General features: G+C 42.5%; 4 protein-coding genes and 1 long non-coding RNA gene across 20 annotated transcripts; 4 read left to right on the forward strand and 1 right to left on the reverse strand.

The window, feature by feature from the left end:
* The first annotated feature begins 1265 nt into the window (after positions 1 to 1265).
* Positions 1266 to 202973, forward strand: GRB10 (growth factor receptor bound protein 10). Its single transcript, XM_048839260.2, has 17 exons — positions 1266 to 1681; positions 50141 to 50238; positions 79732 to 79825; positions 121084 to 121300; positions 126333 to 126474; positions 167540 to 167696; positions 175146 to 175261; positions 178921 to 178995; positions 181896 to 182033; positions 182890 to 183000; positions 185357 to 185455; positions 191577 to 191654; positions 192864 to 192980; positions 193824 to 193890; positions 194853 to 194940; positions 197858 to 197951; positions 199735 to 202973. Exons 2-17 carry the CDS (start codon positions 50188 to 50190, stop codon positions 199879 to 199881), a joined length of 1791 nt encoding a protein of 596 aa, XP_048695217.1. The 5' UTR covers positions 1266 to 1681; positions 50141 to 50187; the 3' UTR covers positions 199882 to 202973.
* Positions 202974 to 215903: 12930 nt separating this feature from the next.
* On the forward strand, positions 215904 to 336269 carry DDC (dopa decarboxylase). Of its 4 annotated transcripts, XM_048839254.2 has the most exons (16): positions 215904 to 216081; positions 229263 to 229308; positions 238147 to 238264; positions 239179 to 239415; positions 254891 to 255004; positions 257298 to 257417; positions 270571 to 270705; positions 272471 to 272614; positions 281544 to 281610; positions 285670 to 285764; positions 290211 to 290278; positions 297315 to 297391; positions 305245 to 305264; positions 307707 to 307805; positions 318231 to 318332; positions 331527 to 336269. In XM_048839254.2, exons 4-16 carry the CDS (start codon positions 239194 to 239196, stop codon positions 331734 to 331736), a joined length of 1473 nt encoding a protein of 490 aa, XP_048695211.1. In that variant the 5' UTR covers positions 215904 to 216081; positions 229263 to 229308; positions 238147 to 238264; positions 239179 to 239193; the 3' UTR covers positions 331737 to 336269. The 4 variants fall into 4 exon arrangements, with proteins under 4 accessions (XP_048695211.1, XP_048695213.1, XP_074981675.1 ...); XM_048839256.2 differs by lacking the exon at positions 229263 to 229308; XM_075125574.1 differs by lacking the exons at positions 290211 to 290278; positions 297315 to 297391; positions 305245 to 305264.
* Positions 336270 to 344320: 8051 nt separating this feature from the next.
* On the forward strand, positions 344321 to 350228 carry FIGNL1 (fidgetin like 1). 5 transcript variants are annotated; one of them, XM_048839240.2, is made up of 3 exons: positions 344321 to 344416; positions 345193 to 345306; positions 347999 to 350228. In XM_048839240.2, the coding sequence occupies exon 3, from the start codon at positions 348007 to 348009 to the stop codon at positions 350077 to 350079; it is 2073 nt and encodes a 690-aa protein (XP_048695197.1). In that variant the 5' UTR covers positions 344321 to 344416; positions 345193 to 345306; positions 347999 to 348006; the 3' UTR covers positions 350080 to 350228. The 5 variants fall into 5 exon arrangements, with proteins under 5 accessions (XP_048695197.1, XP_048695196.1, XP_048695195.1 ...); XM_048839239.2 differs by lacking the exon at positions 344321 to 344416 and adding an exon at positions 344426 to 344768; XM_048839241.2 differs by lacking the exon at positions 344321 to 344416 and adding an exon at positions 344431 to 344468.
* A 13290-nt stretch (positions 350229 to 363518) lies between these two features.
* On the forward strand, positions 363519 to 381549 carry LOC142071131 (uncharacterized). The gene is made up of 4 exons (XR_012667126.1): positions 363519 to 363720; positions 371079 to 371176; positions 371385 to 371554; positions 380797 to 381549. It is a non-coding gene; the product is annotated as an uncharacterized LOC142071131 (long non-coding RNA).
* IKZF1 (IKAROS family zinc finger 1) lies at positions 377020 to 471084 on the reverse strand. Of its 9 annotated transcripts, none has more exons than XM_048839245.2 (9): positions 470831 to 471084; positions 456895 to 456948; positions 448759 to 448872; positions 407424 to 407483; positions 404827 to 405087; positions 397387 to 397554; positions 394549 to 394674; positions 389278 to 389382; positions 377020 to 381548 (listed from the first exon to the last, which is right to left on the reverse strand). In XM_048839245.2, the coding sequence occupies exons 1-9, from the start codon at positions 470979 to 470981 to the stop codon at positions 380842 to 380844; spliced, it is 1746 nt and encodes a 581-aa protein (XP_048695202.1). In that variant the 5' UTR covers positions 470982 to 471084; the 3' UTR covers positions 377020 to 380841. The 9 variants fall into 9 exon arrangements, with proteins under 9 accessions (XP_048695202.1, XP_048695200.1, XP_048695205.1 ...); XM_048839243.2 differs by having other exon boundaries at positions 389248 to 389382; positions 470831 to 471083; XM_048839248.2 differs by lacking the exon at positions 389278 to 389382.
* Positions 471085 to 561147: the final 90063 nt, after the last annotated feature.

Below are 561147 nucleotides of genomic sequence, written 5' to 3' on the forward strand. Positions count from 1 at the left end.
TTAGGGAGCAGAATTAATTGCTGGGCAGGTGATGGGCAGATGTGGGGTGAAAGCTTCTGCAGTGGGGGCCAAAATCACCTTAATAAATTTTTAAGCACTGGCAAAACGAATTGTAACATCCATGAAAGGTAGGAAATGGGAGTTCAAAAATCAAGTTAGACCAAAACCATAATATAATCTTAAAAAAGAAAACATGACATTTTTAGGGTCTGAAATACAAGATTTAATATCCCTTTTAAATATTGTATTGTCATGAATTAGGATAATTCTGCATAGATGCTAAGAAGTTTGGCCTGGCTGGTTTAATCCCAGCCGGTGCAGCCACTCGGGCTGCTTCTGGTGCGTTTTTTGGCTTTTTTGTTTGCACAGCAGCACTTCAACTTCCTTTTTCATGAATAACGACACTCTGTTTCTTGGAGAGCACAAATCTAACTATTTTGTTTTTGTATCCATTCTATCCGGTCTAAATGTGAAACAGCATTACCATCCATTGGCCAACCCTCATCCCAGTGAGTGTGAATATTTCTGTCAGCACAACATACACGAGGGAGCTGGGTGTGTGTAAGCAGTGAATGGTGAGTGTGTAAGGTGCGGGTGTAAGTGGTGAGAGCGAGCACAAGTGTAAGTCACTGTGACACCAGGAGTGAGCAGAGTGCATGCGTGTGCAAAGTCAGTGTAAGGAGGATGACTGCCAGCAACGCATAGCTGTGGGTCTGCCAGAGCCAAGTGAGAGTGCATGCATGCGCGCTGGGTGGGTGAGTGTGAGCCTGAACCCCGGGTGTGGTGGAATGCAAGCGAGCCTGGGCGGGGTGCGGGTCTGTGTGTGGACGGCGTTGGGGGGGGGGTGCAGGCAGCAGCTCGGCGTGTACGCACACGTGCCTGTTTCGTCCCAGAGCGGCGCGAGTGTGAGCGGGCCCGGGGCGCTGGGAGCTGGGGCGCAAGTGGCGGGGCTCGGGCGCGTTTGTGTCAGCACAGCCGCTCGCCGGGAAGCAGCAGCCGCCGCGCCTGCCGCCGGGCTCGAGGCGGGTGGGCGCAGGGAGCGGAGAGGCTGGACAGCAAACCCCGCGCCGGGCTGGCGGAACTCCAGCGGCACCGCGCTCCAGCAGCGCGCTGCCCTTCCCCGGCCCGCTCCCGGCGGGGCGGGGAGGCGGCTAGGCTGGGGCGCGGAATGGCCCGGGCTGCGGCTGCGTGGAGGCGGCGCCAGGGTGGGAGGTGGGTTTAAAGCCTATTAAAGGGGGAGAGGAGGGGAAGGGGGCGGAGAGATGATGCCTCCTAAGCTGGAGAGTCAGCTGAGTACGAAGCAAGAGCTCGGCGGCAGGGGGACGTAGCCCCGTGTTAACACCGGGAACCTGGAGGAGGGCGCAGGCTCCGCAGCAGCGGTTCAGGCGCCGCGGCGGCGTGGGCAGAAGTTTTCTGGGCAGAGTCCCCCCCTGCACCGTATTTTTTTTTTTTTTGGCGTGTGCGTTGGGAGTCTAACTTTCCCCCTCTCCCGGTCCACGCTACGAAGCTGCCCCGTCTCCCCATAGCATCCCCCGCTGCCTGCTCTGCTCCCGGCCCCACCGCAGCAAAACTTGATCGGAGCGTGCGAGACAGAAGGAGCCGGACGCACAGAGGCTCTCGCAAGGGGGAGGGGGCAGCGGGAGGGCGGCCACGAGGGCGAAAGAGGAACCGCAGGCAGCAGGTAAGAGAATCGGGGGGGAGGTCTGATGCTCACCCCAGCCGCTTTGGGGTGGGCATGCAACATCCTGCATGCGCCTCTTGCGAGGGGGGAAAGCTGAGGAATCTCGGGGGTCCTGCAGGAACAAACTGTTGAGAGAGGTCCAGGACCGCAAATGCCAAATGTATTGGCTAAGGCGCTCCCACTCCGCTCCGGGGTGAGGGAGGACGCCGGGGGCAATGGGGCTAAATTGCAAGGGGACAGCGCGCGTGTGCGTATATATAGAGAGGGCGGCTAGGGAACTTGTGTGCTGGGTCCTTAGTAGCCGAGATTTAGAGCTGGGGAGGAGTGCGCTGAATTCTCTTTCTCTGGCTTCGGATTTAGTTGGTCACTTTCAAAACTTCCCAATTAAACTGAGCTGGAAAACTGGAACCACTTTCCTCCTCCCCCCCCCCCCCCCACCCCAGAGTGACAAGACTTCAGGCGAGTTTAATGCTGCGAATCAGTTGTTAGTAGTTTGCTGTGTTCTCTTTTCTCTCCTCGTTTGGACCTTTATTAGCCCCTTGGGGGAGTCATTGAGTCTGTGCGCGTATTTGAACCATTTCGTTGTCAGATGTGAGATCCTTTCAAGCCCTAAAGAAAAGTGTGTTTGAGGGGAGGAGGCTGGGACGGCAGCGATCAGAGGGGATCTTGAGCCACAGACTAAGGTCCGCAAAAAGAGCAGGAGGACTTGTGGCACCTTAGAGACTAACCAATTTATTTAAGCAAAAGTGAGCTGTCGCTCACGAAAGCTTATGCTCAGATAAATTGGTTAGTCTCTAAGGTGCCACAAGTCGTCCTGCTCTTTTTGCGGATACAGACTTACACGGCTGCTACTCTGAGGACTAAGATCCCTGCTCTTAATCCATCTGTGAACGTGGTTCTTTTCCCAGCTTGATCTTCCACTTGCACCAGATCTCGGGGGTGCTGTACTTACTGGCTTGTACTTTCTAAGTATTTATCTGGAATTGCAGCTGTTTTACAGGGTCTTAGGAAAGCTAAACTGTTTCTTTTCCTATGCTTTTCCTAGAGGTATTAAAAGTTTAGGTCTGAAATCCTATTCCTTGCATTTTTTCTCTTTTGGCAAGAAGAGTGAGGCAAAGGACAGCTCACAAAAGTGCCACTCCTGGATGCTGCCACCTTCCTTCTCTTCCGTTTTGCAAATCTGTGAAGGTAGCTGACAAAACAAGTATTTGGGAGTAAGGGGAATATTTGAACATTGTTGCGGGACAGCATTTTGTTGGCTTCTGGGTAATATTGGGTAGCTTCTTGTAACCTGTTATATGTAAAATAAGACTTGGGTTGGAGAGAGAGGTTTTTACCTTCTTCCCTCTTGCCCTCCCCCACCTCCGACTCATGATTGGAGGTAGAGCAGCAGAAAGCTGTTCTACATGGACTCCCTTTCTATACGTCGTTTGCGATTTTTCAGACTGGGACCTGAACTGTATCATCTTATAAAAGAAAGTCTGCAGTTAATTGGTTTGGCAGATGCACTGTTGCAAAATCTCTTTTGCTGCGGATTTAAACTGCCAGCCCCCATCTTACTTTTCCCCCCCTTAAAATCCACATAACATTTTATTTTAGAAGTAGTATGGAAAGTGCTGATTCAGCAGTTGGGAGCACCACTCTATCTGCAGTGGTGTTTTGTGTAAAATGTTTTGATTTGTTGAACTGGGAACATATGTTGCTGGTATGTCAAAGGAATACTGATCAAGGTTCACAGAGCAATTCTGTACTTGTTCATGATTTTACTCATGTAAAGTGAGAAACAACAATTGGCACCATGAAGAGGGTGGGAGTGGAATGTTGGATTTCTAAAATTGAATTTAATAGTCAAGTGAAATTGTATCGCTTCACAGAGGTGCTTGAGTGATCTTTTTGAACAAAGCTTTTGTAGGAGATGGGATCAGTAAGCAGTTATAAGATTTCAGTTTGACTTATTGTTAAATTCATGGGCTAGTTGCACTTACAGCACTCAAAGGTACAGAGGAGGGCAACAAGGGTAATCCCAGGATTAAGACGAGTGAGTTATGAGGACACGTTTTATTTAAAAAAAAAAAAAAAGTATGGAGATTAGACAACCTGAGTGGAAGAAGAAAGTGTGCCTGCAACATTAAATGGTGTAAATAACAGCCCTGACTGCTGCTTCAGTTCAGTTCATTTAGATAGGGGGAAGAGGAGTGAAGAGATATCCAGAATGCTCGGAACATGCACATAATTTCCTTAGCAAGGTCTGAATGGAAGAGATGTGGCTGTTCAAGAAGCATATTCCTCTTTCACTTGCCTTTGGTCTCCAGATGTACAGTTGTAGTCTAATGAATAAACTTTGATATCAAAACTTGCTTGGCTCAATCTAGTTTTTAAATATGCTGCACAACACACAGAGCGAACAGACTAAAAAGTAATGTTTGGTAACATCTGTTCTGAATGATAGTGTATGGAAGCAAACCCCTACGCATGCCTGAAGTTTATTGTTTCTTCCCTCCTCCCCACCCGCTAATATTGTACTTCATTTGCACTCTTTGTTCTTAAAGTAGATCTTGTTTGCTGTGGCTGGATGTTCCAGTGAGTTTCCTTGGTTTTTTGTCAGTCAAAATATCCTCTCCCCTACTGTTGTGCATGTTTGCTTCCAACCTCTAACCCAGGCGTGACTTGCTTTCAGTAGTGTTTTTGTATTTATTTTGAAAGCATTACCTAAATGTAAAATGGATATCTGTATTTCAGTTCTGTTCCTAGAACACAGCTGGTATAGTCATATGTAAAGCACATTTGCAACCCTGTGTCACACATACTTAAATGACTTTGAATCTAACAAGAATCGCTGTAGGTCTTCCTGTGAACTGTGGGCCAGATCCTGAATTGCAGTCACTGGCGAGTAAAGGCTAAAAGTAGCTGAATCTCCCTAGCTGAAGGTTTCTTCCAAGATGGGGAGTCGCCAGCTGGCATAGAGATGGTATAGCTAGGCCATGTGCCATCTCTTCCAGCAGCCCTTGCAACACTGGTTGGGAGGGGGAGGATGTTATTTGACAATCCCCAGCTAGCCGATGTCCAATTGGAGACTGTTAGCAGCTGGTATACTGCAGAGCCTCTCTAGGCTGGGAGCCACAACCAGCTTCACTGAGGTTTTCCCCTTAGACACCACAAATCTAGATATGTATATATTGAGGTGGTTGTGCCTAACTGTGAATGCAAAGCAAAGCTCCCTTGTCAGTCATACAAGGGAATGACAGGTTTCAGAGGAACAGCCGTGTTAGTCTGTATTCGCAAAAAGAAAAGGAGTACTTGTGGCACCTTAGAGACTAACCAATTTATTTGAGCATAAGCTTTCGTGAGCTACAGCTCACTTCATCAAGCTCATGCTCAAATAAATTGGTTAGTCTCTAAGGTGCCACAAGTACTCCTTTTCTTTATACAAGGGAATGTAACACCAGAGGGCTTTAAGGGGTTGTACTAACTTGCACTTGCAGGACTCTGGATGTACTCAGTCATTTGACTTGTCTAGGTAAAGCTATCACTGGATATAAGAACTGCTGTAAACTTGATTCCTTGTCTTTAAAAATGTTTACTCAGTCTAATTTCAAGTAAACATTTTTAAAGACCATTTGGTAATGTTGTATAACTTAATGGGTTGTGGTAGTGTTGCTGTATTAACTTCTTGGCATTTCTGTTTTATCCCTCTGTTAATTTATTACAAGGATGCATGAACGGGTTTTCAATGTAAAAAAATAAAGATTTTTCTCCCATAAGAATTTCTTTCCCATCAGCACCCAAGCTAGGAAAAGTAGAGAAACTATTCTTTTGAAATTTGAACTGTCTGACCCTATGAAATTTCTAATGGGGAAATGCAATATGATCCTTCCAGTCATATCTTATTATTGCAGTAGCTTGCTTCAGACTTACTCTTTAGGTATCTTAAAATGCAGGATGAGATGTCCCCTCTTGACTGTTGGGGACAAGTCTGAGCAGATACAGCTCTTCAAAGGACCAGCTGGCACCTCCTTTCTGTTTGAAGAGAACTTTTTTGTGGTGATGTCGGAGGGTCATTTATATTGCTTATGCTTGCCTATCCAGCATGCTAGGGTTAACTGTGGCCCAGGAGACCCAGTTGCTCTACTCAGTTTGCAGCTTTACCTGAGAAACCCAATGTGGTGGTTGTCTTTGCTTTGTGTATCCATTTATGTCTCAGAAGCCTATGGCCCTAACTTTTCAAGCAGGGTACTGATACAATGGCTCTCTCAGTTACAGTAAATTTTAATGTTTCAGCTTTGTTCAGAGACCAGAGTCCGTAAACATGAACTAGTTCCAAAAAGGCAAATCCACACAAGTAGGTCATGATGAACGAGGTAATTGTAAACATATGTTTACTTAAACTACTGGTAAACTGGCATCTGATTCTTCCCAACCTAAATCAATGCCAGTTTCTACTAGTTCTCAGCAGGAAAAAATAGGAAATCAAACTTTTCTGGCAGGCTGTATTGAGCATGCCATGGAGGAAATGCTCAGCCGTCCAGTGAGAGCAAAAGGAGCCTGAGATCCAAAGCTTTGACAGGCTTGGATGAAACTGTCTTACAAAGCAACAGTTGCGGTTGTCATACTTCAGCTGATTTGCTGAATAGACTGACCAAAGTACTCCTGTCCTGTAGGAGTAGGGGACACAGATGCCAAAAGACTAACGTAAAGATGGGTAGTGTTGAGGGCATGTTATGAATATGAGCTTGTGGTTGCTGAGGGCTGTAACTGAGTCAGGAGTGAATGATGCTGCAGTCTTCTGCAATATCACTTTCCATTACATCACCATGATGAGAAAATGCAGTGCTGTTCGGTAATGTAATAGGGTCTCTGTTGCCCATAATCTAGGGACTCTATTTTTTTGCCATCTTAGTTGCAGCCTTAGCAGTTTTAAGAATGGCACTCATAATTTTCTTCGTTGTTTCACAACACACACAAATTAGTGGCGCTTTCAAAAAAAAAATCAACCCATTAAATAGCTTCTAGATAATTTTTAAGTGCTGATTGCTATCACTGTACAAAAACCTGAAACTCTTGCCCTGAACCTCGCTGTGTTTGTGAGAGAGAATATCTCCTCTCCTGGAGCAATTAAGATGACATTTTGCCTAACTTCAAAACTTAAATGTGTTTTTCATTGGGAAGTAGCAATTGGACTGAATCACATGGAGTATCCAGAAATCTGTCTTGCAGCTTGCTCGAAATATTTCTTATATGACAACTCTTTGATTGCTGGTAAAGAATTGAGTGCTTCAAAGCCTCGTTATTCCACTCCTCCTCTACCTTTTGTAGTCCCTCTTTTTTCCCCCTTAACCTTACCAGATGGATGACTTAACTCTTTCTTTTATGCTTTACTTAGTGCATATAAAATGCTTAACTTCTAGCTATTCTACTAAAAATGTCAGTGTTACTGGTTTCTGAAACATTCCAGAGGTGAAGGGCAAAAGTCAGAATTCAGGCAACTTATTGACTTCATCTCTAAAATGTTCAGAAACTAATCTCAACCAAGCTATTGAACTTTAAGATTCACACACCAAAACTACCCTTTATTCCTAACTAAACCTTTGGGAAGGGGAAAAGGGAATGGGGACTGAGGCTAAATACTCTGATGGTCTCGCTTATTAAACTGGTAACATTTTAATTTCTTGAACATTATTCCAGAAGAGGAATCAGTCATTCCTTTATGTCAAAATATATGCATAGATTTTTAGCTTTTTACAAGTTTACATTTCAGAAGCTTAGTACACTGTGCAAGGGAAACTCCTGTTGTCTTTAGCCTTATGATTACTGCCTTTCAGAAAAGTATCACTGGGTATTTGATCTCTGTTCTAGCTCAACTCTATGTTGCTAATAAAATCCATTTAGGGGGGCCTTGGTGCTAACTGTTTTTTACTATATGTTCTACTTCCATCTCCTAGCAAACTAGAAGTGCCTTGTGCATTGAGTGATTCTTTTGCATTACTGTTAATATTACCAGCATCGCCTGAGAAGTGAAAGGGTTTCTTTGTCATAACTAAGACTTTGCATTTTCTAGACCAATTGTTCTTGTATCAATAAGCAACTTCTCAGTGGGTCAGACTGCTTTTTTCCCCGGCTGTAACTCTATGGCATTTTGTGCTCACTTTGCATATGGCCAATGGAAGTAGCATTTGAACACAGACTTCCCAATGGCAGGATTCAGATGCAGCACATCTGTGAGGAGAGATGATGGTCTGGTGACAAGGGATGTTGCAATGCTTAACTTCTCAGTGCATGGAAAATCAATGGGATTGGCAAAGCCTCAGTATGTGCCTAGGCTGCCTGTACAAAGACTGGGGAGAAATAGGCACCTTAGAATGTGATCCTCAAAAGGCCTCATGCTAGGTGAGGCACTGCCAGTAGGCACTGCTGATAAGAAGGGTATGTCCTTACCACACCCTTCTCGTGGAGTTCAGTGCTATCTCTGCTTGCAGCCCACAGCTGGGAACCCCTTTCCTTGAGTCAGGCACCTTAGGTGCCTTACTCTGTACAAAATGGTGATGGAGGAGGAGGATGTCCTTCATAACCTTAGTCCTGTGGTTAGGATACTCACCCAGGATGTAGGAGACCCCAGTTCAGTTTTTTCCTCTGCCTGATGAGAAGGGATTTCAATCTCCAATCTCCCCAGTGAGTGCTCCACCCATTAGACTATAGTGTGATTCTCTCTCTGGTTCAATTTAATTAGTTAATATTCTACTTTTCAACAAGAGCAGTGGAGACAGACCTACATCAGAACATTCTGTAGTTCAGTGGGTAGGGTGCTCATCTGTAAGGTTGGCAGATCCCTGTTCAAATCACGTTTTCTCACTGGGAGGAATTGAACCAGGGTCTCCCACATCCTGGGTGAGCACCCTAACCATTAGGCTAAAGGCTGTGAAGGATCTTTATGCTTCCTCCCCCTGGCTATTTTGTGGAGAGTTAGACAGCTGCTGAGTTTATCTACCAGATTGACACACCCAGATCTTGCCTGCGGGGCCTAAACTACACAAGACCTGCAGTTGCACACTGTTTTGATGGAGGATCTGTCTCAATCTCTTTATGAAGAGTGGCTTTAAAAAACCCTCCCTGCAAGAACTCAGGAACTATCGTGTCCATATACTGGATTTGTCTTTTGTCTTCTAACAAAGGTACTGAATTTCTTAGCACCAGGAAATCATGAAACAGACAAATAAGTACATTTAAAAAAGTTGAGGCCGATTTGCCCTTGGTTCTGAATTTTACTCTGCTTTCTGGTTGTTCGACTTCTAGTTGTCTGAAAATAGTGACACTACAGCTAGAAGCATGCTTCCCAGAGCAGGTTGACATGTGTTAGCTCTGCTTGAGCTGGCATGCTAAAAATAGCAGTGTATGCTTGTGGTTCCACAGGTGGGGGGGCAGGAGGAGGGCTCAGGCTAGCTGCCCACATACCAACCCACCCAGATACCCTGGGTATGTACTTGGGAGGCTGTCCCAACCTGTTTGACTAATGTGCTATATTTAGAATACTAGCTCCAAGCAGAGCTAGCGGGTGACTAGCTCTTCTGGGAAGTAAGCTTCTAGCTGTAGTTTAGACCTATCCATAGTCGTGGCCTTTCTAGGGGGCAAACTACCTGGCTTTTAAAACTGATCAGAAACAATAGGACAGTGATGATTGTATTTGACTTTTTTTGCGAATCAGATGCTTTCACTCTTTTTATTTAGCAGGATGTTCTAACAAACTGCTATAGACAACAGCCCTGGACAGTTAAGCAATATCTCACTTGAGCCCCATTTTGTTTGCTTGAAAGCTTTATGAGAGTTGAGAAGGAGGGCTAAAAGCTCAGCTGTAGCAACAGAAGAGATCAAATGTTACTTGCCGCTTACGCCCTCTGTAGTGTGGTATGGGTGGCAGTTTAGACAGGATCGGCCTTAGTGAGAGTTTGTCCAGTCTTCTAAAATGTGTGTAACGGGGTACATATTCTAATTTTTAGCCTCCTTCCTTCCTGTCTTCCTAACACCCCTTCTCTTGCCTATGTAGAGGGAGTTCAGATCCTGTCAAATGTGCTGCTTCCTTGGGTGACAGAATATCCTAGAAGGCTTCCAGCAAGCAGCAGACTTGAATTTTGTGTGAGGTATAAAGCCTAAATATCAACACTATTTCACATATTGGGGAAATAGTTCTTCCATCCTCCTTCTGATACCAAAGCATCTCAGATAAATCAAATGGTCACTGTGTGAATATATAGGAAGAACAGTAAGGCAGAAACAGCAAAGTCAAGGCTTCCCTCCAAAAAAGGAGCCTAAAATTAAGCTCCTAAAGCAAAATCCTTATAGCCATACTGAAACTGGGCTGAATATTACAGGAAGAGAACTGCACTTGTTCTGTATTCTGATCAGGAAAAGCTTTGAAATCCTTGCTGTCAAGTTGGATAAAAAACTTATGAGACCAAAGCTTTAAAGGCAAAGGAGCAATTCCAAAGAATAGCTCAGCTGACACTAGAGGTGTGCAGCCTATATGGTAGGTAGAGATCAAATGTTTAGTATGATGAAACTGCAAAGTACAACAGGGTTGTGGTTCAGGTAACTTTCTCATGGCATTATAAGATAGGGCTGCTTCTGCCAAATGCTGTATCAGCAGGATTGAAGAATGTGGTGCCGTACTAAACTTTTAGTCTTGGCAAAGTTGGACATGCATATAATTGTGGCCTACAATAAAATCGTTCAATTGTTTCTCTTCCTACAAATGGAGGAAAAACTGTTGGTGGTCATTACAAAGCCAGCTGGTCATAAAGAGACTAGGATTTCTCAGGCCTTTCATGTCCAGTCATCTCACCCTCTATTTTTCAAGGTTCAGAGCTAAAACAAAGAGGAAGGAGAGCCCATCGCAAGGGGCCTATTGTTTACAGATGATGCAGCCCTTGTGGATCGTAGCATTGATGCCCTACAACAAGTTTTCAAGTTTTCTGATTCATGCAAAAATTTTTAGGCTAGCAATAAGCTTGAGGACTTATCATGTACCAAGGCTCTTCAGAAACAGTTCCAGATATCACCTTAGATGGTATTTTGTCTAGATGTTGATAAATTTTGCTATCTGGGCTCTACTGTTACCAGCAATGTAGATTTTGATGCTGAGCTTATTCGTATCAAAGCAGCCAGAAAATTCTGTCTTTTGCAAGACAGCCTGGAACAACAACAAATTGTCAACTCAAGTGAAAATCTGTATTTGAGAGGTTTTATCCACTCTTCTCTATGGCTCAGAAACATGGATGACTTACACCAAACATACTCAAAGACTAAACAGTTTTCATATCAGATGCTTGTGTAAAATTCTTCAAATAAGATGACAGGGTGAGAAATGTTGAAGTGTTAAATTGTGCTGGTATTTATGGGAACAATGATTAGTGAGAAAAGACTTGGGTGGCTTGGATTTGTCGAGTGAATGCTGGATTACAGGATCCCGAAGCGTGTGCTGTGCTCTGAAGCTCGTGAAGGGCCTAGGGAAAAAGAGGCAGATTGCTGTGCAAATTTCAGGATGCTCGCAAAGATGATTTAGTAGCCTTTGGAATCTCTGTAGATGACTGGGAAAGGAGTGCAGAATACCGCTCTGGTTGGCAGTCAGCTTTTGTAGATGGAGCGAGGAGTCTTTGCGAGGTAGACTGGATCAGACATTTTGATGACTGGTGTCAGGAGGAAAGAATCTGCTGCTCGGATTCAGAGCATTACTAGTGCATGGGTGTGCCCTACCTGTGGATGGGGACTGTCCCTTGTGCTTTGAACTCTGCAGCCATCGAAGAACTCATTGGTGCATATGCCATGCTCTGTAAAGAGCAACGGTACTGCTGAGTGTCTGGGAATTGAAAGGCAGTTACATATCACATGGTACACTGCATAGCTCCCCTTTCTGTGTGCATGCCTGTATAGACACTTGGACTGGAATGTTTAAGCCCAAATATAACTCTGCAGTGGGCTGGCGAGTCGGTACTACAGCACCTCCTCTGGCCAGGCAGAGCATTGCACTAGAGCTTACTCAGTCTGCTGAGGTAGTTAGTCTGCTCCCCTTGCCTGACTCCCACTGCGATGTGTGGGTTGCCCCCTTATTTCTTGTGGGGTCAGCTGGCCCTGGTGTCCAAGAGGTCTGGAAACCTACTCAGCTTATAAGTTTCTCTGGAGATTGCTAGGGGAACCCAGGCCTGCCAACTCCACCGGGGTCCAGTTCAGGGCCATGAAGCCCGACAAGCAGATTCAGGACTCCATGACACCAGCTGTGCCCTGAGCTACTCCCTATCTTCCCAGATTTCTGTAGGCTTTTCAGCCTGTTGGCCTAGTCATTCCTTCTCAGGGTGCTGTCTCTGAGCTGCTTCCCTTTTCCACCCTGCTTGCTCCTCTGGCAGTGGCCCCACGCCTCTGCTTCCCAGCCCTTTTGTCTTCCCAGGCGCTGTGAGGCTGCCAGTCAGCATTGGACTGCAGTACCTGCATTAACCCCTTGGTTTCTGGGCCAGCGCGGGGTAAATACAACCCATGACATATGCCCAGTAAAGTAATGCTGAATGGGCCCTCAGAGTAACTGTGTGTTGGAAGCTTGAAGGGAGAAAAATGGGAGTCAAAATTATTTGTCTGAACAGTGTCGTGCCCCCTCTTCCCCCACTGGCTGTTCCCAGAAGGCATTATTGTGAAGTACCAAAACTCTTAATGCAAGCTGTATTACTTAGTACCATAACAATGCATTATTAGACCTCAAGCAAGCCAGGGTGTACCAGTGGTATCTAATGAGAGAACACTTCAAAGATAGTTAACTTGCGTCTAATGTGTTTTACTTTTAAAACCCTGGTTAGTTGAGGAGCATTCAGCTAATTTGGACTTAAAGGAGCTGCTAAACTTCAATGAAAAGTAATATATTCACATTGCAGCAAGAAAGTCTGTTGCATGGAGAATGCATTCTCTCCTCAAGTGAGGCCTCCATTATGGAGGTTGGAAGGTTGCGGTCAACATCTCCCACATTTGACAGAAAGTAAAGCATTCGCTTTCCTGTGGATATTAGTCCATCTGATGATTGATGTAGCTGGCTCTCTCCCTCTTTCTGACTTGCCTGTGATCTTGCCTGATAGTAAAAGTGCTGGAATCAGGTTGCTCTGCAATCTATGAGCAATAGGCCAGCAGAAAGTTATTCTTCTGCTTAGGGTCTGCAGTAATTATGTTCTCTTAAAGTTCATCCTTTTCACCTCCTCATTTGTGATTTTGGTTATCCAGCCAATTTTTAACATTCTTCTGTAATTCCAAAATTGAATGTTCTGAGGTGTCTGTCTTTTTTTGAATCCTACTCTCACATCCAATCAGGAAGGTTGACTGTCTATAGCACTTCAGCAATCTTGTGCGGACATGCAGTTTCAACTTATCGCAACACGGAAGTCATTGGAAGTTCTTGAATATATTCTTCAAGCTGTATCCTTCTGTTGATTCCTTTATCATCTCTGTAGAAGATGCTGATGTTTGAAATACAGACTAGGTCACAGGAGTACTTCTCAATACAGTCTCTTCAGTTTGTGTTTAGAATTTTTTTTTTAATTGTTTTCAGGTGGTAAAGAGACCTTGATTGCATCAGCTGATACATAGCAGTCTTGAGGCTCTACTTCAGGAACTGACCCCAGCTATAGATTTGTGTCCTACTATAATAAACTGAAAATGAAGTTCTAATAAGTGCTGATGGATGGTTATGGTCAACATGCCCTTCTCTGATTTAATCTTTCTTATATCATAAGTAAAGATGGCCATCTTCAAATTCCAGAACTGCTACGTCTCCCCAAGTTTTCTCCTTGCCATACTTCCAGTAGAAAATATGCTGTAGGCCAGATCACTGCTTTACTGTTAGCTCAGGGTTGTAGCATGGGTACACTGAAGATATGAAACTTAATTTGACCCTGGAGTTGTAATTTAAATGAGCACTGATTTAAAATCACACTTCTGTCTGATTTTTATTTTGCCTGTTATAACATCTAAGGTGACTAGATAGACTAGAGACTTTCCCTTACAATCAGTTTTGTGCAATTTGACAGCTTTGTGCAACTAGCTTCGCTGTCTCCCCTGGTCGTGTGATCTCTTGCAGCAGCAGGAAAGAAACTGGAAGAGGGTTGGGGGAGAGTAAGAGAAGGGTAACACTTAACTTTATGTTATGGAATGGACTTTGTTCTTCTCCCAGTGATGGAAGATAATTTAACTTGACTACAAGTGTGACTCTACAGTGTGAAATAGGGCTAAGAAGTAATAAAAGCTTATTGTTTGGGGGTGTGGTGGGGGGACATTAAGAGGCTAAGTAGACCTTGACTCAGAGCAGGTTGCTTCCGAAAAATAAGGTGCCAAATACTGTCATCTTGTTTTTGTCTGAGTAGTGTCTCCATTTGACTTCTGGAGCCTCTTTTTGTCTCCTGAACTGCTTGAAAACTTCCACAGATTGGAACAGGATAACTTCCTTGAGGTAACTGTTGCCTCATATCCTCTTAAATGTTTAGGAAACATTAGAAATGTACAAGTATCAAGTTAAAAACAAGTATTCAGACCGCACGTATGGTAAACATCCTACTTGTGAGGCAGGTAACTAATTAACATCTAAGACTTGGCTTTACTTCAGTCACTCCTAAACCAAAGATGTCACTTTGGAATAAATGTTTGTTTGTCATGTCCTGCGTTACGGTGGCATTTTGACCAGCAGGGAATTCCAGGGTTGCCACACAGTGTGGTGGATAAACAAAAATGTCTAGCATGCACAAAAAAGTGGAAAAATTTAAACTCAGTGAAATTTTAAAACCTGTTATAATGTGACAGACTCAACACATTTTCAAATAGATTGACACCACTGGAAGTAATAGTTACTAGCATCCTTAGGTTTTCAAGTTACTTCACCAAGGATCATCCCTCAGATGCCGTTGTCCATGGTCATATGTGAATGACAGAGCAGAGAACAGTGCCTAAGTGCTAGTCTACACTGGCAACGCTAAAGCTCTGCCGCAGCAGCTCTTTAATGTGGCTTGTGTAGTTGCAGTGATGGGAGAGAGCTCTCCCAGCGCTCTAAAAATCCCACCTCCACAAGGGGCGTAGCTGGTGCACTGTCTACACTGGCAATTTACAGGGCTGCAACTTGCTGCACTCGGGGGTGTTTTTTCACACCCCATGAGCCAGAAAGTTGCAGCCCTGTAAATTGCCCGTGTAGTCCATCCTTTAGCCTTGCTTAATTGAAAATCTTATTTGATAGTGAAAGGCAGTAGGGCTTTCTTCTAGGCTTCAGTGTTACTGTATGGAGTCTGCCTCTAGCCTCAGTCTTGTGTATGCTAGCTCAGTACATCATTGGACTCTTGATCCGAGAGCATTCTACGTTCTGTGCTGTTGAGGATCTAATGGTTATAGTGGTATCTAGATCTTAGAGCAATGAAAGCAATTTAGTTCTTGGAGGAAAAACTGCATTAAGTATTGTTGGAAACAAATTTGTTGGATTTTTTGTTATTTGTATTTCCCCCTGTCCCCCAATGGCATTTTTCAGTGGTCCTCATTTGCTCTGCGCCTTGGCATTTTTATGAGAAGGGATACAAAGGACCGTGACTCTGGGAAATGTGTGAGAAATAGCAGACGGCTTTGTAGAAATGGGTTTCCCTAGCTGTGGAGGGGCGATAGATGGTGCACACATTCCAATATTTTGAAATGCTCATAGTTATCCTGGGAGATCTGGCATACCTCTTACAACTCATGAAACCTTCCATGGGAAATCTGGACAGCAGTAAGGAGTGGTTCAACAACAGGCTGAGTAGGTGCTGGATGGCAGTGGAACGTGCCTTTGGCAGATTCAAGGTGCGCTGGCGATACATTTATGGCAGGTTAGACCTCAGTGAGGACAATATTCCCATGGTCATAGCCATGTGGTGTACGTTGCATAATCTTTGTGAAGCTAAGGGTGAAAGGTTTGCTCAGGGGTGGAGTGTTGGATTTTGAGCAGCCAGAGACTAGAGCTATCAGAGGGGCCCAGAGGGGGGAAATTCAAATCAGGGAGGCTTGGAGGCAACACTTTGAAAAGGAGAACCAGTAATGTGTATCTCCGTGATTGGTGCGGCAATGTTACATTACATGTAGTTTTCCTAGGAAGCAATGGTGACATTTGATGCCTTACATTCCAGTAAGCAAATGATTAAACTGTCTGTGTATGTATTTGTAGGAAACAAATAAAGATGAGTTACCGTTCAAAAACTTTGCTTTTATTGCACAAGAAACACACGCATGCTTCCGCTTGGTGAGAAAGGAGGTAGCAGGGAAGGGCAGACTTTCAGAACTGTATAGGTCCAGCTATCATTTTGAAAGTTGTTCAAGGGGGTGGAGTGAAGGGGAAACGGAGAAGTCCTGGAAAGTGGAAAGGACTATGCAGACAGAGAGGTTTTTTGGAGGAGGGGTACAGAAAAGAGTTCTGAATGTGCTGCAGGGGAGGGCAGGCACGCATTTGCTCAGTCTGTAGCCTTATTAAGGACTTTGGATGTCATGGAGGAGCAAATGCAGATGCTGATCAGTAGTGTCCTTAACAGACTCCTGATTTTTCTCTTCTGTCCAGCCTTTCAGCTTCCTTCCACTCCTTGTGTTCTTTTTTCTCTGCATTGGAGAAGTGCAGTATCTCCTGGAACACGTTGTCTTTGCTCCATCTTGGGCGCTTTCTTATCTGGCGGAGACGCTTGGCCGGTGTGTGTGCGGTGTCCTTCAAGGCCATATCTGCTGAAATAGAAGAAACAATGCACAGGAGGACAGTGTGGATTTGATTTAAATCAAATTGATTTAAATTACTAGTCAGGAAGACTCTATTTATTTAATCCTGGATTTCTACGTAAACGTGCATTCTTGTTGGTTGGTATAACCTTAATACATATTCTTCACAACTCAGATAGATGTAGGTTTCATATTTAGAAGTGCTTACATTTTTGAAGTGCTTTATTTTAAAAACTTTTCACATTAGATTTACAGCTATATCAGAAGATGAATGATTGTTTGGTTTTCATTTACCAAAGGTAATTGACGCAGATAGTTCACTTCCCAATGTTTTCATAAATATCTCCCAAAATCAACAGGTTAATCATTAATATTTGGAGGATTTTCTTGCCATGCTGTATTAAGAGGACATCACCAGACAGAAATTTAAATTGTTTTATTTAACTAAACAACTGGATTATTTTTCTTCAACAGCAGACCTATAATATTTTAACAAAACAAGCATATGAATTTTTGAATTTAGTTAAACATTCAAGTTTTTTAAAATCAGGTTTGTTTTTGTTAAAGTTGTTTTTTAACTAAAATAGTTAAATGAAATATTTAAAACAAATAAATTAAATCGACTGTGTCAACTAGGTCAACATGAGAAACTTAAAATATTGGCGTCTGCAGCTAACTGTTGTCTTCACCTTCATTTTCCTATTTGTTCATAATCTGGAAAAGAAAAACAAGCTTTCTTGCTTTTTCAAGTCCCAAACGATTTCTTAATTTATTGGGACTGATTTAATGAATTAGTTCAAAAGAACAAAGTATTCTTTCTACATGGGCAGAGGAAGCTACTGCTGTTAAAAGTGAGATTATCACGTCAACAGTCTCTGAATCCAAGTGCTTAAGTGACTTCCACCAGTTCACTGGTGTGACTTTCTTTAAAACATCATCAGCAAACATGTATTTCTTGAATGGTTCTTATTCCCAAACTGGGTCTCTTTTACAGCCTGCTGCCATTATAGTTTTCCCTTCTAGTGATAGAATAGTATGGTAGATCTCAAATCAATGAAGACTACACTCAGAAAGACCCCAAGACTTCTGGAATATGCTGCTCACAGTTTCACTTTTGTTTCTACTGCCTGTCCCTCCCTTCTCACATTTATCTCCAGGCTTCTTCTCCTTGTCCAGATCTATTCCACCCCCAGCAATCTTCTATTCATTGAACTTTGCACTTCTAGAGAAAGATAAGGGATTGACTCTGTGTACAAAATTTGCAGAGAAACAATAGAGTTGAAGTCTGTTATTTCTCACCTCTATATATTTATGTATTTTAAAACATTTTTGCTGTTAACAAGCATGTTACCTCTGGAGACACAAATCCACCGTTTGACAACTGCAAAACTAAGCATCTCTGATAGTATCTTCTAGACTGAGCACTGAGTCCCATTGGGTAGATAGAAAGATTAACCTAAATAATCTATACAGAAACCTGTGGAATCCCATAAGATTGGGTTCCTAATCCATGAACAATTGGAACTCCTTTACAAAACTTTTCTTAAACATTACATGAATATATTGTCTCATACTATAGAATTTGAATTTATAATCCCTATTCCATGATGAGACATCTTTGAACTAGAATAGTTTTAATTAAGATTGCTTTTTTCCTCAAAAAAATCAGATTTTTTTTTATTTACATCGTTGATTTTTATCCACCCCGCAGAAGAATGATTAAGTTCACACAGAGCATTGAAACATTTCGGTAAAATACACCTTTTGTAACATAACAATCACTTTCTCACTGACTCTTGGCAAGGACACATCTCCGCGAACACCCAAAGCATGGTGAGTGTTGAGGGGGAGGGGGGAAGTGGGGCTCCGCATGGGGAGAAAAGCACTCTGCAAAGGTTGCAGTGCAGCTGACTAGGGGAAAAAATTTTCCACAGGCAGGGGGTCACTCTAGCAGATGTCTCACTGCTGAGGGTAAGCATGGAAGTGAGGGTACATCTACTACATGCTTGTGGCTTCCGCCCTGGTCCCTATGCTGCTCACCTGTGTGCTGCTTTGGTCCGTGCACAAGTGATTGCTGAATGGTGCGGTAAAGTTTACTACAATGGGGGAAGGAACAAAGGAGCTCTGCCAAGGAACCTTAGGCAGAGGATTGCTGAGAACCTCCAGGAAACTTTCCTGGAGATCTCTCTCTGGAGGATTCTTGAGATCTCGGTGTGCATCAACACCATATTCCGTCGTACTAATTAGCTACACAGGGAAACGTCCAGCTCAGAGAAACACAGCCATTTCTGTACATTTCTATACCCTGTCCCCACCTCCGCACTACACAAACCACAGCCACTTACCAGGCATCTCCTCTCCTGCTTCTTGCTCGCTGGAGTGCAACTGCTGAGACTGGCTAGACATCTCCAGAGTGGTGAACAGTGCTTGCCCCACCAGGCGAGTCTGCCAGGAGCTCCACATTGTTGTTGAACTCCACCTCCTCATCAATGAGTTCATCCTCCAGGTTAGGTCCTCTTTCTGACACCTCCAGGCCCGCCAAAGTAACCACGGGACTTGTGGAGGTGGGGTTGCCACCGAAGATAGCTTCCAGCTCCTTATAGAACTGGCAGGTCTTAGGTGTAGCACCTGAGCGGCAATTTGCCTCCCTCGCCTTATGGTACGCCTGCCTCAGCTCCTTTCTGTTCAGTCTGCACTGCAGTGTGTTCCAATCATACCCTTGTCACACAAGCCTCGAGAAATCTGCCCATGGGTATCAAAATTCCTATGGCTCAAGCAAACCTGGGACCGCACAGCCTCCTCTCCCCATATACTGATCAGATCCAGCAGCTCCGCAGTGGTCCAAGACGGAGAGCATTTGCTGTGATAAGCCACCATAGCCACCAGGGAAGATGCAATGAGACCCCTCCACACTGAGCCAACAGGAAATGGAATTTCAAAAATTCCCAGGACTCCTAAGGGGGATGGGCGGATGGTTGTGTACCTGGCTGCTGGGCAGGGGCGTTCAAACAACCGACCAGAGCAGTCAGGATGGGCATTGTGGGACAAAAATGGCTTCTGATAATAATGAATACTTTTGAAAGGAGACTGGAAGAAAAGGCCTGAGTGTTCAAAAGGTGAGTTCTGGTCAAACACTGCTGTACCCATGTGCTTTTCTCTGGAAGGGCCGCGTTCAATCTCCTGAAACTAATAATGGGCAATACCAAAAGGCTTGGCTGCTTCCCTGAGCCACTCTGGTGAAATTTGGGTTGAAAGTTTCTCTAAGTGGTGCTCAGTAGTTCTGATCAGCTCAGCAATACTTGGGGAATAATGAGATGTTGTGTGTGGCATGTCTGTTGTTTAGTTGTCTAAACCCATTGAATGCAGAATCATGTAGCAACGGGGGTGTGGTGGTGGGGAGTAATGTACATGAAGGGATTGTGTCAATCCTTCATTTTACAATCCTGGACAGAACTCTTCTCCATGGCATTTCTAGGTCTGGAGAGAAAGGATCTATACAGAGTGGAGACAACTAGCAAAGACAGGACTGCTGCAAAGTAATAGAACAGTTTTGAAAGAGGACCCAGTATTCCATAATACACTTCAAGAAGATACAGGTTCTGGGGGCAGGGCACAGGTAACAAGCTTTGTCTGCACAATCCTTTTTCCCCTTCCAGAGGATCTGGCCTGGGATCTTGCCCCAGCTTCCCTGAAAATCCATAAAAAACCTTGGACAGGTTTGAAGCAAGACATTGGCTTTCTTTCTCCAGATTACACAAAGCAAGTCTTCTGTGGAGATTCAACATTCCTCTCTTAACAAAGATAGTCCTTGCTTTGAATTTACAATCCAAGTACAATATGAGATCCATATTGATGGATCCAGCAAATCCAGAGAGAGAGGGATGCTAAGGATCAGCACATCTTACTTGTTGCTCAAGACCTCCCCTCCTTTTCTGGACCCAAATATTAGAGCTGTCTCAAATGTTGCCAGTTCATTAATGGAGAGTGGGGAAGACTCCTCTTGGATATGTGCAAGGGAGAGTTTTGATCAGCTCTGTATTTTTTCAACATGGAAAACTCTGCCTAAAGAAGCAAGAGGCTAGTGTATCTTCTCTTGGAATGAAGAAATAGTTCTGTCCCCAGCACTCTGATTCAGACCCCTTTTCCCTCATCCCAGTTGCAACCTAAAAGCTGAGAATTGGAGTTATAGGGTAGAATCCAGAGACTAAGTTGGGTTGAGATTCTCTAATGCCTTGGAATTTGTGTAGTTACATTTACATGGAAACCAGGAGTGATGCTACTGTTCTGATCTGGTAGCATTATATAACTGCTTCGCACAGACAGAAATGCCTAGAGAAGATGCAAGGTAGTGGTGAATCAGATCTCTGATTAGTGGGATTACATAAGAATACTTGTAAGCTAAACTGTGTTCCTTACTTTCAAACCTTGCATTCATTTAGTAGATATTAGTGCTTTGTTCCATGTTTCTGAAAGACTCTTCTTTTAAGCTGTTAAACTTTCTTATGATTACATTAGAAAGCTGACTTTACTACCATCCACAAATGGTTAAACTCCTCTAGAGCAAAGTTGCTTTTATTGGCTATGGAAGGATCTAAATTGGAGCTCCAGTGGAAGAGGTGCTAGTCACAACACCAAAACATTCGAACTGTGACTAGCTAAGAGGCTGTCTGCTTTTTGGGTCCAGAGAACTCAGATGCAAGTAGCATCTGACACTCTGTCAATCAGACTAAGCAGCTAAACATTCTTATTTCTGACACTAAGTAGGTCTGAAACATGCCACTTCCTAACCGGGCAGAATTTAAAATTAAGATGCTTTGTACGTTTGTTTGGTTTTTTTTTGGGGGGGGGTGGTTTAAATGGGAGACCGAAGGATGGAAATACCCATTGTAAAGGATTTGCTAGTTCCCTTTTAGAGCCCTTTCTTGTGTACACCATAGCATCTACATAAGCCAGGGGTAGGCAACCTATGGCACACGTGCCAAAGGCGTCACACAAACTAATTTTCAGTGGCACTCACGCTGCTCGGGTCCTGGCCACCGGTTGGGGGGGCTCTGCATTTTAATTTAATTTTAAATGAAGCTTCTTAAACACTTTAAAAACCTTATTTACTTTACATACAACAATAGTTTAGTTACATATTCTAGACTTATAGAAAGAGACCTTCTAAAAACGTTAAAGTGTATTACTGGCACGCAAAATCTTAAATTACAGTGAATAAATGAAGACTCGGCACACCACTTCTGAAAGGTTGCCGACCCCTGACATAAGTTATAATGCTAACACTGTTATATTCTGCCACGGGAAAATTTGCTTTCTATTTTAATTAAGAAACCTTCTCCTGAGGCTTCATTGGCGATTCTCATGTCATGCTGTGGCTATTGAAAAGGCTGTAAACATTACATGCATTAGCAGCAGTATATGCAATCAGTAAGCCTGTGTCATCTTTTGGCATGTTGGTTAGTGTGTTAAATCTTGAAAATCTGTCACTAAACACAATGGAGGAAAAACAAAAGTTGGCCCAGATATGTGGCATGTGCATTCATGTTTAATATTGGAATTTCTGGTATGGCGAGTGACACAGGCCAGCTTCTGTTGTACAGGCCACAATCCAGATACTAAGTACCATACTAAAAATAACATGACTATTTTAGTCAGGGACCCAGTTAGGAAGAGAATATAACCTGTAGCTCTCCAGTCAGTAATCTGAAGCAGTAGGCTGACATATAACAAAGTGAAAATAAACTGTTCTGTTCAAAATGTTTTGCCTACTCCTTTGCCAGTTTTCCTGTGTCTACCTCGGTACATTCTTAGAAACCTCTTCACAGGTAGAGGGTTCTCCTCCTTTTTTAAAAGCGACCGTGCTCTTCATTTCATACTTCAGTATGCAGCGTGTAATAGCATTACCACGTCTAAATCCTCCTGCAGTGACTTGTGAAATTCCTAGAAGGCAGTGTGGGAAGGGGGGGGCGGGGGGTGAAGAAGCTGCCTTGCAGCCTCTGTTACAAGTAGCAAATCCAGGTCATAATACAATGGGAGAAGGGCAATGATCAAAAGTTGGTGGAGAGATGAGGGAGACCACATTGTAGTATGGACTTTCAATTAATAAAATAAAGCCTAGAGAGCAAATAGATTTCTGAAGATTGAAAGCTTCTATATGCATTGGTCTCATTTTAATGAGGCTCTTACCAGACTTTGTGCACAAAGCTGTGTATTCTTTAAAACCTAAGATTTTCAGTTTTACTTTCCTACTTGCCCAGCCTAATCTAGCAAAGTAAAAAAGAATCTTCCTCGATCCTTACGTGACGCAGTGTTTTCAGTGGTCTTTACTGCGATCTGAAGCATGTTAAAACGTGTACCTGGTGAACTCTCATGGGTATTGGGTGTGGATTGAGGAGGAGGAGGAGGGCAGCTCTTGTCATGTGCTTGTCTGTCTGTCCAGAAATCCAGAGAACACAAGTTCTCTACCCTGCCCGTACTGCTGCAGCGTACAAGAATTGCTGTTGAATTTTCATATCTGGTGCCAAGTAACTGTCGTTACAGGTCCATATCGAACTGTTAAAAGGTGCAGCCCTGTGGAACTGAAGCAGTGTGACCTAGAGCTGTTCCCAGCTCTGACACTGGCCTGCTGAGGGACCTTGGGCAAGTCATGTGCGTGCACCTCTGTTTTCCCATCTGAATAACTGGCATAAAGATACTGATATCTATTGTAAAGCACTATATAGCACCAGCCAGAATGACTGGCTCTTGGATTGGCTTTAAACTCCACAGGCTGAGGTCAGTTGGTAAAGTTTAAAACCTAACTTAATTGCTGGTGTTACTGGTATGGAAGTATAAGAATACCAGGGCAGCTCCACTTCACTCTTTTTCCTCTTGCTCCCCAGCCATCAAAAAGTTTGGGGGTGGGTGAGGTTTGGTGGGGAGAAAAAGGAGGGATGGGAATGACTAGCGTGTGGTCTGCGTCTTAGCTTAAAACTGCCAGTGGGCTGCTTTTCTAGTCTGGTCTGTTTTGGCCATGCAACCATATCTGCATTCTGGCCTCTAGGACCTCCAGTCAGCCATCATCATAAAGCTGCTCTCCAATGTCCCTGTTAAATTGACTTCTGGGCCTCTTCCTTTAGGCTAGTGGGTTTTCCTTCCATATATTCCGGTTACTCTGTCTCTCTTCTGAACTTAGGGTCCCCCTTCGAAGTCCCAGTAACGTGAGGTAGGAGTCTAGAACGGGGTGGGCAAACCATGGCCCGCCAGCTGTTTTTAATCCTCGAGCTCCCACTGGGGAGTGGACTCTCTGGCTTGCCCTGCTCCGGTGCTCCAGCCAATGGGAGCTATAGGGCGGCACTTGGGGAGGGGGCAGTGTGCAGACTGAGCCCCCTGGCTGCCCCTATGCGTAGGAGCTGGAGCAGGGCCATGCTGCTGCTGCTTCCGGGAGCCACTTGAAGTAAGCACTGCCTGGAGCCTGCACCCCTGAGCCTCTCCCTGTGTCCCAGCCCTGATCCCAGCCTGCAGCATCCTCCTGTGCCCAAAACCCCTCATCCTCAGCTCCACCCCAGCTCTCGCACCCCCAGCCAGAGCCTGCACCCCTTCCCGCACCCCAACCACCTGCCCCAGCCCTGATCCTGCTCTCCAAACCCCTCGGTCTCTGCCCGGAGCATCCTCCTACACCCCAAATGCCTCATCCCCAGCCACACCCCACTTCCCCGCCCCAGCCTGGAACCCCCTTCCACACCCTGAACTCCTTATTTCTGGCCCCACCCCAGAGCCCACCTCCCTCCCTCACCCCAACCCCAATTTTGTGAGCATTCATGGCCTGCCATACAATTTCTATTCTCAGATGTGGCCCTTGCGCCAAAAAGTTTTCCCGCCCCTGGTCTAGAAGCAGGTTGCAGCAGAATGAAGTCACGGAAACAAATTTCTTAGAGTAAAAATTTGACAAATTACGTGTTCTGAATTGAAACTTATCTATGGAATATTTTCAAAGAATCACACAGAAGTGCCAAGCTAAAAAGGGGAATGGGAATTACTCAGGTGTGTATTGAAACATTTTTAGCACTTCTTGAAGCATTGGTTTGTTGTCCAGCAGCACCTGTTCACTTTTGGTGGCTTTCTTGATATAGACCTACTAAGATCAACACATTTTATGAAACTCTCTTACCAAAGAATCCTGCTACATGGTCAGGGATCTCATGGGCCCCAAAAGCTTTGGTGATTGCCAGCTACTGACATAGACCGAACATCCAGCCTTAAGGACCTAGCCAAGATCAATCCAGAAGGCACTTGGTCTGCAAGGAGGCTACGTCCATTTGGAATTTTCCATGATGAGGATAACTTGTTTATGAAAAGTAGTATTACCCTGTGAAACTTGATACTTAGCTTCTTAATGATACAGCCTGAACAGGGTGGATTTGTTTTAAATTGATTTTAAATCATTATTTAAATCACTAGTCAGGAAGACTCTGTTTAATCATGGTTTTCTACATAAACGTGCATTCTTGTTGGTTGTTATAACCTTAATACATATTTTTCACAACTCAAATTAGATGTAGGTTTCATTTTTAGAAGGAACACACTGTACATTTGTAAACAGTGGTTTATTTAGAAAAGTTTTCAGATTAGTTTTACAGCTATATCAGAAAATGAATGATTGGTTATTTCATTTACCACAGGTAATTGAAGCAGTTCACCTCCTAATGACTTCATAAATATCTATCTCCAATTCAACAGGTTAATCATTAATATTTGGAGGATTTTCTTGCCATGAGGTATTAGGAGGAGAACATCACCAGACAGACATTTAAATTGTTTTATTTAACTAAAACAACAACATTAAGTATTCTGGATTTTTTTCTTCAACAGCAAACCTATACGATTTTAACAAAACAAGTGCATGTCCTTCGCTTCTCACATTATCTCCAGACTTCTTCTCCTTGTCCAGATCTATTCCACCCACAACAATCTTCTAGTCATTGAACTTTTTGAAACTTCGCACTTTTAGAGGGAGGAAAGGGATTGATTCTGTATACACAAATTTGCAGAGGGACAATAGAGTTGGGGTCTGTTATTTCTTACCCCCCCCTCTCTATTTATTTTTGTATTTATTTTTATTTATTTAAAACATTCTTGCTGTTAACAAGCATGTTACCTCTGGAGACACAAATCCACAGTTTGAGAACTGCAAAACTAAGCATCTCTGATGGTATCTTTTAGACTGAGCACTGAGTCCCATTGAGTAGATAGAAAGATTAACCTAAATAATCTATACAGAAGCCTGTGGTACCCCATAAGATTGGGTCCCTAATCCATGAACGACTGGAACTCCTTCACAAAACTTTTCTTAAACATTACGTGAAAATATTGTCTCATACTATAGAATTCAAATTTATAATCCCTATTCCATGATGAGATGATATCTTTGAGATACATTATGTCTTAATTAAAACTATCTTTAGATTGCTTTTTGTTGGGGAAAAAGCAATTTTATAAAAAAAAATCTGATTTAAATAAAGCTGATGGATTTTTTTTTTTTTTTTAAGTAATGGATTTTTATCCACCCTGAGCCTGAATGTGACCCACTGTTGAGATGGATGGGACGTTTTTGTATGTCATTGTTTCAAGCTGCTTGGAGACTAGATACAAGCCTGCATTAGTAAACCTGTGAAGTCTTTTACTCACAATCATCAGAGCTAGAAACTTCTAAAAAGCTTGGAATCTACTGCAAAATTCTACAACGAATGGTGGATTTTGCAACAAACCATAGCCGCAGAATAATTGGTCCCTGCTCCCCCCACACTCCCATGACCCCGCCCCCAGCACTGGCCAATTGTATTATTCTTGCACTTCATGGGAAAGGGGCAAGAGACTGACAACAGTGTGTCTTCTACCACGTTTCTGTCTTGCAGAACATTGCTTCTCCATACAGTGCTAACTATTGAAAGTCTGTTTATTTCATAAGAAAGATTAACAATGGTTAAAACTATACAAACAACAACATCTTCTATACTAGGAAGACTAAATAAAATCAAATAGTAATTGGCAAAACAAAGTGCTTTACGTGTTCATATCTGCTTTGTAATCACCAATTTGCGAAGTTCAGTAATTCATCGTTGATCTTGTACAAACTGCTTAAGATCAGAAGCAATAAACTGAGCTACAAAATGTGACATAGTAAATTACAGTAAGATGTGAGACTATGAAGTAGTCTCCCAAAGGAGGGAAGCCACATTGTCATTCGGAGGAAAACTCAGTGATTAGTTTGAATGTTTTACGCACACTTCACTAAATATTTGTGCATGTATTCGCACATTAAACAGAATTTTTAGAACTTGCAGCACGTATTTTCCTAAATGAACACTTATAGTGCCAATTAATATCCCAATTTGATATTGACCGGAATTCCAATCTCCCTTCCTCTGCCAAAGGAAGCAGCCATAAGCCATGTATGAGGCTGGAGACATTTCACTGATTGCTTCGTCCATCTAGAGATCCATGGGTTAATGCCAACTATTTCTGTGCTCAGAGCTTTTAGCTGTTAATTCCCCCAGCTGCCTCATTAGAACGCTAGTGTTCTCCCATTACAAGAATGCAGAGCAGATCCTTTCTATGCCATTCGAGGGTTGTTCTCAGACTACTTTTGCCACCACCTTCTTCCTCTGATTTTGCTTTTGGACTCTTTTTTTTTTTTTTAAATCTAGAATCTTGTTAAACTTGTACTCTCCTGAGGACTAAACCTGCATGTACCAAAAGGTGGTGGGTGAGCCACCATCAAGGTTGAGGGGTAATACACTGTCAAAGCATGTAGACCATTCCGTGGTCCTGTCCTTAGTTTTGCTCAGCATTCTTCTCCCCCCCCCGCAATAGGTAGTGGTGTCAAATACTCTACTCCTGTGCTTGGGTGGTCATTTAATGTGAATCGCTGCGGTACCTGCCTCTGCAGCTTCTGGTAGCTTTCCCAGCAGCAGAGAGAAGCTGATATTCTTGTTACTTTACTGATAACCGTAGGGTTCTGAATGGCTGAATGCAACTTACTGGTGTATTGTGAAATACACTGCTATTAGGGAAATCTCTGCGCAGCGGAAGCATTGCACCTGTTTCTCTGCATCCTTGGGAAGAGAACATTACATAGGCTTATATATGGAAGATTAACTCACTTAAAACTACATCTTAGACTTCATAAAAAACCTCCTGGATTAGGCCTCTCTGTGCTAGCCAGAGAGATGCTCTTGTGTTCACCACTAGCAAGTAGATTTATCAAACGCTGTGCTTGCAAGACACCTAGGTAGGTGTATGTGTGTGTGCACAACGCTCTTCTGCCACGTTTCTGACTTTTTCCAGATTGAGGAAATGGAAAATCTCTTGCTCTTCTGTCGTGCCTCCCTAATAGTAAAGGTGAGATATGGAATTTGAGTTAGAAATGGACAAACTGGTTAAGATTAAACGAGAACCAGTAGTAAAATTTTGCTGAATTTTCTACCTCTAGTTTCTAGGAGGGATTCTCCTCCTGCAACATCATAAAGGGAACTGAAAAAACCCACTTAAATTCTCTCTGGCAAGGTATCTGATGCAGGTATTGCATAAGGCTGCATTAATAGCTAAGCACAGGTCACGTTGCAAGCAATAGGTTAGAGGTGGGGCTGGGGATAGCATGGGTCTGCTGGAGGGGTAAAAGAATAGGGCCATAGTACGACAGTGAGTCTAGCTTGTGGTGTTGCCAATAGACAGCTAGGGATGGGTTGCTAAACCAAAGACCACTCCTTCAAGGCTTAGAGCTGCTTAGTTCCCCTCTCCTGGGTAGGGTTGCCAGGTGTCTGGTTTTCGACCGGAATTCCCAGTCAAATTCAAGCACAGCACCCCAAGCCTTATCACTGCCGTCTCTCTCCCTTGCAGGCTACAACAAAAGCGAGTAGACCCGTTGAACAAAAAATCAGTTTCACGCTGCCCCCCCAGATTTTAAGCTGGATTTGCTGCTCGTTTTGCATCGAAAAATTGCATTTTAGAAGCTGTTGGGAGAAGCTGAAGGTGCATCAGGTGCGGACCCTCCATGTTCCCCATGTCATATTAAAATCGCTGAAATGCCTGAACAGCAGCAGTGATACAGGATGAGTGGAGAAATCATATTCCGTTCAGCTGATACTTATTCATACACATTGAATTTCACGTCTCACCAGCACATGTACAGAAAAGTTCCCTCTTCCCTTGACTTCTCTGCTGGCAGAAATAGTCTAACCTCTCCTCGCAGAAATACAGTGAAGAGGTTCTCCAAGAAGTACAACATATATAAATCAGAGACTTCCTTGCTCAGGAAAGCCAAAAGTGTTGGCCTCCTGATAAATTCTCTCTCTGCTTTACCTGAAGTCTCAGTCACAGAAGAGTAGCTCTTAACTGTAGAAAAGCTGAATTTGTAACTGCTAATAATGGGCCATGAAACAAGAATGCAAATAAGTTGTTTCTCCCTGAATCTTTAATTTTAGATATACTTGAGGTTTAAATAGCACTAATAGCATAAAAGAAAGTGCAATGAAAAATCCAAGTTATATTAGCCTGCAAGTCTACTAGTGAATTTTTCAGTACTACCTCATATTAACCAGGCCTACAGAGAGAGAGAGAGAGAGAGAGAGAGAGATTGATTATCATCCTCATGCTTAGATTTCTGCTTTGGATTAGAGTGGATAGCATACTGTGTCTACAAAAGGAGCATCACACTTTAGAAGTAGCCCAGGAGTAGAACTGACAGTTTTCTACTAGCACAAAACCAAATGCCCTTCCCCTCCCCCCCCGCCCCGGCTCACTCCATCCCCTGCTCCCTCAGTTGCTCTCTCCCCACCCTCACTCATTTTCACTGGGCTGGGGCAGGGGATTAGGGTGCGGGCTCCGGTGTGGGGCAAGGGTTTGGGGTGTAAGAGGGTGCTCTGGGCTGGGACCGAGGGGTTCGGAGGGCGGGAGAGGGAATCAGGGCTGGTGCAGGAGGTTGAGGGGCAGGAGGGGGGTCAGGGGTGCAGGCTCTGAGAGGTACTTACCTCAAGCAGTGGCACGTCCCCGCTCCGGCTCCTACGCGGAGGCATGGTCAGGCGGCTCTGAAGGAGTGGTCTTTGGTTTAGCAACCCATCCCTAGCTGTCTATTGGCAACACCACAAGCTAGACTCACTGTCGTACTATGGCCCTATTCTTTTACCCCTCCAGCAGACCCATGCTATCCCCAGCCCCACCTCTAACCTATTGCTTGCAATGTGACCTGTGCTTAGCTATTAATGCAGCCTTATGCAATACCTGCATCAGATACCTTGCCAGAGAGAATTTAAGTGGGTTTTTTCAGTTCCCTTTATGATGTTGCAGGAGGAGAATCCCTCCTAGAAACTAGAGGTAGAAAATCCCTGCCTGATAAAGTCTAACGTTAAGCAAAGGACCTGGGACCTTGCCTCCAACATGCAACTGTTACACAATGAGTAATATCTGCAGCCTTCTCTACACTGAGGTGCTTTAGCAATTGTTACCAATGGCCTGGACAACGGTTGTAAAATGTGTATGCAAACACTTTCACCACTGGAACTTGACCAACAGTGGGAAAGTTACTAAAGTCTCTAGATGCAGCTTGTTCGTTGATCCCAGGATTGGAATAGCAGGTTTTGCAGGTTTGAATAGAGATGCAAGCACCTCCTCACCTTGTGACTGTAACTGATGCTATTTGCTCCATACCCATGAGAACCTAAATATGTTGTTCAGATGCATTTGAAGTTGAAAGTTAACTGAATGCAGTTGAAACAGTTTCCTACAAATTTTGGTAGCTAAGAATACGTCTGCTAATTCATACTTGTGCAGACTCTCAGGCTGCCAGAAATGATGACGTTCCAGCCAGATCCCCTTTAAATATCCCCAGAAGGATAATTTTTTTATTTGATAAATGTAATCTTTCACTGTAGGCACACAAACTGATGGGGGGGGGGAACATTTCCATCAATAATTGAAATTTAGGCAGGCAAAGAAAACAGTCCCTTGAGAACTTATTAGTTGGATTTAAGGAGATTTACTTTGTATATTTTGAAATGTAAAGTTGCCAATTGGTGTTCTTAATGGTTATAAAGCTTTAACTTTTCAATTTTCAGTGTCTGTAATTGTCTGACCTCCCCTCATAACTTCCCATAACTTTGAAAATTTAAATAAAAATAATGCTTAAATAAACATTGATATTAGCCATCTATATCTATATAAAAACTGAAAGGTTGGCCTGGCCCAATTTGAGTCGTCCTGAAAGTCGTTGGCAAAATGTCATCATTCAAGTCCAGGATTTGGCATTTGGTCCTACTCAGCTTTAGATATGTACCATTTGGGTGCTGCCAAGTACCATTTTAGTAATATTGATGATAGTTTTTATAGACTACTTCAGTCTTTTTTTTTCCCTGAACACTCCCATTTTAAAGGGTCTATTTGAGAAAACAAAGGTTTTTGACTTCCCTTTTCATAGATACCAAGGGCAAAAGGGACCATTGTGATCATCTAGTCTGACCTTCTGTAGAACATGGACCACAGAACTAGGGTTGCCAACTTTCTAATTGCACAAAACTGTACACCCTTGCCCTGCCCTGCCTTGCCCCTTCCCTGCCACTTCTCTGAGGCCCCGCCCCCACTCACTCCAGCCCGCTCCCTTACTATCCTCCACCCTGACTCACTTTCACTGGTCTGGGGCATGGGACTGGGATGTGGTAGGGGGTGAGGGCTCCAGCTGGGGGTGCAGGCTCTGGGGTGGGGCCAGAAATGAGGGGTTCAGGGTGCAGGAGCAGGTTCTGACCTGGGGCAAGGGTTGTGAGCTCTGGCGGGGTGGCGCTTATCTCAGGCGGCTCCCGGTCAGTGGGGCTAAGGCAAGCTCCATGCCTGCCCTGGCTCTGTGCCGCTCCCGGAAGCGGCCGGCATGTCCAGCCCCCAGGTGGCAGGTCTGCATGGAGTGTGCTGCCTGTGTCCGTAGGCACTGCACCCACAGTTCCCAGCCAATGGGAGCGCTCGGGGCGGGGGCAGCGTGCTAAGCTTCCCAATCGCACCTGCGACTAGGGGCTGTTGGGACATGCTGGTTGCTTCTGGGAATTGCGCAGAGCCAGGGCAGGCCAGGAGCCTCCCTTAGTCCCGCTGTGCTGCTGACCAGACTTTTTATGGCCCCGTCAGCGGTGCTGACTGGAGCTAGCAGGGTCCCTTTTTGAGTGGGCATTCTGGTCGAAAACAGGACACGTGGCAACCTTACATAGAACTTCCCCATAAGAATTACTTTTGCACAGAGTATATCTCTTTAAAAAGACATCCAATCTTTAAAAATGGTCAGTGATGGCCACCACGACGCTTGGTTAATTACTCTGACGGTTAATTTAACCCTGTCATTATTATTGAGCTAGGGTTCAGTCACCAGTTGACAGTAAGGCTCAAAGGATAGGGTTCTTTTCTACTTGTAGTTTTCATCTCTGCAGTAGTAAGTCAATAACAAACAAATTTACACTAACAAACACAAAGCATGCAATCAGATGGCCACACTTCAGTTGAACATTAACACACCGATTAAACATTTCTACAAAATTTAACTCCTTCATGAGTTAATTTTGTTCAGTATGTACTCCGTTTGGAAAAGATTAAGACTCTAGGCCTAACAGGTCCTACCTCCAGTTTGTTGTGTGGCAATGTGCAAGTGGCTTTCTCTGTGGGTCATTGTACTTGTTTGAGGAGGCTGGGCTGCTGTGCCCAATCCCACAGGTCTCGGAAGTAGATGATGCATGCCTCCCCTTCCTGAAACCAAAAATCCCAGCCTGCACTCTACATCACAGAATGCCAGTAAGTGTTCGGCGTTCTGAAACACTTACTCCAACTCAACACTTGATACAGCTACTTAATTCCAGATAAATTTCTTCTTCTCTTCATTGCTGACCTCCAAATAAATTGGAGTGTCTGGAATAAGGCAGTGTACATTCCTGTGTTGGATTTTCAAGTGACCCTAAGGATGTCATATGTCCATATCTCATTGAATTACAAGAGATTTTTTTTTTTTTGGACTCAATTTCCCTTAATTGGATTTGTCGGTCTTTGGAAAAATGGTCAGTTCCCATTATCTTTAAATAATCCATCCCATAAAAAAAAATCCCTTTTTATTCCCCCTTAAGTAAATTCTAAGAGCTTCAGCAATCGTAATAATGATCACACAACCTAAATAAAGAGCAGTGCATAATAGTCTTAGGCTTCTGTCTATTTGAAGGAGTTATCAGTTTCCCTTTCACTAAACAATCTTAAGCAAGACATCAGTCACCAGCAGCAATCTGGAAAGACTGAACCTTCCATAATTGAAAGGTTAGTTGGACATGTAATAGAAAGTCAAATTAGTAATTGGTTTTGATAACAAATGCTACTGACTTGATATGCAGATTATAGCCGCGTGTGTGTGTGTACGCACGCACGCATGCACACACAAATAAAAAAGGTCAGGCCCAGTATTATTCAAATTATTATATAGTTGGGAACCCTGATGTGCACAGTTACAACACTCTCGCTATAGGAACTCTTCTATATTTACAAATAGTTTATTAATACATTTAGCACAGTCACGAACACCCCAACTCCGTAAGGTAGATAGATAATACCGACTGCACATAGAATCATAGAATATCAGGGTTGGAAGGGACCTCAGGAGGTCATCTAGTCCAACCCCCTGCTCAAAGCAGGACCAATCCCCAATTTTTGACCCAAATGGCCCCCTCAAGCATTGAACCCCATGCATATGCTCACACCATCCCTTGCAGAGCAACGTGGAATGTTAGCCATTATCATCACCATCACCTTCCCCGTCATCACCAGTGGCCATCATTCTGGTACCTCCCAAGTACTACATCTCCTCCTCCTCCTCCTCCTGCCCCTAGGCAGGAATGCAACTTTTAAAATATGATACGCTGACACCAGTGTGTGTGATGCATATTCAGTAGGGGTATTTCCTTTTTTGTATATCCTCACCTTACTAATGTTGGAGTGTCCTTTTATAGGTTAATATATCAATTATTTCAATTGATCATATATGTCAATTTGTTGCCGTGGCCCTCTTGTGGTTAGGTATCTGTGAATGTCGCTCATGTACCTGTTATGTATGTCAGTTCATTGCCATGGCACTTTTATGATTGGACTCTTTGGGTACTCTTGTGGTTGGTTGTTCCTGTGGTCAGAAATTGCCCTTAAATACTCTATTTTCAGCTCCCTGGTACTCTGGGTTTTCTGTTGGGCTATTTATCTATTCAAAGTTCATAGGCCTCAGCTTTATGCTAACTTGTTGAAGCTAACGTTTTACAGGATACTGGCCTGTAGGTTCCTTTCATTACTGCTCAATATAATGCAAAGCAATGAATATGATAAACCCAAGGTAGCTCTATGGGCTACAAGATGGATTGCAAAGCCAATTTCTATTTCAGTATTTATAGGGTGCACCCTAGAGGGAGAAATATTTTCTCACAGAACCCCACAGTATAGCAGCCAACCAATATTCTCTGCCAAACTAAAAGATTACAAAACATGCCTTTTAGTGATTGAGCTCGGAGTCTGTTTAGTTTAACCTTTTCTTTAAGGAGTGACTTGATGGCAGTCTGTAAGTACCTACATGGGGAAGAACTTGTCTATAATGGGCTCTTCAGTCTAGCAGAATAAGGTATAACATGATCCAGTAACTGGAAGTTGCAGGTAGACAAATTCAGACTGGAAATAAAATCTGAATTTTTAATGCTGGGAGTAATTAACTATTGCGACAATTTACCAAGGGTTGTGGTGGATTCTCCATTACTGACCATTTTTAAATGAAGATTGGATGTCCCTCAAAAGACATACTCTAGGAATTATTTTGGGGAAGTTTTGTGGCCAGATTAGATGATTACAATGGTCCTTTCTGGTTTTAGACTTGATTCATAGATTCCACGTCCCCAGTCCTTTCAGTTTACCCTATGAGAAAAATCTGGGGTCAGTGGGTTGTGAACCATTCCCTGAAAGGCAAGTGAGTCTCTCGCTAAACTCACTGTCTCCAGATGTGAACTAGGCTCTCAATGAGTGTGTTCCAATAGATTATAACCCTCTGGGTGAGGCATGAAGACACAGTCCACACCATAAAAAGCAGGTCTAGATTGGTGGAGCAAACCTGGTATTGCACTTGGAAACCAACTGGAAGCCAGAGCAGGCTCTGGCGCATGGATGTAATATACTATCTGCTAGAGCAGAGGTGGGCAAACTACGGCCCGTGGGCGACATCTGGCCCGTGGGACCCTCTTGCCCAGCCCCTGAGCTCCTGGCCAGGGAGTCTAGCCCTCGGCCCCTCCCCTGTTGCTCCCCGTTCTCTGCAGCCTCTGCTCACTGCACCGCTGGCGCAATGCTCTGGGCGGCGGGGCTGGGACCTCTTGCCGGGCAGTGCAGCTGCAGAGCCGCGGCTTGACCTGGTGCTCTGTGCTGCGCGGTGGCGTGGCTGGCTTCGGCCTGGAGGCATGGTTGCCTATCCTGGCGCTCTGTGCGGTGCAGCTGTATCGCTGCCAGCCACTAGCGCTCCAGGCAGCGCAGTAAGGGGGCAAGGAGCAGGGGGAGGTTGGATAGAGGTCAGGGGAGTTTGGGGAAGTTGTCAGGGGGCGAGGGTGTGAACAGGGGGTAGGACAGTCAGAGGGCAGGGAACAGGGTGGTTGAATGGGGGAAGGGGTCCTGGGTGGGGCAGTCAGGAAGGAGAGGGGGTGTTTGGATGCAGTGGCTGGGGGCAGTCAGGGGCAGGGGTTCCTGGGGAGGTCGAGGACAGGGAGTAGGGGCCGTGGATGGGAGCAGGGGTCCCGGGGGGGCCGTGGATGGGAGCAGGGGTCTCGGGGGGACTGTCGGGGAACGGGGGGGGCCAGATGGGAGCAGGGGTCTCGGGGGGACTGTCGGGGAATGGGGGGGCCGGATGGGAGCAGGGGTCCCGGGGGGGTCGTCGGGGTGAGAAGCGGGGGGAGGGGAGGGTGTTGGATGGGGAGGGGGCTGGGCCTTGCCTGGCTGTTTGGGCCTCCCTAACTGGACTTCCATACAATTTCGGAAACCCGATGTGGCCTTCAGGCCAAAAAGTTTGCCGGCCCCTGTGCTAGAGGCACCAGCTAAAATTTCCAAGTGATCTCTTTATTCCAGAATTGCTCATTGCAAGACTCTTTTGGAGGTGCAGGTATGAGATAACTGACATCTACTCTAAAACTTGTTTCTGTTTTTTGTGTTTTTTAATCTTGCCATATACAAATAAGGAATTGAGAGCACACTTGGCCACTGCTGGTACCTTGGCATCCAAAAGTGAATGAAACTACTTTAACGCTTCAGGTTGAAAACTAGAGTGAGAAAAGGTAGATGCTCCTATTCTGCCAAGAGAGCAGATATTGCCTCTGGCTTCCTTGTGTAGTCTTCTGTCCCAGTTTACAAGCACACTTGTTAGCTGGCTAAAATTCAGTCCCACTTGCTCTTGTCTCAGTCCGAATGCCAGTCAGGTACTCTGTAAGAGATGATTAAACTGAGTCCCAGGAAACAGAAGCAGAGCTAGGTGTCTTCTGCTTACAGGTGACATTGTAATTCAGCTGACTCCAATACAATTGCTTGGGTTGGAGTGAATAAACCTCTCTGTCAGGGTGGGCAGAGCTTCTCCATCTGACTGTTTTAGTGAAGATGATTTTTGAAAACTGAACTGAAGGAGCACCTCTCTGGACATACCGACGTTAGGAGCAAAAGGTACATGTGAAAACCTGAGTTTAGAAGTACAGCATGATGACTGAGACACCTTCCTTGTGGATAGCATTATTCAGTGGCAAAAAAACTACATTAATGCAGAGTTAAGGTTGCATGGTGATCGGTCATCGTGCTGCAGAACATGGAGCTGAGCAAAATTCAAACTTCAGAAAACGAGGAGAGGCAGAATGAAGATTCCCCAGGCAACCTTAACTCCGTTCTCATTCAGCAATGCCCCAGTGTGCCCCATGAACACTGATACGTTTTACTCTGTCCATCCCACAGTTCACCTCCTTTTACAACCCATTCATTTATCACAAGATTCCATCTTAATGCTATTGAATGATAAGAACTTGCCAGCCTGTGGATTTTAGAGCACTCAGAAGCGTCTTCCTTTAAACAGGAAGGATAGAATATTTGTTTTGGGGAGGGGCTCCTCTACCTATCTGTCTACAGTATAAGAGGCTCTGAAAGATGTGAGGTGTCATGTTCTCAACTAAAAATGAGGATACCCAATGGAGATGCATACAACCAGAAAGCCTAGCTCTGACATGGGTGAACTACTCCATCACTCTCAGGATGTACCCCTCTTCCCTCCTGAGTGCTTTAGGGTCTGTGATATGCATGAAGTATACCTGTTCTCAGCTCCCCACTCAAAGGGGCAGGGCTTCCCCAGATTCTGATTCATATGGGGGCAAGGTGGGGGCCTCCAACCAGGGCAAAAAAGGATGTCTGTCCCACCCCGAGAACCCAGCTCGGATGGGCTCGGTGGGAGGGGAGGGGGTCCAATCTCTGTAGCTGGGCACAGCCCCCTCCAAATCCTGGTGTACACATGGGAGGGCAGTGAGGGGTTCAGGCACCTCCAGATGGGGAAGGCCCCCTGTATCTCAGATCATATGAGAGGGGGCTCAGACCCTTTAGAGGGACAATAGCTTCACAGATCCAGGCCTACACACTGGAGGGGAGAATGGGGCTGACAGGTGTCCTGGCCTCTGCTCTCTTCCTGTCACTCAGCCCCCCCCACCATGTTCCCCTTTCTGCTGTCCCACTTGTTCACTCCCCTGAGCCCCCAACTTCTCCTCACCCCTACCACCCATCCCCTTCTCTTTCCCCCTAGTCTCCCATCCCTTTCCTCCCAGGAAGCATTCACCTCTTTATCTTTTCCCCCCAAAGATTGATTACATTTCTCCCCTCCACCCCCACCCTATATAAAACTGCCACTCATAACTCAAATTGTAGCAGTGTCCAGCTGATCTATCCAAACCTCTGGCAGAGTCTTAGTTGGGGACTCGTGATTAATGTCAGGGGGACTGGAACAATTTGTATAATGGGGGTGCTGAGAGCCATTGAACCAAATTATAAACCCTGGATATGATGGACACCACTTTAAGCCAGGGGGTGCAACAGAACCCCTAGTTCCAGCACCTATGATTAACGTACCTTTCTGTTAACATAGTCATCAAACTCAAGGACGGGTGTGATTCATCCGTATCTGTCAGCTTGGTACTTTGTACGGTTAGTTAGAAGGAGACTTAGCTCTTAGTCAAATGACCCCAAATTTGGATCACTAATGCTGTTCCATGTCCCCATGAGGCACACCAGATTTCAAAGCAATCTGATTAACTGCTCACATAGAGCACTTATAGGAGTCAAGCTTTAAAGCATGTGGAATGGCAGGAATAGAAAAACCTCTAGCCATTTTTCTGCGTTGGCATAGGCATGGTGGAGGGGAAAAAGGTACATTTTCTTAAATATTGTTCTCTGTTTTGGGTCCCTCAAAGATTTTAAGTAGGGGCCACCTGCTACCTTGGGTAACAGTCAACAGACTGCTACCATTTTGATCCACTAATAACCAATAGTTTGATCTCTAGCTGTGGGCAAAAACTAAATAAAATAAAATAGCCATTTTTAACAAAAGTTTCTAGGTTGGTTATTTTTTCCAGGACCATGTCTCTCGATTTCCACACTGAAGGAACTCCAGATTTGTGACCTTATCCTGCAACTTCCTGAGGCACGCTGAATTCCGAACAAACCCCACTAAGCATGTCTATTTTAGAGGACTTAGCAAAGTCAACCTTTAGTTAGAGATGTTTAAACTATAGTGGTGCTGGTGAGCCAATATAAAATACCAATCTTAACACTGAAAGCTTCACAAACACACTCTTGCTGGTAGGAGTTGAGGTGGATGACATCAGTCTTTCTGTGCTGCTTCTAAAATGTACATCTGTTCCAGTTTAAAAAGAAAAAGAATATTGGACCAAAGCAATGGGTCAACAGTGAGCTTCTGTTAACAAGATACTACACTTTGCAGCAAACCTACAGTGCCAAAAGTGAGTTCCTTTACAAAGTATAGCCTGTAGAGCTTTTAGACTAACAGATTTGCACTTAATAATGGCAAGTGAGGGGTAGAACAGAATTCTTGTTAAGGAATTTTGCATTCATTTGTGGAAGTGCCTGGACCTGCGTCAAGCTCTTTGATCTATGTTTGTTTAGCTCCTGTTTTCTTTTTAAGATATCACATGCATTTGAGTAACTCAAATTACACCTTAAGTGATCCTTCACTCGACTGTACTCAGACCTGTGCTCAAAGTGCCACAAGTTGGGTAACTTCTTTAGATAGTAAATTTATCTAAGTGGGGAGGAGAACAAGCAAACCTGGAAGCATTCTTACATACCATCAGACACAAATGTGACTGTCAATAATTAGGTATTCAAAGGTAACTTTGAATCATCTGCACTTTTTTTTCCTATAACATTATTTTGGTCTGTGTTGCAAAAATCAAAGGCACGGTCACTTTCTGTATTAAAAAATACAAAATTGCCAACTTCAGATGAAGGATACAATTTTTAAGAAAGGCACTGAAAATCTGTCTGAGGCTGAGTTGCTTTTGAAAATCAGACTTTTGTGCATAAGTCATTTGGACACTCTCTTGAAAATACTCCCTGAAATCTGGACTTTGTGATCATGCATGGAAAAGCAGTTTTTTCCTCAGCTAGAATATTGGGGAGGAAAGCAAAAAGGAGTGTGATGACAAAAAAGATGACTGAAATAGGCATCTTGTCAAGCATTGAAAGGTGTAAATTTCAAAACAACCTCTTTATTCCTCCCCATCCCTACCCAACATATGAACATACGTACTCCTCTGACCAAAAAAATTGTTTATTTAAAAGAAATACTTTAATCAGTTTAAATTCCTATCTGAGAGTGTTACTGGATTCATGTGCTTTTAATGCACCCACTTCTGTGGCATTTAGACTCCAGCAATCACCCAGATTTTTATACTATCTTAATTAGAAGGAATCTTTTTCTGTGCTTAATTGACTAATGTCGAATTGTCACTTGTTACACCAGCCACCTGCTGTAACTTTAGAATAAAGTAGTAACTTCATGGAGAGTGATTCGGACCATAAAGGGTTGTAACTACATGTCTTTTCTGTAACCTATAGACTTTAATGTTCCCTGCTGACCAGCAGGTACTCTGCATTTCTCTCCATCTTGTAAGCCACCAATGTTTACACCTAATACCAGTTCCAAAAACAGAATAAATGTTTCACTTAAATCTCATAAATTAGCTATGCGTACTCAATACGGGTTGCAAAGAGATTGTAGATAAACCCTTCTAGTCAGCACAGGGAAAAATCTACCAGCATAAGTCCTTGTGTGTACACTCTCTTATTTTGGAATAAGAGTCGCTATGCAGGGAGTTTCATAGGGTTGCCACATATCCGGTTTTCTATTGGAACGCCCGGTTGAGAAGGGACCCTACCAGTTCTAGTCAGCACCGTTGACAGGGCTGTTAAAAGTCCAGTTGGCAGCACAGTGGGGCTAAGGCAGGCTCCTTACCTGTCCTGGCTCTGCACGGCTCTTGGAAGCAGTTGCATGTCCTTCTTCTGGCTCCTGGGCATGGGGCAGCCAGGAGGCTCCGCGCACTGCCCCTGCCCCAAACGCTAGCTCTGCAGCTCCCATTGGCCTGCAGACGGGGCAGTGCGCAGAGCAGCATAGCCGTGCCTCTGCATAGGAGCCAGAGAGAGGACCTGTCGCTTCTGGGAGATGCACCCCTTTCCCCCTGCACCGTAACCCCCTTCCCAGCCTGCTCCCCCTCCCGCCCTCTGAACTCCTCTGTCTCAGCCCAGAGCATCCTCCCGCACCCCAAACCCCTCCCCCAACCCCATTCCACAGCCCACACCCCCAGCCCAGAACCCCGTCCCCCAGGCTGGAACCTGCATCCCCAGCTCAGAGCCCATACGCCCTCCTGCACCCCAACCCTCTGCCTCCGCTTGAAGCCCCCCCTGTACTCTGAACCCCTCATCCCTGGCCCCACTCCAGAGCCCTCATCTCCTCCTGCATTGCCATCCCCGGTGCCCCAGTCGAAAGCCCCCTCCCCCAACCCTGAACTCCTCCTTTGTGGCTCCACACTAGAGCCCACACCCCCAGCTGGAGTCCTTATCCCCTCCCGCACCCTAATCCCCTGAGCCAACCTGGTGAAAATGAATGAGTGAGGTGAGGGTGGGAAGAGCAAGCAACAGAGGGAGGGGGGTTGGAGTGAGCAGGGATGAGGCCTTGGAGAAGGGGTGGAGCAAGGGTGTTAGGTTTTGTGTGAGTAGAAAGTTGGCAACCCTAGAGTTATAGCAGTGTAACTATAAATATATACATAAATTTCCTCAAGTGGACCGGCCCTAACAGCCTGTCATAGGTTTTGTCCTATACATCTGTTTGGGTTTTTCGTATATGTTTTTGCAGCTGAGTAGCTACTCCTCTGTTACCACTAAGGTAAGGCCTCTACCCTCTGACTTCCTTGAGACCTGCAGAGAAGTCCCCAGAATGTCTTCTGATCCATCCTTCCTGCTCCATGCTGTCTAGTCATGGATGAAGGTACCTCTCCCATCCCTCCACACCCCTCTTTAGTGGTCTAGGACATACTGTATAGAGTTGCCCTCTCTGGGTTCCAGAAAACATAATTATGAAATAAACAGTGAAGTTCACTGAACATGACTTGCAAAGGACACAGTACTGGGCTTGTATTTTTTTTTTTTTTGTTCAAAAATTCAGGTTTTTCTGCCCTGGAAGACACTACAGTTTGAAAAATAGCGAAGTGATGACACTGAATATCAAAAAACTGAAATGAGAATTTTTTTTTCAGTATTGCATAAAATTTGGGGTGGCTGTCTTGTCAGCACCACTGTGACTTCAGTGGGTAACGCTTCTGGAGAAAAGAGAGCTTTTGTTAAAGAGCTCAGTAAATGACCGCTCCCTAGGGTTTTTCTAGAGTTTCTGAGGTGATGTATTGTGAAAACCTGACACACGCTGAGATTCCGGCTTATAGCAGGGAGAAAATGTGGAGAAGCTTGTCCGAAGTATTTAAAACAAACGGACAAAACCTTCCATGCTGCCTTCTGTGCATCATGAAAAAGCATGAGCCCTCTCTTCAAAATAGTCTGGAAGTTGCCTTTTAACTCTGTTTCTAAAATGTTGGCAGGTTACCATCTTTGCTGCTTTACTCTTAACTACTTTGTACAGCTTTCTGCTTGGATTTAAAGCCTTTGTCTGGCAGATGGAACATGTAAAACTTGGAAAAGCCTCTGTGTTGGCAGAGTGACCATACCATTGCAATCTTCCCATTGCCTTGTATGGTTGCAAGCTGAGGCAGAGACTGTATTGCACTCGAAGTGCATAATTTGCCCTTTTCCCCAGCAAATATAAAACAAGAAGGTGATGCACCAGAAGACTGAACTGGTGTCTGGCTGTAATTAAGTAGCAGCTTGCACTATTGCATAGTAAATGTTGGAATCTTTTTGTGCTTAGGAGCAGTTATTTCCACACACACTCTAATGTTGAGAAACTGATTCAGACACAGTAGAAATGTTCAAGATGCACACCTGAAAATGTTCCCCGAACTTGTTTCTCTACATGGTCACAAAAAAGATATACTAAAGGTCTGAGAGATTATAGTCTGTTTTTGAAGTGTAGATTTATTGCTTAGTAGGGAGCCATATAAAACATGGGTCTATGATGGCCACTGAAATCTGATCTGCGATGGTTATACCTCTTTCATGGGGCCTAGATGAGAAATACCTTTTCCAGAATTATGGCACTTGAACCTTCATTAGAGTTTGTATACATTGTTTGAGCTGATAGCCATCTTTTTTATTTCTTGAATGTGCTAACACTTGCAACAGCATGTGACCTTGTGGTCACAGTCTTCACAAGCTTCTAGAATTCCTCTTCTCCAGTCCTATATGAAGCCTGTGACCGAGCAATAACTTGGCTCTTGCAAACCTACTTGTGATCTGTGCTGTTTAGCTTACAACAAAAGAGCTTTCAACCGTAGACTACATACAGTTAAGGTCTCTTAGGCAGGTATTCTAAAAAACAGTAAAGTATAAAATGATGTTGTGATATAATGAACCTGTTTAAATATCTGAAAATGTATGAAGATGCATTGAGTAATATCTGTTCTAGAAGTACAGAAAATATTTGAATAGCTAAGAGTAGCTGACATATTTTGTTGGTTCAGCTCATGACAATGTTCAAAATAAGCTAATGGTTGGACTAATATTGTCACTCAAAGCATTTGCAAAAGGAAAAAAAACAAAAATAGTAAACTGAAACTTTAACTCATGCAATCAACTTCTATAAAGAAACCTGAAAATAAGTAGGATTATTTACATACCAGATAGTTGCTGGTATCCACTAGAATTGGTTGGAAAAATTATTTTCCTTCTGCAGCAGAAAGAAATCTTTTTGAAGGTGAGAGAAATCATTCTCTGTTTCCCATAGAAACTCTAGACTTCTTTTCCCAGCAAACTTGTTTTAGCTCAATCTGTAGAGGAGAATGAGGACACAATGTGACCAAACTACAATTCCTGTGAGGCACTGTGGCAGTATATCAAAATGGAAATTTTTTTAGTTGAACAAATTAATGCTCCAAAACAAACATCAAAAATTTTCATATAAATTGGACACTTCTTGCGAAATTTTGTTTTGTCAGTAACCTAATTTTCAGTCAAAACACTTCAGATAGGCAACAGCACTAGTCAAATATTTTCTACCTATCAAAGGTAAACGGAAAGGTCATATTAATCTCTGAGATTCTTTGCAGAGTACAAATGAAGCAGTGTAACTAAAATTTGGCACTTTAAAAATGTGTGCAGTTAATGAGCAGAGCATCTAACATTATTACATACACCTGTGTAGTTGCTACTCAAGCTTTTAGTATTTGGTGTTTGAATCTGAGACACAATGAATTAATTGATCACTATTTCAGTGCATGAATTTGTGTGTTATGAGTGATTTTAAACACGTTCTCTACATCTCAGGCATACACCACTTCTTCCTGCCCTGACTGAGTCAAATATTACATGGGCAATTTACTGCTGCACAAGTGTGATGTGAGACTCCTCGCTCTTACTCCTGAGACTGTTTTGCTCTTGTCTAAGTGCATGTGGACCTCAAGAGGGCAGAATATGTTTCACCACCAGTCTTCCTTTTTATGTGATGGCACTATTCACCAAGTCGTACTTTAATCTGACTCTTACTTTCCTGCTCTTAAATTCCTTTGCTCTTCCTATTGATCATGCTGCTCAAATGCAACATTAAATATCAACTCCATAGATATTGGCCAACTATGTGGGATTTTACTCTATTGCCAAATCCTAGTCGGTGAGTTGAAATGGCCACATCCTAGAATTAAAAAACTAAGATGGGAATTGCTATTTTTGTGAGTGGGGTTTACTCAAACAACCAAAACGCTGAAGGTATTTTGATGAGTTCAAACTCAAAACTTGGATCTAACACACTAACCAACCTCCCACCCACCACACATACCTCTCCCAAAAATGGACAGGCTGACTAACAGGCTGCTTTATAAGAATACGGAAGGTGCCAGAACTCCAAGGCAGTGGGCATGCAGAAAGAGTTCCCAACTGTGCCCTACTTTTGAGTTAAGGAATAGGTGAGAAGCAGGGGAATAACTGACACAGTAGGGTGTTCCAGGTTCCATACCAGAATTAGTATGTGAATATGGAAAAGGGTGTAAGCCCTGAGATGGTGAAGTATTTAGATGACATGAGACTAGGTTAGTTGAGCTAGTAAAACACTACCCTTAAGAGGGAACAAGTAAAGTTATGTAAACAGGCAAAACAATTACATATGAAATTGTTGACATGCAAAATAGTGCACATTAGAAGGAATCCTTTGAAATATTCATTCACATGTTATCGGACTGTGGACTAAAGATTTGGCCTATTCCCTATGTGCAATACCCTCTGCATTTTAGGGAATGCTGGCGGTTTTGGAAAAACGCAGAGAGCTTCAACCTTACCCCAGTCTGAACTTGAGTCTGCTGGAACAAACTCTCTAAAGCTTTTATTGAATGCCTAACTACTTAGAAGGCATCCAACAACTTCTAAAATTGGTCTCTAGATAAAAAAATGTGTATATAGGCAGACATAGAGGCAGAAAATCCAAAAGCTGAATAGCTCTTCAAAATAGTAATATTTTGTTTTAAGATTAAATGTTAGTGTAAATTAAGACATTGTAGTAGAAAACATTGTGCTTCTAACTACATAAACATCATACGTTTGTGGCCCTTGATGTTATATGTATACACGTTCAGGGTACTGTACTTATCAAAGGAGATGAATTATTTTAGTGGTGGTGCTGCTTTGTTTGTTTTATTTGACAGTAATCCCAAATTTTGAAATGCCAGTGAAGCATTCCAGGGCTAGGCCAAGCAAATGGAACTGGCTAATAAAAGCTGTGCATAGTTAAGAAGTAGTAACGTTGGATTCTTTCATTTTTGTCATACTTATCACAACTTAGGAAACTTTGACATTCCTCGTAAAGCTTCTAAGTTTTTTTTTTTTTTTTCACTTCTAAAATTGCTAGTTCTGGTAAACACTAAATTTGCTAGCAAAATGACTTTAACTCCTAACTTTCATAGATTGCCCCAAGGAATTGGTGTAAAGTTCTTCCCCCCTCAAATTTATTGTTCTCTAATGGTGTGTCACATTAGAGTTTGAGATTTCAAAGATGAAATAATATGCTTTATATTATTGTAGCAGGGATATTTTGGTAAACTGCTTTAAGACAGGAGAGGTATGTGGTCTTAAATCAGTGCAGATGTATGACTGGGGGTGATGTCACTGGAAGATTATTGCTTTCCTCCTCACTGCAGTGTTCACAAATGAATACTCAAGAATACTGCTGTGAAACAAATAAGTCTTGATAAATTATGCAGTCTTGCCTAGAATAATGGTTTTGAAGTAATTTATGATCTTCCACTGGTGTCCTGGAAATGTAGGGGAAATTAAAGTACAATCTAAAGTCGACATATTGGTCTAGTATTGTTCGGAAACGCATTAAAATTTCTTGCAGTAATCCAGACTTCTGTACTTAGAATGGATTTAACTCGTGTTCTATCTTGGGAATCAGTGAAACATTTAAATAAATAAATGCTGTATTCCTGTAATTTGTTTAGAACTGAATAAAAATCACAGCAAGCATGCCTTTTTATAAAAATAAGGCAATGTTTTATAGATGTTACTTTTTAAATATTAACTTAAAATTGTTGCAGTACAAAACTGACTTCTCTCTTCACCCTCTTTCCCACTCTCCCTGATCTATCTGAATGCTCAAGCCAATAAAAATAATTCCTTTCGGGGTGCTGCTACTACACTATAGCAACTTTAGAATATTTCCTGCAGACTCCAGCCAATTTAGGTCTTGATGTACCTACAAAATTCATTCTGTGCAAGATAGAAGCTTTGGCACATGTCAGCTAAATTAATATGAATCTTCTGAAATGTGTTCAAGAATTGAGGCAAAATCTATACTGAAAAATAAAATTTGGAGTTGCCTTCTGCCAATCTAGCAAGAACAGCCCTCATGAGAACTGAGTGTAAACTTTTGACAAGTGGAAGTTAGATGGTCTTGGCCATGCCTATTGTTTGCATGTTTAAAGATATATTCTATATGGGTGTCCTAGCGGCTGTACTAAAAGGGCATCATGCCATAGTCTAATAAAGAGAGCCTTGTTTGGTTCTTAAAATGGTCTTTTCCAGTATGAGTAATACAAGGTTTAAGTATTAAATTTTAAGTTATCTTTTACAGATAAACTAGCAGCATGCCACGCAACTCAAAGTAATAGTGTACAAATCCAATACTTTTATTAACAGTAGTGTTTATTTTAGGTAGCTGTTGGTTTTCTGATGCCAAATCTCACTGTGGATAAGGAAATCTTCTCTCTGACGACTTGCTTAAGGAGCTGTTAAGGCTATTTCAAAGGCTTTATTAGAAATGCCATTCCTTTCCTAGAAGCAGAGTACTTTTAAGTAATAGGATCCATTGTTTTGCATAACTGAAGTACCTTTGAAACCTATAAATTAATTTTTAAAAAAACGTTTTGCTGTCACTCTAAGCAAGCCTACTTTGCAGAAAGAGTAAGTGGCACCTTTCTAGATGGTGCCTGTGATGGAGTGGACTAGGCCGAAAGGTCCCCTGCTGGAGGCCTCAGGGTACTGCCACACCTATTCAAGGAAAGGAGCAGTGGAGAGGTCCTCCAAGTGGCCTAGAGTGGTTATGATGAAGCAACCAATCAGAGGGTCTGCTGGAGTGGCCAATCAGGGGCTAGGAGGGCCATATAGAAGGAGCTGCAGAACAGAGCAGCAGTTAGTTGCTGCTTGGAGCTGGAGGAGAAAGGACTGCATACCTGGCTGGAAGAGCAGCTAGACCAAAGACAGTCTGCTGGCAGGGACTGGGGAGTGAGACGCTCCTGGCTGGCTGCTAGGGCTGAGCCCAAGACAATCTGCTGGCAGGGACCAGGGGAGCATTGAGGGAGCTCCTGGCTGGCTGCTGGGACTGGGGAGGGCCTGAGCACAGCAGGGCCGCAGGAAAATACTGTCCCATACCAGGGCCAGGGCTACTCACTGCAAGAATGCAGACACACTCAACCAGAAGGGGCGCTTGTGAGATGTAGGTGCCGACCCTGTTACAGTGCCCATGTGATGGAGTGTCTCCTATTATACAGAAGCAGCATGTTGGTTAGAGAGCACTCTATTTTGGGGGCATCTGGGTTGTTAGATTGTCTTTTTGATACGGCCTATCTGTTCAGACGCAACTTAGCTTTTCAAAGATCTCTGAATGAGCCGATAATCATATTTCTTGTTGTAGTGGACATGGCGTTCAAAGCCTGTGTGCGAAGTAGTTTACATGCAGTTTAGGACATTATCGTATTGTAATTCAATTTATGTGTGTCTCTCTTGATTGCCGAAATAAAAATCTAGCATTCCTAGTTTGAAGACTTCACACTGTAAAATGATGCACAGTTTACATTCAGGTTGATTTCTAAAACACGCACATTCCTGTAACTTCAGGAGTCAGCGGTGGTTCTTCAAGAAGTCATTTAGCTATTCCGCTGTTGATAGCTTACAAGGAAAAATCCAGTTAATGGTTTGGCCTTGTGCTATGGGACATGCATATTTGCAGCCTGACACTCATCCCGATTGGAGTGGAGTTGGGGTGAAAGTTAAACACCTTAGTCTGTTTCCCTCTATTCCTCCCTCCCGCGTGGTTCCCCCCCCATCCCCCAACAAATTCTCTTTGGAGTGCAGCTCTATTGACTAGGTTGCCAATTTTGTTTGGAGGTATTCCTGGAGTTTTCATCACATGACCTAATCTTTAATTCCTGGAGACTCCAGGACAATCCTGGAGAATTGGCAACCCTATATGGTGACAAAAGTGGAAAGTGCTAGTATAGAGACCCTGCCACCCCACTAACCACCATGTCCACTCCTGCTCTGAGGTCTTGATGACTCTGTGATTAAAAGCTATATCAGTTGCCATGCCTGTCTACACCAGTGGGGAATGAGAGTTGGGAAATGTACTGTGGGTGAGGACAGCACTCTAAACTGTCATGGTTTGGAGTTTTAAAAGGAGTAAAGTGGTACTGTCTTGGACAAGAAGACACAACAAGGGTTCTCCATCGACTCCGCCGCCACAGCAATAATCCCGATTTATCAAAGCTCTTTCTACAACTATCATAAAATAACATGTTTTACTGGGGTAGAACTGCAAACACAGGCTTAGGAGTCTCTTAACTTAAGGGTTAGTAATGTATTAACTATTTACATAGTACAGTGGAGGGTCAAAAGTTCACTGAAATGCAGGATCATGAACGTGAGTCACTCTGAAAAGCTGGGCTGGGGAGGATAGGGGCCTAAAAGCGTGTCTGTGGATGTGTAATATCATAGGCAAAGGTGAACTGTCTTGCAATTGTGTAAGTACCTAGAGACTGCAGGACCTAGAAACAGAGCAATCTATTTATTTACCTACTGGCTTATATCCAGAATTTCTCCCACCCCAAAAAGGCATCATCCCAACTTGCTTTTTCTGGAGGGGTGGGCTGATTATTTGTATTACAGTCGTGCTCCGAACCCCATTCATGGATCAGGGCCAAACCTAGAACAGAAAATGGTCTTTGCCCCCTGAAAGGAATGAATTGGAGGTCTGTAAACTTTTGTTCTTTTGGGATGGGGATGGAAGCCCCAAATGTCCCTCATATGAAAATACTCAGCCACCAGCTGCCTCTGTAAAGAGGCAGTTGAAGCTGTTATAAAAAATGAACAGGATAGAAGCTCTACAGGGGGATAGTCTTCATTGGCTTCATGTTTTCCGAAGTCTCTTTCCCCTGGACTGCATCTAATTGGAAGGGAATGGTCTCAGACACATGCAGGGTATTCGGTGGGACACTGAAATAAGAAATGGCAAGACAAGCATGTTACTTGTGGTAACGCATGGAGGTTCTGTCAACTGTTTTCTTCACATTGAATTGATCTGGTGGTTCTCCACTTTCAAACGTCTTCTCTGACTAGGTGGCTCTATCAATGAAATAATGATAGAAGAGGAAAATCTGCCCTCTGAACATGCAGATAGAGAGCTAAGGGGGGAAAAAAGTCAGCTATCTGAACTGCTTTAAAACAGTGGCTCTCAACCTTTCCAGACTACTGTACCCCTTTCTGGTGTCTGATTTGTCTTGTGTACCCCCAAGTTTCACCTCACTTAAAAACTTTCTTACAAAATCAGACCTAAAAAATACAAAAGTGTCTCAGCACACTGTTACTCAAAAATTGCTTACTTTCTAATTTTACCACATAATTATAAAATTATTTGGAATATAAATATTGTACTTACATTTCAGTGTATAATATGTGGAGCAGTATAAACAAGCCATTGTCTGTATGAAATTGTAGTTTATACTAACTTCGCTAGTGCTTTTTATGTAGTCTGTTGTAAAACTAGGCAAATATCTAGATGAGTTGATGTACTCCCCTGGAAGACCTCAGCATACCCCCAGGGGTACACATACCAGTGACTGAGAACCACTGCATTAAAACACTCTTTAGGTGACAGTGCTCACGTTAGGAAATACCAGTCTTATAGTTGCTCATGCAAACCTGATGGTGCTCCACTTTTGCATTCACACTGTACTCTGGATGAAGAAGGGGGCCATGTGGAAAAAAGCGTATATAATTAAAGACATAATGCTTACACTCAAATGGGTGTTCTCAAGGGAAATTAGAACACTTTAGAGTTGTAGCTCCCCCAATTTTAAATGTGTGGAATAGTTTGTGGCTGTTCAGTCTTGCTCTGATTTATTTCTGGAATTCAGAGGACCCTTATGAGGTAAAATCTGAGGTATATGAAGAATCTACCTCCAAAGTGAGGAGAGTTCCTCCGTACACTACTAAAACTGGAGACATGCAAGTAGATTGGGAGGGAGCCAACCTGACAATAGTTGGCTCTCTTACTGGAGCTGTCTAATCTGGTATTAAATGAAAAAGCAGACTTGTTCTCCCAAGCTATCAAATACTACCTCAGAATCCTGACCTGCAGACTTGCTCCTCCAAGTTGGTGCAAGTACTTGCCACTTCTTATTACCCTTCCCTGCTTCCGTCCCTCTCAAATAGGTTTTTTCAGGAATAAGTTGTCAGGCCTTCAGTGTGGTTTCTGACTTTGTTTGTTCTCTGCAGGTGCTGTGAAGCAGTAGATGTAATTTGAAGAAAAATTGGAAGAACAAATGGCTTTAGCTGGCTGCCCAGACTCCTTTTTACACCATCCTTACAGGATAGTAAGTGTTAACTTTTTTTTTTTAAACATTGAAATGTAATTTTGGTGGTGCTGATGTAAAACTGACGCTTTAGTAGCTGCCTAGTAGTAGTCTGAATTTGACTAGTGGTTGGTAGCAGTGACGGCAACATTATCTGTGGACCAGCCATTCACTAATACGTATATACCACAAGCAAAGATGAGAGCTGTTTTCAGCTAATTGAATAGGCAATATTGATGGCTAAGGACCCTTTTTACCCTCAGATCTACTTATTCATTTTGCTAGGTCAAACCTCTTTCTGGCAGAGTGACAGCACCCATGGAATGTGGAAATATCTGTTCCAGCAAAAAAGTACCAGAGTCTGCTGAATATTAAATAAATAGGAACAGGAAGTGTCGCAATTACCACATTGGATCAGATCCACTGGTCCATTTAGTCCAGTGTCTAATGATGGCCAGCGTTAGATGCTTCAGCGGAAGGTGTAAAACCCTGTCACGGAGAACTAAACAAAAATGTGTGTATTTTTTGTTTTGTTTTTTGCTCCTATCCCTATGAAGTTACTGGCCATCTTATAATATGACTCATTTTTACTGTAACTAGTGTAATATAATTGCAGATGAGTTTTCTCTACAGCCAGGACTGTGTTTTCCTGTGTTTTGTTCACTGCTTAGTACAACAGGACCTGACTATAGGGCCTAAAAGCCCAGGGACATAAATATGCAATAAAAGTAGTCATACTGTGTCTAGTCCTCTGTGTCAACAGTCGTATATTTTTTCAGCAGTGACTTCCACAGTTCAGTGACACAGCATTTTTCTCCAAATGGTGCATCGGATTAACCTTTTTCCTGTCATTTCATGTCATTCCCTTGTTTCTTCGTGATAGGAGAGGGTAAAGTTAATTGATTCCTACTGACAGGTCATCAGCCAATAATCTTAAAAGTCCTCTGACCTCTTCCAGAGTTCAGATAAAACTGATTGGTGTCTTCAGCAAAGATCAAGACTGTTCTGTAAAATGTCTTCCTTTTTGACTTGTCATTGACTTTATTCATCTGGCTCTCTGGCTGTTCCTTTCTGGAAGAACCTTAGATAGATTTGACTGAGTTTCATCTCCATTAGTGCACCAGTGAAACAGTTTTCCAATCCAGTGGGCTCAAGCTTAGCCCTGACTCTAAACTGGAGAAGGCGCTGAGCTGACCACAATTGATGTGTAATCATAACAGCCAGTCACTTCGGATTAGAAAATCTTTACCATTAAATCAAACTATCCTCCTCACGATGCAAAGTCCAGTAGTGCTGAAGGCTATGGCTCTCCCAAGCTCCTACAATGCAGCATACAAACAGTTTTAAGGTAGCTCCTCTGTTCAGAAAGATCTACCCCATTTTGGTCTCATCAAGCCAGTTAAACCAATTTGAATTCTTTCTTTTTGCAAGTTCAGTTGTTCCTTCTTTGTGGTGGAACTTACCTAGTGGCATATATAACTGACCCTTCATGGGACAACAGTGCTAAAACCAGGAGTATATACTGCTTGAGCAAAAGGAGAAACTTCCTTAGCTTGCCACTGTAGCAGACTCCTATCTCCATGTGGACTAGCCAAAAGAGAGAGGCGTCTACAGATTGTTAGCGTGGGTTACACGTTTGCTTCTTAGGAATCTTCCTCCTAAAATTGTTTTAATGAGTTAGTTTACATTTTCAATTTCAGTGGGAAGGGAAGGTTCACTCATTCCAGGAAGCTTGGGTCTTCATTCCATTGGCTCAACTGTCTATTGGTCCATCTTGGGTACTGTATTTTACCAGGCCTTCTGCCTGAGTTTTGAAAGTAACTGCAGTATTTCCAGTACCATGCATTCAAACAAGCCCCCCAAAAAATCCTCAAATTTGTCCAAGGGGTGGAGGAAGGTTTTTTCTTTGCATTTTGGTTTGAGCTATTAGGGTGCACTTCCAGGTTTTTCTTGACAGCTGTTAGGACTAGAAACTAAAATGAAAGCTGAGATTCCCTTGTAGTCACTTGACTCCAGGACTGGAGCTCTAAGAAAAACAGCAAATATTGTGAGTCTCTCGTGGTAAAATACCAATGTTGCTAACTCTAGGGATCTTTTAATCCACCTCTTCTGCAGCCTGCTATACACTTCCACATGCCACGTCCTTCCCCCTCTACCCACAAAACCTTTTGATACCCTGCTTTTGTTCTAGGAAACTAGCGGACTAAAAAGCTTCATAACAATTACATGAGGGCTGCAGGAATAGTAAACGCTGCTGTGGCTTGGATCCTCTGCATCTACTGGCGAACTGGTCTCCAGAGGAGGGAGTGAGAGAGTGCATCCTCCATTAATTTTACACAGTATTTCCTGGCACAAATATTTACTGTGTGCTAGCATTCTTGAAATGAGTGCTTGAACCTATTACAAAGACTGGCTTTGGAAAATCACTCTCAACTAATGTGTCTGCTGTGAGGAATTAAATTAGTTTGGCGGGGGGGGGGGGGGGGGAGTTTCCCCTCTTCCCCCTCCTAATAAGCTTGATCAGATTAAATTTGACTTGCAAAATTGGCGGCTGAGCCAGCATTTTCTTGGTTAAAGGCCAGAAGAAGGGTATAAATTCTAAGTTATGGTGGAAAGTGCTGTTGTTGTGGTCTTCTTTGTTTATACGTGCTCTGTGAACTTTTAAAATAAAACATAAGTCAGAACTAAAACTTTCAAAGACTCATAAAGAACACCCTGTCACCCTTCATTTGATATTGTTGGTACTTCAAGATTTAGATTGAGTAGATCATTCAAACTTAAATCGTAGGTTACATTATACCTTATCTCAAAAGGCTAAAAATGGAGTGGAGGAAAACCTCCTAGAGTACATTCATTCAATGCGGAACTCCAACAAGAAATCTGTTCACCTTTCAAGCAAACAGGAAATGCACCACATATTGCTCCAGAGGAATCTTAGGTCACCACTCCCAGCTCAGTGCTCTGCTTCCTGGTTGGATCAGTTCATTTATGCCTTTCATTTGCTGCTGCTGCTGCCACAAGTTCTACACAAAATCTGGCAGGACAGAGCACTGTTTATCCTGATCTTCCCCTTCTGGTGTTTTGGTTTCCCAAACTCTGATGTATGTCACCCTGATTACCAATCATCCTCCCAATGTTTCCCAAGCTCGTGACCCAGTGGAATAGCAAGATCAAGTACCCTGATCTGCTTCAGCTTCACCTCAGGGCTTGGAATTTGGATGGGCCTCGTCCTTCAAATGTTCATGCTTCACAGAAGTTTGAGCCTTCTTTATTCGTAGTACAAAGGACTCTAGTAGAAGATGTTACCTACCTAAATGGAAGCACTTTTATTTTTGGGGCACATTAAAGAGGCATTCTCCCAGAAACTGCAGATATTTCTCTCATCTTGGACTACATCCTCTCTTTGAAGACATCAGGGTTGTCCATCACTTCCTGTGAGTCCTTGGTGGCAATCCAGGCATACCATCCACCTTCCCAGGGCTACTTGGTCTTCACACATCCACTGACCAATAGATTCTGGAATCTTGCACCCTCCTCCTACTTAAGTACTGCTTGACAATCCATTGACAATGGAATGCTATAGGGACCATCATTCAAAGAAGAGGAGGAAGTTACTTACCTGTAACTGGAGGTTCTTTGATATGTGTGGTCCCTATCTGTATTCCACTACCCGCCCTCCTTCCCCTCTCCTTCAGAGTTTCTCCATTTCCTTCACCAAGATGAATGAGAGAGGCAGTTGGTCTGCCCTGCTGTTTATCCCCTTGGACAGAGACATGAGGTGAGCCAGGGCTCATGTGCAGACCAACGAACACTACTTTCAGATTCTTTAGCTCTGGACGCATGGTCCACGTGCATAATCAACATTGAAATACAGATAGGGACCACACATATCGAAGAACCTCTAGTTACACATAATAACCTCCTCTTACCTACAGCATGACACAACCACAGTGTGCCAACATTTTTATAGCTGACTTAGAACAACGCTTCCTCAGCTCTCGTCCCCTAATGCCCCTACTCTACTTGCGCTACACTGATGACATCTTCATCATCTGGACCCATGGAAAAGAAGCCCTTGAGGAGTTCCACCATGATTTCAACAATTTCCATCCTACCATCAACCTCCGTCTGGACCAGTCCACACAAGAGATCCCTTCCTGGACATTACGGTTCCAATAAGCGATGGCCACATAAACAGCACCTTATACCGGAAACCTACTGAGCTGCTATATTTACCTACATGCCTCCAGCTTTCATCCAGACCACACCACATGATCCATTGTCTACAGCCAAGCTCTAAGATACAACCACATTTGCTCCAACCCCTCAGACAGAGACAAACACTTACAAGATCTCTATCAAGCATTCTTACAACTACAATACCCACCTGCTGAAGTGAAGAAACAGATTGACAGAGCCAGAAGAGTACCCAGAAGTCCCCTACTACAGGACAGGCCCAACAAAGAAAATAACAGAACGCCACTAGCCATCACCTTCAGCCCCCAACTAAAACCTCTCCAACTCGTCCTCAAGGATCTACAACCTATCCTGAAGAACGACCCATCGCTCTCCCAGATCTTGGGAGACAGGCCAGTCCTTGCTTACAGACAGCCCCCCAACCTGAAGCAAATACTCACCACACACCAAAACCACTAACCCAGGATCCTGTCCTTGCAACAAAGCCTGTTGCCAACTGTGTCCACATATCTATTCAGGGGACACGATCATAGGGCCTAATCACATCAGCCACGATATCAGAGGCTCGTTCACCTGCACATCCACCAATGTGATATATGCCTTTATGTGCCAGCAATGCCCCTCTGCCATGTACATTGGTCAAACTGGACAGTCTCTACGAAAAAGGATAAATGGACACAAATCAGATGTCAAGAATTATAACATTCAAAAACCAGTTGGAGAACACTTCAATCTCTCTGGTCACTCTATTACAGACCTAAAAGTGTCAATACTTCAACAAAAAAACTTCAGAAACAGACTCCAACAAGAGACTGCTGAATTGGAATTAATTTGCAAACTGGATACAATAACTTAGGCTTGAATAGAGACTGGGAGTGGATGGGTCATTACACAAAGTAAAACTATTTCCCCATGTTTATTCCTCCCCCGCCCCCCCCCCCCCCCGTATCCTCCACCCTTCCTCAGACGTTCTTGTCAACTGCTGGAAATGGCCCACCTTGATTATCACTACAAAAGGTCCTCCCTGCCTCCCCTCCCCCCCCCGCTCTCTTGTAGGTAATAGCTCACCTTTAGCGATCACTGTGGTTACAGTGTGTATGGTAACACCGATTTGTTTCATGTTCTCTGTGTATATAAATCTCCCCACTGTATTTTCCACTGAATGCATCCAGTGAAGTGAGCTGTAGCTCACAAAAGCTTATGCTCAAATAAATGTGTTAGTCTCTAAGGTGCCACAATCACTCCTTTTTCTTTATAACCTTTAAGCTAATTCCTCACCCACCTTTTTCTTCCTTTACCTGTTCAGATTGGGAACCAGAAGCAGTAATAGAATCAGATCTTTATCTTTTAAAGTAGGCTATAGGTCTCTGACCAACTTCCTTGCTAGTTTTAGAATGTTTGCTGCTTTAGAAGCCGTTTCTAAGCTTCTGCTTACATGAGACTTTTTTCTTTATTGTATCGGGAACTTACATGTAAGCCTCTGAGTACATTCCCCTGGAAATTATCTCTAGCCTTGTGGGGAAAAAATCAATACTGCCTTTCAGTGATTTTCAGGGGTCATTTCCAAATTCTCTAACTCTTCAGTAAAAATCCAGCAGTGAGAATTGGCAGCATTTGTCTTTAGTTCCTGGAAATTCAGAACATAGTTCCAGAATTTCTCAGAAAAAGGGGATGACTTTGTTTCCGTTCTTTTGCAATGTGTAGTCACAGCAGCATTTATGCACGGGGACTTGAACTCTTAGAAAAGATGTAATTTCTTAACTGTTGATTGCATAAATAGTTCAAGTCCCAGTGACCTGCCCAATGTCTATTTCTGCATGTTCTATTTCAGACAAACTAATTTAGGGAAGTCCTGTGGCTTGTGTTTTTATATAGGAGGTCTGGCCTCACCTTTTTGAATCTTAATCCTTTTTTTCCCCAATATCTCAGTTTTTGGAATCTAAAATTCTAAACACACAACTAGGATTCTGAGAGTCCAGGTTGCTTATCTCTTCTCCCTCCCCCCCCCCCCATCCCACCACTACACTTATGCAAAGGAGGGGGACAAACTTCTTTTACTAAATACATTAGTGTTTATTTTCATTTGTCTGAATTCGTATTTGAGGGAAGACTTGTTTGAGCAATTTTCAGTGACTAATTCAACATTAAATGGAATACAAATGCTTGGAAAAATGTTGATCATTCTTCCTTACTTTCCCTACATTCTCCTAACTTTATTTTGATTTAAATCAGTGTTTCCTGACTTCTGCTTTAAATCTTGATTAAAATCAGTGACATAAATTACTTTGATTTAAATCAATCTACCCTGGTCTCTCTCTAGTCATTAAACTGGGGAGAGGAAGGGAAGGGAGGAAGAGAATTCACCACTGGTATAAATGGATGCATCTCCACTGAAGCCTGCCAAGCTGCATTGTCTTAAGCTAGTGGAGAATTTGGCCATAGATCTCTCAGAATGCAGTGCGAGTTATCCACTCTTTCTTGGTTATAAGGGTCATACCAAAATTACTGCTATTGTCCTAGATTTACTTATTTTATTTGTGGATTGTCTAGGTTTGGTTTCTGAGGGGTGAGAGTGTCCCAATGAACTGTTAATTCTGGCACATGAAAAACGTGGTGAGACTGAAATCAAATTTGTTATGAAAGTTAAACAAAAGTTTGACTTTCTATAGTAAATAAAAACGCCCTCTGAAAAATTGTTTAAAATTGCCACCAACTTTCTAGTGTACTGTAACAAAGCATCAAACCAGGAGGCGTTGCTCTATAACTTTGGCCTGATTTACTACAAAGTACACAGAGCTGTAGAAGAAGGCATGTATGTTTGGCACTCATGACCTATGTCTATCAGCTGAAATTTGTGCTGTTTGTAGGTAGTGTAATTAACTGTTGTCATATAAACGCTATGGCAAACTGTTCTCCAAACTCCTTCTATTTTTTTTTAATTTAGATTTGAATAAATACTGCTGGATTTCCTAATGGTCTGTGGGCTTAAATATGTAAACTAAAATCTTGTTCAGAACTTGGGATGTAGTTCAGCTTTTCACACTACGAAAAGATAGTGTGGCAACCAGAGTGCACAAGTGTGCTTTACTGTGCTTGAGCCTCACTGAATGGAAAACACAGAGGATTTGAATGGCATCTGTCTTCTACATATATTATGAAAAAACAATGTTGAAATAGCATGCCTGGCAGTGCAGGAAAAGTCATCTGCTTTCTCAAATGTGGCATCATTAAGCAGATTTTCATCTTTGAGTGATGGTCACTATGTTGTATTCCACATGTGGGTACACATGCACCAAGGTCCAGAAGTTCGTCCGAGCGATATACACTGGCTTGTACATGTGCAGTAGCTCTCCTTGTGCTCCCAACTGAAGTTATAAGAGGCAGTGCAGATCAACACCTTTCCAGTTCCTTCTTAGGGCAGCATGGCCTGAGTTGGAATCATGTCCTCCTTCACTTTGTTGTATGACCTGTATAAAAACCATTTGTAAACAATTATATTCTTAGATTAATAGTAGTTTAAAGAAATACTCTACTCTACCTTTTCTTCCCAGTTGTGGAACCCCTCTCCCGGCTCTGGGGCTATGCCCGGAGTCCCTGGATTCAGGAATTGCATCTCTTGCCCTTGATTCTTCTCCATCAGTGACAAATATGCCTGTACTGTCTGGGTGAGGCGCATATCTCTGCCAAGTCAGTGTCTGTCTCTCGAGTTCCTTTTCACCCAGAGAGGACTGGGAGCTTTGCCTATAGAAGCACCTGAGGGAGAAGGCTATGAGGCTCTTTTCTGATCTGGGTCAGGGAGACTCCCTTGTATGTTGGCCTAGCAGTGCCCCTCCAAGCACGTGCCTTGGAGTGGAGCCATCAACATGTAAGCCCAAGGATTCTTCTTCCAGGGCTCTCCATTAGAGTGGAGGACACTCTCATGAGCGCAAGGACAGATCCCCATTGAGGATCTGCGCGTTTCCTCCCCATGCTGGTCCAGGTTGGATGAGATGACATGAGTGGAACCTAAGGAACCAGCTCCGATGACCCCTGGATCCGAGGGCAAGATACATTTAAAAAAAAAATCCACTGGTTCCGTCGGTCACCTTGATTCTGAAGTATAAGGATCGATCCTCACTGGTTCAGTCTGAGGGGTGGTCTAGATCCATCTTCAGTACAGTATCATCCATCTAAAGACCATCTGGCTGTGCTGATGTACCGGATCCATTAGACTTAACTGAGGAAACCCCTTGGACACCAGGGCGTACCAAGACTTTTATGTAACACTGGAGAATATGTTCCTTCCTTATCCAGTCTCCACTTATTTCTGGCCTCACTTTCCTAAGGTATGTCCGTACTCTGGAGGAGTAGCCAGGAGGAGCCCACATCACTGTCCCAGGAGCCATCTCACCTCCAGCCATCCAGCAGGAGTACAAATGGCACTGCCACTATCATCAGGGCAGCTTTTGGACTCCTGATGAATCGGAGATGGCTGCACCGGTATCTCCGCTGAGGCAATTGAGTCCTGATAGACAGTAGAGGTTATGCTTGCCATTCCAGTGGGTATGACCTGCACTCATCCTCCAGGGATTGCAGGTACCAATCAACCCCTTTTTCTAGCCTTACTGGGATCTGTGGGATCCTTATGGCAGGTGCCTGGACCCCTCTCACTAGTTGTACTGTTTCTCTCACCACTGAGTTCCGTTGATGTAGGAGAAGAATCCACAGGTATTGATGGTTCTGAAGGGTGCCTCTTCATCATTCCCGGCCGAAACGGTCATTCCTTCTTCCCCTTCTCCACTGGATGACGATTACCAGTACTAGGAGCTGTTACAAAGAGTAGCCAGTGACCTACAGATCCCATTAGAGGTGGTCCAGAGCCCTCAACACCGACTCCTGGACATCTTGCGACCACACGGACCGAGTAGGGTGCTCTAACAATCAATGATGCCATATTAGAACTTGCTTGAGCAGTATGACACAGCATCCTGTGCCCCAAAACCAAAAAGGATCGAGAGATGGTATTTTGTTCCTGCAAAAGGGGCTGCATTCTTGTTCTCCCATCCTGCCCCCATCTCATTGGTGGTACAGGTGGCAGCTGAAAGGGCTTGGTTTCCTTATCAAAGGACCATCCAGCACACAAAGGTTCTAAGAGACTGGATCTCCTGGGAAGGAAGGGCTTCTCCTCCTCAGTCCTGTAATTTTGTGTCACTCACTACCAAGCACTGTGAGCAAAGTAAGATTTTAATCCCTATTGCAGGCTTGTGGAGTTCAGACAAGCCTCCCACAGAGGACAGGGCCCAATTTCAGTCTTTCAGATGAGGGGCAGCTAGTGGCAAAGGTAGCCCTCCAGGTCGCAGTGGATGCGGCAGACATGGCTTCCAGAAGTGTGGCCTCTGATCTAGTCATGAGGAGGAATTCCTGGCTGCAGTTGTCAGGGTTTCCTAGGGAGTCCCAACACCATCCAGGACCTTCCTTTTGACAAATCGAATCTCTGTAATGAGAAAATGGACTGGTCCCTGCACTCACTAAAAGAATTGATCAACTCTGTGTTCCAAGGAGGAAACGCCAGAAGCAACTCTATAGACAGAGGCCACTCCCTCCTCATACACTTTATTACCAGCACACAGCTGAGCCACTGCACAAACATCAGATGATTCAAAGGCTGTGCTTCTAGGCCCCTGCTACTGCCACAACCTCTACTCATTCTCAGTCATCACTTTTGACATACTGGTTGAGACGTGTACCACCACTGATCCCAACCACTTCAGCCCAGTTACCTTTGGGGGCTGTTGCGTACTCTTTTCTCACAATTGGAACAAGATCACTATGGACAGTTGGGTTCTGGAGATTATCAACCCAGGATACTCCACAGAATTTCTCTCCTTCCCACCTCACACACCCTGTTCCTAGTCCCCCTTCAGAGACCACTCTCATAAGGTAATCCTTAAGTGAGATGTGGAATCCCTCTTGCGTCAAGGGACAATAGAGCATGTTACACTTCATTGCCATGAGAGAGGATTTTACTTCCCATATTTCCTAATACACAAAAAAGACAGAATGGAGACCTGGTGCTTACCCTGAACAGTGTGATTGTCCAGGGACCTCGACCCCATGAAAGGCCAGACTACATATAAACTTACTGGAACTGAGGGCTGTCTGCCTTGTGTGCAAGGCCTTCCTTCCACTTATACGTTCACTCCATATTCAGATAATGTCGGACAATATCACCACTGTGGTTTATATAAACAGATAGGGATGAGCGAGATCTCATCCCCTCCGTCACGAAGCCATCAAGCTTTGGAACTGGTGCATCAGGAACAGCACCACGATCCAATACCTTCCCAGTAATCACAATTCCTTGGCAGACAAAGTAAGCGGAAGCTTCTCGTTAGACCATGAGTGGGAGACTCATGACACAGTCCTGAGAGAGATTTACACAATGGGGTACTCTGCTATTGGACCTCTTTGGGTCCCAAATGAACAGAAAGCTCTTTCTATATTACTCTTGGGAGCCATGGCTTGTGATTCCCAAGGCGATGTTCTGCTGATATCTTGGACTAACGGCCTCAGATACGCCTTTCCTCCTTTTCTCCTGCTTCCACAGGCCATAGGGAAGATATGTTGTGGCAGAGCCAACATCCATTCTCCTAGCTCCCCAGTGGCCCAGATGCTTCTGGTTCACAGAACTATATCTGCCTGCCCCACTAATCAGGATTAGCCAGTTCTCGGATCTCCTCACTCAAGATATGGTGGGAGGAGGAAGAGACCAAGTACCCAACTCCAGGCTCACACGCTCTCTCGGCCTGGTTTTTGGATGGGGATGTCAGAAATAGAACTCGAAGGTTTGACCCCTATTCCGCTGATCCTTAACCATGGTAGAAAGAGTCTACTAGAACCTGCTACCAAGCCAAATAGAGACACTTTTCAGCCTGGGCACAACTGTGCCAACGTTCTACAGATACTGTAAGCATTCTGGTAGTTCTAGATTATATCTCCTAACCCTAGAGACTTCAGAGCTCTCTATTAGTTTGCTATGAGTACACCTACCAGTGATTAGTGCCTTCCTCCCTCTGGTGGAAGGATGATCCATCTTTCTCACCCAGCTACAGTACAATTCATGAAAGACCTGATCTGGACCTTCCCTCCAATGCTTAAACTTGTATTTTAAAATCACTTAAAATTTAAGTGATGTGCTTTTTCTGTTTTAGCGGTGACTAAAGAATTACCCTTTTTCTCCAAGGGTCTGATCTGAATATCATATTATCATAAACAGTTTTGTTTCAAAGAAATCTGGAGAGATGTGACTGTACATGAAGCTGACTAAATCATCGGTTGTGTGAGACGTAATCTGGCTATTTAAGGAATACCCAGTTCAGATTTTACTACATTTAGTTTAAAGAGTTTGTCAGCAGTTCTAATTAAGAATTGGTATCACTAACAGACTTATAAAACAGATGCAATGTTTCATCTAGATTGACATCTGGTTGGCAATATATTAACACTTATTCAAAGTGAAGGGACGACAGACAACTACTTTAAGTGTGAAGATTTGTCTAGATCCCCGATTCTCAACCTTTCTGGTCTGCAACCCAGAAAATGTCCCTAAGCTTCCCATTAGCCATCATATCATACATTCCTTTGCAGCAACAAAGGAGACTGAAAGTTTTGGGTCACAAAGCAGGAAGAATCCATAGTTGCAGAACTCATGAGAAATTGAAGGTGACAAAATCTGTGTGGCTCTTTTGATGGATGGTTAATGCTGAACAGGAGACTGGAAAGTCTTGTTTAGTCTAGTTTACTAATTTTATAGGAAAGGTGTCTGAGATGTAGCCTGTTAGATTTGAGTTGACATACGCTTTCAGACCTACCAAGATTACTGCTTTTTCCAGCAGACTGTTGACATTTGATCCTTTCAATGGGTCTACAGTGAACAATCTGTTACTTCTTGTGGTGCAAGGCTCCAGGTTAAGTACAGTCAGATTCCATATGAAATCAGAATGATTTGTGAGTTGAGAAATGGCCCTGGCACAAACATTTGTCATCTTGTTTCCTTGGCTTTTCATGTTTGCAAGACACAATTCTAAGCAAATGGTTTTTGTGTTTTTTGTCTCAGATTTCCTATTTCATCCCACTAAGTTTGAAAACTGCTGTGAGAATTTCCTGGGCTGATTTTAGAACTTATTCAGGATTTTCCTAGGGTTGGAGCAAACTCTCTTCACAGGAATAAAGGGAATGGATTTTTCTTTAATTCTGATGTTCCTGTTCACAATTTAAGATGACAGTCCCTGTTCTAAGAACACCAGCGTTGATGGAAACTGCTTGATTCCTGCCCAGGGGTCAGTTACACGAAACTTGAGACTATTATGCTATCCTTGTTAATTATCTGATCAACAAACTAACTAAATCCTGTGTATTCCCATCTGTTTATCTTCTGAGTAGGATCTTCTCCAGATTAGTAAACTTTTAACAAGCTGATTACTGAATAGTTACAGTGGAGGACTGCCAATATGAGTGGTCTGCCATCTTAATGGAGAAGAGAAGTTGGAGGACTTATTCCAGTACAGTTTCACAGTTCAAACCTATTTAGAGTATGAGACCTAAGAGAATGCAACTCTTATTGAATAGTGAGTCTTCCGTTTGGACAGCTCTGTTGGAAATATTATAGTACAAATGAGTCTTGCTAACTGAATCATCCTCATACAAAAAAGGTATGCTTCTGACACCTTGACAAATGTGCCTGCCGTTGGAGCAAGCCTTTTATGAAGGAAGACCTGCTTCCCATAGTTTTGGAGCTGTGTTTTCTTGAAAAGAGAGTGTGTAGTACAGAAGCCATTTTTAATATTGAAGTAATATTGCTGTTCAAGACAGGTCTAAAATGGGATTATTACATCCATTTAGAAAGGAACAAGGGAATGAAGCAGGATTGTTTTAATTGGTTATTGATAGGAAATACCATTTCCCAAAGGGCGTGCTCATACTCAGCATTAGTATAAGTTTATCTAGAAACCAATCAATCACTTATGCCTTTTGGCCAAAGGAAGGAAACTAAACATTTCTGTTTTCCTCTTCTCTTTATTAGGTGAGATTAGATGTTTTAAATTCTTGGTGAACTTGCTTGTTTAAGTGCAGACAATTCTGCAGACTAAAGTCTTCCAGTTATACAGATAACAGGAAGATGTAAGTGCAAGCTTCCAGACTTTACGGCTATGAAACCTCTTGTGGTAGGCACCATTTGTTTCCCTGTTTGTATAGTATCTAGCAATAACAAGGCAACAGGGCATTTACTACTGCAGTACTGATCTTGAGGGACTAAACTAAAAGGAAAAAGGATAGCCTTATCACTGTGGGCACCTACAGCTTGACTTCTGTGCAGAGTGTCACAATAAGAATACCTGTTGTGATCTCAATGCTTGCGCTGGAAGAATTCAATTAACTCATCCCTTCCACACAGGATACTGAACAGCCATAGCTAAAAGAGCCTTCATCTATTTACCATTCGTAGAGTGATCCCTTTCCCATTCCTTGCAGGTTTGTTTGCAAGTCTGAACTTTTGTTTTTTCCAAAAACAACCCCCAAAAAAACCACCCCAGAAATTCCCACTTCAGTGCTAATTATGCCGTCTTGCATGTATGCATTTAAGAAGTTGCTTGTTCCATTTTCAGAAAGAAGCTGCTTGGGGAATAATACAAAGAATTAGTTTTTCAAACTCTAGTTTTGTCCTTGGGGTACAAACTTAATTTTTTCTTAATTTTTACCAAACTGCAACTTCAGCTAACCTTTTGCTTGGAGAGGACCAGAGCTTTGGTACAAATGGTCTGTTGCTGAGTTCTTTCTTGCCTAGATCCTGATGATATCCTATTTTAATAAAACATTATGGCTTCTTTTCCCTTCCATTTCAGCCTTCTGCCTTGGAGTTAACGTAGCTCCAAGGCTATGGTAATACAATTTTGACTTAACATTTTGGTTTGAACTGTACATAAACTCATAAAATTGCCAGACTTTAGAAGGAAAAAACAAATAATAAACTGAAAGCAGTTCGAGTTTATTAGTGCTTTACATATGGCATGTTAAACAATGACCTGAGACTGAGTGCTGTCTGTAGCCCTTGATGTTGACTCCAATTTTTTTTAACGTAATTTTGGCAAGTAGGGGGAATCTGGCAATCCTTCATGCTTGAGGCCCCCGCTCGAATAAAGCGCTTTAGTTATTAGCACAAGTAAATAGTTGTCCATTTATGCTTCATTAATGCATATTAGTCCTACAGTAAATACTGACATTTTGGCAAGTACCCCAGAACACTAAACACTTCTGCACAGTTTGGGGGGGGGGATTCAAAAACAAAGTGGTGCTGGCACCTTTTTTTAGAAAAATGTACTTGAAGCTATCACTATATTAAGTAGACAGACTCCAGTGGATTTTCCCTAAAATGGATACTTAAGTTCTCCTTTCCCCCTGCCTCCTTGCCTTATGATGAATGCACCAGTATCACCGCCTAACCTTCTCATGCGAGGCTTCCAGTCAGCTTCTTTTTAAACTTGAAAATACAGGCTGGCTCTCCTGAATTAATCAACTTCAAATTTAGACAGTGCAAATAAGGAGACTGCTTTTAAAAGAAAAATAAACTGTTATGCTCTTAAACTAGTACCTTTGTGGTAGTCTGACTGTTAAAATTCAGCTACTTGTAGAAAGGAGTGTAGTTTACAGGAATAGATTTTAACCCCAAAGTAAGAATCATAGAATATCAGGGTTGGAAGGGACCTCAGGAGGTCCTCTAGTCCAACCCCCTGCTCAAAACAGGACCAATCGCCAATTTTTGCCCCAGATCTCTAAATGGCCCCCTCAAGGATTAAATTCCCAACCCTGGGTTTAGCAGGCCAATGCTCAAACCACTGAGCTATCCCTACCCCCTAAGGCCTGATCCAAAGTCTGTTGAAGTCAATGGAAAGACTCTCCTTGTGTTCAGTAGACTTCAGATCAGGCCCATAATGAACAGTTGGAACACAATGGCAAACTTAAATGTTTTGGAAATACTGCGAGCTGGTGATCTAGTGTTTTAGTAATTTATCAAACAAGAGTGTGGATTTGACTCATCATGACTAAGGCTGAAGGAAAGAATATGAAACAAACAATGGAATGGCCTGAAATAAAGAAAACATGTTTAGTAAGTGAGCTGTAAATCTTGTCAAAGATTGTAAAGTAGCAAGGAAGAAAAGATTAGTGCTCCTCTTGAAGTACTGAAAATCAGACACTTATTTGGACTCTAGATCAAATGTGCTGCGGAATGCAACTTTTCTTCTAAAATGAAAGAATAGAAAGTTGTTGAATTATTCCTTGATGTGAGAGATTTCAAATGCCATTGTCGTCTGAACATAACAATAATGGAAGTACCCTGTTCCGGAGGTCTCTTGATAGCGCTTCAACATAAGCTTGATTCCCGAGCAGTTTGTTTTTGACACAAAATGAGATAAAGATCAGTTGGTGATCATGCTATGAAAACTAAAAAGCAGAAATAGCAACTTTGTAATCAGTTTTCTTTTATGCTGCCGTGATTACTGTCAACGTTTGCACAAAATGAGCAATTTTGAATTGTATTACCTTTTGCATACTCCTCCAAATATGTTTAGCCTCACAGGCCCGCTAATAGGAGCTGCATTTGAAGAAACAGAGGGGAAAACTGGAGAAGGAATTAAAAGAATCAATATTGACATCTGATGCCAGAGATAGTCTAAATAGCATGTACAACCTTCCTTAGCGTGTGTTCTGAGATAGTGTAAACAAATTCCCTGTGGGCTAAAAGAATGTTCTAAAATTAGAACTTGACAATGTAAAACATTGCACACTAACTGGGTTCCTTCTACATGAATTGGATGGGCCACCTGCTGTTCCAAATTCATTTAGTGAGTTAAGTTGGATGAAAACAGTTCTTAGAACTCTGACCTCATGAGATTTTTTTAGTCTAGATTTGATAGAAAAAACTTCTTAGAGAAGGATGTAGTAGTTCTATATGTAACAGAATTTGGTTACTTCATATTGCAAAATGTTCTTGAAGCAAAATATTAAATCTGTTTAACTCAATGTATTTTGTCATTTTATTTCGTCTACTAAAGTCAGGAATTGCTGAATCAGTTATGAAGAGGGACATTGAACGAATCTTGTACAATTTGGTGTCTAGTCTTTTTTTTTTTTTTTTTTTAAATATAATGACTCCTCTTACTTCACAGTGCTGGCAGAGTCCTTGGGCCCAGATCCTCAAAGGTATTTAGACACCTAACTGCTATTGAAATCAATTGGAGTTGGGCGCCTAACTACCCTTGCAGACTTGGGCCTTGGTTTGCAGTCTTAAATTGAACTAAATAGTTATGGGTGGCACGCGTCAGCATGACAGCTGCTTTCATCAGTAGCCCTGTGTATATGCACATATTATATGCATACTTTAATATATATATATATACACCTATATCTGAAGAGAAGTGGTTGGGGGGGGGGAAGGGGAGTACATCTTCCTTTATCAGACAGCTATGCCTTGCATAATTTTTGCATCTCACACTCCTCCCCCCCCTCCCCCCAGCATTATCCAACAAGCAAATACTGGCAATCCATATTAGTCTGGATCAAACATTGCTATTCTTCTTTTTTGTAAAATATGCTGGGTCAATATATGCTTACATTGGAATTGTTTTACCTGTAACTACTTTAGAAATTGACATGGCAGATGTTTTCAAAGTGAATACAACTGAAATAATGTGCTTTGACTTTGTATCAGAAAAAAGTAACCAACAGTATTTACCCTATTTTTGGTCCATAGCCAAAAGCAGTAAGTGCCTAAAAGGGCATCTCCTGCCATCTGTTTTCCTTAGAGTCTTGTATATCCCCATACACAACCTACTGCCAGCTGGTAATAGTTTTATATCTGTGGGAGGATTTACTAGCAGCTCAGGAGCTCAATAGCCACTGTCGTCTTGGGCCATATCATAGTGCTTCCTTGTTGGAGAGGAATGGGTCAAAAGTATGGAATCTGAATATTCATCTCATGTATGAACTCCCAGGTAAAGAACCACACTTAATTTCAACAAAGATTAAAATAAGAACATAGATTTTTGGTACAGTAGCATCCAATGGCTGGGTTGCCCCTTTTCTTTTTCTCAATTTTGTCCACCCCTCAGTTAATCTTTCTGACCTCCATGCTTTCTGATTTGTAATCTCAACTAGAGCTGTTTTCAGTAATTTTACTCCACAAACCTATCTCTTTATCAGAAGACTTAACTCAAAGTCAAGAAAATGAAGTATAATAAACCCTGACTTCCCTACAAGCAGGCATGGTGCAAATTCATTAGACAAAAGTTTGTTTGTGGTGTACTGGCAGCAAAAACTTTCCTGCAGTGCGGTAGCTAATACAACCAAGTAAATTAAACATGGCGTACAAGAAATAGAAGTTTGAGTGTATGTCATTGGTGTTTCTTGAAAAGCTTGGCAGTCTTCTGACAGGGCTTTGCACGCCAGTTGAAGTTTGAGTCATTGGTTGAAGACACCCCCGCCCTCACCCCCCCCCTTTTTTTTTTTAAATGTAGCACTACATTTTGTAATCTTTTGGTGTGCATGACTGTCAATATGTCCTCTCCAAAAACATACTGATGACTTGGGAGTCCTTTGAGCTGTTGAAATCTTAAACGTAGCCTGGTGTTTGGAGGGTTTATACAATATTCAAAGTCCTTTTGTAGTTTCTTCTGCGCAAATGGTGAAATATACTTTCTGACCCTTGTTTCAAAGGTGTCCAATAGACCATGGCTGTTCACAGCAGAATACTATTTGTGGCAAACTGCTGGCACTACGATGATGGGTCTCATGCTTTCTCTTCTTGGTGGGGAGGGGGTTCAGGGCACCATTTCTTGCCCTTCAACTGGAGTATTAACTTCCCCACTAGTGTCCTATCGGAGGGGAGTAGAGAGGAAGGGACCCGGACCCAGGCCCGTCCTCTACTCTGGATCCCAGCCCAGGGGCCCTAGGGATAACAGTAAACCACTTGAACTAGCGGTTCCTTCCCCTGGGCTACTTCCCTCTCCTGCCCTTCAGCTTGTGGGGCTTCCTGCCCTCCCTCTGCACAAACCAGGTGTCCCATTACCTAGGGTCTTGGTCTTCTTAGCCCACTGCAGCATTTCTTCAAACTCTCCTCTGCTTCCCTCCAAACAGCTCTCTGCTCCAACACCAATCCAGTCTGCTTCAGTTCCTCCTCTTGTCTGTTTGAAGCAGGGGGTTTTTATCAGGTGCTTTCATTGGCTTCAGGTGCTTTAATTAATCTATAGCAAACTTTCTTTCCCCTACAGAGAATAAGGCTCCCTTCTAACACTCTCCTGCTGCCCTCTGGCCATGCTGTACCACATATTCTAGAAAATACTTCAATGAACTTGAGAGACGATTGCCAGTTGGAAAATTTACTTGCTAAAGGCAAGGATGCCAGTTTGAAAAGCCTCCAGTTGTTTCACAAGGTTTTTCTGAAACAAATTGTAACTTATGTGTAATCAGTTACCATTTAAATGCAAATTATTGAGCTTCTGAGAATTTTTGGGTACAGAGAACAGTAACTAAATAATGATTATGATCTGTGAAAGTAAACTTCCTGCTGCAGAATCTTCGGTAGAACTGCATCCGATGAAGTGAGCTGTAGCTCACGAAAGCTTATGCTCAAATAAATAGGTTAGTCTCTAAGGTGCCACAAGTACTCCTTTTCTTTTTGCCTACATCTAATCATTGGGTGGTGTGAGGAGCGAGCCCGACCGGCCATGGAACCCCCTGTCCGCCCTGCAGAGGGGAGCAGGAGTCTCTTCTTCCATTCTATTAAAGGAATGGAGACATTACAGTATATGGTGGCTTTCATTCATCTTTACAAACGTTTATATTGTTTGGATGATCTGAAATCTCCAGTAAAAACTGTAGGATTCTGCATAGGCAATTCTTCTTTTACAAGGTGAACACTTTCTTTCCTGCAGACCACTGTACAATCTTGAATTTTGCTCTGGTTGCTAGTGTGTCATAGCATGTTCTAAAATTATTGTCCTAGAACTTGGTGCATCAGTAACTTCAGTTTAACATACTGAATCTGTACAGAATGGCTCTAATTTGAAATGGGAAATGAGGTAGATGGGAGAGCAAACCCAGCTTTGAATCCTTTTAAGGCCAAATGGGATTGAAAACTAAGATGAAGAAAACGCCTGATGAAAATTTTTAACACTGTGTAGTTCTAAATTTCTAGCATATATAAAACCGTGTTGCACCATAAAAACTTAAGTTTTTATGTCTGCTCATGAAATAACTCAATGCAGTTTGTTTTACAAGGGGTTAATTAAAAATATATCTGTATATATACATTGCTTTCTTTGCTCACAACTTTTTCTTTGCATAATTTGCCTCAGTGATTCAGTTTAGAAGCTTGGAACCAAGCCATTTGTCAAGTGCCTGAGTACAGTGTTCTGTTTGAGAGATGGTACAATGGTTTGTATCCAACTGCTATTTATAGGAAGGATTAACTGGCATAGTTTAGTGTAGATAAGTTAGTGTTTTTTTTAATGAGTTATGCAATTACTTTTTCTGGGGCTTGGGGTCAGCAAATTTATGAGATCTTAAACTTCTTATTGTTCCCCTTTCCCACAAAGATTTCTTTATCAGACGATACAAAATGTTCATGTGTATTAGGAGCTTTGACTTTTTACAGTCATTCCATACTGAACTGCAAACACGGTGCCTGAATTATAAGCATCCCTGAGGTAAAGAATGGGCCTTAGGACAGATTGCACTGCTGGCAGTTAACTGGCTCCTTATCTCCATGAAAAGATGAGTTGTCAAGATAACTAGGAACAAATGTTTGATCAAGTGAGGCAACCACTCCTGGACCAAATTCATCACTTACCCAACTCCCAGGAAGGGGGTGGGGGGTAGACACAAGGATGGATGCTTATTCTGAATTTCTGAAATTGAGGAAATCAGTCTATAGATAACTTCCTGGGTAGGAGATATCCAGGCTTAGGAGATACTGAGGCTTATGTTTTGCCTGTCATCTAAAAGTTGAAGCGGGGAGGGGCAGCAGCAGAGAAGCTTTGGATGCAAAGTTCCTCAACAGACCTCTGAGATTCGTAAAGGTCAAGATGGAGACTGGGGGATCTCCTGCAGTGGGGATATGAGATGTCTTTTGTTGTCTCTGAACTCGATAGCCTTCACCAAACATCAAGTGGCTCTTTTACCAACCCTTAAAGGTCATCCTTGTTTATCAACGCTTTGAACTCTTGATTTCAAGCACAAACCTAGGCAGGAAGAGAAAGAATATTGTTCTGCTCATTTATGAGAATTGTGGTGTTAAAGTCTAGATACCAGAAAAACTTATTCCTAGCCAGAATAATGTTCATATGGGAATTGATGGTTCCCACAGTAAATACAGCGTCTTTTCCTCAGGAGAGTCCTATTAAGTTAAAGCCAGCAACGTGAAGGGCCGTTGTCCACAAAGTCATCTTGTCAAGCACTGAGCCTGCCAAGAAAGCTAATCTTCTACATCGTTAGCCTGAACTGGGCTAGACTCAGTACAAGAAAGTTGTAGAGCTTCTCCTTTTATGCTTTCTGCAAGAACACTTTCAAAATCTGTACACCAAATCCAAGATTCTTAGTACCTGCCCTCTGCTTGCTGTCTTACTACAGAACTATAGGCAGTGATGCCAGGGTGGAGGGATGATTAAGCAGCCCATTCTGCATCACAATAGCTCCAAGGTGTCTAACCCAACCAGTCTGTGTAAAAGGCTCAGTCTCTTAAATCAGCTCTCAGCTGCTTGTGCCAGCTCTTTTTTTTAAAACACAAGTTAGAACTTTTGAAGAAACTTCCCCAGTGTACATAGGCCTCGGAGTGTTGGCAGGCTGATTTTGTTGCTGATTTACATCCCATTAGCCAGGGTAGAAGAGAGACTGTTCATACCTGCAACCCTTGAACTCTCAGAAGGGAATACAACTGGATTGAATCCTGAAAGTCTGACACTACCAAACAAGCCAGGACTGTTTGAAAAACTTGCTGTATCTGTTGTATATCAAAGTTTTCCAAGCAAAGGCCCAGCACTTCCCTACACTACATTTAAAGAGAAATTTGAAAAACAGCCATGTAATAAAACTCGTACGTGTTCTGTCACTACACAGGCATCATCCAATGCAATATTTGACATGGGGAGGGTAACTACTGTTGGTAATACTTGAGTGATTCTGCATATTTTTTTTTTAACTAACTTGCAAATAACTGTATGCTATTAAACTTCAAATTTCGCTCAGTCCATGTTAATGGACAACTGCAAATAATATCCCCCAGTTTGACGGATCTTTTTAACAGAATACTATGGAAACCTACCTCTGCTTACCTGATATGTTTCTTGTAGTAGCAAAGCTCAGATTTTCCCCATTCTGTTGACCTGTTGCTGTCAAGCTTTTCTGTCTGGGTGAAATAGTTCTCTTCAGTAACCTTTTTCCACAGCCAATCTTAATAGCTTGGAATTGGCAATAGTTTATAGCTTTGGAAATTACCTCACTGGCAGGTTCTTAGAGACGGAGCCTATCTTTGTGTCTGACTTGCAACTAAGTAGAGTCTGAACAAGCATTCCTAAGATCTATTGGTCCTCCTCAAACAAGAAACAAAACTTCCATTTAAGCACATACTTTCCTACTTACTGAAAAACGTGTACCAAAACTCATGGAGTTTCATAATGAAACTTTCCTCCAGTCAACTGCCTTTCGTGAGAAATGGAATGGAACCTAGCTTACAGAGTTAAAGCTGGTGCACCGGAAAATAAATAGCGCTGCCTTTTTATAAATACCTCCTACCTGGAGTCAGTTCTAGCAAACACTAATCTTCATGGCGCATCTTACATACTCAGTTTTTTATATTGCAAAACTTTATTTTGCTTTTAAACTCTCTCAATCCAGGCAGCCACTGTGGTTTTTAGACTCATTAAATATAGAATGAGGCTTTTAAAACTTCTAAGTCTGTCAGTTGTACTCTTTTTACAGAATTATTTGAAGATGGTAACCCTGATGTGTCGCATCTCGTCTACGATAGCACTCTGTAGCCTCAGCCACCAAGCACAACTATAGAATACCATTATGATTTAACGTGTTGGTGTTTTGTGGTTTTCTTGTTTTTGTAGACTTGTAAGGCATCTTGATTCTTTGACAGCTGGATTTTTGTGGATCAGATTAGCTGACAGGAGTTCCATTTAGAGTAATCCTACTCAGTTTTACGGATATTGCAATGCTGGATGCCCTTACTGGAAAAAAAAAAATACCATGAAGCTAACTCTATAATGGTGCTGTATGTGTACTTCCAAAGCACAAGGGTAAAATTTTTCAGCTGGTACAGTATATTAGCTTCTGGTTTAGTTGAGGGAAAACTGTATTTCAACTTGTAGCATACTGCTCTTACTGAATTCTAGATCATTTAAGGGTCTGCATACTTGAGAAACGTTCAAATCCACTTCTGACTAGAACAGTTTTCCTTGAGACTGATTTGAAGACAACTTTTTGTAAATGAGAGCGATTTGCTGTTCCTGGTGGTACCTTCTGGGATAAAAGAGTACTCTCATTGCAGCAGCCAGAGTTCAGCGTAGTACCAGAATGAAAACAAATCACTTAACTTTCTTAATGTTCTGTAAAGCAAATCTGATTCTTTCTCTTGCTAGTGGTGAAAATCGGTCTTTTCAGTTCAACCATAAAATCCAATACCTTTCTATAGGATGCTCTACCAAGAAATGCTTATTGAGTGGAGGGATAGGAATGGTATTCCTATTCAAGGCATTTGGATATATAGGATCCAGGTGCCACCATTGCAGATAAGGATTTAGGATTAGAGCTCGTCCAACACACTCTCACCCTCCACCCCAAAAAAGCAGCTCTCTTGCTGGACTGAAGTTTTCTGTCAAGGGGTTTCCATCCTTTGAGCTTCACTTGAATGCTATCTTAACTAAACAATCCAGTGCTGGTTTATTTCGCCCAGGCCTCTAGGGTTCTGACCAACAGTTATTATAGTATGTACTGTAAAGGCAGACCACTTCAGTCTCCGGTGATTTGATCTTTTTTTATTACAGTGACTGTCTTTTGGCAGTTTTAAAAGTTCTTGGGTGTCAAAACTCTGAACAAGAATGTAAAAATTCTGCATTGAACCTTGCTTATTTGACAGAGGATGCTCACCCTTGCGGTTGATTCTCAGTCAGATGACAAAACAGTTTAGAGGCAGGAAAACTACTCACAGGATATTGCATTGCAAGACTAACCTTGCAATTCATTTTTAAGCGAGTCGGAGAGCTCCTTACAATTAAGCTAAAATCCACCTTGGGGGTCATCTGCTGGGTACATATGCAAAGCCTTCAGTTTTTTCTTGGCATTCCATTTTTCATAAAATGCAAAGAGCTGGGCCATGGAGAAAATTTGGCTGGTTTATGCTCGGAATGAAACCTAGGGAGAAGAGTGAAGTAATATGAATTGTGAAGAAAGAAACCTGAAACCTCTAGATGAGAATCTATATATTTGGATGTTTTTGTGAACCTGAGCTTTGGCAGACCCCTTCCTTCTCCACAGCCCTGTCTCTGAGTAGCAGTTCTACCTTCTCTTGGGAATCCCCTTTGCCTGTGAACTCAAATGGTTTTTCATGGCCTGGGGCATCTGCTCTTGGGTAAGCCCCAGAGTATATTATGCTAAACAGATTGCCAGTTAGTGCTTGGTAAGGGACCTTGGACTCCTCAACAGCTGTGCATGTTCTCCAATAGCTTTAAAAACCTTTCTAGGAAGGAACATGTTAATCAAACACTGACCCAAACCTTGTAATTTTGATTTGGGACCAGGCTTAGGTTTGGGTCAGCTTATGGTAGCCCTCATTGTGGGGAAACTGGCTTGAACTCTCCCAAATAGAAATATAGTGATAAATCTTGAGTAGATTCAATAGCGCTTTGTATTGTTCAGATATTGGAGAACCAGCTCACTGAGCATTCAACAGGAAAATCTTCTTTCACTTGGTTAACCACAAGTCTATATGACAGTCACTCTCTTTGATAGCAGTGAAGGTCAAAAGCTACAGATGAACAGATAGGAGCAAGTTAGCATAGAATGTGAAACTTTAGTTGGACCCACCTTAAATGTGACATTTAACATACAAATCTAGCTGTAAAACTGATTTGGTGGGGATGGCTTAAAGAGAGAGGTTTTTCTTGGGTTTTTTACTCCTATTTACCTACTTCACCCAGCAGAAATGAATTGTTCTTGTTAGTGTAAACATTGCATAGTTCACTGTCCATCATCAACTTGCATGCAGAAGCTCCTTGATCTGGAAAGTAAAGAACAGTACAAAGTGGTCTTCAGAAGACCCTATTTTTGTTTGTCTTTTAAAGCTAACATAATATGCTTATTACCTAATTGACACACAAGAGTAGTGCAATAGGACTACATCAAAGGTGAGTGTGGGAGCAGGTATAGTGGTTTCAAAGCTATTTGGATTGGTTATTTCTCCTTTCTGCCAATCCATCTGATCATAGGATTAGTCCAAGGGACTAGCAATGCTTTATGAAAGGAGCATGGGGGGAAAATAACCTAGTCTACTATGCAACAGGATAGCTATTCCGTGGAAACTACAAGTATGCAAAAATATAATCCATGGATTAAAACTGGAGGGAAGTGTAACTTTTTGTTCTCTTTATCTTAATAAAGCTGTTGCCTCTTAATATCTATCGTTATTTGCACTTTAACTCATTATGGAATAGTGTAACACTTGAAACCACAAAGTGATTTAAAGAAAAAATGTATGCAAACAGCGCAGCTGGTAATGAGTAAGGTTGACTGATCCTCTGTTTGAAATGTCTGGTTTAATTTTTTTCTTTTGATAACAGAAATTGTTGCCATGCTAGCCCAAATAGCTAGTAATTTTAGTAGTTTAAAGTTGGATAATTGGTATAATGCCATGAAGTACCTGATAATTCTGCATTGTCAGCTACTCCCAGATTTTGGCTGTTAGCGTACAGAGAATACTGTCTTTGCCTCTGACTGTGCCCTGTTGAAGTATGATACAGCCACTGCATTGTGTCATGCAATACTGAAGTTTACAAAATGGCATTGAAATCTAATCTGTTAAATCTGTTTTGTTTGTCTTCACAAAGTGCTAACTGCTGTAGGAGACACTATTAAAAATAAACATTGCTTCATATGCTTCCAGTAGACCCAGTGATCTAGTCACTTGATTAATCAACCTTAGAGTCACAGATGCTGTATGACATACAAAATACTTCATGCAAGTAAGTTTACAGGGGCTGATGCCTAAGCTAGCTTCTAAAAATACTGTTGTGGTTTGATATTGTAATAAGTCAAGTCAGAGAGCATATTTTAATTTAAGGATGAAAGCACTTACTTGGTAGAGGGGAGAGGAATAAAAATAGGTAGAAAACGTGATTTATTGTAAGTGTGGATTGAGCTGGGGGAAGGAATGATGGAAGAAAGCAGGTGTCTACATTGCTGACAAACTTAGTGTGTAGGTTGCACAAAACAATAAAACTTCATTGGCTGTACGGTGACTCGGAACAATTATATAACCTTTAACCTTGTTCCAGTGTCCAGTCTGATTTCTACTGCAGTTGGCAACATGCCATTGTTTGTCTTTGATCAACTTACATAAATAGACCCTGGAGGGTCATGTGAAACTATCATGAGTTTTTTTTATAACCGCATAGTAGTTACCTTTTCTCTGCTGCCTGCATTGCTTTAACAGGTGGTGTGGTTTATGAAAGTCTGTCACTTTACTGTGTATTGCCCTGGCTTTAAATACCTTAAGGAAATCCTTGCCCAGGGCATGCTTTCATGAGAAAAATGTGGAACAAATGTTTTTATGGAAGATACAGGAAGGATTGCCCAGTATTGAAGCAAACTAGGACATCTGCGAAGACAGTCACTCTACACCTCCAGTGTTTGAAACCTCTACTTCTGATAAATTTTACTGTATCTTTAAGTTGGCGTCTATGAGGAAGGCTTGTGGTTTAAGCACCTTCCTGAAGAACTCAAAGGTTGCCTCAGAGAGTATGGCATTTTTTTCTGTAAGTCAGTGGAAATTATTTTTAAGCTTATTTAAGTGCTAAGTTACAGACTTTCAGGCAACCCCGGGCCACAGCTTTTTGAAGTTAAATCTTCTACAGTAAAATTGTTCCATCTAGTACTGTCAGTGATTCAAAGATAAAAGACCCTCTGTATACAGCTGTTGTATTTTGTAACCACATTGTATTGTATTTGTCTCCTTTCTAGCAGACATTTTACTTGGTTTTTGGTGGGACAATGAAAACACTTTAAGGCCTACTTGCAAATAAAATGACTTCTGGTGTAACTACCTTTCCTTGTTCGGTTTCTCAACTGCTGTACTAGTTAAGCATGTGAGCTTCAAGATGGGAAGACTGTCTGCAGCTGCATGCAATACTGACATGCCATCTGAACTGAAATTGTTGCATGGGAACTAGAATTAGCACCCTTGTACTTCTTGAAACATGACCTCTGCTATTTCAGAAGACTTTTAATCTGTCAATATTTTATATTCCTGCCATGCTGGGACAGTTCTTGGAGTACCCAGGACTGAGAGCCACCTTTTTATCCCCTGTCCTCAGCAAGAGGGAGTCTTGCACGTGGTAGCTGGGTTTTACCTCCCTAACACCATCAGCCTGTTGATCAGTCATGCAGTTTCCACTGGGTTATGCTAGCCCGGTCTTTGCCTTGTAGGTTAACAAAAGGTGCATCCCAGTCACCGAGTCCCCTTGAAGTGTTCCCCTGCGATATCCAGCCCCTGACACTTGGCTACCCAGAAATCCTAGGTCCTCTGCCCTCAAAGATGCAATGGACCCCAGCTTGACCTTAAGGCACTGCACTTATGAGTACTTATAACACAAAGAAGGTTTATTTAAAATAGACTAGAGATGCCATTAGAAACAAGAGAATGTGATGAAAACAAATGGTTGCAATACAAAACAAAATCGTAAAATGCAAATTAGGGCCTACACTTTTATAGATACCTTTCCTATCCAATAAAAGCAGGTTTCCCCCTGCCAAAGCTCAGTCTGTTGCGGAACTGGCTCTGGAGGTTCCCAGGAACCTCCAGTTTTTCATGAAACGCTCCCGCTCAACAAGATGTCTCTTCAGTGAATGGATCCAGAGTGCCTCTCCCCACTCTATGATATACTGAAAATGAATCTTTTGCCTTTATTCACAGGCAGCGTGATCTCCTGTCTGTTACAATGTTCCATTTTACCTCCAAGTGATTTTGATTGCTTGCAGTTGTCTTTGATGGTTTTCCATTGAATGTGCTGGGATGGGGCAGGGGTAGACAATTGAGCCTTGCATTACCTCACTGGGGAGTGGTGACAACTCCCTCCCCCTTGAATGGGCCTTCACCAAGACTTATGGTTCCCTGGTGACTATGCCTGGCTTATGGTCTTGGAGTTAGTTTTCGGTACGGTTACATGTTCTTTAAATATTAACCATGTACACATCTCACAATGATTAGGAGTACTGGTAAGTTATAAGCTTTCAGTAGAGACCTCACATGCTACCTTTCATGGATAAATACCGTGAAAGTGATATATTGATTGTAATGAGTTTGCCTGTTGGCAACAGTGTCACACATGCAACTAGCCACCAGCTGAAAATTGAAGTCTGATGTTCGGTGGGGTGGAATACACACTAGAGTTCTGAACATCATTACACTGCACAGTATGGAAGATCATTCTGCTTTATTCTCTGTCTGAGATGTTTAGAGCTAAAGCCTGATACAGTACTGGGTTTGGAATAGCTGAGTTGCAGTTAATTTCAGAAAAAAGAAAAGGAGGACTTGTGGCACCTTTAGAGACTAACAAATTTATTTGAGCATAAGCTTTCGTGAGCTACAGCTCACTTCATTGGTGTAAGTTCTTGGTTCAAACTCCTTTCAGGATAGAGTCAGGGGGTTTTGCATTAATGTAAGATAATTTGTCTGTCTCACCCTACCCTCAGAGCCCCGCTTCACCCGCCTCCCAAAGACACTATGCTAAGGTTTTGGGGAAATAGCCATGATCTCGCCTTTCATACACGTAGAAAGGAAAACTGCGTGCATTGCAGTGAAAGCACCACCGTTCTAAAAGCAATACACATTACATTAGTTAATTACACTGAAGTGTTAAAATAGAAGGATTAACAAGTGCAGAAAAGAGACGGGTAAATAGGATTTCATGTCAGCAGGAAAGTTCTTGTGGTTTTAGGATGAGACTAAGAGAACTAGTTTGAATTCAAAATAAGGTGGCACAAATGACACGAGGAGTCACGTGAAGATAAGCAGAAAAGATGGAAGGTCTGGGTGTGTACGTGTGGCCAGTATGAAGGCATGGATATCAAGATCTTAACTTGTACTGTATTGTTTTGTAGGAACATTTGGAACATTATACAACCAGATAGTGGTATTTTAAAACTCCACTTTTACATGTAAAACTGCAGCCATTCTATGAAGCCGTTGGCATTTCTTGAGTTGTCAATACCTAGAAACCTTTGAATTGGTAGATTTCATACATACTGACTTAAGTCTTTCAAGCAGCAAGTCTGAGACTTCTAATATTAACTGGCACTCATTTTAGAACTGAAGTGGCCTTTTGCTGTTAGAAACATCCTCTAAGGAGGCATGGTCTAAATTCTTGTCATGAGCTATAGACCATTCTTACCCTAGAATAGTAGAATGTAAATTAACTCTCAATCTGGAATGTTTCAACAAACTAGAAATGTTAGGTGTTTACACATTGATAAAATGGTTGAGGCAAAATATGAATCTACTTTAATTTTCCTTCAAATGCTGACTTTAGTAAACCAAATAAAGTTAATTCTATTTTTTTGATTCCCTCCTTTTTCTTGTTCCCTGCGAGGCTTGGTTTTAGGCAGAAGTACAGAAGGCTTACAAGAAGTTATGGTATTTCTTGACCCAGCAAAAGCATTAAAGCTTTTCAAGCCTGATCTTGTGAGGTTGCCAGAATTGAGGTCTGGATTAATATCTGGACTTTTGGGTGAATATCTAAATTGAATCTCTTATTCCTTTAGGGTTTGCTAGTAGCGACTGAATCTATTTGTCTGGACTGTTCTGGTTAAAGAACTACAAATCCTAAACAACCATCCTTGGAATTATAGATGACAAAGCTGTGAAGCTCCTAAGAATTTTATAGCACAATACTATGAAGAAAACATTCTTCAGCTCTTAAATCAAATTGCCTTTGCTCCCAGTATCTTAGATTATGGAGAATACAAAATCCATATTTTGATCAGATTTTCTGCTGTTTGTGTTTTTAGGATAATGTAGATCAGTCTTCAGCTCACACTCGGAGAGATCTGGTGGAACCAGGATTCCAAGAACCATCTAATCGCATCTCTTTAAATCACCAAGGTAAGGAATGGGGGGGAATTAGGTCTGCTTAAGATGCTGGGAAGTGAACCCTTGAAGTGTATGTTCTGAAGAAACGTGACTTCTACATTTGTTTCTGCACCTGGTAATGTGAAAGTTGAAAACATTTAATTGTTTATATCCTCCTCTTTGCAAACTGTTTTATGAGCTCTGAATGAAGAAGACGAGGAGCTCATTTAGTAATACAGTTTCTCCATTTGTGCAGCTGCTCCAAGTTTTTCACCAAAACATGTTTTTTAAAGTACTAAAACGCCTGTAATACTGTATTACAAATCTAGTTTAAAAGCTATTCCTTGCCAGGACCTAGCTTCAGAGCACTCATTCTTCTGGAAGAGTGGATACATATAGATTGGCGACAGGAGTGACATTCTTACCTGCTTTGCATGTTATATGTCAACTTTTACCAGAAAAAGAGAACCCTGAATTCATGTCATAATGCCAAAACAAAAGTGAAATTTTTCATATCGCTTGTGTAGTTGTTTCTCGTATGAAAAGTCCCATAACAGCTTTATTTCTTGTCCCTATTAATGAGGTTAGTTGTGACTTTTGAGAGTTCCTGGAGCATAACCAGGATCAGGTTATGGTTTAGACAAATACACATCCAGCCCACGGGAAAGTCCTGCCTGGACCCTGAGCTCCTGGCGTGGGAGGCTAGCCTCCGGTCCCTCCCCTGCAGTGCCCTCTCCCTCGCAGCCTCACTGCGCTGCTCTGCCACTGCTCTGGCCTGCTGTTCTGAGCAGCATGGTAAGGGAGTGGGGGGGTTGGATAAGGGGCAGGAGGTTCCAGGGAGCAGTCAGGGGACAGGGAGCAGAGGGTGGTTGGATGGGGCAGAAATTTGGGGGGGGGGGGAGAGTCGGGGAGCAGGGGGGGTTGGATAGGGAGTGGAGTCCTGGTGGGGGGCTGGGGGTGAGGGGGCGCACAGGGGACAAGGAGCAGGGGGGGATTGGATGTGTCGGGGGTTCTGAGTGGGGCAGTCAGGGGGCGGGAAGTGGGAGGAGGCGGATAGGGGATGGGGAGCTAGGCCATTTGGAGAGGCACAGATGTCCCTACCCGGCCCTCCATAGTTTCACAATGCCGATGTGGCCCTCAGGCCAAAAAGTTTGCCCACCCCTGCTGTAGAGAGTTGGGTTCTATACAAACTTAATTATATTAATTATGGAAGGGCTCACATTAAGTGTAACTGCTTTTAACAGCTTCAATTGTAGTAGAGTGCTCAGCACTTCCTGAAAACCAGCCCTAAGTGCGATTAGTTTACTGCAACCGTTAACCTTGACAGTCAATACAATAATAAGGCACCATTAACAATGTACAATAGAATTGTTAACTTTTCTAAAAAATGCTGGAAATTTAGTTTCTCCATTTATTTGTCAAGATCAGCAAGATTTGAATTCCATGATTTGCAAACCTCCGAGACTACGTTAAGTTTTCAAAAGTAGTTTACGTTCTTGAATTTTTTTATAATCTGAGCCTACCCTTTTCAGGTTTTAAATTTGTTTCCCTAAAACCTGTGCTATGTGTTAGGGGTTGAACATACTCCTAGAGAGAGATTGCCGCAAACAGATATCCTGCACGCTGTATGCACTTGGTATTTCTGCGTGAATGTGCACACGCACACCATTTGTGGCCAGTAAATTCCATTTTTTGTTCACCTCAGACTGCCTTACCAGCAGTCGAACTAAAGCTTCCTTATCTCATCCAAACTCCTTGACAGACTTGATTTAAATGGCATTCTGTGAAGCCATCAGTAAATATCCTTCTTTGTAACCAGATGTAGAACTTCTTCCAAAAAGTTACTGTCTTCTCAGGCTCATGTCGCAGAATTAGAATGTAAACCTGTTAATGCTTAATAGTGCTCAGTGAGGCCTGGGCTACACTGGGGGCGGGGAGGTCGATCTAAGTTATGCAACTTCAGCTAAGTGAATAACGTAGCTGAAGTCGATGTACTTAAATCTACTTACCGCAGTGTCTTCACTGCAGTAAGTCGACAGCTGACACTTTCCTGTCGACTCTGCCTGTGCCTCTCGCCCTGCTGGAGTGCCGGAGTTGATGGGAGAGCACTTGGTGGTCTAGACGCGATAAATTGACCCCCGCTGGATTGATTCCCTGCCTGTCGATCCAGCGGGTAATGGAGACAAGCCCTGAGATAGTTAGGATCTTGATTATGTTGAAGACCTGGGAAGCCTCACTTTCTGATGCCAGAAGCCCTTTTCCTAGGTCAAGAAGTCTCCTGATACTCTGCATAGGTAAACGCTACGCTTTGCTTCTCTCCCCTCCACCCCCCATCTACTCCTGTTTTCCTAATGTGGATTTAATATAATTTAATTCAAGTGAATTTATAACACTAGTGTGATGACATTGGGAATACCATAAATAAATACATTCTGATTTGTCTTGGGTATTAGCTTAGTCACCTTCCATCATGATACTTTTATGATTCTCAGAACCATTGTCACTGTGTGCCCATGCATAATGTACACTTGCTCCTTGGCCTCAACCTTCTGAGATTTCTTGGAAATAATGTTCAAAGTGCTATGCTCTCTACGTGGGACAGCACTGGAAATATTTTGTCCCACGTAACTGGTATTCAGTATTTCTGCTTCGGCATTATGGTATCTGAAAAGGCCCATACATGGGCTCTATTTAGATATCCGCACTCTGTAACTTGTGTTCATCATTGTTTCGTACCTTCATTGTGCTCCAGCAAATTAAGGAGCGTACCCAGAGATCAGAATCTCCAGTAATTCCAACTATTTCTCTCATTTGTTACTATCTGTGATCACCTGAAGACTTACTTGGCACATGATATTTCTCTGCCTGAACTACTTTGAGTCCTGCAAACTACTCCAACATATTTAACAATTGTGGTTCAATGGAGGGTGTTCCATAATGTCAGTGGCTTTAAGGGCCACTTGAACAATAAAGCCGATATTTGATAAAAATTAATAATATGCTATCAATTAGTAAGTAAAGGCCAATTTTGGTGGACACAAAAACAGTGTTCCTTATGCTGCAGCAGGTGAATAGAAACTGTCAAGTCATGTCTCAAACCCACTTCTAGGTTTTCTGCTAAAATTGAAATAATCAGGGTAAATTTAGTTGGTATTTAGTTTGCAAGTGAACTTGCATGCTAACATGGATACATATTGTAATCATACTGTTTGTATAGGGAGCATGGACTGAGCAAAGGACTAGGAACCAGAAATGTCAGCATTCTAATCCTGACTCTCCCACAGATTGTGTGGCTTCTGACGTTTCATTTAACTGCTGCACCTCCCCCTTTTTACAGTGCGAGAATAACCTAGCTTAATGCTTTTATAGCACTATGAAATTGTAAACAACTGTTAATACTAAATTACTACGTCAGGTTACAGGCTATTCTCTCTGGTATTATGACCTCCTCATGCACTACTCTGTAAACCTGCGAAAAGTGCAATCTTATCCAGTAACTACAGAGCAAAAGACCTTCAACACTGAACAGGTTCAGTGCTGTTTGGAATTCTTAAACAAAATGTTTGTATCACAAAATGCTCACTTGTGAAAACTGAAATATTTCATGGGAACGTACCAGTTTTGAGACCTCTTTCATTAGGAAAGGTTTCTTAGGTCCAGGATGGAATTTCTGGTCACAACCAGAGAGCATGAGCATGATGGTCCAGGCACTCACTCCAATGTGGGAATCCTAGCTTCAGTTCTCTGCTCTCCCTGATTCACACCAGGTACTTGAACTTCTCCCACATACAAGGTGAGTGCATTAACCACTGGGCTATTGGTTATTCTGGAGTGGATGGGTCTTTCTCTGGTCTTTTTCTTTTCTTTTCTTTTCTTTGTGTGTGTGTGTGTGTGTGTGTGTGTGTGTAAAAGGGCAGAGGACTGCCTCTGGTGTGTGGGGGGGCTGAATGTGTAAAAGGGGAAGAGGCTCAAGGGATAGGTAGAGAGGTGGGAGGGCTTTACCCAGGCAGCTTCGACTTCAGTTTTGTTCCAAGGCTTCCGGTTCCTAGTTTCCCCTCTAGATCGTTCTGAGACTGGGAGCTCTGCCAGTACCACTCAGGGCTCTGGTGCATCTAGAGAGCCGTTTCCACAGGTCCTCCTGCCCTGGTCCATGGACTTGGCTCTTTCCTCTAGGTTAGAGGGATTCCACAGCCCTCCTTCCTGGGACATGCTGTGATTGAAGCAAGCTTCTCCATCCCACCAATATCCAGGTTCCAGCCCTATTCCATGGAGCTTCCCTTGGTCCTTAACATACTACTTCCCCTTGTTTCTGGGGCATGGTAGCCTTCCTTTATGGGGCTTTGGTATGATTCAGTCAGGCTTCCCTAGCCAGCCAACCAGTCTCCCTCCTGGTTTGGGCTCCTATGGTTTGTGTGTATAAAAACGTCTTCTGTATTTTCCATAGTATGCATCCGATGAAGTGAGCTGTAGCTCACGAAAGCTTATGCTCAGATAAATAAGTTAGTCTCTAAGGTGCCACAAGTACTTTTCTTTTTTTTTTTTTTCCAGAGAGTCACTCTCCAGTAATTCTCCTCTCCAGGCTGCTTTCCCTCTCTTTCCAATGGGGACTCACCTAACAGCTGGGTTTTATCATGTTAGAGAACTATCTGATTAACACCTGGTCCCGTCCCCCAGCTAGTCTGCTGCTCCCTTGAACACCTGCTTCCTTAAAGAGGCAATGCCATGGAATAGGGATTGGCTGGGCCCAGTCCCTGCCACCACTTAAAGGGAAACAACCATCTTGTTAGAGTGTACCAAGGGCAGCAAGCTCACTTACCACCAGCAGTACACGTACCACAGTTTGGGAAATCATGCTTCAGCAAATCTTTAACCCGAGCAGAAGTTCTGAAGGAATTTGGCCTGTTTAGAGCTGGATGAACTATTTTATATAGTGACAGGTTTCAGAGTAGCAGTCGTGTTAGTCTGTATTCGCAAAAAGAAAAGGAGTACTTGTGGCACCTTAGAGACTAACACATTTATTTGAGCATAAGCTTTTGTGAGCTACAGCTCACTTCATCGGATGCATTCAGTGGAAAATACAGTGGGGAGATTTATATACATAGAGAAGATGAAACAATGGCTGTTACCATACACACTGTAACCAGAGTGATCTCTTAAGGTGAGCTATTACCAGCCGGGGCGGCGGGGGGAGAGAAACCTTTTGTAGTGATAATCACACACCCCTGGAACCCTGACTAGGGGTATTCGATCTGCTACCCAAGAGCCATAAACCTGGAAATCCTGGATGCCTCATCATCTCAGGCATTGGCACCCTGACAGCAGGATTGTCTGGCTATGTAGACTCCCTCCTCAGGCCCTACGCTACCAGCACTCCCAGCTATCTTCGAGACACCACTGACTTCCTGAGGAAACTACAGTCCATCGGTGATCTTCCTGAAAACACCATCCTGGCCACTATGGATGTAGAAGCCCTCTACACCAACATTCCACACAAAGATGGACTACAAGCCGTCAAGAACACTATCCCCGGTAACGTCATGGCAAACCTGGTGGCTGAACTTTGTGACTTTGTCCTCACCCATAACTATTTCACATTTGGGGACAATGTATACCGTCAAATCAGCGACACTGTGTTCTCTATGTATATAAATCTCCCTACTGTATTTTCCACTGAATGCATCCGATGAGGTGAGCTTTAGCTCATGAAAGCTTGTGCTCAAATAAATTTGTTAGTCTCTAAGGTGCCACAAGTACTCCTTTTCTTTTTATTTTAGATAGTGTATATTAGTTGTCTAATTTTGTGAAATGTTGCAACAGAACTTTCAGCATCCCCATTTGTTATGCTGTTGTATATGCCCACTCATTGCCATTTCATGTTTGACCCCAGTGAAAGTTAGGTTCTCTGAATGCAGCAGATTTAAGTTTCTATCAATCATTAGTTTACCAGCGGCTCTTAAACTACAACCCCTCCTCCCTTTTTATAAGTGAACAGCTTTGGTACAAGTGCTTCCAGTTCTAAATCATGCTTTCTGCTCATGGCCTGTACAAAAGTGATCAGACTCCTCTGAGGAATCTGAATCTCTTCTATTCCCTGTAAGCTGGAAAAAGAGGGCACAAGTGAGAGCTTTATCTGAGAGCTGAGAAACCCTTGCCAAATGTATCTACCTAAATAAGCTCTTTCATACTACAGGCATTTCAAGTACTTGTTTGCAGCTGAATCATCCTTCCACAGAGGCAGGCATTTTTAAAAAAAAAAAAAAAAAGGCTAAACGTTTGAGGGTGAGAGAGGAGAATTGGGAGTACATTCCCTCAAGTAAAGGGTCTTGCAACTTGCAGTTCTTGTATACAATTAGTTTTACAATAGCTATAAAAATAGTATTGTTTGCTATTTCCAATACACTTTTCTGGTATGAGTCACCTCCATGAGCAACAAGCACTTTGGACTGAAATCATTGTTTGATATTAATACTGGATGATCCCTCCATTTAGGGGTAAAGTATGCAAGTACAGTCCTCAGACAATGGAAATTGGGGAGTATCTTCCTGTACCTCAGAAAATCTGTGTGACATACAATAGCACTTAGAGGAGATTTTGTAAGATTGAAGCCATTGAGAATAAAGAAGTAAGAGACATCAACAAACTGTGTAAAATTTGAAGACATGGAAAAGGCTGAAATGCTCAGGCTCTGTTTCAGTATTCAGAAAGCAGAATATTGTTTGAAAAAATGATTCAAAAATAGAAGATGGGGTAAAAAAACCAAGCATTGAAATTATACAGTGTTTATTGAAGGGTTATTAAGGAAAGTGACGAAGTATATCAGAACAGTTATTTACCACCTTTAAAACCACAACGAGAAAAGGGGAAGTAATAGCGTGATTAGAATGGGACAACTAAAGTTGCACTTTTTTTGTGGGGGATGGGGGAAATAATGGTGAAAGGGAGATTTGAGAAAACTGCAGGCCACTTCACCTCCACATAAAAATAAGAGCAATATTCAATATTTTACACTTGCATAGTAATTTGTGGAGTGCCTTGGTATGTATGCTGAAGTACAGCTGTCTGTATGCTGTCCAGTGGCAAAGGGTGCAGAAGGAGAGCACAAGGGCAATTGTAGCTAAGAGTGCTTTGGTGAAACTCTCATCATTTACGGGGTCTTTTACTAGACCCACCAGAAATTTTGATATTTTGACATTTTTGTCTTGATCCCCAATGAGAGTGAAAAGTCAAAATACCAAAACCTTTTGTGGAACAAAACGTTCTGAGATGCGTTTGTTTGGAAATATTTTGGGTAAATAGCAGTCTGCCTCTGCCGTGCCTCATGGAAGTTGTTGGAGTGGGAGGGAGCCTCATGCTCATGGTCTCCCCAGTAGTCTGACCAGACAACCCAGCCTATGTTCCCCTGATTTGCTACAGCCTTTCCCTCTGGTTGTGCTGCTAGAGGGGTGCTGCAGAAGTTAGTCTACCCTTCCCACAGGATGCTCATGAAGTTATTAATGCTATTTATCAAGCTTACCTATAGTGTCCAGCAAAGAGAGGTGGCTCGCCAGGTGGAAGATAATGGAAATGCGCAGCAGGCTCCCAGTACAAATCAATTGAATGACTTTTATCTTTCAAACTTCAGAAGGGTTAAACCCATAAGCCTGGGCCGCTACGGTTTCTGTTCCCTTTTACTGCACTTCAGTCTCATTGTGAAAGCCCAGTTGTTTTTCTAGAAAATCATTAAGTAGCGTCAAACCCATCCCTAGAGGACAGTTGAAGATGGTGGTTATGATTTTATAATGCATTGTATTTATACCTCCCAGTTACTTTTTTGAGAGGTCTCACAACTACTTACTATTCAGTATTTAGTAGTTGAACACAAATAAGCAGCACTTTATCATAACTTCTTAAAAATAAATAATGTATTAAAGGTAAACTACTAGCATGTTCTTCATGTACAAACTGTCAAATTCTTCTTGCTGCCTATACAGATGCATTACAACTTCTTTTTCTTAGCACGCATATACACTTTTCCTCTTCAGAGACTATTTCTGCTCTGCTGTGAAGCCTAAAATTCTGTATGTCACAGGAGTTCTTTACTTTCCTATTCAAAATAAAATGAACAGTGCTATACCTCACGCCATAGCCCGACTGTTTTATTAGCAGACAAGTGATATGATATGACTAGTCCTTAGGTCTGCCCTGTTCACATTAGAAGATCTTGCCAGCAGTTCAAGTGATATAGATGCTGGTTTTAAGCATATAAACAATCAATTTTCTAGATTTCCAAAGAGTGCTCACGGTCATTGAACTCTATTCTTAGGGCAGATTCCCAATTTAAAATCACACGCTAATAGCAAAAGTGTGACTTTTGTAGGGTCAGTAGTATCTAGAGATAACAAAAACTCCCCCGCTAGCACACCATGTAGATCCATAAAATCCACTCTAGTGGACTATTTTGTGTGCTACTTTAAAGACTGGAATAGACATAGTTGGAGTGGTACTTGCTAATCCCCCTTCTCCAGCATTCCTATTCCAATTCAATTGTGAAGTCATCGTAGATAGTTCTCTGAAGACGTCCGCGCAGTGTACAGCGATAGTCAAAAAAGCAAACAGGATATTAGGAATCATTTAAAACGGGATCGAGAATAAGTCGGAGAATATCTTATTGCCCTTATATAAATCCATGGTACGCCCACATCTTGAATACTGCATACAGATGTGGTCGCTTCATCTCAAAAAAGATATACTGGCATTAGAAAAGGTTCAGAGAAGGGCAACTAAAATGATTAGGGGTTTGGAATGGGTCCCATATGAGGAGAGATTAGAGACCAGGACTTTTCAGAGTGGAAAAGAGGAGACTAAGGGGGGATATGATAGAGGTATATAAAATCATGAGTGGTGTGGAGAAAGTGAATAAGGAAAAGGTATTTACTTGTTCCCATAATATAAGAACTAGGGGCCACCAAATGAAATTAATGGGCAGCAGGTTTAAAACAAATAAAAGGAAGTTGTTCTTCACACAGCATATAGTCAACCTGTGGAACTCCTTGCCTGAGGAGATTGTGAAGGCTAAGACTACAACAGGGTTTAAAAGAGAACTAGATAAATTAATGGAGGTTAAGTCCATGAATGACTATTAGCCAGGATGGGTAAGGAATGATGTCCCTAGCCTCTGTGGAGAGGGTGGAGTTGGATGGCAGGAGAGAGATCACTTGATCATTACCTGTTAGGTTCCCTCCCTCTAGGGCACCTGGCATTTGCCACTGTCGGCAGACAGGATATTGGGCTGATGGACCTTTGGTCTGACCCAGTATGGCCGTTCTTATGTTGTAAATAGCTTTAATTAGGGCTGTTTTTTGGCAGTATGGCCCATTCCTTTTGTGTACCTCCTCCCCCAAGCTTTGATTGGCTTACTTCCACAAATTTCTGCCTTGCTGTCCACAGTGTTGACTTCTATAGTTTGCTTCGACAGCCAATGAGTGTGCTTAGTAATTATCAACACTCTGGATTGTCTTTCACTTCAGTACTGGGGAAACACCAGTATTATCAGGATGTGCTGTTGTTAGAACTCAAGCCTGCTGTGTGGTGGTACGAATAAATCCTGAACTTAAAATGTAGAATGAAAAAGCAGTATATAAATGAAAAGCAGCATCACTTGCCCCACAACCTCAGCCGTGCCAAACACAATGCCATCCACAGCCTCAGAAACAACTCTGACATAATCAAAAAGGCTGACAAACGAGATGCTGTCATCATCATGAATAGGTCGGAATATGAACAAGAGGCTGCTCGGCAGCTCTCCAACACCACATTGTACAAGCCATTACCCTCCGATCCCACTGAGGGTTACCAAAAGAAACTACACCATTTGCTCAAGAAACTCCCTGAAAAAGCACAAGAACAAATCCGCACAGACACACCCCTGGAACCCTGACCTGGGGTATTCTATCTGTTACCCAAGATCCATAAACCTGGAAATCCTGGGCGCCCCATCATCTGAGGGATTGGCACACTGACAGCAGGATTGTCTGGCTATGTAGACTCCCTCCTCAGGCCCTACGCTACCAGCACTCCCAGCTATCTTCGAGACGCCACTGACTTCCTGAGGAAACTACAATCCATCAGTGATCTTCCTGATAACACCATCCTGGCTACTATGGATGTAGAAGCCCTCTACACCAACATTCCACACAAAGATGGACTACAAGCCGTCAAGAACACTATCCCCGATAATGTCACGGCTAACCTGGTGGCTGAACTTTGTGCCTTTGTCCTCACCCATAACTATTTCAAATTTGGGGACAATGTATACCTTCAAATCAGCGGCACTGCTATGGGTACCCGCATGGTCCCACAGTATGCCAACATTTTTATGGCTGACTTAGAACATCGCTTCCTCAGCTCTCGTCCCCTAATGCCCCTACTCTACTTGTGCTACATTGATGACATCATCATCATCTGGACCCATGGAAAAGAAGCCCTTGAGGAATTCCATCATGATTTCAACAATTTTCATCCCACCATCAACCTCAGCCTGGACCAGTCCCCACAAGAGATCCACTTCCTGGATGCTACGGTGCTAATAAGCGATGGTCACATAAACACCACCCTATACCGGAAACCTACTGACCACTATTCCTACCTACATGCCTCCAGCTTTCATCCAGACCACACCACACGATCCACTGTCTACAGCCAAGCTCTAAGATACAACCGCATTTGCTCCAACCCCTCAGACAGAGACAAACACCTACAAGATCTCTATCAAGCATTCTTACACTACAGTACCCACCTGCTGAAGTGAAGAAACAGATTGACAGAGCCAGAAGAGTACCCAGAAGTCACCTACTACAGGAGAGGCCCAACAAAGAAAATAACAGAACGCCACTAGCCATCACCTTCAGCCCCCAACTAAAACCTCTCCAACGCATCCTCAAGGATCTACAACCTATCCTGAAGGATGACCCATCACTCTCCCAGATCTTGGGAGACAGGCCAGTCCTTGCTTACAGACAGCCCCCCAACCTGAAGCAAATACTCACCAGCAACCACATACCACATAAAAGAACCACTAACCCAGGAACCTATCCTTGCAACAAAGCCCGTTGCCAGCTGTGTCCACATATCTATTCAGGGGACACCATCATAGGACCTAATCACATCAGCCACACTATCAGAGGCTTGTTCACCTGCACATCTACCAATGTGATATGTGCCAGCAATGCCCCTCTGCCATGTACATTGGCCAAATTGGACAGTCTCTACGTAAAAGAGTAAATGTACACAAATCAGACGTCAAGAATTACAACATTCCAAAAACCAGTTGGAGAACACTTCAGTCTCTCTGGTCACTCGATCTCTGACCTAAAAGTCGCAATATTACAACAAAAAGACTTCAAAAAGAGATTCCATCAAGAGACGGCTGAATTGGAATTTGCAAACTGGATACAATTAACTTAGGCTTGAATAAAGACTGGGAGTGGATGGTCATTACACAAAGTAAAACTATTTCCCCATGTTTATTCCCCCTCCCCACCCCCCACTGTTCCTCAGACGTTCTTGTCAACTGCTGGAAATGGCCCACCTTGATTATCACTACAAAAGGTCCACCCCCCACCTCTTCCCCCCCCCCCCCCCGCTCTCCTGCTGGTAATAGCTCACCTTACCTGATCACTCTGGTTACAGTGTGTATGATAACACCGATTGTTTCATGTTCTCTATGTATATAAATCTGCCCACTGTATTTTCCACTGAATGCATCCAATGAAGTGAGCTGTAGCTCACGAAAGCTTATGCTCATATAAATTTTTGTCTCTAAGGTGCCACAAGTACTCCTTTTCTTTTTGCGAATACAGACTAACACAGCTGCTACTCTGAAACCTATAAAAATTGAGTGGTCAGTAGGAGACCTTGCCATTGGTACTGAAAAAATCAATGCCAAAAGCAGCCAGATTTCCATGAGTCTTTGCACAATGCCAGCAGCATTTATATAACTTACTGCAGCCATCATCAGTGCAAAAAAGGTTTACTGTAATTGCATGTGAGGGTGAGCATCTACTTCCCGACTAGCCTTATTTATTGTACCTTCCTCCTTATTTCTGATAAATCCATTCCTATTACGTTGTGTCTAATCTTGTTATCTTTATTACTTCCAGGACACAGTATATAAAACAGCTTACAGAGAGGTTTGGCCTTCTCCTTAGTTTATATGCCCACTTTCTAAGCCCATTGACTGAGAGAGCTGCTTAAAACAAGAACTGAACAAAGAAGAGAATGTGCTATTTTTAGTTTAGAAAAAAAAATAAATCTGGCCCTAGAGGTTTGAATCAAATTACATGAGGAACAAATTGACCAGTAATTGAGTTAACTGGAAAATTCTGTACATAAGGCTGCTAGTGATTTGATAAAAGAAGAAACAGACCAAAAGCCATTTAGTGTGCACGTGGGTGGGTGTTTTTTCTACTTATTTTCCCTGGCTGACCGGCTATCCTTTTGGGCATCTGTTCTTATCTAGATATGTTTTTACTAAGTGGAAACTCTCAACATGAGGGAATCAGCCCCCATAACTTTATAATAAGAACTGTGATCCTCATTCTGCAAACATTTCAGCACATGCATAATTCTACTCCTGTGACTTAAGTGGTACTAAGTTAAGTAAAGAAGCATATGTGCTCAGTGTTTGCAGGCAAGAGGACCAAATCTGACTGTAATCCAGCTGGGTTAAATCTGAATTTTGATAATCATGCTTCAGGGCAGGGAACACAGATGACCTCTTGAGGTCCCTTCTAGCCCCACGTTTCTATGTTTGTATTAAGAGGTAAGGGTAAGGTCTTTTGGGCAGAGACCATCTTTCACGGTTGTACAGAGTTTAGCAAAATGGGGCTGGTGCCTTTAGGCAACTCAATAATGTAAATAAAAATAATCTTTCACCATCACCCTTTTAAAATGAGCCAAAAGTTGGAAAGTGCTAAAATTTTGTGTGGGGGTGGTGGGAGAATGGAGGTGAGGTGAGCTTTTCAGTGACCTAGAGAAACGACAGGTTCTGAAAACTTCTAAGAGCTACCACCATATTTGCAATGGATCCTGGAGGCATACTGAAGGGGGAATGACTTTTGGTGCTCCATGTTTGTGAAGAAGACAGGAGGTGGAGCTAGTCCACTTAACTTCGGACCAACACCCTTAGTAAGCTGGAACTATTTAAACTCAAGACAGCTGAGAAATTATCGGTTTGTATTTCAGGTGAAGTGGAGAGTGTCATGGCAGGTTTTGGCTCAAAAGGAGACAAACTGTTGATTGAAGAATTTATTTTTATCTCCAGTTTCTCCACGAAGGTTCATAAGGTCTGAATTTGAACTCTTGTGTTGGTATTCACTTCTTAGTTGTTCTTGTTTTTATTTTATTAAGTAATCTCTGTGCAAATAATGCATCTAATGGCTAATGTAAGATTCTGACTTTCTTTGACCAGTTACCTTCCAGCATGAGAAGGTGATTGCCTTTTTAAAATTTATTCTCCATCTGGGTGGATCAATTTTAAATTACAAGATTAGTTAATACTAACTCTCTCTAAAGTGTTCCAGTGGCTTTTTAAAAAAAAATCCTTCAAATCCTCAAGTTCAAAATCCTGTGTGTACAAATCAGTTCTAGTGATAGGATGTTTCTCTAGTGGGTCCCTTCAAACTCTTTATCATACAAGTGGGAAACAAATGAGAATCTCTTAATTTGGGGTCATAGGTAACTGAGTGTTTACATCTTGCTGTCTAGTTTTTTCCTGACTTCCATTTCTGGGGAGCTAATACTCTTGCGTCACTTCTCCATGTATAAGTTGTCAAAGTATTGAGCACACTCTATACAAATGTACCCTCTGTCATCACACAGCTGTATATGTGTCCTAGGTTCAGTGCATCCTCTAGTGTTTATCGCACACGCATCTGCCAAATGAAATACCACTTAATTTGTTTTATTTAAACGGTGTTGAGTGTGGTGCTGCTAGGTGCATACTGCATCAGTCATTTATTTAGGAGTATAGGTATTCCATTCAATGAGTACGTATCTCCTAATGATCTAAACAGTGCAATTGGTGCACTTTGATAGACACTGTAACTTTTTTCTGCACTGACTGTGACACCCATTCCCAACAGCAGAACTGTCAATTTATGTTTGTGCAGCTACTCCGGTTGTGATGCCGTCTTGCATTGCTTGGAACAGCCGTTTCCCTCATATGTCAGATATAAAATCAGGTCTAACACCACTGGTCTTCCTAGTTTTCTAACGGGAGGAGTAGGATAGAAATAGCCCTTGGCATGTGTAGGGGTAGGTACCATAGATTAGTTAAGAGGTGGTGTCTGATTCACTTCTTCCCGCCCTCCAACCCCCAAGGGGAAATCTCTGGAGATACGTGTCTTTGAAATGATATCACCTATTATTATGGAAACCTCCCCAAAGCAAGTAATCTCTACAGCCTTTAAAATACATTTTAGCCTGGATGATGAATCAAGCTCTTCATCTTAGTCTCCAACTTCAGACTTCTCATGTAAATTCAGCGCTCCATGGAACCATTGCTAATCTTGCCCCTCTGATATTAAGAAAATAGTTCTGCCTTTAAATTAAGCTGACAGTAAAAGCTGAAGAGGATCAAATTCTGATGCTTTTGTGTCGCCAAAGTAGAATATTAAATAAAAATGTGGTCTCTTGGCTAGTAAAATCAACCCCTAAACTGTAAACCTAATTGATCCGCTCTAGTGGGAAAAACTGAGTTTATGATAGCCTACATTTTATATTGTTTTTTTCTAGCCTGTTGTACAGGTCTCCTATTTACTGTCACTAAGGTAGCACTTCAACAAGCATGCCATCCCCAGTAGTAGTCTCAAGTACCAAATGGTATCAAATGTCTTTTCAGAAGTCCTGTCTATTTGGGATGACATGCTCCTTCCTTTATGGACTTTCAGATACCTGTGTTGAGCTTTACTGGGGTTCTCTTTGATGTTTCCTCTGCAAATGAACTGATCCATAATCTACTGCTGGTGGTGTATCTCCACTACCTGTGTAACGAGTTAGAAGTCTGCATCATTCTTTTTCTTCCTGTGCAATAGCACATGAACTACTTGGACAGTGGAAACTTAATTAACCTTGGGGAAGGAATTAGGGTTCCAAGTTGTATAGTCCCTTCTCGATGGCTTATCTGCTTCATGGAGTTAACAGCCCTCAACTTGAGTTGTGCAGACCATAATATTTGGCTATTCTCTCCTTAGTTTAATGAACTGAAGTTAATTCAGAGCTCTTGGTATGGGCTCACAAGTTGGCTGGAAAAACATTGTTAGGATCCTGTGACAGTTGTTAACCTTTTTTCACTCTTCGTTTCAGTGCTAAATTTGTGCCAAATGTCAAGATCCTAGCTCAGCGGACAAATAGAAATGAATACTGTCAGCTGGGGACTTGTTGCTAACATTTATATTACACTTCATAGATAAGGCTCAGCACTGGGAGTCAGGTGCCCTGGGTTATTTGCTCTGCCACACACCTCCTGTCCCTCCTGGGGCTCTACTTTGTCGGCCCTTTGGACTGGGGTCATGATTCCCACCTCGAGGAAACCTACTCCCATTGGTGGGGAAGGGATAGCTCAGTGATTTGAGCATTGGCCTGCTAAACCCAGGGTTGTGAGTTCAATCCTTGACGGGGGCCATTTAGGAATCGGGGGCAAAAATTGGGGATTGGTCCTGCTTTGAGCAGGGGGTTGGACTAGATGACCTCCTGAGGTCCCTTCCAATGCTGATATTCTATTCTATGACATGATCTCACTGAGCTGGCACACTATAAAAATAGAGTGTAGGTATGGCAGTGCGAACTATGGGAGGAGAGGTTTCAGAGTAGCAGCCGTGTTAGTCTGTATTTGCAAAAAGAAAAAGGAGGACTTGTGGCACCTTAGAGACTAACACATTTATTTGAGCATAAGCATTCGTGAGCTACAGCTGACCTCATCGGAGATAGGTTCTTGGGGAGGCTATCTATCTGGGACCCTAGATACATACGTGGGCTGGCTACCCTTCCCCTGCTTGTGCCTCCATGGAATGTAGCTATCTTTAGCACTGTAGCAGGATGAGAGCTAGCACTAGTATATCTCCTAGCTCGAAGTGTAGACACACCCTTGGTGACACACTTGGATATATTTAACTAACTTCAGGGGTGTGAGAGCCTTTTTGGAGGTGCTGTAATTAAATGTTAGAATGCTACTGTGGGCACTTGAATCGTCTCGGGACTAAAATCACTTTTAGAGTTGGAAAGTTGTTTCTCTCTGTCAGAGCTGGCGCTCGGTATAAGTAGTCTAAGCAATTGCTTAGGGCCCCGAACAACTCCAGGGGGCTCCCTATTCGCTTTTCTTGGAATGTGTTGTGTGGTTTAGGGCCCCCCATAATATTCCTGCTGAGGGCCCGCAATGGGTCCTCAGTGTAGACTTTTCACCTCTTCCTGGAGGGGGTTATTCATTCAAGACCCTGCTGTCTGCCTCTTTAGCCCTGTTTCCCAACTCCAAATATTGAGGTACCTGCAAAAGTTCAATCTGAAATATGAAAAGCAGTTGTCTTGGTACAAGAGGGTGTATGTTTATATTTTGTAACAATTCTTAATGGACTTGTCTAGCTGCTTGCTTGCTATGCTGTTTTGGTTTTTAATTCCTTCTCAGCTTTGTTAAACCTTATTTTAAGAGAGAAAATTAGTGTCCCTGCATGGGGGAATACTTAAAATTGGCAAGAGAGCAAATTACAGACAAAGCTTTATAGCATTAATCTAGTCTCCGGATGCTAATTGTACAAAGCCACGCTCCTTGCTCTTTCACAAATGAACGTCTTGGGAGAAATGCAGATACTCTGCCTATACATCAGTTTTCCAACTTAAAGGGTTACTGTCAATTTAAATAGCTCAGACCGAAGTCTGATTTTTAGCTAGTAGTGCTACGTGCAGCCCTTAAGGGTGCTCTGACTGAAAGAGGACAGTATCTTCTTCTTCATCTGTTGATTTTCTTCGATGAAACTGAAAATACCGTCAAGTGCCTACTTTAACTGTACTTCCAAACCTCTTAGTGTGGATCTTTCACAAGGGGAACACAAATACTTTCAAAAGAAAATTTGGTTGTAAGTAATAAAAATTGGCATGAAGAATCAAGGGTAGGTATCATGCCTGAAACGGTTACTGTTACTACTACTACTTTTGCACCTAAATTATGGATTCTCAGTATCCCTTCAGGTCTCCTAATCCTCCTGTGAGTTTTAGTAATTTGTATTCCAGAACTTCATTTGTCTCCCAAATAAAATCACTGAACATCTTTAGATACAGAGATAAGTCACTCCCACCTCCTTTCAAACAAGGCTGTACTGATTTGTGTTCTGTCTCTGATCGGCTAGACACCTTTGATCTCTTTGATGATGGCAGGTAGTTTCTAACAGCTGACATTATGCAGCCCTCTCATCTGCAAACAGTTTAGCTTGTCAGGTGTTCAGGGTTTGTTTTTTTTTTTTTTAACTGCTAAGGATGTTTTGTTATGGAAACAGAATATTCACAATGCTAGTTGGGTGTGGGATACTGAGCACTAAGCTAAGACTGTCACAGGTGGAGAGAAATGATGTCCTAATCCATTGACTTCTTCATTTGAGCACTTACAAGTAGACCTTTTATCTTTCTTGATCTTCAGGGTTACATTCTTGGTCTCTATAAAAATAGCCAGAAGGGTGGAGAACAGGCTGCGCTGCCCTTGGTTTCTTTCCATGGTTTGCCATAAAGATAAAAGTATCCTAAAAACAATTAATTTCTATCTTTTGCCCTCCATTGCTTCCAGGTAGAACAAAAAATAAATTAATTCTATAACTAGCTCCTAAACAAAAGCTTTCTGGATATAACTGGATGGGATGTGTTTGTTGCTACCTGTTTTAATAAAATAAAATAAAAAATTGAGAGGTCTATAACTGGAGAACAAAGCTGTGTGATACCCCCTGCAGTGAATTTACAATTGTGCATGATTATATGCTCCATTTCAAGTCATTGCAGGCCTCTTAGTGTTTCAGCATTTTAGGTTGACTGGCTGCTTAAATTGCTTGCATATCTAAATTATGGAAGTGATCATAAATCCAAAACAAACGTTGGTTTGGTGCTTAGTAACTGAATGGGTTTTTGAAATTGGCTGACACCATTACAGAAAATGTAGGTTAAGCTGTCTGGCAAAGTATAGAATTAGTTTAAGATCTTAATGTTCTTTTCTACATAACAGCACATGGTTTTTAGGAGTTTAACCTCTAGAAGTCCAGAAGTATCAAATTAATCAGAGAATCACAGAACTGCAGGGCTGGAAGGGATCTTGGAAGGTCAGCTGGTCCAGCCCCCTTGCACTGAGGCATGACCAAGTACGCCAGGCACCACCCTTCCCCCCTGACAGGTGTTTGGCCAACCTATTCTTTAAAACCTTCAATGACAGCAATTCAGCAACATCCCTTGGACGCCTATTCTAGTGCTTAACTATCGTTAGAAAAAATTTCCCTGCTGCAGATTAAGCCCATTACTTCTTGTCTTGCCTCTAGTGGACAATTGATCACTGTCCTCTTGATAACGCCCGTAATACATTTTGAAGGCTGTTATTGGGTTCCTTCATCCCCCTGTTCCCCCCCGCCCTTCCCCCCACACCATCATCTTGTCTTGTTCTGAACATGCACACTTTTTTTTTTTTTTTTTTTTAACCTTTCCTCCCTCATTGGTCAGATAAATCTTTTAACATTTTTGTTGCTCTTCTCTGGACTCTCTCCAGTTTGCCCACACCTTGCCTAAAGTGTGACGCCCAGAAATGGGCATAGTGCTCCAGCTGAGGTCTCACTGGTGATGAGTAGAGTGGGACAGTTATCTCCCATACTTTAAATATGGCACTTCTGTTAATACACCCCAGAATATTAGCCTTTTTTGCAGCTGCATGATGCTGATTCATATTCAATTTACTAGAACCCCTAGATCCTTTTCAGCAGGATTACAGCCTTGCTAGTTATTCACCATTTTGCAGTTGTGTTTTGATTTTTCCCCCGCCCCTTCCTAAAATGTAGTGCTTTGCATTTGTGTCTACTGAAGTTCATCTGTTTAGTTTTAGACCAGTTCTCCAATTTGTCAAGGTCCTTTTCAATTTGAATCCTGTCCTCCAAAGAGCTAACAGCCCCTCCCAAGGCAAATTTTATAAGTATACTCTCCACTTGTTATCCAGGACATTAATGAAAATATTGAATAGTTCCAGACCCCTGCAGAACCGCACTAGATACATTTCCCACGTACCCCCCAGTTTGACAGCAAATCACTATTAACTACTCTGAATATTTTCCACTGAATGCATCCGATGAAGTGAGTTGTAGCTCACGAAAGCTTATGCTCAAATAAATTAGTTAGTCTCTAAGGTGCCACAAGTCCTCTTTTTCTTTTATCTAAAAGAATGTTATGGTTGCAAGTCAAGGACTCAAGTTAGGAAATAATGGAATTAAAATAGGCACAGGCAGCATTACATTCTGCCCCCTCTTGCCTGTGACTGATAATACAACGTTTGATTACATAGTCACACGCTAGCTACCCAGACCAGTGCCTAATCCAAAGCACAAGATACAGTGCTCGTTGAACTAATTTGGTTGTGTAGCAAATTAGGCTGCTGACTGTAGGATTCCCCCTTCATTCACTCTGGAAGGTGTGTGGATAATGAACCACAAAACTATCCTACCTCAGGCAGTTTAATGTCACCCAGGAGAACTGGGTTCTATCCCTGGCTCCTTGTGATTCTGAGCAAGTCACTTAAACAGAAATCTTTGAAGATGGTCACTAATTGCAAGATCCTCATTCTCTGGATGCCTACTTTGAGGGAGTCTGGAGAATGGTTTTCAGACAGGCAGAGCACCCTAAACCCTGTCTGAGGTGAGATGGAGCTGCGAAGGCTCACTACCTCTGGCAATAAGGCATTATGGCCTAGAGGCATGAGCATGGGGCTAGAAATCCTGACTCTGCCAATGGATTGCTGTGTGGCCTTTGACAAGTCACTTTGCCTCTCTGCGTCAATTTTTCCCGTCAGCAAAATGGGATTACCACATACTTAATTGAGGTGTTGTGAGAGTAACTTATTCAATATGTGCGGTGTTTTGAATGTTATAAAGTGGTGTTTTGCTTTTCATGTCAAGCTGGGTACCCAGTCACTGAGGCACCCAAAATTAATGGAGATTAATGCATATTTCTGCCTTGATCTTCCTTTGCTACAATTCCTCTTTCATAAAATTCCTCCCTACCTCACAGGGGTATTGCAAAGTGAATTAATTTAATGTCTGTAAGGCTCCGATACTGTCTGAGTCATAAGTTCATACTCATTTGAGAGTTTGGATGATGTGCATTTAATAGTGGCTGGGCCAACTCTAACTTGTGAGTATAAAAAGATCAACCAGCTACCTCATTTCTTGAGCACCATCTAGTCTCTGCTGTGAATGAGGCAGAGGTCCTGTGGGAAAATTCTCACATAATCACGTTGTTAGAGACTGTATCATAACTACACTTAAGAGTTTTATGGGGAATAGTACTTGCTGAAAAAAATTACTTTTTGGAACACCAAAACTGTTTGGGAATTTCTGTCAAATCCTGTGAATACTTTTTGCCAGAAAAAAGTATGGAAGAAAAAAATTGGAAATGTCAAATTTTATTATCAACATTTTCAAATCAATTTTTTATCAATTTTTTTCAGCTGGAAACTAAAAAATTCAGTTAGTTTCTTAGCTTTAATCATAATACATAGATGTAAAGGCGACAGGATTTAGGCAACCTTAATCCTGGCTTTTCCTTACTTTTTGAGTGTTTGACTTTGTAATATTAACGTTCTTTTAACATGGCTTTTTTGTATGCTGTGTAACTTGGCTGTGGAAAAAGATAATGCAGCTTTTTTCAGGCTGAATTTTCTTTTGTAAGAAGGCACGTAAGACTTGGCTCACAATAGGGCATCAGTGAGTTAAGCTGAGAGGAGGCTGAAATTTAATGTGTGTTAAAAGGATCAAAGTCAGGCACAGAGAAGAGCTGTGGAAGTTGACCTTGCAGTACATACTAAAAGAAATCATTCTGGAGTGGAAATTTGGCTCACAGAAACAACTCCAGGCATAGGGCATGGTGTGAGAAGCCCTGGAGTTTCTTGTGGATATTTTGGTATTTTACTGGAGGTGATGCTAGCTGTTTGTGTAGCGCTGAATGAGGTGTGATTTATTATTGATATTTTCTAGTAACTTTCCATTGCTTATGCAGCCAACACATCCACCAATACAGTCAACATGTGCATGTAGTAATATCTCTCCCCTAGTGTGCGCCTTCCTGCAGTCCCACCAGAAAAACTATTTGTATGTCTTGCACTAGTGCCTAGGGACTATAGAACCACCAAACAAGAAGTCAGTCCTTGCCCTGAAGAGCCTGGGGCCTTGTAGAATGTTGATCTTCAGGGCAAACTTAACTGTTATGGTCTAAGTGGAGGGACTAGTTCCCAAAGTTAAAGGGCCTTTGACAGAAGACATCCTGCTGGGCTTTAGCTCCCTCTCCTATGCTGAAAGTGATTGAACTAGATCCTCTCTGCTGACCATGGCTGTGGTAGTTTTACACTAAGGGGCTCCCAATATGGAGTACTCAGGCCGCTTAAACCTTTATTGGATGTCACCCCCAGCTTCAAACTCCCTCTGGAAACCAACAGCAACAATTAATTAAGACCTAGTCTCCACTACAGAGTTTTGGTAGTATAGCTATACTGGCAAATCCTTCTGGTGTAGGTGTAGCTTACATCAGCAAAATACTGCTTTTCTCGGTATAGCTTGTACTGTTTTGGTGAGCAAAATAAGCTGTACTAGCAAAAGGACTCTTCTATGCTAGGGTTTTTGCCAGCATAGAAATGTCACTGAAAATCACACCACTAACTGACATGGCAAGAGTAGCAACTGTGTCTAGTGTGTCGCTCTCCTCTTCCATCCCCTGCAGCTACTTTCTCTCTAGTGCCACAGGTTAAATGGTTCTTGGGAAAGAGACTTAAGGCCAAGTGTACACAAGAAACTTGCTAGTTTAGCAACATTGGTGAGCAAAGTGGAGTTTTTGGTTTTGGGGTGTGGTGTTTTTTTTTTTTTGCAGCTGTTCTATACAGGTAAAAGTCCCAGTGTATATGCAGTTACACTGGCATAAAAGTGTATTGCTGGTGTAGCTTGTCGTGTTCACCAGTGTTTTGGGAGAAGTGGGCATATGGATGGCTGAGGGGCAACGTGTGACTTGATATGAGATGAGTGGATAAGTCAGGAGGGGCGAAGAACATGTCTGGAGAAATGGACAAGGTTTACCATGGAAAAGAGGGAGTCAGTGGATGGATTCCTTCACGTTTAATATAAAAGTCTGAGGTATGTTGAAAACTGAAGAAGTGAGGACTATATAAACTTGAACTTAATACCAAAACAAATACAATTTGGCGAGAGGAGTGGGAATTTACTCTGCAGATCATATTCATCATTTTCTTATTTCACTGGTGATTTTAATTCACTGAATTTAAATGGAGCTCCTGCAGAATGTCCCGTCTGTCACAGTGGAGTGCCTCAGATTAAGGGACCTTGAAGCAAAATGTAGTTCCAGCTTGCTGTAGAGTACATTGGGTCTTGATCCCTTCAAACATGAAAGTTGGAGCTATTTGGTCTCACACTATACTTACATAGTTTAAAAAATTTTACCTGTGTGAAACCATTCAAACTTCTAGTTGATACTATTAATGAGAACTTGATAGTAGCTTTAAAACCCATCCTCTGATTTTTATACCATTTGTAAGTTTGTTTACACTTTAAATTGTGTACTGGTAAAGTTGGAAAACTAACAGACGTTGCAGAACGTACATTCCTCAAGTTTTTTAAAGGTTAAAAAGTTGGTGTTGAGACAAACTAGGATGGAATGCAACTTTGCCTGTACCATTCATTATAACAAGTGCTCCATACCTACAACCTCAAAAATGAACTACAAAACTGTGCACTTCTAAACTGTGACATCTTATGTTGGATATAAAGAAGACACATCTTAGACTGGAGGCATATGCCATTTTAAAGTTTATGTGGGAGAGTAAATAGAAGTAGAAGAATCAAAGTCCGTCATTCCTAGGAATGACGCAGATCCACTGACATCATTTTGGTTATAATTGGATGCTGCTTCTCAGTAACCAAAATATTTGACGTCCCCAAAGTGTCTAATTGTATCCATTAACTGTAAGGTATCATTTTTTGAGCTTGTCTGCATGTGGTGCACCCTTGAGAATTTATTACTGTCTGAATGTAAACCCCTTTGCTACAAATGGTTCATAACATTACTTCAGTGTGAGCAAGCTGTATCATGTCTGGATACTTCAGAAGTGCATAATCTCAAAGCTGCTGACCTCTCTGGTCATTTATTCCTTACAGTAAGTGTTTCAAGTGTGTGGAGGCTTGTATATTCTCTTCAAAAGCCAATCAGCTTCCAAAGAGACTAGTCTGAGACCTCATCTATACTTATACTGGCATAGCTAAATTGATGGGGGGGGATTATATTTTTGTACTGACATAGCTAAAATAGTGTAAACCTTAGTGTAGGGACACTTACAACAGCAATGACACTTGTATGTACATATTTAAGTGTTGCCCACACTAGGAGAGATGGTGGTATAGCAATGCCAGCAAAACATACCCAGTGTGGACGAGGTCTGACTTTATGGTAACTTATTTAAGCACCATTGTGACAATTTATAAGGATAAGTTTCCACAAATCTTGCTTTTTCTGGCTAATTGTAAGCTACGTGGAAACTGGAGCAAAACAGCTGTGTATCTTAGCATTTGCAAGGCAAAATGTAGCATTAAAGATCTTGCTAAAACAGGAACCTAATAATGGCAAGTTACTGGCTAAATGAATAACAGATTTAGGGTACCCTGGGTCCAAGTAAACTGTGGTGTAATTAGCATGCAACTCCCTTAAAGTTAACAGGGTTGCAGCTACACACACGAGTCCCAGATTTGATCCTTTATATCCAAATCAAGAACATAGGCTACTTGTGCAAGGGTATCAGATGTGGAACATGGGGTTAGAAATAATGAAATGTTATAGTACATTGTGCCAGCACTGACTGGATTCATAATTGTTCCAGAACAGTCAAACATCCTAGTTTGGCAGTGTTAGCAAATAGTTTATGGACTCCCCACTGTACAACAGTAAGCACATTGATATTCAACAGTAATCTTACCGTATCCATTTACCTAGACTAGACAGATCCAGTCTGTGTTAAGTTCACTGAAACTTGCACAGTTCTCCTGTTTTGGGACGTACTGATTTTTGTACAGATAAAATGCTGTAGATAAAGCATCTTTTCTTTCCATCTGGCCCAAGCGAGAATCTGTTTTCCTAGCTAGATTTTTCAATTGCTAACATGATCACATTATGGACCTAGTCGCTAAGGACTCCTGACTTCTAACACTGACTCAATAAGTGGCTTTTGTCCAGTCGTTTTTAAGTCTTCCCTTATTTTATTTTTACCTCATGAATATTTGAGGCCTAAGTGATGTTGTTACATAGTTCATGCTTTCAGAACACTTTTTTTGCAAATCAACTTTAATACACTTCAAGAGAACTTTGTGAATTCTAGATGCTAGAAAAGATAGACAGATAGTGAATACAGAACACACTGTAGAGCCATTTAACATTGGAGTCGGGTTTCTGGAAGGAAAATGGAAGAATCAAAAACTTGCTATTGAAACTAACTGGGACAACTACAAAAAGAGCTCACATCTAAATTACTAGAATATGAAATTTCTAAACAACGAATAGAATTTGGCCAAAAAAAAAAAAAAAAACTCTGGCAATACAAGCTTTTTTTTTTTTTTTTTTTTAAAGAAGTTTCACCAGGCCTCAAAATTCTTCTGTGTTCAGATTTTGCCTATTTCTAGGTCTAAACCATATATAACAGTCTTGCATTGTTTGTGGTCAAACTATGAGTCTGCTGGTGGAGTTTCAGGTCTGCACCAGAACCAGGTGAGTGGGTTGTAAAACTTCCTTTGTTTATAGGTGTGTCTCAATTTTTAGGTACCCAGCTTGATGTTCTTTCTAAGGGATGACTTTCTGAAAGTGCTGTTTAGGGTTGCCAACTTTCTAGTCGCACAAAACCAAACAACCTAGCCCTACCCCTTCCCCGAGGCCCTGTCCCGCACTCAATACATTTCCTCCTCCCTTTGTGACTCACTCTCCCCACCCTCACTCACTTTTACTGGGCTGGGGCAGGAGTTTGGGGTGCAGGAGGGGTGAGAGCTTTAACTGGGGGTGTGGGCTCTGGGGTGCAGCCAGAAAGGAGGGATTCAGGGTATGGCGGGGGGGAGGGGGAGGATCTGGTCTATGGCAGGGAGTTGGGGTGAGGGCTCCAGCTGGGAGTGCTGGCTTTGGGGTCGGGTCGCGGATGAGGGGTTTGGGGTGCAGGAGCGGGCTGGGGCTGAGGAATTTGGAGTGCAGGAAAGGGCTACGGGTTGAGGCAGGGAGTTGTGGTACAGCGTGGGGGAGGGCTTTGGGCTGGGAGTGTGGGCTCTGGGATAAGGCCAGGGATGAGGGGTTTGGGGTGCAGGAGGGTGCTTTGGGTTTATGGGGGGGCTCAGGGCAAGGGGTTGGGCTCTCTGGGTTGGGGAGCAGGCTTGCCTCCAGCAGCTCCCGGTCAGTGACGCAGTGGGGGGGGGGTCTAAGGCAGGCTGCTCCCCTGCCCCGGAAGCAGCCAGCAGGTCTGGGTCCTAGGCTGGGGGGGTCCGGTGACTCCACGCGCTGCTCTCGCCTGCAGGCACACTCCCCCTCCCCCTGCTCCCATGGGCCAGTTCCCGGCCAATGGCAGTGTGGAGCTGGTGCTCGTGGCGTGGGCAGCGTGTGGAGCCCCATGCCCCCTCCTCCCCACGTAGGAGCCGGACCTGATAGCCGCTTCCAGGCCGCAGCACGGTGCCAGCCAGGACAGGTAGGGACTAGCCTGCCTTAGTGCTGCAGCACCGCCGACCAGACTTTTAATGGCCTGATCGGCGGTGCTGACCAGAGCCACCAGGGTCCCTTTTCAACCAGGTGTTCCAGTCGAAAACCAGACACCTGGTCACCCTAGTGCTGAGCCACCTAGTCTCTGGAAATTGGGCCCTTTTAAAATGTCTCAATTTGGGCACCTGCAAATCACTTTTCACTTCTGAAAGTATTGGTATCTAGCTATTGCCACCCTTTGTCCAGATCAGTACAAGTTTGGCCCTATAACTTTAAGTATGAAAAAGCAATTGACTTAGATTTAAGGCTTCTGATTGCAATTCTTTTAACTGTTTTTTGGTAGAATTTGCTCTTGTACTCCCGTGGAGTGGTGGGCTATGATTTTGCCTGGTGAAGTGTTAGAGCTACAGAAATAAGTTTTACAAGGCTATCTTATACCTCCCAAGGCTATGTAAAATACAAAATGCAGGCGTAGATGCTGTTTTTGAAAAGTAAGTAGTGCCATCTGCTGGAGGTAGCATAATCCTGGAACAAGTTCCACATTTCAGCACGCCTCGTAGCCTGTAATATTTGGGGGGGTTATCACAAATTACGACTCTTGTGGCCTTTTTTCCTTTATTGAAATGGCCTATTTTTTTGTTTAAGGTTCTACAGGTTGGCTTGGATGGGGATGTGCTTTAATTGGAACCTGACTGAAGTTTGAATAACATTTCATTGGGAGGGGTCAGAGAGTTATAATGCCATGCATACTGTATTTCCTTCATCTAACTCTGCAATGCAATCAAAGCAATAATCTATTTGGCAACACTGTAAGAGTTAGGTATTATTAACGTATTTAGTGTTTGTGGGAGGGGGAAGTTGTTCCTTTGTCCCTCACCTTTTACATACTTACAGTCTATATACTCAATAGGATAGTATTATACTGGTACAAAGAAGAAAACATCCATACTTCCTTATTAATTATATTTATTAGGGTAGTGTCTAATGACCAACCAAGAATGGGGCCTCATTGTTAGGCAATCTACGTATACAGAGTTCCAGACAATTCCTGCCCTGAAGAGCTTACTATCTTAAATTAAACCAGTTAAAGGATAGGGGAATGAGTATAACACACAAGAAGTGTGAATAATGTGATGACAGTGAGTAGCTCCATTTTTATTTTTATTTTATTTTTGGTGGATTTAATTAGGAAGGGCTAAGCTGGAAAGAAAAGGGAAGTTGAGTTTGGGAACAGAGCAGGGCAGAAGAAGGCAAGAAAGGCAGATGTGGAATGAAGCTGCGGTTGACTGTCCCAAATATCCAGTTAGCAGAAGAAGTCCAGTCATAACCATAGAAAGTGCTCTGATGTTCAAAGGTCCCGGCTTTGGCTGTTTATGCAGCCCCTCCTACCATCTGGAGCCTCTGGCTGGTTCTTCCTGTAGTTTTCCCCCAAGGCCAGGGGGTGTGGGAGGTGACACCACCTGTCTCCTAGTTTCCCTCTGATAGGGAGCAGGGTTTTGCCCTACCCAGTTTTGGGTCCGATGGGTGCTGTGGGGGAGGGAGTGGCCCTGTCTGGGCCCCATTTCACCCTCTCACCCGCAGTGCATCAGTACCTACTTTGGCTGCTTCCTTACCCGCTATGCTTATGCCCTTAACGTTCTGATCTAGGCAGATGGAAGTATAAAGTCTGTAGCTGTTTCAGACTATGTGGAGCTCATGAGAAAGAGGCTGATATTAATGGTGTGGTGCAGCTGACAATTTTTAGGAGTATGGAAATCAAGGGAAGGTAGGAGTCTTGTTACCTCAGCCATTGGGCAACTAGAAAAAATTAGTTTGGACAGTTTCCACTTTTGACTTCTAGCATTATCTGATGGGTCTGAAATTGGGTAAATGGAGGCAGGATTTTTTGGATACATACCCAGCAGTCGATGCGGGAACCTTGATGAGATGGTGAGAAATTGTGGATGGGTTTTTCAACAGTGGAGCATTCTAAATTACTGTTGAGGCCATCCAGAATTGAGGGTGCACTACACCTATGAAAATCAAGCCATAAATGGCTGATGGGAAGGATTGGAATTGTATATAAAAAGTATTGAGAAGTCCACTTGGAGTGTGGCTAGGAGTAAGTAAGCATTCCTGTAGGGGGCAGATGACATTGTTTTGGTGGATCTAATCCTAATTTGAGTCTTAATTGCAGCAGTGTTCTTCTAGCGTATATTTTAAAAAAAAATGCTGTAGGAACATATATTTGTAAAAGAAATCTGGTTCAGTACGTTTCTAATTCTTATTAGCTATAGGTAAATTAAACTAGTATTTATACCTTTCAGTGGAAATGTGAATGATAAATAGAGCCCTGCACATCTGCAGATATCCGCATCCACTAATGCAGATGCAGATATCCACCAACCATTTTTTGCAGATTGGATGCGGATACAAATTTTGTATGCACGCAGGGCTCTAATGATAAGGTGTATTTATTTCCTGGGTGTCATTGTCTACCTTCAGTGGGTTTTGTTTGTTACTAATTTAACATCAGCTGGAGAGTAAATTCACATGTAGTTGTGACACAAATGTACCATATAGGAAAAACAAAGGATCAACAAGGAAGCTTTATGATGATTCGGCTCTATATAGTTGATTTTGATAAAACTATTGTACACCTGGCTCTAAGCTCTGCTAAAGTCCTTAAAAGGTCAATAACAAGAGAAGCCCAGTGCTCGCGTTATAGCTATAGTACATGGATGTACTGCAGAGATTTTATAAATAAACTAGTTGATTGTCTAAAGTCAATATTCATAATCTTAAACCCTCCAGTTTTTTACATCTGCATGATAGAATATGGATGCATTCAACAGTTGATCTATGTAGCCATTTGGAGTGTGATTTCAGCAATATGTTCTGCAAACTGTGAATACATGTGACAACTCTGAGTTCCCTTGTGACGAGGCAATAAAGGAACACATTTTATTACAGCAGCAGACCTTTTAAAAACTAGCTCCACTAATCAGTTTTGTAATGTGTTTTTAATTGTAGAGCCAGACGACGGCTACTAGTTGTACAATTGGTAAAGAATTACTTGATTAACACTCAAATGAAATTCAGGCTGATGTAAAACTTGAGCCTCCATATGCAGTCAAATCAAGGAAGATCCAGAATATTTAGATGAGACAACTTGACATCTGTACACCAAAAGCATGTATCCCTACCTGTGATTTATTGATGAATATGTAAGAAGTGTGAGAAACATTTCCTAACACCATAAGTGCAACACACTATCTGATCGCAACTCGTTTCATGTACGAAAGTAGACTGTTTTGGAAAAGGAATACATTGCCTTCTTCCTTGCTTATACAGTTTCCAGATCTGAAGGGGGTAAATATAGGTTTTTCTGGGGGGAAAGGTGAATTTTTAGTACATTAGAACACTGGATTATAAGACACCAAACTACATAACCTTCCCATAACTTTTCTTCTGAGCCAAAATGATAAGTTTGTGTTAAAATTTGTATTCAACTCATTAAAGTAAACAAAAACCTTCCACAGAAGTATAACTGCAAAATTAAAAGACAACACTGTCTTTTTTTTTTTTTTTTTTGGCATCTCCATACCTATTGCTAATAATCAATCAATTCTGTTGACTAAACTGACATTTGAAATATGTTCAGGTTAGCTCTGTTCCTCTTGTATCCTTTAAACTACACACGTCACAGCAAGATAAGTCATATACAGTGTAAACACTGGTTTGACTGAAGTAATTTAAAGGGCAAAGTTAATGATTAAATTCCAGCAGTTGTATGTAACTTTTGGAGCTTGAACGAAATATATTAAAGTTTCAAATCTATAGACTAAAATTAGTCAAATGAGACTTCAAAATCTCATGATCTAAAGCAGTGAAATTAGATGGAGGATAACTCAGGTGTCAAATAACTGTGTATGCTGAATTTAACAATTGACTACTGTGAATACTGGCTATTAGGATTCATATCTGCTGTTTCATGAAGGAAAAAAGATTCCATTAGTTTTCCCTTAGGTTACTGTAACTAGTTTTCCATTTTAAAACATTATTTAAATAACCTTCTTATTTAGGTGTGAAATGAAAGCGGTCTGACACTTAATTGGATCCAACTGAGCTGTTGCTTGAACATTTAACTGAGAGTACATAGTCTGTCCTGACCAATAATACAGCAGTATTCTTGCCTTGTTGTCCTGGAGATTCTCTGGTTCAGTAGCTAATTTGATATTTTAGGCCATGGCTTTAGCTGAGCAGAGCGCCATGTCGTGAGGTTATGTACTCAGTTTCCTGGAGCTGGGATAAAGCTTGTGCTTTCTTGGCAGGACAAGCCATGAAATAGTATTTGTTTTCGTTTGCAAAGATTGTTTGCTTATTCTACTCAGCATTATTGCAGTTAATAAGGAAAGGGGAGTGCAGATTTTGTAAAGGAAAGTGGGCTGAGTGTCAGGCAGCAGAGCTCCATTGAGCCTAAATTACCCGGGAGCTGTTTGTGGCCTCTTAATCTTTTTACTTTATAACTCAGAGAACTTTATTGATTTAAATTAAACTGTAACATCACAATGAAATAGTAAGTATAAAGTTAATGTGTTTAGACCAAGGAATATTGGAGCTAATACATTTCTCACTTACCTTTTGTTTCCATAGTTTTAAGGGAAAGATAATAGGATATTTTAAAGCCGTTCATTGTCTCTTCAGTGTAAATGTATAATGTCAAGGTGCATTCAAGCAAAACCAACCTTTGCTCTGTCAGAATATAATTCATACTATAACCAGAAATCCTCTTAAACCCATAAAGTACGACTTTCCAACATGGTTTGCAATCTGCCAATTATCTACTATATGGCCTACCAACAGTACTTCAAATCAGCTGCCCATTGCGGACCAATGCCTTGCCTTTTCCTCAGTGTTTAGACCAGCAACTTGCCACCCTTGTCTACATCTGCACTAGAGAAGAGAGCACAGTGCATGTCATTTCAATCGTAGGTACACAGTCTAGGAACAATGCTGTTTCCCTGTCCACCACCAACTCACTGAGTGAGAAAGCCCAGTCTACCCCAGCCTTACTACCTTGAAGGAGATGCAGCCTTTCTACAATCATGGTCATTGCAAGTTAAGTACCAGCCTCTTCTCCTGCCCTGTTGCCTAGAGACAGGCAGCATATTCAGCTTTATCAGTTGCTCTACATATAGGTGTCACACACCTGAGCATCCACTTCATCAGACCAGTTGCTTATCATGAAGAGAAGGGGGTTGAGAGCAGGTCTTGTGCTTCCTGACCATTCTTCATTAGTTTCCCAGGTCCTAAACGATCAGGTTTTTAAACTTTTAACGCACCTTAATTTTAACGTTTAATTCTAAGTAGCCATCTTAATCTATAGTTCAAATACGCAGATGTGTGTAATGTTTAATACTGAACAAGATTTGACCATTCCCATAGTATGTGACCTATTACACAAACTTGTTTCAGTAATGTCTGAATCCTGTGGTGGTTAAAATATAGTGTACAGGGAGGAGGTAAGGAATAGGTGTTGTGTTTGTCTTATTTATCAACTATCTTGTCACAAGTTCCATAATTAGATTCACTGGTGCTATGTGTCTCAAACATACAACTCCAACCCAAACCTGATCATCCTCCAACCCAAACCTGATCATCCTAATGTCCTTTAACTTCCTGTTTGGAAGTATATCTCTGCGAAGGGAAAGCTCATCACATCTCTTTATAACTGGAGTGGAATTGATAGGCTTAATCCAGACTTGGGAACTTCAGGATATTTTTGTCTTTTGGATCCAAGTGTCTGTTCTTGTTCGAGGCGTTTAAAGATTTAGTTAAATACGCTCTAGAGTGAATTGATATATTTGATTGCTAGGTCTTGTGGCTCAGAGCTGAGGTTGTCCTAGGGGTATCTAGTGTGAACTTTCACCTGTTTAGCCTAAAGTAAAGGCATTCATTAAATAAAAATTATACCACTTCTTTCTACTTTGAGGTATAGAGAAGGGCCAAGAGGTTTCTTTTTAAAATACATAGAACATGAGCGGGTTTTTCACCTTAGAAATAGTTGGAATGTGTACAGTCAGGATCTCCCTGTTTTATCTGGAGGATCCATGGAGGAGGAGCTTTTGAATGTTTACTGTGAGCACAGTGGCACCCGAATTAGAGGGCAGATTGTTATGATGGCTTTGGTGGAGATTCATTCTCTAAAGCAGTGGCGCCCAACCTTATTACACAGGAGAACCACATAAATGTAAGCACAACCTTGTGTGGGCCAAACAGATTCTAAATATTTTAATAAGATTTAAAGTCCCCTCGATTGATTTATATGTTAAGTTCCACTTGTCTCATGTGTATTTAGTTAGGCTGTTTGTACGCATAGTATTGTCTATTTGTACACTTGTGTAAACTAAAATGGTGTGACATAGTGACAAAATGCTAATGAATCAGATGCTAGTATACTGTGTTGAAGCAGACTGCGCGCCTCATGAAATGCTCTGGTGGGCAGTAGGTTGGGCACCCCTGCTCTAAAGTGTTCTGTAGTCATTGTAATTAAATAAACATTAACAGAAATTGCAAAACATCCTTGGTTTTAATCAGCAAGTCTAAAATCCTTCCACTCTGAGCCTGCTCAGTTTTCATTATCTTGTCATCTCCCCAGTCTTCCAGGAAAGGCACCATAAGAATCCAGCCCTGAATTTCTAATCTTTACAGAAAAAAGCAACCAGCCAACCATTCCCCACTCTCTCTCGCTCTCTCTTCCCCCGTCTCCCCCCAACAAACTTTATACATCATGAAGACTCCAAATCAGGCACAGAAAGCATGTGGTTTCTCCCCCCTCCCCCTTCTTTTGCAAGCCACCTTTAATTGATCCTTTTCTGTGCTCTTTGGATTTTATTAACTGTAACATTCTTGGTATGTAGCCTTTTTTTTTTTTTTTAATGGTTGTTACCTTGCGGCAATAACTTTTTTTAACTTAGTTTGTCTGTGTATTTTACTTAAAGAAATAAGGTGTATATTAAGAACATTACTCAAGTCCAGCCATAAAGTTTTAAGTACATAGGTGTTTATATACTGAATTCTTTTCAGCACATAAAGTTTAATGGGCATAAATTTTGTGCTAAAGACTTCCCAGCCTCTTGCTGGGCTTACAGAAATTAGAATAGATGCATGTGAGACGTCAGAGCTCTCCAAAGACTACAGCAGGTGTTACGAGTTCCACATAGACTTCTTTATATGTTGAATTCCAGCACACTCAGAACTTTGGTGCTCAAGGATCACAGGTTTCCTAAATTGAGCCTGACGCTCCTCTCCAGAGACAAGTCTTGGGTGGTTTCTAATCTGCCTTTCCTACCACTGGACACCAGTCCCATATGGCATTTTGTAAGCTGTACATGGACAAGCATGAAGCTTTGAAGTACATCAGCCCCAGTTAGGGTTAGGAGTTACAGACAGAACATGCTCTCTTAAAAACCCTGGCAGATTACCTCTACGTTCCTTTCATGTCAACGTAATTCCCCGTGCAGTCGCATAGAACTTGCAGAGTCCTTACATAATACTTTACCTGCAGAACAGGCACAGAGTTCTAACGGTCATATAGCACTACCTTCCTGTTTGTTTTACCAGATGACTCAATCCTCATTTGGGCCAACTGATGTACATGAAGGAGGCCTTTAAAAATTCTCCTGTTGTCCTATATTTCGCTAGACATTACATGAACTCTTATTCTCCTTGTCAGTGAGCAGGATTTGGCTCATGCTGTATTGAAACTTAGTATCAGTTAGTGGTCAGTACTTATAAGAAAGATCACCATCTATCTGGACAGCCGCTACCCTGATAATTGACTTTTTTTTATGGCAGTATATGGGAGTAAGTGTTTCATACTGTCTTCTATTCATGCAAGATCGGTTGCAAGTGGTGACTGAGGAGCAATATATGGTCCTTAATCTTCTGTGCTTACCCTAGTAGAGGTCAAAACAGAGTTTGTGGGAAACGAACTAAGAAAGAGGGTTGAAGAATGAAATGTACATGTGGGGAAATGAGAATAAAATTGTTGTGCCTTAATTCGCTTTAAGTAGTCCTCTTAAAGTACGGATTAAGTTTTAAAAAAAATTTCAAACAAAGGCATTATGGGACTGTTGTTGCCATCCGAAACGTGCTCAGTCTATGTGTATAAAAATGTTTGAGTTTACAGGGCTGCCAGTTGGAGAAAAAATAAAACTCTACCCCATCTGGATTCTTTCCCCGTGCAACATTGGGAGTAATAAAAGTTCTGCAGGGTAATAGGCCCGCTGACAGCTGTGCAAAATCCATTGTCTTCAGAGGATTTGCACACATGGAGCTGATTGGAACTTGGTAAAAGATTCTTTTGTGTTACAAGAGAGGGAATTAGTTCACTCCCTCAAGATGCGGTGTCTTGGCAGGACTAACATCAATACTAAAAAAGCAGGAGAAATTTGTTGTTAAAGTATACCGGTAGGACTTTGTTCCATGTACCAGACCTGCATAGGGGACTACAAATAATACTTAAACAAAAAAAAACTCTACAAACTTTAGATGTAGATTAAGGTATTCCAGGCCTGATAATATCCTCCTTCTTTGTTACAGTATGTACAGAAACACTAGGTGGTGCTCTGAAGAAGCTGTTTTATTTCTGTGGAAAAAGACAGAAGTATCTAACTGAGCAGCTGTTCACTATAGAACATGCAATGATGATCTCTTGTACTCCTTGCCCCAGCCCGAGTGAATGCTTGCATTTTGTCCTGTAGCTGAAAGCACGCACTTCAGTTTTACCAAAAAATAATGCTATTGATGTATGGTGGAGCCTTGTTCATGCCCTTAAGCAACGTCTGGTAAGGACTCAGATTCAAGAGTAGTTCAAAACTACAAAAAATCTTTTTGGTGTGTATTAAGTCTCAGCAATCTTAGCATTTCATGTTTTTTAACACATTTAAAAGGGAAGGGATGATTCTTCGAGTGATGCTCCATATATGGATTCCAAACATGGGTGCGCATGCCCCCAATGCGCCAGAGCGAAAATCTTAAAAAAGCAGATATCCTAGCCCCAACACAACTTGGATTCAAGAAAAGACATAAAACCCAGACATCCATCTTCATACTCCTGGACCTTGCTGCAGAATTTGCCACAGTCAGCCACAAAATGTTGTTTTGCAGTCTGAGAGAGGTATACAAGGGAATCGATTAAAATTGCTTGAGTCCTCCCTGGAAGGATGGGTCCAAAAGATAGTGATAAAAGATTGCAAGCGAGGTCTTGGATTGCAGAGGATTAGAGTCCTATGAGGATCAATTCTCTCTGGTCATCTTCAGCACTTACATGCAGACATTAAGTGGACCAGAGAAACATCAGTGATTCAGATTTACACATGACACACCGCTCTCTTGTTATCCTTCACAAAATACACCATAGTAGTGTTGCAACCTCTCCTCCAGGCTTTCCCAGGCTCATCCCTCTTTTGAGGTAGCTGTCCTGGGGAATCTGTAAGGGTGCTCAGTAGCTGCTGCCAGTGGTCCAGTTTTATTGGCTCAGAATCATCCTGGGTGTACCTCAGAGGTGGCAACCCTACAGGATAGTTAACAAGCCACCCTCGTCCTTGGTCAGGATCAGTTCACGGATGAAGAAAAGTTGGCGGCTGCTGCTAAACCTAAACTCGTTGAAGCTGACATAGAGCAAGATCAGCATTGCTGATTGCTGGAGGAAAACACTTTGGAGGGATTGCCCTGTGGATGCAAATTCCCTTTTGAATTGCACATCCACAAATGGTCAAGGCTGTCCAGAGCGCTTCTGGACTCCTTGATTAAGCTAGGTTCTTGTTACAAGTAACGTGTTCTATTATGTGGTTGGCTAGGAGGTTGTGTTTTGTCCTGGCAGATGATAACCTAACCTCCAAAATAAACACCTGGCTTATCTCCTGTTTGAACTGTATCCATGCAGGTGGCTATCCAAGCATCAAACAATCCTCCCTTAAGAAATTTCAGCGATCAGAAAATGCATCATGAATTATCATGAGCACATCAAATCTGCTCTCTGCTCAGGCCTCGTCTTACATACTTAAAACATATGAAAGTCTAGCTGTGTCAGGCAGAAATACGAAAAAAACCTCACAACCCTTAGCTACATAGCTATGCTGACAAAACCCACAGTGTAGAAGCAGCTATGGTGACAGAAAAATGCTCCTATCCACAGAGTTTGTTTGGGGAAGTGGTGTTCCTGCATCACAGGGATGGGGGAAATACCTTCTGTTGGTGTAGCTACATTTAGATGCTTATGCCAGCACAGCTATGCTGGCGTAGGGACTGATAACCTCAGTATGTTGACTCTCTCCATAGAATATTGCATGAAGTTAAAGATATCAGTTCTTATCTTCAAAGTGCTTAATGACCAGGGTCCACGAACTGGTAAACTGTGGAGCAAATTCTGACAATATATCTAAGAACTGCCTCAAACATCAATGCTTTCCATTGCAAGCGCAAGGTGTTCTTCATTAATGTAAACATATAGCATCTCAAACACTTTTTCTTAAAGCAGCGACGATGGGGCCGAATGAAGTCCTTACACCACTTTTTCTTCTATCTACCAGCTTCACAGCTTTGTTCATCTTTAAACCTTTTTGTTCTGTCATTCTTCACCATGTCTATCCAATGCATCCTCAGTCTTCCTCTATGTCTAGTTCTTTGCACTCCTGGTATGTATCATCATGTATAGTATCCTTTCCAAGTTCGTTCTTGACATGCATCCAGACCATCTCCGTTAACTTTGTTTCAGAAGATTCAAGAAAGACATTTCTTGCCCTAGCCATTTCTCTCTTAATAGCTATTCATTTTTTATTTTCTGCAGTTTTGAAACTCTCAGTATTTCCCTCAGCCAGTTTATTTCTGCAGTCAATAGTTTACCTTTGTAGGTGTTCCTCATACTTCAGCATTCCAACCTCTACAGCAGTATCGGCATGACAGGTGACTCATATACACTGCCTTTTTTTGTTTTTATTAAATTTCTTTAGGCTTTCAGATCTTGCAGAGCTTTCTGAATGTAGTAGCAGCTATTTTGATTCTACTTTTTATCTCATCTTCACAGTTCCCATTCTTTGATACCCGTCTGCTGCGGCACACAATTTTTTCCAGTTCTAGTTTTTTGTCTGTGACTTTGATCTTTACCTCTTCCTCTTGGACTTCCAGTTGCCACAGTTTGTCTTTTTTCTGTGCTGATAGTCAATCCCAGTTTTCTACTTTCCTGGTCTACTTTGCCTCTTATTTTCTATAAATCCTCCATGGTCAATGCTGTGAGGTCAATATTGTGTGCAAATTTAAGCTTTCTTGTTCTCCATCATAACTCTTCTTCCACTCTTCTTGTGTCATCTCTCCGTGCTACAGGTATCAAGTTGAACAAATTCTGTATCGCATGCATTATTCCCCACCTTGGGAGTGGGAGAGAGAAGGGAAGAACCACATATGCATAGGTGCTTGAACTAGGGGCTCTGGGGGTGCTGCTGCACACCCTGGCTTCAAGTAGTTTCATTCATATACAAAGTTTACAGTTTGGTTCAATGGCTCTCAGCACTCCCACTATACAAATTGTTCCAGCAGCCTTGCACATATGACATATGATTGCTTAATGTACTGTTTGAAGGCTCTTGGTTAACAACATGGTGATAAGCTTGGGGTAAGGCCCAGAGAATACACTTTGAAAAACTTGCATATATGAAGGGACTGTGAAATAATACCATTTCAAGGTGGGTTTGGTTATATAATTGATTTACCCTAAATGTTTGATGTTGTAGAGTGATATAAAGACCTTTCATTCCATTTTTCATCTCTGTTGCCCTACACATTGGTCCTTTAGTAATGCTTTCTTCAACAAGGTAACAAAACTGGATGCTCTTAATGGATATGTCTACATTGTGGTCACAGGGTATGCCTGCAACTTGAGAAGACACACTTCAGCTAGCTTTAATCTAGCTAGCTCAGGTACTGGTGCCAGCAGCGAAGTTCTGGAAGCATGGGCTTCCATGTAGGCGTAAAACTGCCTGGAGCCTTAGGTAGTTACTCAGGTGGCTAGTCCACACTGAAGCCTCTGCTGCTGCAGCTTCCTTGTTCTGGTATCCAAGCTGTCTTGATTAAAGCTAGGTCAGGTATGCCTACAGGGGCTGCAATCGCACCTTGGGATTTCAGTATAGACATAACAAATGTGATGGAACTGCTGCTCTGCAGCTCTAATAGCTCCTTCATAGAATCATAGAATCATAGAATATAAGGGTTGGAAGGGACCCCAGAAGGTCATCTAGTCCAACCCCCTGCTCAAAGCAGGACCAATTCCCAGTTAAATCATCCCAGCCAGGGCTTTGTCAAGCCTGACCTTAAAAACCTCTAAGGAAGGAGATTCTACCACCTCCCTAGGTAACGCATTCCAGTGTTTCACCACCCTCATAGTGAAAAAGTTTTTTCTAATATCCAATCTAAACCTCCCCCACTGCAGCTTGAGACCATTACTCCTCGTTCTGTCATCTGATACCATTGAGAACAGTCTAGAGCCATCCTCTTTGGAACCCCCTTTCAGGTAGTTGAAAACAGCTATCAAATCCCCCCTCATTCTTCTCTTCTGCAGGCTAAACAATCCCAGCTCCCTCAGCCTCTCCTCATAACTCATGTGTTCCAGACCCCTAATCATTTTTGTTGCCCTTCGCTGGACTCTCTCCAATTTATCCACATCCTTCTTGAAGTGTGGGGCCCAAAACTGGACACAGTACTCCAGATGAGGCCTCACCAATGTCGAATAGAGGGGAACGATCACGTCCCTCGATCTGCTCGCTATGCCCCTACTTATACATCCCAAAATGCCATTGGCCTTCTTGGCAACAAGGGCACACTGCTGGCTCATATCCAGCTTCTCGTCCACTGTCACCCCTAGGTCCTTTTCCTTACATAGCTTAGTCACCTCTTCAGCTTTTTTCACTCTGGGCAGCGAATTTAAATGTTGAGCTGATCTCCTTCTAACGCTAACGAATTCAACTCCATTTCAAGTGTACTTGGTATGACAGTATTTTTAATGAAGTGCACTATTGTATGCACATTAAACTTAATATTGCACCCCTGAGCCCATTTGCTTTATCAGGAGTATCCTATTGATCAGCTACAGGTGGATCTTAACTTCCCCCTGTTTTGCTAATCTGAGAGCTTAATGATTTTGTTGCACACTAATACCTTTGTCGAGATTAATAAAATTAGAGCCCCCGGGACTCTAAGGCACGTCAATTTCCAGTAAACACACACCTTTCTCTCTGTTCTGCTTTACGCTTGCTAACTGGTTGTTATGCATCTTAATTCACCTAAGACATACCCCTGCCTACAACACCTGACAGCTATCTGGTTCTACCCCTTATAATGCTGGTGATGCCCCACTGCCTAGGGCTCCTCCCATGCTCTGATATTAGAGTTCAGTGGTTAAGCTCAGGAGCCTTGTAACTTTGCATCTACTCCTTGTTGCCCTGATGAGACAGAAAAACTGGAATGTGACCCTATTTCAGATACGTGCTTGTCCAGTAAGAGGAGAATCTGAGGGAGGGAGTGAAGCTTAAGATACACTTGGAAAGTGTAGATAAGATGCTAAATTTAGTTATATCTAAACTTATGTAAGGATGCGTAAAGTGGCAAAAAAAGAAAAAAATAGAGGAGGTGGTCTAGTCCGGTGAAGATGTGCTTTAGCAACTGGTAATCCACCATAAGGTACAAAGGTCCAGGAACAAACAAAACCATCCAAAAATGGAACAAATGCACTTGCTGCTTCTGTAGTGGCTGTACTTAATCTAGACATATAATGGGTAACACTTTCAATTAAACTAAAGTGTCTTTGGCTCTGTTGAAAGTCCCATTGACTTCAAATGGAATTTAGGCTCGAAGTCACTACTTTTGTTTTTGTTTTTGAAAATGTAACCCAGTATTTAATATACCTCTGGATACTTCTATGGTGTTTTGTTTTGAGCAGGTTCGTGGCTTGTCATATCCATCATGAATTGTGGGTGGCAGTGTCCAAAACTAGTTCATTGGACATTATAATGAGCCCTGAACACTGCTTCAGTTTAATTAGATATGTAGTTGAACAGAAATTCAGCAATGTTATTTCAGGTGCAGTCATCAAACCAACATATTTTGAGGACTTCAGTAATCAGTTTCAATGCAGTAGTGGAGACAGCTGCTGCTGAAGTGTCACAGGCAAAACACCCACTGACAGTGGCTTGAAGGAAACTTATAGATGTTTATCTTGAAAATGAGGGGGTGGAGGAGCAAGATCAGAAGCTGTTTGGGGCAGGGAACATGTTTTAACTGGGTCGTGCTATGTAACTGTTGAGGTAATTTGTTGCTAGGGAATATCTGTTATAATAAGTGTTCTAAGAATGAGGATTTAGAGAGTATTAAGTTTAAAAGACTCTCGGGGTTTATTGTCTCACAAAGTACCCGGAGTTAAACTAGCCAACAAAGAATGAATGAGAAGATTGCAGATTTACTGTAGGTTGCATGTCTACTCAAAGTTCGAGGACTGGGAGAAATTGGGGACAACATGATAGGAATTTTCAGAAAGTGTTTGTTTTATTTCCCCTCTCTGATCCACTCCATTCATTGGTCAGCACTGCAGTCTAAAAATTTGAAGAGATGGAGGGCTATTGGCTGATAGTCAATGATTGACTGATTCACCATCACAGTGGCTTTCCAACTTGCCCAACTCGGGATCTCTTTTCCCCTATTAAGTCTCCTCTGTAGAAGGTTTAATCTGTCTAGGTTCTTGCATCGTACAGTTTAACATGTGTCATACTATCTGTTGGTGCTGTGAACGCTCAAAAATTCTGAAATTCAGAGAGAGAATTTGAAAAGCCATTGAGTTTAAAATGTGTATATCAGTCCTTCTTGTAGTGAGGTGATGCTTCCAATACAAGGCATACTGTATTAGAAATCAAAAGTTAACTGGTTATTGAAAAGACCTGAAAAGATAAGAATTCACTGCTCTTAGTAACTGGCATTGACACTGAATGAGGTACTGCTACTACATCCACAGTGCAGGGCAATATAGATTCATTACCAGCAGTAGATACAGCTGTCTTCGTATTTCTAAATAGTCAAGTGGTTGTCAAAAGTGCTTTTTTTTTTTAATTGTGCTCTGACTGTGAAAAAGCTTTCTATAACAAAAACTTGGACATTGAAGAGAGCTCGTAATATGAAAATATTTGCTCTCTTATCTGTAAACTGTCTTTATCCTTCTAAATTTCTGTAGTAGTTCTAGCCTTCAAATGTGTAATGCCATCTTTATTTTGTCTGTTTTTCAGATGATGACGTGGACCTAGAAGCTTTGGTAAATGACATGAATTCCTCATTTGAAAGCTTGTACTCAGTGTGCGGTATGCAGTCAGAAACCACTCCCCTCCTTCAAAATGGCCAGCTTAATCGCAGCCAACTGCCAACCTCAGGAACAAGTTCTCTGCAGCCCATGTCTCCAAGGCAGAAGGTGCAGCGGTCTCAGCCAGTGCGCATTATGGCAGTAAGGTATGAAAAGAGGACAAGATAGAGGGACTCTTATGTGTGTTGCCTTGGGCTAACTGAAAGAACCCAGATCATCTCATGGGTGATATCTGACAGCTGCTTAGTGGTACTAAGTAATAATGCACTTGATTTTTGTTCTGTTTTTGAAGAGGCAGATGGGTTACCAACTAAGACCGAAAAAACAATCGTGTATATTGTCTGTATTTCTTGGAGGCCATGTCTTTAGTATGGGCTTGCTCAAGTGACCTTCCATGTTTGGATTTAGTTAATATCCTTCATCCAAATGTTCTGTCATGCGCAATATCTACTCAAAATATCTTGTTAGTTTAATAGAAACACTTTACCTTCTGTAGTAGCCATTAGACAGTTGACTAAAGATGTGTTTGCCTATATGAGGCCCAAACTGAAACAGCGGGTTTGTGTTACAAATTTATAACGTCTTATATTAATAGAGCAAGTCTAATACCACCTCTAGTGACCCCATTAAAATGGGGTTGTGACCCACTTTGGGGTCCCAACCCATAAGTTTAGAACTGCTACAGTAAAGCATCTTCAACTCCAGACATAGCAGCATTATGCTAGTGAATAAGAAGCCAAAAGTGGAAGTATCTTTAAATCAGGTTGCTGTTCCCAGCATGGAACTTGCTTCTTTCAAGCTTGAAGTGAATGATTAAACAGACTTTTTTATAGTAGTTGAAGGCTTTTATGTGTAACAAAAGGTTCTTAAAATCTCATTTATTTGTTTTAAAAAAAAAACAAAACAACAACAACAAACAACCCTGCTGTTGGTTTAATTGGACAGGCTGATTTGCTTTCATCCGGTCCGCAAGTATATTTGGGATTTTCACTTCAGTTAACAAATATCCTTTCCAAATGAAGTCTGAGTTGACATGTGCTGTTGATTCCAAAAAGCTTCCAAAAAGCCTACACAACACCCATAGCCTTGCTGATCTGATGTGTCATGTCAGGAAGGCAACCTCCCTTCTTGGTGACAATGGAACCAAGATACTCAATTTCAACTTCTTGTCCATCGATTATGATGGATGGGGTAGAGGTCCATCAGCCACATAAATCAGTTTAGCCTTCTTCCAGTTGACTTGCAGACCAACCTTACGTGCTATTTCCTTACATATTTTCAGGACATGGATGAGATTAGTTCATGAGGATGTGACTATAGCCATGTTATCTGCGTATTCCAGGCCTGTTAAGCAGTATCACCCCCAATCTGCACCTAGTGACCGCTTCCATCATTTGGTCAATAATGATGTTGAGCAGATTGGAGCAGCTACTCACCCTTGACGGACGCCGCTGTTGTACTCAAACTAGTTGGACATTCTAGTACCCAAGAGAACACAGCTCTCGCTTTTGGCGTTGCATTTCTACAAGAAGGTTGAGGAGCTTGCCAGGCACACCAGCAGCTTGCAGCAAAGCTAAAGGGAGCAACAATCAACAGAGTCCAATGCAGCTTTCACATCAATAAAGGCTATATACACCTCATCCTTCTTGCATTGAAACTCTTGGGCTTTTTGAATAATTTGTCTAATGGTAAGAATCTGCTCCATGGTTAATCCAGCTGGGCATAGACCTGGCTTGCTGTAGATAGCACAGATTCCTTATGGTGGTCTTAACACGCTCAGAAAGAACCAACGTGAACAATTTGCTTGGAATGGAAAGCAAAATGAAGCTGCAGTGATTGAAACACACCAGAGCATGGCCTTTCCTTTTCCAAAATGGAAGAATTAATCCCATGGCAGCATTCATTGGATAGTTTCTCATGAATCCAGATTTTGTTGATAATGTGGGTCAGCCACTGTAAGACAGAATCTCCGTCGTGCTTGATCAGCTCAACAGCAATACGACAAAAACTGGCAGCACGACCGTTCTTGAGCTTACAGGCTGCACTTCGAACCTACTTGACTATGACATCACATTACATGGAGGTCGCTCCACTCTTTGCACCCCCCTGAACTGCAAATCTGCTGCTCTGAAGAAGCACTTAGAACACTTTCAGGAGCTTCTTATCTACTCATTCTGCCTCGGTGCTGAATGTGTTACTGTGTCCATCCTTAATAGCAAGGATTTGTTCCATCTTTTAAGTTTGACTGGCTTTTAAGTTATGCAGTTCTTTATAGACTTTGCTGTAGTCATTTGTGGCCAATACAGCTTCTGTCAATACAGCCTTATTTACCCAAAATATCTCCCGGTCCTGCTTTAAAGCTGTTACAAGCAAGGCACTGAGGCATAGGTATTTTTGGTTGTTCTTGATTAAGCGAGCCAAGCCATGTTTTTTCTATGATGTCTATGGTCTGTTGACTTGCCCATTGATATTTAAGGCTAGCATGCCTTTTCCACAGCACTTTGTTGGCAGCATCCATGACGGGAAACTGGAAACAGTCACATAACTTGTTGACTTGCTTGTGTTAAAAGCTTTAATCGGCAATGGTTAGTGTGTCAAATCATTTGCAGATTTCAGCCTGCTGTTCCATTTTGACAGCAGCATCAGTCAGTTTCTGTAATTCTAACTCACTAATGGATGGCTTGGTTTGACTAGCCTTCAACTTCAGTTTTGTCATGACCACAAGCAACCTGTGGTCCGTATTGCCAACTTCCATACCCCTGAACACCAAACAGTGGTATATGCAGTGGTATATACAGCTTCCCTGCCAGTTGGCTATCAGAATGTGAACTAGTGCTTTGCAGGTTCATCCATCATTCAAATACAAAGTCCGTGCATTTATGTTCTTCTGTTGGAAGTCGATGTCAGAAACAAGGAGACCAGTGGGGCACGAATCTCCCTGTTACCATTCATGGTCATATTCACAAAGAAATGCCCAATGCTTTCTGGATGCAGGCAGCCTACCTGACCCCTGTTGTGCCAGGACCCTGGGCTGCAGCCCTGAAAGCCCCTGCATTAATCCAGCCCTGCATTTTCATCACATAGCACAGTGATAATCCTCTGGGGAAGATGTGGTTTGGTTTTGTTTTTTAAATGGTTTCCTTGGCATTCTCAAGCATAACAAACTTATCAGAGAAGACTCTGACTCTTAACTCTGTGCAGTTCCACAAGCACTTGTACAGCATGGCTCAGATTCACGTAGGCTCAACATCACCATGCAGGGCCAGATTAACACAGAGGCTTTAGGGGCTGCAGCCTGGGGCCCTGGCACAGCAGGGCTCGGGCAGGCTGCTTGCACCCCATGCCGCTCTGAGGCCCCTGGTGGCAGGAAGGCAGGGAACCGGCCAATGGGAACTGCGGGGGCAGCATGTGGAGACACGCTATTCCCCTCCCCCAGGGACACACACAGAGACATACTAGCAGCCGGCTGCTTCCAGAAGTGGCGTGGGGCTATGGCATGCAGGCAGGCAGCCTGCCTGAGCTCTGCTGCGCCACCAGCCAGGAGCCTGTGGTAAGCGCCTCCCGGCCGGAGTCTGCAGCTCACACCTCCTCCTGCACCCCAACCCCCTGCCCCAGGTCAGAATCCCTTCCTTCACCAAACTCCCTCCCAGAGCCCCCACCCCTCACCCTCTTCTGCACCCCAACACTCTGCCCCAGCCTGGAGCCCCCTCCTGCATCCAAATTCTCTCCCAGAAAGAAACTAATATAACAGCTGTTCTAAGGTAAGAAGTAGGCTATTTTGAATTAACTTAACTATATTCTATGTGTTTTAAGATTGAAATGTAACCACAGAATGGCTTTATGTTAATTAAAAGGCAAGTTTAGTATAGCGTTAATAACCTTGATGCCATAATTGTAATCATTTTGTTTTAAATTAGCAAAAAGACTTGTATACAAGGGTCCCTCAAAATCTAATAGCCCCAGGCCCACAGGAGAGCTATCCGGCCCTGTCACCATACTTAACTTTTAGGTGCCCAGAAAATCACTTGGCCTCACAAAGCCTGAGTTAGGCACCTAGGCTTCCTATACGATGAATGGGGAGAGATAGGTGCCTTCCAATGGGATCACAAAAGCTGGCATGCTAGACTGCTCCTCACCTAAGTTAGCCAGTGGGAGATGTCAACAAGAGGGATATGTGCTGAATTGAAACCTTCTGTTTCCACTTCACTATACTGGAGGTCAGTGCAAGTCTCTGATCATAGGCTGTCTATAAGCCTGAGGCACAAGAGACTGTCTTGATTATAGGGAATCTTTACCATAAACTATATAATGACCAATTCCGGGTAGCTCTACTTCATCTAGATGGCTCTTTCATCACATTGTTTAGACACAAGTAGGGAAAACCCCTACCACCTGGCTAGACAAGTCAAATTGCCACTGTTACAGCCCACAATTATGACTGGCGCACCACTTCCCACCAAAACTTGCCTATTAACCTGTTTAAACAGGTGTGCCTTATACTGGACCATAAAGGCTGCGAAATTCTGGATCTGAACAATCCTGCCAGCAGAGTTCTTATAGGCCTTGCCACCAGTCCTAGAACTCTAACATAGGAGTATCCCAATTGATCATACCTACTGAGGTGAAACCTTGTTAGGATCTAGTTACGATCAACTGTGACACTTCAGCAGTCTGCTCCTATGCTAGAGCTCTAGGACTGTTGGCAAAGTCTACAAGGATTATGCTGGCAGGATTGTTCAAATGCAGAATTTGGCAGTAGCAGCTCTTCTCTTGGATTGCATCCATTTGAACGAGCTCACATATATATGTACTTCTGGCATGTAGAACATAAACATAAACTAGAACATAAGTCTTCAATTTAGCCCTTGCTATCTGTGATATAGGTCTGATTTTTTTTCTCAACAATTACCTCAATTATACGCACATATAATCAAGTTAGATGCAACAAAACAAGCTTGGATGCGTGACTGACTTTTCACACGCATTACCTAATTTGTTCATTCAATCACAGTAATTGTATGTATGTATGTTGTGAAAAAATATCTTTATTGTTTTGAACAAAGTTTGTTTGATTCCCTTTCCTAAATGGTGTATGATATCAATATGCCGAATGTAGGCAGTGGGTTAGTCAGGAGACTTAATTTCTTCTTTTAATATTCAGTTCTTATGTGTTTGTAGACGTCTCCAAGAAGAAGAACAACAGTTTAGAACATCCTCTTTGCCAGCCATACCAAATCCATTTCCAGAGCTTTGCAGTCCTACAAGCTCTCCAGTACTGGCTCCTGGATCTTTACCTCAGAGTCAACCTGCTAGTAAGCATGTGAGTATTAAGTAGAAGTACATTTCTATCATAGATTCTCATTTAAGCTGACAATTGATTACTTCAGTGTAAAGGTAGAAGTAAAACCTCAAGATGCCTAGAAATACATATATATATATCTTGACCTTGAGCAGTGCAATACTGGCAAGAGACTACTATCTGCAAACAGACTTCAAAACTGTAAAAGGTTTGTAAGTACCAAGAGATCAGAAGCTCTCTTGCTGTTAATAAAGGATGTTTGGAGTGAATGAAGCAATAATGTTTAATATCCTCTCCTGAATTTCATTATACTAGGCAATGTTTCATTTAATTCAGAAATCTGGATAATTTTCCTAGACCATTAATTGGGTATATTATACTGCATATACTAGGTGCCACAATAGTGCACTGTTGCCTGTTGCTGATTAAAAATTTAAGGGGTTTATAAATAGCTCCCTGTTTGCTTTTAAAGATATGTGTGGTCTTTACTGGTTTTAATGTACATCATAAAGCTGCCCAAAAAGCAAAGTAATCTTCTTAGATCTAATGGTGAGAGCAGGGGGAATGGGATTTAGGAGCAAAATTACCTGATGGAAAGCTGGCTTGAGTGGCTCCTCACACTGAGGTCTGGTCTACAGTACGCGGTTATTTCGGAATTAGCCGAGTTACCTCGAAATAAAACTGGTTCCGTCCACATGACCAAACCAGTTTTTCGATTTAAAGGGCTCTCTACTCCGATTTCTGTACTCCACCTCGGCAAGTGGAGTAGTACTAAAATCGAGATCGCAGTTCCAGGTTACAGGTACTGTGGACGCAATTCAACGATATTGGCCTCCGGGAGCTATCCCAGAATGCTCCCTTGTGACCGCTCTGGACAACAGTCTGAACTCCGATGCACTAGCCAGGTAGGCAGTAAAAGCCCTGGGAACTTTTGAATTTCCTGTTTGGTCACAGGTGACCATCAGCACAGTTCACCATAACAGGCCACCATGCAGAGTCCACCATCACAGGCGACCATGCACTCCCGGATTCTCAGACAAGCTCCAGCATGGTCCAAACGGGAGATACTGGATCTCATTGCATGTTGGGGAGATGAATCTGTTATGGCAGAACTACGTTCCAAAAAAAGGAATGCAAATATGTACGCTAAAGTCTCCAGGGCCATGACGGAAAAAGGCTACTCTAGGGACACACAACAGTGTCGTACAAAAATCAAGGAGTTCAGGCAAGCGTACCAAAAATCCAGGGAGCCAAACGGGTGCTCTGGGTTACAGCCCCATACATGCCGCTTCTACCATGAGCTGCATGCAGTTATGGGGAGCAATGACACCACTACCCCACCACTGTCCATGGACACCTGCAAGGGGGGAGTAGCACGGAGCGAGGAGGATGAGTTTTTGAAGGAGGAGGAGGAGGTGGATAGTGCACAGGCGGCAAGTAGGGAATCTGTTTTCCCCCAGCCAGGAACTATTCTCAACGCTGGAGACAATAGCCTCCCCCTACTCCCAAAGCATGCTCCCGGACCATGACACTGGAGAAGGCACTTCTGGTGAGTGAGAGCTTGATTGGAGCCACGCAATGTGCGGTGGAGGGAAACCCAGCCGTGCTGCGCTGTTCACATTTAGTTTAATGGGCTCATCCCTGCTCAGAGCCTCATCAGAGCCCCGCGATGGGGGTGGGGGTGGGGGGAGGGTGTTGTGTGAAGCGATCATCCCAGAGAGCCCGCAGGCTGCCTGCAAGCTGAATTCTGTTGCCTGGCCGCATGTGGTGGCTTACTCACACCAAAGTGGCAGGCACTTCAGTATAAGAGGCAAAATGAGACCTTGTACAGAAAGAACATGTGCTGTGTACTATGAATTTCCTGTTTCACTGAGAAAGTGTCCCCTTTGTTCTCTAAAATGTATCTTTTAAAATACTACCCTCCCTTTTTCTCCTCCTGCAGCAGGTGCAAATGTTTCAATGTAGTCCCTGTCTACCCCGTCCCAGAGGCTGGTCCAGATTAGAAGCCAGAAAAAATGAACTCGGGACGACATGTTTGCCGAGCTCATGTAGTCCTCCCGCACTGATAGGGCCCAGTTGAATGCGTGGAGGCAAACAATTGCGGAGTCGTGTAAAACGTTACATGACTACGAAAAGAGGAGGGACATGCGCGATGAGAGCAGGGAGGATGCTATGATCAAGCTCATGGGGGAGCAAACTGACATGCTCTGCTGTATGGTGGATCTAATGCGGGAAAGGCAGCAAGACCACAGAGTGCTGCTGTAGCCCCTGAATAACCGCCTTCCCTCCTCCCCAAGTTCCATAGCCTCCTCACCCAGACGCCCAAGAAAATGGGGGTGGGGGGAAGGCTATGGGGACCCACACAGCCAACCCCAGAGGATTGCACAAGCAGCAGAATTTGGCATATCCTAAATTTTGATTTGGTTTCTGGACTTGTTCTTCCCTCCTCCTCCACCCCTCTAATCCAATCCCCCCCCCCCCCCCAGTCTAGCTTCTGATTTCTCTCAATGTTTTGTGCAACAAATAATAACGGTTTTTAAACAATTGTGACTTTATTTCCATATATATAGATATAGGGTGGGTAAATTTAAGACAAACCAACACAACTCTCACACCGTACCCTGGCCAGTCATCAAACTGACTTTCAAAGCTTCTCTGATGCGCCGCATGCCCTGCTGCGCTCTTCTAATCACCCTGTTGTCTGGCTGTGTGAAACTGGCTGACAGGTGAGTTGCCTCAACCTCCCACCCCACCATAAATGTCTCCCCCTTACTCTCTCAGATATTGTGGAGCACACAACAAGCAGCAATTACAATTGGAATATTGGTTGTGCTGAGATCTAACCGAGTCAATAAACTGCGCCAGCGCGCTTTCAAATGTCCAAACGCACATTCTACCATGATTCTGCACTTGCTCAGCCTATAGTTGAACTGCTCTTTACTACTGTCCAGGGTGCCTGTGTATGACTTCATGAGCCATGGCATTAAGGGGTAGGCTGTGTCCCTGAGGATAACTATAGGCATTTCAACATCCCTAACAGTAATTTTCTGGTCTGGGAAGTAAGTGCCTTCCTGCAGCTGTTCAAACGGACCAGAGTTCCTGAAGATGCGAGCATCATGCACCTTTCCTGGCCATCCCATGTTGATGTCAGTGAAACGTCCCTTGTGATCCACCAGTGCTTGCACCACCATGGAAAAGTACCTTGCAGTTTATGTACTGGCTGCTCCGGTGTTCCGGGGCCAAGATAGGAATATGCATTCCGTCTATCGCCCTGCCGCAGTTAGGGAACTCCAGTGCATTAAAGCCATCCACAATGGTCTGCACATTTCCCAAAGCCACTGCCCTTGATAGCAACTGGTCAATGATTGCATTGGCTACTTGCAGCACAGCAGACCCCACAGGAGATTTCCCCACTCCAAACTGATTCCCGACTGACAGGTAGCTGTCTGGCATTGCAAGCTTCCACAGGGCTATGGCCACTTGCTTCTCAACTGTGAGGGCTGCTCTTATTTTGGTGTCTTTGCACTTCAGGGCAGGGGACAGCAAGTCACAAAGTTCCATGAAAGTGGCCCTACGCATACGAAAGTTTCTCAGCCACTGGGAATCATCCCATACCCACAACACTATGCGGTCCCACCAGTCTGTGCTTGTTTCCTGGGCTCAGAATCGGCATTCCACCGCATGAACCTGGCCCAACAGCACCATGATCTCCCTATCGCCACATGCTGTGCTGTCTGTGTCCATGTCCTCACCAGCATCGCACTGTCGTCGCTTCCTCGCCCGGTTTTGCGGGTACTGCACATGGTGCAGGATAATGCGCGAGGTATTTACAATGGTCAAAACTGCAGCGGAGATCTGATCAGGCTCCATGGCTATGGTGTCTGCACGGGTAATCCTGGAAAAAGGGCGCGAAATGTAGGAGAGCAGAGTGGCAGCGGAAGCTGTGCTGTTTGGTTCACGGTAGCCGAACAAAGGCTGAAAAAAGTTGTGTTTTGTGGCTTTCACGGAGGTGGGAGCCCAGGACAGACAACATGGAGAAACTTGGAAGTGTGGCAATAGCGGGAGAGCAGAGTTGGCCGCCGAAGCTGTGCTGTTCGGTTCACAATGGCCGAGCGGAGTTGGCAGCGGAAGCGTTTGATGAGGAAGAGAGAGAGTAGATAGTAGAGATTACATAGGAAGATGAGAGGAAATGAAAGGTGGATTCATAGTAGCAGGAGAGCAGCGATGCACCGTCTGCTGAAAGCAGTATGGCGTCTGCATGCCAAAAAGGCGCGAAACAATTGTCTGCTGTAGCTTTCTGATGACACACACCCAGAAACACCCAACGAGAATGTTTTTGCTCCATCATGCACTGGGAGCTTAACCCAGAATTCCAATGGGCAGCGGGGACTGCGGGAACTATGGGATAGCTACCCACAGTGCACCTCTCCCACATTCGATGCTAGCCTTGGTACTGTGGACGCAATCCGCTGAATTCACACACTTTAGTGGGGACACAGAAGACTGAATGTATAAAATAGCTTCCGAAAATTCAAATAGAATAATTTCAAAATAATTTCCTACTGTAGACGTACCCGGAGAGTTTTACAGTGACACTTCGTCAAATTGGGGTACTCCCACAAGAGAAAGAAGGTGTTGTCATGTAAATATTTATCTCTCCTATCCACCCCTTTCTACCCCCTAAAGAGTGCCATTTTACCCACCCTGCTATTAGTCCTGGAGCTCTCTTGAAATAGACACTACACTTAAGCCAAAAAGCTGTGGATAATTTTGTGAGATGCACAAACTTGCACTAGACTGAAATGATTTAAAAAAAAAACTACTTTTCTTTTGTGACTGGAGACCCAAGTACAAACCTGATCTGGGCCAGAGGTATGAAGATGTTGCATTACCTTATTTTTGGTTTTCTAGAGAAGTTCTTCAATTGAGCAAACTGAAACCTAATATTTTTCTCAGCTTCCTTTTTTAAACAAAATGGTTAGATTGAAATAAACATCCACAATTTACCTCCACACAGTAGGTGCTACATAACTTGCTACCTTTTTTGTAAATGCACGTTCTCCCTGAATTAATTAAAATTTCTTAACAGTGCATGATCTGAGGACCAGAGAGTGTGCTGATCCACTTCCTGGACACTACGGTGCTAATAAGTGATGGTCACATAAACATTACCCTATACCGGAAACCTACTGACCGCTATACCTACCTACATGCCTCCAGCTTTCATCCAGGACACCCTACACTTTCCATTGTCTACAGCCAAGCTCTACGATACAACCACATTTGCTCCAATCCCTCAGACAGAGACAAACATCTACAAGATCTCTATCAAGCGTTCTTACAACTACAATACCCACCTGCTGAAGTGAAGAAACCAGAAGAGTACCCAGAAGTCACCTACTACAGGACAGGCCCAACAAAGAAAATAACAGAACGCCACTAGCCATCACCTTCAGCCCCCAACTAAAATCTCTCCAACGCATCCTCAAGGATCTAGAACCTATCCTGAAGAACAACCCATCACTCTCCCAGATCTTGGGAGACAGGCCAGTCCTTGCTTACAGACAGCCCCCCAACGTGAAGCAAATACTCACCAGCAACCACACACCACACAACAGAACCACTAACCCAGGAACCTATCCTTGCAATAAAGTCCGTTGCCAACTGTGTCCACATATCTATTCAGGGGACACCGTCATAGGGCCTAATCACATCAGCCACACTATCAGAGGCTCGTTCACCTGCACATCTACCAATGTGATATGTGCCAGCAATACCCCTCTGCCATGTACATTGGCCAAACTGGACAGTCTCTGCATAAAAGAATAAATGTACAGAAATTGGATGTCAAGAATTATAACATTCGAAAACCAGTCGGAGAACACTTCAATCTCTTTGGTCACTTGATTACAGACCTAAAAGTCGCAATATTACAACAAAAAAACTTCAAAAACAGACTCCAATGAGAGACTGCTGAATTGGAACTAATTTGCAAGCTGGATACAATTAACTTAGGCTTGAATAAAGACTGGGAGTGGATGCGTCATTACACAAAGTAAAACTATTCCCCCACCCCCCCGCTGTTCCTCAGAGGTTCTTGTCAACTGCTGGAAATGGCCCACCTTGATTATCACTACAAAAAGTCCCCCCCGGCCCCCGCTGTCCTGCTGGTAATAGCTCACCTTACCTGATCACTCTCGTTTCAGTGTGTATGGTATCACCCATTGTTTCATGTTCTCTGTGTATATAAATCTCCCCACTGTATTTTCAACTGAATGCATCCGATGAAGTCAGCTGTAGCTCACGAAAGCTTATGCTCAAATAAATTTGGTAGTCTCTAAGGTGCCACAAGTCCTCCTTTTCTTTTTAGAGTTCTCAGAATGTCTTGTGTGCTGGGGAAAGGAAACGAAGTAGTAGGCAACTGTCTTGTGACTCCTGGCCCTTGATAACAGAACAATTTTTCCAGCCTTTCTTCTAAGCAACAAGGCATGTGTTGAGACTGGTTGCAGCTATTTAGAGACTCCAATAACTTATTCGGGCCTTCTATCTTTGTTTCTCTTTTTGACACACACACGCACTTCAGTATCAGTAGCTTTTATAAGTTTATCATATGAAACAAAATGCAGCCTAAAAGATGGCTGAAAGCCATAAGATTCTATTTTGAACTGTGTCTCAGTGATTCAGGAAAGAAATACCCTTGTAGTTGTCTCTTTAACAGGGAGGGCCCTGCGAAGCTTAAGTTGCTCAGGCTTTGGCTGCAGCCCCAGGTGATGGCGCTTGGAGCCCCAGGTATCAGCCCCATGCGGTGAGGCTTCAGCTTTCTGCCCTGGGCCCCAGCAAGTCTAATGCCAGCCCTGCTTGGCAGCCCCTCCCCCCCCCCGAAACCTGTTTGCGGCCCCCGGGAGCCCCGGACTTCTGGTTGAGAACCACTGGTCTAAAAGGTTTCAGAGTAGCAGCCGTGTTAATCTGTATTCGCAAAAAGAAAAGGAGTACTTGTGGCACCTTAGAGACTAACCAATTTATTTGAGCATAATCGGATGCATTCAGTGGAAAATACAGTGGGGAGATTTATATACATAGAGAACATGACCATAAAAGCTGAGAAGTGCAAGGTGGTCTGGACCGAGCAGTGCTAGGAGGCTTTCCGGGCGCTGAAGGAGGCTCTGGTCAGTGGCCCAGTTCTGACAAACCCAGACTTTGACAAGCCCTTTATGGTGTTCACCAACACCTCAGACGTGGGACTGGGGGCGGTGTTAATGCAGGAGGATGAAAAAGGGGAGAGACACCCCATCGTGTACCTGAGCAAGAAGTTGCTACCCCAGGAGCAACACTACGCGGCCATCGAGAAGGAATGCCTGGCCATGGTGTGGGCCCTCAAGAAACTAGAGCCATATCTCTTCGGGCGACACTTCACCGTGTACATCGACCACTCTCCCCTGACCTGGCTGCACCAGATGAAAGGAGCCAATGCCAAACTCCTGAGGTGGACTAAGGTGCCACAAGTACTCCTTTTCTTTTTACTGGTCTAAAAGGTATTCAGTGTTTCAGATTCTGATGCCTTTAAAGGGGCACCCACTTGAAATTCATCTTTCCATCTGAAAATGTTGCATCTCTGTTTATCACACATAACATCTTTTTACTGTAACTGGAACATGATGCTATATATGTATGTTATGCGCTTGAAGTGTACTGTGAAGTGTACCGTCAGTTTCTGGTGTGGTAGTTTTTTTGTTTTGTTTTGTTTTTTGTCCAGTTTCTGCTGCTTGATTCAGGGTGTGTTTTAGGACATCACTTATGCGCTGTTCTGGGATTACTTCATGAACATTCTCCTCCCAGGCCCATAGTGGGGATTTGTTTTGGAATTTTCAATAGGGCAAAATAAATCTAGTGTGGTTTATGGAACTGTCTTCTTTTATTCATTGTTTGTTTGTTATGAAATGTACCACACACTTCCGTTTTTTTTGTTTTGTTTTCTCCTGAAAGCGACTTTCTTGTTTTATATACATATCTGGAAATATTTAACACCTTTTTATAGGACCAAAGCTAGAGTTTATAACCTTCAGCTAGGCTCTTCTTCCACTGGTGGGATTATTTCTCCTGTCTCTAGAATTCTGTCACCTGGGAATACTTTGGGCTTCACTTCAATAACACCATATGGCATTTTCATTATATGGTATTTGACAAAGTAGTGAATAACCCAGTCAGGAATAAGTATCTGAGTTACAGTAAATACACCAGCTTTGTAAGGCAGTGAAAAATATCAGAAGTGAGAAAAAACTTGAGGCTATAACTATTTATTTCAATTTCACTCTCTCTTGCAGTACGTATTACCTGTTGAGAAGGATCTTGATATAGTGAATAACTGTCCCTTTTCGTCTGGAAAATATAAGGGTATACTATATGATGATGGGCTTGTTTGCCAAAATAATATGTGTATATAAATAAATAAACTAGTTACAGGAAACCATCTAAAGTGCAGTGTCAAAATTAATCTGTCTGGGGGTAAAAGTGGAAGCTTAAACAAGCTGTAATTCAGCAATGGAGACATTTTATAGTCTCTTGCTGTGCAGAATGGTCTTTAGACCACTCTTGCATTGATTTTGAAGGAAAGTATGCAGGTAGCCTGAATTAATAAAAGAAAATGTCATCTAATGGTAGAAGACAGAACAATCTCTAGTGTGAACCTATCCAACAAATAAATGATGAAAGCCTTCCCACATAGTTACTTTCGCAACGATAGGACTGAGACCAGATAAGGGCAATCTGAAATGCTGACTAGTGCTAGGGTGGTCAAACATTTGATGCTTCAAGGAGTCTAGGAATGAATAGTAATTAGACAACTGTGCTTTCATAGTGAGTTTGCAGTGGTGATGTAATGCTTGATTTCAGTGCTATATACAGAAGCAGACTGAGTGTTTGGAGAGAGTTTACAGTGAGGGGGTCCAGATGTCAACCTGTTTATACTAAATGGCATAGTAAACATTTTAGTTAGAGAATCAACCAAGTAGGGAATATTCTGGGGGAGTTGAAAACTGACGCTGCACACTAAACAGAAGCTGAGTAGGACTCTTGAGTTGACTCAGGAAACGCTGCAGGAAAAAACAGTTACACATTGTTGTAACTTCACAAATTAGTTGTATGGTAAACAAAACACCTAACATGTCTGGCACTGGATGGAATTATGACTCTTCAAGCAATACTTGCCAGAATAGCTGTTGAATCTCTAAGCACCATCTCAAAATTATGGCACATAAAACAAAATGAAACTACTGAGCTAAGAGCCATGTTATTTTGGGGAACGTTGACAAGCTCGAGGAATCCACTAAACGATACTACGCCAAATATTGACTTTTTACCTCATATACTCCTTTTCCTCTAAAAGCGTTGCCCCTCTGTCCCCAGATCTCACACACCCCTTTTTAAATTGGTGCGATTAATACCAAAATTAAACTAAAGATGTCTGTAAATATTTAAGATCCACACTTCTTTTCAAGAGGGCATTAATAGGGATACCTAGATCTTTGATTTCCCCCCTCTCTCCCCACAGCCCCTCAAATCTGAGGGAGATAACATTTTCAGGATGGGAGAAAGAAGAGATGGAGGTTTTTAAACATCATTTAACAGGATAAATATGTTTATGTAAGGAGAATTGTAACCAGAAGATAAAAAAAAAAAATGGCTAAAAACATCAGACAGCTAGATTACCACTAATTGAAGTCCATCTTTGTGTTGCTGGTCTAAACCAAAAACTTGTTGGTAACTTAGGCTATAATTTCTGGTTGTGTACAAATATTTTGGAAGAAGCATGCAATAATTACATGTAGGTCACTGCAGTGCCACAGGATATTAGTCTAAAGTATCTTGTCTGAGTCAATGAAGCTTTCAACTGTGAAAATAGGGCAAACTTCTCACATCCCTCTCTGTAAGCCAAGGCAAACTTCCAAATAGCAGTTTGATGTACCAAAGTTATTTACTCTTTTCTAGCAAATTAAACTCCTTAGATGGTTATACATTAATACCACCCTTAGTCCAACTTTAGTTGTCCTTCAGAAGAACTCCTGTAAACTGATGTTTTAGTTGTCTTTAGTTTCATAATCTATCTTCACATAAAGGTTTCTACTGTCACTGTTTTGAAGTCAGGGACATGGGTTTCTGTAGGATCAGCAGTATAAAATTATGAACTTTTCATATGTGCTTTGCTAATTTTGCACCTATGCAGTGATAACTTTTTAAGCAAAAGCTGCATTTGAGCACAGCAGCAGTGATGTTATGTAGGCAAAATACCAATTGTTGGCAGCAGTTTTAGTCAGTTTTTGTTTCAACCTTTGCCTTTGGCCCCAGTCTTGCAGCTGGCTCACATAGGCAGCTGCTTGTGCCCTTGCCAGACCACATTAACCTCTGAGGTCCCCAGGGACAAGTTGCAGAGTATGGGCCTACTTTGGTGGTTCTTGTTTGGTCTTTGTTGCAACCTTGCAACTGTCCAAAAAAAAAAGTACATGATCGGAGACTTAAAAAAAATAAATCAGTGCACATGTATTAGTTTGTTTACCTCTGGGTTGCTCGTGCCTTTTATTTATTTTTTCAGGTAGTTGCAATGATTATATAGAAAGAATTGGGGAGGTCAGACCTTCCCTGTGGGAGTGTATGGTCAAGGTAGGTTAACAAAATTTTTAAGTCTCACATTCAGTTTGTGTCCCTTTTTACTTGGTGAGAGCAGAAATGGTAGCTTCCCAGTGTTTAATTGATTTGGTGAGTTTGGTGTACAGCTGTTAGTTTATAGGAAGTCTCTGATGAGAACAGTCATACTGAGTCAGACAGATGGTTCATCTAGCCCAGTATCCTGTTTCTGACAATGGCCAGTGTCAGGTGCTTCTGAGGGAATGAACAGAACAGGTCATCCCTGTCATCCAGTCCAAGCTTCTGGAAGTCAGAGGTTTAGGGAGCTCTGGAGTTGCATGACTGACCATCTTGGCTAATAGCCATTGATGGATCCATCTTCCATGAACTTATCTATTCTGGGTTTTTTTTGTTTTTTTTATACCCCGTTATACTTTTGGCCTTCACAAAATCCCCTGGCAATGAGTTCCATGGGTTGGCTGTGTGGTGTGTGAAGTACTTCCTTTTATTTGTTTTAAACCTGCTGCCTATTAATTTCATTGAGTGATACCAAGTCCTTATGTTTATGTGAAGGTGTAAATAACACTTCCTTATTCACTTTCTCCACACCAGTCATGATTTTATAGACCTCCGTCGTATCCCACATTAGTCATCTCTTTTCCAAGATGAAGAATCCTGTCTTTTTTTAATCTCTCCCCTCATAATCACTTCCCGGTGGTATTAGCCACAGAACCTGACAAACATCAGCAGGAGTGTATGCTGTCTCCTTAGAGCTCTAACTTTTGTGTCAGGGACCAGCTTCAAAATTGCGGAGGGGCAAAGATGGCTTAAAGCAGAGGTGGGCAAACTACGGGCCACATCCGGCCCGCGGGACCCTCCTGCCCAGCCCCTGAGCTCCTGGCCCGGGAGGCTAGCCCCCGGCCCCTCCCCCGCTGTTCCTCGTTTCCCGCAGCCTCAGCTCGCCATGCTGCCTGTGTAGTGTATTAAACTGCTCTGCGTAGGAATGTGCTGCTGGTAGCAGTTACGGAGAGCAATTTACTACACGACAGTGGTGCAACGCTCTGAGCGGTGCGGCTGTAGCGCTGCCGGCCACCGGTGCTCTGTGCTGTGCGGTAAGGGGGCAGGGAGCGGGTGGGGGGGTTGGAGAGAGGGCGGGGCAGTTCAGGGTGGTGGTCAGGGGCCGGGGGTGTGGATGGGGTCGGGGCAGTCGGAGGACGGGAGACGGGGGGTTGAATGGGGGCAGGGATCCCAGGGGGGCAGTCAGGAAGGAGAGGGGAGTTGGATGGGGCAGTCAGGGGCAGAGGTCTGGGGGCAGTCAGGGGACAGGGAGCGGGGGGCGGGGGAAGGTTGGATGGGGCAGGAGTCTCGGGGAGTGCAGTCAGGGGGCGAGAAGCAAGGGGAGGCGGATGGGGGTGGGGGCACAGCCTCCCCTAACCAGCCCTCCATACAATTACGAAACCCAATTTGGCCCTCAGGCCAAAAAGTTTGCCCGCCCCCTATTTGTGTGAGCCACTTTTTGTGTCCCTCTACCAGCTATTGTAGCAAGAAGTGTATCTTTCCTGTACTGGCACTTTCAGAAAGTCATTCAGAAAGCCAATCGCAAAGTTCTGGAAATGTTCATTAAATATTTCCTATGTTCAAATTCACACAAAAAAATTTCCTTATGACACCATGCTGGCTTTGCTCGCAGGAGCACTTTGGCTGTCCGTTATGAAGCAGCATTTCTTCAGTGCCGGACGGATGAGGAGTGTGCCCTAGAGTGTTGCTTAATAACCAGTGTCAGTGCTCCTGGGACATGGCTGCCTTGGCAAAGTGGGTTAGGAGCACTCATGACAGCTGCACCTGAAAAACTGCAGATATGTGAAAGCTTTAGCAGGCATCATAGTAGCTCTTAAACTCTTTTACAAGTGCCTTGAAATAAGATAATAGTTGCCATTTATCTTTACAACTGCCGTGTGCAAATATTGAATGCTGCTGTGATATTAACTACAGTGCAAATATATATTAGCCTACATACACATGCACTATAGAATTTTATATTTCTGCACCTTATCTATGTGTGTGTCCTTTTATATAACGTATATTGTTAGAAATGGAAATAGTGCAGTAACATTATCATGGCTAAAAATAAAATTAGCAAATGTACGCTGTACATATGTTGGAGTTGGAGGACGTGAGAGAGGTAAAATCTGAGAAATAGGAGATTGCATTCTTTAGACAGCCAGAGGCGGTTTTTGAAGTAGATCAATGATGCTAATGGCTGATAATTACATGATACTATAATACGGAGGCAAAATGTTACAGTGACAATAATAGATAAAATAATGCTTCAAGTGAATCTAAATGGCTTTCCCTGTGGACTGAAAGCTGTTAGGACTGATGCACTAAACATAGTGTGCATTCAGTGTGCTCGTTTTAAAACTGTAAAAGCAGTAGTTGCCTAAATATTAAGACAGACAGTGCCCATTTTTAAGCACCAAAAATTAAACAGTACTTGTATGGCTAACAATGCCTTAATTTAAATCTTCAAATCTTTACTCATCCAGTATTTTGTGTGTGAAACTGCAAAAATAGGAATTATCTTGTTTGTTCTACTTCCTGGTTCACAGGCGTGGAGATTACATGCTTACGCATTGCACCAGAAGCCTGCACGTTCTAAGTTCTTAGCTCCATCTCCTACTGTGGGTCACAACCCCATTTTAATGGGGTGGCCAGGGCTGGTCTTAGATTTGCTGGGGCCAAGGGCCAAGGCCGAAGCCCAAGGGCTTCAGCCCGGAGTAGCAGGGCTCAGGCTTCAGCTTTGGCCCTTGGCGGCAGGGCTCAGGTTACAGTACCCCTTCCCACGGCTGAAGCCCTTGGGGTTCGGCTTTGGCACCCTGGCCCTGGGCTTGACCAGGCTCAGGCTTCGGTCCCCCTCTCTGGGATCTTGTAGTAATTTTTGTTGCCAAAGGGGGTCGCAGCACAGTGAAGTTTGAGAACCCCCTGGTTTAGCAGGAATTTAATAAACCTCAATTGGCTGAAGGACATAGCTGAGCTACTCAACACATGGTGGGACAAGTACTAATCTTATAGAATCATGAAGTGAAGGACTGGAAGGGACCTCACTAGGTCATCTATCCAGTCCCCTGCACTCAAGGCAGGACTACATAATAACTAAACCAGCAGCTTTCGGTCTTCTGGAGCTGAGCTCCCACTTTGAGTTACGATTTTTGGTGTCTTCTGCCACTCCCAGCCCCCTGCAACCCAGACAAAAAGAGGTGAGTCGGGGTGGAGGTGGTACTCCGCCACCTGGGGCTGAAGCCCAAGCCACCTGGCATTGCCACTCACCCCCCCAAATGTTCCTCCTTGCCCCGCAGTTTGAACACCTCTGAACTAGACCATTCCTGACAGGTGTTTGGAGGTTTTTAAGAACAGATTAGACAATGACTGAGATTCTACCACCTCCCTAGCCAATTTGTTCCAGTACTTAACTACAGTTGGGAAGTTTTTCCTATTGTCTAACCAACCTAAACCTCTCTTGCTGCAATTTAAGATCATTGCTTCTTGGTATAATCTGAATTCCCAGCTTCTTGGTATAATCTGAATTCCCAGATTGGATTCTGTCCTCCAGATTATACCAAGCAGTAATGCAAGTGCTTTGAATACTTTATAAGTGTACTCTCTATGCCATCTTCTGCTCTCTGCTCTCTTGATTTACAGTTGCTTTATAACTCTGTCGGACTTGTTCTGTGTTACACTGTTTCTTAACTAGTTTAGAGCTGTGCAAATATTGGTCTGAAAAGATTGTTTTGTTCAATCTGAGCTTCAAGATGGCCATAATACGCGTAGAGGCAAACCTTGAGACCAGTTAAACGTGAACTTGGTAAAAGGAAGGGCATCATGCATACATAAAGCGCACTTGTGCAATGATCTTGTATCAGCAGAATGCTTCCTCCCTCCAGCTGTGGACCAGGCTACCAGCAGCGTAACAGTTGGCTTGTTTCCACTAATGCAATTGGCTCTGTGGGAGGGTCAGAATTAACTGCATCCTGGCATTAGTGCAGCAAGGCATCATAAGGAGATGGGATCTAAACTCAGCTCAACTGTTGAATTTTTAAAGGGTTGTTTAGCTTTCATGTGGGTAAGTTTAAAAAAAAAAAAGTGGAAAACCAAAAGTGTATGAAAGTAAAATGTTATCTCCACAACTCCTGAGTGGTAATTGAGATCCCCTTCATTACAACACATTGGCGGTGTTTGAGTACTGGTGTAATGGCAACTTAGTATAACTGAGTGTCGTGGTGGTGTTGCTTTTAAAAAAGGGGGAGGGGGGGCAGCAACTCTTTGAGTGGGAAGACATTGAAAGAGAGGAAGCTGACAGAGACCTTTCAGGTTTGCTCTATTTATTGCAGAAGGGACACAGGTTCCCTTTCTGCGCATACCTCTCCCATTGTGCAGTTAACCTTTAAAAAATAAAGTTTCACACTATTCCTTTAAGAACAGGTAAGTTATTGTGTGAGCACTCTGACTTGTTCACTCCTGTATTCTGTTTGTGAACCATTCAGATTGAATTTTGCAAAATATATATGGCCAAAATTTGACCTAGGGCTTCTGTGAGCACACTTCATGCTTGCAAACTATTGAAAGCAACAAATCACTCTTGGAATATCTGTTAGTAATTTACTATTCATACTATTACTGGTCACATTTCTTTTCCCCATCGACTCCTGAACCCACAGAAAGCAAGATAGCTATGGCAATATCTCCAGCACAAATAAATACAAGTATTTGTGACACTTCCTTTTCCACAACTCTCTAGTGAGCCAAAGGCTAATTCATGCATATGTTGGCAGACTGCAGATAAAGGTTTAGTCACTGATTTAAGGAAAACACTTAAATGTATGCTTAATTCACATTGAAGTCAGTGGGAGTTAAGAACATGGTTATGGTTAAGCACAAGCACGTGCTCAAGTGCTGTGCTGAAGTCTGAGCCGAAGCAGCTTTGAGACTTATAATCAAATACTTTCAGATGCTACTTGCAGAATTCAGCCAATGCTGGTGACTTTCTTAATAACAAAAGTGAGTTAAAGGAAGTGACTTGTGACATGTGGAGACTGCCTCTTTTTCTTTCCACCCTGTCCACAGATTCTTATGAACAATGAATTGAGATCTGATGTTTCTGGAATACCTTGTTTCTAGTCACTAAGCAAATAAACTCTTTGTAATATCAAAGAAAATATTATTTCAGAACTAGATGCTCTTACGTTGCTTGGCTTTTGTTAGGGCTGATCCTTGAACTTTTTTCTTTAACAAATTGAATCTGGCTCGGGAAAGCTGTACAGCTTGTCCTAATGGTTTGTGGCTCAGCATTGGCTCTTGCATTGTACCATTGTGTGTCAAAAGGAGGCCCACAAATAGTCAGATCCAAGTATTGTCTTTATGTTTTGTACTGTGCTAGAAAATGTTACTGCTGAAACTTTACAGCTACTGTAGTTCACAAACTTAACAGAACTCTGAACATGTTGTGATAATACATGTCACCTTCAACAAGATACTAGAATTGTAATTCTTACAAAGTCATTTAATAAACCATTTCACTTAAATGGGTGTAAATTTATACATTAGGGAAATAGGATTATTTCCAGATGTGACTAGAAGATGGAGATTATTAAAATACCATGTCAAATGTATAGTGATAAATTCACAGTTTAAAATGTAGCCATACAAAGATTTTGAAGTCTCTTTTGGATGTACATAAGATCTCTATGGGCAGATTTTACTCTGATTGTGAATTTCAGCAATGGTGTTCAAGAAACACTGGGAAATTTAATCAAAATATCCCATGGTAAAAAAACAATGTATTACATTGTAGTAATAAGAAATAATGAGTTCCTGGACTCGTTGGACAAAAAAAATCACTCAAGTACAGTGGACATATTATGCTATGCAGGCTCCCTTACTCCAGAGATGCACAAACTATTTCACTCTATAAACCACTCCGTGAAAAAGAGATCTTCTTGTGTCACCTCCCTTTTCCTTTATCCCAGTTCCCATATCATCTAATGCTGTGAATTATGAGGAAATTACCTGCAGAACACTGCTGATCCAGGAACCTCAGTTGGAAGACCTCTGCTATGTGGATGGAACTGTTACATACACTCCAAAATGGTATCTGCTACAGCAGCCATTTCCCACCCAACTATGGGTATGTCTACACTGACATTGGAAGTGTGATGTGGTGGTACAGGCTTCAGCACACGCTGTACAAGGTACATACTTGCCTATGCTGTCATTTCTTCAGTACTATTTGTAGCTAAAACTTAGTGCAGATATGCCTACGCAAGCCTTCATAAAACCTAGTGCAGATATGTCTACACAAGCCACAGATCATATCTTTGATGTCAGTCTAGACACATTGTGTCTCTGCTGCACTTCTTACTCTAAATCTAGAGGAAATTTTGGGGTTTAGTCTACTGTCCTCATACAGCAGTAGATTTTGTAACTTGTGGAAAAGGACTTCATTGATCTCCCATACACACATGGGTCCTAGGTAGTGGTAATAGTGAAATGTAGTGTCATTGACTAAGTGACTGTTCTGAAACAGAACCACCAGCAGACTGCTAGCTTAATCTGCTCTTAACAGTCTGCTTTGTTAAATTGCAGCCCTTCTTAAGTATTGTTTAAACTGCAGAAATTAAGTACTTCTCCAAGAGTTGGTTGATTGTAAATATCTTTGACATAGGGAATGAGCAAAACCCTCTTTCTTAACTTTTGTGTGTGTAGTGTAATGTGGAACTGAATTGGTGTTGGTGCATGATGAGTACAGAGAGCTTGCATTCTCTTAAGTACACACAACTAAAATAGCTGTCTGCCTCCTGTCTTGCATCAGTGACCGAGAAAAATGTGGAAGTAATAGGTCTTAGCGTACACACTGCTGAAAGCATAGGACGTTTTCTTCAGCCTGGGTTGGTTTCAACCCCTCCGCCCCTTTTAAGGTCACAAGCATTATAGTTCTCTTGGACTGCTACAAGTCAGTCTTTTCCCACTTACCGTGAGCAAAATTGTGAGGGGGTGAAGGGAAGAGGTGTGTTTAAGATAAATGTACCGGAAGTGCTCCCTCATTGTCTAAGCAAACTGTCCAAATCAGAGGGAACTTGAAGTTCAACAGTAAACGTGAAAAGTATTTGTAATGTAAGTAATGGCTAAGAGAACCATCCCTCACTTACTGGTCTGAGCATCTGATGTCATTTACAGTTACTTCCTCCTGGTTCGGACCAAGAATTGGTGGCTGCTTCTACAATGAAACTCCTCCTCCTCCTCCCGCCCCCCCCAGCTCCCCCCCCCCCCGGCTGTAAAACCTTTTATCTTCGTATGTGGTGTTCAGGATTATGTGCTATCCCTCTCTCTAGCATTAGGCTAGCATCACATTAGGTTCCTTTCCTTCCAATTTAAGAAGGGCAAGAATCAAAACCAGTTGCAAAGTGAGAAATTAGATTAGTTTTATGCCTCTTATTAATGCTTGAATTATAGTGGAGTGTTAATTACAGAAGTAATGAAACTGCATGGAAATCTTACAGAAGGGACACTGGTTATTGTAGTTTCATTTTCCTGTGTCACTTCTTGTTATAACATGAAGATACTACTGGTCAGTATCTAAAACAACATTAATGTATTGCCAAAAGGCTTGGCTTCAAATCTCCTGAAAGCAGAACTTCATGTGTCTGTTCAGATTACTTAGGGAGCCCCCAGCACACTCCCTTCTTGGGTCAGGTAGTGTCAGGGAGGAGCTACTGTCCCAATTTAAAACGCCACCATCCCTGCTTTTGCCACATATTCCTTACTTCACACAGTAAGCTGAGGCACGCCTTACGTTTCCATGGCTTATGCTTCAGCTCTTGGCAAATTCATCAGTCACAGGATTGACTTGAAATCTAGTACATGTCAAAATGAGTTAGTTTCAGGTACTGCACCTGCCTTGGAATCACCTCTCCCCATCTTTGTGGCATTACATCATTTTCCTTTTTTAAAAAAAATGTTTATCGTATCAGACTTATCTCAAGGTGACTGGAGCTAACCAATTGGCTTCGCCGTGAGTTGGTGCAGCTTCTGCATATTGCATATTTAATTATGTCATAAATATAAAGGGAAGAGTAAACACCTTTAAATCCCTCCTGGCCAGAGGAAAAACCCTTTCACTTGTAAAGGGTTAAGAAGCTAGGATAACCTCGCTGGCACCTGACCAAAATAACCAATGAGGAGACAAGATACTTTCAAAGCTGGAGGGGGGGAGAAACAAAGGTTCTCTCTGTCTGTGTGTTGCCTTTGCCGGGACCAGAGCAGGAATGCAGATCAGAACTCCTGTAAAGGGCTAATAAGCAATCTAGTTAGATATGTGATAGATTCTGTTTTGTTTAAATGGCTGATAAAAATAAGTTGTGCTGAATGGAATGTATATTCCTGTTTTTGTGTCTTAAGGTTTTGCCTAGAGGGATTCTCTATGTTTTGAATCTGATTACCCTGTAAGGTATTTACCATCCTGATTTTACAGAGGTGATTCTTTTACTTTTTCTTTAGTTAAAATTCTTCTTTTAAGAACCTGATTGCTTTTTCATTGTTCTTAAGATCCAAGGGTTTGGGTCTGTGTTCACTTATACAAATTGGTGAGGATTGTTATCAAGCCTTCCCCAGGAAAGGGGGTGTAGGGTTTGGGAGGATTTTGGGGGGGAAAGAGATTTCCAAGCGGGCTCTTTCCCTGTTATATATTTGTTAGACGCTTGGTGGTGGCAGCAATAAAGTCCAGGGGCAAAAGGTAAAATAGTTTGTACGTTGGGGAAGTTTTAACCTAAGCTGGTAAAAATAAGCTTAGGGGGGTTTTCATGCAGGTCCCCATATCTGTACCCTAGAGTTCAGAGTGGGGAAGGAATCTTGACAAATTATATCTATGCTACAACTGAGTGTAGCTTCTAAATCTACTTATGTAAAGTCCTAAGCAATGATAGATTAGTGCCAATGTCAGAGTAGGGGAACTGATGACACTACAAAGGAACTGGTCCATTTTCATCTGAACTGCTTTGTAGGGTGCTCTTAAAAATAAGTCAGATGTGATGGTAGAAATCTGTCTTTAAATACTAAGCCAACACTTGTACAGCTGGTCATTGAATTGAATAAGTGTATTAGCAGCAACATTTTGGAAACTCTTTTAAAATGAATTGAATGTCATGGCTCAGATTACTTTGCTTAGTTCTGTTCTAATGGAGACAGTTTGATCATGGTAGAAAATCACTCCATTACTAATGTACTGAACTTTTCCCAGGAATCTCTTGATAGTCTAAGGGTATGTCTACACCGCATTATAAGGCCAGTGTTCAAATTCAGGGTCTAAACCGAACTCCCCTTCTGCCTACACAAAAATACACTGACCTAGGACTCAGACCCAGGGTCCCAGAATGTGATGGAGGTGGAGATTCCGAGCCTGAATCAAACCAGGACCTGGTGTTCAAGCCCTGTTGCTTTGCACTGTAGACGCAGCTGTGCTCTGGGAGTGTACCAAATGTATTCCACAATCCCCGGGGCTGACTTTTTGTCCTCTGGACTGTCAAGTTTGGTGGACGGTCACTACACTGCACCATAAACAAAATGTTAGAGTGTTCACATTTTGGGAGGGCCCTTGGAGGACTGCGATATGTGTAGTTGGCCTCTGGTCCATAGAATCATAGAATATTGGAAGGGACCTTAGGAGGTCATCTAGTCCAACCCCCTGCTCAAAGCAGGACCAATCCCCAATTTTTGCCCCAGATCCCTAAATTGCCCCCTCAAGGATTGAACTCACAACCCTGGGTTTAGCAGGCCAATGCTCAAACCACTGAGCTGTCCATCCCCCCATGAGCTATCCCTCCCCCCATGTAATACAGTATAGATACTGGAGCCCCAGTTTGGGACTCAGGATTCAACAATTCCTAACTTTGGGTTACAAATGAGTATAGGTGCTCAAGCCCTAGGTTAGTAAACTTGGGGTTTGCTAACTCAAGTTCTGCTAATCCTGAGCTTATGTTGCAGTTAGACATACCCTCAAATATCTCTGGTGCTCACTCTTAGTGGTATTTCACAAGATTCTGTATTTTGCTAAAGCTGGCGTAGAAAGGATGCATGAAAGCTCTCTGTAAAGTCCATTCATCTTGTTTCATTTTAACGTCTATACATCAACGTAATTACAATAAAAGTCTTTCATCTCGGTCAGAGTGCCAGAAGTGTCTGGGAGAGTGCACGTGGCCAAACTTGCATAATCTAGGGTGCAGAACTAGATTTAATGTTCCTGTTGGAATATCACTTCAGATGAGAGTATTCAGAATTAAATACTTGTTGTGGTCAAACTTTTTAAAATTATAAATCAAATCTTGCACTGTTGCACAGTTTGAACATAATGGTCTCTTCCCACCTCAGAGACAGACAGCAGGAGCAGCCATGATCATCATTTTGTTATCTGCATGACAACTTTCATACTCCTACTAGTCAGTGAAATCACAGCTGTTCTGTAACTGGATAACATTAGTCAGCAGAGTATACTCACCTCCTTAAATCCAGGGTTGTGAAAAACTCAGTCTGGAGTCTTCAGCTTTGCTAGGAGGTTACTGAGATCATTGACGGAGATCATCTTCCCTGTTCTCTGACTTGAGATGGGGACTGTTGGTGTCCGCAATTGGCTGGGCCTCAGAATGTAAGGGTACATCTCCACGGGGGAGTGGGAAACACTCATTAGTTCATATTATACCCTGGGTCAGCTGACCTGGGCTCATGCTACAGGCTGAAGAAGCACTCTAGATGTTCCCACTAGGTATGGAGCCTGGGCTGTTAAACCTGGCAAGGAGGGAAAGTCAGAGAGCCGAGGCTCCTGCCCAAGTGGGAGTGTCTATGTTGCTGTTTTTTAGCCTCACAACAAGCCCCATGAACCTGAATCAGTTGCGCTAGGCTCTGAGACTCGCTGTCGTGGGTTTTATTTTTTCCGGTGTAGGTATACGCAAGTCACATTTAGCTCTGACAATGACTACTTTTAAATACCCTTGAAGTGTTGGGCCTCTACTGTCAGCCTCAGTGGAGGTAGCCCTGATCATTCCCCCGACTATTTCTTCCCCTTTGGAGATTTTTTCACACAGCTGCTTGTTCCATGTTAAAACTATTTGATATCCATAGTGCCTTCATGGAACCATTCTTGCAAACAGCCCCACAATTTGGCAAAATTGTCTGTTTTCCTTTTTTTTCTTGTGTTTTGAATTAGACATTTGATTTGGTGTCTCACCTCTGAGCAAGTGAAGTTGGTGCAGTTAGTTATAAAATGTTCTTCACAACATTCCAACTGTTGCCTTTAAGCTTCTCATATGAAAAAAAAAATTAGACTAAATTTTCATGAACTTCAGTCCTGAGCAAGTTCCAGGGAACACCTTTTTAAACATAAGAGGGAGGGAGAGAGATGCAGTATTATGGGCTCATCTTCTCCAGGATCCCCATATTAAGAAACAATGGTAACATAGGCAGGTTTTTTAATTGTTTAGAGTAATACTGACTTAGTATGGATGGGCAGAACTCTGTCTAAAATAGTCCTTTGAAAACTGTTCAAGACTTTGACTAATCTCTGACATGGCACTTTCCCCGTTCAGAGTTACCAGACTCTTCCAATTAAGGATAGATCTGGGCTAACTTCCAAGCCCATCGAGCTAGACTGGTGTGACATCTGAAGTTGTAGATCCATTTTTGGGGGGTATGGTTAGAATTTAAACTTCCACAAAACAGAAATTGATAGACACAACTGCATAATCCCTGCTGGTGATCAGTCCTGCAGCCTTTAGCAAGGCTTCTGGGGTGCTGTCATAGTTCTCCTAGGTTGGAAAAAATGCTCAGACACTGCTCAGTGAGGACATTAGACTGAGCAATACTTGGAGTATGTAGACCAAAAATCTGTGAAATAGTAGTCCAAAAATACAGAAGTGAGATGCCCCTGACTTTTTAAACTCTTCTGTGTTATGAAGAGCCACCCTGAACTTGAACATCTCCTCTGCCAGAAGACCCCACACAACAAATATCAGGCTTGGGTTTGGTGAACTGAGGGTCCAAACTGGGTTTTGGGGTCACAGTTGACTTTGCATTTAACTCTCTATCATAGCTCTAATGTATATGGGGAAGGGGACGGAATTAATCATCTCAAGGTGACTGTAATGTTGGATCCCATAGTGAAGTTAACTGATAATTTGTCTAGTTTAGGGAGGAATAAACTATGAACCTTGGCGCTGCATTGTGTCTTTTATGTCTGGGAGGGGGAATGCATCCTATGGCTCTTTAAGAATGAGACTTTCCAGTTAGTCTTTACAACACAACTTTCATAGTATAGCCTGTAATAAGGTGACATTCTCCCTATTTAATAAGATTTAAAAAGTGGAATTAATAGAGCGTATAGGCTGGCAGAGCTTCAGTACAAGCAAGTACAGTAACAAAACTCTGGTTGTTTTTTGTGCAGTCAGATGAGTTGAAAGAAGAACCTGAAGTACTCTGGCAGTCAAACCACAAAACCAATTACAGGCCTTAAATTTCATTGCGGTCTTATCAATTTCTTCCTTGTTGATGTGTATATGAGCAATAGTTGAACTGAAAATAGTTTCAGTACTGTCCGGGTTTGTTAATATTCTGCAGTTAGCAAAATTTTTGACCCTTAACACACAAAATCTTGTTTCCTAGTGGGGGGAAGGGAGGAAGTAGCAAATCCCATGAAACTCTTGTTTTGTGGTAACAAAACAATAAGACTAAACTAATCTACAACATAAATTATTATTACCCTAAATCGGCATAAAAGAGCATTCCTTTTGAGAGCTGGAAAAGATTCCAAAATTATTTCTGTACAAGGCATTATCTTTCTGGGGAAAAAAACAAGCACTGAAAATTAGGATTTGGTATGTTTTCAGAAATCCAAATAACATCACATTGCTTTGTTCTTTTCAAAAACTGTTCAGCTTATTCAGAGGTTAGCAATGGATTTTTTAAATATAATATATGCGTCTAATTACAAAATAGATTAACTTTGAGGATGCACTATGTAGAACTGGTTATTTTTAATGTGAGCAGCTCAAGTAATTTGAGGAATGAAGGCTGTAGTTAACTGAAGAGGTAGAAGTGGAGTGGTTGAGCAGAAAATGGTTGCATACTGCAAGTCTTAAAATGTGTAGAGTCCAGATGACTGCAAGCTTCTGTGCCACGAATGGAAAAGGGTAATATCACTCAAACCCAGCAGACCTTAGTGGGTTACTGAAGTTCATACTAAGCTATTGTCAAATAAAATTTTATTCAAAAATATATCTCGGAGCAGTGCATCTTGCCTAGAAGGAGGCCTAAGGTTATTTTTTTCACATGTAAGATTGGATATTAAATTGAGATGTACGCATTTACAGAACATAGGTCAAAATATTGTAATAAGTTTATATGCCCTTAAAGTACAATCCTTTTGTACTTTATTGGCTTCATATAACTGGCTTTGATTAATGCATATAGTTTAAAATGCATGGATTTTTTTTGGATGTGAATGGGGTTCAGCCACTGATAGAAATGGAAACTTCAAAATAAAAATAAAAAAAGCGTTCGATACAGGCGTTGTCCTACCTTCCAACAGTCAGCCATGAGAAAAGTGAGTGTGTGACAGGACCAGTAAATTCTGCATTAGTGCTTTCTTTTCAGTTTCAGCTCCTCAGTGGTTCAGTTTCAGATAAGGTTTTGGTGACCTAGATTTTTCTCAGAATACTCCTTCAAGAAGTACCATCTTGCAACTACAGCACCTACAAAATCCTTTTAAAGACAAAGAAAATGTTGCCAGGACAGGAATAAAGCTTCTGTTGTTTCTCTGCATGGGTGATTATTTTAACTATGCTTGTAACTGGAGGCTAAAGGGAAAAAGTGAGCTTGGCTATAGTGGAGAAGACTTTTGTTTCTTTATTATATCATATTTATGTTTTTATGCATATAATAAAAATACAGTTATCTTCACCTCTGGATGAAGGCAACTTTAAAGTTGTAGACGAATCCATGTCTTGTTTCCTCACGCGTGTACATTGCCGTAAGCGTACCTCTTATTGACCTTACAAAGATGTACAGTAAACTTTGTCATTCCTGTACCTTAGTAAAGTTGCTGGCTAGCAAGTATGGAAGATGTCCAGTTTAGTACTGTTCAGCTTTTGAATTCTGTATTGCTGTCATAGTGACTTAGAGGACAAGAGTAACAAGTTTTTGTGTTTTTTGTTTTTTTATAGAAGGAAGGTTGATCTGTCCTTGGAATAAAAGTATACTCTAGAAAGTATACTTAATATTCACTCAAACTATGCCTGTATAAAGACACCTATTTGAATATTAATGTCTTTCTAGTAGGGCTCACCATCTTAAATGTTTAATGAGCATTCCATGAAAAGGTTGCTTCGACTCTGTGCCAATGCAAAAGGCCAGTTAACTGCATTAATGCAAGATGTTAATCGGGTTTACAGAGTGTATTGGACAAATCCATTGGGGGAATTACCACAAATTGTCCACTTTTGGTGGGGATAGGAGTAGGGAGAAAAAGTGTACTTTTAACCAACTTCAAAGATAGGATGGCTTAAATGAAAGCTAACTGTGTCTTGACACACAACTCTGTAGCAATACCTTTGTAAAAATAAATCTGGAGTAAATGTTGTATGAAGAAGTAAAGCTAACTTTCTATCATGCCAGGTAACAAGATTTGGTACTAAATCTGTACTTGTTTGTACAACCCAGTTCTACATTAGCAAAGCTTTATTCTATTGTAAAATTCATGTTGGTAAAACCCTTGACATTTAGACTTCCCTGATTGGTTTAGGTCAGTTGAGATTAACCTTCCGTGTATTGACTCGTGGTGTGTTCAGTTAATTTAGAGAATGAAGATTTTTGTAGTCCCATGGCATGGCCTTGCTAGATATTGCTGAAAAGTCCTAGACAACTGGGCAGTTTATGGACATTCCAACTAATTGGACTTCAGAAGGCTTTGATGTTTTTTGAAGATATAATAATTCTTAAATGGGTACACTGTGTATATATTAAAGGATTTGGAATGAAACATCCATTGTGGAAAAAATTCAGCTGCTTGGTGTGTGGGGGTATTTTTTTGGACAATTGGTCTGAAAAGCTGTTGCAAACCTGGGGATGTTCTAATGTTACCTAATGCTTCCCCACCAGAATATCCTTTTTGAGTACAGTACTCCTCTGCATCCGTGGTCAAGATGTTAAGTGTCATTAAACTAACTTAAAGATCCCAAATCTTAAGCATCAAAATTTTACACTCCATATAAGTCACATAATATACCAGTAAGGGGAGTCCTTTTCTCCACCAATTTCAAATATACATCAGAATGATATAATTATACCCATACATGAGTAATATCCTAATCAACTCATAGTATTTGCCCCCACAACCATTGTTAAGCCCAATGCAATTTGCTAATACACCCATAAATCATTAGTTTTCAAAGACAGAATATTGTATCTCCCTACTGACTGCATACAAATTCAAATGGCTGGAAGTTGACAAATAAAACTGCTAACACTATGAACCATTCAAGGGTCGGTTAACATTTCCATTAAACCTCAGGTTTGGAGAAATTTACATCTTACATGTATGCAGCTTATTTGGGTCCCAGTAAGAATAAAACTAAAAATGGGTCAAGCCAAATATTGCATAAAGTATCTAACTTAAGTCAAACTTCTATGAAAATGTAGAGGGCTAGATTTACGAGGTGATTGAGACATTTAAATGAAGGAAGAGGAAACTAATCTGCAAGTTTATTCAACTATTAAAAATAGAAGGCTTGCACAGTGAGAAGATATAGGCCTTTTGCATCATGTCTTCTAGCTGGCTTCCCTTCTATATTGTAATGATGATGATAAAGCCAGAGATAAGATGACCAAAAAGGAAGAAAGAAGAATTGAGAGTTATGTGATTCCATAGGGGCAGAATCTTAGCCTCGTGTTACAACCTAAAAGAACAGGTTAATAGACACCTAAACAAAAGGTGTCTGCATAAGTATAAATGCAGACCAGGAGCATGGTGTGCGTCACTGTATAAACATGTACTGATGATGTGAGAAGGAGAGGCTGCTTTCAGCAGAAAACATTTAAATTGATGTAGAAAGTAGTTCTCATGGTTATAACGAGAGTGAAACAGATACCATGATGTGAGATGTGGTTGTTTGAGGGGTAAAACTGAAACTGCCAGGTGAAAATGGGAGAGACGTGGGATGGTTAGGGGAGAACAGTTCAGAGGGAAGGAGGAAGATGAGTTTGGTACTGCAGTGCACAATATTGTGAAATAGGCTGTACTGGAACATAACATTGGACAGAAGGACAGCTGAGGATTCAGGGAGGCTTGCATAACCATGTGCACCTTCTGGAATATCTTGTGTCAATGTTCTGCTAAACATTCCACTCATTATTATAGCTTTACTAAATAAACCCTCCTACTGAGCAGCTATAATGAACATTTTACACTGAAGATTTCTAAACTAACAATATCATCAACAGTGAAATTAAATACCATACTTATGTGCACAACTTCTGTAGGAAAGAACGTTTAATGGCCTTCTCTTACTTATAAGGGAAAATTTGTGGAGAGCGCTTTCACAAATAAGAATTTATAAGAGGAACGGAACCAGTTAGCCTCCTTTATGCCTAAGCTTTTAATGAAAACTAGTTGGCCCTTTCAGTACCTAATGGACTGTGTTCAAATACGAAGCTCTCTATTTCTGTATTTTCATGTACTGCTTGTTCGGCATCTTTTTAATTAGTGACATTTTATTTAATCCAAATTAAATATGCCAGATGTAGCCGATTTAGTGGCTAACAATGATGAGTGAGAGGAGGGGAGAACTAACATTATAGCCTTCTGTTCTCAAGGGAAGTTTTTTATTTCTAGTACCACAAGAGAAGTTGGAACGGTAACCATGGCAGCAGGGAATTTGTCCCTGTATGCTAAGCAAAGAGTTGGTTTGTGTGGGCTTTTTGGGGTTGTTTGTTTGTTTATTAGTGCCCCCACCAAGAAGGAAGGGACATATTAAATGTCCTAGAGCAATGATTTTTAAGGGGGGCATTGTATGGGTTAAATTAGAGATGTTAGCCATGGAATCAAAGCTGAAGTTGTTACTAATCTCTTGGTCCTATTATAGCACGCAAGTCTGAATACATGTAAAAGGAAAATAAGACCACAAGAGCCAGGAGCAATTTTTTTTTTTTTTTAAGTAGTAAAACCTATACATAAATGTAGCTGTAGACTTTCATTTTAAGGTACACTGTATAGTAGCAGACCTAATATGTGATTCCATTTGTAATCTCTCAAATATTCTACATCCCTTATATTAAAAAAAAAAATTTTTAAATCCTTTTTTGTGAAAGTGAGGGTAGTTCTTGCTCCCAGCAGGTTGAATTCAGAATACACATGGAGCTTGTTGCAGTCAAGACAGTATACCTGGAAACAGCCAGCAATCTCAGTCATGATGGCACATTCCCAGATATTGCATCAGAAAAGGAAGCTTTCCTTTCTCAATTGGTTGTTTCTTGAATGTGAATTTAAGGAAACTGAAGAAGGTGTGCACATACAATGTCTAAATTACCAGACACAAACTCCCAGAGCACTTTTATTATATAAATTTTTCCTCTTAATGTAGTTATAGGAACCTAAACTAAATTATGAGTGTTTAAATATTATGAGTGTTTAAATACAATGAGGGGGAGAATCTGAAAATGAGAAAATCTGATACTAATGTATAGAAAGAACTCTTGAAATGCCTCTTATGTAACTCTGCCTTGATAGAGATTTATAGGTATTTATTCTAATCACGCAACTGATGCTTACACAGTTGCACAGAAAGTTTCCTAATGTGAGCAGCTCTGTAAAAAAGCATTATTGTATGTGACAAATGGAACTATAAAACATTGGAAAGCAGCAGTCAGCAACAATTAGCCAATATTCTCTGCGTGAAATCTCTCGGTCCCAATGCCTGTAACTTGGGAAACAGCAAGTTAAGTAATATTGCTGAATACTGTACATTGAGGAAGAAACTGATGCCCAGGCATTAGCGATGCTTTGCCGTGTCACTGTCATTAAGCCTGTCAGCCCTCCCAGTTATAAAGCACTTCTCCTGTTGTTGTCAGAGCAGTATGAGCTCTGCCTGCTGGATAAATCGGTTGTGAGCTACCACTGATGCTATCGAAATGGAGGAAAATTATATTTTAAAGATGTGCTTGGGTTCTTGAGGTTCTGTGAGCGTAAAAGAATAATTATATTTGTACAGTTCTTATAAGCTATACAGAATAGCTTTATACTTATGTCCATGTAATTAAAGTTATTTTTTATTGAGTGACATTAGAGATTAAGGCCCGGCTTGACAAAGCCCTGGCTGGGATGATTTAGTTAGGGTTGGTCCTGCTTTGAGCAGGGGGTTGGACTAAATGACCTCCTGGGGTCTCTTTCAACTCTAATTTTCTATGATGCTATGACTAGGCTATATCAGGTCTGAGTTAAGACTTTTAGCTGAAATGTTCCTTCTGTCCAGCTTATCCCATCTGTCCCCTTTAGCACCAACCTCAGTTGCCTCTCACCTTGGTGTTTCCTCCCTTCAGATAGTTGTAGCTATGTAACCCATCTTCTTCCACATACCATGCTTGACTGTTACTTAGCCAACAGAATCTTCAATGTATCTTTCCTGAGTTAATTGCGCTAGTCTCTTAACCTTTTTTGGTATCGGATTTCCCTCCAATTTGTCTGTTTTCCCGGTTCTGAAGTGTCCAAAGCTGGCCACAGTAACCTGGGTATGTTCCAGGAGCCATATAGAGGGGGCTTTTGCTGGTTTTAGTCTAAAACACCTTTGTATGTATAATCACAAATCTCATTATCTTGGTGTTGCCAACTTTTGTGATAACTTTTGTTTGCCCCTAAGAGTCCAGCTTTGGGAATAGGGAATCACAACTTTCATTTTTTTAAAGTCAATATTCAGCCCTCATGGCTGCAGAGAAAAAGCTTACAAATGTGAATCTTAGACACTGACACCAGAAAGCAAATAAAAAAGAGCCACAAATGTGGCGGTTTGTAAAATCTCATGATTGTAAAGCCAGTCTCATGATTTGGAGGGAAAGGGTGCTGACTCATTATTTTTGAACACTTGGGGTTGGCAAGTACTGTTATCTGCTACTATATTGCATTAGAAGCTTGTATCTAAATTGCTGCCCACCTAGTATGACTTGGCAATACTGTTAAATGTATCTTTAAATATATTGTTTAAGGATTAATTCTTTCTCACGCACCCTCATAAATTAGCTTTCATTTGTCCAGGTTGAATCTCATAATTCTGGCTCTTTTATTCTTTGGCCTCCTCCATTCCATATCATCTCTCTTTGTAATTATATTTAGCATGTTGTCTTTCAGTCTGCCGATGATTGAGTGAGCTCAACCCTAATACTGGCTGGAACAACTCTGCACTACACCTCTTCACCTTCCTGCTGTCCCCAAATCGCTTTGCTCTCAGTTCATAGTCATTCTGCCATTTTTCAGTCATGTCAGTGTTGAGATCACAGCAAATAATTGTTGATATTCAAACCCATCTGGATTTTAAGAAAGTATTTAATAAATCTGCTGAACTTCCAAAATCAGTCAAGTTGGTGACACACTCAAATCCAGGCTGCTTATTTTTCACTATCCCTCTGCGCCGTTATGACACCACTAGGCCAGCCCCATACATAAGGATTTGGGGGAGAGTTGGTGAGAATTCTTTTGGCCTAGGTCAGTCTTTCATGACTGACTTTACGTGACGCGGGGGAAGGGGGAGGGTACATGTATCCAGTTCACCTTCTCTCCCCAGCCCATCTCCAACAAGCCTCCTGCAGCAGATTGAATATCCAGCTGCTTTCTCCTTTCAACCGTAGTGATTGGTTTATATCAGTTTGTTTTCAAGGAGCAGGGGTGAGTGCAGGAATTTAAATTTGACACCTTTGGGGGAGCACAGAAGCTTGCTGCCCCTCCTTCTCTCCCCCAGCCTCGGGAGGAGCTCGCTGCCCCCCCTTTACCCCCGGCAGAGCTCAATCTTCCCTCCCTCCACCCTGCCCTGGCCCCAGCAGGAGCTTGATCTTCCCTGCCTCTCCAGGGACAGAGAAGTTCTGAGCCCCCGACGACTACCGGGGGGAGGGGGAGGCATGCCCCGCTTGCTCCCCCTTGCGCACAGCCTTGTCAAGGAGAATTTCTGAAAATGTAATCTGAAATTCCCTTTCACAGTCCCCAGACTCAGGCTGTTAAGCAGGTGCTTGCATATGCTTTAAGCAGTCCGTAGCGTCACTTAAACTCCCTGGCAAGTAGGGGGACACAGTGAAGTATAAGGAAAAAGACTGAGACCATGGTGATGACTGTCTCCTTACCAGCTAGCCACAGCAGTTTGCCTTTAAAATAAATATCTGTACCTAGACCCCATATAACCTGCCGTTTTACAGCCTGTGATGCTAGGAAGGGGTGGAGAAGCAATGGTTTCCCATGAAAACCACAGCTTCCACAGCAGTCATTTCTAGAGTTAAGGGATGAAAATCCAGAAAAAGTGTTAGCCTCCGTTGCCTAGGGGTGGGCAAACAGTTGCTTCCTGGGGACTAACTCAATAGATGTTCTGTTTTGAGGATGAAGAGAGAAAATTGCAGTGTCATTATTTAGGGATGAAGGGTTGCAAAGTGCTCCTTGTGGCCATTGCTTTTCAATAAATGTCCTCACTGTTCTGCTGTATGCTAGATGATCTGTAGAGAATGAGCATCGCACAGTGATCTCCTGCCATGTGGCTGAATAACCCCAGCTTACGCTGTACTGTGTGATTGTGGCACACAGTGTTGTCACAAGCTGCATTGATACATAACTGTTTGTAGACCTAATGCTTAAATCTAATGAAATAAATATATAAACTGCTTGGTATCTTTTATTTTCAGTTGATTCTAGATGAACAGTGTAACTCAACGTTCCATTATTTTAAAAATAAAACTCCTCACATGCTATTTCTAAACTTTAAAATGGACTTCTCAAGCAAGGCCCAGACCCCAGAATTGATAGCATGCCAGGTGGACTGCTGCAATGAGCAGCAGGATTGGATCCTCCAGTAGGAATAGACCTCTCCTCATCATTAATGGGGCCCGATATTTTGCACCATAACCTCCCTCAGGCAAAACATAGGAGGTACTGTTCCAACTTTGGAAAAGAATCTCTCTCCAAAGTGGCCAAACATGAAGAGAGTAACCAAATTAGATAAAAAGGCTAAAAGAGCTTGTGAACACTTCTACAACAGATGTTACTTAGAGAACTGCCTGGTCAAGAACCTGGTGACCATGTTCATGTCCAAGTGGATGGGGGAAGAGGGATGGTCATGAAGAAAAAAGAATTCAGCGCCCCAATTCTGTGTGATTGAGACCGACAGTGGAGAGTTCGACAGAAACTGTCAGTGTCTACGGTTTGTTCCTCAGAAAGAACAATCAACAGAGCAAACTCTAGAGATGGCAGATGCAGAACAAGGAGGGAAAAAAGAGCTAAGGATTCCAAACTGACCATAGCCAGTCACTGCAACTAAAGGACAGCCAGATGACCAAGTTGTTATGCGTTCACGTCATGTAATTTAGAAAACCATTATGATTCAGAGACACTTAACAGGCAAAATTAGCATGAAATGTAAATATTGTAAACGGTGGGAATGTGGAACTTAAAAGGAGAAGACGTAATGGAATGCTAAAATGTATTATATTAAGTCATTAGGTAGCACTGGGTGCAAACATACCTTATTTAAGATAACCTCAGCCGTACAGACAGAACATGAGAGGATTTTATATTGAGCACATCTGGTGTATATCTCACTCAGAAGGAAGCTCTATAACCACTCCATATCTAACACAGGAGCATAATAGTGAGTCCTTCAGCTTGTCTGGGAGGATGTCTTATCCAGATACTGGCAAATCAAAGTGGGAAGCTAATTCTAGAGTCCAGGACCCCGAACTGAAAACGGCCTGCTGGCTCTTCATTTGGCCCTGGTGCTCTAATCTCAAGTGCTTCATTTGCCATTGCCACAGTATCCTACTGGGAAAGAAGCAGCCATTCAAGCAAATGGGACTCATACCGTTTTATTTAAGCCAATGGGAAGCTACTCCATAGCCTAGTTATGCTATCTGTCATACTTTAAATGGACATGGGTCCTGTGGTTGAAAGCCTGTATGGTGAGTTATCTGTGGTCCTGATTCACTTTTTAAAGAATACTTTATAATGGCAAAAACCTTAACTAAAGAAGTTGCAGACTTTGTTTATGTTCTCTAAGAACGGTCCTTAATCTTGATTTTTCTTTTGATTGTCCTTTCTGGACATATGTTTGCAAGAACTTTTCTACTTAGGCTTTATTATCACTCCCTCCTCCCCATTCTTGAAATGAAGCTAAGAGATGATAATACATTTGGGGTACATAACTGGGGAAGAGGGTAAAATATTTAGAAATAGATTTCATAGTAAGGAATTTTTCATAGTCACTAAAGGTTAATCCCAGACAAAGCTGTTTAATTGTTTTAATTACATTATCCAAAATGTGAAATAGTGGCTACACCTTTTAAGAAAGGGGCTGGTATTCTATACATAATTAGTTATGTAGAAAAACTGGATTGTGGATTAATAGCCAAACATGGTGCCAGGGTGGCTACATTTTGGGGGGGGGGGGTGGTAGGAGAACTAGACAAGGAGACATTCATTATGTTTCTTTACTACATCAGAAATCTAGACTCCCAAAAACTTTGTACAACTCAATATTTTCAAACAATTTCAGTATGCATATAAAGTGAACTGTATGAAGCTTGCCCTTTATGTGTGATGACCTGTAAAGTACTGTTGAAGTTTTGGCAAGTTTCATAAATAATAACGTAGCTGTGTTACAAGAATCCCAAATCAATATAGTGCACATTAAATGAATTAAAAACTGGTTATCACTAGATCTCCAATACAACTAAACACTCAAATGGGGTGTTTCTAATAGGGACGCATAGGGATCACTTCTTGGCCCAATGCTGTTCAATAGATCTATCAATGATCTGGAAGAAAATATAAATTATTGCTGGTAAAGTTTGTAGATGCATGACACAAACTGGTGATGTGCTCAAGAATGAGAACATTCAATTCTATCTCTCTCCTCTATTCCTCATCCTAATTTCCCAGCCTGATTTATAATTTGGAACAGCTGCTTTTTTTCTCACCCCACTTCCCATCTGCATCTCTGAATTTTATAAGTGGGAAGAGTGTAGAGGGTCAGCTGGCTTATCAAGCTGATGAGAGTTTTGGGAAGGAGGATGTAGTAGGGATGCGATAACATTGGGGACAGTCAGTACACTGTTTGTTGCAAATATACACGTTTGCGTCACGTAAGTGGTAGAATACAGTTTTAAATATGAAAAGTTCATCACTTGGGGTAAAATGATTGTGAGTACTATGGTCTTAGTTTGTTGTGACCATATCCTAGCCCTTTAGTATTTGTAAGCTCACAACTTGGATACTGCCATGTATGATTCAGTTGCATAAGGTCATTCAACTGTGCTCTCCCTCAAACATTCCAGGTGAGCAGCTTTAATCCTGAGACTAATTGACATATTTGTTCACTTGGAAGTCATTAAGTACCCAATGTTTTTCGCTTCATAACTGGTCATACATTTTCAAATATATGTATGGTTATTAGAATTTCCTATTCTAAATATGGGGGTGCAGTACCCACAGTGTCATTGTGTGGTTACTAATGGAAAATGTTTAATTTTTTAAAATCAGTGTGTGATTATTACTGAGCTTCTGGAACGTGCCCAAATTCCACTTTCCAAGTCAAATTGTTCCTCTGAATCCTGGAAGGAACATAAAACTTGGTAACCTAGCAGAACGGAGGAGTGGGGGGTGGAAACAACACTGAATTCTTAATGTAAACACTCACTCACTTAATGCAATGTTAAGATTAAATAGTCAAGCATGGAAGTCAATACCAAGATCTTGGTTCTTATAATAATAACTCTCCTCCTTTGCACATGGGCTGTTAAATGTATACCTAAATATGGTGTGTGCCATGTAGGAGACTTCATGTTGCTATGAGAACCTTAACCTTGGCATTTCTTGGCTTTTGGATGTTTACATGCAAAAAACCCTACTGCAGTACGAAGGTTCCACACAATATTTATTGCATGATTCTTGCTAAAGAAAACACCGTGCAATGAATGATATTTAAATGGTCCCAGCCGCACTTTGAAGTTCACACCTTTATTGCTAGTGCTGCTGTTTTGGAGGATTTCTTTCCCCCTCTGCAAGACTGAAGTCAGAAAGCAACAACAGTCAGAGCGGAAAAATTATAGGATTGACATACATGTTTCAGTGAATCACTTAAAATACCTCTTACTCCTCTAAGCTAAATACATTAAAGATCGTGAGGTGCTGAGACACTGCGTAATGGACAATATAAGTATCTTAGGTAGATAACTCCCCTAGAGCAAGTTAGGGAAACTGGACTATAATACCACAGTGTGGATCTATGCTAGACAGAGCTAAAATATTTTCAGATATCTGCCGAGCAAGCTCAAAGTTACTCTTTATCAAAGGCTTACCACTGTTGAATCTGAACACTTTCCCCTTCTTGCTTCTCTCTGAACCAAGCAGAGGATGTACTACTCATTAAGGGTAATCCACATGCAAAGTTAGAATCTACACATTGTCAGTGTCATAGACTCACAAATTGTCAGCGAGTGACATGGGATTAAGACCCTGAAAGCGCTCACAACTCAAACTCCACAATTTCGTTATTTTAAAAAAAAATTAATTAAAATAACTTTGAGGCTCAGGAAACTTGGAAGTTTTCCAGAAAGCTTATCATATGAAAACAGGCTTACAATGAAAACTCGCAATTTAATCATAACCATGGTGGTTAGTACCCGTGTGTCTTTTGTAATAAATCAGCAGATGTTCTTGCTTTGTATCAGCTAACTGCAAAAGTGTAAATGCAAGTATGGTCATCTTATTACCTGGATATTTTTTTTTTTTTTAAATTTCTAAATGATTTAGGAGAGATTGGGGGATTGAGGAATCTGATCCAAAACCTACTGAAGTGGTTCTTTTTGTTTGTGGTGTTTTATGAGAAGCTTGCACATAACAAGTGAACTAGGTAGTTCTTCAGGATACAGTGGTAGTTTATGGAGATCCCCAAATCTACTTCTTTGAGAAAAGTGAAGCATTTGCAGAGCCACCAGAACATTTAATACATTAGTTTTAAAGCTGAGCTCACTGTCTTTTGGCTAGCCAGATCCATCCATCCCCTTGTATGCCTTTCTTAAATTGTTGAACACATAACGTGTTGTGACAGTGAGTTGTGAGGTTAGTTAGCATTGGTGTAAATTCATCTGTGATTAAATTTGTGTACAGCCTCAAAAGTAAAGGGATAGAAAATTCAGGCCAGGTCTACATTAGAAACTTTTTGCCAGTGTAACGTTGATTATGGATGTGATATTTTTTTATAAGAGATTTTTGTACCTGCAAAAGCCCTAGGGTAGGTGCAGTTATACTGGTATAAAAATGCTTTTGCTGGTGTTAATTATAATGCTTACCTCTTATATAGCATTTTTTAATATAGCTTGAGAAACTTGTATAAGCCCTACTGGCAAAAAAGTGCATTTGACTGGATCAGCTGCTGAGGATTTGCCAGCATTGCTGTACTGGCAAATCTTTTCTAGGGTGGACCTGGCCACATAGCAGAACAAAACCAAAGAGAGTGAAGCAGTGGGAACTGCAGGCAATGAGGGATGATTGGGTAATGATAAATATAAAACCTTGTTCCCAAGGAAAGGAAATTAGGAGTACCAATAGGGCAGATGGAGGAAGATAATCTAATCGTGACCTTGAACTGGGTTTATTTTTATCTTGTCCCTTTTAATGATCTCGTTACTTCATGTAACCAAGCACCATAGTTGCTACTGGGAAAGTATAGGCTGGAAGGTGAGGTGTTCGGGAGGATATCAGTCATAATATAAAACTACTAAACTGGTGTATGTTAAAGTATTTTCAATTTTTAAGTCTGTTCAAAAAGAATTCTTTATAGAACAATGGCGCAGTCTGTTATCTGTTCCTTTGCATTGTAAAGCACTGAATGTGCAGCCAATCTGAGGCTCCGATTGGCTGAACATTCTTAACCTTGATTTTGAATGGAAGGTACCTCTTGCTGCTGAGGCCTTGTTGTAAGTCACTGTTCCAAGTGTTGCATTTTACTCGGGGGTGGGGGGTGGCAGAGTAAAAGTTTTGTTTAAAACTGATTTTTCTGGACTTCTGTTAAGTGTGTCTGTAGCTTCTACCTACTGGAAGGAGAGTGCTTTATTCACAGAAGAAACTGATTCATTTTCCTTTAGTTAGGTCACGAGTGCAATATCAGCTGTGCTCATGAGGCACCCTCTGATTTATAGCAGAAATAGGATTGCGTGTGGAGCACTTACAAGCTTGTATTATGTGTAATAATAATAATGTGTAAGCCATTATGTGTAATAATAATTTTTTATAAAAATAATCAAAACTAGCTGTCTCACTGACCACTCCTGGCTGGCTTAAAATTAGGCCTGTCTATTGTAGTGGGAGAGTACTCGTGCTCTCTTTTTATCATTGAAACAGTGGCAAAAATAATAAAACTGCTGTAGCAGTCAAGCCTGTTTCCTAAAATATAAATTTCTTTCTTAATATACAGTATTCATACGGGCACCTCCGTGAACTCTAATTCAATAGCCTCTTTTCCCTTCACAAAAGCCCTTACTTAACACTGCATTTCCCCACCCCACCCTAAAGATTTTAAGCTTCACCTCCTTGTGCTCTCCTTTGTTTCTACAAAACCTGGTTAACTTGTGCTGTCTGTAGTAGGGTTACATTCAGACAATTTTGTCCCTCTATTGGTATGTTCTGTTATGGTCTCAGTGTCGATGGTGGCATGTGATCTCTTGCTGTTCTTTCCTGCTCATGCTGCTTTATCAATAGTAAAATGTAACTTGTTCCCTTCTGTCCACCCACTCCATTCCAAATCCCCAATATATCAAATAAAGGAAGCTCTAAAAAACAGAATGAATGAATTTCCTGCTTTTATCTAATGCAGCCTTCCAAAAGGGAATACCTGGGTTCTTTCTACAGTGTATAGCTACAGGAAAAAAGGATTGCAGAAATATTAGAGGTGTATCTGAGACTACGTTTACACGAGGAACTTAGGTCAGGATAACTACATCTTAGTGTATTCCCCAGTGTAGACAGCTCTGTGTCGATGGGAGAATTCTCCCATCGACATGGTATTCCACCTCCCCAAGAAACGGTAGCTTATTCCAACGGGAGAAGCTCTCTCATCAGCACAGTGTCCTCACTGAAGTGCTACAGCAGCACAGCTGCAGCGTTTTAATTGTAGACCTGCCCTGAGCCTGAATAGACTTCAGCAAACTTCCTATCTCAAAAGAGCTTTTTGGTGTAACACACTTAAAAGCAACAGACCGTGAGCTGAAGTTGTGAGGTGGGGGAAGGAAATGGGACGAGCACAGAAGTAATGTGGTCAGCATTTCAGTACAGGTCAGGTGCTAGAGCACAGGGTAAAGAGGCTGCTGCCTTCTCCTCCTGGCTTTACTGCTGCAGGCTTTTCCCTAGCTGGAAATACAAAGAAATGTGTGGGGTGACTCAAAACTTTTCTCCCTGTGCCGCACAAGGGCTTGTTCGACATTCCTGATAAAACAGCTCTACATCTCTCTTGGGACTCACAGGCTCACAAGGGATGGGCAGCCTGCCCTACACTGCCAGGTGCTTCCTGAGCTTGTTCAAGTCTCCAGGCAGTGAAAAGGTCTTTTCCCATTCTCCACCAGGATCCTGGCAATTTCCCTCCCCTTGTGCTCCTGATTCCGATACAACAGCTGTTCTTCTGTTAATTACTTGTAAAACACCCCTTTGCAAAGTCTGGGAAAGAGAGTGCGTGAGCATTCCCCTCCACAGTGCACGAGTGATGTCAGCAGGCTAGTTCATGAGACAGGAAGTTCAATTAAATGGTTTTGTTCCACTACAGAAAGCAAGGTCAGATACACAAAGCCAACTGAAAGTAGATATCCCTCTCCCCCCCTCGCCCCAGTTATACTGCTCTTGTGTGTTACTTGTAGTAATAATAGGTACGACATTTTAAGATGGATATGGGATTCTCTTTCCCCTGCCCCCATTCCCCTCTCCCCCTGCAAAAAAAAAAAAAAAAGAGTTGATTCTGTCTTTAAGATCAGATCCAGACTGTAAACATGGAAGCCTACTGTGTTTCCACGTTGTGGAATGATGTATTTTTGTTCAGTATCTCATAGATACATCCCTTTCCTCTGTTCGAAGCTAACTTCATTGTGGCAGAGTGGTTTTCTAACATTGCTAGTATTTCAAGATTGAGATCACTGTGTGGAGATAATACCTTTATACTGTAAAATGTGTGCTAATTACTGAAAATAGACTTGTCTAGGGACACAAAACAGAGGGGCAAAAACCCATCAAATGTCTTCTGGCTAGGAATTCTATGACTTGGTTAAGTGTTACCAGGAGTCTGAGTGCAGCTGTAACATTGTACAGAGTGCATACCTTCCAGAGAGCTACAGCAACCGGGATTCCCCCCTCCTCCTCTTCAGAGCCTGCTTCTGAAAGAGCTGGCTCATCCCTGCTGTCAGATGAAGCAGTTTCCTGAATGCATGGGTTTGAGTCACTTTAGCTAGATTAAGCTTTAACTCCTCCCTAGCTGGGCTTGAATTTGTACATAGCTATGGGAAAGGAAAGGGGGAGGGGAGTAGCAAGGGAAGTGTTGGGTAGCTGTCAGACCGTAGGTTCTTGGAAATACTGTACCTAATCAATAATCTAGTGCCAGATCTAACCTGTAGCACAAGAGTGAGCTGTTGAGATGAGCCCCTCATATTCCACTTGCTAAATCAACAGTCTGTTACAATGAGAACTCAGACCACTAAGCCAGCATTTAGTTAAAGGGGTAGGGGGAGGGGATAAGCCGGCGAGGAAGAAGGAAGAGGTAGCAGTAGCGAGCAGACTAGAAGTTCAAGTGCTTAAGTTGCATGTAGATGACATCAGCTGCTGTGAGGCTGGGCTATTGAGAGATTTGGCAAAGAAATCAGAATTCAGGGGACATGCCTGCTTTTGGCTCTGGGATTTCTGCGTTCTTTTCCTTTGAACTTTTTAAGATCAGAGGGGTTTTAAACACTTGTGGGTGTTCATAAAAAGATTTCCTTCGTAATTTTTTTCTTACTGGGGGGAATAATTTGGAAGTCTGATAGTGTGTGGGAAATGATTACATCAGTCACAGGGAGGGCTTGGATTGGTCTACACAGTGTGGTTTGATTCACTACCTAAAAGATTGTGTGTAACCCTTTGAGTGGAGCTCTGGAAGAGTTGTCTGCTTCCCCAGAAACAGTACCCAGAACAGGGGCTACGTGACAGGTACAGTACAGTAATCCACTGACACTACAGAACACCCCGAGTGTGCAGCTTAGTCTGCAAAGGGTTGGAAGAGGCAGAGAACAAACTCTTTCAAGAGGCAATCTATATTTAAAATGCCATCTTGTTCTTCTGACTGCTGCCTTTTACGTGCTGTTGAGGTAAGATTTTCCATATCAAATTACCCACAAGGTTTCTGCTAGATCAATGTCCTCTCTTGCTAGGATGCAGAATGTTTTAATTTGTGATTAAAATAAATCTTGATACTCTAAATTTGATTATATGGGGAAACAATTTTGCAGTAAGTGTATTGTTTGAGCAGAACAATGCTAACGGGAAAGCATCTGTATAATTCAGGGGTTGGGGGGAGGTTTCTGACACGTTCTCTTTATCTCCATTAATGTTTTGAATGTACAGTGTATGCACATTTGATTTCAAACTCCTTAAATCTGAGATGAAAGAGAATTCAGGGGGAACAGAGAAATGTGTGGACAATGCTAGTTAATTCATATGTGGATGAACTGCAAGTGGAAGTTTGAAAGGCGAAACAATCAAAAGTTAGTCCTGAGCAAGGGAGCCATTTTTAATGTTTAGAATTCAACGTAATTTGATGTAAATGTTCAAATTCAGTCAACCCCCAAGCTAGATTTTTTTTCTATTTGTTTTTTTTGCCAAACGTTCCAGTACACTGGTATGATTTCATTTATGCTTGTTGTATACTGCTGCATAAGGAGTCTCTGCTCTCTCTCCCCTTCTTGGTACATGTTCATATTAATGCTGCTCAACCTTCCTTTAGGGCCAGGGTGCCGGGGGAGGGTAAAGGGGATGAGGGGAAAGTAATATAAAGTAAATCATGTGTGTCATTTGTGCTGTCTGCTAAGATTCCTGGAGTTATAAGGAGGGAAGCTATGTACGGTAACTGGTTTGCATATTTTCAGAACACAAGGCCATTGATCTGTAAGTGTATCCTTTATGTTGCAGGATGTAAAAGTCTTTAGTGAAGATGGGACAAGCAAAGTGATCGAGATTCTAGCAGACATGACAGCCAGGGACCTCTGCCAGCTGCTCGTTTACAAAAGTCATTGTGTGGATGATAACAGCTGGACCCTAGTGGAGCATCACCCTCATCTAGGATTAGGTAGGGAACCATCAAGCATGGTAATGTTAACTATGAACATACAGTGTGTAATATAACCATATGGATGTCTTTACAATTGCTTCATTATGGACAAAGGTTTTTAAGTGAGCTGGAATCACTTGCGTGCTTTATACTAATGCGTGTTAAGCGTTTGAACCATTTTTAACTCTCCAATATATTTTTTTTTCTAGTCTTCATGCTATTCTTACTTTGCTGTGTTTTGAGGCTATAGCAAATAAACAGCTTAGGCAAATTAAGCTTGATCCCTAAAGTGTACTGGCCCTGCGAATCAGCTCAGCTCATCACCAGCTGGGAGACCTGAATGAACAGACTCAACTTTGCATACCTACAGTATGGTTATGAAAGCTAGGTACACTGTGGGGAAGGAGAGGGGGCTGAATACACTTGACTTCAGGGAGGGGAAAGTATTGGTACCGCCACTCACAGGGGATTGGCAATTCCTGGACCAGCGCTGGCATCTGCACTCTCTAGGCAGCAGCTACTCCAACTGATTGAAATTAAGGTGCCATGGTTACAGTTGGCAAGAAGGCAGCAAGAGGAAGAACTGCAGGGAATTAAATAACATTAGGAATTGGTTTAATTACAGTACCTGAAAGAATCTCATGCTACTTAATCTGGCGTCTGCTCTTATTTTGTGGAATGGATTTAGTAGAAGCACCATGATGTGCAACTTTTGAATAAGCAGTATGTGAATAGCTTGCTGAAACAATACGGAATTGTATATGGTACAGAGTATGGCATTTGAAATGTTAATCAATATACTTTGAGGTGAATTGCTGCCTTTTAAAAAAAATAGTCAATGGCGATTATGATCAAGCAGAAATAAGTAAACCATTAACTGTAATCATGAGCACTGAAATTGTGAACACTATCAGTGGTTTATAAAAGTGTTTTAAAAATCTGAAATGTATTCAGTCTTTACAAATAAAGAAAGAAGTGATTTGCTGGGAACTGTGATACCCTGAATGAATGCTATTAAACACAGAAGTTTACTGTTCTGCAAGTTTACTCTCCAAAATGTCTTACAGTTTAACCCAATTACCAAATTCTTCCAGTTAGATTCTTTTTTTCAATGTAAAAATAGGACTAACTATTCCATACACATGGAAACCTGGTTCATGTAAAATGACAACTTCCAGCTTTGTTCATAGCGTAAGACAAAATTGACAGTGTAGGTTACAATAGCTACATTTTGTCAGTCTAAAGCACCACATCCACATGTGGGGAGAAAATTATTAAAATTTTAATTTTAGTAATGCTCATTAAACTGCCAGGCCCTCTTTCTATATTTCGTTTCCCATCACTGCTGATTACCAAGGTATTGTGTAAACAGAAGCCTTCTCCTTTGTAATCAACATCCTTCTCCTGCCAGATTCATTCAGTGATGCCACTATTCAGTGTTTGTGACATCACAATAGCTTCCATGGTGACTAATTGTGCTGTCAAACTCTGGTGTGTGACATCTCTGAATGAATCGGGCAGGAGACTGATTAGGAAATCAAAAGCTTCTGTTTACATACAAATAACTTGGTAATTAACAATGATGGGAAAAGAGCAAGATACTTATCAGTCTGAATTTATATACAGTAGAATCTGCATATAGCAGAGCTCCATTTTATAGTGAAGCACAAAGGAAATCCTAGATTGTTTCAGTGAAGTGCAATGTACAAACTGCAACTTGAGTTATAATGAAACTTTCCATGGGGGAAAATAACTCTGAAAAAAGTGTTAGCCAGCCAGTATATCCATTTACAGGTCTTAAAAATATACTTCATGATTTGAGAGTGTATAAAATCTTGTAATTTTTTCAAAGTTGAAAGAGCATCCAAGATAAAAAAGGAATGCAGTTTGCCACCCGAAAGAAACTTCATCTGAATTGTCTGTTCCATAGAGTGGAGGCTTATATATTCAAAATATATATTGCACTAAAGACCATGCGCAGGAGAATTAAAATACCACCCATCCCCCAAAAATCACCAGCACAATTTTGGTTAAACTTATTTAGCACATTCGCTATGCAACCAAATTTTGCTGGCACTTGGGTGGCTGCTCTTAGAGGCTTTTATGTGCATGTTTCAGACATTGCCAGATTGTGGCAGTGGTCTCATAGTCTTCTCTCACCAGCCCACAGTTCAGTCTACAATTAGGTGCCCCATACTCGAAAACCTTCCCTCTACAGATGTGGTTTCTTGTAATACATCTAGGTACACTTGAGATGTGAAACAATCATTCCAGCTGTTTTGGGGTGAGGGGAAAGAAAACATAAGTGATTCTTACGGCTCTGTGAACACGTTTCTGGAAGACTTTTATGACAAAACTGAGCGTTGCTCAGATGGTAGCAGTAGTAATGTTTTAGTTTAGAACGTGGCTCTGAAGTCATCCAAGAACACGGTGGCCCCCTAATAGTTTAAATTTTCCTCCTAACCTGCTCTGCTACATAGGAGCTCTCTTTGTAGAATCAGTTCAGTATCACACAATGGTGGCATAACTTAACTTCTTGGAATGTAGAGTTCGCTGGTTAGTGTGGTAATACTTTAGGTTCCTGCTATCAAAGGGACCTTAAGCAGACTGCTTACTTCACATACACACTCATTTGTATGTCAAAATAACACTTCCACATGCAAATTGCTGCAAAAAGCTGTTTGAACATGCAAATTAATTTGTGTATCCAAAACTGTGTTTATAGAAGCAATGTTTTTGATACAGCCTCCAGACCCATTTAGATTCCTGGCATCTAAGGTCACGTTGCACTTTACTTAAAATCTGACATTAAACTCTAAAATTTGAGTTATTCCAAACATTTTATTTGTAGCTCTGAAAATCTAGCTTATTCTTGCAAATGAGTGTCTTCCTTGTGTGCTGCTTTGCTAGTCCTTCTGTTCGTATAGCAGCTTGGTCAGGTAATTGTATTTTGCAGAAGCGAGGCCTTCTACATGGATTTGACATACACAAAGGTGTGAGCCTACATTTCTATATTTGACCCAACGAGGGCCATTTCTAGTTGCTTTTTAGACCGCAAGGCCATCAGTCACCATGTTCATGGCTTTGGTTGTGGCAAAGCCCTTAACAGGGAGGACAACGTGAAGGTTGCCATCTTCCTCTCCTTCTGCTTCACTATTACCTGCTATTTTTTGAAAGGGGAGGGAATTGAGTTATTTCAGTTTCTTGTTAATGTCTGATAAAGACGATGATGAAATGAAGTGGTCATGAAAATATGTTCTTTGATCATGTTCTAGCACCCCCCGGCACTTTGGAAAGTCGGCGCCTGTGACGATTGTAATTTGTCCATGTATAATGGCAATGTGGAATTAAATCCTTGTTTGCAATTGGGTTAAAGCTAGGAGACTGTGCATGCTGACGCACAAGAGTAGCATGTTTGACTTCTTGAGGATAAGCATGAAACAACCAGATAAAACAAATAACTTTATATAATGTTGTGAGTTACCATTTAATAACACTTAAGACACATTTGTGATTCTAATTTTGGAGCCAAAATTTAGTGTATCTCTGAAGTTGTTGTGTTGGTACATCCATAGCCAAGTAACTTGTAGAAAGCCTCATCCCATTAATCAGGATTAATCAGAAGGAATGTCCTTTGTTGCAGCTTGTGTAAAGATGTAGCACACTGACAGCTGTGCGTTTGCTTCCCCTCAACATCTAAATCTGCTAAAACGTTCAAATTCTGGTTGGCTTGTATCATCAACATGAAAATCCAAATTATGTTGTGACGGGTTCCCCTGGGGTGCCACCTGGAACTGAGCTCTTTTCCCACCAGCCTGGGTTTCCTCTCCAACTGTGCTGCTGTAATAAGCTGGAAAGCCCTCCGAGCTTGCATTCTCACCAGCATTCACACAGGTAGAAACACATCCAGCTGCAGTTACATGCAGGCTCTCCAACCACCAGCTTCCCAGTTTAGGACCCCGAAGCAGAATCGTCCTGCCCTGGTCAAATCTGGCCAGTATATGGGTTTAACACCCAGTCTGCCTCTCCCTCAATGTGAAGAGGACCATGCACACTTGTGGTAACCAAGCACACCATGCACACTTGAGGTAACCAAGCAGAGATTTTTCCCCAAGCATTCCAGTCAAAGCTCAGTGGTTTAGATTAAAACAAAAACAAGTTTATTAACTACAATAGATAGATTTTAAGTGATTATAAATTATAGCAAACACATCAAATCAGATTAACTAGTAAATAAACAAAAACACAAACTGAGCTTTAATATACTAGATAGGTAGGATATGCATTAGCAAAAATTCTCACCCTGAGTGATAAACAGGCTGGCAGATTCTTAAGACACAAACTGCCTTTCCTTTGCAGCTTGGGTTTCCCAGGTTTCATACACAGGCTATAAATCCCTTTACCCTGGGACCCTCACTACCTTTGTTCAGCCTTTGTTCCTCAGGTGTTTCCAAGTGTGGTGGTGTTGGGAGAGTGAGGTACCATCATGATTTCATTTTCCCTTTTTATATCTTCTTCCCGCTTGCTGGAAAGCTCTTTTGCTGTAACCTGGATCAAACCGTTCCCATTGTGTAGTGCTATCTCTGAGAGGTTTCTATTGTACACAGTTCCTGGGGCAATCCTTGTGCTTGTGTGCATTTCCTCAATAAGCCATTAACATTGCTTGGCCTTTTTACTATTGTACCTGAAAGGCTGCTTGTGGGTGTTTTCAACCTCACGACATGTTGCAGTAACACATACATAGCCAAACTTCATACGTTCGCGTATGACGATAGCACATACAATCCAACGAGATATTAATGTCTAGCAGATCAAGACTTAGAATGATACTCACAAGGCATGAGTTGTGCAGAACATATGCTAATTATATGACCGTGGTGAATAAGGGGGTGCCAGGGTGTCACATATGTTACTTCAGCAGAAATGCCACCACAAAATTTCAGAGGTAGATGGAAACTAATTTGGTAAGGAAACAAGTTTGTTCATCTCTACACAATACTTCCGTCAAACATTCATGGGGTGTATTTAGACAAACTAAAAGACAAAGTACAAGCCACATTGCTGGCCTAAATTACACTTCCTCAGAATAAGCAAGACACATACTCTGACTACCTTAAAATCGATGTGAGCTTGACACTGTATCATGAAAGATGAAAGACTTTAAGCTCTGTAAGATCAACCAGGAAAGGCAGTGCCTGAACCCAAGGCCCTTTACAGGGTGCAACCCTCTATGAAGTCTGTAGTCTTTAAATTAAAAGACTACTCGGGGGGAAAAACACCCCACTGATCTGTTACCCTGTTGGAGAAAGGTTTAGGTAGCCAGGACCCAAACAGCGTAGTTTTTTATAGATTAAAATTAATATTTCAAATTACATTCGGAAGCCAGTGGAGAATTGGGAGATTTATGGAGCAGATCCTAAGCTGGTATAAGGTGTCACAGTTTCATTGATTTTAGTGAAGTTATGACAAGTTACACTACCTGAGGATCTGCCCCCAGATGTAAAATGCTCTCTGTAGCTAGCACACTGAAAAGGAGGCTGCTTTCTGCCCTTGCTGTATCTTCCAAATGATCTTCAGGGGTAGCCCCATGAAGAGTGAAGTGCAATAATCCAATCTGGTGGCCTCAAAGGCTTGGAAACCTCTAAAGTCCGCAATGAAATGTCACAGTTGAGCCAAATGCAGATGTGGAAAAGACAATTGGCCCTCCAGTGGATCATTACTAATGAAAGGTAAATCTTAATTTTAGCCTACTAAATTAAACAGAAAGGCATGCAAGAATATGCTTGCTTTTGAGATTTCAATCAGTTTTTGCTTTTCACTGCACTTGAAATTATCACAAGAGAAGCTTTTCCCATGCTATCTTGATAATTCTGGTCCTGGCTGAAACCTTGAAAGTGTAAAGACATGTGAAAGTGAAGTGAGGAAGGAGTTACCCAAACTCCTGTGAACCACAAGAGGCTTGAATTTTAGGCAGTTTCAGGTCAGTTGTGTTTTTTGGTTTGGTTTGCTCATTCCTAGTTATATACTAGAAACCTTGATAATGAACCATCTGAAAAATAGGGAACACATTGTATGCAGTGATGTTGTAGCAGTGGTTGGTCCCAGGATATTAGAGATACAAGGTAGGTGAGGTAATATCTTCTCTTGGACCATCTCCTGTGTTGGTGAGAGAGACAAACTTTCAAGCTTACACATAGCTCTTTTTAGGTCTGGGAAACATACTCAGAGTGTCACAACTAAATATAAATTGGAACAGATTGTTTAGCATAAGTAGGTAACACATATTTCAAGGGACCATTCAAGGTGAAGTGTTCTGTTAACACCTCTCCAGTTGTGGAGGGGGGATGGGGCGAATTATGGCTTTATGCAACCAATCTGTTCCGCCTTGTATTTATCTGTGACACTCAGAGTACATTTCTGTGAACTAAAGAAGAGCTACATGTAAGCTTGAAAGCTTGTCAACCGAAGTTGATCCAATAAAAGATATGACCTCACCCAGCTGGTCTATAATACCCTGGGACCTACACGGCTACAGCAAAGCTACATAGAACAGAAGTTGGTCCCTAACAGAGATTACCTCATCCACCTTGTCTCTGAAAAATACTGAAACGTTTTCCTAGAAACATTCAGTAGGCCTACCAGGACACTAACATCATTGTCCCGGAGTAGACTAGCACCAATTGTCCTCTAAAAGTTGTTTTAAAAAACTTTGAGCTACTTGTTTCAATGGAATAGTTCCCATTAAACTAGCTTGTTCTTTCTTTCATATGTATTGTACTTTTGAACTGAATTATAAGAAGCAATAGTGGTGGGATGTTCATTCGTACAAATGACCAATTTTAGTAGCAGAAAGTTGCCCTGTGATAAATACAAAACTTCTATTGCTGTCTGTTGGCACTCCTTTAAGAGGGATCCTTTGACTTCTTCTATAATAAACTCAGTATCTTATAAATCTGGCCTGAAGTTCACCTCAGGATCATACTAGATTTTGAAAAGTGTGCTGAATAGGACTTTTTTCACCCACCTCAAGTTACATTGCACGACTTAATGGTGGTCCCATCACACTTGTTTCTTAAAGTTGTCCCCACCCCTTCACTCCCTTACAATAGACCAAGTACCAAAAGAAAAATTTAGTTTGTATTACTCAAGTTTCTTGCAGTCATTGGGGTACACAAACCATCCTATTACCTCTTCGTTCCCAAGAGTCCTTATTTGTCGCGAAACCCTACCATGTTAAATCTAAACCATTTTTAAAGCAAAATTGCTTTATCTATGGTTTTATTCCTCTAGGTCCAGTTTCAGCATAATTTGAGGCCTGTAAAAGCTCTTTTCCCACAGAGGCTTTTGTTAACTTAATACAGAATTTCTGTGTAACAAATGAATTCAGAGCAGTTTCACTTGTACTATTTGGAACATTTTCCTTTTTTCTACCTGATTAGACATTAACATTGTATTTTCCCTCCACAGAGAGGTGCTTGGAAGACCATGAGCTCGTAGTCCAAGTCGAGGCCACTATGGGAAGTGAAAGTAAATTTTTGTTCAGGAAGAATTATGCAAAATATGAATTTTTTAAAAATCCAGTGGTAAGTCTCATTGTCCAGAATGACTGTAAAACTGTCTGGGGGGGGGGGGGGGGGGGAGAAGCTGTTGCATACTGTCTCTTAGTATAGTGCTTAGCACAATGGGGACCCCACAATATGTTATATATGTTAATAATGAGCATGGTAAGGTCTTGGTTGTATAAAACAACTTTCTTGAAAACAAGTAACACAGTTGCCCAGAGATGCTTAACTTATCTTGTGCTCAAAAATGAGAATCTTGATGGTTATCAGACTGCACAATCTGATTGTTTCGGGGTGGCTGTTCCTGTGTCTAAGAATGACCATACAAAGGGAAAGCCCAGCTTGGTTTTTCTAAGCAACAGCCGTTCAGTTTATTCATTATCCTGAAAGTTATTAATTGATCTGAAGCAAGTTGACCAAATAATGTGAATATCCAGACCTCTTAGTTTCTGCCAGTAATGAAGAAACCTGTGAGTAACCTCTAAGGTGCTTGTCATACCTGATTTTATCAGTATGTATGTTGAGCAGGGGTTCATAATAGGTAAACCTACTACTGTTTTCTAGTGGGTTTCTTCTTTCTCCTTTGCGGATCAAAGTAACCCTACCTCTCCTTTTCCTCCCCTCCCTTCTGCCTATGAAACTTCAGTTGGTTTTGCATTATATCACTGAAACTAAGGTTAGTATTAGAAGAACCTAAACGCTATTGTGATTTTAAAGGTATCGCAATCTTTCTGAGCTTATTTGGAACAAGATTTTCAAACTTGGACAGATATGGCCTAACGGGTGCGAACCTTAGTTGAGTGCGCACACAGATATTTGCAGATCCAGCTGTTGGTGTATGTTTGGCAAACTGCCCCAGCCGTACCACCTTGAAGTATCTGGATGGATTGTACATGATTTATAACCTTTGCATTTCTATAGTACTTTTCATCTGATAACCTCAAAGTGCTTTGACCTTAAGCCTTGCCACACCCATATGTTATGAAGCATTATTTCTGGTGAAAAGTTGGTGAACTAGCACATTTGTTTCAGTGATTTACCTAAGTTGGTAGCAAAGGTAAGAATAGAACCCATAATGTTTGGCTTCCAGTCCCATGATCTCACCATCAAATGATGCTTCCTTCTTTTTCTATAGCAGATCAGGCCACTGATCCCTTCAGTCAGGTGTAAGCATCTGGTGTTGGCTAGTACTTAAAGGAAGATGGTAAATTTAATCTTCATAATTCACCTGGCTAATTATATGATGGGGCAGTAGGGTGATTTCTCTCTCTCCCTCAATCTGTTAGTGCCTTGAAGAATGAGACTTTTATTAGCTGAAGTAAAATGAATAGTGTTCCTAAGTACAATAGATTTTATTGCTGTTTAGCTTGTTGGCAACCTTTTAATTTGGTTTTATAGATACCCGTACATTCAGCGTTCTAACAATGATTAATAGCTCAAAGAGTAACTTAATGTGATGAATTTATACTGTAAGCATATCATGCTGTACACCATGGTACTTATGTGATAGACATTTTAAAATGTGGTACAGAAAGACAGCTAGGAAGAGGAAGTCTGAAATAAGGTAATCCTTTGAATATTAAGTTTTTTGACTTTGGTAAATAATGAGATCATAATATGGAGCATCTGTAGAACACTCAGAGGATTTAGAAACACCATGTTAGTGTCAAACAAGATACTTGGGTCTAAAATAAATGACTATGCTACAGTGACGGTTATGTAAGAGGAATGGATGTTTACTTAGAGCTTGTTAGTATCTAGTCTGTGCAGCAGAGAATGCTGTACCAAGCGTGCAGATCTTGTGTATTTATGCATGTTCAGAAAATTTTGTATTCATTTTCCTGGAACACTTTTTAGCTAACTGTTCATTATGAGAAATAGATTGACAATGCCCTGAACATAGTAAATGTATTGGAAAAGATTTTGAAAGGGGATTTGTCTTGATAGATTGAAAAGTGTCAAGATTTCAGCAGAGTTGCTAAGCAAATGGGTGGGGGGGGGAACCTAACAGTTACACATGAATGCTTTCTCATCATTAAAGTTTGGGTAATTAATATGATCCATTCTGGTGGAACTGAACAACTCTGGAATCCAACCCAATACAACACAGAAAGGTGCTTTGGTTAGAAGGAGAAAACAGCTATTTTAAAGTACTTATGGGACACCCACACCCATTTCTGTAGTATCTGAGCATCTCACATTCTTTAATGTGGTTTTCCTCACAACACTCGGTGAGGAAGGTACTGTTATCCCCATTTTACTAATGGGGAGCTAAGGCACAGAGAGCCTAAGTGACTTGCCCAGGGCCACACAGAAAGTCTCTGGCAGACCAGGGACTCTAATCTAGGTCTCCCAGGTCCTCAGCTAGTGTCCTAACCACCATACTATTCTTTCCCTCCATTGCTAGAAACCAGAGACTGTAATTCCTAACTCCTCTCCCTACCTCGAAAGATGTCTTAGATTGAGTTTTCTATTGTAGAGGAAGGAGAAGAATGTTATGGAGAATTTTCTTTATCAAAGATAAATTTATCCTTCATTTCACAGATGGAGAAATGTACTTATGAAATATTTCAAACTTTATTTAAAAAAAAAAAAAAGCCATATCAATGTAGTTTGGCAGGGAGGAAGAAAGTGAATTGGGCTTGAAAGCTTTAGCATCACTTACGGTGTAAGGCAGGGGCGTGCAAACTTTTTGGCTTGAGGGCCGCATTGGGTTTCTGAAATTGTATGGAGGGCCAGTTAGTGGAGGCTGTGCCTCCCCAAACAGCCAGGCATGGCCCGGCCCCCACCCCCATCCGATCCCCCCACTTCTCGCCCCCTGATGGCCCTCCCCGGGACTCCTGCCCCATCCACCCTCCCCTACTCTTGGTCCCCTGACCGCCCCCGGACTCCCCGCCCCTAACTGCCCCCGCCACCCCGTCCAACACCCCCCCTCCCCCGACTAGCTCCCGGGACCCCTGTCCCATCCAACCACTGCTTCTCCCTGACCACCGCGCACTCCCTGCCCCTAACTTCCCCCCACCACCCCATTCAACCCCCCTCTCCTTCCTGACTGCCCCCCCCATGACCCATGCCCCATCCACCCCCCCGCTCCCTGTCCCTGATCGCCGCCCCATCCAACTCCTCCTCCTCCTCCTTCCTGGCTGCCCTTCCAGTACCCCTGCCCCCATTCAACCCCTGTTTCCCGCCCTCTGACCGCCCTGACCCCTATCCACACCCCTGACCACCCCCCAAACTCCCCTGCCCTCTATCCAACCCCCCCCCGCCCCCTTACCGCACTACCTGGAGCAGCGGTGGCTGGCAGCATGGCTGCACCAGGACAGGCAGCCGTGCCACACAGCACAGAGCACCAGGTCAGGCCAAGCTCTACAGCCCCTACACCCAGAGCATTGCGCTGCACAGCAGTGTGGCTGCGTGGGAGGGAAAACAACGGGGGAGGGGGCGGGGTGAGCCTCCTGGGCCAGGAGCTCAGGGTCGGGCAGGACGGTCGCACGGGCCACAGTTTGCCCACCTCTGGTATAAGGAATTCTTTAATTCAATTAAGAATAATCATGATAGAAGGTGGAGACTGGAAAAGATCCATCTGATCTAGTCCATTAGCTAATGCTAACTAAACAGAAGTATGTAAATGCAGTCTGACTCCAAACTGTCTTTCCTCCTACCCCCCCCACCCCTTGTAGAATTTCTTTCCGGAGCAGATGGTTGCCTGGTGCCAGCAATCAAACGGCAGCATCCCGCAGTCGCAACTTTTGCAGGTATTCTAAGACAGTCTTGTGCTAAAGTAGTCTTTATAAAGGGTGAGGGGGGAAGATTAAAGAGGACTGGAAACGTCATTGGGAAAAGAGGAGATTTTAATTTAGCGTATGTTCATACTGTTGAATATTTTTGCCGATTTTAGCCAGTCTAATTTAGATTTTAAATAATGGTAAACGTTAACTGTTAGTAGTTAGTTTGCCTTTGCCCACTAAATTGCCATCTGTCCTTACCATGGGCTGCTGTTAAGAGTGCCTCTGATGGCTAAGCTGTGAGAGCGCTGTGTGTGTATGTGATCTATGTCAGTTTGCTGACCACCCAGGTTACAGCTGCACAGCAGCTAAAGGTATACTTTCCAGATCAGGTAGATGTACACGTGTTAGCTTTGATTGAGCTAGTGAGCTAAAAAATAGCAGTGTAGCTGCTGCAGCGTGGGTGGCGGGACAGGATATCTGCCTGAGTACAATCCCATCCAAGACCCTATGTATGTACATGGACATAGAGTTTGTGATGCTTAATACCAGTGGGAGTTACGCATCTCATCTTCTGAGGCACTTTGCAAAATCCCTCAAAGTATCTATCTGCATCTTTACGTGCCTGAATACCTTTAGAAATCTGACCCATGGTGGCCAGAAACAATCTGTCTATTCGCTAACTATGTTAATATTTCCCTTGTTAAATAAATCAGTTTTAAATGCAAAACTTGTTCATCATAAATTTCCTTTTTCCTTCTTACGTATCCAGCACATTTATGGTAGTTTTATTTAACTAACACAGTTTTCAAAGGCTGGTTTTGTACAGGTTTAATTAAATGCCAATTTCTTTCCAAATGCAGCCTGACACAAATCCTGAATAAAAAGTACCTTCGTCTAGTAAATAAGAAACGAGTTGCTCACCATTTGCTAACATCGTAAAAATTAAGAATCTTAAATGTATGTTAAGATATATAACTGCTTTAATAAATGTGTGTAAAAAAGTGTACCCTCATGGTTAGAAAGGATAAGTATCAAATTTAGTGGTAAGTTTATTTGCTTTCACATAAACATATGTCAGGTTGATTCTCATTGGTTGGTATAACCACTTTCTTATAAAAATAACTAAAAACTTATAAATGCAAAATAAGATTAAAACCAATGGTTTAATACATCCTGAATGGCACTAAAGGCAGACAAGAGAAAAGAAATATACCATAGATGCTTGCCTAAAGTTTTGTAAAAATTATATATATACAAATACAGTTTGAAACAATGCTGCATACATATATTATACCTTATTCAGTTCAAAGCAGTTCATAGTTCTTATAAAGGAGCATGTTGTGTCAATATGAACAGAGCACATGCTGGGCATCCTAAGAGAAGCAGACATTGACCTCCAAGATTCTTTACCTCGTAACAGGGCTTACATACTTATTTTTACCAAGCGAATAAAAACCAGGGCAACACAAATATAGAAAACATCAAGTCTTCTATGGAATATTCAAAGGGCATGAAACATAAGTCCTAACTGACTAGCTTCACCCAACAGCCTGCTGGCTCTGGGTTAGACAGATTTTCATGTCTAATCAGCACTCTGACTTACAAATGTATTTCTAAAGTGACTAGGATTTTCAAAAGTGAGTTACCTAAAGTTAGACACCTACATAAGTGGCCTGTCTTTCAAAGTGCTGAATGCCTAGCAGCTCCCACCAACTTCACTGGGTTTACTCCTGATTTACATTCCATCACTCTTAATTTATTTTGTCTTGCACGAGGTGAGAAGAGAACATAGCAATAGCTGCCAGGAGAAGCAATTCAGGCTCCGGTGGAAGATTGAGTATTTGGGGACAAAGAGGTCCTGAGCTCTGTAGCCCTTGTCCTTCCCTGCTGGTAAACAGTGGTTTTAAATGGACAAATTGCCTCAACACAATTTAAATTTGTTTAGAAAAATTCTTACCAAAATCATGGCATTGCAGCAAATACATATACTTGCAGCGTGCCTTATATTAAAATATCTGAGCACAATACTGCCTCAGCTAGATGACCTATCTCTTCCAGCCCTACAGTTCTGTGATTCCTTTGCCTGAATGCATATTCAACTGTTCCCATTAGTTCGCCTTCTAGCATCTCTGTATACGTTAGAAATAAAATACCAACCCTAATTTCTTAAAATATTTCTTGGTCCTGACTTCTTGGGGGCTTTGTAGTTGTTAAGATTTAGTAGAATGCAGTGTATTTGAGTTACTGAGTGTGAAATGTTCTGCTCCTTGTGCATACCCCTGGGCGGGACAGAAGGGGGTACGCATGATATTAATTGGTGGTGGATAATCCGGAAACTGGCTGTTCATTATCTAAATTTGCTGGATGAAGTCTTGCATTCCAGTCAGTCGTTTCCAAGCTACACTTGTTGGCACATTTCTAGTGGCTAGCAAGATTCTTAGAATTAATAAGCTGCCTGTGACTATGCTGTGTAAATGTTGATTTGAAATATCAGTTCGTACTCATCAGTGCAAGAGGAGTAGAGGTATGGAAGAATGGTTACATTCTGTATTGGCTAGCATCACACCCGGAGCAAGGAAGACCTCCAGTGTTTCTTGCCTGGTAAACAGGAATATGCCAATGTGATAAGTGTAACTAAGGGTGTGTCTAGACTAATAGTTAGTGCATGGCAAGCTGGGGTGTAAATCTGCAACGCTGTAGCCTGCCACACACTTAACTGTCCATGTGGACCCAGCTGCTGGACACCAAAAGTTCCCTAGTGCATGTTGATCTACTTTGCTTTGAAAGAAGATAGCAGCTCTCACTCAGGAACATTCAAGTCTAAATTAGTGACTGTGACTGACTGCTCCTTGCTACAGGTGTGGTGTTAGCTCTGTCCATGTTTATGATACATAATCAGATAATTTTTTAATTTTCATCTCCCACAGAACTTTTTAAACTCCAGTAGCTGCCCTGAAATTCAAGGTTTCTTGCATGTGAAAGAGTTGGGTAGGAAATCGTGGAAAAAGTTATATGTGTGTTTGAGAAGATCGGGACTTTATTGCTCCACAAAAGGAACTTCAAAGGTAATTTAAAAAAAAATAAAAAGAATTGCGCTACTAAAATTGTTGATATGTAAAATGAATTTCTACTTACAGTAGATTTTTTAATATAAAAGTTTCCACAGAGTTTTCTTTAAAAAAAGGAGATGATGCAAAACAATAAATAAATTATGGGCAAGTAGCAAACAAGACTTGGGTTGCTACATCCCTTCATCTTGAATATCCATCTTTGAATTTATTTATTATAATAATAATATACTCAAATATACATGTGCTTTTAATATATAAAAATATATAAGTGGCTACCGAAGTTGCATTAAATGAGAGTTTAGGGATTGGGGAGAAAAGACTTGCTTTATAAGTGAACTTCTTATGGGTTTATTTTAGATGGTAACTAAAGGCTGAATTATTAAATTTGAAAAACTTTAATCAGAACCAGTATAGCGATGTAGAAGGCAAAACCCACTTTAAGCATCATTTACATCATACTGGAATGTAACTGTTTGTCAACTTTCTGCATAAACTCCCTCCCTTCTCCTGCTATTGTGTAGTTTTGCGGGGGTTGGTGCTTTGTTTTGTTTTGGGGTTTTTATTGGTCTCATGGTATTTCCCTTGCAAGCAAATATCTCAGAAATACAGATCCGTTTGTCAGTATGCGTCCTGAGAACAATTTTCCCTTTACAAATGTATAGCCAATCTGAAGAGGTCAAATTGTTCATTTTAGTATATGTTAAATAAAACTTCAAGTGCTTAGAGAGAGGCAGTTTAAATGTGCATACACTGCCCTCTGATGGATGTTATTCTTCAGAGAAGGTATGGCAGGCACTGAAATGTTTCAGTGGTTTAATCCTACAATTAAAAAGGTACAATATTTCCACAGGAGCCAAGACACTTGCAGTTGTTAGCTGACCTAGAAGACAGCAATATCTTCTCATTGATAGCAGGCAAGAAATTGTATAATGCTCCTGCAGACTATGGATTTTGTGTAAAGGTAATTCCTCTCATTAACTTGTTCCCAAGGTGGAACTGAAATCGTTAGCATTTTTTTAAGCAAATTTGTGATACCCTTACTCACTGTGTGTAGAAGTTTACTCACCAAGTAATCCTGTTGACTTCAGAAGGACTTTTGGAGACTGATACTAGGCAGTGGGAAGGTGAGAGTAGGAGGGCAGCACAGTCTGACCAAAAGGAATAAAACTTCAGACAGCAGCAAATCGAGTAACAGTGACAGTTGTTCCAGGTTGTCCATTTACTAATATAGTGATTTATGTCTAAATAATGCTATAAACTTTACGTTTATTTAAATGTAAAAGTCAATGGCGTTTTCAAATAACTGAGCAGACAAGACCTCACGAGGTTCCACAATGGAAAACCTAGAATTGCATGCTTGTGTATTACTCTTGGATTCAGAAGCTCTGATGTTAGTTACATGAGAGGGCCCCTGAAGCTTTAAAAATATAATCTGAGGGTCATGGGCGTTCAGTTTCTGTGTGGGTTTATTTTAAGTATCAGTGCTTCTATGCTGTGAAATCCTGGAATGTCTTTTGGACTGGCAGGTTTGAGTACAAAATCATCTAACTGCTGTCAGGTAGTGAGCCTGTTGGATGGCCTTGGGGTTATATGTTCAAACACTCTCTCCAGACATTCACATATAGTCTCTACTTTTCATACCTTAATCACTGTGAAAAGGAAAGTTCCTTGTGAGAGCGAGTGCCCAAATTACATAGCAGAGGATCCCACTCTAAACTGAGGTAAATGCACCAATATGACAGGCAGCTTGTTTGCACTTACTTTAAAGCAGAATGTCAGTTTGAAAAACGAAGAGTAAAGTATATTGGGTTGGTTTTTAACAGTTATGCCTGGCCTACCTGCAGCTTTTGTACTGGTATAACCATGCGAGTTAGGGGGATGATTTTTTTCTTTGACCAATAAAGTTATATCTGTACAACCAGTAGAGTGGTTGCAGTTATACCAGGATAAAGATACTCAACTGGTATAGCTTATCCTTATATGGGAAAGGGAATTAGACAGAATACTTTTTACTAGTATAATGCCTGCCATGCTAGAGGTTGTACTGATATTAACTGAACCAGCATAGCTGAAGTGGTACAACATTTGTGTATAGACACACCTCAGTGTGCCTCCCTCTTTCTCATTGTTGTCACCAACATGCCTGGTAACATTTTTTTAAAGCACCTAAATCCAGTTGTCTATCATTTGGGTACTGTTGAAAATAAGGCTACCTACTGTGTGTCTCCATGTAACAGGTCCCAGATGAAAATCTGTGGAGAGGAGTGGGGAGACAGGCATGGGGGCTGCTTTTATTGATGGGTTTGTGGTGGTGGAGGCAGTAGAGAGTAGTTCTTCATTTCTGTGAACTTGTCTCTTTCCTAGCAAGTACCGTTTGGCTAGAAATAAACTCTTTCCCCGGGTAAGGAAGGATGGCTAGTGGAGACATACTGAGTTAACCAGGGAAAGCCATTTGTATAGGCATTGAGGGGGTGGGGTAGAGCTCTCCTCCCCTCTTATATGGGGCTCTCTAAGGCAATGTATGTAGCTCCTCACAAGGCAAACCTGACATTCTCTGGCCTCTTATCTGCAGAGGTGTGGGTAGCTCCAGCGGTAATATTTCTGCCTGAGTGCCATTGGCAGAGGGGACAGCAGGAGCTGTTAGGGTGGGTAATTGTCAGGTAAACTTATCTGTCAAAAACATAAACTCCCATTTTTTTTGTTTTGTTTTAATTACGCACAGTCTTCCTCATTTCAAGTGTAGGTGGTCAAAAAAACACTTCCAAGTAGTGTATTCTTCTTAACATGAACAGTAAGAATGCAGGAAAAAACACACTCAGCAATAAGATAATGGTTATCTGAGGAGTGGTGTGGTTAAGGCACGGGACTGAGTGTTGGGAGATCTGGTCCCTGCATCCAGACTTCGTGTGTGACATTGGATGGGTCAGTTCATCTCTCTACTTCCAAATCCTATCTTTAAAATGGCGCTGACAAAGCCTTCATTTGCAAGGTTATTATGGGGATTAGTTTACTTAAATTGTACAGTGTCGTGATAGCCTTGGATACAAGATGTTTGAGTGGCAGAGTGTTGTAAAATGGCAAAGATTAAAAACTGATCATTCTTCTTTATTGGGGATCAGTCAGGGAAGTTGGTTGCAGACTTTTCTCTCCAAATATATTTTTGCCTCCACTGAACACAAGTTCAGTGTGAGCGAGCAATTTTTTTGACACATACTTCCCGTTTTTTTACTCTCTGTGCCTGCCTTTCCTATACAGTACATGTCAAGTGCTGTTGCTTTCCTGTTAAATGTAACTGAATTCTCTCTTACATTTTGTAGCCCAACAGAGTGAGAAATGAAACTAAGGAATTGAGGTTGCTGTGTGCTGAAGATGAGCAGAGCAGAACATGTTGGATGACTGCATTTAGACTCCTCAAGGTACCTACTTTCTCATAGCCTAAATTAGACTAGGTCTACAGCTGTCTTCATATTCTTGGGAGATTTCAGCTTTCCCATACTATTGTGCACTGAATACACAAGGCAATATTTTTATGAAGAAATCCCTAGTTACTCTTATCGAACTGCTCACTTATGTATCCCAAGGTCAGCTATATTCTGTAGCAGGTACTTCCATTTTGGAAAGTAAAATACTGGATACAGCTTTTAATCAGAAGCTTGTAACCACAGCATTAGATTATATTCATTGCACGTATAAATAAAACACAATCCTGGCATGGCAAAATATAAAGTATATGTTTGCCTCAAAAATCAAAACAGTCATTGGTTTTAAACTCATCATGTCAATGCAGAATCTACCAAAAAAAAAAATATATCAAGAGTTTAGGTAAAGTATTTAGGCTCATTAACTTGCAGTGATTTTAACTAGTACAAGATACTGTATAGTGTCCTGTTCTGCCATTTTGTTCAGAATCTTTGTTTTCTATTTCCTGAGGCAAATTGACTTTTAAAAACTGCAGTGGTTTTTTGTATAGGTTTTGTTTAACTGGTGTGGCTTCTAATAAAACATGATTCAACATCCGACCTGGGTCAAGAGTATGTATATCTGAGAGCAAGGAGTGAATATGTTTTGCATTGGAAGGGGTGCATGGAAGGACACTTAACTGTATACTCTCAACAAAAAGAGTAGTATTAGCTTCCTCACTCGGCTGGCAGGGTGATGGTGTAGTTAAGAGTCCTGTATGATAGATTGTGTTGGAGTGGGGTAAAATGGAGAGAAACCTCAGTGGGAAACAATCTTTTGTGTTCTAGCAGAGAAGCAATGGACTGTCTGGCCTCCATCGAGGAGGAGGTTGGTTAGAATCTACAGATCTGTAGAAGTACCCTTTATAAATTCCAACCTTGAAAATCTCGCTTAGAGGAGAAGAACCTAGAGGCTTTCAGAGCCTCACTTTTGTCAAGGGCAACATAAATTCTCTCCTGTCTCATCCATGAAAAGCCTCCCCTCCGTGCTAACTCTCAATTTCTGTGCTACAGCTTTATGTGAATATAGTTCCACTATGTAAGGTGGATGCATAAGAAGTCAGATCCAGGTGGGCAACACAAATTTAATGTTGTCTTCTTAGACTTAAATATTCCCAAGTGACGAAGGGGTGCCCAACTCCTGAGACACCTTGAAGGGCCAGATTTCAGAGGGGATGGGTACTCAGCACTCTCTGAAAATCAGAGGTCTTTAAGGTGGGTTAAGAGTCACCCCAAATCACTTGTCACATTTTAAAATGTATCCCCTAGATTCTAGTTAATGCATTTATAGCATCTCCATACACAATGTCACATCATAACCAAAAGGGCAACTTGATGCTGGGGTCAGCCAATGGTTTTGTATTCTTGAGGCTAAACAGGAAGTTCAGTATCAACGCTACAGCCCGCAGTGCTCCAGTAGGAATGTGGCACTGTCTTAACTGCAGGATAATTCTACAACCTCTGAGGTTAACATTATCACTTTCTATTGTAATCCGTTATCAGTGGCCAAACCGTCCCTCACACAGGATGTTTACCAGGAAGTATTGCAGAGTACGCAGAAAGTTCATAGTTGTATATTTACCTTATTCTACAACACTTTTATCCCCAGACCCACTCCTCAGTTTTAAAAATTTGTCTGGCTGGTTTGTCTTTAGTCCTGGCTAATTTCCAGACAAATGGGATAGAAAGTGGTAATTTTAAATTTGTGTTGCATGTCATGTAATTTTTATCCCCCAAATTACTAAAAAATTTAGTCTTGAGAAACAAGATATGGTGGTTCAGCTATCCATGAATTGTTTCTCTAGGTGCCAACTCAGAGATGAGACTTCCACTGTTAGTCGCAGGGGTTCTTCTACATACTTTAGGGGCATCATTATTGAAGCCAAGCAAAATAATCACAATTATTAACTTTGGCTATTTTATTATATAAAAAAGGAAAGGAAAACAAAAGACAGAACACAAATGATAACTTGGCTACTTCCATTACAGTCTCTTCTGGGTGCCACTCTGTAGAGAGTAGACATTGCACCCTTGAGAACTGGCCTTTCTTCGGTGGAGCCACTTTTCTCTTCGTAAATTGAGACCAGGGTCTTATTCCCAAAGTTGCTGTGAGCCCAATTTCAGTGCATCGTTAGAAAACCAAGACTGTTTATAAATGTGCAAAAATTTTGTTGTAAGGCAGGCGAGTCCTGTTGATTTTTAGGAATAACAAACAGTTTGTTTACTTTTCCCAGTTATAATCTTTACCAAATCTTAATAAATCAAAGAAAGGATTTAAATCAGTTACTTAGAAACCATTTATGGATCTATCTTAAGACAGACCAATTAACGAATATTAAGAATCCTAAATCCAGTTAACTATTTTTCTGTTTATCAGTGTCTACACAGAAAAGAAAAACCTGGGGCTGGCCCGTGCCAAACAAATTGGGCTGCGGGGCTGTTTCCTTGCTGTGTAGACTTCCGGGTTTGGGCTGGAGCCTGAGCTCTGGGACCCTCCCACCCAGCAGAGACCTAGAGCCCAGGCCCTGTCTCCACTCCAGACCTATCTGGTCTCACTATTTGGTGGTTACCAGGAGAAGCTGTTGACATCTTAAGTTAAAAGAGCATTTCCATATCCCAATAAAATCACTACAGGAGTTTTTAAATCTAATCTCTTGGCTGTGTGTGTTGGGGGCTCACTTTAGAGTTTTTATAATCTTCTCCTTCCTATTTTCATGACATTTTAAGAAAACATCTTGTCGGCTTGTTTAGATTCAAAGTTGGCTGCTGTCATCCTTTCACTGGCTCCATGCCTTCAGGGTTTGGTTATGGGTACACCTTCAGCTTCTGAATATGCAGTATGCTTAATGAACATGTGACACATGTCTATTGGTCTTTGTTCTCTTGTGGCAGGAAAACCTTAGATAATTTTAAAGGTTAGTTTTAACTTCCTTTTTATCCAGGCGTTTTCTGAGAGAGGTTCAACAGGAACTGAAAATCTTTTTTAAAAAATCCAAACACTCTTGTTCTTTTGTATTGAAGTTTTTTACTTCTCCAAATAGGCTCTTAAATTTAAATAAATTCTTAGATTTTAGCTTAAATAGTTACGAAAAATCATCAACTTCTTTAGAAACAATTTTTGCAATGATTTGGAATGATTTGTCTTGTCTTCCTGAGTTGGGTGAGGGAATTGCTGCTTGAGTATGCCAGATAGTATGCTAAATAATCTCAATTAATATAAATATTTTATACTTACATCAGTAATCAGTTTAGCAAGGTCACTGGATTCCATGATAGCACATAAAGCATTTTACCATTTACATAGCAATGATTTTAGGAATTACATTAGAAGTTTTGCTTTTATGTAACATATTCAGAAGTATGCATTTCACCAGGGCTTGCCATCTCAACATTTAAGAAGTAAACAAAGGTTTTCTACAAAATATTTCTCAAGTATAAATGTTTTTCTTAAGGCTTCAAGGAGCAAGATTTTAGAATGACTGTGAAATAATTCTCTTTACTACCAACTTTTTTGCTTCTGATAATACGTCCCTATACATGACTTCTTTTTGCTGTTAACATCCTCTCGAAGTCAGGACCTAACTCTTTTGCAAGGTCTGTTGTTTGAGATAAACCATTTCTTTTCCAACTGACATTTTAGACAACAGATGTGTCCTGTTCTGTGATAAGATGCTCTGGTTTGGATGCCTTGTAGGCCAAACGGCGTTTACCAGTTGCAGTATACAATTTGCAATTAAAAACTACTATTAAATATTCTATACCAAGCACCAATCACAACAACCAAGCTTACATCCGTTTTTCAAAACATAGCAGATAAGACATTAGTATAAAAAATAAAGCAATATGGGAATTAAAAAATGCATTTCAGAGTTAGTATAAATATCCCTAGAGGTAATACAAGTGGTTTTATCTCCCTGGACACTTGGGGAGTTTGTCACGTTGACAGTCAACAGAATTCCTAGGAGTTTCCTTAGCTTGGACATTTCATATGATAAAATAAATAAAAATATATGCCTCTGAGGAACTTTTCTACAAGCACCGTATGCATGAAAGTAGAGATAACCATCTCCTAATACTCAGTAAAGGTACAGGCAAGTTTGTAATGACCTAACATTAGAAGAGTAAATTTATAATAATTTTATCAAAGTTCCTTTTGCATCAGTAGTGAAGTTCCTCTATCACACACGCACATATGGAACTTCAGCTTTTCAGTCCATTCTCTGTGCATTAAGCTCTTATTTTCCAAATCAGAACTCATTGATTTGAATGCTCTCCAAATTATCTAACCCGTTAATCTTTAAGAACAATTCTCTGTAAATTACAGTACAGAAAATCCTTTTCCCATTTGTAAGTGAATACAAAACAGGCTGTACTAGATAAATGTACTCCAGGATATGCATGTTGTTTCTTGTATCCTGGACTGTACCTGAATACAAAATGTGTATCTGATTTGTGCAGAACAGTGATACCCAGACCTCAAGTGACTAAATAGCACTGTTTTAATATTTTGAGCTGCAAAAGAGCCACAGAAGACCCATTAAATGCTACCTCTACACCAGTGATTCTCAGACTGAGGCTTGTGAGCTGCAAGTGTTTCTTCAATGTCCACTAGCATAGTTCTGTCTCCAGTTACTTTTTACTGAATTTTGATCAGCTAACTGTCCAGGCATGCAATAAATTGAAGCCATTATTTAAGATTAAAAGCCATGTGGAAGCCATGGTCAAATACTGATTCTCAAATAAGAACATGTATTATAGTCTCATATTTTTTCTACATTCAAAGCTGCACATGAGTGTAAACTTTGTCATGAATGATGAGTAACATAGTTATAGTTCCAGATCTCATTTTTGTACGTGAGATTGAAGTACAGTGCCACTGTTACTTCCTGTTGAAATAATTATAATAAATTATATACAAATTTAGATACAGAAACACTAACGTTAAATTCAAAACTGAACTGGAAAGCTTAAAATCAGTATGTTTATACCCAAAAGAGTCCAAATGTATACGATCTACTTTATTATTTTCTGTGCTCTTTAAAGGATATTTTGGTAGGAGGAGGTAGAAGAATACTACTGCCAGTTCCTCTGCCTCTCAATGCTGTGAGACCTTCACTTATCGGAGGCATTACTTCCAGTCCAGCTCAGCCTCACTCATTCCACACATAAAATTGCATCATACCCCCTGTGCAGTCTGGAGCTTTCTAGGCACAAAGCCAGCAGAACATTTGCAGCCTCTTAAGAGAACTAATTACATACGTTCAAGCACTAAGTATGCTCTAAAAAACCCTGTAAGTTAGACAAATCATAGCAAGACCACTGAAAGCCACATATGAGCCTATGGTATATCTCCCTGCCAATTTTTTAATCTCTTAACACCAACCACTGAAGGGTTCGAGCTATTGTTTTTAAGTCCCACTATTAAAAAAGGGGAAAGGGGGAGATGAAAGTGTGTGTTCTCTCTTTTCAGATAACTGAATCAATTAATCAGTTTCATTCAACTGTTAAAAAAAATAATTTGCTCCGAGTGATGAATCTGCCAACTTTCACCCTCAAAAGTTTTAAGTAGCTGAAAGTGATCTTTTTAGAATTGAAACATTTGTACAAACTTTATAGGCATCACTGTGTTCTCTGCCTAAAATAAAGCAAAATCTGCTTTGACTGGGGAATCCAAGGGATCAGCAAAAACTGACTGTCCAAGTGGGCTTCTCTTTAAAGGATGGATAACACTGTAGCGGGAGATGTCGAGACATTCTGAAGTGGTGGCTGATGAACAGGAGTTGCTAAGCAGAGATGATCTGCCTGGGCATATGTATGAGTCTTACTTGGGTGCGTGGATCAAGCTGTTCATGGGTATTTAGTTTATATATGTGGAGGTGTTATCCTTGTGATAAACTTACCATGCACGTTTGGCTGCCTCACCTGCCCCGGGCTCATTATTACGTAATCCAGTTTGCCCGAGGACTATATCTAATACCAAACTAAGCATGCAGTATCCTCTCCAGTGTAAGTGTCATTACCATAGTTGCTGTAAAGAGATTCAGTTGAATGTTTCTTTTCCTTCCATCTCCATCTCCAGTATGGAATGCTACTGTACCAGAACTACAGGATTCCCCAGCAGAGAAAAACCATGCTTCCCCCCTTCTCCACTCCAGTTGTAAGTCCTGACAATTATTTTTAAATATATTGCTGGTCCTCCATCCTTTTGTAACCATTTTGCAATGGCTTACCTGATAATTCATACTTCTCTGAACAAGAAGGCTTTGCACTGTTCAATGATGTTTATGAAATCCTGTCTCCCCAGATGAGACTCTGCTCTTTTATTAATACACCCAAGCATCCCTATTTGTTTTAACTGCTGCTGTGCACTGAGCAGAAGCCGCCAATGAGCTATCCACAACAATCCCCAAAAGATGGTCCTGTAAATTTTAAGGTCTGCTCCTGCGTGCATAGAAATGGACTTAAATGGAAATAAGCTTCAGCTGTCAAAGTCCATAAGTATAAACTTCAATTACGTTTGCTTGTGCAGAAGGTAAATGTCCCCATCAATAATGATGCTCAATCTCCAAACACTTCAAAATCCATTGGGAGTTCCCCCCCCCCCCTCCGCGCGCAAAGCAAATTGGGTTTCTGCTTATTCCTAACTGCAGTTGCACGAATGCGACTGGTTATTAGGAGACTTGTCCGGGTGCAGTTTTTCTTCATTCCGCAAGGTAGACAGGGGGACGTGAGAAAGTGCCTGCTCAGTTTTCCCTCTTTTTGATAGCTGTATTTTAGGGTTCATGTTTTATACATGCCTCTCTTCTGTACTAGTGAATTCCCCACAAGTCCAAGTAACTGCGAAAGAGGAAAGAGTTTTTTGTATTTTCACTGCTTTGTGCCATGCCTGTTTTGTTTTGTTTTAATTTGAAACAGTTGGAACATATCCAGTTCTTTGATCATGTGTACTTCCTGGGGCAGCTTGGTGACAGTGCTGTGCTACAGAAAGTATTAGAGTTACAGTCCAAAGTCCGATCCCTCCTTCTAGCTGTAAGAAGGGCGGCACCTCATCTGCCTGGAGGGAGCCGTGGAGTTAGCGTACTATGAAAGGAGCTAGAGCATGGGGCGGGGGGGGGGGGTTGGGGGCGGGAGGGGGAAAGGATGGGGAGTTTTGGCACCCAGCCTTCTTTGGGATAACATTAAAACAAATTCCGTTTGATGATAGCACTGTGAATTTCAAAGAATCAGGGATTTAAAGTGACTGGTATTTTCTATACCATTAACTGCAAAAGAATACTCTTGAAATCAGCAAAAGATCTGGAAGCAAAGCTGTTTTCTTAAATTGTCACTTGCCTGGGTTTTGAAACAAGTGAAAATTCCTTTTCAGAGAAGTGTATCTGAAAACTCACTAGTAGCCATGGATTTTTCGGGACAAATAGGAAGAGTTATTGAAAATCCTGCAGAAGCACAGAGTGCCGCTTTGGAAGAAGGTCATGCTTGGAGGGTAATGATCTTCTCTTCGTATTTAACAAGTGCCCATTGAGATCTGGAACACACAGTGCGCTATGAAGCTAATGCAGTGATGGTCACAGTATAGCTTAGCACGGACCTGAAACATTCACGCTGCAAGCATGCAGATATGAAAGAGTCAATTTCCATCTTGAGTGTAACTGTCACATTCACAACAACCTTCTACCACTGCTTCTCTGTCCCCCTAGTGTCCAGAGGAAGGTTGAGGGGGAAAGCAGACCCACCAGAACTTTACTGCCAGTTTGCAAAGCCAGTCTCTGAGGAGGAATATGTCAAATTAAATGCTTCCCCACATGGAAGAGGCTGGGGCTGTGACTAATGGCTTGCTCCCAGTAAGTTTAACTGCAGAATATACAAGAGGCAGCACCTCTTGGAATGAAAACTGATGTAACTTGTTTATAGTGTCATGCGGACAGACAGCTGCAGTACAAGTTTTCCCACACACTCATCTGCTAGAGAATAGAAGTTATTACCTGAAGCACTGTCAGGTGCTTGCTGTATGGGAGACAAACTCATCTTGCTCCATTGAGTACATAGTGTGTTGACTGGGCAGAAGCATATGTGATAGGTCTTTTTTTTTCCTTTTTACATGTTGAGCTTTTATTAATTCAGACCCAGCTTCTATTTTAAGTCAACAGAAGTGGGCCTCTGCTTGTAGACTAGCCCCCCCTCCTCTCAAAGCTGCATTTCTCTTTCTCTTCATTGCATTAAACTTCCCTGCCCCAGTTTCTTGTATATTAAATCTGTACTGCATGTGTTCTGATTCTCTCAAGTCAAGTTCCAGACTGGATTTAATGCTAACTAATTTCTTCTGCAGAAACGCAGCACAAGAATGAACATCTTAGGTAGCCAAAGTCCACTCCATCCTTCCACACTGACCACAGGTAAATTTGTATTATGTAGTAGGAGAGACCTCTTTGGGACAAAGCAAATGAATGTTTAATGTAGAAATGGAGCCCAAAGCTGTGAAAATCAGATCCTGATTTCAGACACCCTAAAAGTTTTAAATTAAGGTGAAATTCTGTTCTATCGCTAATGTCAGGATAACTAAAAAATTTTATGCAATGTAAAAGCCAGCAATTGTAAACATTTTTAAGTTGAATGTCTTGTTAAAATTGTAATCTTAATGGTGCACTAGTGTCTTGCATTTAATCTCCTTGGGTTTTTAAAGGGGAAATTCATACTCCTTAATGTTGGCTCTATATAAGATTTAAAGTTTATTTCTTTCATGCAAGTGAGGGTGCAGGGTGAGGGGAGTTTTCATCTTTGTTGCTATTGTTCAAACATTAGAATGCTAAAACCTTAGCAGATGCCCTCTTGTCTAGTACGGAATAACTCTTCAGTTAGGAATACATTTTAAAATATATTCCTAAGTCCCATATAGAGGACTAGGTATCTTTGTCCAGGCACTTTTAAATTTGGGGTATCCTCTAATTTGGAAGGATGAAAGGAAGGTGTTTTTCATGGCTGAAGGGGTTTTCCTTAAACTTTCCTTGCCTGGTCTCAACCTGAATGTGATCTATCAAGAAGTTTTTGTCCTCCAGGGAGAATTTTTTTCAGGAATTTGTGGAACTCGGTGCTATAACAAAATTGCATATGTTGTATCTATAAACAGTAAAATGCCTTGATTTAAAGCACATGCAAATGGTATCTCAGGTCTGTTATTGGACTCCTCAGGCTTTACTGGAATCTTTGAAGAGATTTCAGGCTTTAACAAACTTCAATATCTTCAACAATATATGCATTTCTTTTAAAAGTTTTGATACATGATTTTCTAGATAGAAATACTACTTATACATCTTAATGTGATTAACTATTTCTCCCTTCTCTCCCCTACCCTGCTCAGTTATCCATAGGACACAGCACTGGTTTCATGGCAGGATCTCTAGGGAAGAGTCCCACAGGATTATTAAACAGCAAGGGCTTGTGGATGGGTAAGTATTCATTATTATCCCTCAGTATCATAGAGATTTCTTAAAAAAAAAAAAAACAAATTAGCCTTCACAATGTACAAGATTTTGATGCATAAAAAGGAGAAAGCAACCATCTAAAATTTAACCCCATGAGCCACCAGTGAATCCTGAACTAAGACCGTAGGTTTGGTTAAACCCTCTGCAGTACTCCAGCATTGTAAGTGCTCAAAAGTACTTATTCTCCCTTGACTTTCCTTAAAATTCTCTGTGCCTAAGAATGCTGTCTTTTGGAGGTCACTTACCGTGATGTCTTGTGCCTGTAACGTGTCCTTGAGCTGCTCATTCATACCTTCAGGGGGTCACTCCAAGTGCTCCAGTGATCACTGGAATTGACAGCATACTAGTTTTTCATAATCATTCCACTTCGTGGCAAAGTTCTTCATGCTTCGCCATCTTCTGTTCATGTTCCTTTTCTGTGTTCTGTCTGCTGGTATGGCAACATCAGTTAACAAAGTTTTGTTGGTTGTCCTTTCCACAACAACTATGCCTGGTGTGTTTGCCTGCACCGTTTGGTCTGTGACAATTGTCAAGTCCCATAAAATCTTAGCCTCTTTCATTCTCTAGAGCAGGGGTGGGGAACCTCTGGCCCGCAGGCCAGATCCACCCCCTTGCTTAATTTCAGCCGGCCCACGGCAAGTCTCCACCCCGCAGGCCACAAGCCCTGAGCCTTGGAGCCCCGCATGGGGCTGGAGCCATGAGTGTGGGCTCGCCCCGCTGCGAGGGGAAGCTAGGGTGCCAGGCCAGTCAGTTGGCTGTCTCTGCAGCCCTGGCTAAGCGCAGGGGCGATCAGGAAAGCTCTGAGTCCATGTGCGCTTACCCCACCTGCAGGCGCCGCCCCTGCAGCTCCCATTGGCCAGGAACCATGGCCAGTGGGAGCTGCGGGGGTGACGTCTGCAGACGCACCGCTGGCAGCACACACCATGCAGAGCCACCTGGCCACATCATGGCCACTTCCGGGAGCGGTGCGGGGCCAGGGCAGGTGGGGAGCCTGCCTTAGCCCCTCTGCACTGCAGCCTGGGAGCCGCCTGAGTAAGCAGCGCCCAGCCGGAGCCCTCACCCTCTCCTGCACCCCAGCCCTGAGCCCCCTGCTGTACCTCAACCCACTCCCAGAGACCACACACCCATCCCGAACCCACTGCCCAAGGTCGGAATCCCCTCCTACACCCTAACTCCCTCCCAGAGCCTGCACCCTCACCCTGAACTCCCTGTCTCAGCCATAAGCCCCCTCCTACACCCCAACTCCTTGCCCCAGCCATAAGCCTTCTCCTACAACCCAACTCCTTGCCCCAGCCCTGAGCACACTCCAAACCGTCAGCCCCAACCAGGAGCCCCTTTCTGCACCCTGAGCCCCTTATTTCTGGCTCCACCCTGGAGCCTTCTGTTATAGAGAGTCTACTCACCGTGGAAGTTAGGTTAGGATTCATTTGTGGTGGGGCAGCTAATGGTGGCTCAATTCCCCAGGGCGCCATATTGCCCAGATACCTTGGGCTCTACATTACATGTAATGCTTCCCTGCTAGTCACATTCTTGACCAAAGCACTATATGGTGTTATCATAAGGAAAGAGATGAAGGTCTTTCATATAGCTCAAATATGTCCTAGAAAGTCAAAAGTACGCTCAACTGATGTTTCTGGCACTTGATCATCTCTTCTTGATGCAACAGGGCTGTACAGAGGTTCTGTTGTAGATGTATTATTGACTCTCAGCTCTACAGATACAATCATAATATGAGGAGAGAGGAGTACTCTGACAGGATGAGTGTTTTTCAGCAGTGGCATAACTTCCTTGCCTGAAGAAATGCAATGAACAGATGGGACAGTGATCACTGCAGTGCAGATGTGTGATGCTGAAGTTTATTTCAGCAGTCATAAGAAGCTAGCTAGTGTTCTTTTTGTCCCTGGAACTCTAGACAGTTCTTGAAACTCAACCCTGGAAAATATTGCTCCTGGCATACTGGTTAGTTAGAAGGCCTGCCCCAGAAATACACTTGACTTTCTCACAAGCTGAGTGGTGGCTGGCACATTTCGAGTGTATTACCTAAGGTGTACTCTCATTTCCTTTTGTATGAAGAAGTTTTTCTTTTGTCTACTTTTTGGGGAATGCTGAGTGAAGGAGAATTCTTGGAATGGATGCCTAAAGTTTTGGACCTCTTTTCTCCTCCAAGTACACAATTCACTGTTTGGCTGGGTTGGCTGACTACCTAATTTGAAGGTCACATGAAAGAAACGGGGGTCACATTAGAAATTACATCAATGAAGTACACTAATGCACTGTAAGTGTAAACCTTTGCAGCCACCCCTGCCTCCCAGAGGACATGTTCAGCTAATTTTGCTGAGAAAAAATACTCTTATGAGTGTTTGCATATGTTCTCAAGCTCTTTGTAGCCTGGGAGCTGCCTCATGTGTAGTCACAGTTAGGAGAGTTCTTGCATTGTTTCTGAGTAATTACACCAGTTCATCTAAAAGCTACTGCTATCACAGTGCCATTTGTCTTGGCTAGCATAGGATACTGGAGAAGAGAGGTAATTTCTTTCTCTTTTTGTCTCCAAATCATCCTATAGGAGCCCAAACAAGAATATTTTCTTCATGAGCTTAGTTTCTGGCAATGGAATTACAATTACAGAGCCAGCAAACCCGATAGAGTATGTAGGTGAAGTAAGATAATCACATTTCTTTCTCCCTGTCTCTGCTTGTTGCTAGCATTGCATGAACCTGGGTTGGAATAGAACTCAAAAAGAGCAAATTACCATGTAAGAAATTGCCCTTTTACACCACTGAAGGAGGAGGAGAAAGAGAGTACAAAATGACAAAAGATCTGATTTTAGAGCAAATGAGTCATGCTGTTCAAGTTTGTACTAAAAGAAAATGGTCTTTCCTAGGCTGTTTCTCCTCCGGGACAGCCAGAGTAATCCAAAGGCATTTGTGCTTACACTGTGTCATCATCAAAAAATCAAGCATTTTCAAATTTTACCGGTAAGTGTTGACCAAAAAGTTTTCTCATTCTATTCGTTCTTCATAAAACCTTTGTCTTTGTGCATAATGAACTATTTATGGACATAAATTACTAGTGCAATAAAATATAACATATGCAATAAAAATATAACAATAAATATAATATGACAGTGTTGAGAAGCAGAACTCTTTTTTGGCATTTTTCAGTCTGTCTAAAAATGTCCTCTTGATCATTGCTTTGACTGCTAGCATAAACATCAGAATCAAGGTGTAGAACTGATGCAAAGAACTATGATCTCTATAGCTGATTAAAACCACAGGAATTGGCTACCTTTATCTCCATTGCACTCTTTGGTGGCAAGAAGGCTAATACTAGAATGTTTGTGGAAAGGGTTTTTTGTTTGTTTTTGTTTTTTTGCAGTTACTTTTATGGTTACCTGAGGAATTAGGGGCCTGAATTTGTAAGTTAAAACTGAAGTTTCTGAAAGTATAAATGCCCTCTAGCCAAAAGACATTCCAAACCCTTGAATGGGACTAGTATATCTACACAATGAGCCTAAAAGGTTTAGACCAAATGAGTATCAAGTCTCTCTTAACTCACAGGACCCTAGCATTCTTCTGTCTCCCAAATACACTAATCAGCTAACAATTATTTGAGTAGGGCTTTTGTGTTTTACTTAATGGAGAGGTGGAGAGTTGACTGAAAACCTGTAGAGAATTTATCACACCTTTCAAGTCCCCTGGCCATTCACTCTCATAAGAACTTTTCTAGCTGGGATTAAGGTGCGTTTCTTTCAATGGAGTTGAGGGTGCTTAGCACCTGTGGCATTTGGACCATTAGTAGTTTGTTTGAGCACTCAAAAACTGAGGCACCAAAAGCCCATTAACAGTTTGAGTCACTGATGGAAATGCTGTACTTTTTTCCTGGTATCTGGGGTTCTTCTGGAACGACTGGTTTAATACAGCAAAATACATGCTTTTAAGAGACGTTTCCCAGCTGGAGTCATGAACTGGAGGTGTAATTTCCAGCTCGAGGAGACATACTTGCACTATTTCTGATCAAACTAGTGTGCTAACAGTAAACGCGTAGCTGCCGGGGAGAAGGGAGGAACTAGCTGCCGTGAGTATGTACCTGAATATGTACTCACGGTGACATGAGCAGTTGGTGGGGCAAGCCACTCTGAGTATGTGCCAATGAAAGACCATTGGTGCATACTTGGGATGCAAGCTCCTCACGCTGCCATGGCTTTTTGTCTGTTTTTAGCTCTCTAGTTCAGATCTAGTGCAGGTATGTTTCTGAACTGGAGGAGTAATTTACATCTTGACAAGTGTAGACGTACTCTAAGGTGGTGGAAAGTGCCAGGAAACTCTGTGACTGTTTGTCTCTGCAGTCACTTGGTTACAATTCCACACCTCTCCAGTGAGTGAAAAAAATAAATAAAAGCCCTACATCAATACTTTTAAGCTGGTTAGGACTCTTACTGGAGCTGTTTGTGCAGGGTAAGAAGGAACCTGGTACTTATGAATCTCCAAGAACGCTTCAGGCTATGCAGCCAAATTACCTTAGATGAGACTGGTATAGTGACAGTGACTTTAAGAACAATATTTCTGTTTTGAGACCTATTAAGTTTTTAACTTAACCAAAGTGGATAAGGGGTTTTGTGCATCACAGGCTCCTAAATGACAAGCTGTAATTTGTGCTTATTTTTTCTTACATGAGATCGTACCTAGAATCTTAACTTATTGTCATACTTGGGTATTCTAATGTGCTGCCTAATTTGGAAAGGACTTCTTATTTCCCTAGTGTGAGGATGATGGACAGATATTTTTCAGCCTCGATGATGGGAATACCAAATTCTCTGACCTAATTCAGCTTGTTGAATTCTACCAACTAAACAAAGGAGTCTTGCCCTACAAACTCAAACACCACTGCATTCGCGTGGCCTTATGACCTACCATCTGACACTCACTGAAGACTGGATTTGCTGGAAGACTGGATTTGCTAGAAGAACAATTGTAAGAGAATGTTGACACTGGGGGAATTGGCAGACGTGTAAGCTGGTTTAAAAATATTATGCACCTTGGGACTCTGAAAGGGATGGATTCAACTGGTGCCAACAGACCAAGATTTACTGGTTTGTCCAACACCTAAGAGTGAGTGCTGCTGAGTGTCCTAGCATCCCAAAAATTTGGGGGGAGGGTAGGTAAAATCATCATCAAATCTTGAAACAAAACTGGAATCTATCTTGGCTGGGCCACTCAACAGAAACAAGTGATGAAGATAAATCTTTGAAAAGAACTCTTGCCCTGGGATAATCTTGACAATTAAAACTAGTGTGTTGACTTTTTGTATTGATCACTTTTTTTTTTTTTTTTTTTTTTTTTGCACTCCTACTTGTTTCGGATATTGTATGCAGCCTATATTAGGAGCTGATGTGGTTTTTAAATTCATGCAAGAGTTGGGTATTAATCTAAACCCTAAGATGTATGAAATGCTTCAGCCTAAAAGGATCTAGAAGAAAACCCAGAAAAGTGTGTGTGTGTGTGTGTGTCACAAAACATCTCTGGATACCTGAGGTTCTCTCCTCTTTGAAGAAGCAGTATGAATACAATTCTAAAAGAACATACCACCATATGTATTCTTAAAACTGTTAACTTTTAGTATAATGGCTGTAGTATGTTTGTGACATATTAGTGGTACCCAGTCATGCAAAGATTGTATTAGTCAGATTCTATGCACAAATGTTTGAACCTTTTTTACTTACTGATGGTGGTGGTTTGGGTTTTTCAGCCTGTTGATTTTGTTGAGGAAATTTACTATTCCTAAATGAATTGTATGACCACACTTGTATTTGGAACCAGCTGCTTTTGTGTGGGAAAAGTACTTACACTGATAGTCTACTTATTATGACAAAAGATCAGTGTTTTTAGCTTTATATCTCCTTGAATTTTCAGACTGTTTCAAAGGGCTGTCTTTCGAGATAGTATACCTACAGTAACAATGATATGTAGCAAAGCTCTTTTAGGGTATAGGATTTTAAAAGAACTTGTACCCCTTTTGCTTTTGGTAGGGTCATGAAAGTTTACATGATGAGAAACGTGCAAACTGGGCTTGGAAATTCATTTAACTATGACTGGCATTTTTTTAATTTACTGCTGGCAACGTCCATTCAACAACTGGTATTTGTGACAGACACAATAATGTATACCAGTATCTATTGTCAACTAGTATATATCCTGCCTTAGTGCTGATTCATCATCAGAGCTACTTTATTGTTAATATTTAAATCAATTATGTAATGTTTACACAATAACACTTTCCCTTCTGTTGATAAACCAGTATTGAAACTAGGTAAGTACAAGTTGAATGTTCTCATTGGACTGCCATGCTGCATACATCACTGTCCCTCTTTTAGCAAGATCGTCAGGAGGTACAGGAGGTACTATTGAATTCACTTTATTTTCAAATACTGCACACAGTTTATACATAGCAAGAAATGTTTCACCCTGGGAACTTTCAGAATACTGTGGTGAGCAGAACTGTTTTCTCTTAAGACAGTAAACGATTCATACCAGCTAGTCTATGATGATCTCGTCCTAATAAATACTTGTCACTGGGTTTGCTGAATCCTAGCCACCTGAAAGGATAAAGAAGGAAGAACAATTCTGTACCTTTAGGTCTTCATGTAATGTTGAGAATAGTTTAAGACAAAAACTATAACCTGCCTGAGTCATCCATATCAGCTGTAACTAAGTCAATGGTATAGAAACACTGTATTTTAGTTTACAGAACACATTCTAGTATTTTTTCCATGTAATGTCTACATATAAAAAATGAAGAAACTTGATTTAGTTTGTAGTGAAAACTTTTGTTTTTTTTAAATGTACATACTGAATTGAGTGTTCCTGCTTTTTAGTCGGTTAAAATGTATTTTAAAACCTTGAAATTAAGCTAACTTACGTCTCAGACTTCACTCTGCATGCTTCTATTTGGCCCCTCTTAAGTGGAAAAAAAATTGTATTGATTACATTCTTATATTCACCAATTTCAGTAAGACCATTTATGCTGTAGTTTTTAAGGTTTTTTTTCTGTTTCCATAGTTTAGTCTCATCATTTTTCCAATAGGCAGTTAGCATTTGCAGTGTTTCATATTTATAAAACTTGCATTTTATTTAAATTTTGAGAATGAAAGTTTGACTATGAATCATGATTTTGTATGTAGATGGTTGACTTAGTATTTTGTACCTTTCCCAGCTAACGTGAACTGTTTTGAGAAAGTGACCACTTTCCAAGTGGCAGCAATCTTACTTGAGCAGATCACTGTTGTGTTTTTGTTTTGTTTTGTTTTTTAATTCTTTCTGCTGGAAAATAGTCAATACCACCTTAAACTTTTCCAGCCAATTCAGCTGGCTGCCAGCTTAGAATACCAAGGACTGAAGGACATTTGACTCTTATTTTTGTATTTAAATGACATGAATGTAAAGGGGATGCTCAGGGTTGTTTTGGAGCCTGTTGAATTTTTATCTTTTTGCCTGTGATTTTTATTTTCTAAATAAATACTTCATGTAGCGATCTTGAATATGTCGAGAAGGAAAATGCCAAACCATTTTGGTAATAAAGTTACTAGTTAAGTTATGTTACAATAGGTGTTAAAGTACAGAAACATTTTATTTGTTAATTACTCTTGAAGAAACACGTGCCTCAGTTTAGATGTTTTGTCTTATCTTTTCTGCACTAAATACCTGACAGTCTGACCAATCAATGCACCTTTCCAGTGTCGAGACTTGCTTATTGTAAATTATATTGTCACAATGCAAGATTTTAGTGACTGTAAAATGGAATAAAGTTGAGTTTTCAGGGAATGCAAAAGGTATTAACTTAAGAGACAAAACCTTTATTCAATATGCTTTGCTTCATACTGTAAATAGCTTTTTGGCTTGTGAACATAATTGTAATCTTTCAGGTATTTTTGTACAAATAAGGGACTGATATTCTGTTTCTTGTAATTAGAAATAAACATTAATACAGTGCTATTCATTTTATATCTGGAATTAATGTCCTTTTTTTGTGGCTACAGTCTGTTAACTTGAATCTAAATTATTTTGGTTGGATTCCTGTGTGTTAAAGATATCTTTAAGAATACTCAAAGGAAAATGGAATCCTACAAGACATTTTGCTACTGGCTTTTGGGCCTAAAGATTACTGATAGGACAGTTTGCCATAGAGTTTCCACATTGGATAGCAATCAGTTTAAACTAACCTCACTGTATCTTCCTTTCACAAATACAGCAGGCATCTCGGGGTAATTTAAATCCAACTCTTTATTACAATTTTGATTGCGAGGTAATGTGTCTTGTTCAGGTTCATTCATCTTCTCTGGCTTGTCCCCTGCTAATCACTTAAAGGTTTTGACAATCCCCTAAATTGCTGGTCCTTTCTTCAGTAATTGCGTTATTTTGTTAATAAACATATTATCCTCTCAGACAGTTTTATGGTGCCCTCTTCTACATGATATTTGTTTTATACATCTCAATTATAAAACAGCTTAATCTTTTTCCCGTTAATCATAAACTCAATTTTCTGTTCCTCTCCACATAGATAGCCCCTGAGCTAGAACACCTTGTTATTCGTAGTAGAATATTTGACTATCTACTATCACCATAATCAGGGGTGCTGGAACTAGGGGTGCTGGGAGTGCGGTAGCACCTCCTGGCTTGAGAGGTTTCCATCATATACAGGGTTTACAGTTTTCTTCAGTGGTTCTCAGCACCCCCACTACACAAATTGTTCCAATGCCACTGACCATAATATGTCCATAATTTACTCCTGGGGGGAATTTGCCGATAAATGCAAAATGCTGCATATTTTTAGGGCTGTTGATTAATCGCAGTTAACTCATGAAATTAACTCAAAAAAAATCACAATTTTAAAAAATTATTCGCAGTTTTAATCACACTGTTAAACAATAGAATACTAATTGAAATGTATTAAATAGTTTTGGATGTTTTTTCTACATTTTCAAATATATTTATTTCAATTACAACACAGTATACAAGGTAGAGAGTGTTCACTTTATAGTATTGTTTTTTATTGCAAATATTTGCACTGTAAAAATGGCAAACAAAAGTAATTGTATTTTTCAATTGACCTCATACAAGTACTGTAGTGCAATCTCTTGATGGCGAAAGTGTAGCTTACAAATGTAGAATTTTTTTTGGTTACATAACTGCACTCAAAAACAAAACAGTGTAAAACTTTAGAGCCTACAAGTCCACTCAGTCCCACTTCTTGTTCAGCCACTCGTTAAGACAAACAAGTTTGTTTACATTTACAGGAGATAATGCTGCCCGCTTCTTATTTACAACATCACCTGAAAGTGAGAACAGGCATTCGTATGGCCCTTTTTTAGCCAGCATTGCAAGGTATTTACATGCCAGTTATGCTAAACATTCGTATGTCCCTTCATGTGTCGGCCACCATTCCAGAGGATATGCTTCCAGGCTGATGATGCTTATTTAAAAAAATAATGCGTTAATTAATTTGTAGGTGAACTCTTTGGGGGAGAGTTGTATGTCTCCTACTGTTATTACCTGCATTCTACCATATATTTCATGTTATAGTAGTCTTGGATGATGACCCAGCACATGTTGTTCGTTTTAAGAACACTTTTACTGCAGATTTGACAAAACGCAAAGAAGGTACCAATGTGAGATTTCTAAAAATAGCTACAGCACTCGACCCAAGATTTAAGAGTCTGAAGTGCCATCCAAAATCTGAGAGGAACCAGGTGTAGAGCGTGCTTTCAGAAGTCTTAAAAGAGCAACACTCCAATGCGGAAACTACAGAACCCGAACCACCAAAAAAGAAAATCAACCTTCTGCTGGTGGCATCTGACTCAGATGATGAAAATGAACATGTGTCGGTCCATGCTGCTTTGGATCATTATCAAGCAGAACCCATCATCAGCATGGACGCATGTCCTCTGAAGTATGAAGGGACATATGAATCTTTAGTGCATCTGGCACATAAATATCTTGTGATGCTGGCTACAACAATGCCATGAGAACGCCTGTTCTCACTTTCAGGTGATATTGTAAACAACATTATCTCCTGCAAATGTAAACAAACTTGTTTGTCTGAGTGATTGGCTGAACAAGAAGTAGGACTGAATGGACTTGTAGGCTCTAAAGCAGGAGTGGGCAAACTTTTTGGCCCGAGGGCCACATTGGGGAATAGAAATTGTATGATGGGCCATGAATGCTCACAAAATTGGGGCTGGGGTGCAGGAGGGGGGTGAGGGCTCTGGTTGGGGGTGCAGGCTCTGGTGTGGGGCTGGGAATGATTGGTTTGGGATGCAGGAGGGTGCTCCAGGCTGGGATCAAGGGGTTTGGAGAGTGGGTGGAGGATCAGGGCTGGGGCATGGGGAGAGGCTCAGGGGTGCAGGCTCTGAGTGGCGCTTACCTCAAGTGGATCCCGGAAGAAGTGACATGTCCCTTCTCTGGATTCTACGTGGAGATGCGGCCAGGCAGCTCCGCACAGTGCCCCGTCTGCAGGCACCACCCCTGCAGCTCCCATTGGAACCCGTAGCAGCCAGAGTGGGGCCATGCCGCAGCTTCCGGGAGCCATGTGGTGCAGCCCCGTCCCGGCTGGAGCGGGTCTGAGCCGCGTGGTGTGACCTCGTCCCTGTGCCCCAGCCAGAGCGCCGGAGTGGGGCCAAGCCACGTGGTGCAGCCCCCGACCCTGCTCCTCAGCGGGAGCTCGTGGGCCAGCTTAAAACAGCTTGTGGGCTGGATCCGGCCCCCAGGCTGAAGTTTGCCCACCCCTGCTCTAAAGTTTTATATTGTTTTGTTTTGGAGCACAGTTAGTTTTGTACATAATTCTACATTTGTAAATTCAGCTTTCATGATAGAGATTGCACTTCAGTACTTGTATTGGGTGAATTGAAAAATACTGTTCCTTTTGTTTTTTACAGTGCAAATATTGGTAAAAAAAAATAAATATAAAGTGAGCATTGTCAACTTTGTATTCTGTGTTGTAATTAAAATCATAGAATCACAGAATACCAGGGTGGGAAGGGACCTCAGGAGGTCATCTAGTCCAACCCCCTGCTCAGAGCAGGACCAATCCCCAATTTTTGCCCTGATCCCAAATGGCCCCCTCAAGGATTGAACTCACAACCCCGGGTTTAGCAGGCCAATGCTCAAACCACTGAGCTATCCCTCCCCCCAAATCAATATATTTGAAAATGTAGAAAATATCAAAGCTATTTAAATAAATGGTATTCTCTTATTTTTAATAGTGCGATTAATCATGCAATTAATCAAGATTAATTTTTTAATCGTGGGATTAATCACAATTCATTTTTTTTATTGCTTGATTAATAGCCCTACATATTTTTTTTGTCAAAATAATGCAATATAATCACACCGGTTTCACTTATTTGGTAATTTATTTCAACTACCGTACAGAAAAAAAATCACAATAACTGTTCAGCATTTTTAAACTCATGAAGGTTAAATTACAAATACTTGATAACCAAGAGCCGGCGTTCCAGGTATAATCCTGGATTTTCATTTAAATGACATTACTTTTATGTTGGTGTTTGGTGTTCTGTAAAGTAGAATGTCACTTTAAATTGCTCAGACTGTCGCACAAAAAAATCGTGCAGTTTTGCGAATCGTCCTGCGTTTTTTTTAAATGGATAAGTAAAATAGATCCTGAGCTGTAATCTAACCCCCTTGTGACTCTCTGGCACTGGAAAAAAAGCGAGAAAGCACATAGACTTGGGGTTCTCAAACTGGGGGTCGGGACCCCTCAGGGGGTCACGAGGTTATTGCATGGGGGGGGTCACGAGCTGTCAGCTTCCACCCCAAATCCCACATTGCCTCCAGCATTTATAATGGAATTAAATATATAAAAAAGTGTTTTTAATTCATAAGGCTTGCTGTGTGAAAGGGGTCACCAGTACAAAAGTTTGAGAACCACTGACATAGACCGTCCTAGCTGAGGAGTCCATTACTGTCATTTACAGTAAGGCTCCTTTACACCACTCTGGCAAGATAAAGGAGCCTTAATTGACTAAGAATGGGAAGTTTCAGAGTAGGAGCCGTGTTAGTCTGTATTCGCAAAAAGAAAAGGAGGACTTATGGGACTAACCAATTTATTTGAGCATTAGCTTTTGTGAGCTACAGCTCACTTCATCAGATGCAAGAATGGGAACTGTTAACTAACAATGGGAATATTAGCAGCCTGCCTGTTTAGTAGTTACATTTCTGCTCTGCCTCAGAGACAGAGCCTGCTTCACGCAGCCCTACGCCTCCCAGCCCAGGATGCAGCAGCAGCAAGGAGAGGGACAGTGTAAGGGGTAGTCTACCCTGGCAACGTTAAAGCGACGCCGTGGCTCTCTCAGCGCTCTGAAAAAAACACCTCCATGAGGGGCGTAGCTACCAGCTTTACAGCGCTGAAACTTGCTGCGCTCAGAGGGGTGTTTTTTCACACCCCCGAGCAAGAAAGTTGCAGCGCTGTAAAGTGCCAGTGTAGACGAGCCCTGAGTCTCTCTCACTGGTTCGTGTGCTGGCAGGTGCCCAGCCCCACCCCCTTAACTTCTGTCCATGGAGGCACGCATGCACTGCCATGGTGATCTGCACTCTACTGCCGGCTGTTCCCAGCAGACACGCCCGGGCTGCAGCGGAAGGGGCGTGTGTTCCCCACAGATTTCTTGGCTCTCCCATTTTTCTGCGGGGGAGCCAAGAAATCTGCAGAAGGTATGAATTCTGTGCTCCCCCCCAGGGTGCACCATTCCCCCAGGAGTAATAAGAACAGAACTCCAGGAGTGGTCTTGATAGCCCTTCTTGCAGTACAGTAGCCTCTTCCCATATGTTCTTGCCTATTCTATTTATCCATGTTAATGTTCTGTTTGCTTCCCTAGCTACTGCCAGACGTTGAATTGAAAACTTTCCTCTGATAAGTGTCTGGAGCGTTTCTATTTAGGGTGGCTTTCCTTTTTTCCCTTTAGCTCAAAAGATTTCAAACAGCTTATACAGATAACTTCATCCACCACTGAAATGCAGCAGCCATTTAACATTACACAACAGCTCAGCACAAAGTGAAAATGGATCCCCTATCCACTGGGAATGGTAAATGTCACACTTGTAATGGTTCAACACTGTGACTGGATGCTGTTACATAGATCTGCCTTACTACTAAAGGAGGTATGGTCTCTACCAGCTGTTCAATTAGAAACCAATACAGACACTCAGTATTAACACCTTTCAGCTTTGAGCACAAAACTTGTTCACAACTTACCAAAAATCGGCCAATTGGGTTAGATTCACAAAGAAACGTAGGTGTAATGATGCTAAGCTTAACCACACCTAGCTTGTGAGTGCCTAGAAAATCACTGGGATTCACAACGCCTGGATTTGGAGCACAGGCTCCCTACACAATGAAGAGGGAGAGGTGGGCACCTCAGTATAGGATTCACAAAAGCCAGCATGCTGGGTGACTCCCTGCCTGAACTAGCCAATGGGAGATGCCAAGGTGAGGGATCTGTGGTATGCCCAGCCCCTCTCTCAGAGATAGGTGCCTAGGTCTGGGCCACCTCCTGCTTGGGATTCTCATCGGCAAACCCTTTCTTGGTGTTAGGTGCCTATGCTGCTTTTGCAAGAAGCTTGTGGAGGGGCGGAGGAGGAGGTGCTCCCTCATAACTCTCAGTCTGGTACTTACCAGGGAGGTGGGAGACCCCGCCCAGTAGAAGTGCCCCCCTCCACCAGAGGGAGAGAAGGGATTTGGGGATATTCTGCTGTAGGGCTTCCTCCATCTCTCCTGTTGAAACTGTTCCTCCTGTTGTGTAATGTTAAGTAATTTAAAAAAAATTTCAAAATTCATTGGAGCAGGGGGAACAAATTCTGGTCTCTTGCTTTCGAGGTGAGTGCTCTAACCACCAACCTGCAGAGTCATTCTCGTGTGTACTTGCATGTGTTCCCTCTCAATGATTCTTTCATTATTTATTCACAGTGTTGGGAACTTGTTTGGGGAACATCTGACTGCTAATTTAGTTTGTGCTGATGCTGTAATTTGACATACTTATGGCCATCTTATATCCTGCTTTGTCTCAAACATTATTTGTGTAGTGTGTCTTAGACTTTTGCAACAGGATCAACTGACAAAGACCACTTTCCTGCCACATTGTATTAATTTAGGTTGTTCCTGAAATCCAGATATCATGCCGCCTCTTCTTAACTTTGAGCATAATTTAATTAGGATTTGGAAACTAAAACAATCACATAACTGTAGCCTGAGGGATAGTGTGACTTTCATTAGGTGCTTTGATTTGTCACCTCTGAGTCTTTAAAATAAAGGATTGTGTTTGCCAAACATAGTGCAAACTCTAAGCCAAAAGAAATTCTGCCTTATTACTCATCACTTTGCATACATACGGACAGACCTTTTTACAGGAAAAGGTTAGTTCATCATTAGACATCAGCGTGACTAACTGGGCCTCTTGCAAAGCTTGTTCTTTATTCAGGTCCTATGTTTTGCTTAATGCGGGAGTTTTCAAGAACCCCCAGTGGCTCTGTGGTGCCACGGCTCCCCCATTGAGTTCAGTGCAGGTTGGTAGGCTCAAGATGGCTGCTAGCTTTTTGTGCTAAATGCTGGCCAGGTTTTATAGGCTCCTGGCCTGAAATGAGCTGAGCTTCAGCGGGGGAGAGGCAAGAAAAGGGAAGGGCTGACCCACAGTTTTGGGATATTTGGGATGGAGGAGAATTAGAAAGGGAGTGGGAAAGAAATGAGTGTTGGAGAGGATGAGGAAATCAAAAAAAGAGGCAAAATGGCCTAAGCAATCAGCTGCACCAACTCCTAAAACAGACCATCCAGAGGCCGAGTCCCCATCACCGTGCTATTGTGATTAAAGCAAAAGCGTGTGTATATCATTAACATATTTGATGACGGGGCGAACAGTTGTGAATTTTGAAAACTAAGCTTAGGACTCGCTTCCCAATTTAAGAGTTGAAGAACTAAAGTGACTATTTAAGTGATCGTAGTGCTCCTGAGTGCTAGCCTAGCCAGCCATGGAAAGTGGAAATCCTCTCTTTAGCCACAGTAACAGATATGATGCAGGCAGTGGTAGTGCAACCTTCCCCGAACTACCTCACAATTACAACTAGTCGAGTAGTAAATACAATGAGTAAATGTATTGAAAGACCGTTGGGAAAAATCATCAAATTCTTCACCAAATAGCCCGTGTCTTATCAAAACAGCTGGTCAAAGAAGGAAGAAAACTGGAAATCTGTCTGAAAGGATTTACAATGAACAGTTTGACCAACTCAACAACTGCACCTCTGTCCTGACCTGGAGAAAAGAGCAGCTAGAGAGGAGTGTGGCTCAGAAGAAATGCCACTCCACTTTCTCTTCCACATGTGCTTAGTGTTAATGGAACATTGCTAGCCGGTGTCTATGGGAAGGAAAGGAAGAGTGCATTCAATTGAACTCTCGCCAGGACAGGGAGGAGAGGAGGGGATGGGGGGGGAAGGAGGTGGGAGGGTAGAATCTCAACTAGGCAGGGGAAGAGGTGGGCAGGGGGGAGAATCAGCTGGGAAGGAAGACCCAGATCCACTAAAGGACTTCAGCATGGTGATGTCAAGTGTGGGCAGGACAATGCTTCTCTTCATCTGGTTGGAGCATTGCGCTGGAGTCTAGGCATGAGAGAGGCCTCCAAGAGAGGTCTGCCTGATGCTGCAGCGCTCATGCTCAGAGGCAGAAATGTAGGGTAGCAGACTTGTACAGTGAAAATGTCGGCTCTGAATGAGTTTGAATGGAATAATATTCTCCTGTGAATGACTGAGGCTGGCTGCCTGTAAAGGGGATCCAATGCGTATTATGAAAGAGCTGAAGCTGGTTCCCTCCGGCAACAACAGCCTGATGGATATCCTGCCAGGGGAAAGAAAATCTGCTCCCAACAAGCCAAAGCTCACTCTCCTGACCAGCTGGTTTAAAGGGTGAGAAATGAAAAATCAGACCTGCCCCCTGTGCTTGGAGTCCCGTCTGCTGACCACAGTGCTCAACACAGTCGTTCCTCCCTTTTCCTCCTGTTCACCCGGCAGCCACAGCATTGTTTTCTCTGTTTCAATCAGTTGCACCTGTGCAAAGCCTAGCAGAGACCATGGGGTTGCACAGGTGCAATGGAGGGCCTCATTTGGCCCACAGAACAGTGTAGCTGGACTCTTGGACTCCTGAGTTGAGTTTGTAGGGTTGGAAGTTTTGAGGGCAGCGGCACGTCATTCACTCAAAAACTCTCTGCCTGTTTGCTGTGGAAGTTACTGAGCGATGAGAAGCCCCAGACCCTTTCTTGAGTCCCATCCTTGAGTGAAGCTGCACAGTAAATTGTTCTAGCAGCGGCCCTTGAGGCGAGTGTGGTAATGGCAGTGATGGGGGAGAAGCATGCTGGCAGCAGGACGAACATGCTTGCGGTGTCCCTGGAGAACAGCCTAGGATTCATTCATTGGGGAACACTGAACTGTGGCTTGCTCACCAGTGTCTGGAAGCTGAGGGTAAAGCATCACCCGGTAAAAACTGTGGTTCCTTTTCATTCAGGTGGGAAAAGGTAAGACGTGGGGTAGGGAGGTACCTCTGTACTGGGCCACGAGTGGAGGAGGGCTGGTGGGGATGCTCCAGAGTTCACGTGCAATCCTGGGGAGCTGGGAGCTCTCAGACCTTCAGTTTAATGAAAGAATTGTCCCTGGGGAAGTAACTAACAAATGACAGGGACCATTAAGTAGTTTCCTCAAAATACATCAAATTCCCCATTAAAAATCCATTTATCTTGGGATGCCCACAAGAAGTCAGTTTCTTGGAATCATTTGGTGCAAAGAAACAGCAGATACCTCCACATCTGGATAGCCCAATGTATCTCATTTTCCATGATGTCTGTTGTCAGGGTTTCTCCCCACTCTGAACTCTAGGGTACCGATGTGGGGACCCGCATGAAAGACCCCTTAAGCTTATTTCTACCAGCTTAGGTTAAAAACTTCCCCAAGGCACAAATCCTTCCTTGTCCTTGGATGGGTACTGCTGCCACCACCAAGTGAGTTAGACAAAGATTCAGGGAAAGGACCACTTGGAGTTCCTGTTTCCTTAAAATATCCCCCCAGGCCCCTTCACTCCCTTTCCTGGGGAGGCTTGAGAATAACATACCAACCAAATAGGTAAACCAGATTCTTAAAAAACAGAACTTTATTATAAAGAAAAAAAAAGTAAAAGAAGCACCTCTGTAAAATCAGGATGGAAGGTAACTTTACAGGGTAATCAGATTCAAAACACGGAGGATTCCCCCTAGCCAAAACTTTAAAGTTACCAAAAAACAAAAAAAACAAAAAACAAAAAACAGAGAGAAACCTCCCTTTTAGCACAGGGAAAATTCACAAGCTAAAACAAAAGATAATCTAATGCCTTTCCTTGCTTTACTTACAATTTTTGTAATCCTAGATCTTATTTCAGGCAGGGTTCTAAGAGATGGCTTTTCCTGCCCCTGGTCCCTCTCTGGCTCCAAGAGAACCCACACAAAGAGACAAAGCAAAAATCTTCCCCCACAGATTTGAAAGTATCTTCTCCCCTTATTGGTCCTTTTGGCCAGGTGCCAACCATGTTATTTGAGCTTCTTAACCCTTTACAGGTAAAGAAGGGATTTTATGCTACCCTTAGCTGAATGTTTGACACCTGCCCTTGTAGAACATAAGCTCTCTGGGGTAAGTAATGAAAACTGTGCAAAAATGCAAATGATTATAATGTTTTGTGATGTTAAATCCAAGTTTGCTAGCTCCTAATAGAGGCTTTTCCTCCACTCTTAACTTGTTTGACAAGTTAGAAGAAGTAATCTATTCAAAGAAGCAGTATACATCTTGAAATATGAGTAGGATTTAGTTCAAAATGAGCCTTGGATTTCTTCAAAAAACTTATTTGAATGAGGTGAAACTGAATTTTGAAAGACCGATATTTAAGGAGCCCAGGTAGAGGCTATAACTCCTCTAACAAAGAATAGAAAGCAAGGTGCTGGACTTCAGATGCTATGGTACTACTCGTTCTGCAGCAAAAACTGTTCTACAGTTTGACCAACAGAGGGCGCTCATAGTGCTGCACACTAAGCAAGGCGAAGTGTTTAGAGCTGAATACTGTACTATAGTGATATGGATCCAGAGAGCTACACTTTTCTCCAGCAATGAGATGCAATAGCTGTTAAGTCTCTGGGTATTGGCCAAATCCAATGGGAGCTTTGCCAAGGACTTTAGTGGGACCAGAATTTGGCTTGGTGCATGTTTATTTTTCAGAGGCATTTGAACAAGACCAAATCTCTGGTTTGGAGTGTGGCTGTGCTGTACAAAAAATAACCACTGTCTCCTGTGAAATGTTAGTTTAAACATATACAAGTGAACTTAACTTGTCTGCAAGCAAGTGCTTCCTGCCCTCCTTCAGCGCACAGGTCATGGAAATGTGTATTTTCACCACTTTGATTTGGTTTTGGTACTGAAAGCAAAGGCAGAGGCAAGAACTCACAAGAAATGGGAGACTGTAGTCATAACCCCGACTGCCTGCTCCACCACTGCTGCCTTTTTTGGGGGCACGGGGACAAGGAGTAGAGAGGAAGGTGGACGGAGAATGAAAGCACAACTCTTGTCCACAAGTAACTAAGGGTCTGTCTGTCTTTGTCCTTTCTGTTTCCCATCACCACAATATCTCAGCACCTTTCACGTAAACTCTATAGTGAAGTTCCCAGTAGACTTCCAGGGGTCTCTGCACTTCTCCCTTTTGGTGGATAAAAACTGCTTGGAAGGTGGGGTGGGGGATCTTTTAATTTTAATTCATTTTATTTTTTTTTTAAGTTGGTAGGAGTGTAGGGGTAAGAGGAGGCATCAGTGTAATGCCATTCCTATGGCAGAAAGTGTTTTTCAAACAGAAAGACTTTGCAACATTTCCTAAAGATGCTAAGGCTGGATTTGCCTGATCCCCTCTGGAAGCTTGTTCCATAGCCAGATTCCCCTGAGGATGCTTTAGACCTTGCTCGCACATGCCTCATCCTGGAGGTTTTGTCATCTGCATTGTACCATAAAATCAAAGCTATCATTGTGGTTCGTAGATTAATAGACTACAGTATTTCCTAAAGGTTCTTTAGGAAATTGTATGGAAAACTTTTTATCCCTGGAGCTCCAAGTTCTTCACAAAGGAGGTAAGTATCATTATCCCTGCTTTGCAGATGGGAAAACTGAGGCACAGTGATTTGCCCAAAGGCAATAGCAGAGCGAGTAATACATCCTAGTTCTCTTGAGTTCCAATCCAGTATCCTATCCACTAAGCCATGCCCTGCCTCCCTCTTAAATGTTTGTGGTTTTAAATGGGGGGGGAGAGGCGGGAGGAGTAACAGCAATGATTTTCTGAAGTGCCTCTATGAAGTGCACAGGCAAATTTTCTCTCGTTATGCAGTATTCCGTGTTCCTAATAATGTAGCTCTTTTTACTACAAAGTATTTTATTAGGCATTAGAGATGGACTTAAAACTTCAAGATTCTGACAGCCTGGAAGTGACTGGGAACTGAATTTTCTGGCACTGGCCTATCTCTGTTAAGGATTTGGGGGAGTCTATATTTAGTGCTGCTTGAGTGTGTCTTTGAATCATGGTGTTTTGAAGAGCATTCTAGCAAAGCATGACCATCTACAAGCTGCAAAATCCTATCAGCAAAATAACCCTAGATGAGCAAGCACTTAGAGCTTTGGTAGTCCTACCTTAAGATAGCACATATCTGCTGGTGTATCAAAGCCCAACAGCACTGCAGGCAGAATTAGGAGAAACTAGTAGAAATTTCAGCCTCTTAACTTAACTTGTGAGGACAGGAGGTAGATTTGAGCACCTGCTGTGAGAAATTATCAATTCATGGAGGGTCAAGTCATAGCCCCAAAGCATTTGCCAATTGAATATTTTTGTCTCTTCATTAACACAGCCCAAATTATGGAGAAGATGCTAGAATTGTTTGTTTTTAACGAGGCAATTTCCTCCCAGACCTGTCTATAAGTTTCAGAATACCAAGAAATTAGTCAGTCCTACTTATGAGCAGATTTTGGCATTGCTCTGGAGGTCCAGATGAACAATCTTGTTGTAGGTATTTGTTTTTCCTGCTGTCCTGGAAGTGTTAGTAGGTTAGGAGAAAATAAATATACTTTACCCAAAGAAATACTGAACTTCTGCCTGCTCTCATACTTTCATTTAATGCCCATTTAGCTTTATGCTGTGAAGGCAATATTTAAGATTGCTTACTGCGTAAGAACTTAACTGGGACGCATTGTTACACATACATCCCTCTTATCACTGGTTTTAAAATATGAGTGAATGTAGCACAAACATCTAACTAGTGGTAATACATTTCAGAACAAGTTAAAGAGGTTAAGAGTCTAGACCAAATTATGCAATTTTAATCCTGGGAGCCAGCGGGAAATGAAAAGTGAGAAATGAAACAAAAGGTCGAATAGATTATGGGTAAAATTTTCAAAAGTGCAGAAGTTACAAGGGTCGCACTGAAAGCTCATAGATTTCTAGGGGTATGTTTACACTGCAATCAGACACCCACGAGTGGCCCATACCAGCTGTCTCAGGCTAATGGGACTCAGGCTAAGGGAATGTTTAATTGTGCTGTAGACATTGACCTCTCAAGGTCCCTTCCAGTCCTATGATTCAGGCTCTGGGAAAGGATCTGGTCAGGCTATTGGTTCATCTTATTCCATTTGTCATTGATATTTGGTGTCTAATGAATAAATAAAAGAAAAACTTGGGTAATCCCTCACATCCCTAAATTAGTGCATAGCCCCCAGTTAGTTAAGGGACTTTTTATTTTGTTCCCTCCGCAAAAGGAGAAGAACCAATAAAATTAGTGAATTTGGGACTACAGGAGTTTACTGATTAACTGGAAAAAAGTACAGTCTGAACACACTGGCAAGAAGAAGAGGGCAGCAGGTGTCTTCAGGGTTGCTGAAAAGGCCTGGGACTTCCTTGAAACTAGAGTTCCTCAGTTCCTTGTTTCTGTCATATGCTCCTGGAAACAGAGTAAAACTACTAAGAAAATTAGCCATTCCCCAAAACAGCCGGAAAAGAACTGAAATCTGCAAACAAGTAAGGACAAATGAATGCATTAATGCACTTATCTTAGAATGTGGAGAGCTACCTCTGTACCTTAGCCTGGTAGCCCAGCCATATAAAGTTGCATATTAAACATTAACTCTGTGGGTATATCGAAAATAATGGTTTAAAATTAATATAACTGTAGCTTTAAATAATATTTCATTAATCAAACTTTGAAGTTCTCATGAGTGTAGAATAAATATTTTAAGTAACTAACTTGAAAGCACTATTTGTAAAGTTTGATATAGTAGAAAGCATTTGTAGCAGCCTTGTAAACCATATGAGGAACCTTGCTGAGTGTCCTTAGCTGACAGGCTGGGATCTTATAGGGAAATACCCCCTTCAAAGCTACAGTATCTGCCTCTGTCTAGGAATAAGTGAATGGCTCAGATGTAGGAGTTATGGTAAAATCGTGGAAAATCTGGTTGATAATTGCAGCCAGTCTGTCCAGTCAGGAAGCCAAGGATTGAAGCCCTGTGATTCAGGCAGTAGAGAGGACTACTTATTTTGGTTAGGGACCCCTGTGGCTAGTATTGAGTGAGAAAACAATGCTCATCTTCCACTTTCTCCCACTCGGTGTGTGGGGAGGGTGGACTGGCTGGCTGGCAGGCTTTAGGCAGCACTCAGATCAGACTGCTCTAGATAGGTAAAATGAGGGAGAACAATACTTGAGTTTGTTAGGAACTGAATTTCAGTTGGTAAAGAGAGAAGCTTTGTGACCCCTTTCAATTTTGGTAAGAAAGGGTGCTCAGTTTCCGCCCCCCCCCCCCACCCCTTTGCTCCTGTTTGCATGGTTTGCTGGATCTTGAACAAAACTAGTTTTCCCATGGCTGAATCTCATTGTGAAGCTACAGGGGAGGGTTAGGTTTGACAATTTCCAGTCTACTTAGCAGGATTCCCAGTAAGGGACATTTTACCCTGGGTGACATTTTCAAAATGCACAGGCTACTGAGGAGGCTAAGTCCCACTGAAAGTCAGTGAGACTTTGGCTTCCAAGTGACTTAAAGGCTTTTGAAAATTTTACCCTAAATCCATGTGTGAGCACCTAACTAACTTCTAGAAGTGCTCAGAACAGATCCTCATAGACTGGTGTAGCTGAGTTTTCCCGTCTGCCTCATATGTGTGCGCAGGTTGTAAAACAGGTGTTCAAAATTAATTTCTGTGTGGCAAGTACCACACTTGTGTACATTCCATGCATGCACAGCTCTAAACAAAAGGGAAGCAGAGAGGCAAGAATAAACCAGAATGGCTGAATGGGGAGGTTTTTTGATACAAACAGATATTCTTAAGAAATGGAAATCCAACCTTAGTAAAGCCAATAAAATGTAGCATAAACTACAGCAGGTCATATGTATGAAGGAAATTAGGATTATGGCTAAGAGGAATTGAAGGGCAAAAAGCTAACAATAAAATAATAACAAGAAGTACTTAACACATATCTGAAGCAGGAAGTCTGCAATATACTCTGTGGGTCCACTGAACCACACGGGAGGAAGGGAGCAATTAAGGAATATGAGACCCTTGTTGCGGAGCTAAATGAATAATTTGCATCACTTTTCAACAAAGAGGAGATTGAGGAGATACTTATTGTAATGGAATGTTAAACTGTATGATACAGTTCAGCCAGTAGGTAGTGCTGTGTATAAAACACCTTATTTAAACTAACTTTAGCCATGCATGGCAAAGCATTAAAGGATCTTATAGTGAACATATCTGGTGTATACCCCTCTGAGAAGTAAGCTCTGTATTCAGTCTATATCTGATTCTAGTTGCAACCTACCATGTACAAGAAGTATATGACATGGTGTCACAAATAAAGTAGTGCCAGAGGAGAACAAACAGAAAGCCCCAGAGAACTTCCTCTTTGACAGTCTTTCACAATGGACAATCTGGAAGCAGTATTTTGCAAGATTTTGAACTGCTACAAAGCTCCACCAGGAAACTCGAGATATTCAGGTATCTTCTGTAATTTATGCTATGAGCAAGCAGGCCGATTTGTATCTTTAAATCCTTTGACTTTACTGAAGAAAAACACAAAGATAACTCTGAAAGAGTTCTGCCTATATTTAATGCATATTTTATACCTCAGAGAAATGTGGTTTGTGAAAGCATGTTTTCGCAATCTGATCTCCCATGTAACTCATCCTGCCACTGTTCCCTCTCCAAGATCTGAATAATTGCACATAGAACCATGACAAAGGTGGGAGTCTTTAGTGCTGCCGGTAGTAGTAGTGAAACAGCAGGGAAGCCTAGGTAACTCCGAGAGCTGGGGGACAAAAGACAGGAAACGGCCCTTAGACTCACACAAGAAACTTTTATTTCTCCCCAGTTTTTGCCATGACCGAGAATAATCACACAGCTTAGCCCTTTCCGAAGACCTTGAACCCAAGAGGCTCCAGGCACTTCGCAGTCATGCTGCTGCTCTCAGGAATTTTTCTCTTTTCTTGTCTGTCCAGCCTTCTCAGTCAGTGACCGTCCCAGCCATGTGCAGTTAATGAAGATCCCATCTCACAGGGGTCAGGTGTTCACCCTCAGTTCCTGGCTGAGCCCAGCTCTGTTCATCTTCTGTTCATTCTGCCTTGAATCCACAATCATTCTTCATTCCCTTCCTATCAAACTGTCACCAGGCCAGTACTGGGTGAAGAGATCCTTTTCTATCCCACATCCGTCTCACCAGGGATCATGAGGGTTAGGTAAGGAACTGCATGTGGGCTGCTTAGAATTCCTTTGCAGGGGGAAAAGAGCTCCAGGCCAACGTACATTGGGAAACTCAGCAGGCTTTGAAACCATTTTCACAGACCCATTAAGGATTGGACTCAGCTGATCCTACCATGGGAGAGGGAGTTGTGTTTTATTCAAATGGATTTTTGAAAAGAGAATTTTTACACCATTTAGGGTAGAGCTCCGCCCTATCCAGCAGTATTGGTGGGATCAATGAAAATTATTTCAGCACATGGTCAATTTCCCTGTGTAGTTGAGCCTGTAAATGTACAGTATTATTTATTCCCCATGAAAACATCATTCCACATAATGTCCCCTTGGGCTGTGTCTACACCACAGCAAAAGACCGAAGGCTAGCCCAGGACAGCTGACTCAGGCTCATAGATCTTGGGCAGCAGGGCTATAAAATTTCAGTGTAGACATCTGGGGTCAGGCTGGAGCCCAGTCGCGGAGACCCCATGAGGGCAAGGAGTTCAAATTTGACGTTGCAGGGAACAAGAACCTTAGGGAGGAATTTTCAGGGGCAATGGAGATGTTAGGAATGGAGGGCAAAGTAGATGACATTACTGAATAGATGTGATCTGGATCCTACTGGATTTTCCTCCACAGAATCTCCAAAAATCCACCACTAGGACTAGTTCCAAACCCTGGTCCTCCCCTATCTTGATAACTCCTTTTGGAAAGACTGAGAAAGGACTGTGGTGAAAAGCCAGAGCCAAAGAGGTTGGAGGAGTGAGGGATGGCCAGGGTCTGTCCGAGGTCCTAATGGTCAATTCTGGAGAGACTGCAGAAAAGAAATCTGTAGGATTTTCACCATACCTTCTTTTTCAACAGTTCAGGTATTTGTGTTCCCTTCCTCTCAAAGACTGTGGAGCTGTTATGAGAGTCTTCTATGTATGTATATATGTAATAGTTAATAGATAAAATGGCAGTAGATGTTGCTTAAAAGTATGTAGGTGAGCTCCTGAGTTTTGTAGGACCAATAAAACTTGTTGCACACAGCAAATGGCTTCCTTTGTGCAGCTCTTTACATTTGCTTTAAACAGGAGGTATGATCTGGCCAAGTGGGTGTCAATTCTATTCAGGACGGCGTGGGAACTCCACTTATGTATTTCAATAATTTGACGCCTACTCAGACAGCTTCTCATGCAGCCTTTCATGGAGCAGACAAACTGTCCAGCTGTCAACAAAAGATCAAAATTCAGTAGGATACCCAGCAAAATTGCAAAATGTCACACAGACCCCATTTCTTGATGTGTAAAGAACAAGCTCACTCTAGTTTGAAGTTGCAGGAGAGAAATGTTTTGAGCACTTTCAACCTTTCTCAGCTGCCAGCTTTTCTCTGAGTCACAAACCCTTATAGACTGTCTCCACAGTCACACTTCTAAGGTGACAGAATTTACCACTTTACCAACATAACCTCTGCTCCCATTTGTAATCTTGTTATTTTAAAAAGACCTAAAAATATCAAATCCCTGGTTATGTCCATTCACTGATTTTAAAAAAATTCATCTTTTGTGATTACATGTCTCAGGAGAAAGCACAAGGGGGATAACGCTGATTCTGTGTAGCTGGACTACATTAAAAATATGGACTAGTTGTAATGAGTTTTGCACCATCAGCAAGTATCAAAAATGTTCACCTTAATATTTTAGTGGCATTTCCATCTTCAATCAGCTTGTTCCTTTTTATAAGCTATTAAATGTCTTTCTTCCAAGATGCTGGTTGACGGCTAAGTAGATGACAAGTAGATCTTGTCCCTCACCTAGGGACTTCTCACCTATTCCCAGGAAAAGCTGTTTGTGGCCACGTCTATCGATACAGCTGTGCCGCTGTAAGAGTGCTTGTGTAGCCACGTTATTCTGACGGGCGAGAGCTCTCCTGTTGACATAATAAAACCAGCTCAACAAACAGCGGTAGCTAGTCAGCGAGAGAGCTTATGCAGGCACACCTTATGTTGCTCAAGGGGGGGTTTTTCACGCCCCTGAGTGACAAAAGTTTTGCCAACATAGACCATGTTTACACTAGCACTTAAGTGTACCTATTGGTTTTGTCACTGCTGAAAAATGATGAGCTATCTTTATACACAGGCCAAATCCAGTGATATGCTGCCAGCAAAGTATGTGAGGCACTAGAGACGCTATCCATTTCTTTTTCCTATTCAAACAAAAATGATTCCCAAGAATCATAACCAAGGCATGCAGTACCACTGCAAAAAACAGTTGGCAACATGCGTGTGCTGGGAATATTTATACTGTCTTCCTGAAAATATACATGGAGTTATTGATGGGAAAACAGTGTACAGCTGGCATACAGCGCCTAGAGGATGGGAGGTGTCAGGCAATATCCTCCCTCAGAGAATGGTTTGCAACTATCTGACACTTTACCCAATCTTGTGCTTTTTAAGATAAGTCATTTCTGTCTACTGATCTAGCAATATCCTAAAGCAGAACATGAACTCCATCAGAAGCAGGAAATTGCCACAACCCTTCCTTCAATATGGTGGCTGAATTTTAACAAGGGGCTCGCACAACCCTGCTCCAGCACATCACTAGTTGGTGGTCTTTCTTGTGAACTGATAGTGACTATTCTTAATAGAGTCTATACATTTTGGGAGTTCTGTCGTTTATCCTGAATTAATATATACACCTCTTCCTAAACCCCTACACACACACATTAATGAAATCAAGTTTACCAGTCTCCGATTTTCTAACACTTTGCCACTATTAATATTGAATCCAGTGATCATTTTCAGAAGTAACTAATTGCTTTTAACCATCTTGGTCATAGCCTCTAATCCATCAGACCATAGATCCTCTTTTTCCAGAATGGTTTTCTTCTGGATAAAGCACATGGTTTTTGTCATTCTTCCTATTGTTTAGTGTCTTGATTGCTTCTTCTGGCATGATCTTTTTTTCCTTCAGTATTCTTTTTCCTCCTAGGAAATTTATATTTAATGTTGGCATCTCGTCTCAAAGCCGTCTTCCTTTGTAATCACCAAGACAAAGACTTCATTTAATTATTTAGCAATCTCTCTCTTGTCAAGTTTTCTGGAGATATGAAATAGGGCTGTACAGCATGTATTCAGATGGGTATGTAAACATGTAGGTTTACTTGTTGAACTTCTGCCACAAACCACCATTGGAGCTTTTCTCAAGTCCATTCTCTGCCTGTTGCTAGCTTCACAAGTGCCCTGCAACTGCTCCAATTGCTGTTAGGGAGCATGACAGCAGTAATGCCACTAGAAAGTGATGCCACCCTTCCTCATCCATTGTGAAGTCCTCAACCAGGCTGTCAGTTTCATTTCCTTGCCCAAGAGTGCCTGGGTAGCTCTCTCTTAGGGATCTCAATAGATCTCAGTCAAAAATCACTACAATGATTAATGGATCAATCAGTTCCTGTTGGTTTGGGGGCACTTTAGGAAAGACAAAAGGATTAGCTACACCCTAACTTTCTCTCTTCCTGAAAACAAGTTTCTAAAACTAACAAGAAGCAATAAAACACACTGAGTTTGAGATCCATCCACCATAGTATCTCAAGTGATCTGGCCCACTGACTGATTTAGGGACTGATCCAGAGGTCTATACACCACGGATGTTCAGTGTTATGTGTAGAGATTTATTATTCAGACCTCAATGGGCCTTAAATCAGCAATGACGGGAATATAATTTCTATCCCAAAAGCTACATGTGATTTGATAAATGTAAAAAATAATTACGTAGTTGATTGTGATTGTATCTTTTTTTTAAATGACTGTTCAGAGGGTAGAAAAGATCTGAGAAAACAATGTATTCTGTTAGCCAGTTCTTCCTTTCTTGTATTTCTTTTTCAGTTCCACCACTATCATTCAGTGTTGTGAGAAGGAACGTACTATTCAGACCAATAATTATCCCATAGCAGTTTGAAGTTAAATGACCTTTGGATTAAACATTAAAGCAATCAGTTGCTAATAATGTGTCTACCCTTCCTATGGCTCCTTACACAGTGGAAAAAATGTTTTACTTCTCGTTAAAACAGGTTCTTTGACAAGAGGTTCCATTTGAGCAACATTAATGACATTTAAAGAACACCACACTCAGTCACTCCCCATTGTATTGTGCATCTTTTAAAAAAAACCAATTATCCTTGTTTAGTACTAAACTTTTATTTATATATGAATCCCCTGTGTTTTCTGGTTATTATCTGTTTGTAATCATTCACACAAAGAACGTAAGAATTTTGGGAGGAAATTTTCAAAGGCACAAATAGGAGTTACTTTGTGCAGCTCTTTACACCTAAGCCATTTGCAGTGCACTGCACAAAAGAAGCCATTTGCAGTGCACAACAAGAAGTTTTATTGATCCTACCAAAACCAGGAACAATATACATATTCCTGAGCACCACCTCCTGTCACCTGGTTGATTAACTGTTTATACAGATACCGCTTGTAACATAAAGCGCAACTCCCAATAAAAGTCAATGCCATAACTGCTGTTTGGGCCTTTGAAAAGCTTTCATTGGTCATTAAACTTTGAACTTTAATGAACAGTTATCACTTAAAAATAAAACCAACCGTTCCAATAATTGTAATGTTTTGGTGATATGAGCAAACACAGTATCTGTTTGCGGGATCTATACTTATTACTAATGGATAATTGAGCCTGTTGTTCAGGTCTTTCTGTTTTGTCTTGCTTTGCTCCCAGCACAAAGTGTGCTCTTTGTCTTCCCTTTTCAAAGAGCTAATGCAGGCTGGTTGCTACACAATATTTTTTTAAGTATGTATTTTTATTGCTATATCCATTGGAACATAAAGTACAAACATATGGATGTAATGTACAATATTTACTCCTTAGGCTTGGAAGTTGACAAGACTATCTGAACTAACCCAATTCATTTTGTTGTCAAGTTCCAGGTCATCATCTTCTCTTGATTCTGTCTTTGTGACACTCCAAATTATAAGCAGGGCTAATGCTCAGCGCAGCTGTGCAAATAACTGATTTTTTGATTCTCTGGCTGATCCTCACATACACAGATAAAAATTGGGTCGACCCAAAACAACAATGTTTTGAATTTTTTGGCAAAGCAAAAAGGCAAAAAAAAAAAAAAAATTAGTTTTGGATCAAACAAAATTTTTCATTCTACCTGAAACAAAATGTTTCGTTTTTGTTGTCAAGGTTTTTTTAATGAAGTTGAAGAAATCTGCAAAACAAAAAGTCATTTAGAAAATGCTGAAATAAAATATTTCAGGGTTTTTTCAGAATTTTTTTGTTTTGTTTCAACCAAAACAATTTGATGAATTCAACACAAATTCATGAAATGGTTCAGTCAACCCAAATCTGCAAGTTTAAATGCAAGATTTTTAATTATGGTATATAATTGCTTTAGTATTGTGCACAATCTATTTAAAAAATAATAGTCTCTTTGCAGTGTGGTGGAAAATTTTCAGGCCATTAGGGTGAAGCAGTCAAATCTTGTTCCATCGTCAACAATACAGAAGAGTAATCATTCCTCTCACAAGAGCCATCTGCATCAGCTAAAGGAAAAGACTAACTAGATCCAATTCAGCTCTGGAAACAGCACTTTTTCTAAAAAGTGCCCACTGATTTTGGGTGCTTGATATCAGACATCTGGCCTCACATATTGGATATATAAACCACCTCATTAGCCTGAAAATGTGAACAATCCTATCTGTCTGTCTTGTCTAACCTATTGCCATATATAAAGTGCTTGTCACTGTGGTATCTAATGAGAATTAAGAAAGGAAAAGTGTGTGTGTATGTAGGGTAAGAGAGAACAGCTCTCCCTCCCTGGTATACAAAAGCTTTGTACCAAGACTGCCTCTTCTCCTTTGCTGATGACGTGAGGGTCCTATCAATTTGTTGAATCAAAAGAAGGCCCTGTAAACTCATCCTTTTTATGCCAAAAGCCTGGCGTAAACGTCTTTGTTTGTTGGGCTCTGGAAAATGCTGTTTGAACCAATAAATGCAAACCACCCCAGGTGGTGGTATCTCTTTGGAGGTGTTTACAACCTAAATGATTTCCACGCCACTGTTTTTAGTGCCTGGAGTTGCCAGGCAGTCACCAGCCCACAATGATACATAAACTATTCATAAACTTAATACAAGATGGCTCTCAAAAATACTGCATGCCATGGCAATATCCAACAAATTATTACCCTCATTTTACAGATGAGGATCTGAGGCTCAGAGTGACTAAGGTCATGTCTGTTCTGCCAGGCAGTTCACATTAATGGGGCAGTGTGAATAGCAGTGCAAACCAACATGCTGCACTGTAATTCCCCGCCGTGGGCGTGAACTTAAAGTCCTGAGCTGGCACTAAAGTAGGACTACCTTTAAGTTCATGCCTGCACAGGGGAGTTATAGCACAGCCCTTTGGTGAACACTGCTATTCACAAACCCTTCATCCAAACTTCAGAGCAGTGTAAACTTGCTCTTTGTGACTTGCCCAGAATCTGCAACATGGAATTGAACCTCTGTCTCCTGAGTCCTAGGCTAGTGCCCAAACCACTGGACTATCCTTCCTCTCTAGATGCATGTTTCCTCCAGTCACATTTAAGTCCTGTCTAGCTGGGTGATTTCCTCCTCTAGTGTGCCATTGCAGTCATCTGAAGTGCTTTTGTTAACAGCTCTGTGGGGTAAAGAGGAGAGAAGATGGCAGGGTGTTCTGAAGGATCTAAGAATCTGGAACTTTCCTCTTCACCAGATCCTGGGTTTGACAATGTTGAGGACACACTATGTGTCTATACTATTTTTCTTCCTGGATGGGGGTGAGGGGAGCAAGTTAGGTTTTTTAAAAATCTTATTTAGTGTACTTTGTTAATATTTATTTTAAAAGAACATGTAATGCCCTTGGAGTTGGAGGTGAGACCAGGATACATTTAAGTAAATAAAATAAGTACAACTTAGTGATCATTTATTATTGTGCTGCTGTCATCGTTGTTGATACTGCAAGTCACAAGGGGAAATTAATTTCTATTGCAGATTCTTTATCCGCTGTCTGTGTCCTCAGATTTATCTCCTAGTATATCCCCTGAGAAAAGTCTATGTGTGCTCTGCAGAGGATGCATTTTAATTCCTGATACAATGCCAGTGTAATCCATGTTTCTGATGTTAAAAGGCTTTGGTTACCTTTTATTCTGTTGAAGGTTTTCTACACCGCAAGCGTATCTTCCTTTTGCACAGAATATCCTTACTCATACTTCATTGAACTAACACATTCTGGGCCAATTTTGCTCCTGTCATGTGATGAAGTTCTTTCATGTGACATCAGAGGATGTGCTCAGACAACCTTATACAAACACGTCTAGGGTACAATCAGATCCTGGATGGATTGTCTTCCGGGAGTGCTACAGCCTCCTGCTCAAACACATCATCTCTCCTAATTCATTAGCAAGCCAAAGAACTCACTCAGGACGGTGCATAGTCAATACATGCTTTGGAGTTATTATTTCATTGGTATAGCGCCACTTCTTGCCAGAAGAGGGATGTAACTTTGAGTGTGCAATAATGTGCTCAAACTGCTTCTATCAGATGCTATGGGTGTTTACTCAAACTGATCCTGAACTTTGAACCTTTTAAGATTACCTGCCACTTCTGACTCACTCATATTTTATGTTTAGAAACAGGTTTCTGATAAAGGTGAGCTGTCTAGTCAGTGTGTTGTGATGACATAAGAAGTTTTTCTGGTGAAATAGCCAATATTGCTAGGATGACTTGAATGAACTTACACTGCTGGAGTACTCGCAGCTGAACTGATTTAGTGTAATAAAGAATTCAGTACTCTTTGATTGTGGCTACCACAGCAAAAATTTATTAAACAGCCTTAGTCATATGTTCTGTCAACAGTTGGAGAGGAGAATTATGAAAGGTGAGGTGCGCAAAAAAAAGGAGCTGGAAATCCCATAAGAGCTATTAGAATTATGAGGGAACTATAGTGGAGCATGAGTTTAAATGACCAGTGTGGCCATGCTTAGATCTTGTGATTTATTCTTCTTCCAGAGTGGTATTTAATTCCCCTTTCTCTATCTAACTTATTGCACCTCCAATTGTCCACATCCTGTCTCCTCTGTGGAATATAATCTAATATTTCAGTTCCTGACCTAGAGGTTGATAATACTTTCTTCAGGTCACAGTGCTGTACAAGGCAAGTTAAAGGGATACAGTCAAGATAAAACACCTCTAATAATTAAAACAAGATAGAACACCTCTGTCAAGGTTCCTTCCCCACTCTGAACTCTAGGGTAAAGATGTGGGGACCTGCATGAAAAACCTTATTTTTACCAGCTTAGGTTAAAACTTCCCCAAGGTACAAACTATTTTACCTTTTGCCCCTGGACTTTATTGCTACCACCACCAAGTGTCTAACAAATATATAACAGGGAAAGAGCCCACTTGGAAATGTCTTTCCCCCCAAAATCTTCCCAAACCCTACACCCCCTTTCCTGGGGAAGGCTTGATAAAAAATCCTCACCAATTTGCATACGTGAACACAGACCCAAACCCTTGGATCTTAAGAACAATGAAAAAGCAATCAGGTTCTTAAAAGAAGAATTTTAATTGAAGAAAAAGTAAAAGAATCACCTCTGTAAAATCAGGATGGTAAGTACCTTACACGGTAATCAGATTCAAAACACAGAGAACCCCTCTAGGCAAAACCTTAAGTTACAAAATGACACAAAAACTGGAATATACATTCCATTCAGCACAATTTATTTTATCGGCCATTTAAACAAAACGGAATCTAACGCATATCTAACTAGATTGCTTATTAGCCCTTTACAGGAGTTCTGACCTGCATTCCTGCTCTGGACCCGGCAAAAGCAACTCACGGACAGAGAGAACCTTTGTTTCTCCCCCCACTCCAGCTTTGAAAGTATCTTGACTCCTCATTGGTCATTTTGGTCAGGTGCCAGCGAGGTTATCCAAGCTTCTTAACCCTTTACAGGTGAAAGGGTTTTTCCTCTGGTGTTTACCCTTCCCTTTATATTTATGACAACTCCAGTGATTAAAGCATAAAGAATTTCAGTTTAACCTTTTATGAAGTTTGCTTATCTTTTAGAAATCACACAGCCAAAATAGTCAAATTAGACTGGGCTGCCTTTCTGTTTTGCTTTAGACAGCTTTATTTTTTGCTTCTTGTGCACTTAGCGCAAGGCTGTTGCATTTGATTTTCTAACCCACTAAGGGACCAGTTAAATCCAGAACAAAAACCTGTTTCCATTGAATTTAAAGAATAAATTTTGAAAACACCGACGATTTATATTGGACCAAATTCATCACAGCTGTAGCTCTATTGACTGTGGAGCTCATTTGCTACAAACAACTCCGGCGATGGGCATGTGAGTGCCTTGCTCCCTGAGTGCATGTGATCATAATCTGACCATTGCAGAAATCATATCCCAAGAACTGAAAATCTCCAAAACAAAGTCAAACACAGGCAATAGCAAAATCCTGGGCCTTGTTTGTACGTGTGTGTGTTTGTTTTTTAAATAAAAACATCTTTCACCATTGAAGAGATGTCCTCGTTAAGCTAAAGGTCACAGCTACAGACATAGCCATGAAATCACTCTTTTAAAAGTGTGATCAACTCTCAAAACAACCTTTTTACTCATTGTAAGTGTAATGACTGTAAGATGCAAATGCCCTGGTCAACAGCACGAGAATTGGTTGTGTTAGATCCGACATAATGGTCTTGTATCTAACAATGAGCAGATCGTGACTGTGAGGGGTCCAGAGCCTTCTTGAAAGCAAACTAAAAAACATCGACCATCAATTCCCTGTGTTCTGCGGAACAGAACATTACAGAAAAAAGGTCTGTAGGAGAATAAAGGGGCCCTTTTAAATTATGGTAAGAAAAAAACATTTTTCTTGTTGAAAATGTGTTAGAGCTTTCAAAAAACATGCGTAATAAAAATAAACACTGGGAAACTGTGGAAAAGCTAGAAACACGTATCTTAAAGTTAATATATCACCATGGTAATCCCATGTGTGTATAGCTTTGTAGTCCACAGTTACATGCATAATACTCTATCTTTGGCTACCTGCCCTTAAAAAAGAGTATTGCAATGTTCTACATAAGTGGTCAAAACCACTGTCTTTTACACTAGCATTGCTTCCATGACTGGCGTAATTATTCTAGAAGAGTGTGTGTGTGTGTGTGAGAGAGAGAGAGAGAATTTGTTTAGAGACTGCCAGTGTCTTGACAAATAATTATAGCGCCTCCCCAATACCAAATCCAGTCAACAGTAGTTGCTCAGCTGCATGGGTTTGCTTTTTAGACAGATCATTTTTTTCTAAATATATTTAGGATGGAGTATGGGAGAGGGAGGGGGGAGATGCTGCTGCTGCTGAATGTTAAATGCAAAGCACTTGGCTCTGATAGGCTAAGGGGAAGTGGTTACTCTGCCTATATAAACTGACAACAGCATCCTCTGTGCTTTATAACTGTCACAGGGGAGCAGAGAAAGAGGGAGTGGAGAAGGAATCTCACCAACTGGCTGTAAGTAACATTCTTTGTCCTTGTAGCATCATGCTTAATAAATCCAAGAAGATAAATGCTTGGATTAATTCAACAGTTTGTTACTTCGCCTTAGAGTTCAGCTAATTAATTTTAAATATCCAGCCTATTTTATTTTAGAAAAGTAAATTGGAAGCACAAGAGACATTTGCATTTTTTAAAGCTAAGTTTGCACAGGTTAGTGTGTGCCTCTTGTTTTGTATTTATTCATGCAGAGATAGAACAATCCCAATGTTTTGGTTTATGCGTGTGTATGTGTGACAGCCTTATGCAAAAATTAATAGGCTGCCAATCCAACTGCCACAGTTCTGGACAACCATGTAGACCTTTACAAATAAAACCAGATGTTTCTCTTCTGTATCTTCTTAATAAGAAAAAAAATCTATTTTGTTTCTATATGTGACATTCTTAAAGTGAACCTATCCTCCAGGAAAAGCAGTAGGATTTTTTTAATGGAAAATTAGCAAACTGCAAAAGCTGAGCAACTCAGAATGAAAGCTAAATGAGGTAACTTTGTATACTGACAAGGAAAATGGAAAGTACTAAATAGTGAAAAGTAGGAGCCACCTTACGCATGCATAACTCCTGTTAAAGACAATGGATGCAGAAGCAATTCAGGATCAGGTCAATTGTGTTGCCTGTAAATTTAAACCTGTTTGTGTTTGCCTCTATTTCACGCAGAACATCAAATAAAGGGCCTTCTCTTGCAGTTCTTAGTGAGACAACATTTACTTCAATGGGAATTTTGTCCAAGAAAAGATTGCAAATCAAAGGTGTAATCCTGTTGCCATTAAATTCAATGGCTAAAATCCCAAAGACTCCAGTGGGGCCATATGCAGAGCTCAAGCCTTTAATTTACATTGGATTCTGCAACAAATGGGCAGAAGGATAGATAACACGTCATTCTACTCTACTGAAAATAAATGTATAAAGTTATCACGATACTTTGAGCCTATGCTGTCCTCAGTTGTTGAAATGTGTATGCTGTTTTAGATGTTATTAATATGTTTAATCTATAGGGCTTTCTGTTCAGTGTTGTTTGCGGGGGACCCCTCCCCCCTCAAGTAAGATACATGTATATGTATGTCTCCTATCTGCATTTAATAATCTCAGTCCTTGATTTTAGCGTTTTTGTTGCTTTGCTTTGTGCTTCAGAATGGGTCTGTTGAATTAGAGACCAGGTAGGTGGTATCCGTTCTTTCTCTCTGCTCAGAAATTTCCTGGCACGCCCTAATAAACTATAAGTGAGTTTAAAAAATAACCTTATCAACCAGAAACAGAATTTAAAGAAACCACAATTCTGTTGTTGATATTTTGTCAATGTGTACATAAAAATAACATGCATACTGTAATTGGAAGCAAATTTAGGCAATAATAATCAGAAATAGTTATAGCTATAAATGTATTGCCTAAGTTTGTCTCCATATATATGTATGTTTTATGAATATCTAAAAATGCGTGGTGCTCTTCTTACTGCTTTTTAAGGTAAATAGAAAATAAGTTCAACGAGGTGTCTGGTGGCAATAAGTTGTGAATGAACTTCACATACTCAGTACATACAAGCTAGGGACTAGAAACAATTCTTCTAGAGTTTCAAACATACACTATTAAGATAAAATGTTGATGTGTTGTAATGTTCTAATTGTAAGGCAACCAGATACTGCTTGGTCAAGCTGGCAAAAGGCTATTATGTCAAGCATAGGTTGTATAGTATATAATACAATATCTAATGATATACTCAGGAAAAAATCTAAAAACTAAAGAAATTTAACTTTTATATGTATATATAATGTAAATGCCATACAGTGACTGACCTTGATCGTACCTAGGATGCGGTGTCATTGTAGCTGTGTTGGTCCCAGGATACTAGAGACACAAGGTGGGTGAGGTAATATCTTTTATTGGATTAACTTCTGTTTGTGAGAGAAACAAGCATTCGAGCTTACACAGAGCTCTTCTTCAGATATCCTGCTGCCTGAAGTGACTCAAGAGTGTGAGTGCCAACCTCCGGGCAGGCTGTTAGGTAGCAGGGAACAATCCCCAAATTGTTTGAGTTCTGTACTTAGATTTCAACAACCACTTAACGCCAAGTGTAAACTCCCCAGGCACTATATCAGCCTAAATATGGAATCACGGATAGTCCCCTTGGGGACTCTGATCTCTCTCATTACCAGCTGAGCGTATCTTTGTGATAGATGGTCCTTCCATCAAGAATCGCAACAATATTTAAGTTACTCCCAGTTCCAAAGGACCAGTCACTTACCCCAGGTCAATTGCCCCTTAGATCTTTATAGCGAACGTAATACTTATAGCCATCCTAAAATAAATTAGATGAAGATTTATTAAACAGGAAATGGAAATGAGTTATTAGCAAGGTTAAAACAGGTAAACATATATACAGAAATGAGTTACAATCTTAAATTTCAAACCGTAATAGAAGCTTCTATAATAACCAAGCTCTGTATGACCTGTAGGGCCAGCCCAAGCTAAGCCCTGGGGGCGTCTTGTTTATGCCTAGTAAACGTTGCCACCCAGAGTCAAAACAGCATAGAAATACAGTTCTTTCTTGCTCCCACTGAAGCCAATAACAAGACTTCATTATCTCTAGTGGAGCATGGTTGGGCCTCAACAGCAGATGATATATGATGGTGACACATGCCCATAGATCTCTGTTGAATCTCTGGAGACTAATGAAGCTCAAGTAGAACACATTTTTGGTAATATTGCACTGTGATGGGGTAGTCTGCCATGGAAGGCAGTAGTGCCTAGTTGTCAGCCTCCCCCACCACTTGGCTTGGCCCTTTAAAGATTGGGAAGGGTTCAACAGATACATATAGAGACCTAAGGATCCTGGGAATGAATGATGATTAAGAAAGGAATTTGGAGGCTGTACCTCCAAGGGCCTGAAACCTTGCTGAGAAGGCAGGGCAAGGCTCCCCTCTCACCCAACCAATTGGGAAAAGGTTGGGAAAAGGGGAGCAGCATAAAGGCTGCCTCCTCTATCACCGCAGACAGATACTGACAGCGGAAGGCTGGCCAGCTGAACCCTCTAGAGTGGGAGGCTAACTGGGAAGTATGTTCAGCGGACGGGAGCTGGCAAAAGCCTTTTAACTGATTCCTCTAAGCCAATGGGGCCTCGGATACAACCCCAGTCCCAGAAAGAGAACTGAAGGGGAATTCATGTTTACAGGAGAGAGATACTGATTGTTTTAAAGCAAAGGGCAGAGAGCTGCTAGCAGTACAATTCAGCTGCTACTGGGAAGAACTGAGACTGGATTTTAGGAAATGCTTCTTTAGCTGGTCCCAGGTGGTATAGTGAGGAGCTGCAAAGTTGAGGCAGGCACAGCAGAGTCTGCAGGTCTTGTGAAGAGGATGGTGAGCGAGCTGAAAGTAGGAGCAGCCCAGAGAAAATGGTGGAGGGATTGAAGGAATGGTCCTTAGCCACCTAAAATGGGTCCTGGGGCTGGAACCGAGAGGAGGTGTGGACCCTTGGTTCCCCTAGCTCTCCCACAAGAGGAGAAAAATGGGTGTCAAGAATAAAAGAAGCTAAGCAAGTGCCAGGCAGAGGCCAGAGATGATCTTAAAAGTCATTAGATTTTGAGTTTTCTATTTTCTGTTAACCCCCAGAAAGGGGAATGGACTGAGCAGTGACCTGGCTGGAGGGCTAGGCCACATACATTGTCAGACTGTTGTGGCACTAGGATAACTGAAAGGAGTGTTAGGCTAAGAAAATCCCTGTAACACTGCACCTGGACACTGGGAGGTACTCTGGAGGTGAGAGGCACAATGACATGCACTTATATACCTGGCATTCTATCTACCAGGTTGGGTTTGTTAGTGAATTAGGGCACTGAAGTATGCAGATAGTGTTTAGGAAATGGTAGGGGGAGAGAGGGAGGCACACAGACAGAAAGGTTAGTGAGCTGTGTCAGGAATTATAGTAGGTAGAACTTTGATCTCCATAGTAGTTCAGGGAGATGTAGCTATTTTCTAGGGAAATTTTGAAAGGCCAGTTGAAGAGAATCATGCAGATCAACCTCAAAATAAATAAATGCTCTCTCAGAAATTATAGCTGTTCCCTCAGGACCAAATATTAAAGATGCTGAGTGCCTCCTGAAATGCACGGCATGGGCCCAACAGGCCTGCAACTGACAGAAGTTGGGAATACCTGAACTTCTCCCAACAGCAACTGTACAGGATGGGGCCTTCATTGTTTGTGACCCAAGTAAAAAGAGACCACTCTCAGACATGAGAGAGAACCTGTACTTGTGAAATTTCCAGCCAAACTGTGCAAACTCAAGTCCCAAACCTGCAATTCTTGTGCATTCAGAAGTCTATTGACTTGAAAAATGTGGAAACGATAAATAAGTCTTTACATTTTGGGGGGCTTATCTCCCTGAACCTGGACTCTGAAGTTTTTTTGAGGTATCCTGTTGCTTCTCACCAATTCATATCCTGTGTACTGAAGCAGTTTTGTGATAAAGGTCAGCTCTCTTTCCATTGTGCTATTGCCCCCAGAGTACTTTTTGTGTGAAATATGTAGTGCCACCAGGGTAGCTTTCAAGGATTTGTTTTGCTGTGATCCTTGCGGCAGAGCTCATCCACTGTAATGGAGATTTCAGTCTTCTAGGTGTGGTTAACAGGGCAAAGTGATTTATTTAATCAGAGTCATATATATTGTATTATCAACAGTTCAGAAGGAGAGCCAAAAAGATTATGTGGGTTCAAGATGGTGCTGTAAATCCCAGAAGAACTAAGATAAAGTAAGAGGGGAAAGAAGTGTGACTTTAAATGACCCGTGTGTTCATGCTTAAATCTTGTGCATTTCTATTGATCTCGGAGTGGTAGTTGATAGAACGGTTCAGGAGTTTTCCATTAAAAATGTTTTTGATAGAAAATGTAACTTCTTCAAATTTTTCCACAGGTAAATTTTGATTTTGATGTAATTTCCTGATTCTTTTCAGATGGGAAAATTGAAATTACATCTTTTGTTTTGGGTAGGGTCAACCTGAATTTAAATATTTCAGTTTGTTGAATTGAATCAAAACAATTTTTGGTCAGTTAGATATTAATCTGTGTCAACTTGTACTGCCATGAAGCCTCCTGAGAGTTGTAATTTAGGTGTCTCATGCCCCATTCTCCTCTATGTGTGTGTCTACACAGAAAAGAAAAACCCATGGCTGGCCCATGCCGGCAGACTTGGGTTCCTGGGGCATAGGCTGTGGGGCCGTTTCATTGCTGTGTAGACTTCCAGGGTAGGGCTGGAGCCTGGGCTCTAGTGTGAGCCCAGATATCTGCACAGCAACGAAACAGACCCACAGCCTGAGCTCCATGAACCCAAGTTGGTTGGCAGCCGCGGGTGTCTAGTTGCCTGGTAGACATACCCTATGAGCTAGGCTTCCTGGTTGGACTACATCTCCCATGATGCACTGTGGTCTCCCATCTTCTTTAACTGCCATGGTGCATCAGGGGAAAAATAATGCAGCCAGGAAGCCTGGCCCATAGAAAGGAAGGGGCCATGAAGCACCAGAACTACAACTACCATGAGGCACCACAGAAGATACAGTGCAATAACATTTTAACATTTCTGAATCAAAATTTTTCAGAACTTTCCATTCTACAAAAAATGTCAACTCTTTGTCATGATTTGGGATGAAAATAAATGTTGAAATACAGTATTAAAACAAGCAAGCAAACCAATACAATGCTTTTTCTGGCCAAGATTGTACCTGAAGGCACAACCCTGCACAATCCCAGGATTAGCCCTATTTTGCCTCAGTCACCCATCCTAGGCCCAATTTCCTTCAGCTTTCCCCTTGCTTGGAGTAATCTGCTGCTGGCCTATACAAGGAAGCACAACACTTCTTCCAGCTCCCTGGCACACAAAGTTTGCAGGCTATACCATCCATTTGGATGGTGCAGCTTGCCCTACTGGAGCCTTTGGACAGCTTCACAGGCAGGGACAGAGGGGTAGCACAGCAATGGCGCGCTGGGGCTATTTACATCCCCAAAGGCACCCAGATAGAGCAGTCCTTGCAGCTCCCCAGGACAGGATCTTCCTAGTTTTTTTGTGAGGTAGAGAGTAGACTAATTACTGTCCTTCCACAACTGTGCAAAGGCCAGGGATGATTTAGCCCATTGCTTCCTCACCTTACAACTAAAATTTGTATACCTGAAAAGTGAATTTTGTAATAGGTGGGTAGAAAAGATTAAATAGGCTGAATAGAAACACAGAAGTTGGGAAGGATCGTCCATCCCCAGATCACCTGTAATGACAAGATATTGATCATGCTGGCTATGATCACCTAATGATGATTCCATTCTCATTGCTCTAGGGAAAGGGTAAAATCCCTGTAGGTCCAGAGCAAACTCTATATCTCAGAGACAAGTTAATATACTCTAAAAGTGAAATCCTGGCCCCACTGAAGTTGGCAGCAAAACTCCCATTGACTTAAATGAGGTCAGGATTTCACACCAAATCTGCATTTTAGTAGAAGGGCTCAAACCACAGAGTTTGGAGCTGCAGATGGATCCAAACATCCCCAAGCTTTGGATCTAATGTCCCACTGCTTAAGTTGGAATAAGTGTCCAGAACACAACTTATACTATTAATGTAAATGAGACTTAATTGTATCATTATCAGAATAATCCTACAGAGAATCAGAAAGGTGTAAAGATACCTTTGAATTAAAAGAAATGTCAGCTCCCAAAGAAAATCCTGTTATAAGGAAACCTTACAACATGTCACAGATTAATAACTATAATATTAAAATAATTGGTGATGAGAGAATATATGCAAATAAATTGATATTCATAGAATGTTGCTGAATTCATGCCCTTTAAATTGTTTTTTGGGAAAAGATAATGTCATGTGAAGAAATGTGATACAAAGAAAAAGCAGAAGAACAAAGAGCTTGTGGCAGATGAGCAGTACCACTGTCTGTTCTGGCACACATGGATAGTTCACTGGACATAGAGATGTTGACTGAAATGTTAAACTGAATTAATACATGCTTAAAAGTACACAAGAAATATCCATGGTCAGTGGTGAATATATACAGGGCCAAATTCTGAAGTCCTTACTCAGTTTGTTTTATATGGTCCTCACTCAGGCAAAACTTCCATTACCTTGGTGAACAAGAGTTAAATTTCCATACAACTTCCTACAACTTCCATATCTACGAAGTTTTAGACTGGGAAGAAAAGAACATGTACTACTCATGTGGCTTTTAAAGTATGCTATAACTACGAACTTATAAAATAAGGTTATAAAACAATCAGAATATGGATCCGGGTAGTACAAACTGAGGGCTATATTGGGGATATTTTGCAAGCAATAAAATATGTAGTTTTCTTTTAGAGAAAAGCTCTAAACTAAGGAAGCATCAGACTGACCATTGAGCTGTGTTTGTATTGTTTCAGCAGATGTATATACTGGCTAATGGTTTATGTTAATTTATTTAGCAACAGTTTGATAGAACTACCATTCAAACACTCAATGTGCCTGTCATAAATATAAGGGGAAGGGTAAACACCTTTAAATCCCTCCTGGCCAGAGGAAAAACCCTTTCACCGGTAAAGGGTTAAGAAGCTAGGATAACCTCGCTGGCACCTGACCAAAATGACCAATGAGGAGACAAGATACTTTCAAAGCTGGAGTGGGGGGAGAAACAAAGGTTCTCTCTGTCCGTGTGTTGCTTTTGCCGGGACCAGAGCAGGAATGCAGTTCAGAACTCCTGTAAAGGGCTAATAAGCAATCTAGTTAGATATGTGTTAGATTCTGTTTTGTTTAAATGGCTGATAAAATAAGTTGTGCTGAATGGAATGTATATTCCTGTTTTTGTGTCTTTTTGTAACTTAAGGTTTTGCCTAGAGGGGTTCTCTGTGTTTTGAATCTGATTACCCTGTAAGGTATTTACCATCCTGATTTTACAGAGGTGATTCTTTTACTTTTTCTTCAATTAAAATTCTTCTTTTAAGAACCTGATTGCTTTTTCATTGTTCTTAAGATCCAAGGGTTTGGGTCTGTGTTCACCTATGCAAATTGGTGAGGATTGTTATCAAGCCTTCCCCAGGAAAGGGGGTGTAGGGTTTGGGAGGATTTTGGGGGAAAAGATGTTTCCAAGCGGGCTCTTTCCCTGTTATATATTTATTAGACGCTTGGTGGTGGCAGCAATAAAGTCCAGGGGCAAAAGGTAAAATAGTTTGTACCTTGGGGAAGTTTTAACCTAAACTGGTAAAAATAAGCTTAGGGGGTTTTTCATGCAGGCCCCCACATCTGTACCCTAGAGTTCAGAGTGGGGCAGGAACCTTGACACTGCCATTGCCAGCATATCCCTGGTTACTATTTGAAATTCTGAGTCATAAAGCCCCTTGGGTTGCAGAGAAGATACACTGTTTGCTCAGTGACTGTCTTTCAGATGTGAGATCAAACTCAAGATCGGCCATCAGAACCATACAAAAAGAGAGGCCATACTGACTAGAGTCATTTTACTTTTTGTAAGCTAAGAACATCTAGATACCAGATCGGGGAAAGCGGTCCTAAGTTAGCCCCAGTATTGTCCATCTCAGTAAGGCATAGAGAGCTGGTATTAAGCACTTAAGTTACTTGTGTTTAACAATTATATAACTCTAACACAACAGGAACCAGTCTCTGGTTTTGGCTGCAGGCTGTAGCTTCCTGTAGTCCAGAACTTTGCTTTCCTTAACACAGCACTTGTACATGACAGTCGTGGCTGCTCCACATGGACTCCGATTCCTCTTTGGTAGCATCAATGCATTTATCCAAGGGTGTTTATTAGTGATCTCTTTCTTTTTCAGCTTATGAGACAATGCTTGCTGTGATACTATAAAGACTCAATTACTGAACCAAAAGATTCTACCTCTTTTCAAGACTTCAGCCAATTACGAACTACCAACACAGATAATTTATATCTAAGTAAGTTACTTGTGTTCTATTAACCAGGTGATGCTCAGGTTTTTCCTAATATAGTTAATCTCTTACAAAGCTAATACCTGATTGTGTGTGTGTGTGTGTGATCTAAGCATGATAGTCACTTGTTTTCAAAATGCATAACTGTGTTTCACCAACCAGTTCCACTCTGGATACTGAGAAACAACTCCGTGAATATGAACGAGTGATTGTAAAGAACTCAGAACATTTAAGCACTGTACAATGGGCTTGACCCTGCATTATCTAAGCACTCAAAACCTACATTGGCAACGCACCAGCGGAAATTGTGTGTGTGCAAAGATTACAGGATCAGGCTCTCTCTGAGTATAGCTGATTATTAGCATTATTTATTAATCATTATTATTAATTGTAGTAGTCCCAGAATTCCCATTAAGGATAAGGAGTTTAAAATGAGCTGTATGACATGAGGCAACAGGTGGATATCACACAGACAGGGGGAGTGGAATACAACACTAAAATCATTGTGATTATTGTGGTAAGTATGACACCCCCTCTGTCTAGCCCTCGTCTTTTAATATGGCACTATATCCTATATGTTGTATAATGCTGCAGCTGAAAGGATGATGTGTGTGCGCCACTGGTAGTGGGGATTGAACTTGTGTGACCTCTTGTGCTTAATGCGTTAGCCTCCACTGCCTGAGCTGAAAGAATCAGCTTTGTTAATCAGGGCTGTAGCAGGCTCAGCAACTTCTCTGTGTTCCAGCCACCCATTGAGGGGGACAGAACGCCACACTAAATGGGTGTGGGTTGTATATGTGTACCAATAAACTAAGAATCAGCTAGATGTCTTCCAATGAGGCCAGCTTCAGTTTTTAGATACCTAAATAAGTGGCCAATTTTAAGAGATTCGTTCAAAAGTGACTTCTCTTTCTCCTTAGGTTTTTCTGATATTGATGCTTCCAGCGCCAGTTAGCATGGATACCACAGAGTTCCGAAAGAGAGGGAAAGAGATGGTGGACTACATTGCAGATTACTTCGAGCAGTTAGATAAGAGACAGGTATATCCTGATGTGGAACCAGGATACCTGAGACCCCTCATTCCAGACTGTGCACCTCAGGACCCTGAGACCTTTGAGGATGTCCTTAAAGATGTTGAAAGGATAATCATGCCAGGGGTAAGAACATCTTGAAACAAAGTTACAGCATATTATAAAGCCTATGGGTGAAATCCTGGGCCCAGTGAGCTCGATGGCAAAACTCCCATTGACTTCTGTAAGGCCAGGATTGCACCCTAATTTTTTATACTTACATATGACAAAGCACTTGACACAGTTAATGTTTCTATTCTTATTAGAAACTATCTCTCCTATATTTGTGCTTCAAAGGGCCAGTTCTTGGAATTAATCTCCTCGACCCTAGATAGGACTAGAAAAGGCATGTTTCATCACTTTCATTTTTATCTGACCTGTAGCTGATATGCTTTCTACTCCTAAAGAACACTAGATCTTTTATAAACCAGGATTTTTATCCATAACATGCAGTACATAAAACACTTGTTTGAATTTCTTGTTTAAATGTCAAGACTCTCACATGGCTTTTCTTTTTATTACTAGGTTGACTAGAAAAGATTTTTCCACCTATTTAGCCTGTTAACTTACTCTCATAAATATTGGCTTCTTCCAACATCTTTTAATGCAGATGACCCCTATCTAAATATCACCTTCTGGATCAGTGTTGAAACGGACAATGCAAGACACAGCAATTGATAGTGTCTCAACTCTCTGACTCCCTTTTGCTGTTATCTTAGTCAGGATTGGCTGTCATTCTTCTTTTAAACCCGAGCTCATTTCTCAAGGTCTCTGGGCAGGTTCAGAGGTGAGTGAGTGGTTAGTAAACCCAAAGGGCATGGCTACACTAGAGCGCTTAGAGCAGCGCAGCTGTGCTGATGCAGCTGCACCACCATAAGCTCTCTACTGTGGCCACTGTAAGCTGACGGGCGAGAGTTCTTCTGTTGGCTTAATTACTCCAGTCTCCGTGAGTGGCAGTAGCTATGTCAGTGGGAGAGGTTCTCTTGACAACATAATGCTGTCCACACCAGCGCTTATGTTAGTGTAACTTATGTCGCTCAGGGGGGTAGTTTATTCATACACCTGAGTGATAAAAGTTATGCTGACATAAGCTGCAGTGTACACATTGCCTTGGCCAGGGATTTCACCCTGTGCTCTTACAGAGGAAGTGAACTGGGGTTACTTCTGAAACTTACATAGCCTCTTTTGAGATAGATAAAGTTCTTGTGACTGGGATAATACTAAATATGGAACCAGTGTAGTGTAAACTTGATTAGTTAGTATATTGTTGTGATAAATTTGATCCCTTTTCATGTGCCAGTGTAAATATTTGTCCATCTGATACACTTTATCTGAACCGATTACTGTGGCACCTGCTGTCTTTTCACAAGCAAACCGAACTCAGTGGGAGTCTTTCCATTAAGTTCAAGGATCAAGCCCTAAACACAGCTGAAATGCCCACAGCAAAAGCACTGTGAGTAAGAGAATTTGTGACCAAGGCGTGGAACCATAGCTCACAGTTACCCAGGTAGTCTTGTCTCTGTATACACCTATACTGAGCAATATAATTATGTGGGTGTTTAGGTTTAATCCTATATATGCACTGTGGAGCAGATGCTCAGCTGATGCAAATTGTCACAGTTCCATTGATTTCAATGCCAATTACACCAGCTGCAGATCTGCCACATAGATTTTTATATAATTAATGAAATTTAGAACTGTTCAGGAATGGGAATTTCCATTCCATGAAAAACTTTTCGATTTTGAAAATTGTTTATTTTCCAATTCAGAATAAAATAAAAAAAAGCTTTGAAATTTTCTGCAAAAAGGAATTTTTTTTAAAACATCATTTTGGATCATCTGGAATGTAAAGTTTTGATAAATGTTTCATTCTGACTTTGATTTTTTAAAATAAATTTCAATTTCAATAGCATCATCAAAACATGTAGGAAATTTCATCAAAACCAATATAGTCCTGATGAAATGATATTTTCTGATTGAAAAGCCAATTATATGAAATGTAATGTTATTTTAATCACATAAATGCCAGACATTTCTGAATCAAGGTTCCCATAGTAAGCTTGACTCTGCATTACTTGTATATATTAATGACAAAAGTCTCTCGAAATATTGGCCAAGGTAGTCCATTATTAACCAAATATAGAATAGTAGAAATTGCCTGTACTTTCTTTAAACAGAGACATATGTAACATTCTTTGTTACTCTGGGAAGGTTTTTATCAGTTTATTTTTTTAGGATTTTTTTAAGGTGGAGGGAGATAAATTGCATCTTATTTCCCTTCTCATCTCAACCCTTCTTCACCCCAAAATCGCTGAAACTCCTTGCAATAATACTGGGTTTGTAGACAGTATTTTTCAATGATAGCAGTCAAAACATCTTACAATTCGCTATATTTGCTGTATTCTTTTTATCCATGGGGGAACTGAAGCCCAGAATGGTAAAATGACTTGACTGAAGTCTCACAGCAGGTCAATGGCAGAGATGAGACTGGAACCCAACTGTCTTGTCTCCCAGTCCCATGCCATATCCACTGTAAGGATAAGACCAATGTATTTTGGTGGGTCTCTGTGGCTATCCCTGCCACACAGACATTCCCTAGGCAAAAAAATAAAAATGGTGACTTCACTGAAGAATGGCAAGAATCAGTGGCAACGTATGATAAGTATAGAGTGTCTATTCCCCTCAAGGTTCACACAATAGAATAGTAGGGTTCTGTGAGTCAATAGGGGTAAATCTTCTTCTGGAAACACCCGTATATTAGTTAAATTGGAGAGGGATCTTCAAAAGAGAGTTTTCACAATAAAATCATGCATAGGTGCCAACTCCATTAGTGGGTGCTCAGCAGCCATCGGCAGTCCCGCCGATCAGCTCCGATCAGGAAAGGGGAGGAGCGAGGGTGGGGTGTAATCGGAGGAGGGAGTGGGGCAGGGGCAGGAAGAGGTGGGGTGGAGCTTTGGGGGAAGGGGTGGAGTGGGGGTGGGGCCTGGGGCAGAGCAGGGGTGGGGCACCGCTGGGGAAGTGAGGAAGCCTGCACCTGTAAGATCATGGCTATTTTTTCCACTTTAAAACAAATCCCTCCTGCTTTGTGGTGACCAAAATGATTCAGTTCAACAGTAGGTACACCCACGCAACAAACGAGGATTTAATCCTTGTATGAAAGGTCTTTTGCTGAAGAAAGAACATCACAAAAAAACTTGGCACGGGTTAGGGGAAATCCAACAAATAAAATGTATTTGAGCAGCGTCAGGCTTAGTGTTGTTGAACCCAAGGCATTTCTGGCAACGTCTCTTTCCTCAATCTCTCTCTGACGGTTGTTTATCACTGTGAGGCTGATAGTAAAAGAAACATCTTCATCACATTCTTTGTGATATTTGCCTAACTGTCTCAATATCCATGTGGCAACTTCCACAGATGCACCTTGGCTTTTTCAGGGATAACAGCCCCCCCCCCTCCTCCCAGGTCAGAATTATTGTCCTTTTTCTTTTCACTGTGTGGTGCAGTTAGAATCTACTGTGTTTCATCAAGTAAATGGCTTGTAGCTAGTAGGCAGTTTAACTTGATTAACCCAAGATGAATGTCACATCGTTTTAAGGATCACGCAGGATTATAGCTCTGGTGATAATCACCTGCATTGCTGGCTGATTATGAATGTCACCATGAATCTGTGCATGTGGGTCTGAGACTGGTGACCATGGGAGTTTTTATGCTAGGAAGGAGCAAGCCTTTTACTGGAGTTTCTATGGCATTCATTCTTCATATGAATCTTTCAGCTTGTAATATTGTGTGCAAACCACTGGGAAACAATTTGTATTAATGCCACACACAGCTTATGGGTGTTTTCATGGAAAAGGCTGCAAATGAGCAATATAGTTTTTCATATCTTAAATATTTTTGGGAAGGCTTATAGCTCAAGCCCTCCCTGGTCCCTCTGAAGACCCTAATCTTACCCTTGGTCAGCTAGAACCTGGGGTTTGAGATTTCTGGTTTGTTTGTTTTTAATGGTTAGATTCTGGAATATTTCAATGTGTAGTGTGTATTTAATTAAAGATGTATCTCCTATTGGAAAGGGATTAGGTGACATAATTGGCCTTTCCCTTCTTTCAGTGAGTGTATTTATTGCTTGTTGCACAGCTCCTCATCCTTTTTCACAAACCTCCTCCCATGTAGCTGTTGAGTTGTACTTTGAGGCAATATTACCCATGAGGCATGCCAGGGCTATTTAAAAGGCTTTAAAATGGGGGAAATTAAGGGGCTAACAGATGGTACCAGGCGACAAGATGCTGCTTTCAACTGGTGAACTTGGAAAGTACAGTATATGCTATAAATGTTCTAAGTGATCACTGTCAGAAAGGCAGGATCCCTTCCTTTCACAGAAAGTAGAGGCCTGTCTACACTACAAAATTAAGTCGACTTTATCTAATTCGACCTCGAGGCTCCGAATTAATTAAGTCGATTGTGCGTGGCCACACCATGTCTCAATGGAGTGTGTCCTCGCTAGCAGTGCCTTCCTCAGTACACTAAGCAGTGCATTGTGGGTAGCTATCCCAAAGTACAGCTTGCCTCAGTGTGTTTTGGGAAGTTTGTTCAATGCATCATGGGACCAAAACATTGTCACAGCAGAGAATGGGTACATTGCATTGGCATCCCATGATGCACTATGCTCAAAGGCAAACAGCCCTGTGGTTTTTGTGCCTTAAAACCACCGCCCATATTCCAATACCCCAGAAGCATGGAGCCTACTCAGTTGTGCACTCTTGCTGTGAGCATCTCAAACACCTCACGCTTTCTCCTGCAGTATTTCCAGAGCCGAAGTAGGGTCCGCCGTGTGGAACATAGCGATGTCCTGCAAGCCGCCCTGCTGCAAGCCATTGAAAAAAACAATTCACAGTTGCTGCAGGCAGTCACAGAGCAGCTGCACTCTGTTGAGCGCCGTATCTGGTCCTGTGAAACAAGCACTGACTGGTGGGACTGCATCATTTTGCAGGTATGGGATGATGAGCAGTGGCTGCGGAACTTCTGAATGCAGCCACCTTCCAGGAACTTTGTGCAGAGCTTTCCCCTGCCCTGCAGTTCAGCAACACAAAAATGAGAGCTGCTCTGACAGTGGAGAAGGGAGTGGGGATTGTTATTTGGCAACTTGCAACCCCAAACAGTTACTGGTCAGTGGAGAATCAATTTGGAGTAGGTAAATCAACCATGGGAGCTGCTGTGCTCCGAGTGTGCAGGGCCATTAATCGACTTATGCTACTAAGAGTAGTAAGTCTGGGAAATGTGCAGGACATAGTGGATGGTTCCTTAATTGCGGTAGGGTGATAGATGGCACACACATCCCCATCTTGGCACCAGACCACCTTGCCAAAGAGTACATAAACCAAAAGGGATACTTTTCAATGGTGTTGCAAGCACTGGTGGATCACAGGGGGCGTTTCACCGACATCAACATAGGATGGTCAGGAAAGGTTCATGATGCGTGCATCTTTAGGAACTCAGGTCTGTTTAAAAAGCTGCAATCTGGGACTTTCTTTCAAAACCACAAAATGAACATTGACAATGTTGAGATGCCTATAGTTATCCTGTGGGAACCAGCCTAGCCCTTGCTCCCATGGCTCATGAAGGCATACACCGGCCATCTGGACAGCAGTAAGGAACGGTTCAACTATAGGCTCAGCAAGTGCAGAATGGTGGTTGAATGTGCCTTTGGTCATTTGAAAGGGTGCTGGAGAAGTTTACTAACAAGATTGGACCTTCGTGAAGAGAACATCCCCATGGTTATAGCTGCCTGCTGTGTGCTCCATAATATCTGTGGGGGAAAAAAAGGGGAGAAATTTTCTGCAAGGGTGGATAGTTGAGACAGATCTCATGGCAGCCATTTTTGAGCAGCCAGATACCAGGGCAATAAGAGGACCACAGCAAGGGGCACTGCATATCCGTGAGGCTTTGAAAAGCCGTTTCAATAATGAGTGACAGTAATGTGAGCGGCTTGTCTGCATTGTGCTTTCCCAAACCTTTACCTGCCTTGTATCACTGTCCCTGTAAAGCCAACTCCTGCCCTGCTTCTACTCAATAAAGAACATTTATTTCTCAAATCCATTTACTTTATTTAACAAAAATAAGTAAAGAGGAAGAACAGGAAAAAGAGGTAACCTTGGGGAAAAGGGTAAAGTTGTAAAGTTGGAACGTGAGAAACATTTTCAACTGTGTAACATAACACCACATTCCAGACCATCAAAGGTCTGAGAATGGTCTCCCTCTGTTCCTTGTACCCTCCCCCTGAGTTAAGTGAAAGGGATAATGGACTTTTCACCCATGCCTCATGGAACACTTCAGGGAGGGTGATTCTGCGCCAGGCGATGCTGGCTGGCTGTCCACCAGGGTCCGCAGGGGGACTCTACCCTCCTGCTTCTGTTCCTACAGTTCAACCAGACGCATCAACATGCCTGCTTGGTCCCTCATAATCCGAAGCATCTCATCCTGCGCCACACACTCTTGCTCATTGGAAGCTTTCCTGCTCTCCATGTCCATGTCTAACTTCTTGGACAGTGAAATCCTCCATGCTCTCAGATCTGTCTCAGCTGTCCCGGAGGCGTTCATTATCTCGGTGAACATGTCCTCCCGTGTTCTCTTTCTCCTCCTTCTAATCAGCAAAAGTCTGCTTTCAGGACACATTTCCAGCTGTCAGTTACGGGGAAAAATAAAGAAGCCACTGTACGTGACTAAAATGTTTCCACAGCAAGGCCGTTTTCATTTAAAAAAAAACAACCAAACTCTTATTACACTAGGTGCAGCCAGAACATCATCAGAATCTGTAACCTTTCACTGTGCCGTTTTGCTGCTCCTGCCATGGTGAGTTGTGCCCTCCCCACCCCCTGGGTCATAGGTGACCTCACTTTTAATGAAGTTTATGGCAGGTTCATGTCGGGAGCAGAGGTAGCTAGTCGAACAATGGCCCTTCCCCATAGCATCACAGCAAGCTGTTTATGAATAGGGGATGGGGGCGGGGAGGGAACATTTTCACTCCCAAATTGCGGAATCTCTCATGTGGGGCCCCCATCCCCTTTCAGCCACTTTAAACTACTTGCCGATCCATACCAAGCACAGTAAAGGCACATTAACAGCTGCGTGGTTTGGCAATCCGGAATGGGGGGGGGGGAATGGGGCGTGTCTATATGCCCTTTTTTTCTTATAAGAGCATTTTTAATGAGAACTTCCCCCATTTCCCCTAGGGGACCCTGTGTGATGTGACAATCTCCTGAGGGTAACAGAGGCAGAAAGGAAGGCGATGCTGCAAGTGTCTGGGTATAGACCCGGTCCTTATGCTGCTATGCTGTGTACCGCAATAATGCCAGCAGAATTAATTCAGGAATTCCGTGGGAAACTGTCCTTCCATAGTGGAAGAAATAAGAGTGCCCTGTCTAGAAACCTTCTGCCAAGGATTGCAGCGTACCACCATGAAAATTTCCTAGAGATATCCGTGGAGGATTCCCGGGCTATCCCAGTCCACATAAACAGTCTTTTCTGGGGGCCACCCTCTGCGTAGCTGGAGCGGCCTCTTCTAAGCAGAGAACCACAGCACCTCGCTTTTTCTTCTCAGTAAATAAGCGAAACCACCGAATTTGTGTGCCTGCTAAAGTTTAACTGGACTTTGATTGTAACTGTATACTCAACAGAGGTGCCTTCCCTGGCATCACAGTCGGCCACCGTGATGTCCTGCGACCCACAGGGCTCCACGGTTAAAAATATTTCCTGGCTCTCTGGGAGAATGGTGCCGCCTCTAGCCTGTCTCCCATTCTCCTCCTCATCCTCTTCCTCATCCACCATATCATCCTCCTTGTTGTCCCTAGACTCATATACCTGTGAGGTGTCCACATTATTTGTGGGGGTGCTGGTAGGATCACCCCCGAGAATCGCATGCAGTTCATTGTAGAACCGGCATGTGTGGGGTTCAGCACCAGAAAGACTGTTCGCCTCTCTTGCCTTCTGATATGCTTGGTGAAGTTCTTTTATTTTCACACGGCACTGCTGTGTGTCCCTCGTGTAGCCCTTCTCTGCAATTCCACGAGCGATCTTTGCATAAATGTCAGCATTTCTTCTGCTGGATAGGAGCTCTGCCTGCACAGATTCTGCTCCCCACATGTGGTGTTTAGATGCTGCTTGTAATTATTGGAACTGGGAGCACTGGCTGTTGGGAATCTGAAAGAACAGGAAACGGGGGAGAAGGGGAGCTGAGGAGGCGGATTGAGAGCTACCAAGGGTGCAGCAGCAGCTTGGTAAAGAGGTTTTCCACTTTAAAAATAAAGTTCTGTTGAAGTTTGTTAGTACCTTGCGTGGTTGCTACAACATTTTGGCGATGAGAATGGATCTTCTGCCTCTAAACACACCTGCACCCTTTCTGCAAAGCCCAGGTGATCCTCCAATTGCTTTTATTGCCTGGATCCATATGTTTAAGACTTATCTGCTTGCAATCACTGCTACAGAGATTTCTGAAGTAAGAAAGCGTGCTCTGCTAATCCACTGCCTTGGAGCAGAAGGGCAGCGTATATTTTACACGTTTCCCCTTGCAAATGATAAATATGAGACTGCACTCACTGCATTAAAGAACTTTTTTGTGCCAAAAGTGAATATAGTAGCTAATCGCTACAGATTTTGCCAGCAGAAAACAGGGGAGATTATAATGCAGTATATTGCTTCGCTGAGGAGTCTGATTGTAACTTGTGACGTTGGGAATATAGCAGATGAGATGATTAGAGACCAGCTCATTTGGAAAACAACCAAGCTTCATGTAAGAGAACACTTAATTCTAGAACCACAATTTACACTAGAAAAAGCAATAACCATTGCAACCCAGATTGAGTTAGCTACCGGTGAAGCCAAAATAATGAGCATAGATACAGGAGGCACAGTCCAGGCTTTGCAAATGGCTAAACTGGAAGGGTGATTGTGGATAACCTTCACTACTGATTTCTTGCAAGCATATTGGGCTACACAACATGGCACAATGCAAAGATCACCTGCAGAGTTACTGCATGGGAAACAGATGAATACTAAACTGAACATTGCTGGATTGTTAAAGGCACGACCTGATGCCCCAACCGAGGATGATGTGAGAAAAACAGTTGAACAGAACCAAGAAAAGTATAAGGCTCTCACAGACAAGCGGCGGGGTGTAAAGGAACCAAAGTTTGAGTGTGGTTCCTTCGTTAGAATATGAAAACCTGGAATTTTATGCAAAGGGGACCATAAATTCACAGCTCCTCTTAAAATCATAGAGAAGAAGGTGATATCGACTTTCTGATGGGCGGGTATGGCATGCTTCTTATCTTACACCTGTCTATGCACCAAGAGTAGATTATGCTAACACCCAGTCTGCATTGGATGACTTCACCATAGTACCAACACAAGAAGACATTGCACTGGAACTGGGGCTTGAGAGACAGCCTGTCAGACCCAGACTACCACCTGTCTGGACTAGAGACTGTTATGTAGTATCTACAGTGTTTTCAGTGTAATATTTCTGCCAACAGTATAGTGTCTTGTTTCATATTTGTTCCTGTGGTTAGAACAAAAATGTTTATTTTAATTCGGAGAGTTTCTTAAGAGAGGAGGGACTGTGGTGTTTAGATGCTGCTTGTAATTTTTAGAACTGGGAGCACTGGCTGTTGGGAGTCTGAAAGGACAGGAAACAGGAAGGAGGGAGGGGAAGTTGAGGAGATGGAGTGAGAGCTACCAAGGGTGCAGCAGCAGCTTGGTAAAGAGGTTTTCCACTTTAAAAATAAGGTTCTGTTGAAGTTTGTCAGTATCCTTGCCTGGTTGCTACAACACCACCCAGCGATGAGATCCACCCACCTCCTGTGCAGACCAGGCTGGAGCGCGTTTGGGGCGTGTAGTCTCCATGATCAGCTGTGCTCAAGCTGGCATGCTCCCAATGCTGATCAAACAGGAAATGGGAAATCAAAAATTCCCGGGGCTTTAGCAGGGGAGGAGCTGTTTCCTGTGTACTTGGCTGCAGTGCAGCAGAGTTGAGAATGATCTCCAGAACGGTCACAGATGAGCATTGTGGGACACCACCTGGAGGCCAATTAAGTTGAATTACACAAAGCTGCATCTGCATTACTTCGCAGTTCACCCATGATAATCAAATTAAGCGCTATGCCTCTCGCAGAGGTGGATTACAGAAGTCGACATTAGAGGGAACTTAGGTTGGCATAAAGGGCCCAGTGGTGTAGACACATATATTAACAGGTCAACTTAAGGCAGCTTCCTTCGACCTAACTTTTTAGTATATGTAAGCGGGGGAATAGTCCCGCTCTTGTGGGGAACTTTCCTGGCTTCTGCACTACCCCGGTGAAGTGGGCTAGCGAAAGGATCTGAGTCCTCGCTCCCACTTCCTTTATCCAGTGACCTCCCTGCCCTTGAGGACTCCCCTTCCACTCTCCTGTCTGGCTGAGTCCTCGTAACCCCAACAAGACTGGGCCCAGGATTCCTGGGGGGCTCGACCCCCAACCCTGCTGTGGTCACCTAGGACAGGGGCTAGGGTGTCCCCACTCCGGGGTACTCTCTCTGCACTGGGCACTTCTCTGACCCACTGACCATTACATACAATTTAAAGCAAATGCAAGTTATTTAATCAACAATTAATTTTAAAAAGAATAAGGGAAAATGGGAAAGGTTAAAGGAAACACATCAGCCCGCTCTGTGGTAGGGAACATCACAAACAGTGTCTCTGGAATGTCCAGGCAGTTCACGGTCTGTTCCTTGTAAGTCCCTGGCCTCCTGCTCAGGCCCTGGCTGTGCTGTAGGGATGCTGTGGGTTGGACACTCACTCTGGTGGTGGCCACACGCTCTCAGGCTCTAAGTGGTAGGACCCTTCTTCCCAGTGTCACCCCTGCCCTGTCGGGGTTATGATCCAAGCCTGGCCTGCAGAGCCCCTTGGCTGAGGTGTCTCCCTGTGCTGGGCCTGCTGCCCAGGGTCCCCCTCGGTCTCCCCAGCTGCTCACCGCACCCAGCTCCGGACTGCTCCAGCCCCAGCTCCACCACTGTCTCAGCACTGCTGCTGCTGCTCTGCCTCCAGCACCCTGGGCTGCTTCTTTGGCCCCTCTGGCTCTGGTTGCTGCAGCTCTGCTCCCAGGACAGGTCTGTTTTGCAGGCTGCTTCTGTGACTCTGCTCCCAGCACTGACCTGCTTCCTGGGCTGCTTCTCTGGCACCTCTGGCTCTGGTTGCTGCAGCTCTCCTCCCAGGGCAAGTCTGCTGTCTCTGGGCTGTGCCTCTGGCCTTCAGGCTGCAGCTCTGCTCCCAGGACAGGGTCTGCTCTCTCTGGGCTGCTTTTCTGGCCCCTCTGGATCTGGCACAGCTCCGCTCCCCAGCTCAGCTCAGGCCCCTGCTCTCTCCTTAGCTCGGCCCCACTCTGTCTGACCCAGGCAATTCCAGCTCACACGGATGGGACCTCCCTGGTCACCTGACTCCCTGATTAGCTGGCCCGCCCTGTCATTCAGGCTGACCTGGAGCATTGGCCTCTCTCCATTGTTTCTGGGGACTGTCAGTCTCAGGGTCCTGATTTCCCATAGACCCTTCCCCTTTTACTACTGGGAGCTAGCCAACTAAAACACCCCACTGACTGTTAGTAAGGGAGCAACAGTCCCCTTACATATAGACCAGGCCTAAAACTAAAAACGTGAGAAGAGGTCAGTGACTTTGGACACCATGGTTTTTGGATGCCCCAGTTCGAGACAGCTTGGGCCTGATTTTCCCAAGTTCTGAGCACCCCCAATTCTAACTGAAGTTGAAGGAATTCTTAAACACAACCCTCCATTACTATTAACTGAAAAGTCAGACCATAGCTCGCTTTGCCTGATTTGGGTGGCCCTGTGTAACAATGTTTCGTCACAAATTCATACAGCTCCTGTCCACCATGATCATATCTTTAATGACAGTGTCAGCCTGAGGATTTGGGTGAAGGAAAGTGAGATTATTCTTTACATACAGTGAATCAGTTAAATATTGGAAAACACAAAAAGGGTTACAGAAACAGTGAGTCTCCTCTCCCACGAGTCTCCTATTTCAGAAGTAGAGCCCAACTCTGTGCTAGGAAACCAGGCATAGTTACCAACATTTTAAAACAGTGTATCAGGAGAATATTCTCCAAATAAACGAGAGACCTCTGGGCTGCCAACTGATGGAAGACTTTGTAGACATTCCGGTGAGTTTTAGCTCTTATCCTGTATAATGCTCTAGAATTGTTTATTTATATTTGTTCTTATCTGGGATTTGAGTGTTATTCTTTACTAAGCATGTTATTATCACAGTACTTTCAAAACACTTTAGACTTTGGTATTGTACCTTACTCATTTGTAATTTGAACCTAATAAAATTTACAACAGTTGTGCCCTATATCATATAGATTCTTTTAGGAATTGCTAGCGTCATGTTTACAGTGGTGACATAAGTTAATTCTTAATACTGATGTTGCAAATTAATGTGCTACTATTTCCATATACAGCATTGGTCTCTGAAAATTTATATGTTCTAGCAATTGTACAATTAACTTGTATCAGGACTGCAGTTTTTTATATAGAGGTATAGCATATTTGATACCTCAAAGGTTGTTTCATTTTGTAGTGAGAAATTGTATAGTGTCAGATTTGATATTTGAAATGTTTGGATTTTTGTTAGTAACTTTAAAGTTTGGGGAAAGAGTTTTATGGACAGAAACAAAAGAGAGAATTTTTGCTGCTTAGATTTATACTGCCTTAACAGGCACTAACTGGAAACATTGTTGACAGTCTCAGCAGTGAGGTCAGGAAATTCATTAACATAGGGAATTCATTTCTCTGAAGTGAGAGCTGAGTCACCTTGCTGTGGCAGTGTGGGAAAGCTCGCATTGCCACTGCCCATGCTGTTCCTGTGGATAAAGAGAGGACTTCAGTCTCCAGAAGCTTTCAGAGGCACTAAATTCACCTGAGATTTTTTTTTTCCGAATTAAGGGAAGAGGGAAATTTAAAGAAAAAACAAACCCTTCTTTTCTAACAGCTGGTATGGGTGTGGTCCTGGAAGACTGGAGAAGGGCAGACATAGTACCTATATTTAAAGGGAGGAACTCAGGGGACCTGGGAATTATAGATCAGTCAGCCTAACTTTAATACCTGGAAAGATACTGTAACAAATTATTAAACCATCACTTTGTAAGCACATGGAGGATAATAGGGTTATAAAGAATTGCCAGCATGGATTTGTCAAGAACAAATCATGACAAAACAACCTAATTTCCTTCTTTTACAGGGTTACTGGCCTAGTGGATACGGGGAAGCAGTAGATGTGATAGATCTTGGTTTTTAGTAAGCTTTTGATATAGTGTCACATGACATTCTCATAAGCAAATTAGGGAAATGTGGTCTAGATGAAATTACTATCAGGTGGGTGTCATATTTTGGGGGGCAATCCAGGGATTGTGTCACTGCCTGCCCTCTAACTCTGGGTGCCTTAAATACTCTGCTGCTGTGGCTCAGAGCCTGGACACCAACAGCCACCAGATAAACGTGCAGTATCCCGAGTGTCTGTGTGCTGTGCAGCCCTGGGTCAGTGCTCTGACCCCAGCAGCCTGCCACAATACACCAGTTCCACCCTGGTTTCCACCAGCCTTGGTTAATCCTGGCAGGGGTGACCCCAAGCACATGTCCAGTCCCAAATTTCCCCCAAACAGTCTTCTCTGTGGTGTTTAGCCTTCTCCTGGACCACTCAGAGAAATATTAAATTCATTTGCTCTATTAATGAGTCAATACCCACAGCTTTCCATATTAATTGAAGTTCACAATTCCTTCCATTCAAACACAACACTGAACTGGTTTAGATTAAAATAAAACAAGTTTATTAACAGAACATAAGTGATGCCAAATAAGAGAGAAAGGTGTAGAGATGGTTACAAGCAAGTAAAAGTGACAACATGCATCTAAGAGTCTAAAATTTAATCTAGCAAAGTACAGTCTTTGTTTGTTTAAGACAGTTTCTCTCACCAATTATTCTCTGACAGTCTGCTAACAGTCTGCTAGGGCCTTTCACAGAAGTATGAGGTGCTGGTTTCCTTGTTGTCTTAGGTGAAAGATAAAGATGGACTTTCTCTGTGTCCCTTATATTCCCAAAGAATTGTCTTTGTTCTCAAAGTTAGGAAGGTCTCCTGGGGATTCAATCCCCAGTATCTCCATGGGGTGCAGGAGCCATGTTAATTGTCTGTCTCTCGTGTTCGGGCTTGAGACAACCTCTTCTGGTTTAGCTTGATAGCTCTGTTTATGGCTAATATGTAAATGGAAGTAAATGCCCATTCCCTTGTCTAGGACAGCCTTGTCCTATCCTATCATCTTTACCTAGGTTAGGCTGTCTTAGTCTTAAATATTTTCTAGTGACATTGTACAGAGGGAATTCATAACATCATGTATAAGGTTAACGTGCATTTTACAATGCTATTAATGACCAATGTGTTATTTGTTTTCAAATGGTACCTTACAAGGCACGTTTTGTACAAACATCATTGAAGTCATGTGTAAGGTTTGAATACAGAAGTGCTAGGATCACACATGCCCCCTTACAAAACTGCAGTAGGATCAGCCCCTGGCTGACCCATATGCTTTGGGTCAGAACCCTCCTGCCTGGACAAGGCATCAGCCACAATATTTTCTTTCTCCTTAATATGTACAATCTCCATGTCATGTTCTTGATGCTCCAGCATAGTAGCTTAGAATTAATGTCTTTGGTTCTGTGTACTCAGACTAATGGAGAATAGTCAGTTAGTACCCTGAATTTCCTGTTAAAAAGATAGGGTTGTAACTACTTGACTGCCCACATTATGGCATAACATTCCTTTTCTATGAGAGCAGTTTTGTTCCGTGGGTATCAGTTTCTTGCTTAAGAAAGCAATGGGGTGTTTTGTTACTTCCCCTGACTTCATTAAAACATCACCTAGCCCTATGACAGGTGCATCTCTATAGAGTTCAAACACTTTGTCAGAATCTGGATTGGCCAGAACAGGCTTTTCAGAAAAAATTTTCTTGACCTGATCTTGACACATTTTTTTTTCTGAAGATTAAAAGACCAAGGGGCGGGGGAACCTGAGAACGGTCTTCAAATATGTTAAGGGCGGTTATAAAGAGCATGGTGATGAATTGTTCTCCATGTTCACTGAATGTAGGACAAGAAGTAATGCGCTTAATCTGCAGCAAGGGAGATTTAGGTTAGATATTAGGAAAAACTAAACTTTCTAACTATAAAGGATAGCTAAGCTCTGGAATAGGCTTCCAAGGGAGGTTGTGGAATCTCCCTCACTGGGAGTTTTTTTTAAAAAGTCACCTGCCAGGGATGGTCTAGGTTTACTTGGTCCTGCCTCAGTGCAGGGAACTTGGTGACTTCTCAAAGTCTCTTCCAGCCCTACATTTCTATGATTGTGTGGAGTCCAGATCTCTGAACCCTAATCCCTGCTGCCCTTGATAATCTTGAACATATACTGAAAACAGGACAGTTTCCTAGATGTCTGGATGTACCATTATGATAATTAACAGTGACATTTCTTGTCCAACACAGATAACCCACTGGCACAGTCCATACTTTTTTGCCTACTTTCCTACAGCCAGTTCTTTCCCAGCTCTTCTTGCTGATATATTGTCTGGTGGCATAGGATGCGTGGGCTTCTCCTGGGTAAGTTGATCATGGCAGATGTTGCTGTGCAGCACAAAGGCATATCCTGCAAAGATCTAAGCATGTGAATAATTTTACTTGGGGTAAGCAGTCAGTACTGAAGTCAATGGTAAAGTTGACTCATGAGCATAAGTGTTTCATAACAACTATGGAATGACTCTGATAATGACAACCTTCCACCTATGAAAACTTTCTATCCAAAAGATAGGGGGGTCGGTAGTGATAAAATGGGAAAAACACTCTGTCTATTCTCATTTCCTAAAAGGACACTACCAGTAACAAAAAATGAGCTCTCAGTAGTTTTACCATCATGATATCCTATTATTTTAATAAAATGTTGTTGTTATGTGAAAGCAATAGGGGACATAGACTAATTAATTGACAATATAGGAGGAAATAGTGAAATGAATATACAGAAAATCCTGTCAGATACACAATGTAAACAGAAAAATGTTTGTTTTCTTCTAATCTTTCATGTATATTCATTTTAGGTGTCACAAACAACTCATTTTTAAAAATTCTAAAGTGAAGTTACTTTTAAACTAAAGCGTCCTTCAAAACAATATTTTATTCTGAAGACAAGGTTTTCCAAGTGGAGTGGTGATAGAGGGAAATACAGGCTCCCGTGTTAAAATAAAATCATTGGCTGGACTGGATGTCTTGGTGGATTGATAATGGTTTATAGAGCCTTTCCACTCTAGATCACTCACTTGAATGCAGCCCAAATCAGCAGGGACTAGAAGTTGTTAGTGACAAAATGGTTGTTTGCTGGCCTATGTGACAAGAATTGATTAATTTATTCAGTTCTCAGTGGGAAAATGGCCACACTAAAAAAACCCATAATCATGACTGGCAGTGTGTACGGCCATAGAAATTGCATAACTCTCTCAGCCCTAGGAGTGGTCTTCCCAGACAGTAGTGAGACAATATGGCCAGGCAGCCTGGCAAAACCTGAATTGCTGCCTTTGTTCTACTTGATTTGCAGATACAATGAGGATCTCACCCTCCTGCACTATCGGCCTGGGAGCTTTCACAGCCCCATAATTGACTTACAAATTAAAATAAACAATGAGGTGATCTAATAAACTCTTCATTAAGCTGTTAATATCCAGCTGTGAGAAGATAGGGTACTGCATTAGGACCCATTCTGTCACTCTTATTCATGGAGAACAGTACCCTATTCCATATTGGTTCTTGTACCTTCCTCATGACCATAGTATCTGAGCACCTTCCAGTAGTACAATAAGTGATGTGACTAATACTGTCTTTGTCACATACGGTTCACTTTCTTTCTCATCCTTTCCACATGAAGAGAACTATGTGTGTCGTGGACTGTTTTGTTTTTGGTTTGGGGGATTATTTTAAAAATTTATGTCAGTGGGACTGTTCAGAATAAGGCACTACTCCATGTGAGTAAGTGTGTCAGAAGCAGACCCTTAGTTTGACATTTGACAGTCATATGTGTAAGTAAGAATATGGTACAGTGATCTTTTAGTATGTAGTAGGAGTAAGGTATGGGCACCCCCTCATGTGAGCACCGCATGGCTGCTACCTCAAGCAATTTTTCCTGTGATTACTGTCACACTGTGGTCCCACTAAGCTTTCTCCACTCCCCACTACTAGAAGAGGGAGGAGATAAGGGAACTCCCTACCCTGATCCTGCTGGCTGGGCAGGTGGGATGACTCTTCACTGACACTCTCCTAACTTCTCTGCAGCTTGCTTCCATGATCTGTATAATGTGCCAGGTTGGGCAGAACGCAGGAACACTAATGAGCTCTCCTAATCTGAGTGTAGGGAAATACTTGTGGGGTCTCCAGGGTATGTTTGCACTGCACACTCAGCCCAGGTTCTGACTCAGGCTTGAGCCCAGTCACCCACCCTTCCATCCACACACAAATCTGTCTGACTCAGGTCAGCAAGCACTCAAGACCCAGGTCCTAGGACCCTGCTACAGCGGTGGATCAGAGCATGAGTCCCACTAAGACTCAGGTCCAAGCCCTGCTGTTTTGCAGTGTGGACTCAGGTCAAGCCACAGGCCCACGTCAGAAGGTCTGTGTAGTACAGTATGAACACAATAGCACAGCTGTGAGACCTGGGTCTGGCAACTGTAAACTCAAGTTTACAATGCAGTGTGGATGCTCAAGCATGGACTTGGAAACACTAAGTCCATAAGCCCAGGTTCCAGAGACATACCCTCAGAGACCAATGTTTGGCAACTGTTGGTAAATGTTAAATTTTAAAAGGCAAGCTACTGTAGTCGGTTTATTCCCTTTGTTTCATTCCCCAATATAGGCTGCAAGTCCAGCTTGCACAGAGCTGGAGACAGTCATGCTGGATTGGCTGGGAAAGATGATTAATTTGCCTGAAGAGTTTTTAGCTGGGAAGGACAGCGAAGGTGGAGGAGTCATTCAGGTAAGACAGAATGAGAAAACAGACCGTGCAGTGAACGTGCATGTCCTCATTGTTTAATAAAGCCTTCAAACCAAAGCCCTAATGAAGGGAAGATCAAAATGTTTCTGCTTTGTGGAACCCCTTCAGATTTAATAGAAGCAGAGACAGGCTGTAAGCCTTTGTACAGAGAAACTTTGCATATGATGATTACTTACAACTAAGAGATCAACATCCTTCTGCTCCCAATGAAGGCAATGGACGTTTTCCCTTGATTTCAGGAGTTAGAAAGGGTCCTAATTCACTTACAAAGTCAAGTTCGTGCAACAAACATTTGAATTGAATATCTGTATAATCTCCTGACTATAGTCTCTCTTATATAGAATATAAGTATAGTCTCTTGACCACCACATTTAATAGAATAAATAGAAGGAAATAGGGTCATAACATTTTCAGTGAAGGGAAGTGTATTAAGAAGCTCAGCTGAGAGTTTGGTCTTTGGTCTTTTTTGGACATATGATGTTTAAAAGGTGAGATGCTGATGTTTTATCAAGAGAAGGTGAACTAGAGAATTGTCTCTGGTCACATGGGTAGCACCTTCATGTGTGTAACAATGTGATACAATGTAACGGGCTATGAGAGTCATATTGTCATTGCTGAAATACGTGTGGTGTGTAGGCACGAAGGGTACGTCCACGGTGTAGCTGGGAGATGTATTTCCCAGCTCAGATAGATGCACACACACTTGCTCTGATAGCTAAAAATAGCAGTGTGGCCAAGGCAGTACAGGTGGCAGCTCGGGCTAGATGCCTGAATACAAACCTGGGATCTCAGATGAGATTGTACTTGAGTGGCTATCCTGTCGCTGCAGTCACACTGCTATTTTTAGTGCATTAGCTTGATCAGAGCTAGCATATGTACATCCACCCAAGATGGGCATTACACCTCCCAGCTGCAGTGTGGATGTACCCTAAGAAATCTCATGATTTCAGGTTGGAGAGTGGACAGGGATATGAGGGGAGAGTTGTACGTAAACTTTGCACTCTTATACAAAATGGTGTTTTCTCATTATCAAGTGTAACCTTACCTTTGAACTATATGGCCTTAAAGATTTTTCTTTGTTATGGATACTGTATTTACACCCTTAATTCCATCTCCATCTTTTTTTTAAGCTGAGACTTTTCTTTATTGGGCAGTTTTTTTTAAAGTGTAGCTCAGTGACACCCTGATATATATTTCTTAGCCTGGAAACTCGACTCTGGTCAGTCCTAGAGTTGCTACCTTTAGCTCAAGCAAGCACCAAAGTAAACACTACCCTTAGTCCTCTTTGTCTAGCAATTCTCACTCTGTCTGCACTAAGTCCTCGTCATGTGAAAGGTGACAGCATGAGGATATGAGGCTGGCTCTCCCCAATGCACTGTTGTTCTCTTCTCCTCCTGCGGAAGTGAAGAAACAGATTGATAGAGCCAGAAGAGTTCCCAGAAGTTACCTACTACAGGACAGGCCTAACAAAGAAAATAACAGAACGCCACTAGCCGTCACCTTCAGCCCCCAACTAAAACCCCTCCAACGCATTATTAAGGATCTACAACCTATCCTAAAGGATGACCCAACACTCTCACAAATCTTGGGAGACAGGCCAGTCCTTGCCTACAGACAGCCCCGCAACCTGAAGCAAATACTCACCAACAACCACATACCACACAACAGAACCACTAACCCAGGAACTTATCCTTGCAACAAAGCCCGTTGCCAACTGTGCCCACATATCTATTCAGGGGACACCATCACAGGGCCTAATAACATCAGCCACACTATCAGAGGCTCGTTCACCTGCACATCCACCAATGTGATATATGCCATCATGTGCCAGCAATGCCCCTCTGCACATTGGTCAAACTGGACAGTCTCTACGTAAAAGAATAAATGGACACAAATCAGATGTCAAGAATTATAACATTCATAAACCAGTCGGAGAACACTTCAATCTGTCTGGTCATGCAATCACAGACATGAAGGTCGCTATCTTACAACAAAAAAACTTCAAATCCAGACTCCAGGGAGAAACTGCTGAATTGGAATTCATTTGCAAATTGGATACTATTAATTTAGGCTTAAATAGAGACTGGGAGTGGCTAAGTCATTATGCAAGGTAGCCTATTTCCCCTTGTTTTTTCCTAACCCTCCCCCCCCGGACGTTCTGGTTAAACTTGGATTTAAACTTGGAGAGTGGTCAGTTTGGATGAGCTATTGCCAGCAGGAGAGTGAGTTTGTGTGTGTATGGGGGTGGGGGGGTGAGAAAACCTGGATTTGTGCTGGAAATGGCCCACCTTGATTATCATGCACATTGTAGGGAGAGTGGTCACTTTGCATGAGCTATTACCAGCAGGATAGTGAGTTTGTGTGTGTGTTTTTTGGAGGGGGGTAAGGGGGTGAGAGAACCTGGATTTGTGCAGGAAATGGCCCACCTTGATTATCATGCACATTGTGTAGAGAGTTGTCACTTTGGATGGGCTATTACCAGCAGGAGAGTGAGTTTGTGTGTGGGGGGGTGGAGGGTGAGAAAACCTGGATTTGTGCTGGAAATGGCCCAACTTGATGATCACTTTAGATAAGCTATTACCAGCAGGACAGTGGGGTGGGAGGAGGTATTGTTTTATGATCTCTGTGTGTATATAAAGTCTGCTGCAGTTTCCACGGTATGCATCCGATGAAGTGAGCTGTAGCTCACGAAAGCTCATGCTCAAATAAATTGGTTAGTCTCTAAGGTGCCACAAGTACTCCTTTTCTCCTCCTAGCTGTGCATCCTTATATGGTGACTTTACCTATATGGCGAAACTGACAATGAGGGATTAAATGATTAACTTGGTGAGGTGGGGGGTGCACTGTGATTTAGCAGACTATGTATTGGTCTGGGAGTTTTAACCAGCCCCTCTTCTCTCTCTCTCTCTCTCTCTCACTGACTCACTGTGTGGCCTAGGGCAAGTCACTTAACCTACCCGAGTCTCAGTTTTCCCATCTGTAAATTTACCCGCCGTGGGAGAGTTTTGAGACACAATGAATACGTCTCAAGCACTTTGAGATCCATTAGTAAAAGGTGCTGTGTAAATCCAAGTAATGTTAAAGTTCCATAGTGTGGCAAAGTGGTAACAAAACTCAGAAGTACTTGTCTCCTATCCTTCTTCTCCATCCAATAGGGCACACACTTCTCCCATAATATCTAGACTCTCCTACAAGATCTAACATATGAGGAAGGATGGCTTTGTTATTAGGGAAGTGGACTGGGAATCAATAAGTTTGGGTTCACTTCCTGGCTCTGCCACAGAGTCCCTGGATGACCTTGGGCAAATCACTTAGAGTATCTCTATACTGGAGCTAGACTTACTTGTGTACTAGCATGCTAAAAATTGCAGTATAGCTGTGGCAGCATGGCTAGATGCCCAAATACCCTTCTTGTGTTTCAGATGGAACTGTACTCAGATGGAACACAAAGATGGAACTATACCCAGCCTGCCCCACTGCAGCAGCTATGTTTCTGTTTTTAGCATGCTAGCTTGATGACAGTTAGCATCGGTATCTCTATCTGAGCTGGAAATTACATCTTCAGCTCCTGTGTAGATGTAGCCTTAGTCTTTCTGTGCCTCCATTTCCTCATCTGTAAAAAAGGAGGATTATAGCACTTCCATTATTCATAGGATACAGCAACTCTGATATGGGTGCTAGCAAACTGACATCCGAGTGATATGAGATTCCTAATGTACGCACAAACTACTTTTAATAACTAAATCAAAGCCTTGCATGTCAAAGGAAGCAGTTCTCATTGTAGCTAACAGAACAAAACCAAAAAAAGGAGTTTCTTGCTCTATCTATCTATCTATCTATCTATCTATCTATCTATCTATCTATCTATCTATCTATCTATCTATCTATCTATCTATCTATTGAGATATGATTGCAGGGAGGAGGGGTAGGAACCTTTTTCAAAAAGTTTAAAAACAAGGGGGATTTTTGCTTTGGTTTTTAACCCTCCTATCTCACAAATGCTTCATTCAACCTGCCACAAGCTCTCCAGGAAAATTCTACTCTGGCATAAGATCCCACATGTATGCCTGAAAACTAATGTTTACCTCATGATATTAGGGTATGGTTAAAAACATTTGCACTGGAAAGCAATGTTCCCTCTAATTTTTTCCATTTATGTGAGGAATAAATTTTGTTATGTGCACCAAGGTATGTGCAGATGTGCACCACCAGTAGAAACAAAAAAAAAATAGATATAATATATAGGTTTTTAAAAGTTACCATCGGGATAATTACTCCAGCCAGGTTAGGCATTTTAAAACTCACACTTAAATTTAATTCTTTGAGTAGTAAGAGAAATAAAAATTATGAAATGCATATACCAGTCAAAACACTAAAATAACACACTTTGAAAGAATAAAATTACAGAGACTATATGTGCATTGCAGGAAATACCAAGAAGTAACAACAAGAATAAAAGAGAGAGAGGGAGAGAGACAGAGAGACTCTGTGAGCTGGCTGCTGGAGAAGTCTCAGAGACCATGCATGGTGTCTTTAAGAAAGGCCTCATGTCCCTGTTCTTCTCTATGAGCTGAGCTCTCTGGTTGGACTACATATCTCATGATGCAATGAAGTCTCCCCTTCTGGTTGAACAGACATGGTCCATCACGGGAATCATGTGATTCCACAGTAGATCATGGGATGTAATCTGGCCAGGCAACTTGGCCCATGGAGGAGAATGGAAGCATGAGGCATTTGAACTACAGCTTCTAGGAAGCACTGTATCTACTCAGGGGGACACAGACTAATGACAAACCAGTATGAAATTAAATGTTTTTATTCAGCCCAACAAAGTGAAATGAGCCATTTTGATCCAGGAATGTTGAAATATTTTATTTTGACAGGAAATGTCAAAACAAAATGTTTTGAATTGAAAATTTTTGGAGCTTTCCATTCCATGAATTTTTTTTTATTTCAGCTGTGTGTTCCAATTCAAAGTAAAAACAAATGGAAAATATTGGAATTTCTCTTGGAATGGAACTTGCTACTTTTGCCACAGTCTAGCTGGCAGACACAGCAACTGTTTAATGCCATGCAGTAATGCTACAGGGTACTTTAGCATTTGGGAGTGAAGAATAACTTCAAGTTGAACACACACAAGGATTTGGGGTGTGGGAGGGGAAGGGATAGCTCAGTGGTTTGAGCATTGGCCTGCTAAACCCAGGGTCATGAATTCAATCCTTGAGGGGGCCATTTAGGGACCTGGGGCAAAAATTGGGATTGGTCCTGCTTTGAGCAGGGGGTTAGACTAGATGACCTCCTGAGGTCCCTTCCAACCCTGATATTCTATGATTTTGAGTGCTAATTATGAACACTTAAAGCTCTGCGAAAAGGGTTGAAAAGGTTTTCCTTAAACTTCACTCAAAAACATTCAACATTTTGTTACAGGCTATTTTTAAAATGTCCACCTCTTATCAAAGAAGAAGAGCACTATAACTACAGTAATAGAAAAGAGGATTCAAGAGTGTCCACCGTATATAACAGAGCAGAGTATAGTAGAAAGTCCACTGACAGGAGCATTTGTTAAAGAAACAAATATGATTTTAATAAATACACTTTATGCAACAAAATGAAATATATAGGACTAAAATGAAGCTGTTTATAATTTAGAAACTAAAAGGTATAATGAAATTAAATAATCCAATTAGCAGAGTAAAACTCCAGTGCAGCAAAAGGCAAAAATCTATTAAAAAGTTGACCTGCTAAATGAATATTGGCTACATTTCCCATATAACAAACAACAAAATCCAGGCAACAATAAAATCTTCTTACAAGGATAGACCTGCTGGTTTGTATGTGTGTGCAACAATATGTTGTGTTTCAGAAGCTTCTCCATTAATGCTTGTTCTCCCTTCAAACTCACTGGTATGTGATCTCCTCAGTCAAAAATATACTTAACACAGCTACTTAAAGACAGTCAAGATTTTTGGCTCAGCTGTGTTGTCCTCACTTACACCAGTGTAAATTCAGAGTTATTCCATTCCGACCCCAATGCCGTTAGTTGTGTTAGGAGTATTTCCATTAGGATGACTATGGGTTTTGCATGTACGTGAAACCAACCTTTCTTCATGGGTCTCAACAGCATCAATTTTGTTCTGACGACAGCAGGCAATTATGCCTGTTGTTTATCAGCAGCAAATGTCGCCCTTCCCAACTGACAACACTTGATGGCCTGTAATTTTGTAAGATACTGAGGATCGTTCAAATTTAGGAATCGAAAGTGAGTATGAGCTCCGTGCTGCTGCTTGAGATAAGGCAATTTGTGCTGCTGATCCTCTCGCTCTTGAAACAATAATGATACAAGTCAGAGAGGGCTTAGCAAAGATAACGTGAATGTGAGGCTGCCAATCATTCCCTGAGGCAAACAACGATTATTGCAGTTTTATATAAACTGGGCCTGTGAAAACTAGCTGTTAATTACGTTTGAAAGACCACATCGATACAAAACACTTTCTTGCTGTGTACCAGGTGATCCTTGAAAAAGCCAAAAGATGAAAAAAAATTTCAGCTCAGGGCTCTGGTGGACATGAGCATCAGCTCTCGCCAATATTTCTTCCGCCTCTTGAGCCTGCTCACCATGGCAACCTTTGTTTGCTTGCAATAAAAGGGAAGGTATCATCACTGTTCACTTAGCATAGAGTGTAGCTTTAAAGAAAGAAAAGCGCTTTTCAAAACAGCAAGAATGGAAAGCAACCTTCTCACTAGAACTTGTGTGAACATGCACTATATCCAACTCAGTTTTGCCTTCTATATAAACAGATAAAAACTTCATTTCCTTTGTGTTTTACAAAGGTTGTTTCTTCTGCAAGGAGAGGGATTTTAATTCTGAAAGTAAACAGAACCCCCAAACAAGCACACTCAATCCACAGTCCTTGGCCTGGAAAAGCAAACCCTTAATTCATGATTTTTGGTAGCAACAACTGAGGAACTAGAGAACAAAGGGAATATTTTTCAGAATTGTTGGTAAGAGACTTAAGAGCAAAGTGAATATATTAGTTACACAACCCATCAGGCTCTCCGTGCATCAATTTAATTACGAAAAAGTGATTATTACCAATTATAAATGGGCTTGGCAGATTTCAATTTTTGACCTTTTTGTAATTTCAGTGGATAATATTGTTTATTTTTAAGCATTTTCAATTTAATCTATTTAATTTCTCAGAGTTGTGGGAAATTCTGGGGGAAGTCAAACAATAGGGGAGTTAGTAATTATTTCATGACAGTGGACTTTGCAATTCAAAAAGTTAATGCTTTATAAATGTTAAAACACAAATTATCAACATCACATGTCAAACTGTACAAAGAAAATAACCTTATATCAACCTTTAAGTTCTCACACATCCCTTTTTCTTACTTTGTCTATTTGTAAATTTCTGTTATTGATGGAAATATTTGTGTGTGCTCACGCACGCGCATGCGGTCATATTAACGTTTACCAACACTTACTGATAAACATTTCATCCTTCCATGCCTAGTAATAAAATATATTTTGTAAAACCAGAGCTTATTTTAGGATCCATTTATTTTAGGTACTTATACAGCCCCATTACCATAAAATCACAGAATATCAGGGTTGGAAGGGACCTCAGGAGGTCATCTAGTCCAACCCCCTGCTCAAAAGCAGGACCCATCTCCAATTAAATCATCCCAGCCAGGGCTTTGTCAAGCCTGACCTTAAAAACTTCTAAGGAAGGAGATTCCACCACCTCCCTAGGCAACGCATTCCAGTGTTTCACCACCCTCCTAGTGAAAAAGTTTTTCCTAATATCCAACCATATTATCTAAGTACCTTGAAGTCTTTACTGTAGTTAGCCTCACAACACCTCCATTCTACATATGAGAACTGAGGTGAAGGGAAACTAAATGACTTACCCAAGTTCACATTCTGTGGTAGGTCTCCAAGTCTCCAGCTAGTGTTTTAATCATTGAAGGCATTCTAAACTACCTAGTCAGGAACAAGACCACTCCTCAAATACTGAAAGTGCCTGAAAGTTTCTACAAGTTCTTACCCATTTTATTGATGAGGGCAACTGAGGCACAGAGAGGCTTAGGCCAACCAACTGTGTTGCACCCAAGTTTGAAAATGTCAGTTTAAGTGCCCAAAGATGATGCAAGTGTGTGGCAGAGCCAGGGTTTGAAGCCAGATTTTCTGAAGCCCAGTTGTACTCTTGTTACCACATCGTGCTGAAAATACTGTAGAACAGTGGTCTCCAACCTTTTTATGCACAAGATCACTTTTTGAATTTAAGTGCAACCCAGGATCTACCGTGCCTCTTCCCCAAGGCCCTGCCCTTGCCCCCCCCCCTTCGCTGAGCCCCTGCCGCCCGCTCACTCTAGCCCCCCCTCCCTTGGTCGCTTGCTCTCACCCATCCTCACTCACTTTTAGCAGGCTGGGGCAGGGGGTTGGGGTGCAGGAGGGGGTGTGAGCTCTGGGCTGAGGGGTTTGGAGTATAGGAGGGGGCTCCTGGCTGAGCCTGAGGCAGAAGGTTGGGGTACAGGAGGGGGCTTAGGACTGGGGCAGGAATTTGGGTGTGGGAGGGGACTCGGCTGGAACAGGGGGTTGGGGTGCAGGAGGGGGTGTGGGCTCTAGGAGGGAGTTTGAATGCAGGAGGCTCAGGGCTGGGGCAGGGGTTCAGGCTCCGGCCAGGTGGCACTGACCTCGGGTGGCTCTCAGAAGTGGTGGCACGTCCAGCAGGAGCTCCTAGGCTCAGGGGTGGCCCATGCGACTCTGCATGCTGCCCCTACCCACAGGCACCACCCCTGCAGCTCCCATTGGCCGCTGTTCTCCATTCCTAGCCAATGGGAGCTGTGGAGTCAGCGCTCAGGGTAGGGGCAGCACACAGAGACCCCTTTGCTCCCCCTGCGCCTAGGGGCCACAGAGACATGCTGGCCACATCCGGGAATGGCGCAGAGCCAGGGCAGGCAGGGAGCCTGCCTTAGCCCCACTGTGGCACTGCACTTTTAGCAGCTTAAAATTTCCTGGATTGGCTTGAGTAGCCTCTGGGAGACCAAGCCCAATTCCGGGAGACTCCCGGCCAAACGAGGATGTAAACGAGGATGTAACCCTACTGCAGGGGGATGTAGATGAGACATTTTCAAAGTGGCATATTGCATTTGGCAAATGCGTGGGGCCTGATCCTGCCCCTATTGAGGCTGATGGCAAAACTGTCATTAACTTCAATGGGAGCAAGTTTGCAGTTTTTAAAAAAGTTTGTAAGATGCAGATTGTGGCTGACCCTTAGGCCTGAGTCAGGATGGAAGTTGAGGGTAATAGGATCCAAGGATCTCTTGATGCCAGTTGGCCAAAGAGCGTCACATAAGAATTTCAGGGATCCCCTGGGTCTGGTACTGTGTTTACATTCTAGCTTACCAAAGAGTGTCACATAAGGTTTCTACTAAAAGCCTATGTCACACTGATTATCATAAATCTTTGCTAAATGTATATGTGGATAATGTGTAAGGACATATGTAGAGGAAATTATGCTCCTAAGGCCTTGTAGTTAAAGGCAGGGCACCCAGAGATAGCAAGCCTTAGGTCAGGTTCCACCAGACAGAAGATGGAAGACATTTATCTCTCTGGCTGACCATTGTGTGCCTTACAATGAGAGTCGATTTGCATAATGAGTCAAATGTGAATAAGGGGATTGTGGGGACTTCAGAAGGAAAATTAACAGGAAGAGGTAAATGGGGATGGCGTGGGCAGGAACCCAGTTTTAGAATGAAGAACAAAGGTCTATTCTGGTAAATCTGGGGGTGCAAAGAGATACCCTGGCATCCTTCATCGTGGAGGCAAGCTGCCAGTGAATTTGGGCTCATGAAAGAAGGGTCTCTGCATGCTGATTGAAAAACACAGTGAGAAGGACTTTGGGATAAGCAGTCCTCTGTTAGACTAGTGGGCATCTTGTTAGTTGAGTTTAGCCTCAAAATGCATGTTCTGACTTTTTTATATATATATAAAGAACACTTTTTTCCCAATATTTCTGATGGCTATCATATGAATTTCTATTCTTTGTTAAATAAACTTGTACTTGCTTTCTCTATAAACAAATCTCAGTGCTGTGTGTTAAGTGGAGCTGTGTTCTAAGGGGTAAGTAGCCAGCTGCGGTGTATTGTTCCTTTGGGGACAGCGGGTCTGGTAATTCTGTGAGTGGCCAGTGGATAAGGGGCTGGACACTGCAGGCAGATGCTCGGAGGACTCAGAGGTTGGAGTGTGCCTATCGCTAGGCGGGGACAGTGGAGCCCGCCTGGGTTGAGGGGAGTGCTTGTGTTGCCAGTGCCTGGGAAAGTCAGGGAGCTGACTCCTGGGAGGTACAGACAAGGCTTCCTCACGCTAAGGGCAGGTGGAGCAAGGCGCCTCAGAACTCTGGGTACCCCAGGAAGTGTCACAGGTAATCCTTGCTCAGATGAAAAATGACAGAACAAGGAGTAATGGTCTCAAGTTGCAGTGCGGAGGTCTAGGTTGGATATTAGGAAAAACTTTTTCACTAGGAGGGTGGTGAAGCACTGGAATGCGTTACCTAGGGAGGTGGTGGAATCTCCTTCTTTAGAGGTGTCATAACTATAAAGGGAAGGGTAAACCCCTTTAAAATCCCTCCTGGCCAGAGGAAATCTCCTCTTACCTGTAAAGGGTTAAGAAGCTAAAGGTAACCTCGCTGGCACCTGACCAAAATGACCAATGAGGAGACAAGATACTTTCAAAAGCTGGGAGGAGGGAGAGAAACAAAGGGTCTGTGTCTGTCTATATGCTGGTCTTTACCGGGGATAGACCAGGAATGGAGTCTTAGAACTTTTAGTAAGTAATCTAGCTAGGTATGTGTTAGATTATGATTTCTTTAAATGGCTGAGAAAAGAATTGTGCTGAATAGAATAACTATTTCTGTCTGTGTATCTTTTTTGTAACTTAAGGTTTTGCCTAGAGGGGTTCTCTATGTTTTTGAATCTAATTACCCTGTAAGATATCTACCATCCTGATTTTACAGGGGGGATTTCTTTATTTCTATTTACTTCTATTTTTATTAAAAGTCTTCTTGTAAGAAAACTGAATGCTTTTTCATTGTTCTCAGATCCAAGGGTTTGGGTCTGTGGTCACCTATGCAAATTGGTGAGGCTTTTTATCCAACATTTCCCAGGAAAGGGGGGGTGCAAGTGTTGGGAGGATTGTTCATTGTTCTTAAGATCCAAGGGTCTGGGTCTGTAGTCACCTAGGCAAATTGGTGAGGCTTTTTACCAAACCTTGTCAAGGAAGTGGGGTGCAAGGTTTTGGAAGTATTTTGGGGGGAAAGACGCGTCCAAACAGCTCTTCCCCAGTAACCAGTATTAGTTTGGTGGTGGTAGCGGCCAATCCAAGGACAAAGGGTGGAATATTTTGTACCTTGGGGAAGTTTTGACCTAAGCTGGTAAAGATAAGCTTAGGAGGTTTTTCATGCAGGTCCCCACATCTGTACCCTAGAGTTCAGAGTGGGGGAGGAACCTTGACAAGAGGTTTTTAAGGTCAGGCTTGACAAAGCCCTGGCTGGGATGATTTAGTTGGGGATTGGTCCTGCTTTGAGCAGGGGGTTGGACTAGATGACCTCCTGAGGTCCCTTCCAACCCTGATATTCTATGAATAATGCAGTTGACTTAAATGTTCATTTTGGGAAAGCTGGAATCAGAGCCAGCGCTAGGCATAAGTAGACTAAGCAATTGCTTAGGGCCCCAAGCAGCTCAAGGGGGCCCCTTTTGCTTTTTATTATGTGTTGGCGGGTGGAATATTCCTGTTGAGGTCCCCCAATGGGCTAGTGCTGCTGCGGCCTGGAATTACTTGCCTGAATAATGGTTACTGATATGTAAGAGTCATGGGATCAGGCCTATATCCAAGGAAGAAAATAGCTTCACAAATATATAAATATGTGATGTGTTAATTAGCACACTATTTAGAGTTATTTAGCTGTTTCTTGAGGCAACTGTACTCACGGAGGTGGTATCTGTGCACAGAAGATTCCCAAGGCAACCATTCAGGTTACAATTTACCTTAAAACTATCCCTTGAGCACAGACTTTCCAGAACTTCTAAACTTGAGAAAATGTTTTTACAAATTGATGGTCACAGAGCCAAAAAAAAAGCTTCCAGCATGTTTCTGGTTGGTATGGCAGGGAAATAACCACCCAACAATCAGTTTTTTGTCCCAAACCAGTTTGTTTCAAAATGGTGGATTACTGGCTGCAAACACCACCTCTCAATAGTCACAAGACATCCAAGGTAAGAATGAAAGCTGCGTTACTTATTGTGAACCTACTGAAGCCTAATTGTTTTTAAGCTTGCATTGACTATTCTTTATTTCATGTGTGCACTTTAGATCGAGGGTATTTATTAAATCTTGAGTAATGTAGCTAGCTATACTGAATCAGAGTTTTTATGCTTAATGAATTCTCTTCTGGTCAATATATGGCTTATAACAATACATCTCTTTTCCCAGGAAATTATAATCATTAATAATATATGGTGCCACAATTTTCATAATGCTCTACAGAAAAAAAAGATACGTGGTCAGATTCTGATCTCAGTTACGCTCATGTAAATCCAAAGCAACTGAATGGAAATCAAGTTACTCTGTGGTTATGCTGATGCAATGGAGATGATCAGTCTCTGGTCCCTGTCCTGAACAGGGACACTCTTCCTGCAATCAGATCCTTGTGCCTGGGTGCTCACTGATGTCAGTGGGGATCTACAAAGGTGCAGGGGTTTGCTTGTAAAGAGCTGATTCCAAGACTGGAGCCTAAGACACCCAAACGTAGAAAATGAAGAGAAAAGGAGAGACAACGGTTAAATTTATTGCACGGTCACATACAATTTCTTAAACATAAATATACAGTTTTTCTGTCACAATCTTAGGTGCACATTTGTGTCCATCTTGTAGCAATGCTTCTTACCGTGCATGTGGTATAAGAGTTCTCAAATGATTCCATATTGTGCCATTTATTTTTGTACGGCTTTCACTCTGATGCAGATCTTTAACATGCAACATTTTGTTTTCAGTAATTCTCCCTCACGTAACAGGTAGTATTGGTTTTGAATCTTCCTTCGCTGTGTCCCATGGAGTCTCTCTTTTTCACCATAGGGCAGTGCCAGTGAGGCTACTTTGGTTATGTTGCTTGCTGCCAGAACAAAAACAATCAGACGTGTCCAATCAGAAAACCCAGAACTAACAGAGGCACACATCATGAGCAAGCTGGTGGCCTATGCATCTGATCAGGTGAGTACATCTAAAAATGACACTGGGAATTACACTCCTTGAAAAATGCAGTCACCCTGCTATACAGATTACTTAGATTGTAAACTCTATGGAGTAGGGATCATCTTTTCATTCCGTGTTTGTACAGCACCCCAGTGTGGTCCTGGTTCATGACTGAAGCCCCTAGGTGTTACTGCAATACAAACAATAAATAATAGCAACAGGTGAAAGCATTGTACTATATGTTACAGATTAACAGCCCAATGTTGCCTCCCTTCCTCACACCTAGTATTTATTTTATTCTGCAAGGAATCCCTTTGTAGTGAATGAAGATACTGTTTATGGAGTAAGGTGCTAATCAACATGAGTAAGTGTGGCCAATAAACTAACTGATTCGAATGTTGAGACACAAAACGCTGCACTGTATGAGTTATAAACATACCAGGCTTCGTACCTGAAAAAAATGCAGTGGGTTTAAAAATAAACTTACTAAAATCAGAGAGTATCAATCCAAGTTTGCCCAACATAATCCCTGTTTTCTATCTGTGAACACTATTTAGCAGATTTACTTAACCTATGAATTCTCAGCATGGCCACGATCATGAAAAGCTTCTACCATGCATGAAAGCAAACTTTGGCCTTCCGGTTCAGCTGTGCTTGCATTTTAAAACTGCTAATCCTAACAAAGGGGGCCAGGAAATGTCACTTCTTCCAATAAATATGACATTTTATTATCTAAATGTCAGTGAGATAGGAGGAATGCTCCTACTACTTGATATTTAGTTTGAACTAATCCACTGGTTACAGTGCATTAAAATGCCCAGACTTCAGGTTTCACTGGACTTTACCATCACTGTATATTTAGACACAATATCATTTTAAAAGGGCACCTGCTCTTTATTGGGGGTGGGGAAGGGGCGTATTATAAGGCCATATGTGGGAACAGTCAAGATGTGAGAAGTGGGGAAGGGTCCTGATGATTCTTAAAAGCCATGATACAATTGGTCCTTTTTCTCTTTGGAGCTCTAGAGTGCGTGCTGTGCAGATTGCCAGACACAGATCCCTAAGTCTAATGTACTACTAAGCAGAGCCCCATTGTTTGCCTTTCTTTTTGTTGTAAATGGCTGATCTGAAATGGAGGCTGACAGCCCTCTGTGCCTGCTGAAGGTCAGGGGATTTTCTGTCTGCAGAAGGATTCGCCTTAAGACATGGCTGACCTTTCAAAGCAGATCGTTGCTGAGCTTGCTGCTCCTTCCACATTAAGAACAGACCTGTGTGACCCACTGCTCAGTAATCCAAAAGGAATGAAAAACTAAAACAGCCTCCTGGGAGGGAGACAATGCATGTATAGACAAACACAGTGCAAGATGGGGGTGGAGGGAGACTAAAAGCATGTCAAGTGCGTTCCTGCACAAGATACTGTACTTTGCATCTTATCAAACCAATTGTCCCCCAAGAAAATTCCACTGTAGAAATAGGGCCACTGCAGTAAATGAGAGTTTGCCATTGACATCAGAAAATGCAGGATGTAGACCATAGAGTAAATACTGGAAAATTAATATTGTCATGTGTAGCAGGATCTGTAACTGTGTAATGGCTATATAGGCAGGGCTAAATTAGGTCCTGGCATAAGAGGACACAACTCTCATTGACTAGAGATTTTTGCATGGACAACCCCAATTCTATTGCATTGTGGATCTCATAAAGTATTACGTGTGGTTTGTTAGAATTAAAAACAGGTTTCTGTGGAAGGTTCGTGTTTTAAATTTCACCCATTTAATTGCAGGCCCACTCATCAGTGGAAAAGGCAGGATTAATTGGTGGAGTGAAGATTAAAAATATCCCTTCAGATGATAAATTCAGTGTTCGTGGATCAGCCCTAAACAAAGTTTTGCATGAAGACAGAGCTGCTGGTCTTATCCCATTCTTTGTAAGTACTGGCTTGAACAATCTTACTTGTGGATTTAGTGCATCTGATAGGCCACTTTTACGATGAGCAGATGATACTGTATGTAATCTAAGAACGTATAGATCTGCACACTAGCTAGAATATGAACATTCCATGAATGTTCTACACAGTACATGAACTTTGCATACAGTCTCTTTTTTTTTCTTTTTACATCGGGGCAAGGGGGCAGGGAAGAAAAGAAAATAACTGAATTCCCTAGGCACTATGGAGGCTTAGGAGACATTTCTTTGCACAGATGGCAACTCGTGTGTGTAATGGATTGCCAAATAGAGGCTATATCTTTGAATAGAACTAAAGCAGAGAGAGAAGATGCATTTAAAGGGGGTGGGGGGATGTTAGACTAGACAGGTGGATTGATGTGGGTGAATATCTTGACTTTCTTCTATCCTGAAATAATATGTTATTATCTTTTACACTGGACTTCCAAACTGCAATTGTCACAAATGTGTGTATTTATTTTTGAGTTTATGGGTTGCATGTAGGCGTTTGTCAGAAAAAAATACAAAATCAACACCCGAAATGACACAATGTCAAATGTAAATATCAGCAAACAGCCAGAACCCCTCCCTAGACCATGAGACTCAATGCTACTTTAGCAAATAAATAAGCTCATGGTGTGCCTTGAATGTCAGCAAGGTGAGACTATATCAGACTGTGTGTGTGAGAGAGAGAGAGAGAGAGACTGTATCACCTGTCAATAAGATGACAAACGTCAGTAATGAGCTATAGGTCACCACTATTGACTTTAACATTACTTTCCTTTCCCATCAGAATTCAAGGATAGTGAACAGTGTTCATATTATGTGATCTTTCAGACTGAATACAGTTGTCTTTATAAAGTGTAGTCACTTTGAGTGACTAATGAAAAATAGCACCTTCTCATTCAGAGCATCTGTTCCTTTTGTAAATTCACAATATCATGCAATCACTTTCAACTACAATATGTTTTTAGTAATTTTTTTCTCCTGTTATCCCTGAAGAATTAATACCGCTGAGAGAGTGAACTGTAGTCTATTATCATGCATCAACAAAATTGTTTGCTAATTGCCAATAATTTACACCTGTGCAAATCTGCTGAAGACAATGGAGCTGTACAGGTTTATGTACAGAAAGTGTAATATGGCCAGTAGAACTTTTATCAGTAGTGATGACAGTGAAGGGTAAAGCCCATCTTGGCTCTCACAGTCCAAGTTGAGTTTACAGGGCTGACAGAAAAAGCCCTGTCTTATCATCTGAAGAAATTTGATATGGAAATTATTAGAAGGCTGCAAACGTGCAAGCCCAGAATTCCATTTTTACAGAGCTTCTGATCAGAGCAGTCTTATTTGATTCAAGGTAGCCTGTACTTCATCTTCTCTGTTTACGTAAGGTAAAATTTCCAAAACGACCTACGTGATTTAGGCTTCTTAGTCCCATTATCAAAAGTGATTTAGGAACCTAGGTGTCAATGAAAGTCCGTCTGAAGTCACTTTTGAAAATTGGACTTAGAAACTTAAATCACTGGACACTTTGGAAATCTTATCCTTCGTTTGCTTGCTTATTTGTTTGTTTGATTTATTTTGATTGCCTTGGGCTCTGACTTTGTGGTATGTTAAAAGACCATGGCACGGGCCCAACAGACGTTTCACAAGTGTAGGGGGATGCTGTTTTCCTGCCTTGGAGAAAAGGAATTGAGTAATCTTGAGATGGCCAAGTGAATTCCACCAATTGCCTTCCAGTGGAAATAAGACTCTTGTCCAAAATGAAGGCACTATCACTAAGGCTGCTCACATGAATTTACTTCTGCCATAGAATAATAGAATATCAGGGTTGGAAGGGACCTCAGGAGGTCATCTAGTCCAACCCCCTACTCAAAGCAGGACCAAACCCCCATAGTTGCCCCAGATCCCTAAATGGTCCCCTCAAGGATTAAACTCACAACCCTGGGTTTAGCAGGCCAATGCTCAAACCACTGAGCTATCCCTTCCCGCCTCATAGAACCTGCTGCAGAAGAAATGCATTTGTAATGGAGATCTCAGTTCCCTCCACTGGGGCAAATACAGCACAGCAAGTCATATAAGCAGCTTTTACATGCAATGTGAAAGTTTTTAGCTGGTTTGGTTTGGTTTAACAATTATATTAGGCTGTTCTGATTTTTTTAACAGCATGCTTCAGTGTTTTGTTTCTCCATTTTGTACACACAGTGCAATTCTGCATCATCTCTCCATGTGCTATCAGAAAGTTAATTGAGTTGCTTTGTTGCTCAAACCTCATCTACACACCCACAATGGAACTCTCCTCATAAATATTCACCATCTATTAATTTTTGCAGCTGTGGGAAAGGGAAATCAAATCATCTGTTTACAGATTCAATGACACTGTTACAAAGGGTGTCTTTTTTTAAACTATATGGTGTCTCCACTGTTTGCTTTGCTGTGCAATGCAAGCCTTGAAAGGAAGCAAAGGCTCAGCCTGAGTTAATACGGCCAGTGTCAGCCCTTCCATTTATTTGTATACATAAAACATCTCAGCGAGGATTAGATAAGATCTCATTATCCTTACTGCTGGCCTCCTAACTGAAAGGTATGCTCATTCTCTCTCATACTGGGCAGTAGCCCATGCACCCCATTCATGCTCCTTTTCTGCTCTTCAAGTTCTTTTGTTCTTGAGTAATTTGGGGCTATTTTATTTTGTTCCTGCCACAAAGATACGCATGTTACTAAGGAAACACCTTCCACCACCTTATTACTCACCTCTTCTTCACCGATCTTTCTCTCAAGAGCGAGATGCAGTGTCAAAGCAGAAAGTTCTGCAAAAGGATCCCTGACTGAAGAGAGTTTGTGACAGCATATTGATCCTTCCATGTCTATACTTACAAGCTTACAGTAAGATCGCTCCTTAGCCGTGTTATGCCAACGGGAGAGAGCTCTCCCTTCAACATCATAAAACCAGCTCAACGAGTGGTGGTAGCTATGTCTGAGGCAGAGCATCTCGCACAGACATAACACTGTGCACATGAGCGCTTATGCTGGCAAAACTTATGTCGCTAAAGTTTTGCTGACATAAGTGCGAGTGTGGACATGGATCTGGGTTGCCACTAAGTTCATGCAATCTCTTGAGCAAAAATGATTTAATAGGGAGTATGGAAAAGGAAAATAAAACCCTGTGTTTTATGGGCCGGATTCTCTTCTCAGAGGTACATGTATAAATCAGGAATAATTCCATTACAGTTAATAGAAATATAAGGAGAGATTCAGACTCATGTGTTTACTGGGCCTGATAGGAAACAGGAGATCTAATTAAAATAACTTGGTAACAGTGTTATAGCTTTTTCAAATAAATAAGGTTTGGTTAACAGACCTGTTCGGCATTAAAAAAAAAAAAAAAAAAAGAATCTTTTAACTTATATCCACCACTGGTGTCTTTTAGCACGAGCGATTTATTCATTGGCACTTAGCACAAACTATAGTAAAAATTGGGAGCAAGTCCGGAGCAGTAGTTTTTATTTGCTTTCCCCAAGTTCAAAGCTGTGTATATTTCAATTACAAATGGTGTTTGCCAAAGTCAATGCACAGCTATAACTCAACAAATTAAAACAGTTGAGTTACACAGGCTATTGACAAACAAATGGGCCCGATCCCATGAGGTGCTGAGTGACTCCTGAGAGGAACTGAAATTGGCAGGAGTTGACGGCACTCAGCACCTTGGAGTGAGCCCCAAACTTGGCCAGTATGCTAAAGGTGCCCAGCTCTGCAGTTGGGCTCCAATTCAGCAAGGCACTTAAGCACGTGCTGAGATCCTATTGACTTAATTAGGACTTAAGCATATGCTGAAAGTTAGGTGTTTTAAGTGCTTTGCCTTAGGCTCTCAAATTGAGATGACGATACCTAAACTAGATGTCTGAGTGCTAGTTTGAGTGTCCAAATGCGCAACACGGTGCATTAACTTAGGTTCTAACAAGTTGGAAAACGACATCCGTTTAGGTGGTATAAGTAATCTGCGAGAATATTGACTTTCATAAGCCAGTACAGATACATGACAGCAGCTGGTATCTATGTTACAATATACTTCAAAGAGCTATGGCAGTGTACTGCTGCTGCAATACGATCACCTTCTTGTTGACTAACGGCCCAGCAGAGACACTCTGTGGCTCTAGCCGAAACCGCTCTGCTGAGTGATGATTTACAGGATATGCACAAACAGAGACGTGGTATCCAGACCACTTTGGATGGTGATCGTATCAGAACTAGCCTGCTGGAGGTGCCAGCTTTCAGATGAGTTGCAAAACTGAGGTCTTGACCACAAATGACCATCAAAAATTGTAGATTTCACAAGAGTAATGGTACTAGTGCCATGCCCTGGCCGAATGCGAGTTTGTCTAGCTGAATTCCCCCTGCACTTTCAGTTGGACAGGGCATCTTTGCTTTCTGCCTAGAAGGTGGCACTGCAATGTGCTACATTCCACTCCAGAAGTAGCTGTATTACAAAGACAGGCACAGTTATAATCATTGTTAACTATTTTATTAATACAGATCCCAATATGATGAGCTTAGTACAGAGGGAGGGGGGGGTGCAGGGGGATGGATAGCTAAATTAATAGCTCTCTAGTTTAGCAACTTCATGGTAGTGATTTTGAATTGAGTGTATAATATCCTGAGGGTTTTTTTGTGTTTTTTTTTAAATGGGTCTTGTATTTGCAGTAAAATGATAAGAAGTTTAGTATTCAAAACTCTGTGTCAGGTCTGAAATCACCTTGTGGGCTCCTTTCACCCCTCCACAATTTTCGAAGCTGGGATAAACCAAGCTGAATTTAGCTCAATGTGCATTGTTCGTGTGTTAACATGAATAAATATGACACAGAGATCACTGATAATCAATTCTTAAAGTATGTCACATGCTTTAGTTTATTTAAATTAAATGAGCTTTCTTGGTTATTCTTATTAAGTCCATTGCATTAACCAATAATCTCACTACTTTGATACCTCTGTAGGTTTTGTATGATAAACCCTATTCCTTTATTGATTCTCATAAAATGTACATAGCTGACGTCTATAAATGCAAGTAGGCAGATACTAGCTGTGGGCAGAGCAATCCCCCTTGTGTATTCCCCAGTCTCCTGGAGTTGTGGACGCAGTGCTCCCTGAGGTTTATAATACAAACCTGCAGGGCATTATAAATATTTGTGCAGGTTCAGGTTATGTATTCAGGAAAGTACTACACAAGGTGACTGACGCAAGTATTTGGCTGCTTTACATCAGAGCAAGGGCTGTGTTATATTTACACAACATGATCTGAAAAGGATAATGCCTTGGGCTCTTCGGAGCTCTCAGTTCCATTTCTGAGATGCAGCCTGTCCCCTGCCCCCTGCACAAATGTGATTATGCTGTTGTAATATGGGTTACAAATTGGGTTAGATTCATGGTTTAGTACTGATGCAGGGTAATGAGACCCTGAAGAGAGCAGATGCTGTTACTTTAAGTAGTTTCTGGGGATTAATGCAGGTGGCTTTGGGGTTCATGTACCTACAGAAAAAACATTAAAATTATTTAAACAGCTGAGCCATTCTTTATGGAACAAGTCATTATTCAAACAACTGAGCATATGTATTGAATGTATACAATCTCTGATTATAATGGCACATTCCTTAATGTGATTATAGAGAGCATGTTTGTAGCTTAGTGTAATCATATTATGGTGCTGACACCAGTACACCGTATCTTTCAGCTGGTTGAATTGAGTTCAGCAATAATCTTGCTTACCTTTATTGTCCCTCACTAACCACTGACACCTCTATTGCACCCTCTTGGTGAAGTCCAGCAACCTAATTATAATACATACGTACAAAGAAGCAGAGTTATGACTGCGTGTGCCACAGTAATTTGGGGATTTCCTGACTTGGGTCCTTAACCGTTGAACCCGAATACTGTAATCATCATTCTTTACAACCAACTTGTGCCCATGCACCGACACAGCCCTGTTTTCGTAAGGGTGGTCTCTCTTTGTTAGTGCCCAATTTGCACCTGCACAATTTGCATCCCTATTTTTGTACCTACAGTTCAACTGAAGGTGCCGAACTGGTACCTGCACCTCTTCCAGACTGTAGGAGCAAATCAAATAGCCAGCAATGCAAATATTCTAGTTCATTTTCAGTTCATCTGTGGGTACAAGATCTGGGTTCATACTACACCAGTAAAATAGAGACCAAGCCTCAACCCTTTTTAAAATGTACCCCATTAAAGGCAGGGGTTCACACCTGAGATGCTTCAACCTAAAGAGGGATTGCAAACAGGGACCGGAGTGCTACAACCACCCTGTCTTTCACATATTTCCAAATGAGATATGGGACCCAGGGTGGTCCCAATATGGAAAGGTGATGGTGATATGGATAAATAAGAACTCTTACTTTTGGTATACAATTTTATCTCGATGTGTCAATAAATCCCCATATCAATGTGTTTGCCAGATCCTTTGTTTTCAGAACCACATTTGTTTCCAAACAAGGTTCACAATAGTTAGATTGAAAAGACCTGTTAGATAAGCCCTGCCAAATTTTAGTCATCCATTTGCCTGTAGCAATTCTTTTATGGTTGACTATTCTTATAATTATCATTGTCATGACCGGGTTGAGGGAATAAGTTCTGTGCCTGGTCTGGAGATTTTTCATGGTTTTATGAGGCTGCATGAAGTCATGCAAGGGGAGGATATGGCCCCCTTAGAGGACTGTATTACTAGGTATAATTAGGTTGGCCATTGCCACGATATCTGAGCACTTCCCATAAAACATAAACACAACAAAAATCTCTTTTCTAGCCGTACCAGCAGGAATGAACATTAACGTTATTGTTGGAGATACATATAATATGGATGCAGATGTGTCTTGAGATGACTATTGCCCTGTGTTTTTAAAAGCCTACTCATAACGTAGTATTTGGTCTTCTTTCTTTCAAGCTTTGATGAGCAGTGCAATAGTTACCAAAATTGACATTTGAAGTTCTGTTGCTGACCTCTCAGTTAGTATGAGAGCTAAGCAAATATTTCCCATCAAAATTTGATGAACAGTGAATGGCCTTTTTTTCTGCAAGTCATTTGAAGTTTTCCATTTAAAAAAATAAATTTAACGGAATGAAATTTTTCCTTTTTTAGGAGAAAAGACACCTAGGCTTTAATATGTCTAACTTAATATGTGTTAAAGTATACACTGCTTGGACTACACTACAGTCTTTAAAGGTTTTAGAATGTGTTTCCTAATGCCTGATAACAAACCTGTAAATCTTAGTCTATCCAGAGCCTAAATGAGAGGAGACTGAGGCTCGAGGTATAAGTAGATTCAATTGCAAATCTACTTAACAGCAAACTTAAAACTACTCAATATGGATGGATATGCCACTGTATGTTTATTTTAGTAATGGGAAGTTTTGGAAGGTCTCATCAGATTAACACCTAAAATGTAGGCTGCTTCTCCTTACATTAACCTTTTAAAGTCTGCAAATTGAAATCCTGCCAGATTTCCTTTACTTCCCGTTTCAAGTTAGGCTATTCTTTCAGTATTCTGGCCTTTCTCATTACATTTTACCACTTAGTTTCTTGTCCCAGGCAGAAACAGGAAGGTAGGAGGCATGGGTAATTTGTGGGTGGGGGAATAACCAGACTCCAAAAAATGTTGGAATGTGTTATGGGCAAAAGTTCATTAGTTTGGTTCTTTTTTATCTTTCCGTAGTTTGCATCTATATGTCTATTACTCCCGAGGTGGATTACTAGGTGATGATTAAATGTGCATGTTCTATTGATAAATATTTTTATTAGAGTACATGCACATTTCACACTGTGATGACATGTTGGTAAATTTGTGAGAGCATAAATTGGTGTAATTTATTGACCAATGCAAGCCAGAAGGACGAGGTTGTAGAAGGGAATCAACCAATAGTAAGAAGGATGGTCTTTGGCTTAAGGCACTGGACTGGGATTCAAGACATTTGGGTTCCGTTCCTGGACCTGTCACAGACTTCCTGTGAGACCTGAGAATAATGAATCACTTTGGGCCTTAATTCTCCAGCTACAAAGAAGGAATAATAATACTTCCTTTGTCTACCATATATATTTAGACTGTAAACTCTACAGTGCACAGACTGTCTCTCACCATGTGTGTGTATATGCAGCACCTAGCACAAAGGGGCCCTCATTTTCATTGGGGTTTCTATATGTTTATATAGATCAGAATAACAGTAATATACAAGATAAACCAGCCCCCATACTTTAGCTTACACTGTCCTGTTGGTTGCTTTTACTCCACATTGTCACTCCTCCTTAGGGGAAGTTAAAACAACTTACATTCACCCACTTATATCTTCTTGCTAATGTGAAACTTCCTCCATTATTTACATCACATCTTCATTGGCCCATTGTGTTCATAGTGCTGCGGACAGTTTAGAAGAGAGAGACGCACACGTATAGGGAAGAGTCAGGGAAACTGAGTCTAAGTGTTTAGTATGACCCTGGAAGAGAAGAGCCTGTGAGAAAATCACCAGCCTGTGATATTAGCAGTAATTTATCCTTAAACCACATTCTGAGCTCCGTTATACCAGCATAAATCAGAATGAATTTCTTTCACTGCAGTAGAGCTATTATAGATTGACACCTGCGTAGCTGAAATTAGTGTTTGGAGAAATATGTGGAATCAAAATCCTTGGCGCAAACTCCCATAAACTCTGGAACCATCTTGCATCCAGAACGGCACACTGCAGTTCAGTTATTGGGTAGGTATTGATTAGAAGGCTGTAATTGTGTGTGGGTATTCAGAAGTCCTAAATCACCAGAGTTCTTTCTATTCCTTGAGGTCTTTGCGGCTTGCTGTTTCTCAGTTGGTAATTGTCTTTGCTGGAAAATTTGATTTTCCTTTTGTTTTTCTCTTCAGTTTTGTGCAACACTCGGAACCACACCTTGTTGCTCCTTTGACAGACTGTTAGAACTGGGTCCTATTTGTAAGTCATTCCCTGCTGCTTCTCTCTAAAATTTAAATATAAGTTACAGTCTTTTGTTTCAGAGTAACAGCCGTGTTAGTCTGTATTCGCAAAAAGAAAAGGAGTACTTGTGGCACCTTAGAGACTAACCAATTTATTTGAGCATAAGCTTTCGTGAGCTACAGCTCACTTCAGTCTCTTGTTGATTCTTTTCCTGGGTGTTATGTAGTGTCGGTGTCCAAATGCAGTAATTCTGTCTATAAATCTTTCACTTGCAGTTGTTTTCCAACATTGCTTCAAGCAGCAAACTTGTATTTTTAGGCCAGATCACTAATGGGTAAGAAAGATAGCCATAGCTTCAAAGTTTTTTTTTAAAAAACCCTCCTTTGTGGCAACATATTTTAGGACCGCAAAATGCTTTCATGCTTGACTTTGTGGCTCCTTTCTTTGGTCTGTTCTGCATGGGTCAGAAAAGCTCTACCTGAAGCAGATTGAAAAAAAGCTGAACTCTGTGTCCTTCCATGTGCCCCTCTATCACTTTGCATCAGTCAGGACACACAGGTGAATGAGGTGAGACACAAGGATGGATTTAAGTGGCAGGCCGCAATTTTAGTAACTTATCACTGTTATCTGTCCTGTCTTCCATATACCAGGTATTTACATGGGTCCACTGCAGGGCTCCCACCAGATAGCCAATAACTAGGGGTAGACCTTCCTCAGCCTACCTCTAAGGTTCAGCTCACTCTCCTAAATCCTCTCACACTGCCTCCTGTGAGGCGAACACAGCATACCAAAAGAAGGACCTCATTCCTCAAAAACTTTGTCTCCCCTTTTCCCAAGGCCTAAGGTCCACCAGTGAAATCACAGATCTATTTCACTCCTGGAAGCTGGCTCTTTTGGCCTCTTATTTGCACTTATTTGCACCAGCCACAAGTTGCAACAAGCTAAACAGTCACACAAGTTATTGTTATTAAATTCTAAGTTCTAGTCTATTGAGCCTTGACTACGCCTTCATAATGCTGTGAGGTCAGCAAAAAATCCTACCAGGCCTCTGCCAATTTAGCCCAATGGAAAAATTCCTTCCTGATCCCCAAAACAAGGGGGTGATCAAACCTGCAGCATCCTAATAAACACAGCTCCTATAATACAGGGAGGGAGGATGAGGCACTAAAAATGGAGCAAGAGGCTCCAAAAACTTCAGTCCAGGATTTAAATTAACAGTATTGCCAATATCAGGAGATCAAAAGTCATGAGTCAGACCCCCCCCAAAATCATGAGAGTGGCCCCAAAGTCATGAGCCTTTTTAAAGAAAAAGATTCTATTGTCTGTCTTTTGAGTTTCTTTACTCTCCCTGCCTGACCTCAGCATCTGCAAAACAATTGATTGGATAAAATGAGCTTGGCCCTTGCTGCAGGAGCTCTTACTCCCCTGTTTGTTCATCCCCTGCCCACTAATTAATCCTGACCACAAGTTTCCCCCTCAGTTCAGCCCCCAACAGCCCTACCACCTCAGTTTACACACCCTCCCCCAGCCCAGACTCAGTTTAGTTTCCCCAGCCCCCATCAATTCAGCCCTTGCATCGGTCTCCATCCCCATGGTACGGCCCTACCCTCCAAGTCTCACCTCTGTTCCTCCTGGGGCTCTTGCCCGCCCTGCTCCCAGGCCTGGAGGGCTGCAGCAGGGTCCCCACTCCCCTTTCCCAGGATGGGGTGCAGATCTAGAGGCTCTTCACGCCCTCTACTCCTTCCCAGGCTGGGTGCTTCAGTGGGGAGGAGAGGAGCAGATGCACCTTCCTGTCCATATTTCTCACAGGAGGGGAAGGGGAAGAGGGAGTGAAGTTGTTCTCAGCTGCTAGGGTCTTTCCTCTCTCCTCACCATCCGCATAGGAAGGGAGAGGAGGGGAGAGACTCTGCCAGCTTCCAGCTGTGTGGAGTTTCTTGCATCATCTCAAGACAGGATCCGACACCCTCTGAAATCCCTTCACTTGTGATAAAATCATAAGAGTTGGCAATACTGGATTAATGAAAGAGGGGAGTAAGGAGCCCCGTGGCTCCCATCTTCTTCTGGCTGGCCAACGGGAGGCAGAGAGCTTATAGAGCAGGGGCCATCCCTGCATTCCTCCAGCATGTGCTCTCCCCCCTTTCCCTCAGGGACTGTCCCCCTCCCTACAGGGCCACTCAAGTTTTCCACCATTGGATGGTGTGGATGGCATTTTTTGTCTCTTTGCTTCCCGCCACTATAGAGATGAAAGAAGTAAGAAGCAAAGGGACAGAAGTATTTTCCTTTCCCCTCCTCCCACTTACCCACTAGGGGCTAGAGCAGGAGAGGTTGCACTGACTAGATTGAGTCATTGACTCCTATTGCAAGATTGTTACCTGACAACTTATGAACAGCTTTGGCCTTGAACACGTGCTCACTGCATAATGAGAGTGACATACAGGTATAAAGTACACTTGGGGTAGCAATATGCCTAGAACAAACTTTTTGTAGTTATAAAAAGCCCTGAATGCTTTGATGGTTGCAATTTTTCATTTCACTATTTTGGGCATCTTCAAAGAAGTTTTGGGGGCACAGGGACATTGTATGAAAATCCAGAACTGTCCTGGTAAAACTAGGATGAGATTTAATCTGTTGTGAATTCATCCGGGGGGGGGGGGGGGACGGGGGACAGAAAGTGCATGTTGTCCTGTTTGAACTCTTGAGTTGTAGTAATTTGTTTCTGTGTATGCAGTACAAACAGACTTCAGGGCTTCAATCTGTTCCTTATCCTGCTCCCCTAGGCTGTTTGTCATCGTTGGCTTAACAGCTAGCCATGAATATGCTGTTCAGGAAATTGCCTGCTGACTCAATATCGTAAAATAGGGACACATCACATTAGGGGTAGAACAACAAGCTGTAAATGTGGAGCTTTTTAAAATCACTTTTGGTGAAATTGCCCTTGTGCAGAGGGGTCCAGCCCAAGACTAGTGTGCTGCTTGAAGCACAAGCCTTTGTCCTGGCCCCTCTGCACAGGGGTGAATTTCCCCCTCAGTGTACATATGTATAAGTCATAAAATGAGGGACACACCCAGAGCCTGGTGAAGTCAGTGCAAAGCAACAATAATAATCTCAAACATTTGTTCCGATAAAAGCTGAGAATTAACTTTGAGGGGATACACAATTTTTAATGTGTTTTTTGCAAATATTTATGCAAATGAATTTTAGTTCACAAGAATCCAAGTACTTGTGTAACTAATCTTTGCACGTGTATACTGATTTGAATGTGTGTGTGTGTGTTTATATAATGTAAAAAAAATATGCACCAGAAGTGTTTGGTGGCTATTGTGACAGATTTTGTCGGCTTGTTTCAATGTCGTCCAGTCAGGGACCAGAAATATTACCATATGACTTACTGTCAATAAACAGTCGCATAGTGTGAACAGTGAGATCCATATTCTGAAATATTTTTGCAAAAACAATTTACTGAATAATTTAAGGTAACAGATTTGTAATACGCCAAAGTTTGCTCAGGGGTAAGAACAAAGTTTATTCATAGTTTAATATCCCAAAATAAATTGGTTGCTGTAAATAGTTTGTTCACTGTGTTAGGTCCCTGGAAACTCATGTCATATAAAAATGTATCATCTTGGAGCTCTCTCTATTGCTAAAAGGGGCCAGCAAAGTTAAAACTCGTGTTGCTATTCCAGTTACAAATATTGAGAGCTTTCTTTATAGAAATTAATTAATGTCACTAGTTTTTTTTAAAGAATACATATTTTTAAGCATTCTGAATTGATCATAAATTGAGATTGTGTATTGCAAGTTACTAGTAAATGGAGTGTCTAAGGGCTCAATCCTGTTAATAGAACTGTGGAGATGGGAAGGGTCTGTGTGCATGGATTCTTTAGCAGAACAGAGGCCTATGTGATGTGACCTCTTAGAGCTCTGTCCTAATTGAATTGATAAAATATGAATGGCAAAGAAAAACAAAATTGCAGGGACTGCAAATCCCCTCTAGTCACTTGGTCTAATGCAAATTAAGAAAAAGTTTTAAAGAAAAAAGCTGTCTTTGCTTATTTAATTTCCTTCATTTTTTTCCAGGCAATAAGGAGAATATCTGGATGCATGTTGATGCAGCATATGCAGGGAGTGCTTTCATCTGCCCTGAATTCCGACATCTTCTAAATGGCGTGGAGGTTTGTGATGCTCCCCAGGGGTATTTAGGGTTGCGTGGCACCTCAGCACCACCTACCCTTAGTGTGAAACAGTCTTGTCTGTGCCTGCTGTGCATTAGCTCCCTGAAACCAACAACCTCTGGCAGTAAAAGCCTTCCTGGCCCCCCGCAGGCCTCGCTCTCTTTGTACAAGAAGTGGTAGGCACACACCAACTCCTGAATACTCAGAGTGTTCCCTGAAGTTTCCAGCCCCTTATCCACTGGACGGCTCACAGTATTGCCAGAGCTGCTGTTCCCACAGGACAGGACATACCAGCTTGTAAGATTCAACTGAGGACCATCACTTTGTTTAACATAGGGGAGGGTGTGTGTAAAAAATGTATACATCTAGGAATAGAGAATGTAGGGCAGTCTTACAGGATGGGGGACTCTATCCTGGGAAGCAGTGACTCTGAAAAAGATTTGAGGGTCGTGGAGGATAATCAGCTGAACAAGAGTTCCCAGTGTGACTCTGTGGCCAAAAGAGCTAATGAGATCCTGGGGAATCTCCCATAGGAGCAGAAGGTTATTTTACCTCTGTATTTGGCACTGGTGTGACCGCTGCTGGAATACTGTATAGTGTGTCCAGTTCTGGTGCCCACAATTCAAGAAGGACATTGATAAATTGGAGAGGGTTCAGAAAAGAGTCATGAGAATTATTTTGGGGAAGGTCTATGGCCTGTGTTATACAGGTGGTCAGACTAGATGATCACAATGGTCCCTTCTGGCCTTAAAATCTATGAATATTGGAAACAAATGGTTACGTGGAAAACAAAATCATAACATGCTTTCTAGACACTAAATGTGACGAACAAGTTACTTTAATCTAAAGCTGTTTATCTCACCCAAAGTTCTCTCCAGCGTACACCCCTTTTTTTCTTTAATATGGAGATATACCTATCTCATAGAACTGGAAGGGATCTTGAAAGGTCATTGAGTTGAGTCAAGTCCCCTGCCTTCACTTCAGGACCAAGTACCATCCCTTATTTTTGCCCCAGATCCCTCAAGGATTGAACTCATAACCCTGGGTTTAGCAGGCAATGCTCAAACCACTGAACTATCCTTTCCCCCGTGCCCCCACCTTTCATGAAGCAAAAGTGCTATCCTCTTACTTCCTCAGAAAAGGCTGCCAGGGCATCCCTTTCCTCCCTCCCCAAATATATTCAAGTAAATATTTGATATGTACCTCAAGATAAGGTTCTCTCCCCTGCTGTGTTCACTGTCCTGTTAGTTCTGTCTTACAAGCCTTCATTTGCATTCAGTTCAGACTGGAGATCGGAGACCCACTGTAAACAAGATAAGACTCAATTTAGTTGTAAACAAATAGATGGAGAGACATCTCAGTTTGACAGCAAATCTGTTTGTCACTCTTCCTTGTGTCTAATACCTTGATACAGAGCTTAAGAACCTGTTTTCAGTGTATATCCATAACTCCTTACATAGTCCTGTACATACATTTCACAATTATATTGATGACGAATGTGACACTGGCTTTCATTTCAAACCTCACATAAAATTCTTTAGTCAACCAGAATGTACATCGTAGAATCAGGAGATTCCGGCAACCCTCCTACACACTCTCTTGTCAGTTGGCATTAAGAGGTTCTTGGGTCACAAAAAGTGAACAATATTTTTTGTCTTTTAAAACCAAAAAGAAAGGCTCCATAGATTCTTAAACCTCTACTTTCCTGTGACTGTAACCCAGAATTCATGCTTGATCAAGATGCTGCACTTCTGTACAAAATATCGATAGTGATGGGTAGAAACCAAACTTTGTATAAGTCTGGCCATGCTGGCGAAGAGGATTTCCTTCCTCTGGCACTGTGAAAAGATATTGGAGGGGGCACCATATGTTTGTGTGTTTTACCACGAGCCCTTGCACTCAGCCAGTCTAGTCCCTGTCCCCATCCCACAATGATCCCCAAATCAGCAGAAACGACTCCAAGAGGACCTGGGAGTTGCTCCTTTCTGCAGTTTGAATCTTGATCAGGACTTCTTTTAAGTTCCAAGTAGGGCAGATTATATCAAAATGTTGGACTGTTGATTCAGTCCACTATCGAAACAGGGGTCAGCTGTTAAATTCAATCCAGATCTCCCCTAAATTTAGAGAAAGGGCTGTATGTCCAGTGTTTTGGTTTGGGCTCATCTTAGTCATCATTCAATAAGTTTGTCCTACAGGCTAAGCTACAAAAGGCAGCAACCTAAACTCATAACTATGTTCTTAGGCACATTTGGGAGGAATTTGTTTAAATAAGGTCACATTAAAAGATTTGAGAACCATTGATCCACGTTTGATATGCTCCTCCTGGGAGTGAATCCCCACAGCTGCTTTTAGAGCATAAAATTTGAGCAAAAATGCAGAGTTGAACACAGACAAACTTGCTCCACAGAGAAGCAAAACTTAGCTATGCCAACTCTCACAATTTTATCATCTCAAAAATGGCTTTCATTTCGTCATGGTTACCATGTCAGGTAAAACCATTTCTGCAATCTTTACACACACACACACACACACAAATTTACTGTTCAAAATACCAAGTAGCACTGAATCAACCCAGCCTGAGAAAAGGGTGACTTTTGCCTAAGTATCGTGGTAGAGAATATTTTAACATCCTAATTCTATAAAGTTTAAAAAATATAACAACCACTATCTCACCTGTTTTGAAAGTAAGACATAGAAGTATTACTATATTCCTCCTAAGGGACATATACTGTAGGGTTGCCAACCCTTCAGGATTGTCCTGGAGTCTCCAGAAATTGAAGATTCATCTTTAATTAAAGATTGTCATTTGATGAAACCTCCAGGAATACGTCCAACCAAAACTGGCAACCCTACATATAAGGCCAGACTGTGGCTGTGTCTATAACAGACAGCGTTTAATATTTGAAAATGAGTCAGTTGAAATTTTCTTCCAATAACTCTCAGGTTCTTTTTTCTTTTCCTCTTACTGAGTCACTTGGCACCTAGTTGCTCAGATAAGGGTGCTGCAATTTCCTGATTCTCCCGTCACACCATCAGATAAGTCCTTGTCTTCCACATCAGTGGAGAAAATATCTGTTTGGTAAAGACAGAAATTTAAACAGAGCAGCTCTGACAGATAGACTAATAAAGGAGGAGGAAAAACTAACAAACAAAGCATTTCTCTCTCATTCTCTTTTTTTATCAGCAAATGAAGCTTGCTGTAATTTCCTGTGTGGGTTTTATTAATTATTTTTATTGGTTCCTGTAGGAAATGAATCAACATCCATTGCACAGCCAGCATCTGTCAGTGTAGCAACTATTCAACAGCTCTGAATAGATTCCCTACCTCAGATATTAGAAAGATAAAAAACTTCTCCAACATGAGCAACCACTGCCCTTTCACCAAAGATGAGGAAGTTAATGAGAAACAAATGTGAAAAGATAGCTATTAGGTGGCGACTGGTGCTTCAAGATCCCCACTTCTCCTTTGTGTCCCTGATATTCAACATCAATGGCTGCCATAGTACCTAAACTAGAAAACTTTCAACACAAATGTCCTTCATGCCTTTCACAGTATGGGAAGCTTCTATCCTGAATACATGTCGTGCGAAGTTGATATTGTCAAAAATGTAATGTATAGCCATGCATTCTGTGTGGAACTGGTTGAAAGTGGGTTTTTTTGTATAAATTTAGTTTAGATGAGAAATGACTCTTTGACTAAAAGAAAAAAATTTAGGGAAAAAATTATTTTTGACCACCTTTAATTCTGTGTTTAGACGGACTGAAACACAATTCTAGATCAAAATCTATTACCTGTGTGTGTGCGTGCACATATAAAATATATGTGTATGTTTATAATATTAATTTCTCACTCAGTGAAATCTAGGAACTCTTGAGTAGAAAATGGGTTAAAAACCAAAACTTGGGATGTCTTTTGTTTATAATGAGATTTTTTTTGTTTACATTGAGATGATGTTTATATAAGATATATATTAAAATAAAGTTCAAAACATCTATATTAAAAGCACATTATCAATTGCATAAGTCAAACATTTAAGATTTAGGAGATGCCAGAAGTTAGGTTGTCCAAGCACCCTGAATTCTGCTCCCTTGTGTGTATGCATAATGGCTCTGATTCAGCAAAGTGTACTTAAGCATATGTACAATTTTGAGCAAGCATGTAGTCCTGCTGACCCCTGAAGGCTTACATGAGGCTTACGTGGTAGATATTCATTTTGCTGGTCCTCTGTGCAGGAGAAATTTCACCCAGCATGCACATATAACTCTCATTCACTTTAGATGGAGCTACATTAGGTATTATCTTTAAAGCCACTTTTCAGGAAAACATTTAGTTTGTTTTAGTGCTGTCCTGAATCTGGATGCAATTGGCAAAATTTACAGTGCTTTTATAACTTGAGGACTCTGACCCATATTTTTTCTAATTCTTCTTTTTTTTAACCCTGTCAGTTTGCAGATTCATTTAACTTTAACCCTCACAAATGGCTCCTAGTGAATTTTGACTGCTCTGCTATGTGGTAAGTAATACAGGATATATAAGGTTGTCAGAAATAGTGACCTTTATGGTGAAGCACACTCTTTCTAAACAAGAAAAGGAGTACTTGTGGCACCTTAGCTGAAATAAATTGGTTAGTCTCTAAGGTGCCACAAGTACTCCTTTTCTTTTTGCGAATACAGACTAACACGGCAGCTACTCTGAAATCTTTCTAAACACTTATTCCCTTTTTCACATAGATATATGGAGTTTTGTGTAGTGTTTGCCTGAGTGAATGATTCATAGTAGCATGATAAATTATTTGACTGAGGGGATAGAAAACCAGAGATGGGTCTGAGCCCTGAAGTTTGGAGCTAGACATGAAAATTCAGGGATTCAGATCTATTCCATTTTGTGCCCATCATTTAAAGAAATGAATTGCACATTACACCAAGCTTCTTTCTCTAATTTGATATGGTCTCTCTGAGTCTTGACTGCACACTTTAAAGGCCTTTGTTTATAGAGTCTGGACTTTAGTAGATTCAGAGCGAAGTGATTCAAAAAAAGCCTTTGTCAATGTTTTTCAATGATTTTCATTATTCATGTGTGAGGAGCAAGACTACATTTTGTGTTCCAAAGAGGTGCCACAGAGAAACCTGCAGGTACATTGGGAACACAAAGCAAAATGGCCTAAAGGAAACAATCATCATCACAAGGAGAATAATAAAAAAATTCTCATAACAAATAGTCCCATAGCTAGGACTTAGTTTTGTTGGGAAACTCTAAGTGTACTGCCAGCATCTTGTAGTCACCCACCATCTGATTATATTGATTACCAAAAAGAGCTGCTTAGGAAATGGTAAATATTTTCCATGAAAAATTTCAAAAGAAACTTTTTTTAAAAAAATCATTTTTTAAAATAGTTCAGTTTTCCAAAACTGGGTCGGGGGGGGGGGGGAAATGCCTTTCCGTTTTTTGTTGAAAAACTAAAATTTTCATTTTGGAAAAAAGGCTATTTTTCATTTAAAAAAAATCAAATGAAAATTTTGGAACAGTCCTAATTATCAATACTTTCCCTCTCTCTTATCTTCAGCATTACTAATGTGTAAAAACATGAGACTTATGTGCCTATGGCTTCATCCCTAGTTACAAATGTACATAACACCATGTAATAGGATTTTTTCAGCTATTAGGTTAGGGTTGCTAACTCTAAACTGTCCAGATCAGTGTCCTACTGCACATGTACTTCTTTTTGGTAGGTATCAGTAGGTTATTATGATTATTCATTACTGTAGCACCTAGGAACCCTCATCATGAACTAGGACCCCCACTGTACTAGATGCTGTGCAAATGCAGAACAGAAACAGTCCCTGTTTCTCATGTTCTGATTCTGCCTCATTCTTACTGGTAGTCACATCTCAATAAAGAGTATTTTGTGGTTTAGAACAAAGCCCCTAGAGTGTAATTATCTCATGATGAGATGTGTGTCTCTGTGTAGACATTAGACGGGAGAAGGGCGGAATTCATTTTCTTGCTTCCCATTCAACTCCCTTTCATGATTCAGAGAACCAAGTGTCCAAGAAGCCACTGATGGAAGTGAGGAAATGAACCATCATATTCTTGGCTTTCTTTCTCAATTCAGTTCTCATAAATTAACGAGCCTTTTATGGCAACAAAAAGTAATAAGAAGAAACTCAGTAGCTGGATTTATGAGCAGTTAGAGCAAACACTTTTCGTTTCTTTGAAAGGAAAGTAGTGTAAATCACAAAATAACTACTGAGTGGTGCAATATCTAGACATTGTTAGAGTATGAATTTGCTCTTCCTTGCACGGACATAAATCTATGGGGTTACAACAATGTAAAACTGGTGTAAGTCAGAGGAGACTCAGGCCTTTAAGAGGAGATTTTCAAAGGCACAAACAGCAGTGAGATGCCTCACTTGCAGTTGTGCCTTGGAAAATCTCCCCCTTAATCCCTTCCCCTCATAATTCTGTGAAGCCAAGGTAAAAATATATAAAAACAATTACAAACTCATTTTTTGAATTGTATTGCCCCTACTCTGCCAAAGCCCAGACATTTAAAAATCTGTTTATATGTGTGTATGCGCAATTGCAAAAAATAACCTTAAAAGAATTCACTCAAAATTCCGGGCAACCTTAACTTCGTAAAGACCAGATTCTCTTCATTTTGAATTCTTTACTTGGCAACTTTAACATTTTGAATGTAGTTTTTTAAACCGAATTTACCAGGGTTTGTGGTGGCGGTTTATCATGACACACAAATTCTATGATGTAGAACAACTTTCTAGACAGCACTCGAACAGTAAACTCACACTTTGTGTGTTGGTTTGTGCATAACCCTATGGAATGAGGTAGGGTTCTTCCTAGACTCCAGAGGCATATAGTCTCAGGCCCTGAGGTAGTTTGCAATTCACTGTGGATGGATAAACTATATCTATTTAGTTCTCAGTCCACAAAGCAAGGTCCCTATAAATCTTGTCCAAACCTGGGTGCTTAAAGTTAGGTACATTAATCCTAGTTTAGACCCCTAAATAAAAATAGCCTGACTTTCACACGAGTAAAAACCTGCAGTTCCTGTTGAAGTTAATGGGTGCTCAGAAGCTCTGACAATCAGGCCCCTTTTAGTCAGGTGCCTAAAATTTGGATTTACATGCATAATTTCACACACCCTCCTTTCCTCCAACCTGGGTCTCTGGAGCTGCCTCCAGGGGAAGTAGGAAATGGAACTGCCATCTCATGGGCTTCCACATGAGGGTGGGAGCCACCTCTGTTGGGCTCAGGCAGGGTCAGGCTTAGTTCAACCCACTTCTCCCTATTCCTGCGGCAGTTCTGGCAGCCATCAGGGCCTCTCTTCCTTTCTCTTTAAATGCACTATTAATTAGTAGTTATTTTATTAGTCTAATTTTTTTATTATTAATAAAATGATCCTGTTGATATCAAGAAAAAGCAAAACCACTCCAGCCAGGCCAATAACACTAGCAGCAGAATACCTTCATTTTACTCCTCAATAACACTGAATGATCCCAATGAGACCTACATTTTTATTTGAACCATTCAAATATAACAATGTTGGTTTCTGACCCACAGAAAAGCCTTGGGGGAAACAAACCTCCATACATGAAAGCAACTGTCTCCAGACATATGATCTTCTATGTGTGGGCAGCACAATATTCCATTATTATTCCTGCTGTATTTTCCCCAATAACTAGAAAGGTTTCCTTATTGCCCTACTGGACTACCACTTTGTGTTACTGTTCACATACATTCATTATCTATGTGCTGCTAGGATGAGTTACCCTTCATAGCACTATTGTGGGGCACTTTTTTGTTTGTTTGTTTTCTCTAGCTAATCTTTTGCATCAGTCACTTTCTCTGCCTCATCCTTCCAATGAATCACCTTTCCCATAGATCCAGTTAATCAGTCAAAGGGGGGCGGGGGGTGAGAAGCACTGCTGGAACAATCCAGCACTCCCAAATTCTTCTGCAAAGCAACTGCAGAAGTCTCTTCTAAGCAAAGCTGTGATACTTACTGTAAATGACCTCCTTTAGCAATTTGCTCCATTAGATTTCTCCCTCGGGTTCAAATACAATGGTGTCTACATCTATACACATGCATGCACAGGGCCAATTTCTTATTCTTGCCTGTCTAATCTGCCAAGGCATTTATACTGTAGTTATCTGAGCACTTCAAAACCAAAGCCTGAAATGCATAGGAATCCCTATAATTTTGGTTGTGGGTCTGATCTAAAACCAGAAGGACACATTTCTGATTCCATCAGATAAAAGATCTCACAAAAGCAGCTGTTCTCATAAGATTTTGACTCCGTATAGAGGAAAATCTCATGAGATCTGGGAAGATTTCTGCCACTTTGGGCTGAAGCTTCATGGGAATACATTGCAAGATGTTGGTGCCATTAGGGCCTCGCTTCAGCAATGCACTTAAGCATGTGCTTAAGTCCCATTGATTTAAAAAGGAATTAAACATGTACTTAAAGGTAAGTCTACGCGTAAGTGCTTTGCTGAAGAGGAGCCTGAGGCCAAGCCTGAACCCAAATCCTGAACAAAGGCGCAATACTAGCTGGGAATATATTCACAAAGGTTGGGATTTTCAAGGAGCCTGAGGGCTTGTCTACGTGGCAATTTAGTGTGCAGTAAGCCAGGGTGTGATCTACAGCTCACAATCCTGCCACACACTAACTAGCCAGTTAGACCCTGCTATCATACACTAAAAGGTCCATAGTGCACTTTGAACTACTGCTGTTCCAAAGCATCAAAAGTGCACTAAGGAACTTTTAATGTGTGATAGCAGGGTCCACACAGCCAGTCAGTGTGCAGGAAGCTAGTGTGATCTGGATTCACAACCTGGCTTGCAGCACACTAAATCGCCAGGTTCACTAGCCCTAAGGAAGTGAAATGGGAACCAAGTGCCTAACTCCTTTACGACCCTTCAAAAATCCCAGCCAAACATGTCTAATAATGGGTAAAATTTTCAAAAGCATTTATGTGATTTAGGAGCCTAAGTCCCACTGAGGTTTCAACCTAGACACCTAAGTCACCTAGACACTTTTTAAAGTTTTACCCAATATTTAAACACTGCCATTTCTTTTTACTACAACATCTTAGGCAAGCAATAAGAGTTGTAATGAATATTTATTGAATAAATAAAATAGTGGCACAAACTAGCACTGATATAGTTTGGGATTGGAGACATTTTGGTTATAAATGTTTGTTTAAAAACAAAAAAGTCACTCCAGCTTGCAACTGCACAGAAAAGAGTGGTTGGCACCTTTGATAAGGTCAATTTAATACAGCCACACGGAGAGAGAAGTACATTTTGTATCCCAGTGGTGGGGTTGACGGGTCCTCCCTCAGAGACTCTAAACAGGAAATACTTGTCATTTTGCCTTAGCTACTTGTTAACCACACTGATTTGTTTTGAAATAAAATAGGGATAAAATTCCTACTTTATGTAAGTGTGAAAAAAAAACCACTCCAGGTTAATACTCAGCAAACAAAATCTTGACCCAGAAGTAATTTTTTCTTTTACAATTTTTTTAAATGGCTTAAGTGTTTCAGTTTTCAGGCTTGAAGAGTTTACTGCATACAGGGGGCTTTTGAACATCTTTTTTAAAAAAGGAAAATGTTTTTTATAGTTTAAAATAAAATTTTACAAGGAGTTAATCTATAATAAGAAGTAATCACTTTGGTTATTTTCTTTATAAATTAAAATTGACAGGATAATTGAGGTCTTTAAAAGCTGCAGTTGTGCAATCAAAATAAGTAACTACTTTTCATAATGATTTCATTATTCTATTCAGAGGGATTTTTATTGTGCACTTGGGGGTATGAAGCTTTAATGTGCAAATCTCAGCCAGCTAGATCTTAATGGGTCTATTAGCATGACTTCAGATCTTTAAGAAAGCTTCAACCCCCATAAGGTATCAAAGGAACTTTCCAAAACAGGTACAGAGACCTTAAATCAGACAGTGGTATGCACAGATGAAGGTAAGGGCATGACTTAAACCCTCAGATGTATTCAGTGGTAGAAGCTAAAATCCATTGTGGGGAATCTTAACTATTCAGGACAAAATTTAGACCTGGTGTGTGCAGATGCAGCTCTGTTGGCTTTGTTTCTTAGGATTTTAGATTTTTTTAAAATAAAGCCCTCTCAAATAGACATTTTCTTATTGTCAGATAGAATCTTTGAGACTTTTATCTGGGAAAGACCATATCCCCTTTAAAAGAATAACATCCGTTTAGTACTTGCAGGGCTCACCAACACCATTGTTTCTAATAGTTTAAATATTCAACTGTGAGCTAGTAGGAGTGGGAGTTGAAAACATTTAGCACCTTTTGAAAAAATTGCCACACCATAGCAAATGTTTAATCAGATTTCCTTTCTCTGGCATTGATCAATACTGGATGTTGCAAAAGAAGGGGTCGATTTCTAATTCTAATGATTCATTACTTCATACCTCCATAGTATGGTAGCAGTTTCCTCCTGACCCCACTTGGCCCAGGCAAATAATTAAGCAGGCATGTAACTTTGTGCACAAGTCCCATTGATGTCATCTGCTGCTCATGCGCTTAAAATTATGCACCTGCTTATCTCCGTAAATATAAGGAATGAATGTTATCTTTTGGAACATGATATTGAGCGTATATAGAGTGTGTGTGTATTTGACATATTCTTACGTGCATACAAAGAGTAAGATATTGGAAAATTAGATATTTAGGTAGAAATTTACAAATAATTCCAATTAGAAAAAAACATGCAGAATATTGTACAAGAAATAGGATTTGTTGACCATTTTCTCTTCACTGTCCCATACTAATGTTCTTAGTTATTTTATCAAATATTTACATGCCTAATATGGTGACAAATAGTCTCTACCTTTGGGGTATCTAATCTCATTTTATGTATAATGCCCATTACTTGTTGTGTATGAGTGACTCCCTCTACAAATAAAGATTATGCCATCAAAATATTTATTATTACCAATCAATATGATGTAGCTTCTTCCCTTTACAAGAAAAAAATATTTGCTTTTGAAAGTTATTCCAGCTACACTGCCCACTAGTTTTACACTCAATGGAGCTTGTCTTTCAGAGATCATTACATTATATCAAGCCTTCAAAGCCATGGTACCTCTGACATTGCAATTGCTTCAACATATAGCTGGAAACCTTGCGTTCACCACTAATTTTACTGTTGTCTTAACTAGCTCACATGTTCTGGTGTGAGTGCCTGTTTTCCCTGTGGAAAGACTTTGGGTGTGTTTGTTTCCTGTCTGTTTTTTTTAAATATGCAGTAAGAGTTCATTGCTGCAGACCCTAACTTCAGGGCTTCAGGCTTACCACTGTGTGAGCGGTGCCATAGTAGCAAATAAAGGTTTGCAGGATTGGGCCCTAAATAAGGAATAGACAGTACTTTGGAAATATGTGACTGACACTGATTTTCCTTATCTGATTTCCTGACCTAATCACCATTTAATTGTCTTTTTTCCTAGGTGAGACAATGCTGTGATAATCTAATCCATATTGGTCTTTTTGTGCAGGGTGAAGAAGAGATCAGACTTAACAAATGCCTTTAAATTAGATCCTCTTTACCTGCAGCATTCCCATCAGGAATCTGGTAATTTTGCATTTGAATAAGATCTTTGTTTTATCCACACTTTTTTTTTATTGCAAAACTCACTGAAAGGTTAGGGATAAAACTTTTAAGAAAATCTAAATATCTTTTCCAAAAGGGACTAGGATCAGATTTTCAAACATATTTAGATGCCTAGACAGGCAGATAAGTGCCTAGTCAGATTTTCAAAAGTGCCTAAACAGAGTTAAGCACCTAATCCCTATTTAAATCATTCAACATTTTTAAATGTTCACAACTTTCTGTTCTGCAAAACAATTAATTATTTTGTTTTTTTGCCCAATTCCAGATGAAAGCAAAATTTCAAAATATGAGTTTCCCACAGGAAAATTTTTGACCAGCTCTAGCCATAAACCCACATAAATTAATAATCTTCTTAAAAATAAAGTGTTTTAACTTGTGTTTATGCAGCTCATTCCATTCACAGGAATGAGGGCTCTGTGCAGAGAGATCTTTCTCCTGTTTATTTGTGCTTTTCCAGAAAGAAAACTTGTATAATAATCTAAAAAATTCTGTATATATTTGAAGTTTAAGTATTGTGAGGCACTTTTTTAAACAATATAGTGAGAAAAGATAGTGATTGATCTGTAATGCAGGGCTTCATAAAGTGACAAGATGGTAGCTGCATTCTCCAAGGATGCAGAAGTAAATGAAGTAAATTTTATCTGATATGAAGGTGGTTGATGGAAAACAGTCTTATGAAGCTGCATCATGATAATACCAGAATATTTGCAGCAAGACACACACACCCCTTTATATGGAGTCTCATTTATTGAGTCTCTTAAGGCATATCAATCAAACTGTTCTTTTGACCCTCAAGTCCAGCCCTAGCTCCCCTTGACTCAGGAGTCACAGAGCACTCCGTCAGCGTCTGCCCTGATAACTCAGGCTGGCTGCAGTCCTTGATCAGCTTCTTCAAGCTGGCCCCTTTCAGCTCTGTCCTTTACTCCCAGGTAGGGCCATTTGCATCTCTGGAAGCTTCTCTTTTATCTCCAGGCCTGCTCTGATTTAACCATGTGACCTACCTGTCATGTGGCTACACTAATTTTTCCCACTTGGGGAGGAGTGCTGAATGAGTCACAGGTGGGGCTTGCCCCATTAAATCTTAAAGGTCCAGTCATCCCATGACAGAGGATAAGTGAGGCCTACAAATCTTGTGCAGACCTGGCATCTTTGTAAAATGCCAGTGAAGACCTTGCAGCTCTTAGCCCATGCATAGGCTATCTTGATGGGTTAATGTTGCTCTTGGCACATATCCAGTAATTGCAGAATGGCTTCTGTCTGATCACCAGCTGCCCCCGCCCCCCTCCCTCCAACCCCCACAATTGGTTAGAACTGTGCAGGGGCAATTACAGTTGTGTACGGTACCACTGATTAATGGTACAAGTTGCATAGTAACTTTCTCTGCCCTGGAATTGGAACTTACTCTGTAGTATGGCTGTTCTCCTGACTCCTTCCATTTCTGCTGAATATGACCCCTTCGGCCACAAGGACATGAGCCTCTGGGTAGCAACCACGAAGTTGCTAGGGACAACTGCACAAACTGAGCGGTGCTGCCCTAGCCACTGCCTTTCCCTTTTGTGTATCCCTCCTTCCCCATGTAATTAGGCCTATTTTATCTCTGCACTGTGTAAGGAAAGGGGAGCACATTTTTCAAAGTGAAATTGCTACATTAGGAGGAGTTTGCCCTAGTTAGATACAGTTTAAAATAAGTAATTTAATTAAATGATATTTTTCAATTGCACATTTAACAATTACATCTGTCAAAAACAGGGCCCTTCACTTGTCCATTATAATGGTGTGTGATTTCAAACTACTTCAAACTACTAGGGGGACAGTGTGTATTACCTGTTATATGAAATAATACAATGTTAAGAAATTTTCTTGTTGCATCAACATTAGGCTTTGGTGCCAGGCCTTGGGATTTCCCAACCCCAAACATCTCATTCTAATTTAAATGAGGTAATTCCAGGAGATAGAGAACAAAGTAAACTTTTCTACCCCAAAAAGAAAAGGAGTACTTGTGGCACCTTAGAGACTAACCAATTTATTTGAGCATGAGCTTTCGTGAGCTACAGCTCACTTCATCGGATGCATACTGTGGAAACTGCAGAAAACATTATATACACAGAGACCATGAAACAATACCTCCTCCCACCCCACTCTCCTGCTGGTAATAGCTTATTTAAAGTGATCATCAAGTTGGGCTATTTCCAGCACAAATCCAAGTTTTCTCACCCCCCCGCCCCCCTCCAAAAACCAACACACAAACTCACTCTCCTGCTGGTAATAGCTCATCCAAAGCGACCACTCTCCCTACAATGTGCATGATAATCAAGGTGAGCCATTTCCAGCACAAATACAGGTTTTCTCACCCCCCCACCCCCATACACACACAAACTCACTCTCCTGCTGGTAATAGCTCATGCAAAGTGACCACTCTCCCTACAATGTGCATAATAATCAAGGTGGGCCATGTCCAGCACAAATCCAGGTTTTCTCAACCCCCCCCCCACACACACACAAACTCACTCTCCTGCTGGCAATAGCTCATCCAAACTGACCACTCTCCTTACAATGTGCATGATAATCAAGGTGGGCCATTTCCAGCATAAATCCAAGTTTAACCAGAACGTCGGAGTGGGGGGGGGGGGTTAGAAAAAAAACAAGGGGAAATAGGCTACCTTGCATAATGACTTAGCCACTCCCAGTCTCTATTTAAGCCTAAATTAATAGTATCCAATTTGCAAATGAATTCCAATTCAGCAGTTTCTCGCTGGAGTCTGGATTTGAAGTTTTTTTGTTGTAAGATAGCGACCTTCATGTCTGTGATTGCGTGACCAGAGAGATTGAAGTGTTCTCCGACTGGTTTATGAATGTTATAATTCTTGACATCTGATTTGTGTCCATTTATTCTTTTACGTAGAGATTGTCCAGTTTGACCAATGTACATGGCAGAGGGGCATTGCTGGCATATATCACATTGGTGGATGTGCAGGTGAATGAGCCTCTGATAGTGTGGCTGATGTTATTAGGCCCTTTGATGGTGTCCCCTGAATATATATGTGGGCACAGTTGGCAACGGGCTTTGTTGCAAGGATAGGTTCCTGGGTTAGTGGTTCTGTTGTGTGGTATGTGGTTGTTGGTGAGTATTTGCTTCAGGTTGGGGGGCTGTCTGTAGGCAAGGACTGGCCTGTCTCCCAAGATTTGTGAGAGTGTTGGGTCATCCTTCAGGATAGGTTGTAGATCCTTAATAATGCGTTGGAGGGGTTTTAGTTGGGGGCTGAAGGTGACAGCTAGTGGCGTTCTGTTATTTTCTTTGTTAGGCCTGTCCTGTAGTAGGTGACTTCTGAAATGGCCCACCTTGATTATCATGCACATTGTAGGGAGAGTGGTCGCTTTGGATGAGCTATTACCAGCAGGAGAGTGAGTTTGTGTGTGTGGTTTTTGGAGGGGGGTGAGAAAACCTGGATTTGTGCTGGAAATGGCCCACCTTGATTATCATACACATTTTAAAGAGAGTGGTCACTTTGGATGGGCTATCACCAGCAGGAGAGTGAGTTTGTGTGTGTGGGGGGGGGGGCAGAGGGTGAGAAAAGTTGGGCCATTTCCAGCACAAATCCAGGTTTTCTCACCCTCTGCCCCCCCCCACACACACACAAACTCACTCTCCTGCTGGTGATAGCCCATCCAAAGTGACCACTCTCTTTAAAATGTGTATGATAATCAAGGTGGGCCATTTCCAGCACAAATCCAGGTTGATGATCACTTTAGATAAGCTATTACCAGCAGGAGAGTGGGGTGGGAGGAGGTATTGTTTTATGGTCTCTGTGTATATAATGTCTTCTGTAGTTTCCACAGTATGCATCCGATGAAGTGAGCTGTAGCTCACGAAAACTCATGCTCAAATAAATTGGTTAGTCTCTAAGGTGCCACAAGTACTCCTTTTCTTTTTGCGAATACAGACTAACACGGCTGTTACTCTGAAACCTTTTCTACCCCAGTAACTTTTTTAAATGTAGGGGAATTTCCTAATTCCTGGCTATCTGGGCTGACTGATTTTAATACAATGCAAATGTGAAACAAAGCAATAATCAGGAAATTGCATAACCTGTGGTGATGAGGTTTATCCTCTCTGGCTAAAATTTCCAAGAAATATGCTTTATTAGAACAACGTTTTGATTAGAAGAAATATAAGTGACTACAGCTACACATAGGCACTGAGAGTTACCTACCTTATGTGAAAATCTGCTTTCTTTTAAAAAAAGAAATTAAACTGAATATTAGCTGTCATGAAAATTGTGAAATTGACAGCACTGGAATCCAAAGTCTTCTAGTCTCCCCAGGTAGAGTGACAGCAGGAGAAATGCAAGCCCTGCTTAACATTGCCCACCAAAGTGTTTCCTACTTGACCTGGATGTTCCACCTAAGGGTGAGGGCAGTTCAATCTTTATGCCTTTCCCTCTCCTTAGTCTGCCAATAAAACTACCAACTGCAGTGGTACTTTTTTCTGATATGGACATAATAACTCAACAGAATACTCCACATAGGTCCTCATATGATGTCTCTTGGTCATTACCAATCTGATCCAGATTTGAACCGGCAGTTTGGAGATAAATTGCTCTGTGTCCTATCCTTATTTGCCAGCCCTTTTCCAGAAATAAGAGCCACATTTTTCAAATTCAGGTGCTGTTAAATGCATATTTAGGCACCTAAGTAGAAGTGGCATGATTTTCAAAGCTGCCGAGCAGCCACAGGCTGATGCTCCCATTGACTTCAGTGGGATTTATAGGAGATCAGCACTTCTGAAAACCATGCTACTTTTATTTAGGTGCCTAATTATGGGTGTAGGTGCCTACCTGTGTTTACCCCAGTTGGAAAATTTCAGCCATGGCTTGAAAGGAAAACAAGGTGATGCTTTAAATGTCATTCATCTATCACTCAGGAATTTACATGATTTGCAAAAAATATCAATTTGTGTGCAATTACTCTTAATAACCCTGTAGCAATTACGTACACCTCAAAGAGGACAGTCTTTATTTTGTCAGTAATTATAATTTGTGTGTGATTTGCTTCCTCACACCAGGGAAATTGTACTAGCCTGCCTGGCAACCGAAGATATAGGTCAGATCCTAATGGCAGTGTTAGAAGGAAATAACTTTATACTTTATTGTGAATACCACATGTGCTACCACAATTCAAATCCTCCTAATTAAATACAGATGAAATAATAAGGCATATAATCATTAGAACAAGGACTTAATCATTGATTGCTTTCTACTTCACAGCTTATGAAAGGGGTTACTGGTAGATCGTTAGACGCTGCCCCTTACAGCAACATACAATTAGTTTCCCATCACCAGTTGCCTTACTCTTCACTACCCGCCTTGCAACTGTTAAATTAAAATAGCCATTGAGATGTAAAAGGAAAAGAGTGTTATCAAATTGCCTTGTTACTCATCTGAGAGCCAACTGGTCTTCCACTAGGTCAATGAACGGAGTTTACCAGTTGTCATAAATATAAAGGGAAGTCCCTTTATATTTGAAATCCCTTTGAAATCCCTCCTGGCCAGGGGAAAGCTCCTCTCACCTGTAAAGGGTTAAGAAGCTAAAGGTAACCTCGCTGGCACCTGACCAAAATGACCAATGAGGAGACAAGATACTTTCAAAAGCTGGGAGGAGGGAGAGAAACAAAGGGTCTCGGTCTGTCTATAGGCTGTTTCTGCCGGGGATAGACCAGGAATGGAGTCTTAGAACTTTTAGTAAGTAATCTAGCTAGGTACGTGTTAGATTATGATTTCTTTAAATGGCTGAGAAAAGAATTGTGCTGAATAGAATAACTATTTCTGTCTGTGTATCTTTTTTGTAACTTAAGTTTTTGCCTAGAGGGATTCTCTATGTTTTGAATCTAATTACCCTGTAAGGTATCTACCATCCTGATTTTACAGAGGTGATTTCTTTACTTCTATTTACTTCTATTTCTATTAAAAGTCTTCTTATAAGAAAACTGAATGCTTTTTCATTGTTCTCAGATCCAAGGGTTTGGGTCTGTGGTCACCTATGCAAATTGGTGAGGCTTTTTATCCAACATTTCCCAGGAAAGGGGGGATGCAAGTGTTGGGAGGATTGTTCATTGTTCTTAAGATCCAAGGGTCTGGGTCTGTAGTCACCTAGGCAAATTGGTGAGGCTTTTTACCAACCTTGTCCAGGAAGTGGGGTGCAAGGTTTTGGGAAGTATTTTGGGGGGAAAGACGTTTCCAAACAGCTCTTCCCCAGTAACCAGTATTTGTTTGGTGGTGGTAGCGGCCAATCCAAGGACAAAGGGTGGAATATTTTGTACCTTGGGGAAGTTTTGACCTAAGCTGGTAAAGATAAGCTTAGGAGGTTTTTCATGCAGGTCCTCACATCTGTACCCTAGCGTTCAGAGTGGGGAAGGAACCTTGACACCAGTGCTGAAGGGGCCCAAACAGGGATGAGAGCCCCATTGTCCTAGGCGCTATACAAACATCTGGTAAAGAGACAGTCATTGCCCTAAAGAATTTACAATCTTGATCATCGCAAGAAGCAACAAGTTAATGAAGTAAACAAATATGGGGAGGAAGGATGAGGTAGTAATAATAGGAGTCTTTTTTCACATAGTCTAGCCCTGTATGCAGTGTAAATTGCCACTGCATTGGAACAGGCAACCAGGACTTCACTGAAAACGTTTCCTTTCCCCATAAATATAAATGTTAGGAAACATAGACATGGCATGTGACTAATTAAAAAAGTGCATGTAATACAATAGCATATTGTACTTTTTCATTGGGGGTCTTGATTTAGGCAAGCACTTAGGTACATGCTTAAGTGTCTCTGAAGTCAATGGACCTGACGTGCTTAAAGCTAAGCACTTACCAAAGTGCATTGCTAAATCGGGATTGACTTAAACATATGCTTTAGTATGCTCCTGAAGCAGAGGCTGGGACTGAGAGGCAGAAGATGTGGGTCTCTGTACCTAACTCACTGCATGACTGTGAGCTAGTCATTTTACAACTTTATGCCTCACCTTTCCCTAAGCTAAAGATTAATTTAATTAACTGATTCCTAAAAAAAATAAGGACAGTTTGCACCCTAGGTGCTTGAACAAAATAGGGCTATTAATACTGTGCCTACCTCACAGGGGTATTTTATGCGTGTGTGGCTTTGTCAATGTTTGTAAAGGGCTTTTAATACCTTGAATGAAAAGCAGAAGTGAAGAGCAAAGCATTGTTGTCCAAGTATAACTGATGAGCAGATATTTAGAATTCTCAATGACTTGTCCTACAGACTTAAGTACTAACAATAAGTGTTAATGAGCAATGTGGGGTGATCAACAGCATAAAATCCTTCTTGAAAATATTTCCAATTCCCCCATGTGAAGACTATGGCAGTTTTATGACAAAGATCCTGTGATGAATTGGTGACCTGTTACCACACTTTCTCCAGATTCTACTTTGAGGAAGTGAACTTCTGTTTCAAGTCAAATTACTGAAAGGTGTTTTGTTCGATACTTCCCAGACAAGTGTCTCCTTACAACAAGAAGATAAATAGGGTGTTTGGCATGTCATCATTCACATGATCCCAAATATAACAGAAAGGAGAGCCCGATTTCTCCTTTTGAAATCTGTTTGGTTAATTCTGCCAATTGAGGAGTACTTTGTGCCCGCAATTGCCATTGTACTCAACACCACTGAGAACCTTGCAGCATCATGGCCAAGTGTATGGTGGCAATGAAATATAAAAATATTTCATATCATTTAGCAGACTGTTTTTTGCTATCACAGTAAACAGATTTAAATATTTTTTTCTTTAACTTACAGGGCTTGTTACAGATTACAGGGTAAGTACAGTGCCCTCAGTAATAATAACAATATTGATTTATACATGGTAACTTTTCTAAAAATGTTTTTCTTTTAATTGTTGTTATAGTAACTCAGAGTTAGCTTCTTTCTTCTGTGAAAGAGGCTCAACTTGCTGTTCCCTTGATAATTCTCCAAACCAGGAAAATCTAAAACTCCAGTCCCTATTTATTTTTAAACCTTTTGTTTAAAAGCATGCGATGGTACCAATTTATACCAATTAACAACAAGGGGTAAGCAATGCAAGCCAAAACAGGGAAATAACTAATTAAAGAATATTTAGATAAAATTGGATGTATTCAGGTCAGCAGGTCCAGATGAAATTTATCCTTGGTACCCAATGAACTAGCTAAAGCAATCCCAGAACTGTTAGCAATTATCTTTGAGAACTACTGAAGGACAGGTGAGGTCCCACAAGAGTGGAGAAGGGTAAATATAGTATCTATCTTTAAAAAGGAGAACAAAGAGGATGCAGGGAATTATAGACCAGTCAACCTAACTTAAATACCTGAAAAGATACTGGAACAAATTATTAAACAATCAGTTTGTACGCACCTTGAGGACGTTAGGATTATAAGGAATAGTGAGCAGGGATGTGCCAAAAACAAATCATCCCAAATCAACCTAATTTCCATCTTCTGACACAGTCCTATATGACATTCTCACAAAAGAAATGTGGTCTAGATTAAATTACTATAAGGTAGGTGCACAACTGGTTGAAAGACCATACTCAAAGAATAGTTATCAATGATTGCCATCAAACTGGGAGGGTTTATCTAGTGGCATCCCACAGAGGTCAGCCATAGGTTCAGCATTATTCAATATTGTCATTAATGAGTTGGATAATGGAGTGGAAAGAAGGCCTATAAAATCTCCCAATGACACCAGACTGGGAGGGATTGAAAACACTTTGGAGGACAGAATAAGAACTCAAAACAACCTTGACAAATTGATCTTGTATTTATTGAATTTAATCTTGTTGAATTCAGACAAATTCTCCAAAGTACTTCACATAGGAAGGAAAAATCAAATGTGCAACTACAAAAATGGGGAATAACTGCTGAAAAGGATCTGGAGGTTATAGTTGATCACAAATTGAATATGAGTCAGCAATGTGATGCAGCTGTGAAAAAGGCTAATGTCATTCTGGGGTGTATTAAGAGGATTCTCATATATAAGACAGCACTTTACTCAGCACTGGTGAAGCCTCAGCTGGAGTGCTGTGTCAAGTTCTAGGCATCACACTTTAGGAAAGATGTGGACAAAATGGAGAGTGCAGGGAATAGTAACAAAAATGATAAAAGGATTAGAAAACCTGACCTATGAGGAAAGGTTAAAAAGACTAGGCATGTTTATTCTTGAGAAAAGAAGACGCAGAGGGGATGTGACAGCAGTCTTCAAGTATGTTAAGGGCTGTTATAGAGAACATGGTATTCATAGATATTCATAGATATTAAGGTCAGAAGGGACCATTATGATCATCTAGTCTGACCTCCTGCACAATGCAGGCCACCAAATCTCACCCATCCACTCCTGCAATAAACCTCTCACCTATGTCTGAGCTATTGAAGTCCTCAAATCATGGTTTAAAGACATAGTGTTCTCCATATCCACTGAAGGTAGGACAACAAGTAATGCACTTAATCTGCAGCAAGGGAGATTTAGGTTAGATATTAGGAAAAAAATTAATTCTATCAGGGTAGTTAAGCACTGGAATTGGCTTCCAAGGGAGGCTGTGGAATCCCCATTACTGGAGGTTTTTAAAAACAGATTGTACAAACACCTGTCAAGGATGGTCAAGATTTACTAAGTCCTGCCACAGTCCAGGCAGCTGGACTTGATGGCTTTTCAAGGACCTTCCAGCCCTACATTGCTATGATTCTGTGTCTGACTGAAAGCTCTAGGCTTGGCCAAGAGAAGGAATCTTTGTGAAGATATTTTCTTCAAACCATAGTGCATAATAGGTTATTTTAAAAACTAATTATAAATGTATTTTCTCCTAAAATGAAAATCTTTCTATTTCTTAAAACTTTATTTTATTTTATTTTTTTAAAATTTCTTTATATGGACCCTTCATGGTAAGTTTGTCTATGTGCCCTATCACACAAAGTGCTGAGTACCTTGTGGAGACTTCAGTGGGAGTTTTGGGTGCAAGAGCAATATGTGCTTTGTTTCATGATCACTATCTTCTGACACCTGCTCTCCTTTCCACTTTTGCATTTTAAACAGTTGGGTGTTGACTGTGGCAGTGTATTTGCCAGTACCAGAATAATCTTTCCTGATTTGACCTATCTCTTAAGTTATTATACAGGGAGCCTCTGGAAGCTTGAACTATGGTCTATGCCAAACTGGCTGTACCTGGAACCATGTCTTCTGACATGGAGACCCTTCCTTCTCAAATGCATTACTCCTTCTGCTTGCAGCATTGGCAGATCCCTCTCGGCCGAAGATTTCGTTCCCTGAAAATGTGGTTTGTGTTTAGAATGTATGGAGTCAAGGGACTACAGGAGTACGTCCGTAAGGTGACCTCCTTTTACTTTATGGGAAAATTTGTGTTGGGGATGGGAAGCGAAGAGGGGCTTAATAAGAATCCACATCTATGTGCCTTCTGCATAATTACACCTGCATGCATAAGCAAAGCTTGTTGCACAGCCCAGTTCATGGGAGGGCCTGCCTTTCACCCTATCCTATCACAACAGTTATGATCATTGGGATCACAGCCATTGATCATCTTGTGGCACAATCTTGAGGGGATGTGAATTTTAGATGCCACATTAGTGACATCGTTCAAAACAAAGCCAAGACTTTTCATTGATGCCTTAGTTGTTGTATGTATTTATTCTACATTTATTATTTTATTATGTTGTATGTATTGATTATATATTAGGGTCAGGATTATGGTGTTAGGATTTGTGTATGCTCCCATGATTTACTGGGCATGTTACCTAGTTTGACTGAAGCTACAGTTTCAGGTGTTTCCTGAATGGAACTGCCTTTAGGATATGGTTACCTACAGATTACAATTGATCCTTATTATGCTTAAGTACTGGGGACATTCCTGCTTTGTACAGGGTAGTTTGTCATCACTGTAAATGCATGTGCTATGGTGCTGTATGATGTACATACTTCTGTTATAAATATAAAGTAAAACTGCAAAATACCTTTTATGTTTTCAAACTCAAGAGAAACTGCTGGCAAAGATAAAAATAGAGAGCCATATCCTACAGTTACACTAGCTGAGGTTCTTGTCCAAAGTCTACCGCAGTAGAGATTTATATTTAATTAGCTATCTAACCTCTGATTCTGCCTGTTCTTGGTGGGAGTGTGTGTAGACACAGATGTGCCAAACTCTCCCAGGGACACATATTTCTTAGCAAAAGTGGGACTAGTGTCACAGTTTTCTTCCTTAAGAACCTTATGCAGACTAGCTAGTGGGAAGAGGAAGATATTGCCCCATCATCTGCCTAAAATGCCAGAGAGCTACTCAAAGCGTTGGATGCCACTACTGTAGCAGATGAAGGATAAATGGAAGTTTTCTGCTTTTTGTTTTGGTTTAGTTTTTATTTTCTTCTGCATAGATACCTTGTAATTTCTATTTGGCTCCATGGACAACAATCTAAATGGGATTTTGATCCTTATTATGTTCTGGAGAAACATATTTTGAGGGCAACAATGACATTGGCTTTTTATCACCTCTGATACAATCCAAAAGTGAAATTTTGGATCTCCTCTGTCTCTTTTACTGAAGTGAAAATGGGCTCATGGTTTGTTATACTTTGCCATTAATGAAGCTTTCACTGCATTGGTCTCTCAGGTAAGGTTTTGCAGATGGCAATTAATTCAATTTACTGGCAAGGTTTTAAATAGCACTAAATCTCATATTCTTCTGGTGGCAGAGTTGAAGTCCTCACGTTGATTACATGTACTTTATTGGATTAGTGTTAATACCTTATTAGTAACATTCAAGAAACTTACCTGGCCTTTCTCTCTTCTCCCAGACATTTCCCTGGGTGCTCAGAGAGCAAATACTTGCCTTTTTAGAGTCCCATAGACCCCTTTTGAAGGCAGAGTTTTCCTATAATGTCTGGAAATGCATCACTTTTGTAAAGCTATTGACTTCAGTGGAGATGAACCAGGAATGAATGTGGCTCTTCATGTTTCTGAATAGACTTTTTTCCTTGTTTCTAATTTAACTTCATTGTAATGTTTTAGATTAGGTCTTTACAGGCGTGCTGGGAGGCGAGAGGGTGTAATGTTATTTCCTTGAGCACTAGAAAGAGCTGTGGGATATAGTTCTCCAAAACAAACAAACAAACCAAAAAAACCCCCGCATGGCCAAATTATGACCTCACACTTGTGACTTCAGTGGCGTTACTTGGGTATAATTGAGGGTAGAATTTTGCTTACTGAACACGTAAGTGGAGTGATTAATTTAGGCTTGATTTCTTCCATTTGAAATGAATGATGGCTCATCACATTCTCTGGGTTTCATTGCTTCTCTAAAAAAAAATTTCCTTTGTTTCTCTCAGTGGAACTGCAAGGGCAAGGACTGATTGAGCTTTTGTTGTTTAGTAATCTAGATAGTAGGACTGGTCGTTTAGTCAGTTGCCTTCTGTGAGATTGTAAACATTGCAGTATTGTTACAAACTGTACCAATGCTCACCAACAGCAGTTGTAATGTGTTCCATACCTCACTTCCCCATTTCCCTCCCCTCCTCTTTCCAAAAAACGTTCTTTATTCCCGAAAATACTGTGGTGAATTTTCTTTTGGTGGTTGTAGTAATAAGGAATGTTATAAACTCTGGTAATGGATTATATTGCAAAGCTGTAAACAGTTTCCCAAATGAAAAAACTCTTGAAATTTAATCTCACTTTACCACCCCTCGTCAGTCTTTAAGGATTTGTATAATTCCAGGCCTTGGGAGGTTCTTTCCATTTAAACATACGGTAACATCTCAAAAATAATAGTTTTCATACTTTCAGTGCTGGTCAAGGCAACCCTTCTAAAAAGAACAGCCAGTACTAGCTTGTGGGTTACACTTGGTGTTTCATTTGATTTGTGCCACAAGAGGATCCCTAAAGTTGCCAGAACTATTTCTCAATCAGCATTTAAAGAAACAAGAACTAGCTTTTGTGTTTGCTACACTTGGTCACATAGTGCAATGAAATAAGACATGAATAAATACTGCAGTTCTCTGTGGGTAGATCTGTCCTCTGTGCAAAGAAAAATCTGCAATGCCGAGTCTGAGCCTGGGTCAATTTCATGCCTGGAGCTCTGGTTGCACGGCTAAAATTCGCAGGGTAGACCTTCCTACATGGAGTGGAGCCAGGGCTCGGAAACCCAGCAAAGGGGGAGGGTTTCAGAGTCCAGGCTCCAGCCTGAGTGGGAATGTTTATATCACTCTTTTGAGCCCTGCTGCCCAAGCCCCATGAGCCAGAGTCCGTTGATCTGGGCTCTGAGACTCAGTGCCATGGGATTTTCTTTGCAGTGTAGACATACGCTGTGTGGCCACTCAAGGCCTCAAACACAGTGGGAATGCTCTGTTTCTGCTGCATTGGTGAGCAATCAGCAAAGAGGCCATGCAAAGGGAATCATAGAATCATAGAATAACAGAGTTGGAAGGGACCTCTGGAGGCCATCTAGTCCAACCCCCTGCCCAGAGCAGGACCAATCTAAATCATCCCAGCCAGGGCCTTGTCAAGCCTGACCTTAAAAACTTCTAAGGAAGGGGATTCCACCACCTCCCTAGGTAACGCATTCCAGTGTTTTACCACCCTCCTAGTGAAAAAGTTTCTCCTAATATCCAACCTAAACCTCCCCCACTGCAACTTGAGACCATTACTCCTTGTCCTGTCATCTGCTATCACTGAGAATAGTCTAGATCCATCCTCTTTGGATCCACCTTTCAGGTAGTTAAAAGCAGCTATCAAATCCCCCCTCATTCTTCTCTTCCGTAGACTAAACAATCCCAGTTCCCTCAGCCTCTCCTCATAACTCATGTGTTCCAGTCCCCTAATCATTTTTGTTGCCCTTCGCTGGACTCTCTCCAATTTTTCCCCATCCTTCTTGTAGTGTGGGGCCCAAAACTGGATACAGTACTCCAGATGAGGCCTCACCAATGTCGAATAGAGGGGAATGATCACATCCCTCGATCTGCTGGCAATGCCCCTACTTATACACCCCAAAATGCCATTGGCCTTCTTGGCAACAAGGGCACACTGTCGACTCATATCCAGCTTCTCCTCCACTGTCACCCCTAGGTCCTTCTCTGCAGAACTGCTGCCTAGCCATTCGGTCCCTAGTCTGTAGCGGTGCACTGGATTCTTCCATCATAAGTGCAGGACTCTGCACTTGTCCTTGATGAACTTCCTCAGATTTCTTTTGGACCAATCCTCCAATTTGTCTAGGTCCCTCTGTATCCTATCCCTCCCCTCCAGCGTATCTACCACTCCTCCCAGTTTAGTGTCATCCGCAAACTTGCTGAGGGTGCAATCCACACCATCCTCCAGATCATTAATGAAGATATTGAACAAAACCGGCCCCAGGACTGACCCTTGGGGCACTCTGCTAGATACCGGCTGCCAACTAGACATGGAGCCATTGATCACTACCCGTTGAGCCCGACAATCTAGCCAATTTTCTACCCAATTTGTAGTGCATCCATTCAGCCCATACTTCTTTAACTTGCTGGAAAGAATACTGTGGGAGACCGTGTCAAAAGCTTTGCTAAAGTCGAGGAATAACACGTCCACTGCTTTCCCTTCATCCACAGAACCAGTTATCTCATCATAGAAGGCAATTAGATTAGTCAGGCATGACTTTCCCTTGGTGAATCCATGCTGACTGTTCCTGATCACTTTCCTCTCGTCTAAGTGCTTCAGAATCCAAACCATGGAGTAGAACTTTGTGGCAGCTCTTTGAGTTGGAATGTGGAGAGGGGAATGAACTTGTTTGGGATCAGTGCACCACATGGATCTACACAGCTCAGTGTAGTTGCAACAAGCATGTCTGCTACACCTATTCATTCTCTGTAGTTGCATTTGCAGCTGGGTTGGGCCTTACTTGTAGGTTTGGGGAGTAGGATCCCATTTCCTCCCTGCTACTACAAAAATCACCTTGCTAATTCCTAAGTCATAAGGTCCTATGCCACTTAGGCACTTTAGAAAATTTCATCCAGTGCCCACAGGAAAAGCTCTTTTACTCCGATTCCACTTGTGCAGCCGGGATTTAGCCCAAAAATTTGAAATTTTGAGAGATGACAACTTATGACAAGCTGTAGCAGGGGAAAAGGCCATAAGCTACCATTTTTTGTGCTGTGATTAGAAGAGATGAGATGAGCCTCTTTTGAAAAAAAAAAAAATGGTCTTAAAATATACCTGAAACTGGCTGTTCACAAACAGATCTTTTTTCTGCCTTCCATCTCCCTTAGTTCCAAATAGTTTTATTTTTTAAGAAAAAAAGTATTTTTTTTTAAAGTTAAAGATGGTTGCTGTGTTTGCGGCTTTCAAAATCTGTATCTGACTGACTGGATAACCACTGCAATCTGGCATGTGCTTGTGTTGAGACAGGCAGCGAAGGAACAAAATATTCCTGGGATAGGAGCATGGGTGACTTTGGTTTAATTATAGCATCATTTTTTGTTTCTAAAACCTTTCAGTTTATACTCCTCATCATTTACAAAATGGAATATCAACACACTGCAAAGTAAAGAGTTTAAAGAGGGTGTATTGGGGCCAGGGGGAAATCACTGCCAAGAATTTTTTGGGGAGAAAATTGTGTGTTTTGGAAGTAAATTCCAAGATGTGGAGAGGACACCAGGAGGGCAACAGCAAATAGCATAGGAGAATGAATAAGAGCACTCAGGATTGCCCTATAATCAATTGAAATGTGAGACTCAAAGCGGAAATGAGTCCATTTTTAAACCACTTGAGAGTAAGCTCGTACTGTGTTGCTGTAAGTCATGTAAAGGGGTCATGAGCAAGTAGAGAAACTTAGCTTTCTGTCCTGTCTGTTATATCCATTCCATAAGTATATTTTTAAAAGTCATGTTTTTACCTATGATCCCCTGGATGTTCTGATTCATTTATTCAAATACATCCCCAATAGCTTCAAAAGAAATTGGATCAAACATACTTTTTGCAATAAACAGTTCTTCTGTGCTTCACCAATATTGGACACTGAATTCTGCTTAAAACTATCAGTAGAGCTTAAGGACTAGCTGAAAGGGAATAGAGAGTAGATTGCTCTTCTCTGTCTGCAGCTATATCACCTCAGGTGGTGATCTTTCCAGTCATATTTTCATAAGCTAAGTAGGCTTGGGCTGGGTGCCTGAGCATGCTCTTGTGGGTCACTGTGCTTTTTGGAAATGCCATCTTTTTCATGAGTGATAAAACCATTTGTTAACGATTTTGTGGCATTTTTCCCCCCACAAAATTAAGGGTTTAACCTTGGTGTCCTGCCCAAATTCCAGTTCAGAGGAAAAAGCAGTCCTTGCTCCAAAAATTTGCAACTGAAATTGGACAACCAGGACAAATACTGCACTGGGGTGTGATTGCGTGCTGCCCTTCGCAGAGGTGAATGCAAACCTCACAGCCCAGAAAAAGGAGAGTATATGAGGGCAGGAGGGGATAGTGGGTAAGACACCTTTTGTGTCTTCTTGATTCCAGAGGGTCCATTCAGCCTTTGGAGGGCTGCCAAAGTCAGGCAGCTCAACCTGACCTACCAGTGAGCAGCTGCACCACCATGAAACACTCTGTAGTGCTATGCTCCCCACCCCTTGTTGTCTTCAAGCCCGGGCCCAGCACACCCATGACATCAGAGCTTGCAAGATAGTGCTTCATAAACCAGCCTGGGAAATTAGTCCCTGCATGGCTCCAGGGCTTCTAGTTTGTGTATGGACCCATAGCCAAAATCACACTACAGATCACTGATGAAGGTGTAATCTCACAGTGCCATTTTTTTTAATTAAATGAATTTTCATTGAAAGGCTTCACGGGGGGGGGGGAGGGTGTTTAAAGAGGGATTTTAATGAAAAAGAGGGTTGCTGTTTGGGGGACAAAAGGGAGACCGTTGCAAGCATAGAGGGGAGACTGAAGAAGGTGGCCTCAAGATGAGAATGGGGGAAGCAGCAGTAGACAGGCTGTGGAAAGCACAGGCAAAAGAGGAGGCAGAATTGTACAGAATTTGAACAGGAAGACCATACCAGTGATAGTATCTGAAGTGGGAAGTGACCTGGTCCAAATGACGGGAGAGAAGGGTGATTTTGGTCATAATATTTTGGATGGTCTGGGAAGGCTGCAAGATGATATTCAGAGAAGGCAGAGAGGAGAAAGTTGCAGGAGGCTAGGAAGAGATGAGCATGCATACAAGAGATGCTATGTAAGTTTGTGTGTACACAAGTATTACTGTGACTGTAACACTTTAGGCAATCTCCCATTAATATGCTAAACCATATCAGCTTTTGAAGGGTTTGCAGATGAAACTAACATAGAGAGTTCAAATGCCTTTACAGCAGGGGTTTTCAAATTTTAAACTATGTGGAAAAAATCTTAATAAAGAGAGTGTCTCGCGAGCCTACCTCTCTCCCATTTATGATCTCATAAACTGCCTCCCTTCACCATTCACAATGACACAGACCACCTCTTGTCCCATTCACAATCAGATGGACCAGCCCCCATTTTTTTTTGCAGTCCCAGAACACGCCACTTTCATATCCCTGGTAAGGACAGCAGTTGCTTAGCTGGAAAATGTTAGGCAAATATTTTTAGCTGCTTTTAAGGAAATGTAGCAGCTTGAAATAAAAAGACAACCTGTCGGTAGGCCAGCCAGCTAGGAGCAAGCGCTCTTCAGATCACCATTATGTGGCCCATGCCTCACAGTCTGAGAACCTATGCTCTAAAGGAACTGTACAATCTCTGTGGAAGAACAGTACCATAAACAGTAACAACTACAGGGTTTATTGTATTTAAAAAATGAAATCAAATTTTAAAACCTACATTAAAATTATGTTAGGAGCATGGTAGGACTAAGGCTTCAAAATGGAAGAAATTTGGAGGTAAGGCATTTCTCTCCTTCAATAATTACTGCATTTGTATCTCAACATAGCAGGAATCTAAGAACAGTATGTGATCTTCCCTCCCTGGTGAGTATGCCCTCAGTTCAACAGACAGGGCTTCATTCTCACAATTTTCATATATTGCTCAGAGGATTGAGATGCTATGTGAAAGCAATCATGAGCAATTCTTCCTGGTTCAGCAATGCCGGCCTTTGGCAGCTGCGATTAACTTAATTGTATAGCATGCTGAAACTTTTGGGAAATAAATAAACAGTAGTCTCTCCTGTTCCATTGTGTAAAACCCAAAGCATTTGGCGCCCCCCAATGTCTTTACTGATTATTGCTGTTATTAAAGTTCTCCCTTGGGTTAAACACAGTTGTACTGCAACTTTTCTTATTACTTCCATAGCATCCATTCAGGAATGCACCAACTTCAACCATTTTGATTTTGTTTTGATTTCTGCTTATTTTCTTCAAGAGATTTTATTTTTATTGTCTAGCAAACACTTTAGTGCAAAATCGGACAGAGATGTCATCCAGAAAAATGTATAATAACTATTTGGGGTTTTCTGTGAAAACTACTTACAATGAGCTAAATCCAGAACACTTTACTAAGTTTTTATTCAGTTCTTACTTAGACAAAATGCCTATTGTGTTCAGTGAGAACTTTGTCCAAGGGCAGAGTAAAAAAGTAAAGATTTCAAAATTTTGCCCACTACATTTAATTATATCACACCTATCTAAAGCACATACAACACAGAACAGGTGAAATTCTGTCCCCATTAAAGTCAAGAGGAGTTTTGTGTAGAATATATGTACAGGGCCCTTGTGCCCTGATGTACACCCTGTTCTGTGGAGTTTATGGGGTGTAATTTGGGCTATAGACATAGAATATATGGTTATATCAGGGTAGAGAATTTATATTACCATACAAGATATAATGTACATATATTTATATATTACTTATATCTTTCACAGTCATGAACCCATTGTTGTTTATATTTGGTTGTACCTACATGCCTCAGACAAAACTGGGGTCTTACTGTTTTACAAGACTTGATTCGTAGTCAGAACAGCATCCAGTCTAATTTAAGCCATGCCATGATGGAACAAATGAATGTAATAAACAGTGGGGAGGAAGTAGCAACAGCAGTAAGAACAGCTGATTCCACAGGCTATCAGTGTGCATAATCCAAAAGTTCTAAATTAGACAAGGTTTGTCTATTTTAAGAAACAAACATCAGAAAGCTATAATTAAGATTGCAAGAGGTCTCTCACTATAATTTCTGGTTTTACTGGTTTATGACTTTTGGAAAATCTCCTTATGAGCTGAAACATTCCACGTTTAACTTCAGCCCAGAGCAATATTTTTGTTTGATATTTTCCTTGAACTTTGAAAAACAAAGGGTGGAAGGCAAAAATACACATGATTATTTTGTGGAATGGATACTTAAAAAAAAATTATGGCACTGCGAAACCAATTCCTCCACATGTGCCGAACCATTCTCAGTGAGGAGTAGTCATGGTGTGCAAAAAAATTGTAACTCCAATGGTTTGATTTTCAAAGGCCCTGAGCACCCGTAGGTCCATTGAAAGGGAGAATTGGGTGAGGGAACCGCTCTTTGAGTAGAACAGGCAGAAACAGGACACCTATTCTTTTACTGTCAAATGCTGCTGCTGCTCCATCTACTGGCAGAAAAACTAGGAGTTCATATAACTCCCTAATGAGGTTCCAACCACTTCTTCTCTTCCTTCAGATTCCCATACCTGATGATTCCTCACTTGAAAGATGAACTGGAAGGATGGGAAGGCCAACAGGGTGTTATGCTCACACATACTATCCCTAGGGTGACCAGATGTCCCATTTTTATAGGGACAGTCTCGTTTGGGGGGACTTTTTCTTATATAGGTGCCTATTACCCCCCACCTCCTGTCCTGTTTTTTCACAGTTGCTATCTGGTCACCCTAACTACCCCTTACTTAACCTCTGCTCCTTAGGCTGCTAAATATATATAGAGAGCATGCATAATATCAGTGGTGGAGTTGCTCTAAGAACCTTAATTTTGTCATTTCCTGAATTCTGTGTGTTTTCAGTTTGCAACCTTAATACAAATTTTTGAAGTGTATGTGTGTGTAATTTGGGAGGAAATAAATGTTAAGACATTGTTTGGATGTTAAGACTTCCCAGATCATTACTAATCTACATACTGGTATTTTTCTTGATATGTCTGATTTCTAAAATAAACAGCAACTTCTTTACACACACACACACACAATGTACTTGGCCGCACTGGAGTTGGGGGAGCACTTCAATCCCATTTTAGGCCAGGATAAAAGAAAAAGTTATTACTTGGAATTACTATTATTTATTATTAATATGACACCATAAATTGGAATGATATTTTACAATGGTGTCTAGATACTATGGTGACAAGCACATTAGAAATGCCTTAATAGATACAGTGTGCCACAAATGCCAGACAAGTAGAAAGATCTCTGACCTATAAAGTCTCTAAAAGTTATGACCAAGATGTAAATTAACATGAATAGACAAGTATCAGGGGGTAGCCGTGTTAGTTTGTATTCACAGAAACAACAAGGAGTCTGGTGGCACCTTATAGACTAACAGATTTATTAGGGCATAAGCTTTCGTGGGTAAAACACTGCATCTGAAGAAGTGGTGTTTTACCCACGGAAGCTTATGCCCTAGTAAATCTGTTAGTCTTTAAGGTGCCACCAGACTCCTTGTTGTTTTTATGAATAGACAGAGTGTTAGTATGTGGCTTTTTAGAAGTTTTTGTAAAGGGTTGAAAGTGTGAACAGATTAATTAAAAAATAACATTTGCCAATCTGACTGATACAATATAGACTTTGCTCTCTTTCTCTCTCTAGCATGTAAAACTGTCACATGAATTTGAAAACTTGGTACTTCAGGATAAACGATTTGAGATCTGTGCTGAGGTCACACTGGGACTGGTATGCTTCCGACTAAAGGTAAAATAGCAATGGCTTCTAATGTTCCCTCTTGTTTTTTGAAGCTATTGATAGAATATATTGCACTGGATTACATATTGTTATAGATAACCTATTTATTTATTTTAAATTGTAGAAAACTCTTGATACACTACATAAACCAAAGAGGATCAAAGAAGCAATCTTGAGCCAGATTATCTTTTTTAGCATAAGATTAAATTTAAAGAAATCCTAGCATGTTATGGTATGGAAATGCACAGTGAAAAGGCACCTGAACAACCATAACACTGCCCTGTATTGACACTATGTAATAGCCATATGATCAATGCATTTTAGGATGTAGATTAAACTGGTTTTTAAAACCAATGTTTGTTCATAGTGTCATTATAGAGCCTGGTTAAGATTGTTTGGGTGCCGAAACTGTGTTTTGTTTTAATCTTAAATTATTGAATGCACTGTTAACCTTAGTGCCATCTTAATATGTGGAGGGCAGGTGTATTCTGGGAACTTCTTTTAGTGTGGGGTGTTTTTAATTATTAAAATGTCAATCATGAACACTAAACCAGAAACCCAAGAAAGTTACCATATGTTATTTCTTATAATTTGAAGATGAGAACCATCAACAATAAATCTTTTTTTCTTAAAACTTTTAGAGCCAGATTCATCAGTATGCTCTGGGTAACTCTGGAGCAGTAGAAAGCAACGAGTGTGCATTAACCTGTTAAATTAGGCTTATAGTTGCTTTGCATCACCAGATCGTCACATATGAGTCAAGATCAATTGGTGAATCTGGCCCTTAATTTGCAATTGGCTTAGTTATTCAGAATTCAGGATATCTTTTAAAAAACCTTTAAAATATATAATTTAATTTGGCAAATAACATTCCAGAATATGAAAGCAGAATTTTACTATTTTATATTTTATATTTAGAATTTTATATTTGAAAGAAAAAGATAATATTAACTTTTTTTTGTAAATGTGGCTATCTATAAAATCCCGGAGGCGGGCTGGACCACACTGGGACAAGATGTGAGTGATAGCATAGAGGAATATTACTGAGAGAAGAGGGTTCTGTGGTGGTGTTTAGAGTAGGGGAAAGTGTCAGGGTGTGAATGTGAGAATAAGGGGATACAGGGAGATCCAATGGCAAGGGTAGAGGGAAGAAGACCAGGGAGACATGCATGAGACATGAGTGATAGGTGGGAAATAGGCAGGGGAGTCCTGTGTTGAGGAGAACAGAGCTGTGCATGGGCAGAGGCCTGGGGTGGGGAGCTAGTATAAAGACATCCACACTTGAAAGACTTCCAGTGGCCCTTCTCTTTTGGCTCCTCTGAGTACCATACCAGTACTACAGGGGCAGTCCATTAAATCAGAGGCATCTCTCAGGGACTGGTCTCCTTCCTCACACCTTATGTCCCACCATGGGCCCCTCCTGTTTGCATAGCACCAGTCTCTGTAATGCAACCCTCATCCCCACATACAGCCGTAATTTTGCCCAGGGCAAGTCTGTTTCCCTCTCCCCCTCATACGTAGTCCACTCTCCAGACACCATAAAGCAGTACTGTGGAGAGCCAAGAAGAGGCAGGAAGTGGCCACAACATGGAAGTAAGTGAGGCCGTTAGAGGACCCGGAGGAGAATGTGGGGAGATTGAGCAGAGGGAAGCAGAGGTCCTGGGGTGGGGAAGGGGGCTGCGTTAGGGAGACAAGACTACCTTAGTGCTAGTGCCCAGTGAAGTGGAGACAGCAGTGCCATGGACAGCCTTTCAAGCACAGATATACTCAGCCAGCATGGAACCCTGGAATCTTTAAGGAGCAAGGACAGCTGGGGACAATTTATCTCCCAGTGAGAACTCTTGATGCATGAGTCCAATCTCTCTCATACCACTGACTCATTAATACCAATAGAATTGTAGCATGGAAATTAGATGTGGAGGAAGGCTGATGGTTTGCTGTTAACTCTGACATCATAGTAACTAGAGCTGTTGACCAGAATCTATTTGTACCCTATATAATTATAATTAGCGACAACAATAGTTAATAACTTAGCTTAATTACAACCTAATTTATCCAAATGTAGCCCATGCACAGTGAATTTTAACTATATGTAAAGCTTAAAGAATCTGCATTGTTTGTTAATATAGTTCAGAACAAAAAAAAGTCTGACTGAGTGCTAACTTTCTTAAAGGACCTAATTTAAATTATTATTCATAAACCAATTAACAGATTTACTTATAAACATTCAAAATTCATTCTGTACTCAGAGTAAATGCTGTACATCTGCTGTACAGAGTAAATGCTGAACACTCAGTATTCTTCATACATCATAAAAAAGGCTGCATCCCTGCTTCAAGTGCAAAACTCAATTCAGTGTTAACTAATTATGGAGCTGGAACTGGTACCTTAATGGGCTGAACTGGAACACTGAATATGAACAACACAGAGATTCCTTGTTAAAAATACTTAAATGTGGCTTTTAACTTTTCTTAAGACGAACAAGCAAGTCCAGCTTCTTTTGATGGCATGATGTTATTTTTCAGACATTCCTTTCTTGGTTGTTCAATTGTCCCAGTTACCTGGGGTTTGATGCAACTAGTTGAGGAATCAAGATGAATGCCTAACAATGAAGGTTTCAGCTGAACTGAGCTGGGGTAGTAAAGTAGTTTCTTTTGTACCTGTGCTATCAATAAAAAAGGATACCCTGCTGGTAGAACAGATGCAACATTGTGGAGTTTTTCTGATTAGCAAAGGCCTGTTAAAGTTCTGAATATTTTTTTCTTCCTAATAATAAGTTTTTCAATAGTTCTGTCATAAATATAAAGGGAAGGGTAAACATCTTTAAATCCCTCCTGGCCAGGGGAAAAACCCTTTCACCTGTAAAGGGTTAAGAAGCTAAGACAACCTTGCTGGCACCTGACCAAAATGACCAATGAGGAGACAAGATACTTTCAAAGCTGGGGGGACAAACCAGGACCAGAGCAGGAATGCAGGTCAGAACTCCTGTAAAAAGTCAGTAAGCAATCTAGTTAGATATGCGTTAGAGTCTGTTTGTTTAAATGGCTGATAAAATAAGTTGTGCTGAATGGAATGTATATTCCTGTTTCTGTATCTTTTTGTAACTTAAGATTTTGCCTAGAGGGCTTCTCTATGTTTTGAATCTGATTACCCTGTAATTCATTGTTCTTAAGATCCAAGGGTTTGGGTCTGTGTTCACCTATGCAAATTGGTGAGGATTTTTTTATCAAGCCTTCCCCAGGAAAGGGGGTGTAGGGCCTGGGGGGATTTTGGGAAGAAAGATGTTTCCAAGTGGGATCTTTCCCTTTTATATTTGTTAAACGCTTGGTGGTGGCAGCAATAAAGTCCAGGGACAAAAGGTAAAATAGTTTGTACCTTGGGGAAGTTTTAACCTAAGCTGGTAAAAATAAGCTTAGGAGTTATTTCATGCAGGTCCCCACATCTGTACCCTAGAGTTCAGGGTGGGGAAGGAACCTTGACATGGTGGCAGAGCGGTGGGATTAACTTGAAATCATTTTGAGATCAATTTGAGATTTTTTGAACCAGAAGCACAGATTTTAAAAAAGGAGGTTTTTTTCCCCTTTGGGCTGTTGGAAAGCAGGTTTTAAGCTGAAAGCCGTGAGAATTTTTTTGTCTCTGCTTGGGGGCCAGAGCAGAGACAAAAGGGAATTGTCTTTTGTGAGCTGGAGTTTTCTCTACCTAAAGGCAGGGTAGTTAACCTCCTGCAGGGAAATTCACAAGTCTTCACAGACCTGAAGAGGTGGGTTGTTGTTTGTTTGTTTGGTTTTTTGCTAAGAGCAACTAGAGGCTTTTTCTGCCTATTTGCCTGGAGAAAAAGGTGTTAGGTTTTTTTTTTTAAAAGGATCTTTCTGTAGGCTGACAATCCCTATCAGAGAACATAGGTATCCGGCTACAGCACAACCCTTTTTTTTTTTTTTCTTTTCTTTTTTTTTGGAAAAGGCAAGTTTTGTTTGTTTGTTTTATTTCTAAGTCTCGGGTGTAAAGTTAGTGAAAAACAGAGAGGCAAACATGACAGAGCCCAAGGCAGAAACAGCCAAAGAGGCTGCCCACAGGAGAGCTATGGAGACAAAGGATAAAGAATGGAAGCATGCTCAGGAGGAAAGGGAGGCTGCCCACAGGAGTGCTATGGAGGCAAGGGAAAATGAAATGGAGGAAAAGGAAAAAGAGAGGAAGCATGCTGAGATGGAGAAGGAAAAAAAGAGGAAGCATGCACTGGAGATGGCAAAGGCTGAGCGGAATCTACTGGATAACCCTAACCATCCTTCCCCAACAATCCACAAATGGGAGCGACTATGTCCACAGTATGATGAATCCAGTGATATTGCTGAATATTTTCTCACCTTTGAGAGACTGTGCACTCTCCATAAAATTCCTGAAGCTCACAAGATGACCACAATGGTCGCAAAGTTAACTGGAAGAGCTCTGGACATATTCAATAAGATGCCTATTGATGAGGCTTCTGACTATAATAAGTTCAAGGATTTGGTTTTAAAGCAATTTCAAATTACATCTGAAACGTACAGAGTAAAATTTCGAACCCTTAAGAAAGGGCCTGGACTAAGTAATGTGGCTTATCTAAACCAGATGAAGGATCTGTTAGATAAATGGGTCCAAGGAAGGAGTGTCACTAGCTTTGACGGAATGTGTGATTTGATAGCTCAGGAGCAATTCCTGACTATGTCCAAGGAGGAAATAAAACAGTGTTTATGGGATAAGGAAATGGACTCAGCAGAAAGTCTTGTTTCTTATGCTGATCAATACGAGCAGTCCCAGACCTCCAGAGAGGCGGGGCAAGCCGGAACAAAATGGGTGGAGGGAGGAGAGAGGAACAACCCTGGTCGCAGTTGGAGTGGATACCAGAAGGGACATCCTCAGACCACCCCCTACTACCGGGGGCAGCCCAAGGCCCCAGCTACACACCAAGGAATACTCCAGACACCTTATCATCCTGCCACACCATTCTCCAGCAACTCACCTCGTCCCAGTGACCCGTCAGCTGGAGGATGTTCTAAATGTAAAGAGCTGGGGCATGTAAAGGCCAACTGCCCCAAGAATCCCAACAGATTACAGTTCATTGCACCGGAATCACACCAGAGGTCCTCAGGCCCAGATACCTCCCAGATACCCTCAGAGCAGAGGGAGACTGTGAGTGTGGGCGGGAAGAAGGTCACCGCATGGAGGGACACCGGAGCACAAGTGTCAGCTATCCAGGCTTCCTTAGTGGACGCCAATTTAATCGACCCAGAGATCCAAGTGACAATTCAACCCTTCAAGTCCAACTCTTTCAATTTGTCTACAGCCAAGTTGCCTGTCCAGTACAAGGGCTGATCAGGAACGTGGACTTTTGCAGTCTGTGATGATTATCCCATCCCCATGCTGTTGGGGAAAGACTTGGCCAATCATGTGAAGCGAGCCAAGAGGGTGGGAATGGTCACCCACAGCCAGGCTAAGCAAGCCATCACACTTAGCTCTGTTCCAGAAACTTCTACCAGGACCCGGTCAGAGGTAAAGGAACCGGACCCCATGCCAATGTCTGCAACAGCAGTAGTGGATCCAGTCCCAGAGACCCAGTCAGAGCCAGCCCCAGAACCAGAACCGGCGGAACAACCAGCACCAGAACCATTGCCAGCACTGAATCCTGGACTTGCAACTCCAACACCAGAGGGCCCCACCGAACCTGAACCGGCAGCAGCCAATAACCTTACACAAGAGGCTCAGCCGGAGCCTGAACCCGAACATAGTGCACCAGCGGAGAGCAGTTCACAATCAACGGAAACAGCCCCATTCCCTACATCGCTTCCAGAGGGACCAAGCCTAGATCCACAATCCAATGAGGAACTGATGTCTCCAGCATCAAGGGAACAGTTCCAGACCAAACAGGAAGCAGTTGAAAGCCTCCAGAGAGCTTGGACGGCGGCACAGAGCAACCCACCACCTCTCAGCTCTTCTAATCAATCCAGGTTTGTTGTAGAAAGGGACTTTTATACAAGGAAACTCTTTCTGGTGGACACCAGGAAGACTGGCATCCTCAGAGACAGTTGGTAGTTCCAACTAAGTACCAGGTAAAGCTCTTGATCTTAGCCCACGATCATCCCAGTGGCCATGCTGGGGTGAACAGGACCAAAGACCGTTTGGGGAAGTCATTCCACTGGAAGGGAATGGGCAAGGATGTTTCTACTTATGTCCGGTCTTGTGAGGTATGCCAAAGAGTGGGAAAACTCCAAGACCAGGTCAAAACCCCTCTCCAGCCACTCCCCATCATTGAGGTTCCATTTCAGAGAGTAGCTGTGGATATTCCAGGTCCTTTTCCAAAAAAGACACCCAGAGGAAAGCAGTACATACTGACTTTCATGGATTTTGCCCCCCGATGGCCGGAAACAGTAGCTGTAAGCAACACCAGGGCTAAAAGTGTGTGCCAGGCACTAGCGGACATTTTTGCCAGGGTAGATTGGCCCTCTGACATCCTCACAGATGCAGGAACAAATTTCCTGGCGGGAACTATGGAAAGCCTTTGGGAAGCTGATGGGGTGAATCACTTGGTTACCATCCCTTACCATCATCAAACAAATGGCCTGGTGGAGAAATTTAATGGGACTTTGGGGACCATGATACGTAAATTCATAAATGAGCACCCCAATGATTGGGACCTAGTGTTGCAGCAGTTGCTCTTTGCCTACAGAGCTGTACCACATCCCAGTTTAGGGTTTTCACCATTTTAACTTGGATATGGCCGCGAGGTTAAGGGGCCATTACAGTTGGTGAAGCAGCAATGGGAGGGGTTTACACCTTCTCCAGGAACTCACATTCTGGACTTTGTAACCAACCTACAAAACACCCTCTGAACCTCTTTAGCCCTTGCTAAAGAAAACCTACAGGATGCTCAAAAAGTGCAAAAAGCCTGGTATGATGAACATGCCAGAGAGCGTTCCTTCAAAGTAGGGGACCAGATCATTGTCTTAAAGGTGCTCCAAGCCCATAAAACGGAAGTGTCGTGGGAAGGGCCATTCACGGTCCAGGAGCGCCTGGGAGCCGTTAATTATCTCACAGCATTCCCCACCTCCAACCGAAAGCCTAAGGTGTACCATATTAATTCTCTAAAGCCCTTTTATTCCAGAGAATTAAAGGTTTGTCAGTTTACAGCCCAGTGAGGAGATGACGCTGAGTGGCCTGAAGGTGTCTACTATGAAGGGAAAAGTGCTGGTGGCGTGGAAGAGGTGAGCCTCTCCATGACCCTTGGGCGTATGCAGCGACAGCAGATCAAGGAGCTGTGCACTAGCTATGCGCTGACGTTCTCAGCCACCCCAGGACTGACTGAATGGGCATACCACTCCATTGACACAGGTAATGCTCACCCAATTAAAGTCCAACCTTACCGAGTGTCTCCTCAAGCTAAAACTGCTATAGAACGGGAGATCCAGGATATGCTACAGATGGGGGTAATCCACCCCTCTGGCAGTGCCTGGGCATCTCCAGTGGTTCTAGTTCCCAAACCAGATGGGGAAATACGTTTCTGCGTGGACTACCATAAGCTAAACACTGTAACTCACTCAGACAACTATCCAATGCCACACACAGATGAACTATTAGAGAAACTGGGACGGGCGCAGTTCATCTCTACCTTGGACTTAACCAAGGGGTACTGGCAGGTACCTCTAGATTAATCCCCCAAGGAAAGGTCAGCCTTCACCACATACGTTGGGCTGTATGAATTTAATGTACTCCCTTTCGGGCTGCAGAATGCACCCGCCACCTTCCAAAGACTTGCATATGGTCTCCTAGCGGGATTGGGAGAATATGCAGTCACTTACCTTGACGATGTGGCCATATTTTCGGATTCCTGGGCAGAACACCTGGAACATCTACAAAAAGTCTTCGAGCGCATAAGGGAGGCAGTACTACCTGTTAAGGCTAAGAAATGTCAAATAGGCCTAAACAGAGTGTCTTACCTTGGACACCAGGTGGGTCAAGGAACTATCAATCCCCTACAGGCCAAAGTGGATGCTAACCAAAAGTGGCCTGTCCCAAAGTCAAAGAAACAGGTCCAATCCTTCTTAGGCTTGGCTGGATATTACAGGCGATTTGTACCGCAATACAACCAAATCGCCGCCCCACTGACAGACCTAACTAAAAAGAAACAGCCAAACGCCATTCAGTGGACCGAAGAGTGTCAGAAGGCCTTTAACCAGCTTAAAGCGACACTCATGTCTGACCCTGTGCTAAGGGTCCCAGACTTTGACAAACCGTTCCTAGTAACCACAGATGCATCTGAACGTGGTGTGGGAGCAGTTTTAATGCAGGAAGGACCAGATCAAGAATTCCACCCTGTAGTGTTTCTCAGCAAGAAGCTGTCTGAGAGGGACAGCAACTGGTCAGTCAGTGAAAAAGAATGTTACGCCATTGTCTACGCTCTGGAAAAGCTATGCCCATATGTTTGGGGACGGCGTTTCCACCTGCAAACCAACCATGCTGCGCTACAGTGGCTTCATACCACCACAGGAAATAACAAAAAACTTATTTGGCGGAGTTTAGCTCTCCAAGATTTTGATTTCGACATACAACACATCTCAGGAGCTTCTAACAAAGTGGCTGATGCACTCTCCTGTGAAAGTTTCCTAGAATCAACTGGTTAAAATCATCCTTGAGATGTGAAAAATATTGTTAGTCTTGATATACTTGGTAGTATATTTAGAGGTGCATGTGTCTTATTAACTCTGTTTTCTCCTCGAGCTCCAGGAAGAAATCACAGCCAGCATTTCACCCTATCTGTGATTTGGGGGGCGTGTCATAAATATAAAGGGAAGGGTAAACACCTTTAAATCCCTCCTGGCCAGAGGAAAAACCCTTTCACCTGTAAAGGGTTAAGAAGCTAGGATAACCTCGCTGGCACCTGACCAAAATGACCAATGAGGAGACAAGATGCTTTCAAAGCTGGAGAGGGCAGAAACAAAGGTTCTCTCTGTCTGTGTGTTGCTTTTGCCGGGTCCAGAGCAGGAATGCAGGTCAGAACTCCTGTAAAAAGTCAGTAAGCAATCTAGTTAGATAAGCGTTAGATTCTGTTTTGTTTAAATGGCTGATAAAATAAGTTGTGCTGAATGGAATGTATATTCCTGTTTTTGTGTCTTTTTGTAACTTAAGGTTTAGCCTAGAGGGATTCTCTATGTTTTGAATCTGATTACCCTGGAAGGTATTTACCATCCTGATTTTACAGAGGTGATCCTTTTACTTTTTCTTTAATTAAAATTCTTCTTTTAAGAACTTGATTTCTTTTTCATTGTTCTTAAGATCCAAGGGTTTGGGTCTGTGTTCACCTATGCAAATTGGTGAGGACTTTTATCAAGCCTTCCCCAGGAAAGGGGGTGTAGGGTTTGGGGGGATTTTGGGCGGAAAGACGTTTCCAAGTGGACTCTTTCCCTGTTATATTTGTTAGACGCTTGGTGGTGGCAGCAATAAAGTCCAGGGACAAAAGGTAAAATAGTTTGTACCTTGGGGAAGTTTTAACCTAAGCTGGTAAAAATAAGCTTAGGGTTTTTTTCATGCAGGTCCCCACATCTGTACCCTAGAGTTCAGGGTGGGGAAGGAACCTTGGCAAGCTCAATGGAAGGTTTTGAGGCATAGGGCTTGTGGAAGTTATTGCTGACATGAAAAATATTTTTAGACCTATTTTCTCATATGGAATAAGCAGACACAGAGAATTTTGTAGGTCTGGTGACAGCTGTGAAGTGCTCTATCTGTACTTTCAAGGAGCATTCCTGGTGAAATGGAGCATGGCAACGCATGAATTGTCACATTTGATCAGACCAATGGTCCATTTAAGTCCAGTCTTCTGTCTCTGATGCTCAAAGGAAGGTGTAAGACCCTCATAATGGACAATTATGAAATAGTGGGCAGATGCTGGATGTCTTGGGCACTTTTCAGAATAAAGACTTGGCTAGAGCAATGCTAGATTCTTTAGCAACCTGGAGGCAACAAGGCCTTCAAGCCCTCCTCCTTTTTGGATTTTACCACTGTTGCACAAATGTTTGTATGAAGGGCTGCCCACCATTGTCTCTGTGGCTTTACTCACTTTCTGAATCACTCTTTCAAAATCAAGTTTTGTGTTTATCAAATTCCCAGGAAAATCCCCTTTAGATCTAATGTACCCGCACCTCTTCTCTATTGTTCGTGATGGGGGATTAGGGTGATAGTGCTGCATACCGAGAAAGAAAACTTGATGCAATATCTAGAGATAGTGAAAAGTTTAATTTTTTCCCTTTTGTTTTTGATTAAACTTTTTTCGTTGTCTTGCTTAATTAAAACTTTTAAATCTCTGCATTTTTTCCTTTCACACTATTGAACAGATGCACTAATGATGCCTAGGTATCATATGGTAGAGCGCTCTCCAAAGGAAAAATCTGGGGGCTAATGTGTCAATGGGTTAATTTTTGGTTCCCTTGTCATGACTGCAGATGAATATGAGGAAATTTCTCTGAGGGGCAGGAAGAATAATGTCTTATTAAAACTGACATGCTCGATCAGTGCTGGCTACTTGCCTCCCAAAGCTCTGGGAGGGGATTAGTCCTCACTAACTTCAATTTGATGTGACACCAGAGTGTCAAAGCAACCCCTAAGAGCTTCTGTGGGAATATAAGAGAAAAAAGATGTGCACAGCTATTTTTCAAGAGAGCAGTAACTTAACATGAGATAACTGAGACCTAAATGCTAATGCTGTGCTGTTGAATGACATGTTGAATATAGAGGGAAAGGATCATCAATTTTATGATGGATTATCATCCAGAACAAAGAGATATATATGTGCCCAGGACAGAAAGCTCACCAACAAAAAATTGAGTGTGAGATTGGTTGTCATGGTGAACAGTAGTGAGAGCGCAGTTCATGTTTCATCATGATTTTCTGCAGAGATAAGGGCCTGCCTGCCAGGAGTCAAACTTCCTCAAAGTACAGGGTAAATTGCATATAGCATTTTGAGTTGGGACCATCTCTATTATAACATGATCAAAGGGTGTGTGGAAGAAGACATTTCCCACTTGTGACAGTAGGGAAACTGTCAATTACCTTCCATATGTTTTTTTTTCCCCAAAAGGGCAAAATTAGTTAGGCTTGCCACCGTGTATAGTACTGAAAGAACAATAGCATGTGTTCTAAAGGGGAGGTTTTCAAAAGCACGTAAGGGAGTTAGGATCACAGGTCCCACTGGACTTGTGTTCCTAAATGTTTTAGGTGCTATTGCAAATCTGCTCCTGAAAGCTTTGCAGGTTAATTCAGTTCATTTCTGAATTGCCTGTGTTCTGACAGCAGCAATCTATGCCTCCCGTGTAAACCTGTTTCACCTACTTACCGGGCAGCAGGACAGAAGCGACTGAGGAGTTGCTGCATAACCTCAGACGTATCTGTGCAAAACAACTGCCAACACTTGAGGTCAACAAAGGCTACCCTGAAAAAGTACTGCAAACTGGTCCGCAAGGTTCAGGGTGTAACTCCAAGCCTGCTGGTATAAGAGTTAGGTACATTCCCCTAAAAGGGCATAATAAAAAGACTTAGAAAAGTATGCAGTAAAAACAACCAGGAATGGGTCCCTTTGGATAGTTTGTGCATGTTTTTTTAAAAGATTAATTTAAAACAATTTATTTCTCTTTGGAAAAATCTGTTTTCAGTCCCAAACCTTAACTGATAAACATGGCCCTTTCAAATGTTTGCCTGGGAATGACTCTAGTTGGGTCGAAGTGGGAGATCAGGCCTCTCAAAAGCACTGCTTGGAACATTAGGAGTTGGGACTGGCACCACACTGGTCACTCTCAAAAATAAAATCCTACCACTCAGCCATGGAGAGTACAGAAGGCATTTCAAGGTGCCACTGCAATGGAAGGAAGCATAATCTAATGATTCAGGCATTAGAGACTCCTTCTGTGACCTTCAGCAAGTCATTTTAACCTCCCTGCCTCATCTATGGAAAGCGGATACAATCTAACTGACAGTGGGGAGAATTACTTTATTCATATTTCTAAAAAACTCTAATGCCTGATAAGATAATCTGTATAAGATTCCAGCACTGTCACCTGGTTTTTGTGTTACTCTGAAGCCTAGAATGTCCATAGAGTCATTTGTCGTGATGGAAACAACTACAAGCATGGTTGATAGCTTTATGTTTAGAATATTACCAGGATGAATCATGACAGGAGTATATTGTCTCTTACTGTCCAACTTTTAAGTTCTCAGCCATTTTGACTTTACAAAATACAGCTGTGCAGTGTACAACTACTATGAAGTATGCAATGTAATGTATCTATGCCATGCTAAGAGTCCTAAACCATTGGGATGTCAAAGAAAACTCAATCACCACCCTTACTCTACAGCTAATTTGCATTTCATTGTGTGAAGACTACACAGATGCTGGATTACTTGGCCCAACTGCCACATCCATTCCACACAAAATACCCCAAACACACCTAGGCCCTCGCTGCAACATACCTCTTATCCGCCACTCTCACAAATTATCATGAAATCATCAGCACCATGTACACACTCTGCCACCTCCACTCATATTTCCTATGAAACCATAAACTTGAGTGGCAAAGCTGCAGGTATTATATGGAGGAACAAGTTCTCTAACAATGCAGACTTTTTTTTAGGGTTTCTGCTACTATAAGCAAAATTCATACCTTAACTTTAAGCCTTACATGAATTTGGCTTAACTGCCCTCCCCCACCCAGTCCTTTCTATCTTTCTGTTCAAACATGTCTTCAATGGGAGTTGTATTTGAATAAAAACTGTAGGATTTAGTTCACAAATATTAATATTTCATTGCAAAACTTCTTCCTAATTGTCTTTGATTAGCTCTTAAAATATTAGAAAGGCAGTTACAAAAATGAACATTTTTATATAAAATTGCAGATATTGATGACCTCTTCTCCCCCAAAACTTGTCTGCCATCAGAAATGCCCTAGACCACTGCTTCTCAACCATTTGGTGTCCATGATTCACAAAATGACTGAAAAATTATCCCATGACCCACTGTATTCTCGCAAACTTTTGGTGGCAAAGGATTGAGGAATTTGGGTCATGGGAAGAAATAATGGGTGGAGACTAGTGCTGGTATTATAGTTAGGTAGACAGTGCTGGTTGGTGGGACCAAGAGATAACAAACCAGCATTTAAAATTCATGTTTATTGTTTACAATTATTTCAGGGCTCCAATGAACTGAATGAGGCACTTCTTAAAAGCATAAATGATGCCAGGAAGATCCATCTGGTTCCATGTCACCTGAGAGAGAAGTTTGTGCTACGTTTTGCCATTTGTTCCCGCACAGTGGAGTCTGTCCATATCCAATTTGCCTGGAAGCACATCTCAATACTAACAACTGAACTTCTGAAAGCACAGGACAAGCAGCAGCTATAAGGAATGTGGGTGAGGTGAGGGGTGTTAACTTGGCAGCATGGAGAAAATCAATTTTCTTTAGTGGGAGTGGGAATTATGAGGGGGGAAATGTAGCTATTGATATTATATGGCCCAGCTACACTAGCAAAATTACTGTCAGCAAATTGTGTTGTACCATGGTTCCTGACTGCATTATACCATGATTTGGACTTAGTGATTTATAGATGGAACCAGGCGGTGCTGTTGCGATGTTAACAAGCAGTATTATGGCTCTGTAAAAATCAGGGCTGTATGGAGTTCTATAAATGGTTTTAACACTCTTTGTTCTTGCCTGTGTAGACAGGACCAAATTACCTTATTATAATACAGTTAGAGCACTATCCTATTACAGGTCTATTTGTTACCATGGTAGTTTTGCAAGTGGCCCTTGGAGACATCTGCTTTCCTAGGTGGCAGAGCCAGTGGTAAGAAAGGAATTAGAGGAACTCTAATAGCTCCTAATGTAACAATTTTCTATGTAGATTCCTCTACCTTCCTTTAAAAGGGGTTTGTTATTTGGAGGCAGCCATCCTCTTAAAATGCAGTGTTCTGCATATTGCTAATTCTGTTTGCCTACATAGGTACTTCTATGGCTTACATCAGTGTAGTATCTGACTGCCTAACTGGTGCTGCAAGAACTAGGGAACCAGAAACACTTTTAAACTAAGGAATATGCACATTTTATTTGGATTTGACTTCAATAATAAAATGTTTATAGACCTGATGTCACTGGAATGTAGTGCCAGCCTTCTGGCAGGTAGAAGAACCAACTCAAACCTTTAAATAGTGAAAACAATAGGTATTTAAATTTAAAGGGGTTTGTTCTCCTGACCCCAATAGGGCAAGGAAAGAATAGACTCTTTCCTCACTCCCACCACCCCTCCCCACACACTACCACTTCCCACAGTGTAATTCTTTGAACATGTAAGAATCCACTCCACTTAGATGAAAAATTGACCTAAATCCAGAAACCACGGCTCAGTCCAACTAGCTGGATGGGGTTCTGGGAAGAAGCAGGGGTGGAGGAACCCACTCTGCCCCCCTGGGCTGAAGTATATTCTATGTATCCTTATATCCCCTGTACCCTGTCTGGGAAGGGAGAACAGGAGAATCTGCACAGACTGAGATCATTTGGCCCTTTCCCCAGGCACCCCATTCCCTGCTCTCATTTGCTCCTTGGGGGTACATATTCCCTCTACAATCTTCCCATTTCCTCCCTGTACCTGGATCTGCTGCCAATGATCCTACAGTGGTCATGCTTTAAATGTTTCTGTTGATTTGATAGATTTTACGCTGAGAGACATTTCCTACAAATTGGTTGAAATGTTTTAAGTGTGAGTGATGTATTAAAATTAATTTACATTGAAATGATTTTTAAAAAAAATCATGAACTGTTAACATCTCAGAATATTGAACAGCAACATTATCAAAGTACAAATTTACTTTCTATCATTTCTACCATTTGAGTACACGTTTGTAATTTCCCAGACTGGACCATAAAAATAGCCTGGTCAATTTTGTTCTCATATTCTCATGTACCAGCACAATGCTACTGTTCTGGGATTTCTAACACATCAAATACCATGTTTTACAACTTTTCATTAAAAGTAAAAAAAAATTAAATCTTAAAAACAGATGTTAGGTTTACACATATTTAAAAACAGAAAAATTACATTTGAGACTAACCTACTTAAATCGATATCATACTTACAGCAATGTAAGCCTCAAAAATTCATTTGCTCTGAAGCCACATAGATGACCATTAATTACTATGTCATATCTGAGGCGTTGTTCATCATATAAATTATTATTAACGATTAAAAGGGGATTGGGCTGTCTTTGAGTTATATTTTATGTTGAATTAAAAAAAAATCAGTCTACTCCAAATTGATACATCTTGAAATGCTGTGTAAGGATTTCACCTGTAATCGTAATTTGTGCACTACCTGACTCTCACCTGACGTGAAGAATAATCTGTAAACTATGTTGTGTGACATGATGCTATATGGTCTTTAAAGCAGCTAATTTATGTGGTGTAATGTGTAACAAACCTCTTAGACATAATACCACTGTAACTGTGATTGTAAAATGTTGCTTCTGTTCCCACGTTAGTCAAAGATGATTTATTGTTGTATTACTGTCCGTTTTTGTTCCATCCACTGTAACTTTGGAGTATGAAATATTACTTTCAGAAATGTAAACCATAAATATAATTCAAGGTCTATGTTGAAAATATGTGCCTATGATTCTGATAAACCCACAGAATAAAGGAAATGTGCAGTTCAAGCACTCCATCATTATGTTACCCTATAAAACTTAAATATTGCCAGGGATGAGCCCCAGGACCACTGACCTTATTAAGACTCTTATTTAAAATATGAATTCCAGACTGCCATTTCTGGGGTAAACTAAAAGAATAAATGGATATCAAAGGAGCTTGAATTCCCTAGATCTGGATGTTTTAAAAAAACTGATTTCAAATGCAACAAAGAGAAGAAAGATATGGTAAATCAGTCTGAAACACCAGGCAACATTCAGACAGGTGATTGAGCCACTGTGCTAAACATTGCTCTTGGCTACATTATTATCAATTCAGAGTAACTTCACTGACTTAAGTGGAGTTCAAGTGAAATTTTAAGGGTATATGTAAGCACAGAATGTGGTGCACTGTGTACAGATGATCAATAGACTGAGTGAAGCTGAGGATTTTAGCTGTCATATTGTTCCTCTTAAGTGTTCACTTAAAAAAATACATTTTTCTGGTCTCACAACCAAGGAAGCCGCTTTGTCTTCTGGCTTTCTAGCCAATAAGTCTCCCATACGGAAATAATTTTTACAGGCTTCACATTAGAAAACACTCGTCTGGTAACCAGAGAAGAATTACAGCTCCTCCACCAGATGGACCAATATTTTTGTGAGGTAAGTAGATAAACAGCTCTGTGCAGGACAAGACAGGTCAGATTCTGATGTTGGATATGGTAGGGTAAATCCAAGATAATTCCACATAAATCAGTGGAGTTGCCTGGGTTTACTACTGTAACTGAAATGAAAACCTGTCTCATAGTAACTGAATGGGAAATGCATAAGGGAAGGAAACACTGCACGGAGCATGAATTTTTACTAGACCTGGTCAGAAAATTTCTGACAAAATGAAATTTCATTGAGAAACAAATACATTTTAACCAAAAAGTTGTTTCCATGCAGCTCTAATCCAAATACTAAGTAATCATTTTGAAAAAGTATAGCCATTTTTATAACTGAAATTATTCTAAATGTAGTAAAAAGATTTTTAAAAAATTAAAAAGAGATTTTGCTCCAATTGCTTTTTTTAAAACAAGAAGTTAAAGGTCTGTAGATTTACAGTGCCCCTTACTTAGCACCAAGTGGAAATCTATGTTTCATATTTACTTGTTTCTAAATGCCAGGGGTGATGTGACTTGTTATAATTCAAAAGAAAAAGGTGAAGGATTTTTTTCACACCTTCCTGTACCCTATTTTCCCTTGGAAGGTAAAGGGTGGGTAGTTAAGGAAGGTATTATTGTTGCCTTGAAGTGCTGACATTACTTTATTGCAAAAAATATACTTTGCCATGTAATCAATTTAAGAACAAAAGCATCATTTGTGAAAACTAAGTGATTAGAAGAAACACCATAACCATGGTGTTACTCTTATGCAGCTATAAAATCCATTTGTGGGTGAAATGGCTTCTGGAAACTAATGCGGGGTCAATGCATGAACCCAGATCGTTGTGCCTTTTCTTCAAAAGCTGACACAATCTGTGCTGATTCATGTTGTTTAACATTGATGATGACTATGAAGCCTAGTAAGAGCACTTTAGCAGAATATCCAAATTCCACAGAATATAATTTAGCTGCTGGATGAGGGGGAAAATAAAATTAATCAAGCAATTTTGAATAACCTTTTGGATTTTTCTTAGCTAATACAATATGTACATTCTTACAGTGATAGTAGATTCAAATATATTTTATTACCTATTATAATATATTCTAAAACACTGATTATTGCTAATATGTAATACACTTGACTGCTTTAAAATTATAACAGTTCTACTGTTGCCCTCTTGCCTTCTAGTACTAAATTCTGTTAATCAGTTACTTTTCTTTGTTGTAAACTGCAAAGGTACCATATCCTGTGAGTGTTATCAATATTACTTTCCCCCCCCATCCCATCAGTTTGTCATCTATAACGAGCTAGACACCCTTACACTTGAAATGCTCAAGGACAGTAGCTAGAACATACAAGTGAGAACAAAAAAGTTGAAAAATTGAAGATAAGGGGGAAAAAAATCTCACTAGAATAACATAAATGATGGTTGGTGCCTAACTAGAATACATGGAGTGGCTTGACTTTGGTTGGAAAATGTTTAGATTCTTGGTGTCTTTTTGTTGTATGTTGTATGGATAGAAAGCCTCTTGTACTTGAAGTCTGTATCCAAAGCCTATTAACCAAGCATGCAGAGTTTACTGACAACATTAATAAACAAAAATGAAGTAATTTGTATTGTCTACTTTTGTTATTAACCCAGCCTTCTCCATTTTATACGTACCATCAAAAGTTTAAGGGTTTCCAACTTCCTTAAGCAGCAGCAGCTCTACTGAAGTCAATGCACCTATTTTCAGCAGCAATGAATTTGACTCCATATTTTCTTTAGAGGTGTTAACTTGCAAATCATAGTTCCCATAGGACCCTCTCTCTTTTCTCAGACCACTCTGAAAAATCCTGACAATAAACAGACTTTTCATGAATTTGCATCCATCTCTGGACATAGGTGTAGTTACCATTCTGAAAAATGTAGAGCCACATGTTGATCTTCTACTGCTTCCTGTAATCCTGCAAGCTAGAGATGGTATTATACCCAGTAGGCCAAATTCTGGTCTGAGCAGCAACTTCAGTGAAATCAACTGAGTGTAACTGAGGGGGAAATCGAAGGTAATCGAGTTACAAGATGTAAACAGCAGCAAAATTTGTCCCACTATCACTAAAACAGAGTAGAAATACTACTTCACCCACCTTGTCTCTCTAATATCCTGGGACCGACACAGCTACAGCTACAATGCATAAAATAGCGTAGGACAGTTGAATATGCTGTAGGTCAGAGGTTCCCAAACAGTGGTACATGAATTTGCTGGAAGTGGTACACTGTAACAGCATGGTTGTTCCCTTCTAAGGGTAGTGGGACCTGGGCCAGCCAACCCTTATTCCATAGATAGGGCCTCTTTGAGGAAGCAGGTGTTCAAGGGAGCAGCAGACTAGCTGCGGGATGGTTGGTGTTAATCAGATAGCTACATCCAACATGATAAATCCTAGCTGTTAGGTGACTCCCAGGTAGAGAGAGAGGGCAGGCTGCCTTGAGGAGAATTACAGGAGAGTGGCTCCCTGGAATGGGAACCAAAACCAGAAGGGAGATTGGTGGGCTGGGGAAGCCTGCCTGAGTCATACCAAAGCCACATAAAGGAGACTATGGTGTCCAGCCCTGGAACAAAGGGGAAGAAGTGAGTCAAGGACCAAGGAAAGGTCTGTAGAATACAACTGGAACCTGGAGGGTTGGGGAAGCCTGCTTCAATCACAGCACAGCCCCAGGTAGGAGGCTCGTGGAATACTTTAACCTAGATGAAGGAGTTGATTAGGAAGACAGAGGCTGCAGTGGGACTGGCAGAGCTCTCTGATTCAGAGGGAATTGGCAACCTGAAGCCTTGGAACTAGGGTGAATTGGGAGCTGAAGTTGCCTGGGCCCTAAGTAAAGTCCCCCCCACACACACACACTTCTAGCCAAGACTCCCCCACCTCTCGACCCATTCCCTCTGAGGCCTCAGCCCTTTTGTGCATGCCCACCAGAGGCTTCTCTCTACCATTTTACACACACGCTCACCACCAAACCCCTTTGAATGCCAGCCAGAAGCCCTATCCTCAATCTGGTCTCAGTAGAGCTATGTGGGTGTGACATTCCCCAGGGTACAAGCTAGACTCTCCAGCCCAGGGTTCCTGTTATACTGCTTTGCTAGTGAAAAAGCAACTTTTCCAGGCTCTGCTCTCGCACAGCCATTAGCATGTAAAATCACTCCCAGCAAAGTTACAAGAATGCTTTCCCAGCCACTAATGAACTACAAACAGGGTGACACCAGCAAATTCTTAGTCCTAGCCTTGCACCCTGAGAAATATGAGTCATGTACTGTCTAGCACACTAGTCAACAAGGCAAGCTCATTAATAGTCTGTTATTTCGTCAAAGGAATGATTATGCACCAGCCTTTGTTAACCTGAGTAGAGATTGCCCAAACACTTGAACCAAAATGCATTGGTTTAGATAAAACAATAAAACAAGTTTATTAACTAGAGAAAGCTAGATGTTAAGTGATAAGTAAGGCTACAATTTAGTCATGGGTATTTTTAGTAAAAGTCATGGACAGGTCATGTGCAATAAACAAAAATTCACAGCCTGTGACCTGTCCATGACTTTTACTAAAAATACCCATGACTAAATCTTGGGCGGGCATGGGGGACCACTGCCGGGGGACCATCCGGAGGGGCCACTGCTGAGGTGGGTGGGGGGGTGCCGGGACTGCAGCTGCTCCAGCCAGCCACGTGGGGACCGCTAAAGAAATAAACAGCTATAACCACAATCTAATTCCTAAACTTTACCAAGCTCAGAAAGATTTGAAGCAAACAGCTTTCTCACGCCACCAGATGCTGCAGGCAGTTCACAGTTCTTAATTTACAGGCTGGATATCCTTTCAGCCTGGGACCACTTCCCTTAGTTCAATGTCCTTCAAATATTCATTGATGTTATGAGGAGAGATACGTGAGGAGAAGGGTCTGTTGAACGGCCATGTCCAGCCTAAAGTGTACCCTGGGAGCTGTCACAACAGGAAACAAGTTTTCCTATCTTGCAAAACTGAGATTCTGATAATTAGCCCATTCTGCATGAGGATGAAAGTGGGACCTTTTGAAGCTTTTCACAAAACCCCAAAACTCCGACTGCCAATAACCTAGTTATTGGGATGTGGGAGATCTGGGTTCAAGTCCCTGGTCTGACTCGGGCAGACTAGAGATCTAGACCACTCAACTAGTCTGGAGTGGGACTTTCTCTGTCTCTGGTTATGACCAGAAATTCCATCCGAGAAACCTTTCCCAATGAAAGTTTTGCCAAAACTAGTACATTCCAACTAAATATTTTGGCGTTGACATGTCAGCATTTTCTGAGGAAAAAAATCTTTTGTCTAAGAATTCCCAACCCACTCTTAACCTCACGTCCTCTAACCCTCCTACCCAGACTCCGCCAGCCAAACTGCCTTCGCTTCTAATTTTCCCCAGGCACCTGTCCACCAGCCAAATTCAAAACTTTTTTTTTAAACTATGAGTCAGTAAATACTTATATCTATTTAGGCCTAAAATAAATGTGCACAAAAAGAAGAAATTTGTAAGAAGGTGGTATGTGAACCAATAAAGTTTGGGAACTGCCGCTGTTAGCGGAGCTCCAGTTAGGGTTGCCAGGCATCCAGTTTTTGACTGGAAAGCCAGGTTGAAAAGGGACCCTGGCAACACCGGTCAGAACTGCTGACCAGGCCGGTAAAATTCCTGTTGGCGGCACAGCAGAGCTAAGGCAGGCTCCCTGCCTGCCCTGGCTCCACGTGGCTGCTGGAAGCAGCCAGCATGTCTGTCATAAATATAAAGGGAAGGGTAAACACCTTTAAAATCCCTCCTGGCCAGAGGAAAAACCCTTTCACCTGTAAAGGGTTAAGAAGCTAGGATAACCTCGCTGGCACCTGACCACAATGACCAATGAGGAGACAAGATACTTTCAAAGCTGGAGGTGGGGAGAAACAAAGGGTCTGGGTTTGTCTGTGTGATGCTTTTGCCAGGGACAGAACAGGAATGGAGTCTTAGAACTTAGTAGGTTAGGAGGTTTTCATGCAGGTCCCCACATCTGTACCCTAGAGTTCAAAGTGGGGAAGGAACCTTGACAATGTCCAACTCCTAGGTGCAGCGGTGGCCACAGGGGCTCCATGCGCTGCCCCTACCCCAAACTCTGGCTCTGCAGCGCCCATTGGCTGGGAACTGTGGCCAATGGGAGCTGTAGGAGCGGCGCCTGTAGGCACAGGCAGCTCTGCCTAGGGGCCGCAGGGACATGCTGGCCGCTTCCAGGATCTACCTAAGGTAAGCGCCACCCGACCAGAGCCCACACCCCAAACCCCCTCCTGTGCCCCAGCCCTGAGCCCCCCTCCCAAACCCAAATTCCCTCCTGGAGCCTGCACCCCCTCCCGCATCCCTAACCTTTGCCCCAGCCCAGTGAAAGTGACGGTGGGAGGAGAGCGAGTGATGGAGGGTGGAGGGATGGCGTGAGCGGGTGGTGGGGCCTTGGGGCAGAAAAGGGGTAGTGGGGGGGGGGGTGGAGCAGGAGGCAGTGCAAGGGTGTTCAGTTTTGTGTGATTAGAATGTTGGCAACCCTAGCTCCAGTAAATATTTTCAAAGTAGCTGGACCTCCAGTGCCTCAGCCCCACAGCACATGCTGGGGATTGGGGCTTCAGCCCCATGGGAGGTGCCAGGGCTAAAGCCATGAGCCCTGGTGTTCCCTTCCCCCTGCAGGGCTAAAGCACGGAGCCCCGAATGGGCGGAGGGCCCGGGCTTCTGGGAAATAATCATTGAGAATTTAAGCCCTGGCTGCTGTAGATAGTAATGGTGGCATAAGGAATAACAAAAACCCACCAATCAATGTAAGAAATGTTGCCCACAGAAAATTAAATACTGTGGTGCACCTCACATGAGTGACTTAAATGACTGCATTTATTAAATTGAAGGCAAAAGTAATTGTGGACAGAACATTGCACCCAAGAAAATGTTATCTGAAAACTTTGGCCAAAATGAATGTGTACGGGAATATTACCGTTTAAATGAGGGAAGTGAACAGTTAAGGCAACATAGATATTTAAAGTACAAGAAGTTGGAAATGGGAAATTTTTTTTTGTTTTTGAAAAAAAGTCCCTTTGTTTGAAAAAAAATTGAAATTCAGCATTGTTCATTTCTAATTTAAATATTCTCACAGTTCATAGAAGCTCTTAAATAGAATGTGTAATGAAGTATTTCATTTTTGTACATTTATTTACATGAACTGTGAGACCACTTGGATATTTATTTACATTCCCATAAACTGTTCCCTTAAGTGTTTGGCTTTTGTCTTAATATAAAAGAACCTGAGGCTCAAAGCAGAATTATTAAAATATATGCACACTCTCAGCCCTTTACATTAGCCCTAAGCCTGGAAGCTGGGCCACGTGGAAAAACTTGCAGGATCAGGGCATGTGTCTTCTACAAGGATGATCTCTTTATTGCCTGAAATGAGAAGACTTCCTTCTCAAATAAAGTGGCAGGATTGAATTGAATGGCAGGATTGAATGTAGGGCTATCAAGCAATGAAAAAAATTAATTGTGATTAATCATGTGATTAATCGCACAGTTAAACAATAATAGAATACCATTTAAATATTTTGGATGTTTTCTACATTTTCAAATATATTGATTTCAATAACAACACAGTGCAGTGCTCACTTTATATTTATTTTTAATTACAAGTGTTTGCACCATAAAAAACAAAAGAAATAGTATTTTTCAATTCACCCAATACAAGTACTGTACAGCAATCTCTTTATCATGAAAGTTGAACTTACAAATGTCGAATTATGTACAAAAAAACCAGCATTCAAAAATAAAACAATGTAAAATTTTTAGAGCCTGCAAGTCCACTCAATCCTCCTTCTTGTTCAGCCAATCGCTCATACAAAGAAGTTTGTTTACATTTGCAGGAGATAATGGTGCCTGCTTCTTGTTTACAATATCATCTGAAAGTGAGAACAGGCATTCTCATGGCACTATTGTAGCCAGCATCACAAGATATTTACATGCCAGATGCACTAAAGATTCATATGTCCCTTCATGCTTCAACCACCATTCCAGGGGACATGCATCCATGCTGATAACGGGTTCTGCTCAATAACGATCCAAAGCAGTGTGGACTGACGCATTTTCATTATCTGAGGCCTTTTCTACACTACGGGGAAACTTGATCTAAGCTACAAAATTTGAATTACGCGAATAGCATAACTCAAATTAACATAGCTTAGATTTGCTTACCACGGGGTCCACATTACATGATGTCGACAGGAGAGCATCTCCCCCTTACTCTTCTTGATCTGGTGGAGTACAGGAGATGACAGGAGAGCGATCTGCACTCGATTTAGCTGGTCTGCTGATGCGTCAATCGCCATTTGTTGATCCCCCGGTAAGTGTAGACAAGCCCTCAGTCAGACGTCACTAGCAGGTTTATTTTATTATTTGGGGGTTCGGGTTCTGTAGTTTCCGCGTCAGAGTGTTGCTCTTTTAAAACTTCTGAAAGCATGCTCCACACCTCATCCCTGTCAGATTTTGGAAGGCACTTCAGATTCTGAAACTTTGGGTCGAGTGCTGTACCTACCTTTAGAAATCTCACAATGGTAACTTCTTTGCATTTTGTGAAATCTGCAGTGAAAGTGTTCTTAAAATGAACAACATGTGCTGGGTCATCATCCGAGTGTCATCAGCATGGATGCAGCATGAAGGAGCATATGAATGTTTAACATATCTGGCACATAAATACCTTGCAATGCCGGCTACAAAAGTTCCATGCAAATGCCTGTTCTCGCTTTCTGGTGACATTATAAATAAGAAGGGGGAAGCATTATCTCCTGTAAATGTAAACTAATTTGCTTACTTTGGCTGAACAAGGAGGACTGAGTGGACTTTTAGGCTCTGAAGTTTTATATTGTTCGGTTTTTGAGTGCAGGCATGTAACAACAAAAAATTTTACATTTGTAAGTTGCACTTTCATAATGTAGCTGGCACCCAGTGCCAAGAGGCTAAACAACAGCTGAAGTTGGTTTGCTACGCGGTATGCTACACCCAATAATCACAACGGGGTGGAGAAGCAGAAAAGTTTATTTGCAGCTGCAAAAAGGTACAGGGAGAATAAAATCTCAAATCCTGCACACAGAGCAGGAAGTTACACAGGCTTTTATACATCTTTTTTTCCAGCATACTTATCCAATAGCAAGCTGCCCTAAGTATCCATATAGCCAGCCAATCCAGTTCCCAGCTAGTTCCCTTGTTCTCTGTATCATTTGTTAAACCATACATAAAGCTGCTTTATTCAGCATTGTTCTTCCATATCTGCCCTGTTTGGCCTTGCTTAGTTTCAGGCAGTCTGACTCTGCAACATATTGTTGCAGATCCTCAGCATAACTGCTGCGAGTGCCTCCAGGCGGAGGGGTAAGGGGGCGGGCAAGGACACCTGGGCCTAGTGCGAGGGGGCTTCATCGACACTCGTGGTCTTCCATCCCCTCGAGTTACCTAGTGGCCATGCCCCAGTGTCCCCAACAATGACAAAGAGATTGCATTACAGTACTTGTATGAGGTGAACTGAAAAATACTATTTCTTTATCATTTTTACAGGGCAAATATTTGTAATAAAATAATATGCACTTTGATTTCAGTTACAACACAGAATACAATATATATGAAAATGTAGAAAAACATCCAAAATATCTTAATAAATTTCAATTGGTATTCTATTGTTTAACAGTGTAATTAAAACAGGGATTCATTTTTTTAATCGTGATTCATTTTTTGAGTTAATCAGGTAGGTTAACTGTGATTAATCGACAGCCCTAGTTGCAAGCTTTTCCAAAATTCACAGGGGCTCATGTGGTCAAGAATCTTGTGGCGCACATGATGACGGTCCCAAGCACACTAAAAGTTTGACCATGTTAAGTCTTAAAATATTCAGGCCCAGCTTCATAAAGGGATTTCAGTTCCTAACTTCCATGGGCGGGCAGGAACTGAAATCCCTTTGTGGATCTGGAGGTTGAGAACTGAAATCGCTTTGTGGATCTGGGTTTGCGGGGTTTTCTTGACGCCCTGGGGCTCCTCCTGGTTGTGAAGCATGAAAAAGGTGACCCGAGTTAAACAGTAAAAATTCAAAAACTCAGAAGGCAAAGAATCCATTTTTAAATCATTGATTTTCTAACCCAATTGCACCATTGCGGGGGGGGGGGGGGGGAAGACACGTCTTGATTTTTAAACCTGTGGCGGCTAGCAGTGCGGGGATGGGGCAGTACACAGCAGGGGCCGAGTGGGGCAGGGAGGAGAGCGGGCCAGGGGCACGCAGCAGCTGGCGAGGACAGGAGGGGGGGGTGATGCAGCGACGCGCCCCCGTGCAAGAAGCGGGGGGGGGATGGGGGTGGGTTGCCTCCACTGGGGAACAACCCCCCGCCCAGGCCTCGCGAACAGACGCATGATCGTGATGAAAAACGCTCGCCCCCGCCCCCAACGCCCAGGCTGAGCCCGCCCCGAGTGGCGCCTGTTGGGTATCCGGCCCCCCGCGCGGCACGGATCCTGCTCCTATTGGAAGACAGCGCTGTTGGCACGACCAATGGGAGCGCCGTCAAGGCGGGGCTTTCTGTGAGGTACCCCAGACCCACTAAAGGCGGCGCGCGCTCACTTCCCCGCGTCTTTTTCTACCCGCTCTGTCCGCCCCCCGCATTCTGATTGGCTGCGCGTCTCCCCTCCACCCCCGTCGGCGCTCTCTGGCGCTGAGCTGGTTGGTTGATTGGCTAAGGTAGGGCGGGACTGGAGCCCGCGAGACGAGCGTGGAGCGCGCGGGGGAGACGGTTCGTAGGCGCGTGGGGCGAAAGTTTCTGGGAGACGCGCGGCTCCAGGGGGTGACTGACACCGATCCCCCCCACCCCGCCCGCGCAGAGCCTGCTGCGCGCGCGCTCGAGGTCCGCACGCGGGCGCTCAGTGGCCCCCTGCGCTGCGCCCTGGGACCTTGTTGCGGGCAGGGGGTGTGAGGGCGGGGGGGCAGCAGTGGGCTGAAACGTGCTATGCCAGCCCCTTACTCAAATCGGTTCAGCCCCCCTCCCCCCGTGTGTACACGCTGATACCCGTGGGAAGCTGTTTGGATTGCACAGGTGAGACCAGGCAGCAGCTCCCTACGGGAAGTACGCATGCAATAGGCAAGGGTGCAGGAGGACCCTGGGCTTAGTGCCCCCATATCTAACTCGGGTGAAATGGGGAGAGGTGGGGCCCAGCCCACATGGTTTGCCAAGCCCCTAAATTTCTTCCTCTGGGCTTTTCTCTGGGTGTAGACATTGCTGCTGATCCCGTACAGTTTGCAGAGTAATAAAAGGGAAACAGTGAGTTTAGAACTGAAATGGCTTGTCTCACTTTATTGGAAGTTGACAGATCTAGTCATAGTACAAAAATACTCATCAAAGTGATATTAAACAGCTATTACTTGATTATTTCAACTCCCCCCCCCCCATTTTAAAAAAAAGTTGTGTACATCCTGGTTAGTAATAGCTGTTATCTTCTGGTTTTACTGACTTACAATAGGATCAGAGGATCTAATCTAGAGGCTTGGCCCCAAGTCCTGTAAGCATTTACCCATGTACTTCAAGCATATGAAGAATCACATTGAAGTCAGTGGCACTGTTTGGCTGCTTCTAGGTAAGCATGAGAGTGTTTGCAGGACCAGGCCCTAATTGGTGAGGGATCCTTCTGTGATTACCTAATGCAGTTTTAAAGATTCCCATTTATCTTGCTAATTGTGACAGTTTAAACGTGAAGCAATAATTAGGGATTCTGGGCGTTTTGTTCCTATTTTCTTCCCTACAGGCTGTTGTCTGAGAGTTGGCATTTATGGTGCCATCCTGAATATGAGTATGTATTGGTATGTGACTAGAGGGATAAGATGGCATGCAGTGTGAGGTTGTCAGGTAATTGCATATCTTTGGGTTTGCTGAGGGTGAACAGCTTTAATTAATCATTTAAAGTGAAATGGTGCATGTCATGGATTTATTATTGTTGCTTTATTAAATGTACTTCTATAAAGATTGTTACTATCTAGATACAACTATATCCTGGAACAGAGTCAGTAGCAGTACACGGGGAAATACTTTTTCGAGTTTAGATGTCTTATTAGAAAGCTTCATCAGAAGCTCTTTAAAGTTCGTGTTTTAGCTTTTTGGTAGGGTGGGGGGACTACAGTTTGAAAGTGGATTTAGTTCTAATACCTGCAAACTGTTGTTCAGTGTATTGGCTAGATAAAATTGGGAGGTAGTCTTGAACAAAGGCCTTTGTTTCCTGAAAGTATACTGATTGTCAGATACTGAACTTGTTGGACCTTTCTGTTAATTTCATACCTGTCTCTAAATGCCTGTAGGTTAATAAAATAGGCATGGTCAATTTGACAATCAGTGAGTCTAGCCCCTGGATAGTGAAACTGCAAGCATACTTGCTACATGAGTACTTTGTTGTTCATTTGACATACTTCTCTGTTCACTTTTCCATCTGGTTCAAAATTTAAGATGTTTTCCTTGGAATCATGGAAACAAAAAATGAGCTTTATTTTAAAATTGGGACTTCATGTGTAGTACAGGATGCAATCTCTTGAGCAGCTTTATGAAGAAACTCCATGTGAGCATGTACCTTGCAATAACTGAATTTACAGTATGAATTTCCACCATTAAACTACAGACACACTGGTTGTAACCTATTGCACTTTATGAAATGTTCCTGAAATGTGTATTCATTTAGTAAGAAGTGTCTGATGTATAATCTGAGCTATGAATGGCATCCTGTCTCTAAATGTGCTGTTTGTTCTGTTAGGCATAGGAAGCAAATTGCTTGCAGCTAATTTTAAGTAATGTAGTTATATTTGTGAATTATGTTGTTTGTGATGTGTAACACCAGTGTTCTAATCTCATTTATATTGTAAATTTAAGAGCGTTGTATGGGCTTTTACCCTGAAAGATTGTAAAAATTGCATTGTGGGGTTCCATATTCATTGTGGCTCACTGATTTCTAATCTGGATGTGCTGGGTTTGCAAATAATTTTTTTTCTCTCTAAATGGCAGGTTTGCAAACTCAGGCTAGGATGTGAGACTCAGGATGGACTATTTCCATCTTGTGTATCATTACCAGTGACACAGGTTCTGGAGCCCAGATTAAATGCTCAGTTATAAGCATACTGAATTTCTACTCCACAGTCATCTATTTAAATTTACTGAAAGTCACAATGCACTCTGAGGCCAAAGAACTAGAACCTGATCAGTTTGGAACTATAACACACTGAAACAAACACAGTTTGTGGGGAGACTGAAGAACTGGAAGAAGAGAGTTGACTGGTGCAGGATAAGAGCTCTTTATAAAGTCTTTTGAGATAATTGTGGATTTCCCAAACTGAGCATGCACATGTGCCTGTACTTATACCATTAAGTCTAGGCTTTACCAAAATTAGCATTGCATGTGCCTGATAAGCACACTTCAAAGAGACAATAACTTTGAAAGTCAATCAAATACAATGTATGTATATATATATATATTTCCAAACTTAGTGAAAAGCTCATTCCAGGCCATATTTCATCTTTCATACTTTTCAGCCCCTTTTGCTGTAGCTCTGTAAAAAGAAGTGCATCCTCAATTTTAAATAAAAAATAGCTGATTTCTAAAGGGATTTCTAAACCTAAAAAGTTCACTGGTGGACAGAAACAAAGCAATGGGAAGTTTTAATCTAAAAAGGTGAATTATTGGAAGGTACTCTCGCATTTGCTATCAAGTAACGCATGCGCTTAATTTTCATTTAAAAAAAAATCACAAAAACCCTATACTAACTCCGCCCTGAGCTTTCCAGTCTCTTCCCCCACCCCTCCAACCCACAAACTTTATGTGTATTCATCATTTCTACTAGGATCATAGTAACAGATTCTTCATTCTGGCAACTAAATACTTGTCTTAAGTAATACTCTATAGACTTCTCCCCAATAAGGGTTAACCATTGCTGACTTGTGTTTGGTTAGTCTACCTCATCTGGCCATCTGTTACCCTGCAGTTCTCCTTTTAACCCCTCTCCCAGGGAGACCTGTTATAAGGAGCAGTCTGAAAGGAGAGAGAGAAAAGCCTGGATCCTTATGGTTTTATGCCATAAATGTTCCTGTTTTGTAGGAATGGTAAAGTATGCAGCCCAGCTAAGTGTCAGACATAGTCTGCTGACTATCCCTCTGACTTAAAATAGTTAGCAATTAATTAACTATACATTTATGAATTTAGAAGGGAGAAGATAGCAAAAATATAATTAAGTAGATGCTGAAATTAACTTTTTTCTTTGTATCTTAATGCTAAATCTTTCTATTTGTTTCAGCATAGATCATGCAGACACCTGTCTCTAGTGCTGTACACCTGAGTGAATGGCAGAAGAATTACTTTGCTATTACTTCTGACACCTGTACACCAGGACAGAAGGCAGATGGATACCGTGCACAGATTCTGCGCATTCAGTATGCATGGGCAAACTCTGAGATCTCCCAGGTCTGTGCTACCAACCTGTTCAAAAAATATGCAGAGAAATACTCTGCCATTATTGACTCTGACAACACAGAGACTGGCTTGAATAACTATGCTGAAAACATTTTGACTTTGGCAAGATGTCAGCAAAATGACAGTGACAAGTGGCAGTCCTCCTTGACAACAAGTAATGTGTTTGAATTAAAGAGTGTTCAAGAGTTGATGCAAGCTGGCAAAAAGTTCCAAAGCTCTCTGATGGCACCAGCAGATGCCTTTGTGGTAGTTGATAAGGAGGTCAGTGCCTCTGTTACTCCAGGTCTGTCTAAACTCAATGTGTGCAGCAGTGCTGTAGATACCGATCTCTGGGCTAGCTCATCAAAATGTATAAGTCAGGGACCAGATATTCTTGAGAGTCTCTCGTCTTTGAAATGTCTTCAAAGTAGTGTGCCTTCTGTGACCAAAACTACAGATATACTTCCTGCCTCCTCTGCCTCTTTAAATGAACTGCCTAATACAGGTTTCTGTGCAAGTCCATTATCCGGAAACAACAAAGCAGCAAGTGGCGGTTCTGTGAAACCCCCAAGTCATTTTGAGATTAGACAGAATTTGTCTTTTTCTAATCACTCCTCTCTTCCGGCAGGGTCTGGAAACCCAGGGAAAAGGAAAACATTTTATAGCTCCAGTGATGAAAGCAGCAATACAACTTCTTCTAGCCTTGCTTCTTCCAAGCCCTCTACTAGTACAGAAGCCAAGAATTTTGTAGGGAGTGGAAATGGGAGTGAGGAGAGCAATGGTTTTAAAACTGCAAAAGAACAGCTCTGGGTAGACCAGCAAAAGAAATATCACAATCAGCCTCAACGCACACCAGTCTCATCCTATGGTGGTATTAAAAAATCTTTGGGAGCTGGAAGGTCTCGGGGTCCATTTGGAAAATTTGTCCCTCCGGTGCCAAGACAAGATGGGAATGAAAATGGAGGGCCGCAGTATAAACCTTATGGTGCTGGACCAACAGAGTCTTCATTTCCAGTGGATGAACGTTTGAAGAACATAGAACCAAAAATGATTGAACTTATTATGCACGAGATCATGGACCATGGACCTCCAGTGAACTGGGATGACATTGCTGGAGTAGACTTTGCTAAAGCAACTATAAAGGAGATAGTAGTCTGGCCTATGCTGAGACCAGACATCTTTACAGGGTTACGTGGTCCTCCCAAAGGAATTCTTCTCTTTGGCCCCCCTGGGACAGGCAAGACTCTTATAGGCAAGTGCATTGCGTGTCAATCAGGAGCTACTTTTTTTAGCATTAGTGCCTCTTCGCTGACTTCCAAGTGGGTAGGTGAGGGGGAAAAGATGGTCCGTGCACTGTTCACTGTGGCACGATGTCAGCAGCCAGCTGTGATTTTCATTGATGAAATCGATTCTCTCTTGTCTCAGCGTGGAGATGGGGAACATGAATCTTCTAGAAGAATAAAAACTGAATTTTTAGTCCAGTTGGATGGAGCAACAACCTCGTCTGAAGACCGTATTCTAGTGGTGGGAGCAACAAATCGTCCGCAAGAAATTGATGAGGCTGCCCGAAGAAGACTGGTAAAAAGGCTGTACATCCCTCTTCCTGAAGCTTCAGCTAGGAAGCAGATTGTAACTCGTCTGATGTCAAAGGAGCACTGCTGTCTAAGAGAAGAGGAAGTTGAGCTCATAGTTAAAAAATCTGATGGATTTTCTGGGGCAGACATGACACAGCTCTGTCGAGAAGCTTCTTTAGGTCCTATCCGTAGCCTTCAGTCCCTGGACATTGCAACCATCACACCCGAACAAGTTCGGCCTATTTCTTTTCTTGACTTTGACAATGCTTTCAAAACTGTGCGACCCAGTGTGTCTTCAAAGGATCTGGAACTATATGAAAACTGGAACCAAACATTTGGTTGTGGAAGATAATTGCATCTGAATTGTTGTGCAGAAGTTTTTCTCTCTCTCTCTCTGCCTCACACGTACACACATTAAGATCAGTGGTAATTTACAGTGTTCAATTTTGGTTATAACAATTCTTTGTAATAAAGCTATTTTAATAAATGTGATGAAATTAATTACTGGATTGTATGCTGCTTCCTTGCCGTGAGTTTTGAGAATGAAATGCATTTCAGTGCAGAAAGTTTGCAGTAGGCTATCAACCAGAGGATGTTGAGAAGGCCAAGACAATAACAAGGTTAAAAAAAGAACTAGATAAATTCATGGAGGATAGGTCCATCAATGACTATTAGCCAGGATGGGCAGGGATGGTGTCCCTAGCCTCTGGTTTCCAGAAGATGGGAATGGGCGACGGGATGGATTACCTGTTGTGTCCATTCCCTCTGGGGCACCTGACATTGGCCACTGTCAGAAGACAGGATACTGGGCTAGATGGACCTTTGGCCTGACCCAATATGGCTGTTTTTATGTCCTTTAACCTCCACAATAGCTGGGAAGAGCAACCCACCCACATCAACCAATGGAGAGCACCCACAAAACAAATAAAACCCAATATTATTTCTGTACAATGCTAATGATTGTACTCTTTAATAATCTTATGCAGTACAGTATGCAAATCTGAGATATTGGGCATACATGCTTTAACCGTACGAATGGTAATTTATGGTGTTCATAAAGTAGTTTGTTCTGTAACCTTTCATATACATTACGAAACAGTTTTCTCTGGTTCTGAGCCTATAAACAGTTGCAGTAGTTTGGATCTTGCACCCACACGGAATGACACTGAAGTGAGGACTTGTGCAGGTATGAGGTCCATATTAGCACATCATTTGCAGTATTTCATAATAGTAACCAGAAGAATTCTGATATAATATACTTTGTGGTCATTGAACGCAAAGAGGGTATTATTCTCATGTTTTGGTATGCTTTATCACACATGTGCTGTCTCCTAGTAAAAGGTATCAATTGGAATTTAAAAAAAAAAATGCAATACTGATTTTAAAAACGCAAGTTTCTCTCGCGTAGCCTGTGATTAACTGTAATATCTTTATTTAATGTTTACAGTATCTCTCTGATTTATCTTCATTTGTTTTTGCGTGAGCGTAATTTTAAGATACAGATTGTTTTAACAAAGGAGTTAAATGTAAAGTTCTTAAAACTGAGTTTTTCTTCTACATCAGTGTGATAGAAATTCTGTAAATATGGATAAATTACTGGTGATGCGTGGATAAATTTTTAACGCCAACCTGGGAACTTAATTATGCAGCAGTATGAGACTATAGAAAACATTGAGTTCAGAATAATTCTGAGTGTTGTTTTTTGTTTTTGTTTGTTTGTTTTTTTAAGAGTTTCTTGGGGCTTGACTACACTTAAAACACTATGGCAGCACAATTGCACCACTGTAGCACTTCAGTGTAAATCAGTGGTCTCCAATCTTTTTACGCCCAAGATCACTTTTTGTATCTAAGGGCAACCCAGGATCTGCCCTTACCACAAAGCCCCGCCCCGCTCACTCCATTCCTGCCCCTGTCATTCACTCTCCCCCACCCTCACTCACTTTCACTGGATTGGGGCAGGGGGTTGGGGTGCGGGCTCTGAGCTGGGGTTGACAGTGTGGGAGGGGCTGAGCTGAGCAGGGGGTTGGGGTGCAGGAGGGGATGCGAGGTGAGGGCTCTAAAAAGCGGTTTTGGGCTGGGGCACAGTGTTGGGGTGCAGGGGGGTACAGGGTGCTGGCTCTGAGAGGGAGGTCAGGGCTAGGGCTTGGGGTGCAAGAGGGGGTTCAGGGTACAGAAGGGGCTATGGGATGCTGGCTCCAGGAGGGAGCTAGGGGTTGGGGTACAGGGTGAAAGTTCTGGAAAGGGGCTCTGGGCTGGGGCACAGTGTTGGCGTGCAGGAGGGAATATGGGGTGCTGGCTCTGGGAGGGGCCTGGGGGTTGGGGTGCAGGAGGGGTTTGGGGTGCTGGCTCTGGGAGAGGGCTCAGGGTGGGGCTTGGGGTACAGGAGGGAGTTCGGGGTGCAGGAGAGGGTATGGGGTGCTAGCTCCGGAAGGAGCTCAGGGATGAGGGTTGGGGTACGGCCTCCCTCTGGGCACCACTTACCTCCGGCAGCTCCCGCTCAGCGGCAGCCATAGCAGAACTAAGGCAGGTTCCCTGCCTACCCCGGCCCCACACTGCTCCCAGGGGGGAGGCACAGCGCTCTGCGCACTGCCCCTTTCTGCAAGTACTGCCCTCGCAGCTCTCCCAGCCAGTGGGAGCTCCTGGGGTGGTACTTGCAGGCAGGAGTAGTGCACGGCGAGAGACCCCTGGGCCACGGGGCTGCGATGGCTGCTTCGGGGAGCGGTGTGGGGCCGGAGTACGCCGGGAGTCTTCCTTAGCTGCAGCCACACTATGCCGGAGATCGCGATCGACTGGGAGATCTTCTATGATCGACCTACACCAGCGGGAGGGATTCTCCCATCGATGTAGATAATCCAGTTCCCCGAGAGCCGGAAGTCCAGTTGCCAGAAGAATTCTTCCCTCTACCTAGCACTGTGTACATGGGGACTTAGGTTGGCTTAACTATGCTGCTCTGGTGTGGAATTTTCACACGCCTGAGCGACGTATTACAACTTCAACAGTGGGCTGAGGCTGGAGGAATACTGAATGTATGGATTGAAATTTTTCCCATGTATACATTTGCTTTATTGCAGAAGTTCCCAAACTTTTCGTAGTGTGGACCACATGGAAAAGTAATAGTAAGAGCCTTTTAATGTGTTTTGGAGAAGAATTGCACTCTCATGAGATGTACTTTCTGAATGATGAAACACATACCTGGACATAGAAATGTTGGAAAAAAATATTGTGGGATCTCTCCAGTATAGATCTTTATCACAGTATCTAGCTATACAGTATAAGCAGTGTCTTCTGGCTTGTGTACCACAGGAAAAAGTAAGGATAAAGTACACTCTCCCTCACACATACTGCTTTATCTCCATCAGCCAAAGAGTTACTCTGAATGAATGGCTTTATGGTGTGGTCCGGCCCCATCAATATTTGTACCAACTGTTTAAAGTGTATAGAACTAAAGGTGTACTGATGCATGCTGGAATTTGTAAAGAAGACACCCAACTCCAGTTAAAATGCCTTGAAAATCCCTGCATTAATTTAATATTGGAATAGTGATATGTGCATAAGACAAGATCTGTGCCCCTAAAGAGTTCAAATACAAATTTAAACATATACTGTAGAATCTCGTTATTTCACACTGACGGGGAGGTTCATTGAAAAGGTTCATGAAATAGTAATTAAACACAAACTATATTTTGTTCATTTCAAGTTATTTATACTGATAATTACACTAGTATGCTGTATGTTTTATGTTTTTACAATTATGGTAATAGGTATACTAGTAAAATGTAGATTTTTTTTTTTGTGATGTTACGAAATTTTTAGTAACAAGACCAAGGCTCTGCCATTAAATCTTTGCTGGGATCAAAGATTTGTATCAAAAATGTTTATGATAACGTAGTGAGTAAATTGCTCCACACATTTACTGATGTTCAGTGGGTGATTACCATGATGGTGCCATTATTTTTCACATTTTTAACTTATATATTTTGGACGCTTGTGAACCAAAACAAGGTAGAAACACGTCAGGTGATACAAATATTTTTTATGCTTTAGAATGCAGAATGCATCCTATTGCTCAACAGTCTTGAAGAAGCTTGTATGAGAGAAAATGTTAGCACTGTATGGAAATGCACCAATGGTTTGGTTTTGACCAGCATGTATGTTGACGTGGTGAAAAGGAGCGTTAGGTAATTCTGATTGCTTTCACTCTTTCATAAAGATGCAACTAATTTGCATATTTGTCCCACAAAAAATCTAAGTGGGCTACTGACATTAGACACTTTGAAACTAGGGGATGAGTAGGCATAGCTCAATATGTATTTCATGATCTACTGTTACTATGCTACCTAAAATGAAAGATTAAGCTACTAGTAACATAATTTCTTTCACAAAATACAGAAAATTGCAACAAAGTAGGACATGATTGCAATTTAAGGGAAATGGTGCAGATAAATCCACTTTAATATATCTGTTTAGTAGATGCAGAAATCTTAATACTCAGTTGTTTATTCCTTTTGGCTGGCTGACCTTCATGATAAGAAATGCAGGACTCTTCTGGTTTGTGGTTCAGTAACGTTAGGTGTGCAGTCTTTTTATTTTTCCTAAATTGAAGTAAATGATTTCCACAGTCTTGGAAAGATGAGCTCTTGTCAGTAATTAAGGCAGTTCAGAAATATTTTCCTTTTCTCAGTGTATTTCTCATGTTTGAGTTAAACTAAATTTTCTCAGAGTATTCTGAGACCCTGGACTGTGTTTTCATTTAGAGGACTCTACGCCAATTAGTAAAGGGAGAAAGCTGATGGCGCAAGAATGATCACTATGATTTAATTGCAGGTGGGAGGAAAAATTGAAGCTGGACTGGGACCATCAATAAGAGTAACATTCAAATGAGCCATATTTGTTTGTAATCAAAATCATGGGAGTGTTCATGAACCAACATTTGTTTTGTTTTTGAAAATATTTCTATATAAAATTTTTCAGTTTCCTGCAGTTTTGATAATCCTGTGGTTTCCCAGGGAGTTCTGTGGTTGATTGTTGAGGGTAGCCTACAGGGCTTCCTCTCAACCCAAATAAATATATATGTATGTATACTAGTAATGGAACCCTCTGACCTTCTGCAGTGTGAAAGTTTTTTCCAATGCGAGCTGAACAATATGAAAAGGATTTAATGCTCAATTTTTGAAACACTTTAAAAACAAGACTTTATAAATGATAGTTTCTTAACAAAATGGACTTTTCTTCATTTGTGTGACTAGTGCTCATTAAAGGAATGTTAGCCTGATAGTGCTGGAGACTGAATTCCTTTATTTATCCACAGAACAGATATAGCATGTGTCGTGGCACTGCAAGCTTCCACCATGGTGCTACTTGTGTCTCAACCCTGACCTTGAGGGATGGTTTTTTTTTTTTTTTTAGTCTTTCTTTCCTCATCCATATATGGCTAGCAAGTAGCAGTTCTTTGTCGCTTTTGCATTTTGTTCTCCTGCAGTTTTTCTTTGTGTTGTTTTTAATAATTCCTGTGGATCCTGCAAAAATGTATTTACCTCAGGGACTTATCTGATACTACATTAGTTCTGCAAATGGGCCTATGCTTTGGAGTGTCCCTGTGCTTTGGTGGGGAAACAGTTACAAGAAGCAGGAGAGCAACAGGACCATGCTGGGGCTCATGAAATGATTTGTGGCAAGGGCAGTCCAGGAACATAGCAGATAATGGGGGCGAGTGTTTAGGGGGTGCGCGTGTGTGGGGGGTGCGCTTTTGACTGCTGTTTGCGTGCACACACCCCAGCCCTCATTCAGACTCCCGGTGACCAATTTAGTTCCATGTTGTTCAGGCTTCTGAAACAAAGTGCACCTTTTTATTCTTCATCCTTTATTCCATGCCCAGTAATGTCCTACGTATGTTACCATGGCTAAGAGGAATGTGATCTCCTTCTCTGTAGAGCCCTGTTCCAGCAGAGATGGTTGTCTGAGCTAGTGCATCAGCCCCTCTTCAAGCATAGCATAGATTCTTTGTCAGACCGAGAAACCAGCTCAAGGGAGGGGTTTGAAACTCTGTTCCTGGCCCTTGTGCAGCCGACACCCTCCACTTCTCTGTACGTATTCCCAACTTTACATGTAAAAGGCTGGGGGAGAGAGTGAGTGTAAGTTGCAGAGGTGGGGGGGGCGGGGGCAAAGCCGCACAAGGTGCTCCTCATCTGGCTTCTTGTGTGATGAGGAATCTGCTTTTAGTCTGAGAGCCGGCCATCTCCTCATCTTTGATGGGTTGGGTCACTAGGGGAAAGGGGAACAACTTCCCATCCACCATGTGGACGTGAACAGAGTTGTTAACTGAGTGTATGGGGAGAAGGTATCAGTAAAGAGGAGCATTCAGTTAGGCAATCCTGAATTGGGGTCAAGATGTCTGGCTTACACTATTCTCTCCACATTGGTTTTCTGTGCCCCTAAACTGTCCACTGATGTGGGGAGGTATCTTCATTCACTAGAGAGTTGAGTCAGTTGTGGACATTGACAAAGACTATATACTTGCACTGTGAAGTGTTTCCAAACATATTGCACATTCTTTTGGATACCCCCATATGTGGGCACAGCCAGACAACTGTCAAAACAGGAAATACAGCCTAAGTGCCTAGTACATTCCAGGGATGGAGAATGTGAGACCTGATGCTTAGTTGTAGGGCAAAGTCCTGAAGAAGCCGCACAGAACCCAAAGATTTTCCTCTGTGTCATCAATGGAGAACTCAAGAGTTGAATGTGGTGTCCAGCTCTGAGAACAGCAAAACTACTTGACTTTTTAAAGTTTCCTTTTAGATTTCCTTGTAACTCAAGAGGAGCTTGACACAGCCACCTCAGTGCCAAGTCAGCAGAGGGACAGCTTTAGATAAGCTATTACCAGCAGGACAGTGGGGTGGGAGGAGGTATTGTTTCATATTCTCTGTGTGTATATAAAGTCTGCTGCAGTTTCCACGGTATACATCTGATGAAGTGAGCTGTAGCTCACGAAAGCTCATGCTCAAATAAATTGGTTAGTCTCTAAGGTGCCACAAGTACTCCTTTTCTTTTAGCTCTACAGTGAAAGTTTCTGAATAATTGTAAAATACAAATTTTTCAGGGAGAGATTGCAAAACTCCTGTCAACTACACAACATTGCAACTGTCAAATCCTGTAGGGTTTATTTGGACTTTATTTTGGGTTGAAATGCAAAGGTTAAATTACTTTTATATTAGGGTTTATCTTTTAGTTCTGGACTAATGGGGTAGTATCTATAATTTTTTTTATTATTTACTGTTACTCTTAAAAATATGCCTTTTCTTTTTACCCAATGCAGCCAGAAGCAAGGAGTTTGGCTTGTAAGCCAGGGCTGCCTTTCCACCAAAACCTGTTAAACCAAATATGACATCTTCAGTATGATTTTCTAGGTCTTTTAGTTTTAATTGATAACTCCTATGCCCAACTTCTCCCAGATGAGAAAGTTTTAGGAGTCTGTTTCCTCCTTTTTTAATAAATGCTTTAAAAAACCTGCAAATAGAATGGTTTGTGTGGTACAGATACCAACTTACAGCTTCTTATCTCTGCAAACCTGGCACATCCAGTACTGTTCCTTACAAAAGCCTACACTAAATAGCACATGATCGTGTGCTTAAAGACGTCTTCCTCAAGGATCAGAATTAAGTTTGTGCATGTACCTTTAACTTTAGCCTTTCCTAATCTTTTAAGTGTTTTAACCATGCTGCCTTATTGTTCTGTTAACAAAGCTTTTGCATGGGATTAACTAGGAAATTTTTTCAAATATGGGGGGAGAGAAAAAGAAGCGGGGGAAATAGTGGTATATTTTCCAGGACTCCAAAGTTCTGTTGGCTTCCAACAAATTGCCAATAGTAAGTATGAATTCTGTAATCTGGAACTGTATGGCTAGATATCACTGAAGACCACTAAACCGTATGCAACAGCATTTCAGTGGTGTCTAACCATACAGTTCCAGATTATAGCAGTTAAACCCCATCAGCGTCAGTGCTGATATACATTAGAACAGAGTTTTGAAGCTGTTTTGCACTTTAGGTCTCCATCAACCCTCCCTAACTACTTTGAACCTTACAAGGTCTTCAAATCTTTTCTTGCTGCCCCAGCTATCCTTTCCAATTCAGAACAATATACTTAATTAGCTCTTTTGCTACATACATAACTTAGCCATGAATACATGTCTAGTGATCACCCTTTAGCTGCTTGCTTTTACAAATTGACTAAACCACTAACATGATTTTTCAAAGGCTTATAATTTGATCAGATCAGGATAATTTTTGTCTGGAACAAACAAAAAGCTCTTTTCAATAAGGGCTATGTCAGTGGGACAATTTCACCTTTCAACCATTTTGTCTGTAGGTCTGTTTTTAAGTTTTGGAAGAACATTCTTTATGATTATGAGAAATTGATATTCTCCCCCCACCCCTCCCCACACATGTGTGCTTTTATAATGCTGTAGGATGCTTTAGTTTACAAATATCTTGTCATATGGCAGTAGCTAAGTAGATTTGGGCCTAGCCAGTGCTTAGATGGGGACCATATCAGGAAGGGTGAGGTGCTGCAGGTATGTTTGAGTCAGGAGGTCAACCAAAACCCCAGTTTGGTGTTAGGGGCAACTGTGTTGTCAATGGTATCGTGTTTCAGGTCAGATGGAAAGCAGAGGTCCTGACCACCTACCATTCCCCCCCCCCCCCAACACCAAGGAAGTTAATCCTGGCCCAATTCCAATATTGGTGTTTATATTTTGGCTGACATGCTTTCCTCTGAAGTTTCGACTGCAGACCCTATTTTTCGCTTCCTGTCCTAACATGTCTCATGCTGCTGTGAAATATCAAACAGCTGCTGTGTCCCGCCCTAGAAGACATTTAGTGGCAATATAATAATTCCTCCTGTTTATGTAAAGTGCTTTGAAACCTTTCAGGATGAAATGTTCTACCCATCCCTGTGCAAGATGGCTCTTACATCATGCAGGGGCAGATCCACTGAAGTTAATGGAGCTGTGACAAGATACATCAGCTGAAGATCAATCACACTGACATCACCCACACCCCTGTTTTGGTGACTCGGCCTCTATTCAAACATAAATTGATAAGTATGCCCAATACAGTCTAAGGGCTGGTGTACTCTAAAGCTGTAAATCTGTCTCAGTTATGCTAGTTCAGTTACGTAAATTACGTGAATGACATTGACGTAATTTAAGTGGATTTACAGCAGCGTCTATACCGTGCTATGTTGATGGGAGATGCTCTCCCCTCGACATAGCTTCCTCTTCTCGGGGAGGTGGAGTACAGATGTCGACAGAAGAGCACTCTCCCATCAACTTAGTGTGTCTTCACCAGTGTAGATGTGGCTTAAGAGACAGAAAGGTTAAAAGGTAAGGCTTGATCCAAAGTCCTTCCATTGACTTCACTGGGCTTTAACCGTAAAGAACTGAGGTTTAGTTTAGAAAAATGCAAGCTTGTACATCTGGGGGAATAAGTTTTGAAATCTACACATCAAATGGAAGGGAGAAACCTGGAAAGCAAAAATGCTGAGAGAGCACTGGGGTGAAAAGGGAAAAGTATATCAGAGATGTTTGCAATGCACTAGGATAAAGCCATTGTAATTTGCACAACATCTGTAGCCTACCAGTCAGTGTGACTTACTTGCTGGCCTGTTCACAAAGGATTTAAGTCTGGTACAGCTTTCATCTTGAATGGGTGGTTGTTTAAGTTAAGTTGAAGAGAGTAATGGTTTTTTTGTCTCTGGAGGGCCTCAGCTCAATCCCCATTGTCAGACAGCATGATGATCATCACACATACAAAATGTACTGCACAATTTATCTGGCTAGAACTACGTAGTTTCTGCCTACAGCTGTGGTACAACCACTCCTGGAGTATCCTCTCCACTGTGGGCACCTCATTATGGAGGTCTAGAGAATCTGGGGAGAATTCAAAAGGAGCAATAGAAACAGTTGAGATGATAAAATAAACATGGATAATTTGAATAAGTGACAACTTGCTGGAGTGGGGGAGGGTGAGAAAGTGATTAATACATTCTTCCAGTATGTGTAGATGGTTAATACTAAATAAAGGGATTATTTAACATGATATACGAGCATATAACTAGGAATATTGGGATGAAATTAAGAAAATGGAAAACTCCCTGACTGTGATAGTTTCCCGAAGGTATGTGGCGCCCCACTGGAATATTTTAAAATTGGACTGGACAAAGCAGTTGATGTACTGTATAGAACAATGCTGCAATGACTGCAGAAATGACCTAATAGGTCTCCCTCATTTCTATGACTGTTATCTGAACATCTGTAGTGCTTTTCTTGACCATTTTAACTGCAAATGAATTAACTGAAAAGGGATTATCTTTCTTAACATATTATCTTATTAACAGTTGCCATTATTAATTCTTGCAATTGGCCAAAAATATTTAATGAAAATTAAAATGTTTTGCTCGCAATAGAAGTCTTTCCAAAAATAGAAATATCCACTCTGAAAAGGATGAAAGTTCTAAGGATCAGATTTTTAAACATGATCTAGTCAAAATATACACTTACCTTCCATCTGTGGATCTCAATGCGGATTGCAAACTAGAATGTATTAAGGCCTGGTCTACATGTAGATTTTTGTACTAGTTTAACAATTTCCATTAGGAGTGTGATTGATTGATTTCTGAAATAGCCATATTAGTGTGAGCCTTAGTGTGGACACAGATACACTGGTATAATGGTGCAGTATAGTGTATTCCTCTTTCCTTATGAGAATACGCTATACCCGTGTAAGGAAACTTTAGTGTGGATGCAGTTTTTTTCAGGTGTTTGCACACGTCCATTTCAATGTAGGGGTGCATGCGCCTCGAGTAAAGTTGCTGGAATTTTTTCTGTTAGTGGTATCCTTCGGGTCAAGTCCAGCACCTCACAGTCTGTGTGGGAAGACCCTTTTTGAGGCCCTAACTGTCCATATACCTGGTCTCCAACGCCTTGGTGATGGGGTGGGGCGCCCATCTAGGGCACCTCAGGATTCAAGGTGTGTGGTCTGAAGAAGAGCTCTCGCTCTCTATCAAAATCAGAGAATTCAGAGCAGTCTGCCTGGCCTGCCGGCATTCTTAACATACATTACAGACAATGCAGTCTTGGTTCTCATGGACAATACGGCCATCATGTACTACCTCAACAGGCAGGGCAGAGTGTTCTCGCCCCCTCCCCCTGCCCCCATGCCAGGAGCATCTTACCTGTGGGTATACAGAACCAGCTCACAGATCACCTCAGCATGTCCTTCTCCACTCACCATGAGCGGTGCCTTCATCTAGATATCACAAGGGACATCTTTCAAAGCTGGGGGGACTCCCTTTATAGATCTGTTTGCTACCCGCAGTAACAAAAAAATTCCATCAGTTTTGCTCCCTGTGGGGCCGCAGCCTGCGCTCTGTTACAGACATCTTCCTGTTGGCATGGACAACTTACTTGTATTACACCTTTCCCCCCATTCCATTAATTCACAAGGTTCTGTTGAAGATTAAGCAGGATCGAGCACAAATCATCCTTATATCCCTGGTGTGGCCCAGACAGCACTGGTTCACCACCCTCTTAAAGCCTTTTGGTGGAACCCTAAATCTGGCTCCCTCTGCACCTGGACGTGATCACCCAGGTCCATAGTAAGCTGCTCCACCCAAACCTCAGCTCTTCATCAGACAGCCTGGAACCTTCATGGATGAATCCTGATGAGCAAGCTTGCTCAGAGCAGATTTGTAAAGTCCTCCTAGGCAGTAGAAAACCCTCTACCAAGGCAACTTACCTGGCAAAGTGAAAACTATTCTCAATCTGGTCTTCCCAATGCAGGGTTCCACCAATGCAGTCCTCATTGCAGCTTGTTTTGGGGTACCTTCTACTCTTAAAACAACAAGGTATCACCATTTCTTCAATCAAAGTCCACCTGATGGCCATTTCAGCTTTCCATCCTAAGGTCAACAACAGATCTGTTTTTTTGCATGAAATGGTAATCCATTTTCCCAAAGGCTGGAGAGGGTGTTCCTTCAGGTAAAGGAACCAATCCCTCCTTGGGACCTAAACCTTGTCCTGGCAAAGCTGATGGGCCTGCCCTTTGAGCCATTAGCAACATGCTCACTGTTGCACCTCTCCTGGAAGGTGGACTTTTTAGTGGCCATCACTTTAGCCAGGAGAGTTTTGGTGATCTGAGCCCTCATGTCGGAACCCCATATACAATCTTGTTCAGAGATAAAGTACAACTGTGCCCTCATCCAAAGTTCCTCCTAAAAGTGATTTCATAATTCCACTGCAGCCAAGCAATTTTTCTACCAGTATTCTATCCAAAGCCGCATGCACGCAAGTAAAACAACATCTGCACTCCTTAGGTGTTAGACGGGCTGCGGCGTTTTATATTCAGAGGACCAAACTGTTCCGCAGATGGACTCAGTGGCTAATAGTGAGAGCTGAGAGAATGAAGGGGCTCCCCATCTCTGCCCAGAGGATTTGGTCTTGGATTATTTTGTGTATCTGGCCATGTTATGACCTCACAGGGGTCCCTCTTCCACCTAACCTGACTGCTCACTCCACAAGATCTCAGGGTTCTTCAGCCACTTTCCTGGCTTACGTCCCTATTCAAGACATCTGCAGGGCAGCAACCTGGTCCTTGGTGCACACGTTCTCAGTGCACTATGCAACTACCCAACAAGCCAGAGACCATGCCTACTTCGGCAGTGCAGTGTTGCAGTCAGCTTGTCCTTGAACTCAGAATCCACCTCCTGTGCAACTGCTTGTGAGTCACCTACATTGGAATGGACATGTGCAAGCACTTGAAGAAGAAAAAACAGTTACTAACCTTTCTGTAACTGTTGTTCTTTGAGATGTGTTGCACATGTCCATTCCGAGACCCAGCCGCCGACCCTCTGTCAGAATGGTTGGTAAGAAGAAACTGAAGGGGTGTGGGCTTGGCAGGGCACCTTATACCAGTGCTATGAGCACGCGGCACCAGGGGGCACTGGAGCTGACCCAATGGATACCACTAAGGGAGACATTTCTAGTAACTGTGCTTGGGGTGTGTGCACACCTAAGTTGGAATGGACATGTGCAATATATCTCAAAGAACTACAGTTGCAGAAAGGTTGGTAACTGTTTTTATGTAGGCATAGAGAGGTTGTATTGCTTTAAGTATACTAGTTTAGTTAAAAGGGTACAGCTTGTGTGTGTAGACAAACCCTCACAAGACCCTGGGGAGGTCAGTTTTATTACCCTTATTTTATAGATGGGGAAAGCTGGGACAGCCTTGCCCAATATTGCACAGGAAGTCTGTGGTACTCGCAGTCCTGGGCTTTCACCACAAGACTATCCTTCCCCTTTGCATGCCCTTACTTAGGCCTTTTCAGATATGGAGTGGTGGTAAAGATTGAATGACCCTAAATAAAGAACTCAGTACACCAAAATGAATTAATATGTAAGATTTAAACTACTCTTTCATTTAGAATGGGATTTTTTTGCGGGGGAGGGGACTACTCTTCTCAAATAACTATTTGGAAGGTGGTTGGATTACATTTGATGTAGAAACTTATTCCTATAGCAAAACTTGTTCTAATTTACAGAGTGTTAGAACATTTCAGACTAATCTTATTTATGACATAGCAACTCTTTCTCCTTCGGCAGCAACATCTATGTTTTGCTCTTCTTGACAGGGCTATGATCTATATTGGGTGGTTTTTTGTTCTGTTTTTTTTACAGCCTGCCACCAGATGGAGTGCTTTTCTCAAAGACGTTCTCGCTAGTACTTAAGACCCAGAGAAACAAAAATAATGGCTTTCTCCGTTATGGAATATGAAAGTTATCTTCCATTAATGACTTTGAATACTTGATAGTGGCATTTTATTTAGCCTTAGTTGTTTAAGCGGTAACCCAGAGGATCTATTTTGTTTTCGAAATGTTGATTGATGGCCGTTTTGTAAAACAATTGTGACATCCTTGGACCACCCTGCTTATATAAAGGTAGGATTTTTTCCCAATAATTTGTACATTGTCCCTTGGAGTGTAATTTTAGATTAGGATTGGGCAAAGAGTTCAGATGAAAATCCCAGCATTCTACATTTGTGTCTGCTGAACCAATCCCTGATTTTAGTTTCACTCAGACTTCAGAGTTGTAACATCAGAGCTAGTTGAAGGGGGAAGTGGCTGAAGGGCATGTACAGTCCAAGGTTAGAGTTCCTTGAATTAATGCACTGAAACTTGGATACATATCCACAATGCATGGACTTCTGCACAGCTCTAACTAAACTTCCAAAGTTGTCGCCAGTGAACATAGTGGGTCCACTCTGCATGAATTCCTTGATTGGCAATTTCTTCTTCAGATGTTCCAAACAGTGCATCAGAAATCTGGAGGGGAAACCTCCAAAGACCTCAGAGGCTCCACACTCTGGGACCCAATATCCAGAGGTAAGCTGCAGCAAAGCAGCCAGCCACTTAGACTGTCTCAATCTTACTCCATTTGAGGTTAACACTCTCATTAGGAAATGAGAGCAAGCCCCATGGAATCTCATTCTCAGCTATTTTAGAACTGCTAGATCCTACCTTCAAAGCACAGGCAGAAGGGGATTGTGGGTCTGGGTTCTGCAAATTTTGAAATTTGGTAATTTTAAAAAATCTGGGCTATATACATCACTTTTTCCATGTATTTCGTTGCTTTATATTTATTGTGGGGTTTTATTTTACTCATTTGCTTTAAAATTGTAATGAATTATTTGAACACGTGTGTGTGTGTGTGGGTGTGGGTGTGTGCACACTTTTGTGGTCAGCAGCAAAACTTCTGATTCTCTTCTTTGCTGTAGTTTTGGACGGATGGATGGACACACACACAAGTTTGCTTTTGTTTTGTTATAGTTGAGGTGTTTCTATTGGAATAGCATGGTGAAGTATTCTGTAACTTCTGAATATTTTAGATGACAAAATCAGTAGCTGCAAATGCGTTACAGTAAACGTGGATGACTAATGATTCAATGAATTGGTGATGGGATCTGAAGCTTTTCATTTCTAAGTCACCAGTCTGAATCCAGTGTAGGTTGGTAGTAACTGACATCCATTGCTATCTCATAGCTGTTTGACCTATGTGAAATGAGTGGGTGATCTCTGTCTGCAGACTCCCAGGGGCCTGTGGACCACAGGTTGAAAAGCACTGTACTAGGAAACAAACTATGTCTAAGGTTTCCAAAGGGGTCCACACCTCCATTTGAAACTTTTTAGGGGTCTGCAAATGAAAAAAGGTTGAAAACCACTGCCCTAGTAGATATGAGTCTAGATCATGAAATCCACCATCATAGTACTTATTGGGACTCCTGTTGACAATCTCAGCAGAAATCCCAGAGAGGACAAAAGTTCAAACAATAGGTCTTTACAGCATTGAGGCATGTTGGCTGGGCAGTGATGTGTCTATTCTCTGGATAAACAGAGAGCTTTAGTCTCCAGGTCTGTCAACCTGCTAGTTTTCATTAACATCAAATTCACCTGAAATTTTTAATAAAAGAGGAACTTGACTCTTAGGGTAGAGAAAAGGATCTCTAACTGGTGCTCAGCTGAAAGGTGAGCACATAATTTAAAAAACTACTCAGGAGTAATAGACAATTTGCTTCTGCAAAGGACATGCTTGTACCACAAAACAAATAGTACTCAAGTGGTAAAGAGCACAAATGAGTTGTCTTAAGGAAAATGATATATCTTCAGATGAAGAAATGTTAGGAGGGATATTTCTTTCTACCACAACGTTTTATTAATAGGCAATAAACAGATAACATGTTAATTAAAAAAATCTTGCAGAGGCTTGATTGGAACAATAGGAAATTGGTATTGGAACAATACCAGATGTTAATGGCCTTTCCCAAAGTGATTGCTGATTGAGTGCCTCCGTATTTAGTGCCTAATTTAAGACACCTTAATGTGGTCTGCATAAATGGGGGAGGTGCTTAGCACTGGCTTAAAATCAGGTCCCTTGAAAGTGTTTTAAGTTGAACATTCAATAACTTAAGCACCCCAAATCACAAGTCATTTTTTTGAAAATGGAGGCGGTTAGCACCAGTTTATACTCTTCTGAAATCTTAGTGTCTCGTTTTCTTGCCTTCTCAGTCAGATGCTTTTCAGCCAGTGTCAGGAAATTTACGCTGATTCCTGGCACTGCTTTTTAAAGGGAAAAAAGGGGGAACACCATAAAGTCTCACTTTCTGCCAGCAACAGGAAGTAAATGTCATTGAGTCAGGCAGCTTAATAGTTTCAGAGATGTCTTCTGCTGAGCCACAAAATTATTGGGCTCCAGAATTAATATTCAGTCATGCAGTGCTGCTGCATGGCGATAGAATGGCAATAGTACAGTGGAGCAGTGCAGGCACTGAACTGGAAGGTATTTGGCCTGTGTAGTTCATGTTTCCCAACTGAAGCCCTATTCTCACATGTTTAAGACTGGTCACCTGAGGGGTGAGAGGCCTTCTCAGATTGAAATTATAGCTAACGTATTTTTTCACTATGGACTTGAACCTGCTCCCAGGGAAATCTTGCCAATGATTACCGTGGGAGTAGGACTGGACTGGGTTACTTCTTATCCTGTACATATTTTCTGTGGAGAGAAATTGTCATCTAGTCCTTCAGTTTTCCTGCTCAATGTGCTTATGAACATTCTTAGGTGTACACTTCTGATATACTGTTACAATTGATGGCCCCATAATTGCTCCTATATGTTATAACATCACTATTATTAAATTGTCTCCTCACTCGTCCTGATTTCTAGGGACCAATGTTTGCTTGCTCATAAAACTTCAATTTTTTTTCTTATCACTTAATTTAGGGTTGACGAACTGCTGGTAACCAGGCCCCTGAGGTCCTACCCCTGCTCTGCCTCTTCCTTCAAGGCCCTGATTCTGCTCTGCCTCTTCCTTCAAGGCCCCACCCCCTTCTCTGACTTTTCCCCCCAGGCCTCACCCCTGCTCCACATCTTCTCCCCAAAGTCCCACCCCCATTGCTTGCTCCTCTCCTGCTGTCTCTGGCAGGCTCATCTCAAAGAACCTGCCTGCAGGTAGGAGGTAGCCCGGGCTGAACTGGTGAAGGTTAACGACCCGCTGCCTCCCTCTACCCCGCAGTAACCAGACTTTTTGTTTGGGTGCCATTTAGGGTTGCCAGGTCCTCTTGTCAACCAGACTTTCCGGTTGAAAACCAAGCACCTGGCAAATCTAAATGGCACCTGGACACAGAAACCAAAAACCAGACTGTCCAGGTAGGGTTGCCATCCATCTAGGTTCTAACTTAATTACAATTTCAGGAGAATAACTTCAATAAGCAGTGTTTCCTCTACTTAGCTTTGTGGGTTCCTGTATCTTCCAGTTGCACAGGCAGGTTTTCTTTAAACCAGCGCAGGACAATTTGCAGAAAAGAGGCTATTTTTGATCTTTTTCTACTGCCTGACAAGCATTAGGAAAGCCTAAAATGTACAGCTGGCAGTAAAACCCTTTTTATCTTGGTGGAAATGTGAGCATTTTCCCTAGAAAATAGAGACTTAGCTGGTCAGCTGTCCCTGCTGTTTATTCCCCTCCTGCCTAAAATCCTAATCCAGTTGTAAATGGTGACGATGATTATGTCACCTTAAGGCCTTGTGCTTCAGTTGGGAAATAAAGAACAGGAGCAGATGAATTTCTGTGTGATTGTCTAATGGGAAAAACTCCCATTTGACTTCAGTGGGCTTTGGATCAGGCCCACGGTATATTGTATAACCCCAGTCCTGCACTGTTAAGCATATGTATAGGTGTTTGCAGGACTTAGAGCCATTGTGTTCAGAGGGGGAATCATAATGGAAAGGGACTAGTTGGTGAAGGAGCTGTACCAAAAAATAACACCACCACCCCCCAAAAAAAACCCCAAAACCAAAAACCCCACACATACCATAGATAGGCCTTATTCAACAGTTCTGTTTCTTTAGCATTTCACTTGGTGGTAGCTATTGCAAATGGACTGCGATTATAAAACGTTACAAAAATGTCTTTCAGAAAGCGTAAGCAGAATATGTAGCAATAAGGGCTACATCATGCCACGTGTAATGCCACTGAATGAAATAAGGTTACACACAAGAAGAATTTGGCCCACCTTGCTGCACAGAAATGATTTTGAATAGTGTTTTTTTCAGATCTAAATGACACAGAATCTCCCCACACACAGGTGCGCACGCACACACAATCAGAAATATTAACTTGGTTACGTTTATTGTTACTTAGGTTTTGACACATACGTAGAAAAGCAAGCTGTTCATTTAATAATATTATTATCCCAAACTGTGCAAGTTTCCAGCAGGCTGTGTAGAAAATGTGCATGACCCTGTAGCGTGTGGAAATAATGGTTTTCAAAAGGAACATTTCTCTAATTTCAAAGGAAATTAGGCAAGCAGTTTATTTAGGAGAAGTAGAAGCAAAAGGAAAGCTGTTAGCTTTTTTCCTCCCTTTTTCTCCAGAGAAGCTGTGGTGATCCTGCAAAACTTGACAAGCAGGGTGTAGCAAGTCCTTCTCTATTTTCTGGAAATCCCACCCTCTTTCCACGGTTTATCTTGAGTTTCTATTTTGCATGTTGATAGTTGTGCAGACTTTTTTTTTTTCAGTAACCCTTATGTACTGTATTGCAAGTCAGCACGTTAACCAAATCCAGCGAGCAGTTCCTTTTCTTTGGGCCTGATTCACTTACACTAGTGTAGCTTTACTGACTTCTTGAGTTGCTCCCAAGTTATGCTGGAATAATTGAGAGGTGAATCAGCCCCCTTAGCTTTGTGTTTCAGGTTGGGGCCAATATGTCAAATATAATTTATTGCCTTAAAAATGTGTTTTGCAACCATCATACATCCACAGCTGAACCAAAGTGGGTCTTCAATACCATGAGGCACTTAGAGGAACTTCTTCTTGTTTTTTATATACCTATCACGTTACAGGCACTTGGAAGCTTGAATATCACCAAGGAGTGATGTAGAGGATCATGTAGATTGCTGAGGGCCAAAATAACAACCTGAAACTTTTGGGCAATGTTACTATGAAATCTTGTGTGAGGAAATGAGAGGGAAGTAAGTAATTCCCCTTCCTCAAATGATATAAATGGTGAAATGTTTTGAATTATGTATCCTAAAGTAATGTGGTCTGGTGGCTAGATCAGGTTACAGGCAGTCGGAACTTGTCCTTTTCCAGCTATTGGAGTGGTTAAGTAGTTAGAGCAAAGCAGCGAGAGTGAGCACTCATGAGTTCTCTTCCTGCTTTTGGGAGGGAGATTGGTCTACTGGGTAGAAAAAGTACACAAAGAATTAGAAGACCTGGGTCCCAGTCCCAATCCTGCTCTGTGGCCTTCAGTAAGTAATTGAGCCATGCCTCAGTTTCCCCCTCAGTAAAATGGGGATAGCAGTCTCATAGAGGTATTGCCAACCCCAAGCATTTGAAAGCCATGCACCTTGCTTCAAAAATCATGAGATATTTAAAAAAAAATAAATTTGAGTGTTTGCCCTCTTGTTTTTCAGCTGTTAGGCTGCACTCAAGTTACGTTTTCAAGCTTTTCTCCACATCCATGAGGGCTAGAAATGTCCTTTCTAAAAAAAAATTCTCAATAAATCGCCAGACACTGGGGCTTTGGGAAAAAACTCAAATTTTGTGAGACTTATGATAAAATTACAAGAACTGGCAATGCTGGTGGTGGGATTATTAATTAATGAATATTTGTAAAGTGCTTTGTGATTCTCTGATGGCAGGTGCTATAGAAGTACCAACGAATTAATATGTGGGAGAACGGCACCTGCATTTGTTTTTTAAATCCAAACAAAAGCAGTTTAATGTCATAAATTTCAGGCTAATAAAGACAAGTGGCCAAATTCATCCCCAATGTAAACTAGCAAGGGTTCGAGAGTCACAACTTTTCCTGAACTGCACTGGTTTTGGCTTTGGCTAATTCTGTGGTAGTAATCCCTTTATGGCGAAGGAGTAATTTTCTTCTTCACCACTGCTGAATCTAATGTATTAATTTTTTCACCCAATTTTCCACCACTCTTCATTTTCCTTCTGGTCTCCCTATCGCTTCCAGTACGTTTCCCCCTACCTTAAATGACTGAATTATTGCTGAACCACAAAGAACCAAACTCTCCTTACTGTGGTTTGGGGATGGGAATCAAAGTAAAGATCCTTTGTTTAAAAGACTTTTCTGTTCTTTAATAGTTGTCTTCAGCTGTCCTCATAAAATCCTAGTGTTTCCCCCATGCACATATCTAGAATATAAACCAGGATCAACAATCCAACCAAAGGACTTTTAAATGCAGTGTATTTGTGACTAGATCAAGAGAAGCAGAATGTTGCAAACAGTAGCTGTTATACTTAAATGGCCTAAGCATTGTCACGTACTCGGGTTTACACTGGTGACTTCAATGGATTTATTCCTGATAGGCACCAGAATAAGTGAGCTCAGGATTAGTCTAATCTTTTATTTATTTATTTTCACATCAGTATCTCTGCCTACATTTTACATTTACAAAAAAAGAGCAAGACAGATGTTCCCAAAGCAGAAGTAATATTTCTTCTTTGTACCAATTTTAATGGGTTCCAAAAACCACATACGTGTATCACTGAACTTTCACATGTGTTACATAAGTCTCTGTAGACTATGCAAATAACATACTATTTATATGTTGGTTGTCTATTCATATGAATTTTGTTTTCTCTGGTCAAGTCACTAGTGTTATGAAACTGTGTTTTAAAGTAGACTTTTGCATTGGGGAAATCTTTCAAATATGTCCTGTTAAACTATCAGAAAAGGAAAATATATTTAATTATTCTGATTTAATTACTGCAAGTGTGTGTTTCAGTCAATGATTTGCTCCTTATGCTCTTTTTATTGTCAAGCAGTTATGTAAAATTCTGGAGCGTGACACCACAATAGTTTCCATACCCGCACACTGGAAACTCCATCAGCCAATCAGATGCCTCCCTTTAGAAGTAAATTTTATATATTTTAAATCAAGATGAGACCAAGCCACAAAGTTTGGCTCCAGGTCTGAACTTTCCCAATAGCTAAGGGCTCTTTGGATATGAGCTTCAGTTCATAGAATCCATGAAGCCTGCAGCATGTTTGATTCATTTCAACTCAAATAGTAATATTATTCACTGTAAACTAAAAACTTCAGGTAATAGACCTGTTATTAGTAGTGACGAAGGTGAAAGAAGGTATAAGAGACGAAAACTCCTTCACAGACAGAAAATTGTCACTTGGCGGTGTGTGTGTGTGTAAAAATCTTCCTTACTTTAAAGCAGCAGGACTGTAGCACTCATCTGGGCTCTGTTATGTCTCAAACTCCTTTTCACCAGGTGCCACGATGTTGCAAAGATGCAGACCTTCACAACTGTTGTGTCCCCTGGAATTTTCAGTGCTGGCTGCCCAGCTGTCTTTCTGAAGTACCAAATCAGTAGGTAACGAGTATCCTAGCCTAGATGGGTTCTTAAACTGTTTTTCATAGTGAGGACCACATTTTTAACAGAACGATTATCCCATGAATCACCTGCCCTTCCATTTAAATTCACATAACATTGCTGGGTGAGCACAGCAATTGCTTACATGGATAAGTCATATTATGAAAATATTTAAGGCATCTTTTTTTTTAATGTGATTTTTAGCAGCTTGAAACAAGGATGAAGAGCCAGCACCATGACCCCAGCCTGCTCTCCACAGATCCACCAGCAAGTGCCCTACAGCCGATAGTCTGGGCATTGCTGGTATATCAGAATTCTAGTGTTCTGGCTGCAGCTCAACAGGAAACTCGATGTGTAGTCATTGCAATTTACAGGTAAGAAAATAGGAGGAACAACTGTGCCTCTTCAAAAACCAAAATAGAGGTGAGCAGAGAGGAAGAAGGCAGGTCTCTACCCCTTCATTTAAAGAACATAATCTAGTTGTCTGAGATAGGCTCACACAACCTAGTTTACCCTGTTGCTGACTTCTACATATGTTTTGGTGTGAAAAACTATTGCCCAGTGAGAAGGCCCTTGAATACTCTGGCTGACACTCCAGTTAAATTTACCCATCAAAGAAGAGTAATACATATTTATTAGAGATGGGCCAGAGCTGAACAAATCATAGAATCATAGAATATCAGAGTTGGAAGGGCCCTCAGGAGGTCATCTAGTCCAACCCCCTGCTCAAAGCAGGACCAACACCAACTAAATCATCCCAGCCAGGGCTTTGTCAAGCCTGACCTTCAAAACTTCTGGATCAAAATTTTCCAAGGTTTTGCTTCATCCCTGTGTCTGTACCGAACTTCTAACTGACCATCATAAACTTCAGAGGTATTAGAATATAGTCTATTAGTTCAGACCCAGTTTTATTGTTTGTTTCAGGCTTGCATTTATATTGTTTGCAGTGGACTTTGCAGTTGAAATCCTGATGCCACTAAAACTTCCATTGATTTCAGTGGAGCCAGGATTTCACCATGATAGTTTTAGTGCCAGCTTGCTGCTGCTCTGATTGCACAGTAGCTTTCCCTGGAAGTTAGCTAAGAAAAGGTTTGGGCAAACACCAAATTCAGAACGAAAATTTAATCTAGTTGAACAATGACTGGGAAACAAGAAGTGAAAATTGTCAACAGTGCCTGGATCCATGCAGATCATTTCAAGGGACAGTTTTGCTACCAAATTATCCTTGTTATGCAAATTTCCTCACCAACCGGCTGGTTCCCAGTTATGCATGGGGAGAAGCGGTGGCCACATCTGCTTCCCGTTTTGCCGTTTCAGAGACTAACCATCTGTTTGGCCTCATCCCGAACAGCCTGCTCAGTGCTGATTAACTTCCTCACCCAGCCAGCCCAAGGCCCACCGTCTGCTGCAAGGTGTAGATTTATTTTTTTCTAACTGCTTACAAACCAGAACCTTCACTTCTCTCCCAAGGGACAGGAAGGCGTTGGTTTGTGTGATTTGCAGCCGGCGGTGGCAGCAGAAACAGCACCCACAGCTGCCCTCTATCATTCACATGTTTAATACATGTGGTTAGGACAGATAAAACTGGGAATCGTTCCATGACCTGGGACATTCTTTAAAGCAGTGAGATCTTATTTAAAAATAATAATAAAAATGCAAGGCTAAATGCCATAGTCCTTAACTGACCAAAATTCCCACTGCAGTCTTTGCAGTCCAATAGGGGTTTTCCTTAATTAAGGACCACAGAATTTTGATCCATATTCACTGCCATTTCACACATGCCACCTAAAAATGGTCAATAAGGACTCGGAAACTCCTGAATTCTAACCCCAGCTTTGAAAATGGCTTTGCTTTCTGGCCTTGGATTTTGTGGGGAAGTATCCTCAGTTTTGGTGCTTCAGGTTTTGAGTACGCAGCTTTAGACAACCCAGGTTTCCAGCGATGCTGAGCTTCTGCAGCCCCCATTGATTTCAGTTAGGTTACTTAGCACCTCTGAAAAGCAAACTCTGGGTGTTTCATGCTGTGTGCCCAGAAACTGAAGTACCAAAAAAGAAGAGCCCATGGCCTGGGAAAGTTGGGCCTTAACCTTTTTGTACCTCAGTTATCCTGTTTGTAAAATGGGATAACAGTATTGCCATACTTTCCTGCCAGCTGTGATGGAAGAGTTAACACTCGTAATATGCTTCGAACATGAAATTACCAATGGCTGGTGTCATGCAGAGCTGTGGTAACTGTACAGGGTGCTAAGTGCTCACCCACCAAGGCATCTATATATGATCATGTGTCTGCAAAGCAGCAAAAAGAACAGGAGTACTTGTGGCACCTTAGAGACTAACCAATTTATTTGAGCATAAGCTTTCGTGAGCTACAGCTCACTTCATCCAATGCAAAGCAGCAGTGATTCCAGGGGCAGGCATGCAGATTAAAAAGGCCATCATCAGGTAGCTTGAGCTCCCATTCTCCTATATGGTCTGCTTTCCCTAGCTGGACTTCATCTCCCATGATATGGTGTGGCCAGGCAACTGCTACAATGCATTGCCTCCCCTTGCGGAGAGAGGATACTGTGGTGCATCATGGAAGATGTAGTCCAACCAAGACAATTGGCCCATTGAGGCACTGCAGTAGCATTTCAGAATACAAATATTTGAGTTTTAAGCCAAAGAATTTGCAGGTTCGTTGGTTTGCCTTTTGCTGAAAACGCCAGTGTTTACAGTGGCATACCCCTTATTTTCTGACTACCTCAAGTTAACCAAAATAATTTAACATGCTCAGCCTATAGGAAGGGAAAGAAACACATCTCATTTTTCTAGTTACAGTTTGAATATGTATTTTTATAATAATAATAAAAAGATGGTAATAGCCAATGTTATCAGATCTGGTTGCCTAAAGTTAGGCTTCTAAATCCACATTTTGATACTTAAATAAAAGTGGCCTGACTTTTGAAGGTGCTGCGTATCCACAGCTCCAACTGGTCTTGCTGTGATTTGTGGGTGCTGAGCACTTCTGAAACTACCTTTCAACTTTAGATGCCTAAATGTAGATTTACCCAGCGGTGAGAATGTTGGGCAGTCTTAATTGTACTTTGCACTTACATAGCACTTATGGCCAATTGGTATCTTTGCACCTACAATGGTGTCTATGTTAATCAGGCTGCAAGAACAGCAAAGCAAGTACTACAAAAGGTGCAATGAGGTATCTCTGAAACATCGTGCATGTTCACAGTGGGCCCTGAGGTCCTTGCGCAGTTTTTAGTCTCACAATCTCCCATTTAAGTCACTGGGTGTTTTTGGGATGAGTGCAAGGACTTAGTAACACCTAGTGAAGCCATCAAGATTTGGTCTAGTGCATGTGACTGGAAGTTCTTAAAACCGCCCATGTTTATTTCCACAAGTGCTGCCTACTGAAATTTAAAACTGTAGTGTAATTTTATTTGATATAATTTGCATGTTACAGTAAATAAGGAAACAAAGCTGTAAGTGTGGTTTATTATGAGTAGCAAAATCATAAATTCACTTGACCAAATTTGGATTTGAGGTACCATAAAGTATGAACCATTGCGCACGCTGTCCTCTTTTTTTCCTTCATCAGTGTGCTCACAAATCACCGGCTGTACAAAATATTTACAAACTCCTTGTCTGAAGCAAAAACAGAGCTGCATTTCCCTTTGCTGTTGTTTATGCAGAAGGTTTGAAAGGGATAGTAGGGATGGAGACTCTGTTGAAAGGTCCTGAAGAGAAATCATTGTGACAGTAAATTATAATGGAAATAATTTCCAGGGTGCTGTGTTCCTACTTACCATGATTCTTCAAGCAGGGACAATTGTGTTCTTTATAGCTATCCTTGCCAGTGAAAGAGCGGAGCGAGGGCTGGAGTGAAAGAGACAACTAAAGTCAAATACCACTCAGTCAAACTGATCGTTGTAGGGAGAGGGCACTGAAACAGCAATTTCAGAGCCAGTTTGCCAGGTTGTCCTTAAGGGCTAGAGTCACAACAGAACATAGGTGTGGCAATTCTGAGTGTCATCACACCTAATTTTTAGTTGCCTGGAAATCACTGGGCTTCACAAACCTGAGTTGGATGCATAGGCTCCCTATATGACAAAAGGGGAGAGATGGACGCCTCAAAATGTGATTCACAAAATCCAGCACATTAGGCAGCTTCCTGCCTAAACTAGAGATGCCAAGCCCTGTCCCTCTCTCAGAGCTAGGTAACTCCTTTTGCTTGGGGTTCTCAGCTGCAGCCCCTGTGGTGGAGTGAGGTGCCTGGATTATTTTTGCAAGAAGCCAAAAGGAGGGGCTCCCTCATAATTTTTAGCCCAGTGGTTAGGGTAGTCACCTGGGATGTGGGAGACCCCCTGTTTTAAGTCCCCTTGCCCTCCGTGGGAGAAGGGACTTGAAGAAGGCTCTATCACCTTGCACATGAGTGCCCACATCACCAGCCTGTGGTATAGTCACACGTGGGGCTCCTGCAGTCTCACCTACTGAAGTTGTGCCGCTGTGACTAAACAATGACCGACTCACTGGGTGCATGTGAGAATGCCTCTGTAGCCGGGTTAGAGCGCTCACTTGGGAGCTGAGAGACCCAGGCCCCCTGCTCCAATGACTTTCTAAAAATGTGTCCACAATGGAACCGCTTTTACAGCAGCGACTTAGGGAGCCCCACAGCAGAATATCTCACTTAGCACCTCTGAAAAGTGGTGGTTAGGGCACTTGCCTAGATTCCCGGTCAAATCCCTTCTCCCTCTCAGGTGGAGGGTATATTTGAACTTGAGTGGTCAGTACAGGGTCTCCCAGATGAGTAGCCTAATGTCAGGGCTAAGTATTATGTGGGAGCTCTTCTCCCTTGCCTCGGCCATTTTGTGTGAACTTGTCTATAGGGGCCTGATCTGTTAGGTGTGCTCTGAACTTACTGTGTTGAGCCTTGCAGGGGAGTTAGGTGGAGGAACACCCACCTTGCCTCAGCTTGTGACTCACTCTGGGGCTTAGGCAGATGGACACGTGGCATGGAGGTGGCAGTATTCCTATGCAGAAGCAGGTGCCCAGGAAACTTTTTTTACAGCAAAAGTTGAGAGGGCAGGAAGTTGAGGGGGCTGCTAAGCAGAGGTATTGTGCAAGTCTGTGAAGCCTGATTTGAGGATTTATGCACTTAAAATGACAGCTAGACACCAAAATCCTTTTGTGAAGCTAGCCTTAAATGTGAAGAGCAGGAGTTAGATGTGGGTGTATAGGAGGCTTCAAGCTCTCATCTGCAGTGGCTGGATCCTGCTGCTCCCCACATGCCATCCTCTTTATGTGGCAGTAGAGAAGACTGACGTATTACTAAATTAGGTTGGCTTGTAAGAGCCCAAAACACTTAGCCTAGGATCGTGCTCCCTTTCTCTTTCCCCATATGCTGGCAGCAAAGGAAGTTGTTAGTGGTTTATAAGCCCCTGTGTAGGCTGTACCAAACTGCACAATCATCCATGCCCCCCAGCATGACTCAGGCAGGGCCCCTCTCTTGGGATTTTATGGCCAAAATACATCAGTGCTGTGGCACAATGAAGAGCCGCTCTCTGGCTGCATTGCATCTGCTATGTATAAAGATCAAGGGTCTGATTATCTCCCGCTTGCGTTAGGCTGGTTTAACTTTACTGACTTCCATACAGTTGCACGAGTGTAGATGTGAACAGAAAATCAAGAAAAACAGCTTCATGCGCTCTTCCTTGTTCCACTTTGCCCCCCCTTCTCTTACATGTGCACGCAGAGTCACTCATGCACGAAAGGGTTTAAGCTGTGCAGAATATCACTACAGCAATTAAAGACAAGTCTTTTACCAACCTGTCTCTCTTACAAGATACAGCTCACCTTCCAGACATAATTTAATTAAAAAAAATCAAGCAAATTTCATAAAAATCTGCAATGTAAATACAATGGTTTTAAAGAAAATGGGGTTTACAATATAAATTCACAACAAAAAAAATGTGTAAATACAACTTGTTTATATATCAGATATAAAAGGCGGGGGGGAGAAACCAGCTGTGGAAAAAATTCTGAAAAGCAGTTTTTACTACGTTGCTATTTACATCTTTTTTAAAACAGGTATCAACTTAACTTAAAGCCGTTCAACAGGTTTACTCTTTTTTTTTTTTTTTTTTAAGGTAGAGATAAACCATGATAGGCTGGTACACCAGAGCCTAGGAGGAGAAAAGGGAGGTTACACTAACATGGTTATCTACGGGCACAATTTGTTTAACTGCAGACAGACGAGTTCCTAGTACATGGATCGTTTTTCCCTCCTGTGTTCATCCCCATAAATAAAATTATCAATACATTTATTTCCAAACAAAGAGAGGCTGATTTTTGTGCAAACAGTGTGAAACAAAAGCCCCTCTACAAACAAGGAATGCTGCGGCTACTGCTGTTATGCTACTCCTTCTGATACACTGTATCTTATTAATAAGCTAAATTATACAACTGTATTATTTATTGTACAACATTCACATACTCTCATATAAATAGGAAAAGCCTAGAGCCAAGAAACACATCCACTGTGAAAATTATCATATGATACATAACTATCTAGTTATGTATGAGCCACACAACCACACACTTGTGTGTGCATGTTGAGAAAACAAGTGACGTAGCCCCCAACCCATTTAAATGCAGAGAAATCCTCTGAATCAGAAATTTTATAATTAAACGTTTCACTCTAAAGGCCAGAATCCACACATCTCTTAAGTGGGCACCAGTTCACTAGAAAGGTGCCTGCTTACATCAGTAGTGACTTTGGCCCTCTACTTTGTGGGCTTTAGCAAAGAAATGCCCTAAAAGAGAGTTTCCTTATGGTCTGAACTGTGTTAAGAAAAAGATATTTTTTCAAAAGCTAAAAATAACCTGTGTATAGATTGTATAACACTTTAAACTGTGAGAGGGCCATGAATATCAGTAACAGAACCAGCTCCCTGTTTCCAGGCGATTAAGGTAACTCAGCTGTCCAGTTATCTACCAGTGACGCAAAGAGGTCACTGAAGAGACTCTCAGCAATGATCGTGTACCTCCCTGGTCAGAATGGCAGGGGGAACAGCTCGCAATGAAGGTGTGAGGATGAATTAGGCCCTGTAAAAGCATGACAATTCAAAAGAAATAGAATGTAAACTATGAAATAAAAAAAGAACTCCTCTTAGTGTAAGTTATGTCTGCCCTTCCCTTGTAGTTTTAATATCAGATTCTTCCTAGAAGCATGTTTAAATGCTATTGGCTCACCAGTATGTACAGTCTTTGTTGACACAGGATTTGCAACAGACTCAGTGAGGAAATCTTTTTGGCACAAAAAGTGGATAGCATTGCCCCTCTTGGCTTTGCCCTGCCTGATGCGTAGGGGCCAGATTGTAACCGGGAGTACCTCCACTGAAATCAATGGAATTTAATCAGTGTAAGGTCATAATCAGGGCTATAGTTTATGTTACTGTCTCTTTTCTGGTATCCTACCAGCAATTTAAGATGTTGTTCATATTCTTGTTTCACCAGTGTATGTGCATAAGTGTGTTTGCGTGTGTTTACACAGTCCATGCATTATATACATTCTTTCTATGTAATATCACCCTTGTGATCCAAGGAGCTTGGCTTTTACAAAGTAAATTTCTTATAGTTAGGAATGAATGTACAGTATAACAAAATAATGTGGGTGTGGGGGGGGGGGAGGGTTTGACGTGTAAAACATATTTAAATCTCACTTACACTAGTATCATTCCGTTGCCTCCATGGAGTTGCTCTTGATTTACAGCTGCATAAGTGAAAGCAGAACCAGGACCCCTCTGTCTGTTTATATATAATATACATATGTAATATATACACCCATTGGATCCCATTCATCCTTGGTGCAAGTGCACTAGTTTTACTGAATTTGGTCCATAATATGAATGACTATATATATAATACATAATAGTATTACAAGATTTAAGAAATAGTCTTGTTGCAGTATATGTATTTTGTTTATGGAGTAGTACCAATCTCTTATACAGTGGAAATGTTTGTACATTCAATGGGTCGGGCAACTCCATCAATTAGTTATTATTACCTGTACTGTTGTGGAAATATTCCAGCTCTGCAGAGCAATTCTTAACCAAGTTGCATAAATATCACTATTACCAGTCTTAAAGCCGGTAGGCTGTTTGGGGAGAGGAAAGAGCTATTTGGAAGAGGAATTAAAGAAGAGACAAACAGATTGGCAGTTTTTACTATCAGCTGTCTTTGTGCGTCAGATGTCTTTTCATTTTACTGGAATTTAAACAGCTAGTTGGGAGGGTCTTGCCAAGAAGGGGGCTCTGAATGAGAGGGGAAAAAAAAGACAGAATAAATGTTTTTGGTTTCATAGGGCTTGATCCTTGCTCTGGCCTCAATCCAGCACAAAACCCCTTACATTTGGGATTATTTTTAAGCATAAGAATAGTTCCATGTATGTTCATGTGACGACTCAGGCAAATGCTGAAGTGCTCTGCTAGATTGGGGCCAGAGTGCTCAGTATCTTGCAGGATGGAACCCTTAATGAATAGTTAATTTTAGAGAAAAGCGGGGATGGGCCCTATACGTTTTTTAAATGGCTGTTCAATTCATCTCAGTGCTTTAAAATAAAAAATCATTGTAGGCTAAATTTTCCAGACACAGCCCACAAACTTAGCCAGAGGACTTGCGGTGCAAGCAGAATGGGCATTTTCATATGCAAAATGGGTGAATTGGAAATTTTGCAGCCAGCTGTAAAAATTTTGCCCCCAAAACAAAAGAAGCGTGCATAAAAATATTCTCCAAACATTTTCTCTCTCCTACTGAATATCATATTTTTCTAAATAATTAAAACTCCTTTTAAAAAATCCTACATAAATGGCTATTTTCTTATGCGGAAAGATTTTTAAACCTTATATTTTTAAGGAAAAAGTGATTTTTTATTGAATAGGGAGGGAAAATATTTATTTTAAAGGTCAACAAAACCCTTTTCTCCAAATAAATGCAATTTCCACTCCTGAGTATGTATGACAAGGGTGTTTCTCACGTACTTTAAACAACTGGCCTTATGCCTCACGATAGAAATAAGGTATGCCATGCTGGCAAGAAAATCCACACCTTGGAGTGTGCTATTGTGTTATTTTACTTCACTACTAAAATAGTGCCAGTCAAGAGTCTAGGCTCGCAACACCATTCCAGGTCTCCATGGCACCACCCAAGGGTTCTGGTGGGGCCGCTTTGTCTTTATTTTAATAAAGTCTTCCCAGTAACCCAAGTAATAATGGGAAGTAAAAAAAAAGTATGTCTGGTGTAAGAGCCCGATTCTCAGCATGTTAGCACAAGGCCTTTCTAGCCCTCAGCCAAGTTTTTGTGCATTGTGCACATGCTAACAGTTGGGGAGAGAGGTCTGCAGAAAGCAGTCGCTAGAAGGAAGTGGATTCAGCTACCTGACTACAAAAGCTTCTACTTACTAAAGGTTTGGTGATCCAAATATTTTCAATAAAAACATCAATATGCATTTTATAAAATTAAGTTGCAATGCTACCAAGAGGAGAAAACTCCTTGGGCCAGGTCTTCTAATTTTCATTTCTGGATGCTTTTACTGTCCAGTAGACTGGTGTCTTTTGTCATTCATACAGCTCCAGTAGCACAGCTGACGAGATCGCATCTGTGTGGGAGGGGTCTTAACTCATGTGGAAACGGTGCTCCCCTCGTGTTATGTGAGAAGAGAATTCATATCTGTCCTGGCTGTGGTAGCCACACATGTTGCATTCGAAAGGATCGCGGAACCCATGACAGCCCATGTGGATGGTGTACATCACATGATCCAAGAAAAGAACTCTACAGTGTTCGCACTTGTAAACTTTTACTTGCTCCCCATTGCTGGTGATCACTTTGAAAGCATCGTGGGAATTGTCAGTACCTGCCCTCAGGACTTCATATTGCCTCTGTTCTTCTTTTATAGACAGGCCATTTCTTGCGTGGGGAACTATGTGATTCGTCAGGTAAATTAAACCGCTGCGCTCCTCATTATTACTCTCTGTATCTGTTGAGTCTTGGCAGCTGTTGCTGGGGGAGGCATCCCTTTCAGAGGAGATGGATTTGGCTTTGGAAAGCAGCAACAAGTTTTCCACTGCGGTGTCCTGAGCAGTATGATTGGAACGAGCATGATTGTCCCCAAGAGGCTTGTGGAGTGGATACATGGAGCTGATAATAGGTGCTACTTCAGAGCTGCCTGGAGGTGTCTGCACAAGGGGACGCAAAGACTCTGCCCCTAGGTAACTGATGGCATTGTTAATGGCCTGGTCTATAACATGAGTCTGCATCATCTCACTCTCCTTCTCATAATTAGTGGTGGCATCGTATGGAACATCAGACAAGCATTTCTCACCTGCATTCCAAAACAATCAGGAGTTAGGAAGTCCAATGCTTAGACACATTGAATCCCAAATGTCTATGTTAGTAAAATCAAAATAGAAAGATGCAAATCAGGGTACAGATCTGCATCTGAAATTGAGAACTGCTGTGAAGAGCTCTCGATTTCCTAGTGCGCTACACAAGAACTGATCACAAAATATATTTTGGCAAACAATCAAAAAAATTCAATTCTGAAATACTGTCGTGGTGCCTCATGAGACTTGTGGTTGAACTGCCTTAACTTCCCATTCTTCTCTACAGGCTGGGCTCCTTGGTTGGACTCTGGTATGCCATGACCTCCCTGTTGGTGCATGGAGGTGCTATATCATGGCAGTTACATGGCCACTGTGCATCATGGGAGATAAAGTCTGTCAAAGGATCCTGGCCCATAGAAGAGAATGGGAGCCTGTCAGAAATATTTTGGTTTTTGTTTGGTTGGAAAAATGAAATGTTTTTGTTTTTCATTCAGCTTGTTGGCAAAAAATCAAAACCTTCTGTGGAAAGCAAACACTTTTCACAAATTCATTTAATCAAAGTCAATTTTCCATCAAACACTTCAAATGAATTTTTTTGGACCAACCATAGGCTAGACGCTAGTTCTGAAAAGAAGGTTCACATGTCCATAAGTTTTCTGTAGTGAAAAGCAGTGGCAGGAGCAACATAAGGCAATGTTTCTCAAATAAATAATGCCATTGAACTGAAAATTACCATTCTGCATGGAGTGAGACTTCTTTTGAGCTGTCTAAACAGTCCATTTTGCCAACCAAATCTAGGTGTGACCTTACACGTGCAATAGAGTCCACTGAAAAAATTACAACTTCACATCTATCAGCAAAGAAAAAAAATATAAGGAGCAGTTTCCAAGTATATAAACTAAGATTTCCAAAAGTTACTGTGTGTCCAACTTCTAATGACTAAAAAGGGGGTGTGCCTCACTTTTAGAAGTCAGGCCCCTGTAAGGTGCCTCAAATTGGGCACCCAAAAATTGAAGTGTCTATTATCAGTAATCACTTTCGAAAATCTTGTCTATAGAGAAACAAGTTAAAAATAAAAAGTAAAGCCTGGGAATTAGAGAAATTATTTAAAAATGCAGCTGCTGATTTAAAGTATATCTGTGTACTACACTACACTATCACTTATGATACTGAACTTCACTAACAGGTAGCTTTGAATGACAAAAAAGTCTCTCATGCAGTATTTGTAATACATCTGCAATATTACCAGTCCCATGAAGGAGGTTTGCTCCTCCTTTAGGTCCCGGATAGTGTACCCCACCCCATATGGTGGTAGTTTTCAAACTGCGGGCCATGACCCAGTACAGGGTTGTGGAATGGAAGGCACTGGGTCATGGCGTCTCTGATCAGCACCGCCGACTGGACCCTTAAAAGTCCCGTGGGCGGTGCTGCCTGGCTAAGGCAGGCTAGTTCCTACCTGTTCTGATGCCGCACTGCACCCTGGAAGTGGCCAGCAGCAGGTCCGGCTCCTAGGTGGGGGGGTGCCGGGGCTCTGCGTGTTGCCTCTGCCCCGAGCACTGACTCTGCATTCCCATTAGCCAGAAACCCACCAATGGGAGCTGGGAGGGGGAGGGGGTTCAGTGCCTGCGGGCGAGAGACGCACGGAGCAACTTGTGCATCTCCGCCGAGGAGCTGGACCTGCTGATGGCCACTGCCAGGGCACAGCACGGTCTGTGGTGCCAGGACAGACAGGAAGCCTGTCTTAGCACCCCCACTGTGCCACTGACCGGGAGCTGCCCGAGGTAAACCCATGCCCCAATCCCCTGCCCCAGCCCTGAGCCCCCCCCAACCCAGAGCCCCTTCCTGAACCCCAAGCCCCTCATCCCCAGCTCAGAGCTTTGACCCCCCCCTCCCATACCCCAACCGCCTGCCCCAGCCCTGAGCCCCCCCAAACCCAGAGTCCCCTCATGCACCCCAAACCCCTCGGCCCAGAGCCCTGACTGCCTCCTGCACCCCGAGCCCCGCCCACACCCTGACCCACTCATTCCTGGCCCCACTCCGCAGCCCTCACCCCCCGCACCTCAACCCTCTGCCCCACCCCTGAGCCCCTCTCACACCACAAACCCCTCATCCCCAGCTCCGTGGGGTCACAGGCATTAACAATTTTCTTCAACTGGGTCACCAGAAAAAAGTTTGAAAACCACTGTCCTATGGTTAAATAATTTCTCTGTGGAACTGTGAGCAACGTGGGTCTGACAGATCTCAGGGGATCCAGTGGAGGTGAGGTCCTGCTTCCCTCATACCAGTCACTGCTGCTGTCACTCCTCCTCAAAATACAGAGGGGCTCCCTTCAAAGTTAATACTGCCCTGGGCTATACTTATAACTTTCCCATTAGTCTGCAGCATGTAGAAGATTGCCTAGAGTGTGGCCCAATTGTTCCTTCCTGTAGAAGAGCCTCCAAGGAGCAGAGGGGAAGTCTGCTGGAAATTCCACAGGATGAACTGGACAGAATTGCCCTCTCAGATTGGAGGGATTTCCAAACTCCACGAAGGGCCAAGAGTGCTGCCTGGAAATCACTTGCTTGAAATCCTGCAAAAAACAGGCCTATAGTGCAGAAAGTCCTGCTGCCCACCAGGCACTTCCTGAGCCTCCATCTTCTCTGGAAACCTGGCTCCTCCCTGCTGTGCTCTAGTCTCGCTCCATAGCAGGGGAGGTAGCAGGCACAGAATGGGAGCCAACTAGAGCTGGTCAGGAATTTTTTGAGAAAACGTCTTTTCGTAGAAAAATGCTGATTAGTCAAAACTAGAACTTTTTGCGGAATCTTTGCTCTTTTGACTAAACTTTCTCAGGTCCGGGATAGAATTTTTCTCTCCTCCTGGGAGGCTCTTATTCAGCTGAAATGTGGGAGACCCCAGGTCCAAATCCCTGCTCTGCATCAAGCAGTCTTTCCTCATCCCCAGGCGAGTGCTCTAACCAGTGAGCTGTTGGTTAATTGGAAGCTGTGGGACTCGCTTTCATTTTTTTGTGAAACGTTTCTAAAAATTTTAGGTTTTGTTCCAATGGAAAATGAAAACAAATGTCAAAAGCTCAACTTTTTTTGCAAAATGTTTTTTTTTGTTTGTTTTCTGACCAGCCCTCGAGCTAGCACTTCTTGGAGCTATATTAACTCCTGAGTAAATTTCCAATAAGAAGGCATGGCATACACAGCTCCTAATTTGGCTCCAACCACACCTGACCCTGTGCTTTTTGGGCTGCTTTTCCCACCAGTGTCTGCCTCCCACTCCTAGAGCTAGTGTTTGCTCCTCCCCACTAATGCCATGATTTTGATTAGATGCACCATTTCTAATCCCATAGTTTTGAAATGCAAAGAGCTAAAGACTGGAGATTCAAAATGGACTCTGTGGAAAATGCATGGGCAAGGTGTGAAATGCTTACCACGTTTTTTAATATGAATTTATACCCTTGATTCAGAAAACTACAAAGTTAAAGCATATATGTATGGTACATCCTTAAAACCCGGGCTTTCTTTGTTATTATATGTCATACACTGGGCATCCAGAGGGCACAAGTTTAGGTGTTCTTTATTGGTTAATATTTGCTTTATGATTATGTACCATAACTAGCCTATAGCTGACCAATATAATCAATAGCTCCATGTAAGGAAAAAATCTGTCACAGAGCAAGACCATTTCAAATGCACACAAGCTGAAGGCAGGCAGGTATCATTTTTACATATGGGCAGTGCAGATAACATGAGTGCTCATTAAAAACAATCACCTATTTTTATGGTTATCAGAGAATAAGTAAGGTAAACTGCTAGTGGTGTGAAGATCTTCAGAAACTGTGCAGGGTTTCAGAGCATTTGGCTACCTGGAGCAAGAGCCAACAGATAGCTGATACTCTTTAGCTCGGATAGGCTGCTTTTTTTTTTTTTTTCTGGTTGATGTGGTAACATATCAGGCATATTTCAGCCTGAACTGTTACCAGTCCCTCTCCAACCCCAGTTTAGAGTCCAAACTGAGTCCAGTTTGGCTCTCAGTCCTGGGGTCTGTTCCTATTTGCAAAGCAAGGTGCTGTACACAAGTGCTGCAAGGGCAATATTTCTGTCAAATAATTTTGCACCTAATTTAAATTGGTGAACGAACTCAGCTTTATAAAGTACCAGGATCCACCTCGAGAAACTTACTGTTCTTTCTCTCTCGAGTTTGGGACTGACTGCACCTTAGCTTAGCTCTAATATTGTTGTATTCTTCTTTGCAACAGTGCCTTATTTTTCCTACCTTGTTAACCACCCCTGAGGCTTATACTTGACTAGCGTGGCTGAGGAAACCTGTGCCTCCTCTGGCATTTGTAACCAGTGGTGCTTCTGGGCTTGCTTCTCCTCTCATTTAATTCTGTCTAAATGACGAGTGACACCAGTGAGATCAATAGTGATGCACTGATTTAAAGTCAGTGTAAGTGGGGAGAATCAGGACCAGTGTCTTTTAAATTAGTCGCTGGTTAAATGATGTTATGTTAAAGAATTGGGGGAGGGCTGGAAATTGGTTCAGTGTCTGGTGTATTCTTAGTTAATTCTTTAGTTCAATGTCCATTTTCTTGTTACCAAAATGGACTTTGGACAAGGAGACCAGATTTGGAGTTTGAACAACTGGTAATGTACTTCATATTAAGTGGGGTGAGCACTGGGGAAAGGAGGAGGGGATTTGGGGGTCTCTGATGAGTCTCTTTGTCCAAAGAGGCCTTTTTTTTTTTGACAGCAGATCTTCATAAATATTGTCTGTCATTATGGTGTCTTCTTACACCACACACTGAATAAATGACAGGAAACTGCCTTACCCATAAAAAAAAGGAGTACTTGTGGCACCTTAGAGACTAACCAATTTTTCTGTACAAGTTTTTTCATGCAGTTGATAGATTTCCACTCCATACGGCTAAATGCAGTGCCTTGCATAATGACAGGTTTCAGAGTAACAGCCGTGTTAGCCTGTATTCGCAAAAAGAAAAGGATTGGTTAGTCTCTAAGGTGCCACAAGTACTCCTTTTCTTTTTGCGAATACAGACTAACACGGCTGTTACTCTGAAACCTGTCATTATGCAAGGCACTGCATTTAGCCGTATGGAGTGGAAATCTATCAACTGCATGAAAAAACGGGTACAGAAAAATTGGTTAGTCTCTAAGGTGCCACAAGTACTCCTTTTCTTTTTGCGAATACAGACTAACACGGCTGTTACTCTGAAACCTGCCTTACCCATGTCTCTCATTTGCCTGGCTTTCTTTATTGTTTGTTAGTATGAGAGTGACAAACAATGGAGAACAAAAAAATAGTCCATGCCCAACCTCTCTAAATAGGTTACTTATTCATGTTTATTAAAAATTGTTTTCTAAAACAAATTAATTTCTCTGGTCTTCCTGGTGTCTTCACAGCTGATACTTTTTCCTTATACAAAAAGTCTGAGATAAATTCTGTCCAGAGCCTTCAGAAGAATTGCATCAACTTACTCCAGTAGTTGAATCTGGTCCTTAATCATCAAACAATTTGGGGTTCTTTAACTCAGTTCTTTGGGGTTCTTTACCACATTTTCAGTATTTACCTCTACTACAATTTTGTCGTCATCTTCAATTCTGCCGTCTCAGTGGGTAAGCAGCTACATTTCCTGCCCTGATTAAGTCCTGCTCCTTACATCATTACCTTCTTTTCCCTGTGTTTGACTGTCTCTTTAAACCTACTATTCTATCTTCTGACACAATGACATACTCTGGTATGAGATTCCTCCTCCCCTCTCCTACAATATATTCTCTCCTCCCTTACCCGTTTCTGACTCAGACATGTGTCTCTTACTCTCTTCCACCAGTCCCTCAATCTGCTCTCTTGACCTTGTTCTCTCCAACTCCTGACTTCCCTTGCTTCCTCCCTTATACAATCTCCCTTCCTTCTTCTCGGTTTTTCTCCTCTCTGGCTCACACCTCTCTGATTTCAAACATGCTATTATTTCCCATAGCCTCAAACATCCCTCCCTTGAGCCCATCTCCTTCTCCATCTATCACACTCCTCTTTCAAAATTCTCAAATGTGTTTTCTACCCTTGTAGCCTTAACTTCTTCTATGTTAACTCACTCCTTGATCACCTTCAACTGGGCTACCTCCATTCCGCTGAAATGGCCCAATGACGTCTTCCTGGACAAATCAAAAAGGTTCTTCTCCATCTCCATAATTCTCAGCTCTCTCCCATTTCAGATATGGTTGATCATGCCCTCTTCCTAAATATTCTCTCTGCCCTAGATAGCAGAGACTTCCTTTCCTACCTCTCAGACTACTTCTGCAGTATCTTCTTTGGTGGTGCTTCTTTCCTCCTCTCTTTACCGAGGTCTCTCAGCATTCTGAGTTGGTCCTATCTTCTTCTCCCTTTACAATCTCATCCAGTGTTTTCTGTTGTGCCTCTTCTCCTCTCACTTAAACCCACTCTATTCATACTTGTACTTCTGGCTCTCTTCCTGGATGTCCTGCTCACAGCTCAAATTTAACCCCTGAAAAACAGAATGCCTACTGTTCTACCGGTGTTCTTCCCTGCTTCAAATCCTTCCACTGGCTTCCTGTCACCCATGCCATGAAGTTTGGGCTGCTGCTTCTTCTCTTAAAAGGCATACGCAACTTGGATCCCTACTATTTCCTGTTTGTCTCTTTCTGTGGCACACTTCACTCCCCCTTTGCTCCATCCATGCCACATGAGTTACTGTTCCCTTGTGTTTTCCCACTCTTAGTATCAAACAGCCTTCCATGTGGCTTCCTACATTCTGGAATCTCCCTCCCTTACCTGGTCTGTCATGTTTCCACCTTTTCTTCAAAACCCTTCTTACAATATAGTCCTTCCCACAGGCTTTACTCCTCTCCTGAAGCAAGTGATATAAAACTAGGAGAAGTCTGAATATTCTGTCTGCCTCTCTGTAGAAGTGCGCTCAGGCTTTCCTTTGAGTTTCCATGCTTTTGAGGTTTAAAACTAAACCTAAACATTATTGTAATCTCTCTCATTGTATTCAATTTCCTTTGATTGATTTGCTACAAGCTACTGCTCTGCACACTGAATACCAACTGGAAGAAGAAAATGGACACCACCTCCTAGTCAAGTCACTGAGTCAAGAAAATGTCTATTAGTAAAATAAGGAAGCAGGTTATGGAAGTTTTTGTTGCTTATAGTATGTACGTGTAGAAGTATAAATTGATCTTGGTTTTTCTTTTACTATTCTCATCAGCTGGGCACATATTTCTAGGTTTATAAATTATACTTGACCAAAGAAATGAAGTAAACCAGTGTACAACCTTTCTGAAAGAGTATTAACCTCTTATGTTCAGCCCAACCTCACTTACACACACATGCTTACACATGTGTCAAAACACAGGGTCTGCCCCTGATGGGGGAAGTTAACAAAACGTAGCCTTAAGCATCTGCTTAAGTGCTTTCCTGAGTAGGAGCCTCGATTCCCAGGATGATCATATAGAAAACCTGGGGCATCAACAGTGGAAAAGGCAAGAATACTGAACCCCCCACAAAAGCTGTAAAATGGAAAGTTAAGCTGCAGAAAGCATCCTTTTGTAATGCATCCGTCTAGCGAATGCTATATATTTATATATTGTTAATTTAATGATAACAAATGAAAATCATGATGCAAGACTGAAAACCCTATAAGGCTTTTTTAGGAGACAGCAAACGTTTAACTCTTACCAACAAATTTCTGAGGCATAGAGCTCTTACGTTTGGCGACGTTACTTGCTAGTCTATCCAGCACGAGGGATCTCTCTGACCCTATCTTGCACAAGTCTTCAGCCATTTCACTCTGGTTAGTTTCCTCTTTTATGACTGAAATCAAATGACATCAGAGGGTTAGGCATGCATGCTCCATTTTAATGGAACTACCATCTTTGTATCGTGTTAGTCAGACTTTTCCATTAGCATGCAACCAACTAAAACCAGGATCTTACCTGACAGGCGCAGGTTGACTCTGACTGTTTGTATCATTGTCCCTTAAGCTGACTAAATTATATCAGTTCTCATCTTCCCCTCAAATAGGATGTAGAGATAACAGATTGCAAAGTACAGCTACAGCTTATGGGGCTTGAATTGCTCTGTGCCCTGTCTAGTTATTTACACTACACAATTTACACATTTAATATTTACACTGGTGCAAAATGGATGTCTAACATGATCACTCTGATTTGGTTTTACACCCACCTTGCAATGGTCTGAACAATTACACATGGTGCAGGAAAATGGAGAATCAGGCCCTAAGATCTTTAATATTACTTTTGATATAAAGCACTCCCCCTCTTACCCTCCCCACCCCCCACTACCTTTCAGTGACAGAAAAGCCCAGCACAATAAGCGTCGCTTCAACAGAAATGGGGCATGGCTATCACTTCATATAGAAGAATGTATTTATAATTTACGTAGAAAACAACTTCTCTGACAGTTCACTATTACTCTACTTCCCTGATACAGTGTTAGTCATTAAAATCCAATTTTAGCTAGTCCAGTGGCTGAACATATATTTATCATAGAGCATTGACCTTCTGCACTCAGACTGTTTTCTGACTTCCTGCTGCTGCTAAGAAGTTTTAGGTTTAGAAAGGAAGCCCAGCAAAGAGATTCTTAGCTATGAGCCACTAGGGAAAAGGTTCCTGTTATGTCACTTTGTAGCAATTGCCGGTGGAAGCTGAAGGGGTATGAGACTGAACTGGCACAACAAGAGCTCTAGGATGGTAAACTATATCTATTCTGAGCATCCAATGGCTGAAGAAAAGGTGATCTATCAAGTTGCATCCGATGAAGTGAGCTGTAGCTCACGAAAGCTCATGCTCAAATAAATTGGTTAGTCTCTAAGGTGCCACAAGTCCTCCTTTTCTTTTATCAAGTGTGTGTAACGTTGGATTTTTTTTTTTTTAATCTTTTGCCAGGAGATGAATATTTTAAGCAAGATTGTGACTTGATATCTGATCATCAAGTAAAAAAGCTTGATTCAGCAAGCTGTCTTTTATATTCTATGTCTGCTGGTGACATGTTATCTTCTCAGTAGGTGTGCTCACTTATTGATAGATGTTTACATGGTATCTACTGCTGTGGTAACTCGACACCTCACACTAGTCAAAGTAACCATATCTGTTGCCTACATGAACAGAATAAGCAAACCCAATGGACCCATGCTAGTAATATGTATACAGTGTTGCTGTAGCTATATTGGTCACAGGATATGCGAGAGAGACAAGATGGATGAGGTAATGTCTTTTATTGGACCAATTCGACTCTTCTTCAGGTTTGTGTAAGCTCGAAAGCTTGTCTCTTGCACCCACAGAAATGGGTCCAATAAAAGATATCACCTCACCCACCTTGTCTCTCTAATGTTAGCAATATGTCATTTAAATGGCAGCCTGATAGAATAGGGTTGGCTACATCATGCCCTGAAGTTGACAGACTCAGGTGGGGTGGATCAATAGAAGGAGCCGTTAAATGCCCTCAGAGAAGAGTGCCCCCATGGAAGACAACTCTAGGAACCAATAGCAGGAGCAATCTAGCAGATCTTAACCACGGCTGCAGGATGACATACTACAGTGGTTAAGTGCTCGCTGAAATGACTGGGCCCCAGACCATTTAAGATTTTAAAGACTGATCACTTCCAGATGCTATTCAAGGTGTGGGCATAGTCAGTCAGTACCGGGCACTGGTGTTGTATGCTCATTACAATGCACCCATTAAGGAGGCAAGCTTCTGCATTTGGTATAAGCTAACACTTCCAGATGTTTTCCAAGAATAGCCCTTTGGAGTGTATGTTACAACAATCCAATTTAGAAGTCACAAAAGGGTAAAATTCTATGGTAAAGGCCCAAAGCAATAAAAAGTCACTGTTTCTAAAGGACATAATGACAAGTAGCAGTTCCCACATTGACACCAAAATGCAAACACAAACACATTTCCCCATGGCATCCAAGAAGGTAGCACAATAACATTTCCAAAGAATTAAAGGAGGGTTAGCCCATGATTTTTTTTTTTTTTTTTTTTGGAGGGGGAGAGGATGAAAAATAGCAAGCAAAAAATAAAAATTTAGGCCCAAACTAGTATTTTCCAGTTTTTGGAAACTGAAACCTATGCCCACCCTACCACACCCCCCAATAATTGGTGGCAAACCTGAATTTTTGGGGGTTTTCATTGCCAAAAACTGAAAATTGTTTCTGTTTTTGTGCTTTCACTGAATTTTTTTGTGGGAACAAAAAACATTGATATCTGTATATGCCTACACCATCTACCTGTGTATCTTTGTGGCTGTACTATGCCATAGCTCTATTGATTGATTCTGATAATACACTAAACCACAACAGTAAAGCTCAGTCTATAAGTTTTCATAGTTTGTCTTTTCTGATATTCTCTATAGTACTTGGAGGGTCTCATGCGTTCCTACTGAAATCAATAGCAAAACTCCCACTTATGTCTGTGGAAGCAGCATCAGACACTAAGGTGAAATTCTAGCCCTACTGAAGTTGTTTGGCACTTTGCCATTGATTTCAGTGGGGCCTGGATTTCCTTTCCAAATCTCCTTCAAATTCAAAGACAAAATGAAAGAAAATATGTTGTTCCCCTTCACCCTCCTCCTTGGTTCTGCCCATATTAGGTACGTTTCCCAATGAGAGGTATCAGGCCCCTAAAGGAAGTGGTAGAAATCAATTGCTTAGGACTTTTTCAATTAGAGTAGACAAAATACTAGAAAATATGCTGTGGAAAATAATCCTGCAGTAACAGGGAGATGGACCGGATGACCCTACCCCTCAGCTCTATGATTCTATTAATACAGCAATCAGTGGGACTTTATTATCATAGTAATAGCTCCATAATACATACTGAAAAGTTGAATGAACAGTAGTTCTTGCATATAAGACTGACTTACTTTTCTAAGTATAAAAAGCATGCCTTTAAAAATATTTTTAAATACCAAAAGGACCAGGTCTCATTCCGAACTGCTTTGTTGCATATTTACCTCTTTACAGATATAATGTTTTTAAAATTGAAAAATGGCATTTGAAGTCAAACTGTGTTTGTGATGAGTTAGGGAGCATTGTATGTAATTTAAAATACCAGGATCACTTTCAACAAAGGATTTTTAAATGAAAAACTGGTTTATTACCTGAGAAATAATACCCATTTTTGTTAAAAAGTAGGATCTGTGGCAAAATACAATGTTTAGATTTTACTCCCAGTTTCTAAAATCAAAGTCATATTAGATATAATAGGGATCTGGCTGATACTCTTTGTGTATGCAAGAAAGCAATGTTTCTTAAAAACCACTTCTGAATATGCCAACTTTCAATCTGATTCAAATATTAAATAATGAGCTGCACAACCCTAAACTGCTGTGAACATCTAAGCTTTTTGTGTCAGGGTTTATAATAAGCACAGTCCCATACATTTGAGAGTTATTTCTTATTAAAGTTTCTGGTTACTGATTTCAGCTTCATCTGCATATTTTTCTTTACTAATATTTTATTTTCAGCAAGTAACTGAAAAGCTAACACAAATTGTTGTTTTGTTTTGCCCACAGACGTATCAAACCTTTATGCCAGGCACTGGAAATTCTAACCCCAGACAGACTATTTGCTTCTACATCCTATCACCCTGTTACGGAATTAAATATCATGGCTCTGAGTACATTAGCTCCAGCTTTCCTCCTATTTATACATTCTCCAATCCCTCAACAAAATTAGAAGGAGTGCTGCTCTAACATGCTGTTGGAAAGAAGAATCTCAGCTGCATTCAGTATTATCATTATGTGCATATACTTTACATTATCTTGTAACGTGTAAAAACATATTCAAGTGCTGTTCAGATATACAATGTTAAATAAGGCATCATTGCAAATAGGTCAGAGATAAAGTACCATTTTGTCATTTGACAAACTGAATAATATATACTTACAGGATCAAAAAGGTAGGCAAGAAATGCAGTTTATCAGATGGACTGTAACCTTAAATTCCACAGCACATTGATACTCTGTTCTCTACCTGAACTAATGCCTATAAACACATCTGGTACGACTACCTCTTGTGATCAGTCTCACACATCTAATTAGCAAGACCTGCTCAATTTTAGGCACAGGTTTAGATTCTGTGTTCTCTAAGGAACAGATTGTGGCTCTGCCACATGCCCCAGACCTGGGATCAGATGTTGGTGCACAGGCCCAAAGGAAAAAATCGTGTTGCAGCGAGGCATGATTCCCTCCCTACTTTCCCTTTGGTTCAGGTGGGTAGGTGTTTGCTGCTGGTGCCTACTAACAGCAAATTACTACCCTCTCCAGACTGGCTCCTCTAGCGCATTGTGGGGCAGAGCTAAGGTTCTTCTCTCTTCCTGGTCATCTGCTTGGCCTGGGAGGAGCAGCTGGCATTGAGCGCCTACTCATTGCTGTGCACTGGGACACAAGGTCCGGAAAGCCTATGCAGGTATGTAAGGGTGTGTGTGGTTCTTACCTCTCCCACCCCATACCAAAGTGTGCATTTCACAGTAAATTAGCTCTAAATCACTTCTTGGCAGTGGAATTACCTTTTTAACAAGAGTTTGTATCCCTGAGTATCGTAATCGATAGGACTCAAAATAAATAGGAAAGTTCCAGCCCTATGAGTTGGGATAACTATGCTTTAGCCTGCACAGCTGGTGAGCTAAGGAATTCCAAGTCTTGTAGCTGGTTACCTGAAGGTGTTGTTTCTAGATGTAAAAGCCAAAATTAGCCTTCATACCTTAGCTTGATTGTTTTAGATTGCAGCAAAGAAAACAAGAAAACTCAATATTGATTAAGTACAACAATAGTTCCAACTAATTATCTGTCTACCCAGACAGAGATGGAAATATATATCCAAAAATCTGTTCAGTGGTGGTACTGTAATGGATAGTTACACTTCCCAGATAGCTCAACTGGACCATCCCCTAGTAATTAATGAGTGACAGGAGGGTACTGGTTCCAGGATTACCCTTTCTGCTTTTCACTCCTACCTGGATACAAGCTGCCTGAGAGGCTCATGGTTTGCAGGTAATTGTGGCAGCGTTCTTTATGTTCTTCTAATGAGCTGCGCTGTTTATAGCTTCGGCCACAGTATCCACATTTGTGAGGTTTGCCAACTGCAGAAAACACAATTTAGCGAATGAGTGAAATTAAGTATCTGACAGAATAATAATGATAACAACAGGAAATCATTCGTGCTGTGACTATCTACAGCCAACGCTCAATGGAGTATTTGGGGCCTCTCAAAACAACAATGAAAATTTAGTTATATTCTCTAATTTAAAGACCAGGTCCTCAGCTGGTACAAACTAGCATAGCTCCACTGAAATCAATGGAACTACCCTGATTTACACCAGCCGAGGAATCTGGCCTTAAATCTTCAAAACTAGGGCAATCTTAGTTCCCCCACACATTTTGTGTGTCATTGGGCCTGATTGGTTTTCTTCTCTGCTTTGGAACTGGTCTAAATATCTGAGGGCAAAGTATGATATTAAATAGAATTTTGTCTTGGTGAGTGGTGGCATGCAACAGCAAAATCAGAGAACCACAGAGGCACCAAATACCTCAGACAAATGTTATCATCATATTTGCAAACATCCTTTAAGTATTCAGTTTGCTGGGTTTTGTAAAATAAAGATTTGCATATTGATAATGATTTCTTTAAAGTTAAAGGCTTTGCAAAATTCTAGGACATTTGATGGTACAATCCTGGGTTCATAAGCTGAAAATTATCTTGGGATGCTGGGATCCCAATTTCTGGAATTTCAGGGCCTTGGACTCCACCTCTTAGAATGTATTGCATTGGGGAGCTGCTGGTTTGGCACAGAAAGGGTCGCAGCGCTACAAGACTTCCTCCATTCTTTGTCTTATGTGCCTCATCCTTGATGTGGGAAGAATTCTCAGGTTGATGAGGGAAGAACTGTAGGGATGAGAAGGTAATTCAGTCTCCAAGTCCTCTCTGTACAGAGACTGCCAACTGGGGTGACTGTTTTTGTGTAGACCACTGTCCACTAGAGATAGATGAACCAGGTCTGATGCAATGAGAACCAACTCAACCCTATACTTAAAACTAGAACCAAATCCAAATAGATTCTTTTTTTTTAGGTTCAAATCAGTCCTGGATAATTTTTATAAAAAATATTTTTATTTTCCTGGTTCTGGCAGAATCCAGAAGCAGAAGCACTGAAATATCATGACAGAGGCTCTGTTTGTGGTATATCTAGCATGACCAAATGCCGAAAGTACTTGGGAATCTTATAACAATGACTGTTCACATGAGATTTCTGGCCCAAAATTTATAGACTTATACTAAAAAGACTGGCTAGTTTTGATAAGGAGCTGTACTTTTGGATGGTTATAAAACCTCAACTTTGAGTTTCACTCACCACCACTGTCAGCTAGGAACTGGACTGAGACCATCAACGTATTTGCATACAATGATGTCACTTTACTAATCATAATAATATTGCATATTTATATAGTGTCTCATATCCTAAAGAATCTCAAAACTTTATTCAAACTGTATAGAAATCACTTCACCCATATCTGGGATGGAATGCTACAGCTGCTAAATAGCATAAAGGACAACACAATACTTGTTTGGAGAGGAAGTGAAGAGGAATACTGTATCTCCTTGAAATGGCAATTTTAGATAAGCAGAATGCCTATATTCCCAGTTCAGAAAAAAATCCCTATGCAGGATATCATTTAAGCACATGCTTAAGTCCCACTGAAATCAAGGAGCTTAAGCACATGTTTAATATTAAGCTTGTGCTTAAATGGTTTCCTGAATTAGGACCTGATATAGGCAGAATCCAAAGGGAATTTGATTTGGACACCTGGGAGAACATCTCTTACAAACAGAGCAATCTTTAGTGGTCAGGTTTTCACCTCATATAAAAAATGGCACTTCCAGAGCCTGCTACCACCATACAGGGCTATTGGCTGAATGCTAACTTTTTTACATCACTTCTGGAAGCACAAGGGGTTTCCCGTGGAGGCCTCCTATCCAAATACTGACCAGGAGAATTCCAGCTTAACTTGTGAAATCTGATAAAATCGCAGCCCCAGCTGGCATGGTTGCAGGCACTTTTAATGGTGTGGGTATCATTTGGGATTTGCTCTCAGAAGGAGAGTGATGCTGTGACCTTTTTAAACATTGAGAAGCCTTGTTAAATGAAAAGGTAGATATGAGCACAAGCATGAATATTTTAGAAAATATTTATCCAGGCTTCCATATTAGAGTCTTTTTATTTAAGAAATAACAACCCCCACCTGAAACCTCTACGAGTAGAATGCAGCACACAACATATGTTATGCGCAGTGGGTGAAATTAATCTCATATTTAGAGAGCCAGCACCAAGCCTATGCATTACTCAAACCTTCTTTTGAGGGATTAAGTGGGACTTCACTGGTGCAGAAGCCTTAGGCAGGCTCCGCACCATGGTGCATTTCACTCGAATCATGCAGCCCTTATTCATGCAAGTAGTCCCACGAAAGGGATTGCTCACCTAAGGGTTGAAATATCAGACTCTAACGTGGGAATTTCCAACTAGCCTGGTGCCAAGAAGTAAAGAAAAGCTGATTATTTGGAATTGCTAAAATAAGCAGAGTTTAGCAGCTTCTGATGAGGCATCCTTACTGCTCAAACACTGCAGCTAACCACTTTTTGTTCACGTCACAAGTTGGTTAAGCCTGAAGGGAGCCTACCTGCATCCTGACCCAAGCAGCCATTGGAGACATGGCGGCAGTGAGCACGCACACAACTCCTGGCCTGACCTGGAAGTGAGCGAACTTTGTCCAGAAAGTGCTTGGATGTAGTTACTTACCAGAATGAGTCCTCAGGTGGCCCGTGAGGGCATCCCTGCGTCGGCAGGCATAGTTGCACAAGTGACATTTAAAGGGTTTTTCGCCTGAATGCAACTTTATGTGGCGGAGGAGGTTGCCTTTCTGAGTAAAGGAGGCTCCACACTGACTGCAGTGGAAAGGGCGTTCCCCTATGAGGAGAAGGAGAAATATGTGAGAACAAAAATCTTACACAGTAACAAGAAAAAGATTTCAGTGAGAAAGTTGTTTTCTCACTGGTGCTCTATGACTTCCACCGGCTGCAGGTTTGATATAACATGAGGCTTTCAGACTAAACCTGCCAGTTTCTTAACGCTTCACTGGCTGGGTCAATTTGATCTGAAAATCTAATTTTTTTTTTCTAAATCAGAATGGCACATCACAATGCAAATTCAAACTCATTTAAATAAAGTGACTGCAACATTTTGTGTTGAAGAGCCACTCTTCCTGATCAGCAGTTTTGGAATAAACCAATATCCAATTTTGCATGTTGTGGCATTTGGTGGGGTTTTTAATGTGGCTTTTTTCAAAGGGTCTTTAAAATATGCCACTGAAGCAGCAAAATAAAAAGGAAACTCATTAAAAATGCATTTCAGGATCACAAGTTCATTTCAGCGTTACATTCTTATATTTAAATGAAAGGCACTTCATTATAACAGTTATAATAACTTCTTTTCATTTACATTTTCCCTGTATTTTCCCTTTCAATTTCTTCTCCATTACCTGTCTGTCCCTAAGCAGCCAAATCAGGAAAGAGACAGAGAAAGAGAGAGAGAAAAAAGTAAAATGAGAAGTTAAGACAGTGTAAAGGAAACCCTGTACCTGCCATACAAACGTCCTGACCCTCCTCAGGCAGGATATTAACATAGGAGTTATATTAATGTGCTTTTCTCCACTTCAGGAAAAAAAACATACACAACCCTTTAGGAAGCACAGTCATTTGTCTAACTTGGTACACTTTATCAAGGGAGCAAGTCAGCTTGCCCATACAAAGATGCAAATATGGCTTTGGTGTTGGTTTTTTGTTGTTGTTTTGGTTTGTTTTTTGGTACTGCTCTTTGAAGTTGTTATACTCTTTTGGTTTGAAAGGATGTGATTTTTTATAATCTCTGGTAAATGTGATCTGTGTTTCAAGTTGCACCAAATGGTTGGATTAGATGGGACAATTTACATAAGAAATCCTGTGTATCATTCCCCCCAATTCCTTCCGTCATTCCCTTTTGCTGTAAGAAATAGTCCCTGAGTCTGATGTCAAACCAGCCTTTGAAACTAATTTTCTGACATCTGTTTGTCCTAAGCGAAAACTAAAATAATGATAAGTCAGCTAATGTTTAAGGAATAAATCAGAATTGATCTTCTTTTTGAATGACGGTTTTGTCCAATACAAAAGAACAACACATGATTTAAAAAAGTTAAACCAGTAAATGCTTCCTTTCCCCCCAACCCATATGAACATCTCTTGTTATCTTGCACATTTGGAAACAACTAGCTTGCGTGTGTGAGCATACAAAAACAAGCTATAACCATTCTCGTTATTGAGTAATATGGTTAGAAAGCTCAGAAACAAACAGATAAAAAGGAAGCACAATCTGACCTATGGAGAAGCCATTGCTCGGCTGATCTCTATAATCAGGATCACATCCTTTAACATTCAAATATGGGCTAATGGGAGGCTATTTTGGGAAAAGGAGTGTTTGACCAAGTGTCCTCTGGTATGTCTAGATCTCCCAGTTTAGGAAATAAGTCCCTGTCTTCATCATGACCCAGATCTTTAACAGTATTTAGGCATCTAAACTCCCATTGATTTCAATGAGATGCCTAACTACCACTGAGGATCTGGGCCCAAGAAACTTTAAGGGACAGATTCTCAGCTGGTGTAAAATGGTGCAGCTCCACTGAAGTCTGAGGAGCTATTCCTCCAGGGTTGTACCATATGATCTCTTGAGAAGAAGCTGTTTACACTAGGTGTTGCAAAGAACTGAGCAGTTATTGGCGTCTGCCTCTGGTTTGTGTTCTCTACATCTTTGTAGCAGTTAATACGTAAGATATTTTTTAGGGTGGAGTGAAACAGTGACTGAGAAGCCAGTTCTCACTGACAGTCACAAATAGAGAGGAAACAGTTAATTCTTACTAAGCAGCTTTTCTATCATTCATTTCCATTAGTTTTACTCAGAGAAGCAAAAGAGGAGAAAATAAGGACAATAAAAGCATGCAGGGAGAGGCATGTAGAGTAAGAACGAAAAGTGTCTCCAACCTACAGCTCTCATAATGACAGGGTGAAACCTTGCATTGGGCAGGAAAGGCAGACAGCTGGAGAATTTGAACTGAAAATGATGTGTACTCTATAATACTACAGAACTCAAAATGGGAGCATATATTAGGAAATCAATACTCAAGTCACCGTATTACAACAACTGAAAATACATCTGCACTAAAAGACAGCTAATTCATGTATATTTTCTCCCAATACCCACGTTGCCCACTCTACAGCTATGGGGTGGCAAAAGCATGTACTCAATATGGGACCTAAACAGACCAAACAACCTTCAACAAGAATGGCAAACCAGCCTAGGATATATCTGGGGCTATCACTGGCTCTGAGCATCTCCCACAGAATGAGAGAGAGACACCAGATCTCGGAAAGTAAAATTTGTCTTTTTACTTGAGTAATCTGGTTTAACTGTTCTCTGATTTCCTGCTCTGCACAGCACTATTCTTCCTGGGTAAAATTCAGCTCATGTGGAGGGCCAACAAGGCCTAGGTGCCATTTAAGTTCCACTTAAGTGTTAGTGGCCCAAGCTAGCTCTCAATGTAGAGGTGAATTTCATTCCCCCTTGAGAAAAGTTTATCATGTCCTCCTTACTTGCAATTGTTTCATCCCTAATAAAAGGTTCCTTATTGCAGGTGCACCCACATACACACTCTCAGTGCTATCCTCTATCCCAGTGGTTTTCAATCTTTTTTCATTTGCGGACCCCTAAAAATTTTCAAATGGAGGTGCAGACGCCTTTGGAAATCTTAGACATAGTCATGGACATGAAACCCAGGTTGAAAACCACTGTTGTACGGTAACAACCACCTTTTGCGGACCCCTTAGACATAATCTACGGACCTGCTGGGACTGTGGACCACAGGTTGAAAACCACTGCTCTAACCACTGGCACAAACCAGCTCCTGTGTAGATAGGTGCCGGGCCTTATTCCTTACACAGGTCCTTCAAGGCATTTCAATCCTGACCTGCAACAATCCTTGCCAGGACATTTTGCCAATCACACCCTATTATGGGGAGGATCCTGAGAGGTGTGAAACACCTGCAGTTCCTTTTGGCTTCAATGAGAGTTGCAGATGCTCAAGTAAGTTTCAAGATCAGGCCATATATGTTGTTTTAATGAGCTAGAAAAATGAGGACTCTGTTGAGATGGCCACAGCCCTCCCCATTTGTGACTTTAGCTAAGATTTTAGACTCAGGTCTTGACAGGTGAAAGTCTAGTGCCCTAATGCACCGTGCCACCCTACCTTCTTACTGGATAATGTGTATGAACCCTTTAAATGATCAATAGCAGGGGGTAGCAGATATGGTGATGGCTGTGTGCTTCTGACACCTAGCTAGGGAGACAGTGATCAAATACAGGACTACCAGTGACTTTGGCTAAGGGATTCCAAAATAGCACAGACCGGTATGGCAAGTTAACCATGAGCCCATGCTCAGGGGTCTCAAAATCAGCAAACATGAGTTTTTCATTTTAAAAGTGCTTTCCTAAAAATTTAACATGAAAGGAACAATAGGCTGAATATCATCAACCACCTAACAGATGGGGGGGGAGGGTCAGATAGTCATGAGTGGAATCCTTTTCTACAATAAGGAGAAGCTGGTAACAATATAGGTGAGTAGTCGGGGTTTTACAGCTACTTGCATACAGGAGTGGGCAGAAAACATCAGGTGCTACTCTGCATATCTACACTTGGCAGGTGTTTTCATTAGAAGTAATTATGTCTTATCAGGCCAGGCAGTCATCATATTTTGGCGTTTTAGTGTGCCGGGTTTTATTCATTTATCAAATATTTATTTAAGAGCACTTCACTGGATATGCAGGTTTTACATGAATTAACAGCAAAGTAATTCATTTGCAAGGCTTATTCCCTCATCAGGCACATATTGAAATGGGCTTCAGCATAGTGAGTTAAATGTCTTTAATAGTGTATCCCATTTCCACTTTAATTTTCACAGCAGACCTGAAAGGGAAGATGGTTACTACTATTTCCCTATGACATCCCTTTAATTTAGAATGGCCCAGCCTGATCCTGAACACCTTCTCCAATTCCTGCACAAGGTGAGCGCCAATGGACTTCAGCAGATTTACTTGCAAAAGGAGTTCAGCATCAGACCCTGTTCAAAGCAATGACTTTATCTGACAGGCTGGCAAGACAATTAAGGAACCTAACTTTAGAACGTTTAGTTTTATTAAAAATCGAAAAAGATGTAGGTAGTACTGAGTGCATTAAAGCATGCATTGCATTTTCCACACCAATCTACATGTTGTATACTTTACTTGCATACAGGGGGCCAAATTAAGAATCCTACAGGTGGTGTTGTACTGTGCAGAGGAGCAACACTCCATTGGGAGTTCTTGGAGGTCTTGGGCCTAATGCTGCCTTGCCTTGCATGCTGTGTATCCATTTACACCTGTGCAAAAGTGAGTGCAAATTTGCCAGTCTAGTTTAGTAACATTTTACACTCACTCTGCATAGATGTAAATGACTCCACCAGCTGCAAGGCAGAGGAGACTTGAGCTCACTATGTACGTGCTAGGCAAAAGCAGATATGCTTCCAGGAGAGTTGAGACTGAGGTGTGCTCAGAGGCAGTCCTTGCTAGGCCATTTTGAAAGGTATGGTATACAGTCCACCCAGCACTGCTTGCTGGACACTGTCTGGTATATGGAGATAGGCAAAGCTGTGTCCACAACTTCACCTTGGCCAGACATGCCCCCAGGTGGCTTATATACCACTGTCATCAGTATAACCTCCATTAACACCCCTGCTCTTCAGAAACTTCAGTGAGTATCTCCCCTCCCTCACCACCTACCCGTTGCATCATACTTTTAGCAAATGATGAATTAGCTTCATAATGCAAGTAGCTTTATACTACAGTCAGAAGCCTTGGGCTGACCAAAAAACAGAGCTACTTGCATATTACATGTTCATAAAAATAGCTATCTGGCAAAACAATAGAATGTTCTTCTGTCTTCAAATTCCATAGTAAGTCACAACATTCTGTTTCAATTCATGCAACACTACCTTCTTTATACCATTATATGTATAAACCAAATGGGTCTGTCAAAAGAACTCTTGTGGACATTTTATCAATTTTTAAAGAACTACACTTTAACATTCAATAAAAGAAAAAGCCGCCAAACCCTTGACTACCGCTATGAAGTACATTGCAGTATCACACTTTCAATAATTTTTCATTGCTTTTCCAATAAAGATACAAAACATCTGCTTTTCCCTTAGAGAAGGCTATATTGTATCTAATTTAATCACACAGTGTTTTGAAATAGGTAAGTGTTACAACATTTCTAAACATCATCATGACCATTTCTTATCATCTCTATTCAGTATTATGCTAGAGTACAGTTCACGACTGTAGCTTGGACAGTTGCATTTAAAATGATAAACACTAGAGTTGGAAAGGTTATTCTGGGTCATTTTATGCATGCTCCCCAGTTAGTGCATTATTGTTCTCTACTTTGAACCCACAAGCATTTTATTTAACCTCCTCCTGAATAACTCTAGGGAAGTTGTTTCCACAATTTTCTTGGTAAACAATTCTATTGGCTACTTTGTTTCACTAGTACACAGGCTAGTACTGCTGGTTACATCATTCTTAATAACTGCTTCCCCTCTTCAAGTATTTGTGCAAAATTGTCACATCCCTTCTTTTAAGCAGCATAATTTATCAAGGTAACAACAATTGGAAACTCCAAGGCTGAATTCGTCCCTTTGATACCCAAGAAACTGGGCTACAATTTTAGGCTCTGATCCTGAAACTGACTACATACAGCTCATCCCCATGCCTGTGCCAAGCAGCACTGAGTTCAAGGTGACCTGTCCCCAGGCACAGTTAGTGGCAGGATTGTGCCCTTAGACTTTACTGTGTGGCGTTATGATCATTAGTTCTTACGCTCTTTGAGGCTCTTTAGAACAAGAGAACCCAGGCAGAAGATCTACAGCATCGTGATAATGAAAAGCTACCATTTATGAAAAAACAACTTCATTCCATGTCTCTCTGAAGTCCTAGTGGAACTCCTTCAGAATCAATTCTCGCTGATGATCATTATAATAGGCTTTTATTTTGTAAAGCGTCTGCAGTGAAATCAATTCTGGTTGCTTTCAGACCTTATTAGAAATTATGAAAAAAGATTCTTAGACTTGTAATTTACTTAATTTGTGGCACTGATCATTTTAATAGCATGATCTTCTTGCAATGTTGGAAACAGAAGAACAGTGTTCACTTAACAGTGCAAAACCATTCAGAAAATGTTCTTGTAATTTTGCCTACATTTAAAAAAAAAAATGAACCATGTCAAGTTAGTTTAGGGATGCCTTTGGAATCGATGTTTGTAAGTAGGATAATTTACCATTGTTGATGGTGTAATGGAATCAGTGAAACTGTTATGTAAGTCTCATGTCAGTTATACCAAGGGTTCTCAACCTTTTTCTTTCTGAGACCCCTCCCCCCAACATGCTATAAAAACTCCACGGCCCATCTGTGCCACAGCAACTGGTTTTCTGCATACAAAAGCAAGGGTGCAGCAAGCAGGGCAACTGCCTGAGGGCCTACACCATAGCAAAGCTAAATTGCTCAGGCTCCGGCTTCAGCCCCATGCGATGGGGTTTTGGGTTTCTGCCCTAGGGCCCCAGCAAGTCTAATGCTGGCCCTGCTTGGCAGCCCCCCTGAAACCTGCTCGGGGCCTTCCTCGGACCCCGGACCCATCGTTGAGAACCACTGAGTTATATGATAGCATATCAGAGGGGTAGCCGTGTTAGTCTGGATCTGTAAAAGCGGCAAAGAGTCCTGTGGCACCTTATAGACTAACAGACACATGCTCCAATATGTCTGTTAGTCTATAAGGTGCCACAGGACTCTTTGCCGCTTTTATGATAGCATATGTTAGTGCTGAACCCTTAAACCATGGGTTCCTTTTCAATTTCAGACTTTCTGGGATGGAATCAATTGACTTTAGGGGGAATCTTGCTTCATTTCAAAGTCAGAATGGAATGGCTCAGTAACACAGTTTCAAATGCTTAAGGAAGCTGCATTGACATACAAAAGGGAACATGCTCCCAACACTCATAAAATAAGTCTTTTCCTATTTATATGGCCATTTCTTGGCCCTAAAGGAAAAACTATGCCAGGCCTTACCAGTGTGGCTTCTTTTGTGAACCATGAGCACATTGGGACCGATGCAAATTATCCCACAGATATCACATTTTAGCTTTCCGTTAGGAAGTCGAATGCCTCCAACTCCTGACATAGCTTTGCTGCCTGGGCCATTGTGTGAGCCATTCATTTTCTCTCCAGAGGCATCAAGCATTCGTAAATCCTCCGCACATTCTTCCCCATTCATTTCACAGGCACGCCCATTCTCTTCATCACTCTGAGTCTCTATTTTAATATTACTGGCTGAAAAAAACAATACAGGATGCCACTCAGTTTTGTTACAAAAGAAACATAGTGGCAAAGAAACAATCAAATCAAAGAAGAAAACTTCTAAACAGAATGTACAATATACCTAGGCACAGAAACCAGTGATATGGAGACATTTTTATGTGCAACGTGGTGAGTTCTGTGACATATGGAATAATGTGCAATGGATACCAGTAACCAAACATAAGATGATTAAGGCTTTCAGATTTCCGCAGCTATAATATCTGCATCGTCAATCCAAATGAAATGGAAGGAGAGTAATTATGAATCCATATTGTCTGGACACCAAATAGTGAAAATGAGTACCCATCAAAGATAATGGATGCCATTAAAAAATACATTTGCCACTCTCTATCCTCGATAGCCTTACCAAGACACCTCTTCTTCTGTGAATAGGAAGAGATTGAGGGTTGTACCGTTCTTGAATCTACATACTGATTGATTATTTGTCACTATGGAAGGAGACAGCATGGCAGTGGAAAAGACGAGGATTCAGGCACAGATGAAGAAACCAAAGAGTGAGAGGGAAGAGGCTGAGGCCTCTGGGACTGGAACTGTGATTGAAGTAAAAGGAGTAGGACTCGTGCACTTGGGACAGCATGACTGAATGCTACTGGGTGACAGGAGAAGGTCTCTAGAACCAAGAACAAGTGGTGAGAAGGGGGCCAAGTCAGCAGGAGAAAATAGGAGAATGGTTTAGACCGGATACAGGAACTGGTGGCTGAATGGAGCGGTCCCATACTTAAAACATAGTCACTGTATTCCCCATGCAGGCTGAGTGGATGAGAGAATGGGTTGGCATTATAAAAGAATTGCATCAGAAAATCTGCTTCTTCCTGTTTATCTTAAGTCCCTTTTTTAATGCATGTGAAACTGTGTAATTATTCAGGTAATAAGGGTAAAAAAGGTACTACTGTTTGAATTACATAAATTAATTTCTCTCTTGCTAATATGAATAAACTACAGGTAAAATGTTTGTGTATGATAACTGCCTTTGGCAGCTGCTGCATAAGTGACTGTTATCTTATGTGTACACATCAAAGACCTGAACCTCTGAGAATTAACCAACTATGGGAGAGGCCTGTAGTCAATTATGATAACTCCATTATTCACTCTTTACCCCTGCACAGGGGTTGTATTATGTTGAATGTAGAGTAATAACCTTTTCATCTTTTTCCTCAATACTACAGCTGGTCAAAATTTTTCTAATTAATTTTATTTGTTGTTGAAAACGAGCCTTTTCTTAAATTGAAAATGATTGTTACAATTGAGGGGTTTTTTTCCAAAAACTTTTATTTTTATCAGCAAAATAAAAGCAATGAAAAAATGTAAATGATTGGCTGAGCACATACCTATTTTCACCAAATCCAGAGCCAGGATTTTCTTCCATTGTAATAACAATGATTTCATATTGACAAGAGATGTAAAAGATGATGCAACAATGACATATATTAAGCCAAGGTCAATAAGGGACAATAGACCTTGATGTTCTTCTAAATATGAAACCAGTTCACCAAACTCTGATCTCTGTTACACCCAACAATTGCACTGAAGTAAAATGATTCCAGTGGGATTGCACAGATGTAATTGATGGTAGAATTTGGCCCAATATATGTATTGCTACAGGATAGAAGTTGAGGACAAAGGAGTTTAGTTTTGGCACTGGTGGGCTGTGCATCTTTTATAGGTCTATAGGGTCATTCTAGATATTTTTAATGTGTTTTTAAGATAAAGCATTTCTATTACATATGCAACCTAAGCCTGGGACAAGTGCACACATTTCCTCTCCAGCTTTCTTCCTAATGAGGAGAATAATTCAGAAGTCCAGAAAAAAATACCACTCACCTCTTAGCAATTTAAAAAACACAACATATTTATACACTACATGACTGGTAATCAGAAGTGATCAGTAGTTTTCTCTAAACTCAGTGGCAGTCAGGAAGCACTCATTTGCAAATGTGACCCCAAAAATGTACTGTCTTGTCACTTGACTGTTTTCAGCCAATCTTGCATCCGCCCTTTTCTCTTGCTTGTAGAAATAAATTATTGAACAAAGTTAGCCTTATTTTTCAAAAATTACAAATTTTTCTGCATTAGCAGATCCAGCCAAATGTGACTTTTAAAACATTTGTATCTACTAAGAGAAAAACTTAATGTGGGGATACAAAAAGGACTAGACCATTTAAGTCCTTCAAGAGTATATGTAATTAAATGCAGACAAACGTAAATTAGTGAGCACTGAAGTGACGGAAAAAATAAAAGTGCTAAATGGACATGCCCGTCAGTGAATTGAGAGCACACTGTATACTTACAGGAAAAAGATTTGGGAATTATTGCGTGAAAATCTCTAAAGCCTTCAGCCCCATAGGTAGCTGCAACAAAGAAGGCAAACAGAATGCTGGGTTGTGGTACGGCTAGCAGTAAAAGTCAAAGAAGATGATATTATTGCTACAAAAGACATTGCTTACCTAAAAGAGAGGCAGAACTATCACCACAGACATAGCACAGAAAAAACACAATATAAAGGAAGGACAGCAGAATGATCGCTAGAAGGAGAATCCTCATGTACATGCGCAGTCATTTCCCTTTGAAAAATGCTGTTTTTCCACAGAGTTCCGCAAGTTCTTGCACATCATCAACATGATTTTGTTTTTATTGAGGCCTTGTCTACACGGGTTTTTCACCACCAGTGTTGCTAAACAGTGTAGTGTAGCTGCACTGATGCATAAACCTAGTGCAGACATACTGTACTGACTTGCGGCAACCTGAGGTGAGCTGCACCATGGCAAATAGTACAAACCAAGGCAATGCTTCTACTACGGCTGGTTTAGCTACACTGGTGGCTAAAAAATCCAGCAAAGACAAGGCCTAATTCCAATCAACTGCACCTGTGCAGCCCCATTTATTATAATAGAGTTGCACAGGTAGTCCTGGTTTCAGAGGAGCAGCCGTGTCAGTCTGTATTCGCAAAAAGAAAAGGAGGACTTGGGGCACCTTAGAGACGAACCAACTGCAGAACTTTTATTACTGGGGAAGATGTGAGAGAAGGAAAGAGCCAAGCTTGTCTCTGAGGGAATTTACAGGTCTGGCTGTTAGGAAAATAGATCTCTGCACGAATAAATGGAGCACATTTTTACAGAGTAACTTTTCAGAGTACTTTAATTACTGAAAATAGCCATGGAGGTATAGCGTATCAATGTACTCAACAGCAGCCTGGATGTGTTAGAGCAGGAATGGGGAAGAAAACGAGTGGAAAGGGAGAGTGTTTAACATGAGGGGATGCGGAAAGGAAATTAGTTTAAACGTATTAAAGCAGATTTTTTTAATTGTGATCAATGGCATGGTGTCAGTTTTAAAGTTTTGTCTGAAGCTTTATACTTGGATTGGATTAAATATCAACATTTTCTGCTTCAGTTGGAAGATGAGCCTTGTATGGTCTCCTTCCCTTCTATAGAGGTATTTCTAGTGTCACATCATCTTGTGATGTCACATCATCTGAGCAGGGAGCAGGATTTGTATTTCAGATTTATTGATGCAACAATAAATATTTGATGCTTTATGTTTTCCAGACAACAAAATATGAATTGCCCAGTATTGTACAGATAACCTAACCCAGGCACACTATATGATATATTATTATTATGAAAACCTAGCCCTTCTAACCCAGTCAAACCATTATTCTTTTAATTAATATGCTTCAATTTGGTTAGAGATGACCTTTTAAGCTCCTATACAGGTTGGGCCTGATTCAACACAGTGATACTTCATTTTTACTCTAATGTAATGCCACTGAATTACACCAGCAAAACTCTGGACTAATGTGGTGGTGAATTAGGCTCCAGATACATAAGAGGTTAAATCAGAATCCACTTTCACTGTGATGAATCCATATATTGCACCAATGTGACTGAACTACCAAGTCCCCCAAGAATGATGTGATAAATGCCAAAAGACAATTGCAGGAAAGGCAACTGAAAGGTAAAAGAGGATCTTGCAGATTTTAAGAGACCATGATATTAAGAAAACCATCTATCCAATGTACATCTCCCACAATCCCCAGCTTCCTCACATGGTTCCTCACGGGTCCAAAGCACCTCTGTCTCCTAGCCACATACCAAATCCTTCATCTTCCTACCCCCGACTATTTCCACAATACTGGTATGTAATATCAACCTGCAGCACGTTGGAAACTGCAGATATAAGGACAGGCATCAAACTGAGTTTAATATCAAAGTATATGAGCAGGGCTAATGTAATGATTATTCTATTACTTTTCACATGTGTTTCAACAAAACCTCAATTTTTAAACTGAAATGATGCTGCTGCAAGATTTCCAGTCTGCTGCACAAGAGTGCTGCAGAAATCTAAGAAGCTAGTGGCAGAAGTTACAGGCCCAGCTTTCTGCACAGTGCACAGGGGACTTGGTATGAGCAAAATGTAACTACAGCATAGCAAGTATTAAGGGAAGACAGAGGGATTTTCAGATGATAGAGGTCAGATTTGTGTTTCTCTCTGTGTGTGTACAGAATGCTGTTCAGGATTCTTGTTGGTTTGGAGGAGGAAATCAGGGCTTTTGCTACACAGAGACTGTTTCATACTGTTATGGTGAAGGGGTGGCTGGTGGAGAGGTTGGGTTATTTTTGGCCCTTTGAGAAAAGGATTTGGGACCTGATCCTCAAAGGTATTTAGGTGCCCCATGATCCCCTGGGAGGAGCTGGACAACATGGAGTGAGAAATGAGGGGTTTTGTCATGAATGAAGATTTGACATCTGGGAAGAAGGGGGAGAGAGACCACAATGGGTTGCTTGGGAAACAGGAGGCTCTTAATAGCTGATAGAGGATTTGGCAGTTGAGTCGGGTGTTCGGAACTTTGTCACAGGAAGGGAAAGGAAACACCCACACTCTCCTCTTTTGTTTTCTTCTCTCCTCCTTTTCCCCCTCTCAAGCCACAAGCCATGAAGCTGCAGAATCTGAGCAGACACAGTGCCTCAGTTTGAAGCATCCTTACTGTGCAAGCTGCTTGTTGTAAGGAATCGACTTAGAAATCTTGACTCACTATTCATGGGATGCAGTATAATTTAATAGGTGGAAATCTGAGGCAAAAAGAGTTCTCACTGAGCAATGAAAAGCCTTTGCTGAAATATAGTCAGGCAAGATCAACAGGCCATTTGTCAGAGAACTTAACTAACTTCTGGTGAAACAGTAAATCCTGCTGTTTACATACTATGGCTGTCTCGATCCAGTAAATGTCTGTTTTACATGCTGGATTATAGTTTCTAGTCTAGCTCTGAAATCCCTTTATGCAACCCACATATAAAGAAAGCTACATTTTTTTGCTGGGAGAAGGAACTGCCTTTTTATATGCTATCCTCTCCCTGGGTGTCTGTGCATCAGTTCTTAGAATGGCTTGACTCTAGCCTAAAGACACAAGGCAAAATTTTCAAGAGCCCCATGTGACTTAGGGATCTAGGAGCCTAAGACTCATTGAAAGTCAAAGGGTCTTATGGGCCATTCTTTCAAAACTATTTAGGAGAGTAAGGTGGGAATTATTCAATGGGAATTAGGCACCTATCTGCATCTTTAAGTGCCTAAATAGATTTGAAAATCTGGCCCTAAGTATTTGTCACTTTTGAAAATGGGACTAAGAGTATGTCTGCACTACGAAATTAGGTCGAATTTATAGAAATCGTTTTTTTAGAAATTGGTTTTATATATTCGAGTGTGTGTGTCCCCACAGAAAATGCTCTAAGTGCATTGAGTGCATTAACTCGGCGGAGCGCTTCCACAGTACCAAGACAAGCGTTGACTTCCGGAGTGTTGCACTGTGGGTAGCTATCCCACAGTTCCCGCCGTCTCCGCTGCCCATTGGAATTCTGGGTTGAGATCCCAATGCCTGATGGGGCTAAAACATTGTCGCGGGTGGTTCTGGGTACATATCGTCAGGCCCCCTTCCCTCCTTCCCTCTGTGAAAGCAGCAGCAGACAATCGTTTCACGCCTTTTTTCCTGAGTTACCTGTGCAGACGCCATGCCACGGCAAGCATGGAGCCCGCTCAGCTCACTGTCACCGTATGTCTTCTGGGTGCTGGCAGACATGGAACTGCATTGCTACACAACAGCAGCAACCCATTGCCTTGTGGCACCAGACTGTGCAATAGGACTGGTAGCCATCATCGTCATGTCCGAGGTGCTCCTGGTCGCCTCTGTGAAGTCGATCAGGAGCGCCTGGGCAGACATGGGCTCAGGGACTAAATTTGGAGTGACTTGATCAGGTCATTCTCTTTAGTCCTGCAGTCAGTCCTATTGAACCATCTCATGGTGAGCAGGCAGGTGATATGGATTGCTAGCAGTCCTATTGCATCATCTTCTGCTGGGCAGGCAAGAGATGAGGATGGCTAGCAATCCTATTGTACCATCTTCTGCCAAGCAGCCATGAGATGTGGATGGCATGCAGTCCTTCTGCACCGTCTGCTGCCAGCCAAAGATGTAAAAGATAGATGGAGTGGATCAAAACAAGAAATAGACCAGATTTGTTCTGTACTCATTTGCAAACCCTCCCTCCCCCCCACCCCCGTCTAGGGGACTCATTCCTCTAGGTCACACTGCAGTCACTCACAGAGAAGGTGCAGCGAGGTAAATCTAGCCATGTATCAATCAGAGGCCAGACTAACCTCCTTGTTCCAATAAGAACAATAACTTAGGTGCACCATTTCTTATTGGAATCCTCCGTGAAGTCCTGCCTGAAATACTCCTTGATGTAAAGCCACCCCCTTTTTTGATTTTAACTCCCTGTAAGCCAACCTTGTAAGCTGTGTCGTCAGTCGCCCCTCCCTGCGTCAGAGCAACGGCAAACAATCGTGCATCTGAGTTGAGAGTGCTGTCCAGAGCAGTCACAATGGAGCACTCTGGGATAGCTCCCGGAGGCCAATACCGTCGAATTGTGTCCACAGTACCCCAAATTTGACCGGCAAGGCCGATTTAAGCGCTAATCCACTTGTCGGGGTGGAGTAAGGAAATCGATTTTAAGAGCCCTTTAAGTCGAAATAAAGGGCTTCATCGTGTGGACGGGTGCAGGTTTACATCGATTTAATGCTGCTAAATTCAACCTAAAGTCCTAGTGTAGACCAGGGCTAAACCTCCTAAATCACTTAAGTGCTTTTGAAAATGTTACCCTTATTCTCTTCAGCTGGGATTTTCCAAGGAGTTTATGACGGCAGGGCTAGATTTGCAATGGTATTTAAGTGCCTAAAGATGCAAAGAGATGCCTCGTGAGATACTCAAAAGCACCTAAGCAAATTAGGTGCCCAAGTCACACTGATTTCAATAGGACTTAAGGGTTTACCTTGCTTAGGCACTTTTGAAAATCCCACTAGGGAATCTTCATTTTGTGATACTTAAGGGTATTTGTACACTGCAATTAAAACCCCACGGCTGGCCTGTGCCAGCTGACTCAAGCTCGCGGAGCTCAGGATCAGGCATTGTTTAACAGCGGTGCAGATGTTTGGGCTCAGGCTACAGCCCAGATTCTAAGACCCTCCCACCTCGCAGCGTCCTAGACATCAATAGCAAAGGAAAGGTCCTTTTGAGTGTTTGGGTTATTTTTTGTGTGTGCAAATTTTGTTTTAATTTGATATTTTAAGGGAAGTTGGAAGTATTCTGCTGCTATCAATTGATGTTTTAATGATAGATTTAAAATACAGCAAGATTTTTGCATGAAGGATACTATAACTGTGCAAGCAGAAGATGGATAAAGCTACAACAGGAGCAAATTGATTTGAATACTGGATTTAAAATGTTGTGCTGAAGAGAATAATATCTTTAATACCATCCTTGCTAGGAAATTACAGACAATACTGCTGAAGAAGACAGGAACAGATTATTTATTATTTAAAAAATGAACAAGAAAATCAATCCAAGCTTTGAGATAACACATGGAGCGAGACTTTGCTCTCATTCACCCTGGTAAAAGTCTGCCTAAATATAATACTTTCAGTAATTCACATTATTTTATTTTACAAAGATTTTCAAATAAAATCAGAGGTGGTGGGGTTTTTGTTTTGTTTTTTAAAGTGGGGAGGGGTTTTGACTCAGATTGTGATGCTAATTATCCAGCTGAAGTCACAGTCACTTAGTCTGTGACATCACAACGAGTTGCTGTGGAAACAATTTTGCTGTCACAAAGAGGAGCAGTGCTACCGGTGAGGAAGAAGCAGCTGGGTTTATGAATGCCTCCGAAATATCCTTAGTATAACAGACCAAAGGGAGGAAACAATTCACAGAAATACAAGACATACAGGCGAGGTGTTTATCCACAGAATGATTTTCAAAGACGCAAACTTCATGGGCTGGCTTGTAAAATAATGAATGAAGTTTATTCTCTAGTTTGACTTTTTTATTAATAACTCTTTCCCAACCCCCCCCCCCCATGCCTTTTTAAAGCTTTCTTCATGGAGCTCTGAAATGTCTTTTAAAAGGTCTGGGCAGAAGTTAAAAACGATAATAATGAGGTTAATAACAATAAGTAATAATAGCTTCAGTCATTCACTTCAAGGAGAAAGTAAAGAAATGTGTGAGTTTCCTTATCTGGATCATTTTTTTTTATGGGGTTGGTCCAGGTTACCAGTTCAAGGGACACAATATGGCCTTGCTAGACTTATCCCAAACTGACTGATTCTTGAATTCCAGAAAAAAGGAGATGAGGCCAAATTGTTTTAAAAGTAGCCTGTGATTTTGCACGTGCAGTTATTGCACTTGCATGTACAAGTACCAACTGGCACATGCATATGTGATACTTACATATGTGAAGTGCTTAATTTTTAATGAACAAGGTGCCAGGGCTCAAGCAATTTTTTTACTTTCATAACTGATGCAGCAAGCCCAGAGGTGCCAGGGCTATGAACTGCCAGGCCTAGAGGTGCCGGGGCTCAGTCTTGGCAAGTTCTGGCACAAATTAAGCACTGCATGTGTGAAATAATAATAATAAAAAAAACTAGATGCCATTTAAGGTTGACTAAACATTTGGACCTTGAAATACACTATTCACACGGATAAAAGAACTATTTTTTAAAAAGCTTCCCAACCCCCTAAACGACCTGGCTACAAACCAACCTGAACAAATTCCAGTACAGCACTTTCATCAGAAAAGGATTCAACCTGTTAAAAGAATTCAGTGTGCCAAGGAACAGCAGAACCAGTAAGACAAATATAAGCTAACTCCTGAAACAGATGAGTAAACCTAGTGACAGAATAGGCCGACTTCCCTTCACAACCACTTGTTTGTGAGTCATTTACTGTAACACAAATTCCAAAATGGCAAAGAAGAGACTGTGGATGAAACTGCAGGTACTTCATAATAATTGGGCAGCTGCTCAGAATCATCCACTTCTCAGATGGATTTTAAAAGGAAAAAGGAAAAAAAGAAGAAGGGTTATCACTAAGATCCACCAGTGCCTTGAGGCCCCCTGCAACTGCAGCAAACTGGGCATGTGGGATAAGGAGGATTCCTGATGCATCCTTCTGAAGTAAACTCAACCACTCCCTCTACTCAAGGTTCCTAGACAATCAGCCTTTGGAATCAACTTGTTCCCTACCCCAATTTTGGCTTTTACTCAAATATACATGATTCCAGACACACAGGAGCCTTCAGATAAGCTATCTCCCACAGGACAACCACTCTGGTGAGCTCCACCCATCTGGTGATCTGAGGCTGCCATTTCCTTCCACTGCAAATGCAAAACCTGAGCTAGAGTTCACAGAAGCAGCACATCAGTATGACAGTTGATGAGCAAAATACCCCTGCTTCCACATTCTCTTATTGAAGGAATAAAGTTGCCCTTTGCTTATTGTGTCATGCAAACAGATTAGCATTTTCTTGTGGAACTGTAAGTACAACACGCAAGTCAGTGCATAGTGAATGCAAGTGAGTGGACATAAAAAGCCACTCCTTTCTGTATGTCCACAAAAGGGGTTTCTATTTCTCCAGGCCTGTGGGGATTTATGCACAGCCTCCTATTAACGTCCGATTATCCAAGAAATCCCCACCACACCAAGAAGAGAAAGCACCAAAGAATTCTGTTGCAGCAATGCAGGTGATCTGGTAAAGTCCAACAAAAGCAGATGGGGGCTAGGGAGTGGGAAACTATTTTGGACGTAGAACAATGATCAGATCTAAGGTCCCAATTCAAAAAGGTACTTAGGCATGTGAGTATTCCTATTTAAATCTATTAAACATGCATCCAGCTTTCAGCATGTGAAGTACCTTGCTGAAGCAGGGCCTAACTAGTTAGGTTCTAGAGGGCTTTATAATCAGTTCAATGGGCCTGATCTAAACTAGAACGGTGTTTGAATCCAAGCAGTTTATCTGGCCCATCTCTGTTAACTAGCTGCCTGTTTGGTGTTCACCTGAAGTATCAATAAAATTATGCATTGTGGAAGGAAGAAAAGTTTTATCAGACAGAGACATTGATCAAGTGCCAAGTGCCACTTATAGGTGCTAACAACCTGAGATTTGTAAGAGACAAGGTGGATGATATATCATCTTCATTGGACCAACTTCTGCTGGTGAGACAGACAAGCTTTCGAGCTTACACAGAGCTCTTCTTCAAGTCTGGGAAAGGTACTCAGAGTGTCACAGCTAAACACAAGATTGAACAGATGGTTTAGCATAAGTAGTTAGCACACATTCTAAGAGACCATTCAAGGTGAGCTTTCTAAGGCTTGGTCTACACCGGTGGCTTTCAACCTTTCTAAACTACGGTACCCTTTTCAGGAGTCTGATTTGTCTTGCGTACTCCCAACTTTTACCTCACTTAAGTACTACTTGCTTATATAATCAGACATCAAAATACAAAAGGGTCACAAGATACTACTACTGAAAAATTGCTTACTTTCTCATTTTTGGCATCTAATTATAAAATAAATCAATTGGACTATAAATATTGTACTTACATTTCAGTGTACAGTATATGCAGCAGTATAAGCAGTCATTGTCTGTATGAAGCTTTAGTTTGTACTGACTTTACTAATGCTTTTTATGTAAGCTTTTGTAAAACTAGGCAAGTATCTAGATGAGTTGATGGATGCCCTGGTGTCCCCAACACATACCCGTGGCTGAGAACCACTGGTCTACACTACAGAGTTAGGCTGATGTTAGGCAGCTTACATGGACCTAATTGTGCCCGCATCTATGCTAGAATGCTGCTTCTGCATTCAAGTAAGTGGCCCGCTATGCCGACACAATACCTCCACACGAGGCACAGTACTAGTGTCAGTGTAGTAGACACTGTGTAACTTTAGATCGGCATGTTGGCTGTCAGCCCCAGATGACAGGCTCAAAACTGCCCTCCCCCGCCCCGGGGCTGACAATTGGGGTGGGGCAGCTGTGAGCCCCACACATACAGCCTCATACATACCGCTGTCAGGTTCAGGGCAGCGGCTGGGCTCCAGTTAACAGTGGCTCACAATGCCCCACTTCAGTGGATGGAAGTGCTCCAGGTGAGGATGTGCATTGCTGACAGAAGGAGCTTAGTGTGGGCATGAACCACCGCTTTAATTACTGTGGTGGCTATGTGTCAACTTAACTTAAATCAACTTAATTTTGTACTATAGACATGCCCTAAGACTGGTAGCAAAGGCTCATGCTTTTAGTACAGGAACTCCAGGTTTGATTCTCCCTAACAGTGACCCACCCAGGGGCACACGGTTGCACAAATGCAGTGCCTTGCCTCCTCTGTTTCTACCTGAATTTATTTTGCAGGCACATTAAAGAATAAGAAAATAACACCAGGGCATTTGGGGGGAATTTTTAAATAATGGAAGTCACAATATATAATAAAGGTTATATGAAATCATTGTCAGATATGAAAATATTCACAGTGGACATAGGCGCATCTGTGTGTATGCATACGGTTAAGGGGGTGCGCTGATGTGAAGCTGCTTTCGGCAAAGAATTTATAGATACAGAACTTCCTGGCTTTTGTTGTACCAACAGTTTTCCAAAAGAAGCAGAACTTGATACATATCATAATTTAAGAGCTTGTCTAAACTTGAAATGCTACCGCAACACAGCAGCCGTAGCACTTCAGTGTACACACTGTCGATGCTGAGAGGAGGGGTTCTCCTGCGGGTGGACGTAATCCACCTGCCTGACAGGTGCTAGCTAGGTTGACAGAAGAACTCGTCTGTTGACCTAGCACTGTCTACACCAGGGGTTAGGTCGAATTAACTCCATTGCTCAAAGGGTTGGACTGAGCAACATAGTGGGTCGACCTAACTTTTTGCTGCAGACCACACCTAACGCCAATAATGACCTCTCCTGATAGGAGAGACATCCACTATCTCTCAAATCCTTCCTCCAAGGACACTTCAGGGAAACTTATCAGTGTTGATCTGCACTCTAGGATGTGCTGTTTTTAAACACAAACAAGAACAACAACAAAATCTACTGCCTTGCTGTGTGTGGATTCCACTTTCTGATTTGGAGTGTGGCAACACCAGAGAATTTTAAGATGAGAGTTTTGCAATCACAAAGAGAGCACTTAGTATTGCAATAAAAGGGCTGACTGGTGCGGAACCAGTCTTTGAAGAGGGCAGGTTCACTGAGGTAAGGAATTAACAGTGGGGCCTAAAGAAAACTACCAGGCTGGAGAGACAGGTGTGTTCATAAATGAAGCATTGTAGTTATATGTGTAAAAGCTCAGTGCTGAGTTACCAGAAGAGACCACACTGGAGAGATTCCTAGCCAAAGGAAGGGCACAATGAGGTGGGGATCCAGGAACCCAGACAGTGGAATAAGGCTACAGACTGGTGGTCAGGTATATATAAGTGATGTGTAGTTAGGGGAGAGCATTTAAGCCCACTGAAAAACCCTCTGTGAAATCCCTGTACATGCTGGATACATCAAGAATGATCATTTATAAGACTAATATGGTTTAGGTGGAAAGAGATGTATTAATTAAAGACACTGTATTAATTACCCCCTGCAAAAAGAAGGTAAAATTTTTCCATGCTCAAACTCGATGAACAATTTACATGTCTTGAGTGACTTCTATGGAAGGATGCAGATTTACATCAGCTCCTAAATGCAACTGATCTGTTTCAGTACTAGTTTGCATATTTAAAGTGATATAACCTCACTATGAAGCAGACTCCTTTTCCTCCTCTGGTGGCAGAACAGCAGCACGGCATAGAACTATTACCAGGGATTCTTCCGCTGTCATGGTGACACATTGTACTGTATGTTAAGAGACCGCTGAGGTCTTAAAGGTTGGTAGGCCTAAAATGAGATCTACCAGCTGTGTTTTGGTTTGTGGGTGTGTCTGTACAAATCCCATCATCCCTCTGCGCTGCCTGTGTGTTCTGCTCTTGAGAATAGGTCAAACCTTGAAATAGACAAGAATCTTGCCACCCCATCTCTTGTAGACAGGTCACTGAAAAGAGAAATTGACTTTTTATAATGTTCCAGGCCTCATTTTATGGAAACGATAGATTTTTTTCCTCCCTCTTTCCTAGGGTTAGATCAATTGGGAAAATAATTCTGAGTTAGGTTAAGTTTCAGGCCTATGAGGATTTGTCTACGGTGAAAAAAAATCCAACCCACAGTAGCAAATCTCAGATCCCGGGTCAACTGATTTGGGTTTGTGCTACAGTGCTGAAAATAGCCATGCGGAAAGTTCCTGCTCAGGCTGGAGATGTACTCAGCCAAGGGGGATGCATCTCAGAGCCTGACTCAGTTGACCCAGGCTCTGAGACTTGCTGCTATGGGTTTAGTATGTTTTTGCAGCGTAGACAGGCCCTTAGTCATGACAGTATCCCTTTGCCTTGTTAGACACTTTTGTCTGACTCTTTTGATGCGTTTTCTTCTCAGATGTTAGAGCCAATAGCAGCCAACTGTTGTGATGAGATCTAAATCTTTGGGAAGGACACCTAAAACTATTACACTGAAAACTTGTGTCAGCTTTTTGGATCTCACTGATGGAGATAGCCCTTGAAGCAAGTCTCTTTACAAAATGATTCCTTCCCCCTTGTGTATTGCAGCCAATCTGTTGCTAGCGTGGGGATCGTATATCTGGTATTATGGACAAGGAAAATGTCCAGTATGTGCTAAAAGTAATTGGGTGTTCCGAACAGTGATGGGAGAACCTCAAAGGGCTAACAGGTTTGGACCAAGTTGGAAACATCTTACTTAGCCTACATTTATCCCAACCTTTTAAAGTCTCTTTTTTTATCTGACTTTCCCATCCCCTTTTCCACATCCTCAACACCCTCATCCAAGGGAAAAAACAAATCCTTCTTCCTTCCCCTGGACACAGTCAGATCCCAACTATTATTGGGACTGGGTGGGAGGAAGTCTCTGAAGTAATTTTCTCTTCTGTGCTGCATCCAACAGCTCTAACCAAACGTTGCCTGTTGCAGCTTTCCTAAGGTCTGAGATACCTCAGAACACAATGCTAAGACAAACCCAGAATTTGTGGGAGTTTAAGATAACAGCTGATACAGCGGAGATTGTGAGAACTCGTGTAAACCCCAGTGACTCACAATCAATTTAAAAAAAGACAGAAGTTCAGAAATGCCACCCACCTGCCTCAACGGCTGGGGGAACTTAATGAGGCCAGTGGTGAAAGGGGACAGTCCCAGCAGTGAAGGAGGGAGACACTTGCTCAGGGATGCCCAGTAGCTCCTCCACTCTCTGGCAGTCTCTGGCACCCATTGGCAGTTGAGGGGGAGTGGTGTTGAGTGTCATTATTCCTCAGCTCCCAGGATTCACCTGGAGCTGGAACATGTGGTGCCTCTTTTGGCTCTGTTCCAGCATCCCCACCCAACCCACCTGAACTAGGAATGGGAACCCGGTCTGAAAGATGCTGTGTGTCTAACCGATCTCCTGTTTAGGGGGCAGAAGGGAATTTTTTCTTCAATGGGCCAACTGGCAGAGGACTGGGGAGTTTTTCACCTTTCTTGCAGCACCTTCAAGCCACTGTGGGTTAAGTAGGAATGTGCTTGGTACCTAGCTGAGGTGGTAATTCACCACAACTTGCAGCCAGCTTCCAGTGTGAGAATCAGATAAAAGACATTGAATTATGGTGATGGGCCTTCATTTCATAGAATAGGGTGATACCTTGTGGACCTCATGGGCTGAGGTCCTCACCCTTCTATACCTTCTTTCCCCCTTGCGGGGGGTGGTGGTGGTAGGACTCAGAACAAGGACAGTCCTGGGGGGTAGGCTGAGGACAGCCCAACCCAAGTTATGGATTATATGGTAGGAGCCCTATAAACCCCACATTGGAACCACTTAAGTACCTGCTATAGGGTAATACGAGTGATGAGCAGGGAGCGCTTCTCCCCTGGGTTTAAGTTTAATAAAACTTGCAGCTTGCCACTTAAAATCCACCCATGTGTCTATCCTCATTTCACCGCTATGTCCACATCAAAGGGGGTTCTTGAACTGCAGGGGACATTACACTGAGTTGTAACAAAAAGGCAGAGGCACTTGCAGGTCAGTAACCACACTAGGTGAGATGAACTGTTATGACCTAAGCTGTGATTGACAAAAAATAGCTTTGAGATTTGGGCCTATTCTAAATTTTCCTTCCATCTGTTAGCACTAAAGGTATGCTTTTATAGGTATGCTTTTAGAATTTGTTGGCCACTTTTACTGAGCTGTGCTGTTAAGTAATGTCAATGTGCAATGTATTTTTTGTTGATTTAGCTAGTACAGTGCTGTCTTAGCACTGAATTTTGTTCCTTTTTTTCCAGGCCATAAGAAACTTTGTTTGGCACCATGGACCTCACATTTCTGTTAACAGGTTCACTGCTGCCTCACACATCAGGTATGCGATAAGACACTCGTGCATTGGAGAGTACAGCACCTATAGGAAAAAGCTGGTGCTCAAAGAAAACAGCTGTCACTCAGGTGTCATACCAGACACCAGCGGGAAAGGAGTTTACCGTCAAATTGACCAAGCTGATGATTTGAAGTGACAATTTATAATTTGAGCTTTTTGAGCCTGATTCTGATTTCACAGACACCAGTTTGACTCCACTGACACCAACTCCTGATTTACACTGGTACAAGTGAGATCAGAATCAAGTCTCTTTGCAGCTGGTATAAAGTGGTGTAGCTCAACTGAGGTCTTCCCTGTAGTGCTGAACACCTACCCAATAGTGTGCATGGCAAGTGAAAGACAGATAGCATTGGCTAGGCCAAGCACAGTGAATGGTATTCCCCTTTCACTGATGCCAATGTCAATTAAGAGTAACTCAATTAAAGTCGGATCAGACCTAGTGTGGGCAATGTTGGTGCAAGCTTCCCTGTTCTGCGCTTCAAATGCACGTGAGTCATGACTTGCAACTTTCCAGATAATCAATTCCTGAACTTCTCTTGAGCTATGACAGACAGTCACACTGAATTAGACCAAATAGTGCAGTGGTTTTATGATACAGAATAGGAGAATCGGAGGAGACAAAAACATTCATTCTCACTTTTGAGCTAAGGCCTCAATCCAACTCCCACTGAAGTTAATGAAAAGGATTATGTCTACTTCAAAGGAAGCTGGAGCGGGCCCTAAATAAGGTTCTGAATTCAGGGTTCTAGATGTCAAAGACTAGTGTGTAACCCACTGAAACTCAGTCCTGATTTAGAAACAGAAAAACATCAGCAGTACTTTCAGGCTGGGGAATGGACAAGAAGGATAGCCGTGCGCTCAGTAGTGACCACTCTAATTATGCAGCCAGTTTTACTTTTAATAATCTCTAGAAAGGTAGCCGAGATCACACACTTATTTTATACAATAATTAACAAAACAATTATTATTTTCAGAGTGCCAGCATCTTAAATTCTAATGATTTTTATCTACACACAAGAGAGGTTAACTAAGGCACCACAGACCACTTTCTGCTGGCAGCAGTAAACAAATACCTCCAAGAAATCCCCAAAACAGAATCCATTTGATAAACTGGCCCTCATAAATACCACCCCATATTTAGTAGCTTCATAGATTTTAAGGCCAAAAGGGACCATTTATGATCTGGTCTGTCCTCCTCCATAACACAGGCCACAGAATTCCACCCAGTAAGTCCTGCATCAAGACCATAATTTCTGGTTGAGCCATAGTATCTTCTAGAAAGCCATTCAGTCTTGATTTAGAGGCTTCAAGTGATTGAAAATCTACTACAGCCCTAGGTAAGTTGTTCCAGTGGTTAATTACCATCTCTGTTAAGAATGTGCACCTTATTTCTAGTCCGAATTTGTCTAACTTCAGCTTTCGCTCCTTTGTTCAAGCCTAATAAATTGCTTTTTATTTGCTCACCTACCCCTAGAAGAAAACATTTTAAAAAGTGATTCATGATTTTGGGTGCCTCCATCTCTGGGTGCTCATTCTTGAGACCCTTTTACAGGTCCTGATTTTCCAAAAGTGCTGAGCACTCATTCTCTGAAAAGCAGGCCCTTTTAAGGTATCTCAAGATCAGCATCCAAAAATGAACACCAAAAATCACCAGTTACTTTTGAAAATTGTGGCCATGCCCTTTTTATATGCGTGCATGTGCACGCATGCATTCTGGTAGCTTCTCACACATGTTTTGTCTATCCTAACCTATAGATAGGCCTGTGGAGAGCTAAACTATATTCTGAGACAAGTATCCCTGACTTCTGCAGCAGACTAAAACTTCTACAGCAGTTTCTGAAGCAGTTTCATTCCACATTCAAAACTGGAGGGTGTTTAATGAATTAAATATGAAAATGAGTAATCCAGTCAGCACAGCAGCCCTTGCGTTATTGACTCAGTCTTAATTTCAATTTTTCTTATGCTTGTTTTTAACATGTTGCCAATTTTTGGACTGACAACACAGAGGGGACTGCAGAATAGATGGTGAGACACAGGTGAGTAGAGAAAGCACCCATGCTTTAACCCCCACAATGTATACACTACACTGCTCTCTAATGCCCAAGCACTGCCTCCCATGTCTACACTGCTGTTTTTAAGCAGTGCAGTGTCCTGCTGCCTCCCTGCTGCCAGAGACTTCCCCCTCCTCCCCCTCCCCCCCCCCCCCCAGCAATGAAAGGCTCTAGCAGGGAGATGCAATGGGGAAAGGCTCCAGCAATGGGGACGCTGCAGGGAAAGGCTCCAGGAAAGGCTTTCCCCACTGCCTTCCCCACTAACTGAGCCTTTCACTGTGCTGTGTAGCTACACATGCAGTGCCGGTACTCTACATGCCGCTGTAGGTGTAGACATAGTCATAGAAGTTGTCAGGGGATAAGCTAGAGGGTTTGTCAGCTGGGTAGTGGTTAGTTGGTGTTTTTGGCATCTGGGGAGGAGTGGAAGGTATCTTGGGGCTGTGGGATATACACATTAGATGGGTTGTTCTGCTAATATGATCAGCAGAGAAACAGTTAACATTATTAACAGGTATTGTCCTCTTTAGGTTTCAGAGTCCACAACCAGAGCTTTTTCAGACATTGCTTCCAATTTTGCAGCTGTAGGCGCCCCTGTCTGGTCATGCTCCATTGCTGAATAGCATGGAGTACAAGCTGCTTTGTGGTGACTGAAGGTACAATTTTTTAAACACATCATTGACACAATGGGACTTGGGTGCTTTTGAAAATCTCACCCTGAGAACGCCATGAGACTTGAGTCCCCTAAGGAATCAGGATCTCTATTCTTCCACCTCACCCGTAGCTGAGGCATATCACAGCTTCCCCCTTGTCGGGTTTAACAGGAAACCTCCAGCTACTGTTCCTCTAACTGCTCCCACAAACACACAGCAGTCTGGACATGTTACCTATTTCCTCCCATGCCACACTTGTATGTCTCCTTAGCTGCTCCCTTCCCTCCTGTGAATCATGGAACAGATGTTTGGAGAAAGTCCTACACGGGTTCTCAGGCCTCGTATCCAGGCAGCCCAGTTCAAAGGCTTCAGAAGGCCCCCATGTAAAATATGTGCTTATAGCAACCCTGAAAATGCCTTTCTGAAGTGGATGGGGGCAGTACACATCTCTCGGGACAAGTGTTTCTGGCTTCCTGCAATCTCAGGAAGACCACACTGCACCATTTACATTTACCACCCTTTTAAAGGGTTCGCTTCACAAACATGAGGCCTGGATCTGTACTCTTATCTTTAGGAGAAAAGCAAAGCCCAGATTCCGCAGCAAACTCTGTGGCTGAGGAACCACTTAACGCAGAGGCCCCAGGTCACAGCGAGACCTAGAAAGTGGCAATGTTCCTTACACTATAGTACAAGAGTTGCACACATTGTTGCGGAGGGGTCTCACAGCTGCCTGGCAAGTTAAGAAGGACTGAATGTGTCAGATACTTACTGCAGCTAGTTTAGTCTTTACTTTGGGTCTAGGCCAATACAGCTTTAATGTAATGGGGCAGATCCTCAGCTGCTTAAATCATCAAAGCTTCACTGAAGACAATGGAACCACAGTAATTCACACCAGCTGAGGATCTGCCCTAATGTCTTCTTCACCGTCAGACAATACTGAAACAAATACATTAAAAGCTGCCATCACAAACCCCTGCTCCGGAACCTCTAGGCTTGAACCTCCCCTGCTTATGGGTCTCTTTCTCTCCACTGCCCCACCCTTCAGCTCCACACTCCAGGAGGTGAAACCGAATACAAGCAATTGTGACTCTGCAGTTTGTGTGTCATATTGTAACTGGGTTTCCACATCCTCCTCGCACTGTTGTAAAAGCACTCGAAGAGGAAGAAGTGCAAAATAATGAAATATAGGAATGCAGGAAAAGAGGAAGCAGCAGAGACACAGCAGCCCAACCGAAATGCTAAGAATTATGGAGAAGTGACAGAAAGGGAAGCACAGACCAGGAATTGCACTCGGTGGCTTAGCAAAAAAATAACAAAAACAATTTAAAAAAAAATAAGCCTGGCTTTTCTGCCTCTAAATCAACCTTTTACATTAAGACTCCTGTTTGGCTTTCTCTGGCTTTATTTTTTTCATCTTAAGACAGTTACCGAATTGTGAAAATTCTGCACACAGATGGAATTGCCCCCAAAATAGGTGTTGATATAATGGGGCCTTGTAAAAATCTTCAAATGAGGGGGAAGAACAATTTGAGGAGGGCATAACAAGAAGGAATAGAGAGAAACTCAAAAGAAAATAGCTCAGAATGTCTAGTTTAAATTTTTCCAAGGGTGAGAAGGATCGATTAGACAATGGGTTCCTTTGCTGGAGGTGGCCATTGAGGAGATGGAGCAGAGGGGTTTAGGAAACGAGATTAAACACTGGCAAGGATTGGCCTATTGGGCAATCATGTACGAGTGCCAGCGGGTGGAGCAGACAACTTAGGAAGTCCTTCCAATGAGATAATGTACAATTCTGTCCCACTACTTCAGAATGAAACTTGTCAACAGCAGAAACGGTTTTAAAATTCATATGAAGTGTTTTCTCTTCTCCATTTGCTGGCAGAAGAGTCACAAAATAAAATACAAACCTCCTTTACAACCAGATCCAGCAGCCCGTGCTTAGTTTTTACTGTCTATAGCTCCCATTGACTTTAACAGGAGTCTGCCTGACTAAGGGTGGAGTAGAACTTCAGGACCTGACTAAGGCAAGCTGACTTTCAGATTGCTTTACGAGTATAGTGGTGACACACTACATGTAAATGAAGGCAGGACATGGCATGACAGAAGTATACCAAAAATATATGGGGGCATATTTAGTTACTCTTTACTGGGTAAAAAGCCATCCTGCTGGGGCAAGCTCGCTCAAAGCCATCTGTGACCAGTCCTCTATGAGGAGTGAGGAGAAATGGACAGAGCAGACGTAAAGCAAGGGGGGGGGGGGGCTGTGAACTGCAGAGATGGGTCAGAACAGGCTGGCATGAAGTGATCAGGTGGAGGAGCCACGGGATCTACGCATTCTTGGATCTGAGCACCAAGAACTCCTACAAAGGGAATGTCAAGAGGCAATGGCTGCATTTCAGTCCTACAACGTGCCTGTGGGTAGGGAGAATGTCATCTGGTTCCCTCAACTCATGTTTAGTTCCAGGCACAAAGCTCATTTATTCTGGATTTGTACAGGAGGAGGGATGAATTGCGCCTAATGTGTATTAGGTAGGGGAGGGACTTGGAATTTTATCTTATTTCACCTGTTTATTTATCTACTTTGTTCTGTATTATGTTGTATCAGCTTATTCCTTTAGCCTTTAAGATCAGCTGGAGATCTGATCTCTTTCACCTACTCTACAGTGCTTTCTATCCTTATCTTTACCATAAAAGCAACAATAGAAACATCAAAACAACAGAAATGATAACTGTATTGTTGATTTTGTCATATTATCACTACCTATATACTGGCATACCAGCTATTTATTCATTGCATTTTTTGACAGTGATGGCAGATATGACAAAACTGAAAGGAAAGTAAATAATGCTCCGTGAGAGTGTGAGTGATTTTTACAGGTTTCTGGCAGCTCAATGTCACTTAGACATTTCGAAGGAGGGTTGGCATACCTTTGGGCGTGAGGCATAGGACCTGACTCTGCTATCAGTTTTGACACCCGGTTTGACTTCAGTGGAGTTACTCCTCGTTTACACCAACGTAAATGAAAGAAAAATCAGGCCTATATCTGTTTTAAATACAATTCCTTGTAAAGAAAAAAAAAAGTACTGTAATATGTAACTAAGCTATCAATATTCTCCATAGCAAAAGGATATAATTTCTCCATTTAATTTTGGACAAAAGATAGCAAGCAAAAGAGGCAGAATATTCTTGCTTTCCTGCCAGGACAGTCCTAAGGCCATTTATCTTTAGAGCAGTACAGCTGTTAAATTTTTTTTAAAATGGAACTTTGGGCTCTGCTGGGAAGGGCCAAGAGGCTCCTGATCACACATGAAGGAATCAGTGGTTCTATGCATTATCACTGTGGGTTATCTGGTCAAGGAAAAACTTTGTAGGGGGATTTTCACACTGATGAAAACTTGGAAAAGGAGAACATTGAAGTAACCATTGAAATGGACATTCAGGGGTCAGGGACTGTCTTCACTTCTTTTTGTGTTGATAACGTTACTTTACCTTTTAACAAAAGCCTTCTCTCTCATAGCCCATAGTCTCCTGCTTGATCCTGCAATGAGCTTTACTGCGTGCCAGACTTTGACTTCAGGGAGGAAGGAGAGTCTAGGCGATAGGGCAATGAACTGGGACTTGGACTCAGACTCAGGAAATCTAGGTTCATTTCTTAGCTCAGCCACAGACTTCCTTTGTGATCATGGGAAAGTCACTTAATCTATCGTGTGTCTCACTTCCCCATCTGTAAAAAATGGGGATTATTGTTTCTCCAATGAAACTCAGCGGGACTTAAGTTCCAACATCACTTAGGCCCAGATACTCAAAAGGTATTTAAGTGCCTAACTCCTATTGAAAGCAAAAGGAGATAGGTGCCTAAATAGCTTTGAGGATCTTGGCCTTAGGCACTTCCGAAAAGCTCAGCCACTATGTTTTGAGGGCTAGACAGTATCTTGCACTACAAAGCAGCACAAGGGCAAAAAACACACCTTTTACTCCATGCACAATACTCCCACATTACTTGTCTATGCATAGGGTGACCAGACAGCAAGTGTAAAAAACCGGGACGGGGGTGGGGGGTAATAGGAGCCTATATAAGAAAAAGCCCCAAATATCAGGTCTGTCCCTATAAAATCAGGACATTTGGCCATCCTATCTATGCATCAGGGGACAAAGTGGGTGGTGTTATCCACCACAAAGCACCAACTGACCTTTGCTCCAGCGGGAGATGTAATCTACTACTGGTCAAGGGCAACAGGCAGTTTACTTCTCCCCTGGAGTGCTGGGGGAAGTAGGGAAGGAAATAATGACTTTTTGAGTTGTAATTTCTTTTCTAGGCTGCTCCTGCCCTGCCCTCTACTTAGGGTGAAATGTAAAGTCTCAGTTTTAACCTACGGTTAACAAAAAATGAAACAAAACTGAACCATCCTGAGAAAAATTTGCACAGTGCCGCCTTTCTCCAAAACATATTTTTACTGTCCCCATGCTTTGCAGTAGCCATGACAGACGTTCTTAGCGGTCAGAGAAAAGAAAAAAAGAGGCTCAAACTGCACCTTTATTGTAGGAAATGACTAACCACTAAAGTGCATGTTATCTCCAGGTCGGCTCTTGAAGCATTTCTCATGCTGAAACATGCATGTTTCAAATTCAGTTATGAGATGTGAAATCTCACTCCAAAAACAAATGGTCAGCGTGTTTTTATTCTGTAAGCAACTTTCACACCCTCCATAGCCTCAAAAGCACAGTAGCAAAGATAGGCCTAGACCAAAACACGCTCCTTCAACTTCAATCAATTTGGGCCTACATCCAAAACTTCACATCTCTACAAAATGGGCCTGTTTCATCATTGCATTGTGCCTCCTTTATGAGGGTAACTCCATTGAGTCACAGACTTAACACTGGAGTAATGCCGTGGTGAATCAGACACAGGAGTTGTTAACATTCCTCCTCTCCTCCCAAAGTTAGAGTGATATAGTAAATTGCTTCTCTGAGCAACTTTCAGCTACTAGCAGCTCAGATACTTAAAAATTGCAAAATAAATGAGGGGTTTGCAGGATATATTTAACTTGACTTACAAACTTTTATTTTACCTGATTCATAGAGCAGAAAGGACCGTTGTGATAATGCAGTCTGATCTCTTGTATAACACAGGCCATAGAACTTCCCCAAAATAATCCACTGGTGCTATTTATTTTGCTTCCACATATAATGAAATTGATATTTATTCTGTGCTATATTTTTAGATCCAAGGATATTCTTACTCTCTGAATTTTTAGGCCATATTGTTTTAAACAAAACTAAGTTCTTGTAACGTCTCATGTCAAACCAGTGCCACTGCATACTGGAATGGAGACTCAAAGTTTTTCTGTTGCCTCTGTTGGAGAGACAGGCAATTATATTGTAAGATCTTTGGGGCAAGGACAATCTTTATGTTGTGTGTATGTACAGGGTCTAGCACAGTGGAACCCTGATCCATCATTGGGGTCCCTACATGTCATTGCAGTACAAATAAATAACACAATTTTAGATAAAAGGTACTGTCAACGTCTTAATCTACCCCCAGCAATTGTTCAGGGCTGAAATCTTGCATAAACAATGAGATATTGAAAAGATCAAGGGGAGTAATTTTATCCAGCTAATAAACATATTGGATATGCAACTATGCACAGTCAAAACAAGTTCTGTATTGTGACAGCCATGAAGTGAGTGATCAAAATCTGGCCATCTACCTTTTGCAAGCGTTCATGATGTGTTAAGATTATCAGCAAAGGCATTTCCTGCTCTCCTAGCTTTTATGGAATCTTCAAAAATGTCTAGCAGACAAAGTTTTTGTCAAACTTCCTGTCAGCTCTTAGTTGCACGCTTCATATAGCATGTGGGGGCCATTAGCTTGCCTGAGTCTTTCTGTGACTTTTTAAAGCATCTGCTCAGTGTATTTTTAAGGTAAATTACAACATTTGAATTTGAAACAACAAGCATCATGTATCAATTTCAGGAAACAGGATTTTTTTTTTTCTATCAGCTGTCAATTTAACTGCCTTCAGTTTTCACCAATATAACATAGTTGACCAAATTTATACCTACAAGCATACAGATCATTGGTGTAACTAATAATAGACTGCTTGCTTATACATCCAAAATATTGTCATGATTCTGCAAACACTAAAACAGGTGAGTAAAATGCATGGGAGCAGCACCATTAAAGTCAAGATCTGAGAACAGGTAGAATAGGATCCTATCAAACATCATTCGTGTGAGACTCGCTTTTGCTGCTCCAGAAGGACAGCTCACATTTGACTGTTTTTCTCCTAGGACCTTGTCATAGTGTGTTAGAAAAGCCATTTGTCTGGAAAGTTAGACTCTTTCCAGGACAGATAAAGTACAACTCCTACACTGCTTAACCAAATCAAAAATAGTAGTTGCACCCAAAATGTATGTACTTTCCTTTCCTTGAAAAGTAAAAAAAAAAAAAAAAAAAAAAAAAAACAAACAAAAAAACCCTAGCAAATACATTCCTATGTCAGTCCACTATTGCTTCAAATGGCTTGTAAGGTCACTGCTGATCCAAACCCACAAAGAAGTGATACTCAGTCCTCAACATGCAAAATTCTCATGCCAGCACCTAGCCAGAGTAGCTGGGTTGCGGTGCTGGACAGCTGAATGTGGTGAAAAGCCTTTTCTACCAGCTGCAGAACAGCTCCAGGGAGGCTACTACTTCCGATCAGCTCAAGCAAACTTTCACACCCTTGATGTACCCACAGTGCAGTGTGGAGTACAAGAAGATCCATGAAGCAAAATATCTTCTTCCCCTCATCATCTGAAGACAGGTATGACTGAAGAGCGAATTTGGGCTACACAATCTTTATTACTAGCGCTGATGGCTAAGGGCTTGTCTGGACCAGAAACCACTGTGCTAGGTGCAGTACAAATACAGACAAAAGACATTCCCCTACCCCAAAGGGCTTACAATCTAAGAGTAAGAGAAGAGGCAATAGATGCACACAGACAGACTGACAGGGGAGTACACAATGAGACAATGTTGGTCGGCATGATAGGTAGTGGTCATCTCAGCACACCACAACCTAACCTCTGTCAATTTCTTTGTAGGCCTCATAGAATCATAGAAATGTAGGGGTCGAAGGGACCTCAAGAGGTCACCTAGTTCAGTCCCCTGTGCTGAGGCAGGACCAGGTACACCTCAAACATCCCTGATAGGTGTTTAAAACGTTCAACTAGTTTTTAAAAACCTCCAATGATAGGGATTCCACAACTTCCCTTGGAAGCCTTTTCCAGAGCTTAACTATCCTTGTAGTTAGAAATTTTTTCCTAATATCTAACCTAAATCTTCTTTGCTGCAGATGAAGCCTGTTATTTCTTGTCCTACCTTCAGTGAACATGGAGAACAACTGATCACTTTTCTCTTTATAACAGCTCTTAACATATTTGATTCTCATTTTGTAGTGCATTTGACTTTTTTCTACCTAAGTGTAGTACTTTGCACTTCTCCTTATTGAATTTCATCTTTTTGATATCAGACCAGTTCTCCAGTTTATCAAGGTCATTTTGGAATTCTAACCCTGCCCTCCAACTTGCTTGCAATCCCTCTCAGTGTGTGTCATCTGCAAATTTTATAAGCATACTCTCCATTCCATTACCAACATCATTAATGAAGATATTGAATAGTACCAGACCTAGGACTTCCCCCTGTGGGACCCCACTGGATAAATCTCCCAGTCTGATACCAAATACTTTGAATATGGTGTTTCAACTAGTTGTGCACGCACTTTACAGTAATTTATTCTAGACCACATTTCCATAGTCTATTTATGAGAATATAATGTGGGATTGTGTCAAAAGCCTTACTAAAATCAAGATATATCATGTCTACATCTTTCCCCGATCCACTATGCCAGTAACCCTGTCAAAGAAGGAAATTAGGTTGGTTTAGCATGATTTGTTCTTGACAAATCCATGTTGGTTATTATTTATCATTCTATTATCCTCTAGGTTCTTACAGATTTTTTAATAGTTAGTTCCAATATCTTTCCAAGTATAAAAGTTAAACTGACTGGCATAGCAGTCCCCAGATCCTCTTTGTCCCCTTTTTCAAAGGCAGGTACTATGTCGGCCCTTCTTCAGTCCCGTGGGACCTCACCCTCAATGAGTTCTTAAAGATAATCACTAATGGTTCCAAGCTCACTTCAGCTATTTCCTCAGGTATCCTAGGGAGAATTTCATGAGACTCAGCCCACTCGAAAACATTTAACTTATCTAAATATTCTTTAACCCATTCTTTTCCGATTGTGGCTTGCATTCCTTCCCTCTTGTTGTTAAAATTAATTATGCTAAAACATCTGGTTACAATTAACCTTTTTAGTGAAGAATGAAATAAAATAGTTATTAAACACCTCCAGCTTCTTGATGTCATCAGTTATTAGCTCTCCTTCCCTCTAAGTAGCGAACCTGCACATTCATTCATCTTTCTCTTGCTCCTAATGTACTTACAGAAGCTCTTCTTATTCTTTTTTATGTTCCTTGCTAGTTGTAACTCAGTTTGTGCCTTATCCTTTCTGATTTTGTCTCCACATGCTAGTGCTAGTCTTTTGTACTCATCCTTAGCCATGTGTGCATCTTTCCACTTTCTGCAGGGTTCCTTTTGGATTTTTAGGTCATTAAAAAGCTCCTGGATGAGCCATATTGGTCCTTTACTATTCTTCCTCATGGCATAGGAAAGTTGCAAGGAGGGGTTTGAAGGAGAGCAGTGAAGTGGCTTTATGGACGTTTATGCACAGATCCTCCAAAGCATGAGGGACAGCACTGGAGAAAGCACAAAGGGGCTTGTTTAAAAATCTAACAAGTGGGAAATAGAGGCTGGCATCACTGGCCAACTGAAGGCAGGAGTACACCTTTCAATACTGAATGAGAGATGATCGGTATAGTGGAGATAAGCCATGAAGGGCCTTGAAAGTGAAGACAAGTAGCTTATGTTTGATGTGATAGAGAAAAGGGAGCCAGTGGAGGGATGCAAAAAGAGGTGTGATATGGTCAAAGTGACAATCTAGGAGAATGATCTTGACAGTAGCATTCTGAACTGATATGAGCAGGGCAAGACTGCATTTGTCAAGGCCAGAGAAAAGGATGTTGCAGTAACCTAGTGGGTTTAGCTGAACAGGAACAAACTACTCTTGTTCCGGAATACAAGTGTCCATACATGGAGTTATTCAGGAACAACTGTGTGTGTAGACAAACCCTAAGCCAGAAGCAACCCAGTTAGATTCTCAGAGCCCAATGTGAGTGTTTGAGGGCTGGCCATTAGAAAACTATCTTTTTACTTGTAAATTAAGCAAATTTGACCTGGAAGTCACAGACAAAAATATGGAACATCTATTTTTACACAGTCAATTTTTCTTATACTAGAACTGCATTTTAAGGCTGTATTTTCACATGAGGCTTTGAGATTAGATGCCCGACTCCCATTCACTTTCAGTGGGATTTGGCTCCTAATTCCCTTAGGCTCCTTTGAAATTCTCAGTCATTATTATTATTTTTATAATATCACAGTAGCGTCTGAAGCCCCATTGTGCTAGGCAAACACACAGCAATAGTTCTTAGCCTGGAGAGTTTGCCATCTAAATTGTCAAAAGATGGGTCATCTGTTTCTTCCAATTTTTACCACAAATGGAAACAGAGTTCCCAGCAAAGTCACTGTGTGCATGCACTCAGGCATCTGAGGGTAAAATGTTGCTCTCACATGGTCCCAGAGGGGAGACAGAGGAAAACGTTAAGAGTTTCATTTTCTCTGGCTCATCTTTAACATCAAACGAACGTGCAGTGCCTGTTAGTACTGCAGGAGCGCAGCCCGCTGTGGGAAACCTTCCCAGCAGGTCTTGTGAAATTGCTTCTGCCGATGCAAATATGCTATTTGCTAGAGCTACCCAGAGCTATCTGATGAACTCCCATCATATGCCTGAATGTGAAAAACACAACCCACAGCCCAGAATGTGTGGATCACTATGTTCTCAGGAAGTACGCAAGTAACATAAGTACTTGCGCTCTGTCTCACTGGCGGGGAGTTGTGGGGGGGAGATCACACAGCAAACACCAGGCCTCACACAGGAACGCTGGGGTCTGCTTTTTGCTCAACTAGCCTAGGCTTTGTGAAGTGCTGTATTTTGCACCAACCTGTAGGTCCCCTGCACTGTATTGGAGGTGGTTCCTTAAATATCACATACATTTTCTGGGACTGGAGAATAGAAACATTGTTAACTACTTCTGTTCAGAGTTGTTCTTTATTTTAATTGCTCTTTCATATTCAATTGCTCAATCCATTATTGAAACATCTCTTACGTTATCAAGCTAGAAGGCATGCATCAGCTTTTACTGGGAAGCGTATGTCAAACAGGAGATACAAGATATTGTATCTGTATTTTCTATGTGATTGTTTTTTCAACATGATACGGATATCCCTCTGTTCCAAGGACAAGATGCCTCAAAAAGTACTAGTGTGCATTACTAAATTTGCTATCAGATGATAAAAAAGTAAAAAATTAGACTTAATGATCTAAAAAATTATATGCTGAGCTGAATATGCTGAACTAACCCTTTAAAGTTTCATTAACTTGCCCTTCTGTCTCTCATAGAGTCTCTACTTGATTGACACTCTAGGTAACAACTTTAAGAAATAAAGCACACTTGCCAGTCAGTGAGTTAGCATCTGAGTTTGTGTATACTTAGGGGATAATCCTGCTCCCAGTGAAGTAAACTGCACAATTACCCTTCACTTCAGTTGGGTCCAATACAGGAGTGTGGCACCTCTTCTGACAAAGGCCCACATCTTGCCCTTCCACCCATAAACCCTATCTGTGGGAAGGAAACAGGGCACCCAGGAAACTAAGTGCAGTGTCCACCTATTGCTACTCTCTGGGGCCTTGGAGATGGCAAGGGCTAAACCTATGGAGTCATGGTATCCATGGAGAACTCTGTTCCCAATCCCTTGGATCCTAGGGAATCTGTGGGCTGTTCTGCAGGCTTCCACCTTCAACAGCACACCTCCCTTGGGAGTCATGATGCCACAGGATGCCCTCCATCCTCTAACTGTGCAGTAGATGCTGCAGAGAGGACTCTGATGGTCTGGTTGTCCCCTCACTTACACTAGTATAACTTCAGACTTCAACAGAGTCACTCACTCCTGATTTACACTAGTGTGAGTGAGAGGAGAATCAGGCCCTCAGAGTAATGCTGCCTTTAATGACTAACTTAAATCCATGTAGCAGAGTATAGTGCTCAGAGGCAAGAAGAAAGAGGGACTTGTGAAGATGGGGAGGACGGGGTGTGCAGCATGCTACGTTGATTTTGTTCCTGTCTTTGTAAGACTTTTCTGGCCCATTTTATTTTCGTACTCTCTTCTGCTGCTCACAGGACAGTGTTCATGGGCACACTGCATTTACACAACCTGTGAGAGATGCAATGAATACGAAACTAAAAACTAAACATATTCTCCCCAGCTCCTGCCCACTTCCCAATTGGAATTTACACTGCTAGCTCTATCAGATTAGAAGGGATACTGTCAAATTAGCGGCAACTAATCTTTTCCTCTCCTGTGTTTGAAAAAAATCTGTTTTGTTATTTGTATTTATTTTGCAAAATGCATACTTCAGTGCTCTTTGTTCTTTAAAAAATTGCTAGAAGCCTGCCCTCAAGAGAAATCCTACACCAATAAATCTCTGTATGTGTGATTTGATTTTAAATGTATATAATGTAGCCTTGTGTGGGTGTGGGTGTATTTACATACATTTACACAAACACCGAATAGTGTTTCTATACATAAGTGTGTGTGTGTACACATGAGAGAGAGAGAACTCATGCATGGTGGAGTAACATACAGTGGCTGGTTCGAAAACACTGCTGTTTCAAGCTTCCAGGGGGGCACCATAAAAACAAATAAAAAAAATAAATAAAGATGAGGATTTTTAAACTAAAAATATCTCGGCACTGGCCCTGTAACACCAAAGGCTCAAATTTGTACTGTAGAAATCAGTCTCTTTCATAGCATGGAGGGAGACCTGTTAATGTGTAATTACAGAACTAACAAAATGAGACATTTCCTGCACTGTTTTGCAAGGAGTAACAAATTCCAGTTAACATCACAATAAGCCCATGATAGGATACCAATTTCACTAGAATCTACTTGCAACGCTGTGGTAAGATTAAGCAAATGTGTTCATACCGCAGGTAATACCTCATTACCATTAATTATTCCATGCCTTCTGCATGTGATGGGCTATTGAAATCTTCTGTTAGTGTATTAACATTTGTTATACTTATTTCGACAGTTGTGTGTTCAAACAGGCAGCAACAAAACAAGACAGAGAAGTCCAATTCCCACTTCATTTTTAGAACAATGTTGCTCTAGACCTGCAGTATAAACATGCTCCAGCAATCCCCTTAGTTCAGCAGCTCTTTTCTAATTCCAGCAAAGTGATGTTTCAGTGATAAAATTGTTCAGATTCTGGGAGAAAGGCTCAGTCCAGGTACAGAAAGGAAAGTGCAAGTGTCCTTGTGATACAGTAGTACGAACTAACCATGGGGGAATCCTGCAGCGTTTAGTCAAAATCCCCATGCAAGCCACTGCTTCATTGGCTTGCAGTGGAGACCTGAGTGAGCTGTGCACTCACAGTAACCAATGTACGGCAGAAGCATGAGGAATGTGGGGAGGGAGGTCAAGGGGGTCTCAGATGAAGCAGAGTGATTTGCAGTTGGCTGGCTCAGGCCAAAAGGGGAGCAAGGCTGGCCAGGGTGGGGACATGGCCAATTCAGTGCATTCCCCAGTCAGCCTGCACCATCAAGGCTCCTATGAAACCCAGCTGCAAATCAAAACCGTTCTCTCCAGCCAAATGTCTGCTCTCTCCCAAGGGTGAATTCTCTTAGGGCCCACCTATAGGCAGTAGGGTAGACTCCAGCCCACTGACCTTGCAGTAAGAAGAGTAGGATTATACCTATCAGTTTACTTTTAGTGGGGATCTCTTTACATGCACAGGAAGAAACACGCAAGGTTCTTCTCTGAAAAGACTCTGTCATGTGGGCAGACTGAAAATTTGTTTACAAGCTGTTCCACTTTGCATTTAGCTGTGACACTCAGAGTACCTTACCCAGAACTGAAGAGCTCTCTGCGACTCAAAAGCTTGTCTCTCTCACCAACAGAAGTTGGTCCAATAAAAGATATTACCTCACCCATCTTGTCTTTACAAAAAAGAGACTGTTCCGTGTGAACGAAGCAGGCTTAGCGATATTCCTTGGCTGGCAATGCTCATTTCAGTGCTAATGAAGACTTTCTGCTTTAACATCAACTACTGATGCCACTTGCAAACACTGAAACATATATTTACCACAGGAATTACATGCATATAACCCAGTTCACACCACACTAAAATGCAAATGTAACTTGAAAGGGAAAGGACCAGCCTTTCACTCCCCAAAATTGTGCCAGGATTCAAAATTAAGACACAGATTTCCTGGCTTAAACGAAACAACAAGAAGAAGCAAACATTTATAAGTCTGGAAGTTCACATCCATCCAAGTGGGGATGTTTGCTGCTCACAGCCTGTTGTAAATACAGGATGATTTTAAGTGATGAAATATGGACAATATTTTTTTTTTTTTTATAAATTGCAACACATGCTGAAAGCATCTCCAAATTCACTTAAAGCACACCTTTCATTTCCCTAGAAATTTCTGTTAGGTTATTAAATTCTAATTTCTGTTAAAGCTCCTTTTCAAATAAATAAATAAAAAGAAAGGCTCATCTCCTTTCACATAATAGTCCAGAGCAAACAAGGTTACTGAAAACTTTGTAAGAGCAACTTCCTCAAAAGATATATTTTCCAGGGCAGAAAATAGGGTAGAAAATTTGGCTTACAATTTAAGTTCTACTTACACGTTTTAGTGAGTACATGAGTCTCTTCTGCTTTTAAAATTCTCTGGTAGCTCACTTTGGAGAGTGGAAGAAAAATTCTGACTAAACTGGGGTGGAGGGGAGCGCAGGAGAGGAGCAAAAGTGACAGTTGGCAACCAAAATTTGGATTTATTTAAACATCTCTCTGCTCAGTAGGAAATTAATGGCAAATTAGCTGTCTGCTTTATAGAGAGAATTGTCTACACATCCAGGGTAACATTTTCAAAAGTTCCTAAGACCTAGATCCTCAAAAGTATTTAGGTGCCTCGCTCTCAGTGATTCCAATGGGAGTTAGATGCCTAAATACCTTTGAGAATCTGGGCCCGCGTGACTTAGGAGCCTATGTCCCATTTTCAAAAATGATATAGTTAGGCACCTCAAGCTCATCGACTTCAACAGGAGTTAGACCACTAGGCACTTCTGAATATCCCACGAGGCATCTCTAGGCATCTAAATACCTTCAAAATGGTGTCCTAAGTCACTTTTGAAAATGTTATCCCTAATCTAAAAATGTAAATGAAACAAGGAAATAGCAGCAAACTGGAAAAAAAAAACACTGAATACTACCCTGATATTTAGTTTTCCCACATTCATCTTTACAACATAAAATTCCGTCTTTGTGGGTAGAAGTGGCAGGGGGAAGCCTGTAATGTTAGGTAGAGCATGTGCAGCTTTTTACTGCCTGCTTCTTCTTCTTCTATCTTATGCATTCCAGAGTGTATATAACTGAGGTCAGAGCTGGACTTTCTACAAGTTGTTTCCTGAAGCCATGACTCTGGTGAACAGGTTCCTTTTAGCTCACAAGTCAGCTGCCTGTTCTCTTCACACTATCTCTATAACTAAAAGTCTCATCGGTTTGCAATGAAAAGAGCAAAAAGTGTGCTGCTAGGAATTCAACCTTCTGCATTCAGTGCACAATTTCCCTACAGGGATCCATCTTGATTAGGGTTGGAGAGGACTTCAATTAACAGAACTGGAAAGATCCAGGGACACATTTCTGTCCCACTGAACTCACTCAGCGAGCTTTTGTTATGGACTTTATGGGATCAAGAATTTAGAAAAGGAAACCGGAATAAATAAATGAGCTTTTCTTTTTCCCCTTCTTGATCAGAGATTTAAGGCCTGCCTACATTGGGGAAATTTGCAGCTACCCTGACATGGTGCACTGGTGCAAACCACTAATGTAGACACACTGCCCTGGAGCAACTTATTGTAATCCTGGTGCAAGTGCAAGCTCCATTTTGCTTTGGTGTAGCACATCTATGTTAGTGGTTTGCATCAATACAACTACATCAGTGCCAATGCCCCTGATGTACACAAGCACTAAAGGTCAGAGTTTCAAAGGTATTTAGGCCCCTAAAGATGCAGATAAACACCTAGGGGGAGTCTCAAAAGCAATGGTGCTTACATGTCTAGGCACTTTTGAAAATCCCACCAGGCACCTATCCAAACTTTTAGGGGCCTGCGTACCTTTGAAAATCTGGGGCTAAGTTATGCAGTGCAACTTTAGCCCAAGTTACACATGTGTGGCAAGAGGAGAATATGCTATTAGAAAAAGCAGAGTGAGCAGTTAGCTCCAAAGCTCAGGCAACAGTTGCTCTTTGCATTACGGCTTACACCAATCATCTTCTTGCTTTGGCTACAACCCTACAGCATGCTCATGTTTAGTCAGAACTTGCACATGTGAGAGAGCGAGTCTGAGCCAAACAGTAAACAACAAATAATAAATATAAAAATGTGTGGACCTGAGACCCATCCAAGCTCTCTATACACAGTCATTCCCTTAAAATAACCTGAGGTTTAGCAAGCTACTGTCACAAAGGTCCTCCCCAATCTAAAATCTGCTCCCCCACATCCAGCAAAAGCCCAACTTGTCTGAGCTCTGCTGCAGCCATGGCTGAGATCCTGCTAGATAATTTTAACTCCCCAGCTAGAATGGAGCTTATCAGAGCAGAAGAGATGTACTTCACAGATTAAAAAACAACTTCCTTTAACCGTAGATTAGATCAGCAGGCTCAGTATCCGTACTTAAAAGCCACATAGCTATGCACGCTGCTTGTCTCCAGTTTTGCCAAAGCTCACTGCTTGCTTAGGTCTTGTCTACACTACAAAGTTTTGTTGTCAAAAATTATGCTGCTTTAATTAAAGCGCTTTAATTAAAACAGCTGTTGCCTGTCCACACGAGCTCCTTGTGGTGGCAGAGTGCATCCACACTAGCAACTCTTGCATCCACACAGAGAGCAGTGCACTGTGGTAGCTATCCCACTGTGCAACTGGCCACAAGGCGATCTGGAAAGGGTTTGCAATGCCTCATGGTACAGGTACAGCATCACATGATGCAAGTTTCTCAATCCCATCATTCCAGGGGCATCCTAGTAGATTATCAGCCCCTTTTTCAACTGAAGGGGGCAGGGAAGGGAGAGGAGAGTGGTGTGTCTGGGGCAGGGGAGACTGAAGGCTGACTGGCCTATGCTGAGGTAGGGGGGAGGGGACCCCGCAAGTCAGCCCCCTGCTCTGCTCGGCACAGCAGTCTCTCCCACAGCCGCCTCCTCTGCCTGCCTGCCTGCCTGCCTATAGTTCTGTGATTCCCTCCGAGTTCTCCCACAGCCTCCTCAACTGCGGGGCATCCTGTGCAGCTCTGTGAGCACTCCATGCATGAATGTCAAAGCAGCACAGCAATGGCTCCTGTCCCCCCTCCCCACCACCAGCCACCGTGTTCCTAGCGCAGGGCAGAACAGGAGCGTTCCACGTTAGTGATTTGCTCTTTGTTCCCCAAAGGGAGCAGCACACACAGCTGTCAGATACTTCCCGGAGCTTTGAAAGGGCAGGACGGGGCATGCCGGCAGGGCAGCAGAGATCAAAACAGTGAGCACAATGGTTCTGACAGGCATTGTGGGATACTGGTGGAAGCCAGTTATGTCGACAAAATGCACAGCAGTGTCTACACTGACACTTTGTTGCTTTAACTTGCTGCAAAAAGCTTTACGCCTCTCGCTGAAGTGGTTTTATTTTACTGCCAAAAGTAGCTTTGCAGTGCGTACACCTCCCCTGTTTTGTCGGCAAAAGGCAGCTTTTGCCGACAATACTTTGTAGTGTAGGCAAGGCCTTACTTTCAACTGTGAAAAAATAACACTTGGACAGTTTAGTTTCTTCCCTGGCATAGCAAGTGACATTTACTAATGGACGTTTGCACAGCCCTCAGCAATGCTCTGGTACCCTTAAAATGGCATCAGTTCTACAAATTACACAACTTGGGTGAAAAAAGAAAAAAATACCATTCCCACCCAGAATGTTGTCATGTTTTGGGTAAAGAAGCCATTCCTCCACTTAAAGGATAAAGCATGAAAAAGCTGCTTGTAGAATATAACATCCACTGCCCCAAAGTATTATCCTATTTTTAGAAGTTATCCTAAATATCCATATTTAGGATAACTTCTGGGCTCAAGGAAGTCCTTGAAGTCAAGTGGTTATACCCAACAGCAGAATTTGACACAGGTTTTATGGTGGGTTCCAGGCTTACCTTCCACAGTGCCCTTTGTTAAAGTATTTTATGATAGGAGTAAGGCAGTGACCTGTATGATTACACTACCTAACATTTACCAATATAAATTATTCTTGCAACTTTGTTTTGAGAAGTTATCATGCCATTATTTGCAGCAGGCCTTTGAAATGCGGCAGGGACATAATTCTGGATTCAGGGAAATATCTTTCACGGGCCTCATGGAAATCTGTACCTATTTGTCTGCATTTATAAGCTAGTGAAAATAACCGTCACCTGTCTGTGTTGCACAGCTTGTTTTCAGCAGCATGGCAAAATCCTTCTATTTTCCCTTAGCCCTCCACATCCATCACCTTAGTGCCTCACTCCAGCAATCCATATATGTGTAGTGCACGGTCTCATTCTATCTAATGGGCAAATAGAATTTTTGCCAGGCTGATGTATAAACGATACATCACATATACCCCCCCCCACCCCACATCTGTGGTAATGATATTTGTGTAACTTATCATGCACCTTTAAGAGTCCTTTTTGTACTCTGCCCACTAACCCATCTCCACCCTATTTACTCTAATATACAAAAACCCTGAGCTGTTTCATTCAGCCATATTTTTAAAAAGAACAACCTCTACAAAAATATTTCCTACTTTCCTCTCAAATGTGGAATTTCCCACAAAATCATACTGGCCAGGGTCCAACTGCAGGCAATATTCAGAGCTGCACCAGTGACAGTTTTAAGGTCCAGTATCTCATGACTCCTTCAATGGAAGCTTTAGCCCATATGAGAGGGGAGATTCCCAGCTTCCCTATTTTAAAAAGTTTCTAAAACATATTGGTTGTAATTTTTTTTTCACTCCGTCAGAAACCTCTTCAGCTGGATTTATGATACAGCAGAAATCTGGCTTTATTCTGGAGGTTTAATAGAGAACTTCCAATACAAACATGCAAGTCTTCCCCAAACATTTCTAAAGTAGTTTTCTGTTACATCTTTGGTGCCTACAGAACACACAAGGTTTTACCAGCACTTATTCGGGATGATTCACACAACTCCCTCAGCACTTTGCCAGTCATGTGAGCAACATGGACATCCCAAACTGATGAAAGTGAACTCTTTAAGCCACACTCCAGCTTTACATTCACTCTCTCTCGCTCTCTCTGAGCTCTTACACACACAAGTATTTTATTATACATACACAGCACACACCCTTGTTGGCAACCAAGTGGATGAGACAGATTGGGTGACCGTAAAGAGTTTAGTTCTGTTGCTCTCCTAAATGCTTAATAGTTTTGGGCCCACAGTTCCACTGTCAAAATAGCAATTAACTGGACAGAGTAATATGGACTTATTGCAACCAATTGGACTGTGTTTTGCAATTTAGGGTGGTGCACTTCCCCTTTTGTTTTCCTGCCTTGTCTCCCTCTTTTTTAGCAGCCTTCTCTCACTTTTTCTCTGCCTGCACTCACCCAGTTGTGAGTTGCCACAGAACTATTTTAATGTTGAGCTGTAGTAGCTGGAACCTTCAGACACCTGTGTACCCTGGTATCCTCTTTGCCAGGTGCTAGAGTACTTTAGGAGAAATAAAAGACCGTGGTATCCAGGAGTGAGAATCCTGGTATGCACCAGATCTAAGAAGGCAGTAATAAAAGTCACATCTCCTCTGAATCGCCAAGGCACCTGGAATAAAGGATGCTAGGGATGTGTCAGAGTCCCAGCGGTGCCAGGTGCTGAGGTTCAGTAACTAAGCAGGCTCCTACTGCAAATTAGGTCTGTGGGAGGGAGGTAACAGCCATTTACCAAACACAAATTAGAGGAGAGAGGAATAGCTATTGCTCTCCCCTTCCCCTTCACCCACCCCGCTATTATTTTTTAAATGAGTTGAGAAAACTGACTGGAGTTTTTAGTTTACAGTAAAAGCCATCATGCCTTGGGTTAAAAGAGTAACCCCCCGCCCCCGCCCTCTAAAACCTGTGACTTTGGGCATTTTACCTCACAGTCTGTCCACATTTTAACCTGTGGGGAGGAGTTTTCCCCACTTCCTCTGGGGAGGAGGAATGGTCTTATGGTCTATAAATTCCAAGCCGATAGCAATCACCTGCTACTGAGCTGGTGGCCACTTTTACCTTTTGTTTACAAAGCCACTGGTTCTCTTCACTGGCCCCATTCAATTCTGAAATGAATGTTTAAAGCAGCTGCTGTGAGTAAGCAATATGGATACCCACCTTTAGTTGGCAGCTACAGTTTCAGAAAATTAGTGAGCCCTGGGCCCACAATTTCTTTTCTGAGGCCTCATCTAAGCTTGGAATTTGCCTCCTATTTCAGCCATCAGTGGCCAGCCATTGATGTAGGTACACTTATGTAAACTCTAACGTAAGCAAAGGAAGCTTCTATTTGCACTGGTGAAAATGAAGATAAGTTACACCAGTGAAAATGGGGGCTTTACTGGTCTATTCTAAGGATCTGCACATCAGTGGCGGGCCACAGATGGCTCAAATCAGGGCAAATTCCCAGGGCAGAGAAGATCTTAAACTGTAACTGCCTATCAAATGCAAGGAGCTCAACAGTGACGATTCACAGCAGCTGCTCTAAATGTTTATTACAAAACTTGAATGAGGGCAGTGGGAATGGGGACCGAATATTGCAGGTCAGCTTTTTAATTAACAGTTAAACATGGGAAATAGGACTATGCATCTATGCAAGGTTATAATGCACTTATCACCAAAGGGTGGGATTTTCAGAAGTGCCGAAGGCCCAGATCCTCAAACTTCCATTGAAGTTAGGAGCCTAAATATCTTTGAGAAGCTGGGCCTTATGTGACTTAACACAAGTCAGTGGCTTTCTGTGGGACTTGTGCTCCTAAGTCACTTAGGCACTTTTGAAAATCTCACTTGTGGTTTCTAGGAGTAAAGATCCTGAAACTCAGAGTAGGAGGGTCTGGGTGAGCAGAGCAAAAAGAAAAGAGAAACGGTTATAGGTGCCAGATCAGAACAAGAAAGAAATCTAGGGTGGAGAAGAAAGGCAGGAAGGAGGTTTGGTAGACAAGGCAGCAGAAGTAGAGGTTGAAGGAGGAAGCTATTCAACCTCACAATGATCCAGGAGTTAGATGGTAAAGAAGTTGACAAGCTGATCAGGGAAATAAATGACTTAAATTATGTCCCCTGACCCTCTTTATTGGTGCTTTGCTCTGCTGGTTTAGAGTATTCTCAGAAGCCAGTGATGAGTTTACTTCTGCACAGAATATTTTCAAAGCTGCCTATCGTTTTCAGAGGCAGAGATTTTGGTTGCCTCCATTTTTGAGTGTTCATCTTGAGGCACGTTAAAAGAGGCCTGATTTTTTTAACAACTGCTGAGCATTAACACCTTGAAATCTGGGTCCCTTAAGCTGATTCAAGTTGGACATACAAAAACCGACACACCCCAAAATCACCAGTCACTAAAGAAAATCTTGGCTGGTGAATTTTGTTCTGTTACTCAAGGAATCAACTGTACCTTCACTTCTCTGAGAGATGGTGGCATATTAACAAGAATGTATTGTGTATACGTGTGAAAGCACCTGCACAGTGTTCACCAAAGGAAAGAAGAGCTTATGTGGGGCATTTTGCAGGCACTTCGGCTCATGTTTGTTGGTCTGTTGTTCTTTCTCCCCAGTCTTGTAACCACCTGCTACCATTCACACATGTGCACGGGACAGGCTAGTAAGCATTGGCCAGTCTATGCAGCGAGCACTTCCTGTCAAGGGAAAAGAGTTTCAGTATGTTCCCTTTTTAGCAGGTCTGCAGCATAAGGTTCAACGCTCAGGTTACCATAGGAGGAGGTGGGAGAGGAGATTTTCAAAGGCACAAAGGGGAGTTAAGTGCCTATCTTTCTGTCTAAAATAACTTATGTTCCCTGATCTTTTGACCTTTAACATGCTAAATGGATTAATAAAGGTAACTAACGTTCTGAGCATGAGGTTAGACGTTTCGTTCAGTGCAACTACAAATCTGACTAAGCAAGCAGTCCATTTGGAACATTTCAACCTCAGGGGTATGTCATCCCTTCAAAATTTCTCATCTAATGTTACCAGTTCACGGTGGACAATAGTTACTCCTTCCATTTCACCAAATAGTAATTTCCAATGATATCTCCAGTTGGCTTACATTTCAGCTACTCTCCAGAGTCTAGCTGCTCTTCAGCACACACGCCCACAATTCTGGTTAACAGTAAATGCTACATGCATGCAGTAAGGAGAGAACTGATCTTCTAAGGGGTCATGGTACAAACATAACCACAGGCTGAAAGGCACTGGAATGCACAGAGTATTGCCATTGCCTAAGGAACCAGATAGAACACTGGGAAAGTCTTTAGGATTAAAATGTGCCCGGCCATCTTTTTTCATCTGTATCTTGTGTAATTACCATGGGCCACATGCTCTCCCTCTGCTACAGTGCGTATAGAACTTGTGGGTCATTACAATAATCTGCTGTCCACAACCATCTCCCCCTTTCCTCCAAACTGCCTTCCAAGGTCGTCTTGATATTTGACTTATGATCTCGGATAACACACAGAGAGGGGAAGAAACTGGAGTAGCAATGACTCCTTTCACGTGCAATGTAAGGAGTTTCTGCACTTCTATGCCACCATCACAGTGGTAACAGGTTCTACTCCTAGCTGTCTAGCAACTTATTTGGCCCAATCATTGTAGTATCTCTGCTATTGCATTCATTAAACCTTGACTGACATTAACCTTTTTCTGGATGGGGAGCCACCATATCAAACCAAAGGGCCTCTGGAGGCCATATTTCACTGACTATGTAAAATGCATGCTGCATGTCAAGCCTTGCTGATGGGAGATGAAAGTCAGGTATTTAACTCTGACAAAGATGGAATGATAAACAAAATGCCTGCCTGTTCAGCTGGAGGGACCCTGGAACATGCACTGATAAGTATTGTGAAAGCAGAATTAGATTCTCCCTTATTATGAATCCCATCTTCACTTTTTTTAAAAAAAAGGTAGCAAGCAGATGCATGTATTATACTCCAGACAGCACTAAGATTGTGTGGCATAGGAGGTAGTTGTTATGAAATTGAGGCCTTTTAAACAGGATAATATAATTTTCGAAGAAAAACTATGGTTAGCTCCAGGAGAAGAGATTATTGGAAAGGAGGAAAGCAAATCCAGCTCTGGGGTCTAGAGAAATAATGTAAGTGTTGGATTCAGTGGCTATAATGAATGGTGCCCAGAGAGCAGAGTATTGCAAATTGTCTATATTGTTATATAGGGCAGAGCATCTCTTCCTTGCAAGAATGTAACCCCTGTCACCCAAGTAGCCATGGATAGAACATGAGGGTCTTTGAGCAGCTGTAGAAAGATATGCTGCAGTCAAGATGATGAAGACCTGTTTTACCACTGGGATCCTATGAGGACAAGAGATACATTTCATTGTACAGGGAAACCCAAGAACAATGTGTTTGTTTTACAAAAACTCACTGTAGATACGTACTACTTTGCAGTCTCACTACAGGCATGCTGGGAAGCCTATAGGAGAGCTGCATCACCAACATGGCCCATTTTGCATAATCTGTGTGTGGTTAAATAAATTCGATGTAATCAAAATATTGGCTGTTTTAAAAGTTATCTATATTTACCAGTTATTTGATTAGGAGGTTTTAAATCAAGATTTGAATATGTTGTAATAGCAGGTTATTGTGGGGGAGTGATTCAGTTTACTGATCATGTTAACAAAGATATAAAGGGCAACATTTTCAAAAACAGGTGCCTAAAGTTAGACTCCTAAATTCACAAGTGGCCTGATTTTCAAAACTGCCGAGTGTAACACTGACAGACCCCAGTCGTCGGCAGGCAGGATTGAACCTGGAACCTCTGGAGCTTAGTGCGTGAACCTCTACTGCATGAGCTAAAAGCCATCTGCCTCTTTGCTAAGGCTGTAGAGCAGACTCATTAATCTCTCTGTAAGTGATCTCGGTGCCACTAGATGGGACAGAACACCACACCCAGGAAGAGTGTGGGTTACACTGAGCACCTGTACATTTTTTTTTCTTTTTTAAATAGAGTCAGACCACTTATTTTGCCTAATTATGGCTTTAGGAGCCTAATTTTATGCTCCTACTTTTGAGAATATTTGCGTAAGCACTGAGCAAAATGAAGACTCCCAAGGCAGTATTGGGCTGGTGGTTCTATTCATTGCTCCGCCACTGCCCTGCAGGGTCAGTTTGGGTGAGCCATTTCCCCTCTTTGTGACTCCTCTTCCCCCCGATCCTTCGTGTCTCTTCTCTGTTTAGAGTATAAACTCTTCAGAGCAGGGACTCTCTCAATCTTTTGTTTATACAGGCTCTCGCCCAATGGGTCCCCATCTCTACTGGGGCCTTTAATTGCTACCATAAAATAAACCCTTCTCCTGGCACCTCTGTTTATCCAAATATCAATGGAATTTTACTAACCCCCAGTGCCGGCAGACAGGCAAGAAGGGCATTTTAATATGTATTGCCTTTTCCTACCAAAAGGGACATTTCAGTCTTTCCTGGTATTAATCCCAGATTTGGAAGGCAGAGGAAACGTTGATTCTGTGGCTCTGTAAATTCCTTCTGAGTGGGCCACCTCAGTGTAGACAAGGAGCAGAACAGGCATATTTGAATATTTTACTCTACCAGAGTAGAGTGTGTCAAGCAGCAACAGACCCAATCCTGCACACTAGGCTGTGGGTAAATGATTCTGGGCTTGTCTACACACTGCATTAGTCCACAACAGACAGGTGTAAATTCTGGTGTGCACTATCGTGTTGCACACTAACTGTGGACTCTGTTGGCATGCACGAAAACTTCCCTAGTGCATGTTAACATACCTCCATTTCCAACAATACTACATTAATGCACAGTGGAGGTCTTTTAGTGCGTGCCAGGAGGGTCCACATGGGCCAGTTAGTGCTTAACACACCAGTGCTCATTAGAATTCACACCCGTCTTCTGTGGATTAAAGGGCGAAGCAAACCCGCCCTTAGTCTAAGACGTATCAGCACTTTGCAAATCAGTTCTGGTTCATGATTAGCGGTAAGCTAATAGATTTGGCCATTTTGCAGATTACACAGGAAAGAGAAATTCAAGTGATTTTCAGGATATGCACAATAAAAACAGTAAGCATCATTGCAGAGCAATCTGTAAAAAGGTTGGACATACATAGCCAAAGACTTTGCAAGTTATGAGCAAACCATATGCCATAATGTGAAACGTCTGAAAAAATTCACCAAGCACAGAGCTAATGTGCTCATGGCCAAGCTAATGTTCAGATCAGAAAACTGAGTGTTCCACACGTTAACAAAATTGGAGTGAGCTTTATTTTGCTTTGGAACCACTTACTTCATAATCTATTACTGATCTCTACAGCAGAACAGTTTCCTATGCAGAATTAGAAGGGTTTCATCTCCTTGTGGGAGATGCATGTAACCAGTCATGCTTTAGAAACTAGACAAGTGGGAGGATCTTTCTAGTTCCTTTAGGATGAACTGGCCTGCAGACTGCATTCCCCTACGTACGTGATGGCTGGGTGGAAAGCACTGAACAACCTCATTGAATTACCATTACTAAAGGGGATGAAGACTTCCTAGTATACCAGTCAACTATACAATGTTTTGTTTAATACTATGGTGGGCTAATATTTCTAAACACAACAGACCAACCATCTTACCCAAAACTCTGTCATTCTTCTGCTGTCCTCCTGTACTGGTTGAAAGGTCTTCTGGTACAGGCATGGGCTCATCTGCATCATCTGGGACATCACTTATTGGAGGACTTTCCTTGCCTAGTCACAGAAGAATAAATAATAACGTAAGATTAATAATATTGGCTGGAATAGCTAAAATACTTTCCAGGGACCCTAGCCTGCTATCCTCCTGCATGAAAAGCTCCTCCTGCAGTGGGAGTTATATGCACGGAAGAACACCCTTGCTAGATGTACTTTACCCATAACACCAAGGGACTTCTTACTTTCTTCCCTGGATGCTACATAAAGAAAAGTAGATTTTTGCTCTGGTGCTAGCAACTACTAACAGCAAAACTACACTGACAAATTGTCTAAATGCTCTAAAAGCTCTCCTCACAAATGACTAGTATGCACAGCAGGGGTGGGCAAACTTTTTGGCCCGAGGGCCACACTGGGCTATGGAAATTGTATGGTGGGCCATGAATGCTCACGAAATTGGGGGTTGGGGTGCGGGATGGGGTGAGGGCTCCAGCTGGGGGTGCGGGCTCTGGGGTGGGGCCAGAAATGAGGAGTTCAGGGTACTGGGCGGGTTAGGGTGCAGGGGGGTGAGGGCTCTGGTGGGGGCTGAGGATGAGGGGTTTGGGGTGCAGGTGGGGGCTCCAGGCTGGGACTGAAGGGTTCAGAAGGTGGGAGGGGGATCAGGGCTGGGGCAGGGGGTCGGGGCACGGGGGGGGTGAGGGCTCTGGCTGGGCGTGCGAGCTCTGGGCTGAGATTGAGGGGTTCAGAAGGCGGGAGGGGGATCAGGGCTGTGGCAGGGGATTGGGGCATAGGGGGGGCCTCAGGGGTGCAGGCTCCGGCCAGCACTTACCACAAGCAGCTCCCGGAAGCATGTCCCCCCCTCCAGCTTCATGGTGCAGCCAGGCAGCTCTGCGCGCTGCCCCATCCACAGGTGCGACCCCTGCAGCTCCCGTTGGCTGCGGTTCGTGGCCAATGGGAGCTGCAGAAGGGGCGGTGCCTGCAGACAGGGCAGCTCACAGAGCTTCCTGGCCACACCCCCGCGTACTACATAGGAGCCAGAGGGGGTCGAGTGATGGGGGGAGGGTCATGCCGGCTGGAGTGTCGGAGCAGGACAAACTCCCAACCCCGCTCCTCGGCTGGAGCTGAGGGCTGGATTAAATAGCCTGATGGGATGGATATGGCCATAGTTTGCCCACCCCTGGTCTACAGCATGGCTTCACTCTTAGCCACAGTTCTCACTGGCTGGCTCACAACACAGGCTTAAAAATGGCATGATGCTACAAGAAGCTTAGTTCTCTCAGCTCCCAGTGATTTCTGTTGCTCAGCGCCTTGCATGATTTGGCTTGCCAGTGCACTGCTGCCAGAATCAAGTACAACCCAACATGGTACTGCTTTGTGTTTTGTCATCTCTCGTTGGCAAAGTGAAACGAACCAATAGCTTGAATACAAGCTTTTTGCAGAATAAACAAATCAGGTTCCATAGCGATTTTTTAAAAAGGTAACATTTCAGTTCCAAACGCAAGACATTTCAGAAAATAATTCCACTCCTAATTACTGCATTATGACAGATGGGGAGGTTTCCTGTGTTAATTTTCATTCACTGTGGGTACAACCTTGTTGTGTAGTACTATAGCATGCATTATCCTGCCAAGAGGCCCTCTTACAATGGCTTTAAACATTATGGGTCAAATTCAGGCCTGGTGTCACTCTACTGTAGCCAATGGAGTTATCTAGGAGATTAATTTAGACCACCATTATTAAAAAACAATTCTTTTATCAAACAATAAAAGAATGAGATAGACAATGGGCTGGATTCTGACCTCACTGATGTTGGAATAACACCACTAACTTTAACAGCTTTAATTACTGAGGTAATGAAGATCATCTACAAGTATCTGAAGATGGTGTAGAAAGGAAAGTGCTGCTAAGGACTTTGTGACTACATAACTAGGTATAAGGGGATTAAATTTAGAAGGGGAAAAAAAAGAAGTTGACTTAATTTCTTAATGATGAATTTATCAGATTGTAAAACAGTCTCCCAAGGGAAGCACCAGGAGCAGCATCAGATGAGTCATTTAAAACTACAGTGGACAAAGAACTTCAGGATAAACTGTGGGGACTAATCCCTGCACTGGCAGGAGGACAGACTATATCAGTTAAAATTTCTTTCACATCTCTAACTTCTATGGTATTTTCGTAAAGAGACAAATAATACTGACTAGATGTGGATGCCCAGCTGAAGATGGGTTGGGTAAGGGAAAAGAAGGAGCATGAACTCAGAGCAAAAAAGAACAAAGCAGGAAGTAAGCTGATTAAAATGTTTCGATTGTTATTTGCTCAGCTCCTTTGTGAAGTTAGCCCTGTAATTTCCTTGACTACTTTACAGGCTTTAAGGAACTTAAGAACTGCTAACAACTTTTTCACTGCAAGTCACAACTTGCCAAGCTGAGCTGCATCTTACGGAGAGGAGGCAGAGAGTGGGGTAATACGGCTTAAACATTTGAGCTATTTAAAAAAAAAAAAAAAGGCAGAAGAAGAAGAAATTTAACTCATGGGCGAGGGTCATTCCCAATCAGAACCGGTTTCCCTAATCGTAGATTTTCCTTCGCAAAATGTATACATATATATCTTACTATATGTTCCATTCTATGCATCCGATGAAGTGGGCTGTAGCCCACAAAAGCTTATGCTCTAATAAATTTGTTAGTCTCTAAGGTGCCACAAGTACTCCTGTTCTTTTTTTAAAATTTTGTATATCAAAAGCCACTTGCAAGTTTCAAGGCCCTATTGTGCTCTCCATTACACCAGTTAAAGCCCACATACGTACTCTAGATTTGGGAGAAGAGTGATCATAAAAAGCATCTGGCTTGTGTTTCTAAAGACCAGTTTAAATAGCTAACTGTAGACCACATGGAATAGCAAGCATAAAATCAGAACTTCACTCCTCCCCAAAGTTAAGCATCCTACCACCACATCTTTAAAGGAATCTTTTTGGGATTCAAAAAATAAAGTAAAATTAGAAGGTCAAGCACTTTGGCAGCTTACAGTAAATAACCAGGATATGGATTACTGCTTGTTTAGTTTTACTAAAGAATGGGGCCAGACACCCAACTGGTGTAAATCAGTGGACCTCAGTGGAGCTGATTTACACAAGCTGAAGATCAAACACATTACTTTGTTTGAGGAAACTCTACTTTGCAAACTTTGCTTTAATAACTCTTGTCACAGAAGCTTGGGATTTCTTCCCACTGCACATGACAGCACAATCCTTGTATAAAAAAGACTGGGTAAAAATAATAGTTTTTAAATGGCTATGTATGATTTTTCTCTTGGATTCCAGATCATGATCTTCTTATTTCATGCCTTAACTACATCTAAATTGTTACACCCTGATAAATTCACTACTGCATGGCAATCTTACAGATTTGCAATCTCACTAAAATGTCTTGCAGATGAATTTAAAAATGGAAAAGGGGGGGGGGGGGGAAACAGTTCTCCATTTAATTTCTTACAGGCATGTCCAGAATAACAACAGATGTAAGGGATGCAGTTGTAAAGCTCGTAGTGAGCACTGGGACCATTTGTTAAAATGTCACAAAATCATCGAAGTCCCACCCATTTACTTCATTCTTATACATAGTTTTGCTCAAAAGTGTGTGAAACACACACACACACAGGGCAGTCTAGCATCTAGGTGTAAATTCTGTTTTTGAAAAAAACAGCCTTAAAACATGCCCTTGTTTATAAAAAGCTTTAGAGGGAAAGCACAGGACTTTTGGGAAATCTGAAGTCTATTCCTGGCTTTGCCACTGAGTCATTTGGTGACCTTGGGTAAGTCACTTAAGCCAAAAATTTTAAACTTGGATGCCTAAAATCAGGCACCCAAATCCATATTTAGAATTGTAGCATTAGGGCCCAACCCTGCAAGTTGTTTATTTTGCAGACTGAAGGTCCTCAAACTCTTTGTACTTCAGTTTCTCCATCTGTATCATGGGAATGATAGCACTGACTACCAAACAGGAGTTTTGGGAAGCTTACGGAACCAATCCAAGAATGTTCTGAGCATTTTTTACTCCCAGCGAAGCCAATGGGCACAGAGCTGGCTCAGCACCTCCACACAATTTTTTGATGCCTCAGAGGTTCAGGCCAGAAAGGTGCTTTAGAAGCACTCAGTATTATTAAAAGTAAAACAGTGAATGTCTTCTTTTAGAAATACTGGATCTTTACTTTTCTAGAAACTAATATTAGCTAAAGGCTTCTGAAGCTTTAGGGTTATTTTGAGTAGTAACTCTATGGTCACAAGTACTCTGTTTCTTTTTACACAGTAAAGCAAGAAGAAAGAAATAAGATTGTCTTGACTGAAGACTAGAAACCTAATTCTCCTTTCACTTATGTCACTTTTTAACTGGTGTAAAGTCCCTGAGATTGATTAAATTACTCCCAGTTTACACTGGTTTAAGAAAAGAATCAGACTCAGTGACTGGAACTAAATGCAGCTAAGCTGTTTTACACCAGCTGAGGCTCTAGCCTGCCATGTCAAAAGTAAAACCTTCTTCCCTGATTTCTCATCAACTGGCAAAAGTGGAGAACTACAAATGGTGATTCCTTGGGGAGATCTTTGTGTGATAGTGGTGAAAACATTCACATTGGTTTTTCATTCTCCCTCAACTGTTAGACCCAATCTAGAACTAAAAAAAACAGCAGGATAAACACTGCTAGTTAAGTGAGATATTATCTGTGTTTTCTGATTCTTTTGTATGGGCACCGGATACTGTTTGGTTAAATGTATGTCAGCTCTCTCTTCATTTCAGAACTGCAACTGCTTGCCTCACGAAATATCACTTTCAGGAGAGAAAAAAAGGGTGAACTCTGAGCTTATCAAAGAGCATTTTGGTTCCTTTAGGAGCTAGCAGTGACCGAATTCCAAGAAGCGGGAACATTTGTGTTGCAAACACAAAGGGCCTGACTCTGATCTCACTTATGCCCATTTTATGCGGTGTTGACCTGATTCTCCACTGATACACCTTGTGTCAGTTACAGCTATGCAAGTAAATGGCTTCCAAATGCTACCATTCTGATTTGACAGGGCTCTTACACCTACTTCACTCAGTATAAATAACTATACCAGGCGAAAGGCAGTGGTACATCTTGCCCATTGGGCTCAGATTTTACAGTGGGGCTGAGGAGCACTAAGCACAGTGCAGGAGAAGAGTATCAAGGTAATTTACAGCTGCAGTTGTGACCCCTCAGGCCGAGGGCCAAGCTTGTCCCCAAAATATTACAGAAGACTTGCCCTGCAATTACGTCCCTGGAAGCATACCAATAGGGCATGATTCCCTTCATCCCATGCCTACTGGCCAGCAGAGCTAGCCAGCCTTATGGGAAGGAAATAAGAAACACCCCTTAAAGGGGTTTAAGCAGCATGCAACTGGTCCTGTGAGCTCCAAAGAGCATTCTGCCCCCCTGCTCCCAAGTTGCTCGTCATGGCAGGAAAACCAGGCCATGCTACTGTACACAGCATCACATACACAATAATATCAGATGCAAAAATAAGGTATTGAAATGATTTATTGAATCAGCAGTTGACCTATGGATGATGTCACCATCAACATCAGAATACTTTACTTGTATTAATGAGGGCTCAGTCAAGAACCTGTAGGAATTAATCCACTAGTTTGTTGTTTTTGGAATAACGAGTGCACACACAGCTCAGATCACAAATGAAAGCAAGCGTAAGCTATTCTGTGGCCATTTGATCACATCACAAACACAACTAACTGTTCAGCAGAACAGTCTCTGCTCCGAGGGAGCCCAAGAGTAAAAGATCAATGGGTCACTGGCACAGCAGAGTGGGGAGGTTTACGCAGGGCATTTGCTGTGGGCAGATTATATCAGGGAGCTAAAATTCACCTCAGAGTCCACTTTTTTTAAGAAAGGAAAATCACCTCCAAAGAATCTGACTTATTGTCACCTAGGGATGCTGCGGAAATACTAGAAGTGGTACCAATCCTTCAGCATTTGGAGAGCTGGAAGCACTTAGAAATACTACTGAGTTCCCTTCAAATCTTCCCCCGCAAGGAAAGAGGCAGACAGTGTCGCCTCCTAACCCAGGAGTCAAAGCAGCCTCCCGTCCCCTGGAGAGCTAGCCTACCATACTGCTCCTCCTCACAGCAGCATACCTTGTATGGGGGTGATGCTGCCTCTGACCAACCATTGCAAGAGGGAGCAGATGTGGAGTTCAAGTTAATGCTATTTTAAGCACCATAACATTGGGTGTGGATATCCACTGGGACATGTGCTGCCATAGAGGCAGAGAAAGATGCAACTGTCTCCAACCCCCTGGAACCCAGCAGAGCCCAATCCCGATGAGGCACCCATGTATGGGATTCTGCCCCACACAGAATCACTGAATTTGAACACAACTAAAAGCTCTAGTTTAAACAGATCCTAATAATTTTGTCTGTATAAGGAATACAGGATCTGTGTTCCACTGATTTTCCTGTTGAGCAGTGTATGTGTCAAACTATACACAGATAGCAAGTTTTTAATTATTTCAATATGCAATAAAACTTTGAAGCTCAATATATTTAGTTATAAAGTAAAAAATGATGATGATGATGATTTGGGGGAAATCAACAAACCCATACAGAATAGCTGAAAATTTTCTGTTGAAAAGTATGATGGAAAATGGGTTTGGGTTTTTTGTTTTGGTCAAAACAGAAAGTTCCATGGGACACATCCATTTTATTTTAAACTTATCAGGTTTTCATCTAAAAAAATTAAAAAAAAAATGTTTTTTTTTCCTGATGAAAACTCAAAAAGATTTCTAAAAACCTAAATTTATATATGTATAAATTTAGTTTTCTAGAAATCTTTTTGTATATATACACACACAAAATTTAGTTCTGCATATATATATATATATATATATATATATATATATATATATATATATATATATAATTTACTTTTTCATTTTTCCTTCAAAAATAGATGAAAATTATATTTACAGTTTTCATCTAATTTCTTGAATGAAAAAATGCCCTGACCAGTTCTATGGTCCAAGCCATTTTATGATCACATACAGCTGGTCTTTAGGTACTGATCCTCCAAAGACTTATGCACATGTTTAATTTTAACTGTGACAGTTGTCCGTTAAAGTGAACCACCTGCTTAAGTGTCTGCAGGATGGAGGCCTCAATGAACAAAGGTGGCCTGTTTTAGACAGCATACTAAGAGTGAAAACTGAAAGTCATTTGCCATTGCTGTTGTCAAATATTAATTACAGAACCTATGGAGAGGGCAAACTATATGGCTCCTTGAGACTAGCGATGAAGCACAAAAGTATTAAGAATAATATTATCTTGATAATTATATTTCCAGACTTGCCAAGGGACCAGTCCTATCCCCAATGAAGTCAATAATAAAACTCCCAATGGGAGAAATGCAAGAAGCCAAGGGGCTGTAGAATCCTAATCATGATATTCACAGGGCAAATTTTAGAGGCCTAACTCTTCCAAGCAACACTTAAACATTCTTTCAAAGCATTGACACCTTGGAATAAAAGAGTTCTGACCCTTAAAGTCTAATGCTATTGGTGCTATGGCTTTTACTATCTACCCAGATATTTATTTATCCAGTCTTTATTTCTTAAGCCAAATAGAGTTATAAAAGATTTGGGCAGGGGGTGAGAAAGATTTCAAAAACCTACTTGGCGAGCAATTTTTTTAATTAATATTTTCCCCTCATGACTGAAGTTTATTTGTCCTGAAACTGGCATGTACCAGTCAATCTTTTATCTGTCCCCCAAAAATACCCCACAACGTGCGTCTGACCATGCTTCAAGGAAATACTGATGTAGGTTTAATGCAAAACTACTTATATTTTCCTTGGCTTCTTTAATTATAAAGTTCCTTTTAAAAAAGCCTATGCACTACTAGGTTTGATATTAAGTGATACCATTAATTATGCCCTGCTTTCCACTCTGGCATTACAAAAGATCCAAAGCAATTATAATGACAATAACAACAACACTGCACTCTGGTACAGAGATTAACAGGAATTCAGGATTTTCATCATAGATGTATTCTTTAAGGATCTCACCTGAAACCTGGGACATATCTTGAGCCTCATCTGTTTCCATTTTCCTCAAGTAATCTAAGAAAGAGAGGAAGAGCATTAACTTAATGTGAAATACAAAAAACAAGACAAAAAGCATGGGGTGGGGGGAAAGAAAAATCCTTTGCTATTTAACTATGAGATTATCTCGCAAGAATAATGTATTTTTCTCTTTATTTTCCTCCCTGCATACCTGGGTATCAGACTGGCACAGACCTTGATCCTTTTTAAAACAGCATTACAAAGATTTATAAAAATATCATTACAAGCACAGGAGGACCAAATTTGTTATTTATTGTTAATTTCCTACTGCATAATAACCCAAAATGCAAACTGACTGCAACAAAATTAAGCAGAAAATTAAATGGCCCTGGGTCATTGTAGGCACAGAATTCATTCTCTTGGTTGATCCATAGTTATGTTCTTTCTAATTTACTGAGCATGCATCGATGAACCTTGAGTCAGCTTGGTGACACGCGTACAATCAGCAATCAAAAAACGAAGCAATTTGCTGAAGAATGTCTCATTTACCCAGGCAGGGCTGCATATCTGAGCAGCAACCGCCACTACCTCCATTAATAATGAATACACCTCAAGCAGTGGCAGATGGGCAAAACAGCAGCTTCAGTCTTTGGCCCTCACTCTTTCAGGAGCCCTGGCTTCAGACCACATCAGTTTTCTTCTACACAGGGAGAAGTAAAGCTCCCTAAAATAGCAAAACAAGCCCAGGAGACAAAGGGAACCCAGGCCTTCCTGTTTTGCTGACAGATGGCTGGCTCCACAGATTGGTAACAAATACTGGGAAGCTACTGCCCTTCTGTTGCAACACATAATGTTCTGAGAGTAAGTTGCGAGTGACCACAAACTCTGGGGAGAAGCACGCTGAGGGTTAGTGGGTAGAAATAAAATTAAAATTTTCACTTGGAGCACAAGACTACAAGTCTGAAGTCTCAAGTGCCTATGGTGGACATCTGGTAGTGCCTTGGATAATGAATGGCTTACTAGAGCAGGTATTCCCAGCACAACCTGATACTAAACTTTCAGCATGGTGCTGGCAACTCAGGTAACCTTAGGAGAAAAACGTTCTTTAACCTGTAAACTCTGTCTACTACAAGGCTTTGGGCCATGTCCTCATCTAATGTAAACTGTCATAGCTTCTTTGACTTCAATGGAACTATGACAGTTTACACCAGCTGAGAATCTGGCTCCTTTGATGTCATTGCATTCAAGGCACCACCACCAATCTAGTTTTCTGGAATCAGAAAGGTGGCAATGGAAACCTATTTCTATGAAAGAGTTAGAAACAGAGGAAGACAGTGGTTGCGTTACTGTACAAAGAGTTATAACACTAGTCTGATGTTTGGGGCAAGTGTACAACATCCATTCTTCTCAAATCCTCAAACATCTCTTTTTCTGAATGAAAGAAAGAAAGAAAGAAAAAGAAAGAAACCATCAGTACTGTTGGGGATAGTAACGTGATACCAAATAAATGGCAGAGGAAAGGCTTGTAACAGCAGTAGTCCTATTTAATTCTCCAATGAATGTTATGGACTTCCCAGGCAAGTCTCAGAACCCACACAGTGCACCTCAGATCTAACAGTCTGCTCTTCAGACACATGCAAGTCTCCCTTTCATGTCAATGGAAGCTTTGTGCACAAGGAAGATCCCAGTATCAGCGGGCACATCTGCTGTGTGGATTTAAGAGCAGACTTTTACCCTCCGCATTTTGCTACCATGCCTTCAAATGCCACCAGGCATTCCACCCACTGCATAACTGCCCTAATGCTACTCAACATACCAGAACGTTTTGTTTTGCTTTATTTCAGTCCCAAATTTTAGTCCCAGCCAAAACAATTTGTAAAAAATCACTGCCTAAAATAGATTGTAGCTTTGCAAAACACAAAAAGCTTCCTTCCACCCAACAATTTACATCAACTTCTATGGGACAGAAGAGATTTCAATTTGTCCATTTTTTTAATAAAGATAGGCTGTATTTCCCACTGACTACTTATCTTGAGGGAGGGGAAATCCAGCATCATCTTCTAATTGTAACCTGTTCAGTTACTGGAAATGTGGTATGTACTTGTAGGTGGGACTGTACAAAAGCCCAGTCTCCATATACACACTCCCTTAGTTCTTCTGCAAGGGTCACTGAACACAAATGAAGGAAAAGACATTCCTATGCATCTCTTGGTGCCTTAGATGATCATCCAGCTGTTTGATTAACATACAGTTTCATTGTGTCATGGTGAACTCCAGCCAAACAAAAACTCAAGAAAATATTTACAATGGTAGGGAATCCTATACATTAATTAACCAGTGTCTCTAGAATAATTAGAAAATGCTTCGAGGTCTATTTCCAGGGCTTCAGAGAAGACAAAGCAAAATATGGGGGGTTTCTTCTTCCTCAATAAATCCATTAAGGATGGTCTCTTCGGCAGAAAAGGATATTTGAATATGAACGTTTCTATTTTATTATTCCCATAATTACCCTCCTTTACCATGACAAACCATACAACCCCAACGTTTCTGCAGTATACCAAGTACTGAATCATTCCTACTCTCCCAACGCATGCTCCTTTTTGCCTTTTAGCTGAAGTCAGACATGGAGTTAAATTTGCAAAGGCTTCCCCTTTCTAAATGGGGGGAGGTCCCCTGGTTTAGATAGGAGAGGACTGGTGTCTGAGTGTTCTTGAGGAGAGATCCTCCACTCTGCCACATGCCTCTCCTGGGTCTGTGAAAGCCTAGATTTGCTCACCTTCAGTACATTCTCTCAGGCTCACTTCTTTCCCCAGGCTTTTTTGGGGGGACAAGAGATTGATTAGGGTTTTGGAATGAGTGGATGGGCAATATATTAGTTTGGTTGGGAAAGAAGAAGGAATGTCTTTTTTGAAATGGTCTTTTGGACCTCATAACTAGTCTTATGTGTGTTCAGCACCCACAGCATTGATCATTCAATAAATGTAAATTCATTATATTAAAGCAGGTGATGCCTAATTTGATGGGGGGAAAATACTAGTGTAATGCTAGTGTCTTCAGATTGTAGGTACCAGTGAAATCCCAACCAATTCCAACGAAAGTTTTAGGTTTACCAGGGACACATGACTGGACCCATATCTAAGTGCTGGGACAATACGTTTTTTGTAACCCTGCACTGGTACAAAGGCTTTTAAATCCTTACCTAGGCATAATCTCCCATTGGGCCAAATTTTTGTGTAATGAGAGCACTAGCTGTTCAAGTGACTTTGACATGGGTATATGTGTGAGTAAGAACTGATGACCTGATCTTGCTTCCATTGAAATCAATGGGAGCTTTGCTATAGACTTCAAGGGGAGCAGGATATAGTCCTAAGTAAGGACACTAGGATTCCCCCCACCAAAGTTACAATTTAAGACTGGATTTTGAATGTTATCACAGGTGGACACAAAAGGATTTCTGCAGAAGTGTATATGGCATGAGACATTGGGGGAAAGCACTATTATTTAGTAAAAGGAAAAACATTAACAACCAACCCCTTGCAAATTTTCATAATAATTTTAAACTCAAATTCACTATAGGCACAAGTGTGTGCAATTTCACTGCCTTCTACACAGTTGCCCCTGCTTATGCCAACACTGAATGTAAGCCAACGTTTTTAAACGTAAGTCCACATTTAGGCCCCCAAATAAGGAGCCATTAACTTCAATGGGAGGTGCAGGTGCTCAGCACCTCTGGAAATTCTGGCCTCTTTTATTTAGGTGCCTAAATATGGATTTAAGTGCTTGCGCCATTACAGAAAATATTTACAAAGCTCCCTTTAAAATATTATATAGTTTCTTCAAATCTCCTTAGAAATTGAATTCAAACCAATACATTTTCCTCTTAATAATCTAGAGACTTGATTGCAAAAATTAATTATAATGCTTTTGAAAACAAAATGTTGTAAATCTTTGGGTTGTGACATTATTAATCCTCAAGAAACACACACTAAAATGGAAGGACTATATTGGTTCTGTTTTACACAAAATGATGCTTTAAATAAGAAAACAATGTATATGCACACAAATACACAGAATCTGTACAGGGTACCATCTGGTCAAATCCTGTGTTTGCAGACATGCACATGATTTCTTTTCCTCTTGTCAACTCCTCTCTACAGCTCTGCCTATGCACTGTTCATGGCAAATGCACATGCACATGCCAGCCACATCATGTTTAAGTGTAATACATGCACAATTTTGAATGTGTTCACATGGAACACTTAACCTTTCATAGTCTGAAGAAAAGTTGAGTGGGTCAAGCTTTGCCTTCAGTTACTCCCATGCAACACCATTCAAATTCAGCTGAGTTGCACTGCTGTTAGTGAGAGGAGAATGTGGCCCAACACGCGCATTCTAAACTCCAAGCTATTTTTTCCCCACCTAACTGTCAAAACAGGCCAGATTAAGTGTTCACATCAATTGCAATTCATTGCAGTAGGGTTATATCAATGATGAATTTGGGCCCAAAAGTTAATGGGGTCCTTTAGGCTGCTGTTAGGGGGAAGAAATCTCTATAAAGGTTAATTTTTCTAACTCAGGATGTTGCCCTTCAAAATGCACCAAACTTGTTTTCTGCAAACGGAGTGTTGGTGTATTATTTCATCTCCTATTTTTCAATGAAAATTTAAAAGTAAACCATACACATTAAAGCATAGCATTTATAAAGTGCTTTATACATTCAAAATGATGTACAAGCATGAGAACTCAGGCCTGCATCCTCCGCAACCAAAACTTCCACTGAAACCAATGGGACTTTGGAGTGTGAAGAGACTCCAGATAAGGCCTATTGCCTAATCAACTCCAACGTACTATCCCAATCCTGCTACATTTCCACATTCTTTGGTTTAAGCACTTGGGTAGTGACTTCAATGGGACAACCCACATGCCTATGTTAAGTACATACATGTTTGCAGGATCAAGGCTTATAATAACACACTGTAGGCTCGGTCCTAATCTCAAATACACTGATGAAAATTTGGAGTAACACTATTGACTTCAGTGCAGTTACTTTGGACTTACACCAGCACACCTGAGATCAGAATCTGGCCCTCTGTTTATATAGTTCTTCTTATTTGATTTTGTGAAGTATGAATAGGGCCCAGGTAACTACATTACACTCCTCACTACTTGTTTCCTACCCAATTTGTGGGATTTTTAAGCCCCAATACCTAAGTGGAAAGGTCTCAGAGATGCACAACTAAATAACCACATAGCCAGTGACACTGCTCTCTCAGATTATGTGCACAATTAAAGGGTAAGAGCTTTAAAAGTGTATAAGGGAGTCAGAAGAACAAGTACTATTTACAATTAGTCTTGTGCTCCTAACTGCCTTAGGCACTTTTGAAAATCCCACCCAAAATGCATACAGCACACATGATGGCTGAACAGGGACTCTTCCATTGCTATGACCATGGGCTAATAGGTCTATTCTAAAAAAACCCATAACCCTCCCCAACAAAGCCATACAGAGTAAGGGCTGATTTTGCAACCCTCATTTACACAAATAGTAAACGGAACTCATTTGAGTTAGAATTGCAGGACCTGGCCTTAAATGATTACTGATGTTATTATAGTGGGTCTCCTTTTTTGTGGTCTTTGAAATATAAGTCTCAGTGGCTCTTGATCAGACAGGATACAACATAAAAAATGCATCTCACATGAGTCGTAGCTTCAACAATACAGAGAGAGGTCAAACTCGATAAAGCCAACCCAGATAGCTTCCTGGCAAACCTGGTACCATCAAAGAATATACCATTCAAAGTATTTGAAAGTGTATGTATATTAATAGCATGACTAAGCGAGGAGTGACATGTACGGGTCCCAATTAATGAAAAAAGTCAACCGTTGCAAGCATCTGCATAACTGCAGTGTAGCTGTATCTTTAACTGCATCAAACGGTTTCAAACTGCAGAATGTTACTGAGATAATTCCCTCAAATCTGCTAGAGCTGAGGTTTGGACCAAAGGCCATGGAGAGATGATGAACTAACAAAGTGGAAAAACCCTGTAAAAGTATTTATCCTTCTATTTTTTTAAAAAATGCATCTACTGTCGATGAGGTCATTTTGTTTTAAGGGACCCTTTACTGCCAAATTAGGTAGATGAAGAGGAAGGAAAAAGAAGGAAGGTTATTAAGTTTTGTAAAATGTAGCATATTCTGAATCAACTGAGAAGGATGCGGTGGAAATACTTGTAGAAAATTGCTAGAAACCTGTAAACTAGTTTTAATTAAAAGTGTTCAATATCTCTACAAGCAGATGATAATTAACTTTATCACTGTAATTTAATAAAGTAGACTTCACAATCTCTGTGAATGACGCTACTTTTGAACCATTTTAATTCTATTTTAATTTCCTCCCCACCACACTACTCAATATAAATAGTAACTCAGAAGAAAAATAAAGGGCCCCTTCTAAAGACAGAAAATTGAGCATCACATTATGGATTTCGGTATGTTTCCAATAACAGTTAAAAATACCTTCACTGCTATTAAGAGACTCTATAAAAAGAAGAAGTTTAAAACAAAGATCAATTGTTCCCTCTCACCATCACAATTTCTCTTCTACCCAGTTTACAGTCAACATTTTCCCAAAAATCGAGGGAGGAGTTTATTTAATGCAGTCATTTTTCTACTCCTAGCAGGGGTAAATTCTGGTTAACTATGGGAATTGACAAAACAATTATAAACGTACAGTCAAAATACAATTGAGAGTTTCTGTCTATAAAATGAGGAAAGCACTGTAATTCAAGACATGAGAGTTAAAAAAAAGAACTCTGCTAAAAGCACAGATTCAAAATATTAATATATATATGGCACTTGTAAAATTAATCTCCATGTTAGTGAACAATTGCGAGGGTCTGAAAAAAGTTGAAACAAACATCCTATATAATTCTCAGTTCTTTTGGAATTTATTGTAAGAGCACTGCAGATGGTGTTTTTTAAAAGGTACATACATTCCATATATAATCTTACTCACTTTCTATAAGATTTCAGTTCTATCTCTATTGCAGTATATTTCGAAGGGAGGAATACATATCTTCCCTTTTTAGTCACTTTGTATACAAATTCTTGCAATTTTCAGATATCCCTACCTGAGCCAAAGCAAAAATTTAAAAGGATCTTCCAAATGTTTAGATTGCAACCTGATTCATTTAAAAAAAAAAATTGCTTTGCACAATGAGAAAAATAAAGAGACAATTTTCCTAATTGAGGCCATGCTTTATTAATTCATTGAACTCCGACTCCTTTCTTCATTAAGCCAAATAAAATCAAGATCATACAGAAGAGACTCATGCCTCCATCAAATAAACAAACCGAGTAAAAAAGTCAGGAGTGTAAATTAAGGCACTGACTCTACCTTCGAACAAAGCACACTATCCAAGAGCCAAATTCTGCTCTAGGACGTTTTTGCACACTGCCTCTCAAGTCAGGGGGAACATCCCATACAGAACTGAATTTGTATGTATTACTTTAAAAACACAGAAATGTTTATTACAGCAAATCTAGCAAAACAGTTGAGAGAAAGGGACATTTTTATATTTGATGGAACTTTTATTACCAAATACCCCAGGCCATATATTGAGGTAAGAATCAGCAGTCAATTTAGTTTGTGAAAATGACAAGGGGGTTTATTACCTATACCCATGATTGTGGAATTACTTCCTAATTTCTCTTCACAGTGTTCAAATTGCTTAAGATGATAAAGGGGCATTATTAGCTTGGAACAGTATATTATATGTGAGGAGGAGGGGGTTTCCTACAGTTAAAAATAACTCCTAAAAATTACTATAACTGAAATAAATTAACAAATTTCCCCCCCTCTATTTCTTTCTTTTGGTTACTTTGTGTTTTGCAATACTTTGGACCCAAACCACTATTGATTATTCCAGTTTTACACTGCTGTCAATTCATTGTTTAAACTGTGGGTCTGGTCTACGGTATGTAGTCAGTTTCATGGTTACAATCTATCAGTCAGTCAGTGTCTCTTTTACTGAGAAGGCTAATGAAACATCAACCTGGGAATAGAAATGTTTTAAATTTTTTATTAAAAATATATCTTATTAAGCTAAAGGAACAGATGCTTCCCATTGCTTTTAAAATCATTAATATTTTAGATTATATTTTATTTAAATCACCCTGTGATGCCTCATGGAAAAATGCAATATGAATTCATTCTGTTGTATTGAAGCACACTCACAAGGTAAGCCCCCAGTCCTGCACTAACGCACACAACTTCCCAATGTGATGACTCTCTGAGTAAAGTTAAGAATATACATCAGTCTGCAGATTTGGGGCCTAGATTTGCACTCAACAGGTACAATTTGACTTGGTTACAGTCTACTCAGCTCAAAGTAGTGTCAATCACTACCCATTCCACAGCCTCTTCATGTTGAAACACTCAGAGCACAAAAGAGGGCATGGCTTAGGGGGAAAAGGTGTGGTTTATGGGTGTTGTGGTTTTTTTGCCCTTTTTTTTTTTTTAAGATGTACCACAGTCCATTCCACTCTCTGCAAAAATTCTCAGTTCTGTTCAAATTTAGGGCTCAATCCACATGTAAAACTCCTACTGACTTTAAATCATAATGATGCACACATGTAGGATTGAGGAGAGCAAGTCAAAGCTGACCTTGGTAGAGGCAACTTGCCCTCCGTAATCACTTCCGACTCATAGCCACTAGGGAGATACGACGGTATAGTTATTCATAACGTGCTGGAGGGGGCTTGGCGCATCCCCTTGTTAAAATTCACCACCAAACTGAAGGGTGATTTGGGGTAATTTCCTTGCCTCTGACAGGGTTCACAAACCTTTCTGGATATTGCTAAATCTTCCCTGCCACAGGCAAATGATTCTTTGGGGCTCATAAAAACACTTGAGAAGAGCAAGTGGTTTTGCCTTTGGGCTGCTTCACTAAGTGGCAGGGATTTTCAATATGTTTCCCAGAGAATCAAACACCCAGGCAGACATTATTTGTTTTTAAGCGTATTCATTGTCCACATTTCAAATGACACAACATATACCCCATATTTTTCTAAACAGTTCCAGCAAATGCACTTAATATTAGTTTAGTTGTCCAGGGATGTTGCCTTCTCCCGGTTTAAGATTATAAAATGGAAAATTATTAGATTCACAACCCCCCCTCTGTATGATCACATGCTTCCCTGGAACACAGGGTTTTGTCACACAAATTATCCAAATGGAAATTTTGTGGGAACCCCTTAAAATATTAGCAGCACATCAGCACCTGCACATGTACAGCTGCTAACATCTTCTAAAGTTGCCAATATTAAAATCAGCTCGACACGTTGCTATTTATTTTAAATTTGGTTTAATTCTTCTACACTGTGTAGCAGGAAAAATTGTGACTTCAAAATGCATTCAAGTACATTGGTGCACATTAAGAAAACCTGACAAAATTAACTCTTGAGCCCAGTTCTGTAGCCCTTATAAATACGAGAATCCCACTGAAGTCTTCAGTGGAAGTTTTACCTACCAAAGAGATACAGGATTAGGTTGGATAAGTGACTTTAACACCTACTGGATTCTTTTTTTTAAAGTTTCCTAGCACAAACTGCCAACATAGGACATATAGTTTATTCGGTGTTTTGTCTTGTTCAAAGCATTTTCCTTACCTCTGGAATGTGCAAACAGATGGTATAAGTATCTCTGAGTTCAAATACAAATATATCTGGAAAGGTTTGGTTTCAGAGTAGCAGCCGTGTTAGTCTGTATCTGCAAAAAGAAAAGGAGGACTTGTGGCACCTTAGAGACTAACAAATTTATTTGAGCATAAGCTTTCGTGAGCTACAGCTCACTTCATCGGCTGCATGTAGCTCATGAAAGCCTATGCTCAAATAAATTTGTTAGTCTCTAAGGTGCCACAAGTACGCCTTTTCTTTTTGTGGAAAGGTTTGTGGCATCATTTTTGAGTTATCCAATTTATTTGATGAGCAATATGGATACAATCTTCTACCACTATTTTAAAATACCACAGGTTGATTCTCTTCCCCCACTTGACATTAGTGTAGCTACTCAGTGGAAGTAACGGGTGAACCAGGTTTTAGTCTTTAAAGCTCACAACAGAATAAAAAACTGCTTTATTAATATTGGAATGGGGATTGCTGCATTTTGTTATCATGCTGCACGTTGCGTGACTATCATACGCACACTTACACAACGAAGCATTCCACCAATCTGTGTCCAAAGTTAGCAATGGTATTTGACATGCCACCTAGGCTGTATCAGATGTATGACAGGTCTTGTGCTCCATTGCAATTTCTGCACATGCTACAAAATGCTGCAATTTACTTAGTGTTCTTCAGGATATGTGGCCACTCAGCAAAACATTATATGGAATAAATAATGCACCAAGGAAAAACATTTAAGTTTCCACAATTATTATGAGCATATAGTGGAACAGGCAAGCATTTAAGCCCTGTAATTCATGTGCTGTGCCCTTCAACATCAGTGTTTGACCGGTAACAACAGTTAATTCTGGAGAAAATGTGCACTGTCTCCAAAATTTCACACTATGCCTGTGTCTCCAAAGCAGCTCCACTGGAAGAAAAATATTCAAGGTAGGTCCTGACTCCAGATATTAATGCATGAGAGGTGAAATCCTGGCTTCATTAAAGACAATGCCAAACTCCGACTGACTTCCACAGGGTCAGGATTTCACTCAAAAAGTGGGTTCTTAGATTATGAATTTTAACTTTAATTATTTTATATTTATATTCACATTTTCATTTACAACACTTGGTAGAAAAGAAATATTTAACTAAATGTTACCAATAAAAAGTTAACACAATTCCAAGATGCCCAAAAGTTAACATTTATTACAAGACTTTTAAACCTGGCCCCATCTCTGGGACTAGATATCACTAGAACAAGGAAGGATCGCATACAAAGTGATGTGTAGCTCTCCACAAGCTAGCCGAGTCTTCCCCCACCCAGTTCTGCTAATGAGGATTGTAGTTTCTAAAAGGAGAGTATGTCAGCAGAGACTCTGGGTGCACAGGGTTTTCATCCAATTTCTTGCGTCCATGAGCTGCTCTTTGAGAGGACAGAGATTTAGCACTTGGGCATTCAAGTTCGGTTCAGACTAAAAGTTCAAGTGCTCAATGCAGGATCAAGTGTTATGGGTTTTTTTTTCCCTTTCCAACTTTATGAACATAGACATGGGTCTGAAATGAACATATTTCTCTTTTTGATGTACACTCATGATTTAAAAACAAAACAAATCATGTAAATGGACAATTTATATTCGAAAAGCAGCTCCAACATGAAAGAAGTAATTACTTTTCAAGAAGTGTTGCACATTTTGGTGCATTCCATATCAGCCGAATGAGCAGGAATACCAGGCCTAAAGTAAGCTCATATACAATACTGTAGTCATGGATTTTTTTTCTGTCTTTTTCTTAATTTTTCTACATTAAAAAACAAAACGTATTCCCACTTCTTTTTTAAAATAATTTTCAAGTGGCTTGTAAAATCAACAGAGGCAATGAAATTTCAATTTAAGACTGCCACTCCATCCTTAATTCACATTTTGTCTAGACACTGCAGCAGAAGTGCTTCATGAACTCCTCACATTAGATCCCTGAAATACAAGGGCATAAAGAGGGAAGTTGAGGGCAAGCTGAGAGTGGCAACCTAACTCATGTAATTTCCTTGTTTTAACTGATGCAAGACAAACTTTTTAGTTTATTTGACAGGTTTTGGGTGGGGAAGTGGGGATTAAATGTAATATTTTAACTTTTCATCTTTATATTTTAATGATTGTTTATTGTATCCAATTTTAATTAGGGTGTAATCCTGCATGAGTTACAATCCACATGAGCAGTCCACTGATGTTAATGCATGTGTATGTGAGAGTTTGCAGAATCTGGCCCTTAGTTTGTCTTTTACTTTTAAAATGAACTAATTGTTACAAAACTTGCAAAGGTGGAAGTAGTCATGAACACATGAAACAAATAAAATCTCTCTTGTAGGCTACTCTTTTTGGTGTTTTTTCCAAGGATTGTAAAACAGTGGATGCATCTGGATACAACCTATGTGACATCCAACTACTGACATGTTTGTCCAACTATGGACAAAATAGAATTGGAGAGTCCTCAGTCTTGTTTCTGTTCTCCATCTTTACCCTTGCCCTTCTGAAAATTCCAGTTCCATTAATGTGTGTAAATACCAAGCACGCTCATTTATACATTTAAAAAAAAAAGTGCATTATTTTCCTCCCAAATTATTTGCTATGCTTGATCAGTAGACCATACCATTTTAAAAACTATTACATTCTACAAAACACCGGTTTCATACTAAGGGTTTGAGATTATAAACTGTATTAGGATAGTAGTTTTAAGAGTTATCTGTAAACAGAAAATAACCACAATACTATCAAGGATCTTAACTCTCAAAATCCTAAGAGGATGCTTTGTACAATGCAGGACAGTCTTGCTGTACTTTGTAGAACATTGTCCCAAAGTAAGACATTTCTTAAATTAAAAAAAAAGAAAAACAAAATTAGAAGCTTCTTTATAAATGACATCTGAAGTGTGAAGTTGTTTTTATACTAATTTTTTGAAAGTGACTACAGGGCAAAACAGTCACTTATGGAAATAACAAGTTGTGCTGTGTGGTGAGAAAGAACAAATCTTCAACTGAGAGAGCCTACACCACAATGAACAAAACAATGAAGATGGTTCCTTCCTTATAGCCAGATCTCCAAATAAATATATTCTGCTCATCTCACAAGTCCCTGATGGTTTATGCAATCCCCACTGCCTTCTTTCTGTAATTTACAGGGGCAAACTATTTGAATTTCAGCTTTGAATGAACTTAGGTGCTGAGGGTGATCCACAGACACTGAAGCATGCTCCTGAGAGGGGATTATGTTTTTACTGTCCCCTTACTTTCCTCACCCTCCTGATTTTTTTTAAAAATAACGAATAATTGTTTTAAAATATCTCACTGGTTTTGCCTATTTCTAAAAACTTTAGGGAATAATTCAAAAGTATCTTGGCTCTTTTTTTGCAACCTACATTTCAATACATTTATTTCCTACTAGCATGCGTAGTCAGGATAAGAAGGAACATTGGTAACATTAATTTAAAAATAAGAGAGAGAGAGAGAGAGAGAGAGAGAGAACCAGCTTGTTTAGTCTCTGTAATCTCCCAGTTTTCTTTCACAACTTCCTGAAATTACTCAACTCACACTGTTCCCTATTTCTTTCAAATAAAACAAAACACGCGAGCCTTCCTTGTATTAGTTTGAGGTTTTCTTGTGTATTTCCCTGGAATTTACACTATACACACAGAGAAATCCCAAGGACTCCTCAGGATCTCATCTAAAACTACCTGTTTCTGAAGAGGAGGAGGTTAGGATCCATGGGGGGGGGGGGGGGAAGAAGCGGATCCGCTTTTAGCAGGGCAAATATAGAATAATAATGCAAACAAGCAAATATTCATTGCTAAAGCACCACGAAAGAAACGGCCCATCCTTATCTAGGCACCTGCAAATGACAAATTTCCCCCTTGTCCGCGGCTTGTGACCATCCTATGATCCCAGAACGCAAGACCACCAGGATAGGACACCAGCGCTGGCCCCTAACAAACATTAGCAGGGCTCTCCTGCCCTAAGCAGAAAAGTTAGCTCCCCACCGTTCGCACCATCCACACTCACCCCTGGCCCCCTCTTCTCAGCAAAGTTTGTCCTCTCCTCCCCCGACCCCCTCCCCCCCCCCCCAAAAAAAAAAAGTTTGCAGCACAGCGAAGTGCTCAGACAGGTGCCAGCCCCGGCTCCTCGCAGCCCAGCAAAAGGCAGAGGGCGGCACAGGGCGAGCAGCAAAGCAACGCCGAAGGAGACCAGCCCTGCCAAGCTCAGCCGCTGCCCCCCCCAGTACGGTACCTGCTCTGGCCGGGGCTGGCTGCAGACAGTTCTCCCAGTCCTCTCCAGCTCCATGTGCCGCGGCTCCTCCTCGCAGCAGAGCCGCGGCAGGAGGCAGCTCCGCTCTCAGTCCCTCCCCTCTCCACTCCACTTCCTCATTCCAATGCAACATGACTGCAGCCGGCCAGCTCCAGCGGGCATCTCGCTCCCGCTAAGCTCCCCCGCGCCCTGCAGAGCAGTTCATTTTAAGGCGAGCCCAGCAGCCCCGAAGAGCGCAGGAGACTCGCGGAGGCTGTCAGAGGAGGGCAACACCCTCTTTTCTCACCGAGCCTCTTCTGCACCAGGACGCTGCCCTGCGGGACCGGGCTTCTCCTTGACCCACCTGTTAACCCTTCGTGCGCTGCAGGATGAGCCAGCCCTCTCCTCTTTTATGCACAACACTGGCTTTCTCCCCAGGGGCTGGTCAGCCTCGGGACCTTGAACTTAAGCCTCGTAAAAGTGCCCCATTGGGGATGGGTACCCAATGACCACTTGCGGTAGAATAAAATAATTTAACGCCCTGTGGAAAAACCATCCTGAAAGTTAGGCAGAAAAGCAACTCACCTGCCCTTGCTGTCATGATATTTTACTTGGCCAGCAAAGAAAAATGCAACCCCGACAAATAGAATTTAGCAAGGGTATTATAAAGCGTACACAAACGAGCGACGTACACAAAGTGGGCCAGGTTCTGATCCAGATTAACTCAGTGTGAATCTCGAATAACTCCCCTGATGTCCGTAGAATTATTCAGGAATTACACTGATATACATCAGAATCTGACCTGCTGTAAATTCTTCAAAATCTCCAATTATGTATTATTTTCAGTGTCCTGTAGTAATTAAACAGGTGAGCTAGCACACACTATCAATTCAAATTCAGCCTCTGAGTAGTGTGGCCATAGTTGAGGTTAGAAAGGAAGGATGGTCCTTACACTAACAGCCCAATCAGTCAAATTGTAAGGACATGGGTACTGTTCAGATAAACACATGCATCAAATATTTGCAGGATCAGAACTTAAATGACTTGTCCAAGGTCATGCATAAAATGTACAGCAGAGTTAGGTATTGAACCCATATCGCCTGAATTTCAATCCAGGGCCCCATTGGTTCAATGGAATTACTCACACAACTAATATTACTATTAAACATGCATAATTGTTTGCAGGACTGGAACCTTAGTGTCTCTCTGCTTCAGTTCCCAATCTGTAAAATGAGGATAATACTACAACCTTTTCCCATCCTGTCTTGTCTATTTTTGCCCTCATCCTACAAAGACATAAGTATGCGAATAACTTTGTATATGTGAGCTGTACCTTTGACTTAACGGGGCTACTCTGAGGCGTAAAGATAAGCGTGTGTGTAAGTATTTACAGGATTGGGATTTTAGATTATAATCTCTTTGGAACAAGATCTGTCTCTTACCGTGTATTTGTATAGTTCCCAGAACAATGGGTCCCTGATCTTAGCTGAGGTCTCCAGACACTACCATAATACAAATAATAAATAATAATAATAAAGTTGTAGCCAAGGGTCCCATCCTAAAATCAAGTGTCAATCTCCTCTCCCTGCAGGAAACTTTGCACAAATGCATTGATATGGACTATACAGACGAGGACATCTGAATATTATATTTGTTACGCCTGAGAGGCCAGAAGGGACCATTGTGATGATCTGGTCTGACCTCCTGTACAACACAAGCCATAGAACTTCCCCAAAATAATTCCTAGAGGCTATCTTTTTAAAAAAATCCAATCTTGATTTAAATATTGCCTCTGATGCAGAATCCACCATGACCCTTGGTAAACTGTTCCAACAGGGTTAATTACCCTCACTGTTAAAAAAAATTATGCTTTATTTCCAGTCTGAATGTGTCTATCTTCAGTTTCTAGCCACTGGATCACGTTACACTGTTCTCTACTAGATTGAAGAGCCCATCATCAAATATTTGTTCCCCATGTAGGTACTTACAGAATATAGACTGTAATCAAGTCATCCCTTAACTTTCTCTGTGTTAAGCTAAATTGATTGAGCTCTTTGAGTCTAATCACTATAAGGCATGTTTTCTAATCCTTTAATCATTCTCATGGCTCTTCTCTGAACCCTCTCTAATTTATCAACATCCTTCTTGACATGTGGACAACAGAACTAGTCACAGTATTCCAGCAGCAGTTGCATCAGTGTCAAATACAGAGGTAAAATAACCTCTCTGTTCCTACTCAAGATTCCCCTGTTTATGCATTCCAGGACCGCATTAGCCCTTTTTGCCCCAACATTTCACTGGGAGCTCATACTCAGCTGATGATCCACCATGAATGTCAATATCTTTTTCAGAATCATTGCTTCCTAGGATAGAGTCCCCCATCCTGTAAGTATGGCTACATTCTTTGTTCCTAAATGTATACATTTACCGGTATTAAAATGCATATTGTTTCCTTGCACCCAGTTTACCAAGGGATCCAGATCACACTGTATGAGTGACCTGTCCTCTTCATTATTTATCACTCCCCCAATTTTCGTGTCAACTGTAAACTTTATCAGTGATGATTTCCTGTTTCCTTCCAGGTCTTTGTTAAAAATCTTAAATAGTGAGGACCAAGAACCATTCCCTGAAGGAAACTAGAAACACACCACTCAATGATAATTCCCCATTTACAGTTACATTTCGAGACCTAGCAGTTAGACAGCTTTTAATCCAATTAATGTAAACCATACTCATTTTATATCAGTCTAGATTTTTAATAAAAATATCACGTGGTACCGAGTCAAACACTTTAGGGAAACGTAAGAAGGGAAATGTACCTGATGTATGCCATACTTTAGAAACTGTGATTTGTCACTAGAGAACAAGAAAGTTTTCAGTCTTTCCCATTATCAATCCGTTTTCAGGGATTTATAAATGGATCATACAGATTTACTAGGGGCGGGAACTTGGAGACAAATTCTCATCTCAGTTACACTGGAGCACGTCGATTTGGTTCAGTGCAACTGCATGTGTGTAAATGAAAGGAATACTTGGCTCTGTGTGTCAAGATCTCACCCCTGCATTAAAAAGAAAATACGACCATGCCCTTTGATAGTGCCTTTCATCCAAGGAACCCAAAGAGCTTTACTAGAAATAATTCAGCTTCATGCTAGGCCAGTGAGGCAGGAAAACATGCACAGGGAGCACTTCACTCACCAGAGGGATGGAAAGTGGAAGCTGGTTAGCAGTACCCAGAGGCTCTCTGCTACAAAAAATGAGTTTGGATATTGTGACATAAGAGTTATGCTTTCGGAGCTCCTCTAAGTCACAGCTACTTCATTATTTTTAAATGAAATTTTGCAGGGCAGTGGTTCATAGAGTGGACTAGTTTGTGTGTCCTGGAAGGGAAACCATATTTGCAAAAAAAAAAAAAAAAAAAAAATTAAGTGCATTTCACAACATACATGCTGTGATTTCTCCGTGAAAAGTTGATAAGGCGTTATAAGGTCAGACTCCACCAACCGTACACGTCAGAGCTATTTTACCATTTTTGAATCAGATCTTGCAAGATGCTGAGTGCCCTCTACAAGGCAGTCTCAGCTGAGGGCGATCCACACTCGCCGGAGATCCTCAGTACTTCTCAGAGTGCCCAGGTAGGGCCTAATGCTACAGTTCTTCCTCCAGTGGGAATCCTGTGACTGCAGTGGGAATTTTGCATAAGTAAAAAAAACTGTCAGATCAGCCCTCTGGTTTAACGGATCTTTAACCTATGAACAAAAGAAACATCTGTGCAATAACAAACATTATGTGGAACACATGCAGATCTAGTGATCTGCACTTCCTGGAGAATGTCAAAATAGCTGTTTATCAGTGTGGAATCTGCCGACAGCTTCTTCAGCACCAAAGTTATTCCAAATTGTGGGAGATCCACAGATCTGAGAGCAAAAGTGCGCAATATTTGTGCATATATAGAATTAAGATTGTGGAACACAATTGATCATACTAAATGCTTAATCAGTTTTAGGGAGATTTTCAAGTGCACAATGGTAATTGGACACTTAGCTGCCATTTGTGCCTTTGAAAATTCTCTCCTTTATTATTACTGTACTAGTATGTGGAGGGCTCAGCTAGGTCAGTATCTCCATGGCCTCTGGTGCTACACAAAGCTACATAAAATGACAACTCCTGCCCCAAGTGTTCACAGTTTAAGGCTTCAGTCCTACAAAGAGAATCACCAACGTGCACCTCTGCACTCACCTGGTTCTCTTTGCCTAGAAGACAAGACATAACAGGCAGATGAAACAAACAACTGGACAAGGGGAAAAGAAGGTGGGGAAAAACAAAATTAAGGGGATAAGAATCTGTTCTCTTGGAATGGTAATGGAATTACTGATCTGCTGCACTCTAGCTGGTGTAGAGAACAAACCTATTTTGTGTTTCAGATAATCAGAGGTAAAGGCTGTTTTCATCAAGTTGATTCCTGACTGACAGATGTTTCACTATTTACATGTTTGTAATGACTCATTGTCAACCATCCAGCAGTTTCATTGGCTGACATAACCGGCAGGTAACATAAGACCTTTACAGGTGACTCTGTATGGTGATACTAACAGACAATAATGTAGGAAAGCAGTACACAGAAAAAACAACGGCTTCATGTTACATCTTATAAAAAGTAGTGTGTGGCACATGAATGGTAAATTTAATATGCCGTAGTACAAATATTGTACATTCTGTAAATAGGAATGAATCTGAGAGGAAATATTCTTGTGCAACATTGTTAGGAGCTTTTCCCAGTGGAACTGACAGCAAGGAGAAATCTCTTCAGACCACCTCTCCCAAAGACAGAGAAGTTCTTCAAGGATGTTCCTAGCAATGAATTAGGCAGTTAGAGGACGAATGCCTTTATTTCATCAATTGTTGTGGTACTTTATATCAACTGCAACCCAATTATTTAATGGCTCAGAACTTTTGAATTTACAAAAAAGAGTGAGCCCCTCTTTTATAGAGACCTGACACGTCTTCCTTCTTAGCATCTCCAAAGTCCATCCTTTCCTTTCTATCCTCACAGTGAAATCTCTCATTCAGGCTCTTTATATCCTGACTTGACAGCAGCAGCTTCATCCCTGGCCTCCCGAAAGCACATATTGCTCCTGTTCAATACTTACAAAATGCAGCCACTAAAGTCCTCTCCTTTTCCCATCAAATTGTTCATGTCACTCCCTTCTTTGTTCCCTATCTACTATTGCATCATATTCAAACTAGTGATCACCTTCTTCAATCTCCCTTGCCCTACTTATTCCTTTTTCTCAAGCTTCATCACCCTTTCCATTCCTCCAGTGTTCCCACCCATGTCTACCCATTTATCAGTCTCCATGTCCTCTTCCCTGCAACCCCTCTGTGCACTGACTGACCTCCCAGAACTCACCCACAAGGACCCTACCCTCTCTATTTTTAGTCCCCCATAAAAACCTGTTTTTTCATGCTGTCTATAGTGAATCTTTTTATATATATTTAGGAAATCCTTTTCGATACCCTTACCTGTGTCTACCATAGTCTGTGAGCTCCTGAGGCAGAGACCAGCCTTTCTTGAATGTCTGGAAAGCTCCCAGCACATTGTGGGCACTACCTTAAACAAATAGTTATAATAATAAGAGCAGATGTGGGTGTTTTTTAATTTGTGTCAGAGCGGTATGAAAATTAGCCCTTTGCACATGCTGTTCCTAAAATGGAGAGAGGTAAACAAGGCCAATAACAGAAAGATGGGTTATTTTAGAGATATTGCTTATTTGCCCTGACACTTCAGATGAGACAACAGAAGGACTAAGTGAGACAGCATTGGCTAAGTGAGCATCTCAGATCTAGTGTAACATACACATAATGGGTCAGATTTATACCAACGTAACTCAGATCAGATTTTGGCTCTGTATCCATATGCATAAACCGTGCAATTAAATTGCAAATATAATTAAAGTACTAAAATTCCATACATATTATTACTGATTTCCTCACTCACCTTTTGTATTTATTTGACCATTGTAAGGTTTTTATTAATAGGATCTTACTTTTACAAAATGAAAAAATACTATTCAGAAGATAGGAAGGGAACATAACAGTGCTGAATATGACTGAAGAAATATTTTCTTGCATTAGGGATTGCCACATTATCTGACTCATCATGACTGACAAAGTGAAGTGGAGGTTATGTCAGATAATGTCTAAGGAATTAATATTTTTGTAACAGCAAACTCCCCATGATTTATACATATTATACATATTTAGGAATTGTAGTGTGGTTAAAATATGTTTTCTTTATATTTTTGCTTTATTAAAATATATTTTAACTAGCTTGGTTAAAAATTTGTACACTATAGAAAAGGGAAATTTGGGGTGTGCAAGAAAAGCAGGGTCAGACTCATGGGTTGTCTATGCTTATATTATTTCAATGGGTAAAATACCTTTCCTTCTAAAATTTGCCACTAAGAATTTTCATCTCAGGACCAAGCATAACCAGATACAATTTGAATCCACGATTGCTGGTCAACATTCTAAACTGTCACCTCCTAACTCACCTGTGTAATTCTTAGTCTGACCACGCTTGCAGACTAACCAACCTGTTGGCCAGATGACTGATCATCGTAATTGTAGTGTAGCTAGGCCTTCTTGGAGTCAGGGACCCGATTACTGTTCCATTTTGTAAGGAAGGCATATTATTACTTATATTATGGTAGTGCCAAAAAGCCCCAGTCAGTATCAGGGTCCCATCAGTCTAGGTACTGTGAACACACAGAAATAGAATCATAGAATCATAGAACTGGAAGGGACCTTGAGAGGTCTTCTAGTCCAGCCCCCTGCACTCAGCGCAGGACTAAGTATTATCTAGACCATCCCTGACAGATGTTTGTCCAACCTGCTCTTAAAAATCCCCGATGATGGAGATTCTACCACCTCCCTAGGCAATTTATTCCAGTGCTTAACCACTCTGACAGTTAGGAAGTTTTTCGTAATGTCCAACCTAAACCTCCCTTGCTTCAATTTAAGCCCATTGCTTCTTGTCCTATCCTCAGAGGTTAAGAAGAACAATTTTTCTCCCTCCTCCTTGTAACATCCTTTTATGTACTTGAAAACTGTTATGTTCCCTCTCAGTCTTCTTTTCTCCAGACTAAACAAACCCAATGTTTTCAATCTTCTCTCATAGGTCGTGTTTTCTAGACCTTTAATCATTTTTGTTGCTCTTCTCTGGACTCTCTCCAATTTGTCCACATCTTTCCTGAAATGTGGTGCCCAGAACTGGACCAGCTGAGGCCGAATCAGCACGGAGTAGAGCAGAAGAATTACTTTTCGTGTCTTACTTACAATACTCCTGCTAATACATCCCAGAATGATGTTTGCTTTTTTTGCAACCACATTACACCGTTGACTCATATTTAGCTTGTGATACACTGTGAGCCCCAGATCCCTTTCCACAGTACTCCTTCCTAGGCAGTCATTTCCCATTTTGTATGTGTGCAACTGATTGTTCCTTCCTAACTGGAGTACTTTGCATTTGTCCTTATTGAATTTCATCCTATTTACTTCAGACCATTTATCCAGTTTGTCCAGATCATTTTGAATTTTAATCCTATCCTCCAAAGCATGAGCAACCCCTCCCAGCTTGGTATTGTCCACAAACGTTATAAGTGTACTCTCTATACCATTATCTAAATCATTGATGAAGATATTGAACAGAACCAGACCCAGAATCGATGCCTGTGGGACCCCACACATTATGTCCTTCCAGCATGACTGTGAACCACTGATAACTACTCTCAGGGAACAATTTTCCAACCAGTTATGCACCCACCTTATAGTAGGTCCATCTAGTTTGTATTTCCCTACTTTGTTTATGATAGACTTAGTCCTAGACCCAGGGAACTTGCAATCTCTTTAGGCAATGCTGATAAGATCCTATCTAGCAAAATGCAACTGTGTTGTATCCAGGTCAGGAGACAGCCATGATATAATCAGGTCCCCTGACCTGCTTATAATTGTAAGGTAGATGGGAGAAAATAGGCTTTTAAAATACTCAGCAAAACAGAAAACATTGTCAAGCATGTCTATGATCAGAAGACTCCAGGTGCAGCAGACAAGGAATCTGTTTTTGATGTTAATAAAATTTGAGGTTGTAGGACCCCATATCTCATTTCAAAGGGCCAGTAACAATTACTCTGGATATATAACCATGAAGTTAGAATTTTCTGAAATGTAACTGAAATCAAAATCCCAAACCTATGGCCTACTGAAAATAGTTTCGTGGCTGTTTGCAGGGTTCAAATGATAATATAATTTGTGTATCAGTTTTAGTTAGTTGAGCTTATACAGATAATGGGCTAAATTCTACTTTCTACCCAGAGTCACTGTCCTCCGCAGCAGGATGTGATTTATTGCCCTGTACACTTGGAGTAATACAGCCCCAACAGTGGATTTCCAGACTCCAAATTGATTTGCAACTGACCAATAGCAGTCTGGATTCGCCAGCTTCCACATAGCGATTGCAACATGCTTCTCTACCAAAAGGGTAGACCTTATTCTGGTGTCTTTGCACCGCAGGCCGGGGGCCGGCTCAGCACATAGCTCCATGAAGGTTCTTTACGCATCCTAAAATTCTGTACTCATTGGTCGTAATCCCACATCTGCATGACAATACGATCCCACCAATCAGTGCTTGTTTTCCTAGCCCAAAAGCAACCCTCTACCATATGCAGCTGCTCTGTGAATGCCAAAACACTGATAAGTTGCTGCTGTCCATATCAAACTCGGGTGCCTGCGATTCATCCTTTGTCAGTAGCTTTGCGAGTAACTCTGTTGCCATATGCAATGTTCTCAAGACAGTTAACGGTGCATAGGAGAGAAGTGCGGGATCCATCCTCTCTCACTGCAGATGCTGGGGTGCACTACAAAGACTGACAGTTGGAAAAACGGCACAAAAGGAAAGCCAGAATGGTGCAAAAGGAAGCCAGAAACCATTGGAGGGCTGGAACACAAAGCGGTGCATGACGAGACATTTTGCACATCCCAGGATGTCCTGTGCTCCGTTTCTGCCTTCCCACAACACCTAGCGACAGATGGTGTCGCCAGGCACTCTGGGATACATACCCAAAGTGCATTGCTCCTGCTGTCGACAATGGTGCCCCGAACGTGGACGTGATCTGTCGACAGAGGGAGCAAATGTAGACTCGCTTTGGCGACTTTACTTCTGTCAATTTTTTCATGTAGACATTAGTTTCAGTGACAAAACTTGCCAGTGTAGACAAGCCTTAACTTACATCAAGTAGACTCAGAGAGTACTTTGCTCATACATTAAGGAGCGTGTTACAAAAAGAGTAGTTGTGTAGCCAAATTTTTACTATGTTACTTTCTCTGTCTCAAACATCAACACAGAAAAGCCCTGATAAATTGTTGCTGAAATACCAGATTTTCTAGATTACTAGATTTTCCCTTAAGACCCAAAGTAGCTAAGCAATTACAAGAGAAACAAGACAGACAAATGAAAAAAAGACATGAAAGAAAAGAGTAAAAATGATTGTGTGATCTCTTCTAAACAACACATTTTATCTAAAGTTTACAGGGAGAGAGAGAGAGGGAGAAATAAAGGAGTAGTAAAAAAATACTTGATCCAGGACTATATCAGGTAAATGCAAATGTTAAAGTGATCAACCCTGTTATTGCATGAAAAAAATAAAAAGCCAGACTGAAGTTTTAGATATACTATTTGTTAATGAAAATATGTCCTATCTGTATGATAAATTCATCGGTGTTGGGGGACTCGATTACTTTACAACATGCATACAGTAAGGTTCATCCTTGAAGCATAGATGGAACCTAACCATGTTTCTCCAAATCATAGAATATCAGGGTTGGAAGGGACCCCAGAAGGTCATCTAGTCCAACCCCCTGCTCGAAGCAGGACCAATTCCCAGTTAAATCATCCCAGCCAGGGCTTTGTCAAGCCTGACCTTAAAAACCTCTAAGGAAGGAGATTCTACCACCTCCCTAGGTAACACATTCCAGTGTTTCACCACCCTCTTAGTGAAAAAGTTTTTCCTAATATCCAATCTAAACCTCCCCCACTGCAACTTGAGACCATTACTCCTCATTCTGTCATCTGCTACCATTGAGAACAGTCTAGAGCCATCCTCTTTGGAACCCCCTTTCAGGTAGTTGAAAGCAGCTATCAAATCCCCCCTCATTCTTCTCTTCTGCAGGCTAAACAATCCCAGTTCCCTCAGCCTCTCCTCATAAGTCATGTGTTCCAGACCCCTAATCATTTTTGTTGCCCTTCGCTGGACTCTCTCCAATTTATCCACATCCTTCTTGTAGTGTGGGGCCCAAAACTGGACACAGTACTCCAGATGAGGCCTCACCAATGTCAAATAGACACTGAGATCCCTTTCAGTCCTGCATTTCTATGATTCTATGCTAAAGCCTTGGCTAAGTTTAAACAATCTTTGACATGGTGAGGATATGGTTAATTGAACTGGCTCTCCTACTAAAAGACTTAAGCTTTCTCTTTCGATTCAAACCAGCTCTGTGGCATCACTAGAAAAGGTACTGATCCTTCCTCTTAAAAAAAAAAAAAAAGTATGAGCAGTAGTTGGCATGGGCTAAGGTTGTACTGGCAGATCCAGAGCTTCTGTCCTCCCTGTCTAATAATACACAAATGATGGGACAGTCAATGAATTTAAAGGTGGTTCAAAACTGATATAAGAACAAACTTTTTCACAGAATACATAATTTAGACTGTGGTACTCATTGCCGCAGTATGTCACTGAGGACACGAATTTAGCAAAATTCAGAAAGGGGCTGGACATCTGTATGGATATCAAAAGGATCCAGACTTATAATACTTAATGATGATAACATTTTTTGAAAGAGACATCAAACCTCATGCTTCAGGGTTTAAGAGAATCTATAAACTATTAGAGTCCAGGGTGAGACATTTTTTGGGAGCAAACGTAGGTGCTGGAACTAGGGGTGCTACCGCACCACCTGGCATGAAGTGGATTCCATGATATACAGGGTTTACAGTTTGGTTCAATGACTCTCAGCACCCCCGCTATGTTCCAGCACTCCTGGGAGCAGATTATCCCACTGCTGCCTACTGTCAGGTTGCTTACACCTTCCTTTGAAGCATCTGGTGCTGGCCACTGTCAGAGATGGGATACTAAACTAGGTGGAACTTAAGTCTGATCCAGTCTGAAACTTCCTATCATAGAACTGTAGCACTAGAAGGAATCTTGAGAGGTCATCTTGTACAATCCCTGGCACTCATGGCAGGATTAAGTATTATCTAGGCTATCCCCGATCATAGGTGTTGGAACTAAGGGGGGTGGAGGGGAAGGTGCTGCTGCACCCCCTGGCTTGAAGTGGCTTCCATCATATGCAGGGTTTACAGTTTGATTCAATGGCTCTCAGCACCCCCACTATACAAATTGTTCCAACACCACTATTCCTGACAGGTGTTTGTCTAACCTGCTCTTAAAAATCTCCAATGACAAGAGATTCCACAACCTCTCTAGGCAATTTATTCCAGTGCTTAAGTACCCTGACAGGAAGTTTTTCCTAATGTCCCACCTAAACCTCCCTTGCTGCAATTTAAGCCCATCGCTTTTTGTCCTGTCCTCAGAGGTTAAGGAAAGCAATTTTTTCCCTCCTCCTTGTAACAACCTTTTACGTACTTGAAAACTGTTATGTCCCCTCTCAGTTTTCTCTTCTCTAGATTAAACAAACCCAGTTTTTTAAATCTTCCTTCATAGGTCATGTTTTCTAGACCTTTAAATCTTTTTTGTTGCTCTTTTCTGGACTTTCTCCAATTTGTCCACATCTTTCCTGAAATGTGATATGCAGAACTGTATACAATACTCCAGCTGAGGCCTAATCAATGCAGAATAGAGCGGAAGAATTACTTCTCGTTTTGTTTATAACACTCCTGCTAATACATCCCAGAATTTTTTTTTTCAACAATCAAAGGCACAAATGTGTTACACTGTTGACTCATATTAAGCTTGTGATCCATTATGACCCCCAGATCCCTTTCTGGAGTATTCTTTCCTAAGCAGTCATTTCCCATTTTGTTCAAATCTTGGAAAGATTAACCCCTCCCTGACTGTCAGTTCCTAAAGTGGGTGGAATAAAACTATACTCCAGTTAAAATCCTGCTTAAGTTAATTGCCCTTTCTCACAAAAAGTAGGCAGGAATAAAACATTAGCTTTGGAGGGTAAACTCCACACAGATGCAAGGGAGTATATCAAAGGGAAAACATCACATCTCATTTTGTGTTCTCCACCCCTTAAGATATTACAGGAGTTTATTGTAAAATTTCTCCATGTGTTTCATTATGGCAGTTGCAGTTGACAGAGATGTGCAGCTAACTGTCCCAAGGTAATATCTTGGGGCAGAACATAGTCAGTGGAAGACCCAAGCCCACACCAGAGATCAAGATGATCTTGAGTCTTGTCACACATCAGGATCATTGCAAGATTCATCTAGTTAATTAGGGATTTCTCCAGTAATGGAATAGCACAATAGCCTGGTAATATTTCCTCTGGAAGACTACTAAGGTTGATCCCACTTGAGAAGGTGACTTCAAAACAGGGAGAAGGTTTAGATCCATCTTTGGACATATATAATATGATCTTTAATCTTGTACATTAAAGTGAAGGGAGCATTAGAAATGCAGATAGATAACAGACAGGTGGATCCCTTCAACTACGTTTGACATGCACAGGGGCAACAAACTTAAATATTACCCTTTGATTTTCTGGCAAACATAAAACAAAACAAAGAATTCAGAATATTCTCTTGCTAAAGAGAATTGTATCAATGTAAGGTAAAGGAATTAAGCCTATGAACTGCTGCAAGAATATCTCTAACAGAGACTAATTAACCATCTCCTAAATTTCTGGGCCAAAGCCTCAACTGGTATAAATCACAGTAGGTCCATTGAGGAGTCCATGTTACCTCCTATATAGAGAAATATGTTGTTAGGCTGCAAGTGGAAGGGTTGGAAATAGAGGTGACCAAATCATTCTCAGCGACTAATCTACTTATTTAACCTCTTTTGTGCTCAAGGAAGATGCATGGGCAGATCATGATTTCCTCAAATTAATTTGTTATTCCTATTTATTCAATGAATATCTCTGAACTTTTCACACTATACCCTGATTGTGAATATTCAAAATTCATGCAGTGTTGCTTTAGTTTTAATTGGCTAGATAAGTCACATAGCATTGTTTCTGAACCCTGGCCAGATGACCATCAAGAACACTTACATGTGTGAATCTAAAATTCATTTTCTGCAAATACTTGCACATGTGACTGAGAAGTTTGCTTTCCACGACCATTTTTGTCAGTAAAAATCAATTCTTTGGCTTTTTATAATAAGCAAACACAAAAATTGATACATTTGGCCTTAGGAAATTACACTGGAGTGTATTTGGTCTGCAGTGTTTTATAGACACCATGATATTTGTTTCAAGCACACATCAAGTTCAGAGATTGTTCCTTACTGGAGGTAAACTCCATACATGTAACAAGAGGGGAATTTGACCTTCTAGTATGGGGATCCTTTCACTTTCCCTCTCTCGATAGCTCTTAAAAGAACAAGTGACCAAGCCGTATATTGAAAATGAATTATTTCCCCCAAATATACAGAATGACCTGTTCTGAAAATCAAAGGCACTGTTTCTATGGGATCTTGCACTTATGTGCTCATTTGAACTGCATGGGTGCTCTACAATGGAGAGCAGTTTCTGGAAGCTGGTTACATATGTCCCTTTTTAACACTAATTTATCTGTCTTCTTTTGCTCTGTACTTCCATATATTCTTCTGTTCCAATGTATTTCAATGGAGCCAAGAGATGTGCCCCTAGTTTCCTCTCCAAATGACTATAGCTTTCAAATAATGACAGGTATGTGGTCAGACTGCTGCTGTGATCTCTATCGCTCCTTGGAAACCTTACTTTGATTAATAACAGTTAAGAATTTCTGTTAAAGAATCCAAGTGGCTGCTGTGTAAATCTTTAACAAACAACAGAGAGAAAGGACAGTCCAATGGTTTGGTCACTAGTCTAAGATTTGAGAGACCTGGATTCACATCCCTGCTCTGCCATGGACTTCCAGTGTGACCTTGGGCAAATCACTTAGCCTCTCTGTATCACAGTCCCCCATTTATCAGATGGGGATTATAGTATTTCTGTTTTCCATACAGTGTTGTGAGAAGAAAACGTAAAGATTGCATGGACACAAGGTCAACTTCAGATAAATGGAAGAGCAACTTAAATTGCTAGGCTTGTAAACAGCCACACTAAATGTTATTACAGACATACCTAGGAGCCCTATTCATGCACCTACGATCCCATTGTGCTAGGCACTGTACAACACAGAACAAAAAGGACAGATTGTTAGATATATGTAGTCCCTACCCTGAATAAGACAAGTGGTTATAAGAAGGATACAGACAGATGGAGGAGTACAAGGAGACAGTGAGACAATATTAGTTGTCATAATAGACTGTGGTATCAGTTCAACAGCATCCTACCAGTTGTTTGTTGTAGGCATCAGCAAAGGAGCATTTTAAGGAAGTATTTTGAAGGAGGATACTCGGGTAGCTTTGCGGATGTTTATAGAGATCTCCTGCCAAACATGAGGGACAGCATGGGAGAAAACATCAAAATGCTTTGGAACACTTTTACAGGGTGTTCAGGGAGTGAAGTGCACCAAGTGTTCTATCACATGTTTGTTTGAAAATGTAACAATTGGGCGAAGGAGCTTAGCATCACTGGCAGATTGGAGGTGGAAGCTGACATCTCACTAATGAATGGGAGGATAGGTAGGGTGGGAAATGAGCTGTGAAAGGGAAGACAAGCAGCTTATGTTTGATTCAATAGAATAAAGGGAGCCAGTGCCGAGATGCAAAGAGAGGGGTGACATGGTCCAAGCGATAGACTAAGAGAATGCAGCAGCAATTTTAATGGACATGAGTGGGGCAAGATTGCATTTGTCAAGGCCAGAGAAAAAGATGTGGCAGCAGGGCTGGATTTAGGGGTAAGCGACCCATGCGACTGCCTGGGTTGCCGGGCTTGGTGTGGGGGTGGGGGAGAAAGAGAGGCACCAGGCTCGGGATGCTGTTTTTGTTGTTAGCAGCAAAAGGGGAAATGGAATGTTCGAAGTAAAATGTTTCAGGTATTCCATATGTGGATTCATTTTTCACTAACCTCCTAGAATGTCCTGGACCTTTGTAGAATCTTGCAGAACCTTCCGGACTTTCTGAGAACTACATTTTCCTTGAACCTCCTAGAATATTGTCAGCCATGCCCTCGCAGTTATACAAGGGGTGTGGCATCTACAGTCACTGAAATATAACTACCAAGTGAGAGCCCAGCTGCAATATTGTGAACCTTGTTTTATTGTGTAATTGAGAAAGTGTACTTGTGTTTTAAGACTGGAAGAGTGTAAGTAGCGATTAATAAAGGACATATTTAATGAGATGCCCGAGATATCTGTCAAACCCCTATTTACGCAACAATGTAAAAGAAGTACTGTTACTTCTTTTGCCATGCTTAATACATAATGCTTAATGACTTTCTAAGACTGCGGAACTTAGACTTTTGCTCTCCCTAATACTGTCTGTTTTCCCCTGAAGAAGCATTCAGGAGCTTAGTATAGGAAGTGAAAAGCTCGTTTTCATATATTTGCAGCAAGGGGCAAATTTGATGGGAAAATATCTGAAACAGAACAACATAGACCGAGCTTTAGGCAATAGAGGTCGTCCCAGTACAGAAGAAATTGAGGAGAGCAGCATAAATGATAGAAGTCCTATTCCTAAGGAATTAGCAGATTTACCTGAAGATAAGGAATGGAAATGTGATGAAAATGATGAAGAATCATCCAGTTTTCCCGGTGGCATAAAGGAGAGTGATGATAAAGAAGAATGTGGTTTAAGGAAAGGGAGAGAAATGATAAAGAAGAATCAGCCCCATATGGTGACAGAAACAGCAGTGAGGAAAAATTGCACACCACAAATGGATATATCAGATCCTGCTTTATGGCTGGCGATCCTAAACTCTGCTGATATTGATCGTACAATTTTGAATGGGCTGGGCAAAATCAAGGATATGATGTTTCCAGTAAATGAGCAGAAGCAACACTTGGCAAAGTCACACTGCAAAAGAGTGCTTAAGAATAGCGAGAAACTGAATCGCCATTGGCTAGTTTATTCAAAATCAACTGACAAAGTGTTCTGGTTTTGTTGCAAAATATTTAACAGGAATCCCAAATTGTTGCTTGCGCTTTCCAGGTACAATTACTGGCATAACTTAGCTAATGCTCTGAAGTAGCATGAAAAATCACCTGGCCATTTTACAGCCTACTCCAAATGGATGGAGGTCGAGTCCAGGCTCAAGCTGAATAAACACACAGATGCAGAAAACCAGTGCATTATTAATATAGAAACCCAACATTGGAGGAATGTGCTCAAGGGTCTGATCTCAATTATCCTCTTCCTTGAAAAAAAATATTTTGGCTTTCTGGGGCTCATCAGATAAAACATTCACTGAACCTAACGGTAATTTCCCAGTTTGGTAGAGCTCCTTGGGAAACATGATGATGTCATGCATGAGCAGCTATGTCAAATAGTTCATAAAAGAGGGTATGGACTATTACTGCAGCAAAAAAACAAATTGATTGACCTTATGACAAGGAAGGTGCTTGATTACATATTGATGAGGCTCAACAAAGCGAAATACTACGCCATAATAATGGACTGCACTCCCAACATTAGACACAGTGAAAAGTTGTCATTTACAGTAAGATTTGTTGACAATGAGGACGGCTGTATCCAAGTAAAGGAACACTTCATCTGTTTCTAGTCTAAGGACGACTTTACTAGAAAAAGCCTAACAGAAATGTTTATGAATGTTGTGAATGAGAATAAAATAAAACACGGCCAAGGCTACAACAATAGTGAGAACACGAAGGGAATAAACAACAGCATCCAGGCAAGAATCCTTGTATTGAATCCAAGAGCTTTCTTCATGCCTTGTGGCTGCCATTCCCTCAGCCTGGTTTTGTCAGATGCGGTGTCATCTTCTTTTGATTCAGTATCTCTCTTCGGAGCATGCAAAGGATATATGTTCTATTTTCAGCCTCAACTATCAGGTGGAAGATCCTTATGGACAATGTTACAAATCTGACTGTGAAGCCACTAAATGACACTCACTGGGAGAGCCGCATTGAGAGAGTAAGGCCAGTGAGGTAGCAAATGATTGAGGTTTACAATGCTCTGATAGAACTGGCACAATTGAGTAAAGCCAAGGCCAGAATCTGACACAAGGTGCAAAACCTTGCAAATCACATCACTGACTTCAAATTTCTGGTCTGAATTGTGGTTTGGCACAATATCCTCTTCCAAGTAAACATTGTGAGCAAGGCATTACAAATTCAGTTGATGGACATCACGACCACTACTACTTTGATGAGAAGCTGCCTTGATTTCATTGTGGCCTACAGAGACAACAGATTTGAAGATGCCATCACTGCTGCCAAAGAAATGGCGGAAAACTTAGGAGTTCAGCCTGTCTTCAATGAAACTTGTATTCATCGAAAGAAGAGACAATTTGTTTACGAGGGTAGAGATGAGGTGATGGGGAGCTCAGAAGAAAAATTCAAGAGGGAGTATTTTTGCTTGCTCATTGACACTGCTTGAGTGTCCATTGAAGAAAGGTTTAGAAAAATAAAGCATCACAAAAAGATCTGGGCGGTTTTCTATGACCTAAGTAAGCTGCTGGCAGACAGGAAAACCCTTGTGAACAATTGTATGGACCTTCACCAGATGCTGACACATGGAGAATGTTTGGACATCAATGATAAAGACCCCTATGTGGAACTGGACAACATCCATCACATTTTGCAATATGAGAAGCACTCTCTGTTCCAAGTTCTGCAATTCATTAATGATGCGGAGCTGAAGGACACTTTTCCTAATGTGTGGATAGCTTTGAGGATCCTGCTCATGCTGCCAGTCATAGTCACAAGTGATGAACGCAGCTTTTCAAAGCTCAGGCACATTTAAACATATCTTTGATCGATGATCGACATTGCTTGCTATTCTATTGCTTGAAAATGCCATTAGCCTGTCTTCGGATCTCTCGGATGCTGTGCTTCAGTTCATGAGGGCAAAAAGTGAAAAAAGCACCTCTTGAACTAAAGGACTAGGGTTAACATTCTAAGGCTGTCACCTACTGTAACACTATTTAATACTGGTCCACCCAATGTTGGTACACGGTTCAATTTCTTGAAGTTACACTTCAGTTATTCTTAAAATTAAAAAGTTTCTATAAGCTAAGAGGAAATAATTCTTTTTATTTTCTTACGTATGGCATGGATCAATACAGATTTACAGATCCTGGCGTGCAACTTTATCATTTTATATGATAGGGATAAATCATGCATGCAAATCGTACGTCAAGGTCGTGAAATGGACTACAAATGCAATAAAATACAAAGTATTCAAAAGTTTAACAAATGGAGGGTGGGGCACTGAAGATGTTCCTTGCCTGGGGTGCCATTTGGTCTAGGGCCCGCCCTGCATGGCAGTAATCAAGACACAATAGGATGAAAAGCCTCGTTGAGAGGTTTAGCTATGTGGATAGAAAAGAAAGGCCTTATCTTAGAGTTGTTGATGTGCCTCGGGAGACCTAAGATGGAGATGGGTGTTATTAGAAGGAAATTAGCCATAAAGAAGAGGCAAAAAATGATTAACACAGTGTTACAGCTATTATAGGACAGAGAATAAATGTCATGAAAAGAAATGGGTACCACAACTGCAGTATTACTCTAGAATTAGTTTACCTTTATATAATTTATGGTTAATTCTGTGTCAATGAACTCATACAAGAAGAAATTCCTACCCCATTGTCACATGATGAGCCACTGAGTTTCTAGTTTCAACTTTACACAAGCCAATAATGCTGAGGTCTGGAGGGATGTTAACTGCTCATACTGCGTACTGAAATCAGTGCATCCTGACAGGCCTCAGTTGTGTTCATTGACAAATATTATCCCAAAGGAGAACAATAATTCTTTTTCTGGTCCTCTACTTGCCTTGTCCTCTTAGGAAGCTCATTTCAAGAGGGAAAAAAATCCTGATGGTGTTGTTTTATTATTATAGTTGGATGGAAATCTAGACCAGTGACCTGACTGAAGCAATGAATGCAATAATATATATATTGACTCTGAAGTGACTATCAAGATGCTTTGTTCTTCAAGGTAAATATTGATCAAGGTGCCGGTGCTGACTGTTTACCTTTCAAATCAATACATCTGTATCTTCATCCAACATAGAAGTCAATATCTGCTTCTTGTTACATTCAAGCAAATCTTGGCTCAGAACTAAGGCTATGATTATGTCAAAGAGGTCGTGGAAGTCGCGGAATCTGTGACACTGGGGGCCTCTGCAGCTGACCAGCCAAGTGCAGTGTGAAAAACTGCTATTTGATGTCATAGAATATCAGGGTTGGAAGGGACCTCAGGAGGTCATCTAGTCCAACCCCCTGCTCAAAGCAGGACCAATCCCCAACTAATTTGCTACTTAAGGAGTATTGAGCATGCTCAATAACGTACGCTGAAGCCAGCAGTGGGGGACCCCTGCAGTAGCCGGGGACCCCGGCAGCAGCCCAGCCTCTGCGGCCGACTCTCCTGCAGCTGCCCAGCAGCTGCGGGTGGCAGGACCCCAGCAACTGACCGGCCACTGCCACCAGCGAGGACCCCTGAGCTGCCCAGCTGCTGCCACTGTCCTGCAGCTCAGCTTCTGCGAACAGCCATCCCCTCCTTTCACTGCCCCACAGCTCCCAGCCACCGGTGGCAGGGGGACCCCAGAGCTGCTCAGCGGCCACAAGCCTCCCCCCCCCCACCAGCTGCTCCCTCCTTATTTTGTCAGGAATGTTTTAGTAACAGTCAGGGACAAATCACGGCTTCCATGATTTTTTGTTTATTGTTCATGACCTGTCCCTGACTTTTACTAAAAATATCCCTGACAAAATCGTAGCCTTACTCATAACTGGCTGAAAGCAGTGACATGATAAGTCAGAATATTCTCTATTCTTTACCTTCTCAGATCCCAATAATTCTGGAGATGTGTTAAAAAACCAGGGTGAACATGTAAACAACTGTGTCCTCATTGGCTGTTGCCAAGGGTTGGTGAATACTATCAATCACATCTGCTGAGCCAAAACAATAAGTAGCTATTTACATTGGCTAATCAGAGGTGTCATAAATGTAAAGAGAAGGGTAACCACCTTTCTGTATACAGAACTATAAAATCCCTCCCGGCCAGAGGCAAAACCCCTTCACCTGTAAAGGGTTAAGAAGCTAGGATAACCTCGCTGGCACCTGACCAAAATGACCAATGAGGAGACAAGTTACTTTCAAAGCTGGAGGCGGGGGAGGGAGGGAACAAAGCGTCTGTCTGTATGTCTGTGTGATGCTTTTGCCGGGACCAGGTCAGGAATGCTCTTCAGAACTTCTGTTAAGTTAGTAAGTAATCTAGCTAGAAATGCGTTAGATTTCTTTTAATGGCTTTTAATGGTTTAATGGCTGGTAAAATAGCTGTGCTGAATGGAATGTATATTCCTGTTTTTGTGTCTTTTTGTAACTTAAGGTTTTGCCTAGAGGGATTCTCTATGTTTTGAATCTGATTACCCTGTAAGGTATTTAGCATCCTGATTTTACAGAGGTGATTTTTTTACTTTTTCTTTCATTAAAATTCTTCTTTTAAGATCAGGATTGCTTTTTCATTGTTCTTAAGATCCAAGGGTTTGGGTCTGTGTTCACCTATGCAAATTGGTGAGGATTGTTATCAAGCCGTCCCCAGGAAAGGGGGTGTAGGGCTTGGGGGGATATTTTGTGGGGAAGACGTCTCCAAGTGGGCTCTTTCCCTGTTCTTTGTTTAACACGCTTGGTGGTGGCAGCATAGAGTTCAAGGACAAGGCAAAGTTCGTACCTTGAGGAAGTTTTTAACCTAAGCTGGTAAAAATAAGCTTAGGGGGTCTTTCATGCAGGTCCCCACATCTGTACCCTAGAGTTCAGAGTGGGGAAGGAACCTTGACAAGAGAACAACTATATTCACCCAACTCAGGTATCCAGATATATTGTGTTCAGATCTCTGCCTGCTGATTGTCTCTTCTACAGAATAACTTTTAAAAAGTAATTCTTCTGTTCTACCAGTTCTTACTGGACTAATTAAAGGATCCATGTGGAAGGTTTTATCACGATTTTGAAGTAAAAACCAATTCAGCTTACCTTCATCTTGTGATGTTTTTCTAGATTGTTTTTTAAAAATAGGATCCAATATACATATGAAGTACAATGGTCAAATTATGTATTCCTGCCCATTGAACTCATGGGTCAAGAAATTTTATGCAGTTGCAGGCAGGCTAACACCGACGGCCCCATTCCCTGCCCAGAATCAAAAGGATATTCCTGGGAAGAGACTGGAATTTCAGTTCCCCCTCACAGAATCTGAAGATAATCCTGAGGAAGCTATAAGGTGGGCATATATATATGATCTTTAATTTCTTGGGATCCTCTTCTTGTGTTTAAACAGATATGCATTGGTCAGGAAGTCAGGGAAGATGCTTTGTGCATTGTACATCTCCATGCTCTGCATCTGAACTCTTGTTTGACACAATCTTACTTTAGAGCTAATGTACTGACTCCAAGTCACCCTCACCTGCCTGGATGTCATACACAGGTGTTTCATTTGTTCTTTAAAAAAATAAAGATATTAAGCAATTCTTTATAGGCCTGATTCAGCTGCTATTAAACTCAATGAAAAGGCTTCCACTGAGTTCAAGGAAATTTCACTGGACCCCTTAACAGCACTATAAAGGGGGCAGTCACTCATTTCCTTTATATAGTTGAGGATATGTGCTTATACCTTCACAACAATTCTTTGAGGAACTAGCCCTCCAGCAGTTAGGTCAGTAAGTAATGGTGGATGCATTTTTACTGCAGTCAAAGAGCTAATTGTCCATGAAGATTCTCTCCATGCCTGTAATAGGAGGGTAAAGAAACTCCTTAAGAAAGGTCAAACAAAATGCACATTAGCATTTGTAATTGCTAATACTGCTTCTTTAACATTTTGAAGGGTGCAGATTACTGGATTAATGGTGCAATTCTGTAAGTATATATTATGAAATGAGCACGAAACATGCACCCACCCACCCTTGTACCCAGACACTACAGATAAAAGGAATGAAAAAATAACCACTACTAAAATACAGTTAACTGATTGTTAAGTATAGAGTCTGATCCTGCACCCAACCGAGTCAGTGACACAATTCCCATTGACTGATATGACAGCAAGATCAGGAACCTAGCACCTATGGCTAGCGCACATTGGAATTACTGGGACAGATCCACAGCCGCTGTAAATTGTCATAGCTCCATTGGAGCTGATGCTATGACAATTTACATCAGCTATGGCTCTGCCCCTCCTTTCAAGTAAGCTTACAAATGTTCCAAATATGGTTTCTTTTCTGTTATTCCACTGCCGTGCTGCTGTCGGTTGTCAGTACTAAACAATTCTTGATATAGGGTACATCTTATAAGATGAAACTCCCCACCTGATGCATACACGATAAAATTCGGTACGATAGCTACTACTCACAGTGAAAAAAAGCTCAATTTATGTAAATTGGGCCAGACCCTAAGTTGGTATAAATCAAAGTAGCTCCTTTGCACCAGCTGAGGATCTGGTCCATTAGCTCTCAACATTTAACATACGATAGTTCACAGACATTTTATAAGGGAATAGAGTTATTAAAATTACTGAAATATTTGTAAACAAAGAAGAGTTTCTGGTAATGGACTTTATCCTGATTTTTCAGGGAGAATTAGAAAAAGAAATCAGTTCAATAGGTTGACACTCAGAAGTTCCAGAATATTGCCATTTCTATCATTTAAAGGTGAACTGAAATGATTTTTTTTTTAAATTACAAAATGTTTAAGGCCCCAAATCATTAAACACACAAGACACATGGGCAATTTAGCATGCACAAGGAAAGCAGGAAAGGGTCCATGTAGAAATATATACTTTTCCAAGTAAAATACTTGAAAAATAGTCCATCCTTTACTTACCCTCCAAGACCTGAATTTAGGGTTCTTGCTTTCCCCTGTTACTTCATTACACCTAATGCAGTATCAGAAGCTGTCTGCAGTTTCAGGAATTTGTGATATCATCAGCTTTTGCAGAGGAAACACAGATCTTGGATCTCAAGATCTAGCAGATAAAAAGTGTTTTGGTTCACCTTTAACATTTAGACTGCTATGCTGATATTTGTGGGTCGTCACTGATTTTATTTATATATTTTAAATACAATTTTCAATTAATCATTACTGTTAAATCTTGCTTGCTTTAATAGTAATAGAGTTCAAAGTGCTTTAACAAAGGAGAGAAATAAGGCAAAAAGAGGGATGAAGGGTAGAGTATTCAAAGCCATCTAAGTCACGTAGGTGTATAAGTTCCATTGAAAGCCAATGAGATTTGTGCTCCACTTCGGTGGTTTTGAAAATCCCCCTCAGAATAACTGCCCTGAGATCACACAGCAGGTCAGTGAATGAGTTGGTGAAAAAATGCAGGTCTCCTGACATTAAATCCAGTGCCCAAGACAACACTGCTTCCCATAAACCCTTTGCAATCTCATTCAAGTCAGTGTGGCTTGATTGTTCCTTGGACAGCATAGCCACCCACAGATGTAAGGAAGAGTAAACTCACCCCCAACCTTCATGTGCTGTGCGTGCTATCCAGACTTTGCTCTGGGTGTACAGGAGTAAGTAAATGCTCAGTGTCCAAATACTCCCCTTGAACAAGTGGGCAGAGAGTGGATGGAGCCAAGGCTGGCCAGTGCAGATGGGTATCTGCAGGAGGAGGGGCTTATGCCAGTAGCAAATTACTAGCCCTCTGGAGTAAGGGGGAAAGGAAAGGGACAATTGTGCATATCTCTGGGTAGTGCAGCAATGGGTCATCCCATACATACAGCTTTTTGTAAAACCCCAGTCTGGCCCAACACGGTTGCACAAGGTGTAAGTCAGCACAGAATTTGCCTGATGAGACTTCTTACATGAGTTAAGCGAGCAGGATTCGGCCCTAAGTAAAAATAATGGGGATCTACATTTTGTGGCCTTCTCAGTAACTCACAATCTCCCCTGCAGAATTTGTGTGTGTCCACAACATGCTCAATATTTAGTGCCATTAACAGCTCATTCTTTTTAATGACTAACAGGGGAAAATATGCATAATATAGACATTGTTTCGCTTTTATTGTTTTGGCACAAAAAAGTGTGAAAATGGATATCCAACTTTAGCCACACATTTATAAATAGTCCAAAAGGGGTTAGTAAATAGCCACTTGTACCACCTTAAACTGATGTTTATAGATGGTTATACAACACACACTACTATCATCTGTAATGTGCATATAACATCTATTAATCATTTATTAACCCTTTATAAACCATTTGTAAATGGAACCTTAATACAAAATGTGACCTGGATTTTTTATTAATTCTTCACTGTTCTGTCTGGATGAGAAACGATAAAGCCATACTTTCAAAACAGATGCCTCATGTGTGAATATAAAATGGATGTATGCAAGCACAGCTACTTGCAGTCACAAAATATGCTGTTGCATGTGAAACCAGGTAATTGCCTGGGCAAACAAATGCATTTGCACACTCAACAGCCCGTTTAGTCTACTGCATGTTTTGCAGACATATTTGTGCCTAGCTAAGACATTTTTGGAGTCCGTTTTGTGTAAAATCCTCGCCACACTGAACTCAACATGCATTTTGCCATTCACCTCTGGCTCTTAATGTTTAGGAAACCAGATTACTACTTTCTCTCATTAAGCCAATTTAAAATCAAGTTTGTTTGAAATAGTCTTTTTTTAAATGCCTGGCGATGTTACAGTCAGACGACAATGTGACTTCAGCAAATCTGCATGGGCAAGACTGCTTGGACAATAATGTGGTACCTTAAATCTCCAATAATCTGAATATGGACACTTCCAAACTCATTGCTAGTGTGACTTTTCATAGTAAAAATTCAGTTATTTAAAACATGTCTAGATATACTGAGATTGGCATAACTATGTTAGATAGAAAGCAGTGATGATAAAAGAAAAAGCCAGTCTTGATTCTGCAATTCCATCTCGCAATAGGCAACTGACTAGCTCATCAGTGTCCATTGATAAAGATTTTACATTAGTACAAATGACAGACAGATTATAGGTCTTCCATTTTCTTTCTTTGATTAGAGGGAAATGCTATTTAGTAATGTGAGAAGGGACATAACCCAAATAAACAAAGCAAAAGCAAAGCAAATCACCCAATATAAAATAACCCCATTTTAGGGCAGAATAGAGAACGATTAAAATAGACTATTTATATTGAGATTGAGAATGGGCCATTCATGACAGAGACAAATATCCTCCAACTGCTTTTCCCAGTTTTGCAAGAATCACTTCAAAAGGGAGGATGAGAGGGGCCAGGACTGTCTTGATTAACCGGGTGTGCAGAGTTTTTTTGAGTTTCTTTTTTCGAAAAAATACAAGACAGAGGAAATCATATCATAACCCACACGAGCCTGTGGTTTGGAAAGACAGGCGGGTGGCTTCCTGCAGCTGCAAGGAATGATGGGGAGTCAGAGAGAGCTGGGCTGTTACACAGTCCACACACACTTTTTCATAACATTTTTTTTAAATGCTGCAAACCTGCTGTCCAAAGGCTGCCAGGAAAATAGATTGCATGGGTGCCCCCCCACTCCGCTAGCAAACCTGTCCCCTCCAACTCAGTAAAAATATATATATATAAAAAGGACTGGTGTGTTTAAAAAAAATGGAAGCAAGGTAAAATCATTTTTATGCAAGCCCATGCTGGGGAATCAGGAAGGTATTCATTTTATTTTGTGTATCTAGACAGTGATTTTAATGTTATGTAAATGCAGCAGGCAATTCCTAATCTATCCAGAAACGTATGTGTCAGAGCTCTTATGTAGTACAGGTTACTGATGATAAAAAACAAGATGTGTTTTTATACGAGGAAGGCGCATGATTACCAGCTTTAGAATTCTTTTTTTTCCCCCATTAGAAATTTAAAATAGGACAAGTCCGTGCAATGGAAACTGAGGGGCATCACCAGAGAAAGAGCTAGTGTCTTTTCAAAAGAGTCAAGTTTGACAACCATTGTTTGCCTCTGCCCTTGATACCAGAAAAGCTAGACATGGGAGCAGCTTCTCAGGCTTACTGATCAAGTAGAAAGCTTCTGTTAATCCTGAGAGCACCAAAGTTCCTCATTTTTTTCTTTAAGGGAAACTAATCGTATCTGATTCTGAAGAATGTTTCCAAACACTTTGGTGACTTTTAAGGTTGTCCTGATAAGACAATCTTATGATCAGAAGGCTCTTTTTTAAGAAAGGAAGAAGTAGTTTAGATATATGGGGGTCCAAACCTCAGTCCAACTGTGGAGGGCACCATCTTTGTGTGCCCCTGATGCCAAGGATGCCAATGCCTAGTTTAGCCCCTAAGTAAATTAGAGCAGCCTCAGGTTGCTCTAATTTACACCAGCTGGTATCAGCCCCCAAGGAGCCACCAGAAAACTACTGTGCCCTGGTCAGGCCCCTACTCCCAGGATGCCCTCTGACACGGCCCCCTCTGCTGCGGGGGGAGGGTGGGGGGAGCTTAGAGTGGATGGCATATAGATAGCTACAGGAGATATTGCAGGGAAACCTCTGGCTGAGAGTAGTTTTCTGGCCCTCTTGTGTCACAGGAGCCACAAAAAGAGGCCAAAGCAGGGACCAGGATCTGGCTCCTGATCTCCTGTCTAAAAGGTTATTGTAGAACAGTAATAATAGAAGATTTGAATAAGTGTTCAGCGATTACATTGTTCAGAAACGATTAATAATTATGAACCCGATTCGAATGTTCCTTTGAACAGAAAGAGTACAGCCATGCTGCTGCAATCTGGCCCTAATACAGCGGCGGTGCAAGTCAATGCAGTTTGGGTGAGAGGCAGGAGCAGCTTTATGGAGAGAACTCAGGGACAAACTCTGCCATTCACTATGCACTTTATCATAAGTTGAGCCTCTGAAGGCAAGGATGGAGTTAGCAATTCAGAGAAACTGATTCTTCACTCTACTGCACTGTTATTTATTATTATACATTCATATTGTGGTAGCGTCCAAAGGCAAAACAAGTTGGGAACCCATTTTACCAGGCACTCTACCAATGTACAGTAAATGACTGTGAGCTCTTTGAGGCAGGGACTATCTAAATCTTACACTTATCCTATGTCAAAATTTTCACCTGTGCCAGAGAGTGTAAAGTACTCCAACCAGTGTAAGTGAATAGGGAAGCCTAGTTTTATTAGTGTTTTAAATCCCACTTTGCACCAATGTAAATGACAACACAAAGTGCAGGGTTATAGTAAATTGGACCCAAAGAGTTTATACGTACTGGACCAGGTTCTGATCTCACTTACACCTGTTCTATAAAGGAGTACATTCATCCACTTCAGTGGCGTTACTCCTCAATTATGCCTTGTAACTGAGAGCAGAATCTTCAAGCCCCTTGCAACAGTATTCTTATTCTCTCCCACATATTCACAATTATGACTTTGAAGTTAATTTTAAAGGACTACTGTCCTATATTTTCTTAAAGTGCGCAGTTTTCTCAAACATGCCTGCCAGTAAACCTGTCTGCCAGAATGGTCATGGAAAGCAAAACCAAAAAGGGGCACCAATAGTCAAAGTAAATTTGTTCACAAATTTTAACAAACCTTTACTGGCAAGTGTTTCTACTACTCATCCGGCTCTAGTCAGGACATGGTGCCTATATTCAACCCTGGGGTAACTCCATTAAGGGCTTGATTTTACTCCCATTGAAGTCACTGGCAAAACTTTCATGGTTTAGGGTTAGATCCAATGAGAGACTGAAGTCAGTGAAGTTACACAAAAGGATGAATTTAGTCCCCAGAGTCAGCAAAGCATGCCGAAGTCAAGCAACAGGAAATCAGGAGTCAAATTTGCAACAGGAATCAGGGTCTGGGTATCAGTAAACAGCCTTTATAAAAGCATTTTATCTTTGCTTGGCTTATTTGTTTGTAACACTTTGCCTCGTATGTCTAATCTGCTAATTATTCCTCCTCTTTGAATATGAGGAAAGATTGCTGGTTATGAGAGCAGTTTCTGTCTGGGGACAAACAATTAACAGGTTTTACATGACGTGGGAACTGAATCTTTACAAGCAGCAGACCTAGAGCAGCAAAGGAGAAATAAGTGTGTGTTTATGCTGCAATTTGCAGACAGTATTAAATCTACAGCTGATAAGAGCCAGATTCTCATCTAGTGTGAATGAGCATGTCTCTACTGAAGTCAATGGAGCGACTCTGATCTACACCAGCTGGGGATCTGACACATAATTTCTAAAGAGTATAAATCTGATTATGGACAAAATTCTGGATTTTCCCATTTTGATAAGGGTGAGATCTCCCAATTCCCCTACCCCATTCAATCACCACCACCATTCTTAAAAAGCCCTCTCCTGCCCAAAGGAATGGTTGTGGCTCTCTCTCTCAGGTCCCTTCTTTAAAATGATCAGACTGTGGCACTCAAGGTATAACTATCAGGTGCTGAGCTTGCTGCCTCTAGAGCACTCCCAGCCTTATACTTGAAGGGCCAAACCCAAATTTCCTCCGTATTGCCAGACCAGCCCCGACAATCTATCTATAACCACCATTTCCAAAGCAGAGATTCTGTAGTGCAGCTGGGAATTTTTTGCTCACGCTTCTCCTCTTCCCCACCTGGGAGAGCAGGACACATATTGGGTAACATTTACCTCAGTGCAGCATACCCACACAAGCCCCTATGCTTCATTTATAACCTACATAAACCCTTACCCCAAGGTTTAAATGGGGTTTGAATGGTGTACTGGGCCTTCTGCATCCATTATACATTGCCCACAGTCAACTGCATGCAGGAAGAACTCTGAAGAAGCTTATTTATGGAGAATGTCACACCCGAATAGCCCTAATCCCTTATTTTATGGACGAGACACAATGGCCAAGTGGAATTCTATTGATTTTGAATGGCTGACATCAGGGATGGATTTGGGACCTATGATTTAGACTGCTATAAATTATACTAAATGAAATAGTGGCTTCTATTCAATATTTAATATTGTTTTTTTTAAATATCAAGCAAGTTAAGATACATTGACACCAAAGTGGGACAGATTTTGTCTAGTCCTTACATGGGTACACAAATGAGGCAGAGCATGTCAAAAGAGTGGGGCACAATGGAAGCATCTGCACTCACAGGCAAGATTCTAGGCTGGTACAAATTGGCAGAGATCCATTGAAGTCAATGGTACTATGCTGATTTACACCTGCTGAGGATCTGACCCATGAAGTGAAAGGCGCTGTGGACCATATGCTATTGTTAGAGCTAGTCCCTAAAAGGAAGGGGCGGGGAGGGGACAGGACAGAAAGAACCCGATCCTCTAGTCATTTCACAGGCAAATCTCCTTTTGAGATGGTTGTGAAATGCAGGGGGAAAAATTGTAAGATGAAAAGTTTAGTAAAAGCTTTTGAAGTCTTTTTTGCTCAAAGTTTCAAATTTCAAGTAAATTTTTCATCAATGTTCAAAATAGTTTGACCAGCTTTTAGCTGGTTGAATAACTCAAACCATTTCAAGGTAATTTTGTTGTAAACAATGAGAGTCAGCATGAGAGAGAGAAATTTGAAATTTCACCTCAAAGTGTTGAAAAATATCAAAATTTCAGAAAATTTTGACTGGCTTTTTTCCCACTGAAGTCAATGGGAGTTTTACTTGGTATATCTGGACTCAGAGGGACTATAAAGTCATTAAGGAGCTCAGAGTATTAGTGCTGTAAATGCAATGTACTGAAAGAAATAGAGATGCTACTAGTTAAAATCCTGGCAAGACTACATGTTAATATGTCTGGAATCTGTCATTTGAAACCAGCCGTATAGTGGGGAACTTCGGCATAGCTACTTTGGCTGATCGTGAGAATGGAGTTATCAGTGATACAAGCACTCATCTAAAATTGCATAGGAGAAAGCATTAAGAACATGGCACATGTTAAAAATGATTCCTAATTAAAATATTATTTAATAAACAAGCTCATTTTATTACTCACAGAGCTTTAAAAATATCTAATAAGTGACTGCTAAACAAGTAATTATAAGGGTAATAAAGCTCTCCGTTCTGATTAGGGAAAATATACATTTCATGACTATCCAGTGATTCATCTTCCACCACGGCTGTCAAAGGAGGCAGTCTGCAGCCATTTAGAGATGTACTATTGTTATTATGATTATGTAATATTGCTATTACAGTTTGTAACAGTAATAAAGCTTTGAAAGTAGGTTCTTTGGTAATTAATGACCTTGCAACTGGCTTAACTGCTCCTGATTTTGCTTGGATTCTCAGAGAAACCCGCTAACCTTAACTGTTGATAAGCAAGGGCCCAATTCTGTGAGACTCTGACTCATAACTCTCATTGGGAGCTGATGGAGCTCAGCATCTTGCAGAAGACCATCAACAATATTGCAATATTTCAGGCCCCAGCTGTTCTACAGATGAATGTCTGAGTCATAGAACACTGTTAATGCTTGGCAGCTAACAGGATTTGACCATAGCCAGAGGTGGTACCCAGTTACCTGTTTGTCATTCGTTCAAAACCCTACGTCCTTTCAGTTTTCCCTGTCTATGCCTGTGTAATCGGTTCCTCCACTCAACCTTCCTTAGAGCAATCTGGTTCAGTGGGACATCCCAGGTGCATTGCCTGAGGTGCTAAAGGTGAAAGAGAGGTCAGGGTCCATCAAATTCAGACTTTGGAACCATTTTCATTTTCAGCAACCCATCTGGGGTTAGACTCGCTCAGCCACTGAGAATGGGGCACAGAGCTTCAGCATGGCTGGGAGAGGTCTTTTTATAAAAATGTCTAACAATACGTATGCAATTGCTTTACCTGACTAACTAACTGTAACTACTCTCTAAGGAGACTTATCTGCAGTTTTACTGCTATTGCAAGGGTCTACTCGTGTGAGTAAAGGCTGCAGGACTGGCCCTCTTGCTCTTACACAAACTCAAAACAGTACATGATCCTACATGCCATGAGCTGAATCCCGCTTCCATTACACAATTATTATTTATAGTGCAGTTACAGCTAACGGCCTCTGCTAAGATTAGGGCCCCATTCTGTCAGGTACTGTATTGTTATGGGTGGGGCTGCTCTGTAGCACCCCTTGTAGCCCATGTATGGTGCTGCAGGGGCTCCCTGCCTTAGTCCACATGTTGCGGCTGCCTGCTCAGAGGAGGCTGGCCTGTGCCGTAAGCTCAGCGTCAGTCTCCAAACTGCTAACTAACGATAACAAAACACTCGGAGTCTGGACATCTGCACGTTTAAACAAACCAAGGCAAGTGCTCAGGTTGCAGCACTGAGGGCAAAGCCCTGGCTTGACCCCGGGATCTGGGCTAGCACTGAGGAGGGAGCCCTTCTCTGTCCCTCTTCACCTAGCTATGCCCCAAGAAGAAGCAGATGAGCCTTCTTAACTTGCCTACTGGCTCCTGACCGGTCAGTTTGTCCTCCTGGCCCTTCCAGGCATCTGGATGGCCAAGTCTTTTTGCTGGACCACTCTGAGTGGGTTTTTCTTGAGAAGGGGGTGTCAAGGCATCGGCACCTGCAGCAGAATGCAAAAGACGGCCCGATAGTCCCCACCTTGTGTTCACACACACACACAGAGTGTTTCTGCCCTGAAATGCTTACAATCTAAGCACATAAATAAACTATCCCTACTTTGTAGATAGAGAACGGAGGCACAAGATTAAATGACTTGCCCATGGTCACACAGAAAGAACCCAACAGAGCCACAATCTGAACATAAATCTTTTGAGTCCCCAGTCCAATGCCTTTATCATAAGGTCATTTTTCCTCAGACACATGAGTCCTCTGCAATCAGCTGGGTTATTCCCATGGATAGGGTGAACATGACTGGGCCCTAAATGTGCTTCAATATTTATTTGTAGGTATGAAGGGCCTAATGGCAGATATAACTTGAAATTCCCTTCTGTTCTTGGTTAATTAAAAGTCTCAATGGTAACTTTCAAAGGGGTGTATGGGAATTTAGCCACTTGACCCCTTTAACTTCATTGAGAGGCATGAATTTAATTCCCTGCTCAACATTTAGAAAATGACTCTAAGTCATTTTTGTGTTGGTTCGAATGGCTTTGGGTTTTTTAGCTTGTGTGACGGGAACTCCTGACCAAATGGAATTGTTACGAGTTTTCCAGGATGGCTAATGTCAAGAAGAATTCATGTAATATTTACATTGCATTGTGATAGTTTTTTCTATTTGCCAAGTTAGCTCATAGCTAACTAGTGAAGAATGCGCAGGAGTACCTGATCTTGTGTCTTCATACAGGGTCCCATCGGGATCAAAGGAAGTTTGTTTAGGGACAGATTTTAACTTGCCCTCCAACGGATGTGCAACAGCAGGGAAGGTACAACAAGCCTTCCGCTTCCCCCGCCACTGTGCTCCTTACACAAGGGCCAGAGACTACCACACTCCCTAAATTTGGACAACACTGAGTGTGCTCCGGACAGGCACTCCGGGGATGAAATCCCAGCCTCATTAAAGCCAAGGGGTATTTTACCATTGACTTAAATTGCTACAGTTACACTCCTAAGGGTACAATCCACCTCAAAGGGGCAGGCAGAAGGTGAAGCTGTGGCTCTGCTCCCATCTCAATAGGCCCCTGTAACTAATGGGGCACAAAGAACAGCCTGCTCATCCAAAGGAGTGGTGTAGCCTGCACACTCCCTGCATGCTGCAGAACAAGAAGGCAGGGCTGTGTTTCCTGAGGCAGAATCCCTCTCAGAGCTCCCTGTGGGGACACATCAGCTAGTCCTACAGACCCTGAATATTTACAGGGGATATTACAGCCTGATTTACAAGTGCTGAGGATCTTTCATTCACTTTGACATCCATGAGGCATATGGAAGCTCAGCACTTAAATACCAAAAAAAAAAAAAATGTTTGTTTTGTTACTAAGTGCCTGATCCTGCAGTTCATGTGCATCCATGGCTTTCACTGAAGTCAGTAGGAATCAGTAGTGCACAAGGATTTCAGCATTGGGTCCTAAAATGGATGAGCCATTTAATTTCCTCTTATACAGAGGTTATGGAACTAAGGTGTATCTTGAATAAGTTCAGGACTTGCATGCCACATAAGAATACTTTAATCTACGAGAGAGAGAGAGAGACAGAGAGAGAGAGAGAGAGAGCACATAATTAGTCCCACTAGCCACAGCTAAAATGGATACAAGTAAGTGTTGCTATCTCTGTTGATAAATCCAGAAAGAAAGAAAAGAAAAAAAGGAAGAACGCATGAAACTTTAAAACGCACAAGATAATTCTGAGAATTACCAGCCTCTTAACCAATATCCTCCTTCCCAGTATTAGGGCTAGTCTACACTAGAAAATTATATCGATCAGCTACCTTGCTCATGGGTGTGAAAAATCCAAACCGCTGAGTGACATAGTTAGGTTACCTTAAAGTCCTCACATAGGCTTTGTCTACACTAGAACTTTTGTCGGTCAGGGGTGTGAAAAAAAACAACACACCCTTGACCGACAAGTTTCATTGACAAAGGCGCCGGTATGGACTAGCACCATGTTAGCGGGAAATGCTCTCCCGCCAACATAGCTACCACCGCTTGTTGGGGGTGGTTTAATTATGCCAGTGGGAGACCTCTCTCCTGTCGGCATGGAGCAGCTACATAGGAGACCTCACAGTGGCGCAGCTGCAGCGGTACAGCTGTGCCGTTGTACGGTGACTAGTGTAGACATAGCCTTTAGACAGCAGTAGATCAACAGAAGAATTCTTCCATCAACCTAGTTACCACCTCTTGGGGTGGTGGATTTATTACAGCAACAGGAGAACCCCTCCTATCACTGTGGTAAGTGTTTACACTGAAGCGCTACAGCAAATGCATTGCTGCAACTGTGCCACTGTTGTGTTTTAAGTGTAGACATAGCCTAAGACAGTATTAAAGAAACTACACCAAGGGTATGTCTACACTACAATTAGACATCCGCAGCTGGCCCATGCTGGTGACTAAGGCTCAGGAACTGTTTAATTGTGGTGTAAACGGTTGGGCTCAGGCTGCAGACTTCAGGACTGTAGGAGGTGGGAGGGTCCCAGAGTCCAAGCTGCAACCCTAGCCCGAACGTCTACATCACAATTAAACAGCCCCTTAGCCAAAGCCCTGTGGGGCTGAGTCAGCCAGCACATAGAATCATAGAGGATCAGGGTTGGAAGAGACCTCAGGAGGTCATCTAGTCCAACCCCCTGCTCAAAGCAGGACCAACCCCAACTAAATCATCCCAGCCAGGGCTTTGTCAAGCCTAACCTTAAAAAGCTCTACTGATGAAGATACCACCCCCACCCTAGGTAACTCATTCCAGTGCTTCGCCACCCTCCTAGTGAAAGAGTTTTTCCTAATATCCAACCTAGACCTGCCCCATTGAAACTTGAGACCACTGCACCTTGTTCTGTCATCTGCCACCACTAAGAACAGCCTAGCTCCATCATCTTTGGAACCCCTTTTCTGGTAGTTGAAGGCTGCTATCAAATCCCCCCTCACTCCTCTCTTCTGCAGAGTAAATAAGCTCAGTTCCCTCAACCTTTCCTTATAAGTCATGTGCCCCAGCCCCCTGATCATTTTCGTTGCCCTCTGCTGGACTCTCTCCAATTTGTCCACATCCTTTCTGTAGTGGGGGGCCCAAAACTGGACGCAATACTCAGGATGTGGCCTCACCAGTGCCGAATAGAGGGGAATAATCATTTTTCTTGATCTACTGCCAATGTTCCTACTAATGCATCCCAATATGCCGTTAGCCTTCTTGGCAACAAGGGCACTCTGTTGACTCATATTCAGCTTCTCATCCACTATAATCCCCAGGTCCTTTTCTGAAGAACTGCTGCTTAGCCAGTCAGTCTCCAGCTGTAGCAGTGCATGGGATTCTTCTGTCCTAAGTTCAGGACTCTGCACTTGTCCTAGCTGAACCTCATCAGATTTATTTTGGCCCAATCCTCCAATTTGTCTAGGTCACTCTGGACCCTATCCCTACCCTCCAGCGTATCTACCTCTCCCCCCATCTTAGTGTTATATGCGAACTTGCTGAGGGTGTAATCCATCCCATCATCCAGATCATGAAGATATTGAACAAAACTGGCCCCAGCACTAACCCCTGGGGCACTCCGCTTGATATTGGCTGCCAACTAGACATTGAGCCGTTGAGCACTACCCGTTGAACCCAACGATCTAGCCAGCTTTCTATCCATTTTATAGTCCATTCATCCAATCCATACTTCTTTAACTTACTGGCAAGAATACTGTGGGAGACCGTATCAAAAGCTTTGCTAAAGTTAAGGTAGATCACATCCACCGCTTTCCCCATATCCATAGAGCCAGTTATCACATCATAGAAGGCAATCAGGTTGGTCAGGCATGACTTGCCCTTGGTGAATCCATGTTGACTATTCCTGATCACCTTCCTCTCCTCCAAGTGCTTCAGAATGGATTTCTTGAGGACCTGCTCCATGATTTTTCCAGGCACTGAGGTGAGGCCGACCAATCTGAAGTTCCCCGGATTCTTCTTCTTCCCTTTTTTTAAAGATGGGCACTATATTGCCTTTTTCCAATCATCCAGGACCTCCCCCGATCGCCACAAGTTTTCAAAGATAATGGCCAATGGCTCTGCAATCACATCATGCATTACATCCAGCCCCATGGACTTGTGCATGTCCATCTTTTCTAAATAGTCCTTAACCTGTTCTTTCGTGACTTAGGCTGCTCACCTCGTCCCAATACTATGCTGCCCAGTGCGGCAATTTGGGAGCTGACCTTGTCTGTGAAGACGGAGGCAAAAAAAGCATTGCCAGCCATGGGTTTTTAATTGCAGCGTAGACATGCCCTAAAATGACATTCAGATGAGAAAACTACAGAATTGTCAGAGCCACACCTTAAGACTCCTTTGTTGTAAATGTTTGATGTTTGGCAGTTTTACAGTTCTTTAAATGTTTACCCTTCAAGGCCATCCACACAAGAAAGGAAGGAGAGCACTGAAGAAAAAAAATACAATACACACACTAGTCACCTACATTTTGGAAAATGACTCATGATTTTGGCTGCCCTTTCAAAACCACACCCCTATAAGGTGACTAAAGTGGGACACCCAAAAATGGAAGCACTCAAAATCCCTAGTCACTTTTAAAAATTTAGGCCATGGAACCTTATATAGAACATCCAACAACATGGACTCGAAAAATACAGAGAGCTGGAATATTCCTTTTCATGCAAACAATACTTCAGATGAAAAATACACTCCAAAATTTACTCCATAAGAAGAGTAGAGCGCAGGTGCACTCCATTTCTTCCTTTGATGGGAGGATAGGATGCAATTAGTGTTCTCTGATTTTAGAAGGTTGTTTTTCATTTCTTTTTTATTCTCCTTACAAAATGGAAGAATCTAACCCACTTCCTTTAAGTTACTTCTCTTTACTGGTCCTTTTTTCTCTCTCACTTTCTTTCATTTTTGTTTAGAACATATAATATTTTACCAAGTAAAATCACAATGAAAAATAAATATCTTATTTCCAGGACTGTCCTGGAAATCAAGCCAATTTTTTTCCTCTCAATAGAGTTCAGTTCTCAATTGTACTTCTGCAGTAGCTGTACAATGCTGTTCTGTACAATGCCGTTCTGTACAATAGTGCTCTAGCCAAAGATCCGTGCCTACGAGGTTTAAAAGGGTCAAGAGCAGTTCTTTCATTCTGGACTCTTGGAATCCTATCATTGCACTCAGTGGCCTTATTTTTACTGGAAATGAAATTAAATGCTGGAATGAAAAAATGAAATTTTAAATGCTGTCAAAATCAGGCTATTACTCTCTTTCCAGATGGGGCCCATGATTGAAGTATTGCAGAATACACATGCATTGGCAGGACAGTGCAGGGAGACCTCCACAACGTACGATCACAATACAGGAAAATTTGTCATTTCTAACCCCAAAACCCCATTAACATATATTTTACTAGACAGAGGGGTTTTCAGAAGCTCTGCTCAACTAGTGCTGTGAAAGGAGCATCTGTAGAGTGAAATATAATGATCTATCTAGGATTTTGCTTGGAGGAAAGTCAGGCTTTTAGGTGACTTTTTACATTCACTCCCCTCTCTCACATCTAAGCGATGGTTTCTTCATCAAGGAGCTCAAACTGTGGGGCAGAATCATTGACATTAATTGGCATCAGAAGGTATGTGGGACATCTGAGTGGGCAAACCAGAATAGTGAAAGTTTGGGTTCAGCAGAATCACTTTGCTCTCTTTCCCTGAAAGTAATTGACAAGAAACAAAGGCTTTCATGGGCTTAATAGGGTGGGAATAGGCACTTATATGAAGTTCCACTTATAAATGGTTTATAAATGGTTAATAAGTGATTAATAGATGTTCTAAACATGTTACTGATAGGAGTACTACACGTTATACAGGATTAGAAGCACATCACTTGAGGTTATTAGAGTATTATAAACCATGGTTTTAATTAACCTATTGACCTGTTGGACTCTAACAATTCACTAACCATTTAATAAAACATTATCCAATCATTTATTAACCCTTTAAAAACTATTTATAAATTGAACTTTCATAAAAATTGACCCTTAATAGTTCTGGGCTGCAGAAATTTTTTAAATAACCGATATGGTGGTTTCATACCAGTTTCTCATCCTGTATGGCTGACGCCATCCCTGGTAATTAAATGGGTCCCTCTTTCCCAGCGAGCTGTAAGTGTGTATTGTATTTCCTATGTGCAGTGCAGTTGTAGCCCCATCAGTCCCAGGACATTAGAGAGACAAGGCAGGTGAGAGAATCTCTTTTATTGGACCAACTTCTGTTGGTGAGAGAGATACCAACAGACAGAAGTTGGTCCAATTGAAGACATTACCTCACCCACCTTGTTTCTTTACTACATTTCCTAGCATACCAAATACCTACGGAACTTGCAGTGCGTTTGAAAATGCAGTAGATGAGAACACGAGATTAACCTGTTTGTTTCTAAAGAGAATGACAAAAAAGGAACTCCTATGACCATGAGAGATGTGCAGGATCAACTAGGCACTGCAATGATTGAAACACTTCCAGGTAAGTCTACACTTCAAGCTGGGGGTGAGATTCCCAGCTTGAGGAAACATACTCATGCTAGCTCTCATTGAGCTAGCTCGCTAAAACTAGCATGTAGTTGTGGCAGTTTGAGCGGACCAGCTGCCCTGAATATGTGCCTAACGTCTCAGATGGGTATGTACTGGGGAAGCTAGCCCCTCCCACTGCTCTTCCTCCCATGGCTATGCTCAATTTTTATCACTCTAATCCAATGAGAGCTAGCAAGAATGTGTCCCTTAAGCTGGGAATCACACCTCCACATAGGCAGCAGGTATAATAGGCTTAGCCTCCCCTGGCACAGCCACCGCCACTGGTTTGCAGGTTTTTGCGGTTTGTGAGGGCTGGGAGTGGGCTGGGCTTCCACCAGAGAAAGCTTTTGCATATTATGCACTATGCAGGTTCCGGGACGGCTGGGAGGTGGTATCTGTTACTCAACCTCCCAGGTTCATCAGTAATCTCTGGCACCAGAGAGATTACTGATGAACCCGGGAGGTTGAGTAGCAGATACACTTGAGCTGGAGGTGAATGGGTGGCGGGTGGACCCTCCACTTCAGGGAGGCTAGCCCCCTGGCCCCAAGCCCTTCCTCCACCCTCCCCCCCACCATAGCCAGAGGAGCCACGCGTCAGCCTGAGCCACCTCAGCCGCACCAACTCAGCTACCCCAGAACCAGCATGGTACATATGAAAACCTCAGTGTTCTTCGGGAAGAACTTTTGCTTTTCCTACCAGGCGGCTTGAGGTCTTGGGAGGGGAGACACGGTGCGTTTCCCATTTGGCGGCTTGGGCCAACCTGGGGCTCCTCCAGCCATGGGCAGGGAGGGAAAGGGAGTGGAGGGAGGACTCAGGGCCAGGGGCTAGCCTCCCCAAAGGGGGTGGTTTACCTACTGCCCATTCACCTCCAGCTCAAGTGTAGATGTACTCTTAGACTTTATGAGGCCTCCTGCAAGTTTCCTCAAGGACTCAGTGGAAATTGTTACCAGGCCTTTTTGTCAGCAGAGTCAAGATGTTGTGGTGGTCTAGGATTAAGAATATCTTCTTGTAACCCCACAGCCTACTGCTAACTCTTGTCTCTTGTGATAGGGAAGAAGTAGGACTGAAGTGCACTAAGTATACAATGGAGATGCATTGTTCAGGATGGTCTATGGGGTTTGTATGTGTATGTCTCTGGCTTTCTGGCTCACAAACTAGAGAACACAATCTGTACTACATGTCACACCATACAGGGTCTGTCTAAATCCTGGCCCAGATTAGGCAGACATGTTTAATGTGGATTGCTGACAACACTATAGCTGTTGTAGCACAAATATTAGTTTGGGGTTTAGAGAGCATGGCCCCTTTAAATCTTTTTCCTGAGGCGGGGAAGTGCTGATTATTTCAGAAGGAGAAATTGTGTGGGGGGGTAGGGTGTAGCAGAGAGAGAGGGGAGAGAGACAGGGGTGTGTGTCTGGAGCTCCAGACAGAAGGACTGCAGCAAGCCGAGAACCTGCCTGAAGCCTGGGAAGGATAGAACGACTGATTGGGGACACCCCAGGGCACGAGCGAGAAGGAGCACTGCGCCAGGGAGAAATTGCCCGAGAAGGACAAACCACAGCTGGACCCAGCATCACTGCCCAGAGCTGCATGGGGCTGTGAGTACTGCATGGGGCTTGTGACTTTGCATTCGGAACAAGGAGGGAAGCCGTTAGCTAGTTAAGTGGGGAAATTGTTGTTCTGTGTGGCTTTGCAGAGAGCAGCAGAAGAGGGCACCAGAGGGGTTTGTTGGGGAAAGTTTACTGGCGCCGAAGACGACCAGGAACACCCAAGACTCAGCACTGGACTGGAACTCTGCGCAGGACTCCTGAACATATTGCTCGGTGTCTGCCCCTTCTGTGCTATTAGAAAGTTGCCACCTAGAGACAGAAGACCTCCTCAATGACTGGATCTTTAGCTAGGGCGAACCCATTGTTATGGGGCAAAATAACCCCTGGGATTTAGCCGGGAACGGAAGCAGTCTACCCTTCTCTAGTTTAGTGTTTGTTTTATTTAGGGGACTGTGACAGTGCGGGACTCACCCCTGTGGCTCCTGCTGGTCTCTCAGGGAATTAGCATTCCAGCCTTTGGAGCACCCTCTGCAGGCCAGTGTCTCGCTGCCGCTGGACCCCAGTGCCCCTTTCCCTGGGATGCTGCCCCCTGGCAGTGCCCTCACAGTCTCTGGGTCTCCCCTTCCCAGGGCAACCCCCAACCCCCATCCCCACCTTGCCTCACTATATGGCTACTGTCTAGTCACCATCTAGCCCCCATTCAGTGGGGCAGACTGCAGTGTAAATGCCACTCATCACCGGTAATGGGGGTTTGGGGCTGCCCTCTGCAACCCCAGTACCTATTTGGCCTTACTCTAGGCCTATAGCTTGAGGGGTTTCCAGGCCAGAACTCCCCAGCTCCTCTGGCCTTCCCCCAGCCCTGCTCCACCTTACGTACCCAGGTACACTCCCCAGCAGCCAGGCCCTTCTCCATCTAAAGGTGGAGAGAGAGAGTCTCCTGTCCTGGCCCACTTCCCTCTTATAAGGGCCAGCTGGGCCCTGATTGGGGTGTGGCCACAGCTGAGGCTTCTTGGCCAATCAGCTGATGCAATTGTAGTCCTTCCCCATCCAAGTGCAGCCGGAGGAGCCGGTGCCCCACCCTGCGCCCGTGATTGTCCCCCTCTCCTTTGTTGTCCCCGTCTCCTCCTGTTGTTAGCACCCTCCTCCCCTGCCTGCAGCCTAGCGGGGAAGAGTGGTTGCTTCTTCCCTTCCCCTGGCGCCCCCCTACAGTTCCTCCCTGCCCATGCTGGTACCCTCCTTCCTGCATACAGTCGAGCAGGGAGGAGTGGTTGGCCCTGTCCCACCTTCCCTATTCCCAATACCCTGTTTGCTGGACCCTCCTCCCCTGCTTGCTGTCTAGTAGGGAGGAGTAGTTGTCCATTGTCCCATCCCCAATTTAGGGTCTCCTCCTGCCTCTTTCCACTATGGAGGAGGACCCTGCCTCTGCCCCTGACCCCACCCATCCCTGCCCTTGCCCCCATTGCTCCCATAGTTCCTCCCCTGCCACCACCCTTGCCCATCCCAGCGGCTACCCTCTCGGCCACCACTAGCCTAGACTCCGCTGCTGCCATGGCTGCCCCTTCCACAGGTAAAAAGGGCCAGGGGAATAAAAAGGGCAAAGGCCCCACCCGGAAAACAAAACCTCCCTTTGGCAGGGCTGCCCTCCCTGCCGCGGCCCAGACATCTGCCGTGGCCTCTTCCTCCCCAGCCGTTCCCTCTACCAGCTCTGGGGACACTCCATCCCTAGCCCCCAGAGCGTATGCCCAGGTGGCCGCCGCCCCGCATGCCACTGCGCCATCTCCCCTGACTGCTGCCTCTGGTACCATTCCTGGTAGCCGGGGCCCCATCCCCTCACTGACCAGGAGGCCTGGTGTCTGCTGCCTCCTGGTGTCTGCCTCGCCCCACGTTGAAACGTACGTGCGGGTGTTGGCGAGGGTGGTAGGGTCCATGGCCATCGTGGCGGCCTCCAAGATGTATGGTAAGGTTGTGTTCTTCCTTGCATCAGAGGCCGCTGCTCAGGAGGCGGTAGAGAAGGGCCTGGCGGTGGGGGGCGTGTTCGTTGCCCGAGAACCCCTGGAGGACTTGGGCATATGGGTGGTATTGACCTCCTTCCTGCCCAACATTGCCCTGCTGCCTGCCCTCTCCACCCTGGGGAAACCCATCTCAATCATCAGCCCTCTCCTGCTGGGCTGCAAGGACCCCGCCCTCCGCCACGTTCTGTCCTTCCGCTGGCAGGTGCAGAGTCAAGTGCTGCCAGTGATGCGTGGCAGGGTGGTGCTCGAGGGGTCCTTCTTGATGCCCTATCAGGGGGCCCATTACCGGGTCCATTATTTGACAGGGGAGGCCCAGTGCTTTCTCTGCCAGGCGACGTGGCACGTCCGGAGGGACTGCCCCCGGCCCGGCCCAGGGGAGCGTCAGGGACCCCCGAGACCCAGGAGGGCGCCGGCCCTGTCACCGCCAGCGGCCCTGGCAGCCTGGCTGCTGCTGCCACTGCCCCTTCTCCCATGGAGGAGGGGGCGGTAAGACCTTCGCCGGCTGAGGGAGAGGGCCCGCCCCAGGGGGAGGTTTCCCTTCCTCCCGTTGTCCTGCCTTTGCCGCCCCGAGCCCCAAAACGATTGCCCTTGCCCCCTGGCCCTGCCCCTGCTGACCGGCCCTCCACCTCCACTTCGGAGGGCTGGGTGCTCGTCCGGGGGAAGTGTGGCGCCCGTAAATCACGGGCTCGATCCCTCCCCTCCAAGGAAGAGGCCCCCCGAAAAATGCTGTGGGGGGGCTGATGCTGTTACATCTTCTGCCGCGCCTCCGGATGGAGCGCAGCAGGGGACATTGGCTATGGCAGCTGTGGCAGCAGATGGAGGTGTTACCGCCCCCCTAGTTGAGTCCCCTCCCGAGGAGGCCTCTGTAGGAGTTCCCCCGGCCCCTTTGCCATCTGCACCCCCTGCTGTTGTTGATACCGGGGCTATTACTGCCCTGGCTCCTGACGGGGAGGACTCTGGGGCCGTGGGGACTGAATTTATCTCCATATTCGAGGAGATCAAGGCCCTGGATCTGACCCTGGTCACCCAGGGGGAGGACGACCCCCAGTCAGCGGGCCTCGATCTAGGTGGTGGCTCAGTTTCACCACCCCCTCCTTCTTCTCCCTACCCCTCACTCCCAACTGTAGCCCCCGCTCTGGTTCTGGGGGTGCCCCTGGCTCTCCCTATTTGTCCGGCCACGGATGCACGTCACCTGAGGCCGCTGAGCCCTTAGAGGCGATGGCCGATGCCGAGCAGTCGGTCCCCGAGCCTGTGGGCATGCCCTCTAGCGCCCGGACGGAGAGGTTGGCTTCCCCTCCAGAGGGGGGCCCCACTGAAGTTTCCGTAGTGCCTGACACCGTGGTTACAGGTGACGTGTTTCTTACAGCTCCCGTGCCCGGCGTCAGTGCAGGCCCCTCTCTGACTCCGGTCCCGTTGTCCCCCACTCCTGGCCGAGAGAAGCCGCACCCCGATAGCCCGGTTGCAGGGGACCGTGAATCCATCAGTGTCCCCGCTCCTGTTCCTACCCCTGCTCCCGGCCCCTTTCCTGCCCCGGTCCCAATATCAGCCCTTGTCCCTGCTCCTGCCCCTTCTTCTGTCCTCACCCCTGGCCCGGTCCCCGCCCCGCCCCACCCCAGATCCTATTTCTGTCCCCAATGAGTCTCTCGCCCCCTTCCCCGCCACCACCCATGTTATTGCCGCCCCCGAAGTTGTCTCATTTCCTCTGTCTACGGACAATTCTCAGGGGGCGGTTTTCGTGTCCCCTCTTCCTAACATCATGGGGGCTGCACTATTCCCTCCGCTGCCCCCTCCTGTGCCGGGGATGGGGAGGGGCTGCCCGGCGCAACTGCACCGGGGTTCCGCTCCATGCTTGCCCATCTCTGCAGACTGCGAAGAGCTTTTAGGGGCCTTACCGGAGGGCGGCGGCAGGTTGGCTGCCACGTCCCCCTCTGCGCTGAGGGAAGAGCTGCACCATTTCCTGCTGGACACTCGTGGTTCAAAGGGCAAGGTGCAGCTTGCCCTCCAGCACTGGGGGGACTTCCATCGTGTCCTCCGGGCCGTGAAGGGCCTTTTGGGGGAGGGGAGAGGGACCAGGAGGCAAGGCCTTGTGGCCTACCGGCAGGCCCTTAAGTTCCGCAACTCCCTGGGGCGAACATGGGTTGTTGCGGGGCCTGCTGAAGGCCGTCGATTCCCCTGCCCGTGAGGATTCACCCCTGCCCTCTCTATGAAGGATACCATCTTTGCTACGTTGAACACCAGGGGCTGTAGTGTGGATCTCCACAGGAGTCAGGTGCTCTCCTTCCTTCGGGGGGGGTGTACTCTGTGATCTTCCTGGCTAGCTGGCGGCTGGAGTGGGGGGACGAGGTTTACTTTAGCCATCTCGGCGCTCGTTCGGCTGGGCTGGCCACCCTGTTCTCCCCTGAGCTATGGCCCAAGGTGCTGGGGGTAGCCGAGGTCGTACCGGGTCGCCTGTTGCACATCCGGGCCTGGCGGATATTAAATCTGGTCAACATCTATGCCCCGAATGTGGACCCGGAACGAGTGCTCTTCTATCGGCAGACGTTGGCCTTCCTCAGCACCCTGGATCCTCACGAGTGCCTGGTCCTGGGTGGGGACTTCAACACCATCCTCGAGGAGCGGGACCGCTCAGGAGTCAAGACATCCCAAGCAGCCGCGGGTGTCCTCACGGAGATCGTGGATCATCACTCCCTAGTGGACGTCTGGCGCGACCACCACCCGGACGACGATGTTACCTTTACTTATGTCCGGGTGGAGGGGGATCGGTCGTGCCACTCCCGGTTGGACCGCATATATATCTCGCGTTTCCATCTGGCATGAGCGTACGCCTCCGGCATCCGGCCAGCCCCATTCTCGGATCACCACTTGGTGACCGTGACAGCCTCTCTCAGTCCGGAGAGGCCGGAGCCAGCCTATTGGCATTTTAATAACAGCTTGCTGGAGGACGTAGGCTTCGTGGTGCCCTTCTGGAAGTTCTGGCTAGCTGGCGGGGGCAGCAGCATGCCTTTCCCTTGGCGAGGCGGTGGTGGGATGTGGGGAAGGTGCGTGCAAGGCTCTTCTGCCATGACTACACCTGGGGCGCCACCCGGCGGAGGGATGCGGTGATAGGGCAGTTGGATCGGGAGGTTTTAGAGCTAGAGAGGCATCTCACCTCTGGCCCGAGGATCCACCCCTCCGCGCAGCGTACTGGGAGAAGTGGGAGGAGCTCCGGGCCCTGGAGGACAATCGAGCCCGGGGCGCTTTTGTTCAATCCCGCATCCACCTCCTTTGGGAGATGGATTGCGGCTCCCACTTCTTTTAAGCCCTGGAGAAAAGGAGATGGGCCAAAAGCACATCACCTGCCTCCTGGCGGAGGACGGGACCCCCCCGTCACAGATCCGGAGGAGATGTGTGGAAGGGCCAGGGCCTACTACACTAACCTTTTCTCCCCGGATCTGACCAACGCAGATGCCCGCAGGGTGCTCTGAACCGAACTCCCACCGGTCAGCGCAGGCAACCGAGACCGGCTGGAGCTGCCTCTCTCTCTGGCTGAGCTCTCGGAAGCCCTCCGTTGCATGCCCACTAACAAATCTCCGGGCATGGACGGGCTGAACATGGTGTTCTACCGCGTGTACTGGGACATCCTCGGCTCAGACCTTGTCATCATCTGGGCCGAGTCTTTGCAAAGCGGGGTCCTCCCTCTCTCGTGCAGGCGAGCTGTGCTTGCCTTATTGCTGAAGAAGGGGGACCTCCACGACTTATGGAATTGGTGTCCTGTCTCGCTCCTCAGCACGGACTACAAGGTCGTAGCGAAGGCCATCTCGCTGCGGCGAGGGTCCGTGCTGGCGGACGTGGTCCATCCTGAACAGACCTACACCGTCCCAGGCCAGACCATTTTTGACAACTTGTATTTGGTCCGGGACATCTTGGAGTTGGGGTGTAGGGATGGTCTGTCGTTCGCCCTCCTGAACCTGGACCAGCAGAAGGCATTCAACAGGGTGGACTCCTGGGCACCCTGCGGGTGTTCGGCTTCAGGCCCCAGTTTGTGGGCTTTCTCCAGGTGCTGTACGCTGATGCAGAGTGTCTGATCAGGCTCAACTGGACCTGACCGAGCCGGTCAGTGTCGGGCAGGGAGTACAGCAGGGGTGCCCCCTCTCGGGCCAGCTGTATGCTCTGGCGATCGAGCCCTTCCTCCATCTCCTCCGCCGGAAGTTGAAGGGATTGGCACTTTGGGAGACGGAGCTGTGGCTGGTCCTGTCGGTGTACGACGACGACGTGCTCCTTGTGGTCCAGGACCTGGACAACCTGGTGCAGGTGGAGGCCTGCCAGGCCATTTATTCGGCAGCCTCCTCTGCCCGGGTCAACTGGGTCAAGAACTCTGGCCTGGTGATCGGGGACGGGTGGCAGGCGAGCGCCCTCCCACCCAAGCTTCAAGCCATCCGGTGGAGCACAGGTCTGCTGCTCTATCTTGGCGTTTATCTATCTGCCACGCATCCTTCTCCACCGGAGAACTGGCAGGATTTGGAGGCCAGGGTGGGTGAGCGGCTGCGGAGATGGACAGGACTGTTCCGGTGTCTCTCCCTGTGAGGGAGGGCACTGGTGCTGAACCAACTGGGCCTGTCCATGCTCTGGCACTGGCTCAACACCCTGAGCCCAGCCCCGAGGATCCTGGCCAGGCTCCAGAGAATGGCTTTGGAGTTCTTCTAGCCGGAGCTGCACTGGATCTCTGCAGGGGCTCTGAGTCTTCCCCTGGAGGAAGGAGGACAGGGCCTGGTTTGCTTGCGCAGCCAGGTCCATGTCTTCTGCCTCCAGGCCCTGCAGAGGCTCCTTTATGATGCAGGTAGTCCGGCGTGGAGCACGTTGGCGCATGCCTTCCTCCGCCGCCTCCGAGGGCTCTGATATGCCTGGAAGCTCTTTTTTCTCCATCTGAGAGGCCTTCCGCGAGACCTCTCCCAGCTGCTGGTCTTCTACCAGGATCTCCTCCGGATCTGGAAGCTTTTTTCAGTGACCAGGTCATTTGTGGCCACTGCGGGAGCAGACCTCCTCACAGAGCCCCTGCTACACAACCTCGATCTCCATGTGCAGGTGGTGGAGTCTCCCTCGGTGTGTCGGAGGTTTCGTCCTGGCAGAAATCACCACAGTCGGAGACCTCCTGGACTACAACAGGGGGGATTGGGTGGAGCCCCGCGCACTCGGATGACGCATGGGGCTTTCCACCCTTCCGACCTGTAGGCACGTACTCCAGGAGGTGAAGGCTGCCTTGTCACCTGATTCTCTCGCTTTCATGCGGCGAACCCTGTGAGAGGGCGTTCCCCGCCCACCGCTCACCTCTGGCCCTCCAGACATTTTCCTTGGGTCCCTGTTCCGCGAGCCCCCAGGCCTCCCTGCTCCCACACTCCGAGCTGGCTGCTTACCCTGCAGCCGGTCTGGTTCTGAACCGCGCCCAGAAACCATCTGTACACGCTTGTGCTCCATACGTTACATTTCCTCAGCCTCGTGTCCCGCCCTGACACCAAATGCCGGGACTATCTTCCACCTAAAGAGGGTGAGGAGCCCCGGTGGGCCAGCCTTTATTCCACCTTGGTCCCATGGCCCGCCGGGGATATTAGTTGGCGGCTCCTTCATGGAGCTGTGAGCACAGGTGTGCACCTGGCGCGGTTCACCCCTACACCTGAGGCCTGCCCCTTTTGCGGCGTGAGGGAGAACCTGACGCATGCCTATCTCGAATGCGCCAGGTTGCAGCCCCTATTCCAGCTCCTCCTCTTGTTGAGGTTCTGGCTGCACTTTTCCCCACACTTGTTCCTCTTTGCACACCCTATCCGTGGTCCCATGAAGTCATGAGACCTCCTCGTCAACCTCCTCCTGGCTCTGGCCAAAGTCTCCATCTACAATACCAGGAGGTGAATGTTGGATGAGGGGGTGCTCTGCGACTGCGGGGCCTATTTCCGTTCCTCCCTAGTTTCACGCATCCAGGCACAGTTCCACTGGGCAGCGTCCACTGGCTCCCTCGACAGCTTTGAGGAGCAGTGGGTGCTGTCCGGGGTTCTCTGCTCGGTGTCCTCATCCGGTATCCTCATTTTGAACCTTTGACCCTCACTCCGGTCCCTGTTTTTCATTAGTTGTCCCCCATAATCAGTTGGTCCCTGGGTCCAGTGGTCCCTCCCGCTAGGCTGGGGGAGGGGCCCTTTAGCAGTGCGTGGGCTTGCGCCCACCCACTTCCCGGGTTTTCCAATAAGACCTCACTACAGGAGGGAGAGGTCAGTCTGCTCGGGCTGCCCTGCTTGCTGGAGCTCTCTCCCTTCTTGGGCTGCTGCTGCTGTTGCTGGCTAGAACCCTCTCCTTCCCTGGGCTGCTGTTGCTGAGTGGGGGTGGGGCTTGTCAGCCTGCCCACCCCCCACAGCCTCTGGAGGGAGGAATCAGGACTCCACCACCATTTATGGGTCCCTCCTGCCTGGCTGGCTGATTGCTGCTGTGTTGGGACTGCTGCTGCTGTCAAGGAGGACTCCTGCAGAGGGACATTGTGGAAGGGGCTTATTTATAAACTGAGTGACTTTTTGACAACTTTGCTCCTGGGGTGGTGGTGACCTTTATTACTGCTGTGGGGAGCATGAGGAAGAGGCGTAGAGCCCTCCCCCTTGTCCATCTGCTCCTCCTCCCACCCCTACCATCATCGCTGCCCCCTCCACCGCCCCACATACCAACCGGACCTGCTTTTTGCCCCTCGAGATGGCTGATTGTTTCCCTCCCTTCACCACCTGGGACTGTTTGCAGCAGTGAGCGGCACTGGACTGAGCTACACGGGCGCACGTGTCTCCCTACCTTGGACTTTCCCTCCCCCCAGCTGCGTTTGGCTGGTGGGGTCCCCTCCCTGCTGTGCCCCCCAGCCTCCTGTGCTAGTTTGCCCCCCCCGCACCCCACAGCCCGCCCCTCCTGCTACTTGCTTTGTTCCCCTGGGAGTTTCCCTTTTGTTAGTTTTGCCTGTCCCGTCCTGGCCCTTCCATGTTTGCTACCTGCCCCACCCCAAACTTTGAGATTTGGTTTGGTTGCCTGCCCTGCCCTTAGACCTGAAGCTCCCTCCTGTGCTTTGCCTGGTTCCCATTTTCTCTTGTCCTTTTTTTGCCCACCCCAAGTTCAGACCCTCTTACCTAAGTGTCCATGCCCCCTCCATAAGCGCTTGTGCTCCCCCTTTCAGTTGCCACCCATCACTGTTCACAGACTCCCCAATGATATTGTAGCTCTCCCAAACCCAGTGCAGCCAGAGGAGCCATATCCCTACCCAGTAGCTGGGCCTCCCCTTTTGCCCTTCCATCCCCCACTGCTAATGCCCTCCTCCCCTGCCTGCAGCCTAGCGGGGAGGAGTGTTCGCTTTTCCCCCGCCCCGTCCCCTACCCCAGGGGTGCCCTCCTTCCCTGCCTACAGCTTAACAGGGAGGAGTGGTTAACCCCTTCCCCCACATTCCCCTGTCCCTCCCACTGAACCCTCCTCCCCTGCACATTGCTTAGCGGGGAGGAGCGGCTGCCCTTCGCGCCCCCACCCCCATATTAGGGCCTCCTCCTGCTTTTCACCATCATGGAGGAGGACCCTGCTCCTGCCCCTGCTGACCCCGTGGTTCCTCCCTTGCCACCACCCTTGCCTGTCCCAGCGGATGCCCTCTCGGCCACCACTAGCCCAGACTCTGCCGCTGCCATGGCCATCCCTTCCACCAGCAAAAAGGGCCAGGGGAATAAAAAGGGCAAAGGCCCCGCCTGGAAAACAAAACTGCCCATTGGCGGGGCTGCCCTCCCTGCCGCGGCCCCGACATCTGCCACAGCCCTGACATCTGCCATGGTCCCTTCCTCCCCAGCCGTTCCCTCCACTGGCTCTGGGGGCACTCAATCCCTAGCCCCTAGAGCATACGCCCAGGTGGCTGCTGCCCCCGCATGTGCCAACACACCATCTGCCCCGACTGCCGTCTCTGGTACCATTCCTGGCGGCTGGGGCCCCTTCCCCTCATTGACCAGGAGGCACAATGTCTGCTGCCTCCTGATGCCTGTCTCGCCCCATGTTGAAATGTATGTGTGGGCGCTGGTGAGAGTGGTAGGGCCCATGGCTGTTGTGGCGGCCTCCAAGATGTATGGTAAAGTTATGTTCTTCCTAGCATCAGAGGCCGCCGCTCAGGAGGCGGTAGAGAAGGGCCTGGCGGTGGGGGGGCATGTTCGTTCCCCTAGAACCTCTGGAGGACATGGGCGTACGGGTGGTAGTGACCTTCATCCCACCCTTCCTGCCCAACGCTGCCCTGTTGCCTGCCCTCTCCACCCTGGGGAAACCCATCTCCGTCATCAGCCCTCTCCTGCTGGCCTGCAAGGACCCACCCTCCACCACGTTCTGTCCTTCCACTGGCAGGTATAGATTCAAGTGCTGCCGGCGACACATTGTGGGGTGGCACTCGAGGGGTCCTTCTTGGTACCCTATGAGGGGGCTCATTGCCGGGTCCATTATTTGATGGGGGAGACCCAGTGCTTCCTCTGCCAGGTGATGGGGCACGTCCGGAGGGACTGCACCCAGGCCCGGCCTGGAGGAGCGTTCAGGACCCCTGAGACCCGGGAGGGTGCCGGCCCTGTCACCACCAGTGGCCCTGGCAGCCCGGCTGCTGCTGCCACTGCCCCTCCTCCTGTGGAGGAGAGGGCGGCAAGACCTTTGCGCCGGCTGAGGGAGAGGGCCCACTCCAGGGGGAGATTTCCCCCGTTGTCCCGCCCCTGCCACCCCGGAACCTTTGCCCCCTGGCCCTGCCCCTGCCGACCAGCCCTCCACCTCGGAGGGCTGGGTCCTTGTCCAGGGGAAATGCAGTGCCCACAAATTGCAGGCTAGGTCCCTCCCCTCTGATGAAGAGGGAGAGGAGGCCTCCCGAAAGATGCTGCGGGGGGCTGACGGTGTTACATCTTTCGCCGCACCGCCGGAAGGAGCATGGCAGGAGGCACTAACCACGGGACCCATGGCAGCGGACGGAGACGTCACCACCCCCATTGTTGAGTCCCCCCCGAGGAGGCCTCTGTGGGAGTTCCCCTGGCCCCCTTGCCACCTGTGCCCCCCACCACCGTTGATACTGGGGCTACTGCCTTGGTTACTGGCGGGGAGGACTCTGGGGCCGTGGGGACTGAATTTACATCTCTATTTGAGGAGATCGAGGCCCTGGGTCTGACCCCGGTCACCCAGGGGGAGGACGACCCTCTGTCAGCGGGCCTTGATCTGGGCGGCAGCTCAGTTCCACCACCCCCTCCTCCTTCTCCCTGCCCCTCACTCCCAGTTGTAGCCCCACTCTGGTCCTTAGGGCGCCCCTGGATCTCCTTATCTGCCCGGCTGCAGATGGCACCTCATCTGAGGCCACCAAGCTCGCAGAGGCGATGGCTGATGCTGAGCAGTTGGGCCCTGAGCCTGTGGGCGCACCCTCTACGACCCGGATGGAGTGGTTAGCCTCCCCTCCGGAGGGGGCCCCACTGAAATTTCCGTAGTGCCTGATGCCGTAGCTGCGGGTGACATGTTGATCACAGCTCCCGTGCCCGGCATCATTGAAAGCCTCCCTCCCATCCTTGTCCCTTTGGCACCCAATCCCAGCCAAGAGGAGCCGCACCCCGGCAGCTCAGCTGCCGGGGACCGTGAACCCACCCTTGTCCCCAATCCTGCTCCTACCCCTACTCCCGACCCCTTTCCTGTCCTAGTCCCAATATCAACTGTTGTCCCTGCTCTCGCCCCTTCTTCTGTCCTAGTCCCTGGCCTGTTCCTGCCCCGATCCTATTTCCATTCACCATGAGTCTCTTGCCCCCTTCCCCGCCGCCTCCCATGCTATTGCCGCCCTCGAGGTTGTCTCGTTCAAGTGACGTATGGACAACCCTCTGGGGGCGGTTTTCATGTCCCCTCTTCCCAACATTATGGGTGCTGTGCTATTCCCTCCGCCGCCCTCTCCCATGCCAGGGATGGGGACAGGCTGCCTGGTGTAAGCACACCGGGGCTCTGCTCCTTGCTTGCCCGTCTCTGCAGGCCACAAAGATCTTTCAGGGGCCCCACCGGAGGACGGCAGCGGGTTGGCCACTGTGTCCCCCTCTGCGCTAAGGGAAGAGCTGCGCCATTTCCTGCTGGACACCGTGGCTCAAAGGACAAGGTGCAGCTTGCCCTCCAGGGCTCGGGGGACTTCCATCATGTCCTCCGGGCCATGAAGGCCCACGTGGGGGAAGGGAGAGGGACCAGGAGGCAGGGACTCATGGTGGGCTCGCAAGTTCCATGACTCCCTGATGACCTTTGGGAGTCAAACATGGGTTGTTGTGGGGCCTGCTAGAGGCCGTCTATCACCCTGTCCATGAGGATTCTCCCCAGCCCTCCCGATGAAGGATACCATCTTTGCTACGTTGAACACCAGGGGCTGTAGCGTGGGTCTCCGCAGGAGCCAGGTGCTCTCCTTCCTTCGGGAGGAGGGGTACTCTGTGATCTTCCTGCAGGAGACCCACATGGCTTCAGCAGTCGAGGCTAGCTGGCGGCTGGAGTGGGGGGACGAGGTTTACTTTAGCCACCTCGGCGCTCGTTCGGCTGGGCTGGCCATCCTGTTCTCCCCCGAGCTACGGCCCGAGGTGCTGGGGGGAGCTGAGGTTGTGCCGGGTCACCTGTTGCACATCTGGGCCTGCATGGAGGGACTGATATTAAATCTGATCAATGTTTATGCCCCGAACGTGTGCCCAGAATGAGTGCATTTCTATCGGCAGGTGTCAGCCTTCCTTGGCACCCTGGATCCTAACGAGTGCCTGGTCCTGGGTGAGGACTTCAACACCATCCTCAAGGACCGGGAACGCTCAGGAATCAAGACATCCCAGGCAGCCGCGGGCATCCTCAGGGAGATAGTGGATGTCTGGCACGACCACCACCCGGACGATGATGTTACCTTTACCGACGTCCAAGTAGAGGAGGATATGTCATGCCACTCCCGGTTGGACCGCATTTATTTTTCGCATTCCCATCTGGCACGAGCCCATGCCTTCGGCATCCGGCTGGCCCTGTTCTCCGATCACCACCTGGTGACCGTGATGGCCTCTCTCAGTTCGGAGAGGCCGGGGCCAGCCTATTGGCATTTTAACAACAGCTTGCTGGAGGACGTGGGCTTCGTGGTGTCCTTCCGGGAGTTCTGGCTGGTCTGGCGGGGGCAGCAGCGTGCCTTTCCCTTGGCGAGGCGGTGGTGGGATGTGGGGAAGGTGCACACGGCTCTTCTGCCGCAACTACACCTGGGGCGCCACCCGGCGGAGGGATGCGGTGATAGGGCAGTTGGAGCGGGAGGTCTTAGAGCTAGAGAGGCGTCTGGCCTCCGGCCCCGAAGATCCACCCCTCCACGCAGCGTACTGGGAGAAGCGGGAGGAGCTCCAGGCCTTGGAGGATCAACGAGCCCCGGGCACCTTTGTTTGATCCCGCATCAGTCTCCTTCCGGAGATGGATCGCGGCTCCCGCTTCTTCTATTCCCGAGAGAAAAGGAGAGGGGCCAAAAGCACATCACCTGCCTCCTGGTGGAGGACGGGACCCCCCTCACGGATCCGGAGGAGATGTGTGGAAGGGCCAGGGCCTTCTACGCTAGCCTTTTCTCCCCGGATCTGACTGATGCCGAAGCCTGCAGGGTGCTCTGGACCAAACTCCCGCCGATCAGCGCGAGTGACTGAGACCGGCTGGAGCTGCCTCTCTCTCTAGCCGAGCTCTCGGAAGCCCTCTGCCGCATGCCCACCAATAAATCTCTGGGCATGGACGGTCTGACCGTGGAATTCTACCACGTGTTCTGGGATGTGCTCAGCCTTGTCATTGTCTGGGCCGAGTCCTTGCAGAGAGGGGTCCTCCCTCTCTTGTGCAGGCGAGCTGTGCTCACCTTATTGCCAAAGAAGGGGGACCTCCACAACCTACGGAACTAGTGTCCCGTCTCGCTCCTCAGCACAGACTACAAGGTCGTAACGAAGGCCATCTTGCTGCGACTGGGGTCCACGCTACTGGATGTGGTCCATCCTGACCAGGCCTACACTGTTCCGGGTGGGACCATGTTTGACCCGGGACTTCTTGGAGCTGGGGCATAGGGATGGTCTGTCGTTCGTCCTCCTGTCCCTGGACCAGGAGAAGGCATTCGACAGGGTGGACCATGGGTATCTCCTGGGCACCCTGAGGGCATTTGGTTTCGGGCCCCAGTCTGTGGGCTTTCTCCAGGTGCTGTACGCTGATGCTCAACTGGACCCTGACCGAGCCGGTCAGCTTCGGGCAGGGAGTAGTACGGCATGGGTGCCCCCTCTCGGGCCAGCTGTATGCTCTGGCGATCGAGCCCTTCCTCCATCTCCTCCTCTGGAGGTTGACGGGGTTGGTGCTTCAGGAGCCGGAGTTGCGGCTGCTCCTGTCATGCCAACAATGTGCTCCTCGTGGTCCAGGACCTGGACAACCTGGTGCAGGTAAAGGCCTGCCAGGCCGTTTACTCGGTGGCCCCCTCTGCCTGGGTCAACTGGGTCAAGAGCTCTGGCCTGGTGATCGGGGACGGGTGGCAGGCGAGCTCCCTCCCACCCAAGCTTCAAGCCATCCGGTGGAGCGCAGGTCCGCTGCTCTATCTTGGCGTTTATCTATCCGCCACGCATCCTTCTCCGCCGGAGAACTGGCAGGATTTGGAGGCCAGGGTGGGTGAGCGGCTGTGGAGATGGACAGAACTGTTTTGGTGTCTCTCCCTGTGAGGGAGGGCACTGGTGCTGAACCAACTGGGCCTGTCCATGCTCTGGCACCGGCTTAACACCCTGAGCCCAGCCCCAAGGATCTTGGCCAGGCTCCAGAGGATGGCTCTGGAGTTCTTCTGGCCGGGGCTGCACTGGGTCTCTGCAGGGGTCCTGAGTCTTCCCCTGGAGGAGGGAGGACAGGGCCTGGTTTGATTGCCCAGCCAGGTCCATGTCTTCTGCCTCCAGGCCCTGCAGAGGCTCCTTTATGGTGCAGGTAGTCCGGTGTGGAACACGTTGGCACACGCCTTCCTCTGCTGCCTTCAAGGGCTCTGATATGACCGGCAGCTCTTTTTTCTCCATCCGAGAGGCCTTCTGTGAGACCTGTCCGAGCTGCTGGTCTTGTACCAGGACCTCCTCCAGACCTGGAAGCTTTTTTTGCAACAAGGTCCTTTGTGGCCAACGGGGGGGGAGGACCTTCTCACAGAGCCCCTGATACACAACCCAGATCTACATATGCAGGTGGCAAAGTCTCCCTTGGTGTGTCGGAGGTTGGTCCTGGCAGAAACCACCAGAGTCGGAGACCACCTGGACTACAACAGGGGGGATTGGGTGGAGCCCCGTGTCCTCGAATGGGCGGTTTTGTTTTCCAGGCGGGGCCTTTGCCCTTTTTATTCCCCTGGCCCCCGTGTGTTTCCACCCTTCCGACCCCTAGGCGCATACTCCAGGAGGTGAAGGCTGCCTTGTCACCCGATTCTCTCGCTTTCCTGTGGCGAGCCCTGCGAGAGGGCGCTCCCTGCCCACCCCTCACCCCGGCCCTCCGGACATTTTTCTTGGGCCCCTGTTCCGTGAGCCTCCCCGGCCTCCCTGCTCCTATACTCCGAGCCGGCTGCATATGCTGCAGCTGCTCCAGTTTCGACCCGGCCCAGAAACCATCTGTACACACTTGTGCTCCATACGTTACATTTCCTCTCTCTCACATCCCGCCCCAACACCAAATGGCGGGACTATCTTCCACCTAAAGAGGGTGAGGAGCCCCGGTGGGCCAGCCTTTACTCCACCTTGGTCCCACGGCCCGCCGGGGACATTGGATGGCAGCTCCTTCATGGAGCCGTGACCACAGCCGTGCGCCCAACGTGGTTCACTCCTATACCTGAAGCCTGCCCCTTTTGCGGTGTGACAGAGAACCTTGCACACGCCTATCTCAAATGCGAAGTTTGCAGCCCCTATTCTGGCTCCTCCAGAACCTCTTGTTGAGGTTCTGGCTGCACTTTTCCCCACATTTATTCCTTTTCGCACACCCTATCTGTGGCCCCACAAAGTCATGAGACCTCCTCATCAACCTCCTCTTGGCTCGGGCCAAAGTCTCCATCTATAACACCAGGAGGAGGATGTTGGACGAGGGGGTACTCTGCGACTCTGGAGCCCATTTCCATTCCTCCCTCATCTCACACATCTGGGCAGAGTTCCACTGGGCAGCATCCGCTGGCTCCCTTGATAGCTTTGAGGAGCAGTGGGCGCTGTCTGGGGTTCTCTGCTCGGTATCCTCATCCGGTACCCTTGTTTTGAACCTATGACCTTCACTCCGATCCCTGGTTTTCATTAGTTGTCCCCTGCATTTACTTGGTCCCTGGGTCCAGTGGTCCCGCTAGGCTGAGGGAGGGGCCTTTAGAATTGGGTGTGCTTATGCCCACCCACCTCCCAGGTTTCCAATAAGACCCCACTATTAACAGTGCTCTGTGTCTCCAGTGAGGTCTTCCTAAAACTATTGCCCCCAAGGATATAACCGGAGGGGGGGAGATGAGGGCTCCAGCTGGGGGTGTGGGCTATCGGGTGGGGTCAGGGATGAGGCATTTGGGGTTCAGCATGGGGTTTATAGCTGGGTTAGGTGTGGGGGGTACGAGGTGCAGGCTCCAGGAGGGAGTTTGAGTGCGGGAGGAGACTCCTGGCTGGGGCATGGGGTTGGGGTGCAGGAGAGAGTGTGGGGGGTCCCGGCGGTGCTTACTGCGGCTCCCAGGAAGTGGCTGTCAAGTCCCTACACCCCCTAGATCCATTGGCTGCCAGGGAGGCTCTGCGGTGCCGCACTCTGCCCTCGCGCCTGCAGACACCACCCGCACAGCTCCCATTGGTCACTGTTCCCAGCCAATAGGAGCTGTGGACCCGGAACTCAGGCAGGGGCAGCAAATGGAGCATCCCTGCACCTAGGGACTGCAGGGATCTGGCAGCCACTTCTGGGAGCCACGTGGAGCCAAGGCAGGTAGGGAGCCTGCCTTCGTCCCGGGCCCCCTCTGCACCACCGCCTGGCCCAGTTGGCAGTGTCGACTTGAGCCACTGGGGTCTGTTTTCAACTGGGTGTTCTGGTTGAAAACTGGACACGTGGCAACCTCTGTGGTACTACTGGGCCTGTGGAGCCTTGTATTGAATGTAACCCTGTTTTACTGCTCCCCCTCTAACCCTCCCCATTTTTCTCTATTCATCCCTCTGTAAATAAATATTTCCCTTTCCTATATTCACTGTACTCTTCCGTGTGTGTGTGTGTGTGTGTGTGTGTGTGTGTTCGTTCACTCTGCGGGGTTTGGAACAGGTGCCCCTGGGGTGGAAGGGATTTTCCCTGCTGTATTCCTGCGCATGCCTTCTCTTGGCCAGAGCTGCCTGCAGAGCAGATTCCATCTTGGCCATGAAGGCGCTAAAGTTACACACAGTAATGAGTAAGAAAGCTCATTGAGATCAAAATACACATACCAATCTTCTTCAGTAGCAGTAATACATACTGTAGCTGGACAATGGACCATCCATACATGTATCTTCTGCTTACAAAGGGCATGAGAATTATGCAAGTTTTATTTGAAAATGGAAGGAAGGCAGTCATGTCAAAATGAGTGGAGAATGTCACATTGTCCATGATTACCAAAGGATATGCAAGAGATATGTTCTGTGAAATGCAAATAACTTACCTTGGGTAACAGGAAAAGGGAGTACATTATGTCGCACTCAGGAAACAGGAGATAATGAAATAGATGCCAAGTAAAGATTGTAAATTGCAAGCAAATAAAACAGTTTTTCCAACTTTCACTGTTTTCTAGGGTTCAGAGTTTTGTCTAATATATCAACAATTTTTTCATTCGATAGTATTGAAAGAGAAATTCAGCCAGTTACCATATCGACCAGTCAGTAAACACATACTATATATCTGTATTGGAATACCTACCAGACATAAACGCTCCCTCTTTTATCTCCTTGAAAGCTACTTCAAGTTCTCTGGGTAGCAGCCATCTTTTATTTACATTTGCATAGTGTCCAACCCTAACCCTGATAGAGACCTATGAGCACTCATGTAATACAAATAGAATGAAAAGTCTTGTAGTTAATGCATTGAGTGAGAGTCAGGATATTGGTGTCCATTTCTAGACTCTGCTCTTCTTCCGATGTCATCTTAGTCATTTGATGCCTCAGTTCCCCATCCATAAAATGGGAATGAAGGTAATTTCTTTCTCCCATCCTTTGATCTTGTCCACACTGGGAAAATGAGTGGTGTTTTAAAGTGTGTTACCTAACACATTTAAAATTAACATGTTTTTAACATACACTTAGCACCTCGTGTAGGAGGTGCCTTAAAGTGTGACTGTTAGTTATGGTTAATCAGAAGCTCCATGCTTTTGTCTACACTAAGGATGAAATCCTGGCCCGCAATTGAAGTCCATGGCAGTTTTTCTATTGACTTCAGAGGAGCCAGGATTCCACTTTAGGTGTTAAAAATGTGTTAAAACAGGTTAATTAAAATATCTTAAATGTTATTTTCCCAGTGGAGACTTATCCTGTCTGTCTCTTTGTGTGTTTAGGTTGAGACCTCTTTGGAGCAAGGCCTGCTTCTTCCTGAATGTTTGTACAGCCTCTCACAGGACTCCTCTATGCCAGTTTAAAAAGGAATAAATTATTAGAGCTGGTGGAAATTTTCCTTCACAAACTTCCTTTGATTAATGATGTCATTTGTTCAAAATGACAGCATTAATGCAAAATGTTTGCTTCTTTCCACATTTTCCATTTTTCAGTTTTTTGTCAAAAAAAATTCAGTGATTTTTTTAAATGACAAATTTTCATTTATTTTGAAATTCTTCATGGAAAAATATCTCATTTTCTGATCAGCTTTATAAATAAATAATAAATAAAGATGTCATTTGTTCAAAATGACAGCATTAATGCAAAATGTTTGCTTCTTTCCACATTTTCCATTTTTCAGTTTTTTGTCAAAAAAAATTCAGTGATTTTTTTAAATGACAAATTTTCATTTATTTTGAAATTCTTCATGGAAAAATATCTCATTTTCTGATCAGCTTTATAAATAAATAATAAATAAAGACTAATAAATTGGCAGGGCTCACTACATCATAGCCCTAGTCAGGATGCTCCTGTCCTCCATGGGTGCTTCTCCAGCAAGTAATTCCTCTCTCTACACAACCAGTAAGGGGACTGTCCCAGCACTCAATCTGCCAGCTCACAAAGGAGAGCTGCCAGCACATTCACACTTTCCTCTCAGCTGCGTATTTCTTCCCCATCTTACCCCTTCCTCCTCACTCACACTGATTCTCCCCTTCCAACATTATCACCCCACTCGTCCCTCCATCTCACCATCTGCCACCGTTTCTGCATCACCTCCCTGCCTTCCACACCCACCATCTGCCTTGCTGGGTGTGACTACCAGACTTGACCCATCTCTTCCCGGTACCTGCTCAGCTTCAAGATCCTCTACTCACACATGCCTTGTCTCTGCCTCCTTTGTTTCAGCACCTCCCACTGTCCTAAGCAGGAAGGAATAAATAGCCTGGCCTAATGCCTATATATAGTAAAATATTCAGACTTTGGCATAATCTGGGTGGGCAGCAATTCAGACAGTGGGAGAGATCATGCATGAGATTACTGCATCTTCTCTCCCACAGGTGATGTGTGTGTTCCATTCCTCTGGGCTAGAGCCACATTCAGATCCTGCCTCAGAATAGTTACTGTTCTTATTGAGCATCTGCAATTTTGTGGTGGACACTTATAAATACATCTCTATCTACTGTGCAATTGTTAAACCTGAATCAATAGACAACAGCTATTTAATTATGTACACAAGTTTTATTATCTCCAAGGAGGAACATCTAACTGCCACAGGCACTGTGTCACTTAAATGCCACTTCACGTTTACAGTAGATCTTAAATCACATTTAATATGCTTGTAATAATGAAATTATAATTAAACACAGTAATTATATTAACAATGCTTAATACTGGAGCTGGCTGAGGAATGCTCACACAAACACACACAAAAACATTGGATTAAAAAAAAAAGGTTGGCAATTTTTAATCCCCCCCCACACCTGGTTTACATCAAAAAATCTGAAAACTAAAATCATCCAAAGACTGCAACGTGTTTGGTTTTCAGGTGGTTTCGCCTTTAAGAATCCTCCCCAAAAATATTCAAAAGTGGATATTTCCCATGGGAAAATTTTCCTTCTAAAACTTAGTTTTGGACAGAAATGGTTTTGACAGTTTTACGTAACTCATATATAGCATTTAATGGTCATGGTCAGAACCTGTTCCCATTAAAGCACATGGGAGATTTGCCATTGAGTTTAATGCACCAGGATTTGGTCCTGATGAATCTCACAAACCTTCTGAAAGATGTCCATTTAAGAGTACAATCCCAATTTTATAAATCAGGAAAGAGTGGTTAGTGACATGCTCAAGGGTACTATGGGAGTTAGTATCACAACCTGAAATCAAATTCAAGAGCACATGGCTACCAGTCCTGTGTTCAGAGCACAACAGCACAGCCCTCTTTGAATGTAATCCTTTTACTGAGTCAGGATTAAGAATGTGAACAGAGAAACAAAGGATGATAGAGAGCATGCAGATGGCCACAGGAGTGCAAATATAATAGGTACAGATAGCACACTGCCACATTCCCTCCCTGTGCTGTGCCACAAGGACAAGGCAATAGTCAGCCTATGAAAGCTCAGCCTTTAAGGTCTATCCTTCACCATTCAAGTCAGTGGTAGTTCTGACTTCTTTGGGAACAGGCTCAACCCCCTAAAGTTGTATCGTAGGCTGTACACACAGGCTCTCTTGGCAGAAATGTGATCAGCTAAACCTGATAAGATCAGTTTATATCAGGGTGAGTCATACCAACTGTGAACTAATCTCCAGGATGCATTACCCTGACTGTACTCTTATTCTGGAAACACTTTTTTGTGAGCTACACCTCATTCTTGCCTGTAAAGGTACCACATAAGGAGTGGAGAAAGCTAAATTTAAGAGCAAAGTATACAATAATTATCCAAATTAAATCAGTTATGTAGGTTAAGTTTTGGCTTGCCATTACATTATCTTCAGATTCTCCAGCCCACTAAAATGCACTATATGTTGTTTATGCAGTGCAAAACAAACCTAAACTGGCTCCCTGGAGGATTCCCCTCTGCAGGGGGATTCTCCACCAGCGTAAAGCTGATCGAGATAGGGCCATCAGTTCCTACACCAGCTTTGCTCCTCCTACTCAGGAGCTTTGCCTGCCAGAGAAAGAGGCACATCAGGGCAAGAAAAGACAGTTACCTTTTCCATAACTGGTGTTCTTCAAGATGTGTTGCTCATGTCTATTCCACAATAGGTGTGCATACTCGCCACGTGCACCAGTGCCGGAAGTTTTCCCCCAGTGGTATTGGTAGGGAAGCGACCCTAGCAACCCCTGGAGTGGCACCTCCATGGTGCAGTATAAGGGGCACTGCGCACTTCCCCCCACCCTCAGTTTCTTCTCGCCGGACAACTCCGACAGAGGGGAAGTAGGGCGGGATGTGAAATAGACATGAGCAACACATCTCGAAGAACACCAGTTCTGGAAAAGGTAACTGTCTTTTCTTCTTCGAGTGATTGCTCATGTGTATTCCACAATAGGTGATTCCAAACTATATCTGTTGGAGGTGGGTAGGAGTTCACAGACACTCGGGACGGAGTATGGCCCTGCTGAACCCGGCGTCCTCCCTGGCCTGAGAGACGATCGCATAATGCAAGGTGAACGTGAACTGAAGACCACATGGCAGCCCTACAAATGTCCTGAATGGGGACATGGGCCAAAAAGACAGGCGATGAGGCCTGCGCCCTAGTCAAGTGTGCCCTCACAATTGGTGGCGGAGGGATTCCCACCAGGTGATAACACGTACGGATGCAGAGGTGCTCCAGTTGGAGAGCCGCTGACCTTTCATGCACTCGGCCGAGGTGATGAACAGCTGCGAGAACTTCCTGAACGTCTTAGTCCGCTTCAGGTAAAAAGCCAGAGTCCATCTCACATCCAGCCTGTGGAGGTGGCGCTCCTTCCTGGACACATGGGGCTGGAGGCAGAGGACCGGCAGAAAAATATCCTGACCCATGTGATAGTCGGAGACCACCTTTGAGAGGAATGAAGGGTGTGGGCAGAGCTGGACCTTATCTTTATGAAACACCATGTACGGAGGCTCGTAGGTCAGGGCCCTGAGTTCCTAGACCAGCTTACCTGACGTGATCTCTACCAGGAAGGCCACCTTCCATGAAAGGTGCGACCATAGCTAGAGGCTCAAACGGGGGGTCCGTGAGGTTGGCCAACACCAGGTCCCACTGCGGGACTGGGGGCCTAACATACAGGAAGAGATGATCCAATTCCTTAAGGAATCGGCCAGTCATAGCATGGGAGAATACTGTGAGGCCCTACATCGGTGGTTAGAAGGCCATATGGTCACCAGGTGCACCTTGACTCATGAGGGCGCCAGGCCCTGGGCTGTAAGGTGAAGGAGGTAGTCAGAATCAGCTGGATCAGGGAGGCCACCAGGGAAACGCCCTGGTCATCTGCCCATCTGGAAAACTGAGACCACTTTGCATGCAGGCTTGGCGCATGGAGAGACGTCTGCTTTCCAAGAGAATGCACTGAACCCCTTCCAAGCACGTCCTTTCCTCCCAGCCTAACCATTGAACAGCCACGCTGTGAGGTGGAGTGCTGCTAGGTTGGGGTGGAAGAGGTGGTCCTGGTCTGGGAGAGTAGGTCCGGGCGGGACAGCAATGGCCACGGCGGGGCGACCGCCAGGCCTGTGAGGGTCCCATACCAATGCTACCTTGGCCATGCCAGGGCAATCAGAAGGACTTGGGCCTTGTCCGTCTTTATCTTTTCCAGGACCTTGCTGATCAGCGGGAATGGGGGAAAAGGCATAGAGAAACTGGCCTGACTAGGACAGGAGAAAGGCATTGGAGATAGCGCCCCATCCCAGTTCCCCGCCCCCCCCAGAGGAGAAATGGGGACAGCAATGGTTCTGCCGAGGCGCAAACAGGTCCACCTGGGGAGTTTCCCACACTTGGAAAAATCTGTGCACCACCTCTGGGTGGAGAGACCACTCATGCTGAGAGGAGAATTCCCTGCCCCACGAGTTCTGGGTGCCCGGTAGGTGGAAGGCCTGTAGGCAAATTTCTATAGCCCACGACAAGTCCCACAGCCTGAGGGCCTCATGGCAGAGGGCAGAGGATCAGGCCCCGACTTGCCTGTTGATGTAAAACATCGAGGCCATGTTGTCCGTGAGAACCCTGAGCAGCCGGCCCTCCAGGTGCGAAAGGAAGGCCATGCACGCCAGCCATACCGCCCTGAGCTCCTTGACGTTTATGTGGAGGGTCAGGTCCTGAGCCGACCACAGACCCTGGGTCTGCATGTTCCACCACTCCTAGGCCCAGGAGCTGCCCCACCTCCTGCTCGAGCAGAGCTGCGTGAGAGGGATCCCCCAGGAGGGACGGGGGCTGAGGGTGGTTGGGCGGCATGGAAGTAAACTGGAGGGTGTAGCCCCAAGAGATGGTGTTAAGGGCCCATTGGTCCGAGGTCAGCCACGACCACTCCGGGAGGAAAGCACACAACTGATTGGAGAAGGGAAGCTTTATTGAGGGTGGATCCCTGATAAGAACTGGCAGGGAGCCCCGGGAGTCCCGTCAAAAACACCTTTTCCCCGCCTGCTTGCCCTTGGAGGGCCGAGGCTGGGGGGCAGGTTGAGACTGCCTCTGTGGGTGCTTCTTATAGTCCTGCAACTTTTTATAAGCGGTCTCGTATTTTGAGTGGGTGGCCTGGGCAGGAGTCTGCTGCAGCTTGAACTTAGGTTTAGCTGAAGCCGGAACATAGAGATCCAGAGTCTGGAGCGTGATGTGGGGAGTCTTTCAGGCCATGCAGCTTTGTATCCATTTTTTCCGCAAACAAAGCTCTGCCGTCAAACGGGAGGTCCTGCAGGGAGGTCTGCGCCTCACTGAACAGCCCAGAAAGCAGCAGCCACGATGCCCTTCTCATGGACACCGCGGAGGCCATGGACCACGCGGCCGTGTCTGATGCATCCAAAGCTGCCTGCAGGGTTCCCCTGGCAGCTGCTGTACCCTCCTCCACCAGCGCTTTGAACTCCTTCCTGTTGCGCTCCTGGAGGGAGTCTTTGAACTTGGCCAGGGAGCCCCACAGATTGAACTCATACCGGCCCAGGAGAGCCTGGTGGTTCGCCACCTGCAACTGGAAGCTCGAGGATGAATAAATTTTTCTTCCAAATGAATCCAGCCTCCTTGAAACTTTATTTTTTGGGGTAGGGGCTGATTGGCCCTGCCATTCCCTGTGGTTGACCGACTGATCACAAGGGAGTTAGGAGCAGGCCTCCCCGGGTGGGTGTACAAGTATTATGCCCCTTGGCGGGCACAAAATACTTGTGTTCTGCTCTCTTATTGACGGGGGCCAATGAGGTCGGGGTTTGCCACAGGGCATCTGAAACGTTTGCCACCCCTTCGTGGACAGACAAGGCCACCTTGCCCAGTGCCAATGAGGACAGTACATTAAACAGGAAGTCCGAGGGCTCCTCCATCTCCTCTGCCTGCAGGTGGAGGCTTGATGCCACCCTTTAAGAGTTCTTGGTGAGCCCTAAAGTCCTCCTGTGGGATGGAGGGAGGAGGGGCTATAATTGCCTCTTCAGGGGAGGGTGAGGAGGCCAGCGCAGTACTTTGCGTGTCCACTGGCACCAGAGGATCCACCACCTGGTAGGTCACCAGGCATGGTGCTGAGGATGTACATCCCACCTACTCCTTCCTTGGAGGTCTGGAGAGGGAGGTCGAAGGTACTTCTGAGGCTCTGGCCACCGAGTGAGCCCCCACTGGGGGCTGCATCAGGGGCCACGGTGCCTACTGGTACCATTGGGCCAGCCAAGGGGCCCAGTGCCACCTCACCTGCTGCAGCACCGATGGAGCTGGCTGTTCGGCCTGGCCCATTGATGGACAACTATGAAGGGAGGCTGGGCAGACATACGACCTGCCGCTGTCCCTGGACCAGGAGGAGTGGCAGTACCGGGAGCTATGCCAACCATGGGACCACAATCCCAATGTGGAGGGTTGGTACCGTCAGTAACAGCTGCTCCACGATCGGCTCTGGAGGCCAGACCATGATGCCAAAATGCTAGCAATCGACGCCGAGGGCTGCTGGGGCAGTGTCATGGTGGAGTCCTGGAGCAGGACAACAAACGGGAACAGTGTCGTCATTTGTGTCGTGACCAGCTGTGATAGCCCCTCCGAGACGAGGACCTTTGGTGTTGTCTGTCTCGGTCCCGTCGGTGTTTGCTCCTCAAGGCGGAGCAGTGCCAGGAGTCTCGGTCAGACGGAACCCAGGCAGACAACCTGGTGGGAGTCAACAGCGACCCACGTGGACTACGCAGTGAACGGCATCAGGAACATTCCCTCGACTGAGACCGGTACCAAGTCAGGGGCGACTGCAGACATCGCAGCGGCAGCTAGCCTCTGGAGAGCGGGGCTTACATCGGTGGTGCTCCTGGTACCGGCATGGACATGACATCCCAGGCTGCCTGCAGGGCTTCCAGTGTAGAGGGCATCTGGACATCCGGGGAGGCCTCCTCCGAATGGGCTGGGCTACTCAGCTCAACTTGAGTCGGAGGCCTAGAGGCCGGTGGGGAATCGAGGATTGCCCAACATGGGTCTAGCCTCTGTCTAGGGTTTACTCCGGTGCCACGGTGAAGAACTCCTCTTCCTAGCCTTCTTGGCTTACCCTGTGGATGGGGAGCGGTGCCGAATAGTCGATGGCGCCAAAGGATTGCCATGCACCAACACTGAGGTGCCCGGTGCTGACTCGGAGCGGCGCGCCGGAGCCGGGGTCAGCGTCAACTCCATCAGAATAGCCCGGAGCCTAATGTCCCTTTCTCTTTTGGTCTGAGGCATAAGCAACTTGCAAATCTTGCAGCGATCGCTGAGATGGGTTTCCCCCAAACAGCGTAAACAGTCCGCATGCAGATCACTCACTGGCATAGGTAGCCTACAAGTGTTGCACAAATTAAAACCAGGGGCATGGGGCATGCCCCGTCCTGGGCGCTCTAGATAAACTAAACTAATCAACTAACTAACTAACTACAGGTACCACACACCGAAAGAACAAGCAGTTCTGGGGACACTACAGCAAAGTTGGAGCAGAGCAGTTCCAAAGCACCTTCACTGGTGGCAAGAAGGAACTGAGGGTGGGGGGAGTGCGCAGCGCCGCTTATTCCGTGCCATGGAGGTGCTGGTCCAGGAGTTGCTAGGGGCGTTCCCCTACGGGTACTGCTAGAGGAAAAACTTCCAGCACTGGTGCACGTGGCGAGCACGCACCCCTGTGGTGGAATACACATGAGCAATCACTCAAAGAAGAAAAAGGGGATGCCACATCAGGAAGGGAAGACAGAGGCCTGTCAGGAGAAAGAGAAGATAAGTAGGACAGGAGAGGATGTGTTGTGTCTTTAGATCTTTACCCCCAAAAAAATAATATGAAGAAACCACATGGGCACAGGTGGGTCCAAATGAACTGTGTATACAACTGTGCCAGGTTTAGCTACATACATATTGACGCTCTGGCTGGTTTCTGGCAGCTTCTATAACTTTGAACACTAGTGGGCTCACAAACTACTTAAAGTTGTACTCTCCTATTCCTAAACGTTACAGGGGTGGGAAGGGCAGGGGTCTTGGTGGAGTGAGGTTCACTACTGGGATAATGTCCCTGATTTGGTGTCCTTTAACTAAGTCTAAAAATCAGAGCTCAGTAAGGGTTCCTCCCAAATCATGAAAAGAAAAGGAGTACTTGTGGCACCTTAGAGACTAACCAATTTATTTGAGCATGAGCTTTCGTGAGCTACAGCTCACTGCATCAGATGCATACCGTGGAAACTGCAGCAGACTTTATATATACACAGAGAATATGAAACAATACCTCCTCCCACCCCACTGTCCTGCTGGTAATAGCTTATCTAAAGTGATCAACAGGTGGGCCATTTCCAGCACAAATCCAGGTTTTCTCACCCTCCACCCCCCCACACAAATTCACTCTCCTGCTGGTGCTAGCCCATCCAAAGTGACAACTCTTTACATAATCAAGTCCGGCTATTTCCTGCATAAATATTTGCTGCAACAAAGCCCATTGCCAATTGTGCCCACATATCTATTCAGGGGACACCATCACAGGGCCTAATAACATCAGCCACACTATCAGAGGCTCGTTCACCTGCACATCCACCAATGTGATATATGCCATCATGTGCCAGCAATGCCCCTCTGCCATGTACATTGGTCAAACTGGACAGTCTCTACGTAAAAGAATAAATGGACACAAATCAGATGTCAAGAATTATAACATTCATAAACCAGTCGGAGAACACTTCAATCTCTCTGGTCATGCAATCACAGACATGAAGGTCGCTATCTTAAAACAAAAAAACTTCAAATCCAGACTCCAGCGAGAAACTGCTGAATTGGAATTCATTTGCAAATTGGATACTATTAATTTAGGCTTAAATAGAGACGGGGAGTGGCTAAGTCATTATGCAAGGTAGCCTGTTTCCTCTTGTTTTTTCCTACCCCCCCCCAGATGTTCTGGTTTAACTTGGATTTAAACTTGGAGAGTGGTCAGTTTAGATGAGCTATTACCAGCAGGAGAGTGAGTTTGTGTGTGTATGGGGGTGGGGGGGATGTGAGAAAACCTGGATTTATGCAGGAAATAGCCCGACTTGATTATGTAAAGAGTTGTCACTTTGGATGGGCTAGCACCAGCAGGAGAGTGAATTTGTGTGTGGGGGGGTGGAGGGTGAGAAAACCTGGATTTGTGCTGGAAATGGCCCACCTGTTGATCACTTTAGATAAGCTATTACCAGCAGGACAGTGGGGTGGGAGGAGGTATTGTTTCATATTCTCTGTGTATATATAAAGTCTGCTGCAGTTTCCACGGTATGCATCTGATGAAGTGAGCTGTAGCTCACGAAAGCTCATGCTCAAATAAATTGGTTAGTCTCTAAGGTGCCACAAGTACTCCTTTTCTTTTTGCGAATACAGACTAACACGGCTGTTCCTCTGAAACCTCCCAAATCATGGGTAGTGGTAATTTCATATAACTTGTGGTCAGTCTTGTTAAAGCCAGTATCTGATTCTACACTTGCCCTTTTGTTAATGTAGTTACACGGGTGCAAAACTGAAGTAAAGTAGCAGTGAACCAGGCACCAAGACATTCCTGGGGAGAGCAAGAGTATGAGTTTTGATTTCCTACTGCCTGTTCCCTGGTGCACTCATTCATACTTATGTAAAGTGAGTGCAGAGTGAGTGTGAAATGCAATCATTATGATCTGGTAGTGGTTTATACTCATCTTGCACAGGTGTGAATGACTAGATCAGGGGTATGGCAGTGGAGATTCAGGGCCAGATCCTCTCCTGGTGTAAAGCAGCAGCGCTCCATTAACTAATGTAAAGTGACTTATCACACGTTCATTCAGACATTCGCTGTAAATATTTTATTTAAAAAGAAAAAACAAACCTGCCTGAGATCCCAAATTAGAAACAAAATATTCTCGACATTACTATTTAGGGTGAAAACTGGCCCAGTTGAAGTCACTGGCAAAGTTCCCATTGATTTCAATGGAGCCATGATTTCACCTTTAATGTTTTATATATCACTTTTATCATACACAGATCACTGAGGACTTTAGAGAGGTGCAAGTCAGGCCATTTTTATTTAGGCACCTACATGTGGAGCCTCTCTTTAGGGATATGTATTACTATGCCCAGCAAAGACATGAATAGGTATGGAGAACAAACTAGCCCCTCATCCCTAAAATTTGTTCCGTTAGGTTAGGGCTGAGGCATGTTGGCAGGGCAATGTGGGGAAGCTTGCCCTGCTGCTGCCTCTATTGTCAGGGCTGGCTCTAGGCACCAGCTAAGGAAGCTGGTGCCGGGGGCGGCAAATCAGAAGGGGCGGCACTCCAGCGTTGGGGTGGGTTTTTTTCATTTTTCCTTCCTCGGCAGCACTTTGGCAGCAGCTTTTCCTTTTTTCCTTCTTTGGTGGCCGCTTTATTTATTTATTTTTTTTGGCTTTGCTGCTTGGGGTGGCAAGAAAGGTAGAGCCGGCCTTGTCGATTGTGTCTGTCCTCTGGTCAGATAGAGCAGTGGCACTCAACCTTTCCAAACCATAAGCACGGACTCCGTGGGTGCTCCGGGGCTGGAGCACCCACAGGAAAAAATATGGTGGGTCGTGACCACCCACCGGCAGTCCCCCTTCTGAGTTCCCCTCCACCCTCCCAGTGCCTCCCGCCCACAGGCGACCCCACGGATCAGCATCTCCCCCTCCCTCCCCGCACCTCCTGCCTACCGTAATCAGCTGTTTCACAGCGTGCAGGAGTCTGGGGGAGAAGAGGGAAGAGCAAGGACACAGCACACTCGGGGAGGGGGCAAAACTGGGTGGGAAGAGGTGGGGCAGCACCAGGGGGTCAAGCACCCCCCGAACTTTGGAAAGTCGGCTCCTGTGGTCCAGACTACTGTAATCCTTTCAGGAGTCTGATTGGTCTTGCGTACCCCAAGTTTCAGCTCACTTAAAAACCACTTGCTTACAAAATCAGACACAAAAAAAAACCACGTGCACACTATCACTGAAAAATTGCTTACTTTCTCATTTTACCATGTAATTATAAATCTATTGGAATATAAATATTTTACTTACATTTCAGGATATAGTGTATAGAACAGCATAAACAAATCATTGTATGAAATTTTAGTTTGTACTGACTTTGCTAGTGCTTTTTATGTCGCCTGTTGTAAATCTAGGAAAATATCTAGATGAGTTGATGTACCCGGTGGAAGACCTCTGCACATCACCAGTGGTACGCGTACCCCTTGTTGAGACCCACTGACAGAGAAGACTCTAACCTGCAAGCCTATTTACACAGCATCTTTGATTTTGGAGGCATCCTGGAAACTCCAGTGTTAATGCGGGGTTGAGAGAGAGAGTCAACTATTTCTAACCTTAATGACGGACCTTAATCTCCAAGCCTGATTGGAGGCCCCATTATGTCTGCTATGATGGCACAGAGTGGTTTTAAAGTAAAATATTTTATTTAAGTAAAATACTCAGGCCTACATCAACCCTCTGTCCCACAAAGCTGCAGTCTAGGGGATAGGTCAGTGGCATGACTGTAGGAAAGGAACTTAGTTATGCTCTGGTGAGCATGCGTCAGCAACTGAGACATGGGTGGCCTGACCTAGTGGTTAGAGCCAAGGCTAAAGTCAGGCAAGCTGGCAAAGGTCAGAAGCTGGGCAAGGGAGCAGGGCTAGGAACAAGGCAGGCACAGAAACAGTCATAGCTGCACCATAAGCATTGAGCAAGCAACAGTCCACTGCTCCTTCTGGGCTCAAAAGCATGCCAATCAGGCACATTGGCCAATCAGGTGGCTCCGCTGTAGCTCATCTGTGTTCATTATTCTGCCTGCAGACTAAGCTAGTTAGTCCCAGGCTCAGCTGCAGGCCCTTGTTCCTGAGACTCAACTACTGAAGTGGTCCATTAACAGCTGTTGCAGCTAGGAGTAACTCAGAGCAGCCCTTACTCTCCCCAAACCAGGGGCAGGAAGGCAGGAAGCTTACAAGTGAAGTTACATCCGAAGTGATAGTCAAATCCCTATGCCCTCCCATGGTGCTGCTCTCTCCCCCTATCTCCCCACAGCATGCCTGGGCAGCTGATAGGGCAGGTGGAAAGTGTAGTGGGGAAGGGGACTGAGCCAAGATGGGAAGGGGAGTTGTATCTTTGCTCTCTGCATAACATTAAGAATGCGAGGAAACCAGAGGGACACAACTGGGTTCCAAATGACTGTGTGCTAGCTATAAATATAATTTGTAGCTAGGCCTGTATATTTATGTACACTGTTGCTCCGGCAGGGGTCTGGTGGTTTCTGCAATAGAAGACAGGGAGGACTACTAGATCCCTCCCAACAATTTAAAGGGATACTTCCCCCATTCCTATATGTCACAGGGAGACGTGTGATTGAGGGAACAAGGCATTGGCAACTGAAGGACTCCATGGTGCTGCTATCTTGGCACACAAGACATTGACACACAGCAAATTTGGCTCCTCCTGAGTCCCACTCAAGATGAAACTGCAGTCAAACAAATTCTGACTTCAGAATTTTTAGGTAGTAATAGCACATGACATACTTTTATAGTGCAATTCTGTGTCTCAGGGGGACATATCAATACAGTAATACGGAGGCTGGAGTTAAGGTTTGTACATTTGAAAGTGAGCCTAAGGAAACGAATGTGTGCAATGTGGGTGGTCATACACTAGAACTGAAACACAGTTTCTCCTAGAGGGGATAAGTCCCCACATAGGATGGGGTATTAGTATGTCAGTTGCGATTGGTCTGGATATTAATGGTAGCTTAATTGTAATTTTGTTGGTTTTTAGTGACTGCATTGACAGGAGGTTTGTTTGAACAACCTTAACTATAGGCTAGCAAAATGTTTTGTTTGGAGGCTAATGATTAAATTCACATGGAAAATGTAAAAGAAAAATAGAATTGCTAATACAGATCTTCATTAGATCTTCACTGAAGTTATGTAACTATATAGCAGCACAGGGTTTGTTTCTCTCCTTCTTTAAGCTGTGAAAAGCAGGTCTCTGAGAATCAGCCAATCAAATTGCCTGGGAAGGAATGACCAGCAGCAGAAACACTAGCTCTGAATTGGTCTTTTCTGCTGCCTTTATTTTTGCCACTTGCATTCCCCGGGGCAGCATTCAAACTTTTCGGTTGTCCCTTTCGAATGAAAATCTGTATCCCATGAGGCCCAGCAACCAGAACCATCAAGATGCTCCCCCCCCTCCCACTATTGGATTCCCGAAGGTCAATTCTAGTTTCTAAATTTGGCCTGCTAACTTTGGAGAGCATCTGATCACTTTCCAGTCCTTCTGTGTTCATGGTTCACTAGCAGTAGCGTCTGATGTTTTTTGAGGGGGAAAAAAAGAGAATGCTCCAGTAAGTTTTGCCATCAATGTCTAAGTAGCAAATGAGTCAGCACTTCCTTGTAAAACAGTAGTCCTGAAAGAGTGCTGAGTCACAGTTTCTAATATACACTAAGGCTCTCCCTTATCTGCATGGGCAACACATTTTCTGTTTGCTTAAGCAGTGAGACTATTACTCCAAGGCTTTAAAAATGGTTGTGTTCTCTCATGTCTTATTCTCAGATCAGCCTTTAATGGTTTCATTTCATTACACCTGCACTTTCACCTGGGAGTTGTAATTATACTAAAATTCATCCTGATGAAGCTAGAAAACATTCAGCCCCATGCCCTTCTCCCCTAATATCACCCACCACAACTGCTAATTCTATGGAGTAAAAGCCTTGGTGAACTATGTGGGTGAGAGTGGTCGTGGGAGGGAGAGTCATGAAAAATGAAACCATGGTGGGGTGCGGGAGAGACAGAAGGTTTTGCTTAAAATTAATACAGAGCAAAAGGCCAAGCATAAAAGTCCCACTGATGATAGAGACAAAAAGCCAGGGTGACAAATGTTATATATGGAAAAAATAAAGTAGGGCTAAAGAACAGCAGATGTGTTAATTTTATATGGTGTTTAACCCTCAGGTTTTCCTGGTTCTTCTTGTAAGCGCTTCTTCATTCCTGTGGTTTTATTGGACACAATAGTGGCACCATGGCAGTATATAGTTCCTCAGAGGAAGGGATGAATACTGCTGTTTCTTTCCCATCTCTCTACAAACATCCCTGTTTCAGATAAAAAAGTTTGGTGTTTTTCACCCTGCTCTGGGATTCCAAGATGACACAGTTTGTCTATTCAGGGCCCAATCCTCTTCATGTTGAAATCATTGTTAAATTGCCCATTGATTGCAATGGGTGTAGAATTGGTTCCATGGTGACTCTTAAAACTACAGTGCCAGATAGGTTCCGCTTTCTGGCTGCAAAAATCAGTCTCAAGAATGGAGTTCAATCCCAAACTACTGAAATCAACCCAACTTAGTGGGTGAAATGAACAAGCATTAGTTTCCTTTAGAAGTAGAAACATGCAGTCACTATCTCATCCCAGAGCGTGATAAATATTGCCTACAATTTACCATTCAATAGCGCATACTATTTTTTGGTCTCGTACAGCTCCTTTTTGTTCAGGGATTTCTTTTGTAAACCTTCCCTTAACACCCTCTAAGGAAACAGGAGCAAATGGTTGCCAAATGCCACATTTCCCATTGGGAAACAACATTTTCAGCCATCTGAAAGCTCGGTGTACCACTGAACAGCAAAGCAGCACAAAGTATGGTATTTATAGTACATTTTATGTGACCAAGACATTGGCAGTTAAACCACTAGAAACCAATAAATGTCCTGGTGCCATTTAAGTTGTCAACAGGATATAAGTTGATGTAAGGGGAACACCTACGTTTCTGCAGGCTCCTTTTGTATGATTAAGTACAGTCAATATTCACACTTGATTTTATAGGAATGTTTTGACTAAGGAATACAGTAATTTCCTCCACTGCAACAATGCAACGCCCATCAAACCACTAAAAGCTGATGATGCTTCTCAGCACAGAAACTTCTGTATTTTATGGTAAACATGCTAACATGTAACAGCTCTGTTTGTGTAGGAGGTAGCACAGGAGAAATCATTTTATTCAACAAAATCTCTATGCTGCAAATACTGGAGCTAAAAAGCACAGCATTGGATGGAATTCTGATTCCCCAACCCATAAGCAAATTAATTTTGAAGTAAATTAATTGTGACTGTAAAACTGAAGTTAGTCAAAAATGTTTAAAATGACTATTTAATACCAATCTCCCTCCCCCCGAAAAACAAACAAAAACAAATACTCTTTCATAGATCACATCCAATTCTTGAACTACAAAGGCCCAATTCACGGTTTGTCCAGAGTATAGTGGAGTTAGAATAATTATTCCAAGTCAGCCAATTTATAGACAGGCCTGGATCACAGAGCTAGATTCTAATCTCGGTTACTAATTCTTAACTCATCTGGAATATAATTAAAGTGACTCACATCTCTGGATGTATACCAAAGTAATTGAAATCAAAAGGTGGACCACAAAGTTTGGATCCATACTGGGGTCCAAATCCAATCTTTCTGTGCAGATTTGCGTTTTCCTGTTTAGCTGGATTACAGATATCTGTCAAGTGGGGCAGGAGGACCAGTTCAGATAAAATCAGAAGAGACCCAAACTTTTAACCGAACTGCAATTTTTTTGAACATTGCAGTTAATTATTTACAAATATTTTTCATGCACCTTTGCCTTATATCCTGGCACGAATGGGATGAAATCAGGATCCATTCACGCACATTTTCAAGGCAATCTGCATAAGGAACAGGGATAGACAGAGACCCATGTTTATTTTTAATTGAAAGTCAAGATTCTTCTTTACAAAGTTTACATATCTACATTCTCTCTCTCGCTCACACACACACACCAAAAAGACTAAAATGATTGTTCTTCCCACATGCATCCCAATGTTTCAGTGGCTTTGAGTCCCATTTAGAGGATGGGAAGTAGTTGAAATATGGTAGGAGAGATTTTTCTAGCAGTATTTCAGGGGTGGCTGAAAGGAGGAAGTAATGGAAATCTCCCTAGAGAGCATCATCTTGAGATATTTCCAGATGAAAGGCGTTTAGATAAGAGTCAGATAAACATTCCAATGGGCAGTTTAGCCAAACCAAGCCTTTGCCGCTCACTAATATTCTGTTCTAGTCATATGCTTATACTGCATCTATCACTGTGAAATCTGAGTGCTTATCATTGGGAACTTAAAAGAGAGATGGTTGAGGGGCTTCTATGTACATGCCAGCACTTAGAGCAAGGAACAAGTTCAGTGTCAAGTGTTTCTGTTCATCTAATCTACCCTAGAACTAACATCCCAACGAAAAAACCAAAACCAGCTCTCTGAGATGAAACACAATTTTGAAACGATTGCAGTATTCAATGAAAAATATTAGAAAAGGATAAGGCCACCTTTTATTGTCACTTATGTCATAGTACACACGGAGCAATTGAGAAAAGAACTTGGCAGGAGGGCCTAGATTCTCTGGTCTGGCTGCATGGGGGAAAGGACTAAGCCGGTGGGGAGAAAGGGCACATTCACAGCACCCCAAACCTGGAGGCATCTGGGAGCCAGTATGGTGCCTAGTGACACAGAGCAGCATCAAGGTGGATCTGATCTAGACCTGGCTGCCTATGGCCCCAACAGGCTGTTCCAGCAGTCAGAGAACACCTGAATGAGGAACCAGTCTGGCCATGCCCCCTTTCTCCTAGAAGTGCTCCCATACCAGGTAGGAGAGGGGGTGACATAGAGCTGCTACGCTCATTCTATTCCATCCAGGGATTCCTCTAATGAAAGAGAAATCCCCAGATAACAGGTAAGATAATTTTCTGGCTGCTTTGCTGCATTGGAGTGAAATCCATCTGCTGGTTGGTAGGGGATAATTAAGGACTGATGGCCAGATCCTCAGTTGGTACTAATCAGGAGAGCTTTAATAAAGCTCCATCAGTTTACACCAGCTGAGGGGCTGGTTTGTCCTGAACATGCTCCTGGCATAAATGTGTAATGTATTGGGGTGGGGGTCTCTAACTACATTTTCTTCTTTTTATTCTATGAGTCACATGTGCTTTTGCCATGTGGGCTTTCTTGTATTTGTAATTTGGAAACTAGAACTAGGCATCATTATACTAGAACCAGAGCTAGATATGAATGGTCTGTTCTTTAAAGTTGGGTGTGCATCACTCTGCACCTAATGTGAAGGACCAAGAGAGCTGGCTGAGCTATTCATAACTTATCATTTATCCAGTTCCTGTAACTGCTTTTTGTTTGTGAATTGTTCATGAATGGATCACAATCTTCCCCAAATTTGGTCAATATTCATAATGAAGTCATTTGTGTGGACAAATTACAACCTCCCCAGAGGTTTCAGCATGGTAGCCGTGTTAGTCTGTATCAGCAAAAACAACGAGGAGTCCTTGTGGCACCTTAGAGACTAACACATTTATTTGGGCATAAGCTTTCGTGAGCTACAGCTCACTTCATCGGATGTATGGAGTGAAAAATACAGTAACCAGAATATATATTATAGCGTCCAACCTGAAACAAATACTCACCAGCAACCACACAACAAAGACACTAACCCAGGAACCAATCCCTTCAACAAACCCCTTTGCCAACTCTGTCCGCATATCTACTCAAGGGACAAGATAATAGGACCTAACCATATCAGCCACACCATCAGGGGCTCATTTACCTGTACATCTACCAAATGTGATATATGCCATCATGTGCCAGCAATGCCCCTCTGCCATCTACATTGGACAAACCAGACAGTCTCTACACAAGAATAAATGGACACAAATCAGACATCGAGAACTGTAAGATTCAAAAACCAGAAGGAGAACACTTCAATCTCCCTGGGCACTCAATAACAGACTTGAAAGTGGCAATTCTTCAACAAAAAAACTTCAAAAACAGACTAACGAGAAACTGCAGAACTGGAATTAATTTGGAAACTGGACACCATCAAATTAGGCCTGAATAAAGAATGGGAGTAGATGGGTCACTACAAAAAGTAATTTTCCCTCTGTTGATACTCACACCTTCTTGTGAACTGTTTGAAATGGGCCACCTTGATTGCATTGGCCTCGTTAGCACTACAAAAGTAATTTCCCCTCCCTTGGTATTCACCCCTTCTTGTCAACTGTTGAGAATAGGCCACTTTCACCTTAATTGAATTGGTGCATTAGCACTGACCCCCCACTTGGTAAGGCAACTCCCATCTTTTCATGTGCTATAATATATATGCTGCTTACTGTATTTTTCACTCCATGCATCTGATGAAGTGGGCTTTAGCCCACAAAAGCTTATACCCAAATAAATTTGTTAGTCTCTAAGGCACCACAAGGACTCCTCGCTGTTTTAACCTCTCCACAGTATTTATATGGCCCCTATTACCATCACATCTGAGCGCCTCACAATCTCTAATGTATTTATCCTCACAACACCTCTGTGAGATAGGGAAGTGCTGTTATCCCCCTGTTACAGATGGGGAACTGAGGCACAGAGAGGTTAAGTGACTTGCCCAAGTCACACAAAGTCTGTGGCAGAGCAGAGAACTGAGCCCAGGTCTCCTAGGTCCTGTACTAGTTATCTAACCACTGGGCAATCTGTTTTCTGCTTTTAGATTATCTGTAAATTTAATGGTGTCATTGTTTCTGTTCCTTCATTGGCGGACCTTAGCTCTATAAACAAGAGGCATGTCTGAGCAGGTCATTGGGGCTTTGATTCTCTCATAGAGCAGAAAAGAAGGGAGCACTTTGTAGGGGTAGGAAGAAATAGCAGGTGTGGAGAACTGTAGGACATTTTATATCTTTTCCTATCCTCTTTTTGATTATATTAAGTTACAGAAGTGGATCTCAGTTTTAAAAATAGCTGGGGTCCTTCATCGTTGAGGTAGAGAGAAAGACCAAAGCTATCTACCACACTTTACATTTACTTATTTCTTGCCACTCTGACACCAAGTAAGTGCATATGCATGTACATACATGGTCCTATTAATGAAGGTTGCAGCAAGATCCCTATGTGGATAATTTCATTTCCTGGGTTTCAGAACTTTGGCCAGGCAGTTTCAGAGAGCTGCTGTGTAAGCCTCTGTCCCCATATACATTACACTACAAAACTACATACATAGCCCTGGTCTGAATGTAGATATGGTGCTGATCTTCCTGCTAGAGATTCCCTTCAACTTTACCCACATCTATCACCTCCTCAGTGCTGATAACTCATGTTATATGAAGTTTATTTGAAAGCGCCAGTGATTTCTTTTTTAAACCTGTCTCTTCCTCCCTCCTTAGATCCATTCTACCAAACTCATACTCTGGTATCTTCAGAGGTGGATATGTCAGCATTTCTAGCAGGAATCTGCTCATTTACACACAAATGCCCATTTTTTAAAGAAATAAACACTGTTCCCCAAACAGTCATTCAAACAAAAAACAGTTGTCCAAATGTTTGCAGAAAAGTGAATAAAGAAGGTTATAAATAAGGTCCGATCAAACTGCAAGACAGATTTAGTGAACATATTTTGTCACTATTTGCCTAGCCCATGATCAATTATCTTGACTGTGCATTCAAAATGCATAACTGGTTGTTTGCCCTTAACAAAAACTGATTTATGCAAATTAGGCCCTCAATTACATTAAGATTTTTTTGCATGGGCAATTTTAAAACTATGCCCCACAGTAGAACTAGATGAAACCAGAAACAGGAATGTTAAACATTAAACTATAACTGGACAAGCAACTAGACATGGCTGCATCATAGTTTCTTTAAAAGTGTCTCATGCCTCTGGAAGGGAGGATGAGAAGAATGGAGCAGACCGCATTAAACAACATATCATTAGTCATACAGTTCACTCTGAGCAACCCATTTTCCAACTCCTACCTTTATTAGTGTGTCCCTACAATTGACAAATAGCCCTTGCTTTGATTCACAGGGAAAAAAAAAAGTACTGAAAATAATAGTGGGGAGTCATGTAACCCACTGCCTATATGGGCTGGGGGAGTTTGGATTCCCAAACACAGGATTTACAAAACTGTAGATGCATATATGTAGTAACCATGCTGAGTTAGTGGGAAAGAAGCATAAGTGTCCCAACGCTTACCATTGTGTCTACAAATCTGACTGTGATATGGCTTTCCTCCAGCATTTCTAGGATGAAGCATGCTTTTGTGGTTTGGGCCCAGGGTTGAGAAATCAGGAGACTTGCTTTCTAGTCCTATTTCTGTGGAATCTTGGGCAAGTAATTTAACCCTGTTGGCCCAAGTTAAAAAAATGAGGATAATACCACCCTCCTCAAAGAGGTGCTGCAAGGCTTGATTCATTAATGTTTGTAAAGTGATTTAACATTCTTGAATGGAAAATTCTTTAGAAAGTCAGGGCGGGATTTTCAAAAAGAGCTCAGTGCTGGCCTAACTCTACACTTATTAGCATTAATGACAAACTGTCTTCAGCAGGAGCACAGTTAGGCTCTAATATTGATCCCCTTTGCAAATCACACCCACAATGCATTTTCAACACCTAAGGAGTAGTGAAAGGAGCTTCAGAAATGCTTTTAATAGAAAAGAACTAATAATGGAACTGCTTTTCTTTTAGCAAACTTGATGAACGGACAGTCTCATTAAGGTTGCCAACACTCCAATCACATAAACCCAAACACCCTTGCTCTGCCCCTACCCCACCCATTCCCCTAGGCCACGCCCCTGCCCCCTTTCCCAGGCCCCACCCCCACTCACTCTAGCCCCCTCCCGCCCTTGTTTGCTCGCTCTCCCCCACCCTCACTCACTTTCACCGGGCTGGGGCAGGGGTTGGGCTGTAGGCTCTGCACTGGGGGGTGGGGCTGAGGGGTTCAAACTGTTAGAGGGGGATCCTGGCTGAGCCTGAGGCAAGGGGTTGGGGTGCAGGAGGGGACTCAGGGCTTAGGCCGATGGTTGCGGTATAGGAAGGGGTCCAGGGTGTGGGCTCGGGGAGAGAGAGTTTGGGTGCAGGAGGGGGCTTAGGTCTGGGGCAGGAGGTTTGGGGTTCAGGCTCTGGGATGGAGTTTGGCTGTGGGAGTGGGCTAGGGCAGGGGGTTGGGTGCAGGAGGGGATTTGGGGTTCAGGCTCTGGGAGGGAGTTTGGGTTTGGGAGGGGGCTCAGAGTTGGGGCAGAGGGTGGGGCGGTGGAAGTGGTTTGGGGTGTAGGCTCTGGTCAGGCGGCACTTACCTCAGGTGGCTCCTGGAAGTGGCGCCATGTCCAGCAGTGGCTCCTAAGCTCAGGAGTGGCCAGGCAGCTCTGCGCACTGCCCCATCCTTGTCCGCAGGCACTGCCCCAACAACTCCCATTGGCCACTGTTCCCTGTTCCCAGCCAATGGGAGCTGCAGAGTTGGCACTCAGGGCAGGGGCAGCACACAGAGACCCCCCTAGATCCCTCAGCTCCTAGGGGCCATAGGGACATACCGGCCACTTCGGGAGTGGTGCGAAGCCAGGGCAGGCAGGGAGCCTGTCTTAGCCCCGCTGCACCGCCAGACTTTTAGTGGCCTAAAATCTCCTGGATTAGCTTCAGTAACCTCCGGGAGATGAAGCCCAATCCTGGGAGACTCCCAGACAAACCAGGAGGGTTGGCAACCCTATCTAGGAAGTTTGGGAATATAACAAAAACTTTGGCCAAATTACTACAGCAGCAACTGTGAAATTGCTTCTAGCAACCAAATAATTTTCCAAATGCAATACTGTAAGTCTGTGATTTATTTTTTAAATTCCTATCAATTAAAAGGACAGCACCCAAAGCTGTGGGCTACAATAAATTGCATGTCATAACATATTAAGTGGTAATGCAAACTGCAGAAAATGTATATACAGGAGAAGAAAAACATATTTCCTGGCTGAGAACCTATAGCGGGGATCAGAATTTAAAGGCTGTATATGTGTGTCTTACTTTGGCTTCCTCTATTTCAACTGAGTTTTGACTGGCATCTTAGAACCAAGCCTTTACTTACCAAGTAGAGTCCAAGTCACGAGCAAACATGCCGTGAGATATAGCTTAGCTGCAGTGATCTGCTTTTGTCTGAGATGCAATGTGGTTTATGATGGAAGCTGCACTTAGGAAACAAAACCACAAAAGGCTAGGATACACTAATCGGAATATCATCAGGCACCTAATCAAGCTTGACACAATTGTCAATTTAGGCTGTGTGCCTTGCCAAATTGCAACCTTTCAAGCCCCTTTCCCCCTCCACACCATTTCTCCAAGGTTTGAACACAATCTACTCAAATTCTTACTCTCAAGCTACCACTCAAATTCTGTCTTTGGTATCTAACTAGATGCTGCATAACAGCAGCAAATTGTTAGGTCTCAGCCCTTTGCTGATCATGCAGAAGGTCCTGCCTGCATGAAACCATATCTAGTTGATTTAATTCTCTGTCTTTGTGGCATTATTTTAGCCAAGTTTATTACACTATTTCTTTGCTTTAAAATTTATGTTAGACTAAAGTACACAGCTGAAATTGGCCTGAAAAATTAACCAACCCAGACAGGATGAGTAAAATATTCCAAAGCATTCACTCCTAAGTGATTTAGGAGAATACTTCCCATTTTCAAACATGACTTAAGCATTTAGAAGCTTAATTCCCTTGACTTTCAATGAAGCTTAGGCTCCTAAGTCACGTTTGAAAACATGACCTAGACTCCTAAATCACTTAGGTTCATTTGAAAATTGTACCCAGTATCTACTTGTCCAACTTTTGTCATAGATTGAATTATAATGAAAGTATAAAGATATTTTACTCACCCATCAAAAAAAAAGAGAGCCTTGGTGAATGGAATTTTGCAAGGCTGGACTAGAAGTATTTTGCAGGCCATTGAGCATATAGTATTTGTGAGCTGATGAACAAACATACATGGGACTGAAAACTCTTCTTGTGATCATTTGTGTTTTGTTGCAACTGAACGTGTGTGATAAACTGAACGTTCTGCGTTCTGCATCTGACTTACCTGAAAGAGGTAGCTCAAGGATCTAAGCATCAGGGAGTGAAGAAATTACACACCTGAACCACAGGGTCAACTCCCAGTCCAATTGGCTCAGTTGTTGCTAACATGGATCAATTGATTATTGTGTAGTTTGGAGTTTGATTGTCTTTAGGAGGAGACCATATAAATCAAGGCCCCCTTAGCTCTGTGTGGGCAAGTGCCCAAGAATTTCAACCTTTTCCCAGGGTCAGACATTCCTTTGGCAGTTTAATGAATCTGGTTCAATATCCTTCTCCATTCTCCCTTATGCCAGCTTCAGCCTCAATCTCCTCTCACAACTTTCACTTCTGGCTAATCTTTCCCATCTCTTTTCTCTCCCTTTCACGATATCTTTCTCTGTCCCTGGGGCCGCTCCAAGCTCTCCTTCCTTTGTCACTCAGTGGGCAAAATTCTGGCCCATGTTACCTTCTCCAATGCCTTCTCTCAGGTAATCATTTATCCAAAACAAGTAGGAAGTTTGCAGAAGGTTACTTACAAAACTGGGGAAGGAGGGCTGCATCACAGTTTGTGCTGAGCCCCTCTGACCTGTGGAATTCCCCCTCTGAATGGATTTCCTGGAGCAGCTGCGTGGCAGGTGAAAGACTTCTCAGCATGGTATCAGTGCTCTTGTGCAGACAAGGTTGTGGAAGAAAGGAGCGGGGAGTTCCAAGCAGATAACCTTAGCCTTAATGGATCACATAGAAATTAGGGGATCCATGCTTTTGAAACAAAAACCACTGCCTTGTTCCTCAGTGATTGGGTGGGGAGGGGAGCACACCAAGATTACTTCCCATGGTGGCCTTACTGAGATTCCTGTCCCTTCCCCAGGTACCAGTAGGGGAATGATCTGGCCCTTTGTTCTTTAACCCGCTTACTACTGTCTCCACTCTGCCTCCCCTTCCCTCTGTCTGGCACTTTGTCAAGTAGAAATGATTGAGATTTATCAAAACAATTTTTGCCTATGGAAAATATTTGTATTGGTCAAAAAATTTCTGGTTTTTCAATGAAAAATAGAAATAAAAAAAATCAGCAAACATTTTCAGCTAAAACCAAAAACATTTTTCAAAACTGAACATATTTTGAGTTCAGTTTTTAATTCAAAAACCAAAACTTGAATGTATTTAGCACTGTTAGGAGAAGTAGTTTATTGAGGTCCAGATCCTTCAAGAACTTATGTACATGCCTAAGTTTACTATGATGAGTAGTCTAATTGAAATCAATGGGACAACTAATGGCAGTGAAGTTAAACACATGCCTAAATATTTGTAGGCTTGGAGCCTAACGCTGTAAGCTCTTCAGAGTAGGGACTGTCTTTTTGTTCTGCATTTGTAGAACACCCAGCACAATGGAGTCCTGGTCTATGACTGGGGCTCCTAGGCACTACAGCAACAGAAGTAACACTAATCGAAAACTCCAGTGTGAAACAAGAGATTTCACAGCTAATCACTACATCTAAGGTTAGGGAAGAAGAAATCCAACACAATTCAAAGGGTCTTCCATATAATAAAGCAAACAAAGAAGTTAGAAGCTTGACAGCTTAAACGTGCTAAACAGAAGTGAGAGACCTATTTCCCTGAAAGGAAACTTTGGGAATCATATTTCCAAAGTTGCTGGGAAAAAAAGTTTTATAATTTTTAAAGACCATTTTTTAAAATTAACTTTCAAGTTAGTAAGTAACTTTTACATTAACCCACATTTTTAACATGCAGGGTACTCACCTTATAACAGTTTTGAAGATTTCCATAGACACTGCTTTCTAAAGGGAAAGAAAAGGAGTACTTGTGGCACCTTAGAGGCTAACAAATTTATTTGAGCATAAGCTTTTATGAGCTACAGCTCACTTCATCGGATGTGAATTCTTTGGGCTTGATTTACCCTTGCCTTTACACCTGGGCAAAGGGAAGTGCCAAGTGGGTGAAAATGTTACCAAATCAGGATTCACATTGCACAGGTGTAAATGATGGCACAATTTGCAAGGCAGTGGGGAATTCAGGCCTTGCAATTCTATTTTGCGTTATCAAACAGAGCCTGTGTCTGGAAGTATTTTTAAAAATGATTGCCCCCACTGAGAGAGAACTAGAGCATATTAGTAAATATGTCTAGCCTAGTTTTAAATGTCCCAAATAATAGGGACTTAAACCACTTCTCTTGAAAGACTACTTCTTTAGTCACTGATTGTCAGAAGCTGGGAATGGGCAACAGGGGACGGATCACTTGATGATTACCTGTTCCGTTCATTCCCCTGGGAGCACACTGGCCACTGTCAGAAGACAGGATACTGGGCTAAGTAGACCACTGGTCTAACCCAATATGGCTGTTCTGATCTTCTTAAATCTGAAGAACAATCATTGTTTAAGCCAATGGGAGCTTTTGAGTGTGCATCAGCTCATAGAACTGGGAAGTTGATGACGTTATCAGTAATTCCCAGATGTCTGTTCTATATCCTGTATAGTATTACTCAGATTAAATCAGTTTTTCTTTACTTTAGATCTTAGAATTGGTAAAAAAAAAAAAAAAAAAAACGAACAAAAAAAAACCTTTTCCTATTTTTTTTTGCAAAAACATCATTCTTTTTTGATTTAAATTAAAAAATTTGGATTCATTATTTCATCAAAATATTGAAATTTGGAAAATTTCAGCCATCTTGACATGGTATCATGCTTCCTATTTTTTCTTGCTTTTGGCTTTAAAAGACAATAAAAAGAGCTAAAGCCAGAGTTTAGCTGGGGTAATTCTCCAGACAAGGAAATAACAGAAATTCAAAAATAAGCAATGGGACTGGGCAGAGGCAGAAATCTCAGAGCTTGTATAAACCAAATTAGAATTAACTACTTTTTGGACCTTTCTGGTAGCTTTTCACATCTCCTGCTTTCACATTCTGTAATAGGTTAAGGAGAAGGCTTCCTCAGAAGTTTTAAACATTTTAAAGACCCTGACTTTGCACAGCACTTAAGCATGAATTGAAATCTAAGTCCCATGGACTTCAGTGGAACTATTCACATGCTTAAAGTTAAGCACATCCTTAAGTACCTTGTTAAATTGGGGCCTAAACCAGTATTGCCACTTTGGCAAAGATGTGTCCTGTTGTGGCCTCTGGTATCCTTCTACACTTCTGCAGTTAGTATTTTCAAATGCTTCTGAATGTTTTTTCCAGGGCAACAGAGTTGAACTGGAATGGATTGATAGTAAAGGATCTATTAAAACATCATTGGGAAAAGCTCTATAGTTCAAAGAATCCGTGGTCTCAGTTAGCCTTTATAGGCATTTAAATGCTGTTGCTAGAAGGCCAGAGTTAGAGGGGTGGGGGAAAGACTACAGCCTTCTCTTTTACATTTCATGGATCTTTAACCCTTATTTAAAGAAAATTTTGGATTTTGGACCAAATAACCGTGCTTGTAATTATATCAAACAGTTAAAAAAAAGCTAGTTAATGATGTTCAACATAAGTAATCATGTTAAATAGTGAAATTTAATTTCTTAAAAACTTAAATCCTCATATCTTTTGGAATGCATTGTACTGTAGGATGTCTGAGTAAATTAAATTCTCCCCTGCACACTAAAGCATCAATTTCCTTATGGTAATTATCTGCTAGATTGGATCTGTCAGTAGCAGGGTAGCATGCCTGACATTATACCCTCTTTACAAAAAATGATTACAAAAAATTAAGACGAATGAGTAAAATTAAGGCTGCGGCTGGTAAGCCTATATAAAGCTCTCATAGATCACTTTACATAAGATACCATTGTACTGGATACTAAGCTTTTAATGACTAGTCGCATAATGAGGTGAAGTCCATTAAAGAACAGCCAAGGTAACCGATCACAGAGATAAGGGCTAAAAAATGATTTTCAGCCAACTAGAAGCAATTTATTATACACAAAAAACATAGCTCTAACTGAAATGTCTGGATGGATGAGGAACTTTTGAAAGTTGACAGGATTTCCTTCCTGGGAAAGTTTTACAAATATGATGGGCGATCATCTCTGTCACATTTGATTTTTTTTTCTTTGCAATTCAGTACTCTAGAAATAGTTCATATAAGGCTGAACTGTAGCACTGGATTTCATTAGCCCACTTAAAAGATAAATTAGAACTAGGCATGGCTGATATAATGGAAACTCATTGCTCACCGCCCACAAGCAGAGTCTGTATGGAAGCAAGCTAGTTGTTGCAAGTCAATCGCTATTGAATAGTGCCTAGTGCTTGAAGCTGCTTTAGGAAAACAGTTCAGATCAGAATCTGTGGGCATGTCTACATTGCAATAAAACACCTGCGGCTGGCCCATGTAAGTGGGCTTGGGCTGCAGGCAATTAAAATTGCAGTGTAGATGTTCAGCCTCAGGCTGGAGTTTGGGTTCTGGGACCTGAGACGAGGCTCTAGACTAAGCCAGAATGCCTACACCACAATTTTACAGCCCTGCAGCCCATGCCCCACAAGCCCAATTCAACTGACATGGGCCGACCATGGGTGTTTATTGCAGTGTAGACATATTCTGTGAGACAGAACTAGCTTTGGGGGTTTGCAAAGTAGCAGGACAGGTAACTCATTGTCATGGAGGCCCTGATTTGCAAACACAAACACATGCGTAACTTTTCTCATGTATAGTCACTATGATTACATGTGAGTAAAGGTAAGGACATTTAAATGTTTGCAGGATTGGGGTCATGTATATATTCTATAGTTTTGAGGAAGACTGGATTTGAGACATAAAGTTTGGCCCTGGCCCTGATTCAAACATTCCTTTAGACCAGAGTTGGAGTTGGGGTTGATTTTTGGATCCAAGATATTGATTTGGCCATTAGAGAGTTAAGGCCTGATCCAAAGTCCAATGATGTCAGTGGATGTCTTTTCACTGACTTTTTATGAGCTTTGGATCAGGCTCTCAGTGGTCAGCTGCAATTTGGACAAAACTTTCCCTATAACTAGGGTTAGTCATATCTGGAATTTGGCTTTGGATCATGTCTAGGGCTCAGAAAAACTTGACTGAGACAATTTTATCAATATTCTCATTAAGCACTTAAAAACAAGTGGAAGTTGCTTGTTTCTCATGAATGTATGTGACCCTGTTATTTCAATAATTTCTCTTTCATTCTCAAATCATTTTAAGGACAAGTTGGTTAGGTTTACAGTCTGCTGACTGTACCATTGTTTCGGCTGTGTAAATACTAGTGTATTTACCGTGTCAAACTGTTTGTGGCTAATACAATTATATGCTTTTTCACTGATATCTGATCTGCTAATTAGCTGGACAAACATTTTGATTAGGGTGACTGCTTACCCAAATTATTTAATTGTCCACAAGCAAGGCTGTCAGCAAAAAATATGAAAATGAGCCTAGGAAATGCAGTAAAATTCCACTAACAGCTCTTCAAGTTAGGGTTGAACATAGAAATAGGAAATGCAATGTGGAGAATACAGGACAAGAAACTAGCTTTGTGTTGCTCTGAAATTAATTTTAATAAAATAATGTCACTTAGGTTTTATTTAGCCCTTTTTATCCCACGTGTCAAGGCAGTTTGCAAAGGCAGGTATCATTAGCCCCATTATATAGATGGGAAAACTGAGTCAGAGAGAGACAGAGATAAAGGAACTTGCTCAAAATTGATGACAACCAGGGGCCACATCATTGATTTAAAAAAAGGAACTTGATTTTAAAAAAGATGGCCGAGATCTGGGACTAACAGCAGGTGTGCAATACAATCCACTGTCAAAGGACTGTTTAGGACTCTTTACTGATACACAACCATTGAACAATTAGTAGCTGTCCAACATTACAAATAAATTCTACAGAACGAAAACAGAGTTAGCTATGGGTAGGTCTACATTGCAGTTAAATACCTTTGGCTAGCCCGTGTCAGCTAACTCAGGCCTCCAGGGCTTAGGCTGCAGGGCTATAAAATTTCAGTGTGCATGTTCAAGCTTAGGCTGAAGCCCAAGATCTGGAACCCCATGAGGGGGAAAGGTCCCAAAGGCTAGGCTCCAGCCCGAGCCCTGTGAGCCCTAGTCAGCTGACATGGGCCAGCTGTAGGTATTCAGTTGCATTGTAGACAAACCCATAGTGTACAAACCTTGTCAGAAAGATGCTTCTTATGCACATTACCAATGCTTGCAAAGGACATGCCACCTCACACAGTGATCTTGTTAAATCTCATGAACTAAGCGGTCAGGCCCACTCACTACTTAGATGGGAGACCTTCAATAAAAATCCAGGGTGATACAGGAAGGGATGATTCAGCTGGTGGTGATCTGTAAGTCAATACAAAGCCAATGCCCCGTTCTGCTCTTGAAGCAAGGTGCTATTTTTCAGATGAGATATAAAGCTGAGGTCTTGACCTCTGCTTCTCTTTAAATGTCATATGACAATTTGTGTAAGAGAAGGTGGTTTTGTTAGCCACAGTGCCCTGGCCTTAATTCCAGTGCAGACAATTATATTTTCCCAACCTCAAATTACTCTGCAGTTTGTTGGATACACTATTCTGCTTCATGCATTTCCTCTCCTAACATATTATTCCCATCTCAGTATACTTTGCACAGAGCCCTGTGGAGCAGGTGGTGAGGAGCCATGCTGTCTCAGCACTGGGAGAGTCAGTGCCTCCTGAAAGGCAATCTCTCTGGGGTTCCCACATGCACACGCTGTACCAATTGGTTCAGATTTCCTCCATGCATAGAGAAAATATTTTTCTTCCTCTATTGACCTCCATCAATTCCAGTCCCACCAGAGTGGATCTCTCTGCCTACTACTAGGTAATGCTGAAGGGAAAAAAGGTAACAGTAGTTGATTGAAACTCAGCATAAACCAAGGGCTTTTAGCCACCAACTAGGCAACACTTTGCTTTACCATTTAGTTTTACCATCTAGTCTGCCAGTCTTTCTCCAATTAAATGATGCTTTTACTTTCAAATTGTTTCTCAAGGTTGTACAGATTTCTGCCACATTAGATTTCTGCTTTTTTATTTTTGATCACATTTTAGGAAATAAAAAAATGCTTCAGTCAAAAAAGAAATGAAATGAAGCTTTTGATTAGTTTATCATCCTCCTCCCTCCCCACCTCTTTAAGTATATTATATTCTCCAAAATCATTTTTGGATTTCAGGATCAGGAATGTCACGTTTTCTGATATCTGATCATTTTCTACCATAGTTGTTGATGTGTATTGTTTACCCAACAGACATTTCTCTTTCACTTGGATATTCATTACTAAATAATTCTGTGAGAAGACACAGGCCACTGATTTTTTGCAATTTGCATCACCACACTCTAAGTTATGTTGAAAGCTAAGCTTTTTGGTCCTCTTGTTTTGGAAGTACATTAATATTTCTGTGACCTTTACTAGATGGCAGACGAGAAGCATTAGGAATAAAACAACAAACAAACCAAAGGAAACCAATATTTTAAAATGCATATTTCTGATCCTGGCCTTGAAAGGAGCAAGAGAGAGAAGAATCTACTCTGACAGGATTGTAAACTTTATTTAAAGTTAAAATAATTTCTCTGCTGTAGCCTACATTTTTTTCCATGTCAAAATGTTTCATTATGATGCATACTATGCAAAAGAAGAACAAATATATTTGAGATTTTTTTAATACGCATGCATTTTAAAATCATACAAGGACTTGTTTAAAGATGTTTAAGAAGGTATAGAATGGAGTAGTTGAAGACATACTTATTCACTGTATACATTTAGGTTGCTCTATTAAAAACGTGCTCACAGTGTCATGATAATTATTTTATACCGAGTGACTTTAGGTTAATTCATTTTCAAAGCCTGCATTTTAAACAGTAATGATGTCACCATACTTTATGAGTGGAATGGTATTTCTTTGTGTGCCCTAAATGATCAGTTTTAAAGTCTTATTTTTAAAAGAAAAACAACCGATTTCTACCCAGGAAACTGGCTCTGTCTCAGCAGCATTGTTTTGCAGTGGTTTAACTGCACACCGGAAGCCAACTCTGTTCCTGTTCATCTAGGTACCAATGGCATAGCATAACAGGGCAGGTCTAGGAGTGACTTTTTAGTGACTTAAATTTCCACTGCTTTATGAGCAGCAGACACATATTAAGGTCCTGATTCAGCAAGGTGCTTAAGCATGTGCATAGCTTTTATTGCCAGTGAAATGAGAATGGGGGAGGGAGTCATTTGGATGTAAACATTGCTCTGCCGTGTTTGCAACCCAAAAGCTGGAGGGTTCTGCCTGTTAGGCATGTCTTACAGAAAGTGAAAGTGACTTTAAACTGATATTAACAACATTTCATTGACCCTCTTTTTCCACTGTTTACTTTTTTATTTTTCTCTCAGTTTGGTCAAAAAGCATTAACAGTTAAATGTAAATCAGCCTTTTAGAAGTCTTTTTATTTTTGGTCATCATTCTAACACAGAGGTAAGGACATTCGTTTTGTTATTTTAAAAATATACAGATCCTGATCCTCAGCTGCCGTAAATTGCCAAAGTTCCTTAAAGTCATTGAACATTGTTTCTGTTCATAGACATCAAAGGGAGTTAGACTAATTTACACCATCTAGAATATGGCCCATATTTTTTAACTTGACAACTATCTCTTTAAACCACTGGACTTTCTGTGTGTGTCTGACTGTCATGTATAATACAATACAAAAGAGATGAGCTAAATACCTAATCTGAACCCTCTTGAACTTTGGAGAAGTTTGGATTTCTATTTGATATTTGTGGGTTTGACCCATCTCCAGTTTAAAACATTAGCAGAGTTTGTTTTAGTGGAACTCAAACTTTTCAAAACTTGGGCCCTGATCCTGCAATACCCCTTCACCCAATGGGGCATTGCACAGGCACAGGGGAGGATCGGGGCCCTAGAAGATTTAATCTGAATACCAGTCTCTCTCCTTCTC

This window comes from Caretta caretta, chromosome 2 (assembly GCF_965140235.1).
Source record: "Caretta caretta isolate rCarCar2 chromosome 2, rCarCar1.hap1, whole genome shotgun sequence".
Taxonomy (NCBI): domain Eukaryota; kingdom Metazoa; phylum Chordata; order Testudines; family Cheloniidae; genus Caretta; species Caretta caretta.

What these genes read in the sequence shown, in the direction of transcription:
- IKZF1 (XM_048839243.2), bottom strand. Translation starts at nt 470,981, where the DNA reads ATGTTGCATTGGAATGAGGAAGTGGAGTGGAGAGGGGAGGGACTGAGA. An exon ending in CTCAGGCAGCTTGTATCCAG is followed by an intron (nt 389,383 to 394,548) that starts GTAGGAGTGAAA and finishes ATTTGATTTCAG; the next exon opens with TCATAAAAGAGGAAACTAAC. An exon ending in TATGCCTCAGAAATTTGTTG is followed by an intron (nt 381,549 to 389,247) that starts GTAAGAGTTAAA and finishes TTTGGAATGCAG; the next exon opens with GTGAGAAATGCTTGTCTGAT.
- GRB10 (XM_048839260.2), top strand. Translation starts at nt 50,188, where the DNA reads ATGGCTTTAGCTGGCTGCCCAGACTCCTTTTTACACCATCCTTACAGG. An exon ending in TACACCATCCTTACAGGATA is followed by an intron (nt 50,239 to 79,731) that starts GTAAGTGTTAAC and finishes TTGTGTTTTTAG; the next exon opens with GATAATGTAGATCAGTCTTC. An exon ending in TCACCCTCATCTAGGATTAG is followed by an intron (nt 167,697 to 175,145) that starts GTAGGGAACCAT and finishes TTCCCTCCACAG; the next exon opens with AGAGGTGCTTGGAAGACCAT.
- FIGNL1 (XM_048839240.2), top strand. Translation starts at nt 348,007, where the DNA reads ATGCAGACACCTGTCTCTAGTGCTGTACACCTGAGTGAATGGCAGAAG.
- DDC (XM_048839254.2), top strand. Translation starts at nt 239,194, where the DNA reads ATGCTTCCAGCGCCAGTTAGCATGGATACCACAGAGTTCCGAAAGAGA. An exon ending in AAGGTGGAGGAGTCATTCAG is followed by an intron (nt 257,418 to 270,570) that starts GTAAGACAGAAT and finishes TTTTCACCATAG; the next exon opens with GGCAGTGCCAGTGAGGCTAC. An exon ending in GCATTCCCATCAGGAATCTG is followed by an intron (nt 297,392 to 305,244) that starts GTAATTTTGCAT and finishes TTTAACTTACAG; the next exon opens with GGCTTGTTACAGATTACAGG.